General features: G+C 45.8%; 2 protein-coding genes, 1 long non-coding RNA gene and 1 pseudogene across 13 annotated transcripts; 1 reads left to right on the top strand and 3 right to left on the bottom strand.

Annotated features, from left to right (window-relative positions):
• Positions 1-138,364: 138,364 nt before the first annotated feature.
• Positions 138,365-167,941, bottom strand: PURA (purine rich element binding protein A). Of its 7 annotated transcripts, none has more exons than XR_007357968.2 (5): positions 167,736-167,941; positions 160,183-161,537; positions 154,598-154,678; positions 141,626-141,691; positions 138,365-140,567 (listed from the first exon to the last, which is right to left on the bottom strand). XR_007357968.2 is itself a non-coding variant. In XM_048860326.2 (2 exons), the coding sequence occupies exon 2, from the start codon at positions 161,403-161,405 to the stop codon at positions 160,485-160,487; it is 921 nt and encodes a 306-aa protein (XP_048716283.1). In that variant the 5' UTR covers positions 161,406-161,537; positions 167,736-167,936; the 3' UTR covers positions 157,097-160,484. The 7 variants fall into 7 exon arrangements, 1 of the variants encoding a protein (XP_048716283.1); XR_012669618.1 differs by lacking the exon at positions 154,598-154,678 and adding an exon at positions 141,477-141,537; XR_012669617.1 differs by lacking the exon at positions 154,598-154,678 and having other exon boundaries at positions 141,477-141,691.
• A 47,378-nt stretch (positions 167,942-215,319) lies between these two features.
• LOC125641448 (uncharacterized) lies at positions 215,320-220,213 on the bottom strand. Its single transcript, XR_007358060.2, has 2 exons — positions 219,847-220,213; positions 215,320-219,027 (listed from the first exon to the last, which is right to left on the bottom strand). It is a non-coding gene; the product is annotated as an uncharacterized LOC125641448 (long non-coding RNA).
• Positions 220,214-220,270: 57 nt separating this feature from the next.
• On the top strand, positions 220,271-533,938 carry NRG2 (neuregulin 2). 5 transcript variants are annotated; one of them, XM_075131393.1, is made up of 12 exons: positions 220,271-220,844; positions 409,322-409,493; positions 429,699-429,817; positions 437,374-437,439; positions 455,711-455,831; positions 477,791-477,849; positions 502,947-502,970; positions 513,348-513,450; positions 516,879-517,002; positions 518,890-519,017; positions 521,878-522,102; positions 531,564-533,938. In XM_075131393.1, the coding sequence occupies exons 1-12, from the start codon at positions 220,406-220,408 to the stop codon at positions 532,219-532,221; spliced, it is 2,238 nt and encodes a 745-aa protein (XP_074987494.1). In that variant the 5' UTR covers positions 220,271-220,405; the 3' UTR covers positions 532,222-533,938. The 5 variants fall into 5 exon arrangements, with proteins under 5 accessions (XP_074987494.1, XP_048717391.1, XP_074987495.1 ...); XM_075131395.1 differs by lacking the exon at positions 220,271-220,844 and adding an exon at positions 408,631-409,046; XM_048861434.2 differs by lacking the exon at positions 502,947-502,970.
• LOC125642006 (U1 spliceosomal RNA) lies at positions 316,354-316,487 on the bottom strand (annotated as a pseudogene).
• Positions 533,939-553,069: the final 19,131 nt, after the last annotated feature.

The following is a 553,069-nucleotide window of genomic DNA, read 5'->3' as shown; positions in this document are numbered from 1 at the left end:
AATTCCTCTGACTTTTTGTTGGTGCTTAGCTGTGCAAGCTTAACAAGGCCTTGCCATAGGTCCCTTCCTGCTCTCGGCACTGCCACTGTCAATCAGCTGTGACTCCATGGAAGTCCCTGGCGTTACACTGCAGAAAATCGGGGTGGCGTTTACCTCTCTCCGGTGCCACCTGGGCTGCCCGCCCCAGGTGGCAAGGCAGCCGTGACTGTCACAAGGGGCGTGCATTGCACAGGGGCAGCTCCTAGGGCCTCAATAGCCCCTTGGGTGTTTACTGAACTCTGTCCCATCTGTTGAGAGATCCCCTGGCTTCCTGCCAAGATTATGAAAAGCCTGGGGCTCTTCGTATCTTGGGACTAGAGACTCTGCTGTCACTGCGCTGGGGATCGAAAGCACATTAGCCATGTGGGACGCCAGCCTCAGGCAGGGCAACAGAGCAGGGCCAGGAGAGCAGGGTGCTTATTTTAATGAAGGAGAGCGCTGCATGCCTCATGAATGGCCATTGCCATTTGCTGAGATGCAGGGCAGGGCAGTGAGGGAAAGATCAAATTCACAGTGAACAATTACGTCATCTCTTCTGGTATCAGGTTCACTAGGCAAGCGGGTTTGCCTCACATTTACTCAACAAGAATGTTCTAGAGCATTTTACACCACGGGGTGATTACACACCCTCCGCATGCCTGCTGAGCTGCCCGACTGGGATGGTCTGAAAGTCACATGGTACTGCCTCAGGCCACTGCTGGGCTGAGTGGGTGGACAGCGTGGGGGTAGACTGTGAAATTTGTTTCCTGTGTAGTGAAACTTGCTCCCTTGCGGGGCAGGAATGTGCCTGGGGTGGAGTCATTAGGAAATGAGGCCGGGCTTGGTGGGACGCTGTTTTGCTGTATTCACTCCAGCGTGTTCCCCGCTAAATGGGAGCTGCAGTTCCCTTGGGCTTCATGCTGCCGGCAGCACCAGGTAGTGTTTCTCTGAGTATTGTGCCAGGAGTTCCCTGACATGTGCTGGACAGGCTGAGCAAGAGCTGCATTCGGTGGGTGCTCTGGCTGGGCCCCCAGCATTCCCTGCTGCCGTAGCTTTTCTGATGCATGTTTTGGGATCTCACCCTTGGCCCGCAGCCTCGGGGCTGCTCTGGAACCATTCAGTTCCCTGCAAAGCCCAGGGGTGATCAGCTGACAAGGTCGGCTGCCAGGCCCATGGTTTTTCTGCACAGGAGAGGAGGGGGGATGAAATATGCATGCCTGAGAACCGAGCCCAGTAGTAGATGCGATGAAGATGCTGCCTGTGTCACGGGGAGGGATTATGGGGATCAGGGAAAGGGAACACAGAGTTGTTGGCTTTATCTTCTATAAATAGATCCCCTGTGCTCACTCCGAACGCTGCCCAAATTCGGCTCCCACTAGCAGAGCCAGGATCTGAGCAACTGTTTGGACGAGGCTGTTACAGACTAACACGGCTGCTACTCTGAAACAGGAAAGCATGTGAGCCCTCCACAACAGGAATGGATACATCGTACCTCCCCCCCAAAAGCAAGTGCCCAGCACCCATAAAGCTGCCAGGTGCGGGAAGAGGTCACCTAAATGGGTCTCGAGAGAAAGAAAGGCCCAGCTACTTGGCTAACAGTGTTGACGTGGGGCTAGAACCAGGAGCAGACGTGCAGTGGGTGTGGCTCGCACTCTGATGCCCCGTGGCACCAGAGCAGCAGGGTGGGGCTCAGGCATTTCCAGCAGGGCATGGGGATGGGGATTGCACCTGTTCTACCTTCTCTGACAGTGCTTGTGGCCTATCCCATGGGCCTGATTTCCTTCACAAAGGCTCTCCCTCAGTGTTTCCTTCCTGGCTGTCAGTGCTGGGTGCCTGCGCCTGGGGGATTTGTGAGGTGGAAGAACTGATGCAGCAGGAGCCATCCCCTCAGCGGTGCAGCTACAAGGGCAACTCTGGCACCTCCAGCCCTGCCAGCCAGGGCCTGGGCCAGTGCGCGCTTCTGCAGTGCCTGAGAACCCCGCTGGCTGCTGGGCAGTCTTGGCCCTGCTCTTTAGAGCTCTGGGTCAGAGGAAATGGTTAAAAAAAGCAACTTCCAAAATATAACACTGACCCTGGAGTCCAATCTCCTGATAGTTACAGCCCAATGGCTGCTCACCCACTGCAACACCACAGCCACTAGACTAGGGGAAGTAAGGGTCCCAGGTTCCCTTTCAACTCACCCAGCATAGGGGCACCCCCACAGGCCCCCTCTTCCACCTGCAGCCTACCCAGGAGAAAGTGTAGGTATATTGTAATTCTCCCTTTGAAGATGCTCACTTGCTTTGCAGACTGGCTGGGCCCCTCTTCCTCCAGCTGAAGGTTAGGAAGCAGAATCATGGTTGAAGATAAAACAGGCAGAGGGGAAGATACAACTGGGGCAAAAGTTCCTTGAGTCCCTCTTGGCTGGGAAACAGGCTCCACTCCCACCTCCCCAGGCTGCTCCTCCTCCTGGGAGGAGCAGCCAGGTACCAGCCTCCACCCAAATGCCGGAGTGGGTGGATGAGGCTTTTCCCCTTCCCCCTTTGAGGATGACGACTGGTTTTTCTGAGCAGTGTGAGGAAGGCAGGGCAGCCCACTGGGGCACTGCTAGCTGAGAACACTGACTCCAAAATAGAGCTGGGAGAATTTCTTTTTTCAGTGAATGGTAAATTCACTGAAAAAGGCATTTGGGGGGCCCCCAAAACTATCCCTGCATTTAGCTCAGATTCAGCAAATAAGTTCAGCCTGAAAAAGCTGAATTTTTTTTGGAAATGTCAAAATTTTTTCAAAGCTACATGTAAAAATTTTAGTCAGAAAATACCATTTCAAATCAACAGTCAAACTGCACCATTCCACCCAAAGAGCATTTCCTGGAGTTCCTGGGACCTGGAAAAATTCCATGTGGATTTGAAACAAGCCGTGTTCTTCCCACCAAGTTCAACCACCAAACCAGCTAATTATTTGCTCAGCTGTAATGCAGCAGTTGAGTGAGAGGCCCCAGTGCCTGCACTATTCTCTCCCAGGAAATCCAGCTGGGAGTAAGGGGAGAACCATGGGGGGAAACACAACATCTCATCCAGTCTGAAAAAAGCTGTCTGAATGAACTGACTGCCCCAGGATGGGGAGCCCCCAGGACAGAGGGCTCAGCCTTGCAGTGAGGACGTTGTGGGTGCATGGTGAGCCCCTTCAGCCAGAGTCTGGCCCATGGCTCCAGTGACTAATTCTGTGCTGTAGGGTTCCCCCCGGCTGCTCCCATGGCATAGTCCCCTCTCCCTACGGCCCAATCTGTGAGCACCCTATACTCCTGGGGGAATTCTGCACCACTGCACATGCAGAATTTATGCAGAAATTAGTCTTTTGTGCAGAATTTCCTTTTCCTCCATGGAAATGGGCTGCAGAGCTGCTGGCCGCTACTAGGGGCCACTGAACCCCAGCAGAGCCCAGCTCGCAAGTAGAAGACCGTGCCAAGGGAAGGGGGAGGGAGCGGGGGCTTCCCAGCAGCTGCAGTTCCCAGCATGCCTTGAAGGAAGGGGGTGGCGCAGGCCTGGGACCAGCATCAGGTAGTTTCTTCCTCGGGATCCCTGGGCTCTGAGGTGGGAGGGGGTGTGAGTGTCTGGGCAGGGAGGGACCCACAGCTGGGCTCTGGGGGAATGGGGTGTGGGTGTCTGGTCGCCCTACTGGGCTCTGGAGGGAGGGGGCAGAGAAGCAGAAACTGGGTTGTCATAGGGGTTTCCTTAACTCTCTACTCCTGGAGGAATTTTGTGTATGTCTGTATTTACATAGTTGCTGATAGGTATTTTGAAATAAATTACCAAAACAACAGAAACTGGCATGATTGTATACTGTTATTTTGAAAAATAAAATATGCATTTTTCAGACTATTAAAATATTGTACACAGAATTTTTAATTTTTGGGTGAGGAACTCCCCCAGGATTAACCCTAGAATGGAAACCAAACCTGCACCTCTCAAAGAGCAGCTCCATCAGACTGGCCAAAAGGGGCTTCGCTACCTGGGGCTGGGACAACTCCAAGTGCCATCCCTGCTGGGAGTCAACATGCCAAAGCGAACCGCTGCCCACCCGACTTCCTCCCTTATTTCTCATTCAGGCTTCACACCAGGTTGTGGAGAACACAGCGGCACTGACTGCACGCCCAGGGAGGGCAGGCTGCCAAACAGGAAGTCTGTGTGGCCTCCTGGGCACAGCGCTGGACTTTGTGCCATCTGTTTCAGTGGTTAAGGAGAGGTTTAAAAATCCGTCCAATTCCAAGACCCAGCTGTAAGCCCCAGGGCCCAGAAACAGCCCCTCCCCCACTGCATTCTGCTGCAAACCTCACTGGCTGCAGTGCAATTTCTGTGACCCAGACAGCTTGCTGGGGCCTGGCTCACTGCACCCAAGTTGCCCAAATACAGTGAGCACTCAGTATAAATCCAGGGGACTGCGTGCTGGGCTCAAACAAAAATGAAGTTTCAGCACAGCTGTGATCACAGCCTCCCCTCAGCAAGTTCCTGAATCTGCTTTAGCTTTAAAAATGTTGTTCATAGACTTCAAGGCCAGACAGACCATCATGATTAGAGCCCTACCAAATTCACTGTTCATTTTGGTCAATTTCACAGCCATAGGATTCAAAAAAATCATAAATTTCATGATTTCAGCTATTTAAATCTGAAGTGTCACAGTGGGGTAAGTGTAGGGGTCCTGACCCAAAAAGGAGCTGGGGGGGGAGGGGGATCGCAAGGTGATTGGAGGGGTGGAGGTTTGCAGTACTGCTACCCTTACTGCACAGCTGCTGGTGGTGGTGCTGCCTTCAGAGCTGGGCAGCTGGAGAGCAGCAGCTCCTGGCTGGGAGCCTAACCCTGAAGGCAGACTTGCTGCCAGCAGCAGCGCATGATATGGCATTGCCACCCTTACTTCTCTTTTGCTGCCTGCAGAGCTGGGCCCTCAGTCAGCAGCCCCCACTCTCTGGCCAGCCAGCTTTGAAGGCAGTGCAAAAGTAAGGGTGGCAATGCTGCAAGCCCCTTGCAACTCCTTTTTGGGTCAGGACCCCCAGTTTGAGAAATGCTGGTCTCCCCACTAAAATCTGTACAGTGTAGGGTAAAAGCATGCAAAAGGCCCGATTTCACAGTCTGTGACACATTTTTCATGGCCGTGAATTTGGTAGGTAGGGCCCTAATCATGATCTAGTCTGACCTCCTGCACATCACAGGCCACAGACCCTCACCCCCCCCCCCCCCCCAATGAACCCCTGGCTGAGTTACTGAAGTCCTCAAATGAGGATTTAAAGAGAGGCAATGCAGGAGATTGTTCTTGGAGACGCACCTCTGCTCCATTCAGGCCCCAATCATACTATCAGGCCCACGTAGACCTAACTGCAGGCTTGAAATGGTAACCAAGCCTCTAATACAAAGGAAGACCGCAAAAGCCATTTCCTGTGACACAGCAGTCGAAGGAAGCATCACTTTAAAAGTTTTTCATGTGTTAAATGTGGATGACAACAATATAGTGTCTGCAACTTTGCACTCAAACCCTGAACTTGTTAGTTCATTGCAAATTAAGACCATGAAATCTGTACTGGGAAATGTTTTGCTTTAATGGTAAACAGAGTCAGGACAGCTTTAAACTGAGGAAGCACAGGCCTTTGAAACCATTTATTTTCCTCGGCATGGCACTGATCCAGGGCTTTGGCATGTTTGAGCTGATACAGTTTTTTGTTTTTCTGAAAGAAGAGAATTTCACTTGGCCTTCTTGCAAGCAGAACTGAAATTCCAAACACTAAAATCAGGCTTAGGCAATAAACCCTCCTGGGCTATTAAGCCCCAGCCTGGTTCTCTGCCCCAGCCAATGTCGCCCTGAGAAGAGGAAAATTTAAAAATCTTGTCTCCTGAACATTGTCTCAAGGTTTGTGATAAGCTAGGATGCTCACTGGGGCCAAATCCAGGCTCTACACATCTCAAGGGAGTTTACTTGATTTCATTGCTACTGCTGCTAATGAAGGTGATCCAACACACTGGGAAGTATAATAGCAGTGAGTTTGGTTACCATATTCTGAGACGATCTTTAGTCCCTGCATGTGATGGCTTCTTTAAACATTCACTGTGTGTATTATTGGACCATCTTGGAGCCTACTCATGGAGTAAAACTTGATTGCACTAGGCTCCGAGCAAACATGGAACGATGGTCTGTCCACACTGCACTACATCTGCGGGGCTCAAGCTTAGGGACTGTTTAATTGTGGTGTAGATGGTCAGACAGCCTGAGCTCTGGGATCTACCACACCCCAGGGTCCTGGAGCCTGGGCTCCAGTCTGAGGCTCAACAGCTATACTGCAATTAAACAGGGCCAGCCGCAGGCTTTTAATTGCAGCGTAGACATACCCTAAGAGACCGTTCTTGCTGCAAGGAGTTGATATGGCTAGATTGGCAAGAGGCAAGCAGCCGGGGAGTCCTGTCCAAGGGGACTGAAGCAGGAAGATTGAAAATACAGATTTGTCTGCCCTCTATAAGTCTGCCACTTTGGCCTCATCATTAACTTGCTGATAAGGGGGTTACCACACAATACTCTCAGGAATTTGACTCAGTTCTACTTACGAGGAACGGAGGATATTGGGCAGAGAACCAGCTGTCCGAAAGAGGCTGCAGCATCTTTAGGTTGAGCTTTGTAGTGCTGCTGGATAATGCTCTTTTTGCTGGTAATTTAATACCTAGTGTCTCCCACACTGGAGAAATACAGCAGCAATTTTAACATTCGTTGGATGAATTTAGTGCTGGACAAAAAACACAGCTGGGCATGCCCCAGAGATTGAAAGGCTGGTCCTAGGGCAGACCTATCACAAGCTCCCTTCACGCTGACTGCTCACAAGCCTCACCCAGCCTTAGAGTGACACTAGGGGGAGTTCAGCTGCCTTCAGGGCCCATCCAGCTGCTCTGCTGAGCCTACCAACAGTGGGGCTGAATCGGAGTCAGTTGTGGTGGTGGCTGTTGCAATATGGCACCTGAGGAGCGAGATGTCTCCATCCCAACCTACCGCAAAAAGGCCAAATGTCAATGAAATAGTTAAGTTGTCCTGTTAGGCAACCTTCTGTCTGGAGACCACCTCAAAGCATCTCCCAGCTCCCTTTGCTAACCTCCCCTCCACCTTCTCTGGAAACAGTTGGCATGAGTCCTCTAAGTGGTCATTTAAAGACTGATTCCACTGTGCTGTTACTACTTACATAACAGCAGTATTGTTGATGGAAAATGGGCACTGGTGCCACAGTAATTGTCTCTTAGCTCATCACACACACACACACACACACACACACACACACCCCCACCCCCCAGGATTTCTGTACTGCAGCAGGGGAGACAATTATTAGTTCCCACAACACAAACTCCCGTGAGGCTCTTGGGGGCCAGTTAAGCAGGGAGCTCCGTCACTGCTATGTTGTATTTTCAGAGTAGGTGCAAGGTGTCCAGGGGAACAAAACTAAAGCAACATACCACATACCTGACACACAACTGATCTGTATCTGACAAATTTATTGAAACAGAAGTGGGAACTAGCAAAGAAAAATCAGTCATTGACTTTAATTATTGCATATTTCTCCATTTCCAAGAAAGATAAAATTTAAAATGATAAACACACATTGAGTAATAATGAAGCCTTTGGCCGAAAAATAATAATAAAAAAAATCATTTAGCACATTCTTTAAAATACAACAAAAATCTTAGACATACATTATGAAGGGATTTCCCTTCACTAAATTAAAGGAGTGCAAACACCACCATGGCGCTAGAGCTACATCAGACATGGACTGTTGGCTGGGCAAAGCGGATCATTGATTACATGGATAGAAAGACATCAGAACAAGAGAGATCACAGAAGAATGCATAGCACTCCGAGTTAGAGGTATTGACTGTGGTGACTTCCTGTGGAACTCAAGTCAGCATGTCCCAGAGGCAGCAGCAGCACAGAGCAGTCCAACACGCTGTCAGGCAGGCACTCTCCCCTGTGTTGTCCCTTCTCTGCTCTTCCACAATGTACACTGTGGGGAAACAGGAGGAGAGTTCAGAAGGGTTGCAGTCAGGTCCGTGCAAATATTGGGCAGCATGAGAATGCATAGCCAATGGCTGAGGTCTCTGCCAGACTTGCCAGTTAGTTTTGGCCTCTGATTTGTGTCACACGGCATTTGCTTTCTGTGCCTGATATACAATTCAGAACACACCATTCTGTGATATCCTCACGTGAAAGGTGCTCTCACTCGTAGCACTCTACAAACCCGAGACCCTCTGCCTCTCAGGTCTCCTCACTGAACAGGGGAAGATGCTGAGACAGACGCCCACATCGGCAAATGAGGGTACTCGATACAGGAGATTGACCTGATGCACCCAGGGTCTCATCTGAGGTACTCAACACCTTCAGTGAGGAAGGGTAGAGACTAAGCATCTTAAAAAACAAAACAGAACACACCAGTATCTCTATTAGGTCCCTAACCAGTGGCCATGTTTGAAAGCATGGGTTTAAATGACTTGCCCTCATTCAGCCAGCTAGTGTACAGCAGCATCCAGACCAGAATCCAGAAGTCCAGCACAGCACCTTCACTCCAAGACCACCCTGCCTCTACACTTCTTACAAAGCCCCCTCAAAATCCATTCCCAGTAGCATCATTCCACTCTGGGCCACACAGATTTACAATGCTTCCTAGACCCTGAATTAAACCCCTCATTTTACAGACTCCTGCCCCAGGTCGATATCACTGCTGAGACACTATCACACTGAAAGGTGCAGTGGGAGCAGACCAGCCAGAACCAGTTTCTTGTTTCAATAATTGAGCAAGAAAACCGGTTTAGCTGGAATCCATCTGAACTCTCCTTTGTCCAACCAGTTCCAGAGAGTTTAGTAAATATTACTGCTGTTTATCCAAATACAGGGGATGCTACATCTGCTGGTCTGTGGCAGCAGCTGACAGCGCTGTAACCATCGCCTCAGGGACAGCGAGAAAAGCACTGAGATGAGCCCTCTCATGCTGTACCCAAGGCCAGGGCTTTGACAGGAGCAGTCATTTTCCATGGCACAAGAGAGCAGGGTGATGTACAGGGCACACTTTTCACTAGGTTTCCATGCTGTGGCATCTGAGATCAGTATTTGCTTATACTTAGGCCTGGTCTATACGCAGCTTGTGTCTCAGCTTAACTGTCAGTTGGGAAGATGAGTTTTTACTGATGTTTTTATACCGATATATCCCTAGTGAGGATGCAGTTACTCACAGGTGTAAAGATGCCTTACACTGATATCTCTTATTTCCCTTCCTGTACAGGAGCAGGCTATACTGGTACAAAGACCTGAATACCAGTCTAACTGCCTCCACACTAGGGGGATTTGCTGCTGGAACTATACTGGTAGAATTACAGAGGTGCTGGGTGTGTAGATGAGCTCTGTAGGATCCAGAGTGGCACTGCTGAGACTGCACAGGAAAGGCCAAGGCACGTTCCAGAATATTCAAGGGGGAGGAAAGTGCCCAAATGCTGCACTTGGTGCTAGGGAGGATTAAAAACACTGGGTCCAATCCTAAAGCATCTGGCTGAGCTGGGGCATGGAAGCAGAAAGAAGCCCCTGTAGAAAGGCTACTGGATGTGTGAAAGCAGCAGTGAAGCAGCAGCTCTCTGATGTACTTCAGGCACAGATCATGTGCTGCACCAGGTTTAATGAACCTGATGCAGCAGAGCTGTTTGGGTCAGACACTGAGAACAAGGAAGGCCTTAATTCTAATGCCAGCTCGATACTGACTGCTGTGTGGTCCTAGGCACATCCCCTGAGTAAACTGGGATAGTACCAGCTCCCTCACAGGGGTGGGAGGGAATGGTCAATGTTTGCAAAGCCCTTTGAAGACAAAGGATGATTTAAGTGCCAGGTGTCACTGATGGACCTCAGTCAGGCCACAGACTGAGATGGAGTCTTGGTCCAGAGAGCAGCACTAAGGCAGCTGGCAGCATGGGTTTCCCTGGCTTTTCAAAGCATCGCCCACCATGGTGAGAGACTCATCCAGACAGATTTGGGGAAGCATCCTGCTTTCCAGAGACTTTAACGGTAAAAGTGCTTTGCAGGGTGTACATCACTTAATGAACTGGGAATGAGACTGGGTGGGTGAGATTCTGTGGCCTGCATTGTGCAGGAGGTCAGACTAGATGATCATAATGGTCCCTTCCGACCTTAATATCTATGAATCTATGAAACTGGGCACAGAGACCGATCTCCCCAGTCGAGAATATGAACCAGTGTATTTGGCATCTTCTGTAGTGTATGCTCAAATCAGCACTCTTAGGAGGGACAAGTTCAAAGCTCCCTCAGTCCTCTGTTGTGGGGTAGGGACCATGACTGTGCACGGGATAAGGAATACAGGGTGGGGTTGTTCCTGCTACAGGACATTCCTGGGAGGAAGCAGTATAAGAACTCACCCCCGCTTCCTAAAGGCTTGGCTTAAAGCCTTGCTCCCCGACAAGCAGTCCCCTGCAGGTCACCTCCATCCAGCATGTCCTACTGCCCGCTATTAGAATCTCAGAAGCTCTGCAGCTAACTTCCAAACAAAGCCTATTCTGGGGCAGTGTCCTAAAGGAACAGTGCAGCAGCAATTTGCAAAATGTTCCTGACACCATCCTTCGTATGACTGCTTTAGAAATGACAGGCACCCAAAAGTTCAGAAAATTTCTTACCCTGCTTTACTAATGCTACTTTCACTTGTTGTAAAACTGTCCTCTCACCATGAATGGCGAATGAGTGAAACAGACAGGGCAGTGGCACACTTTTGGGGCAGTGCCTTTTAAGGAAATCCCTCTAGCCTGTTTCCAGAAAGAAAACTAAGTTTCGTGGTATCCATTTCCGCAATTGTCAGCCAATGGGGAAACAGACTAAAAACAGTCACTGGTCTCCACGGAGGAACTCCAGCAGGGTCCAGAATCAGAAGCAGTTTGATTTGGAAATACAAATAAATGGAAAGGGAACATTCCCTGCCCAAACACTGTCAGTGGGTCAGACCCATAATCAGAGCATTGTGAAGGGCTTTGCATATGGCATTTTCTAGCAGTGCTGAATGAGGGGCCCAGCTGGTCAGGGCTGCACTCTGTGACAAGCAAGACCAAGAAAAGTGCACACGGGTAAGTTCTCAGGAGACCTCTGCTCATGTCACTGGAGCATTTGTCTCCCTGCCAGCGGTACAAACGTGTTTTATTACAAAATGTAGCGGTTTCCTGGCCTCACTTCAGCCGAACAGTTGAGCAATAGCTGCATCTGCAGAGAGCCTACTGAGCTGATGTCCTGCCCCTCAAGTTTAATCACTGCTACACTTCTGGGCCAGCTGCTGTAGTGGAGCCATCAATGCTGCACCTCTCTGAAGCACTTCACAGCATCATGCACCAAACATCTCAGCAGCTTGGGCAACCTTCCACCAGACACAGGATTGTACACTCAGCACCCCAGCTGCAGCCCCCTCCTCTCACCCGCCACACTGGTACTGAGCTGACCCAGGAGTGACTCAGCTGCATCCCCAGGCTGATGGAGGGGGTGAAGTTGGGAGTGGAGAAGGATGTTGGCACATAACCTCACTCAGTTGAGCAAGGTATTTTAACTCAACGTTGTTAAGATGCAGGCTCAGCCTCTACAGACGAGGTAGACTAGAAAGACCTAGGCAGATGATCACATCAGACAGGGTGATGAACTCAAATGCTTTACTGGAGAGTCAAAAGCATGATGGTAAATTGGAACAACTCAGAATGGCCTGTGTTGTGTGTTTGTACCAGTCCAGCTTCCCAATGATTTTGACCTAACCCAACATATCCTGCCATTTTCGACATTGTTCTGTTTGCCTGAGCGTCCAAAAGATGGGAGCAGACTAATAGCTCCAAGCAGCACAGCACAGCACTCAGCAGCAGATGGCAAGAGAAGTCTGATGGGATAAGCACCATGAACAGACTATGGAGATTTCAGCCTCTGTTGTGGGGACAGCTGCTTGCAACCTGGAACAATTGCACTGGACTGTCATCTGCCTCTGGACTTATCCCGGCTGCACTGGGACAGCACAACAGCAGCAGCACTGTTTGAAGATAGGTGAGGGGAGAACTGGGCGGGTAGGAGAGGATCCTGGAAGTGATTTGGCACATTCAGGGTGTTTGCTAAAAGGGGAAGTTTGCAGGGCCTAGGTGGTTGTTTAACCTGCTCTTGTATGAGAGCCTGAGACACAAGCATAGCAACACCAGTGCATGCTCTACACAGGAAGGCAGCAGAATGGCTCAGTGGGCCAGGAGCACCCAAGGTCTTATCTTGGCTCTGCCAGAGACCCACTGTACTGGCCTGGACAAGTCACTTAACTGCACATGGTACGATGGGGATCTGTTCCTGTTTGTAAAGTGCTCTAAGAATGAATTATTAGGATTACCACAGGACTTTGCAGGAAGACACTGGAGTTGACTCAGTATCTCCCCCCAGGAAAAGGCCCACTCTAATTAGCAGAGTCCAATTAACACCTCCGTTTGCTGGGAACTTAATCAAGACAAAAGCCTCTCCTGTTCTGTATTCCCTGACAGCCTACAGTTACAGGAAGTGAACATGTCTATTTGCCCCCCACAGAGTCAGCTGTAGAAGGGAACAGCTCTTCCAGCTTGTCTGTCTGCCCGGGCGCAGGCTGGGGAAAGCAAGGTTTTCCCTCCCCTCAGCTTGTTCTAGCATCTGATCCCATCTTTCCCTGGCAAGGCAGATGATGCCAGCCACACTATTACACTTCTGGGGTTTCAAAGGCAGTTTGTAGAATCCATTTGCACAGACCCATTTCGTGGAGGCCAGATAAGAACATATCACTATTGTATCTGAGCACCTCACAATCTAATGTATTTATCCTTGCAGGGCTGTCATCCCTATTGCACAGATGGGGGAACTGAGGTCCAGAGAGTAAGTCTGTGGCAGAGCAGGGACTTGCTGCCTCTCCCCCACCCCGTCCCAAGCTAGTGCTCTAGCCACCAGACCATCTTTCCTCAGTTCTAATTCAAGCACAAAAATGTGGCAGCTGGTTGCCAGTGCACAAACACAACCACAGCTAGCAGTAGGGAGGGACAGCTCAGTGGTTTGAGCATTGGCCTGCTCAACCCAGGGCTGTGAGTTCAATCCTTGAAGGGGCCATTTAGGGATCAGGGCAAAACTTGGGGATTGGTCCTGCTTTGAGCAGGGGGTTGGACTAGATGACCTCCTGAGGTCCCTTCCAACCCTGATATTCTACGATTCTAGCTGACTCCCATGCAGGCAGTCTCAGCAAAGGCAAAAGCAGTGACTGGATCACGAGACAACTCCCCTCCCCTCTTTACTGCAGGGGTGAGACAAATAGACCGAGCTTGTACTGCCAGGGACCACACTGCCTTGTCCTGCGGAAAAGGGGCTTCTGTCCCAGGGCTGTCAGTCCAAGACTTGTCACCAGCACCAACTGCACACTGGAAAGTCATTATGTTGGAGCTGAGGTATTCTGTTTACCTAGGTTTCATGTCTGAAAGCTCAGAATCAAGTGCCGGTAAGCCTCTCTGGAGACAGCCTCTCCCTAAAGCCTCTTGCATGGAGCTGCTTGTGCATTAGTATCCTACCCCATTTCAGAGGTGGGGTAAGGTATTCCCCGTGATCCACTGCCAACCTCTCAAGGGTGAGAGCCTCAATCAAGGAGTGCAGTGTTCCGAGGTCCCCAGGTGAAAGGTGCCAGCGTAGTGAAAAGGGTTACTACTGAGACCACCTGAGGGGGTGGGAATACAGCTGTAGAGAGGAGTTGACATGTGCCTTGCCCTCCCAGGAAGGAAGAGGCCAGCTCAGTCCTGCTGCCTCTCTGAAAAGAAAGGCAGAAACCAGAGGAGTGCAGTCAAAGGAAGCCAGACATCTAGCTATTTGATCCAGCCCAGATTCACTCCGATTAGCCTGCTATACATGAAAATCACCCCCCCTCCTTCCCCCCCGGCAGCAGACAATGCTCAGACATTCTCTAGCTATTGCCTTTCTTCTTGGCATTACACACAGAGCTGCAACAAGAAAGGAACCCTGGTGCCACAGAGCACCATTGTCCAGAGCCAGCCAGAGAACACTGAGCTTATTCAGTATGGAGGAGGGACAACAGTGGAGCCAAGTAAGGGAAGAACACAAGCTCTGCTTGTGAATACCAAAAAGGGAGGCAGTGTGCTCTAGTGGTTGGGAGTCAGAACTCCTGAGTTCTCTCCTGGGCTCTCTAACTCAGAGTAACTACTCCTTTTGGTGCCTTAGTTTCCTCTGCATGATACCATCCTCATAGGGGTGAGAGGAGCATTTGCAAAGTACTCTGAGATCCTTGGATGGTGCCGTATATCTTGCACCTAAGGCAGAGGCTGCCTACCACCTCGGAGGTCTAGCCTAAGTAGCAGAGATACTTTCTGAATAAGGAGGGGATGATACCTATGGAGGGTGGAGGACATGGACAGGGGAAATCTCTGCAAGAGATGGCAGAGGGGGTTCCTCTCCCTCAGCTGAGAGGAGATGTTCACTTGCCCTTTAATCTGAAGGGATTCTCAGCTGCTCCTGGATTTTCAGGGAGCAACAATAGCTCAGAATGCCTTTTCTATCCCTTCCTGGCAAGGGATTTGCCACCTTACTGTGCAGGGCCTCTTGCTCAGAGCACATCACATCTGAGTTCCAGACATTACACTGACTTTCCAGGTGCAATTCAAGCTATGTGTGTTTCTGAAGCCCTAGAGAGCTGGATCCTGGCTGGCTGAGTCCACTTCTCCTTATGCCCCACCCCAGCTGGTGGGATCAGCTGGAATGCTCCGAGCGCCCAGATCTGAATGCCAGGCAAGGCGCTGAGAGTACATTCTCAGTAGGAGGGAGGGGCTTCCTCCACTGGTCTGACAGAGGAGGTCATGACCTTCAGGGCATATCACAGGGCTTCTCTAGTCATACTAGTGTTTGCCTGAGGGGACTGGAGCCCTTGGTGGCTTCAGGGCTGTTGCTCTAGGCAGACACACTGCCAGTTTAGCTAGGTGATATTCCTAAAGCTGTGATCAGTGCATTTTACAAACAAAGTTCTAAACAATTCAGCAGGAAGGGGTCCCACCAAACTCTCCTGCATCCCCTCTGAACAGAAGCCAGTCAGAAACCCTACACCCTGCCCAGCCCCAGAAATAGAACTGTCACATGCGTGCAGCCCTTCAATTTGCTGGCAAGTATAACATTACCCTGTCTCTGGCCAACCTAACAGACCTGCCAGTCACATGCTCTTAGACCAACCCAGCCAGAGTACCCACGCTGAACCTTTACAAAGAGGTCGCTCCACCTTAGCTGCTCTCACACAGGATTGAAAGCTACTGGGCACCAACAAAAGGTGTCCAAATTTCCCTAAAAACCAACAGACTGGCATTTTCATTTGGGTTAACAGAGCAGGCGAGTTTCTCTCTGCACCAGAAAACACACACCAAACCACTTCACTGCTCCTCTTTCCCCAGACCCCCAGAGAAATCCAATGCAAGACAGGAAGGCTCAATTACTACACAGGGATTTGCAATTTAACTGGACTGTCCTCTCTGTCTTGTGTTGCATGTTCCCATGAACAACCCTCCTGCTGCTTTTTCTTCTTCCCCCTCCATTGTAAGCCACTGGTGCTATCCTCACTTGTGAGCAGCTTCACAAATAGGAGAAAGGATCAACTTGCAATGAAGGCACAGGACTGGGAATCAGAGGACCTTTATTTGATTCCCAGTTCTGCCACAGGCTTTCCTACGAGCCCTGGCCAAATCATAACCTTTGTGCCTCAGTTTCTCCATAGGAGAAATTAAGCTAATAATACTGACCCCTCTCAGGTGGGGAGAGATCATTCAGGAAGAAGCAGTTTCTCTTCTCATAAAGACCTAGAACAATTATCTTTTATTGCAAAGGGAAAGTGGCCTATGAAGACTGAAGAATAAGTATTTTGTCTCTGTTGCACTGGTACCAAGCACTCTGTATTGATCATTCCCTGCACTGGGGAGCATATAAAAGGCATGTTGGAACATCATTCCCCAATAATCTACACACAGACACAAAACCCGACACACGATGCAAACTAATAATGAGCAGAATTTTTGTTGACAGCTTGTAAAACAGTCACATTAAGTTTAATTCCAAATTTCACTGGAAAGCAATTAACTTGCTTTAAAATGAATAATAAATTGAGGAGAATTATGTAAAGAGCAGAATTAAATACAATCCAGAGAAATCTGCATCAGGTATTATTCTAGGACTAGAAGCATAAAATAAAGGGTCTAACTGAAGTATTTATTCATTTTACACTAGATATGAAACACTTGCTGAAATATTAAACATTGAGGTTCTTCTCATGTGAGGGGGAGCATATGAACTGTGTAACAGTACCTTAGTGTATGGTATAACTGGCTCCATGCTGCTCATGTGACTTTTCAGTATGGCAGCTCTCAGAACTGTCAATATGAGACTTCATCTTCAAAGCAACTCGGCTGTTGATACAGGGCAAGCCATGCTTCCTCCGTCAGAGGAGCTTTCACACGCCTAAGCCACAGAAGTTACATCTATAATAGCTCATTATGGAATAGACAGCTTTCCACAGAAAGAAACTTTAAGAAAGTCACTTGAAGTCGAAGAGCTCCCATTGTCCCCTCATAAAAGGGCAGCTGTGCACAGGAAACCCGACCAAACCAAACAGGAAGTTCTTTTCAATGTTACATTATAGGGGACACTGCGGTTAACAGAAGCTGCAAATCCAAATGTAGCGTATGTCTATACTGCAATCAGAGGTGTGACTGCAGCACGTGTAGACATATCTGAGCTACCTTTGATTTAGCCTACCTCCAATAACAAATAGCTGAGAAGCCATGGCAGCATGGACTAGCCATTCAAGAACATACCTAGGGTCCTGGGCTGGCTTGTACAGCTTGTGCTGCCACGGCTTCCCAGATATTGTTGTTCAAGCTAGCTAGATCAAAGCTAGCGCATGTCTACACATGCTGCAGTCACACCTCTCATTACAGCATAGACATACCCTAAGGGCTGGTCTACACTGAAAAGTTATGCTGGCAAACCTATGTCTCAAGGGTGTGAAAAATCCACACCTCTGAGTCACATAGTTAAGCCAACCCAAACCCTGGTGTAGACAGTGCTAGGTGGATGGAAGAATTCTTCCATTGACCTAGCTACCACCTGTCGGGGAGGGGACTACCTATAGCAATGGGAAACCCTGCCCCACCGTTGCAGTAAGCATTTTAAGTGTAGCCATAGCCTTAGTTGTTTTATGCCACTGGCTGGGGAAGGCTGGTAACAAAATTAAGTCCTTTAAAGACTGACATTTTTAAGCTTAACATTTTTGGCTATAAAGAAGGGGATCTTGAAAACCTAACATGCATAGAAACACCTGAGATTTTTTAAATGCCAGATATTCTTTTCCTTTGGACCTTCCTCTGCAGTGCTGGAAACCTCTAGTACAGGAGAACAATGAAGTAAAACTGATTGAAAATAAAGCAGAACTGAACACTGGAGATGGACTGTGATATAAAAAACTAAGAGCAAATATATTGCAGGGTCATTTTTCAAGAGCACCTTACATTAGTAAAATGGGAAACTTTAGTAAGACAGCTATGGTAAAGGATTCAATACAGTTCTTTAGAAAATATACCTTTAAAAACCAATCTGCAATGCTCTTAGACAATACCAGTATCTGTGATCAGTCACAGGGGATCTGTGTAGACTCAAGTATGAATACATTTAAAAATGCACTGTTTGAAAAAGTCAGTCCCTCCTTTGCTTACTTGCAGAGACCTAGCTCAGGTTCATGGATTTACTCATCAACAGGAGACAATGTCCCTAACACTGTGCAACAGAGATGGCTGCCCTAGGTGGATGCGATGTCAGCAGCTGTGGTGAGGCAAATGTGGAAGGGCTGAATTCAGGATGCAATCCAACTGCCATTGACTTCAAGGGCAGCTGGATTGGGTCCATGGTAGATAAATGGTAAAAGAAGGACTGATTTTCAAATATTGGGTTTTAAAGAGTCTCAGTGTGAAGACAAACCACTTTTAAGAAGGTAAATTTAGCTCTACAATTGGCACCTGACATGCTGCCAATTTGAGCTTTTACAGTCGTGCTGTATTATTAATCTTTAGAATGCCCCTCTTCCCCTTGTCAGAGGGGGAAGGCCCACACATGCAACACGGGAAACTGACTCTATAAGGTGGAAAGGTGAGTGACTATTTAACAGGGCTATCACAGTGCACAAAGTAAACGGATTCAGAAGACAAAAATATTTTTCTCTATTTTCTTCCCAGTGCTAGTAACTTAAGTCTTACTTGTAAGAATAGTAGGCAAAATATTACAGCAAAATGTGATCTCAAGTTGAAGGCATTCTTAAAAAGTATTTATTCATGAAATCTACACAGCTCTTCTGCTACTGATTTGAGATCTTGACCAACTTTACTAATTTAAAGCTTTGTAATTGATGGCCAGCAAAGGAAAACTACAGGGAAACTAAATATCTTAAGTGTTATTAGCAGTGATGACTGTCCATTACTTTCCTAAAACAGGGCATCAGTATTTTCCCTAAAAAAATAGAACAAAAAACCCTCAAAGGAACCCACTAAAATTTAGTGGGCAGAAATGCACATCCAATTCAATTTTTCTTGCAAATGACTGGTTGGGTGAAAACAGCTTGGTTAAGTACAAGTAAAACCCAAGAGTCTGAAATTTTATATTAGTGAAGAGCCTTGGCTAGCAGTACTAAAATGTAACTACTGTAAATCTGCCAAATCATTCATTTTTTGGAATCTCACTAACCAAATTTGTTTTATCCCAAATCTGCACAATAGTGGAAGAATTATTAATAGACCCAGTAGGGCTGGTAAAAAAATCTCTGTTGAAACTTTTTTGGCATTTTTTTTTACTTCATTTTTTGCAAAATAATTTGTTCTGTTTTCTGCAGAAAATTTACTTTTGTCAAAAAGTCCAGACACCCTAAAAAACAAAATATTTTTATTTGGATATGCTTTCAGTGCCTCATGGGAGTTGTAGTTTGGTTGCTCCTTATCCCAATTCTCCTCTTTGGGCCAGACTCTCTGGTCATACTACATCTCCCATGATGTACCATGGCCAAGGACAAAACAACTCCCATCACCACAAAGGGACATCATAATTAAGGCCGCAATTTAGTCACAGAGGTCATGGAATCTGTGACTTCCAAAGACCTCCGTGACTTCAGCCAGCACTGGCTGGGAGCTGCAGGGTCCCCTGCCACCTATGGAGGCAGGGAGCTGTGGGGTACCGCCGCTGCCCCAGGCAGGAGGGGGACCCCCCGCTGCTCCCAGCTGCCGCTCCAGGTGGCAAGGGGGACCCCCCGCCGCTCCCAGCCAGCAGGGGGGAATCCCAGAGCTCCTGGTGGCTGCTGGTGCCGGGGGAACCCCTGCAGCTCCCAGCCCCCACAGGTGGTGGGCGCTCTGGGAGCTCCAAGCCTCCTCCTTTTGTCATGGATATATTTAGTAGAACTCAGGGACAGGTTACGGGCTTCTGTAAATTTTTCATTATTGCCTGTAACCTGTCCATGACTTTTATTAAAAATATTGGTGACAAAATCTTAGCCTTAGCCATAATTCACCATGATAGATGTAGTCCAACTAGAGAGCCTGGCCCATGGAGCATAATGGGAACATGAGCCACCTCAGCTACAAATCCCATAAAGCACCGTGGCAACATTTCTGAGTCAAAATATTCCAGTTTTTCGCTGAACTTCAGTACAATAGCTTTTGCTAGGAAAAAAAATAATCCAAGTTTTCCACAAAAAAGACCCCTCATTTTCTGATCAGCTCTAAGATCTAGTTTGTTCTCCAATTACTCAGCAGTAGATCAAAGTGGATCATGATTTTATATTATCGGGGTGTTCCTCTTAATCACATGGAGTACTAGTCAGTACAATCCAACGCAAATAATAGTCAATATTGTATTGTTCTAAAAGCAAATACTACATCACCTTTTCATTTAAAACAGACTGCTTTATCTTAAGCACACATTCAGTTTCTGGCTGTACCCGATTCATATGTTACTGATTAACTCCATGGAGAAATGGTTTTATGCGAAGTATTCAGAACCTTTCCCCTGTTTCAACACTAGAACTGGTGTTATGACGCTAATATTAAAAACTGGGATGGTCCTATCTTTGTACCCAAATCTACACAGATTACAGTCCAATAACACACACAAGCTTTTGACAAGCTGTACCTACCAAATGTCTCGGAACTAACAGCACATAGCATCAGAGCATAGGTACTTATCTGTCCTCTGAAGGTAACCTCCAGAGACTAATCAAATCCCCATGGAGCTCCCACAGGTCAGTTCTAAGCCATGAGGTCAGGCCCTTGCTCAGATACCCTAAACTGCCTCAGCCAAAGTAAGTGATAAAGCAAGATATAAAATTTCACCCCAGCTTATTAAATCTATCATATTTTGATTAAGAGAAGTCCCAATTCTTTGGGGAGGAGCACTGGACTCAATAGGCTGTGTATCTGCACAGAACAGTTACAGGTAAGCGGTTATCTCTATACAAATATGCAATCCCAAAGGGATTCCCACCCGTTGGCACTAAATTGGTTCATGGATATCTGAAAAGAAAATATCTGAGACAACAGGCAGTGCAAGGATCTTGAGAAGGTTATAGACAAGAGCTGAGAGGCCTCAAACTTCTGGAGGTGGGCTCAGGTACTACAGTGAGAGGCTCAGTGTAAAAACATTATGAAAGATGGGCTTCATCAGGATGGGCACACAGAGGGAAAGTTGACCAGAAAAACAGTTAAGGTCACTGCCTTTGGAGGAAATTTAAGATGTGTGCTTTGTACTTCCTACTCTGAAGTACTTGGGACTACAGTGAATCAACAACAAGGGCTGGAAGTTCACTCACTCTAAACTGAAGTTGTTGCCATCAAGAAAGTGATTTTTCCAGGGGTGTAATCTGAGGTCAGAGCTGTTAACTGATTCAAAAGCCAGGAGTTCATCGGATGACCTAGACTACTATTACCCTCCATAAAAAAAATGGCTCCAGAGAAACCAGATGGTGAACATTTCCAACTAGAAACACCTTCCAGATTTATTTTAGAGGAGCCTGCCCTTCAACTCAGGCCAACAGGTGAAAATGGCTGTCAAGCAGTGTTGTAGGGAACATGCCACTTGCACCTTATCAACAGACAGTAACCTTTACCATTTTCAGTGATTGAAAACCAGCATGCCTCTCTGTTTCCACTCTTGCAGGAGGAATGCTGACAGGGAGGGGAAGCCCAGACTAGGATGTAAGTGCCCTACTTCTGTGTGATCACATGCAGCTAGACCTGAAGCCTGATGGGATCAGATACATTCACCCAAACATGGGCAACAGTCCTCTCCCATACTGCCAGCAGGGGGCTATTCAGGGCAAACATTGTCTCATCCGAGTTTGTCCAGGACCTTCGTTCGAAGATTTTGGTGGAAGGCGCGTAAGCTTTGCAGAAATTGTCTGTTGGCAGCAAGGTCTCTTCCTGGCTTGTGCAGGATACCAACAGATTATTTGTTCGTTCAGAGGTCTCTGAACAATTCTACCTTTGGTGGACCACCTCACCCAATCATGCCCCTGAAGCAACTATGCAAGATGGTCCACTACCAAGGGATACAGACTATCCCTTCTGCAATCACGCTCCTGCTCGACCCATCTCATGAGACATTCCCTGCAGGTGTGGGATTGGGTCTTTCTGACAGGAGGTATAATATTGTCTCTTCCTGTTGGTTTATGGAGTACATGGTGACTCAAGTGTCCATTTGAATCACAGCCACCAGATGGGAAACTCACTTTCTGGGGATTTAAGCTTTCATTTTATGGCACTTACGGGTCACAAGATATTGGACCTTTAAAAGGCAGCTGTTCTGTCACTGGAGCATTGCTTTCCGACACTGGGCAGCACTACACATCTATCAAAGATTCTAGACCAATCTGTCCAACGTTACAGGATATATCCCTACAGCAGATTCACATTTGACACCCATTTAAGGAAAAGCACAATTTAAATTTGAAAAACTAATCAATTCCTCCAGTTGTAAACATGCATCCATCAGCAAACTTCCCCACTGGCTGGAATGCATGGGAGAAACTAGAGTTAAAAGTTATAAGAGAGCTGCTGCTGCTCCTCCTGGAAAAATCAGGTTTTGGATCAACCTAATATGGATTTTTTAAAATTTATTGCAATTTTTGGATTCGATTTGACCCAAACAGATTTTTTTTATTTTTCAGAATTGCCAGTGAACCCAAAAATATTCACCCAGCTCTACTGAGGAGCTGTTTTAGCCATGCTGGGCTTGTGCTATCCAGGTGGTCCTGAGGGAAGCATGCTGCAGAGGGCATAAAGTTCCAGGGAGAGGAGAGAGCAGGCACTCTCCCTTCCACATTCCATCCTGGAAGGTCTGATTCTCACTTCGGTCACAATAGCAGAGGGGAGATTATTGTGATCTTACACCAGACTGGATTTCTGTTGGGACGCAGTGAAACAGCAGCTCTCACTCACTGAGACACACTAGCTTCCTGCCCTGGCCTAGAGACAGGAATAGTGACTGGCATGAACACACACAGTTTTTAAAGTGACTCTTCCTTCCTATAGCTATCTAAGGCATTAAAGCTAATCACTGCAATTCCTGTAATGTGAAGTGGGGGGAGGAGAAATTGCAAGCCAGTAGAAAAAGCAGATCAGGCCAGTGAGTATTTTTTGTTTTGCCTGCAGACTGAGAAAGGCGGAGCAGCACCACTTACACAGTCTCTCCTTCTGAAGTTAAAATCTGCTTGCATGCTCCAAAGAGGTTCCCAAGAGGCGAGGGAGTTCATGTCTAGCTAAGAGAAAAATTAGGAGGAATTGGGCTTGGCCAGGAAGGTAGTTTAATGAGGATTGCCACTGGGATGAGTTCTTCTAAGGAAGGAATTTTTTTTTAGAACCAAAGCTAGACACACATCGAATCTGATTCGTCAGTTCAAGTTAAATTTTAACAATAGGGAAAAGGTTCTCCCCCCCCACAGTGCTATCTTTCTATTCCCCAACACACGAGGCATGACAACACAAAAATATAGAAAGGACATAGAAACAAGAAGGATATAGTCCAATGCAACCCAGTGTCTCACACATCTGAGAGACAATGGGTAGATAGATATTTGGTTTACATCTTGTGAGAGACATACAGTAAAAACTTGGCAACAACAATTTGATGAATAGCTCAAATCTTCACATTTTGCAGGATTTTTGTTTTTTTTAAAAGAATTAAATGGTGTTTGGATAACCCTGAGCCCCTTCTAGGGGAGTAGGATAAAGTGTACCCCAGCACTATGTTTAATTGCTTTCCAAGGTTCACATCCAACTGCGATATAAACTGAAGAGTATATGTAAAACCTTCCCTGAATTAGGTCTGAAGACGCTGGGATGTCAGATCAGATGCAAAGTTGCAAACAGATCGAGAACAGACCTAGACTCCCTGATAGCAGATAAAAAGAACAAAAGTATAGCTCTACATATCAGCCATTGCAGCTGCTGAGAGTCACCGTTCTCCGGTAATGCCAAGAGAGCCCCATGAGTCAGAGAAGCCAGCTAATAAGACTGAAGGCTTCTATCGAATAAAGACAGCCACAACTCCTAAAATACATGTGGGGCTTCACATTGGGGGATGGAGCAGAGAGGTGACAGACTCTCTTCATGGCCTTGGTTTGACTAGGAAAAGGTAGGGTTTAGGTCAGGCTTATGTATCTGCTCTCTCGACTGTAGACAAAGTCTACCTGGCTCTGGTGAGGCAGAACACAGGTTGTCAAGTTCAATGCAGTGCTGATCTGCCTTCCCAGGGGACCCCCTTGACCCTGAATCAACATTTTTGTTGTGAGGGGTCACGCTTTAGGTTTTTATTTTATTTTTTTTGATAGGGTGGCTAGGGTTATTGTTGGTTTTTTATTTAAATAGCAATATAGAAGAAATAAAATGATTAGGGCAGCAATAATTGCATACACTAGCCAGTAGTGGCTTTTGGCTTTATTAGTAACATAGCATAACACATTTTTTGTTGACCTAAATGCCCCATCCGGATGGCTGTGGCAAAGGCAGCTTTCTCCAGATTAAACGTGTGCTGTAACACTATAAAGGATGAGGCATTTATCTAGAATACGGTCAGCTGTTTTTGGGGGTGTGTTAAGGGCAGGAAAACATTGGGTGTAATTCACGAAAAATTAAACACAACATAGTTAAAGATATTGACCATACTTTGCATAACCGCAGGCCAATACACTGAAAAATTGTGTGCCTGAGAGCGTAACAGCAAATTAAGGGGCACCCTGGGGTAGGTGGTCCTCCAAACACACGCAGAGGTATGGTAAACACATGGACCTTAGTGGGGGCATATTTTGATGCCTTCCCTTCCCAGCAGATGTGTTGACCCACCTCGTAAAAGTGGCCTGGCACTGCCTTTTTTATATATATTATTTGAGGGGGGCTTTATAGGCCATAATAATTGCCAGGTGTTGCCCTCTGCAATCCATATGTGCTGATAGTCAGAAGATGTAGTCAGCACATACTGCTTAGCCATGTTATTGGGGGAGCCACCTCCCCCATGTTGCGATGGACCACCCAATCCCAGATAACAGTGATGCCACATTCCCAGGATGCTAAGACACAATTCTCCCGCCCCCACCGCCAAAGGATAATTGACTTTTTTTTTTTTTTTTTTAAATTATGGCTAATTTTGAACAGTGGTAAAATCAACAAAGGAGGCCCAAAACATTGGGAACCTGAGGATTTCCAGAGAGAAATATCACCATAAATATATTGTTTTGCCCAGACAAATTTTGCAGGCTAGAAGCAGCAAGAGCCGTCTCACCACTCCTGTTTGGGGTGTCCCTGGGCTCTTGCTATTACTGCTTTGTCCTGTTAACAAAGCAAGAGGGAAAGAAAGAGACCAAACACAAATGCGCCTATTGGGGAAACTAAGGCACAGATGAAAAACTTTTTGAATTATTCGTTGTTTTGTTACAGCCCTTTTTGGCTTTTGTTATGGATGTTGTTTGCCTGATTCTCAACTCAAGTTGCAGTGGGGGAGGTTTAGATTGGATATTAGGAAAAACTTTTTCACTAAGAGGGTGGTGAAACACTGGAATGCATTACCTAGGGAGGTGGTAGAATCTCCTTCCTTAGAGGTTTTTAAGGTCAGGCTTGACAAAGCCCTGGCTGGGATGATTTAACTGGGAATTGGTCCTGCTTCGAGCAGGGGGTTGGACTAGATGACCTTCAGGGGTCCCTTCCAACCCTGATATTCTATGATTCAGGAGGTTACAACAACAACATTACATTTTGAGATTAGTAATTGCTATTGCTTGCTAAAGGGCTTTTTATTTTATTTCCACTCCAGGTCACCACAGGAGGAACAGGGTTCGTCCCCATGGGATTCAGGGGAGGTTCGGGGCCACCCTCTAGGTATTTTGCTATGGCCCTGCTGTGTCTATTTGGACTATGCACTGTTTTTAACCACCTTTCCCCCCCGCTTTTGCCACACTGTGGCTTGGGCCCCTTTGACAGCTTGAGCTAGGGAGAGCTTTTGGAGGCTTTTTTTTTTTAAATTATCATTATTTAGATAATTTTATGAACAGCTGGAAACTCGGATGGTCCAGGCAGGTGGCTGGTCCACAGCCGAGGCCCATGACACCATGACCAGAAACCTAGGGAGAAGCATATGTTTTGAGCCGATTGGCATGCACCCATTTTAGTTTGCTTGGTAGCTGAAGCTGGTACATTACCGGGGAGACGCGATTTACAATAGAGTACAGACCTACCCACTTGGCGTTTAGAGCGTGGGCTGCTTTTTTTTTAAGCTTTTGCAACATTAAAAATACAGTAATTTGCCATTTTTGGATGTTTTTAATAATGATTTTTTTATATTTGGCTTTTTTTTTTATTTAAAGTGGCCTTTATGGCTTTGTGGGTTTTTATATAGCTCCTCCCTCCACTGGGCAAAGCTGAGACTTTTTTGGTTGTGGCAAACCGTAAATGTCATTATTGGTAAACACAGTACTTACATTACATTTACATGTATTTATTAGCATGTTGCTAAGACTTTTTTTTTTTAGGAATTAATACATACATATTGCTCATTATACTGTATTTTGATTTTATTATTTAATTTATTTTATATACAGGATTTTAGTGAAATGTTTTTATTATAGGGCTTTGAAGCAACAGGCAAGGACAAGCACACCCACTTTTGAGGAGTCCACTTGGTACAACCCCTGGTGTTTAATAGCTTCCCTCCCGCCCCAGCCCACTGGCTCGAGGTCTGGGGTACTCAGAAAGATTCCATGTGCCATATAAAGAGTGGGCTAACTCTTTATATTTTGGTTTGTTGGTGTGCCTGTTCAATAACAATTTTTTTAATTAAGAGGTCTGGCCTTACTATGCCAGAAACATACTGCATTCATTTGTAATAAGTATTAAATAGTGATTTTTTGCTTTGCTTTAGCAAGTGTATTAAAACCTTAGCGTTCCTTGATATTACTCAAAAACATTTTGTGTTTTAAGGTGGACAAAGCAAGTATTTGCATTTCAGTACAGCCCATGGGCAATAGCAGTATGATGTTTTTATTTTTATTTGTTTTTGTATTAGGCTGTTTTGTAGCTGGGTCAGAGAACTTATTTTTAATTATTTTTAGGCTTATAGTATTTATAATTTTTGCTTTGAAACCAACTTTTTTTTTTTTTTTTTTTTAATATGGTGTTTGCTACCTGAGGATGTTTTTCTGCAGTATTTAATACACAACAATGCTAGCAACAAGACAAACACCACAAGACAAAACATAGAACACAAAACACAATTTTTACTGTGAGAGTAGATTTATGGTATTTTGGGATGTTTTTTAGCTGGTGTTAGCTTTTTGGATTTTTTGAAAGACAAAAACATGTTTTTTACCCCTTGGGGTAGCAGATTATTGCATACATATTTTTAAAATAAATATTTTTGCTGATTGCAGATAAAACAGAGGAATTACTGCTATTTTTTGTGTGTTTGTTTTATAGGCAGACCAGGTTTTAATGGCTTTTATTTTTATTAAGTAGGTAATTTGCATTAACACAGATGCTTTTTGGCTTGCTTTTGGATTTAAAGTCATTAGCAGCTCAGAGACTGTCTTAAAAGGGACACAATCAACTTGCACCATAGTTTTGATTATTTTTTATTTTTGCTTTAAAACATACAAAAATTTGAAAAAGAAAAAGCCCTACAATTTATTGTGGCTCCCTTTGGAGCCCTAACAGGATTTTAATTCAGTAACATGGTATGTTTACATTTTTTTTAATAATATATATTGCTTTGTTTTTACATAGCTGTATATAAATTACATTTTTTAATACATTTGGGGCAGTTAAGTTTCAATAGAGCCCCCCTATATATATATATATATATATATATATATATATATATATATAAAACATACATACACACACACACACATATATACATATATATACACACACACACATTTTTTTAAAGCAAATTTGATTAAATTGTTTATAGTTAAATGATTTTAGATAGTTTTTTTGCCTGGATTATTTACAGACTTTTCTAAAAAAAAAAAAAAAGGGCCCTTTTTTCTTCAGAATGGCTGCAAAGAAACCAAGAATTTTTTTTTTTTAATAGTTACGTTTAATTGCTTCATTTCCTCAAGCCTTTGCAGAGGCCTTTTTTTTTTTAAATGTTTGTTTTTTTAAAATGACACCTTTATTAACTTAGATTTTACCATTCCAAGTACTATTTCAGGGATTGGAATTTTTTATGCCTGTACTTACTGCTTTTTTTACTTTTGCTATTATGCTTTTAGGGCTTCCAACCCATTTTCCAATTTTTTTGTTTGCTGCCTGCCTGCTTGTCTGAGCCCGATCCTGTTTTTTTTTTTTTGCTGCATTATTCCTTTTTATGAGTACAGGCTTTGTTCCACTACCAATTTAGCAAGGAGGGTAGGCTTCTCAACTAGTCCCCACCCCTTCTGGTCCCTTTCCTTAAACTTTTTTTTTTTTTTAAATTGTGAAATTACCATAGTATTACCTACAAGAAATACTACACTGGCCAAACTCCTATATCCTTCAGAGTTTGGTTTAACAAAGTAAGATCTGTTTAAAAGGAGTAATTTTTTGAACCAAGTATTATTTTTGGATTGCTTTTTTTAAAACATTTTTTACATAGATGCTACTATTTGCTTACATTTTTTTTTTTTTTTTAGAGTTGGGTTTTATATAGAAAATACTACTTGCACTTTTATGATTTTTTAAAATTTTTATAATTGTTATAATTTGTTAGTACAGCTTTTAAGATTTTTTAATTACTTGAGATTTTGCACTGCCCACACCAGCACCAGGGCTTACAATGCTCTCCCTCCGGGCCGGAGGGAGAGACACAGCCTCCCTCCGTATTACTTGGTCCAATACTATCGAGGGTCCATACACCAAAACCCTTCCGGGCAGAGCGAGGCACCCTATGTTCTTCTTTTTAACTTAGGCATGCTACAGCTGAGGGTGAATGCACCGAAGATTATATGCGTGCAGCAAGATTCCCTGAGTCCTCCTACTACTACCCCAGACTTCTACAACCGGGGGTATACCCACCTGCACCCTACCCCTGCCAAGCGGGGTGGAGAGAGGAATGCTAAACCTTTCTTTGGTTTTTAGGCATACTACGGCTGAGAGCGGGCACACCTTTAATTATAAAATTTTTAACATGTACTACCAACAGTGCCAGACAGAGCAAACATGAAATGCCAAAGGCAGAACAGTTGGTGTGCTCCGCAGGGCTCCCCCCCTCTGCGATTCTTCACCAAAACTGTGACAGATTTGTGTTACCAGTTTGCCTGGGGTGTCAGCTTATCAGGCTGAGGCTGCAGGATTTTTAGAGGAGGAGATGAAGAGCACACCAAGTGTCTGAATTTTAAAGCTTTATTGATAAAATAATAAAACAGCGGAGAGTGCTGGGGGGGGGGTGTTTCCCCACATCACTGAAAGGAAGGAAGAAAGCGTTAGTGCCCCAAGCCCTAATCCACTTTTATACTTACACACGCATTACCTGAGGCTGGCCAGGCCTGGGTGTAATGTAAGAAGAAGAGGTGGAGGGGCGGACAGGAGTTCTGTCCTGTACACCGGTCGTCCAGAGTCCGCTGTTGATCTTTGATTTGCCTTAGCTCTCGGGAGGGTTTTAAGTCCTGGGTCTCTTGGAGGCGTCTCCTTCAGAGACCTTTGTTCCCCATGCTCTGTGTACCAGTCCAAACCGGCCTTTTGTGACTTCTTTAGCTTTCCCAAAACACACCGGTTTCAGGGCCATGAGACAGTTACGTTTGTCCCTTGTTGACCTTTGTTGTTTTGCTTTTTTTTTCCCCCCTGTGGCCCCTCCATTTTGTTTAACAATTTTTTTTTTTTTTTTTTACGGCTGGTCGGGGGGAGGGGTGGACTCTCTTTTGTGGCTTCATGATCTTACCCAGCACTGCAGGAAAACCCTACATTCCAGGCAAACTGAAAACTTTGCTGATCACCTAAAAAGTCCTGTAACTTTCATCGGGAGCTGAAGACCTCAGTGCATTTAAAAAATTAGAGCAATGTGAAAAACAAAGCATGTGCAAGACTGCAGAGCGAGTGTTCTCTGTAGGTACCCCTCTGCATTAGTTAGGGCCTCCCACTGTCCTTGTCCCACAAGGACAGTGTCACTCTGCGATTCACCCCTCCAATAGGTCTACCCTTGAACCCCCAAGCACTAGTCTATTCCAATCCCAAACAGCTTATAAATACAAAGGATCCCCTTATGGGTAAGGCACACTACTGGGAAGTCAATGGCAGAGTTCTTTCCCAAGCGTAGCTGCAGATTCATTGTGTCACCTTCCTCTGTAAGCTTCAGTTTCCTTGTGTGCAGAATGATACTTCCCTATTTCAAAGGGGCTGTAGGAAGCTATATTAATAGGTTTACTGAGATCCTCAGATAGTACATGCTATTAAAGTTCAAAGTATGTCATTTTAGCTTAAACATTTTCCACCAGGAAAACTTCAACAACCAATTCTATTGCTATGGGCCTGATTTTCAGGAGAGCTGAACATCCAAAACTCCTGTTGAAGTCAATAGCCACTGCAGGTGTTCAGCGCCTTTGAAAAGCAGCCTTCTATCAAACTACAGAGTAAAACATTAAACTTTGCTTTAAATTGCACTGTAAATAAGGGTCTCAAACAGGAAGGCACCATAAGATGGATGAAGTCAGTTTCCCCAGTGGAAAGAATTGGAAATCAGAGCATTTTAAAAGTTATTTTAAAAGAAATATTTTTTTAAATCTTGAACTGTTTCAAACTGCCTGGGCTTACTGCTGAGATGCAGCCAACTTCTTGGAGAGCCAACAACTCCAAGGCACTGAAAAGACACGCTGAAGCAGTGACATAATTCCTAAAACCTTTGAAAATCCTCTTTATGATAACTATTTCTTTACTATCATTTGCATGTAGTAAGCAGTCAATGAGAATTACTAACTGGAGTTCCTTTTAATGTTAAGGACAGGCCTTCTTCAGCCATGCAACCACTAAAACATTAAGCAATATGACTAGCTCTAATTAAGAAACTTTTCAGTATTTCCTGGTAAGAGCTAAGTGTTATTTTAGAAGGTTTACATAATAATGCTCATGCTATCTGAGACAGTGCCTCCTGAGAGACTACTAAAGATAGTGTATGCATAGGAGAAGGGGGCAAAGTCCAGTTGTTTCCGGCAATGAGATGCAGTCAACAGCTGCTTACAATGTGGAGGTTTTGTTTGATTAGTATTTTAGTTCTGGTAAAAAGTGCCCAATTAACAGCTCTGGATATTTCAGTCCTCTATCTACAGAACAAGATCAGCATGGATAGTAAGCTTCTCTCATAACAGTGGGCCTCATCTCTGAGCACGACAGATCACTCTGGGTCATGAACACTGGCCTCCTGAGTCAAGCATTGGCCCTTCTGTTGAGACCACCAACAATGGTGACAAAGTCTAGTGAGTTCTGTGATGTGGCCACATGTCCATGAACCATCAGATTACATCAGACAGGCCACCAAACAGCCATTGGATGGTAAATTTAAGTCACTATTGTTCTGAGCCAGTTTTTTGTGGTTTTCTAAAACATGAAAGGCTTTCTATTTCTATATCCACTCCTCTCAACCATCTAGTCCCTTAGAATGAAGAATATTCTATAATCAGGTGACCCCACAAGTCAGTACTGAGACAAGTATTGTTCATTAGCAAACAAATAACCAAAATTATTTATTGACTTAATTGAAATTAGTCAATGATATTAAAAGGTTTTGGTTTGTAACTATGGAAAACTAATCCCCCAGCTAGATGAACACACATTGGAGGTTAGGAAGTTATTTAACTACGATAAATACGAGATAAAGTATATTTGTTTATTTTTGCCAAAGGGCTGATTGTCTCTGGAGTTGCATGATCCTGAAGGTCTGATATGAAGGAGCAGTTAAAGCAAAGAAGATGTTAAGTGACATTGAAAAAGAGATAAAATATAGTGCAGAAGATGAGACCTATTGAGAAATGCTAGTTTGGAGTACAGAGTCCAATTTCAGTTGCCACAATCTAAAAGAAGATATAGCAGAGATCAAAGAGGTTCATGAAAGGGCAACAAACATGATTAGCAGGGTGGTGGGTTTTACATAAAGAGGTTCAGAAGACTTGATTTAGTCTGGAGAGGAAATGAGAGTGGGTACAGTTATTAAACTGAATCAGTCCTTTTTTCATCCTGTCCCATAAGAAAAGAAAAAAGAGCACGTGATGAAATGAAAAGGCAGACCATTTAGATCCAGTACAACCTCTACTGCCTGTGAACACATAATATAGCCACACGCATCATATGATCAATGTTCAAGTTGCGTAATGCAAGACTGCACTCCTGCAATTGGCCAGACAAATGTGATCACTGACATTCAAAGGAGGGCAGGATCAGTTCCTGACTAGTATTTGTAAATATGCAGGCTAAGATAAGGGTAATCAAATCTCTGATTTTAGTGTAGAAGGAAGGAAATCCACCTTTTAGGTACAGCATTGCATATGTGGCTAAGTTCACTATGGAGCTTTATTTGCTTTCTTCTGAAGTTTCGGCCACTGGCGGACACTGATTCTTCTTCTCTGGTATGCTATGGTCTGATCCAGTATGTCCCTATGTACTGACAGAGCCAAGTTACTGAAGCAGATCAAATTGCCAATATCAGCTAGTTTTTTCTAAACTAGCATGGCACTTTGTACTTTGGCTGGTCCTGCTCAGTTTTTTACAGCAGGCTAACACTGATATCTTTACATTTCAACTGTAATTTATCGATAGTAATGACCAGATATCTGCTAACTAATCAGTGGAGGGACTTCTCTTATTTTCTGTACTCCCATAACTCTGTGAGCTATTCATAAGAAAAGGGAGGATTGTGGAGTAGGAGGGAGAAAGTTTCAGGAAATGGTTTCCTTCTGAAGAGTTACCCTGTAGCTCAAGGAGCCACACTACATATTGCCTATGTTCTGCACCAGGAAGCCATTCTAAATTTGATACAGCATCTCATACAGCCACACTGATATAGCCAAGTTTTTCTATTTTTAACTATCCAAAGCGTCTCATGATCTTACAGTAGTTAGTGGCCTAGTTTCCTTATAAATACAAAAGGAAACCTGCAGTGCTCATGGAATTCACCACCATGGAAAATCCTTGAGACACAATCCCCTAGATTTAGAAGAGGGACAATCATAGAATCATAGAATATCAGGGTTGGAAGGGACCCCTGAAGGTCATCTAGTCCAACCCCCTGCTCGAAGCAGGACCAATTCCCAGTTAAATCATCCCAGCCAGGGCTTTGTCAAGCCTGACCTTAAAAACCTCTAAGGAAGGAGATTCTACCACCTCCCTAGGTAACGCATTCCAGTGTTTCACCACCCTCTTAGTGAAAAAGTTTTTCCTAATATCCAATCTAAACCTCCCCCACTGCAACTTGAGACCATTACTCCTCGTTCTGTCATCTGCTACCATTGAGAACAGTCTAGAGCCATCCTCTTTGGAACCCCCTTTCAGGTAGTTGAAAGCAGCTATCAAATCCCCCCTCATTCTTCTCTTCTGCAGGCTAAACAATCCCAGCTCCCTCAGCCTCTCCTCATAACTCATGTGTTCCAGACCCCTAATCATTTTTGTTGCCCTTCGCTGGACTCTCTCCAATTTATCCACATCCTTCTTGAAGTGTGGGGCCCAAAACTGGACACAGTACTCCAGATGAGGCCTCACCAATGTCGAATAGAGGGGGAACGATCACGTCCCTCGATCTGCTCGCTATGCCCCTACTTATACATCCCAAAATGCCATTGGTCTTCTTGGCAACAAGGGCACACTGCTGACTCATATCCAGCTTCTTGTCCACTGTCACCCCTAGGTCCTTTTCCGCAGAACTGCTGCCTAGCCATTCGGTCCCTAGTCTGTAGCTGTGCATTGGGTTCTTCCGTCCTAAGTGCAGGACCCTGCACTTATCCTTATTGAACCTCATCAGATTTCTTTTGGCCCAATCCTCCAATTTTGTCTAGGTCCTTCTGTATCCTATCCCTCCCCTCCAGCGTATCTACCATTCCTCCCAGTTTAGTATCATCCGCAAATTTGCTGAGAGTGCAATCACACCATCCTCCAGATCATTTATGAACATATTGAACAAAACCGGCCCCAGGACCGACCCTTGGGGCACTCCACTTGATACCGGCTGCCAACTAGATATGGAGCCATTGATCACTACCCGTTGAGCCCGACAATCTAGCCAGCTTTCTACCCACCTTGTAGTGCATTCATCCAGCCCATACTTCCTTAACTTGCTGACAAGAATACTGTGGGAGACCGTGTCAAAAGCTTTGCTAAAGTCAAGAAACAATACATCCACTGCTTTCCCTTCATCCACAGAACCAGTAATCTCATCATAAAAGGCGATTAGATTAGTCAGGCATGACCTTCCCTTGGTGAATCCATGCTGGCTGTTCCTGATCACTTTCCTCTCATGCAAGTGCTTCAGGATTGATTCTTTGAGGACCTGCTCCATGATTTTTCCTAAGTAAGGAAAAACCCTAAGTAAGACAAGATATAGATGTGAACAATGTAACAGAAGCTGCTACACTGAGCTAGGAAGTTAGATCAGATATCCCAGAGGATAACATCCTTCATGCTTCAGGGTAAAAGCTGATCAGTTGTGAAGGTCAAGAAGAAAAAATATTTTCCTCTAATGAGTAAGAGCTCTTGAAATGAAATTATGGGTACCTGTGAGATGGGCAAGGTCTATGGTAGAATTTTTTCAGAGCAACAAAGTTTTGGCCCTTGTGATTTTCTTCAGCAAACAGTTCTCTAACCCCATGCATTACTTCACCTTTTAAGGTTCACATTTCATCCCTATCTTGTCAACATTACTGAGGATTCGCAACTGGTTCCCATAAAACGTCATTGGCATTCTTACATGTTGAAAGACAACTTCCTGCTTTCCAACCAAATTCTTACATATCCCCATGATATTCAAACCATGATTTGAGGACTTCAATAGCTCAGACATAGGTGAGAGGTTTATTGGAGGAGTGGGTGGGTGAGATTCTGTGGCCTGCATTGTGCAGGAGGTCAGACTAGATGATCATAATAGTCCCTTCTGACTGCAATATCTATGAGTCCCTGCAATGTCTGAGAGGTTGTACAGTGTTACAAGGGTCTGAATTTCTATCCATAGTGAAAGTGTGAATCTTGCTCTGCTGATCACGGGTATGACTACAACATTTGTGTTTGTTATTCTTGCTATTCATTTTTCTTACATATAAACCAGAAGTGATTCTTCTTAAAGCTGATGTGATGGGTAGTAATATTATTTGAAGGGCTTATATTAAGGACTTAGTGATGTAATGGTTTTCCAGGGTCTCTTACTAACCATTCAATAGCATAGGAGATAAGACTAGTTTGGTTGAGGCATTGTTTGTTTTCCTATTACCTAAGCCAGTAGTTTCACTTCCACAAGTCACAGACACAGAGAGTGCAAGCAGCAGTTTTGTCTAATACCGAGATAAAAACTTTCTAGTTGCCAGGCTACTTCTATTACTGTCCTGTAGGCAGGTCATGAGACTTAAATGAATTTGATTTACAAAATGATGTTGTCTTTAAATATTGCTTGACTGCCAATTCCTGAAAAACCATATTCTGACTGCTGAATTGGAATTCATTTGCAAATTGGATACAATTAACTTAGGCTTGAATAGACTGGGAGTGGCTACGTCATTATGCAAGGTCCCCTTGTTTTTTCCTACTCCCCCCCAGACGTTCTTGTTAAACCCTGGATTTGTGCTGGAAATGGCCCACCTTGATTATCATACACATTGTAAGGAGATAAGCTATTTACATAAGCTATTACCAGCAGGAGAGTGGGGGGGGGGGGGAAGAGAGAAAACCTTTTGTAGTGATAATCGCCCATTTTTTCATTGTTTGTGTGTATAAAAACATCTTCTGTACTTTCCACAGTATGCATCCGATGAAGTGAGCTGTAACTCACAAAAGCTTATGCTCAAATAAATTGGTTAGTCTCTAAGGTGCCACAAGTACTCCTTTTCTTTTTGCAAATACAGACTAACACGGCTGTTACTCTGAAACCTGTCATATTCTTTGAAAGGCAGATCATCTTTACCATAACATCACTGTCCCAACATTCCTCAGTAATACGGCAGATGTTAAAATATTATACATATAGAATACGTAGTGAAATAGTCTATCCAGAGCTTGGGAATTCCCCCCTCACTAGAAGAGGGGGAGAAATTACTGAACAGGGGTCTCCCACCTTCAGGAGTGATTTTGCCACTAAGATAGTAATCCGATGTGGGGCTGCCTCAGTCTCTCCTGTGGAAGCTGTTCCACTATGTATAAATCATTAAAGACTGATGGGGGGGGGGAAGGGGGAGAGGAGAAGAGAGAGAGAGATGAATGACTCTGTAGTCCAGTGGTTAAGGCACCCACCTGGGAAGTGGGAGACCCCAGGTTCAGTCCTCCTGCTCAAATCACTGATTTATCCACAATGGAAAACAGAAAGGTGGAAAGGAGAAGATTTATTTCACTAGAGCTAGTCAGGAGAAGGAGGAGCTTTTGAAATATTTATTTTAAAATGAAACTAAAATGCTTTCAAAGGATGATAAACCAATCTGCAAACTGCATAGGAGGTTTTAGAGTAGCAGCCATGTTAGTCTGTATCCTCAAAAAGAAAAGGAGTACTTGTGGCACCTTAGAGACTAACCAATTTATTTGAGCATAAGCTTTCGTGAGCTACAGCTCACTTCATCCACTGAATGCATCCGATGAAGCGAGCTGTAGCTCACAAAAGCTTATGCTCTGATAAATTGGTTAGTCTCTAAGGTGCCACAAGTACTCCTTTTCTTTTTGTGTAGGAGGTGTAACTTCTCTTGGTGCATGTGTTTAACATCATCACCATTAACCGAAATTACACACTTGCTGAAGAATGACTATCCTGAAATGTGAGAGAAATGGCTGCTCTTTCACGCTTGACTGCACTGCAATCAGAGTTTTCTACACTATGTGCAGACTGCTGCTACCAATGACAGCGAAAGGGATGGATCAACATGCAGGCCCCTGTGGGTCACTTTAATCCCACTTCCTCCTTCCGTGAACCTAATCCTTAAATCCTCTCTTCCTTATAAAGGAATCTGGGGGTGTTACTCATACACTGCTTTACGTCACTTCCTTTGCTCACTTGTTCCTTGTGTGTGTAACCTTTGGCCATACACACACTAGGAAATTTACAGAAAAGTTTCCCCATCAGTTGTACCTCCAGTTAAAACTGCAGGAAGTCACAGGGCAGAAACTGAACCGGTTTTCATCAGCCTTGACTAAAATGGTAGCATAAGCAAGTCTGATCAAAATGGTGTCACAGACTGGTCTGGTCATCAGAGCCTTGTCTACACTAAGGCTCCCTAGGGTTTAATACTTGATCAGCAGAACTGCAGTTAGAACCAGTGGAAAAGATTCTGTAAGTTTCCATGCCCAAAGACTTTGTCTGTGCTATGTATATACTGCAGCTGGGAGCATGCTTCCTAGCTCAACAGATAGGTGCTAGCTCTGCTTGAGCTAGTGTGCTAAAAATACCTGTGTAGCTGGGAGTAGCACTAGCAGCAGCTCCAGCTAGCCACCTGAGCACAAAGCCACCTGGACCCCCTGGGTATGTTCTCTAGCCCAAACAACCACCGGTGCTACCTGGGCTACACTGCTATTTTTAGCATGTTAGCTTGAGTGGAGCTAGCATGCATCTGGCCATTTGTGCTGGGAAGCACATGCCCTACTGTAGCATAGACGTATTCTTCGAGCTGGTGGTCTTGTCACAAGGGACATTAGTGAGTCAGGATGCACTGAACAACATAAAAGAGGTGGGATAAAGGGGGACAGATGAAGCAGTTCTGTAAAGAGGGGGAGTTTGTTACATCAGCATACACAAACTTACTCAGAATCCAGCCCTTTGAAGGTGTTGAGTGATCCAAGAGCTATTGATTCCCTACTCCTCTCTCCTTTTGATAGTTCTGAATCTCTCCCCATTCCCAGATCACCTTGAATTTGCCTCCTCTCCTCTGGGATAGAACCATTTCAGCCATTCCCCTTCCGTTGCTCTTTGCTGCACTCTTTGTGGCAGCAACTGCCTTCTCCTTATACCGTGCCCAGCTTTGAACTCAGAACTGCAGTCGGGATCTAACAAGAACCCTCTATGCTCACACAGAACAGGGGTTGTTGCAAACAGTTTGCAGTACATGGGCAATTACGTTACTGGTCATTTATCCGAGTAAAATTATAGGCCTCACTAATGAGAAAATTCATCCACTAATACACATAGGCATTTGAGCTACTTACAGCAGCATCTCTAGGAAAAAGCAATGCAAGCAGTAACTTGACTTCTATTTGATCCCAAAGACAGGAATGGCAATCTGAACAACAGTAGGGCACACAAACAGCTCTAGGGTGAAGCTACACAACAATCCCACAACAGTGCTCAGTGACACAGGTCACTCTGTGTTCCAGGCCAGAGCTAAGCACGTCAATAGTTACTACTGGGACCTGTAGCACATGCACATCCTTTGGATTCAGCCGGTTATCTAGCAGGTTTTTCAGGAAACTGAGCTTGGATACCTTGTCAGCAGGTCTGAGTTATTACATAGCACCCAAACTGTGCTAAGTGTGGCACCAGTCCTCTTTCATGATTTAAATTTACAAGCTATCTTTTTGTCCAAATGATGCTCCTGGTTTCACTAGCTTATCCATTAACTCCCATTCACTTGCCATGTTTCCCACTGTCTGCTCCACAGAAATTAGACTATGATATTTCCATCTTCTCTTGGCAAACGATGAGCAGACACCATTTCCCATAAGAGAGTCTTCTGTTTTCTTGACCCTTCCCACCACTGCAGAAGCACAAAACTGCTTCCCGCTGCCAGGCCATGTTGTAATCCTACAGCTGGAAAACCTCAAGCTCAATGTCTGTTTTCAGCCCAATCTTTCCATCCTAGTTAGCACCTGAGATGCTCATTGCAACAGAGGATTGGCTATCTCAAATCTTGCTTGTTCTAACCTGCAGTTTTTAAAAGCTGTTTCATGGAACCATATCTGAATCTCCAAAAGACTTTACCAGTTAGTGACAAGCTTGTAGGGTTTTGCCTAGATTGCCTGTCATGCAGGTAGCAGACAAGGATTCCCTTTTTTGGTAAGGGACCTGTTAACACACTCACACCCTGGAAAAAGCTGAAGGAGTAGAGGAGACATTTCCAAGTCCCAGAAAAGCCATTCCAGCAGAGAAGACAGTGCTGAACTTCCCTGTGTATGGTACAAGCATGTACATACTTTATTTACCTCTATTTTATTGGAACATCATGGAATTTAACTTTCTAGTCAATGATTAGACAGTTGAGCTTTGTCCTAGCTGCTGTGGCACTCATGTTTGTCCTTGTATGTCTTTCCCCTTCCTTCATTAAGCATTTCGGATCTCTATCCTTTATCTGTGCCTCAATCTTTGGGAGCCTTCCTTCCTTTTCTCCCCCTCCCCCATTCCCCCCGCTCCGTTCATCTTGCCCACTTCCCTTTCTTCCTGCATTGGATTCTCTCCTCCCCTTCTCTTTTTATTTATCCCTATTGCCCCTCAGTCTCTCCCCCTTTCCCATATCCACTCAACTTCTCCATCAATGCAAGCCCTGGTCTTCTTTCCCATCCTCCCTTCTAGTAGCAGTTCATCCTCACCTTCAGCCCTCAGCTCTTTATGTACTCTCTACAGCCACAGTAATCTGTAAAGATAGCTACCAGCTCCCTGGGCTGACAAGAATTGAACTGGCCCCCAGGTGAGCCTCCTCTCTAGAAGGAGAGAAAAGATATGGCAGCCCTTCTCTTTTTTCAGTGGGGAGAAACCACAACCGGGCGCTGGCCTGCCTCTCAGTGCAGATCTAGAGCAGTGGCTCTCAACCTTTCCAGATGACTGTACCCTTCAAGAGTTTGATTTGTGTCGAGTATCCCCAAGTTTCACCTCACTGAAAAACTACTTGCTTACAAAATCAGACATAAAAATACAAAAGTGTCACAGCAAACTTACTGACAAATTGCTGACTCTCTCATTTTTACCATATAGCTATAAAATAAATCAATTGGAATATAAATATTGTACTTACATTTCAGTGTATAGGATATAGAGCAGTATAAACAAGTCACTGTATGAAATTTTAGTTTGGACTGGCTTTTTATGTACTCTGTTATAAAACTAGGCAAATATCTAGATGAGTTGATGTACCCCCTGGAAGACCTTTGCCTACCCCTGACCGTAGCCCTGTGAACACGGAGGCAGTTATGGTGCCACAACCTGGGAACTATTGACTACTGAGTCAGGCTGTTGAGAGGAAATGGGGCATCTGAGAGAAGAGTGTTCAACTTCCCATACAAGCAAAGATGCTGTACTCCATTCAGCTCTCTGGATTCTTCATCTTCAAGCATTTCAATATAGTATTTACTCCCGAGGGCATTCTGCACCAAAAAATTAAAACTTCTGTGCACAATATTTTAGAGTGCTGCAAAATTCTGCAAATTTTATTTGTCAAATAAATGTGGAGGCTCCAGCATGGCATTAGGGAGCACAGGCCACTGGCTACACAGAGGTTGGAGATCACTGTACAGCTCCCTCCTGGGACACGGACTTGGCGGTGAGGCTGCACCCAACCCTGACATAGCATAAGGACAGGACCTGCCCCAGAAACACCCCAGGGCCCTGTCCCTCCATGCCAGGTGCACTTGGTGTGGGCCGGCAGGCTCAGCAAGGCAGTATCCAAGTGTGGAGGGGCTTAATCTGGGGGGATCCAGGTGTGGGTTGAGAGGGTTCTGTGTGGGGCAATCTGGGTGCAGGTGGCTCAGTGGGGGATCCAGATGCTGGAGGAGTGGGACTCAGTGGCAGGGAGGGAGATCCAGGTGGCTTGTCGGGGTGGTCCAGGTGCAGGGGGAGTGGGGCTCATCAGGGAGGAGTGTGTTTCTGAGTACAGTGGGTGAGGCTCAGTGGGAGGGTTTGGGTATGAGGGGGTCTGGATACACGTGGGTTTGGCAGATAGGGGAGCAGCTCCCTGTAGAGGGATCCTTCCCCCTGCAGCTGAGGAGCAATGGATGCAGGAAGCAGGGAGGTGGGGGTTGCAGAGCTTCCTGCAGCTGGAGGAGAAATCTCGGGGTGGGTCTGACTTGGCCCCGGATGCTGTGCAGGGGAAGAGGAAGTCCCGTCCTCCCCAGCCCAGTCGCAACTGAGCCTGGCACAGGGTAGGAGCCACCAGCTGGGTCTTCCCCAGTCCTGCCCACTTCCCCACAGTGATATACCTCTCTGCTGCCAGGGCACCAGAAACATATTTCTGGGGAGAGTTGCATAACTGCTCTTGAGACTTCCCTTTGTTTCCCTATCAGAAAGTCACTTTTCTTCAGGGAAGCAAAGAAATCTGCGATGGACATAAATTCTGCGCATGCACAGTGGTGCATAATCCCCCCAGGCATAATTACTGGAAAAATATAGTGGTGACTGCCCAAGAAAATTAAAGGCCTAGAAACTGATCCAAAACCACATGGAGGAGTACACTAGGGCTGAAATTTTCAAAGTTGCTGAGTGATTTTACATGCATAACTCCCATTCATTTCAATAGAACTGTGCATCTAAATCCCCTAAGGGGCTTTAAAGTCTCAGCCTACGGCTGGATGGCTGTTAACTGAGGAAAAATGAAAAAAGGTGGAACAGAGGCTAAAACTCAGCAGAAAACGGCTTAGTGTAAGCAGTCCCCTCAGGAGCCCCCATCAAGGCTGTTCAGGGACACTCCACATGTCTCTAGTCAGAAAATGAGCCATTAACAGAACCTACAACAGCAAAAACAAGCTGAACCTGAAAAACGAGAGCTGCCACTGTAGCTGAAACCAGAAACAGCAGCTCCCCTCCAGGAATCTCCTGCTTCATCTGCCCCTATTAGCATGGGCACTGCACAGACAGTCTTCCTGAAGGCCAGAGGATAGCAATCCCCCTCACTCCAGGATGAAGAGAGTCATTCATTTCAAACACACAAGGCACATTAACAAGTAATTAACTTGCAAAACAGAGCATGCAGCAGTATAATGCTATTAGGGCACCATGCTGCTTAGCGTACCTGTGTTTTTAGGTCCATCTGCGTACACTGGTCCAGGAGGTGGAGGCGCATTCTGCCACCCATACTGTGGATAGCCTTGATAACCCGGCTGACCTGGTTGATACGGCCCAGTAGGCCCTGGTGGGTAGCCAGGGTATGGGTTGGGGCCTGGAGGACCACCTGGTTGTTGTGTATATGGTGGGTATGGGGCAGTCGGGCCTGGGCCTGGATATGGTGGAGGGTTTTCGTAATTCATGTGGGATGCAAAATTTTTCCTAAAGGGGGGAAAAAAGCAAAGACATTATTCTGCTTTTGACTGTCGAGTTTCTTACAAGCAAGGTGCACAAATCCCAATTCAGACAGTGATGATGCTTTCCCCTTCTCTCGTGCCTTCAAAGGACCTTGTAATCATTTACAAACCTGGAAATCCTGGACGCCCCATCATCTCAGGCACTGGCACCCTGACAGCAGGATTGTCTGGCTATGTAGACTCCCTCCTCAGGCCCTACGCTACCAGCACTCCCAGCTATCTTTGAGACATCACTGACTTCCTGAGGAAACTACAATCCATCGGTGATCTTCCTGAAAACACCATCCTAGCCACTATGGCTGTAGAAGCCCTCTACACCAACATTCCACACAAAGATGGACTACAAGCCATCAGGAACAGTATCCCCAATAATGTCACGGCAAACCTGGTGGCTGAACTTTGTGACTTTGTCCTCACCCATAACTATTTCACATTTGGGGACAACATATACCTTCAAATCAGCGGCACTGCTATGGGTACCCACATGGCCCCACAGTATGCCAACATTTTTATGGCTGACTTAGAACAACGCTTCCTCAGCTCTCGTCCCCTAATGCCCCTACTCTACTTGCGCTATATTGATGACATCATCATCATCTGGAGCCATGGAAAAGAAGCCCTAAGGAATTCCACCATGATTTCAACAATTTCCATCCCACCATCAACCTCAGCCTGGACCAGTCCACACAAGAGATCCACTTCCTGGACACTACGGTGCTAATAAGGGATGGTCACAAACACCACCCTATACCGGAAACCTACTGACCGCTATGCCTACCTACATGCCTCCAGCTTTCATCCAGACCACACCACACAATCCATTGTCTACAGCCAAGCTCTACAATACAGCTGCATTTGCTCCAATCCCTCAGACAGAGACAAATACCTACAAGATCTCTATCAAGCGTTCTAAAAACTACAATACTCACCTGTTGAAGTGAAGAAACAGACTGACAGAGCCAGAAGAGTACACAGAAGTTACCTACTACAGGACAGGCCCAACAAAGAAAATAACAGAACGCCACTAGCCATCACCTTCAGCCCCCAACTAAAACCTCTCCAGCTCATCATCAAGGATCTACAACCTATCCTGAAGGACGACCCATCACTCTCACAGATCTTGGGAGACAGGCCAGTCCTTGCCTACAGACAGCCCCCAAACCTGAAGCAAATACTCACCAGCAACCACACAACAAAAACACTAACCCAGGAACCTAGCCTTGCAAGGAAGCCCATTGCCAACTGTCTCCACATATCTATCCAGGGGACACCATCATAGGGCCTAATCACATCAGCCACACTATCAGAGGCTCGTTCACCTGCACAGCTACCAATGTGATATATGCCATCATGTGCCAGCAATGGCCCTCTGCCATGTACATTGGCCAAACTGGACAGTCTCTATGTAAAAGAATAAATGGACACAAATCAGACATCAAGAATTAGAACATTCAAAAACCAGTCAGAGAACACTTCAATCTCTTTGGTCACTTGATTACAGACCTAAAAGTGGCAATTCTTAAACAAAAAAACTTCAAAAACAGACTCCAACGAGAAACTGCTGAATTGGAATTAATTTGCAAACTAAATACAATTAACTTAGGCTTGAATAAAGACTGGGAGTGAATGGGTCATTACACAAAGTAATACTAAATTTCCCCATGTTTATTCCCCCTTCCCCTCCCACCCCCCACTGTTCCTTAGACATTCTTGTCAACTGCTGGAAATGGCCTACCTTGATTATCACTACAAAAGGCTTCCCCTCCACCCCGCTCTCCTGCTGGTAATAGCTCACCTTACCTGATCACTCTTGTTACAAGAAGAAAAGGAGTATTTGTGGCACCTTAGAGACACTTGTTACAGTGTGTATGGGAACACCCATTGTTTCATGTTCTCTGTGTATATAAATCGCCCCACTGTATTTTCATCGGATGCATTCAGTGGAAGCGAGCTGTAGCTCACGAAAGCTTATGCTCAAATAAATTTGTTAGTCTCTAAGGTGCCACAAGTACTCCTTTTCCTTTTTTAGAGGTTAAGAAGTATGCCTCACAAAAGCCATCAGGAGGAAAAGTATTAACCCCACCCAATCATCAAGGAAACAAGGCACAAAATGTTAAATGACTTCCTTAAGGTCACACCATGAGTCTGGGCAGAGCTTGGAATGAACTCAGATTTACCAATACCATGTTTTGGGCAACAAAATCATCCTTACAGAAATTTAATCTGCTTGTACAGTAATCAGAGAAGCTTCCACTGATTTGATTAAATAAATCACAACATAACCATTTAACATTACTACTTTGCACTTTATCAACTTTTCTTCTAAGGTGCCCAAAGTACTTCCCATTGCTTATTAACACTAAGGGCTTGTCTACACTTACATTTTACAGCACTCTAACTTGCTGGCTCAGGGGTGTGAAAAAAATCACCCCCTGAGCGCAAGACCCAGCGCTGGGAGCCGCGCAAGACCCAGCGCTGGGAGCCGCGCAAGACCCAGCGCTGGGAGCCGCGCAAGACCCAGCGCTGGGAGCCGCGCAAGACCCAGCGCTGGGAGCCGCGCAAGACCCAGCGCTGGGAGCCGCGCAAGACCCAGCGCTGGGAGCCGCGCAAGACCCAGCGCTGGGAGCCGCGCAAGACCCAGCGCTGGGAGCCGCGCAAGACCCAGCGCTGGGAGCCGCGCAAGACCCAGCGCTGGGAGCCGCGCAAGACCCAGCGCTGGGAGCCGCGCAAGACCCAGCGCTGGGAGCCGCGCAAGACCCAGCGCTGGGAGCCGCGCAAGACCCAGCGCTGGGAGCCGCGCAAGACCCAGCGCTGGGAGCCGCGCAAGACCCAGCGCTGGGAGCTAATCTCCACATGGAGGTGGATTACCAGGAGCACTGGGAGAGAGCTCTCCCAGCGCTCACGGTCGACCACGCTCACACTTCAAAGCGCCGCCGTGCGAGCATTCCCACAACAGCGCTTTGAAGTTTCCAGGGTAGCCATGCCCTAAGCCTCATAGCATGTATGGGGCAGAGAATGGATATAAAGGATCACTTCACGTCTCACTTAAATGAAGCCATTTCTGGGGAGGAACACAGCAAAACCACATTTTCACTCCTATTGTGAATACCCTTACCTCAGTGAAGCTATAGAGGAACAGAGGTAGGAGAATAATTTGTTGTTGGGATTTGGCCATACGGCGTTTAAACACTCCAACTCTTCTAAAACACACTACTGGATCATTAATGACCGCAAACGATCACACCTTGGTTTTTAGGTCTGTCAAGTTTCCTTCCCCACTCTGAACTCTAGGGTACACATGTGGGGACCCGCATGAAAGACCCCCTAAGCTTATTTCTACCAGCTTAGGTTAAAACTTCCCTAAGGCACAAAGTCTTTGCCCTTGGATTAGGTAAAACGTTGCCACCACCAAGTGTTTTAGACAAAGAATGGGGAAAGGACCACTTGGAGTTCCTATTTCCCCAAAATATCCCCCCAAGCCCTAACATCCCCTTTCCTGGGGAGGCTTGAGAATAAACCAGATGATCACAAACCCCTTGGATTTTTAAGACCCAAAAAACCCAATCAGATTCTTAAAAATCAGAACTTTATTCAAAGAACAAAAAAAAGATAGGAGAATAACGCTGTAAGGTCAGAATGGAAGATAATCTTACAGGCAGTCAGATTCAAAACACAGAGAGACTCCCTCTAGGCAAAACCTTAATACACATTTCCTCCAGCACAGTGAATTTACAAGCCAAAAAAAACAAAGAAAACTTAACGCATTTTCTAGCTAGATTACTTACTAACTCTACAGGAGTTGGAGAGCTTGCATCCTTCCTGGGAACAGATCAAAGGGATCACACAGACAGACAAAAAACTTTTTCCCCTCCTCCAGATTTGAAAGTATCCTGTCCCCTCATTGGTCATTTTGGGTCAGGTGCCAGGGAGGTTATCTCAGCTTCTTAACCTTTTACAGGTGAAAGGATTTTGCCTCTGGCCAGGAGGGATTTTATAGCACTGTATACAGAAAGGTGGTTACCCTTCCCTTTATATTTATGACAAGGCCACATGCAAAGGCATCATTAAAGAGGGATGAAAGTTCATGAACTGTATCAAATTTGTTTATTACACAGCAGTCACCGAGGGACTTATCAACCTTCTCCTGATCATTATGAACAAGCACAGTGTTTCCAAGATTAGGCTTCTACTAGTGAAAAGTTCACAGCAATGTTTGAACTTAAAAACACAAGGACTCATTATGCTAGTGCATATGGATCAGAAAGTGAACTTAGTCGATTGTCATCTTCCAAAGTGATGGAAGTGCAAAAAGTCAACAGCAGAAATGATGTAAAATTAGAGTTCTGAAAATTCCTTCAGTTTCAGAAATCTAAGAAGTGTTCTTAGTATTGTGTGTTAAAAAGCAATCCCAAGTTCCTAAAGGGGCAGTGTCAGGGTAAAAATCACTTTAACAGGATAGAGTGAGAACTTCGCCACTCTCATTCTAGATGTCTCCCCTTTCCCAAACTTCACTGGCTCCTAGCATTCCTCTAGAACACTGGTTCTCAGACTTTTGTACTGGTGACCCCTTTCACATGGCAAGCCTCTGAGTGTGACCCCCTCCCCTTATAAATTAAAACCACATTTAACATTATAAATGCTGGAGGCAAAACAGGGTTTGGAGTGGAGGCTGACAAATTACGACCCCCATGTAATAACCTCGCGACCCTCTGAGGGGTCCTGATCCCCAGTTTGAGAACCCCTGCTCTAGAACCGTATGATTCCATCAGCTGAAAATTGCTGCTGTTGGCACCACAGGGCAGCAGAAGTGTGACTGGACTACCGACTGATCATAAATCTCCAGGAGCTTCCCCTTATGGCCCTGGACAGGAGGGTGGATAAGAGAAAATGAAGTTATATGCTCAGTATTCAGCACCAAATTTCACTGATTCGTAGAGTTGAGGCTACAAGAGACCATCAGATCACCTAGTCTGGTGATCTGTATATCACAGACCATAGAATTTCACCCAGTTATTTAACGCCACAGAAAGCATAAAGCAGATAACGGACTCCCCCAAGCTCCTACAGCAGGTAACATGGCACAGCCACAGATTGAACTCCCATTTTCTGAGTGCTAGGCCAGTGCCCTACCCATGGGAACAAAAGGCCTCTCATCTATACAAAATATTGATCAAAACTAGAAAGCCTTTCAATCCATGTATCATAAAAATAACATTTAGACTGTGTTTGGCACTTCTCACAGACAGTTTCCAAAGTGCTTTACAAAGGGAGGTGAGCATCACCCCCATTTTACAGATGGAGAAATGGAGGCACAGGGAAGTCAAATTACTTGTCTCAGGGCATACAGCAGGTCAGTGACAGAGCTTGCAGGTTATATCTAAAGACAGCTGAAATAATATTTACCAAAGAAAAGTAAGCTGTATCAAAAGTAATTTGACAAACCAATCAATGGGGAACCAGCTCATGCTAGAAGTGCATCCAGGAAGAAAGACCATAAATACTTTGTTTCAGAGTAGCAGCCGTGTTAGTCTGTATTCGCAAAAAAAAAAAAAAGGAGTACTTGTGGCACCTTAGAGACTAACCAACTTATTTGAGCATAAGCCTTTGTGAGCTACAGCTCACGAAAGCTTATGCTCAAATAAATTGGTTAGTCTCTAAGGTGCCACAAGTACTCCTTTTCTTTTTTCATAAATACTTTGTTTTCTTGATTCTCTGTTTAATTGTTGCAAGCCCAACATAGCAAACCAGAAACAACCAGTGTTGTTTACATCAACTGTATTTCATCATCTCAGAGAAAGAATGTGTGCCTCATCCCCCAAGGCTTGGTTCCTGGGTTCTCTGCTTATTTACAGGTTACTCTTACCTGGGTATCAGAACATGTATGGAAACTAACATCATAGTGACTGATAGGTTCCCAACTTACATTGTTTAATTCCTCTGCAGCACTGACTCTCAAAAGGCCATAAAAACGAGGATGATTATAGCACCAATGTGACTATTACTAACCCAAAGCAATTCCAGAAATGTATTCCCCAAGGTACTGGGATTAAATTCCCTCCTACAACAGCACTAAAAAGCCCTTAACTCTCAGTGGGCTGAAAGAACCAGGAAAGCCAGACTGCAGTAGTTGACTGTTACATCTGAGAATTTGTTCCAACACTCGCTTTGCCATGTAGGCCACAGACATTCAGATTCTGGCTCTGCTAAAGGCAATTTTGGGTCATTTTTGTCCTGTCCACCCTGAGAAGGGTATTTCTTCATGGCAGTGCACCAAACTGATCTTATGAGCCTACTATTTGGGCAGTATATCTGGCTTTTTTTAAAGCCTGCCATTGAGGCAAACTAGCTTTTAAAAGTACCTGCTCCAAGTAAACCATTAAATGACCAGTAATAAAACAGCAGTTTGACTCAGGCTTCATCAGTGCTACTTCACTATAATCTCTTTTCTGCTGAATTAATGGTTATGGGGTGTTTTGCAGAGAAATGCAGCAAAATGGAGAGAATAAACTGTTTATGTTTCTAAGGTAGGCCCCAGTCCTGAAATCACAATAGCATACCTCTGTGCCCATGCAGAGTCCCCACTGACTTCAGCAGGCTCCATGCAGGCACAGGTACACATGTGGGTATCTCCAATTGCAGAAACTAGCCCTTACGTGCTAAGTGTCCTGCTTTCCTTTTGATATCCCCACTCTTCCTTTCATTTTTTGTGTCTATGTTTCTTGCACTGAAAAGCTATTCCAACAAACATGAGCTGCACCCCTCAGTATATTCTCCCTCCTTCTCTGCTGTCAGGGACTGACCATCCTTTGCCCACTCCTCTTTCCCTCCTCCCAGTCTGCATAACAGAGTTCATTACTTTGGTCCCAGTCCTATGAACAGTTGCACATGTAATTTTGCACACTTGAGTAGTCCCATTTACTCACCTGCATAGGTGTTTGCAGGATTGGTGCCTTAGTTAACTAAGCAGGTACTTTTCAACAACAGATGCCCTCCTTAAAACATACTTTCCTTTGAGAACCTAACCATTAGGAATCTCAAGCCTTGACCTGTCAGGGTAGGCACAATATGTTGTCACCTTATTCTGACCAATCATTTCATTCCAGCTGAAACCAGAACTAACTACATGATTTTAACTTCATACACAGAAATCATTTGGGTTTCCCATCTAGTACCTTCTGAATTTGTATAAAATTAAAAACAAAGAAATGCAGCGTGAGCTTTTTGTTTTGACCTTGCTTTTTGCTGTATTCCTGAAATAGTTCCCTTTCAAAAGATTCACTAAAGCATTCTGTGGTCCCACTTCTCAAACAAAACTAAAATTTGCTTATTAAATTTTGCTGGGTTTGATATATAAAAGGGACACGAAGTTTAGGCACCGAATTTAGGTTGTAGGGAAGATTTTTGAAGAATCAATTGATATAATCTTCACAAACTGTTTTTAAATTATACAAGAGTTGCTATTTCTACAAACATTGCACAAAAGTGCTAATGCATGAAACAAAGAAAAACAGAAAAATGAAATTGACTATTGGTCTATTTCATCATCTAAAGTTAAGAAAATGCAACATTTACAAACCATAAATGGGGACAATTAAATGAGGTGTCTGTTTTCCTATTTTAATGCTGTGGCACCTGTGACATAGATAAGGAACCCTGGTTGTTTTTTAAAACAAATTTGTGATTTTTAATCCATGCCCTTTATATATAAAGTGCTCAGGGATTCTACTGTTATAGCAACAATATGTTTACTTATGAAAATCAACAGAACAAATAGACTTCCCACAGCTGTTTTACTTGGTCCCATTTAACCATTAAATTCAGTAATGGAGCCAGTCTCACAGTTATGTCACCCATATGGTAGCATTGAGTCCCCTTTCACCGAGAGAGGAAGGAGGGGGAAGATTTTTGTACTCAAAGACAGGAGCAGGAGAGAAAGCTTCCTCTTCCCACACCCCCATCTTCTCTGAACGTTCAGCCAATACCACACTAACCATGGTCTCTAACCTGCTCCCGGGCTCACAGCAGCTTGGGTTTTTTTCTCCCAGCAATTGCCTTGTTTTTTATTTGGGATTTGCTGTAAACAGCAGAAACATTACTCATGCACCTGAAGGGAATCACTATAAAAATAAGTTCTTATTCCCTCTGCCCCAAGGAGGAGGAGGAGGGAGACTCCAACATTACTCCTCAGTGGTACATAATGCACTTGAGAACACCTAGCTACCCATCAGTAGCTACCTGTGGGCTGCTTTGTTTATTAAGCATGGATGGGTTCCTCCTCCTTGGATTTTGAGTTCATGTGTTTGTAAAAGATTTTTTAACAACAAAACTGGCCAAAGCCATGAAATCAGAACAGATATGCTTCTCTGTAAGGTTCCAAGAATACAGTGGTACATCAGAATTATGAACACCAAAGTTATGAACTGACTAGTCAACCACACACCTCATTTGGAACTGCAAGTACTCAATCAGGCAGCAGCAGAGACGAAAAAAGCAAACAGTACTGTGTTATACGTAAACTACAAAAAAAATAAAGTTTAGAAAAGATCTGACAATGTAAGGAAACTGTTTCTGTGCTTGTTTCATTTAAATTAAGATGGTTAAAAGTAGCATTTTTCTTCTGCATAGTAAAGTTTCAAAGCTGCATTAAGTCAATGTTCATTTGTAAACTTTGGAATGTTTTGTTCAGGGTTACGAATAACCTCCATTCCCAAGGTGTTTATAATGACGTTCTACTGTATATTCATTCTGGATGATATTTCTGTTCCTCCTGCATCAAAACCGGAGTTGCAACACTTTAATAGGTTGAGAGGTTCTCTACTTTAACTCCAATGCCCAGTCAAGCAAGCCTTCAAACCAACCTGGGAAACAATGTTTAAAGGCACCAGGATCCTAGTACAGCAATGAGGTCTGTATTAGTATCTATGTAGACACACTGAACTAGCTAATCCATTTTAACACTGTTTGGCTAGGACACTATATTTGAACGTGGTTTGGTTCCAGACATATTGGCCAATCAAAGCATGCCAAAAACTAGTTTATTTAGTACAGTGTTTCTTAACTCAGCTTGAGGTCCAAGGTGGTCAAGATCTGGCACTTCGCACTCTGTTGTAATGCTCATTGACACTTCCTACAGCCAAATCTCTTAGCAAATCACATTACAACAGTAGGTTGGCTGCAGCAAAACAGGGCTATCGAGCTGTGGGATATCAAAACTCTAGTCTTCTGCACACTGGGATTGTACTCAAGAATGTCTTCACTTGAAATTTGGGTCTGAGAGAAAGAAGGAAAATAAACAGACCATGGGGAAATAAGTGAAGGGAAGTGCAAGAGAGGAAGGAAAAGGAGGAGAGAACAGGGAAAGACTGGAGGAGGTGAGAAAAAGTGACTGTCATCTTCTGTGCAATTAAGACAATTCACAAAGAAAACCCAGTGAAAGCAGCCTCCTACTCCTGCCAACAACACTTGCCAAGCAAGCATTGAATTTTCCAGGACAGCATCTCCCCTGCGGATGCTCCTACAAAGCAGGCCTATCACAAACTTTTCTTTGACATCAGCATGTTTCTGGCCTTGAGAGACTAGAAATCAGCACAAGTTAGTCCTTACACATAGGCAAAACTAGGTTGCCCATGCCACCAAAGAGAACATTAAAGAACATGAGCATGAAAGAGCTATATACATTTTTAATGTTGAAGATGCACAGCTACTAATCAAAGGCTTCACTCCCTCCTCCCATTCAATGAAGAAATGTTCACATCCCTCATCTCCACCCCAATATTACCCTTTTTTCTCGTTCTCTCTATTTAAAAGGGTGTCACTTGAGGTGCTGAAAGAGTCAGGTTCAAAACTCAGATTGCACAGAGGACAGCAATAAGAAACATCACAGCGAATTCTATGGAAATGGAAGAGGAGAGGAGAGGAGGAGATGATGGGTTTAAAGAGGTTCTTTGAATCAGTAAAGAGGAGTAACCCAAGAGTGCACAGACTTTTCCCAGATAACAATGTTGGGAGCTTACTAGGAAGCAAGGGGCCACACCAAATCTGGATATAGCGGAGCAGACTGCAGCCACTGCACCACAGATAGGATGGTGCAGTCAGCCAGAGCTGCAGATCTCTGTACCCGATGTTCCATACTGACTAAATTGGCCTTTGCACAGAACAAGATGGAGCAGTACATTCTGAGATACTTAGGTCCTCCGAGCTGCAACTGGAGCATCCCAGTGTAACTAAACAGCACTTTCCAACGCCTGTGGCGCCAGGAGATATTGGAAAACTACCGAGCTCTAATGGAAAGTGCACTTAGCATCAACAAATCCCAGCTCCTGGCAACAAGCCTAGAATTTAAATTATGTTTCGAATGGAGAGTTTCTCTCAATATCTGTATTAAAGTAACACACAGGGTCTGCTTTCTAAATGGCATTGTTTCTACGCTTTCCCTTTTCATAGCTAGTTTTCATGCTGTGTACAGCAAGTTCTACAGCTATACCCAGTGTTACAATCGGGGTGAATTAAGGATAAGTGAGGCGACGGGCCACCATTTTGCACTCCTCAACCCCAGCAGATGCTTCCTCCTAGGATTCCCACACCCCATAGCAGGGCTTTGGAGCAGAGCCCGGAACTGGAGCATGAAGCAGAGCAGTGGAGCTGCAGGTTTTTACCTGGAGCGGAGCCGGAGCACAGCTCCAAAGCCCTGCCCCAGAGCATCATTTCCAGCCTAGTGCAGGAGGAAGACAACAGTCTGAATGTCTGATCCCCCTGCTACCCTAGGCCAAGAGACAGCTGTGGTTTGCTACTAACTGCTCTGTCTAGATTCTCCCTAGCATGGTGTTTGGATTGCAGCAAGCCCATCTTAATCCACCTCCAAGTAAAAATCAGTAAGTTCACATTTTTGTGAAAAGACTTTCATGAAGCTCACTGAAATTTCAAGAATTCTAAGCCAGCCCCAATACTGTCATTAGTGTGAGGTCACTTGCCTCTTACACATCTAACTTTTTTCTGGACCTGGTCCTTGAACCTGATCACACCTCAAGACACTAGTGAAAGACAGTGAAGAATCTGTGCCTTCCTCACTGAATCTGACACCAGCTCAGCTGTCTGCCCCTACAAACATGCAAAGTCCACCGTAAAGCATGCAGATGTGGTCGCCCCATTAAATAAATATATATATATATATATATATATATATATATATATATATATATATAGGAATTGGAAAAGGTTCAAAAAATGGCAACCAAAATGATTAGGGGTATGGAACAGCTTCCGTATGAGGAGAGATTAATAAGACTGGGACTTTTCAGCTTGGAAAAGAGATGACTAAGGAAGGATATGATTGAGGTCTATAAAAATCATGACTGGTGTGGAGAAAGTAAATAAGGAAGTGTTATTTACTCCTTCTCATAACACAAGAACTAGGGGTCGCCAAATGAAATTAATGGGCAGCAGGTTTAAAACAAACAAAAAGGAAGTATTTCGTCACACCACGCACAGGCAACCTGTGGAACTCTTTGACAGAGGATGTTGTGAAGGCCAAAACTATAACAGGGTTAAAAAAAAAAAAAAAAAACGAACTAGGTAAATTCATGGAGGATAGGTCAATCAATGGTTATTAGCCAGGAGGGGCAGGGATGGTGTTCCTAGTCTCTGTTTGCCAGAAGCTGGGAATGGGCAACAGGGAATACTGTTTGATTACCTGTTTCTGTTCATTCCTTCTGAAGCACCTGGCTTTGGCCACGGTCAGAAGACAGGATACTGGGCTAGATGGACCTTTGGTCTGGCCCAGTATGGCCGTTCTTATGTTCTTACCCAATGTGGGTCACCTAATTGTACCCTGACCTTCCTCCCCACCAACTCCATCACATCTCAGCATCTCCAGTGATACAAATCTTACAACTAGACAGTTTGTTTTATTGTCTCGGGAGGTGTTATGCTTAGCAATATATATTCCACTCCAGTGTATGGGTGGTCCCAGCTGGGCACTGTGATCCACAACTTTGTGCAGAATTAATTTTGGGATGGATGGGGGTGAGCTGCAATTTCCCTCCGCACCCAATATCATGTTTGAGGTGCATGACTTGGCCAACCATAAAGTTTGTGCATCTGTCTCCTGTGTCCTTGGCACAGAACCAATGTCCATGGCCCTGCTGGTATACAGACGACCAGGTTTTATGGGGTATTTCATGATTGAGTCCTGACCTGGTATCTGGTCTGCTAGTGATTACTGTCCTCTGATGGTAACATTCATTTGAGATTAGTCAGGTTGCATAGCATAGACCATGACATCCAGGAAGTGCTGGAGACTCACTTGATTTTACCCAGGAAATTGAAAGCTCCCACAGTTCTGCTTGTATTCTAGGCCCAATCTCTGCAGCTGGTCTGGATAGCCGAGATACTCAGATCAGGGTCAACGCTGTTGACTGGTCCAGCCATCTCATCATATGTTTCAATACAGTTCTGGTATAGCTCTTGCATCAGTGCTAAAGCTAGGATAGTCTGACATCCTTGGAATCTTAAGGATTTCTATAGTCTTCTCACTGGTACCAAGGCATATACAGGCTCCCCTTCCAATAGGGGTGCTAGTCAGGTCACCAGCTATTAATGGCTGCTAAGCCAACTCCTTGGCTTCTCATAGTACTCTGGTTGTGCCTAGTAGACAGAGTACACCATATTGTAATGGTAATCACTGGAAGTTGGAACAGCTGAGCCACAGAGTGGAGAGGAGACAGCTCTTCTGTATGTTACATAAATTCCTAGGCGATGACTGAGGCTAAGATATGTTGCCTGTGCTCGGTCAAAGTTACAAAGACCCACCCAGCTGAACTCTTTCAGACAGCACATACTGATCCCAGACTGCCCCATATCCCAAAGGCAATTCCTCCACTTGGCTCCAGCATCACTCTTGGAGGTAAGATACATTATGGCTCCAGGCTGGTCTCATCAGTCTTGTCAATTATGAAGGTGTAAGCTTCCAGAGTCATCCACTGGTTGCGTTTGACTTTGTTTCTGATGTGGACGCCTATGATCTTCTGCAAGTCCTGGAGTGCACCACTCAAGGCACTGAGCCTCGTCCATTTTGGTTAATGAAGGCATATGGAATAAGTGTGTTCTACTACTGACAGGCATTATCAATGCCTCACTTAGCAAATGGAGGGTGCTAGCCATTCCTGAACATGCAAAGGACCTGCTCCCTCCTGAAGAAGCCATCCCTTAACTTTGAAGTGTTTGCCAATGACTCTGTAGCCTCAGAACTCCTCATGACCTATTGAGGTCCCTTCCAGTCCTACACTTCTATGATTTTAGGGAAGTCAGTTGAGAAGGCAGAAATTACGGATATGCTCAACAGTTTTGACTCTTCCTTCTGTGTCAGGACTACACCTGTAAGGGCCATGAAAGATCTCCTGACAGATTGGGGTCAGTGGGCCATTTTAGTCATGCTGAGCTTCTCAACAATTTTAGATATAATTGACAATGCATGGCTGCTTTGGTGATTAAAGAACTTTGCTAACATGCATGGAATTGTCCAGAGAGCATACCTAGGAGACAGGAGTGAGTTGATGATCAACGGTCTCTCATCACCAAGTAATTGACATGCAGTGACCTTTAGGGATTGAACCTGTCTCTTCTGTTGTCTAACAAATATACAAAGCCTCTTGGCAAGATCATTTCTCAAGAAAGGAAGAGTACACATGGAGACCTGGGAGAAGGCTCGGAATCTGGGGGAAGCATGGGCCGTTATAGCCGGGATAAGAGAGAATATAAGGGGAAATCAACTCAGTATCTTAGATGTCTGTATACTAATGTGAGAAGTATAGGGAACAAGCAAGAAGAACTTGAAATGCTACTTAAGAAACAAAACTATGAGATAGTTGGCATCACAGAGGCTTAGTGGGATAATACATATGACCGGAATATTGGAATAGAAGAGAACAGCTTACTCAGGAAGGACAGGCAGGGAAAAAAGGGAGGAGGTGTTGCCTTACATATTAAAAATGTATAGATTTGGACCAAGGTTAAGATGGAAATAGGAGACACTTGTTGAAAAATCTCTGGGTAAGGATAAAAGGGGTAAAAACCAAGGGTGATGTCATGGTAGGGGTCCCTTACAGACCACCTAACCAGGAAGAAGAGGTGGCTGAGATTTAAACTAACCAAATCATCCAAAGTATGGGACTTGGTGGTGATGGGAGACTTACAGATCTTGGGAGACAGGCCAGTCCTTGCCTACAGACAGCCCCCAAACCTGAAGCAAATACTCACCAGCAACCACACAATAAAAACACTAACCCAGGAACCTAGCCTTGCAAGGAAGCCCGTTGCCAACTGTGTCCACATATCTATCCAGGGGACACCATCATAGGGCCTAATCACATCAGCCACACTATCAGAGGCTCGTTCACCTGCACAATGCGATATATGCCATCATGTGCCAGCAATGCTCCTCTGCCATGTACATTGGCCAAACTGGACAGTCTCTACGTAAAAGAATAAATGGACACAAATCAGATGTCAAGAATTAGAACATTCAAAAACCAGTTGGAGAACACTTCAAACTCTTTGGTCACTCGATTACAGACCTAAGAGTGGCGATTCTTCAACAAAAAAACTTCAAAACCAGACTCCAATGAGAGACTGCTGAATTGGAATTAATTTGCAAACTGGATACAATTAACTTAGGCTTGAATAAAGACCGGGAGTGGATGTGTCATTACACAAAGTAAAACTATTTCCCCCCACCCCCCTACTGTTCCTCACACGTTCTTGTCAACTGCTAGAAATGGCCTACCTTGATTATCACTACAAAAAGGTTTTTTTCCCCCCTCTCCTGTTGATAATAGCTCACCTTACCTGATCACTCTTGTTACAGTGTGTATGGTAACACCCATTGTTTCATGTTCTCTGTGTATATAAAATCTCCCCACTGTATTTTCCATTGCATGCATCCGATGAAGTGAGCTGTAGATCACTAAAGCTTATGCTCAAATAAATTTATTAGTCTCTAAGGTGCCACAAGTACTCCTGTTCTTTCAACTACCCAGACATCTGTTGGGAAAATAACACGGCAGGGCACAGATTATCCAAATTCTTGGAATGTATTAGAGACAATTTTTTATTTCAGAAGGTGGAAAAAGCTACTAGAGGAGAGGCTCTTCTAGGTCTGATTTTGACAAATAGGGAGGAACTGGTTGAGAATTTGAAAGTGGAAAGTAGCTTGGGTGTAAGTGATCATGAAATGGTACAGTTCAAGATTCTAATTTCATGATTCTAACAAATGGTAGGAGGGAAAATAGCACAATAAAGACAATGATTTTCAAGAAGGCAGACTTTTTCTGTGGAAAAGGACCTAGGGGTGACAGTGGACGAGAAGCTGGATATGAGTCAGCAGTGTGCCCTTGTTGCCAAGAAGGCCAATGGCATTTTGGGATGTATAAGTAGGGGCATAGCGAGCAGATCGAGGGACGTGATCGTTCCCCTCTATTCGACATTGGTGAGGCCTCATCTGGAGTACTGTGTCCAGTTTTGGGCCCCACACTACAAGAAGGATATGGATAAATTGGAGAGAGTCCAGCGAAGGGCAACAAAAATGATTAGGGGTCTAGAACACATGACTTATGAGGAGAGGCTGAGGGAGCTGGGATTGTTTAGCCTGCAGAAGAGAAGAATGAGGGGGGATTTGATAGCTGCTTTCAACTACCTGAAAGGGGGTTCCAAAGAGGATGGCTCTAGACTGTTCTCAATGGTAGCAGATGACAGAACGAGGAGTAATGGTCTCAAGTTGCAGTGGGGGAGGTTTAGATTGGATATTAGGAAAAACTTTTTCACTAAGAGGGTGGTGAAACACTGGAATGCGTTACCTAGGGAGGTGGTAGAATCTCCTTCCTTAGAGGTTTTTAAGGTCAGGCTTGACAAAGCCCTGGCTGGGATGATTTAACTGGGAATTGGTCCTGCTTCGAGCAGGGGGTTGGACTAGATGACCTTCAGGGGTCCCTTCCAACCCTGATATTCTATGATTCTATGACTTTAGCAAACTCAGAATTGGTAGGTAAGATCCCGTGGGAAGCAAGCTTAAGGGGAAAAAGTTCCAGAGAGTTGGCAGTTTTTCAAAGAGACATTATTAAGGGCACAAGAGCAAACTACCTCACTGCGTAGGAAAGATAGGAAGTATGGCAGGAGACCACTCCTGGCTTACTAGGAGATCTTCAATTCACTGAAACTCAAAGAGTCCTACAAAAAGTGGAAACTAAGTCAAATTACAAAGGATGAATATAAACAAATAACACTAGTATGTAGGGACAAAATTAGAAAGGCCAAGGCACAAAACAAGATTAAACTATCTAGAGACATAAAGGGTAACAAGAAAAAATTCTACAAATACATTGGAAGAGGAAGACTAACGACAGGGTAGGGCCGTTACTTAAGGGGGGGGGGGGAACAATAACAGAAAATGTGGAAATTGCAGAAGTGTTAAATGACTTCGTTTCAGTTTTCACCTAAAAGGTTAGTTGAAAATATTTCTTCCAGCTCCACGCTCTTCCCATGGAAAACCCCCATTTGTGGAGTATGGTACAGTTACAGAATCTGAGCTTGCTGCTCTTTATCTCCTGAAGACCTCACAACAGCAATACATCCCCACAAGCTCCAGGGCTCCACTGCTGTAATCCTCCGTTCACAAGTGAATTTCAGCTTCCTCTGGATCATTAGGGAACACATTGAAGAGGAGAAGGCCTAAAACACATTCCACTTCTCCCTTATTACTTCCCCTTAGTTTAAGGCTGCACTATTAATTCTCACAGTTTGCTGTTCCCCAGTTTATACCCACACATTTGTCTCGGTTTATACAGACAAGAGCTAGAAGCTGGAAAGCAACTGTATGTGGTTCCTACAAGAAAAGCTTTATTAAGTCAAGATAAATTACACCCAGTGTGTTGCCACTGTAATTATACCAAACCTGCAATTATATAAAAAGGTCTTCAAGTTTCTCTGACATGCTGTAGGTTTTATAAAACATGGGGCTTAGTACCAGGGACACTGAAGTCACGGATACAGGAAAAGTCACAGGGGTAGATCATCAGTCAGTGAAAACTATCACAGCTCCACTGAAGTCAAGCTCTACAGTTTTAGGTGCTTACACCACAACCCTGCAAAGGAGAGAAAGGCAGACCCCGCACTTGTGTGGAGCTCACTGAAGAACTGTGGCCTTAACATAATTTTGTTTGTTTCTGCAGAATCTTAGCTTTTGTGTTTTTAATGTTTTCTTTTACAAAGACATTTGCACAGTATTAATGTTGTAACAATACAGATGCTTGATAAGTTTGAGCCTAAAATTTAGGTTTTGTTTAAAACTGTCTAGGATTTTTGTTTTAAATTACAATGAAAACAGTTTGAATTTAAATATTCATATGCAACCACAAACAGTGCATGAAAACCAGAATCTAAGACTGATAAGAGTAAAACTGACTAGAACAGTCACACTGTTCAAGCTGATGAACAGTTAATAACATGGTGGGTGCACAAGTTAATTTAAAAATCCTTTAAAAAAATATAGGGAAATATGTTGCTTATTACATAAATGACAGCCTGACAGAGAGCAGCAGTAATTGCCCATGTCAGTGAGTAACACTGAAGTTTTGCTGGGATGATTTAAGGGCACATACTGCCACAGGTGTGCGATGCAATTCTCGCGACAGTAAATGGGATCAGCATATGGCCCTAAAACAAACTGCACACAACTGAAAACATTTGTGTAGAAAATGTCTTTGTGTTCACTTTCCTCTTCATCTTCTCTTAAGACTCACATTCCTCAGAGCAGAATTTTCTTGTCAGGCTGACCACTGGAATGGGATTCCCTGCCCCTTCTTTTTCTGTTACCATTTCTTAATCTCTCCATACCCTATATACAGTTGCAACATGGTGCCTTATCTGCAGCCCAGAGGGAGGACACAATATTCTTCTGTTTAATGGCTTCACAAGTCACATGGCACAGAAGTGCAGTTAAATCCACACTGACAACATTTGTATACTCTTATGCCAACACAATTAATGAAATTGACAAGGCCTGCAGCTTATTCCAATAAACACTCAGCAGATTCTTACATGTGGTATGGAAATTGCCGAAGTCTAGATCTGAGTTTGGGTCTCCCACTTTGCCATCTAATGTTGTATCCTGTGAACTGATGGATAAGTACATTGCTAATGTCACATAGTACTATCTTTAGGATATACAACTACAGCAGAAATTAGAATACTGACTTTTAGTCAAATTTTTAACAGTTATAATCATACTAAAATTTTATTTTTGTTTACACAGATCATTAAGTGGAGCTTAATTAAATCTAAACCCTTTGAGGAAGTGATCTCCTCTTGTCACATGACAAGTCTTTACAGCCTTCCTCTTGACTGACCAGTGTCAGAGCTAATGAGCATATGACACTAATTCATAGCCGAAACCCTGACCCTAACAGTACAATTTATTTGAATCCAGTTTGATTGACTTACACTTTCTGTTACCTTACCCCATTTCCTTGAAGACAAAAATTTCTTTTCCACTCACTGAACCATATAGTGTCATTTTCTCATTTCCAAACATACATAAACACTGAAACAATATCTCATGTCTCACTAAGTGCCTATTTCCAATATCACTTTTGTTCAATGTAATGATTCCCAATATGTGTTTACGGCATACTTGGCAAGTATACTGCCAGCTTAAACTGGGGTTTAACACAACAAAAAGATAGATCAGATACAAATAAGATAGGACAATCTATTAAACCCAAAAATTCTGTACACAGGCAAGTTATGTTCCACAAGAAGCATATAACATTAAATTATTTTATCTGAATTAGAAAAAGTCTACAAACAGAAAACAAAAGATATTACCTCACCCAACTTGTCTCTCCAGCAGCAAACAAGACATTTAACTATTTACGATAGAGTTCCTATGCCTCTCTGTCCTATCAAATCTCTCTCCCCCTAAATTTTCAACAGCATAGTTTCAACACAATAGTAAATAATGAATCAATTGCACTGGAATATAGGTTTACAACCTCGTCTATGTAAGCAAGGTACTGTATAATTCAGAATGAAACACCTGTGGGTATCATTGTAATGGAAACACTACATTAACATTTTTAGGATATGTACGATTTTCAATGCCAGTTAAAACTCACAAACTACTTAAGAGAGACCAAATCAGTTGCTTAATACAGATGATCTTGTAATAAAGGTGAAGAAGAGCCATAATTCAATATAGATTTAGAGACATTTTGTTGCAGATTGTTAATACAAGAGATTGGCCAATAAAGGTGTTGCTTTTTATAGGTTTCACTGCATAAAACGGGGATGGTGAAACTACGGCCCAGGGGCCGCATCCGGCCCTTCAGACATTTTAATCTGGCCCTCAAGCTCCCGCCAGGGAGCAGGGTCCAGGGATTGCCCTGCTCCAGCCAGTGAGCTGGGTCAAGGGGTTGGCCCCACTCTGTGCATGCCATGGCTCCACCCAGCTCCCAGAAGCAGCGGCATGCCCCCTCTCCAGCTCCTACGTGTAGGGGCAGCAAGGGGGCTCCACATGCTGCCCACAGCCCAAGTGCGGCCCCCGCAGCTCCTGTTGGCCAGGAACCGCAGCCAATGGGCGCTGCAGGGCAACGCTGCTAGGGGCAACGCCTGCATATGGGGCAACGCCTGCATATGGGGCAACGCCTGCATATGGGGCAACTTGGAGAGCCGCCTGGATGCACCTCCGCATAGGAGCCAGAGAGGGACATGCCGCTGTTTCTGGGAGCTGACTGAGATAAGCGCTGCCAGAGCTTGCACCCCTGCAAACTTTTTGTCCCGAGGGCCACATCTGGGTATGGAAATTGTATGGTGGGCCATGAATGCTCACAAAACTGGGGGTTGGGGTGTGGGATAGGGTGAGGGTGCAGGCTCTGGGGTGGGACCAGAAATGAGGAGTTCAGGATGCAAGAGGGAGCGGGATGAGGGTTCCGGCTGGGGGTGCGGGCTCTGGGGTGGGTCTGGTGATGAGGGTGCAGGAGGGTGCTCCAGGCTGGAGCTGAGGGGTTTGGAGGGTGGGAGAGTGATTGGGCTGGGGCAGGGAGGGGGGCAGGCTCCGGCAGCGTTTATCTCAAGCAGCTCCTGGAAGCAGTGGCATGTCCCTCTCCGGCTCCTATGCAGAGGCGCGGCCAGGCTGCACTGCACGTTGCCCCGGCTAGGGGCGCTGCCCCTGCAGCTCCCATTGGCTGCGGTTCCTGGCCAACAGGAGCTGTGGGGGCCGCACTTGGGCCTTGGGCAACATGCGGAGCCCTCTTACTGCCCCTACACATAGGAGCCAGGGGAGGGATATGCTGCTACTTCTGGGAGCCGGTTGGAGCCATGGTGTGCACAGAGTGGGGCCAACTTCCAACCCCGCTTCCTGGCTGGAGCACCGGAGCAGGGCAAGCCCTGCACTCTGCTCCCTGATGGAAGCTTGAGGGCCAGGTTAAAACATCTGAAGAGACGGATGCAGCCCCCGAGCCGTAGTTTGCCCACCCCTGTGCTAGCCTCTAATATGGGGTATGGTAAGAATGTCTCTGTTAACTCAGACAATGCTAACGTGCCTGTCACTGGTGTGTCTAAGATGCCCTGCCCTCGTAATTCATTTGCATTGTGTCCATCATATAACCAAACAAATGCATTTGAAATAAATGCTACTAACCTTGACAGAACATACCACAGCACAAGGCAAACAGCCCATTAATTCCACAGCTGTCTGTCTCCCCACAAGGAAAGCTTAAACATTTTAAAGCAGCTTCATGTAAATAACTAGGGCTGGCAGAAGGGGCAGAAACATCATAGGATCCCGGGGACTAGTAGCCAGTGCCAGCCCCGCCTTCCCTCATGGCTGCGTTTATTTGATTAAGCCACCCCAACTAAGAAGTGTCTATGCTGGTCTCATATCTCCAGGATCCCAACACCAGTGTCCTGAGGCTGCAAGACCCTGTTCTTGGAGCTATAAAGTTTCCCCTGGTATTTCATCTAGATGTGCTTGGTTTTCTTTGCACCACTCCCCACAAGGGAAGTGACTCTCACAAGTCCTGAGAGAAGGTAAGCAGCCCCTCACAACTGGAATGCTGCCCAGCTCACCCTGCCAGGGTGGGGAGAAGCCAAGATGATTTCCCAAAAGAGACCCACCCCATCCCAGGCACTCAGACCCCTCCCCCCACCCCAGCATTGTTATTCCCCCTCAGTCCAGGGCTTCCCCAGACCCCACCCAACTCCCTTCCCGCGCCAGAGCTCCCCCACCCCCCCTCAGTCGGGGCTCCCCTAAACCCACCTCAGCTCAGAGCTTCCCCAGACCCCCCCCTCCGTTCCCCTCCGCCGAGGGCTCCCCCACTCCTCTGCCCCTCAGCCCAGGGCTCCGCCAGCCCCCTACCCCGCGCCCTCGCGGTACCTGCGCACCCAGCAGCCCCGCTCCTCTCTCCCACTCGCCCTCTCGCCACCTGCCTCAGACACCACTGCTGAGCTGACGTCACAAGGAGGTGGAGTCACTTGACTGCCTGGAAGCGGGTGGTGAAGGCGGCTGCGTCACAGCAAGAAATGGGAGCAGGGAGCGCGCGGGGCGCGTACGCGGCACGGGAGCGCGCGGGAATGGTCCATTACCCCCCGTGACCCCTCAGTGCCGGCGGCCTTAGGGGTCCGGTGTGCGCGCGCGGCACTCTCAGCGGCGCGTGGGGGGTGAACGGGCACTTGTGCACATCTAGGCGGGGCTGGTGCACCCCCCGTCCTTTGCACGCCCACACCCCGTTACTTGCACACGCAGCACAAGGACGTGGCTCTAGCTATGGTCAAGCTAGGCCCGGCTGAAGGTGGCAAGCAACCCCGCATGTAGGCTGACCAGATAGCCAGAGTGAAAAATCGGGACAGGATTGTACAAAATAGGCACTTGTATAAGACAAAGCCCCAAATATTGGGACTGTCCCTATAAAATCGGGACATCTGGTCGCAGCGCCTGAATGTGGGCACGCAGCACCCTCATAATGGGCAGCTGCCGGCCACGTTTGGGGGCACCAGGCTCAAGTGTTATATAGGTGGGAGATTCTGCGGCATGGCTTCTACTCGCATGTTTGCATCAGTCTGCACAAGGCCCCTTGTGATGCCTGCCATCTTGGTTCACACTAGGGATTGAGCCAAAAGCCTGAGCTGGGCAGGGGCTGCAGCAGACTCACATCCTCTGCCGATGGGTACATGTAACATAGCCTTACCGTGGATTACATGTGCACATACATATCCTGTTCGTTGCACAAATACATATCCTCTTGTGCACACGTGCCTTTTTGTATGCACATTTTCCATTATTTGCCCGAACACATACTTGTATGCAGCTATTTCTGTTAGTAGCACTTGGACATTTCCCTACCTGCTCATACGTGTTCCATGGCTTGCACGCACGTGTTCTTTTTGCATGAGAACACACACACACACATTGCTATTTGCTTGCGGAAATCTAGAGTCCATTTCTCCAACATTTAGCCTCAAATCATGCCCCCATTTCTGTCCACCCAAATTCCTCTTCAGGGCAGTACAGTTCTCACATGTCCATCGGCCAGACCACATATAGCCAGATCTGTGATTTAGAGTTTTGTATTACATTTCTGAGCCTATCTGTTACCTGAAAATTTGCACCCAAATACAGTGGAGCACTAATCTTGGCCAAGCAGCTTTCCTGATTTGTCCAGGTAAATAGGTCAAAGGTATGGATTGTAAATCATTCAGTTGAACAAAATACTTCTCTGATTACATGTAATACACTAGCTTGGTCCACATGACTATGACTCCTGATGGCTCACTCCACAGTGAGGATAATAAACTGTACTTAGTGGGTGATAATGGAGTTATTGCTGTAGGTCGAGTGGTAGGAGGTTGTACTTTTATTGCTTAAAATCTTGATTCAATCCTCCCGAAGACTGTGGCAGTGTCTGTATGTATGTGGCTGCAGTTTGTGAGCAGATGTCGCTTGTGTAGATGTGGAGAGCCCACTCCCAGAGGAACTAATGTTTTCTACTCTTGTTCTATGAAGCAGGTAGGAGGATACCCCCTCTTTCCCATAAACACCCAGAGGGCCCAACCTAGTTATCCAAGCTGGACACTGAGAGAAAAAATTGCCCTTTAAACAGAATGTTGCTGAAACGTTTGTGCATGTTTGGGAACAGGAGAAGCATTTAGCTGACACACAAAATGAAAGGTGTTTCATCTGGTGGGAATAACAAGGCAGAAGCCATTGGAACAGGGCTCAAACAGGTTTTACCATCCTGCTCTGGGGACAGGGCTATAATTTAATGTCAAAAACTAATTTAGATTTAACACATAGCTAAGAGAAAGACTCTAAATTATAGCCCTTCCTTAGGACAGGGAGACAGACTTCCTTGGGACATGTGACAGACTGGAATGCTTGGAGACAGGAAGCCTTTAACTTTGGGGTCAAGGACACAGCATTATGACCCATGTAACAGAGCATTCCCTTTTGGACCCCCCCTTTTACTATGTGATTTTTTTCTCTTTCTCTGACTCACCAATAAAATCAGCTTGTATTTACAAACCCTGCCTGGAATTGGGTTGTGGATCCTGTTCATTGAGCATATCACTGATGGACAACTACCAGAGAATCTACAGTCTGGCCTACACACAAAGGTTTTCTTCCGGAAAAAGGAAAGCTATAACAGTGCAACTTGCTCTGATAGACAAGCCTAAAGGTGTGATTTTAAAACGATTTAGATAAAACAGAGCAAGTTTATGTAGGGATGCTGTTATATTGATTTGAACTTGGCTTATATCTTTTTGGCTTGCACCTACAAGCTTGACCAACACAGTGAGTTTTAAACCCATATAAGAGTGTCCATACAGGGTTTTGCACTGGTTTAATTTACATCGGGTTTTAAACCAATTTAAGTTATACCAGTATAACTAAACATTTACATTAGAGACCAGTGAAAAGTGGGTAATGACTTGAGACGTGGTCATGGGCACTGGGAGTTGCAATCTGCCTCCTTAAACAGTACTGAAAAGATGCTAGTGACAGTCAGTGAAGCATGGTGAAAGCCATGTTTACACCAGCATTTTATAATTTTAAGCCTTTCCTAAAGGGATGTTTAGCAGCTCCAGAATGGAGCCAATAATGAATTGTTTCACTTCCGCTCAAGAACAAACACAATGCAGTATCTGGACAAGATTTTAAGGGAAGGGGTCACTGTCATTTTGTAATCTAGTCCATTTCAGAAAATAAGTAAAAGTCAAACATTCCAAAAATCACATCAGAACCCTCAAAATCACAAGACAGGCGGTCATAAATATAAGGGGAAGGGTAACCACCTGTCTGTATACAGAACTATAAAATCCCTCGTGGCCGGAGGCAAAATCCTTTCACCTGTAAAGGGTTAAGACGTTAGGGTAACCTCACTGGCACCTGACCAAAATGACGAATGAGGAGAAAAGATACTTTCAAAGCTGGAGGGGGGAAACAATGGGCCTGTCTGTCTGTGTGATGCTTTTGCTAGAACCAGAGCAGGAATGCAGGTCAGAACTCCTGTAAAAGGGTTAATAAACAATCTAGTTAGATATGCATTAGATTCTGTTTTGTTTAAATGGCTGATAAAATAAGTTGTGCTGAATGGAATGGATATTCCTGTTTTTGTGTCTTTTTGTAACTTAAGGTTTTGCCTAGAGGGATTCTCTATGTTTTGAATCTGATTACCCCGTAAGGTATTTACCATCCTGATTTTACAGAGGTGATTCTTTTACTTTTTCTTTAATTAAAATTCTTCTTTTAAGAACCTGATTGCTTTTTCATTGTTCTTAAGATCCAAGGGTTTGGGTCTGTGTTCACCTATGCAAATTGGTGATGATTTTTATCAAGCCTTCCCCAGGAAAGGGGGTGTAGGGCTTGGGGGGATTTTGGGGGTAAAGACGTTTCCAAGTGGGCTCTTTCCCTGTTCTTTGTAACACTTTGGTGGTGGCAGCATAAGGTCCAAGGACAAAAGGTAGAAGTTTGTACCTGGGGGAAGTTTTAACCTAAACTGGTAAGAATAAGCTTAGGGGTTTTTTCATGCAGGTCCCCACATCTGTACCCTAGAGTTCAGAGTGGGGAAGGAACCTTGACACAGGCTTTAAAACCATGTGATTTAAAAATAATAAATGTCGGGTTCTTTTTATTTGTCTCCTGGTTTTGGTGTCTTTAAGGTTCACATTTTCAAGCTTTTTTTCTGTAGTCATAAAGCCTAGATACTTACCTTTTTAAAATGAAAGCTGAGATTCTCAGTTAATAACCTGATTCCAGTAGTTGGGACAGTGCTTGATTTGTGCCAGGGCTTGCCAGGGCTGAGTCTCGGCACCTCTAGGACATGGCAGTTCATAGCCCTGGCACCTCCAGGCTTGCATGAGCCCCAGCACCTAATTGCTTGAGCCCCACCATCTCTTTCATTACAAATTAAGGACTGAGTTGCGGGCTTCAAGATAACCCCCCAAATTGCAAGACTCAGATAATATCTTGTGAGTTAGCAGCACTGGGTTCTACACATACCTCTGACAGGTTTCAGAGTAGCAGCCATGTTAGTCTGTATCCACAAAAAGATAAGGATTTCACGAAAGCTTATGCTCAAATAAATTTGTTAGTCTCTAAGGTGCCACAAGTCCTCCTTTTCTTTTTACATACCTCTGAGTAGCTCTGACCATTTCTGTGGTTTTAAAATCCAAACTGATGGTCTTGACTTTAGAGGAGGCTGACTTTTGAGGCTGTCAAATGCACAAAATAAACTAGGTGTTATAGAGAACAATCGGGATAGTATGTTTAGGAGTTGAAACAACAGTAGGTAAGAACGTTCAGACAGAACTCTGCTGTCTCTGTTTGGTTGCCGCTACTATGGCTGCCTTTCTACGTAATCATTCCCCTCTGCTACATAAAGAAGCTTCTTCTGAACTCTTCTAGTACCCAGTTGCTGCCTCTCTGACCCTGCTTGTGCCTTTGCACCTGCTCTCAAGCCTTCTAACACATCATCTCTGGGGGCTGTTCCCATGTGTATCAAAATCGTTAAAAGGGGTTTGAATGCACTTCTGTTGTTGTTTTGGTGCAAGTCTGTGTGTCTGTCTAGCCCTGAATCTCTCCTCATAGTTGTAGCCCCCAAGGACCCTGTCTTATCTTCTTCCCCACTTTAGTTCTTTTTCTCAGTTCTTTCATATCCTTCCTGTAATACGGAGCCCAGACTGATGCTCAATAATTCAAGTGTGAGTCTAACCACTGAATCCCAGAAACTAGCAATGGAAAAGCTCTAGTAAAGTCATCTAGACCATTCTCTCCCACATTATGGCAGCACTGTCTAATGGTTAGAGCATGGTGCTGGAAATCAGGACTCCTGGGTTCTAGGCCTGTCTGTCACTGTCTTGCTTGATAACCTTGGACAAATCCTTGAAGCCTCTCTGTGTCTCCGTTTCCCCAGCTGTAAAAAAGAGATGGTATCAGTGATATCCACTTCTGTGAAGGACTTTGAGATCTCTGGATGAAGCGTACTATTTGCTGCAGAAGTGGAAAATGCTAGCATGATAAAGGCCGATGAAGGATTGTTCTCCACAGAACAAGGGCTGAGAATGGTACATACCTGGACAGAGAGAGTTAATAATTTCTTCTGAGCTGTGTTCTTCACCCTTTTTCATACATCCCAGGGTTCTGGACAGTCTCTGAGCTGCTTTTTGGCACCAGGCTTTTGGTTAAGCGTCTGCCCTCTGTCTCCCCACTCAGACCATTTCCTTGATCAGTAGCTTTTAATCTATGTCTGTTTCAGCCATAATTCTGCCCCCCCCCCCACACCCACCCATGCTTATTACCTTAGGCGCATCTCCATTTAAAAACTCACAGCACCCTGATCAAGTAGGATTTATGTAGGGAGGACACTCAGCAGATAGTATCTGGAAGCTATTATGTGGCGGGATTTGGAAACAATACATTAGCTCAAGCCAGGCTCGTGGTAAGCACTAAAAAAGTCTTTGACTTGAATGGCATTATGTAGATCAAGTAGTGGACGCATCTGGCTGAGGTCCACGACTCACCCCATGGCTCAGGATATGATATTCAGAACCTCCAGCTTAAGTAGTGACTAATAACTATTGATCAAGCTTTTTGTGCAGTTTCACAAGGGCGGGAAACTTGGCTTCTGTTGGCTATATGGTTGGGCCTATGGCAATGACAATAAGGGAAGAGACAACCGATGGAGCAATGACTCAGAGGTGGAATCAAACTATGCTATGGGCTAATGACCAAATAACAGTCTTCCGCACAAGGCCTCTCAGGTTAGATCATTTTCAAAATCGGAGAGTTGTTCAGGGTATAAAGTAAATGACAATAAAACAACAGGGTCAAGAAGCTTTCACAGCAACTGGGGGAATGGCAGAGCAACACAAATGAACTGGAATGATTATCTCCCCAAATCTGCAAGACATAGGGCTGGAGAGGCAGGCAGGTAAGGAGTGGGAACCAAGAGTCCCAGGTTCTAATCCTCCCTCTCTCTTGTACTTCCTATATGACCATAGGCAAGTCCTTAACTGCTCTGTGCCTCAGTTTCCCCATCTGCAAAGAGGACTTAATGACACCCATCTCACAGAGAGAGGTGTGAATCTCAATTCACTAATATTTGTAAAGGACCTGAAGGAACTCAGTGGCAGGTGCATTGGAAAGGACAATATCAACCCTACTATGAGCAGCGGAGATGTGAGACCTGCGCTGCAAAAAGCTTAGTGCTTTAGTGTGGACAAGACAACAGCCCTCTCTGCCCAGATGGAGTCACAAATACCATAGATTAACTCAACCCAGAATCCTGGGCACGAGAGGATCCTTAAGGGAGCAGGCTCGGTAACAACATAGACCCAAAGATTTGCCCCATTCCTCCGCTGCATTGAATAAGATCCTGGTGAAGGAATCAGTGGAAGGTTGGCATGGGGATCACAGACTACAGAAAACTTCCCCAAACTTACACAGCAGTGGTGTATTCTAGTTTCACCCATCCGTGCTAATCCATGGGCTCCGCCAGACTTCATGGGACAGAGAGGGAGACTTCGGGGAGAGTACGAATGTCAGTTAGCACCAAATGTAAATACAGATGAATTACATTCACTGTACTAGAGATGGTGCTTTGCTTTGGAGGCCAGTAGCACCTTCCAACCAATGGTCTCCAAGCGCTGGATTCAGACCTGAAGCAAGCGAGTGCAGTTCCATGGAGCGAATGGAATTTTACCCGCAAGGACTGAAGGAAGCCTCGGGAGCCAGTTCCATTTGCAGTTCCCCTGAGGGACAATAAATGGGGACAGTAACAATGGAAAAATATAGGGGAGAAGAAAGAATCAGCAGGCCAGGGTGCCCCTCTGAGGAATCCCACCCAGGGGCTCTAGGATGGGAGTGTAAAAGGCTCTTATATACACTAATCAGGAGCTAAATATCTGTAGAGCCCTGCATCTGTATCTGTATCTGATCTGCAAGCCTCAAAAAAGATATAAAGTGGATATCTGCAGATTTGCAGGGCTCTAAATATCTGCTATTTGCTGTCAAACCCTTTCCCCTTTCCTCAGTAGGCACTGCTCTCCCAGGCTTCCCCGCTCCACTCTTCACCCAGCAGTCAGTGCTGAGATCAAAGAGAATCCACCAGGGGCCTGGTGAGGGTCTCAGCGTGGGACGACTGGCAACCACATCTTTAGCTGGGTAAGATTTCTATCATGCACGCATTTTCCAGGGAATGGTGTGTTACACACGACGCTCCCAGGAATGCGTGTGGGTGAGGAATTTTAATACTCACTTGATGTTATTGTCTTGGGCAGGAAGATGGTGCAAACTGGGACTGAGCTAAGAGAGATTTCAGCTTTTCTCAAGTGTCTGGGTATTTTCAAGGCCCTGCAAGAAGCACAATTATCATGGGAGTGGGTTTGGGTGGGGAGGGAGGTATTTCACGTGGACTTTTACAGGTCCATATGCAAATTATTATCCTTCATAGAAGACTGGATATGTAGATGCCCACAGCCAGAATTTCATAGCAACTAGCTCCTGGAAGGTAGACAAGCGAGCATTTGAGAATAGATAATATATTCAATACCTTGCACTTCTGAAGAACCTTTTCATCCAAAGATCTCGGAGTGCTTTACAAATCTTAATGAATGAATCAGTCTTCCCAACACCACTATGCTGGATATATGCAAGGATCATTTCACTCACTAGTGAAATTCAGCTGTCTCTGGGGTGAGACACAACTGCACCATACAACAGACTGGGACTGGAAGTGAAGAAGAATCCTGCATCCAGCTGGAATTGCTGAGACGCACTGTATAATTACCTGACCTGGAATTTGGCCGGGACGTGGGAGTTATCAACCTGAATAGAACATGTGCTGAGCTCCTGAATGACCACAAGTTGTAGAAGACCTTGTTTAACATCTTCCTCTCAGGAGCTTGATTTTATTTGGTGTCATTTGCTCTACTGATGACTCAGACTTGTCACTACTGTTTGGGCCCTTGCGCCTGTCCTAGTATAACAGGAAAGCTGTAGCTCACGAAAGCTTGAAAATGCATTGATCTACAACCTATCCTGAAGGACGACCCATCACTCTCACAAATCTTGGGAGACAGGCCAGTCCTTGCCTACAGTCAGCCCCCCAACCTGAAGCAAATACTCCCCAGCAACCACACACCACACAACAGAACTACTAACCCAGGAACCTATCCTTGCAACAAAGCTCATTGCCAACTGTGCCCACATATCTATCCAGGGGACACCATCATAGGGCCTAATCACATCAGCATCATAGGGCCTAAGCACATCAGTCACACTATCAGAGGCTCGTTCACCTGCACATCTACCAATGTGATATATGCCATCATGTGCCAGCAATGCCCCTCTGCCATGTACATTGGCCAAACTGAACAGTCTCTACATAAAAGAATAAATGGACACAAATCAGATGTCAAGAATTATAACATTCATAAACCAGTTGGAGAACACTTCAATCTCTCTGGTCACTCGATTTCTGATCTAAAAGTGATTATTCTTCAACAAAGAAACTTTGAAAACAGACTCCAATGAGAGACTGCTAATTGGAATTAATTTGCAAATTGGATACAATTAACTTAGGCTTGAATAGAGACTGGGAGTGGTTGAGTCATTATACAAAGTAAAACTATTTCCCCTTGTTTATTCCTCTCCCCGCCCCCTCCCCCCACTGTTCCTCAGACGTTCTTGTTAGCTCCTGGAAATGAGCTGGAAATGGCCCACCTTGATTATCACTTCAAAAGGTTTTCTCTCCCCCCACCCCACTCTCCTGCTGGTAATAGCTCATCTTAAGTGATCACTCTCCTTACAATGTGTATGGTAAACATCCATTTTTGCATGGTCTGTGTGTATATAAATCTCCTCACTGTATTTTCCACTTTATGCATCCGATGAAGTGAGCTGTAGCTCATAAAAGCTTATGCGCAAATAAATTGGTTAGTCTCTAAGGTGCCACAAGTCCTCCTTTTCTTTTTGTGAATACAGACTAACAGGTCTGCTACTCTGAAAACTGTCTATTAATAAAGTTCTGCGCCACCTCCTCCCATTTCAGAGCATTCTCTTTAAAGGGCTTTGCCTTTCCCCAGAGCGATGCTGTTCAGACTCAAAGTGGTCCTCAGTTACCATGTTGCTGAGGACCCGGGAGGCTGGGTAAGCGACAATCACAAAGGTATGAGGTAGGTGGGCGTGATCAGACCAGCTTCTCAGCTGGATCGCTCGAGGCACAGAGCAGTGCAGTGACCTCTCCAACGTCACAAAGCAGATTAGAACTAGAATTCAGGGATCCTGATGCCGCTTCCCTGCCCTAATCACTAGACCACACTGCCTCCTGCTGCCCCTTCCTGGATAATGACAGACTGGGATTTTCAGAGATGTTAATGAGAACTCAAAAAGCACAGGAACAGCCCAGCTGGGTCAACATCTCCTGGCTTCAGCTGTTTTATCCCTTGTCCCTCAATCCCCTCCTTCTCCAGGAACAAACCCCAGTGGCTCTGAGACTCTCTCCTTGCTGAGGATCCACCCTGATTTCTGCTTTTGCTGGCTGTCCCTACTGCCCTAGTGCAAACTCTACCCCCGTGCAGACAGGCAAAACTGCACTCTGCACTGGTGCAGCTTGAAACTAGTGTAAATTGCCTCAGTGCAACTAGTGGCAGATAGTGGTTCACCTGGCGAATCCCTAATGCTTGCACAGGACAGCAACAGCAGTGGGTGGCTGGGTACTGCTGGCTGAAATTGAGGCAAATCCCCAGGTAGACAAGGTTGTCACAGCATCTTCCCAGTGCTTCCTCCCCTTTGGAGGAATGTGAGAGTGAGTCAGTACGCTGGGAAGTTATGCAGGCATGCTTGTGGTGTCAGCTCCCCTACAACCCTAGGGAAAGCAGAGTTGTGGAGATCGCTCAGAAACCCCTTTGGGAAAAAAGGGGTTGTGTGGACTGAGCCCTCCAGTTTCGCTTCCCTTCTGGCACCCCTTGGTGAGAAGGGTGGGTAGAAGCTCCCACTCCCCAGGAGGCCGTCCATCTCCCACAGAGAGGTGCTCAGGGAGGTGGCCTGGCTCTAGGGGGCACAAGGGCGCCTGCCTGTGGTCAATGAAGAGATTGGGAGACAGATGGCGTGAGGGTGTTCGGGGCTCACACTTTACCTCCCTTCTTCTTTCTCATTTACTCCACTTCCATTTCAAAGTATCTTACCCACTAGGAAGTGGAACTCTCCTGGACCAGCCCAGATGGTTTCCCAGCCGTGTCCACTTTCCTTCATGAGTGGATCCTGAGCCCATCGTTTAATGGTTCTTTGGCACCTGCTCCTTCCACACTCCAGTTCTTTGACAATGAGCATTGCAGGGAGCTGTGTTGTTTCAGATCCCCCGCTCCAGCCATTTTCCCTGTCCTTGTGCCTACACTGCCCTCTTGTGGGATGTTTTTTGTTCATATTCCTGGCCTTGTTTTGCACTAGTTTCTCTCCCAGCGACAATTCCCAAGGGTCTAGCAGAGTCACTGAGTGTGGTAGCTGCAATGGGCCTACAGGCCTGTGTTGTAGAGACAGCAGGGAAGTACGATTCCACCAGCCCACATTTTCTATCTGAATCTTACTTTGGTGTGAGTTAATGAGAGGTGGGTGACACAAAATGTCTCCCCTTAGGTCTGAAGGAAGAGAATAGACCCTCAAGAAGGATCTTTCTACTGGTGGGAGGAAGGCCATGCTGTGTTATAATATTGTAGTGCCCTGGCCATGCTACTGGCAGATCGTACTTTGGACTGGTTTGTGGAGCTGTTGTAACCAGGTTAAAGACTGGGGCTGAATTCAGAGCTGACAGTGCTTGAGGCAATGACCTCTGCTGCACTGATGATGGGAGGCGCAGAACAGCAGCTGAGGGGATGTGTCCCACAGAAAGCAGAGTCACACGGGAGAGATGGAAGTGCTGGCAGAGCGGCAGAGGAAGGCATGGGTTCAAGGAAAGGGGGCATAGCCAGTTATGACATGTTCGTAGCTGGAGCAAGAAGATGATACAGCCAGATTCTGATCTCATTTATACTGCTGCAAATCTGAGCAACTCAATCAGTTTCAATGGAGTTACACTAGATTTACACCAGTGTAACCGAACGAAGAATTGGCCCAAATCTGGGTCCATCTGCTTTATGAAAGCATAAGAAGTTACTGTGATGTAAATGACATGAACTGTGACCGAATAGATCATTGTTGCAACCACAGTCCTATAATTGCACCAAATCTTGTACAAAGGAGGTAGAGTGAGGTGTCTATGGAAAGGTTGTAATTTGCTGGTTATGATTATGCTGTCTGTATGTGTGTATCATTTTTGTATTTGAAGTTGTGAAAATTGGCTATGTACTTGTATCTCAGTGTGTTTTAATTCTAAGTAGCCTCAGTGAAGCATTTGGTCAGCTTCTTGAGAAAGGACTATTCTCAGTAAGTGCCCAATCAAGAAACACTTAACTGACAATGGACTTCAGGAGACGCCAATCCACATCTGAGCTTTCCTGGGAATGTTCAAACTAAAAGGTAAACAATGGTGTCAGCCTGCAAAAAGCTGAATCATTCATGGACATGTGACTTGCCCAGTTGGCTATAAACTCCATCTTGTTGCTGTGACTTTGCACAGAAGAACAAAGGGGTTTCCGCCCACAAGAGGGAGAATATAAAAGGCCCTGGAAGCCCCTCCATTTTGTCTTCAGCTGGCTCAAGATATGGCCTCTTCACCCCAAAGAGATACCTGAAAGAAACTGGGACAAAGGACTGTAACTATGGGGGTGTGAGTGATTGCTGGACCCAGGCCATAAACCACAACGTTGGTCTGAAAAGGATTGGGCCCAGACTAGGAAGGAGTCTAGTTTGTGAAAGAAGCTTATTGGAACATCTCTGAGGGTGAGATTTCATCTGTAATCAGTTTCTTAATGTATTCGGCTTAGACTTGCGTGTTTTGTTTTATTTTGCTTGGTAATTTACTTTGTTCTGTCTGTTATTACTTAGAATCACTTAAATCCTACTTGTTATATTTAATAAAATCACTTTTTGCTTATTAATTAACCCAGAGTAAGTATTTAATACCTTGGGGAGCAAACAGCTGTGCATATCCCTCTATCAGTGTTATAGAGGGCAGACAATTTATGAGTTTACCCTGTATAAGCTTTATACAGAGTAAAACGGGGTCACAGGGACCCCCTTGGGACTTTCACCTGATGTGCTGAGGCTACCTCTGAACCCGTTTTCTCTGCCAGTTTGGGTCTCCAGAACCCTGCCTTGTTGAGCCAGACATGCTAATCTGCTGCAACACAGACCCAGGGTCTGACCCATGCCCCCAAAGCTGCAGACTTAACTGAAAACGGCTTAGCAAGTGCTCCTGTCTCTAGCACCCAGACACCCATCTCCCGTCTCTCTAGGGCTTGTCTTCAGTTCCCCAGTCCACTTCGGGAACACGAGCACCAAGGCTGCTCGCCGGAGCCTAGCCCTTATTCCAGGCCCTATTTCAGGTGGTAGCTCCACTCCAGTCACTATTTTTCCTCCTATGCTTCCCCAGGCCTCTCTTATCCACAGCCAGGGACCTGCTTTTAGCCACATGACCCATCTGTCATGTGACATCACTCATTACTACTCACTCCCCCCACCTGGAGAGATGAGTTAAATTTGTTCCAGGTGGGCTGGAACTCACCTCCCCTTACAGGGCCCAAGCACCCTGTGACAGAAAGTCTAAGGACCAGCAAAGCCCCTGGGCTTGTTCCCAGCAGTGACAATATTCCACACGCCCCAATCAGTCAATGCACAGTAGCAAAACCATAAAGGCATTTCAAAGCCAAGTGGCATGCATGCAGATCTGTGTCACAACAATAATGGGGCAGGAGGTACATGGTTAGAAAAACATGTTGCCATCTGCAAACAGTCTCTGAACTCATTATTCTTCATTATCTCCTGGTACCTTTTTCCCATGTGAGATCACCATGTTCTTGAATAACCCAGTGAATATAGACTACAGGCTTAAGTATGGAGAGGCACTCAAGCTCCAGTTGTAAAAGACTTAAGAATGTGCTTAACTTAAGGCTCCCAGAATCATTGAATCATAGAAATGGGCTGGAAGAGACCTCAAGAGGCCATCTAGTCCCTCTTCCTGCTCTGAGGCAGGACCAAGTAAACCTAAACCACCCTGACAGGTGTTTGTCCAACCTGTTCTTAAAAACCTCCAGGGCTGGGGATTCCACAACCTTGTTTGGTAAGCTGTCCCAGTGCTTAATCTTCTTATGCTTTGTACTCAGCACATGCTTATATCCCATTGGGTACATCTTCTATACTGTTGATTTGGAGGCTGGGTAGACATACACCGCTAGCTCTGATTGAGCTAGCCGCGTGGCCCTAGTGGCACAGGCATTTGTTCGGGCTAGCTGCCTAGGTTATTGTGTGGGATTGTACTCAGGTTAGGGTTGCCAACTTATTAATATTTAAAAACTGGACACTCCAGCAGGAATGCCGGAACCTCCCCGCCCTGCCTCTTCCCCCCCGGCCCGCCTAGTCCCCCAAAGCCCCACCCCTGCCCCACCTCTTCCCCTGACCCCCTGCTCCGCCTCTTCCCCTGAGGCTCTGTCCCCATCCACTCCTCTTCCCCTCCATCCCCCCGTCACTTGCTGCTTTTCCCCTCCCACCCCCGGGACTTGCTTGCAGAGCCAGAGCTGGGAGCTGCAGCCGCCCAACGAAGGTAGGAGGTGGCCCTGGATGAGTAGGGGCTGGCGCAGGTGATGACCCGGTGACTCCCCACCTCCCCTACTCACAGTAACATGACTTTTGGTGTCCGGTCAGTGTGGACACTGTAAGGTTCCCCTTTTCACTGGATTTTCTGGTCGAAAACTGGGCATCTGGCCACCCTAACTTGGGTGTCTAGCCCCTCCTGCTGCTGTGGCCACACTGCTAATTTCAGTCAGAGCTAGCTCATGTACGTCTACCCGAACTGGCAATGACCTTTCCCAGCTGTCATGTAGACATACCCATTGACTTCAACATGCAACGCTGAAGTGCTTTGGTGAATTGAAGCATCAGACACCACAGTGATGAGGGCCATCTACAGAGATAGATAGATGGGATGTATGGAGATAGATATATAGATAGATTAGATTGTATGGGGATGGATAGATAGATTAAATGGGATGTATGGGGATAGATCGATAGATGGGATGTATGGGGATGAATGGATAGATAGGTAGATAGAGGGATGTATGGGGATAGATAGATAGATAGATTAGATGGGATGTATGGGGATGGATGGATAGATAGGTAGACAGAGGTGGATGGGGATAGATAGAGAGCTAGATGGAATGTATGGGGATGGATGGATAGATCGATTAGATGGGATGTATGGGGATAGCTAGTTAGCTAGATCCAGACCTATGCTGGGGATCTTGACCTGTGCACAGCCCAAGCATTATGTCTCAGCATAGTGAGTAGAGCATGGTGGTCCACAAGCCTTACCTGTGCTGTCCTGATAATATGCTGCACACCCTGCAAGACCCATGCGCAGAGGTAGCCTTCTATCCACAGATCTCCCCCGTGTGGCAGAGCTTTTTGCTGTCCAGTGGGACTGGCTTGGCACAGCTTGGAAGAAGTCACAGCAGCCAGCAGGACTCAAGGGATGGAGCCTGAAGTGTGGAGTCCGCCAAGGTCTCTGGTTTTGTATCCGTGTGGTGCCTTTGCCAGTGACAGGCGTGAACAGCTGATCGCCTGGCTCGGAGATGTGCCGCGGGCTATAGACTCGCTGACGATGACCTTCTACAGGCAGCTGGATCCCTCGGTGCTTTGGAACATGGGGGCTTGGTAATCAGACTGGGGTCATGACCTTGCTGCCCTTCCCAGTTTACTGCATGGGAATGGGGTTCTAGCCAGATGCTGGCCAGAAGGGAGGGGAGTCCCAGTACGGCCACTGCTTTAGAAAAACCAAAGGCAGGCAGATGATTCAGAACTGAGTTCCATTAAACTCATGATTGATCCAGTGAGCAGGCTGGCCAGAGAGGGCTGACCTGTTACTCTGGACCCTGTCTACACTCAGTCAAAAGCCCCTGCAAGAAGCCACTAGAGCAGCTGGGCAATATCCAGCTCACACATTTTACAAGCACTGGTTATGCAACTGGGTGAAACGCCTGGGACGAGAACTTCAGCCAATGCTCTGTGCACCATGTAATATCGCACGTGTGGAAATTACCCAAAAGCCCCTGCTCCCAGCACCGGTGTGGAGCACTACGAACACCCTGATCCATCCCTAATTGGAAGGCTCCATGTGTGGACACACCAGCACCATTCTGCAATGCTGTGTGGACCCACTAACCTGTTACAAAGAGGAGTGATGCAGCAAACTGTGTCCTGCACTCCAGGTCCCTGCAAAGTTTCCTTGTTTCATGGAAGAGCCCCCTGAATCCATAGCATAGGGAATCCGGTCTGTGATCAACTCTGATGTTTGTAGGCAAATGAACCTAGGATGCTGCTCCCAGGGATGACTTGGACTTTGCCATCGGGGAGCTGTGGACATTCCAGCCCCCACACACAGCTCTTTATGACATACATAATGGAATTTCCAGGCTGGTGTGGAGGGAGGAAGCGGTGGTCAGCGGAAGGAGGATGGTTTGGCTCTGTATGGAGACTGTCTCTGTCACCACTCCCCAAACTCTGCCACACCCTGGCCCCACTTCCTTAACCAACCTGCAGGGCAGTGCTTTCAGCTATCTGTGTTAGGGACTGACAAGGTAGCATGGAACATTTCAACCTGAGGTTGCTAGTACAAACCCAGCCTAGGTGGGTGTGAACAATGCTCTTACTACTCTGATGACTATTTAGTAACTGATGTGAAATCAGTTTGGGGCCTCAGCTCACTGGCCAGGTGTCCGCATCATGAAAAATACCATTACAGTGGGCTTCGTTGTCGCCCCTCTCTGAAGAGAGGCCAGAGGCAGTGGTGCAAATTAGGGAGTGGTTGGGAAACACTCCCTTCCCCAAGGTTTTCGCATTTGCTCAAAGTATTATAGGCCCCAGAGCTGAGGGTGAGGGGGGCATAGACTGACACTTTTAAGCAGTGGTCCTGTACTAGAGTGGCCCATACTGTTGCTCCGACCGCATGGTCACAGCACCACTGCAGTTTCACCCACCTGCTCCTCCGTGCAGATGTGATCTGGTGCATGGAGAGTTTGTACCTGTATGGCAGAGTCACTCAGAACTCGACTCCTGGTGGTGCTGGCTCTTGCACTGTGTGGGACAGACAAAGGGGAGATTCCCCGGCCAAGGGAGCCCTAGTGTCAGGGCAGGAATGAGTAGGGACCAGAATTGGGTTCCTGCCAGCAGTGGAGGGAGGGGTAGGGACTGGAATTTCCACACACCCGCCCCCCACCAAGAAATATCTGAATTGGTGCCACTGGCCAGAGGCTGAATGAGCCTGGACACTGACCTGAGCTGTCATTCTAGATGTGATTCCACTCATGTCAAGATTGGCGGAGTGAATGTGTTAGAGACATCTTAGCCTTGTCTTGTTTTCAGTGGAATAATTTTAAAAGCAAATATTTTATTGTACTTCATAATAGTTTTAATTACAGTTTTGTATTTTTTTTTGGCCAAGGTTTACAGAGTTACACATGTAATTATGCATGCATTGGGAGCCTAATTTACACACACAGTGACTGTGCTGGGGCATGCCATTGCATTAAATGCACATGTAAATGACCAGGAAGACATCTGGCAGGCCAGTTGCTTGTGTAGTTATTGCAATTCCCATGTGCAATTGTGCTAATGGTCCTTGCAGATCAAGTGTGGAAATGCATGCATAATTTTTGTATACACAGTCCTGGATATCTAGGTCTGTGTTTTGCACACGACCTTGACCACGTGGGGGTGGGGGCTCAGGGGGGAAGGAGAGGGGAAAACTTTATAGATAAAACCAAATTCCATGGTCTGCAAATAACCACACTTTGGGCACCGCTAAAATAAAGTTGAATAGATCAAATGTGAAATTTAAGAGGCACCTTCAATCCCAGGGAGGCTCCTTCTTGCTCTCTGGGAATTCATGGGGCTGGCAAGCATGGTTGATTGGAAAGAGGAAGGTGAGGCATGGGAGCATATGCATATGCATCCTCTTTTTCTCTCTTGCACATAAAAACAAAAAGGGAGTGACCATAGATTCATAGCTTCTAAGGCCAGCCGGGACCATTGCCATCAGCTAGTCTGACCTCCTGTATAACACAGCCAGAGAATTGCTCCCAAACAATTCCTAGAGCAGATCTTTTAGAAAACCATCCAATCTTGGCTGGAAAATTGTTAGTGAGTGAGAATCCACCATGCCCCTTAATAAATTGTTCCAATGGTTAATTACATTCACTGGAAAAAATTAACCCATCTGAATTTGTCTAGCTTCAGCTGCCAGCTGTTGCATGGTGTTATACCTTTCACTCCTAGATTGAAGAGCCCATTGGCAGAGGCACCAAGCTGTGGGCTCACTACTGCTAAAATCTAAAACACGCTGGCTGGGACTCTGGGAGGGAGACGTATTGCTTGAAATCAAACATAAAGCTGCTGTAGTTTCGACTGGGTGTAATGAAAAAACTGGCCACATGGCGGTAGTGCAGCCATCAGTTTGGCAGGAGAGCGCAAGGGGAAGCTCACACACTGCCCACGGGCCAGTTCTGTTTCAGGTGGGGATGAGCTGACAGGGAAAAGGCAGCACCTACCCCCCCCCCCTTGGGCCCCTGCCTGGTGACACCGGGCCAGGTTACAATGTGCCTGGCTATGGAGAGGGCACATTTGGTGTGACAGGCTCATTCAGATCCATGCAGCAACTTTGGGGTTTGACACACAGGGGCTGGGTGGCTCCTGGCTAACTGCCCCCCATAGGACACTGAAGAGGGCAGCGTGACATGCCCAAGCAATAGCCTCAGGAGATGGTTGCTTTGGTGGGGAGTGGAGGAAGGGGTTTGACTGTGTGGAGGAGGGGTTCGGAGGTTGTCTTTGTGGCTGGGGATCAGACTGGTTTCAGCAGTTGGGATAACTTAGGCCGGGTATGTCTACACTACACACTAAGTCCAGGCTCTGACTCAGGTTTGAGCCAAAGCCCTGCTTCCGTCCACACACAAATCAATCTGGTTCAGCTCGGCAAGCATGCAAGACCTGGGTCCTAAGACCCTGCTAGGGGGTGGGTCAGAGCCCAAGTCCTGCTGCGAATCAGGTCCAAGCCCTATCATTTTGCATGTGGACGCAGCTCAAGCTGCAGCCCTGAGTCAGACAGTCTGCATAGCACAGTACAGACACATTAGTATGGCTGTGAAACCTAAGCCCAGCATCTGGAAACCCAGGTTTACAGCACGGTGTGGATACTCAGGCACAGGCTTAGAACCACTGAGTCCACAGCCCGGGTCCACAGACCTGGATTTATAATGCAGTGGAGATGTACCCCTAGAGTCTAAGTTCTTTGGGGAAGGGTCCATGGCAGGGTCCATGCCTGTACCTTGCCTAGCACAGTGTGGCCCTGGCCCTAATACTCACAACAAGGCAGGATGAGTTTAAAGGCATCTGAGGTCTTTAAGACAAGAATCATGATGGCTTTCAGTGGGAGGTGTGCTCCTAACCCCCCCAGACATTTTTACAACCCCACTCCATGCAATGGGACCTTAAGGCTGAGATTGCAGGAGTGGATGGGTGCGAATTTTACTGCTTATTAGAGCTCTTCACTGGGACTATGTTATCTATGTAATGCGGAGGTTCCCTAGCTCTGGATCACGGTCTGATCTCCATAACCCAGAGAACCCCTGAGTAATTTCCATGAACTCAGTGGAGCGATTCCAGGATTGCACCAGAATCTCACCCCCTTATATTCTCTGTAGAAGGGGAAAGAGTAAGGGATACATTCCTTCTCCTTTCCCATTTCTTCCCGCCTGGTGTGACAATGGCTGGGCCAGAGTCAAGTAACTGATTCAGCCTCTTTCGCTGCTGTCAGGTCTGTACAGCCCAGTTCTGGCTCACTGCGGAACCTCCTGCCAGCCAAGTCCTTGATTCCCGGCTCACAGTGTCTGGAAGGCACCAATTACGCTGACCCATCTTTTCTCCTTCTCTCCCTTCCAGACCAATTAGAATGTGCAGGTGTGAGGTTTTGCCATTAGCAACCCTGGTGGTTTATTCATGAAGCTCTTTGTGTTGCACTGGGAAATTAACCCAGGAGGGAGGTGATCCTGGAGGCTACAGAGCCATCAAAGGCAGGAAATTCAGAGACTGGACTAATCCGTTTCCAACACCATCCTTCGTAACTGGAAAAAAATCATATGTGATCATTTAATTAAAGATGGTACCACAAGTTATATGTACAAGCAGGCTGAATTAAGGCTGCACAGACTACCTTAATTCAGGCATTTCCTAACTGCTGAGTGCTTGACTTTGAAGTCTTAATAATGTTTTTAAACACAGTTTTGTGTGTGTGTTTTCCTAGGGTTTTTTTTTAAAACAGAAATCCCACTGTCATCAGCAGGGATGTCACCTTTAGATCCACTGCAGGGACTTCTGCCACTTGAGCTAACAAAGTAACTGATAGCAGTAGTAGGTTGTTAGCCTCTCTTTGGATTACAGGGGGATTGGACATTTTGCCTGTGGGTTTCACAGACCTTTGACAGCACAGGAATGGGGGGACTCAGGAATCTTGGACACAGACCTTTTGCCCCATCCTCCAACCTGTCCCTGTCCTGTCTCTTCCCCACCCCCAACTCCTTGTCCTGTTCTCCTCACCTTCCCGTCTCCACCCTCCAAGCTCCTCATCCCTGTCCAAGTCGTCTTGCCCAGCAAGTCCTAGTCTCACCCCTCAGGACTCTTCATCCCAGTCCCAGTCTCATTGTCCTGCCATTCCCTTCCTGCCCAGACTCCTTGTCCCTAGTCTCCTTGCCCAGGCAATCCCAGTGTCTTGTCCGATCTCTCTCTCCCCCTTGCTCTCTGGCCTCCATGTTCCCACTGGTTCCCAGTCTCCCTCCCTGGGCTCCTCAGCCGATCTCTGTGTCCCCCTTCACTCCTCCTTCTCCCAGTATCTTTGCCCAGCCAGTCCCAGTCCCAGTCTCCCAGTTTATTACCCAATCTCAGTCCCACTCCCACTGGCTCCCAGTCTTCCCCCTCCATTCCCCTTCCTGGCTCCCAGTCTCCCTGCCCTGCCAGTCCTGATCTGCTACCATCCAACTCCCAGCCCCCTGTTTCCTTCTCCCCTCCAGTCCCAATCTCCCCCCACCAGGCTCCTTGTCCCCTCTGCATTTGACTCAGGGACCTTCCTCCTCCAGGCTGCCTTGGCATAGCACAGGGACATTGAGATCCCGGGGGGACAAATTCCCTGCTCTGAGTTCCAGTGTCCAGCCCCCACCCACCCTGCCTCAGCCCAGAACTGCAAGTGTAGGGAAAGTCCTGCTCAGCCCAAGGCTGGCGCATGCCCAGTGCATATGGAACATTTGAGGAATTTAGCTACAAAGCTCTAGCATGTCCCCACTGAGCATGTGTGAACTGGGATATTTTTTAAAGGCTAATAACTGGGCCAAATTTGGGTGTATTTTCACAGGGCTGACAAAAGGCACATCACTGACACAAAGGTCACCTCCTTGCCAAATGTCAAGTCCCTGCTCCAAAGCATGGGGGCGCTAGAGCTTCTCAAAGAAACAGACACCATCCCTGTTTCACATGTACTGAACAACATATTGGTCACTAGTCTTGCTCTCGGAGACAGCTGCACTCTTTCTTGCAGGTGTACAGTGCACTCCTCCATCCATCCCATACGTGACCCCTGGTGCCACTGCATCATGGACTTATGAAATCCAGGTGAAATCCTGCCTAGCCACAGGGATGGTTTGTTGGTGTTTGTCCAACCTCCAGTGATGGGGATTCCACAGCCTCCTTAGGTAATCACTTCCCAGGCTTAACTATCCTTCCTTAGAAAGTTTTCCCTAATATCTAACCTGAATCTTCCTTGCTGCAGATTAAGCCCGTTACCTCTTGTCCTGCCTTCAGTGGCCCTGGAGAACAATTGATCAGCATCTTCTTTAGAACAGCTTTTTATATGTCTGAAGTCTGTTACCTTCAAATAATGACAGTGGCTTCCTGTGTCCAGCACTCAGGCTTTCTGAGTGGAGCAGGCTAGAGAAGAGCTAAGCATTCCTATTAGCAAGGTGAGCGAGAGAAATGAATGAGACCTCTGTGCACACAGGGCGCAACGCAGAACATTTTCAGTGCAAAGATCTGCTTTCCAGTCACTTACCTGGCTTCTTTCCAACAAGCATCAGTGCAACAGTCAGTGTCCCACCCCATGGCTGCTCCTTCCTCTCAGAGCTCAGTCCAGGACCTCCTCCGTAGAAAAGGATAAATAACAGCCAGTGTTCCCTCTTGCCTCCTATATGGGCAGATGAGAAAGAGCTGCCTCGGCTTCCTGATGTTGCATTGGCAATGCCTTCTCCCTCCACCTGTATAAAGTAGAAAAGATAATGCCCCTCCTCCGCTCAGGTAGCTGGTAAATCTCCCCCCAGATGGAGCTGATGGAGGGGACCAAAGCCAGGGCTACTTCCAGCTGTGCTAGCTCTCAGAAGCGCCAGACCTACGCCGGGGTCTCCTCCTGGAGCATGCTGCATAGCCTCATAGGGTACTTCTATGCTGCATTGTAAACCCAGGTCTGCAGGCCCGGGCTTGTGGACTGGGTGTTTCCATGCCCCCACTTGAGCATCAACACTGCATTGTGAACCTGGGCTTACAGGTGCTGGACCCGGGATTCACAGCTGTGCTAACGCAGTCATGCTGGACTGGGCAAACCTTCTGATTCGGGTTTGTGGCTTGAGCTGCGTCCACACTGTAAACTGAGAGGGCTTGGACCTGGGTCACAGTGGGACTCAGGCTCTGACCCATCCCGCTAGCAAGGCCCTGAATGCTTGCTGAGCTGACTTAGGCTGATTTGTGTGTGGCTGGGAGGGGGGCTGGGCAGAGACCTGAGTCAGAGCCCAGGCTCAGTGTAGATATACACTTCAAGTGACAGCTGCACTGCAAATGAGAGGAGGCAGGGTCACAACCTCAGCCACAAGAGCAGGGCATGCCAGATCATGCGTGACTCTGTACATGACTGGTGCTGGTAGTACACAGAGGGGAGCTGGCCTTTCCTGGGGCTTCCCCGGCTGTCATGCTTGGGATCCCTGGGTGGATTTCTTCCTAGGGGCCTCTAACAGGGCTCATTGTTCAGCTGGCATTTTGGCTAGTACGAGGGTTTGAAGAAGGGGGTAGGGGAAAGCAGCAAGGAGAACAACAGGTTGGTGAGATCAAAGACTGCCTAGCTTTGATGGGCATGTTCCCTCGGGGCAGGTGGGCATGCCCCCTGGGGCTGTGGGGCTGTATAGCCGGCGCCAACTTTGCTTTGAAAATATAAGGCCAAAAGCCTGACAGCTTCATTCCTTGATGTCCATTAGGGTTCATGGCACAGTAGCAGAACTAATTCTGCCTTTGCTGTGTGTTTGACACCACACCAAGTTGTAACAGGGTCAGCTCAGAGCTAAATCCACACTGATCAGCAATGAGGGGTCCACAGCCTTTTCAATTATAGGGCTGGGAGATGATGCTGCCAGCACACAGGGCTGGGATCAGCCAACTCACACAGCACTGCCTCCCGCTGTCACTAAATGTCCCTCCTGGATTTGGCTGCAAGGGGAAGAGTGTGATTCCAGCACCAATTGTTTGAGGGTTAAAGATGATTCTCCGGATATAGTTGGCTCCTGTTTCATTTCCTGTGATGCAAGGAGAAGGCTGAGCATGGCTGCACGGACTATACCACATCTTCGCCTGCACTGTGCTTCAGAAACATCCCTGAGAGGAGAAAAGGGAGCCCTGGTATCTTAAAAAGCTTTTCAGACCCATTCATCCCAGGAGATGCAATTCCTATTGAGTTTGCATACCAATATCTTGGTGTGATTGCAGGCCCTGTGGAATAATGGGGGATCTAAAAAAGGGCTGATGAGAAACTTTCCTTGCTTCACCAGCAACTCAGTAAATGGCAATTTAAGTCTAATTAAAAGGTCCTTGGCACCAATTCAGTGGCCAGGTAATTGGGCTTGTAAATTATACACTGGTGTAGGTAGGTGTAACTGACATACCAAGGGGCAGAATGTATTATGGCAATGTGTGTAATGTCAGCATTTAGAATCTGAGATGAGTGGTGCAGTGCATGGAATCATAGTGGCAGGGGAGACAACATGCCTAGGATTCCTGACATTGCTTAGATCCACTTGCATTGCTCTAGCTGGGCCAAACGCTGTGGTCTGTGGTCCGTGGTCAAATTTTCCTGTGGTCCGGGAAATCAGTGGGAGTCGGGAATTTTCCTTGTTTGGAAGTAGCTCCTGTGCACTTTTCAATCTTCTGACAGAGGGTGCTCTCTAAGGCAAAGAATTGATGGCTATTTGACACTCTGCAGTTCTACAAGGTTTCAGTCCATGAAGTTAGTGGCTGATTAAAATAAAACAATCTAAAGGAAATATGTCTCCCCCAGCATGTAGTCATGCTATAGAACTCACCCTGATGGTGTTACTGGAGTTTAGAAGGGCTGGCTAGCTGGTGAGCAACAATAACACTGGTAGTTATATTATACACGTTAGACATAGCTCATCAACTCTCATGCACCTGGGCACAAAGTGATTACTGCAGGAGTCAGGAAGGAACTAACTCACTGGCCACATGCATCATGTTGAGGATGGGGATTGCCTTTCTCAGAGGTATCACATATTGGCCACTGGTAAAGGCAGGATGTAGGACTAGAGAGACCAATGATCTAGTTGTGTTGAGTAAATTCTATGAACGCGCAGACTTTGGAACGATAAAAAATCCCCTAAGCCATGAATCACAAACCGAATCACAAGATGAATCACAAACCGAAAACTCCCTATAACCCCAAACACACATCAAACTGACCCAGTTCTGGCTCAGTTTGTAATTTAGGCAGCAGGGGGCGCGTGAGACTAATGAAATCCAGTGAATGCACCTGCTCTGCAAACAGCCAGTCCTCACACTCTCTTCCCAACAAGCAGGAGAAAAGGAACTCAAAGGCCGGTGATGTAGCACTTCTGGGAGATTCGGTGGGGGATGCGAGCAAACATCCTACTCTTGTGAGTAGCAACTTCCTATTGTTAAGGTAGAAACATTTCAATTGTGCTCCGCTGGGTTACGTCTGGCCAGTGGAGGCAACTTGTGAATTGAAATATACATTCTTTCTCATCACCCCTCCACCGTGACTCAAATTGCTAGGGATGGCAGGTCAAATCGGATCCTTCTCTGCAGAACTCATGATTTTTTAAAGTTAGACTTACAATAAATGAGCCGTACTCGAATAGCAACAAGCCATGCTAGCGGGTGCAAAGACAGGCTACTCTCCAATGGTTACAGGCACTCTGTCTTTGGGTTAGTACCTTACAGGGCACTCCCAGCCTATTGCATGCCCTGCTGCAGTGGTAGTCTTCGGCAGTCTGGTTCTGACTCATCAGAGGCGAAGCGAAGCCTGCACTGAACATATCTAACTTGGGATGTGCTCATTTACATGTGCAGTCTGATTGATTAACTCTGCCGAAGTTGCCAACCCCGTGGAGCCAGTCCGAGGCGGTGTATAGAAATAGACTCGTCACATGCCAGTTTTTAGCCAGCCCTTTGCTAGGCTTTTTTTTGGCCTAGAGCTTTGATCTGCAGCTATTGTGGCAAGAGAAAAAACATTAAAAATCAATACGTTGTAACAGACCCCAGTTGTGACCGGCACAATGAATCACAGAATATCAGGGCTGGAAGGGACCTCAGGAGGTCATCTAGTCCAACCCCCTGCCCAGAGCAGGACCAATCCCCAAGTTTTGCCCCAGATCCCAAATGGCCCCCTCAAGGATTGAACGCACAACCCTGGGTTGAGCAGGCCAATGCTCAAACCACTGAGCTATCCCTCCCCCCCAGTTTGAGCCCTGGGTGATAGCAGGGCTCGAATCTGGGATCCGCAGCACTAAAAGCACAAGTCACTTTGAACTAATGGAGCAACTTTCTTGGCATCCAGTCTGTAGCTGGCTTCTATCTTGGCTCAAACTAATGGCCCGCGCAGAGGTTTTCAAACTGTGAGATGCGCCCCTTCAGGGGATGTGGAGGGATGTTTGGGCAGGGGGGCGAATGGTGATGCCAGGCAGCTTGAGCTAGCCTCCACGGGGGGCTGGCAGGGAGCACCACCTCCACCCTGACTCACCTTAGTGGGCCACCCAGCCTGTGGGTCAGGGTCAACATCTGCGGCAGCTGCACTGATTTCCACTCCCAGTAGCCTCTGCACCCAGCGCTGGCTCCACCCCCAGAGACCGTCGCACATGCCTTCCCCCACCTGAAAACCCATTGGTCACTATCTGTGTATTTGAAACGTCCAGGTGTAGGTAATGTAATTAAAGCTGGGCTAAGGTCTCTGCTAGGTTTGTGAACAGCCCATCAAGGATACTTCGGCATGTGTCTATTTTTGTCTTGGTTTGGGGGGTGCAACCCCAAATTGTAACTCAAAGTGGGGGCTCAGCTCAGAAAGTTTGAAAACCGCTGCACTCGAGGGAAACACAGTCACTTACTCTTAGCACGGACACTACATACTCTCCCTATGTGATATGCTAGTGGGGACTCTCTGCTGTGCATTGGGGTCCAAGCCCCACCTGGGGTGTACACATACAGATGTGCGGAAACTGAATCCAGAACCTTTTAGCACCAAAAGTATAAGCCTGTAGCATGTGATTTATGGGCTCCACTCCACTCAAGATCAGTGAGCAGCCAGGTCATATCCTTACCGAAGCCAGCCAGTGGAAGAAAATATGATTGAATACACTAAACCAGTGTATTACATAGTCACAATGTATTACATAGTCACCCACATTTCCGAGTTGCTGTAACAAAGTGTTAGCCATAAACTTATAATTTGTATTGCAGTAGACCCAGGTGCTGTCCAAACACCTCTCAAGCGCAATAGCTAGGAAGCCAGAGCACAGGGGACTGAGCTAGAATCATCCATTCTATTGAAAGGGACACTGTCAAGTATTGTTATTGTAATTATTTATTGTGGTAGCATCTAGAGCCCCAGTCCCAGACCAGCACCCCATTGGGCCAGGTGCTGCACAAACACAGAACATACAGTCCCTGTCTCACGGAGGTTCAAGTCTACGCCCAGATGTTTGGTGTTGTAGGAAAGGAATTTACACTAAATGATGCCAGAAATGCTCATTACTTATATAGCCCTTCATCAAAGGTCCCAGCACACGTCAGCTGCTTAATTCCGAAACCTAATAAAATGAAGAGAAGTATTTTTATTGTTTTCAAAATGTCCTGAAAACCAACCCTTCTTTTCTGTCCGCATCCCCCTGCAGACGCTGACAGCTCGGCTAGTGCATGTGACTCAGAAACTGACAGTGAATAGGAAGTGAAACTGATCAGTCTCCTGTAAGTGAAGTACAAACGTAACGTATGAGTGCACCAGGAGAAAAGTATGTTCATTTATTTAAATTCCTTCCATTTTTACTAATCAGAGCTGTTATTAGCAACGTTTTTATTGTGGCCATTTCCCTTTAAGCCTGGGCTTTCCCTGTGCGAGGGCACAGACGAGTTATTAATGTATGTCTGTGTACTTAAAAGAACATAATATTTGCCATCCCCCATCCGACGCCTCCAGACTGGTAACCCAGCTCCAGTAGTAGCCAGCACCTTTCTCCTTGGTACCCGTTGGCCACTGGAATGGTGTTGATTTTGCTTCGCAGGCATTCACGGGTTAGCTGGAGGTACCCACAACCGCGCCAACTTTGCTCGGGTTTGCAATGCGTTTGTCAGACAGCCTCCTGTGCCTCCTGGGTCTGATAGCAGGAGACAGATGGCTCGTCACCCCCTGGAGAGGGATCCTAGGAAGGCAGCGTTCTGGATATGCTGCATGAGTGGGAACTGCGTCGTTCCCGCGGGCAGAGCCTGACTGTGAGAGATTTCCATGATGTTCCAGATTCACAGCTCCCTTAAAGGGCGATACCTGGCTAGACAGCATGAGAGATTGCTGCAAGGGGCTGCACAGCGACAGCAGCAGTTACTCGTGGGCCTGACTGGTTATCTGTTTCCAACAAACTCTGAGTCTGGGCCAGCATAAGCAGTGACAACAGTAAACCTCCAGCTTCCGTTAGCTGCTGCCAGATCTCAGCAAAGAGATGGAGATGCCCATAATCTCTGGAAACTGCTAGGAATTACACAGTAAAACCAAACCTGGGAGCAGGAGCTTTTGGGCAGCTCCCCAGGACTCAAACCTCAGTTAAGCCACAGTGAAAAGCCATGTTCTTGTGGATGCTTTGGCGACAACAGGATAAGGCACAATCAATCAATCAATCAATCAATCAATCAACAAACAAACAAACAAACAAACAAACGCCCAAGCAAGATATCTAGAGGGAGCCCTATTATGGACTGGCCCATTGGCTCTCAATCTTTCCAGACTGCTGTACCCCATTCAAGAATCAGGTTTGTCTTGTGTATCCCCAAGTTTCACCTCACTTAAAAACTACTTGCTTACAAAATCAGACATAAAAATACAAAAGTGTCACAGCTCACTACTACTGAAAAATAGCTGACTTTCTTCATTTTTACCACATAATTATAAAATAAATCCATTGGAATATAAATATTGTACTTACATGTCAGTGTATTGTATATAGAGCAGTATAAACAACTCATTGTCTGTGTGAAATTGTAGTTTGTACTGACTTCGCCAGTGCTTTTTATGTAGCCTGTTGTAAAAGTAGGCAACTATCTAGATGAGTTGATGTACCCCCTGGAAGACCTCCACATACCCCCAGGGGTACATGTATCCCTGGTTGAGAATAGCCCAATTGTAGCTCAGTGCTACAGTCTGCAAACTCTAGGGATACCTTCCTAAATGCACCCTGGGAAGGAAAGAGCATCCCTGCCCCTTCACTTCAGTACAGCCAGAGCCTGGCTGCAGGAGCAGGCTGTCTGTTGCCTGTGTGTACTGAAAAATCATGAGGCATTGGTACTTGACATTTCCTTTTAAAAAAAAACCCTTCACTTTTAAGAAAGAAGTTCCAAGAGTGAGAGAGCAAACAGTGGCTGAGGCTGTTTGGAAGTTAGCACACTGCTCACTAACTGTTTTCCAGTTGCTCTCCAGCCTAGCTTCTGTCTGCAGACTAATCAAACACAGGGGGTAGGATATAACAGTAGTTGCAACAGTATGTCACATTTTACTGTGCACTTCTAGTTCAATAGTAGTTCACTCCTACTAATCGGAGCTCACATGGATTCTAGTTTAGCTCCTATGCATATAAATGGAGAACCATATAACTCTTGAATTGCTGAAGTACATCTGCAATGCTCCTGTCTGCTCCCTGTGAACAATTCTGCAAATCAAGTCTCCCAGGAAGTTTCCTATTTCTTTCTTAGTAAAATCCTCACCTGGGAAGTATTGTCTCTAACAGAATCTGTTTGTTGTGTGTATTGCCCAATGCTGCAAACAAATCCTCCGCAGCTGGGAGGGCAAAACCATTTTCTCACAAGTTTCTTTCACAGACAGTCTTTCTAAAGTTTCAGGCTCTGGTAACACTTGATCCTTTTCAGACAATAACCGATTTACAGGGCTCTTAGTCACGTTGGCCATGGCACCAAAACCTGCCCTGTCATTTCCAGCTAATATTCCTTCGTCAGGATCAACCTTTCCTCTTCTACAGCCACCACTTTCTACTGTTTTTTCTGGTTCCTCCTCCAGCTGCTTTCTTGCTTGGGGTGGAAAGCGAGGAGAAGGCTGGTCTGAGACTAACAAAGCAACTGAGTTGGGCTCCTCACCCTGGGAAGGGTTATTGGAGGGATCGTGGGGTAGAACTACAACAAAGTGTGCTACCCAGTGACTCAGTGTCACACCTGAGTAATTATGTTGATAAGGTCTGGAGAAAGAGCTTTCCCAGCCCATGTGATTCAGGGTGGCAGCAGGCACTGATCTAGTGTGTTTTATAGCATGCTTAAAAATTCCTAAGCTCTCAGCCCAAGGGTCATTGTCCAGTGCAGCTCTGGAAGGCTGTGTGCAAATCTGCTTCTGTGGTTTTGCTTTTGAAAGCTATTAGCTCTGGCCATCTATGAATTACTCAGTGAAATTATGGCCTGTGGGATGCAGAAGGTAAGGCTAGATGATCATAATGGGGCTTCTGGCCTTTAAAATCTCCAGGTGAAATGCTGGCTTCACTGATGTCAATGGCAAAGCTCCTTTTGACTTCAGTGGAGACAAAATTTCACCCTATGGATCTGGGAATCCTGAGCAATAGGCATCAGTTACTGTGAGGAGCATTTGTTTGTCTGTCTTTGCAAAAGCTCATATAGATTCTCTGCCCGGGTGTATTAGCCCATTGCCAAGGGTGGTAGAACATAGTGGCACGCACCTTGCAGCAAGTGTGCTTAGCAATGCTATGTGCCAATCAGTACCTGGCCACCAAAAGGAACTTCTGCTAAATGTTGGCTGAAGTCCTGGCCCCATGGAAACTGACCTCAACAGAGCCATGATTTCACCCATTGACCTGGCTGTCTATGTGGGTGGCCCATTAGGTCTGAGCAGAGTCCAGGGACTCCTCATAAGCAGATCAGATCGATGAAGCAGGATGTTGGCTTGTAACACTCTGTACTAAAGGGTCTTCTAGGAACACAGTTTGAATGTTAATGGCTGTAAGTTGTTAAAGCCCCTTTCCCCTTTGTTTAGTGGAGACATTAATTCAATCAGGACTCCAGAGGTGAAATCATTCCAGGACCTTGCCTCCCTCCCCTGTTCAAAAATACGGCCTGACCTCTCTCTCCTTGAACAAACTAATCAATGGGGAAATCCCATGTGAGCTGCTCCATGTGCAAGTCAATGCTTCATTCTCCTTGGACTGAGGCTTCCCAACTGTACCAAACCCAGCCATGTTGATTGCTGTGCCTGGAGGCCTCCTGCTTGATCTCTCGTGGGGGAGGAGGCCTGTGGTCCCCTGTCCCGGGACTTAGGAAATGTGGGTTCGAGACACACCTCCGCCACGGACCTGCTGTGCAATGCCTTAAGGATAATGACACCTGCCTGCCTGTGAAGCACTTTGAGATTGGTGAATGAAAAGGGCCAGGTGTTGTTACTGCAGAGCCTCTCCAATACAGTTTAGGGAATTAGTCAGAAATCCCTCACCTGTTCCAAACAGTACCCCATTATCATTGCTATGTATATAACTCCCCTGTTAGATAATGAAAACTCGTCAGGCACCCCTCTGGATTTCCCTGCTGAACAGCTTAATTGACTCAATTATAGAAAGGCCAAAGAGTGAGAGCGCCACCAGCTGCCTCACTAGCTGAGAAGCCAGCACACTCGTCATTATCAGCCATGGGGCTCTTCTGCACAGCTCTGTCTCCAGACTAACCAAAGGCCCAGCTACGCCGTTTAGTTCAACACTTCTGCCTCACTCTTCCCGCCAGCATCAGCCTAGCCCAGATGTGCACATGGAGATGGAATTAACCCTTTACTCACCAGATTGAACACTGTGGAAAGCACACATCTAAACAATGCTCCTCATAAGCTCAGGGGGTGCTTTGTCCTGCCTCCAATCCAAAATATCCTTCTAACACCACAGGAGGCAAAGTCTCCCATGGAGCGGGCTGGAGGCTGGGAGCTGTAGAGGAGCAGGAAACCCTCCCATGGAAACAAGGGAAGGTGCAGAGGGACATTCAGTCTCCAACCTGGAGCAGGGAGTAGCAGACATTACAGGTGAGGAGAGTCTGGGGAAGGGGTTGGCTGAAGGGGATTTTCCTTGGACATATGGATTGGATTTGGACCTGAGCATCCAAGAGACTCTGCATTTAAACCCCACATAAACTGTAAGGTTCACACGGCTCCAATTTCCCACGTGTCTGAATTAATTTCTGGCAGAAGATTCCAGTGTTTCTTCACCTTAGTGTGGACGGTGCCATTTGAAATCCAGGGACCTGGAGGGCTGTGGTGTGGTCCTGCCTTTTTGGGGGGGTTTGTTTTTGGGGAAGTGAATCAATATTCAGCTGGTTTCTGAAAAAAAACATGACCTCATTACTTCCCCCACCACTTGCCAATGGATAATCCACCAGTGTTAGCCAATCTTCCAACCTTCCCCAGGAGAAGGAAAGAGATGACCTGTCTCTGATGTCACAGTCCCACCACTTCCCATCAGGAAAGGAGCAGGTGAATGTGGGATGATGTCACAATTCCACCTGGGAATGATTGGTTGATTGATCTACGATATGAAACTCCTCCTGGAAATATAAGAAGTGGGGAAGAGGAGAGAGGGAGAATCATGATTGGTCAATTTACCTCTGATGTCAGATACTCTCACTACTCAGAAATAAGTCTTCTTCTTCATATGGCTGATATAGATGTAAAGCAACAACTATAAATTAGGAATTAGGGAGGGGGAAGGAGGGAGCTACCTCTGGCACCACAAAACCACTGCAATTAGCTCTTCATAGAGAGGCTGAGAAGTGAGTGAGTCGATAAACAAGTGGCATTGCAGGAGGTGGGGAGCCATGCCCCTCTTGCCCATCCTGAGAAAGGTTACCTGCCAGCCTGTTCAATGGTTTAACAAAAATCTTACAGGAAAATATCAGTCCTTTGTGGGCCATATACCTGCTCATTTTATTCTTGTGAGTGGTCCCCATAAAGTCAGCGAGAGGACTTATATGAGTAAAGGCAGCTGGATATGGTCAGATCTATACATACATAGGAAAAATGTAGACATCTTGAACATTTAAATGTGAAACTCTCACTACACATAAATGTGTAACGGTACTGCATGTGCTCTGGAAATATTTTGCAATGTGTGGCTATTTTTCCACGAACTCCTGAGTAAAACACTGAGACTATACCCATATGGCACATACTACGCTGGTATTACGTATCCTAAAATAGCAGCCCAACATGTGCCACCCATCCCTACAAGTTTGTGCATTAATGGCCACACAACCAATAAACCACCCATGTAAAAATGACAAAACAACTTGGGAAAGGTGATAAGTTTAAGGTCTGTGCAATTCCACATTTTGATGTGCAACGTTTGGCTAATCAGACTGGTCCAAGTCATCCGAATTACACCTAGTTGCAGTCTTGAGCCATCAGAACTTAGACTCCACTTCTCAGATAGCACTTTGCAATCTTTGCAGCCAGAACAGTGACTCTATTGCTTTTCTAGGGTACTTCCATGTTAATGAGCAGACTAGTCCACTTCTGGTGTGCACAGTTTAAAAGGGTGTTTGACAAATTGGAAAGGGATAGAATCATAGAATATCAGGATTGGAAGGGACCTCAGGAGGTTATCTAGTCCTACCCCCTGCTCAAAGCAGGACCAATCCCTAACTAAATCAGGAAGGAGATACAAGGAAGATTCGAGGTTTGGGGAAACATGCCTTGAAGTGAGACAGGTGAGCTAAAGGAGCTCAGTCTAGTTAGTTTATCCAAGAAAAGGTCAAGAAGTGACTGGATTATGGTCTACGAGCACCTACATGGGTAAAGGGCCCTTTAATTTGGAAGAAAAGGGCACAAGATCCAATGGTTGGAAGCTGAAGCTAGACAAATTCAGACTAGAAATAAAGTGATGGTAATTAACCATTGGCATTACCGAGGGATGTGATAGATTCTCCATCACTTAACATCTTTAAATCAAGACAGTATCTTTCTAAAAGTTATGCTACAGCTGCAACAGAAGTTATGGTCTTAAGGCAGAAATTGTGTGAGGTTTTAGGGTTTGTACAAGCAGGTCAGACAAGATGACCATAATGGTCCTTTCTGGCCTTGGAAACTATGTATCTATGACTAACATACAACCGACAGCTCTTGTACTGTGGCATATGGGTGTGGCATGATTTCCCTTCCTTATTTAGTCTAGTTTGTAAAGTCTGGAATGAAGATTCCAGCTAGTTCCCGTTGTTGTTAAGGCAGATGGCTCAGCACTTTGCAGGAACAGTTTGTTGGGAAGAAGTGCTCTTCATTGCATAGTAAAGAACAGTTTATAGTCAGGCTAGAGTCATGGGAGTAAGAACTATGGACATGAGTGATGTAACTGGCCATTTATTGTACATACATACATAAATGATTACTGCACAGATAAGAACACATTGTAACCAGATATTTTTGTTGTGCTTTGATTAGTGGTCTCATTGTTCACATGCAAAGCAAATACAGTGCATATAATTTTGGGTTTGATCACTTACACGCCAGGTTATTGTGCACATACACTCACCACACTTGTAGAAACAAGACTGTACATATAAAACATTGATTATTGCACATGTCAAATAAAGTTCTGCTTATTTTTTATGCTTTGCATAGCACTGAGAATTCTAGTTTGAGACTATTTTGGATAAGTTATGGCCAAGATTTTAAAAAATAAGGCCTAAAATTAAGGTCCTAAATCCATATTTAGGCACCTAAATAACGAGTCTGATTTTCAAAATCACTGAACACTGAAAGCAGGCAATTTACTTAGGTGTTTTAAATATGCACTAAAGAGGCCAACTTCAAGCACCCATGTTTCAAGAACTTAGCCTCGGTGTCCATTGCACACATTTTTCTACATTTAAAAATAACATAAATGTGTAGTGTTTAAATGTTGAAAACATTGTAAATAGGAATTAAAATGCAAACAGAAGCTTGCTACAGGTTTAAAAAAATAACACTCCACAAAGTAGTTACTGACAGCCATTTCCAGGTTCCATGAAAAGTTCGGTTTTAACCAAGTGAGAAGGAAAGAATTTCCAATTTACTGATCCTCTGAAAGGCTGTCCATCTATAAAACCATGTGTGAAATTATTAAATAGATATGAATGGATTTAAATTGCAACATACTGAGTGTCTTAAGTAGCTGTCCAGATGAGACACAGATCCAATCCAATAATCTTAGGTTTCCTTCTTACAGCTGCTAATGACCTCCTCTTTGGTTTGTGGGAGCAAACCAATGGCAACTCTTGGAATGAGACTCTTCTCAGCACTCATGAAGAGGTCTGTCTTCTAAGGACATAGTCGTTGTTTCTTCATTCAGGCCCTGATCTGCAAAACACTAAAGCACATGCTTAACTTTACTACTGTGAGCAATTCCATTGAAATCATGGGTCTATTTCCAGTAGTAAAGTTAGAGCGTGCATAAGTGTTTGAACTAGTGCTCAGCAAGATTTTTCAACCCAACCCCCCCTTCACCCCTTGCAAAAAGTGCAGATTCAGCAATGCTGAAATGTTTTGTGAATTTGTGTCGGGGAAAAAAAATCGAAAAATGTTGAAACATTTTGATTTTTTGGTTTGGAACAACTTCATTTTGACATTTCCATCAATTTTTAAAAATGGAAACAAAACATTTCATTTGACCTCCAAACAATTTTTTTCAACTTTTTGATATGCCAAATATTCACCAAAAAACATCATTTTTGGTTTGTCCCAAAACAATGTTTTTATTTTTCAGAATTTCTAGCCACCTAAAAAATTCATTATTTGCACAGGTCTAGTTTCAACCATTGGGGCCTCAAAGAGTTTCAGTTAAACAACAAGGGATGACGTCTACAAACGTTTACGTTAACTGTGAAAAGTGTGCCATCCCCAACATGTGGTATCCAAATGCAGGAAGGCACCTGCTGCTAATATAAGTGCTCTGTACAGTACGTTTTGTCTGCCAAATAGGCACAAGATAAACATTTACAACCACCACGTTTGAATAGCTCAAGTGAGGTTCTAAGATGCTCAGACTCACAGATCTGGGCTAACAGCCAACTTGATCTCCAAAGCTGGATATGGCCCAGATTTGGCTGCCTTTAACTCCCAAGCAAATTCTTGTGGGATGTTGCAATTGCTTGTCACACACAAATACTTTGATTTCTGGAAGTGATCTTGGGTGTTTCGAGTTATTAATGATGACAAAGAAATATTTTTAGTTGCACTATATCTTTATAATTCTAGTAGCACTAGAATGCCCAAAGAGAGTTCTGTAATATTCTCACCCTCTTTGGTTTCAAGTAGTCAATCAAAATGAAGGGCTGGAACTAACATGAAGTTCTGAAATTGCTTCTATTTGACCTGGTTGAAGGGACTCCATCCAAGTAAGTTAAAGCCACATCTGACCTTTTACCAAACTCAAATGTCAATAGAATTGTTTCTGGTTTCAAAGGAAACAGCTTTTCCCCAAAGGAATGACTTTCCCTAGTAGGGTTTGCAATCTGTGCATTGCAGCATCTTGCTAAAATATATGAACCAGAAAGTCAATGTATGTTAAAAAAAAAAAAAAAAAAAGTGAAAGTGACTCATCTATTTTTATTGTCCAGGCAGTGAGAAATGCATGAGGTAAATCAGCTGCATGCACATCAGTAAGGAAATTAGGGGTGGAATCCTCACCTCACTATAGACAATGGGAGTTTTGGCACTGACTTCATTGGGGACCAGGATTTCCCCCTAGATCTTTAAAAATCTTTTATCTATATAATTGGTTTCCAGGATTGCCACTCTGTCTGTGTGTCACTCTGAAGCCTAGAATGTCTACTGAGTCAACCTGAGCTGATGGAAACAGCTACAAGCATGGTTGAGAGCTCTTTTATAAAAAAAGAATATCACCAGGTTCAGTCATCACTGGGATTCATGGTCTGTTGCCATCCAACTTGTACATTCTCGGTTATTTTGATTTTACGAATTACACCCATGTGATGTACAGCTAAGTAAGACATGTATCTCTCTTCCATGCTTACAGTCCTAGACCACTGTGATACCAGAGGTGACTCAACCAATCACCACCCTTACTCAACAGCTAATTTATATGCAGCAGTTTCATTGGTTGTATGAGGGAGACTGAACAAATGATGGATTACTTAGCCCAGTTGCCACACCCATGTGACATCACAGGGTTTCAGCTACTAGCTGTTATAAACTACGTTGTTACCAGCACAACTGGTGAGGATGTTTTATGTAATATGTGAATTTTAACCTGAGAGTTTCTGCTCCACTCACACGGCCAATAACAATAGAAGATTTACATGGAGTAGGCAGAAGGAAGAAGCAAAGCTCTAGTTGATCCCACAAGATATGTTGTGCTTCAATGTTCCTTCTTTTCCATAGAAGGGGCGTTCAGATGCCTCCATCCCACCATCCCCCACTCCAGACTCATCACAAAATACTTTACAAACAAACTATAAATAGGATCTATTTCCCCTGCCACCTCTGTTCTGAAATGAAGAGCTGAATAACAGTAAGACTACATAACTGGGACAGGAAGTGAAGAAGAAGAATATCTCAGGCTACTGTAACTGGTGGGAGAAGTTAGGTAAGCAGAAAACAATAATCCGAGATGGAATTTGGCCTGGTCAGCAGGATTAACACCTTGGGGGTTTTTGTGAACATGCTATAATCACAAGTGGTTAATCACTTTACGTCTCAGCTGAAAGGCAGCACATTGCCTCAGATGCATCTGAAGAAGTGGGGTTTTTTACCCATTAAAGCTTATGCCCAAAAAAATCTGTTAGTCTTTAAGGTGCCACCGGACTCCTTGTTGTTTTTGTGGATACAGCCTAACATGGCTACCCCCTGATACTTGAGTGCTGTGCTGTGGCATTGGTTCATCCTAAATTATAGGGAAAAGCACCCCCTCCTGGATCGCCAAAGCCACTTCCCTTCTTGCAGGACTGGGTTTCCTTAGACTCCCATCCAAATACTGGTTCTGCCTGGCCCTGCTTCAGTTTGTGAGCTCTGATGGGAAGTTTGCAGAAGGTGGCAGGGCTTAAGGTTAAACAAAAATTGAGTCAGCTTCGGTTAAAAAGATAAATAGGAGCAGCTGAAAGCAGAGAATGCTCCAATACACTAAAAGGTACAGACCGACCCAAAAACAAAGGCTTTCTGAGGCAGGAGGAGAGAAAAGGCTGGTTTTAAGAGCAGGTTAGACAAACACCTGTCAGGAATGGTTTAGATAATACTTAGTCCCCTGCACTCATGGCAGGACTGGACCAGATGACCTCTCAAGGTCCCTTCCAGTCATATGATTCTATGAGTCTATGATTCTATTGTGATGTTGCACTCTATATGATTTTATAAAAATATGCTAATGAGTGTGAATATAATGTAACTGGAATATGCTTCATGCAAAAGTCTCTGGTAAGGTATCATTACAAAGCTTATAATCTACTGAGTGTGGTCATCCTATTTGTATAAATGTATCACTCTTATATCTGAAATTAGAAATATGAAATATAACACTGAAGTCCCAAGCTGGGAGGCAGTGAAAGCAGGGGCAGAAGTAGTCTTGGCACATCAGTTGGCAGCCCCAAGAGGGTCTCTATGATCCAACCCATCACAGTCTGTAGTCGAGCAGGATCTGTGCACAGCTGATTGCTTTGAGATACTGGTAGTGATTTTAAGTGAGTTTTGGGTGTGGTGGCAGGAGAACAGACAAAGTGGTTACTGGTTTGCTATTTTCTGTGTGCTTATTTTGGGGAAGGGAATAGAGGCAGGAAAATCAGCAACATGAGTGAGAGCAAGGCTCAGAAAAAGCTAGAACTGCACAGGTTACAAATGGCTGAGAAAGAAAATGAACATAAGAACCTGATGGAATTAAAACAATAAGAAATTAATGCAGAAACAGCCAGGGAGGAAGCTGCCCACAAAAGAGCTATGGAGGCAGAGGTAGCCAGAACAGGGGCTGCCCATGACAGACCCCTGGAGTTAAGACAGAGAAATATAGGCCCAGATGGAGGCCCAGATGGAGGCCCACAATCATGAATTGGCTGTTATGGAATTGAAGAGACAAAGCCCTCCAGCTGCTGGCTCCGCTTCCCCAAAAATCCACAAATGGGAGCAACTATGTCCATAGTATGATGAATCCAGCGATATTGCCAAATATTTCATCACCTTTGAGAGACTGGGCACCCTCCATGTAATCCCTGAAGATCAAAAGATGACCACACTGATAACACAATTGATTGGAAGAGCTCTGGACATATTCAATAAGATGCCTATTGATGATGCTTCAAACTTTCCATTTTCTTTTTAAAAAAAAAAAAAATCTTTAAAATGCTCTAAACTTGAAACTATCTTTTTTTCTTTGAGTTGCCAGAATTTTTTGGTTTCTAAATTATTATTTTTTGAACACCAGCAAACTGAAAATGCTGTTAATCACACAGATCTCCCCCCACCCTTGAGATTCCCCACTCTGCATATCTGAGCTCTCTGCCTAGCCTCCCCCACATCCTCTATCCCCCCAAGTATATCTCAGCTCCTTCCCCAGTCCTATATTCCCCCTCCTAGCCAGTAAGATCGTCACACGTTACCCACCCCCTACTCGTGCACTTCTACCCCTGCCGTGCTAGCAAGGAGTGGCCTCCAGTCTGTCTTGGTTTCTAGGGTAGGGGAAGAGGCTTGGAAGGGGTCTCCTACAGGCCCCTGTGATTGTTTGTCTCTTCCTCCCTCCCCCTCCAGCTGTGCTTTTGTTTAATTTCTAACTGTGGTTTTATACTTTCTCTAGAAGGACCTGGGTGGGGCAGGGTGGCTGGGCTGTGGGAAGGGTCATCCCTCCCCTCTCTTTGTGTGTCCTCGTGGCATTGGATGTGGGGTGTGCGGCTGGGGTGGGGCAGTGTCCTGCTGTATATTGTGTTTTGTTTGTGAATGGCGCGCTGTGCCCGTCTCTCTGGTGTGTTGCCACGTGATGGCGCTGCCCGCTCCTGTGGGGTGGATGTGCCAATTTAATAAACGGAAAGCATCCGATGAAGTGAACTGTAGCTCACGAAAGCTCATGCTCAAATAAATTTGTTAGTCTCTAAGGTGCCACAAGTACTCCTTTTCTTTTTGCGGATACAGACTAACACGGCTGCTACTCTGAAACGCTTCAAACTATGGTAAATTTAAGGAACTGTTTTTGAAACAGTTTCAGGTTACACCTGAAACCTACAGGAGGGAGTCTTAAGAGGGGATCTGGATTGAGTAATGTGGCTTCTGTAAATGAAATGAGAGATCTGGTAGATAAGTGGATGAGGGGGAAAGGCATTACAAGCTTTGAAGGGATGTGTGATTTGGTACTCAGGAACAGTTTCTGAATATGTGCAGTGACGATGTAAAACAGTACTTGTGGGACAAAAAGGTGACTGCAGTGGGTGAATTAGCTGGGTTTGCGGACTCTTACGAGCAAGCACAAGCTGCAATTAAACACAAACCACTGGCCGCGGGGGACAGGGTTGGGGGAAAGCAGAATCACCTTTTTACCCATGTGAAAAAGGAGGCGGGGCGTTCACCTCCCCATTCCCCTGTTACTCTTCTTCTTACGCTTCTGTACAACCAAGCAGTGAGCATATGGATGCTGTTAAACTGAATGGTAAAGTGCTTCTTGGACTGAGAGATACAGATACTGAGATTTCTGTGGTCAGGAGGGACCTGATCCAGGAGAAGGATTTGTTGCCAGGGAAAATGGCAGAATTCGAACTGGTAGGGGGTTACAAAGTCCTTGCACCTTTAGCTAAAGTACACATGCAAACTAGCGGTTTGCAGGCTGAGCTGACTGTTGCAACAGTGGCACGCAATTTTGCACCATTTCTACTGGGGAATAATTTCTTTAATGTGGCAGAATCTGTCCCAGGGTTGGTTAGCAGTGAGCAGGAATCTTGTGCTAAAAGCCTCGGGGTGTGTGTGTGTGAAGTCACATGGACTGCTGGGGGAATAGGAGGGTGTCTCTCAGATTCCTCTGTAGCAGTAAAGAATGCAGCTCTGGGGGCAGGGATGGTTGTAGCCAAATCCTGTAGCCCAGGGGCTCAAGGCAAGTTCCAGAGGGAGGGGCTGGACGAAGCCAGCTCCTGTCCCGTAATCATCTCCCCAGGGGAGGGGAATGTACCATCTTGTAGCAGGGGGGGCACCCCAGCTGCTGACTGCCAGGAAGTTGCAGGTCATCAGGGGGCAGGGCCTGCCCTAGGGTGCACAGAGACATGTGTCCTGAAGGTGGAAGTTGGGATCCTGGTGACCGCTGCGGTGGGAACAGACCCTAAGCACTCCGTAGACGGAAGCAAGCCCAACCTGAGTGAAAGGGGAGGAATTTTGCTGGCCAGTGAAGGGTCTGTCATAGCTGGTAGCTGTGAGCCCACAGCTGGACCAGGGTCACCTTCCCCTTTGGGGGACACAGGAGTATCTGACTCAGAGGGAAGCCCAGAGAAGGAAGCCCAGACGGTAGGTGAGGGGGGACAGGAGGGTTCACCCACCTTTTGTAGGGAGGATCTTTCCCAGGAGGATGGTGAAAAGTCTACATTTAAAATGCCAGACCCCTCTCCTGTGGATCAGGTTTTAAGGGAAAACTGGGGGTCAGATCTCTTGGAGGGGAGCACCCCCTCAACTAATCTTTGGGGAATAGAAAGAGGGGTATCCAAGGGGATCTTACCCATTCAAAGCACCCCATTGAAAGATGTTGTTCTTGTTACGCTTGTAAGAGATAAAACTGTCTTTTAAAGGCAGGAGGAAAAAAATCTCTGCATGGATGAAACTTCACAAGGGAGTGGGGTCTGGCCCAGAGAAATTCCAGAGGGAGGGGCCAAGGGCAGGCATGGTTGCAGTACACCCTTTTCTTGCCAAAGCCCCAAACACATGCCTGAATTAAAAGCCTTCTCCAAAGAGACGGAAGAATCTGCATCAGAGTGCCTACCAGGGGGCACAAAGAATGGGAAAACGCAGTAGATACTAAACAAGCTAAATCGTGTAGATTTGCTGATAATCTTGTGTCTTTTGCTAATTCATCTATGGGATAAAATAAAGGAATTAATACTAGTGGTAAATCCTTTAAAGAGGTGGGACATACCTGATTTATGAAAAAAACTTTTGTACATGCTAGGGATGGTGACAAGACAGCCCCACAAGCACGTTACTTTGCAGCATATACCTGTAAACAGACTGGAAGCTAGGCCCATGCTGCTGTGTAGAAGAGGAAACTGAGGCACACCACCTCATGGCATTGGTGGCTAAATGCCAAGACACTTACACTTTAACAGATATTGCTGTCTGCATTCTCTTAGCAATACTACACCCCAACCTGTTTTCAGGCACCTGGGGATCAGGAACCCCAAAACTTTTTAGAACACTTATGAATGACATCATGTTGTTTAAAGGTACTGAAAGGGAGTGTGACCAAAGACAAACAGGGATTTTACATGTACTGCCTCCGCCGTGGACAGTGTCCTAGTCTCTGGCAGTAAGTTCAGAAGAATGTGACAATGCCCCCCATAAGGCTTTATGGAAATATGCTTATGAATATATATATGATATAATGGGAATATGTTTTATGCTACATAGGCCATGTAACATATCTATGTAAAGGTTATGATCTACTGAATATATTCATCCTATTTGTATGCATGTGTCATTGTTGTATTCAAAGTTATGAATACTGGCTGTATACTTGTTTGATTTTAAATAACCTTAGTAAGGCATTTGGTCAGCTTCTTTAGAAACAAATTTGAAAGTTAAGTGCCCAGTCAAGAAGCACTTAACACAATGGATCTTGGAAGGCTCCATTCCACATAAGTCTTCCTGGAGACATTCAAGATAGCATGTGGGCGATGGCTGCTTCCTGTAAAATCCGAGTTATTCATGGACATGTGACTTGCCCATGTGACTCCAAAACTCCACTTTGTAGCTGGATTCTACACAGGGGGAGGGAGGAGTGTCCACCCACTAGAGAAAGTCTATTTAAATCCCTGGGAGACCCTCCATTTTGTCTTCAGCTGGCTCAAGAGATAGCCTCTCCACCGCCAAGGATACCTGAAAGAAACTGGAACAAAGAACAGTAACTACAGGGCATGTGAGTGATTGCTGGACCCAGACTAGAAGGAGTCTAGTCTGTAAAAGGAAGCATACTGGAATTCCTCTGAGGGTGAGGTTTTTATCTGTGTTCAGTTTTCTCACTGTATAAGACATAGACTTGCATGTTCTATTTAATTTTGTTTGGTAATTCACTTTGTTCTGTCTGCTATTACTTGAAACCACTTAAATCCTACTTTCTGTATTTAATAAAATCACTTTTTACTTATTAATTAACCCACAGTACGTATTAATACCTGGGGGAGAGGGAGCAAACAGCTGTGCATATCTCTCTATCAGTGTTATAGAGGGCAAACAATTTATGAGTTCTTATACAAGGTAAAATGGATTTATGTGGGGTTTGGACTCCATTGGGAATTGGGCATCTGAGTGTTAAAGACAGGAACACTTCTTAAGCTGCTTTCAGTTTAAGCCTACAACTGTTAGGGGATTTGGTTCAGACCTGGGTCTGGGTTTACAGCAGGCTAGCAGGTCTGGTTCAAACCAGGCAGGGCACTGAAGTCCCAAGCTGCCAGGGCAGGAAAGCTGGGGCAGAAGTAGTCTTGGCACATCAGGTGGCAGCCCCCAAAAGTTTTCTGTGATCCAACCCATCATATCTATGAAAAGCAGCAAGATACAATGTCACGGTCTCATGTCTTCCTGGCACACTAATGATCTGGTAGTGAATTCTTACCAGAGCTTCTCTATTGCAGTGAAGGAGACAAATCTTTCAATGCAACATGTTTCGGGGGGTGGGGGGGTCGGGGCTTCCAGAAGGGGTAGATCAGAGGATAATAGTGTACAAGAATAGGGAGAGGAGGGCGGTCAGGATCAGACAGGAATGTGCAGGCAATATCGCAAGAACTGGAGCACTGTTCCCATATGTGGAGCCCTGGAATTCATGGGCTTTGCTGAGAATGCTGGGGAGCAGGGACACATATACCCGTAAACAGACTGGAAGCTTGACACAGCAGCAAAAGCATAACAGGCCCATGCTGCTGTGTAGAGGATGCTCGGGCAGATCCTCAAAAGTATTTAGGCACCTAACTGTCACTGATTCCTTGAGAGTTAGGTGCCTCAATACCTTTGCAGATCTGGGCCAAGGTGACTCTTGGGGTGACACTGGAAGGCTCAAGACCTAAAATCAGAGAGACCCAAAGACCTTAAGAGCATAAGAATGGCCCTACTGGGTCAGACCAAAGGTCCATCTAGCTCAGTATCCTGTCTCCTGACAGTGGCCAATGCCAGGTGCCCCAGAGGTAATGAACAGAACAAGTAATCATCAAGTGATCCATCCTGTTGCCCATTCCCAGCTTCTGGCAAACAGAGGCTAGGGACACCATCCCTGCCCATCCTGGCTAACAGTCATTGATGGAACTATCTTTCATGAACTTATCTCATTCTTTTTTGAACCCTGTTATAGTCTTGGCCTTCACAACATCCTCTGGCAAAGAGTTCCACAGGTTGACTGTGCATTGTGCGAAGAAATAATTCCTTTTGTTTGTTTTAAATCTGCTGCCTATTTTTATTTACTTTCCCCACACATGATTTTATAGACCTCAGTCATATCCCCCCTTAGTCATCTCTTTTCCAGCTGAAAAGTCCCAATCTTATGAATCTTTCCTCATACAGAAGTCATTCCATACCCCTAATAATTTTTGTTGCCCTTTTCGGTACCTTTTCCCATTTCAATATATCTTTTTTTAAGATGGGCAACCACATCTGCACGAAGTATTCAAGATGTGGGCATACCATGGATTTATATAGAGGCAATATGATATTTTCTGTCTTATTATCTATCCCTTTCTTAATGATTCCCAACATTCTGTTCACTTTTTTGACTGCCGCTGCACACTGAGTGGATGTTTTCAGAGAAGTATCCACAGTAACTCCAAGATCTCTTTCTTGACTGGTAACAGCTAATTTAGACCCCATCATTTTATATGTATAGTTGGGATTATGTTTTCCAATGTGCATTACTTTGCATTTATCAGCATTGAAATTCATCTGCCATTTTGTTGCCCAGTCATCCAGTTTTGTGAAATCCCTTTGTAGCTCTTTGCAGTCTGCTTTGGACTTAACTATCTTGAGTAGTTTTGTATCATCTGCAAATTTTGCTACCCTTTTTTCCAGATCATTCATGAATAAGTTGAATAGTACTGGTCCCAGTTCAGACCCCTGGGGGACACCACTATTTACCTCTCTCCATTCTGAAAAATGACCATTTATTCCTACCCTTTGTTTCTTATATTTTAACCAGTTACTGATCCATCAGAGGACCTTTCCTCTTATCCCATGACAGCTTACTTTGCTTAACAGCCCTTGCTGAGGGATCTTGTGAAAGACTTTTTGAAAGTCTAAGTACACTATATCCACTGTCCTTGTCCACATGCTTATTGACCCTCTCTAAGAATCCTAGTAGATTGGTGAGGCATGATTTCCCTTTACAAAAACCATGTTGACTCTTCCCCAACAAATTATGTTCATCTATGCATCTGATAATTTTATTCTTTACTATAGTTTCAACTAGTTCACCTGGTACTGAAATCAGGCTTACTGGCCTGTAATTGCCGGGATCACCTCTGGAGCCCTTTTTAAAAATTGGTATCACATTAGGTCATTAGGTACAGAAGCTGATTTAAATGATAGGTTACAAACAACAGTGTTTCTGACTCTTTTTATAGTACCAGGGTGAAGAGGTGGTTAGAGGAGGGAGCTGTGAGGGGTGTTAATAAAGGGACAGACGATCAAAGAAGCAAATTCTTATCTACCCTTCTAGCTTTTGCAGGGCTGTCTCTACATCCTTCAGTGCTTCGTCTAATCTACTTATAAAAAGAACTTAAACAATGAGACCTTTAGCTATTCCCTAGTCTAATAGCACCAGGAAATGTTTTCAGACACAGCCTAAATTTTCCGTCCTTCTGATTCATCCCATTGCTCCTAGTTATCACCTTCACTGTGCTCAACACTTCCTTTGGTGTTCATGCTCTTCAAATACTTGCAGGCACTTATAGTTTAACCAATGAAAGGTCCATCACCGTGGTGGGTAGGTCCATCAATGGCTATTAGCCAAGACGTTTGCTGTGTTGTAGTAGTCATGCTGGTTCTCGGATATTAGAGGGACAAGGTGGGTGTGGTCATAACTTTTATTGGACCAACTTCTGGAAAGCTTGTCCCTTTCACCAACAGCTTACACAGAGCACTTCTTCAGGTCTGAGCAAGATTAGCCAAGATGGTCAGGGATATAACCCCATGCTCATGGCGACCCTAAACCTCTGACTGCCAGATGCCAGGAGGTGAAGACAGGGGTGGGTCTCTCCAAAACTGCCCTGTTCTGTACACTCTCCTTCAAGCATTGTCAGAAGACAGGATGCTGGGCTAGATGGACCATTGGTCCGACTCAGTATGGCTGTTCTTATGTTCTTAATTTTTACATAATTTAGGCTGATATTTTCAAAGAAGGCCCCGCAATGTATGTCCCATCAGTATGGAGCTACGTACCTAATAGTAAGCAGCCATGTGTGAAAATTTTGGTCTCAATTCTGCTCTAATGAGTGAAACCCTTCAGCCTCTTCATTAATTTTGTTGCTCTTCTTTGACTCTCCTCTCCACTCATGTTGCCCACTATCATTCAATTCACTTCCTGGGATGTGCCCAGTCCAGGCTGTAGGTCCCTGGGGATAGTAAGTATGCTTGGAGCAGGATATGCAAGCCTGCATGGAGTGTGCAGAATCAGCTTGGCACAGCCCCTCCACCCTGGGCAGTAATAGCGTGGGAATGGGTGGGGGCCACCTGGCCAACAAATGCACTGATGCAGGCCAGACAAATTTTAAGCCTGGTCCTTCCCCAGACTCTAAACCTGGCCCAGCATCCTCTGTGCCTCATAAAGAGAGCATGGCCCAATAATTCATAATCAGCCAGGGAGTTCTCTAGCCAGTGTGATACAGGTCAGACTAGCTGATTACAGGGATCCCTTTGGGATTTAGAACCTACGAATACATGAATAGTTTAGAAAATGCACCAATCAGACACTAGGCACATGCACTACGGGCTTGTCTACACTTAAAATGCTGCACCAGTGCCCAGGAGTGGTGGAAGGTCCCTATAAGTGGTGAGGGCCACCAGCACCCGAACTGTGGCCTCACCCTTTCCCCCTGAGGCCTCATCCCTAAGCTGCCCTATCTCCCTGAGCCAAGGCCCCATCCATGCTCCACCCCTTCGCCACAAGGCTCCGCCCTTGCATTACAACCTTTTCCCCTCAGGCTCCTCCCTGCCCCTTCCCCCTCGAGTTCCCACCTCTGCCCCTTTCCCCCCGAGAGGCCCTGCCTCTTGCTTGTTCCTCTCCCCGCCATTTGCCCTTTTGGCCAGTAAAAAGTGGGAGGACATAGTGCTTCACTAAAGACACTACCTATGCCGACAGGAGGGGTTCTCCAATCAGCATAGGTAATCTACCTCCCCAGGACAATTCTCCCATCAACCTAGTGCTGTCTACACTGGGGTTAGCTCAGTTTAACAGCGTTGCGCCAAGGGGTGGACTTTTCACACCCCTGAGTGATGTACTTATAGTGATATAATTTCCTCATGTAGACTGGGCCGAAGTTAACATGGCATTAATGTCCTAGCTCCCATCCCACCAGAGGCAGCCAGACTGGAGCTATCACTTCTCTGCTCTGTGACCCGAGCCCTCAAGCAGACAGCCCAAAGTCACGGGGCGGGTGATGGGGATTTTGCCAGCAGATCTCTTTGCAAGCTCATCCCTAACATATTGTCTGCTATTCCTGAGATTGCCTTCAGCATTGCTACTTTCCAGCTCTCTCCCTCACATTGTAGTCTTAAAGTCACACCCTCCAAGATGTATTGGGGTGTGCTCTCCTTGGCTGTATTTCTAGCTTTGGTACATATCCAGCTGCCATCACCGTAGTGTCTGAATAGCTCACTGTCACGGAGTCCCTGGGCGATGCTCTGGAACTGCTCCCCATGAAGCCAGTCAGGACTCTGGGGTAGTCGCCTTTCTGTGAGCAGACTGTCTTCAGGACACACAGCTCACACAGCTTCCACCTTCCTGGGTCTGACCTCGGAGCATTCAGCATCCTCTGCCTCTCCGTGTGCTTCCCCCAGCGAGTCCGCTCAGGCGGTGCTCCTGGGGAAGCCAGAGGGTCCTGCACCCCAACTTCGCAGTCAGACGTGACTCTCAGCCAGCCAGTAAAACAGAAGGTTTATTAGACGACAGGAACATGGTCTAAAACAGAGCTTGCAGGTGCAGAGAACGGGACCCCTCAGCTGGGTCCATTCTGGGGGGCAGTGAGCCAGATAACCACGTCTGCACTTCACTCCATGTCCCAGCCAGCCCCAAACTGAAAACCCCCTCCAGCCCCTCCTCCTCTGGGCTTTGTTCCTTTCCCGGGCCAGGTGGTCACCTGATTCCTTTGTTCTCCAACCCTTCAGCTCTCACCTTGCAGGGGGGGAAGGGCCCAGGCCATTAGTTGCCAGGAAACAGGGTGTCGGCCATTCTCTGTGTCCAGACTCCTGCACACACATGCCCTCTAGGGCTCTGCAATGATCATACACCCTTACCCCACCCCCTAGATACTTAAGAACTGCCTAGGGGAAACTGAGGCACCCCCACACTATTCAGAGGAAACATTAAGAACAGTCCCACTTCGTCACATCTCTCCCCCCTTCGAGATCGAACTGAGCGGGGTCACTTTAGCCGGTGACCTGGGGAAGTTTGAAGCCACCAACGTTCCCATGGATGCCCCAGCATCTCTCCCATTCCTTGGTAGGAGTTACACCAGGCCCTTCCAGTTTCACGCCCTCCCTTAGGTCAGGGGTGTTCGATAGCACTCGCAGGCCGCATGTGGGAAGGTTTATGCAGCCCATGCCCTTTGGCCACCCCAAGAATGTCTCCCCATTGACCATCACCTTCTGCTCCCACTGGAGGTCCGAGGGGCCTGGCCCCAGGAAACTCCACACAGACATATAGGTTGGGGTCAGGAGTGGGAGCCTGTCCACATCCCCAACCATCTGGCTGACGGAGTCTGTGGCCTTGGGACCCAGCAAGGGAGCTAGACACCAGGGCTTTTCCGCAGGGTCCCCTTGGTTCAAATCGCCAGCCTGCTCAAAGGCAGTGAGGTGGGCATCCACACCCCCCCTCCTTAACCAGGGGCAGCAATTTAGTCTTGAGGTTCCCTGCAGAACTGGCCCCCCGGGGTCTATCCCCACTTACCCCGGGGAGGTCCCCTAGGCCTCTCCGCTCCCCCACCGCCAGTTCATGCTGCTGCTGCTTCTGCAGCTCTTTCTCGGGCTCTCGCTGTCTCCCACGGTCCTCTTGCTCTCTCAGACTCAGCTCCAATCCCGTCCGTCTCGATCCCCCGATGGGGAACCCGATCGTGAAGACCGTCTGGTCGGGGACAGGAGTCTTGGCGATGCCTGGCTCCCGCTTCAGCTGCTCCCAGATCCTGCTATAGCCCCAGTTGGGGTCAGGAATCTGTTCCTTAGAGCGGTCATCCTCCTCCAGCTGCACGATTAACTCTGCTTTGGTGAACTTTCCAATGCTCAACCCTCTCTTTTTGCACAGGGTTACAATGTCCTTCTTAAGGAGACGGTGACAGGCCATCACTCCGCTCCTCCCAAGTTGTTGTGGACTCACAGGCCCGTGTGTTCTCAGCTCCCCACGGTTTCCAGGGAGAACCCCTAGTGTGCCAGCCCTTCTCGAGGTTACCACCTCTTTGCCAGGGTCGAGCTGCAGACTCCTCCGCCCCTTGGACTGCTCGCTGCAATCCCCAGGGGAACCCTGTTACTGCACAGTCCTTCTCGCTGGTCACACACTCCCAGGGGTTAACCGCCCCCCGAAACCGCTCCTCTCTGAGCCTTCAGCAGGCCTGGTCCTCGGCAATCCCCCTTCGTGTTACTGCTCCCCAGTCACTTACTGCAGGAAGCGCCATCCACGGGGTGCAGTACATCCCACCGCTGCCACCAGTTGTCACGGAGTCCCTGGGCGATGCTCTGGAACTGCTCCCCATGAAGCCAGTCAGGACTCTGGGGTAGTCGCCTTTCTGTGAGCAGACTGTCTTCAGGACACACAGCTCACACAGCTTCCACCTTCCTGGGTCTGACCTCGGAGCATTCAGCATCCTCTGCCTCTCCGTGTGCTTCCCCCAGCGAGTCCGCTCAGGCGGTGCTCCTGGGGAAGCCAGAGGGTCCTGCACCCCAACTTCGCAGTCAGACGTGACTCTCAGCCAGCCAGTAAAACAGAAGGTTTATTAGACGACAGGAACATGGTCTAAAACAGAGCTTGCAGGTGCAGAGAACGGGACCCCTCAGCTGGGTCCATTCTGGGGGGCAGTGAGCCAGATAACCACGTCTGCACTTCACTCCATGTCCCAGCCAGCCCCAAACTGAAAACCCCCTCCAGCCCCTCCTCCTCTGGGCTTTGTTCCTTTCCCGGGCCAGGTGGTCACCTGATTCCTTTGTTCTCCAACCCTTCAGCTCTCACCTTGCAGGGGGGGAAGGGCCCAGGCCATTAGTTGCCAGGAAACAGGGTGTCGGCCATTCTCTGTGTCCAGACTCCTGCACACACATGCCCTCTAGGGCTCTGCAATGATCATACACCCTTACCCCACCCCCTAGATACTTAAGAACTGCCTAGGGGAAACTGAGGCACCCCCACACTATTCAGAGGAAACATTAAGAACAGTCCCACTTCGTCACACTCACACTCTTCAGTGTGTTTATCCCACAGCACCTCTGTGAGCAGGCAGTGCTGGCATCCACATTGCACAGATGGGGAACTAGGGCCCAGAGAGACTGAGTGATTTACCTAAAGTCCCATGAGAAGTCTATGGAAGCGGAGGGCATTGAACTGGGCTTTCCCAAGTACCAGGCTAGCAGCCTCACCATTGCACCAGCCTTCCTCCCTAAACATATGGAGTAAGATATAGTCTCTGTCCTGCCCACCTGTCTAACCCCTCCCCCCCCCCCACCTGGGCTTGCCGTGCTCCCAGATTAACAGCATTTGTAAAGAATAATATGCCTTCTTCCATATCGTTAACAAAGATCTTTAATAAAACTGGACCAAACAGAAAATCCCCCTTGGTGGCCTTGTCTCAGGTCCACTCACTACTAGGGGCACCTCCTTCTGGCTGCTCTGGGGATTAGCTCCTGCCAGGTGCTGCACCCTCCTCCGGCAGTTTATCCACCTCTTGTCTTCTCTCACCCTGCACCTGCAGGCCCTCTTGCTCCAGGACCTGCAGCTTCCTCTTTGTGACTTAGCTCTCTGGCCAGGTCAGTATGGTCCCCGCTCTGGGGCATCAAAGTCTTTTGGGGCAAACTATCCCCGGCAGCCCGCTCCCCAGCCTGTGCAACTTCCCCAGTGGCTAGTAGGTGAACCCAGGCCTGCCCCCTCTATGCTAGGTTCCAGCTCAGGGACTGAACTATCCTGTACCTTGCTGCTTTACTCCGGAGCTTTGCCTACCTTTCTGGCTCCTGCCAGGTTTGCTAGACCAAACTCCCTCCTCCTAGGGAGTAACTGTGGACTTCCCTCTATAGTCCCAAACACACCTCCCTTCTCCCAGGGGTGACTGCAGCCCCTGGCTGCTCTCAGCTCCTGGCTTTATACACCCCATCCTATTCCCCGCCAGCTGAGCCTCATCTAGTTAAGCTGGGGTCCCTGACTCCTCCTCCAGGTGCAGCCTGGGCAGTTAATTGGCCCACCTAGGCACCTTAGTCCCTTCAGGGCTTGTGTGGGATGAGCACCCCACCCTCAGGCCCCCAGCAAAGAGTTCCCTGCAACTAAATATTGCCCCTCATCATCCCTTGCTTATGGCCCTTCTGCCTGGTTCACTCCCACTTGAAGGGTCTCACAACCAAGTCTGACACTTTCTGTAATGAAACAGGAATAGACTGAGACTCTTTGGAGCCAACAGAGGTAAGAAACCCCACAAAGGGCCCGTGGGGGTGGGGTGGCATGGGAAGCTGAGAGGCAGCCTAGTCCTCCAACAGAGAGGGTGCAGCACTGGGATTTATAAAAGCTGGGCTCTATTTCCAGCTCTGACTCTGACCTACTGGGTGACCCTGGGCAAGTCACTTCCTCTCTCTATGCATCCTTTCCCCCTCCCACCCTGCTTCTGTCTGGTCTACTTAGAGAGGCAGCTCTTTAGGACAGGAATTGCCTCTCACAACCTGTCTGTAGAGCGGCTACCACACTGGGGCTCTCTTTAGACTTCTAAACACTACTGCAGTACAGTTAATTAATAACCAAGTAGCTACATGGCACCATTGACTGTTGGGACTTTAGTCTGGTTAGTCATGCAGCTAATCACACCGTAAATCATTTCACAAGCTGCCTGCTTTATGGACAGAAAAACATAGGAAAATTCCTTGCACCAAACTCTTCCTTCAGTTACACTCATTTGCTCTCCCTCTTTTGTTGGGGAAGCAATATTTGCATGCACATAGATCTTGATATGAACCAACGAATGGTGCACTGTGTGTGAACGCTGGTATTCAGTTTTGTATACACTTTTCCCCTGTAATTTTCAGTATTCCTTTCCATTTCTTTCAATAAGCAGAACACGAGTCCTGCCATGGCTCATTTAATACCTGTTAATTGCCATGGAAGTTAATCCAAGGCAGTGCTGCCTAGTGGATATCAATGTCTGCTTCACGTTTCAGAAGGGACTGTGATGAATTCAAATCCTGTTACGGTTGAATTTAGTGCATTTTCTGTTATTCCTCCCTCCTTCCCCAGTCAACGTGATTGTAAATTAATGTTTACTGTTTGGCTAAAGAAAAAGAAACTGATCCAAAATATAGTCTACGTAAACTAAATAACTAAATAAAATGTGCAGTTGAAAAAGAGAGATAAAGTGGGTGAGGCGCCTCTGTAATATCCCGGGACCGACCTGCCTACAACACTGCATACACCGTAAACTGGAAAAGGACAGTTAATCTGTAGAAAGATGTACTATCTACTGAAAACCCAACCAAGCAACCATCTCAGAATAAAATAGCTGTTGGAATGGGAAGCAAAGCAACTGGAGTTAACTTGTAATTAGGAAGCCCAAATGAGCTTTCAGCTGTGGAGTGAATGAGCTAATACTGCAGCACGACAGCAATGGAATAAGGAATACTTTTAAGATTTTGTTAAAAAAGATGACAATGAAGTGGTAAATGAAAATACACGATGGAACACTGCTAAATGCCCTCAGAAGTCAGAGGCCTGGAACTGCACTGGCACAGAGAAATGAAAACAAAACAAAAAACTCCCAATAAAGAAACTAGAGGGAAAGATTTAAAAGAGGGTGTTACGGAGAAGTAATTGAAAGTGGGGAAAATCCTGAGTGAGTGTGACAATGAATTACCACTAGAGGGCAGTTAAACACCATTCTCATGGAACAAACTGAGTTTTCTCCCCAAACAGCTAGCAGTAGATTGTCTGACAATGCAAACTCAAGCCTGACTCATTGCTGGCACAACTCTTTAAAAAAAAGAGCTCAAAAGAAGTTGGAGAAATCATGCACAAGTGGCAGTTACTAGCAAGATACAAAGGATTAAACACTTATCCCAGACTTTTCAGAAAGTTCTATACACCCCTGAATCAGAGGCAGAATAGATTTTCTTGAACAGATCTGCAGATAATGGCAGAAAAGATGACGCTCGCTACATAACATGTGAAGCCCAATAAGTCGTGTGGCCCAGAAGCTTCTGTACAAGGTTGAGTGAGGTGTCATCCCCAGTTTGGAAGCAAACCAGTACTGAAGTCAGGCCACATGTATTGTTTTAATTTATCAGCACAGCATATTTGACAAAGGTGGACTCCTGATGTGTGATGGTCGGATGCAGCTGGAGAGCCAATGTATGTTGGAAAACATATAGGATTGAAAGAAGGGCTGCATCTCTGAGCCATCTAAGCAAGGTGCAGGGAGAACAACGGAAAATTACTTACCTTGGAATTCTGCTTCTCTGACCAGCTCATCTTGCAGGATTCTCATTCCTGGAGCAAGATGGTGGAACTTTCCAAGCATAATGATGTTTGGCCCCTAGGGAAGCCAATTCTCTCCCCTCTGGGGGTGGCATGTTTCCCTGGATCTCCAGACACTGGATTTCTTAACATTCTAGTAAGTTCCTTCTTGATCACAGTCAGCAAAGTCACTCCACCTGTTCAAGAGCTGCTCAGACACCAGGGGTTCTTCCAGCTTTGCCCTGCTTTGGGGATCTTTGTGCAGACTCCTTCCTTTCCAGTCAGGGCTGAGGGTTTATTTTTCATGAGTCGTCTGTGTGCCTTGCTCTTCCCTGCTCATCAGCTTAACCATGGTTTGGTGAAGCCCTTTGGTACTTTGCCAGGTGAGGCCTTGGCCTGTTTTGCCCTGAGAAGATCTTTGCAATGGCACTTGAGTGCTTTGAGACGGTGGCTCTTGCCCTTTGGGGTCGTTGCCTGTCTGTTTCTGGGTGGCGGAGGCCTTGCCTCGAAGCACTGTTATGTTTCAGTGCGCCAGAGCTTTCCTCCAGGTTTCCACGCTTTGCCTCCACTCTCCAGCACTTTGGAGAACTTCCCCAGCACATTGGGGCTGTCGCTATGCCGTGAATGGCATTTTTCCAAGGAGCTGTCCTCTGTTTCTGGCGTTGTTAATCTGAAACTGCAATAACTTTAAAAAGCTTGACAGTGTCCATTTCTTTCGGGCAAATTCCCTAGGTTCCAGCCACAGCTCATGTCACACAGAGGTCTCTCCCCTCCCCTCCCCCCAGCACAGAGTGACCCCGTGGGACTCCAAGCAGAGCCCCAGAAGACTCCTAACATGGCATGGGCTCCCAGCAGAAAGCGCTGGAGAGACACCCTGTGTTGAGTGCTGTCCAGCTCCTGGTGCATGGGAGGCGCCTGGCAGAGAGCACTGAGGGGGGGCAGTCTGCATTTCCAGCTCTTAGGGGAAGGCACTGATGGGAGACCAGGCACTGAATTCCACCACCCACCAATGCACCTGAAGCACCCAGCATAAAGCAGTGATGGCAGGGGTGCAATGGAGGGGTGGGGGTGGCAGAGGGCCAAGACCCTCCCTTGGCCATAGACACTGCAACAAATTCAGGAATCTCAGAATCATAGAATCATAGAATCATAGAATATCAGGGTTGGAAGGGACCCCAGAAGGTCATCTAGTCCAACCCCCTGCTCGAAGCAGGACCAATTCCCAGTTAAATCATCCCAGCCAGGGCTTTGTCAAGCCTGACCTTAAAAACCTCTAAGGAAGGAGATTCTACCACCTCCCTAGGTAACGCATTCCAGTGTTTCACCACCCTCTTAGTGAAAAAGTTTTTCCTAATATCCAATCTAAACCTCCCCCACTGCAACTTGAGACCATTACTCCTCGTTCTGTCATCTGCTACCATTGAGAACAGTCTAGAGCCATCCTCTTTGGAACCCCCTTTCAGGTAGTTGAAAGCAGCTATCAAATCCCCCCTCATTCTTCTCTTCTGCAGGCTAAACAATCCCAGCTCCCTCAGCCTCTCCTCATAACTCATGTGTTCCAGACCCCTAATCATTTTTGTTGCCCTTCGCTGGACTCTCTCCAATTTATCCACATCCTTCTTGAAGTGTGGGGCCCAAAACTGGACACAGTACTGCAGATGAGGCCTCACCAATGTCGAATAGAGGGGAACGATCACGTCCCTCGATCTGCTCGCTATGCCCCTACTTATACATCCCAAAATGCCATTGGCCTTCTTGGCAACAAGGGCACACTGCTGACTCATATCCAGCTTCTCGTCCACTGTCACCCCTAGGTCCTTTTCCGCAGAACTGCTGCCTAGCCATTCGGTCCCTAGTCTGTAGCGGTGCATTGGGTTCTTCCGTCCTAAGTGCAGGACCCTGCACTTATCCTTATTGAACCTCATCAGATTTCTTTTGGCCCAATCCTCCAATTTGTCTAGGTCCTTCTGTATCCTATCCCTCCCCTCCAGCGTATCTACCACTCCTCCCAGTTTAGTATCATCCGCAAATTTGCTGAGAGTGCAATCCACACCATCCTCCAGATCATTTATGAAGATATTGAACAAAACCGGCCCCAGGACCGACCCTTGGGGCACTCCACTTGATACCGGCTGCCAACTAGACATGGAGCCATTGATCACTACCTGTTGAGCCCGACAATCTAGCCAGCTTTCTACCCACCTTATAGTGCATTCATCCAGCCCATACTTCCTTAACTTGCTGACAAGAATACTGTGGGAGACCGTGTCAAAAGCTTTGCTAAAGTCAAGAAACAATACATCCACTGCTTTCCCTTCATCCACAGAACCAGTAATCTCATCATAAAAGGCGATTAGATTAGTCAGGCATGACCTTCCCTTGGTGAATCCATGCTGGCTGTTCCTGATCACTTTCCTCTCATGCAAGTGCATCAGGATTGATTCTTTGAGGACCTGCTCCATGATTTTTCCAGGGACTGAGGTGAGGCTGACTGGCCTGTAGTTCCCAGGATCCTCCTTCTTCCTTTTTTTAAAGATTGGCACTACATTAGCCTTTTTCCAGTCATCCGGGACTTCCCCGGTTCGCCACGAGTTTTCAAAGATAATGGCCAATGGCTCTGCAATCACAGCCACCAATTCCTTCAGCACTCTCGGATGCAACTCGTCCGGCCCCATGGACTTGTGCACGTCCAGCTTTTCTAAATAGTCCCTAACCACCTCTATCTCCACAGAGGGCTGGCCATCTCTTCCCCATTTTGTGATGCCCAGCGCAGCAGTCTGGGAGCTGACCTTGTTAGTGAAGACAGAGGCAAAAAAAGCATTGAGTACATTAGCTTTTTCCACATCCTCTGTCACTAGGTTGCCTCCCTCATTCAGTAAGGGGCCCACACTTTCCTTGGCTTTCTTCTTGTTGCCAACATACCTGAAGAAACCCTTCTTGTTACTCTTGACATCTCTGGCTAGCTGCAGCTCCAGGTGCGATTTGGCCCTCCTGATATCATTCCTACATGCCCGAGTAATATTTTTATACTCTTCCCTGGTCATATGTCCAACCTTACACTTCTTGTAAGCTTCTTTTTTATGTTTAAGATCCGCTAGGATTTCACCATTAAGCCAAGGTGGTCGCCTGCCATATTTACTATTCTTTCGACTCATTGGGATGGTTTGTCCCTGTAACCTCAACAGGGATTCCTTGAAATACAGCCAAGCCGAGCCACCATCTCTCCTTCCACAGTCGGCCTGGAAATGGAAGAGGTGGACAAGGCAGCATGAGGAGATGGGGGGCTGAGGTTCTGGGAAGCATGGAGCCAGGGGGTCCCAAGGCCTGGAACTCCAGGAGGAGCCACTGCCCCTGCTCCAGCCAGCTGCTGATGGCTTCAATTGCTGCTTCTTTTCCTCTCCACGGACTGGCCCCACATGAGAGAGCTGGGCTGGGTCTTTTCCCCCTCCTCTCTCCTGGCACTGGAGAGACTGGGACTGGATGGGACCTCTCCTGCCTCCACTCCACTCCCACCGGAGAGACTGGGACCAGCTGGGACCTCTGCCCCCCGCCCAACTTGTCCCCCACTGGAGAGACTGGAACCAGCTGGGACCTCTGCCCCTCTCACTCACCTCCCACCAGAGAGACTGGGACTGGCCGGGACCTCTCCCACTTTCCCTCTCCTCCCCTCCCAATGGACAGACTGGGACCAGCCGGGACCTCTTCCCCACCAACTCCCCTCCCTCCGGAGAGACTGGGACAGGCCAGGAGGACCTCTGCCCCCCCCCCACATTTCCCTCCAACCAGAGAGACTGGGACTGGCTGGGACCTCTCCCCTCTGCCTCCATTCCCCTCCCACCAGAGAGACGGGGACCATCTGGGACCTCATCCCTGCACTCTTCTCCCATCGGAGAGACTGGGACCGGCTGGGACCTCTTCCTCTGAACCCACTCCCCTCCCATCTGAGAGACTGGGACCAGCTGGGACCTCACCCCCCTCTCCTACCAGAGAGACTGCGACTGGTTGGGACCTCTCCACCCCTCCCCGCCCACCAGAGAGACTGGGACTGGCTGAGACCTCTGTCCCTCCCACCGGAGAGATTGGGACTGGCTGGGACCTCTCCACCCCTCCCCTCCCCACCCACCAGAGAGACTGGGACCAGCTGGGACCTCACCTAGAATGACCAGAACTGTTCCGATATTTAACTCTTTTTCCCGCATCCTGATCAATGTACGATTGGGACACCATTTGTCCCGATATTCAGGTAAGGAAGCGAGTGGGAGGGAAGCACCAACTCCATGGGTGCTCTGGGGCTGGAGCACCCATGGAACAAAATTAATGGGTGCTCTGCACCCACTGGCAGCCAAGCTCCGCCCTCCTCACCTCCTTCTAGCGGATCTTAAACATAAAAAAGAAGCTTACAAGAAGTGTAAGGTTGGACATATGACCAGGGAAGAGTATAAAAATATTGCTCGGGCATGTAGGAATGATATCAGGAGGGCCAAATCGCACCTGGAGCTGCAGCTAGCAAGAGATGTCAAGAGTAACAAGAAGGGTTTCTTCAGGTATGTTGGCAACAAGAAGAAAGCCAAGGAAAGTGTGGGCCCCTTACTGAATGAGGGAGGCAACCTAGTGACAGAGGATGTGGAAAAAGCTAATGTACTCAATGCTTTTTTTGCCTCTGTCTTCACTAACAAGGTCAGCTCCCAGACTGCTGCGCTGGGCATCACAAAATGGGGAAGAGATGGCCAGCCCTCTGTGGAGATAGAGGTGGTTAGGGACTACTTAGAAAAGCTGGACGTGCACAAGTCCATGGGGCCGGACGAGTTGCATCCGAGAGTGCTGAAGGAATTGGTGGCTGTGATTGCAGAGCCATTGGCCATTATCTTTGAAAACTCGTGGCGAACCGGGGAAGTCCCGGATGACTGGAAAAAGGCTAATGTAGTGCCAATCTTTAAAAAAAGGAAGAAGGAGGATCCTGGGAACTACAGGCCAGTCAGCCTCACCTCAGTCCCTGGAAAAATCATGGAGCAGGTCCTCAAAGAATCAATCCTGATGCACTTGCATGAGAGGAAAGTGATCAGGAACAGCCAGCATGGATTCACCAAGGAAGGTCATGCCTGACTAATCTAATCACCTTTTATGATGAGATTACTGGTTCTGTGGATGAAGGGAAAGCAGTGGATGTATTGTTTCTTGACTTTAGCAAAGCTTTTGACACGGTCTCCCACAGTATTCTTGTCAGCAAGTTAAGGAAGTATGGGCTGGATGAATGCACTATAAGGTGGGTAGAAAGCTGGCTAGATTGTCAGGCTCAACAGGTACTGATCAATGGCTCCATATCTAGTTGGCTGCTGGTATCAAGTGGAGTGCTCCAAGGGTCGGTCCTGGGGCTGGTTTTGTTCAATATCTTCATAAATGATCTGGAGGATGGTGTGGATTGCACTCTCAGCAAATTTGCGGATGATACTAAACTGGGAGGAGTGGTAGATACGCTGGAGGGGAGGGATAGGATACAGAAGGACCTAGACAAATTGGAGGATTGGGCCAAAAGAAATCTGATGAGGTTCAATAAGGATAAGTGCAGGGTCCTGCACTTAGGATGGAAGAACCTAATGCACCGCTACAGACTAGGGACCGAATGGCTAGGCAGCAGTTCTGCGGAAAAGGACCTAGGGGTGACAGTGGACGAGAAGCTGGATATGAGTCAGCAGTGTGCCCTTGTTGCCAAGAAGGCCAATGGCATTTTGGGATGTATAAGTAGGGGCATAGCGAGCAGATCGAGGGACGTGATCGTTCCCCTCTATTCGACATTGGTGAGGCCTCATCTGGAGTACTGTGTCCAGTTTTGGGCCCCACACTACAAGAGGGATGTGGATAAATTGGAGAGAGTCCAGCGAAGGGCAACAAAAATGATTAGGGGTCTAGAACACATGAGTTATGAGGAGAGGCTGAGGGAGCTGGGATTGTTTAGCCTGCAGAAGAGAAGAATGAGGGGGGATTTGATAGCTGCTTTCAACTACCTGAAAGGGGGTTCCAAAGAGGATGGCTCTAGACTGTTCTCAATGGTAGCAGATGACAGAACGAGGAGTAATGGTCTCAAGTTGCAGTGGGGGAGGTTTAGATTGGATATTAGGAAAAACTTTTTCACTAAGAGGGTGGTGAAACACTGGAATGCGTTACCTAGGGAGGTGGTAGAATCTCCTTCCTTAGAGGTTTTTAAGGTCAGGCTTGACAAAGCCCTGGCTGGGATGATTTAACTGGGAATTGGTCCTGCTTCGAGCAGGGGGTTGGACTAGATGACCTTCAGGGGTCCCTTCCAACCCTGATATTCTATGATTCTCCCTGCCCCCATGCACCGTATTCCTGCTCCTTCCAGTGCTTCCTGCCGCCTAACAGCTGTTTGGTGGTGCTTAGGACTTTCCCTGGAGAGAGTGGGAGGAGCGGGGACATGGCGCGCTCAGGGGAGGAGGCAGAGAAGAGGCTGGGCAGGGGCAGAGACTTGGGGGAAAGGGATGGAATGGGGATGGGGCAAGAGCGGTGCAGGGTCAGGAAGAGGCAGGGGGGTGGGCGAGAACCCACCGGGCAGAGGGGAAGTTGGCGCCCTAAGCCGGCGAGTGGTGACTGGGTGGGTGGGTTAAGAAGCGAGTGGTGGGTGGAGGACTGAGGAGGGATGCAGCAAGCCAGCGGTGGGATGGGGGATGAGGAAGGGTGTGGTGGGGGGGCCAAGCGGGGAAGGGGCAGGACCTGGGGCAGAGTGGGGGCAGAGCCTGGGAGGAGTGGGGGTAGACTGTGGGCAGGGCTGATGGCACCCCAAAGTGTCCTGATATTTTACAGTTGTGATCTGGTCACCCTAACCTCACCACCCCACTCTTCTCCCACCGGCGAGATTGGGACCTCTCCCTCTCCATTCCTCTCCCACCAGAGAGACTGGGACCATCTGGGACTTCTTCCCCCACACCCACCAGAGAGATTTGGACAGGCTGGGACCTCTGCACCTCCATTCCCCTCCTATCGGAGAGACTGGGACCGACTGGGACCTCCCCCTCCTCCCCCGCCAGAGACATTGGGGACTGGCTGGGACCTCTCCCCTTCCCCTCCATTCCCCTCCCACCAGAGAGACTGGGACCTGATGGAACCTCTCCCCTTCCTCCATTCCCCTTCCACCAAAGAAACTGGGACCAGCCAGGACCTCTCCCCCACATTTCCCTCTCACAGGAGTCCTACAGCTGACAGGCTTCCCTGGGAGAAAGCTGTGGTATGGATTGGGCCAGCACACAGACAAGTAGTTAAGAAAATACATATTTATCATGTATATCTAGGAAAGGAGGTTCCGCAATTCGTAGGTATATTTAGCTATTATGAAAATGATGGGTGTTCCTTAGCATTTTCATTGCTGAATTTAGGAAAGCTTGGACTTGTTTTATTATTGTATTTTAATGTCCATAAATATGTTACCTAAAATAGGGCTAAAGGAGACTCTTAGGATCATCTATTTTGATCTTCTGCATAACAGTCCACAGAATTCTGAACCAGTAATTTCTGCCTTAAACCCATCACTTCTCTTTGAGCTAAGGTATCAGTTTTAGAAAGATTCCAGTCCTGACGTAAAGACTTCAAGTGATTCACAATCTGCCATGCCCTAGGTAAGTTATTCCAGTTAATTACCCTCACTTTATTTCTAGTCTGCATTTGACTAGCTTCAGTTTCCAAACATTGGATCTTTTTGTGTCTTTTTCTACTAAATTGAAGAGCCATCTATTATCAGAAATCTCTTCATGTAAGTACTTGTAGACTAGTGTTTTTCAACCTTTTTTTCAGTTGCAGACCCTTAGAAACTTTCAAATGGAGGTGCAGAAACCTTTGGAAATCTTAGACATACTCTGTGGCCTCCGGGATCCGTGGACCACAGGTTGAAAACCACTGTTGTAGACCATGTTCAGGACACCTCTTAAACCTCTCTTGGATAAACTAATTAGATTGAGCTTCCTATGTTTCTCATTATAAGCCATGTTTCCCAGACTTCAAATCTTTCTTGTGGTTTTTTTTCTGAACCTTTCCCAATTTTTCAGCCCTCTTTTTGAAGCATGGGCACCAGAACTGGACATGATATTCCAGCAATAATCTCACCAATGCTGTACACACCTCCCTACTTCTTCATATTTTTCCCCGATTAAAAAATTGCATTTTTTAAAGATGAGGTAATTTTTGTGAAAAAATCTGTTTTTTTTTTTACATTTAACCTGGAATACTGAAAATTTGCCCCAAACTGAACCTTTTTAAGTTTAAAAATTTCAGTGAATATCCCAAACATTTCAAAGACATTTTGTCAAAAATTGTCACAGGAAAAATAATTTCCCAACAAGATCTAGCAACGAAACAGCTTCCCAGGGAATTCCGGGAGCTAGCCCTCACTACTGAACCTAATACAAGAAAAATGAAGGTCAATTTGGAGACAGTGACCGTGGGTTTTATTAAACCCTCTAATAGAAAAGAAATTTATTTCTTCCTATTGTGTATGTACCTGACTGGCTTAATGATAATTTCCTGGTTAATAAGAATTATACTGGTATTCAATAATTCATATGCATCTCACACACTGAGATTTTAAGTGCTGTCTCACATTTTATTGCATATATAACACTACTTGTGGCGTACTTAGCCAGAGCTTTTTGTAACAAACCAGTAAACTTGGTTTTAATCAGTTGCCCCCATCACCTGGTGTTGACCATTTTATAAACAAAGAACGAGTAAGTAAGGAGGAAGGGAAGACTATTGTGACTGCTCTTGAAACACTGCTACTTAGATTGGAAGCTCTTTGGGGCAGAGGCCATCTGTACGGCACTTAACGCAACGGGGGCCTGGTCCACGATTAGGGCTCCTCTGCGCTACAGTAATACAAATAACATCTGAGAATGACTGGGATTGCAATCTCAAACGTTGAGACTATACGCTGGCTACCCAAGGGTTAATTTGATGACAGCCTTTCTAATTTTTAATTTCTCTTCTATGAAGCTATCAAACTCTGGTGTTGCGGCTGATTTGACCTGTAGTGATCTCAAACCCTCCTCAGCAATCTTGGTGGCTTCAGTATTTATGACCCAGAACAAATGCTTACGTGGCATCATTTATCAATGCGAGTAACGTTTCTTTTACTATTGAGTTTAACATTAAAAATCCCTTGGCAATAACCCCTCCCCCCCGATGCTGCATTGCAACAGACAAAAATGAAACTGGAGCTCTGGTGACCCAGTGAAAGTGTCCTGTATGGATAGGGCCAAAGGCTGTGGGCACCATCACCAGTAGGCATGGGAGGGAAGGGCAGGCTCCAGTCAGGCCAATGGTACCATGCTTGGGGGGACAAATTCCATACCTGCCAGAGGCGTGCAGTTTGGGGGCAATGCCCCCCTGCACCCTCCAAACTACACCCATACTCTCAGTTACACAGCCGCTCTGCTCTCAAAGCAGCAGTGGAGTGAGTCATGGTGTCAAAAATGAGTACACAGAGAAGGAAAAATTGGTGTGTTGCACAGGTGATTGCCATGGGGGAGGGGGAGGAAAAAACACAGACTTGGAGCAAAGCTGTTAAGTGTAACTGAGTGAATTACTGCAACAGGCAACCAAGTTCTATTTCTTCCAATTTGACCCCTGTGCTGTATGAAGACAGAATTGTTGGTCTTTACTGTAAAGATCTTGTTGATCTTCATTAACCGTGATAACATGTATGGGCTAGAACAGTTCTTGGATACTTTGCACAGCTGAGCTTTGGGTTTTTTTAATGCAGTAAGTATTTGTGGCTGGGTATTTTGAACGGCTGAGATCACCTGTCTCTTTCATGGGAGGGAAGGAGCATACACTATGAACCTGCCATTGCAGACCTCTACTATTTGCAGTACTGAATGGGGACATGGGCGGAGATTGTGAAGGTTAATCAGCTTCTCAAGCAGCTGTTTGCAAAAAGTTTCAGCCATTGTCTTCTAATACTTCTGTGTTTGAAATGAAAAGAGACCAGTCCCTTTACTAGCTATAGAAACTATTTCTGATGTTGGAAAAACTAGAGATCTTATGTTGTGAATGATACAAGATTTAAAAAAAGGTCAGTTTAACCTTTCCCCCTCTTCCTGAAACTTTAAAAAAAAATTTTTTTTTTTTTCCAAAAAGCGACTCTAGTTTTGGCATAATGCATTGACCAGGGAACTGGAAGTTTCTGGACTCAGTTTCTAGCTGTGCCCATAACTCACTGGGTGGTCATGGACAAATAATTCAACCTCTCTCTGCCTCAGTTTCCCCAGTGGTGAAATGGAGATACTTACTGAACTCAGGAACATGTTGTGAGGATTTATTGCTGAAAAACCAAGGGCTTTGAAATTCTAAAGAGCTATACTACTGCCAAGTGTTTATTATTGTTTTTGGTGTGAAATTTCTTATTGTTAAAAATGTTCTCCTGACCTTTCTTTTTAGAGGTAAACTGGAAGTGGCATGTTCCTTGCTCCTGTTTGCACGCTAATTAAGCTTATTTAAAATTTGGTTTTCAGTGGCAGTTTATCCCAGGCAATGTGACAAAAGCTGAAGGAAGGGTTAACTGTTGTAGAAATTGTTGGAAAGGCTAATTATCACTATAGTAAACACAGATTGTAAAATCTTAAAATCAAAATACTTCGCTCCCAAGAATAAAAGATTGAATACCAAAAATAGATTCTCCTTCTGATCTGGTGGAATTATCAATAGGCTCATTAATATAAATAATCTACATGTTGACCATGCAGTTGTGGGTTGCCACAACATAGAAGCCTGTGCTTAACTGAGAAAAAAACCCACTCTATAAAGAGAATAATAGATATAATGGATTGGGAATGTACTATTAAGAGACTGGTGAGCATTAATGAATAGTTGAGCTGATTATTCCTTCACGTGGCAGTCATTTTCATGTCTGTAAAGTATTTATCTACAACTATTTGGAAACAACTACTATTCTTCATTAAAACAGGCCCTACTTTCCAGCTGGTGCTACAACCCAGTGAATCCTGGGGGACACGACTCTTAGCAGGGATGGTGCATAGAAAATCTCACTGCTGTTGTGCTCACTGCTAGCCTTTTGCCCTCCTCTCCGTGGCCACACGATCACTGCTGTTTTACTTCATTAGTGGTAGGCACTGGGAGGGAAGTTGCTGTTTTGTTTCATTAGCACACATCCGGTTGTGAAGGCACAGGCTTCCGCTCTAGTTTGTTGGGATGGATTGGGAGCGATTGCTCAACATGGCTTTGGGGTTAAGGCACCAGTTTTGTTTTCTAGTCTTGGTTTTCCCCCATGGGGTTGCAACATGGGCAGGGATTAGCTGAGTCCTTCTTTTTCCCAGCCCCACCTAGAAAAGGTTGAATCAGTATTTAACATTCAAGGAAGAAATGGATTAGCCTCCCAAATGAGGATGGGATTTGGAGTTGGGGGCATATGCCATTTGTAAAGCATTATGTAGCAGATTTATTCAAAGTTGGTGCAGTAAAAGATGTTACCCCACCTGCCTTGTGTCTCATATCCTGGGACCAACACGACTACACCCCCACTGCAATCTATTCAACTCTGAGGACTGGCCCTGAGAACAGCATTCCCTCTGTGAGAGGAGGTTATGTGACAGGGCAAGGCCAGATAGCTATAGGAAAGTAGTGAGACACAGGTATGTTAGCCCCAGGCTAAACAAATTCCTGTTACCATGGTAACCAAATGGCAGTTGCTTCAGGTTAATCAAGACACCTGGGGTCAATTAAGATTCTTCGAGAAAGCAGTAGAGACAGCTAGGTTGATTGGGACACCTGAAGCCAATCAGGGGTTGGCTGAAACTAATTAAAAACCTCCCTGTTAGTCGGGGGGCATATGTCAGGAGCTGTAGGAGGAAGTTGCGCTGTTGAAGAGACTGAGCAGTACACACCATATCAGGCACAAGGAAGGAGGTCCTGAGGTAAGGGTGAAGTGGATCTTGAGGAAGTGGGGGCTGCTGTAGGGAAGTAGCCCAGGGAATTGTACACATCCTGTTTCTAAAAAGTCAGCTACCATAGGTCCCTGGGCTGGAGCCCGGAGTAGAGGGTGGGCCCGGGCTCCCCCCTTTGCCTCCTGATTAATCACTGAGCCTGGGAGACAACAGAGACTGTGCAAGGGAGGATAGCTTCTTCTCACCTCCCTTGCTGGCTTATGATGAAAATGGCTCAGTAGGCTGTGACCCTTGCCTCTAGAGAGAGAGAAGGGCTACATGAAGGGTCACAGTGAGCCTCTGAAGCTAGCAAAATCTGCCAGGAAACGTGGGACCCATGGAGACCAGGACAGAGCTTTGTCACACTTAGCACAGTAGTACACATGGGATGCAGGCTGGTTAGGACTTTGGACACTTAGTGAGTAGCTGTTTTACACAAGAATAAGAACAGAAATAGCTAAAGGTAGCAGAGATTATTACTCTTGTCTCTTAACCTCTCTGCCAACTTGCTAAAAACAGCCAGGACCTTCTGGCTTCAATTAAATGTAATTAATAAAGTTGTGGCCCCTTGGTCATTTAAAACAACATTAATAAGGTGGCTGTTGAAAACTTTCAAAAGAGCTGATATTAACAGCACAATCCAGCACCCACTTAAATCAGTGGAAAGACTCACATTGTCTTCAGTGGGTATTGGCTTGGGATCTATGTGAGACAAGGAAAACGCATGCAGTACATGGCACCATCTCAACAGCAGTACTGAAAATTTTGTATCCTGAGATTTAACTGCTGTCCTGGTTTGTATCATCCCACTGATTGTACAGTTTTTTGTGATATACATTTACACCAGATAAGATTTAATGACTATGAATAGAGAGCATAGAAAATATGATTGGAGAACTGATAAAGCATTTAAAAACACAAGTTATTATTTGAAATGCTGGGGATATAATTGTGGCCATGGCAATTTATAGACTACAAAAGACAAAACTTGAGAAAATTTCCCCAAGATGTATGGCTGCCTAAGAATAACAGAATGAATATTGACTGCTACACCTGATTTCACTTTTCTCTGGGCTGTAGGCTAATTGTTTCAATAAGAGGTAAACAAGTTATTTTTATACAAAACAGATAGATGAGATTCTGTAGAAGCTCCTCCCTACCCCCCATTTTTTAAAAAAATTTATTTTTTTGCTACTGTCAGTTGGATTCAGTGTTAGTGCCGGTTAAAGTAACAAAACTGTTTTTTGATGGAAAATTGAGTGAGTTTTTGACTAATTTTTCCCCCACAGTTTGTTTTTCCTCAGAAAATTTAGATTCTCTTTTTTAAAAAAACCCAGCACCTGAAAGATAAAATATTTTGATTTGAATATGCTTCCACAGTGTCTCATGTGAATTATAGCTTCAGTGCCCTATCTTCTCCTTTTTCTCTATGGACTACATCTCCCATGATGCATCACCTAACCTTCCCACAAGGGAAGACTATAGTGCATCATGGGAGATTCAATTTGACCAGGGATCCCGGCCTATAGAAAAGAATGGGAGCGTGAGGCACTCAACCTACAATTCCCAGGAGGCAACCTGGTGGCATTTCCAAACTGAACTAAGTTTGGTATTTGGCCAAAATATTTGGGAGGTGGTTGACAGGGACTTTCCAACCAGCTCTAATAAGTATGCTTGTACAGAGCTTTTTACTTGGTCATATACAGGACAGGTTGAAATATTCAAAGCGTGAAAGAAACGGCAATTATCATGCATCCCCACGCCCATCAACTCTTAGTTACTACAAACCAAAAGGGAATATTCTACTGTGGCTTTTATTTGCCTCTGGAAAAGGCACTCATCAGTACAGAGGTTCCCAAAGTGTGGTCTGCAGAGAGTTGGATGGTCACAGGGTCTGGCTTCTCCTGGTTTTCATCTGCTGAACAGTATTAAAAGAAGCTAAAAACACTACACACTTTCCTAATATTATCTTTCTGTGTAACTGGCTGATGTAGTTGCTGCAGGGATGTTCTGGGAGGTTCTCATGACTAAGGGGCACATTGGTCCACAAACATTCTTTTCAGATGTTGTCCAATTTGTAAAGAAATATAGTATCTCACTCCCACCACACCCTCACCCATATCATTGAAGCCAAGAGGGAATGAAACAAGCATTTCAAATTGACCTCATGTCAAAGTTAAATAAAACACAAATCAGTATTATCCTTTTGGGTTTAGTAGCATATTAATGCGGTGTTGCTTAGGTCCCAACACTGACTTTCTTTAATCAAGATACATCTTTTACAGCATCATTGGAGGATGACTCTTATGTAGGTTAGTAAGACGAGACAAAGTATTGTCTGGGCACAGAGGCTTTCCCACTCCCATCAGGCCACTGATCTACTGCCTTAAAGAAAGGTGTAAACCTCCCATCATGCCTCAAGCCATTTATGCAATAGTGTAAAGACCTTCCTGAGATCTGATTAACTGTAGCTTGTATAACCATGTCTAATATCTATCCACATCATTAATTATAAAACACACAGGCCCCCTACTCTGGCAAGTGACTCTGAGTGGATGGGTGGAGGCTGAACAAGCTGGGAGTCATTAGGCTTCAAACAACCAGGAAGACTCTAAAGTTTTGTTTATATCAATGAGACCTTGAGGAAGCTTTAAAATGTTCATTGCCAGGCTGCTGCAGCAGATCATCCTTTAAGAGAAATTCTGGAGCCTGAACAGGTTCATAGTGCGTATCTCAATGGATTCAATCATATTTCATCCAAATAGAATCCAGTAGACTGGAATGCCAACTAGAAGCAGGTTTGTGTGTCTGCATTTACTGTGAAATTGTGTGTTGCTCACTGAATTAAATTACTCCTGAATAAAGACTAGGAGTGGATGGGTCATTACAAAACTAATTTCCCCCTACTGTTACTCACACCTTCTTGTCAACTGTTTGAAATGGACCACCCTCATTACCACTACAAAAGTGATTTTTTTCCTCTCTTGGTATTCTACTGTTAATTGAATTGTCTAGTTAGACTGACCCCCCCACTTAGTAAGTCAACTCCTATCTTTTCATGTACTACGTGTATATATACCTGCTATATAGATACCTGTGTATATATACACTGTATTTTCCACTCTATGCATCTGATGAAGTGGGTTCTAGCCCAAAAAAGCTTATGCCCAAATAAATTTGTTAGTCTCTAAGGTGCCACAAGGACCCCTCATTGTTTTCAATGAATATACTTCCTTGTATTTTATTACATCTAACAATTATTCAGTCACAGAATCTACTAATGGTGGCAAGCCACAAAACACATGCAAAGGCTATCAGTGAAAAATATCACTTTCTTGTTGCTTTATGGATAAACAAACCATAGATTTCATCAATCTGTGGTGATGGGCCAGGAGCCACTGGGACTAGCTCAATGAGGGGTCTGCCTAGTGCATACTGGGAGTTAAAGCGAATTATAGGAAATACTACAGAGCACGGGAGAGCAAATGAGGCCATTCCAGTGATGTGCTTAGTTTTGGATGCCATATCTTAAAGGGATTGCTAAGGACCAGAGAATGGCAGTGAAGATAAACAGAATTATGCCGAGATTTACGGAGGAACTCCTTAGTGGAAATTCCAGGTGAACATTTCCAAGTCATTTCTACTGACAGCTGATTGTGCAACAGAGCAATGGATCTTATTGGTCTCCTGGGCCTTCAATAGAAACCAACAGAGACCATTTGAAAGGTTCTAATGGAGCCTACTAGAATCTCCACAAAAATAACTGAAGTAAACTTTTGAAGGTTACAGTAAACACTAAACAGTCCCTCCTTTTACACTCATTGTATGAGATGACAGATCACACAAAGTTAATGGCAGACAAAGTTACTAGCCTGTGCACACTAACACATAGCCTTTTTGTAGCCCTGACCAACAGTCATGTACCTCCAGGACAAGTCTTTTATCAGCTCATCTTTAAAACATGGTGATCAAAAATAAACTAGATCTTGGTCAAAAATCGATCAAGTGAAGCCACTTCAGTTGCTGAGACTAGAAGGGAAATCTAGAAGGCAGAGAATTGGAGATGGTGGCAGCAGTGCTTGCAGACTGTCCTAGAAGCAAGTGGTATTGAAGGAAAATCAGAGTGAATTCTTCTCTGTTGTTGTTTAGGAAATACATGCCCAGTGTGTAGCTTCTTTAAAACCAGGATTACTATGATTTTCCCCACCCAAAAACATGCACTGAAACCCCCCCCCCAAAAAACCCAAAAACTTCAGGAAGCTTTTATTACATTAAACAATATACATATCATGTAACTCACTTTCTTAGGATATTTATTACTCAGTAATAAAAAGCCACATTCTCTAAAATAGGAAAGTTTGTCATAACTTTTACTGTCAGTTCTGCAATATCTCAGTCTGCTCTCTAGTTTGGCTTACTACTTTGTAGTATCTTCCCTTAGCAAATAAGTTAGACATTTTTATACTTTGACTATTTCAGCATCTAACTTATTATGAAGTTTTGGCCAAACCAATCTGAATGTACTATAAGCATGCCTGATTGAACTGAAGTGTCAAGAGCACAGGATTATAGATAATTCTACCTTCAGCTGCCATGTCTTCCATGGTTATTTACATATTTTGTCATCTTGAGGGCAACAAACTGACAACCATCTTTGCAAATGTAAATTTGGGACAGAAAACTATCTTTAAATTTAAAGGGGATAAGAAAGGGACTTAAACATGTTTTTATCAGCCATATTTCAGCCTCCTCTTCCTATTTTGGTTTCAACCTATGCTCTTTGTTTGGGATCAGTCACGTTGGCTGAGTTATAAAAAAGGTTCTACCGCATCTCTGAATCATTTTTGCCCTGTGTGGTCCCAGTTCTTTATAGTCAAATAGATCAAGCCAAATGTCTATTGAGACTGCAACTGTAGTGTCATCGGTTTGTAATCTGTAAAGTCCCTTTGAAAAATCTTTCAGTGGCTTTTGTAAGTTTTTTCCTTTCTGCAGAATTCTCATTTTGTAAAATGCCTGTTATAGTCCGATCAAAGTACTCCACTGGCTCTCTGTAAGTATCAGTGGACTCATGGAAGTTGGCAACAAATGTGAAGAGTTCCACTGAGTCATTGACAAGTCAGGAGTCAGCCCGCCTCTTTCAACCAACCAACTGTGAAGTTGTTTGTGACTGCACAAGAATATTTGAATTTCCACATTATGCTTTAGCATTGATTAGACGTTACTTCTCTCTCAATTAAGTTCAGAAGTTTTGGCTGATTGCATCTGAGAAGTTCTCTGAGCCTTCTCATTCCGTTCTCATTGTCTGAGAAAATAGCACAGAATCCTTTGTTATACTCCTCTATATTTTTGGATGGCATCTTTTGTACATTGTCTTCAATACTCTGCAGCCTTCTTTCCAGTTGTAGAATCAATAGCATTAAGTGGAAAGGCATTTTTCCCTGGGTGGGTGCCTGCAGCCATTATCAGGTTATTTCTCATGTTAAACTTTTTTATATTAAATGACAATGCTGAATCTTTATTTCACCTTCTAATTTTCCTCTTTCTCCATTTGCAGCATCTACTAGTAAACCTTCCAGTCGAACTTGGTCTGAAGGTATATATCTAAGGTGAAGGGCTTCAAATTATTGCTGTTGCTTTTTGTGTTACAGTGAAGGTGAAGTTCTTAGTGTAAAAAGACTGCAGCTTCCTTATCAAGTTCAAGTCTATGCCTTTCTATTGCTTCTATGGCATAATTACCATCTTGGGATGTCAAAGAAACAGAGTGCTCCTGAATGAACCTGATGTTGAAGACTAAAATTATCAACATGGCTATATTTTGATGACACTGATCAAAAATATCTTAACTGCAGGAGCAAAGTCAATGTTTAGCTCTCCCACCTCAGACAGTTTTATTCAAGGGCACATCTGATCTTTAAGAATCTGAAGAAACCAATTTTCAGACCAGATGACAGATCCTCCTCAGTTGCACAGGCCACTGCAGAAAATTGTTTTGACAAGCGGTCCTGTGACCAGAAAGCCACTGGGTTTCACAGATGGGGATCTCTCTAAATAAGAGACAGAATACTCCTCCCCTGTCAGGAGGTTCATACTGTTGGACAGTATCTACCCAAACCAACCACCACAAATTGATACAGCCAATTAATAAAAAACACAAATGGAGACAAGCTTATGGTGGTTGTTTTTGGTGGAGATACTTTATTTGTTGGGCTGTCAAGCGATTAAAAAAAATTAATCGTGCTGTTAAACAAATAGCATGCCATTTATATTAATGTTTTTGGATGTTTTTCACACTTTCAAATTTATTTCAATTAAAAAACAGAATATAAAGTGTACAGTGCTCACTTTATATTTTTGTTATAAATATTTGCACTTTTTAAAGTAATAGTATTTTCAATTCACATATTGCTCAACAGTAATTGTATTCTCTTTATCATGAACATTGAACTTACAAATGTAGAGTTACGTACAAAAAATAATTGCATTAAAAAACAAAACAATGTAAAACTTTAGAGCCTACAAGTCCATTCAGTGCTACTTCTTGTGCAGCCAATCGCTAAGACAAACAAGTTTGTTTACATTTGCAGGAGATAATGCTGCCTGCTTCTTTACAATGTCACCGGAAAGTGAGAACAGGCATTCGCATGGCACTGTTGTAGCTGGCGTTGCAAGATATTTACGTGCCAGATGCACTAAAGATTCATATGTCCCTTCATGCGTTAACCACCATTCCAGAGGACGTGTCCATGCTGATGATGGGTTCTACTTGGTAATGATCCAAAGCAGTGCAGACCAACGCATGTTCATGTTCATTTTCATCAGCTGAGTCAGATGTCACCAGCAGAAGGTTGATTTTCTTTTTTTGGAGGTTTGAGTTCTGTAGTTTCCGCAACTGAGTGTTGCTCTTTTAAGACTTCTGAAAGCATGCTCCACACCTCATCCCTCTCAGATTTTGGAAGGCACATCAGATTCTTAAATCTTGGCTCAAGTGCTGTAGCATCTTTAGAAATCTCACATTGGTACTTTCTTTACATTTAGTCAAATCTGCAGTGAAAGTCTTCTTAAAATGATCAACATGCTGTGTTATCATCTGAGGCTGCTATAACATGGAATATATGGCAGAATGTGGGTAAAACACAGAGCAGGAGACATACAATTCTCCCCCAAGGAGTTCAGTCTCAAATTTAATTAGCGCATTTTTCTTAATGAGCATCATCCGCATGGAAACGTCCCCTGGAATGGTGGCCAAAGCATGAAGGGGCATACGAATGTTTAGCATATCTGGCACGTAAATACTTTGCAACGCCGGCTACAAAAGTGTCATGGAAGAGTCTGTTCTCACTTTCTAGCGACATAAATAAGAAGCAGGCAGCAGTATCTCCTGTAAATGTAAACAAACTTGCTTGTCTTAATGATTGGCTGCACAAGAAGTAGGACTGAATGGACTTGTAGGTTCTAAAGTTTTACATTGTTTTGTTTTTGAATGCAGTTATGTAACAAACACATGTAGATTTGTATGTTGCGCTTTGACAATAAAGAGATTGGCCTATAGTACTTGTAAGAGGTGAATTGAAAAATACAAATATTTGCACAGTATAAATGAAAAGAGTAAGAAAAATAAATAAAGTGAGCACTGTACACTTTGTATTGTGTTGTCATTGAAATCAATATATTTGAAAATGTGGAAAAACATCCAAAATATTTAATTTCAATTGGTATTGTTGAACAGTGTGATTAAAACGTAATTTTTTAAATCATGATTAATTTGAATTAATCACATGAGTTAACTTTGATTAATCGACAACCATACTTATTTGCATTTCATTTTCCAAACATGGAAAATGAAAGAGTAGCCACAGGAGTCAATAGAGCCCAGCTGCCACATGACTGGTTTATTATATAACTTTTATAACTGCAATCCATGTCAAATAACTGGGGCCAGACAAAGATCATTTTCCTAACAGCTTTCCAATGTGTCACCCCATTATTACAATAGAGAAATATGGTAGCTGAATTTTAAAAAGGGCTGGATAATTTTATGACTAGCAATATCTGTAACTACTCATACTAAAGAAGAAGTTCTCAGATAGGACTCAGAGTGGCAGATATTTGCTGCAGGGGATCAGGAAATGTTCTCTTGACATATACTACTGCACAATTTAGCCAAGTGCATTGTGAAAGTTTTAGCCTTCTTTTGAACTGTTGCATAGTGGCCATTGCTTGAAGCTGGATATCAGTTTAATGAATCATTGGCCCAAACTCGTATAGAACATTCAGTCTCTCAGTGCAAAAGTATGCTACTGTATGTAACGCACAATCTGAAACCTCAGCTTCACTTCAGCTTCCCCCAAATGGGAGAGGCAGTTACTGCAAGTTCAACTACTCGCACCCCCACCCCATTTTCATATGAGGAAAAGTTGCATACAAGCATGCTAAACAGGAGAATAAATAGGAAGCATAATTATCTGGAGTTGTAGCAGCAGAGTATGTGGAATCTTGTGACATCTAGGATTGAGCTGGAGAAAGACAGGGCTTTAGTTTTGGGTTTGAAATTGACATGTGTAGCCTGGAGTCTTTAAAGATTGGTGAGACCTGGGGTGTGCTCAAGCGTGTGGGAGTGTGTGAAGACTTGAGTGAAGGTGCTGCACAGGCGAATGCAATGTTACCTAGCCTAACTCCTCTGGCTGGGAGTCAGAACAAGTCCTGTGCAATGGTGAGGCAGTATAAGGGGTTAACCTCAGCTTTTGCTCACCTTTGACTGACTGACTGGATTCTTTTCTTGAATAAATTGTAAAAAAAATGCATTTCCAAAAACTTGAAATTGTAAATATAAGACAAGTTTTCTAAACCTAACATTTAATATTGAGAGCATTAAACCAAACATTGTGGCTTAACTAGCATGCTGTATCAAAAGCAGGCTGCAAAAGATACATAAACAGATTGCATTCTTTGTATTGTCAATGCTTGTAGGGTTAATAAAGAAAGAACTGTTACAACAGCTCTGTTATTCCAGACCTGCCCCTTTACACCATTCCCCAAAATTCACATAATCCAACCTCCCAATAGTCTAGTCCCTGCTTCTCTTGAGCAGAGACCAGAAGTCTTGTTGAACTACATCCCTTTTCCATCATGTGACCAAGCAGGGTCTAGGATGAGACCAACTCCATTTTCACATAAGACCCAAGCTAGGGGTTTGAACTGAAAACTCCAGAAATACAAGACTAGCACACCAATCGCTTTCATTACCTAGCCTATTGGATTTCCTCCACACTGAGAGTGTCTTGTCTTTCACAGGTCCTAACACCAACATTCTAAGTCATCCATCATCATTACTCACGGCTTCAATAATCATTAGAGAACAACAGTGGTTCTCAGTCTTTTCCGTACCATGACCTCACGTTACAAGAAAAATGTTTTGGGACTTATCTAAGGCATTAAGAAAGCGAGGAAGGTGGTGAACCCCTGCACTTGCTTGCAACCCTCAAGCTGAGAGCCCATGACTTTGATCCATCTGAGAATACCTCTTGTGAGTTTCCCCAGCAATTCTGCAATTGCCCAGAGAACAGCTACCTGCCACTTCAGGATGTGAGTGACTGAACTATCTTTTAGCCATCCCTCTCTCCAGTCAAGACATGACTTTTCCCACAAAGTTTTAACAGAGAAAGAATATAAGGACCATTCCATTGGTCCTGTTTGAACTCACTCAGTGTCAGGCTTTACAATTCATTACCTTGAAACGTGTTTACTTGTAACAAGCCACTTTCAGCTGAAAGAAAATGCCAGAATTCACAAAGTGAAAACTGTGGCTGCATAGTACCATTAGTTGGCGATATTTCAGCTATTAGCATACTGTTCCACTTTGGCATTATAATTTGTTTTGGATAGGAGAGAGAAATATCACGACGTAGATAACGTTGGAAAATGTTACACAGTAATCCTGTCAGAAATCTTGGGGAAACATATGTTTTCTGTCTTCCTCAGAACTTAATTTAAAACAAACGGATGCACTGGGGGAAAAAAAACTGCTTCAGGAGATTTTAAAGAACAGCATGAGCTGAAAGACATTAGCTAAAAATTATTAATTTTCTGCATTAAAAATCAGCACTGATAAGAGCCATCTTAAATCAAATAATTTATTAAGTAATTACATGTAAACACTTTATATTTACTAGCAAATACAATGCTTGCTGTTCTTTTAAATAAGTAATTCAAAAAAATAAGAATCTATTATTAATGACAACAGTGATTAGAGATATCCATTCTACTGTACAGTGAGGAATTTGTTTTCTAATGAAGTTAACATCTTGATTTTTCTTGTTTTGTTTTTTGACTTAAAGGACATAAAACATAAATTTGAGCAGCACCCCAATATGATGTCAAAGCTGACTTTGGTCTATCAGCAAAGGCTAAACAAGTAATCACCCCAACTCTGGAATTTTAAAAATTTACTTGAGAAGCCAGATGGCAGGCCCTTCATAAACATCTTTCAAAAAATATATGCCTTTTTGTCATAAAACAGAGAAAATATAGTCAAAATGTGAAACACTTCTCTTCTAAATGGTAAAAAGAGTATGATTTCATTATTTGCATTCTAGAGTTAAGTTATCAACATACAATACAGGTACACATACACATATCCACAGAGTTTCTGAAATGTGGCCTATCATCTAAAATATTTTATCGTTCTGATATTGTTTGCCCAGATACACTAAAAACAAAAGAATGATAGCTGCTTACATAGTCAAATGAAAAATAAACATCTTTATTTTTTTGCCTACTTTATTTCAATTTTTAAATAAATTTTAAATAAGTCTGTACAAAGTATACTGTTACAGTATATATTTGTAAGTTAGCTAAAATGACTAAATATAACAACACTACAATAAGCAGCATATATTGGCACATCTCTAATAAAGATTAACTTGTAAACCCAAAAGTACCACCTGCTACAAAAACCTTGAGATATTTTGGATCCTTTAAGGAGAGTCATGTTGCAAATACATTAGAGATCAATCCTCCCTGGCCTCTGAAAGGAAAAAATACTTCGCTTTTGATAATTCTGCAGAGAACATGAAAATTTTAAAAGCAAACTGTTAAAGAGTTAAAAATCAGATGCAAATTAATTTTTAAAAAGAAAATGTCTTTAGAGAACCTTAGGTTAATAAAACAAAGAATTTTAGAAAATCTAATTTATTTCCCCCATCAGTGCTGAGGAAGATGAAGAAAGTGATCACTCAGGACCTGATCCTGTTTCTGTGAAAGCTTTGCCACTGACTTTAAAGGGCAAAGGCTTGAGCCTTTAATTTGGACAATGAAAAAGATTTAATGTTCTGCAACTAGTCAATTTCTAGTTGCTTTCTGGCTTACGCACATTACCACAAAGCTGCAATATTTGGGATGCAAACACCGCTGGGGGAATGCATATAGCCAAACAAACAAAAAATCTGTTTTCATTAGAATGTTTTTTTAAAATAATGAAAACATTTCTACTGAACTTGGCCTTTACAAATACTGTTTTTTACAAAAACTTAAAACTGATGTACAGTGTCCCTTTACTCATTATAAAGAGTTTTTTGATTTTCGATACATCAGATATTGCAGAGATTCTTGTTCACTGAAAACTGGCTGATAGCCATTTACATTCAAGTATTCTCAAGTTTTAAAATGACAAGTTCCAAGTGCAGTTGTTTAGCTGCATTAGCTTTGTAAATCTGTAACTGTAATATTTCATTAAATTACCTTAGCATTGGGACTGAAGAGTATAAGTGTTACATTTCAAAGAAGAGACTCACCTCAAAACTTTTCTCCCAGAGAGATGTATTTAAATCAATGTTAATTTTTTTTATTTAAGTTAATCTTACATAGAATATAATGCAATACTGACTGCAGCAGGAACCACAGAAGTGGAACACCATTAAATAAATCTGAACTAACACAGATTAAACTTTGTTAAATATTTCTAAATTAATAAAATATTGACAGGATTATAAAATTACAATATTTACAGTAAGAAAAATCTAGAGTAATATATACCTTTAACAGGCTCTTTTCTCCAATTTGGGATTGCACAGGAATTATGAATATACGAAAGGTTCATCATAATAAAGCTGCTTTGCAATGTAATTTTCCATCAGTGCTAAAGAGAATAATCTATCACTGCCTTTTAAAGTAAGTGACTTCTCAAGGTGGGACGGAGTATTTGAGTACCAGACTGGGAACAGAAGTCCTCCTCAAGCCATCTGAAGATAATGTAGGACCAGTCTCAATTGCTCAGATTAAAGCTGCTGTACTACAGAACTGCCAGCAGTCAGAACCACACAGGCTGCAAAAGGGGAGGAAAGGTAGTTTTCAGCTCAGAAAATGTACTTACTGCTGGAAGACTCCAGTCACCATGGACTCCAACAAAGGTTGCAAGAGCTTTGATTTGTACTGAGAGCACAAAACCAGCAAAGATAACGAAAAACATCTAGGATAAAATTTGCAAATTGTGCTGCATCTCCTTAAAGGGACATTGTTCAGCTGAATAACTACAGAAAATGGTCTTGCATTATGAATGCTGTAGATACTTAAAATTGAAAGAATTTTTTTAAAACCCTTTTTTTACTCTTTGCTTTTCACCTGTTTTGGAGAATGAAATTTGGCTGGTCTGTTTAGTCAGCTTCATTTTCTATTCCTTGCTAGCTTCTGTCTCTTATATATGAGCACAATGCTGTTGTTTTTGGTTGCAAACATTACAAAGAGGTGTTTAAATACTTCCAAATCCTGTTCCGGGTTTTTAAGAATAAAACTGATTTTTGTCAAATGTATTTCTACTCAATTTTTTGTAAAATAACCAGAAAACCTAAATTTGTGGTCTAAACTACCCAACAATGTCCTTTTAAGTGTAACATTTCACTGTTTGACTCTTCTCTCAACTTCAAAGCATAGTTTTGTGAACAGTTTAAAAAAAGATCCTGTTCAAATTCTGTTTTTCCCCTTTACCTATTGCAAGAGAGAACTTTCATTTTCTAGTGTATACTTTCAGATAAGTACTTTCTAAGACTAGGAATGAATATATGGGAACAGAACTACACACGATATTGTCAAATATCAGTCTCCTAATTATATATATTTTTAGGGATTTCTATAAGCGCCCACCACCACAGTTTACCTAAGCACCTATAGTCTGAAAAGTAAGTTTCCAAAAAAGTTTGAAATTTTAAACAACAATAATCTGTAAATTCACACCTACATTACCGATAGACGTTCTCTAGGTCCGTAAATTCCCTTTTCGGTAGTGCAGAGGAGGAAAACTAGGAAGAAAACTGTATCTTTCAATTACCTGAGAGATCACATAATTTATATTAAATGGGGGAGGATAGAGAGGAAATGACAACTGACCTTATAAACAAAGGTATGTTTAGGGCTTCTGATTTCAGGAATAAACCGATATTTACTCGTAAAAGTCTGCCAAAAAACAAAAACAAACACAGGATTACTGGTAAATATTGGTTTATATGGAGAAGAAAAAAAAATGTCATTGTGTTCCTGATTTCCATAGGTTAAACTTCTATAGTTTAAGGAATTTCACACTACAGGCAGACGGAAGAAACATGCCCAAGAAACAGGACAGTTTCAAACTGAATTGCTGACCACCCCCTAGCCTACCCCACTTCCAACAGAATATTTTTGGCAAATTAAGTGCCCCAAACCAGAAGCCTTATGTTGAAAGAAAAAGAAGACTTTAAAAAAACCTAACAAACCCTGTATGCCTTCTTCTGAATTTCATTCCCCACTTTCCAAACCACTGTAGTTAATTTAGCACTCCTGGAAGATGGTTGACTGATAGACAGCCTGGGAGACTGATGCTCTTTTCAGAATTACTTGAAAGAAATTAATTTGTACATAGTATGGTATCTCATCATCCCAACAACCACTTGGATTTCAGCCTTTGGGATTTTGATCATCATCCCACCACATGAGATATCATAAAATATACAGTATTTAATTTATCTGACTTTTAAATAAAGAATTTTCTTATAAGTGGTCATAAACCCTTTTGTTTTATTTACATGCGTATTTATTTCCAAAAATAAAGAGTTGGTCCACACTGGACATGAGAAGAAGTGTTAAAAGTTTAACATCTAACTGAAATACAAGTAGTTCCATAATTCTGTGGTTGATTCAAACCACAGAAACATAGTATATGAGCCACAGACACATTTTTACATATAGCATTATATTCTCAATAATATTTACAAATATAAGGTCAAGATGACTAGAAACTCCCAGGGAACAGAACAGTGTGTCATGGCTAAAAAGAAAGAACAGCTTAAAAATAACCTAAATACAAAGGGAAAACAAAACTTTACATAAAACTTTTGGACAAAAAAATCCTCATTTAACTTTTCTGGTAGTCAAAATTTAAGATTAAAGTTTATGACATCTTGAATACCAACTACATTTAACTTCCTAAACACAAACTTAACAGCTACAGTAAACCAACTCACTAAGTATGTGAATGGCATTACAAATAGAGATTTCTTTATTTATTGTACCTTTTAAGATACAAGAATGCATGTGGCTGAAATACAAAATACCATGGCACTACAGAAGGGATTACACTCCATCAATACACCTGTTTACAAACTGGCCGTTTTTGTTGATTATACATTTAAGTCGCAAGATGCGTTAATCTTACTAGGTGTTACATACACATGCACGGGAGAACATATGCCATGACAAGAACTGCAGAGAACTTGGACCTTATAAAGTTTCATGGCTACCTTCATACATGTAACTCCATGAAAGACCATTACACAGAGGAAAGCCCAAGCAAACAAAATTTACTCAGATGTGCTGAAGCACAGTGGGTCTGTAGGAAAGAATCTTCTTCCAAACATATACTCCAGCACACCTACGTACCCAACACCATGTTGTTATTAGATTGGGATGGAATTAGTACTTGCAGCCTGTAGATTCCCTCCCACACTGATTTTGGTCCTTGAATATTCACCCACTGGACATGCCTCCATTTGCCCAATTTTTACCCCCAGCTGCAGCATTAGGGGCAGAGAGTTGCTGCATACATGTCTGCCCCAGTAAATGACATTCCCTCCAGAACAGATTCTCTATTTTTTTGGCTTTCTAGCTCAGCAGAGTGCAGCTTGGCCTTAAAGCAGACCTGGAAAGGAAATATTTATACCCTTTTCTTTATCTTTATGGTGGCTGACGACTACCTGAAAGAGTTTGGTTTTTAGATGAAAGTTTCTTTCCCTACCTATTTTTTATATTAACAATTCAGATCTTGTCTACCTTGTGTTTCCTGGAAGACTATGGATGGTTAGGGACTGAGTAGATTTACAGTATCAGATATCTGGAAATGAAATCTGATCAATTAAGGAACTGCCTTTGTTTTTTTTTTTTTACTCAGACTACTTAAAACTTATCTTTAAGTTTAACCTATTTATTATGTCAGATATCTAACAGCTGAAAACCACCTGAAGAGGCAACATCCTTGCCCTTATAGCTACCTATCTAGGTATTTATATGGACCCAATAATGGTATTATCTGAGTGCCTCCCAAGTGTTTAAAAACAGAACAATATTTTTTCTCTACTGATCCCAGCCTTCATTTAAGAGCTGAGAGAGCCCCCAATCCATATACCTGGGTCCTCCTACAGAGACCCATAGTCAGTAAAATGGGAAAGACAAGACTTGACATTCCTGGTATTTCCATGATGAAAAACAAGCAGAAAAACATAACATATACAGCATTTTTCTCTCTTCAAGTCTTTGACACTCACATTAAGCTCAACCCAATGTGTACACAAGTACAGAACCTCATTTATAGAGCTGCAACAATAACTGAAATGTATACTCTAACTAGTTATTTAAAGGCAGATAGACTTAATATATTTGAAAAAAATCATACTACAAATTAAATGCCTGCTCTTAAAAATACCTCAACATAAAAATAGCCTTGCAGTTGTATAATTTGATGTACAGCCTAGAAAAATAAGAATGACCACTATTACTAGCCAGGTATGCAATCATCAACACAAGAAATCTTTTCTGACTTGTCTATATGCATTTCTCTATCTAATCCCAGATTAAAATGTAACAAATATGAAAACTTTAACTGTTAAAGGCCTAACCCCAAGGAGCCCTTTGGTCATCATGGGACTCCCACTGGGCTCAATGCACATATGCAGGATCAGAACCCAAATCACTTTACAAACTGGATGATATACTTTAAACTACAAATATGGAGTATTAAATTGAAGTTAATGCTTTGGGGGGAAAAAATCTGTGCTTTTTTTTTTTTTAAACCAAAAATTCTTTCAATGCGTAACTGCCAACTCATCAAGAAAAACAAAGAAACAAACAAACAGGAAAGCCCTGGAGACCTTTTAAACTATGGTATTAAAAACAATGAAACTTTAAGTGTTTAATTCACTCTGACCTCATAACAGTGCTCAGAATCTGGAGTAAAAGCCAAGCAATTAAAAATCAGGATCATGGGCTAATACGTGGGAAGAACCCAAACTAGGAGTTGTACATCAGAGGACATAGCCTCACTAAGTGCCTTATACAAAATGTCATCTACTTGTCGCCTAACCACCACAGACTGGAGTAACAAAGTAAATTGGAGATCAGACTAGTAGTCTTCCTAGTCCAATACCCTGTCTGACAGAGGACTCTCCAGAGGGTGATAAGGGTGCATAGATAGTGGCATAGTGTTCCCAATTTCTATCCCATTCTTCATGCATCTTAATTTTTTTTAAGCCCAACAATGCACCCGAGGTATTGCTGATTATTTCTTCCACTGTGCTGTGCTATGTGTGTACGCGCGCGTGCATGCATTCCTCAGCATTGAATTCCACCTGCCTTCATGCTGCCTATTCACCTAGCTTTGCCAGACCCTTCTTAAGCTCCTCAGCCTTCTCTAGAATTGGGTAACCTAAATAACCTCACTGTTCACCCTCTTTTCTAAATAATCAGTTAATATTAGGGCTGTCGATTAATCAGAGTTAATTCATGCGATTAACTCAAAAAAATTAATCATGATTAAAAAAAATTAATCATGATTAATCACACTGTTAAACAGTAGAATATCAATTGAAATGTATTAAATATTTTTGGATTTTTTCAAAAATATTTATTTCTATTACAACAGAATACAAAGTGTACAGTACTCACTTTATATGATTTTTTATTACAAATATTTGCACTGTAAAAATGGTAAAAGAAATAGTACTAGTGTTTTTCAGTTCACCTCATACAAGTACTGTAATGCAATCTCTATCGTGAAAGTGTAATTTACAAATGTAGATTTTTTTTGTTACATAACTGCATTCAAAAATAAAACAATGTAAAACTTTAGAGCCTACAAGTCCACTCAGTCCTAATTCTTGTTCAGCCAATTGCTAAGACAAACAAGTTTGTTTACATTTACAGGAGATATTGCTGCCTGCTTCTTAATTATATCACCTGAAAGTCAGAAAAGGCATTCACATGGCACTTTTGTAGCCAGCATTGCAAGGTATTTACATGCCAGTTATGCTAAACATTTATATGCCCCTTCATGCTTCGGCCACCATTCCAGAGGACATGCTTCCATGCTGATGATGCTCATTAAAAATATAATGCGTTAATTAAATTTGTGACTGAACTCCTTGGGGGAGAACTGTATGTCTTCTGTTCTGTTTTACTCACATTCTGCCACAGTTATAGCAGTCTCGGACGATGACCCAGCACATGTTCTTTTTAACAATATTTTCACAGCAGATTTGACAAAACGCAAAGAAGGTACCAATGTGAGATTTCTAAAAATAGCTACAGCACTTTATCCAAAGTTTAAGAACTGAAGTGCCATCCAAAATCTGAGAGGGACAAGGTGTGGAGCATTCTTTCAAAAGTTTTAAAAGAGCAACACTTGATGCGGAAACCACAGAACCTGAACCACCACCACAAAAAAAAAAAAAAAATCAATCTTCTGCTGGTGACATTTGACTCAGATGATGAAAATGAACATGCGTCAATCCGCTCTGCTTTGGATAGTTATTGAGCAGAACCCATCATCAGCATGGACGCATGTCCTCTGGAATGGTGGCTGAAGCATGAAGGGACATATGAATCTTTAGAGCATCTGGCACCTAAATATCTTGCGACGCCGGCTACAACAATGCCATGTAAATGCCTGTTCTCATTTTCAGGTGACATTGTAAACAAGAATCAGGCAGCATTATCTCCTGCAAACGTAAACAAACTTGTTTGTCTGAGTGATTGGCTGAACAAGAAGTAGGACTGAGTGGACTTGTAGGCTCTAAAGTTTTACATTATTTTAGGTTTTAATGCAATTTTTTTTGTACATAATTCTACATTTGTAAGTTCAACTTTCATGATAAAGAGATTGCACTATAGTCCTTGTATTAGGTGAACTGAAAAATACTATTTCTTTTGGTTTTCTTTACAGTGCAAATATTTTTAATCAAAAATAAATAAAGTGACCACTGTACACTTTGTATTGTGTTGTAATTGAAATCAATAGATTTGAAAATGTAGAAACATCCAAAAATATTTAAATAAATGGTATTCTATTACTGTTTAACAGCGCGATTGAGATTATTATTTTTAAATCGCTTGACAGCCCTAGTTAATATATTAAACACGGGTTCTAATATGAAGCCTTGAGGCATCCACTGTTAACCTTTTTCCTACGATAAAAGCTAACGGTACCTTCCTATTGTTTTCTCTTCCTTAGCCAGTTTCTCATCCTCCAGGACTGAGATTCTCTCCTGCACCATAATCTAGTCAGGGAGCCTGATATGGCTTCCTGATTTTTAAGCAGTTAAAAGTGAGAGCAGTCTAGGGCCTATACATACATCAGTAGAGAAATGGCAAAACACAGGCACACTGCACTCCCACTGTCGGAGTGCACTCCCACTGTCGGGGGGGGGGGGGGGGGGCGGGAGCCGGTATACGAGCCAGCTACACCGCTTTATACCAGTTGAGGACTCTCCCAGGCTGGGGGAATTCTCAGATGGCCAATTTGGGCCAGGATTCTGACCACTTTGTGCTGCTCGAGTGATACACAGTGGCCAGAACGAGGAAGATAACCTGCCCCCTTGCCCCCTGATATTACTTTACCTCTCACCCTATACTTAGTTTCCTTAGTAGCATCTTGAACTGTCAAGGCTTTTAAAATATCCAAATACATTAGGTCAGCTAGTCCTGCATTACCCACTATTTTGTCAACGCATTCAAAAAAATCCTAGTAGATTATTAGAGGTTCAATTTTCCTTTGCAGAACCATTTCAACGTGACTACCTGGTACTAAAGCAAGAGTCTTTGGTTTGTAATTCCTAGGCTCACCCGTAACATTTTTTTTAAAAAGAGGTACAATATTTACTACTGTTTAGTCCTCAAGTATACTGATCTTAATAAGGCATTTATTTTAGTTAGCAACTCAGCCATTTCATTCCCAAGTTCCTTCAGAACTCTTGGATGAGCTCTGATCTTGGTCATAACAGAGCTTTAATTTACTAGTTTGTTCCAGCAGCTCCTCTTTGGACACCTCGGTCTTTTCAGATAAGGAAGATGAGGTACTCTTAAAGGGTAGATCAAGTTCAGGTATCTCTCAAACTCTTCTGTGATGAAATTGATGCAGAGTCGTCACTCAGCTTCTCTGCAATGTCCTTGACCTCCTTAGTTGTTCCTTTTGCAGCCTCATACCTCAGTGAACCCAAATTCTCTCATAGCCTTCCTGCCTCTAACACACTTCAAAATTTCATTTGCTCTCAGCTCTTCAAAACCCCTTTTAACCCTAATTGCCTTTTTACATGTTACCTGCCATGGGTTTCTATCCACTTCACTTGGGTTAGACTTCCATTTTCAAAAAAATACTTGTTTGACTCCAGTAACTCTTATACCTTGCCATTTAACCACACTGATTTATGTCTTGACTCCCTGCTTTCTTTCAGCTTCAGGGCCATGCACACCTTCTTGAATGTTTATGACTTTTTGCGATACCTACGTACCCTCCTTGCTGAGTCTAAGGATTTTACTCTCATCCCTTTTGATGTTAGGGTCTGATTGACTAGCATTCTCATTTTCCTGAAATCTTCTTTTCCTAAATTTAGTATCACCTGGTTGGTTTTAGGTGTTATTTCTCCCTCTCCTGAGAGCATTGAACCTGTAATTATACCATGGTCATGATTACTTAATGGCTGAACTATAATTATTTCTTAAATCAATTCTTCTGTGTTATTTAGTCCTAAATCAAGAATCTCTCTTGAATAAGAAGCAATCATTTAAGGTGTCAAGAAATTACTTCTCCAAATTGTGCTCTATTTTGAGACCTGACCAGATCATACATGGGTAGCTGAAGTCACCCCTTATTAGTTTTATGAAGAATCAACTGCCTCTTTGCTCTCCTTCAACAATGAACTGGTCAGGAAGACAGTAATACAGTTGTATCCTTATAACTTGGGATTTGTCAATATGCAGATTCTAATGCATGATCCTCAACTCTAGTTCTCTCAAATTCGATGGAAATGTTTTAGATAGAGTGCTACTTGACCATCTCTATTACTTAATCTGTCCCTCCTCTATTGTTTATAGCCAGGTAATACAGTGTATCTGATTTTTATGACTCCACCATGTTTCAGTAATGCCTATTGTATCAAGTCCTCTTCCATTGCCAGACATTCTAGTTCATCTATTTTTAAGCCTCTTGCACTGGTACAAAGACACTTACAGTTTTTATTTTTGGCTGTGTGCCTATTTCTTAGTTAACTCCTTAGTCTGACACCCTTTTCCTTTTCTAAACTGTACTGTTGCAATCTCAACCTGCCTTTGCTCCATTTTCCACTGCATATTCTCTCCTAGATGCAGAGATCCCTTTCTATTGCCGACAACCCAAGCAGATGCCCTAGTCCAATCCAACTGCTCCACTGCACCTGTCAGCTTTCCTTCAGCTCCTAGTTTAAATAATCTTCTCAAAACCTTATCAACGTTCTGTGCCACCAGTCTGGTTCCACTTGGGTTAAAGCAGAACCCAATCCATTCTAGATAGGACCTCTTTACCCTCCAAAGCTCCTCAGTGCCTAATTTATTTACCCTTCAAACTCTTTGCGTCCTCTTCTCAGCTTCCCATTAACTCTCTAAGGCACCTCCCTGTCGAGCAGGCCCTACATGTAGCAATTAAAGCATTTCAGAAAAAGGTACCACATAAATCCTAAACTGAAGCCTTTTTCCTAGTTACCTAAACATCTCCACATCCCGGATCCCAATATGTACCATAGCCACAGGCTTCTCCCCAGCACTCATTAGAAGTTTACCTAGGTATCTCTGAGATTTTTACTGTTGCACCCCTGAAGCAAGTCAGCAAACAGTTCTCACAGTAACCCTATACTTGACTATCCATATTTCTAATGATCTAATCTTCTGCCACTGCAGTACATCAACAATTCTCAACTATCCCCATCTTCTGAAGGGGCCTACTTTGGTGTGTGAAGAACAGTCACTTTCCTCTATCAAAAGGTACATCCTCAATTAAGGGTTTGTCCCTTCATTTTGCCTTGCTGCCCTCCAATCATAAGACAGGCTTCCTCAAGTGGAGAACTAATTAAGCCAATCCTGAGAAAAAACCAGTCTACAATATCTATATATGCTGTCTTTGTAAATAATTCTCTGTCTCCTCCTCCTCCTCCACTGCAGCGACTCTGGCCTCAAGATGCTTTACTGGGGCTCCAAGGACTACCAGTTCCTTGCGCTGCTTGTACAGATGTGCCATATATTCACAAGGCAAGCAGTCATTCTGTACCTGGTGCAGTAATCTAGGTAGTTGCCATCAAATTAATCTGTGCTACCGCCATAATCGAACTAGGAATTATGACTCTGTTACTGGATACTAAAGTTTTATCTTTCAGTTAGAAGCCAAGGTCTATTTGCTTTACTTTGGCCCACCAAGAGTTTGATTCAGCATACAAGTTACTGTATAGCGCTGCAAAAGCTTGCGGAAACCAATTTCCCAGGACTTTCATTGCCTAATGCAGCATGGAAACCCAACATATTTTTTTGCTAAATCAAGCTCTTAACGCAGTGTGATCAAAAGGCCTATCTGCAAACTGAACTACATATGCTGACCAAAAGAAAAACCATCATTACATATCAGTTTAAAGAATTTAATTCACAAATGTTAATTGTAGAAAATAGCTCTTAGGCCATCTAATCCATCACCCTGCAACACTGCCATGCAGTACTGAGAGACCTCTCCAGAATCCACATCAGTTGTCCTCTGTCTGGTCTTGCCTTGAACAGATATGCCCCAGTGACAACAACTCCATCATCTCAGCCTGTAGACAAATTATTTCATAAAAATATCCCTCCTACGAAAACCTGAATTCTCTCTCTCACACACACTATTTTTATATAGAATTGTACCTCTCCATTAAAAACAAAATATCCTGATAAACGAATGGCAAATTATGGATTCTCCTACAATTATGGACTCATCAGCTTATTGGAAGTTATAATGCCATCTCCTATAGAGTCAGAGAGTCTAAGGCCAGAAGGGACCACCAGATCTCCTAATCGGACCTCCTGCATATCACAGGCCCTCATTCACCCTTCTTAATACAATCCATTATCAAAAATCTTGGCAACTTGCCCAGAAATTGAAATGTTAGCTCTGCAGAAAGCAGGTTCCAAACACATGAGCTGTTCTCTGAAGACACGCTGCCCAGCGTTTAGTCCCTCATGATTGTAGCAGGGGACTGCCGGATTTGAGCACCTCTGCTATGGTATCATAGAAGGAAAAGGGCAGACAATGGTAGAAAGGGTCCCAAACTTTGGTAGACATCCAGCACACCTAGAGTGGGGTTCACGTGGACAACACATCTCAGAGAGCCACAACTGTCTACCTGTGTGCTACTGAAAAATTAGAATTCTTGATCGTTGCTGGCACCTAATCACCCAAAAGCAGCTGGGAACCCAATAAACTCCTAAAGTTGCAAACCTGGATCACAAAAGCCAGAGACGCCCTCCCAAATGAGAACTGAAATAGTCCCCTGTCAATTCTTCAAACTGTCTACTCCAGCCAACAAGAATGATCTTAGTCTTATATGGGCTGACCCACTGCCAGTTAGTCTTTATTCAAGCTCCAGTCTCAGCTAAGCACTGAGTAAATTACTACATTGTGCCAGATTACGTGGGATGAGAACACAGAACTAGGTTTCACACACCCCCTCCCATACTAACGACACCATAGCCCATATTTCCTCACAAACCATGCTTAAAGCTCCACACACACACTGAACAAAAGCACAGAACACAACTCTGTGGAATGCTTAGCACAGGTGACCAAGTACCCAGGACTGTGATATGGGATCTCTCAGAAAAAAGGGAACTGAGCCACTCAAGACAGACTCCATATACTCCTGCTAGGGTCAAAACCTCTTCCTGGCCAAGTTAACTAATAGCTCTATATAAATCAGCTAAGACATCTGATTATCTGCCACCAGGCGGCCAGCAACCAGGAAAACCCCCAGGCATAGTCTCAGTATCACTTTCAGGACTAACCCAGACCGGTGTGGGTCAAGATGACCTGGGAATCCAGGTGTTGTTGCAGCTGTCTTTCTACAGCCTTCTCCACAAAACAGAAAATTCAAAACAGAGTGATAAAATGAAGAGTATGTCAGCATCAAGATTTTTATTTTGAGCAAGGGTCTAATCATTTTCTTAAGAGCAGTGGGCACTTTAAAAGAAGTGTCACCTAACGGACTCTGCCAATCAGCTCTTATAACATCCTTCACACCATCCCATTGGTTCTCACTAGCCAAGAGGCATATATATCAAGTTGCAAGTTCTAGCCTAAAGCTTCCTCAGCATCTCTGTGATCAACAGTAGAGGCAAATTAGTCTTTTTTCCCCTCCTACACAGCTTCAGAATAGGATTTCAAAAACTCTGCACCTTAATCAGTCAGGCTTAGTACATGGCTTCCATCATCAGCTCCAATTCCCCACTCACTACAGTGTCCTATGAGGAAAAAGCTAAGGAAGAGGCTGTGTAGGAGCCTCGGTTACTTATAGCCAATGACAGAAGCGATGATGAGCCAACTGGCCACCAGAGCAGTCAACCTGCTAAAGAGCAGGCTGAGCAGTATTATCCCCAAACAGGCGCCATTAGCCTCTGAGGTTGGGCCAAAGAGGGACGCCCTTCAGCCTGATGACAGCGGTGGAGCGGTGGGTGAGCAGACCAGAGTACAACATCCATGCCCGAAGGCCTCTAATCCAAGCTCAAAAACAAGATACAGAGGGTGGCCAGGAATTGACATGGATACAGAAACTACCTACAACAGTCCCCTGGTGGTCATCATGAAATCCCAAGGCATCTGATAAGAGACATCATCTACACGGAGAACGAAATCACCCCAATATAAGTAGAACTCTAGTTACCAGTGCAGGCTGTCCTCTGCATTAAACTTCTTAGGTCCAAATTTTCCTCTCAGTTACACAGGTACAACCATACTGGCATCAGATATACAGAAAAGCTTCACAGAGGAGAATCCAGCAATCTCCCTTTTGTGCTCTTACACATCATCAAGTACTTATACTGCACATTAAATATTAACTGATTTTTAAAGATATAGACCTGATGTGCTCTAGTCTCTCAACACTTCACTCCACTTTTAGGTTTTACTGAAATTGCAGGTTGCAGAGTTTATACCTTGTTCCCAGTGAACTGTACAGCACTGGACTTCAGTGAGTGGGACTCTATTTCCCCACTCACCATCTGGGACTTACTGTGTCACTACTGCTCACCTGCCAGTCTGCTGTGGAGGTTTTACACTACCATGGAACTTGGGGTGCTAGACATGCCAGTCTCACAGAACAAATGAAGTGGAGGTAGTATGCACTAGAAAGCACAGTATTTGTCTTTGACTGATAAACTAATGTATTTGTCTGGGGACCCATTGTCTGACAAAGGTACTTCAAAAGAGCTCATCAGGTACTATGCCACAGCAACTATTAATCATTCTCCCTTTGCTCAAAGGACTTCCTCTACTCCATCCTAAGGTAACACTTCTAGAAAATATTTCCAAGAACTGTTGCAGAATGCAGCTGCCTGCTTGGTAAGAGAACTGCAAACATCCAGCCCCCTATGAGCTACCCGGGTTATAAGGCAAAAAGTTTGAGAGTTAATTGATGATAAATCTACCTCTTAATCTAGGCCTGAGGTGCTTGAACAACCCTCTCGCAGTTTTAGAGTATACATCTTCAAAGCCATCTAGGTCTGCTGGACCATTTTCTTCCCATCCTGAGGTTCTATTGAAAGTGGGCCTGGTCCTTCTCAGTTCCCGGACCACAATTATGGGCTCTCCCTGAAGGAGGCCAGAGTCCACCCGGGGCTAATAGAAAGGCTTTGTATTTGTGTTAGTACACCTTGCTCTCTTTTCATAACCTCTTCCAGTTCAAATCACTTTCTTTGTGCCGAGTTTGCTGGTTAGAGCAACTCATTTTCCTGAGCCAGTGGATCCAGTTTTGGTTTATTTCTTTTAGTTTCACACAATGTCCTAGATGTGTAGAAACCAACACTAGAAAATAAATCCCCGCTCTACCCTTCAGTTCCCATATACTTCTCTAATCACAATTTTAAGTGTATTGAACTACCCAATTAGCCAGTTGAGAGTTTGGTACTCCGCTCCTATATGCCATCTAGGGCTATTAAGATGCATTATACTGATAAACTCAACGTGTGACCCTAATAACCCTCACATGCTTTGTATTTCACAAATCATGGAATACATTTCAAACCACTATATAAGATGACTTTACTTGGCCCTCATGGATGCCACTCTACCCTGTTCAGACAAATGACAGTTTTCACAGTAACTACTATACTTCGAAAGACAAAAGCAGAGGGAGACTAAAAAAAACCAACACAAAGCAAACTAAAGACAACTATCTGGCATGAATGTGTGAGTGAGGAGATGGAGTAGCTCTTGTTTGAGAAGACATGCAGAACCGATTCCTGGCCTCACCACTCCAACACACAAATTCCTTGCTGCCAAAATTTAGAGAAGCATTTTTCATTTTCATTCAGACCATTACTCTCAGTAATTCCAAACACACAAGAGCTCAGTTTTAAAAGAATGCCAAACATTTTAGGTCCAAAGTTTAGGTTTTGGCTAACAACATTTCTAATGTTACTAGGTTTAGAGAAGTTCATTAAATTAAAATTCCATGAACTTTTAAAAAAAATATATATATGCCACCTCCCTGCCATGTTTGCAACCCACACACAAAGCTTTTTGCACAATGGTAGAGAACCAGAGTGTTAAACTGACTGAAACCAAAATGAACCTACCCAGTGTAAAGTGACGCCATTAATCTCGTTTCTCTCTCAAGTTATCTTTCATTTTACAAGCAACATGCAAGATTCCCACAGCTGAAAGATTAGAGAAAAAATCTCAGATTAGTTTGTCCTTTTTGTCAACACATCATTTTGACAGCACTCTGCATGCAATCAGTTTCACTGTTACACTACCAAAACTTCACTATCCTCAGTTTCCCCCATTTTTGTGGGGGAGGGTAAAGAGGAGTAAAAAGCTTTATGAAGTACAAAGAGAATATTTTTTTAAAAAATAATAAAATGTGGCTGTTAAAGCACAAAAACTGGCAGGGGACTCAGAAGCAGAGGTAGAACCTGCTACTACTTTAACCTTTTTCCAAACTGTCTAGATATCAAAACTGACCTTGACTTTTCAACTATCCAAACTGAGTTAACAGCAAAAAAGTAGACAGCTAACATGGGAGGTGAAAAGTGAAGGTAAAGTAAATCTGAAAATTTTAAAAAGCTAATGTTTTAGCATAATAATGGATTTTTAAAACAATTTTTAATTTAAAAAAAAAATCTTGACAGTGTTCACTAGCAGGAAGCTCTCCAGAATGAACTTCAGCAAATTCCTTTCAGAAAACTACCATGAATTAGGAGTAGATTTCTGAATGAGCAATCCGATTTCTAACTAGCTGATCACACACAGATGCTCATTTTCTACAAACTGAGTTGGTAAAAAACAGAAAATTCAGCACTGCTAGTTATACTCTGAGTTTTCATGTTTTGTGTAAGTTCCCATAAAGTTTAAACCTGTTTTAGCATTCTTGTACATCAATGTCAGGATATCCACCTCCATCCCCGACAGCTTTGGAAATAATAGGAACAAGTCAATCAGATTTGGTATATGCCCTGAAACGGAAAGTCTGGACTTAAAAAAAAAAAGTTAGCGCTTATGAAAGTTGCTGAATCCACTGAAGTCCTTAATCCAAAATGGTCAGCTTATTTTTTGCTTAAAAAGCTTTAAAATGTTTATCTTAGAGAAATTAAAATGGAGGAGACTGACCTTTGAGGAAGGGGGAAGAAACATGTAAAGGAGCAAAAATGTAACATGGTAACCTTGTAAGGCTTTGAGGAAACTAAGGGTTTTTTTTCTTCTTAAAGGCCAGAAAAAAGTAATCCAAGGGTCAGTTTGAGAATTTACAGATACTAGATTACGTAAAGGTGGACGCATAGTCAAGAACTTCAGATTTGAATTATTAAAAAGTTGTATGCATTAGGCATTAGATAAAAATGCATATCTACCAAATCTTCACTGACAATAAAAGTTACTTGGATATGAAAAATCACTTCAATTTATGTTGTCAATATTTATCCTTTTCCCCCCTCCTCCCACTCCATTCCTCCCCAAATTCAGTTTACTTTTTTCTTGGGAGACGTATAGCACCACTGCATTAGAACGTACAAGAAATGAAAACAGTGAGTACAACTGATATAGATCCATTGACTTTTTATTACAAATTTACTTGATCACGTGGCTTCAAAAAGTTTAAATCAATACCCTATTTTCTGTATGCTAGTACAAAGCAAAATCTATTTTACAAATTAAATACCTAAAAATTTGACAAAAATAAAGTTTTATGGAAAACAGTTATAAAAATCTTAAATCCCCTTTTACGAAGGTAAGAGGTAACATTCCCTCCCCACCCCTGCAGTCGTTATACAATATTAACGTTCATATTTTTAGAATAGGTAGGTATATTATATTTTGCTGTTAGCATACAAAAGTCATACTAATCGCTTTATTTGTATATACTCCAGTTAGTGCACGAATGCCATCTGATTGTAATATAATCAACTATCTTTAATTGAATCCTAATTTACATTTAATAGTTTGCATAGTTTGAAAGGGATAAAGGTTATACTACAGCTAATCATAAAAAGAGTGATTACAGTGCTATTTTTAAAGGCAACAAAGTAATTGCTCCCAAATGAAGTTATCGGTCTGCTCTAGGCAGGGGTTAAAATTACCAGCAGCTTTCTGCCTTGCCCGATATGACTGTTACGTCTCACTAGCCATTCGAAGTGGACAGCCTCTCTCTTTAGAATGTCTGAAAAGTTCTTAGTAAATTGCTAGTTTTGAACTACTTCTCAAAGAACGCTACACTAAGTAAATTTCAACCCCTGCAAGGGATACTCAAAAAAGTGACACTGTCAAGTATTTTTTTTTAAAATAAAAGGTTTTAATTTTTAAAACTCTCCATTGTGTATGATGCCCTCTGAGAAGTTTGAAAAGAACACCCACTCCTCACCCCTATACCGGATTTTTCTATTTGGTGACAACTGAATTTCCCTCCTCCACTTCATAGGGTGCAAAAGCCAACTTGGCTTTACTTGTAAACTTCCTTGTTGTCATAGGCAGCTTCAATGATTTCCGCACAGTTCTGGTTTGTTAGTTAGCTTTTGCTCCCCCTGTGGCTGGATGGCTGCCTCTTGCAGCACAAGCAGAACAATAAATAAGAGGCATGAATCAACAGTGGCTAATTTTTTTTATTTAATTTCTCAGAGACAGAGCAATTTTTTTTAAACAAAAAAAAAATGAACTTAGAATCTGGAGGACATTCTCCATTAGATTATAACCGCTTTAAAGAGAGGTCATATTTAATTATAAATTACTTGACAGTGTCCCTTTAACTTAAAAATAAACGTATGTCAGTATTGCAATGAATTTCAAGTTTTCTTGCAGTTAGTCATATAAAGTAGTTTTATCATGCTCTTGGACCTTTTCTACAAGACATTTAAAAGCATATCAAGGAAAATATAAGGCATATTTTTCAGGAATTAAATTTCTTGGCACATTTGAGCATACTGTCTTTTTTAGAACAACACATATGGTCAAATATACCATTACCTTTATTCGTCTAACATTAAACAGGGTTTTCCAACTGTATTTTGTTTTAAATACTGAGATAAAAAACCTTGGTAAAGTACCAAGCACCTCAGGAAAAAAAATGAGATGCCAATAAAATTAAATAAAATCCTTTACAGTCATTTAGTCTTTCATCAATATCATTTATAAATTCCTAGAATATCTGGATGTGGATTTAATTTAAAACAAAACACAAAAATAAAACACTGACCACAAGTTCTCAGACACTGTTCACAACACTTTGCTAAACTGTGTTAAGCTGTAATGGTATGAATGGAACTGCAACAACCCATGCACTTCTTCACCCAATCAGATACCATGTAGGATCTGAATTTTACAGGTAAAGATTTCCCTTTAGTCAATGTTGACCCTGGGGAAAAGCCTGTGTATTTAACAAAGCTTATATTAACTCAAAAGTAAGGAAGGACACTTTGCAGTATTTTCACTGACTCACACTACTTATTGCTGATAACGTAGAACACTTGTAACTATGAGCAATGTGTGTCAATCTGCAGTATAACTTTTAAAACCGTAGTAAACAGTAGAACCAAGACATAGTCAAGTAGCAATACCAAAACAATTAACTTCCCTAACTACATCTAGCAGCATGGAGAATGCAGTCCTTTCCACATCACTGTTGAATTACAATAAATGAAACTGCTCATCAAACCCTCCAATTAAAAAAGCAGGTTATTAGACATTTACGTGCAATTGAGAACCATTTCAAATATCACATTATGCACTATGAAAGCTTATTTTTACTATCTGGAAACAGGAAAAGTGCACCTTAATGAAGCAATTTAATCATTTCCAGTGATTATTACAGAAACAAATCCTTAACTTCTGAACTGTCATCTCATATTTAACTTTCTGTGAATACTAATAGCAAACTTTTTTAAAGGGAAATGCGTGCAATGGAAATAGCTTTGTTTTGACACTTGCAGTACATCTCCAAAACCAGAGAACTATATTTTTAATGGAAAAAAAACCCCATCAGAAAATAAAAATCCTTTAAACAAACTTTCCCCCCCTCTTCTAGGCTAGATCCTTTACAATCAATGAGAAGCAGAGATAACTTCCTGTTCCAACAGGTGGTGTCTTCTATATACAGCAGTTAGGTCTACACGGCTAAATTTGTCAAGAATGTTAAGAAAAATGATTGCATCCCAATAACTTTTTAGTTGAACAACATTCTTGTTTTTCTTAAATGTTTTCTACAGAATTGAAACCAGAACATTTACTGTTTAAGGCATCTTTTATAACATTTTCTCTTCACTCATAATGATGATAGTCATGCAGCAGTTTAATGATAAAAATATATTAATATTTTACTATACAGCAGCAAGAAGTTAGTCAATTAAAAGCACACAAACTTTTTAAAAGAAAAACCTGTAAAAAGTCTATTACTATAAATATTTCAATTTGGAGAACACAATTTGACAAATTAGTGTTCTGTTAAATTCTGCATTTTCATATCCTACACTTTTACTATATCTCACAAGTACATACTTTTGATAGAAGGCTTGTACACTTGGGGGTCACAACTACATTTATAATGTATGTAGCCAGTATAACTAGCACCACAGCTACATGGAAATCCTTTACATACACCATCTTGGCTTTCACTTTTAAATGAAACTCAAAATCCATGGCTCAGTAGGATTACTCTATAATTGTGTTGCACTGATTTCTATAACAGGCCTACATAAGTTAATAGCACTGGCACAAATCAAAGTATAGGTGCAGACCTTTTACAAGTTTAGGAGATAGTGCTAGTGCCAGTGACCACACAAAAGACTCACTACCTGTTGTCCAAAAACAGGTTTACTGGAAATTGCTGCACATTAGGTAAGTACTTTAAGTACACATAATAAAAAAAATATATTATGAACAATACAAGTACATCTCATATACACAATAATGACAATACGCCTACTTAGTTGTAAACCAAACAGGTGCAGAAAATTATGGGAGGAGATTCTTTACTTTTTTTTCCTGGGTTTTTTTTTGTTTTGTTTTGTTGTTTTTTTTTTTACTATTTGAATAACTTTGGTTCAAACGTAAAAATCACAAGTTAGCAAATTTCATTTAAATGCCTTTTTTAATAATTTTTCTTCATGTTCACAGAAGTTTCACTGACCATTTTATATGTTTAAGGTCCAGATGCAATGCATATTGTATAAAAGAGAGCACTTATTGTTTACCTTGCATGAATTAAACCTACGTACCTTTTAACTCTACAAACTTCTGCATAACATTTAGACAAAGCTCAGACACACAGCATGCCTAGCCCTCATATATATACACATCTCTAATCACAGGTATATAGGGTGTCAAATATACTATAATAACCTCCATGTAAGGTTTGAAATTTGGTAACAAAATGAGAAGAAAAAACTAAAAATATTATTTTACGTGTTCTAAAATATCTCTTTTTTTGTGCTAAAGTCAAATGTTAGCTCAACATGAAAAGGACTTTTTTTATATAATTCAGCATTATTATAATCTTGACCATTTTTGCAAACACTTTTAATAATAATAGCTTAAACGTGTACAAAAGTTCTTGGTTAATTAGGGAAATAAACACTCAGTTCTTTATATTTTTTTTTAATCAAGTAGGAAACACAGTTCATATATAATGTTATTACTTTTTTTGTTTTTTTTTTGTTTGTTTTTAGCAGCTGCTTACTGTTTTATATGGTGGATAAAGTGGAGGAACATCCAGCGATGGGTGGCCAGTCGGAGAAGTTGCTGAGCTGTCAGTTTGTGGAGGTTGGTTGAGTGGGTGGTGCTCCCTTGGAGTTATTAACAGGTACATTGTTTTTTGTTGGTTTTACTTTTTTTTTTTGTATTTATCTCTCTCTGGTTCTGTGTCTGGGGTTCTCTTTATTACAGTATAAGTCTCTGTCTGTGTGTGTGTGTGTGTCTGTGTGTGTGTGTGTGTGTGTCTCTGTGCAGCAGGCAGGGAGGCAGCCAGGAGCCAAGTCGGGATCAATCCTCCTCCGGCTCGTCGGCCTGCAGCAGGGCTCCGGGGGGCCCGGCGGCGGCGGCGCTGCTCTCAGTCTCCGCCTGCGGCTCGGGCCCAGAGACGGCGGCGGCGGCCCGCTTGTCCCGCTGCTTCTCCTGGATCTTCTTCATCTCCTCCGAGTACTTGCAGAAGGTGTGGCCGAACTTGGCCCACACCTTGTAGGGGACGGTGATGGAGTTGCGGTAGGTGGGCTTCACCTCGCTCACCCGCATGAACACGCCGTACTTGTTGGAGCCCACGTCGAAGAAGAAGCGCTTGTTGTCCACAGTCAAGGAGGTGCCCTCGGGCAGCTCGGCCGGCTCCTCCTCCACGCCGTAGTCGTCGATGAGCTTGGCCAGGGCGTCGCGGAACTCGATGAGCCCCTGCGCCGGCAGCGCGATGGTCTGGCCCTGCGTGGAGCCCAGGCCGGGCCCCCGGTTGACGGTCTGGCGGATGCGGAGGAAGCGGCCGCGCTGGTTCTCCTTCAGATCCATGTAGTACTTGCGGTTCTCCCGCACCAGAAACTCGCTCTTCAGCGCCCGGCGCGGCTCGTCGGCGGCCTGCGCCAGCTCGGGCGGCTGGCTGGGGCCCAGCTGCGCGTAGTGCTCGATGAAGTCGCCCAGGTAGTCGCGGAACTCCACGGCCACCGACATGGAGAGCGTGAGGCGGCTCTTGTTGCCGCCCGCGCCCACCTCGGCGATCTTGAGGAAGCGGCCCTTGGCGTTCTGCTTCACGTCCAGGTAGAAGCGCTTGTTCTGGATGTCCACCCGCTTGGAGGCCAGCTCCTGGGTCTCGTGCTGCAGGCCGCCCCCCGGCCCCCCGCCGCCGCCGGAGCCCGACCCCCCGGCGCCCGGCGCGCCCCCGCCGCCGCCGCCCTGCTCGCTGCCACTGTCTCTGTCCGCCATGATGCTGCCCGCCCTGCGCCCGGCCGCCCGTCCGCTGCCGCCTCCGCCTGCCGCTTCCCTGCTCCGCCCGCCGCCGCCGCCGCCGCTGCTGCTGCAACCCCCACAGCCACCAGCCGGCCGCTCTCGCGAGATCTGCGGGAGAGAGAGGAGAGAGCGGGTAACACGGCAGAGAGAGGCGTACAGTACGGGGCGCCCTACTGTACAGGAGGCAGCGCCGCGCCGGACGGACAGACAGACAGACCGGCCCCCACCCCACCCCTCCCCTCCTCCACGGCGCGCTGCCCCCGGCCCCGCCCCCCGCGCGCGCAGGGCTCCGCTGCATCCCCAGCCGGCCCCCCTCCCGGCGCGTGCACACCAGCCCCAGCCTGCTCCCCCGGGGCACGCAGCTCGGGCCCCTTCTCCGAAGAAGGGAACACAGTTAAAAGTCTCCCCCCATTCCTCCCCAAAATACAGCAGGATCGTGGCCAGCTCGCCCCCCGAGCTTTGGCGCAAGTGAAAGAAGGGGCAGGGACTGCAGATCAATCCCCACAAGCCGCCTCGTCCGCTAGTTTTTAAAAGCTGCCTTTAAAAATAACTCCACATAAATCATTGCAAGCCGCCTCGTCCTCGAGCTTTAAAAGCGGCCTTTAAAAATGACGGCAATGCCACTCGTTGGCAGAGCCCTATTAAATGCAATGAACGACCAGGAGGACAGTTACCTTCAGATAAGTTTGCTCAGGTAACAGGAGAAGCTGGGCTATTCCTAGCATAACGGGGAGAGCACAGTATCTCAACACGGTACTCAAGCCCTGGCATAACGATCATGGCGAGAAAATGCACAATAGCTGGCCCTACGGGTCCCCTGGATAACATCATGTACCAAAATAACCGTCCCTGTGTTTTCTGAAGGTATACTACTCCGGTGATTGAACCAAACGCATTCGCCCAGAGTGGAAAGACATTGCTAAATTCTCGCTGCACGTTAGATCTGCTGTGACCTTTTGAGATGATCCAGTTTTTCCATTCATTGCAGAACCCCCCCCCCCAAACACTAAATACCACATGCTAACCCCCTGCAAAAGCAGACACCCACATACACAACCGCACAGTAGCACAGATCAGAACTGAGCTGCAGCTGTGGTTTCTATTAACTCATTTCTAACCTTTGTTTGGAGAGGGTTAAATACATATTGAGTTGAATTATAAAAATGACTGTTCCTCCAGCCCCTTCTCCCCACAGCTGCAGGGATCCAGGGAAAGGAACCCGCCTGGGAGCTTCATCTCCTTTCAGATTCGGGACCGAGCTCCCGGGGCAGGTCTGAATAGACACCCCGCTCTGGAAGCGGCAGTTATTCGGGGTTTGAGAGAGAAGTGACTCAGTGTCAGGCCCCAGACAGCCATAGATGAGAAATCAGAAGGGAGGGTCCCAAAGGAGGGAAGAAAATTCATCGCGTAAATATGCCCGGCATTTCCAGGGAAAAGCAGCTCTTGGTCAGGCTGGCTAGGGCTGACTCCGAGCTGAGGAATCAGCAGGCTGGAAACACCCCCCAGGAGGCTCAGCTGGGGGACGGACGGACGGACGGACTTGAAAAAGTCAGCAGGCAGTCTGGCTGCTGTCCCCTTGAAAAAGAAAAGAGCTAGCAGGTCACCCCGCTTCCCCCCTGCAAAGCGGCCCGCGGGCCTGGCGAGGACGCAGCAGGCACAGTGTTGTGTGCAGGGCGACCTGGGAAGGGGCTTCCTGGACGGCGGGGTTGGGAGGACGGGAAAGTGGATGAAAGTGTCCTTGGCCTAGGGTATGAGGGGACCCGAGTGGGGTGAAGGGAAGATTCCCCTGGCCTCGGAACAGAGCTCGCGGAGCTAAGAGACGCTGCCCCTGGGGACACCCAGAGCCTCAGTCATGGCCTTAGCCGATTTTAGCCAAGCTCCAGTTGCATTGCCAAGCGCTGGGTGTGCCCAGCAGCCCTGCCCTCCCGCCGCCCTCAGCCGGGCAAGGGAAGGGGTGCCCGGACGTAGGGACTTTACCTGTCCGGCCACAGATGTCACTCCCGTCCGACGCGCCCCTCCGCCCCTCGCACGCACCGGTCTGCCCGGCAAGGCTGGCGGGGCATCGGGGGACCTCCCCGCTGGGACCCGACGGACCAAACTGGCTGCAGTGAGGGCGAGCGGGGTCCCCAGCAGGGCGCGGGGAGGGGGTGGGAACATTTCGCTGTATCAAAGAACCCAAGGCAGCTGCGTGGAACTGGCGCGGTAGAGGCGAGAGCCGGGCTCACTGCGCCTTCTCCAGAGCCCCCTCCCCGCACCACCCCCAGAGCCGGGCACTGCCCTCGAGCGGGCTAGAGCGGCTGCCCCACGCCGAGGGGGCTCCGCAGGGAAAGCTCCTTACTCCGCTGCTCTGCCCTTGATCGCCCCTCGCCAGCACCAGCTGCCCCTACTCCAATGGCTCATCCTCCCCCCACTCCCACCCTCTTCCCCTTGGGTCCACTGCCTCATCGCCATGGCCCATCCTCCTCCCGCCCAGAGCCCCTCGGCGGGGCAGGCAGTCTGGCTACTGCTCCCAAGCCGATCGGGGCTCCCTTTCCCTTGCTGTAGCTCCCAGAGCACCCACCCCCAGAAGGAACAGGCTCTCGCCTGACCAGCTGTGTTAGCTCGGCTACCCGAAGGAAAATTCCGAGTCCAGGGGCAGCAGGAAACGTACAGAGTGGCATTAGTTCTGACACTGGCAGGAGGTGGCGACTGGGACTAAGGAGGCAGGAGAAAAAGTCAAACCCGAGTGGCGCTGGCGGGGGGGGGGGGCATTATTCGATGTGACCCCCATGAGCTCTCTGACAGATCCAACCCCAAAGTCCAGCTCCCCAGGACTTGGTGTTCACAAGCCGTCCTGACCCAGACCAAACCCTGCTTTCTAAAACCTCTCCCCAGCTTCTTCCCAAGGCGGCGAGAGGTCTGCGGAAGGAGGTGAAGCTCCAGTGGATGTCTAGAGTCGGTCGGCTTCCCAAGGAACGCCCTGCACACTCCTCCTAGTGGGGCATTCACACGCCCCTCGGTGTCCTCCACTTCTACAGCGACTTCACTTGCTAAGGGAAAGCATTAGAAGAGAAAACCAAGGATCGGGATCGCTTGCCACGTCCCATCATTCTAACCGAGGACCTGAACAAGATTGCTTTTTAAGGGCTAAATCCGAACCCAAATATTTATGCTCGGTAAAAGAGATAAAGGGGAAATGCACAATTAATAAAAAAGATATTTTCCTCTGTGGTAAGTGATCTAACCTAGCAAGGGAATCCTTAATAGCCAGCCAGTGCCCTCTCACTGTGTGTGCAGCATCTGCAGCCCACCCCACTACCTACACCGGAATTTGAGCTTCTCTTTACTATTCCCGTTTTGTTTGTCTGTGAAGGAAATGTACCATTGTTATATTCTCTTCCCCCCCCCCCCCCAGGTATGGTCAATCCACTGCTACAGAGACAAATTTTAAAAGCAAGGTTTCAATTATGTCTTTCCCCTTGTACTCTCCTATAAACACACCGAATTAGAGGAGAAACACTCGAAAAGCAGTTCTACACCAGTACTTACGGCTTGTTAGCTGTGGGGGACAGCCTGGAAAAAGGGATACGCACAGCACCACGTCAATTTAAAGGGTTTGACTAATTTGAAACAAAAATTTTAGTTTTTAGATCTGTTGGAAAAGCAAGATTGTATCGAACAATTATCTTAAATTATAGCATCTAACCAGCTTCTAGAAACCAGATTTATCCTCATAGGTTTTAGACAAGACATTTAAATGCGCCTTCGAATTACAAACTGAATACATCCATCTGCCAATCTAAACAACCAGATTTTAAGAAACATAATTTTGAACTTTTGAAACCATTTTTATTCCATCTTTTGTGCTTTTAAAACTAATCTCACCAGGAATATCACAAAGCGATCTAAACCCTCTAAACTAGTTGGAAGTTAGTTCACCGGAATCCAGACTACAGAAACGGAACGGATTCATTTTAATTCCAAAGTGACATTTTTAAAGTTTGCTGTTTTGCCCTTAGGTTTCCGATCGTGACAATTTTTAAAGAATGACCGTTTCCATGACTGTCGATCGAGTTTTTGCAACGAAAAATGTTTTTTATTTAAACTTCAGAAAGATATAGCAGCCATTGTTAAAGATTCGAATCGAAATTTATAAATTTTAAGTACAAAATATCCTATTTACACGACAGCTGTGGGAGACAACTAAACAGCAAATCAAATGTAGGGAGTACAAAAACTAATCTGTGTATGTTCCAAACAAATTCTTAGATGTAAGCAATAATTACTAGAGAAGAGAAAATGAAGGGAAAACGAAAAATAATTGAAAATGTGTCCAAGTAAAACACCAACACCAAATTTTAAAAAAGCTCAATACAAGCGTTTTCGTTAAAATGTATTAACATGTGTGGGAAAATATGTAATATTTTGTTTTTAATCAATATATTTCGTTTAATTAGCCTGATTAAAATTAACTTCCAAGACAACTGCTGTTAAGAAGTTGCATGAATGGATCAGGTGAACTTCTTTTAAAGGCTGTTTTTTTCCCCTGAGAAACTGAACAAGTTTCACTGAAAGTACAGATCGCAAAACTTTACACTCCAATTCTCTCTGGATGTGAAAATGATGGAAGTTCTGAAGTCAAAAAGACAATTTAATATAAGTACATCAAACCAACAACTCCTACTTTGAAACTTCTACAGAATATTCAAGAAAGCTTAAAGCCAGAATGTTTCCATTATCTCTAGTTTCTACCAGTCCCTCTGTGAGGGAATACAGTGACGAAATAATGTCACATCCACCTTATTCAAATTCAGAAACACTCTAGCATTTAATTTGTACTACTTCAACATGAGACATGCTTTTACTAATAATTAATCTTGTAGCTATTTTATCATTTAACATTATACTGTTTGTAACATTTAAAAATCGCAAAAAGTAAACTGTGAAAGAATGAGCAAGCTACAATTTAACAATATTTTTCTTATGTAATTGCTTTAATACTAATTAATACATTTTGATAAAAAAACACAGAACACAAGAATCCCAGACTGAGAACAGATATAGTAAATTAGATTTTAAAAACTGAGACAAATGGATTCAACTCATGATATCTGCTCTACCTTGGTGTAGACTTAATGGGTCAGGAGCGAAATCTTTAATAAACGTTAATACAGAACAACTGAATCTCAAAAAATAGCACTTAAGTAATTTGTTTTATTCTTAAAAAAAACCATCAAAACTGAGAGACAATAGAGTCAAATCCTGCTTCTTAGCATAACCCTGGTGTACACTGAATGGAGTAGAACCAGAATCTTTCACAAGACAGATATACACCCAGCTATATTCTCCACAGTCTTCTTCAGATCTTACAGTTGTTTAAAAGGATTTGCTGATCCCTGGTGAACTTTAGAATCATCAGCTACTCTTTTTCATACCCGAAATCAATACATCAATTGCTATGCACTCTAGAGCGAGCTGAAAATGACCCAGTTTGTAAGAATAAAGAGAAAGATAAGAAGCCATAAGGAGAAGTAACCACAGTCACCATAGGTTGCTAGAAAATAAAATATAGGCTCAGTGAACCCACACAAGGCTCTGCATCCTTGGATATTTGAGACCATCAGAATCCCCCCAAAAAACAGGCACTTCCGTCCCTCTGGCGGCCTGGGGGAGAGAACTGAGTTCGATATTTAAAATTCTGACAGTGAAGCCCTGGAAGTGGGGAACCAGTTGATTTCTAAAAGCCAAACTCCTGAGACTGAGGAGAATCCCACCTAAAACATGACGACCTCACAACAAACAAAAAAAGACACCCCCACCCATCCCAATAAAGCAATACTATAATTTTCGGGGGAAGGAGGAGGAAAATGCAGGGCCCGATGCTCCTAAAAGGCTTTGCCTTCATAAGATCCTGAACCATCCGACTGCCATGCAACTGATTAAAGAAAAACAAATTACTGTCCTTTAGTTACACCGCAAGATTTAGATGGGGGCGGGGGGGGGGGGACCGGGGAAATCCACAGCTGTGTGGGCTTTACACTTTTATACCCGCAGACATTCAACATGTCAGGGTGATGGGCTCATTTTATTTTCAGACTATTTGCCCGCTGGCCTTGTTGATATTCTAGTCTATTATTAATAATCATTATTTTCAATAGGTCTGATACACTAAGTGCCATCTCCGATTCCCCCCCGGGTTGTGTTTGCTTGGCTGAGGGAGGGAGCCGAACAAATCAGTGGCAGCCAAAGTCAGACCCGACCCAGAGATTACTACTACAGCGGCCCCGGGAAGCGGCGGACATCTCCGGGCGGCGGGCGCAGGCTTACCGGGGCTCGAAGTTCACATGGAGCGGGTGAAGGGGACGCGGGGCTGCGGCGCGCTGGCCCCGGCGGCAGGTGAGCGCACCTGCCCCGCGCGGGAGCTGCCGGGGGCAGGAAGGCGGCTGGCTGCGGCGGAGCAGCAGAGCAGGCCCGGCCAGAGCCCGCCGCTCGCAGCGCACGCACAGCCCCGGCGCTCGGCTCGGCTCTCCCCGCAGACGGCGAGTCGTGGCAGCCCGGCGTCGGCACGTAACCCGGCGCTCCGTACTTGACACCGCTGCCGTCAGTGCGCCTCCCCCCTGGCTAGCCCCCCTCTGCGGCTCGCCGCGCCGGGCTGCGCGGAGGCAGGGAGGGTGGCGGGCCGGGTGCCCCGGGTAGGGGTGGATGGGCCCAGCCTGCCCGCCCGCTCGCAGCGGGGCGAAGATCCGTGGGGGAAGTGCGCCGCCGCCTCCTTCCCGCAGCGCGGAGAGCTCGGCCCGGGCTCGACCCCGGGCTCGCCCGGCCCAGGCAGCAGGTACGGCCCGCGCCCCGGCGGCCGGAGGAGAGCGCGCCCCGCTAGCCCTGGCTTCTGGGCGAGCACGGGTCGCGGGTTGTTAACGGCAACGGCACCTCCCCAGCTCGCCACCAGAAGGCGACAGGCCCCTCGGTGCGCAGCGCCCCTTGCTCCTTGGCCTGCACAGGGGAGGGCGGCCTAGCGCCTCGGGCACTCAGGCTGAGCCCCTCTCACCCCCAGGAGGCGGCGTTGCACACTCAGATTGTGCCCTAGGCCGAGTTGCACACTTAGAGTGCACCCCTCTCACCCAGGCTGTGCCCACCTCACCCCTACATGACAGTGAAGTGCACACACATTATTATGCTTTACTCACCTCACTGCTAAGTAGAAATACAAGCACACTCAAGTCCACCTAGTATCCTTACCCCCTGTCCCCTAGTGCAGGGCAAAGAACCCTAAATCTCCCATCAAGGCCTAATCCAACTCCCACGGAAGTAAAGGAGTCTCATTGGCTTCACTGGGAATTGGATCAGGCCCTCAAAGTGCCAAGAATGTGAAAATAACATGGAGGAGGGATATAGTCATAGAGTTTATGGCTAGAAGGGACCATCTGAACATCTAGGCTTCCTATTGATCCATTGTCATTAACTTCCAGATCTGATTGACTCCGTTTGTATGTTCGCTTTTCTAAATTCCAGCCTTACAAAGCTTGCCCTGGGATCTGAAAATTCAGCGGGGTCATGCCCTAGACATCATCCTCAGTAATACAGATTGTGCACTTAGCATGTACCTCTGTTGATAATACATAAGACAGAATAGAATCAAGAGTGTTTCTTGTAGCTTTTTTTTGGTTCCACAATGCCAACCATCAATATACACTTGTTTTTGCCAGTAAAACAACTATGTAGGGCTCAAAAAATGCACCAGGAACAGATACATTAAGTAATAAGGTATCATTCCAATGTAGTGAGAGAAAATACTGTCTCCTCAGTAGTATAAAAAAAGTGGAGGAGGCGGGAGAACATAGTAGGTACTTACCGACCGGGACAGAAAAATATACAGCTGCTAACTAGAAAATGGTTTCTTTAGGGCTGTAGCTGTTTGAGGCTGCCAAATTTAAAGGGCCAGCTGCAGAAAGGCATGCTGGGAAAAACAGTAGGGAGGGCTGCTGTAGGGACGTTAGCAGTGTTCTGTAAATTGATGAGAGAAGGTGTTGGGTGGATCTGGAGTTCTGTCACATAGTCATTCTGACTGTGGCTATACTTTAAGAATGTAGTACTATAGGTTTGTTGTAAAAATGTTATGGTAGCTAGAACTTCAAGAGAATAAATTACTATGGCAATTTTAGCATTAATGTCAGTGGAGAAAGGGGAAAGTGAGGTGAAGGAAATAGCTGTGTGCTGTAGTATCATAGAAGGTTAAGAAACTGCTCAAATTTAAAATAATCTAAATAGGTGGCAAAGTGGATAGTTGGAGTGCATGTAAATGTAGTGAATGCAGTAGAAGGCTGTGCATAGGTTTGAGCTGGTGCTGTCTGTTGTGGCTATTGAAGCAGCAGAGAGGTATATTTAGTTGGGATGGTAAAGTTGTGAAGCTTCTGTTTGCTAGCACAGTGTGGTGGTGCCTTGGAAATCTTATGAAAACCTTTTCTTCTATATTCTGTTTTCAGGTGATTTGTTCATTATTTACTGGGGAACTTTGTTTTGCATAGATTTTACCTTTTTCTTTCTTCTTCACTGAAGACTCTTGCTTGCAGCTGGGCATTAAAATGGGAGACTAACCAAATTGTAAAAGTGAACTAGAGACCAAGTGAGATTTTTTTTAGCCTAGAATCTGGGCAGAACTGAAATGGAGATCTTAATGTTCTGGGCCATTATCTGTAGCCCAAAAAGAAATCCTACAGGATGATGTTGGCTAGTCCTCCTCTCCATACAGTCAGTGCTGCCTGTAATCCAGTTTCAGGATACAAAATGCAGATTTAGCTGGAATATATCAAGGTAATCAATTTGTCTAAAGACACATGGTAGTCTGACATAACTCTGGCTTCTGCAAGCTGTCACAGAGTCTCCTGGGAAATATGTTGTGCTGTGTGAAGAAGCACCTGCAGCCCTTAACATGTGATTTTATCCAATACAAGCCTGTTTCCACTTTACTTATTAGAAAAACAAAGCCAGTCATCAAGATCTCTGGACTCTTCAGATCGCTTGTAAACCCATGAACTTCTACTATGTGTCACAGTGACTTCATGGGGTAATAGCAAGGACAGGAGAGAGCCACTTTTTCCTAGTAAGGGAGTGACACTTCTTTCTTGAGCTATAGCTTGCAAACTGTCAGAACAGGTCTCTGAGTGAGTTTGAATGATTACAGAGATATCTGAACTGCTCTGGGCTTACAATGCAATTTAAATACTCTGAAGTATTTAAAATCTTTATTTTTAAAAGGCTATCCAGGAAGATCTACTGTCGTGATCCTCAGCCCCACCCCACCCCAGCTTTTTAGGAAGGTTCTAGTACCTGGGATAGCTAGCCTAGCAGGCCTTCACCTTTTCCCCGACTAGATTTTGCAGTCACCTCAAAGTCCAAACTTGCCTCTTGTGATGCGGGGGAAAAAGCTACTTGAGCTGTACTAAGAGATCCTGGCAATTACAGGCTAGTGAGCCTGACTTCATTACTGGGTAAACTGGTTGAAACTATAGTAAAGAATAGAACTGTCAGACACATAGATGAACATAATTTGTTGGGGAAGAGTCAACATGGTTTTTGTAAAGGGAAATCATGCCTCACCAATCTACTAGAATTCTTTGAGGGGGTCAACAAGCATGTGGACAAGAGGGATCCAGTGGATATAGTGTACTTAGATTTTCAGAAAGTCCCTCTCTAAAGGCTCTTAAGCAAAGTAAATTTGTCATGGGATAAGAAGGAAGGTCATCTCATTGATCAGCAGCTGGTTAAAATATAGGAAACAAAGGGTAGGAATAATTGGTCAGTTTTCAGAATGGAGAGAGGTAAATAGTGGTGTCCCCCAGGGGTCAGCACTGGGACCAATACTATTCAGCATATTCATAAACGACTTGGAAAAAGGGGTAAACAGTGAGGTGGCAAAATTTGCAGATGATACAAAACCATGCAGGATAGTTAAGTCCAAAGCAGACTGCGAAGAGCTACAAAGGGATCTCGCAAAATTGGATGACTGGGCAACAAAATGGCAGATGAAATTCAGTGTTGATAAATGCAAAGTAATGCACATTGGAAACATAATCCCAACTATACATATAAAATGATGGGGTCTAAATTAGCTGTTAGAGATGTTGGAGTCATTGTAGATAGTTCTCTGAAAACATGCACTCAATGTGCAGCGGCAATCAAAAAAGCTAACAACGTTGGGAATCATTAAGAAAGGGATAATTAATAAGATAGAAAATATCATATTGGCTGTATATAAATCTTTGGTATGCCCACATCTTGAATACTGCATGCAGGTGTGGTCGCCCCATCTCAAAAAAGACATACTGGAATTGGAAAGGGTTCAGAGAAGGGCAACAAAAATTATTAGGGATATGGAACGGCTTCCATATGAGAGATTTATAAAACTGGGACATTTCAGCTTGGAAAAGAGACGACTAAGGAGGGATATGACTGAGGTCTATAAAATCATGACTGGTGTGGAGAAAGTAAATAAATAAGGAAGTGTTATTTACTCCTTCTCATAATACAAGAACTAGGGGTCACCAAATGAAATTAATAGGCAGCAGGGTTAAAACAAACAAAAGGAAGTATTTCTACACACACAACACACAGTCAACTTGTGGAACTCTTTGTAGAGGATGTTGTGAAGGCCAAGACTACAACAGGGTTTAAAAAAGAACTAGATAAGTTCGTGAAGGATAGGTCCATCAATGGCTATCAGCCAGGATGGGCAAGGGTGGTGTCCCTAGCCTCTGTTTGACAGAAGCTGGGAATGGGTGACAGGAGATGGATCACTTGATGATACCTGTTCTGTTCATTCTGTCTGGGGTACCTGGCATTGGCCATTGTCAGAAGACAGGATACTGGGCTAGATGGACCTTTGGTCTGACCCAGTACGGCTGTTCTTATGTAACCAGGAGAAGAAGCTATTGGCCTTGCTTAAACTCTGACTAAAGCTTCAATAAAACCAATGCCTAGCGAAACAGTGGAAGTCTTTGGGTAATAGCATTATTATGGTGGAATGCTGAATGGCTCATGAAACTGGTAATGGAACACAGGGACACACCTCTAGGTTACTGGTTCAGATCAGTACAGGTTGGCAGAGGTTGAAAGTTAACTGCAGATGTTAGACCATAGAACAATTTTGGTTTCAATTCCTTTAATAATAGATAGGAATCTATATCACGATGAATGGGTCCTAGAGATCAACTTGCCTTCCCTTGAGGCCACCAGGACTGAGAGTTATTTGAAGAGTGATGTGGGGGAAATGTATATTTCCACTCAGCCCATTCTGTAACTATTCTGTGGATGAAGAGAAGACACTAATGTTCATGTCAAGGCAATACTTCAATTAACTAATTTTCCTTAAAAGTTAAAATTAAAAGTAAATATCTATAATTGAGGATTAGCTACAGAATCTTATAGTTAATTACGGAGCATTTTCTCATTGATGGATTTTAAGGTACCCTTCAGGTAGAAAATCTAGAATAAGCAGAACGTGATGATTACTTAATCAGTGACCAAATACTTCAGGTGAAATCTGACTCCTTGAAGTCCATGGTAAAACTCAATGAGAGGTTTGCTATTGACTTCAACGGGCTGGGATTTCACCCTTACTATATCAATTAAAGGTACAGGTGGAATCCTGGTCTACAGCAAAAGCTGGTGCTTGAAGGCTAAAAGCAAGCAAGTTTTAATAGTTTTACTCTAGATTTATCCGTCTGGATATGGCTGTTGTGATTACCAATATTTTCCCTTTTCTCAATAATGATATTAATGAAACTTGATGTTTAGACAGAAGCTGTTTATGTTGTGCATAATGGGCCAGTGCTAATGTCCAAGAAATACATATCTTCTCCTTTGGGAGTTTAATTTTGTTCCAAATGTGGGTTATTTATTAAAAAGAACCAACAACTTTCCCCTCCTATGCATAGAAATATTTAGAGAAAAGATCTTAAATTTCTATAAACTCTTTTAAACTTGAACAAATGTGGGTACTGACAGTGTCTTCAATCCAAATATGACTGCATTGGCTGTGGAGCAGAAGAATCCGAAAATGCAGTTGACTAGAAACACTGTAACTGCCTAGTTTAGTCTGATTATCCAAACGGAGTGAAAGGTAAAAGGTGCAGTCACTGGTGTGCAAGGCCAGGATATAATGCACATCATGCTTCTTGATGTGGAACTGCTCTTCTCCCCGCCATGTCCCTTAACATATTTAAATCCTCCTGCAATCTTGCTGTCTCCACTCATTCCTAGCTTTGTGTCATCTGAGTTCGGAGACAATGGAGTTAGTTCAGATTTCTCAGTCCATAACTAATATGTTAAGTTGTTTCTTCCACTGAGCCCTGTGGGAGTCCAATTATTCTTCCAAAAGGATTTTCTGCCTTCGGGCCAGATCTTTGCCTCTTTTTCAGCCCTTTCCCATCACTCCCGCAGTGGAAAAAGAGAGTATAACAATGGCTTACATAATGACTAAGTATTTCCCAAGTATTGGGCAATCCTTGGGTGTTGTAGAGGAAGGTGGCAGGAGAATGGTTGTGAGGTTGGTTGCAATTTGGCATTCCCTGACTGCCATTAACAGTCTCTTGAGGCTGTAGGCAGCTGGGCGGAATTTAAGGTATCTCTGAGGATGGTTGAAGGTGTGTAGCCCATGGATTCAGGAGTGTGGGGAGGATAAAACATTGTGTAAAGCCACCTTGGATGCCCCCAGTCTTCTGCAAAGCCCAGCTCAAGCAGAGCCAAGGAATGAGACTCCAGCTCTTAGCCAGTTGGAAGGAAGGGTTCAGTCTGTTTTGTTCTTTAGTACTGCCTACATTTTGGATCATATTCACAAACTACTTGTGAGAAATCGAACAACAGGCTTTACTTAAATCAAGGTAGTTTTTAAACTTAGTTTTTAAATCAAGCAGTTTTTAAATTAAGAGATGGGGGAAAGCGGATTGCTGCAGAGGCGCACGTGGATCGGACATAGACTTCTCTTAGAGGAGAGTCTATTCATAGAGATTCTTTAGGTTTTAGTCAGGGGGAGAGGATGGAAGAGGATAAAGGATGGGCCAGATCAGATGAGAAACATTCACATAAAGAATCTGACACATCAGAAAAGGGCAGACAAATAAACAGTGACAAGTTTTTAAAGTGCTTGTACACAAATGCTAGAAGTCTAAATAATAAGATGGGTGAACTAGAGTGCCTCGTGTTAAAGGAGGATATTGATATAATAGGCATCACAGAAACCTGGTGGAGTGAGGACAATCAATGGGACACAATCATTCCAGGTTACAAAATATTTTGGAAGGACAGAACAGGTGGTGGGGGGTGGGGTGACACTATATGTGAAAGAAAATGTAGAATCAAATGAAATAAAAATCTTAAATGAATCCACATGCTCCATAGAATCTCTATGGATAGTAATTCCATGCTATAATAAGAATATAACAGTAAGGATGTATTATCAACCACCTGATCAGGACAGTGATAGTGACAATGAAATGCTAAGGGAGATTAGAGAGGTTATCAAAATAAAGAGCTCAATAATAGTGGGGGATTTCAGTTATCCCCATATTGACTGGGTACATGTCACCTCAGGACAAAATGCAGAGACAAAATTTCTCGATACTTTAAGTGACTGCTTCTTCGAGCAGGTGGTACAGGAACCCACAAGGGGAGAGGCAATTCTCGATTTAATCCTGAGTGGACTGCAGGATCTGGTCCAAGAGGTAACTATAACAGGACCGCTTGGAAATAGTGACCATAATATAATAACATTTAACATTCCTGTGGTGGGAAGAACAGCTCAACACTGTGGCATTTACTTTCAGAAAGGGGAACCATGCAAAAATGAGGAGGTTAGTTAAACAGAAATTGAAAGGTACAGTGACTAGAGTGAAATCCCTACAAGCTGCATGGACACTTTTCAAAGACACCATAATAGAGGCCCAACTTAAATGTATACCATAAATTAAAAAACACAGTAAAAGAACTAAAAAAGAGCCACCATGGCTTAACAACCATGTAAAAGAAGCAGTGAGAGATAAAAAGGCATCTTTAAAAATGTGGAAGTCAGATCCTAGTGAGGTAAATAGAAAGGAGCATAAACACTGCCAAATTAAATGTAAAAATGTAATAAGAAAAGCCAAAAAGGAGTTTGAAGAACAGCTAGCCAAAAACTCAAAAGGTAATAACAGAATGTTTTTTAAGTACATCAGAAGCAAGAAACCTGCGAAACAACCAGTGGGGCCCCTGGACGATCGAGATACAAAAGGAGCACTTAAAGATGATAAAGTCATCGCAGAGAAACTAAATGAATTCTTTGCTTCAGTCTTCATGGCTGAGGATGTTAGGAAGATTCCAAAACCTGAGCCGTCTTTTGTAGGTGACAAGTCTGAGGAATTGTCACAGATTGAAGTGTCACTAGAGGAGGTTTTGGAATTAATTGAGAAACTTAACAGTAACAAGTCACTGGGACCAGATGGCATTCACCCAAGAGTTCTGAAAGAACTCAAATGTGAAATTGCGGAACTATTAATTATGGTTTGTAACCTGTCCTTTAAATCAGCTACTGTACCCAATGACTGGAAGATAGCTAATGTAACGCCAATATTTAAGAAGGGCTCTAGAGGTGATCCTGACAATTACAGACTGTTAAGTCTAACATCCGTACCGGACAAATTAGTTGAAACAATAGTAAAGAATAAAATTGTCAGGCACATAGAAGAACATAAATTGTTGGGCAAAAGTCAACATGGTTTTTGTAAAGTGAGATCATGTCTTACTAATCTATTAGCGTTCTTTGAGGGAGTCAACAAACATGTGGACATAGTGTACTTAGATTTCCAGAAAGCCTTTGACAAGGTCCCTCACCAAAGGCTCTTACGTACATTAAGTTGTCCTGGGATAAGAGGGAAGATCCTTTCATGGACTGAGAACTGGTTAAAAGACAGGGAACAAAGGGTAGGAATAAATTTTCAGAATGGAGAGGGGTAACTAGTGGTGTTCCCCAAGGGTCAGTCCTAGGACCAATCCTATTCAACTTATTCATAAATGATCTGGAGAAAGGGGTAAACAGTGAGGTGGCAAAGTTTGCAGATGATACTAAACTGCTCAAGATAGTTAAGACCAAAGCAGACTGTGAAGAACTTCAAAAAGATGTCACAAAACTAAGTGATTGGGCAGTAAAATGGCAAATGAAATTTAATGTGGAGAGATTAAAGAGGCTAGGACTTTTCAGCTCGGAAAAGAGGAGACTAAGGGGAGATATGATAGAGGTGTATAAAATCATGAGTGGTGTGGAGAAAGTGAATAAGGAAAAGTTATTTACTTGTTCCCATAATATAAGAACTAGGGTTCACCAAATGAAATTAATGGGTAGCAGGTTTAAAACAAATAAAAGGAAGTTCTTCTTCACTCAGCGCACAGTCAGCCTGTGGAACTCCTTGCCTGAGGAGGTTGTGAAGGCTAGGACTATAACAGGGTTTAAAAGAGAACTGGATAAATCCATGGAGGTTAAGTCCCTTAATGGCTATTAGCCAGGATGGGCAAGGAATGGTGTCCCTAGCCTCTGTTTGTCAGAGAGTGGAGATGGATGGCAAGAGAGAGATCACTTGATCATTACCTGTTAGGTTCACTCCCTCTGGGGCACCTGGCATTGGCCATTGTCAGCAGACAGGATACTTGGTCTGACCCAGTGTGGCCATTCTTATGTTCTTATGTTATGTTCTTAAGGTAAATTGCACTATCATACCAGGCTGTCTGGATATCCTGTATTCTGCACAAAAATATTGCATTGAGAGAAGGGTAAGGATGCAAAGATAAGCACTTCAAAGTCAGGAAATGGTAACATTAAGGTTGCATCACAATATATTCTTTAATTACCTTGGTCACATAGTATTTGTTCTGTAGGATCCTTAGCTCAGTGCACAGACTGCATGGTGTGCCGTGACTAAAGAAATGGTGTGACACTTATTTAAGTCACTTATTACAATTGAAATGATGAACACAAGACAATTTCTACTGGGTCGGTCAACCCAAATTAAAACAGTAGGTCTCTATGGAAACTACATTACTTATTTTCAATTTTTTTAACTAAATCAAATTATTTGTAAATATTGGTTTTAGTCTCACTATTTAGGGAGAGCTCCTGCTTATTTCACTGGACACCAGCCAAGCTGCATACCCAATGAGGCATGGGGCTGCCAAATTTCAGCTTTCTGCCATCACCCACTTTGGCACCAGAGAAGTTAGTCATTTTTATATATATTTCAGAAATTTATGACCAGTTGAAAACAATGGAAAAGCTTAGGGAACCTGCAGTACAGCACACTAGTTAGAACTCCTCCTCTATGAAATCAATCAGGTTTCTTTGACAGTGTATTTCAAGTGAACCCCGTAGTGGGTGGTGGGTAGATGTTTGTTTATTTCAATGCATCAGGATCCCCAAGGCTCTGGGGGTGGCCTGACCTACACAATATAATTCAGGTTCCATACACCAAGCTAATCTTCCTGCTCAAGTGAAAGTCAAACCTTCTCTTCCCAGTAGGCATCTATCAACTCTTCTCCACTCCAGCCCCCTCTCCACAAAATGTACAGGAAAGATGGCCCTTGTGTACCTGAGTGTCTAACCGATCTGGCTGACTCCGGGGTAGAAAGCCCTTCCAGGACCATCTTCTGAATGAAATTAAGAGAGCTCCAGCATGAACCCCTCCATGGTTATGAACTGTGGCCGTATTGCATGTGGAAAGAGGTGATCTCTCATGCTGCCTGTTCCCAAACCTGCTTCAGCCTTTAAGTGGTTTCACTGGGGCTAGCCCCAAGCACAGCAGGTTACAGTCGGTGAGAGGTGATGAAAGCATGGGTAAATGTAATGAGGTCCCCATCTGGAATCAGAGCTTGCATACTTTTTACCAAAGGCAGATGGAGCAAAGTGCTCTTAGCCATGGCACCAACCTGGGTACCTCAGAGCAGCTGTGGGCCCACTAAGCCTTTTTAATAGCACAAATGCTGGATGCCCTCCCTCCATCCTGCATCATCCCTGCTGCTTCCTCCGATTGCTTTTCCCAACCTTCTGCCATGAGGTGCCCTGCAATGGATAGCCAGTATCAGTGGGGTTGGCAGAGGGGGGGATTTAGTGCAAGGTCTCATTAGTGGATCGAAGACATCACAAGCTACAAATCCCACTAACCTTCCCACTGGCTCCATCTATATGTTATACAGGAGGGGCAGGGGAGAGAGTTGAGCCCTGCAGTGCCCCACATGAGAGAGTTCTTAGGGCGGACGAACAGACACCTCTCACTATTTGGCTTTCCCACCTAAATAGGAGCGTGGACACTGCACCCCGCTCCACTGGCCCATGGAGGATTGACAGAGGGTCCAGAAAACTCTAGTACTAGACTTAGCAGTTCCCAGTGAAAGCTGATGGCAGGAGGGAGGGATTTGTTGGTTCCCATGGGAAGCAGCAGGGGTGTGTCACCTCCTGAGGATGTTGGCAGTCTGTGGGTAAAAGCAGCACAGAGGGCCTGCTTCTCCATGGCAATGCCCAGCCTCCCACTCAGCCCTGGAGCAATGCTGCTATTGACTGTATTTATGCCTGCGCAGATACCTGTCTGGTATCTACAGGGCTTTGAAAGGCACGTGCCATGTAAAGCAGCTGCTCCCAAATCCCATCAACTCCCTCCGCAGAGTCCTGACCACATATCGAGAGTGGAGCTAGAGAGACTTCCACAAGAGGTGAGTTGTCCACCCCCTCTCCAGCACCCTGGCTTTTTCTCCCCTCTGCAAGCATAGGTAATGGAGGGGAACATTTACCCCCTGGTCATGAAGGTGTTTCCCCTAGAGACAGTGGAAAGAGTGCATTCCTTCCAGAAACATTTCACCAGGCTGTTGATCTTTGCCTTCTCACAAGGTACCATAGCAATTAAGAAATAGGCATTGCAACACAGAAGAAAGATGATCTAGATATACAACAAGGCTACTCAGCAGAAGGGATTGAATTGTTCTGGGTTGTCCTTTTCCATTTTTAAAGCCTCTCACCGTAAAGGTATATTCATGTTTTATATATATAGCTCTACATTTTCAAAAGTAACTACTGATTTTAGCTGCTTCCGTTTTTTGGGTTCCCAACATGGGATAACTTAAAAGGTCCTGGCTTTCAAAGGGCAGGTGCTTACCATATCCTTGGTGTCTCAAGCTGGGTGCTCAGTACTCTATCTCTCCCCGCAAATCACAAGTCTCCTTTGAAAATTTAACCCCTGGTTCTTTGCAGAAGGTACCGAATCATGGTAAATGGCTTCTTAGTCCAGGGAAGAGGCTTATTAAGTGTCATTTCTAAAAAGATTTTAAAAAATCTCTTTTTATAAAAAGACAGCAACACAGAGCGTCATGCAGCCTTTGATAGTATTATTGCTTTAGTGCACTTTAATATTTTTATTGCAACCCCCACTGTTTAGAATATATTGCTGAAACTTATTATGAATTTAGGATTTGCTTTAAAGCATCATCCATCAAGCCTAGTATCTGACCTCCAGAAGTGGCCAGTACCTGATGCTTGATAGGAATATAGAGATTCGCTGCTGTGCCCAGTTTTGGTTGTCATGGAGCTGATTTTGGATTTCCAAATTTGTGGCTGGCTCTGTGCCAGAGAATGGAGAATGAGCAACTGTGTCTCCTTGGAAGTGGTTCCATAACTTCAGGGTTTCCCGTTGGGACACTGAATTAAAGCAAAAGGCAACAAATTTAAAGCAGTTAAAAGCTCTCTCCCTTTTTTAAAAGTACAGAATATGTTGTTAGTCTGTGGAACTCACTGCCAGTAGATATCATGGAGGCCCTCAACTGAGTAGGATTAAAAAAAGGATTAAGCTTTTATCTAGATAATGAAATCATCCACTCTTACATTAGACAGAGTACAATGTATATAGATCATCAACCTTCATCAGTCTCCTTCAGAGGAGAAGCCAACCACTAACAGCATGAGGTTAGGCATAAAGGCACAGAATCTCAAAGGTATTTAGGTGCCTAACTCCCAGGGATTTAAATGGGAGTTAAGCACCTAAATACCCTTGAAGACCAAACTGCCCATTACAATCTAGTTACTGACTAGTGTCGGAGGAGACAGGATGTGGAACAAGAAGACACACTGATCAGATCTGGTATGATGGGTCCCATGTTTCTGAGTAGATGTGCTGTGGCTAATATAGAGCACTACTGTCTCTAGCCCAGGGATCAGCAACCTTTGGCATGTGGCCCACCAGGGTAAACCCCGTGGCGGGCTGGGCGGGTGTGTTTACCTGCCGCATCTGCAGGTTTGGCCAATCGCAGCTCCCACTGGCCATGGTTTGCCGCTCCAGGCCAATGGGGTCTGCGGAAAGTGGCGTGGGCTGAGGGATGTGCTGGCCGCCACTTCCTGCAGCCCCCATTGGCCTGGGACGGCGAACTGCGGCCAGTGGGAGCTGTGATCGGCTGAACCTGCGGACACGGCAGGTAAACATACCCGCCCAGCCTGCTTACCCTGTCAGACCACATGCCAAATGTTGCCAGTCCCTGCTCTAGCCATTCTATCTTGAATTCTAGGATGTCAGTTAGAAATGCTGAAAAGAAAACCCAAAATATGTAAATAATAGGGCTGTCGATTAATCACAGTTAACTCACGCAATTAACTCAAAAAAATTAATCACGGTTAAAAAAATTAATCGTGAGTGATCACAGTTTTAATCGCACTGTTAAACAATAGAATTGAATTGAAATTTATTAAATAGTTATGGATGTTTTTCTACATTTTCAAATATACTGATTTTAATTGCAACACAGAATACAAAGTGTACAATGCTCACTTTATTTTATTTTTCATTACAAATATTTGCACTGTAAAAATAAGAAAAAATAGTACTTTTCAATTCAGCTCATACAAGTACTGTAATGCAATCTCTATCATAAAAGTGCAATTTACAAATGAAGATTTTGTTTGTTACATAACTGCACTCAAAAACAGTGTAAAACTTTAGCACCTATAAGCATAGGTGCTGACTGCCCTGTGGGTGCTCAACCCCCGCCCCTGACCCCGCCTCTGGCCCCACCCCTGCACCACCCTTGCCCTGCCCCAATTCCACCCTCTTCCCCCAAGTCTCTGCCCCTGCCCTGCCTCTTTACCGCCTCCTCCCCTGAGTGCACCATGTCCCCATTCCTCCCCCTCTCTCCCAGAAAGTCCTAAGCGCCGCCTAACAGCTGTTAGGCGGCGGGTGGGAAGAGCTGGGAGGGGGAGGAGTGGGGATGCCTTGCTTGGGGGAGGGGTTGGGTGTGGGGGGAGCTTGGCTCCCGGTGGGTGTGGAACACCCGCTAATTTTTCCCCCTGGGTGCTCCAGCCCCGCAGCACCCATGGAGTCGGGGCCTATGCCTACAAGTCCATTCAGTCCTACTTCTTGTTCAGCTACAGACAAACAAGTTTGTTTACATTTACGGGAGATAATGCGGCCTGCTTCTTATTTACGCCACCTGACAGTGACAACAGGTGGTCGCATGGCACTTTTGTAGCCGGCATTGCAAGATATTTACATGCCAGATGTGCTAAAGATTCATATGTCCCTCCATATTTCAACCATCATTCCAGAGGACATGATTCTATGCTGACAATGCTCGTTAAAAAATAATGCATTAATTAAATTTGTGACTGAACTCCTTGGGCGAGAATTGTACGTCCCCTGCTCTGTTTTACCCACATTCTGCCATATACTTCGTGTTATAGCAATCTAGGATGATGAGCTGGCACATGTTGTTCGTTTTAAGAACACTTTCACTGCAGATTTGACAAAACGCAAAGAAGGTACCAATATGAGATTTCTAAAGATAGCTATAGCACTTGACCCAAGGTTTAAAAATCTGAAGTGCCTTCCGAAATCTGAGAGGGATGAGGTGGGGAGCATGCTTTCAGAAGTCTTAAAAGAGCAACACTATGATGCGGAAACTACAGAACCCAAACCGCCAAAAAAGAAAATCAACCTTCTGCTGGTGGCATCTGATACAGATGATGAGAATGAACATCCATCAGTTTGCACTGCTTTGGATTATTTGGACACATGTCCTCTGGAATGGTGGTTGAAGCATGAAGGAACATACGAATCTTTACCGCATCTGGCACATAAATATCTTGAGAACCGGCTACAACAGTGCCATGCGAACTCCTATTCTCACTTTCAAGTGACATTGTAAAGAAGAAGCGGGCAACATTATCTCCTGCAAATGTAAACAAACTGGTTTGTCTGAGTGATTGGCTGAACAAGAAGTAGGACTGAGTGGACTTGTAGGCGCTAAAGTTTTACATTGTTTTATATTTGAATACAGTTATTTTTTGTACATAATTCTACACTTGTAAGTTCAACTTTCATGATAAAGTGTTTACGCTACAGTACTTGTATTAGGTGAATTGAAAATATTATTTCTTTTGGGTTTTTACAGTGGAAATATTTGTAATAAAAATAAATATAAAATGAGCACTGTACACTTTGTATTCTGTGTTGTAATTGAAATCAATATATTTGAAAATGTAGAAAACATCCAAAATATTTTAATTAATGGCATTCTCCTATTGTTAACAGCATGATTAATCACGAGATTAATCACAATTAATTTTTTAATCGCTTGACAGCCCTAGTAAATAATGATGTTAGTGGATAACAATTGTATAGATCAATTTCAATACATGAAAAAGAAAAAGGGTCCACATGTGACGGGGTAGTTTGTCCCCTGAGGGCAGTACTCCAACTGGTCAGTCCACCGCAGCCCCTGGCATGGCTCTTTAAGAATTGAAAGGTCTGATTATAGGTACAAGGACCTGGGAGATATTAGGAGAGAGGAAGCAGGCCAGAGAGTAAGTTGGGCTTGGGAGGAAACCCAAGTACTGCTTCTTTAAGGGCCAGGAGCCTTGCAAAGGTGGTGGGGCAAAGCTCCCCTGTCTCCCAACCGATGGGGATGAGCTGGGAGAAGGGGCCAGCATAGGTGCTGCCTCCTCCAGCAGTGTAGAGACCAGCCTGCTGCAAGGAATATGCCAAACCTTCTCAGCCTGAGGAGGAAGTGGGGCCAGCTGAAAGAGACAAATGGCAACCCAGCTGCAGAAGCTCCTGGTAAGGAGCTGGACGATAATTATTTGAACTACCCAAGCTTACGGGGAAGGGGCTGGGGCACCTGCTATAATCAGAGACATAAAGACTGAGAAGAAAACCCTGAGGAGACTGGAAGCAGAGCTTAGAGTGCAGGCTTCAGAGGAGCCCTGAAAGCCAGAAGCACCTTTTCTTTATTTGGGATTTTTTGTTATGGATCCTTTTGTCGGGAAGTTTTGTAATAAGCCACAAGGAGGGTATTATTGGGTCAGGTGTGCCTGAAATCAAGTTACTAGCTTCCTGAGACGGGAAACTGAGGAAGGGAGCATGGACAGCACTGCACTAACTCAGCATGGGGTGCTGCAGGGCAAGCGTGCCCTACAAGACCACACTGATCTATTAGTTAATTCTGAGTAACAAATTATATTGAATTTAAACACTCCTGTTATGGTTTCTCTGATCACATTCAGACCGACTCATTGTCTCCTGCACTGAGCCCCAAATCTAATATCTTATTTGAACGGTATCTTGCATCCTCAGCCTTTGCAGAGGTAAACTGTATGTGGCTATGGCTAATAGGACTTGTCTTCACTGCTTTGGATGCATATGCTATCTTGTCTACACTGAGTTAATTTGGATTAAGGACTGGTGTGAATTTGATTAACAAATGCAACTATATAGACACAGATGTGGTGCTGGTACCCAAACCTGTAACTTCAGAGGAAGCCACATACAACTGGGACTGGAGATCTGAGGACTCTGAGAGGAGCAGAGAAGAGCAGAAGCAGTACTGTGCACACATCATTAATTTATTTGTTGATCATTCTCCCCTTCCACAATTTCAAGGTAAATGAGAAAAAGTGTCATGGAGAATTTCACAGGTCACCAATCAGATATGAGCAAATTAACCTTCTGCAGTCTCTGTGGGGTGAAAAGGAATTTTGGCAACACCTTTGTAATGTGATAATCTTTCTCTGCACAGTCAGTGCTTGGTTCAAAATGTCTCATCTTCATTCATAAATGTACGCTTAGCTCCTTGTCCCGCTTTACAAAGGCAGGCCTATTACATATATAAACCTACCTGGCTGTTTAAGATTTGTTAGGGAAAAATGCAATCATGCAGGCTGTGTGTGTTTCTCAGCAGACTGTTCAGTATTGCATATTACATTCCTTTGCAGATGTATTAGTTTTGCTGGCAAGGATGGAATAAATATGCCCCAAAATGGATTGTAAGTGAGATAGAAGACTGGTGGCAGGAAAGAGCCTGCAGTCCATGGGATGATGAAAAGTGTTGCTCTTGGGCTGCTGCCCTAAGATGCTAAATGGGGTAGGACCCATAGCTATATGGGTGTGCCTTGCCTCCTGGGAGGTTCTCATAGCGGTTGGAGCAGGAGTGACCTTACACTTGGTGTCTGCATCCAATTGCTCCAGTCCCACTGACTCTGCGCTGTGGGCGGGCATGTCATGGGAGAGGACTGCTGCTGGCTGCAAAGCTCCTTCTGGACGTCTGTAGGAGAGAGGAGCTGTGCCAGATCTTCCTGTTCCTGATGACTGTTGTCCGAAGGCAGGGAAAACAAGGCTTGAGAAGTGACATTCATGGGCAGGTAACCCTGAGGAGTGACTTAGTAGTAGCCTCTGGGAGAAGTGGCAGAGGCAGCCCCACCCATAGCTTAGTGGCAGGGAAGGGGCTTTTTCCTAGTTCTTTAAATGTTGCTTTTTTATTTTCTAGCACCTTGGTGGGCTGCTGTTTATGCTCAGGCTGAGTGGAGGACCTGGGAGAGAGAGAGCAATCCCTTCCCAGCAAGAACCTGATCAGAGCAGATTAATTCTATCCTGGAGAACTGAATATGCAAAGGTCCAACATTTTCCTTCAGTCATCTGGCACTGGATCTAGAGAGGAGATGATTGCAGTGCCTTGTGATTCCAAACTCTGGAGAGGGACCAGTCACTATATTTTCCTGCCAGATTAAATCAAGTGCCCCAGACAGGCTTTGAAAGGAATGCTCCCAGGTGTATATGTATTTTTAGAATGGGAATTAAAAGGCAGGGGCACAGGATGATCTGCCAGTCTGGGCAGGGAGGCAGAACAATGCTGGCGGGCTCTGCTGTGATCAGAGCATTCTCTGTCCCTGGGATTCATAAGGTAGTCCAGCCCATCATTCAACAGTGAGACTAAAGCCACCATTTTGGTTCTCTTTGAACCTCCTTGTGAGAGGGCAGCTGAAGAAGTGGGAATGAATAGAAACAAAGCCCTTGCCTGAACAATTCACATTTTTCAGATCCTGTTAATAAACCGTCTTAGAATAAATTGCCTGGATTTCCTATAAAATAAAAATCCTTTGAGGGAGCTGAGCAGAGAACCAGAAGAGTAGATTAAACAGCTGAGCTTGCTGAAGGAGATAGGAGCCGGAGAAGGTCAGATAACATTAGCTGTGTATATTATCAGATAACAACAAGAGAGCAGGGAAACTTTTACCTGATGGGACAAGCAGATAGAGCATTTGGGTACTGCCAAAGGACAGCTGATAATTGTAGTGGCAGTCCTACTCTGAGAGAGAGAGAGAGAGAGAGAGCGAGCAGAGCCACTGATTACCAGTGACTCCTGACAAGTCCAGGTATATAAAAGAGAGTGCAGCTACCAAATAAACCTAAGAAGCTCAAAGGAAGAATGGTGCCACATGGAAAGGTGTCATCCAGTGGAGAGGATGCATAACTAGACATGGGAAGCCCCATAGTCCTTTATTTTGGTTGGCCTGCCTGCCCATATTTGCACATCAGCCTTGTTGGCGCAAACCCTTGCACAGTGCATGCGTTGATTGCACCCGAGCCCAAAAAGAGGCTCTGTGGTGCAATGAAAGCTAAACTTCAGGGGTAGTCTCTCCGCAGGGCATTGGTAGATATCAAGCCCCTTGCAGGCCTGCTTACTCCCTTACTTACACATAAAAAATGGAGCAGGCTGTGGGTGAAGAATGGGCATGTCTGCAGAAACCTGGATTTAAGTGCATTCCTCACTGTGCAAATGAGGCACTTAGCAACATCTGAGGCCTTATTAGGCAGGAAAACTTTGGCAGTCTCCCAGCAGTGCTCTCAGGAATGCAGGATCAGGTTCCCATGTGTTGCCTGGCCTGGCTCATCACCTTTTACCTTGAGCTTATACACCCAGCACTCCATACCAGTGCTGTGCAGAGCAAGTGTGGCATGCGGCCCCGGAGAAAACCTTCAGTGATAGTAATATCATTCCCTGATCCTACTTACCCATTGCCAGATCTATCTCAGCAGCAGCTGAGTGAGACGAATTTCCTCTTGGTGAGGGGGGAGGAGATAAACACAACTAATTTTTATTATTTACACTAAAGATACATCATGCAGCAACCAAACCCTGGAATCTGACAGTGCAGTGAGAGAACACTAGGGGGCCACTTACTGATCAGCAGGAATCCTAGATTCTTTCACTATTCTCTGGCCCTTTCCTGAGAAACAAAAGAACATTCACGGGCTGGCGTCTTGGAGTAAAGATATGATGTTGGCCGGTGGTTATGGGATCTGTTTCTAAAACTTGCTCCTATGAATTGTGAAAATAAAGATATCTTTCAAACTTCAGGCAAACAATGCCTGGTGCATGATACTTACATGCATGAAACTCACATGCCTTTCAGCAATGCAAAAGGCAGCGCCCCATGTTGTTCATGCATTTAGCTCCGGTGCGAGATGAGTCGCTTGCAGCTCCTAGTGATCGGTGCGGGAAATAAAGTTGATTTTCAAGCTGTGCTACAATGGCTCACGTGTACACAGCCACAAATGCCTTTCGATGAGAAAGCAAAGCAGTGCGCTTGTTCAGCTCCTCCTCAGACTTGGGTGTGAGAGCTCCTGGAAGGACCCAGGCAGTGGCTGGGGCTGTGGCTGTTACAGTAGTGAGCAATTTTAGCCAAAAGGCCTCTTGCCTCCTCTACAAAGTACTTCTCATGAAAGACCAAGCCACGAGTGGGTGGGTGGCCTGGGGTTATGTGTTTGGCTTCTGAAGCCAGAGGGTGTAGTTCAAATCCCCACCTAGTTCTAGCAGTGGATCAGAAAGGTGTAGTACCCATAGGTTTTTGGGGGAAAAAATACGATTTGATTCTTCATTTGCAAAAGAAAGGGCAGCCCATAGCTGGGCATGTTTGTCTAGCCGTATCAGTCTTGCTTCAGATTCAGGAGGCTGCAAGTGCAGTTGCTGACAAGTGTGGGAAAATAAAGGTGTCCTTGTGCCGCATAAAGAAGCGTGCTCACGGTGCAGGAAGGGGTCTGGGAGTGTGACTAATATTGGGTGGGTGCTGATAACATTACAGATGCCAGCAAGAACTTGCCTTGTTGGGGAAAACGTGGTACCTGTCAAAGCCTGAGATGTTAGCTCATGGCTGATAAATCCAAAGCCATCCATTTGCTGGTGGACCGGTGTGATTTCAGCATTCTCCATGGAACAGTCTGGGGAGTGGTTTGAAAGTTAGGTTACAACGTGTCTTTGGAGCAAATTTCTCATGCTTAGTATGCAAATTCCTTCCCATGAAAGAGAAAGAGCCGCAGACATTTTTGAGATAATGTTTGCATAGTTTACAAAACACTTCCCACTGGAGACATCAAGGGACTTTGTGTTGTGGCAGGAAAATTACTCAACTCTAAATTTTTGAGATAATTCTCTGCTTATACTCCACTTAGTCACATTTGGAGATGGTTTCTTTAATTTAGCCAGGTGGAATCATCACACAAGTTTAAAACTAGGGTGATTCCCCTCCCCCCACCCTTTGCAAGGGCTTGTCTTGAGTTTGAATCCTGGGACCATTCATGCACACAGCACATATCATACCTTTATGGGAAGATGCCACTCATTTATCATTGTTTTTCCCCCTTTCAAGAGGATTTTGTATAATATGCATGAGGAATTTGTATAATATGCATGAGGAATTTTTAAGAACAGGTCAGACAAACACCTGTCAGGGATGGTCTAAACATGCTTGGTCCTTCCTCAGTGCAGTAGGCTGGAATGATGACCTCTTGAAGTTCCTTCCAGCCCTACAGGTCTATGGTTCTGTGACATCACCCAAAACGTTCCTCTTGTTGCAATAGCAGGGGAGAGGGGAAGAGCCCATTCTATGTGAGACTTGGTGCAGTTGTACCATGTCCATCATGGAGATTAGTATGACAAGAAATCGTTCAAAATGTGTGGAGTCAAAACAGGATGAGGCGACAATGCCAGAGGGCTTCATAGTCCCCACAAACTGCTTTAGCTAGAAAAGGTCAAAATATGTGATAGGCAGCTTTCAAGATTCCAGCCAAAAATTACAACCTGGCAGGAGAGTTGTCAGTTTAAACAAAACTTTTTGCACCACAAAAGGTCAGTTAAAATGGTTTTAATTTTTTTATCAGGTATATATAAAATTTGTTTTGTGGTTTATAAAGATGGCTATCTTGGCTATTTAAATATTTTGGAATTAATAAAAAACGATATTATAGACCGGTCCCTTGCATGAGTGAGATGAAGTATTGCATAAGAGTCCAGCAAATACAATGCTGTCAATAATTACAGGCAATTACACTCTTTTTATAGCACCCTAAGTGAACACAGCACTGGCCAGCAGAGAAGATATGCTGTGGAAATAGATTTCATCACTAAATAGCTTATATTCTATTGGCTATGAGAAAATGGGTACAATACAATGTGAAGAGTTGGCGCAATATAGAACTCACTTAGAGTGTGCTGTGGTTTTTATAAGTGGAATGGTTGATGAAACAGGTGTGCTTGCAAAATATTTGAAGGCGAAGTGTGGGATAATCCTCTGAAAGCAAACATGTGCCACAGAGGGCAGCAAGAGCCATGGTAATGAACGCTGTTCTCTTTAAACCAGTGCTGAAATTCAGAGAAGAAAGAAAGTGAAGGATTTCTTGTAATGTTTCAAGGGAGGTATAACCCAGAGAGCAGAGCACAGGATTAAAATCCCCACCAAAAAGACCCCATCAGATCTCTGAATGAACTGTTTTATCATTGTAGCTTACCTCTTGTTTACTTTCCTTCTAACTCATTACTTTAATCCACGCTTTTTAAAAAATTCTTGCTCAGAGGTCACCGTAAGAAAATTGGGGTCAAATTTTGATGACTATGAGTTTCACTAATGAACACAAGTGTGTGTTTTTCCTGTGTAATGGAAACACAACTTTTTGAAAATCTAGTCTTTTTTTTTTTTTTTTTTCACATTAGAAGTAGCACAGGAACCAAACATCTGATCAGTTGGTCTAACAACATAAAGAATGCTAACAGGCCCTAGTTCTTCCAGTTTTAAAGATGATCTAGCAAACTATTTTTCAAACAGAAGAAACTGCCCTCCCCCTCCCCAACTATTTAAGATGCCAAAAGAGTAACAGGGTATGTGTTTAGACTGAAAACTGGCAATACATTGAAAAACAAAATTCATTGGCTATGCTACCATCTGGTGGTGATTTAAAATATAGCCAATGGTAAATTGATGGGTTGGGTGTGTGAACTAACAAAGTTGACCTTGCTGAGAAGCAGGCTCCATGGCTGTGCTTTTCCTCACCTGATGTCAGATAGACAAGGTGGAGGAGGTGATATCTTTTACTGGACCAACTTCTGTTGGTGAGAGAGACAAGCTTTCGAGCCACACAGAGCTCTTCTTCAGGGCTGGGAAAGATACTGCCAGCATCACAGCAAAATGCAAGGTGGAACAAATGGCTTATTACAACAATCTGTAACCTACTAACCCCCTCTTTTTGTCCTATGACTGCAGACGTGTTAACGGGCCTCTCCACCTTGAATGATCCCTTACAATATGTGCTAACTAATCCTGCTAAACAATCATTAGCTGTGATGCTGGGAATTCCACTTGCCACTGTGTTTAGCGTTGCCAACTGCCTAACTGCACAAACCCAAATGCCCTTGCCCCGCCTCTGGCCTGCCCCTTCACAGAGGCCACGCCCCTGCCTCCACCCTTCTCCAAGGCCCCACCCCCGCTCCAGCACCCCTGCTCTCTCCCACCCTCACACACTTTCACCAGGCTGGGGCAGGAGGTTGAGGTGAGGGCTGTGGGAGGGGGCTAGGGTGCAGGCTTTGGGCTGGGGCAGGGGGTTGGGGTGCAGGAGGGGGTACGGGCTGTGGGCTCCAGCCGGGCGGTGCTTACCTCGGGCGGCTTCCAGAGGTGACTGGCACATCCCTCTGCAGTGGCTCCTAGGTGGGAGGCCAGGATGTCTCTGTGCTCTGCATCTGCATCTGCGTGTTCCTGCATCCCGCAGTTCCTGGCCAATGGGAGCTGCAGAGTTGGCGCTGGGGCGGGGCCAGCGTGCAGAGACCCCCTGTCCCGCCCAGAGGCCACATGGACATGCTGGCCACTTCCAGGAGTGGCGCAGAGCCAGGGCAGGCAGGGAACCTGCTTTAGCCCCACTGCACCGCCGGACTTTGCCTAAAATCTTTCGGTTTGGCTTCAGTAGTCTCCCAGAGACAGAGCCTGTTTCTGGGTGACTCCTGGCAAAACAGTGAGGTTTGGCAAACCCTAACTGTGCTCCACATCCAGCAGTCGTCAGCAGTTCAGGTTTGGATTATGCTGCAGGGGCCTACAACTGTCCTAGGACTTTGAAGAGAATGTCACTGAAGTGTGCTTCAGGTAACAGAGCAAAGGGAGGTGTACAGACCCATCCTACCATGGGCACTAAGGGGTTAACAGGAAGGTTAGCCATCTCCTCAGCTGTGGCTGATTGCTGGGCCAGCAACAGCTGGGGGCTAAGAGGCTGTGCTGCAGCTCAGAGGAGAGGAGAGACAGAGAGGGTGCAGAGAGGAGCAGCAGCAGCCTGGCAGGAAGTCGGACCCCCCCACCAAAGGAGAATCAGAGAATGTGGGTCTGCAAAGGGCCTATGCAAGAAGGGAGGTGGGGGGCAGCAATGGATTGTGGGGAGCTGGTTACAGCTGCTTAATGCAGGGTCCTGAGGCTGGAACCTAGGGGGAGGTGGGGCTGGGCTCCCCTGCCAGCCCCCAGCAAAGGGGATAGTAAAACCCAGAGGAGCAAAGCGGTCAGGACTCTGTAGTGGCCTGAGATTATTGGGGTCCTAGTGTATGAGACTCTTTATTGCCTTGGAATAAATGACCTATAAATGACCTGGTTGGAGTCTTAAGGGGAAACTCACTCAGCACAGAGCCAAATGATTATTGGTGGGATGGGGAAAACTGAGACAAAGTTGCTGAAACAGTATGCACAGTCACAAGAGCCATGCCTGGACTGGGCAGCTTTTCTGTTTTATATGTTAGATGGTGTGTATGCACCCTTAGAGTTTGCCAACCTCAAATGCTCCAAAATCATGAGATTGGTTTAAAAATAGGGCTTCTGATTTTAGGTTTTAACCACTAAACACTGATAAAACACCCCTGATACAAAATAAATAAATGAAATTTGGTGTTGATTCAATAAATACTGGAAATGGTTATTCAGTTTGTGTTGACTTCACCCTTTCTAGCGCTGTTTGTATATATGGGTGATGTCCCTATTCCCTGGCTTGTATCTAAGGGCTTGTCCACATAGAGCAGTAATGCGGACTACAGGGGTGTTATTGCCTAAGTGCACTAACGTTGCACAGTAATTGATCCGTGTAGACCCTGCTGGTTTGCACTGAAATTTCCTTAGTGCATTTTAATGTAGTACTGTTTCAAACAGTACTATGTGTATATACCAAGCAAGAGTCCCAACCTTCCCAATTTTTGAACATCTATATGGAACTCAAAAATTGTTAAAAATAAACCCTGAAAAATTATTTTAATAAACCCTGGAAAAACAGAACCCCTACTTACATTTTTTCCTACTATTTTTTAAGTCTTTGGGTGTCATGTTTTCCAGCTTTTTTCCACAACCAAGAGGACAAAAAAGTTACTTTTATTTTTTAAGTAAAAACCTAGATTCTCACATAATCCCAGGACTCCAGGAGCTGGGGCTTTAAGAAAATCACCAGATAGGGTGAGAGTCACAAAAGAATTGGCAGAGTTGTCAATATTGATCTTACAAAGAGGTCAGTGAGCTTTTGATGGAAATATTTGGAAAAAATGGAGCAGTCCTGGAAGATTTTGATGAAAGAAAAAATCCAATTGGTGACTCAACCATGATTCCACTCCCTTCCTTCATCATCACCCAACTTTTCCATCTCCAGTCTTGTGCACTTCTTTCATGGGAAGATGGGAGATCTTTCTGGAGCTGGTTAGGGTTGAAAGGCTATGGGTATCAGTGGCATTTCATCCCCTTCCTGCATGGGTAAATCTGCCTCGATCATCTGAATCAGGAGGAATTTGTGGGGGCTCAAAGACATCTAGCAACTTCATTAAATTCTGGATGGCTGGGGAATCCAGCACTCAGCCTTTCCAGCTACCAGGTGGTCTGATGATTTTTAACCACATATTCTGTGTACCACTAATATTATCTGAACTCCAGTATAGAATCAGAATCATAGACGATTAGGGTTGGAAGAGACCTCAGGAGGTCATCTAGTCCAACCCCCTGCTCAAAGTGGGACCAACACCAACTAAATCATCCCAGCCAGGGCTTTGTCAAGCCAGGCCTTAAAAACCGCTAAGGGTGGAGATTCCACCACCTCCCTAGGTAACGCATTCCAGTGCTTCACCACCCTTCTAGTGAAATAGGGTTTCCTAATATCCAACCTAGACCTCCTGCACTGCAACTTGAGACCATTACTCCCTGTTCTGTCATCTGCCACCACTGAGAACAGCTGAGTTCCATCCGCTTTGGAACTCCCCTTCAGGTAATTGAAGTCTGCTATCAAATCACCCCTCACTCTTCTGCAGACTAAACAAGCTCAGTTCCCTCAGCCTCTCCTCGTAAGTCATGTGCCCCAGCCCCCTAATCATTTTCGTTGCCCTCTGTTGGACTCTCTCCTATTTGTCTATCCTTTCTGTAGTGGGGGGCCCAAAACTGGACACAATACTCCAGATGTGGCCTCACCAGCGCCGAATAATCACTTCCCTCGATCTGCTGGCAATGCTCCTACTAATACAGCCCAATATGCTGTTAGCCTTCTTGTCAACAAGGGCACACTGCTGATTCATATTCAGCTTCTCATCCACTGTAATCCCCAGGTCCTTTTCTGCAGAACTGCTGCTTAGCCAGTTGGTCCCCAGTCTGTAGAGGTGCATGGGATTCTTCCATCCTAAGTGCAGGACTCTGCACTTGTCCTTGTTGAACCTCATCAGATTTCTTTTGGCCCAATCCTCCAATTTGTCTAGGTCACACTGGACCCTATCCCTACCCTTCAGCGTATCTACCTCTCCCCTAGCTTAGTGTCATCTGCGAACTTGCTGAGGGTGCAATCCACACCATCATCCAGATCATTAATAAAGATGTTGAACAAAACTGGCCCCAGGACTGACCCCTGGGGTACTCTGTTTGATACTGGCTGCCAACTAGACATTGAGCCGTTGATTACCATCCATTGAGCCTGACAATCTAGCCAGCTTTCTATTCACCTTATAGTCCATTCATCCAATCCATACTCTTTAACTTGCTGGCAAGAATACTGTAGGAGACCGTATCAAAAGCTTTGCTAAAGTCAAGATATATCATGTCCACTGCTTTCCCCATATCCACAGAGCCAGTTATCTCATCATAGAAGGCAATCAGGTTGGTAAGGCATGACTTGCCTTGGTGAGTCCATGTTCACTGTTCCTGATCACCTTCCTCTCCTCCAAGTGCTTAAAAATGGTTTCCTTGAGGACCTGTTGTGATGTTATTCACATAATCTGGGACCGTATAGCTCATTGTTGCAACCAAGGTCCTGTAGTGGCACCAAATCTTGTATAAAGGGAGTCAAATAAGGGAGTCTAAGACAAGGTTATGGTTTGCTGGTTATGATTATGCTGTCTATATGCGTGTATAATTTTTGTAGTTGAAGTTATGAATATTGCCTCTATACTGTGTATTTCAAACTTATGCTATGCTTCTGGGTGTCAGCCCAGACAAGCTGGTGTCAGCTCTGCCTAGCCTGCTTGATGGCCCATTGAGGACCATCAGCAATACAACTGACCCATTGAGAGAAGGCAGACACGCCTTGCGACTCAGCAAGGTATGCAGGAACATGCCTATGGACAGAACATTGAGGTTTTTCTAGGCCATGTGATGGAATGCTTGTCTTTGGAACAAAGAGAGAAAGACCACATGGCAAGAGAATATAAAAAGCTGCTGCAGCTCCTCCATCTGGTCTTCAATCCTGCTTCATACTTCTGGAGGGACTTTGCTGCACTGAAGCTTTGAACCAAGGACTGAAAGACCCATCCCAGCTATGGATGTACTCCAGAGACTTGATTTGAACCTGCAGTTTATTCTATCACTGCTGCAAGCCTGAACCAAGAACTTTGCCATGACTGTATGCAATTGATTCCATTTAACCAATTCTAGCTCTCATCTGTATCTTTTTCCTTTTATGAATAAACCTTTAGATTTTAGATTCTAAAGGACTGGCAACAGCGTGATTTGTGGGTAAGATCTGATTTGTCTATTGAGCTGGGTCTGGGGCTTGGTCCTTTGGGATCGGGAGAACCTTTTTTTTCTTTTACTGGGGTATTGGTTTTCATAACTATTTGTCCCCATAATGAGTGGCACTGGTGGTGATACAGGAAACTGGAGTGTCTAAGGGAATTGCTTGTGTGACTTGTGGTTAGCCAGTGGGGTAAAACCAAAGTCCTCTCTGTCTGGCTGGTTTGGTTTGCCTTGGTGTGCACAGAAACCCCAGCCTCGGGCTGTAACTGCCCTGCTTTAAGCAGTTTGTCCTGAATTGGCACTCTTTTTTCCAGGGACTGAGGTGAGGCTGACCGGTCTCTAGTTCCCCAGGTTCTTCTTTCCTTTTTTTAAAGATGGGCACTATATTTGCCTTTTTCCAATCGTCTGGGACCTCCCCCAGTCGCCACGAGTTTTCCAAGATAATGGCCAATGGCTCTACATTCACATCAGCCAATTCTCTCAGCACCCTTGGATGCATTAGATCTGGACCCATGGACTTGTGCATGTCCAGCTTTTCTAAATAGTCCTTAACCTGTTCTTTCACCACTGAGGGCTGCTCACCTCCTCCCCATACTGTGTTGCACAGGACAGAAGTGTGGGAGCTGACCTTGTCTGTGAAGACCGAGGCAAAAAAAGCATTGAGTACTTCAGCTTTTTCCACATCATCTGTCACTAGGTGGCCTCCCCCATTCATTAAGGGTCCCATACTTTCCCTGACCTTCTTCTTGTTGCTAACACACCTGTGGAAACATTCTTGTTACCCTTCACATTCCTTGCTAGCTGCAATTCCACTTGTGTTTTGGTCTTCCTGATTACACCCTGCATGCTCGAGCAATATTTTTATAACTCCTCCCTCGTCATCTGTCCAAGTTTCCATTTCTTGTAAGCTTCCTTTTTGTGTTTAAGCTCACTGAAGATTTTACTGTTAAGCCAAGCTGGTCGCCTGCCATATTTGCTATTTTTTCTGTACATCGGCATGGTTTGTTCCTCAATAAGCCTCAATAAGGCTTCTTTAAAATACAGCCAACTTTCCTGGACTCCTTTCCCCCTCATATTAGCCTCCCAGGGGATCCTACGCATCAGTTCCCTAAGGGAGTCAAAGTCTGCTTTTCTGAAGTCCAGGGTCCGTATTTTGCTACTCTCCTATTTCAGACAATCCTCCTATTTTGCTAGGATTGCCAACCCTCCAGGATTGTCCTGGAGTCTCCAGGAATTAAAGATTATGTCATGTGTTGAAACCTCCAGGAATATGTCCCCCAAAATTGGCAGCCCTACTCCAGTAGCCGACAGGGGAGCCAGTCAGGAATGAGGCCCCATGGTGGCAGGCAATGCACTCAGACAGTATGAAGACCTGGCCATGGCAAGACTAGTCACAGAAGGACTGGATGGAGAGTGAATTTTGGGTTAGTAAACAAAAGTATTTAACCAGATGCCTGCATTTAAAGAGTTATGCTCAGGGTAAAGACACGCGTCATGTTCCTGTGTCATCTGCTCAATATAGAATACTTACAATGCACTGCTAATGAGTGTGCTGCAGACCAAGTGTGATTTGTGGAAATTACTCTGAATTTAGAATGCTGAATAAATTAGAGAAAATTATAAACTGTTTGTTTGTAGAGAATCCAGAAGCAGAACCTCCCCCCCCCCCCCAAAAAAAAAAAAAAGATTCACTGCAGATTAGTTGCCCAGCGCGGTTTATAAATTTCCAATTATCTGAAAAACTTTCTGAAGAACAAGAAGGAGGGAAGTCACTTAACCTGTTTGAACCTCAGTTTCTTCCTTTGTAAAATGGGCATGGCATTATTAAGCTATATTTTTGTGGGACTGTGAGCCTTTACTCAATGTTTGCAAAGTATTTTGAGTTCCATTATTAGCAGAGTGCAGTATAAGAAGAGGAATAAACCCCAGAATATAAAGATATGGTAGCAAGTAAGGATGCTTCTGAGTAGGTCATCGGCAGCAGGAATCAAACCTGGGGTCTCTGAAGCATGAGCTTCTTCTGGGACAGGGCTCTCTAATTCAAAAGTTGTAACAATCATAAATCTGTATGTGATCCAGCCACTCGAGGGAGACAGAGCCATGCTGTGTAAGCAGTGGTTACAGGAGGCTAAGGAAGAGCGGGACCTGTTTGTATCAGGGTTTTACTAGCTGGCAGTCAGGTGCCATGCTGGGTCCCTGGCATGGGAGGTACCAGCTACATATGTAAGGCCAGGTTCCACAGGGAAGCATGTAAGGAAGCACAGGTCCTGCAGGTTGAACAGAGCCCACCAAGGTGGCTGTTGCCCATAACTGGTACAGCTGCAACAAATACCAAACAGATGCTTGCTCCTAAATATGTATCACAGCATATCAACATGAAATACTGCAAAGATACCATGCAAGTGGTGTGGCAACCAGGAGTTAATATAACAAGGGAGCCAGAGACCTGTTTTCCCCTAAGGATGTGGGTCGCTTAAATGCATCCACTGGCACAAAATCATAGCATGTTTTCGAGAAAATAACAGAACAAAAGACAAAAAAGTAAAACTGTAAAAGATAATTAACCACCACAAACATACTTGCAACAGTAGTTTTTGGACACCCCCATAAAAACACATCCATTGCCTGGACTTCACAGCAACTAAACTCCATGCCTCGTTGAAGGACAGGAGGGCTTGCATTAAATCAAGAGCTGGGAAAGACCTATGAGATCATCCAGCAGTCTCCTTGGCAATGTGGCTTTGTTCCCTCTAGTGCACAGAATCGGAGAGTGTGTTCAGGTTCCAATGGTGGTTTTCTTGTCTAGCTGCTCCATTTGCTACACTGGATATTGTGGTGGTTAACAGAACTGGTAGTTGATTTGATCTCTGTCAGGGAGGTAATTGCTTCTTGGATGTTTGTGTTGAAACATACATGTCTATTTTCTCTATTTTTGCTGCTTTCATATGTTTTACATAAACAATCAAAAACTTTTAGTTGACTGGAAACTACGCAGATAGCAAAGCTCTCCCTGTGTCCCATCCCACATTTTAAATATGTGAGTGTCAGTAAAAAGTGCCAGACCGCTAGCCCAGGAGACTGAAAACCTCTCTCTCTATTAGAATATGCACAGCACAAGCTGTAGCAATGCAAGCCTCCCCACCTGCATACCTCACTCTTGATCCACAGGCCCCTCTTACAATGGGTGAGAAAGCAGTTCAGTTACCACGGCCTAGTCAGTCCTTTGCCTTTCTGCTGAAACGGCAAAAAGAGGTAAATTTCATCTGTAGTTTTTGTGATGTAGAAACTTTCCCACTAGGAACTGAATCCACCAACTCATTTCACATTTATTTTAGCTCTAAGTTTTTTGCATTTTATAACTTCCTTCAGGGCTTGATTATCTCTTGAATGGAAACATGGTTGCTCCAGTTTGAGAGATCTACATTTTTTTCTCCTTAGGACTTTGCACTTCTCTATGCAGTACTTAAAAGTCACCCACATTTCTGGGTTTTGTTTTCCTATTTATTTGAACCTATTATACAAACTCTCACGCAGTTTTAGAGTATTAAGGCCAGAACCCTTGCATTCCACAATTCTGCAACCATGATTTTTGCTGCAGAATTCACCTCTTGCTGCAGAATTGGGCTCTGGAATCTCAGCTTTCATTAAACTAAAAGTTCCTAGTCTTCATGATGGCACAGAAAACTCAAACCTGACCCAAGTGTAAATTGATGCAGTGTTCATTTATTGGTGTTTTTTGTTTTGTATTACAGTAGCACCTAGAGGCTCCAAATGAGATCAGGGCTCCATTGTGCCAGGTGCTGTATGAACTCATAGTAAGATATTGTCCTTGTCCCAAAGAGTTTGCAATCTAAATATACAAGACAGACAAAAAGTGGGAGGGGAAATGTCTTCCTGAGCCTGCAGACAGCCCAAAACAGTAGTTTGGAGGGGTGTGAACTGGTCATTCACCACAAAGGCGGTAAACACTGAAATATAAAGCTGACAGGTTTAAATGCCAACATTACCAGAGGGCCACTCCAGCTTCATAAGACTTAGGCATGGTCTACACTAGATGCTTTTGCCACGATATAGTTATGCTGCTTTGGGGTGACACAGTTCAGAGCAACTGCACCTGTTCCCCCCCAGGTCCACCGGGGCACCCACTCAGGCCTTCAACTTCCCAGCTATCGCCACTCTTGGGCAGAAACATGGGTCTCTTTCCCTCCTGACTGGGGCATTTCCAGGCATAGAATCATAGAATATCAGGGTTGGAAGGGACCTCAGGAGGTCATCTAGTCCAACCCCCTGCTCAAAGCAGGACCAATCCCCAACTAAATCATCCCAGTCAGGGCTTTGTCAAGCCTGACTTTAAAAACCTCAAAGGAAGGAAAGGTCTCCATACTTCTGGGAAAATAATGGGTTTCTTCACCATTATAAGAAATCCTTCATGCAGATTCTGCACAGTTGCCAGCCTACACTGTGAATCCCCCAAAAGGCAGACTGCCTCACCAGGCCTGCTGTGTCTTCCTTCCCCAGAGGCTGCAAACAGCATAAATGCCACAGTTAAGTTACCACACAGCTCTTTCTAAGCAAGCACATTTATTCTTAAGGTAAAAGCATTACAGAGGAATTCTATTAAAACAATAAAAAGAACCTACATACATACTAATAAGCTCACCAGAGATCACCCCAACTCCATCAAGGGCTCTGGCAGGTGAACAGTCCTTCAAACCCCACTGAGGGTTTTCCTGTGGTTACAAGTTCATAACTGCCTTCGCTTAGAACAAGCACCTTTGTGTGTCACTGCTTTGTACCCTTTGGGTCTTGACTCTGTCCCCATGGAACAAGTGGTCAGCAGACAAAGGTCCCCTTCTCAGAGTGAAGATACAAAAGGCTGAGTTCTTTCATAACCAGAGGAGTTACATTTACATACACCTCCCCCTAGGGATTTTCCCCCAAAACCCACCAAACTTAAAATTCACATTGTTTCAACTAGCCATTTGAAACTCATAACACTGCCTCCATAACATGGCCCCATTAGCCATGTTTCCACCTTAGAGGCATTGCATACAATCCCACAATAACACATAAACATTTGCATTTTTAATGCAATGAACTCCTAAAATACTTAAACCTAATTCAGTCTGGTTTGTCCATGATATTGCAGGAAATTGCTATCTGTCACAAAGGGGTGTGATTTTTGTACCAGCAACAGCCCTAGCGTAGACGCAGTTATACAGGCAAAAAGTACTTTTCCCAGTATACTTCAGGAACTGGTATAAGATATACTTGCAATAGAGTGTTTTTACGCACTTCAGATGCATCTCCCCTAGGAGGGTTTGCCAGTATAGCTACACTGGTACAGCTACACTGGCTAACTCTTTCCAGTGTAGACAAGGCCTATGTTGGCCTGGGAAGCATGCTTTAGAGAAAAGCTCTTTTTGGCTTTGGAGGACTTCATTGACCTGGGAATGACATTCGCCTCGGAGTGTGACTTCACTTGAGACCTGCTCCATTTACAAAAGACTCAGTTTAGCCTGGGAATTGCGGCTCTGCAGAGACTGGATTTAGTCTGGGATGGTTTAGCCCAGCTGGGGAAGTTGGGCTTAGACAGAGGCTCGTGCCAGACTGAAAAGACTTTGTTTAGCTTTGACAAAGACTTGTTCTAATTCTGAGGTTTCTTCCTTTTGCTGGGAACTGTATGGGAATCTTTTCAATCTAAGTTACTTCAATTCCTACAGGAGCTAAAATTAAAAAGTATATTCTTCTAATGCTCCTGAATCTTTCTTTCTGTTTCTTCCCCTTCCACAATTTCTTGAGTCTATGACCCACAGTTCATATGAGTTTGGCTGCTGAGTAGAATTCTACTGAACAGAATAATGGGACTAAACTCCCCAAATGATCTCTGTTTTGTGCACATGTAAAACTTGTGTACACTCTTGTGTGCATCTTTCCAGTGCTACACTAACGTGCCTTGCTATCTACCCTCAGTGATGGCATATTTTGTGACAGAGAGAAATTTTGCTTTCCCTGGTAATTTGCATTCTCCTAGTATCCATGTCTTGCCAATCCTACTGTGGGGATTCTCTTCCCAAGCAGACTGCAGTGAAAATCAGATTAATTGTTAACTTTCTTCTTGTTGGACCCATGCTAGGGTGGCAGTCTCCCAAAGCTGGAAATCTTAATACATGTCTTAGATACTGGAGTTTTGTCTCTAATGAACACATGGAACATTTGAAGAGAACCGTGAAACTATTCCAAGTAGGATGGCAAGCTGAATAACACACGGTGTTCAAATTTGGGTACAGGCTGAAATTTTGAACATAGGTACTAGGGAACAAACAGGTAAAAGAAAATGGCTGTGTTTTGTCCCCCTTATCTGTGTCTGCCAAACCTATGGTAGAATGTAACCAGTAGTGAATGCATATCTAAGGGAGGGAAAGTTTTCTGAATAAAATGATATATATTTCCTTATAAGAACACAGAATACGGGTGACTGTTCTGTAATGGATTTTGAAGGAGTTATACCTTTTTGGCTTTGTGAACCTCTGTGATGCATGCTATAAGCCATTTAGCTATAGATCTTTTCAGGACTTCCTTTGCTTTAATTGCCAAGTGGCAGAGAACAGAAAGATGGGTTTCAGGAAGGATTTTATTCTTTTGGTATAAGTTTTGATTCCTCTTTGAACATCAAGCATGCGCCTGCTTCCTTTGCCTTCAGATGTTTAGCATCTTGCAACAGGATGGAAGGATAATATCCTCTCACCTAGAGAAAAAGCTTTCTGCTCAGGAGCAAAGGCTAGATCAATCCTTAAAGTCATGCTGCTCTCTTCATGGAAGAGGCAGAGCTGGTGTCTGTGGACAGAGCCACTGGTTCTCTATTTCTTCCAATAGCAATGTTCACAAAAGATACTTCAGTGGAAAGGAAACAAGAGAACTGTCCTCGGCATGTTGAATGATGCGCTGAATAGGGCTCTGAGGACCAAGCTAAGGTTCCAGATGAATCCGTTTTGACTGATGTTTGACACTGCTTTTAAGACTTTCTTGCCTGGCAAATGAGACACGAGCCTTTGGGAACTGGTCTCTAGCCCGAATGATGATCTAGTTGGGAGAGACTATAAGAAATATTTGATTTTGGTGTGATTTGCTTATTTGAATGCCATTGATTGAATTTTAGCCATATCCTTGAATAGGATCTACTTGCTGGGTCTTTTCTGTAGGCCAGCACTGACTCTTCTGGAGTATTTTTTTGGGTTAACTTTCACTCTTAGCTTCCAAGTTGCTAGATAGTGTCTTCCTTGCTCTGGGTGCAAGTTGACTCAGTTCATCCAGTCAAGGTACATCTCTCCTGCCCCACCCCATTATTTCTCCTTACACTCGAGCAATCCAGTGGTGAAAAATCCATCACCCCCTTGGCCCACAGGGTCCCCCGGCTTTTCCCTGGATTCCTGGTTAAGGGTGTGTTGGGAGAAAATGGGCAGGCTTTGTTCCTTGTCATAAAAAAGAAAAGGCCACTGCCGCATGCCCAGATCTGGATCCCAGGTTCTCCACATCCCAAACTTGTTGTTCTCAGTGTTTTGGATTCATATTTGGGCCAGGTGGGCAGAAGCCAGAAGGAATTGCCAGTGATTCAGAACAGCTTCCCTCTAGACAGAAGAGATCCAAGAACACTAAAAAGAGCAGGCTTGATACTGGCTGTTTAGCTTCTACATTACTTTCCTCTACTTCATGAGAGGAGAACTCTAGCCAGGTCCTAGTACTGTGGGATCAGAGGATGCTGCTGTAGGTGAGGTAAGGGCTAGGGACAGATTTTGCATGCTGGTGTTAGAAGCAGCAACAGTTATGGGTTCACTGGTGACTCGCTAGGTTCCAGGGGTTATGGGGTTACACCAGTAAGCGTTCTGTTTGGGGTTTCTGCCACACCACCTTGCAATGGGGTGGGGAGAACTGGATTGGGGCGGGGGTGGAGGGGCAATCCCCCTATCTGTGTGTACTAATGCAGTGTGGGGTTGGGGAAGGACTGATGGGGAGGTAAGGGCTGCTGCTTTCTGTGCTCCAGTAGCTGCCTGGCCACATCAGCAATGGATGTTGTGGAATCTGCGGCCTCCTTAGAGTTGCAGCCATGAAAGATGATGCTTTGCATGTGCGTCTATGCGGATGATGTGCAAGTCCGTTTCATTGGAGTCTCCCTGAGATCTACATGTCTTTGGGTCTAGTCTCTAATGTTCTCCAGCTTGCTCTCCACAGAGTGCTCCCGGCCCAATAGCATTCCATCGGTGACCTCACCCAGAGCAGGCTCTTATATTAGGGTCCCTGGGAAGCAGCAGGTGGAATGTGTGCTGTGACTCCTGGGACCAGGGGGACAGAGGCTGTCAAGGAGAGAGGTCCTAGGTGATGAGTCTGGAGGACAATATATGCTGGAGTGGTTGGATGAGGCTGGGGGTGGCATTTCTTGGCTAGGGGAAGTAGCAGATGATTCCACTGGTTTTCATATGTGTCGCTGCACTCTTATGTGTAGACACCTGAGTCCCTGTTGAAGAAAAAGAACCTTGCTTGCTCTACTCCCCAGCAGCATCTACTTGAAGAGTGGATGACCCAGGGGATGTAACTGCCCTCTACAGCTCAGTCAGCAGCCAGCTCTGATGGGGACATAAGTGAACTGTTGGTGTTATCGCTAGACCATTGTGTCATGAAGGAGGACAGGTAGGGTGGGGGGAATTGTGTGAGGCAGTAGTTCTAACAGTGTCCTTTGTGAAAATGAGGTTAGGCAGGGGGCCTTTAAATTAAGCTCGCCCCTCCATATGTGGTGATTATCATTTGTTATTTGTATTGTGGTAGTGCCCAGGGGTCCATTGTGCTAGGCTCTCTAAACACACATAGCAAAGAGATGGTCCCTGCCCCTGCACGTGCCATGCACTGGTGTATTCTGTGGTAATCGACATACTGGCTTAATCTCTGCCTGGCCATTGCTGTGGTGTCCTGATCCCCACTTTTTCAGATGGTGCATAGGGGCTGCCCTTCTCTGTGGGGCTAGCCCAGGGGCTGATGCCCTCTGATTTGCTGTCCCCTGCAGCCCAGCCAAGCATGCTGCCAGGGTTTTGGCTCTATCCTGCAGGTCTCCATTGTTTTATGCAATGTTCTCAAGTTGCCAGCTGGAGCCACGGACTGCACTGTTGAGGATCTACCTGCCCCCCACCCCCCAGCTGTTCTGGGGTTGCGCAGACGTTCTGGCTCTGTGGGTCCAGCAGCAGGTTCCAATGTGGGTGGGTTACCTCCAGTATGAGAGAAAGTCCAGCATCATCTGTGAAACTGGGCTTTCTCCTTCTCCCTTCTGCCCGCTGGGCAACGGCACTGTTCACCCTGGTCCCCATCCCTGAGTCTAACCCACTGCCTGGCCTTTGCCCTGCTCCTCTACCCACCCATGCAGTCACAGCAGCAGCCACCCTGCCCCAGTCAGAGATCTCTGGAAATCCCCTCTGTGAGGTTTTGGGGTTCATCTAGGCCAGGAAGGGGTTCAGTCAATGTCTGCCTTGTAGCCCTGGCTGTCTTTCGTCTACGCAGCTTTAGTTCAAAGGTCTACACCAGCAGCCTGCCAGCAGCTTGCAAGCCTCATTCACACTTTGCCCAACCTGGTTACTCCTTGCTGGCTGACCTTAGTACCCTGCCAGCCCTGAATTTGCCCCCCAATAGTCCTACTGCAGGGACCAGTCCCTCTCACTCAGCCCTCACAAAAAGAAGAATAACTTTGCTGCCTCCACAGAGACAGTAAAACAGTCCGACCTGTCAGCAGTCTGGCAGCAAACCCGTTACTGATCTTACCCAGGGCTGATGATCTATAATGAAAGCAAAACAAGTTTAGTAATGAGAAAGCTTGGATTAAGTGATGCCGAGTAAAAGAGAGAAAGGTAGAGATGGTTGCCAGCAAATAAAAGTGAAAACACACATTTAAAAGACTAAATCTTATTCTAGCAAGATAGTTTTTCTCACCCCAACCATTGTTCCAGCTTTTCACTGGCCAGCCTGGCCAGGACCCTTCACAGCAATCAGATCATTTGGTTTCTTTGTCTCCTTAAAGTGAAGGATAAAGATGGGGTCTCTCGCTATCCCATATAGTCCCAAAGGAATTGTCTGCCCTAAAAGTCAGGAAGGCCTCCTGGGGATTCACTCTCCAGTGTCTCTCTGGGATGCAGGAGCCATGTTAATTCTAGAGTTCAGGCTCAGGATAACCTCGGCTGGTTTAGCTTGATGGCTTTGTTTACAGCTAACATGTAAATTGAGATAAACTCAAATTCCTTTGTAGAGGACAAACCTGTTTATCACCTTTATCTAGGCTAGGCCGTCTGGTCTTAACCATGTTCTAGTAGTAGTACAGAGAGAGAATGTGTTAACTTCACACATAATGTTGTTATGTATATTTCACAGTGCTATTACTGACCAGTGTGTTAGTCAGTTTTCAGATGACAACTCATGACCATATTTTGTACAACTATGACTGCAGAAGTGTGTAGGTTGTGAACACAGGGGTGCGTAGGGTCACCTCTTCCCATCCCAGGATGCTAAGTGCTCCCACGTGTGCAGAGCTGATTACCATATGCAAATGAGTTTGCTTGGGGTGGGGCCATGCAGGGCTGTACCCTAGGGGGATTTGCATATCTGGGTCTGAAAATTCCACCTCTTCTCAGGAGCTACGGGATCTATCTCTTATTACAATATGTCCCCAAACCATATTGGCCCTCAGCTAGTCCCAAGGGGACTGCTGGGGGCTGAACACTGCTGAAAATCTGCTCCAATGAGTGTCCAATGGACCGCAGATAGGTGATTAGCAGAGTTATTGCATTCTGTGACCCCTGCCACAGTGCTGGCAATACAGCATTCCCATTCTGACCTCTGGCAGGACAGCTGTGTGTGTGGCACAGACGGAAAACAGCCTTCTGAAACTATGGTTATCATGGCACGTGACTGGTGAGTGCTGGAGGGGATCCACCCGTGGACCAGGGCCTCTGCTCATGATTGCACTGTGATTGGCAGGCAGTAAGGGTGAAGAATCAGGGACATCCTTAGATCCTTTTCTATATGTAATAAACTAGACATGTTTTTCCCCAACCTATGTTTTCAAAGCCTGGAAGCCCTGGATTAATAAGCTCCTTGGGTTCTGCACTCTGTGTTTACTGTGTGAGGGCACTGAGATTCGCAACTCTCTTCTCTGTTGCAGTCCACTGGCCTTATAGGAACACCGCTCATCAGCCCAACTCCTGGCTATGCTATTGACTCACCTGCACTATTCTCTAGCTAGTATATCCCTGGATTGCAGAGGGGAAACTGATGCACGCAAAGGTTAGGTGACTTGCCCAGCACCACGAAATAAGTCAGCTGAGTATAGAACTGGAGCCAAATAGAGCAGTTGGAAGTAATTCTTTGTTACTGGTGTAAAGCAAGGAAAAAGCAGCAAAATACATCTACATTTTTGAGGGATTCATAAAAATGTGAAATATTTTTCATTCTTGCTTTGGTAAGGGTGGGAGGTTGGATGGGTGAGCCAGAAGGCAGTGCTTTCCACTTCTTCCCTCCTACACAAAGCAATGGTAAATTGGAACACAGACCAGGAGGAGAACTGGGGTGACAAGACTGGAAGTTGCTTTTGGAAATGTCCTGGACCTCCTGGGATCTTCCCTCTTTAATTGTCCTGCTGCTCTCAGAATGAGTTGCGGCTAAACTGTGTTGGGCGAGTGTTCCCAGGGCTGACTGCACACTTACAATTAGTAGGGAGGAAAGGATGGGGGGAAAAGCAGCTCTCTGGTTGAAATCAGACTAGAGGAAGTGAAACTTCTCCCACCTTTGGAAACCAGGTTCTACAAAATCTGGAGGAAAAAGGTGGGGTACTGGAGAGGAGATAAAATCTGGCAGTTTCCTCAAGCTGCTGCTTCTTCAAAGGGAAGAACCCCACCTTCCATGGACTGGGTTGGGGACCAATCTTGCAAGGTGGCAAGTATCCTCAGTTCCACTGACTTCAGGCACTGAGCACCTTTCAGTATGAGGACTTAAGTGTTTGGGGAAGAGGGGATTTCCTGGCCTCTGACTGCAAAGCATTAATTTGTTGTAACTAATTAGAAGTTTAAGAAGCGGGACTGCGTGAGCTAAATTCTAGCAGGAAAGGAGAGGAGAGTGTGACAAGGGAATGATGGGTGCCCTAGATTTATTAGCATTCAGCCAAGTCTCTAACTTTGTGGAAAACCCTCATCCTTAACAGACAGCGGGAGGACTATGTGTACACTAAGGGAGGTTATGGATTAGTTGGTGCATGGGAGTTTCCTAAATTTCACATGCTCACAATATATGGACTGGTCAGGATACCCAGGAGGGAGAAAGACAGGTGAAGGGGGAGGGATAGCTCAGTGGTTTGAGTATTGGCCTGCTAAACCAGAGTTGTAAGTTCAATCCTTGAGGGGGCCATTTAGGGATCCGAGGCAAAAATTGGGGATTGGTCCTGCTTTGAGCAGGGGACCTCCTGAGGTCCCTTCCAACCCTGTGATTCAAAGGACATGTTTGTTGCTATGGTGTTCCACAAAGCAACAAGGGCACATGCTTGCTGCTTTCCTTGGAAGCAAGGCAGAGCCCTAGTTTCCCTCCTGTTGCTTGGTGAGCATGTTCCTGCAGGAGGCTCTGTAGCAGGTGCTATCGTGCACCGCACAACCCAGCGTCAGCAAACCCCAACTCAGGTCAACTGTCACTACTCAGATTGTTCCTTTGGCTTCAGTGGCAGTAGTCAGCTGCATGAGGTCAACAGGGTCGTGCCTGTAATGAAGATTTAAAAGGAGAGAAGATGGCTGTAACACTGTTTACTTGTAATCTTTGGGTCAAAATCTTTTACCAGCATAACTTTATTGACTTACGCCAGAAGAGAATTTGGCCCATACTCCCTTTCTCTTTATTGGTCTAAAATAATGAGACTTTTCCCCACGATGAATGTTTTTCTGGTGCTGTCAGAGATCGTTTCTGGAAAGGAAAGCTTTGTTAATGAGTTATGATTAAATCACAACAGCAAAATTAAACAGGTGAATTCTTGAAAAGGTGAACCCAAGTGTGGGTATGGTTCCTGCTGAGGTGTAAAGGAATGGAATGTTTATGTGCTAGTTACTCTGTGTTTCCTTAGGCCATCTTTCCCAGATCTTAAATGTTGCCATCGGGGTAGCTGTGACTCTTAATTCCTGGAAAGGAGAAGTTTGATTGCGTGTGTCAGGAACCAGGTCCTTCAGCTGTGCCTGCCCAGCCATCAGGCAGCCAATGAGTGCAGCTGGGCCGCACCTGATTGACTAAGGCAGTCAGGTGCCTTGCTCTTAAGCCCTGCAGCTGCAGAGGGTCAGTGGCTACTCAATGCACATACCCACGGCTTATCTGTCTCCCTGTGCTTGCCTCACTCCAAACCCTGCTCCTGCTCTGCTCCGCTCCATCCTAGACCATACTCTGCACCCAGGTTTGTTCCAGTCCTGTCCCATCCTCACTCCTGCCTTTGAACTAGTCCTGCTTTTGCCTTCCCTGACTACAGGTAATCCAGTTCCGACCCTCGGCTCTGACTGCTGGCTCCAGCACAGTCTCAACCCTTGGCTCTGGCATTTGGAGTCTGACATTGGTTCTGACCTTCAGCTCCGATCCCTGGCTCTGTCTGTGCCTTGATGTTGGGCTCTGACATTTAGTCTGTCACTGCTAGGGCTGACCACCTACGACCTGATCTCCTCACAGTTTGAGCTGTCCCTAAAAGGAAGGGATCATTCAGGAGGATAGAGGTCTGGTTCCGTGGGCATGGATCCCAACAAGACCAATGTCTTGTGCCGTACAGAAGTGGCCCTGCAAGCGGAAGCCATAGCACCTGCCACCCCAAACCTGACCCCCTGGCGAACTGAAGAGTCCACTGCTGGATAAATTCCATGAGGAGATCAAGGCTTAGCTGGCAAGGATGCAGCCCCTGCCTGGCCTGGACGATTTAATCAAATAATGCATCAAGATTGACGACTGTCTGATGGAGGGCTGCCAAGAGCAGTGCTCAGTCTCCCATGCCCCGCCAGTCACCCAGGACTTGCAGAGAAATGAGGCATTTGGTAACTAGAGAGGCAACCGGCCTGGACTTCTAAGAAGTCACATAAGCCTTGGTCCCTTTCTTCACAGGAACACTGAATTCCCTACCAGAAGAGAACCCAGGAAAATGTCTTAATTTAGCCACAATTTTGGCCTTCCTTAAACTAGCTGAAACCCCTAAAGAATGGACCAACTTCATTACTAAACCTGGACTCGATGATTTTTAGCTAAAGATCACAGTAACATGGCTGGAGAAGATTGTAGTCAAGAGACTAAATGAGGACCAGCTGCAGTTATGAAGATAATGCAAATACAACGAAATGCAATAACTACCCAGAGGAACAGTAGCAGTAGATACAGAACATGCATGGAGCGGGGTAGAGTGAGAATTAAAGGGTAATGTCTGTCAACTCAGCTTTGGTCCCTAAAACTATATAACCAATACAATCAACTCAATAATCTTTGATCTGTAAGGAGGCATAACCCTAAGGCCCGGTGTCCTACCTTCTCAGAGCACTTCCGACAGAACCTTTTTTATTATTTATATTACAGTAGCGCCGAGAGGAACCATGGTGTTAGGTGCTGTACACAAAGACACCGCCAGAGCCTGCCCTGAAGAGCCTGCAATCTAAATAGACAAGACACAGTGTTGGGGGGTGGGAGTGGGAAGGAAGAGGCAGAAGCAGAGAGATGAAGTGATCTGCCTGTGGTCACAAAGTTAGACAGTGGAAGCAGTAGGAACAGAAATCATGTCTCCTAACAGTCCATTATCCAGTCCAGTAGACCACATTGCCTCCTATTTGCTCATATTTGTAAACAGCCCCAGGGCATACACAATCAGCAACACTAATGCAGGCTAATTCCTTACCAGCTGATGACATGTTAATCCAACTCTAAGAACCCTTCCTAGTTTTGTTCATGGTACCAGCTGATTTTAGCCATCTGTGGCTACAAAATTCAGACCTTCTCTTGCCAGCCCTTCATATGTGGCGTTCCTATTGAAATAAAAGGGAGTAGTATCAAGCATGCTGGATCAGCCTGTTAATGTTGCTTTTAAAGAGCCTCACACAGTCCAGTCAATATTTAGGACAATAAGAAAGCAAAAAGACTAGAAGCACTACATGGAATACACAACAGAAACATTAGGTGTTAATGGGCAGAACAGTTCCCTCTTAAAGTTTAGGGGTAGGACAAATATTGAGGGGAAATATAATCCCTTTTTATTAGTCTTCTTGCAGACTTTGCCATGCTTCTTAGACATTTATTTTTCTTTAAAAAGCTAGATGCATTGAGCCAATGGTATGTACAAAGAAACAGTCTAGAGTGCTCCTTTCTTAAGTATTTGAAGGAAGTTGGCAAAATACTAAGCTGGAAATCAAACTGAGTGTCAAAAGACAGAGGACAGTAATGCTGTCAATTATTAGTTTTATTTCTGGCCAGCATGATGTGCAGCTGGTTGGTGTAGTAAGGAATCTGTACTGCAGGGTTTAGTCCACACAGAAAAGTAGTAGCAATGCTCTGCAGCTTTTCCTTGGGGGGTTTCAAATGCTTTACAAATGTTGTTAACCTCATTCTCCCCATCTGGAAAATGTGGATAAGAGACTTGCCCAAGGTCGCTCTGCACATCAGTGGCAGAGCTGAGCCCCACAACTCCTGATTCTCAGTCCACAGTTCCACCCACTAAATCACATTGTTTCCCTGGGTTTGTCTACACAATTAGGTTGAATTTATTAAAGTCAACCTGTAGCCTCCGATTTTACAAAATCGATGGTGTATGTCCCCACTGAGCACATTTCTTCGGCAGAGCACATCCCCACTACCATGGATAGGTAGCATCGACTCATGGAGCAATGCATTGTGGGCAGCTATCCCACAGTTTCTGCTGCCGATTGGAATTCTAGGTTAGGCTCCCAATGCCTGATAGGACAAAAACATTTATGTGAGGTGTTTTGGGTACATAATGTCAACCTTTTATGATGCACTTGGCTCCTCCCTCCCTGAAAGCAAAGCAATCATTTTTGCGCCTAAGCCTGGGTTACTCATGCAGACACCATAGCACAGCAAGCATGGACCCCGCTCAGTTGTATGCTGTTGTTGTGAGCATCACAAACAGCTCACGCATCATCCTGCAATATTTGCAGAGCCTAGCCAGGGGCAGCCGCGTGGAAGAATGTGATGCCTTGCAGATAGCTGTGCTGAAAGCTATGGAATGGAGCAATTCGCACATACTGGCAGTGGCAGCCAGGCTTGTTGACATAGTGGAACACTGCTTCTGGGCCAGGGAAACAAGCACAGACTGGTGGGACCACATCATGATGCAGGTATGGGATGAGGAGCAGTGGCTGCAGAACTTTTGAATGCATAAGGCCACTTTCATGGAACTTTGCGAATTGCTTTTCCCAGCCCTGAAGCGCAGAAATACCAAAATGAGACCTTCTCTGACAGTGGAGAAGAGAGTGGCGATAGCCCTGTGGAATCTTGCAACGCCAGATTGCTACCGGTCAGTCGGGAATCGTTTCGGAGTGGGTAAATCTACCTTGGCGGCTGCTGTGATCCAAGTTACCAGGGCAATCAATTCACTTCTGCTAAGAAGGGTAGTGACTCTGGGAAACGTGCAGGACATAGAGGATAGCTTTGCCGCAATGGGGTTCCCTAACTGTGGCACCAGACCACCTTGCCAAAGAGTACATAAACTGAAAGGGGTACTTCTCAATGGTGTTGCAAGTGCTAGTGGATCACAGGGGCCATTTCACCAACATCAACGATGGTCAGGAGAGGTACATGATGCGCACATCTCTAGGAACTCTGGTCTCTTCAGAAAGCTGCAAGAAGGAACTTTCTTCCCAGACCAGAAAATTACTGTTGGTGATGTTGAAATGCCAATAGTTATCCTTGGAGACCCAGCCTACCCCTTGCTCCCATGGCTCATGAAGCCATACACAGGCACCCTGGACAGCAGTAAGGAGCAGTTCAACCATAGGCTGAGCAAGTGCAGAATGGCGGTAGAATGTGCCTTTGGACGTCTAAAGGGGCACTGGCGCAGTTTACTCACTAGGTTAGACATCAGCGAAAGCAATATTCCTATTGTTGCTGCTTGCTGTGTTCTACATAGTATCTGTGAAAGTAAGGGGGAAACGTTTCTGGCAGGGTGGGGGGGTTGAGGCAGATCGCCTGGCTGCCAATTATGAGCAGCCAGACACCAAGGCATAAGAAGAGCACATTGAGGCGCACTGAGTCTCCGAGAGCTTTGAAAACCAGTTTCATGAATGATCCAACACTGATGTGACAGTTCTGTGTGTTGTTCCTTACCAACCTGTCTCCTCCTTCGCATGTACGGCCCTGTAAACTAAACCCCCACCAACCACAGTGTGCACAGTGAATAAAGAGCCTCTTGTACTCAATTGGTGCATTTTTATTATGCTAACAAACACTGAACAGAGACATCAATGAATAGCAATGATAACCAGGTAAGGGCCTGATAACACAGGGAGGGAAGGCAAGGACACATAGTTTATTACAATTGCACTGTCTAGCAATCAAAGCTATAGGAATGAGAGCTTTCTGCTCCATGAACCATCCCCTGGAGTTGAGTTCAAGGGATAACGGAGCTTCTCCCCTTCCCCTCCCCGCATTCTAGGATGTCTGGGAGAGGAGGATATGGAACTTAGTGAGGAGGGCAGCTGGTTCATCATAGAGTCCCACTGCACCCAAAGGTCTAGCTGCCTTTCCTGCACCTCAACCAGATGCCTCAACATGTCTGTTTGCTCCCCCATAAGCAGCAACATCTCCTCTTGAATGTTACACTCTTGTTCCCTGCTTGCTTTCCTGCCCTCTTGGTTGATATGCATGCTTTCTCAGCGTGTGAGCCTCCATGCATGCAGCGGGGCCCTGTCAGCCTCAGAGGAATGCATCAAGTCATAGAACATGTCTTCCCTTGTCCACTTTTTTGGCCTTCTAATCTGGGATAGCCTTTGTGCTGGAGCAGAGGAAGCACCAGAGAAAATGTTGCAGCTGCAAGGAAAAGCATACATTGTTGAAAACAAAAGGTTAACTGTCGCAATGAAGGAAACAATTCACAGCAGTAAATACATTCCCTGAGGTACTTGGCCAAATTTTGTGTTTTAAAAGAAGAGCCTGCCAGTAAGGTACAATACATGGCAGAGTGCTGGGCAGCAGATTTCAGTTTGCAGACAGGCATGGTAAGCACACACAAAAGGGTAGGCGATGTGAGGGCACACCTGGGGAAATTTTGTAGTGTGGAAACTCTTGGCACATAAACAGGCTTTTCCAGGGAGCACCTTTTGTGTGGCTGCACTTGCCACCACTGTATCCCAATTGTTTACCTCAAATTAAACATTAACCACAATTGCATTTAACCCCTGTAGTGTTATTACAAGAGTGCACTCACCAGGTGCCTTCCCCACCATCACAGTCCTGCACGAGTGGGTCCTGGGAGGGGATCGGCTCCAGAGTTAGGAAAAGGTCCTGGCTGTCCGGGAGAATGGATCCTCTGCTTGCCTGCTGCGCATTCTCCTTCTCCTCCTCCTCCTCAACCAATGTCCTCCTCGTTGTTGCCCATGGCCACCTGGGTCCCCTGGGAGGTATCCACGGAGAGTGTTGGGATACTGGTGGGGTCCCCAGCTAGAATCGCATGCAGCTGCTCATAGAAATGGCATGTCCTTGGCTCAACAGCAGAGTGACTATTTGCCTCCCTTGTCTTCTGGCACACTTTCCTGAGCATCTTTATTTTCACACGGCACTGCTGTAGCCTTTCCCCCCCATGCCCTGTGTGATTTTGGCATAGATGTCAGCATTTCTTCTGCTGGATCGGAGCTCTGCCTGCACAGACTCTTCTCCCCACACAGCAATCAGATCCAGTGTCTCCTGTATGCTCCACACTGGAGCGCATTTGTGTACCTGGGCAGTCATGGTCAGCTGTGGTGGTGAGCTCTCCAACTGATCAAACAGGAAATGAAATTCAAAAGTTCCCAGGGCTTTTCCTGTTTACCTGGCTGAAGTGCAGTGGAGTTGAAAGCGCTATCCAGAGCGGACACATTGGAGCACTCTGGGACACCTCCTGGAGGCCAAACAAGTCGAAATACACTGTGCTGTGTCCACACTATCCCTAATTCAACCTGGGAAGGTCGAATCTAGTGCTACTCCTCTCATTTAGGTAGAGTACGGGCATCGATTTTAAAAGCCCTTTAGGTTGGCAGGAAGGGCTCTGTAGTGTAGACAAGCACATTATAAATTCACCTAATGCGGGGAATGCCGATCTAACGACGTAGTGTAGACTAGCCCCCTGTCTCTTACAGTCTCAAGAATAAAGCTACCTACTATTCTCTTGCTTTCCTTTCTTGCTGCCAGTTTATATTCACCCCATCCCTTGCAAATGAGCCAGCAGAAGGCTGCCAGTTATGCTCATTAGCAGCATTCCTGCTCTATGAATGCCACCTGTCCAAATAGGCTATCTGCTGGCTTGCACTGGGTTACAGCCTTGGGGCTGCTCCAGTTTGCAAACACAGCCCTGGCTAACGGCGGGGCTATGAGTTCCATGGGGCAATTTACTAGCCCCTTGTGCCAGCTCTCACTGCGGGCTCTGCTACCCTCTTACTGCAACCAGAATTAGACCCCTCTCTTGCTGTTTTGTAGAGGACATAGACTCTCTAGTATTCTTTAGGTCTAGCGCCTACAGGCAGCCACACCGAGAAGTAATTTAATCATCCCCAGAGAAGGCAATCCATGATCCTTCCTCCTAGCAACATAGGGAAAGACTTGGGGAATCACGACCTATGTGGGAGTGGCAAAGTTAGAAGAATCTCTGTGTAACTTCCTACTACGGGCTTGGGCAGAACAAAGCCAGATCTGAGGGTTCTGCTGCTCTGGGCAAACCAGCAACTGTCCACTCCTGCCAGCTATCAGTCACACAAACACTTAATGTATTGCTGGACCCATAATTTGCTTGGTGACCCCCTCCCCATTGTTCTCATTATCTAGCAGGGCCAGGCCAGGACCAGCAGATGCCTAAGGCTTTCCACATAGCAGGACCAGACCTATTTTGAAGGGGCATTTTAATCTGTAAGTACAAGAAACATAAAAAAGAGAAAAGAACTCTAGCACGCCCTGTGATTCAGGCCATGTCTGATATCAGAAGAGAAGGAGAAAGGATATTGACTAATAAAGAATGGCACAATAAAAAATGACACTAATAAAGAAATAAAGACACAAACCTGTTGGGGCAGGAGGGAAAGAGAAACAACAGACCCAGGGTCAGATATCAGAGGAAACATGTTTATTTGAGGAGAAAGGTTACAAAGGAGGAGATTCCACCTTGCTTAGTTCAGGGCAGACCAGAAGGGATTGCCTGTATTGAGAAAGCAAGAAGGTGGCACACAAACAGGTTCTAAAAGAGACGGATGGCCCAAGGTATATATGCAGTGGACTTTCTCTGCCCAGCCCCTTTGCATCAAAGGCACATAAAGCTATGATAGACTTGGAAACAGTGAATTATGGAGCGTGTCAGAATAGTTAGGGAAAGGAGGACAAATTATCCAGTAAACAAAGGAAAAATATTATCCCTTATAGGTTCCATCTCATTAATGTCTGAGTTGGGATTGTCTCGCTGTCAAGGCTTAATGCCACATCTAACCCATTTTCAATATAAAATATGGCCTGGCAGCCACAAATAATGAATTCACACTTATCCAGCACTTTTTTTTTTTTTTTTACTCTAAAGCACTTCTCAAACTAGAATGGTCCCATGGAAATGCAACCATCTCTGGAGTGGAGAGCAGCCATCTATAAAACAATAAGGAGAGTTGGGAGAGGAATATTGATAAAAGGACATGTGGGCAATCCTCTACTTGAGTCTTTGATGCCCCTAAAGAGCAAAGAGGTCACTTTTTAAAGTCTCAGCTAAAGGACCCCACAGGTGAATTCATCTCCTTCAGAAGAAATGGTTGAAGATCTGAGCTGCTCCTACTCAGAGTTTGAACCTGCAGCACTAGAGAGTGAAGGAATTAGACACCTGAATTTTAGTCCACTCAAGCCACTTCTCTGGTTAGGCACAGCTAGGAGAGGGGCAGCCCTTCCCATTTCTCTTGCAGGAGAAATCTACAGCCCAGATCCTCAAAGATATTTAGGCACCTAACTACCATTGACTCCAAACAGTTGGCAGCTTCCTTGCCAAGGAAAGTATTTCCCCTCCTTCCTATATTTCTCTGTGGTTTGCTGAGTATATCGTTATGACTTTCCTTCCCTCGCCACAGGAATTTCACCCATATATCCCTGTAGTTGCAGAGATTGTATTGAGCGTTTTGGGAATTGAACAGGTAGTAGATACCATAACTGTGTTTTCCAGGCTTTTATTATTGTACTTTTCCTTCCACTAAGCAGCTGTGTTGCTCTTTTAGCCAATCATCCTGTGTCTGCTGTTTGGTTTGCAATTATTTTTTTTAAATACTATTTTGGTGCCTGCTAAAAGCATCCGCAAATCATGCCAGTTATTCTTAGACTAAGATCTTAACCCTAGGATATAATGAAACCCACCTTGAGCAAGCACACAGCAAAAATCATTGGTCTAGGAGAAGTGGTCTTGGACTAAATGTTGGACTCAGATGTATTACAAACTTTAGAGATTCTTTAAAGTGGTTGCCTAAGGTGGAGGACGGGGGGAAACTGCATTGCTCAGAGGACTGACAATGGTCAGAGGTTCTCAGCGTAGGAAACAGGACCCTCAGGGAGGTCACAAACAAGTGTCAGAGGGTCAAGACCACCCTGCCTTGCCTATATTACTAGCTTGCAGGGATGACCACCACCTAGATGGGAGGGGGAGTCCCAGGGTGGTTCTGCTATGGAAAAAAATCGAGAGCCACTGGGCTAGGTCACCAGATCAAATCCAGCCCAAGTTAGTAGCAACTGAGTGTTATTGCTGCTTCTTGACCTATGTGAGACAAGCTGGCAAGTCTTAGAGGAGTGCTTAGAGGACAGATGTCCGCACTGCATGAATCACCAACATAGCTGGCATTCACTGGCACCTTTATTGGCAGTCTCAATGCAGAGAGGCTAAAGATTAGAATGGGCATGGAGCATGAACCGCCCCATCACCTTTAGCCATGGTCCTGCAGGGCATTTGAGAAGGGCTGCTTTCATCACCACTGCCCACATGGTATCTGTTCTCTGAGTAAAAAGAGGGCTTCAGTCTCCAGGATTGGCATCTGGTAGCACAAAGGCTGGGGTTGTCAAAGACACCCAAGGGAATAAGGTGCCTAACCAATGGTGCCATTGAACATGTTATTAGAATTATTTTTTGTTACTTGTAGTAGCAACGAGGACCCCACTCACAGACGAGGAACCAGTTGTGTTAGGTGCTGAACAAAGACAGAACAAATCAACTGTCTTGGCCTTAAGTATGGCTAAAGATGGTGTAATTCCAGCCTTAATTCACCATGAACAATTAGAAATGGAAAAAAAACGTCAGTGGGTTGCCTCTTGGAAGTGAGTCTTAGGCTCTAATTCAGCAAGGTATTAAAGCACCTGTTTAACTTGCTTTTAATGAGAGTAGTCCTGCTTAAAACTATGCAGGTGCTTAAGTATCTTGCTGAACTGGGGCTTTACTGCAGGTTTCTCTGGACCTAGAAACTACTCAGGATAATCTGAATTGGGGGGAAAAAAACAGAAAGCCAAAGAGAAATATGTTTAGCAAAGGTTCTAACAATGAAAAGTGTTTCTGAGACTCTAAATGTGATAAATGTGCCTGATAACACAATACATTGTTTGAAGTTAAAGAATTACCCAGAGGACATGATCTAAGCATCCTTGGTAGTGGGAGTATGTATTTAAATAAAATCGATGGCTTCCTACGGGCTGAAGATCTGAATGGACTCATGCACTATCAACAGTCAGTGGTAACTTCTGGGAAAAATGTACATGCATAACACTGAATTCAGCTCTGCATGGGAAAGATGGTAGAATACAAGGAATTCAAACATTTATTAATTCCACCCATTCTGGATGATTCCACCTTTTTTTTTTTTTTGAGCTATAGATTTCACAATCATAAACATGGAGGGGCCCAAGGATCCAAAGGTACATATTACACCATCATTATCTATCACCCCAATTTATTTAAAAAATCATTATTGGCTCTAACCATCTTTGGAGTCTCCCAGTGAATGCTTGCCTGGCTTTTCTTTTAGAGTGTAAGCTTGGTGGGGAAGGGCCCCTGCCTTTATCTGTGTGTTGTATCGCTGCCAAGAACACTACTGCCATAATAATAACAATGCACATATTTGGGTCTGATCCCACTCCAACTGAAGTCAATGGCAGATGGCAGCAAAGCAGGCAGGGATCACAATGTATGCGATTATCTCACCCCCTTGTGTCAATTACCACAACAATGGGAACCCACGGGCTGTGGATTCCAGAGGCAGAATTTGCCTTTTTGAAAATCCTCTGCTATTAATTACTCTTCTTAAACTGCTGTGGCTGGCAGCTTCAGCAATGATTTCCTATGGGATTATAAGGAACACAGACAGGGGAGCACCATCTTTAAAAATAAACAACTTTTCTGAACTTAAATTGCCTTCTCCTGAAAACCCACTGCAGTGGGAAAGTCTTGTTATTATCTTGTTTGTCTATTAAAGAGAGACAGCAGGGATCACTCCATGAAAGAAGCCATTTTCTCTTCAGCTGCTATCTTTCCTTTTGCCAGTTAGTTTCTTTTTCTTAAACTGCATTTGACTGGGGTGTCATGCATAAAATTCCAGCTCCAAAGTAATCCTGAGACAGGAAAGTAGATGTGTAGGGCAGGGCGGCCCAACCCTGTTGCCAGTTTGGAGTTGTGAAATCTGCAGGGCTGGTGCCCCTGGCAGCAGATAATATTCCGTTGCAACCGGTTAAGCGGCGCTTCCTCCTGTCCCGAATGTGGTTTAGCTGACTGTCGGGTTGACGAAGGAAATGCTCGTGTTTTGACCGGAGCTGTAATGCAGTGTGGAGATGGGCAGGTCTTGAGAGGATGTGATCGGAATGCCAAGGGCTGCAGAAATCAGCTATCTAGTTCTCCCTCCCTCCTCCCATCCTGGGGACCCCCCTCCCGGCCACCCTCCCCACGCTAGGCGAGATCGGCTCTGCCCCCGTTTCCAGCCCACCCCTCTTGCAATTGCAGGCTGCCAGTCGCACCAATAAAACAGGGCAATGCTGGGGAGTCAGCCAGGCCCTCTGGCAACACAAATGTAAACCCAGTGACTTACTGGTAGGTTCCCCCCACCTCCGCCTGCTGCAGCCACCTGCTCCTCGTGTCCTTGGTGCAGGCTGAGGGGCGAGACATCGGCGGTCCGGCTGCCCGGGGCTCTCTGCCGCTCGCGGGGCAGCTCCCGGAGACGCTCGGGCTCGAGGCATGGCATAGAGGTAGGTGACTGAGCGCGCATCAATGTGGCACCTTCTGGAGGGGCCGCCAAGGGAAGCCCTGAGCTGAGCATCTGCTCGGGAGACCGCGGGTTGCCTCGCGACTCTCCTTGCAGCCCCCACCCGCATGGGGGGGGGTCCCTTGCACCGGGCGTCCCCGCCCTGCCCTGCAGAGGGCTGCATCCCCGAGGGGGCAGGGAGTCCCCGACACCCTCCCCCAAGGGAGCGGGCTCCGGGCGGAGAGGTTCCGGGGAGCACTGACACCGGCTCTCCCGGGGGGCAGGGAGTCCCGGAGATCCCCTGCACGGGGAGCCACGCTCAGGGTTCCCCGGGATCCCTTCAGGGACAAAATCCCCGGGGATCGGGGAAGTCACCTGCTCCGCGGGGACTCACCTGCCCAGCCGCTGGGACTGCCTGGCCCAGGCAGGACTCAGGCAGGGGCCGCGCGGGGTAGCTGGGCCAGACCCTGCTGGGGATTTCAGGGCGCTCCCGGCGCAGCGGGTCAGCACAAGTCTGGTGCGCTCTGCAGAGGCCGGGGCATCCCCTCGGGGCCCGGGAGCTCACTCGGGTCCCCTGCCCGGCGCGGGCGGGCAGCCCCCTGCCTTCCCTGGCTCCATCCGCCGGTGCACGGGGGCAGGGCGCCCAGGGTCGGTGCGCCGCGCAGCTCCGTGCCCTGGTGCCTGGGGAGGCTGCTGCGCCGCCCGGGGAGGTGCCGGCCAGCGGGCGCTGAGATTACGCTGTTTCCGGTCCTCCAGCGCCTCTGTTTCCCCTCCCGAAGCGGCGGCGAAGCGGCAGCCCCCCAAATGGCCTGGCCAGATGCGGCAGGTCTGCTGCTCAGCGCCGCGACTGGAGGAGGCTCCGTGCGCCAGCAGCAGCAGCGCCCGCCCCGCTGCGCCTCCCGAGCAGCCGCAGCCCTGCAGCCCGGACAGCAGCCGCCGCAGCAGCCGCCGGCATGAGGCGCGATCCGACCCCCGGCTTCTCCATGCTGCTCTTCGGGGTGTCTCTCGCCTGCTACTCCCCCAGCCTCAAATCGGTGCAGGACCAGGCGTACACTGCGGCCGTGGTGGTGGAGGGCAAGGTGCAGGCGCTGCCCCCCCCGCCCGGCAGCGGCAATGGCACCCGCGAGCCCCCTGCCTCCGCTGGGGTAGTCCTGGTGAAAGTCTTGGACCTGTGGCCCCGCAACAGCGGGGGGCTGCAGCGCGAGCAGCTGATCAGCGTGGGCAGTGCGGGCTCCCCGGCGCCCTGCTTCAAAGTGAAGAGGAACCACCGCTACATCTTCTTCCTGGAGCCCACCGAGCAGCCCCTGGTCTTCAGGACATCCTTCGCCCCCCTGGACACCAGCGGCAAGAACCTCAAGAAGGATGTGGGCAGGATCCTGTGCGCAGACTGCGGTGAGTTGCCTGGGGCTGCCTTCCTCTCCTCTCCGGCCCAGGAGCTGCTGTTGCGGGGATTAGGGGGGTGAGTCTGGGTGTGTGGGGTGTTTGGAGGCTGCTGGGGGCCAGGCAGATGGGGATTGTTGGCCAGCAGACTCCCTCTGCCTAGCGCGCCACCAAACCGTTTGGGAACTGCGTTTGGTGGCTGGCATGTGCTGCTGGAGACCTGCCATCCCAGCATCGCCCTGGGGTTACACGTAGAAAAAAGAAAGTTTAGTGTTTGTCATGTGTTCGTTGTGTCTGTGGAGTTCTGGGTCAGGAACAGGTACCTGCACCTGGAGACCGTTTGTCTCTCCCCTTAGTGACTGGGAAATACTGGCAGGCTTGATTTGGGGACGGGAGACTGGAGGGGAGCAGGTGTGGGGGCATTGAATTTGATTTGTTGAATATGACTTGATCTGTTTTAAAAACTCCTGATCTGCATGTTGAACGCTGCTTCTCCTAGTGTAAGGCAGGCACGCAACTCATGTAAACAACGCCTTCCTCGCTGCCCCACGTCCACAGCCACAGAAATGTAACTCGGGGGTTGTAGGCTGACTTTCTTGGTGGCTGTTTATCTATATGTGGATCGTTTCTGTTCCTGTGGGCTGTCCTGCTTTTCCAAAGCAGCTTAGAGAGGTTGCTTCTTGAGGGAACACAAGCCAGCCCTTGTGAGGTGAACCCCATTTGTGTCGTTGATCTTTGATTTCCTTGAAGAGTGCGAATGCTGCCTGGAACAGAATTTCTTTCAGTTGTTTGTGACGATGACCTACCCTGGTAACTTACTCCTGCTGGACGTTGTCAGTTGTGCACTAACACCTCAATGGCAACCCGTATTGACTGCATCCGTCACCTCTAGGCTGGTTGCAGTACAAGCATGCAGGTGATTAGGGAGATAGCATACAGGGTGCTGGTGGAACGGTGCAACGGTGCAGCTGCGTAACACGTTCCTTGGTATCAGAAAGTCAAATAAACACGAGCTGCTTTGGTACAATTTGCGATTTAATTCAGAGTCTATTTTGAAATTGGATCTCGCTGTTCTTTTTGTTAGTGCTTCAGTCGCATTATAGCTCACTAAAGTATTTGTTGTCAGTGTCTTATGTTTTTCACATTTAACGTTTCTTTTTGTTCTGGCTTTTCGTTGATAACTGCAGCCAATCTACTGAATGAAAGACCTTGTAATAGCATGAAGCTCTGGCCCCATCAACTCTGTAGCCACTCAATTGCATCCGATGCACTGCTTTCCTATAGCAGATAACATGTTTACAAATGCAGAGACCAATATTTTATTGACATGTGTATGTGTTTGGAATAGACTGGCTAGCAGGGATGTGCAATAACCATTGAAAAGTTTTGCATCTGTCAAAATGGTGTTCTAATTTTCTGAAGTTTTTTCTTCCACCATATTTAGTTTTTCTTAAAGTAACATATTGTATTTGTTCTGTACTGTATATCTTAGACTTCATCAGGTTATTTTCAAATAGAGATGTCAAATTAGTTCAACAGGAAAGTGTTGGTTTATTTATTACTACTTTTTGGCCTGGAATTTCATTATTGTAATCTGGAAAAGCTGGCATACGGTTTTAAAATTTCATGTTTTGATGATCTTTGATTATTTTTGTTTGCATTGAATGATTTTGACCAGGTTTAGGATGCGAGCTTGGCCATTAGTTTGGCTTTAATTCTCAGACACCACACCATGGCCCAGGAAGTGGTGAGAACCCTGTGGTGCAGTGGAAAATGAACAACAAATTTCTCCTTAGGACAGGTTCCAATTTGGCCAATGGATTATAAATATACGCAGTGCATATCTCAAGATGATTCAGATTCCCTATATACGTACTCACTCATCAGGTTAATAGACCTTTTCCCCATTAAAGGCTATGTGACATGCTAGTTATACTTAGCTCTATAATGAACATTTAATAGTTTTTTTTTAAAGTAGGCTTTTCTGGGGCAAATCCTTTGCCATTGAAGAGGATTGATCATAGATTGTTAAAACAGGCTCTGTCTGCTCTTTAGCTATTATCACAAAGAGAAGTTTACAATTGCGATTGCTGGGAGAGAGAGAAGGAACCTCACATATATATTGCCGTTGAGAAGAATGGGCTAAGAACATAAATATCAGGAGACCTGTATTTAATTTATGTATGTATATGGACCAACACGAACATATAACATTTAGTGAAATAACTGTCACAAAATAAAAAAGCACATACCATGAAGAGTACTGGTAAATTCCATGGGGTTGTCATTTGGAGTCAGATGGTACCACATCAGCAAGTAGGTTGCATGCTTTAGTCCATCAAAAAAGGCACAATCCTGCAAGGTTCTAAGCAACCCCAAGTGATTTTGCTGAGAGCCAAGAGTACTCTACTCCTTCCTGGATCTGGCTCAGAGGGTTAAAGGAAAGCGTGTAGGCTGCTGTAGGTAGCCAGATAAAAGCTGCCATTCTGACTATGTTGCCTTCTTGGCCCTAATGCACTTATTTCTGTATTTTCAACAGTCTGAAGAAGGCCTCTTGGCTAAAAGAATCTGCAGGTTGTCAGTGCTGTTGTCTCATCAGAGCTGTATGACAGGTTGCAAAATAAAGAAGCTGGGACATAGTAACTGTCATAAAGGTGGTTAAGTAGCAGAATTGAACAGCAACTTCATTGCACTAACATTTTGACGACCCATTGACTTCTGCTCTCCTGTGTGCCAGTACAATACTGGGAGGTTAGTGTCGAAGGTGACATGCCAGGTAGGACTGATCTTTTGATTTGTGATGCCCCCAGCTGCTGCAGGTGCGTGTATTGGGCAATCAGGCTGTGATTTGTCTTCTCCCTGCTTGCCTTGTGTCGGGGAAGAAAAGTGGGCTTGCTGGTGAGTTGTTTCCTGCTGCGAAAGAGGGAGATGGAGGTGGTCCATGGAGCTCCAGAATTAGCATGGGATTGTGGGTTCCCTGTTAGATCATGGAGTGGTCTCTAAGGGAAGTGGCGGGTGCACCATTGTTTGGGATGTTGAAAACTAGACTGTGCGGAGCACTGGAGAGCGGAGCCTAGGGAACCTTCCTGCACTGGCAAGGAGATGGACTTAATAACTCTGCTCCAATGTCATTTCTACAAGGACTAGGACCTCAAATGGCTGCTTGCTTCGCCTCTGTGGCCAGTCTCAGGGGTGAGCCTGGTGCCTAGTGGTTTGTGCTCTGCTCTGCTTTAGAGATTAAGAGCTTGATTCTGGAAGCAGTGCAGCACTTCTTGAGAGGGGCAGCGTGCCCTCTGCTCCCATTGACTTTAGTGGGAGCTAAGGGTGCTCGGCACGTTGCAAGGTCAGATTGCAGGTTTGAGTCCATGGGCCGACGTGCTGCAAAGAAGTGTCTCGCATGGTGTTCTGCAAAGGAACAGCATTGAAACAAGGGCCATCTAGTGCCCAGGCAGAAGGCTGAGGGGCAGGATATAAAGGGGGGACAGGCTGGATGATCGGGTCCCTGATGAGATGCAGAGGACCTATTAGAATAATAAGTCTGTATGGTGCAAAAGGGCAGGACGATACACAATACAGGTGATAGGGATCAAGTACCTAGGATTTTAATTGTCAAAAATATCTCCATAAAGTATGCATCCGTCGTGAGCCTAACCTGCATCTCCCTTAAGTGTGTCCTGATGTTGGAGGCAGTGTCCCCATAGTTAGACCAAGGCTCTGGGTGTTGGGACTCCTGGGTTCTGTTTTCAACTCTGCCCCTGACTGACTTTGGGAAAGGACAGGGAAGAGCTCTTTGGCTCAGTTTACCTATCTGTAAGATGCACAGAATAGTTGTCACCTTCTCTCAGTGGAGTTGGGGGATTAATGAATGTTTGGGAACACTGGGAGTTCCTTGGATGAAAGGTGGTATTATGTGTGTCACGGGATAGTGTGGGTCGGGATAGCTATCTGCCTAAAGGCCATTTAAAAAGCCTCTTTGACAACCAATATTCTAGCTGTGTTATTGCTACCTATATTGTTATATATTTATTTTCTTTAGTATGTATCCTTCACATGGATTTTCTTTTGGCATCCATTTGCTGCTTGTTTTGGGGTGACCTCATTTCTCTCTGCACATGTGGGTGGACCAAGGAGGAAGGAATATGTCCACGAGGCAACCTTCGCTTCCCCTCAAACATTTACAGTGACCAGTGGAATTTTGGCTTTGGCCTACTCCCGATTCTGTTGAAGACGATGGGAAATTGTGCCACTGACTGTACTGGAAGTGGGATCAGACCTTTAAAGAGCATTCAGCATCTTCAGCTGTTGTACACTTTAAATGACTAAATAAATACTGCTCTGCAAGCTTAATATATATTTTAAAATATCTAATTGAGTGAGGGGAGGGATGGCTTTGTTGTTAAAGCATAAGATTTAGAATCCGGAGACCTGGGCTCTATTAAAGACTAATTCTGTGACCTTGAGCAAGCCAATTGAGCCCATCGTGCCTCAGTTTCCCCACAGGAATTTTAATATCAACCTGCCTCCCAGAGGAGGTTTGTACATCTCTCTGAGATCCTTGATAGAAAGCACTAAGGAAGTCCAGTACAGGGCATAGTGGTTGCTACTACAATTAAATAGGGCTATTCACAGCAGTAAGAACTATGCTCCATAGAAAGTATGTCCAGGCTTGGGCTTTATTACTACAGTGGATGCTCCTTAAAGATAGAGTGCCTGATCTTGCATGCGATAGACATTCAGAATTCTTCTTGAGCACAAGACCAGTTTTGAATGCACAAGGATTGCAGGATGGGGCCCTAAATATCACATCATTTTTGCTGGGAGGTACATTTCTCAACTTGCTGAACTTGGCATTGGCTTTGCCACACCAGCTGGTGTTAATCAGGGATGGGTGCTCAAAGTTTTGAGTACACAATGGCAAATGTACCTTCCTGAGAACTGAATACCTGTGGTCCCATCCAAAACAGCATTTAAAGCACAATACTGGCAGCTTGTGCAGAATCTGCAGAAAATGCTCGTTCCTTTTTCTTTGGGTAATTCATTCAACACATTTCAAATAAACAGTGAACTGAATATAATGCTGGTGAAAGGTGCTGGCTTGACAGTCTCTCTTTATACCCAGAACAGGTACAACACAGGCAGCAGCAGAGTCAGCTTCCCCTGCTCACTGCCCTGCTAATTAGAGCTGTCTGAAACTATTTCGCACCACCTTCAGAAAAATCACACTTCCTCTGGTTCACAGGAAAGCGAAAGCTGTCTCCTTCTTGCCTTGAGCTTTTGCAAATGGAAAATGGTCATTTTGCTGCAGAAAGCTTTTTCTTCTTGCAAAGATGGCACATTCACACAGGGTGCCGACTCAGTTTTGCTCAGGTGCAGAATTTTGCCTCTGCCCTGACGTGGAAGGTAGCTCAGACTTTGTGACTGATTCTGTCCTTGGGTTCTCAGCTGAGCCTGCCAAAACGTTTGGGGCTAAGTGTTTATTTTATTGCTTACTTTTGGGGGCATAGAACTGTGCCTATCCCAGCCGGCAGGTGCCCATATTTTAGAAATAAATGAAAGCCATTATTAAAACAAACCAAGTCTATAAAATGAAGACGTGTCACTCTACTGATTCCTCTTAGTTCAGAAAAGCCTGGGTAAATATACAGTCCTTGCAGTGTGCCCTAGAGGTCAACAGAGACTGGAGTACCTAGGCACAAGCACAATCCAAATAATAAATGAGTTCCGGAGCTAAGGGCCTTCCACTCAGAACTCTGGCCACCCCTCCTCTGACAAAACCAGCTGCAGACTTTTAGCTCCAGTGCCCCCCAGTTATCACAACTACTGGGGTAAAACACTGTGGGGAGCAGGTTCTCACAGACACAGGATCTGAACCATAAAAGGCTTTATAAATCACAACTACCGCCTTGAATTGCGTTTGGAAACAAATCAGAAGCCAGTGCACAGGAACAGCCATCTCCATCAGAGAAGCACCACTATGTAAACGGGTAGCCGTACTCTGGCTGCAGCAGCTGAAATATACAAGAGTTCTTCATGGGTAGGCCTAAGTAGAATGCAAAATAGTAATCTAATGCAAAGGAGACACCGCCTCTATTAATGTCTGTTGCAAGGTTGTTTTGTGATGAGGGAATATCTTGGGAATGAACTGGGCTCCACCAATCCATTTCACCTAGGCCACTAAATAGCAGTCATAATAATAACGGACCTTGCCAGATTTGGTAATCGCTGATCACACTGGTGAAATTCTCTCTCTTTTTAAGAGTCATTCCATTTAATAAATGACACAGCGGTCCTCCCAGCAAGCACCCAAGCCCCAGGAAATCCCTTAGGGTAAATTATACAGTGTTTTGTGTGTGTGTGTGTCATACAATGAAAATTAAGGTTTCAGAGTAGCAGCCATGTTAGTCTGTATCCGCAAAAAGAACAGGAGGACTTGTGGCACCTTAGAGACTGACAAATTTATTAGAGCATAAGCTTTTGTGAACTATAGCCCACTTCATCGGATGCATAGAATGGAACATATAATAATAAGATCTATATATACAAACAGAGAAGGTGGAAGTTGCCATACAACTGTAAGAGGCTAATTAATTAAGATAGGCAATTATCAGCAGGAGAAAAAAACTTTTACAGTGATAATCAAGATGGCCCATTTAGACAGTTGACAAGAAGGTGTGAGGATGCTTAACACAGGGAAATAGATTCAATATGAGTAATGACCCAGCCACTCCCAGTTAAAACAGCACAAGTGGATGTAAAATTTGACTGACATCAAGGATTGCAAGCAAATCTGCAGTGGGATTTTCAAAGGGCTTGTGGAACATGCAGTAGGAAAGCTGAGAGCTCGTTGTTGGCTGATCTTGTAACCAGTGGAATTTTCAAAGCTGAGAGGTGCTAGTGTGCTGAAAATTTGTCTGCCTCCTGGGAAAATCTTGGCAATTGTCTCTAGTTAGACATCTAATAAAGCAGCAAGGCTAAGGACGTCTTCCCCTTCTTCACCTTTACTCCCTGTCCTTCACAAGGCATCCATAAATGATCCCTGTTTCATGGAACTCGCACTGGTACTCACAGCTCAATGACACACAGACATTGCCATGTTCTATTGCATGCAACGGTTAGAAATCCCCATGGTTAAATAGCACAGACATGGTCAGACAACTGCCTTCTAACAAGCAATACATCTGATGAAGTGAGCTGTAGCTCACGAAAGCTCATGCTCAAATAAATTGGTTAGTCTCTAAGGTGCCACAAGTACTCCTTTTCTTTTTGCGAATACAGACTAACACGGCTGTTCCTCTGAAATCTGCTAATGATGTTTCTCTGCAGTGCTGCCCATGCACACACTGGATGAAATTAAGCTGTTAAAACACGCATTGGGGCAAGCAGTGAGGCACAGAGTCAGTGCAAAGTCGGTGCAGCCGGTGGCTCTGGCAGACAGTCTGAGAATAGTAAGAGAGTCCTGCAGAACAGAGCCCAATGATGGCAGTGTACCTGGCATGTCTGCAGGGGACACCCCTATGCTAGCCCCACAGGCGAGGAGAGTCCTAAGGGACATCTCCACGTGCACCATCAGAGAATGTGGATCTGGACACCACAGCGACAGCCAGGCACGGAGCCCACCAGTTTCTTGATCACCACATGTGAGCAGCATTAATTCTTGACACACACATGGCCAGGCATTGGGGGATGTCAGTCAAGGGCCTCCTGCCTTCACCTTAACACACAAGGTACATGATGCTTGAACTAAATTATAGCAACCATCGTCACCAGTTCCCCAATCCAAACCACATGACCTTGTTCTTTGCGTGTTGTTGTTACACTAATGCCAACAGTCCACTTGTCTCCATCATTGATTGGCCTATAGAGAGCAGGTGAGAGTTCATCTCCTCTGACTGGTGTCAGGTCCATCTGCTGGTCCACCTGACTTTTAATAGGAGAACTCAGCTGCTGGCAAGTGCAAGGCACTCCTCTATAACTGGGACACTGGTGTCTTCAGAGCAAGAGAGCGGAGTCGCACTCCTTTTAGAACCAGCTGCCCCGTGTAGCCCTCCAGTCCAATCACTCCTAGCGGCACCTGGTGACCATCCTCTCTGGATCTCACCCTGAACGTCAATTGCCTCCTGATGGAGATGAGCAGAGATCTCCCCTTGAGGCCTGCCCTGGTCCCAGTGCTGCAGCACCCTCCATCTGCAGCTTCCTCAGGGAAGACAATTCCTTTGGGGGAATTCACCGGTGCGGTCTCATCTCACGGAATATGGTGATGACATGAGATCCATGACAGACAGAGAGAGGCAGGATAATGAACAAAAGATGCAGAGGTGGGTAGATCTATGTGGGACACAAGTTAGCAGATTTGTGCTCTGCTGGTGGAGGCCCATAGGGGCAATGTTCACACCTCAGTCCCTTCTATTCACGGCCTGTGGCACATAATAGTTCAGTTTCCTGTGGGCTGTAATGCTCTGGTCTAATTTTGGTTGTTGGGTTTAGTGTGTGGATGCTGGGTGGTGTTGGTGGCCTGTGAGATACAGGAGATCAGATGAGATGATCTGGTGGTCCCTTCTGGCCTGAGGATCTATGCCAAGTCACTGAAGCAGAATCCCAAACAAAACTCCAATGGGTTTGTCCCCCGCAGCCGCTCATATCCAAAAAGGTCACCTCTGAACCCATGTAGCAATGGCAGGACAAACTCACCAGTTTTGATAGCTGTTGTAACAGGACTCAAAGCACGGATGGGGGATGGACCATGGGAGGAAAATGGGGACAACAGATGATATTTAGCTGAAAAGAGTTTCTTGTCCCAAAGTTGGCCATTGCCTGCCAAAGAGAAGTGTGTGAGTGTGTGTGCGCACAAGCGCACACAATGTTTGGAGCTGGGTTGTATGTGAGCCAGGGCCCATCCCTCATGATCCCCAAGTTGTCAAGGCCACAGCGAGTATTAAAACCCTAATGATGAGAACTACAGCTATTCTGCTGTGGCTGTCTACACTGCCCCACAGTTAAGTCAAGTGGAGTGCCCCAAGGGTCGGTCCTGGGGCCGGTTTTGTTCAATATCTTCATAAATGATCTGGAGGATGGTGTGGATTGCACTCTCAGCAAATTTGCGGATGATACTAAACTGGGAGGAGTGGTAGATACACTGGAGGGGAGGGATAGGATACAGAAGGACCTAGACAAATTGGAGGATTGGGCCAAAAGAAATCTGATGAGGTTCAATAAGGATAAGTGCAGGGTCCTGCACTTAGGACGGAAGAACCCAATGCACAGCTACAGACTAGGGACCGAATGGCTAGGCAGCAGTTCTGCGGAAAAGGACCTAGGGGTGACAGTGGACGAGAAGCTGGATATGAGTCAGCAGTGTGCCCTTGTTGCCAAGAAGGCCAATGGCATTTTGGGATGTATAAGTAGGGGCATAGCGAGCAGATCGAGGGACGTGATCGTTCCCCTCTATTCGACATTGGTGAGGCCTCATCTGGAGTACTGTGTCCAGTTTTGGGCCCCACACTTCAAGAAGGATGTGGATAAATTGGAGAGAGTCCAGCGAAGGGCAACAAAAATGATTAGGGGTCTGGAACATATGAGTTATGAGGAGAGGCTGAGGGAGCTGGGATTGTTTAGCCTGCAGAAGAGAAGAATGAGGGGGGATTTGATAGCTGTTTTCAACTACCTGAAAGGGGGTTCCAAAGAGGATGGCTCTAGACTGTTCTCAATGGTATCAGATGACAGAACGAGGAGTAATGGTCTCAAGTTACAGTGGGGGAGGTTTAGATTGGATATTAGGAAAAACTTTTTCACTATGAGGGTGGTGAAACACTGGAATGCGTTACCTAGGGAGGTGGTAGAATCTCCTTCCTTAGAGGTTTTTAAGGTCAGGCTTGACAAAGCCCTGGCTGGGATGATTTAACTGGGAATTGGTCCTGCTTTGAGCAGGGGGTTGGACTAGATGACCTTCTGGGGTCCCTTCCAACCCTTATATTCTATGATTCTATGATTCTAAGTCTGTGAGGCTGTGGCTGGCAGAGCGCACCAAAGTGCTGTGCTGTAACTTCCCCTGTGTGGATGCTGCAGGCGTCAGCTAAAAGGTCCCTAGTTCGCCTGAATGTAGTCCTGTCTGAAGAGGACTACAGTATTGCCAACCGGGAGCCTCCACTTTTGCACCCCCAGCATCAGTGTGGGGGAGATACAGTGCAGCACTTTGGGGCACGCTGCAGTTCACACCCCCGTAGTCTGAATTGCAGGCCAGGGCAGACATGCCCTGCAACTCTGCTCTCCTTCCATGGTATAATTTCAACGCAACTCCACTGAACTGAATTGAATTGAATAACTCTGGGTTTAAACTGCTGTAAATCTGACTCTTTGCCTCTACTCTTCGCTTTAGGCAGGTGGAGTGAACGTTAGACCTTGAGATGCAGGAGTCGCCCAGTTAACTTGTGCATTGGTATTTTCCTTGGCTGTTGGTCCTGTCCCTTCTTCACGTGATTTGCAGAAGAGGTACAGTGTGCCAAATGTTGGCCTAATATTCTCTGTTCCCTAGTGAGTGTATGCAGTGGTGGTGTTGCCCTGTCAGTCCCAGGGTATTAGAGAGGTAACGTGGGTGAGGTAAAAGCTTTTATTTGACCAACAGCTCAGTCCCTCTGAGTTTCTCAAGGTAAGTTAGGCTAACCACGTTTGTGATTTCTTTCTTGCAGTCGGTTTGGCCCTTCCAAGGTTTCTGAAATTACAGCTCCATTTGGGGGAAGGCAGGTGGGTTGGGAGCTGGGCATGAGGAACTCTGGTGAAAAGCCCAGTGTGGCGTATTTGTGCGGGTGCTTGGCACAAGTGAAGGCCTGGATTCTGCAGTGAGATCTGCATCAGTGCAGACGGATGCCTGCAGAGGATCTGATTGCAGCCTCAGGGTCTAGGTCTTAAAGCCAACAGACTGTGGAAGCGATTGGGGAAAAAAATGAAGATGCTGATAAGCTAGGGCTGTGTCCAATGTCTGGAGTGAAGGACTGAGGACAATTAAAAGGCATTTGCAGAATTTGTGGAAGGACACACTGTACTTAATAGAAGAGCAAAGCAGCTTCTACCAATATATGGGCAAGAGGCAGATATTTGCATTGATTATGATCAGCTGCTGCTAATTGGCTGGGATAACGGTTTAATAATGATACAATGGCATTGGGAGCCCTCCTGCATTCTGTGTGCTCTCTAGTTGTGGCACTAGCTTGGCATGACACCACAGGCTGGAATTATTTTTGTTTACTGGGTTATATCACAATCAGTACTGCAGTCCCTGTGCCTAGCATTGGATTGAAATTTAGCCTTCGGATTATCCAAGGGCATTTTGTCCTCCTTAACCCTTTTGGGCAGCCGGGTGGGTGCAAATCAGGAGCAAGCTGTCATAAATATAAAGGGAAGGTAAACCACCTTTCTGTGTACAGTGCTATAAAATCCCTCCTGGCCAGAGGTTAACCACCTTTCTGTATACAGTGCTATAAAATCCCTCCTGGCCAGAGGCAAAACCCTTTCACCTGAAAAGGGTTAGGAAGCTAAGGTAACGTCGCTGGTACCTGACCCAAAATGACCAATGAGGGGACAAGATACTTTCAAATCTGGAGGGGCGGGGGAACAAAGGGTTCTGTCTGTCTGTGTGATGGTTTTGCCGGGAACAGATCATAAATGCAAGCCTTCCAACTTCTGTTAAGTTAGTAAGTAATCTAGCTAGAAAATGTGTTAGATTTCCTTTAAAATAAGCTGTGCTGGAGGGAATGTATATTCCTGTTTTTGTAACTTAAGGTTTTGCCTAGAGGGATTCTCTGTGTTTTGAATCTGATTACCCTGTGAGGTATTTACCATCCTGATTTTGCAGAGGTGATTCTTTTACCGTTTCTTTAATTAAAATTCTTCTTTTAAGAACCTGATTGATTTTTTATTGTTCTTAATATCCAAGGGTTTGGGTTTGTGCTCACCTGTACCAATTGGTGAGGATTATTATCAAGCCTTCCATAGGAAAGGGGGTGTAGGGCTTGGGGGGATATTTTGGGGGAAGATGTCTCCAAGAGGGCTCTTTCCCTGTTCCTTGTTTAAAACACTTGGTGGTGGCAGCATACTGTTCAAGGCCAAGGCAAAGTTTGTACCTTGGGGAAGTTTTTAACCTAAGCTGGTAAGAATAAGCTTAAGGGGTCTTTCATGCAGGTCCCCACATCTGTACCCTAGAGTTCAGAGTGGGGAAGGAACCTTGACACAAGTCCATTGAAGTCACTGGTACCCAACCATCGCAAGATCAGAATGAGGCCCATTAAGTCCGGCTAGAAATGCACACGGTCCCAGCTTTACATGGAGCTGCACCGATGTGGACAGATTAAAACGGTTCATGTACACATTCATTGACCCCATGACTGTCACACACAACTTGAATGGAATAGGAGGCTATTGGCATGTGCCCACAGGGCTGTGAAAGGACCTTTTATAGATGTTGCTGAAGGATCTGTAGGGCATTATAATTGTGATCTTGTGGCTAGGTCCCTCTTTGCCCCTCTTTGCCGACACGCTGCTCCTTATACTTTTCCAATCTCCCTTTTCTCTCCCTCTGGCCCTGCCTGTTCTCAGCTCCTCTCTCCTCCCCAGGGCCCCTGGGTTTCCCCCTTTGCACCTCAGTTGCCCACTCAATGTTCCACCCCATCTCCTGTCCGAGGGGCATCACGTGGACAGCAGGGGAGAGCATAATCTTTGTTCACCCCTCACCAGCTCAGCTACACCCTAAGCCGCCAACAAAACCATGCCATCTAACTTTTTGGCAGGACTGCAGGTGTAAATCCAGGCTGACACGCACAACTGGGAGGAGAACTACCATGCATCTTCCTCCACGGCCCCAAGCCACGAGTCTCTGGAGCAACTTCTATCAGGTGCAAGAGGGTCTTCAGACCCTGCTTAATGTCTTGTTAAATCCCTCTCCATTAGCTGGGGGAGGGACAAACGGTGTCTGCCCCCATCAGTGCAGAAACCTGCAGTGAGACCAGACCTGGGGGCAAATGGGATGGTGGTCCATTGGAAGGGGAATAGACATGGGATGTTTTGGTAGTTTAGTCTCCCTGGGAAGCCAGCCTGCTTCCATGAGAGAGGATGAGCTGGACACAGGGTATCCATACTGTAGTTGGAAGGGACCCTTCCTTTTTTCATTCCTAAGACTTTGGCTGCAGAACACCTTACTCCCTTTTGTTTGTCTGAATTTGAACAACTCTGGCTGTAACAGGCCATTTGCTCTGTGGGATAACGTGGTTTTAGTGGGCTGGGGCATCAGCCACCTCCTCCTCCGGAGTCCTAGTGGACTAGCCATGCCCTCACTTATGGGCATGTGTTCACAGACCCCCAGATCTGGAACAAGCTTTACCCTTTGTCTACTCCTGTCTTATACAGAAAGTCTGTGATCGGTGTAGGTTTTTGTGTAGTTAACTGGGAGGCTGGTGCTGGTGCTCAGGGTCAGGTCTGATTAGCTGAGAATGGGACTTTTCCCTTAAGGAAAAAAAAATCATTGACAAATCCTAGCTTTTCAGCCCCAAAACATACAGGCAGTGAAATGCACCCATAAGAGCTCTTTACTTTTCACGATGTAGCTGGGACGAGAATTTTGGGAGGCTGGGAGAGGTGTTTCCGCCAGCTATAGGCCAACCTGGAGAATTGCCACGCTCAAGACATACCCAAAGACCATCTCTGTGAAACATACCAGGTAAGAAATGAAGTGCGTGAAATAAAAGTGCTGCGGTGGGCTCATGCTCATAAGAGCGTCCTGCTATGCAGAAGAGGGAAATTTATTGATCCACGTGTCGCCAGACCTGGAAGCCTTTGTCCAGTATGTGAGAGCAGAATTGGACAAAACGTAAGTTGAATGCTTAGCAGGTGGAGTGCAAGCATTTCCCTGTCTGTGGCAGCTACCACAAAACACCAACACTGATGAATATATGTGGTGAGGCAGGGCTGGCTTCCTCTAACGAGCTGTGTGATTTGGGAAATCACTTAACTATTCTGGGCCTCAGATCAACCATTCTGCTTGAGCAGGGGGTTGGAGTAGATGACCTCCTAAGGTCACTTCCAACCCTGAGATTCTATGATTCTATGATCTGTACAATGGAGAGACTAATACTCTGTGGGTGTTTGGAGGTTAGCTAATAAATGTTTTGAAAGGGCCTTGAGGTCCTGGGACGAAAGCTGTTGTATATGGTACAAGCAAGTTTAAATACAGTGGGTTATTTTTAGCACCCCCTTCAAATGACCCACGCTCCCGTGCCATGTCAGTCACTTGGGGGCCAGGAGAGGGGTTAAATCGGGGATGTGTTCCGAAGTGGGCAGTGCGTGGAGGGAGTTAGAGAAAGGGAGGAGCTGCATGTGGCCGTTTCGAAGCAAAGAGCATTTGGGGATGTTTCTGTGCACAGTGTGGGTAGCTGTACTCCGTTCCTGTGTATCACAAGCATGCTGGGTTTCAGAGGAGCTGGCAGTGGGAGCAGTTCATAGACCTTCCTGGCAGAAATACCTGGTTAGCTACTAGTCCGGGCAGCAACTAGGATGAGATGGGAGTTCCTTTTGTTAATTCCCAAATTCCCTTCTCTTAGCCCCAAAGAACGCAGGGAGCACTGAGTGACTTTCTTCCTTGCAAGTATGCTGATCACCCTGCTAACTGGGAATCAGCACCGCTGTGTTGGCACCTAACGGAAGATGCAAACAATTTGTCCATAACTGACTATCCCGCATGCTATTTGGAAAAGCTTTGACTCTCAAGAAGGGCCAGCAGCAGCAAACGGAGGAGCTGCCCAAAGCAGCATTAAATGAGTGGAAAGAGTGTCCTGTACCTAAGCGCTGTTTGGAACTTGCCTGGACATTGCCTGCACGGCTGCATAGACTCCACTATCAACATTGGCTGACCAGGGTGAGTATAACCACCGAACTAAATGGAGCTGAGCATTGCAATGTGCCTGACCAAGACGTGTTCCTGTGTGATTGCAATGTATTGCATTGTTATTCAGGTAGGGACACCAGCCTTTTTTGCAGGATGTGTCCCGGGTGAACTCTTTGAAGTGAGAAGCAGGTCACACACAGGCGTTTGGAAAGTAAGCCATGGCCAAACCTGAGTCCCGCAGTGGGAGTTTTGCCATTGATTTTGGCAGGATCAGGATTTGGCATCATAGCGTGTTTCATCACACTGCTGCTGCATGGCTTCCAAGTTTTTACATAAGAACATAAGAATGGCCATACTCGGTCAGACCAAAGATCCATCTAGCCCAGTATCCTGTCTTCCGACAGTGGTCAATGCCAGGTGCTTCAGAGGGAATGAACAGAACTGGAAATCATCAAGTGATCCATCCCCTGTCGCCCATTCCCAGCTTCTGGCAAACAGAGGCTAGGGACACCATCCCTGCCCGTCCTGGCTAATAGCCATTGATGGACCTATCTTCCATCAATTTATCTAGTTCTTTTTTGAACCCTGTTATAGTCTTGGCCTTCACAACATCCTCTGGCAAGGAGTTCCACACGTTGACTGTGCAATCTGTTAACCAGATTGATTCTTCCTCCACTGGATGGAGAGGAGAATTTTCTCCACCTTAACAAGGTTGTACAACACATAGCATAAAGGGGCGCCGATCCTGACCAGCGTCTGCGAGTGCTACAGTCATATACTTAATGCTTAATAATAATAATAATTAATAAATAATACATTCTGCTCAAATATTTTGAGGTCTGGGCAGCAATTACCTCAAGAACTTGTTAATCTTTTGAGCTCTCTATTTACCTGTAATAGTTAAAACCCAGGTAATATGAATATCTCCTGGCATCGCTTCTCTGGGCAGTGTTCTGCTGAGGATGATTGATCTGAAATCCTGATGCCTGTCTGAGCTGATTCCACAATATGGAATTCACCAAGATGAAAGAGACAGTGTTGTGGCCTGCTTTAAGACAAGGAAAATGTCATCTTCAGAGGATGAGATTTTATGTTCCTAGCCAATAAGGGCTTATCTTCACTGCAGAGTTAGTCTGGGCTGTCGCCCCAGCCCTGCTCCTATCCACACACGCAAATCTCTTACCTGAGTTTAGTGGTGCTTTCAACCTGGGCTAGCTGGCCCTGCTACAGGTACAGGCTAAAGGTCCGGTGCTGCTTCCCTCAGGCTAGTAACCCCCCACATTGCAGTGAGGACGCAGGCTAGCTCACTCGCATACTAATAGTCCTCCAATAACTTCCCACAATTCCCCGTGTGCCCAGAAAGATGGACAAATTCTCCCACAGTTCACCGGGAAGGAATCAGATCAGCCCAGCCGGCGGCAGCACAAAGAACCATGGGATGTGCCCCCAGAAGTCCTAGTGATCCCCGTGAGGGAGGGCAGCAGGTCACTCGGGCAGGGCTCTGCAGCATGGCCACTCACAGAAGGCTAGGCTAACCTGGGTGCTGATCCCCACAATTAGCTCTGCAGTGAAAACAAACCTTATGTGACATGGTAGAGCGGTGGAGCCATGGGGGTTTCAGTAGCCGATGGCTCACTAGGAGGGCAGATAAAGGCGTGTGCAGTGGTGGGGGAAGCCTGCGTAGTCACCAGCCTGGTGGTCACCACGCTGGGGTCACCACTCCAGGCTGCCTGCATGGCAGCGAGAGCCAGGAAGTGAAACTCTCCCCCCGTAACTCAGGACATTATAAAGGCCCCAAATGAGCCACGTGCTGAAGGCCCTATCCTCAGCTCTCAGCTGCAAGAGGCTCTCAGTTCTGGGCGGGCACGTGCTGCTCTGAGCTAAGCACACGCAGGGCCCAACTCCAGTCTCACCCCAGTTTTAGGCAGCTGCAACGCTGCTGATCTTTAGTGGAGTCACTCCTCATTTCCTCTGGTGTAAATAGATGCCGAGCCACCTCCAGTGGATCAGCTTCCTCTTACACAGACGTGACATGTAGCTCTCGATAGTAGGGGGGCACAATTTAAAAGATTCTCGGGGGGCATGTGACTGCCGGCTCCTTTCCCACTGCTTCCGCACCTCCCACATCTGCTCCAAGCTGGCACCTCCTTGCCCCCACTCCTCTCACAGCTCCTTCCCCACTTTTCCCATGGCCTCCCCGCTGCGGGCGCGGTGCGGGCTGGAGCCAACTCCAGACACTTACTGCTGAGCAGGACTGTGGCTGCAGGCGAGGAAGGGACGGCGTGGAACTCAGAAAGCTTCCCTGCGCACCCTCTGGCGGAGCTTTGCTGCCAGCCCGGTCTCTCTTCCCCGCTCTGGGCGCCTCTTAGTGGGGCTCAGAGGGACTGCTAGGTGCTGGTGCCTTTCCCAGGCACGTCACTCAGCCAGACTCCCACCCTAGCAGAAATCTGGCTGGGGGAGGTGATCCTGAGTGCTTCCCCCCCGCGTCGCCTCTGATCTCACGTGTGCATTAGTGCATGCGGCACACCCTCAAGCCTGTTAGCTAGTCATTTGGGGCCATACGTTGCCTTTGAGCTGCTGGTGGCACTTGGGTGTATGGATCAAGGGGTGTCGCTGGTGGCTCGGCTCTGAGAGCTGAGGAAGGAGATCGGCCCCTAGGAGGGACAGCCAGATCTGACACGTACAACAGAGAGGAATTATTCTCAGCTATTTGTTACGTGCTGACAGAGTGCTACCTGACCTAGAGAAAGACAAGGACCCTGCTGCAAGGAGTCTAGGGCTAGAGTCTCACAGGTATTTAGGCCCTTTCCTTTGAGGATCTTTGCCTTACTGACTAAATAGTTCTGCGTGTGTCCTGAATGGCGGTAGGCAGGAGAGGGGACAAGCGTTTAGTGAGGAATCAGGAGATATGGAGAGTCTCTGAGGAGTTGAAGAGATTTTCCATTTGGAAAGGGCTCCTGCGTCTCATGCATGAGATGTGCATCATATTTTGTATGTTAAATATGTAGATGGTCTGTGAAGTGGAAAAATGGCCAGTCATAGAATATCAGGTTTGGAAGAGACCTTAGGAGATCGTCTAATCCAACCCCCTGCTCAAAGCAGGACCAATACCCAATTTTTGCCCCAGATACCTAAGTGGCCCCCCTCCAGGATTGAACTCACAACTCTGGGTTTAGCAGGCCAATGCTTAAACCACTGAGCTATTCCTCCCCACTCTTTCATATTAGGTCATGTGAGATCCATATATAAAATGTGTTACATATACAGCATGTGTAAGTTGCATAGATTTTTGTTTCCCATGGATTGATGCTACTGATGACTTTGGATTGGTCCTCAAGGTCCAGAGACAAGAGATCTGGGTTCAGTTTCTAGCTCTGCCACTGACCATGGATAAGTCACTTAGCAGCTCTGTGCCTCAGTTTCCCCATCTGTGAAATGGGGATAATAATGCTGTGTAAAAGGTTTTGGGATCAATGGATGAAAAGCACCAGTTGTTATTTTATTACATGTTAGTATCAGTTATTTGCATTAACACTGCTAATAATTAAAACCTTCAGTTTCTCTGGGATCTCAAAGCACTTTACTTGTGTGAATCAGTTAAAGCTCATGTCACCCCTTTGAGGGGTGTTGTCATTACTATCCCCATGTTTTTACAGCTGGGAACACTAAGGCATAGAGCTGCTAAGTCACCTGTCCATTGTCTGAGGCAGGACCAAGAATATTACTTAGCACGGCTGGAAGGTGTTGAATTGAGATTCCTGGAGGGGAAGGAAGCCCTTTGCTTTTCCCCAGGACTGGTACAGTGTGGGCAGGGTCAGTGCCAGCTCCCCCTGCTCATCCACCGACAGCCACAGGCCAGCTGGTCTCGCCCCCATGCCGGGGAGCAGAGCTATGTGAGCAGTGCTCAGCGCAGCCCACAGCAATGAAAACTCAGTGAGTTGACTTAGGGATGTGAAACATGTTTGAGCCCCTTGAAAGTTTAGCCACATTTTGCAAGTGACACTTGTGTGTGTGTGTGTGTGTTATGAGGTACATGTGGGAAGTTCCGCTGTATTAAGATTGCTGCTGACAATCCACCAGACACTCAGTTTCCTGAAATCCAATACACATTTGTTGTGTTAAGACAGATAATCAGGATGTGCCACTAGAGGGCACTCATAACACTGAGTGGATTACTGCATTGCATCCTGGAGAGAGAGATTTTTCAAGGCAGTTTTACAGCTACTGGTTGCTTATGGAGAGACTCTTGTGACAGTAGAAGACTTGGTAGGTCACTAGGGCAGAACAGACCCTCACCCTGATGAATGCCTGCAGAATGTACAGGGCTTAATGAAACTTCCATGTTTCATCTGGAGTCTTGCCTTTGCCGTACTGGGTTTAAATGATCCTGAAACTTGCAAACAGGATCATACATACAATTCTACGGACCAGAAGTCTCCACAAAACTAATTGAAACCCACACAGACCCAAACAGGACTTTTTTTTACAGCTTTACCTACCGAGATCTGAAGAGATGAGGGGAGAATTCACTCTCCATGCCCATCTTTCTGCTCAGACTGCTAATCTCTGAGCCATTCAGTCCTAGATCATGGTCAATTTCAGTCTGTCCTTCCACAAGCACAATGGGCCCGAGTTGCCTCATACTCATACTGGCATAGCTCAGAAATAATGCCCGTGACGTCAGGGGAGTTACACTGGGATAAAACAGGTGTAAGGGGAGAATACATTCCTTTGATGTAGCAATCCATGTTTTCGCTATTGTGACTGTCAGCGTCTCTCCCCTCCTCTCCTCTTGTGTGCAGAAAAGAAACACATCCTGGTTGCATGAAATCAGTATTCCACTCCCAGCTCTGCCGTTTGGGTGCTGGGTGATCCCTTGGGCGAGCCATGTACCAGCTCTGTGCCTCCGTTTCCCCATTTGCAAAATGGGGATGATCATGCTGCTCTGACAGGCGTGCCACGAGACCTGATGCGTGAATGCCTGTAAATGCTGTATGATGGGTGTGTGGAAGGTGCTACAGGGTGCTCAGAATCCATTCACCAGGCCTTGCCACTTTAAACTGTACCTCCCTCTTGTGGCAGATGGGAGGAATGCAGGCAGTGCCTCAGCAAGGTTTAAAAAAATCCAACAAATGGAGAAACTGAAATCATAGCTGTCCTTATCTGTGCCTGGCTGAAACAGGGGATGTGTGACAATCCTGCCCTCTGTTCATCTTCCAGTCAAGGCCTGAGTTCTGGGCACTGTTTCTTTTGCAGCTCTCGGTGCCATCACAAGCACTGTGCAGTTTGAGAACAGCCTTCTGCCCTCTCCCAGGTGATAGCCGCATGTTGCAGGGCAAATGCAGAACCTGAACTCGGGCCTTGGCAGGGTAAAATTCATAGCTCCACAGATTCTAAAGCCAGAAGGAATCTATTCGTTTTTAAGGTGCCACCAGTCTCCTTGTTGTTAAAGCCAGAAGGGACCATCATGATCATCTAGCCTGACTTTCTGTACAACACAGGCTGGAGAAGTGGCCTCAGATAATGCCTTTTGAACTAGAACAGATCTTTAAAAAAAACCCATTCAGTCTTGATTTACAAAATTGCCCGTGATGGAGAATCCCACACGACCCTTGGTCAATTGTCATGCAGTTTCCCCCTTGAGCAGCAGCAGTAGCAGTGTGGCTTACTGTCTGGGGGAGAAAGGATGAGTTGTAAGTTTCTGTGCTGTGGCCAGGCTGTGCTGGGAACAGTGTCAGGAGCAGGAAGGGAGACAAGTGAGCTGTTCCTTGAAGGGACCCTGCTTCCTGTCCTGTGTGATTACTGCAGCCCTGAGCGGGCAGCCGGAAAGGCTCCTTGGCCACACTGCCTGGAACCTGCTTACACGCAGCACTCAGCGCATCTTCCCTGTATCCCAGGGACGTGCCTGTCATATCACAAACCAGGGATCTCTGGCGACCTTGTTCAGTCGGGTCATGTGATAGGCCAGGTCACACCTGACCCTCTGTAGAGTGCAAGGGGAGAAAAGGCAAGGAGGTAACTCCATGTGTGCAGGGGCTAGCCACAGGCCTCTTGAGGGGTGCAGCCACTGCTCTGAAGGGGTGCTAGGTACCTGAAAGATTAAGAACATGGGGAGGGAGGGCAATGGCCCTTCTGCTGCCACGTGCATTGGGTGGAGTGCATGCTCCATGTGAGGGTAGCAGATCTGCCCCTCCAGGTGTGCAGGAATTCAGGCTGACTCAGCCACAGCCCCTCCTGGGTTCTGCTACAGCCCGTCCCCTCTGCATTGCTCTGGCTGTAAGAACCATGCTCTCGACCCAGAACTGTAATGCTGGGGAAAGCCCAGGCAGGGTCAAGGGACATGGCCTGTCCCCAGTAATGAGGCTTTAGGGGTGGGGGCCCTGCAGCACCTGCCTTTTCCTGGGAAAGCTCCAGTCCAACTGCTCCCATCCAGCCCAGAGCTGCCCATGACTCTGGGTTCTGCAGGTGAAAGTTGTCCAGCTGGCAGCCCTGGAAAAGGCCACAAAACGGGTGTGGCTGGGAGACAGGCAGCTCTGCCTGTTCCTGTTCTGCCCCCTGGTGTGCCTTGACCCCAACCCCGGTGGGGAAACCACTGCTAGTCCCGACTCCATGGCTCATTCAGCCCTCAGTTGAAGCCACCGACAAAGGGAGGTTTTATGCCATGGACACTTGTCCACTGGGCATTGGACGGAGAGCCTCCTGCTCCCTCCACATGGCCCCCATGATCAGCCAGTGATGAGCTTTCACTTGTCACTGTGGATCCAGCCTGGTTGAGTTTTTGCTTTTACCCTCCCAGCCATGCAGTGTTCTAGGGTGATAAGGCTCAGGGAAACGTTTGCCAGCACTATCTAGCAAAGACTGGAAACTGGAGCGATACAAGGAGAATGCAGAATTAACCATGCAATTGTGAGGGCTGCTATCACACCGGGGCTCGAACCCGCAATCTCTAGAGAGAAAACCTGAGCAGTCACGGTTTAAGATAACTCTTTTTAGCTAAGACTGTAATAGACGCTGATCCTCTGCAGAGCCACACAGAGGGGGACCTATAATACCCACCAACCAGTGGATTAAACAGTAATTCATCCAGGCCCAGGTCAGGGGGCTGCCTCTGGAGGGGAAGGCTTTTGTGAAGCAGGCAACAGTCATGCAGGTTGGGGATGATAAGCAAGCTCCATTTCCTGGGTAGCAAATGTTGAGCATAGGAAGTAACTGGATCCAGAATGGCCCTTCTGAAAGCCTCGGATCGCTTTGCAGACTGCACAATGCATGCAGAGGTTGCTTTGCTCACCTTGGAATTGAGGCCACCTCTAGGGTGGAGCCAGCAACCTGCACAATGACAGTTCTGGGACGAGAAATGAAGAATAATTTAATCAAACAGGGATTTAGCGTGGCAACATATCATTAGAATTTAGGGCAGGCCTTGGGGTTAACACCTCTATTCTTGCAAAATGTCCTATGGGATCTTAAGTGACCACATGCAGTCAAGAACATGGTTTTATGTCTCAGCCACGGATCCCAGAGCCGGTGCTGTTTGCTTGTCTGCTTCACTGAGGGCCTGATGCTGACCCTCCCACACATTCTAACTCCATTGACTTCCTGGTATAAATCAGAGGTTGGCCTTGCAGCTTTAAGTCTAGATGTGTGAGGTTGTGTTGCCTACTGGTTATAGCAGGAGGCCTGGGTTCTATGGCCAGCTCTGTAACTACTTCCTGTGTGAGATCTGAAGCAAGCCACATTAGCCTCTCTATGCCTCAAATCCCTGCTTTGTCCAGTCTTTTAGATCTGGGTCCCTGATTCCAGTAAGCTCTCCCCTATTTATAACTGGCTGAGCCTCCAAGGTCCCCATCTGATGGTAGATGCTGTAAAACCCCTTACATCTGACCCCAGTCAGAGCTTGCAGTGCTATCAGCTGAAAATAGCCACAAGCCCACGGGACCAGCTGCACAGTTGTTTTGTGGGTTGTCTCCACTTTGCTGCTGGCATGTTGGGTTTGGAGGAATGCCGCCGACACAGCTGCGTTCCAAACTCCAGAAATGATGTTTCCCCATGATAGCACCTCTTTGAGGGTGGCTGGGGCTCCTTTAAACACAAGCACATGGGCCATGAATCCAAAGTGGCAGCCACAAGGTCCAAAGCTGTTGCACATGTGTCTTTGCATCCCCAGTGCCATAGGTGGGTAAAGGGATTAATGGATATACATTTGGAGAACGTTTGGGATTTAAGATCCTGCCTTCTCTAGAGTTCTGCAGGAATGTCCAGAAAGTGCTGTGAAAATGTAAAGTCCTTCTCTGTCCCTTCCCATCAATCCATGCCCCAGACAGCCTCTTGACTTCTCCAACAGCAGCATCAGAGATAGTTCCCATGTATGCAATGGGGATCAGACACCCACTGGGGACAAGGATTTCTCAAAAGATCAGGCTCCCGTATCCAAACCCTGGCACATCCTGTTTCAGGATCCCAAATTTCTGGACCACTTGATGCTGAGAGCTGAGAATTGCATTAAGGTTCTTGGTCATGGGGATGCACGGGAGGCCTTTGTTCCACAAACCTGGGGTCATTTGACTCCATTGCACACGCTTCAGAAAGGTCTCGAAAGAGCCATGAGAACACAACAGGGAGGGGCAAAGCGAAGTGGGAACTGCTGTGTGCACCCCGTTAACTTGCTGAGCTCCTGGAGTCCCTTGCTCTTTCAGAACGACCCAGCCTCCTCCAGCTTCACCGGTTTTCTCTTGCACCACGTTCAGTCTGCGTCAGCTGAGGCTTGGGAGCAGCACTAGAAATTTGCCTTTTTCCATTTACAAGTGGAAAGCTTCTTAAGGGAAGGATTGAAGTCCTTGGTGCGCCAGACGCTCAGGTCTGTTAACTGCCAAGTTAAATCCAGTCTGAGCGAGGAGATAGTCAAGCACTCCCGAGCTTCCGATTCTGGCTAAAAGAGGCTGCCCGCTCCAAGTCATCTCGTTCAAGGATTTATTAAGTGGGTTGGTCCAACAATGCAGGCAGGCCCAAGGTCCTTTCCAAAGAGCCAGGCAGTGCAAACACAGCTGGTTACAAGCTGGTTAACCCCTTCAGACTAGGCTGACAAAAGGGGTTAATTGCATAGGTGAGTTCCATGCAGCGTGTGAGGTTGTATTGCCTAGGGGTTAGGGCAGGATGCCTGGGTTCTGTGCCTGACTTCCTGGCTATGATCTGGAGCGAGCCCCTTTGACCTCTCTGTGCTTGGCTTTCCCCCTCTGTGAAATGGAGACAAAGCTACTTCCCTGGCAGGCCCAGTTAAGGGTTATGAAGTGATCTGGGCAAAAGGCACCAGTGTAGGGTGAAGCATCGTCAGTTGTCAGTGGTACCCAGCTAGAATCTCTCTCCCCTGCCTGTGTGTGGAGGGGCACTCTGAGATGAGCGGGAAGTCCTCGACGCCATTGTATGGAGAGAATTATGCAAAGTGAGAGTAGAACTTGCTGCTGCCCTGACCAAGCTAGGAGCCCCCGGGGGTTTAGTGCTCCCTGCAGGAGGAGTGAGTGAAGGGTCCTCGAATGCCACTCGATCGCCACCATGCACATGCGCACACGGTTGCAAGCTCTGTGGGACTGTGTAAATGACATGGTGAAGCCGTTCCTCAGGGTAGGGTCTGTAAGGCCCAATGGCCTGGGACCCAGGCATGCAGAGCTGTAACTAGCTTGCACTTCACTTCCCATGACCGTCTGTGGACACAGACCATGGGAAGTTCCACCTCAAGGGTGTGACAGACAGCAGCATGACTCCTGATTGGCTCCCTGCCCTATATAAACCACAGGGGTGTTCCAAGAAGTGTCCAGGCAATAGTGTGCATCTCCTGTAGCAGCCATGACCTTTCCTGGCCTGGCCTCAGCTTGATTTGGACTTTGCCTCCTGACTCGGACTCTGACCCTTGGCATCGACCCTGGCCTGGAACCTGACTCTGAATTCCTCTGCCCCTCCCCGCCGAGGTTTGCCCCTGCTCTGACAGGCCAGTGAATGGGCCTGAATGATGACCTGCAGGAGACACGGTGTCCTTGATGGCTGCAGAGCTTGGTAACGCCATAGCAGCAGCATGTCAGCCCAGGGGAGCTGTGAGGCAGGAGCAGAGATTCAGGGACAACCTCTGCTCCAGCAGCTCCTCCTCTTTTCACCTTCATTGTCTGGAACAGGAGTCCCGGTGCCAGCTTGGTCTCGTCTACATTGAGGTTTTGGTGGCAATCGGGTCTAGTGGTGCTGCGGCTCCACCAGCGGAAGGATCGTTGGGAAGTCCTAGTGGAGACTGGTCATTTGCTCAGGACATGGTTAGACAATGGGGGGCCATTTCCTGGCATTCCCGCTAGTGTGTCCACAGAAATCCCAGTGCAGACATAGAGTCCACGTGAAGGGAGCTCAGCCAGGAGGGTCTGTTAGTTAAGGTTGGACGGACTGGGAAACAGACAGGGGTTAGGGGGCGAGCCTGGGAGCGAAGACAGCCAGATCTCTGCTCTGTCACAGGCACTTAGGCAAATCACGGAGTCTCTCGGTACCTCAGCTCCCACACGTACAGTGCGGATGACAGCCCTGCCCTGCCCGACATTGAAGACTGCACATAGGTGCTGACCTTGTGGGTGCTTCAGGGCTCAAGCACCCACAGAAAAAAATAGGGGGTGCCCAGCACCCACCAGCCACAACTGTTCGGCGACTGCAGGAGGTGCTCAGGGGAGAGCGGAGAGCAGTGAGTGGCGGGCAGGGCACCTTGGGGGAGGAGGTGGGAAGGGGCGGAGCAAGGGCGGGGCCTCAGGGTGGAGCAGGAATGGAGCACCCACCAGGAAAAATAAAAGTCAGCATCTGTGGGAGCAAGTTAAATTCCAGAAACCATGGGGATTGGGGCAGACAGAGGTAGAACATGATCCAGGGGCTGGAAGTGGAAGCTTGACAAATTTAGTTTGGAATAAGGCCCAAAACTTGTATCAGGGAGCGTGATTCATCATTGGAACAATTTATCAGGGTCGTGGGGGATTCTCCATCACTGGCAATTTTTCAATCCGGATTGGATGTTTTTCTGACAGATCTGCTCTAGGGATTATTTTGGGGCAGGTCTCTGTCCTGTGTTATAGAGGCTAGATGATCACAGTGATCCCTTTTGGCCTTGGAATCTCTGGAATTACCTAGCTGGGAGCAGGACATGCTCAGTCTCAGACATTCTTGTAGCAGGAGGATGGGAAGACGTATGTTCTCCACGGACAGAGCTGTGCTAGTGACTGGTGGGCTGGGTCTTTGTGTCAACAAGCCTGTTTTTATCACCTCTATTTATGTCTGAATAGTTTGGGCTCTTCCTTTTCTCCTGGTTTGCTCTGCCCTATATTTCCCTGAGACATGGGCCTGGAATCCTTCATTTGGCAGGGGGATGTGTACGCTGCATAATGTATTCAACCACCAGGTGGAGCTGGGTACAGCCCCTGGGCCGTGGTAATCCTTATGCCCGGGGCTCTGGGATGCCCTGCTGTGTTCTCTGTAGTCTGCCTCTGCTTTACCTAGCGCTGCATAAAACCCCCATCACCCAAGCCCTCTCTTTGCTTGGGGGGTTAGGCAAGGAGCATGTCAAGCAAGCACCAGCCGTAGTGAAGAGAAGAGTTCGACTGGTCTCTCTGGGTGGGGTTACAGAGCTCAGCAGTTGGACTGCTCTTTTATCTGCTATAACCCTCGTTATACCCTTGGGAGCTTGCTGGCCATTGGCCTGCTCCCTAATTCACGCCCTGGCAAAGCTGCTCACCAGCTGTGGTTTTATCCCCTGCTGGCTACAGTGGGGTGTTAACCCTTTGGTACACTGGCACAGCAAAGCAGACAAGGGAGGCGATGAAAGAGATCGCTGGCTTTGATGGAGATAAATTGTTTGTACCTGGGAAGCAGTTGGGAAGGGAAACAAAGCTTGAAAATCAAGTAAGCAGGGGCCTGTCCCAGAGCCACCAAGAGAGCCAAATTCAGCCCTAGCATAAATGGTTGAAATGCCAGTAATTTCAGGGGGGGTAAAGGCCACTTGCACCACACTGAATGATGACATTTTGCTGTTGAAGTGACGGTTGCTTGGTTTCCCGTGGGTCAGAGTTATTGTGACTGTGTCTAGAGTCCTATGACTGACAGCACCTTCAGGAGCCAGTATTACACATACCCTGTATGTTGCATGGAGTTCAGCTTGCCCACGCAATAGGCGTGTTTTGTTACACAGTGTGTACCTAGACACACAGGTTGTATGTTTTTTCAGAAATTAACTAAATTCTGTGACTCTGTATGGCTTGGGCAAGTCATTTCCTGGCTCCCTTCTGTGCCTCAGTTTCCCCATCTGTTAATCGAGGGTAATAAGCCTTATGTACCTGTGGAGCACTGTGAGTCTACAGCCCTGTTGGCAAAGTGCCTTGACAGGCTATCTAGCTATAGAAGTGCTGAGGATTATGATTATCTTCTTCCTTCCGTCACACGAGCTGTGTGCATGGGTATGCAATATTCTGCTGGATGGCCTTTGGAGAGACACATCTCTGTGAGGATGGTCTCTGGGGGCAGGCAGGGCAGCAGTCACACAATCTCCCTCCAGCACACTTCAGTATAATGCCAACTGGGGCTGTAGGGTGCTCTGATCTGGAGGAGCAGCTAGCCCAGGGCAGTCAGTCTCATTGCATTTTACACTGATGAAGCGTCTGAAGATAAGAAACTTTAAATCCTTTTCAAACGACAATGCAGGTGCCTTTTTCACTGGAACAGTGACCAACAGTTCGTTCGAGCTGTCCAGGGCTGCAGCCCCAAAGTAGAAGCGACAGCTGACAGTTGAAAGGGAGCTGACGCTTACCCACTGAGGAGATCAGTGCTTCTCATCCGAGAGTCTCCGCCAGAGGTGCCGACTTTTATTTTCCCTTGGGGGTGCTCCACCCCCGCTCTGCCCCGCCCCGAGGCCCCACCCCCACTCTGCCCCTTCCCCCAAGGCCCCACCCTTGCTCTGCTTCTTCCTGCCCCTGCACTGCCCCTTCCCCATGGCCCTGCCCTCACTCCACCTTTTCCCGACCCCCGCTCTGCCCCCTCCTCAAGGCCCCTGCCCACTGGTTGCTTGCTGCTTTCTGCCCTCCCCCCAGTCCCTCCCCAAGCTGCCAATCAGCTGTGGCTGCTGAGCACCCACTATTTTTTTCCCATGGGTGCTCCAGGCCCGGAGCACCCATAGAGTCGGTGCCTGTGGTCTCCGCACATTCTCACGATGTATGTTTCACTATATTTGTAGGTTTCAGAGTAACAGCGGTGTTAGTCTGTATTTGCAAAAAGAAAAGGAGTACTTGTGGCACCTTAGAGACTAACCAATTTATTTGAGCCTAAGCTTTTGTGAGCTACAGCTCACTTCATCGGATGCATACTGTGGAAACTGCAGAAGACATTATATACACAGAGACCATATTTGTAGATTCCAAGGTCAGAAGGGATCAACTGTGATCATCTAGTCTGACCCCCTGCATAGCGCAGACCAGAGAACTGCCCCCAAATAAGCAAATCTTCTAGAAAAACACTCCATCTTGACTGAAAAATTGCCAGTAATGGCGCATCCACCCTGCCCCTTGGTAAATTGTTCCAATGGTTAATTACCCACCCTGTTAACAATGTACGCCTTATTTCCAGTCTGAATGTGTCTAGCTTCAACTCCCAGCCATTGGTTCATGTTAGACCTTTCTGTGCTCTTTTGAAGAGCCTATTATGAAATATTTGTTCCCCGTGTAGGTACTTATTGACTGTAATAGTCACCCCTTAACCTTCTCTTTGTGAAGCTAAATAGATTCTCGTGGTTCTTCTGTGACCCCTGTCCAATTTATCAACATCCTACTTGAACTGTGGACACCAGAACGGGATACAGGATTCCAGCAGCGGTCACAGCTGTGGCAAATACAGAGGTACAATAACCTCTCTGCACCAATGCGAGATTCCCCTGTCTATGCAGCCCAGGATCGCATTAGCTCTTTTGGCCTCAGCGGTGCATTGGGGGCTCATGTTCAGCTGATTATCCACAATACTGTATGGATTTCTATATATAGTGTATATATAGGTGTGTTGACTAGGTAAGTAACTGCATTTCATTATGGAGTGCATGTATTTCAAAATAGTGTATATTTATTTTTATGAATAATTATGATATGCATTTATAAAGCATGACTAGTGGTAATGTATATGATTTTGGTGTGTGACACACAAGCTCAAATAGATAAAATTATGCCCCTCAATAAAAAAAAAAGCATCAATTCTCAGTCAGCAAAATAATATTCCTAGGAGATAAATCATCATTTGGGGGTAGAGACAGGTGAATTTAGAGAAGATTGTGGCAAAGAGATCCAGGTCTATTAGGAAAAAATCTGTGCAGAGGAAGGGCTTTGATATTGTGTGGTCTGCTGTGGTAATAAGCACACATCTTCCCGAAAGTGAGATCATTACGAGGGATTTTATTCAGAACTTTGAATAAAACTTTATTCAGGAGCTTTGTCAGCTTAAGGTTGTCTTTCCTGGTGAGAAAAGCACACAGAGTAATTTACTGGCTGAAGGAAAATCCTCACTCTAGAATTCTTACTTTTATGACACTAAGTTCAAAGTAATTTTCTGTTTTTATTATGTAGAACACAAACCATAGGAAGCTCACTTACAGGGAAATAAACCCTCTTCTTCCACGCTGCAGCTTTATCCTGACAATGTAGAATATTCCTGAGTCCTCTTCTTGTATTTTCCTTCCCCTGCCCAAGCCACATGGGTCCTTGTGGTGTTTGAAGTTCAGCAGGGTTGACAGCACGTGTTCGGCTGGAGGCTTGGGGTTCTTCTGGGCAGGCCAGATGGATGAGAGTCTCAATTCCATCCTTCCCTGTGTGCTCCATCCCTTAGGGAGCATTTCTGTGGAAATGCTATGTGAGTCTACAGCAGTGATCTGGTTCTCCTTTCAGTTCTGGAGGTTGTTTAGGGTTGTTTCTGTAGCACCCTGCTTGGTCCATCCCTGTTAAATTCTGTAGGATTTTTTCATAATGGATGGGTTGTTTTGGGCCAGCCAGAGATGGCCTTGAGTACATCCCAGAGTCCTGCACAGCGGCAGGACTTTCCTGTGGCTCAGGGATCTGGCTGCTGCCCCTACCTTCTCCCCTTCTCTGCAGATCTAGTGGCCATGGAACTCTCTGGCTGCCAACTTTCCATCCCTTCTCCCCTTAAAGGGACGTCACTAAAGGGTCCCGCTCGCTCTGAGCCTGCTCCAAGGAAATGGGAAGACCCCCATGACCTCAGTGGCAGGTGGATCAGGCCCTTGGTGAGGAGCAGGAGGGAGGGAAAGGCTATCACTCTGTGGGTAAGAACTTGCCCTGTTCAAACCCAGGAGCTCACAGTTCCAAGCTCCTTGGTCGGTCTGCTGCTAAGCCCTGCTGTTCCTGGCAGTGCTCTCTGCCTACAGCTAAGTTCCTGGCAGCTGATATCTCCTCTGCTGGGGATTTGTCCAGGAGGCTGACTTCAAAGCAAAGTGACTGTGCTGCAGATTGGGGCTGTCTGGGGAGGTTTACTGTGAGCACACAGGAGAGTAGAAATGAGCTGGTGAAACAGTAGGGCATGTGCCAAGATGATCAACAAAGGAGTGCTGGGGTTGGATGGTCAGGGATGGCACGGGGGAAGTGTTTGGTGACTTTATATGGATTCCATCCACCCCAGGCAGTAATCATCTGTGTTGAGTGTCACACAGTCAGGCAGGAGCTGGTGCAGGGCTGTCTCCTGAAGGATGTTCTCTGCTCCTACTCAGGGTTATGGGTAGTTTTCCCCTTCGTTATTCCAATCAGCTCATGCACGCTGAGGTTCAACTGGCGCAGCCTATTCGGGACTGTCTCAGAGTACTGGAGTAATAGGGGACATAGGGTAAGATTTTCAAAAGCAACTAAATCACTTAGGAGCCTAAATCCGACTGGAAGCCAATGGGGCTTTGGAAAGTAACTGTCCCTTCTGGCCAGCTGCATCTCGCCCATGCTGAGAGCAAGGCAGACAAAACGGCCATCACGTTACTTCACCAGCAGCCCTTTTCTGCCTTTCTGATTCTCACCACGTCATTTCCATGCCACAGATTCTATGTGGACTGGCACTGGAGGGACCCAAAGACGCCAGGTTCCCTGAGGGCAGGAAATTGACCAGCTCTGTAAGTTACACATAAATCAAGTGCTGGCCCTTGGCTTACACACAGGCGTTGCTACTTGTGCCCATTAATGACTGGCTCCTCGCCCCCATGAGGGGCAGACTGTTTCCCTTTTACCCAGGAAGGAACTGAGGTAGTGCAATGGTAGGTGACACTCCCTAGGCTACCCACCATTGTGAGGCTCCCCCACACCACCTGCCCTTATCCAGGCAGCCTTTTCTCTGCCTGATGTGAATCAGCAACCTGAATCTACCAGTCTGGCAACACAAGCACTGCCTGCCAGGCCCCTGCAGGACTCGTGCTCTCGGTGAGGCTAGTGAACAGCGCTCGCCAGCCCGAGCCCTCTCTGAGTGCTTTCATAAACGTGGACACGCTGTCCGTTCACTTCCTGTGTGCAGGATGCAAGGGTGCCATCTCTGCCTTCTAAATATACGTGCAAAGTTCGTTGTCTGTAGACAGTGTGGCTTGTTTTCTCCTGTGCGCTCCCTTCCTGCTGATTTCACATCTCTTCGTTAAGCTCTGACTTGGTTGGTAAATGGGCATCCATCATGTTAGCCGACGATGCTTACTTTACATCCTGACAGTGAGAACAATGAATAAACATCTCTTGTCTGACAAAAATCTGGTTTTTGCCTCCGCTGATAACTTAATCTGTAGACTCTCAGACCATAATTTTAGTCTCTAAACATCTCTCCTTACGTAGTGTCTGTCCATCCATTTCACAATATTATTAAGCAGTGAGCCACCAGCTTGCATTGGAGACTTCACATGGCATTCTTTGGTACCTCCAGTGTACAGGTCTGATGCAGGATATTCCTGTGACCCCCTTGCCAGCTGGTAGTGAGGGGTTCTTGGGTCACAGTGCTGGACAAGTCTGACAAGGAGCTGAAGAAAGCAGTGCTTTGTGCATTCGATGCCGAGCCCCCCAATGCACTGATCACGTAGGAGAACTGCAGGTTCAGACCTCTGCATGCAGCCTTGGGGACTAAATGGAAATGCACGTGCAGGGGGTACACCAGCATGGCACTATCACCCGTTTAGCACAACTTAAGTGGGCTCGGTAGCAGCAACGCTTAGCACTTGCACAGAGCCTGATATTTAGGGCCCTACCAATTTCATGGTTCATTTTGGTCAATTTCACAGTCATAGGATTTAAAAAGTCTTAAATTTAATGATTTCAAATATTTAAATCTGAAATTTCATGGTGTTGCAATTGTAGGGGTCCTGACCTAGAAAGGAGTTGTGTGTGTGTCGGGGGGTGGGTCACAAGATTATTTCAGAGTGGGTCACGGTACTGCTACCCTTACTTCTGCACTGCTGCTGGTGGCCGTGCTACCTTCAGAGCAGGGCAGCTGGAGAGCAGCAGCTGCTGGCCGGGAGCCCAGCTCTGAAGGCAGAGACGCTGCCAGCAGCAGCACAGAAGGAAGGATGACACGGTATGGTATTGCCACCCTTACTTCTGCGCTGTTGCCTGCAGAGTGGGCCCTCAGTCAGCAGCTGCCATTCTCTGGCCACCCAGCTCTGAAGGCGGCAGTGCAGAAGTAAAGGGTGCCATGGTATCGTATTACCACCCTTACTTCTGTGCTACTGCCGGTGGGGCGCTGCCTTCAGAGCTGGGCACCTGGCCAACAGCCACCACTCTCCGGATGCCCAGCTCTGAAGGCAGCGCAGAAGTAAGGATGGCACTCAGCACCCCCCCTAAAATAACCTTGCAACCCCCATTTTCCCCCCGTAACTCCCTTTTGGGTCAGGACCCCCAATTTGAGAAAGTTGGTCTCCCCTGTGAAATCTGTATAGTATAGGGTAAAAGCGCACAAAAGACCAGATTCCACACGGGGGGGACCAGATTTCATAGTCCATGACACGTTTTTCATGGCAGTGAATTTCGTAGGGCCCTACTTACATTGTAATGAACTGGCTGGAGTGTGTACACTACTGCCCTGTACCAGAGAAACTTAAGTGCTCACATGTGTCCCAGGGAACTGAAGATCTCCTTAGCTCATGGTGTAAGGCGGGAAGATCTCAGTTCTATCACAGTGTTGCCATGTAGCTCCCTGTAGCTGCGCTCTGCAGCACAGCACTGCTGCGGAGTCCTAGGTGGCTACAGGTTCAGAGTGCTGCACAAACACTTACAAATTAGCGAATGTAAATCAACGGCCACAGCTCACACACGGTGTAGTTGACAGCGTACTGACAGAATGCTATTGTACAAACTGCTCGGAGAAAAGCAGAGCAGGGAATCAGGCAACAAAGAGAACCCGTTACATGAATAGTTATGGATCTATCATGACTTGAACATTTCTCCCCCGCTTGCCTTAGGGAGTGGGAGAACTATCTTCATTTGAACTGCAGCACTGACTTCCTGAATCTCCAGGCAGCACCAGTGCTTCTGCTGCTGCTCATAGCTTGCCTATATAGCAGCAGAGAGGAGCTGATGAGATGGGTGAAGGAAACCTTGGCTTGACAAAGCCCTGGCTGGGATGATTTAACTGGGAATTGGTCCTGCTTCGAGCAGGGGGTTGGACTAGATGACCTTCAGGGGTCCCTTCCAACCCTGATATTCTATGAAACCTCCTACTGACATGCATTTTGTCAGTTTCACTCTGCTGATACTTGGGCAAACTTGGAGCAGAGGCAGGCACTGGATATACTCCTAGAGAGGAGGACCCAAGAGAGAGACTGGGGAAAGGGCAGAGAAGCAACCACAATCAGGAGGCCCTGGATGGTTTCTTCTCCCATCCAGCAGGGGGAGGGATACAAGGTTTCAGGTGGATCACAGCCCTACTAACTGGCGATCCATATGGAAACTGGAGCTCCTTGCCCCAAGCATGGTCCAGGGTCAGCTCCTTGGTGGGAATCCCACTACCTTCCCCTGCCTCACAGCTGGGAGTGGGGAGACTGGGTTTCTTGCCACGTTTTTTGGGTGCAGGGCCCCTTATCTTTGGAGGCAGCCTCTGACTAGTGGATTTGCTAGTCTGTGATGGGTGAACCTTTCTTGTGCCAAGGCCCCCAGTACAGTCAGTCTCCTGATGCTCTTCTTCGTTAGGTGTTCTATTTATCAGGCCTTCAACAGAACAGAGAGAAACCCACAGCCCAGCAGGGATCTTTTCACCCTGAGATCCAGGCTAAGAGTCCCTTCTCCAGTCATTGAACTGTAGCAAGCAAAGGAAGACAACAAGGCCAGAATGTACCTCCTGCTGGCAGTCTTGCCTGCCCCCATGACCTTCCCAAGAGGCAGCAGCAGGTTGTATATCTCTCGTTGGATTAACTGGCAAATTAATATCGGCTACTCAACTTCATAACCCCTGCTGGGCCTGCATCCATCCTGTAATAGTCCTGGGGTAAGGAGTTTTACTTCCAGGAATTAGCTGGTGCTGGGGTGCTTACTGCCCAGAGGAGCTCTGTCTCAAACCCTGGGAGGGCCAGATCTCACCACCACGCCCCATGAGCGATACTGGCAGACATAGACCTGTGCTCAATGCAAAGCACATAGAAATGTGCAGTGTATTTTTCTCACGGACCAAGTGAATTTTTCAGTACAACTTGCACATCCCTTAAATCAAAGTTTAATGTTTGTCAGACAGTTACTTGGGCAGAGCAAAGCTTGCAACAAACCAAACATCACTCGAACCTGATTGGATGGCCGTAGCTTTAAAAGGCATCCCTGGGGTTGTGAATGGGCAGGAAGGCGTATGTTGCCATGCTAACAGCATCTGATTGATTTTTGGCACTAATAGTCTTTAGTTAATACAGAAATTCAGCTTAATTTCTGGTTATAAAATAAATCCCAAAGTGAGGGAAGAGGCCAGACGTTTCACGGAAGCCAGGAGGCGGGTGAGTGGAGCTGAGATGGCTGCTGAGATCCTGAAGCAACAATACACCCAACCCTAAAGTCCTTACAAATTACCTCCAGCTATCAGACCAAATTACAGATGATGAGGCGGATGGTCAGGGTTAGTTCTAATTTTAACAGGCAGAGCTGAATTAATTAAAATGAATGCCCTTCCAAGATCCCAATTCATATTCCAGTATCTACTCTGATATTCCCAGCAAGCTGTATTTAGGGAAGAGAAACAGGAAAGAATTAAATATAAATTTCAACTTGATAGCAAAGAATATAGGGGAGTGACCCTCTGCCAGCCTGCCTAAATACCTAACCCACCGGATCAGATGCTCCACACATGCAATGTGCGTATATTCCTCCTTCCCTACCATCCCCCCCAAGATCAATACCATGAAACTTCCCCCAGATCCTAACCTGTTATGTCCCAGGGGATACACTCCCCAAAATCTTCATAGAAATAAAGTGTACTGCTTTAAAGCATTACCAAAGTACTACCTGCTCCATGGTTCATAAGGGAATCAATCCAACAAGTGGAGATACAGCCATGGAAAATAAAAAGCCTTAGAGAGATGGAACTAACCCCAGTTCAGGTTCACCACTCCCCGGATTGGTTTGAGATTCCGGCTTCCACTATACATCCAACAAACATCTTCACACACACCAGAGACAAATAACCCCAGCCTAAAACAACACTACACTGTTCGTAGGAGGGACACCAGCCCATCATCCGTATATGGATATGGTGCCCTGACTGGCCCAGTCCTTTACGCTTCTGCCTGCAACAAATAGAGCCCCAGAGACACTTACTTCTGTGCCTGGCTATGGATAACAACCGCAGGACACATATCAAAGGGTCTCCTTGCATGTAGCCATGCTAACGCTATTTTGCACCAAACCAAACCAATCTGTGTATAGCAGCGCTCTCTCTCTCTCTCGGCCTGTTGATGCCCCCTACAAATCTAATTGCAAACTGGGCTGTATGCTTACCTGGAAATGGCTTTTAAAATATGAATAAGCCGCTTTCTAGGTATTTCTCCCCTGGTGAAGTGTCACAACATTAATCAAAAGCCACTTCCAATAAGTGCCAGGATTGAACCAATCAAAACAATATACCAAAGGGGTGACTCCCACACAGTCCCATGGAATTTGCTTTTACCTTATATTGGGCTCAAGCAACAGCTCTGGTCCCCCTCCACTGGGGGATCGCTACACGTTATTTAGCTTCATTGACTTGGGCCTGAGCAGGTACCTGATGTTCAGCAAGGCTGAGCACCCAGCAGTGTCATTGTCCCGCCTTTGGGAAAATACTGGTCTTAATTTTATGGTGTCCTCCCAGTGGAATTTGTGGAGTTCCATCCTCTTCCTCACAATTCATCCAATGCCCCTAGCTAGCCAGCCTGAGATAGGGTGACCATACGTCCCATTTTGGCTGGAACAGTCCCTTTTTTAAGCCCTGTCCCGGCTGTCCTGACTTTTTTGGCAAAAGTGGAGTTTGGCCCCTTTTCTCTTGCCAACTTGATCGGCTGGCAAGAGCAAATAGACCAAATGCCCACTTTTGTCAAAAAAGTGGGGGTGGGGGGGTGAGCAGTGACTTCAGCCCCACACAGTGAGGGAGGCAGGGCTGAGGCTGGGGGGGGGGGGGGCAGGCAGGCTTTGAATAAGCAGTGACTCCAGTGCCACGTGGGGATGGGGGCTTGGGCGAGTGGCTAGGGCCAGCCCCATGTAGGGAGAACGGGGGAAGGCTTGGGCCAGCCCCATGTGGTGTCCCACATATTTGGGAAATATGGTCAGCCTAGGCTGAGAGAAGCATTCAGCAGCCTCCCCTCACACTAACCAGGCTAATGTCCCCTTGATCCTGGCTAGTGAGCCAGGGCTGTGTTGGATGCTGCCCATATTGCTAAAGGTGAAGGCATTTTGATCACTGTGTGCACAGGTCACCTTTAGAAACAGTGGCCACTGAGCTCAGGCTCTGGAGGGGCCAGGTTATCTGGTTCTCAGCAGCTTCTCAGCAGGCTTCTCATTGATTTTTTTTAATGAATTTCAAGCTTTCCCGAGTTAAAAGGTTTTGAAGTTAAGCAGGTGTTTAGCAGAATGAGCCAATCAGTTAGTCCCTATCCCTGGCGACAACCTGCTGTGTTTCAAATATTAACCCCTCATCAACCACTAGAGCTTTAGAAAGGCTTTATATTACTGAGTCACTATAGAGTAGGGAAAACTGTCCAAAATCAGGTTTAATCTCTTTTCCTCTCTCTCTCTCCCCCTAATTTCCAGCTGACCCCGCCCAAAATTCCCCAGTGCTTGCTTACCTGCTGCTGCGTTTGAGTAGAGAGACAGGACAAATGGCCATGGATTTCTAGGCATTTTTACAAGGTTTCAATAGTTTATGTCACAGATTGCTATTACCTGAGAAATATCAGGGTGTTTTGGCCCAGTGGGTCCCATGCCAAGGCCCTGCCAGGTGCTCTGCAGAGCTGCTTCCCTCACAATAGCGAAGCATCTGTCAGTCTTCAAGCAGCGAGTGCCTGCAGCTTCCCCATCAGCAAAATGGGCAGGTAGGTACTTGATTCCCAAGCATCTGAGGAGGTCAGAAAATCAGGTGCAGCTTGGCCACTCAAGGGGCCAGATTCATCACGGGTCCGTGCTGGTGCTGGCACAGGGTCTGAGCTTGCATGTCCCTGTTCAGGGGTCCGTTCAGCCCTGACTTACACACCCCATGGGGTTAGCCCTCATGAGACCTTCTCCAGCCTGCCCTTCATGTGTCCCCAGCACCTGCCCTGTCATGGGGTCTTCTGTGGTGGGAAATGGGGGGCTGGTCTGTGCTGTGGGCAGTTCAGCAGGTGGGAGATGTAGGGCAGGGAAGAATTCTCCCCCGGATGTCGGGGTGCCGAGGCTTCTGCTGGGCGGCCGACAAGGGGATGTCAGAACCCCATTGTCAGAAGCATCCAGGGTTGGCTATCAGAGCTCCTCCCCCCATTCTGGGATGTCACAGCTTCCCTCAGTCTGAAGTCAACCCCAACACTTCAGCAACCTTCCCCTGGCACCTGGCTGGCTCCTGGAGCAGCAGAGTGACCTTGCCAGCTCCTGCACTGGTAGCAGGGAGGGGTGGGTGCCACTATCCCCAGCAATGGGCGGAAGGTGGGCTGTGTCCCTTCCACACCCTGCTAGCAGATGGGTCCGAGTGCTAGCTCTCTGCCCGTCTCGTAAGCCCTGAATGATGGTCACTATATTTGAACAGATACAGAGACAAATCACCCTCTTCCCCCTGCTGCATGGTGACGCCCTGAGCCAGCGCAGCCTGCCCTGCTCCCTCTGGCAGCATGGCCTGGCGTGGTCACTCTCTCACACTACTGGAGAAAAGGGTTTCAGGGGGGTCCCTTCTGAGACCTCACTCCCAAGGAGCGGAACCAGGAACGACAAGTGACTGTGCCAGGAAAATCAAACCTGGATCTCCTGGGTTCAGTGCCAGCAAGTAACCCTCTGGGGTTGGCTGTGGCTAAGCTCAGGGTTGGCCAATGAACGTCCAGAGTGCTGGGGTATCCAAACAGGAGGGGGGCCTGAGTGCCCAGGGCTTAGCAGCATTTGCAGTAATGCCCATGCACCCCTCATGGGTGCTCAAAACACCCCTTTCCATGCATGTTAGCATATGTAAATTAGCAATGTCAATTAGCACTAGGCAATGAGGAGCGAACAACGTAAAAGCTGGCTCTTTCCAGGAGCCACTGGAGAGTGCCCCAATCCACAGGCAATGTACAGCCTTAGCAAGGTCAGGGGCTGAATTACAGCCTCTCCCCAGCGCTGTCTCCAGCCACCAGTGATCCCTGATCCCTGGCATGTGTGCTCCCCACCCTCTCCCCACTTGCCTCTCCTAGCCCCAATCCTCATTCTGGCTATCTTCCCCCTTCCTTATTCTCCTGCTATAACCCCCCATCCTGTATGCACAGGGCTCCTCACTTTGCGATATCTGTTTTCAGGCTGCCATGAGGGTTGCTGTTTGAACACTTTCACCTGCACCTCTTCGCTTACTTGTGTCTCTTATGTGACTAACTTCTGAGCACTTGGAACAGTCCCTGGGTGCTTCTGGAAATGTGGGTGCCATGATCCCCCAGGGGTTGCCCTTACCTGGTCCCTTGGAGCGCTCAAGTGACTGGACACATCCAAACACTAGCTCTGAAAAGCCCCTGGGTGCCCAGCTTGCAGCTGAGCCCCAAGGTGTCCCAAAGGGCTGTGACCCTGCTCATGCATTAGACGGTGCTGGGGTAAGGTTCTGGGAGTGTTGCAAGCGTCCCAGGGGGAGGTTGCAAACAGAAGGGCTACCTGGGGACAGAGCTCACATACAGGACAGGAAACCCTGCCACTGAATTTCCTACAAAATATTTCCTCAGGGTGGGGGTCTGCCTCCACCCCAGAAGAAGCGGCAGAGTTCACCCCCCAGATCCCATGAACCCCCCCTTGAGAGGGGGTGTGCTGCAAGCCTGGCCCATCTGCACAGAAGCCTGAACTCTCCCCACTGACTGTAGAGCACCCTGCTGCCCATGTCTGAGTCTCCTTCACCCCCTGGAGGAGGAACATGCCTGCTGTTGGTCAAGGGGGCATCAGGTGCAGGAATTCTGGCTGTGCTCAGATAGAGTAGCTGTCAGCTGGCTGATGATGATATCACAAAGCAGGCACCAGGAAGTGTGGGAGAGGAGGGGAGAGGGAGGTGGGTGGGTGTGTACAGAGAGGTGGGATGGGAGAGAGGACAGAGGAAGGGCAAGGTGCTGTAGGTGCAATAGCTTATATTGATTTCTCTTTCGATAATCCTGTGGTGCAATCAGGGAAGGGCTGGCTGCTGGAAAGCCAGATATCTACCTCCCCAGGGCTCAGGAATGCAGGGAGTCAGTCTCTGGCAGAGTTTAATAGCCTGTCTGGCATGGTTTGACTGGCATCCCTGCTCCCAGCAGATACGCTAATCCAGCCGCCGTGTAAACAGGAGATGAAGAAGAAGATCTGTGATCGTATGTACGTGCTGGCAAAGTATTAGGGGTGATTAGAGGGAATTAGAATTGTTTTATAATGGGGGACAAAAGCATATTAAAAGTCGATGGGCTATCTTGGGCAGGAATACGTGATATTTAATGGACCACTGCCTAATGCAGAGGTGGGCAAACTATGGCCCGCAGGATCATCCTGCCCAGCCCCTGAGCTCCTGGCCTGGGAGGTTGGCCCCCGGCCCCTCCCCCACTGTCTCCCCTCCCCTGTAGCCTCAGTGCACTGCGCCGACTGTGCTCTGGCCCGCCACTCCTGCTGGGCTGGGCAGTGCAGTGGCGTGGCTGCAAGCTCCTGCCGCTCTGAGCGGAATGGTAAGGGGGGTGGTTGGATAAGGGGCAGGGGGCCCCGGGGGGCAGTCAGGAGACAGGGAGCAGTTGGATGGGGTGGAGGTTCGGCGGGGGGCGGTCAGGGGACAGGGAGCAGGGGGGTTGGATGGGGGTGGAGTCCCGGGGGACGATTAGGGGCAGGGGTGTGGATAGGGGTTGGGCAGTCAGGGGACTGGGAGCAGGGGGGTTGGATGGGGGTGGGGCCCCGGGGTGGGTGGTTAGGGGCTGGGGGGTCCCAGGAGAGGGCGGTCTGGGTACAAGGAGTGGGGGGGTTGGATGGGTCAGCGATTCTGAGGGGGGCAGTCGGGGGTGGAAAGTGGGAGGGGGCGGATGGGGGTGGGGTCCAGGCTGTTTGGGGAGCACAGCCTTCCCTACCCGGCCCTCCATAAAGTTTCGCAACCCCGATGTGGCCTTCGGGCCAAAAAGTTTGCTCACTCCTAGCCTAATGCCTTGTCCCTGGCCCGGCGGCCTCTGGGTACCATGACTTGTAAAAAGAAGGGGGAACATAAAGCAGACTCCTGGTGGTGAGGCCACATGCTTCTGAGATGCAGGGCTGTTGTAATGAGGCAGCTGGGATGGTAACCAAAGAGAAGTCTGTGATAACTCCTTATCGATGTCTGAGCTTTATAGTGAACCCAGAGACCTCATTAATTGGAGGTCTGAAAATGTGGGTGCTTAGCAACACAATAGTCACCTTCAGGGAGTGCAGCATGTGATTATGTTGCAAAGCTTTGCTAAGTTGTGTAGTGTTGCTGTGGTTCACTTAACAGTTGCCATGTTCCATATTGGAGGTAGCTGCATTTCAGTGGCGAATGAAGTAGTTCCTATATACAAGGTCTGTCCAGGGTTTGGGATCCTTTGAGCTAATAAGTGCTCCAGCATGTAGGAAGTGACTAAACAGTTAATTGTCTTCCAGATCTTGCTAAGCAGGGAAACCTGGCACAGTAATAGAATCATGTGGAGTTATTTGTTTGGGCCTGAATTACAAATTTTGCATCTGGCTTCAAACTTTCCCAGAGTTCAGGGGTGTTTGGTCCTGTGGTTTTGGATGGCTCGTTTCAGAGATCAGCTGCCAAGTTCAGATTCATTGCCAACTTTCCCAGCACTGTTGAGGGAATAGGAGGGCTAATGTTGGATCCCAGAGTTTTGGGTCAAACCCATCCTATCCAATTGGGTTGATTCCATCCTGGTGTTGCCAAATCTTGTGATTTGATTGTGAGTCTTGCCATATTTGGTGTTTTCCTTAAAGCACCAATTCACGGAGTCTTTTGATCACAGAAGAATCTCAGCTTCCACTTTAAAAATAAGGCCCTCCTGCTTGTAGAGAAATGCCTGGAAACATGAACCCTAATGGCTCAGCAAAAAAAAAAAGGAAAATAAAATAAATCCAGTGTTTATGATTTTTCAAAATCTCATGAATTTGAAGCCAGTCTTGGGATTTTTTGTGGTGACTCATGATATCAAAATGCTTTGGATTGGTAATGCTGAAAAAGAGAGAAGAGTTTCCCTTACAATCTGGGCCGCTCCGTTCCCCTCCACTCTCATCGTCACACCATAGATCCATGGATAATTATCAGAGAACAGAGGCTATCACACTGTCAGCAGAAAGCATGGCAGGCCAGCTGAGCAAACAATGGTGTCACTTGGGAACTACCTACTAAGTCCAAGGCACCATCTCACATCTGCTCAGGGCCCCTGTTGTTGCTGGGCCGTATGCAGAGTCAGGTGTAGAGGGTCCATGTTTCCATGGGAATAGGTCTCCCAGCAAGCTCTGCATAATCCCAGAAAGGCCGTCAGGCCAGCTGGGGCACGTGAAACCATCCAGTGTAGGCAGAGCCCTCTGCTAGCCTGTGGTACTGATGGCAGATGGGTGGGGAAAGGACCCAGAGAGATGGGGCGCAGGGTACTAGGAATACACAGTGCTTCAGCCACGCTGGTATGTAGTGCTCAGTTATTGGGGGCTGTTTGGGGGTAGGGCACTTGGATTTGTGGGACCTTGTACGAGTGCACAGGAAACGCAGGCCTGAAGCTGCTGCTGGGTTTGCCCCTTAGGCTCAGTGAGTCCCTGAGGCTGGGGAGTGCCCTGGAGGAGGTGGGTGCCCCATGGGCCACACTGTGTGAGATCTCACAGGACTAGTGGTGATGTAGCAAATAACGAGGAGATGAAGCGGCTGCCCAGCTATCTGATAGAGCGAGGACCTTCTGCACTCCACACTGGACTCAGCCTCCTCCCTGGGGAGCCCCAAGCCCAGGGAACAGTCACCAGGAAATATTCCTGGAAATCATGTAGCCCTGGGCTGCCTGTCTCAATGACCCCATGGCAGGCGCTTCCTGTGCTCAGAAGGGCCCACAGTGGGTCCTGCGGTGAGTGCCCTTGGCTGTGCATGGAGAACAGCCTTTCCCCCACTCCTCTCACCCTAGACTTGCCTGGCCCTAAACTTGAAATTTACCACAGATTACTCATGAGCCTCTGCTGCCAGTGCAGGAAGGAGCTGAGACATTGCTGGTGAGTCAGCGTGACTGACAGCTAGGGCTTTCAGACGTGTGACAGAGAAACAGGCCTCCACAGGTGAGACGTGAGTGTTGGAGATTGACCCATTTCAGCGCACAGTTCTGTACGGCTTGTCATGCCCTTAGTCATGTGTGGGCAACTGCATGTCTGAGCCAGCATCCCCATACACACCTGCTTGAAGTTAGACAACTACATCCATATCTGTATAGTAGTAGCCTGCGTCTCAAGAATGCTGATCACTTGCGACTCCCATGGTGGAGCTGGGGGTAATGCTTCTGAAAGCTAGGTGACTGGCTTTAGTTACCCACCTCTGAACTCCCTGACCGTATTTCTTGAGGATGTCTCCAGGGTTTCTAGAGGGGCAGTTTCTGTCTCAGCTGTGAGAGTAGTAGCTGTGTTAGTCTGTATCAGCAAAAAGAACAAGGAGTACTTGTGGCACCTTAGAGCAGTGTTTCCCAATCTTGGGACGCTGCTCGTTCAGGGAAGGCCCCTGGTGGGCCGGGCCGGTTTATTTATCTGCCGCGTCTGCAGGTTCGGCCGATTGCAGATCCCACTGGGGTTTGCCGCCCCAGGCCAATGGGGGCTGCGGGAAGCGGCGGCCGGTACATCCCTCAGCTCGCACCTCTTCCCACAGCCCCCATTGGCCTGGAGCGGTGAACGGCCAGTGGGAGCTGCGATTGGCCGAACCTGTGGACGCGGCAGGTAAACAAACCGGCCCGCCCCGCCAGGGGCTTTCCCTGAACAAGCAGTATCCCAAGTTTGGGAAACACTGCCTTAGAGACTAACAAATTTATTTGAGCATAAGCTTTCGTGGGCTAAAACCACTTTATCGGATGCATGCAGTGGAAAATACAGTAGGAAGATATATTTATATATACACACAGAGAACATGAAAAAATGGGTATGGCCATACACACTATAATGAGAGTGATCAATTAAGGTGAGCTATTATCAGCAGGAGGAAAAAAATCTTTTGTAGTGATGATCAGGATGGCCCATTTCCAACAGTTGACAGGCAGGTGAGAGTAACAGTGTGGGTGTGGGGGGGAATAAGCATGGGAAAATTGTTTTACTTTGTGTAATGACCCATCCACTCCCAGTCTTTATTCAAGCCTAATTTAATGATGTCCAGTTTACAAGTTATTTCCAATTCAGCAGTCTCTCATTGGAGTCTGTTTTTGAAGTTTTTTTATTGCGACTTTTAGGTCTGTAATCGAGTGACCAGGGAGATTGAAGTGTTCTCCGACTGGTTTTTTGAATGTTATAATTCTTGACTTCTGATTTGTGTCCATTTATTGTTTTACGTACAGACAGTCTAGTTTGGCCAATGTACGTGGCAGAGGGGAATTTTTCGCACATGATGGCATATATCACATTGGTAGATGTGCAAGTGAATGAGCCCCTGATGGTGTGGCTGATGTGGTTAGGTCCTATGATGGTGTCCCTTGAATAGGTATGTGGACAGAGTTGGCAACTGGGTTTGTTGCAAGGATAGGTTCCTGGGTTCGTGTTTTTGTTGTGTGGTTGCTGGTGAGTATTTGCTTCAGGTTGGGGGGCTGTCTGTAGGCAAGGACTGGCCTGTCTCCCAAGATTTGTGAGAGTGATGAGTCGTCCTTCAGGATAGGTTGTAGATCCTTGATGATGCGCTGGAGAGGTTTTAGTTGGGGCCTGAAGGTGACGGCTAGTGGCGTTCTGTTACTTTCTTTGTTGGGCCTGTCCTGTAGTAGGTGACTTCTGGGTACTCTTCTGGCTCTGTCAATCTGTTTCTTCACTTCAGCAGGTGGTAAAACTATTTCCCCATTCTTATTCCCTCCCCCCCCCCCCCACTGTTACTCTCACCTTCTTGTCAACTGTTGGAAATGGGCCATCCTGATCATTATTACAAAAGGTTTTTTTTTCTCCTGCTGATAATAGCTCACCTTAATTGATCACTCTCATTATAGTGCGTATGGCAACACCCATTTTTTCATGTTCTCTGTGTGTGTGTGTGTGTGTGTGTGTATATATATATATATATATCTTCCTACTGTATTTTCCACTGCAATGCATCCGATGAAGTGGGTTTTAGCCCACGAAAGCTTATGCTCATATAAATTTGTTAGTCTCTAAGGTGCCACAAGTACTCCTCATTCTTTTTGTCTCAGCTGTGAGTTGCATGCTCCTTTTCAGGAGGTCATGTGTATGTCTAAGGAATTCCTTTCAGTTGCATTTTACAGGGCCTGCTCAGTGTGTTGAACCACTTTGCAAGATAAAGCAACAACAGGAAAAGGGATGTGTGATAATGATAGAGAAGTGTATCAGGCATACCCCAAAGGTGTTAAACCCAGGGCCTGTCTTAGTTCATATAGACAGGAGGGCAAGGTTAATACCTCTCCCTTTGGTTATTGTTGCTGAGTGGTTGTGGGAATTCTTGTGCATACATCCACAGCTGGACATGGACAGTCACATCTCCCCCCTCCTGGCCCTAAGCAGTGATGTGATTATCAGAACCTGATGCTTTCAGCAATGGGGCTTTGAGCAGGCTGTCTATACGGTTTTGCTCGAGAGCTCCGAGAACTGCTTGAATAACATTGTGTCATACACAATGCTAGCAGGGCTCCCCAGGAGGAGCTGTGTATGCAGACTACAACAAAGGGAATGACAGCTGCTCCTTGGAGGAGCAGGCCTCTGTTTGCATTGGCTTCCCTCAGGCAGTTACGAACAGTCTATTTGCACACCGTGGTACATCACAGCCTGGACCCTGTTCCTGGGCCGGACGACGCCATTTACTGAAATCCCAGTGGTTTGTGCAGTCCCAGCCCGTCCCAGTGGAGAGTTGTGCTATGGCAGTTGTTTGGGGACCTTGCTGAAGTATTTTTAGAAGTGGCTGTATGACACGCAATGCCGTACCCCTCCAAAGCACTCTCCAGACATTAATCAGCCATTGGAGGGAGCAAGCTATGGAAGTACCAGCAGCCCTGGGGAAACTGAAGCACAAGGAGGTGAAATGACTTGCATGAGATCACACAAAGTCCCCGTCTGCTGGCTCCCAGCCCTAGGCCTTTCCCACAAGACTATTCTCCCTTTCTCAGAAGGTGCTTCCACAACAGGAGTAGGTTGTCACCAGCCAGCCCTGTACAGGGACTTGCCTGTTCTACCACGGCATCTCCCCCTTGCAAGGAGGCTGTCAGAGACGCACAGTGGTAGCAATTCCCAGCTGTCTCTGGTAGGGCCCACTCAAGGCGACACTCCTGAGTGGGGGAGGAGGGTTGAAAGCTTGGTGTCTCAGGCCCAAGGTTGGGATATACACACACACACACACACAAGCAAGCTGTGTGTGACCCCTCTTCAGGCAGGAATGTCTCATTGGAATTGATCCAGTCCAGAATCCACTCCAGTCCAGAGTGGCCAGTGCCAGATGCTTCAGAGGAAGGTGTCAGAACCCCATGGAAGCAGCTGTGGGATAACCTGCCCCCCACATTCAGTCTCATCCTAATCCTTAGGAGTTTGAGGTTGGTTTAAACTCTGAACCATGAGGTTTACCAGCCCTTCTGAAATTGTTGTTAGCAATAACTGTGATAAACTTGGAGTTCCTTGTTATCCGTTTGCACAGGCATTCCCTTTTGGAATATTACTACATTTAAAGGAGAAGAACTTTCACTGTCTACCCAGCCGATTGGTTGGGATTGGAGCCTAGGACCTCAAGCACAAAGCAAGAACTGTGCCACTATTCTACCAAGTTATTGCCTGCTTCTTTGCCATGTCTGTGACAGGTTGGCCAGGACCTTCTTTGGGGTCTTCTCCTCAATGCTCTGTCCCTCACTTCACTCACTGGGACCTCATCTCTCCTCAGGCAGGAGAGGTGGGAGGTGACAGCATCTCAGGCTTTGGGGTCGGTGTGAGCAATGTCTGCCAGGGGCCCGGCTAATGGAGGTGCTGAAGCCGAGAACAGGGATACAAGGGGCTCTGTGTGTGGTGGAGCTGTCATTATGGACGATTACATGGTTTGGTTTCAACATTCTTCTTGACCTTGGTATAAATCTGCGAGAAGAATGGGAGATAGGATATTTAATGGAGAAGCTCACCAAGGCCATTGGGGAACTCGGTGTCTGTCAGAATGGAGGATCCAGAAAGCTGCTCTCCTGAGCAGAGTTTGCTCTGCATTCATATTGTGTGTGTGTGTGAGCTTCCCCAGCTACCTTTGGCAAGGTTGCATGGATGCCAGTTTGTGCAAGGCTCTGCCTTACTGGGAATCCAGTTTGGAGATCCAAGCTTGGTCCTTTTGCTTTGTGTTCTGCTTCAAGGCCAGCACAGGTGTGGAGCCCTGTGGGAGCATGCTCAGCCCTTGGGGGTGTGGGCAGGGAGGGAAAGCCTTGTGCAGGAACCCACATCAGATCCTCTTATGCTGGAAGAAGGGTCACAGCCACTGTGATGTAAGACTGGAATTGGAGGAGAATGGGGAAAGGGAGACTCTTGGGTCTCTGAGCAGGACAGCAGCATGTCATGGTCCACAGTCCTGACAGCTGAGGACGGATGCAGAAGGATCTATTAACAAAGGAGGTCATCCACAAACCCTGCTAACACCGTCTCTGTTCCAGGGCTGGCATGGTTCCCGACTGAGGAGAAGTCTACACTACAAAATTAAGTCGACCTAAGTTATGTTGACATACAGCCACTGCGGTAATTAAATGCTCATCCTCACCAGGAGCGCTTGTACCGATTGTACTGTCAGTGTGGGGCATTGTGGGTTGGCTTCTGAAAGACAGCAACAGTCGATCTAAGCAACTATGTGTCTGCACTGACACTGCGCTGAACTAAGTGTTGCACCTCTTGCGGAGGTGGAGTTATTAAGTCCATTTAGTGGGCAAGTTACATGGGGGGGGGGGCTACATTTTAGTTTAGACATGTACAGAGTTAAGGTAAGCTGCCTTAGAAGAGTCCAGAATACTGCTGGTGAATAGGTGTGTTGGGGGGATGCTTCTTCTCTAGTTTCTTGGTCAAAAATGGGAGGTTTGGCATCAGGTGAGATGTTGCCAGGTCTGCTGGGTCCAGAGATGCTTCCCTGAGATTATGGCTTGCCATAGGTTTTCCTCTTCAAGTGCTCCAGGACATTTTTCACCTAGCACAGTGGGTATGGGTCGCAATTGCAGGTGTTGGCTTGGATTCCATCAGGACTTGTACAGTCTCTTGATGTGTCTTCTCTCCTGAGCTCAGTGCATGGTTGCTGCTGTCCAGAGAGGGTATCACAGATGTAGGTTAGCTCCTCTAGGAGGAAGGATGATAACAGATACATCTTACACAGCTGGTTTCTAGAGCAATATTAAAACCTGAGTTGGGTGGATGGATAGATGGCCAAATCCCGAAGCTCTTCTGTTCTGATTTTACTCTGAGTAAAAATTGAATCTGGATTTCAGGCTGTGACTCATGCATTAAATAATCCTTGTGTCTATTTATCTGCTTTTCAGTGCTTGTCTTCTTGTCATTGTATTACAGTAGAGCTTAAGTAAGAGGGACCAACTGATCTTTTGCATTTTGTTTTTTAAATTCATCGCTTGATCTGGGACCTTGGTGCAAGCATAAATTAAATACAATCATGCGTGAATTACATTGCCCATAATAGACAGCCACTCCCCTGCCCCCCAACCAGCCAATCTCAAATAACCCCAGCAACAGTCTCCTGGGCAGATATGTCTTGCAGCATGTTGTAAAGGTCAGAAACTCTGGCTCTTCCTCCATACTGCCAGAGGCAGTGAGTTCTGCAGCCATAGACCCTCCACATAGATTTCAGTACTCAAGAGCTCCTGTCTCAGGAATGTCAGCTGCAAAGCCTTGGTTGGTTTGAGCAGCTGCGTAAGTCCCAAAGGTAGCCAGGAATCCATTTTTCACCAGTCTGATCTGTGCTGCGCCCATTGCTCATCTGACTCTGCTTTATAACCCCCCCGGACAATGAACAAAGGGCAGTGGGACTGGAGTATGTAGAAGGTAGGTATGGCCAAATGGTCTAGGTAAGGGCTGTGGGGAGTACGTTTGCATAAGGAACAATGGGCTGCTCAAATCAGGCGTTTCAGGTTAAAGATCAATCTGTCTAAATGTTCCAGAATGCGTATAAAAGTGGCCATCTCACCATGGGAGGCTGTTTGGGAGACAGACTTTAACATGCCGATGAGATGCAAGAAAATCACAGGACGCAAAATGAAGCAACACTTTGTGTGCCAGGGAACGCCTGAGAAACTGGATCTGATATTGGCCCTTAGACAGCACTGGGATTCCAGGGGGGCCAAGGATGATATTAACAACTTCATAGAATCATAGAATATCTGGGTTGGAAGGGACCTCAGGAAGTCATCTAGTCCAACCCCCTGCTCAAAGCAGGACCAAGTACCAACTAAATCATCCTAGCCAGGGCTTTGTCAAGCCTGACCTTAAAAATCTCTAAGGAAGGAGATTCCACCACCTCCCTAGGTAACCCATTCCAGTGCTTCACCACCCGCCTAGTGAAAGTTTTTCCTACTATCCAACCTAAACCTCCCCCACTGCAACTTGAGACCATTACTCCTCGTTCTATCATCTGCTACCACGGAGAACAGTCTAGATCCATCCTCTTTGGAACCGCCTTTCAGGTAGTTGAAAGCAGCTATCAAATCCCCGCTCATTCTTCTCTTCTGCAGACTAAATAATCCCAGTTCCCTCAGCCTCTCCTCATAAGTCATGTGCTCCAGCCCCCTAATCATTTTTGTTGTCCTCTACTGGACTCTTTCCAATTTATCCACATCCTTCTTGTAGTGTGGGGCCCAAAACTGGACACAGTACTCCAGATGAGGCCTCACCAATGCCAAATAGAGGGGAAGGCCCTGGAGTAGCTGAGACACTGGGACACAGTGTAAGGAGTGCTTTTCACACTTTGTTCCCTGCATCACCAGGGGCCCTTGGAGTCCTCCCTGGTTGTCTGCAGAACGAAGCATTGGGGGAAGGGGATGTCAGGAGGGGACGTGTGTCCATGAGGGTCTTTAGGAAGGGCTCACAGAGTGAACCATTGCTGTAGACAATGCAGAGCAGAGCCATACATCTGGCATTGCTAGTGATGAGAAACATGCCAGTGCAGGAGCTGGGTCTCTATTGCACTTAACGTGCTGTATGGAGCTCAGAACTGGAACACTTTGTCCTAGAAAACCACGTGTGTTAGTCCCGAGGTCTCCAAGGCCTCCACTCCCATGTAGTGAAATCCAGTTACAAGAAAGTGGGGCAGGAGAGACCTGATAAAAACGCATGGCTCAGTACTAGCTTTAGACTGGGAATGACACAGGGAGACGGGATCTTGAAATGATTTTGGGATTGTTGATTCAAACCATTTGCAGCTTTCCCAGATGTATAGAAAACTAGGGAGGATGCAATGAAGATAAATATAAAAAAGTCCAGTGCCGGGGGCTGGATAGGGCAGGCTTGTTCTCTGTGTCTGACATTTCACAAGGCCTAAATTAAGGACCTATTAGCTGATTAGCATCACCTGAGAACAAAAATCAACTCGATTAACTAAGGTTAATAGGCAGCACCTGTCCTTAATGGTGCACTGAAATGTTTTACTGAAAAAGACTGTGTGAGATCCTAACCTATTCAGGGTGCAATTCTCCCCCACTGCAATGTTGCAGCAAAATTCCCCAAAATTAGGTACTTAGAAGTAAAAAGATTACCACTTTGTGCTTAAAGAGACACTCAGATTAAAATCATGTATTTAAAAATAATTCATTTCCTTGCATCTGGGATTAATAACACATAGATTATTAGAAGTCAATGAATGTTTAAATCTTGTTTACTTTTCCTGCAAGTTAATTTTTTTTGCACTTTACTCACTTTGGACAATTTAAAATAGACTTGCCCATTTCATTTGTCTGTCAGGTCAATTTTACTCTCTGGTTCTCCTACGCTGACACAGTCCTGCAGCATAGGGGATGCATGTGATGAAATTGTCTGACACACGAACAATTAATATTTGATTTGGATGCATTTGGGAGTACAGGAGTTCCATAAAAATGGTAGTAGGGAACTGAACTGGGATGCCTACATGTGCACTGTTTTTGTATAATTACACCCCAAAAACCACATTAAAGAATGTTAAGATTGCAAAGTCAAGTACTCAAAATTTAGAAAATGCTAGAGTTAGTGTTGCCTGTGCCACCTTAATTCAGCCTCCTTGTGCATCTGAATTATGAGCCAGTCTTTAATTACATCATCAAATCCTATGGGGAACTGAGGCACCGAGATATTAATATCAAAAGCATGCACTAATTTTGGATGTGCCAATCAGTCTCAATGGTTAAAATTTGGCAGTCATAGGCAACTGAAAACCAGGTCTTATAATGCAAAGCATCAGGTAACCTTAACTATAGGCATCACTACCTGCACCGCCTGCGATAATAATTAATCATAATAGTACTTTGCAATTCTGAGCCAGCTTTAGCCTGAGGATCTCAAAGTGAGTTGCAAATATTAATGAAATAACCCTCATACACACCTCTGTGTGATATCCCCATTTTACAGATGTGGGGACAGGAGGCTTGGAAAGCTTCAGTGTCTTGACCAGGGTCACCCAGCCAGTCTGTAGTAGAATTGGGAAGAGAACCCAGGTGTCCTCTTCTAAGTCCTTTGCTTTCAGCCGTGAGATCATCACCTCCTCTCTGGGTCCCTGTCTGTGTGATGGTTTACCCCTGAGATGGAAGGAGATGACTGACCCTTGTGAAATCTCCTCCAGGAGCCATTACAGCAGGTACAGACCAGACAGGGCTGGCTACAGCACCCTCTGGAAGGAGCAAGTTCCTAAAAGTTTTATGGCCTGATTTTCAGAGATGCTGAGCTACTGATGTCAGTTGGAGCTGCGGGTGCCCTGCCCCTTTGAAAACCAGGCCGTCGATGTGCAGGGGAAAGAAAGCAATATCACCAGACAGGAAAGAGTCACCTTTGGGGGCTGCAGAGGGCAGGGTAGTGGAGCCTGAGCCAGATCCCTTGAGTTCTGAACTGGACCATGTGATTGGCTGAGATCCTGGCCAGAGCAGAGCAGAGCTGAGATGACAGACGTTGGGGGTTTGCATGCCAAGAGCTGGATACAATTAACTTAGGCTTGAATAAAGACTGGGAGTGGATGTGTCATTACACAAAGTAAAACTATTTTTCCATGTTTATTCCCCCTTCTCCCCCCCCCCCATTCCTCACACATTCTTGTCAACTGCTGGAAATGGCCCCCCTTGATTATCACTACAAAAGGTCGTGTCCCCTCCCCCCCAGCTGTCCTGCTGGTAATAGCTCACCTTACCTGATCACTCTTGTTACAGTGTGGATGGTAACACCCATTGTTTCATGTTCTCTGTGTATATAAATCTCCCCACTGTATTTTCCACTGCATGCATCCGATGAAGTGAGCTGTAGCTTACGAAAGCTTATGCTCAAATAAATTTGTTAGTCTCCTAAGATGCCACAAGTACTCCTGTTCTTTTTGTGGATATAGACTAACACGGCTGCTACTCTGAAAACAGATGATGAAGCTGTTGGGCTGAAGAAAGGCAGTGGCCTCTTGGCCAGGATTTGTGGTTTTATTTGCTTCTGCTAAGATGCAAAATTTTGGATTCAGTATTGTAATAAAGATTGGACCAGATCCGGAGCTGATATAGATCAATGAAGTCAATAAAGATGATGGGGGTGTGCTGATCTGCACCAGCTGAGAAATAGCTATTCTTGTTTGTGGATAATTGGTGTGTGTGAGAGACAGTGAGAGTGAGCTGTAAAACTCTCCTGCTGGAACAGATCCTTTGTCTGAGGAGTGTGTGGCAGTGACAGGGTTAACCAGAGTTTGGACCATGATTTCAAGTCTGGACAGGCTGGGGGTGCCCGAATGGGGTGGGGAGAGCTCTTGGGTCACAGGGAGGGTCTGGGAGCCTACACGTAGTTTATCTTCTGTGTCCTAAGTGGTGCCATCAATGTTCAGTGAAAATAAAAGCCGAACTATAGATTTATGCTGGTGATTTAATCCCTGCTAAGCACAAGTGTGAAGGCTCCCGTGATAGCTCGCTGGGGTTTGACAGATCAACTGAAACATATGGCACAATGACACCAACAAAGGATGATGGGTGTTCCTCTGCTAGGTGCGGCGCAGTGTAATTTATGAGAGTACCCAGGCCTTTCTGTCGAGGGGCTTATTTGCATCTGTATTCTCTGTCTGCAATAGAGACCCATTCCTTCTGATCCTCCCCACTCAACGTGGAATCATTTTACTTGCTCCCTCTAGCAGTGTTGGGATGAATCTTTGTGCACTTGATCCTTCCTTCCCCTCCCCAGCCCTCTCTCCCTGGTGAGCAGAATCGGCTTATGGATTGTGTAGAGAGATGCTCTCTTCTTCCATCCCACCCTCCTCACCTCTGTAGGTGACTGGAACTATGATCCACATGCTCGTTCCCTCCATTTGTAACGGCCCCTGCCTCTTATCAGCATCCACATCAGTGCAAGCGGCTTGTGCCCCTTTGCCCCTCTCTGGTCTCGTCTCCCTGGCGCTGGTAATGTTCCCATCAGAGTGGTAAGTTGCTTGAGTAGCATGTCTGTGGAATGTGATTGGACTGTGCTCATACATGTCCTTTGTTTGCCCTGGGTTGCCAAACACTGAGCAGATGGTTTTATTGTATCAGTGATCAACAAGCTACACCCTAACGAGCTTCCATCTAAGGTCTGACTAACGAGATAATAAATTAGTGGATGACTTCCTGATTCTCCTTGATATTGTCCACTTCCCCAGACCTCGGGGCCTGTCTGTTGCTGTGCGATGGCCAGATGTTGACATTCTGTGCACCTTTTGCATACTCTTTTTGTTAAGATCATTTAATGCTGGGGCAAGAAGCCAGATTGAGAGCCCTGGAGACGGAAGTGGTGAATAATGGGTGCAGCACATGGGGCAGCAGGACGCACACTGCCTGGGCCTCAGCCTTGTTCTGCAGGGTCAGAGTCCTGGGGTGTCAGGGAAGAGACAGGACTTCGTTATAATGAAAATAATGCAGATTTTTTACTGAGGCTGCTGGTCACACACCAATCATAGAAGATTAGGGTTGGAAGAGACCTCAGGAGGTCATCTAGTCAAACCCCCTGCTCAAAACAGGACCAACCCCAACTAAATCATCCCAGCCAAGCTGGGCCTTAAAAACCTCTAAGGATGGAGATTCCACCACCTCCCTAGGTAACCCATTCCAGTGCTTCACCACTCTCCTAGTGAAATAGTCTTTCTTTATATCCAACCTGGACCTCCCCCACTGCAACTTGAGACCATTGCTCCTTGTTCTGTCATCTGCCACCATTGAGAACAGACGAACTCCATCCTCTTTGGAACCCCCCTTCAGGTAGTTGAAGGCTGCTATCAAATCCCTCCTCACTGTATGTGTGTGTGTGTATATATATATATATATATATATATCCCCCTGTGTGTGTGTGTGTGTGTGTGTGTGTATATATATATATATATATATACACATACAGATAAGTTGGAAGTTACCATACAAAGTGTGAGAGGCTAATTAGTTAAGATGAGCTATTATCAGCAGGAGAAAAAAACTTTTGTAGTGATAATCAGGATGGCCCATTTAGACAGTTGACAAGAAGGTGTGAGGATACTTAACTTAAGGAAATAGATTTAGTATGTGTAATGACCCAGCCACTCCCAGTCTCTGTTCAAACCCAAGTTAATGGTATCTAGTTGGCATATTAATTCAAGCTCAGCAGTTTCTCGTTGAAATCTGTTTTTGAAGCTTTTCTGTTGCAAAATTACCACCCTTAAATCTTTTACTGAGTGGCCAGAGAGGTTGAAGTGTTCTCCTACTGGTTTTTGAATGTTTTTGAATGTTATGTTATGATTCCATATGTCAGATCTGTGTCCATTTATTCTTTTGCATTCTTTTGACTGTCCGGTTTGGCCAATGTACATGGCAGAGGGGCATTGCTGGCACATGATGGCATATATCACATTGGTAGATGTGCAGGTGAATGAGCCCCTGATGGCGTGGCTAATGTGATGAGGTCCTATGATGGCGTCACTTGAATAAATATGTGGACAGAGTTGGCATCGGGCTTTGTTGCAAGGATAGGTTCCTAGGTTAGTGTTTTTGTTGTGTGGTGTGTGTGGTTGCTGGAGAGTATTTGCTTCAGGTTGGAGGGCTGTCTGTAAGCAAGGACTGGTCTGTCTCCCAAGATCTGTGAGAGGGAGGATCATTTTTCAGAATAGGTTGTAAATCTTTGATGGTGCTCTGGAGAGGTTTTAGTTGGGGGCTGAAGGTGACAGCTAGTGGCGTTCTGTTATTTTCTTTGTTGGGCCTGTCCTGTAGTAGGTGACTTCTGGATACTCTTCTGTCTCTGTCAATCTGTTTTTTCACTTCAGCAGGTGGGTATTGTAGTTTTAAGAATGCTTGATGGAGATCGTGTGGGTGGGACTTTGGGATCATTCACTCAACCCATGTCCCCTTGCCTTTCTTTTAAAACAGTTTATTTGTGCTTTGACAGGATGTTTCCAGGTAAGTACATGGATAAAAATACATGAGAAATACACACAGAGGTATTTTCGAGGTGGTACTTTCTAAAAAGAGACGAGCACAGGGCCACTGCTACTGAGGTCAATATTTTCTTGGAGTTAGGGAGAACCCAGGTCAACATTTTCTAAAACCTAACTACATTTATGGCACCATATTGCTATACAGCTAGGCTCATGGGTGTTTGAGGCAGACTTCCTATAACTGGTTAAGTCAGTGTTATTTATCCAGCATATAAATGAGAGACTAACACAGTTTTCTAGTTACAGTTGGATGTAGTTGTAGCTTGAGGTTGCTGTTTATATTTGTTCCTTACATATTTTAAAGAGATAATTAATTGTAGTCCATGGCCAGCATTCCTCAAACTCCATCTTGGGACTGTCCGGTCCAAGCTGTGAGCTGTTCCATGTCTCCTACTCCTTCTAGTGACAGCTTTGTCTCTTGGGAAGCACATAGTGGTGAGGTATTCCCATGCTGCTATTGCTAAGATTCTGAATAAACAACTTCCTTTGCTATTTCGTGCATATCTCCTAGTACGTGATAGGTTGGGGTTGTTTTTTTTTTTTTTTTTTTTGACTGGACTGTGTGTGAATGTCTTTTTGTATGTGTGACCAAAATGTTTGTTTGTATGGGAAGTCCAAGAAAAAGTGTGTGTGTGGAGCTGTACTGGCTCACGTCTCTCCAACAGAAGTTGGGAAGTGACAGAGTTTGGGTGCCTAGAAGTCATGGTCGTGGGTGCAGTATAAATGCCTAGATCATAGAAATCAGGACTGGAAGGTAGCTCAAGAGGTCATCTTGTCCATCCCCCTGCACTGAGGCAGTATTAAGTAAACCAAGACCATCCTGACAGGTGTTTGTCCAACCTGTTCTTAAAAACCTCCAATCATGGGGATTCCACAATCTCTGGTAGAGCTTAATTATCCTTATAGTTAATAAGATTTCTTAATATCTAACAAATTTCCCTTGCTGAAAGCTAAGCTGATTACTTCTTATCCTACCCTTGGTGGACCTGGAGAACAATTGATCACCATCCTCTTTATTGCAGCCTTTAAGAGACAAGATCACTTTCTTGAGGATTCTGGTATGTCGAAGCTGTAGTGGTTACTGACCAGTGGAATTCTCTGTGGGATGGAGAGGAATTAGTGGCATGTGTGTTTTGGAGGACATCTGCCTACAAATTGTCTTCTGTGGCCCCTCAGACTCTGCTTCCCACTTTTACTTTCTTGGCTCTGCCTTGTCTATCTCAGCACTGTTCAATGCTGCAGAGAAAAGGGCAGGTTTGTCCTGCTGAGCTGCGTGATTTCTGGAGTCTTTCCAAGCTGGGACGTGGGTTGCTGTATGCCTGGCCTGGGCAGGTGGTAACGTTGAAGTTGGAGATATTTATAAAAGTCTGATCTTTGAAGATCAAAGCGTCAGGGCATTTTTGGGTGAGTCGTTCAAATGGTTTCAAATGTGAACCTTGGCAGAGCTGGTCCAGGTGGGTCAGACTGTCCTGCTCCAATTTTGATCCTTAGTGGCAATGGACAGTAGAGGTTGTGGAACAAATCTTCTGCTCCCTTGTGACCTCCCCTGAAACTGTCTGGGTTGTTAAGCCAAGGCAGAGGTTAGCCCCATGATAAGCCCCATGATAAGTGATTGGGTGGTGGGTACCCCATGCTGGTCTGAGTATGAACCATTCATTTTAAACCATTCTATTATGTCCAAATCTCACCAGCATCTTTTTTTGGGGGGTGGGGGGTGGGGTGGAGGAAACAAGAAGAACTAGCCAGGCTGCTGTAGGGGATTTCCTCTGAAAGCTTCTGCATGTTGCTGGAGATAAAAGAGCTCTAGGCTCTGATTCAGGCTCTGAGTTTACAAACTCATAGACATTAGTGAAGGAAAATACCTGCTGTCATAAATATAAAGGGAAGGGTAAACACCTTTAAATCCCTCCTGGCCAGAGGAAAAAAACCTTTCTCCTGTAAAAGTAAGCTAAGACAACCTCGCTGGCACCTGACCAAAATGACCAATGAAGAGAAAAGATACTTTCAAAGCTGGAGGGTCGGGGTGTGTGGGGGGAAACAAAGGGTTCTCTCTCTGTCTGTGTTGCTTTTGCCGGGACCAGAGCAGGAATGCAGGTCAGAACTCCTGTAAAAGGGTTAATAAGCAATCTAGTTAGATATGCGTTAGATTCTGTTGTGTTTAAATGGCTGATAAAATAAGTTGTGCTGAATGGAATGTATATTCCTGTTTTTGTGTCTTTTTGTAACTTAAAGTTTTTCCCAGAGGGATTCTCTATGTTTTGAATCTGATTACCCTGTAAGGTATTTACCATCCTGATTTTACAGAGGTGATTCTTTTACTTTTTCTTTAATTAAAATTCTTCTTTTAAGAACCTGATTGCTTTTTCATTGTTCTTAAGATCCAAGGGTTTGGGTCTGTGTTCACCTATGCAAATTAGTGATGATTTTTAGCAAGCCTTCCCCAGGAAAGGGGGTGTAGGGCTTGGGGGGATTTTGGGGAGAAAGACGTTTCCACGTGGGCTCTTTCCCTGTTATATATTTGTTAGATGCTTGGTGGTGGCAGCAATAAAGTCCAGGGGCAAAAGGTAAAATAGTTTGTATGTTGGGGAAGTTTTTAACGTAAGCTGGTAAGAATAAGCTTAGGGGGTTTTTCATGCAGGTCCCCACATCTATACCCTAGAGTTCAGAGTGGGGAAGGAACGTTGACACCTGCATTAGACTGCATATCCACTTAGTGATTGTTTAGCCCTGCGGTACATGCATCGCTCCACCCTTTTCCCATAAACCCCTTAACCACTCTGTTGCATCCCTCTAAACTCCCTGCACTTTGTTGATCTGTTGTCACGGTGCCCAGGGCCCTGCAGCTGCTGAGCTGGGGTCTCCCCAGAGCTCTCGAGAGAGGAGCTATGCCCCCTCAGCTCTGGGGCATGGTGCTGGTGTGTATAGATGGCAGCAAAAGAAGTGACTGTATATTTGGGCTGTGTCGTGTCACAACCTTGTGTCTCATTTACAGTAACCCCTCTAATCTCTTTCAGTATCGCTCTTTTCAGAGTCTCAACCCTGGAAATGGCCATTGTGCTGCAAGTGCGTGCTGCTGTTTTATCCTACTAATTAATAGCCCTCTGACTTCACCTGCCTCTAGTCCTATCAGAGTGAATAAGAATAGATATTTCTATAGCCTCTTTCATCCACAAGGACTCTGAAAGGTTTTACAGGCTGTAGGGATTACTCTCCCACCACAGCAATGCAGCCGCCTCTGGGCTTGGGTGCAGCAGCAACACTACACAACAGTTTTTAAGAGGGGAATGAGCAATAGCGTCTCCAGGTGAAAGTAAAGGGAGAATATAGGGGAGCTGGTGCAATTAGTGTAACTGGGGATTTGGCCAGGATACCAGAGAGATCTCTCCTGCTGTGGGATCAGAGACTAGTTTTACAGCTTGTCCATAGTAGCCCAGTGCCCCCTGAGTTCTGTCATCCAAGCATTTCCAGAGCCTGGCTTAGTTTGAGATCAGCCTGCATGTAGCCTGAATATGGAGCCATCTAGTCTGGAACCCTGGAGCCCCAGCCAGACATTGCTTCTCCCTGCTCTGCGAGTTCTTCTGCAGCGGATGCATCCTCCTTCTGCAACTCCCCAACCTCCTTCTGTTCCCCTTTTCCACTCCAAACAGCAATGCACTCATCATCTCAGAAACCCTCCTGCTAAACCCTGGGTCCGGCTGCCCCTGCACCCTTGGCAGGCCATGCTCCATCTCAATTCCAGCTCTCTCTGCAGCTCCTCATCGGCAGCACCTCCCGACCGGTTTGCAACAATTGCAAAATGAAAATGTCTCCTGAAGCGTTTTTCAGTTTTGCCACAAAAACGTTACAGAGCCAAGAGCCAGAAGCTTCTCCTGCAGACCAGTCTGTGCTTGGTGACCCGGATGGGACCTAGGCATGGCCCTGTTTAGCAGTGCTGGGAGCCCCAGCGATGGTATCTCTCATGTAAGTGCTCTCAAAATAATGATCTGATCCTAAGGAGCAACAGACGTTCAGGTTGAGACTGACATGTGGCCCCATCTCTCCTTTTCTTTCAGACGTGGTGTGGTCCCTGCCTGTCTCTGTCCCCGGTGTTCTGGAGGGGAAAGGTAGCCTGGTGGATCTACAGCTGACCTCAGAGATCCCAGATCCGGCCGCTTTATAATTAGTCAGGAGGCCACATATGGGACGTGCTAGAGTAGACGAGGTGAGTCCATCTGAAGAGAACAGCTAGCAGCTCTAGTGACAGCATGGGCATGAATTCCTTATGGAGCGGCGGTCAGCGTTCCAGAGCTGTGACTGCAGCCAGCATATAAAATGTATCCCTAAGGCTTTCTGCTGGAGCTGAGAAATGGGCTGTACAAGGAATATGACTCAGTGAATCGGGATCATGTAACATTGTGAGACATACTGGTTGTGTTGCTCCATCTGTCTTTGCTGGTTGTTCCCAAAGGTCTTGCTTTTTGGTTTGTTTCTTAGAGCTGTTCCCAGTCTCCTCCTTTGTGCCGAGACAGACTCCTAGTGATAAGAAATGGGACAGACCTAGGAGCTCCCTGTGTCTGTTGATCCACCTAGCTAGTGCAGCGTTGTTCCCTTCAGTGCGTTGCCCAAAGCTTACTCCAGCCTTGGCTTGACTGAATGCAGGTGATGAGGTTCCACCTCTCCTGTTGAGAGACCCTGGGGGGGTTTCACCTTCCTCTGCAGCCCAGGCATGGGTCACATGCTGGTTAGAACTAGAGTAAATGGTGGATTCTCTGAAACTTGAAGTCTTTAAATCAAGATCTGAGGAGTAACTCAGCCAGAGGTTAGGGGTCTATCACAGGAGTGGGTGGATGAGGTTCTGTGGCCTGTGATGTGCAGGAGATCAGACTAGATGATCATGATGGTCCCTTCTGGCCTTAAAGCCTGAGATACAGTCTACATACCTCATGGCTAGGACATGCTCTTCGAGAGCTTCCATTTTTATTTGCTCACTTCCATCCCATTTGCCTTACTGCTGCAAGCTTGGTCCATCCTGCCCCATTGTCCTCGCCCCTGAGTATATACACCATTCCAATATTGGCTGTGTGTATGACAAATAGTGACGAATGATCTGTCAGTACTTGTAGGACAGCTTAGGATCAGATCTAGCTAGTGCTATCGTGAGCAGGGGACCGGGAGTAAGGACTCCTCATATTCTAGTCCCAGCTTGGACAAGGACTTGGGCAAGTTTAATCCAAGTGTATAATAGGGATGCTGATCCCTTACAAAGGGCATTTTGTAGCTTAATTAATGCTGGCAGAGTTTTGGAATAAAGTCGCTATAGAGGTGCGAAGGGTTATTATTAAGGTCAACCAAAATGCAATAGCCGATCTACTGAATCCTGACAGTAGGGAATGGGATGTGATTGCTCACTAGTCGTCCCCGTGCCAGTGACTTCTGCAGGGAATTCCTAGCTCCTGAAGCCCAGCTATTCCCCGTGAAGAGTCATCCACAGGTCACTGCTGGACAGTGGGTAAGCGTGATGATGTAACAAGCAGGGGCTGGAAACGTGTATCCCGTCTGGTGATTTGGGGTCTGGTGTTTCTTAATTCGCCATGTTAGGCAAGGAAAGAGCCAGGAGGGCAGGGTGGAGCTGCTATTGTATCATGGGAAAGGCTGACCTGCCCGCAGCAAATGCAGATGGACTGGTCGTCTTGGACTCTCCTGCTCTTGCATTTACTGGTGAGCTGAAACCTCGGTGTACCCGGTGAAGTACAGATTGTGTTTAGGGAAATGTCCTATACAGTAAGGAAGCCCCTTGTGGCCTATTAGGTGTCATGATTTTCTTTTTAATTTCCTAGGGATGAAGGTGAGCAAGGAAGAGGATGAACTCTCCACGGAATTGAAGAAGATCCAAAGGCAGCGGACAAGGGTCAGGGAGAAAATAAGCCTGAAACACTGTTGTTCAGAGGCTGTCAGTCACCTGTTAGATTGACGGTGAAAGGAAGGCAGGATCATTTCCAGATGCATGGGGTTGTATTTTTTTCTCCTTGTGCTATATTGTTATATTGCCTTTGTTATCCATTTTGATTCTTCTCTTCTGAAAATGTTCACCCCACTCTGTACTGTATACAATGGCTGCGTGTGCTTCCAGCACCCCAAAATCTCCAGTGCATTCTGTGCGGATAAAGTTGGTAAAATAAAAGCCATCCGCTCTCCCGAAGTTGTTTGCTTTGCCAGTGTTTTCTTTGGTTGATGTGTTTGAGGCACGTCCTTGTGTATGCATGAGTGTATGTGTCAGAGTTAATGGACAAGGACGAGGGATAATTTGCAGGTAGCTGGATGGATAAAAAATGCATCGTGCAATGCTGCTGGAAGACTAAGTGCTTGTCTGGTGGTCTCTTTTCAAAGATCCTCCTGAGATAATGGCTGTAATCTTTCCAGGACTGGAGTGATGCATAAGCTTCTCTTCGTGCTCTCCCCATATGTGATCATGATTCAACAGCATACACAACACACTTAGCAAGCTGCACCTAGACCCAATTCCTCTCTCTGCCCCACGTGGTGCTTCATAAAAGCCTACAGGGCAGAGCGGGCACCGAGTGGGAGGTGCCCAGTTGACTGAAATTTACATGCAGAAAGGACAGCACAGAATGTAGATGGAGCCCGCTGCGCGTGAAGCTGAATGACCGCAAGACTGGTGGCTGGCTCCTGTGAGTCACGTTTCCCTGGGACCTGAGGGGTCATGAAGAGAAACAATGGCCTGGAACTAGGAAAGGGAAAATTCAAGCCTGCACAGGAGCCTTTTTCCATCTGAATGCATCTATCTCCATTTGTTAATAATCCCACTTTGGGCTTCCCTACTACTGGCGATTGAAGCCGGCCAAGTATAGTTTGATGAATCATGTATTCAGTAAATTCCATGAGATTTTTAAAAAAATGATTCAGTGAGTCTTTTTCTTGTTGTTTTTATATTTTTTCAGCCCATGGATCTGGCTGGATAATCTGTAAACAGAATTGGCTCTTGCAAAACATTTCAAAAGAGATCTGTGCACCATTTTATGCACAGAAGAGAGGGTGGCCTAGTGAACAGAGTGCAGACCTAGGGGTCAGGAAACTCTGGGTTCTCTTCGTGGCGCTGACACTGGTTTGCTGGGTGACCTTGGGCAAGTTACTTCTTCTCCCAGGGTCTCAGTTTGCACTATGGGGTCATGATAATAACCACCTTTGTAAAGCGCTTTCTGGGGATGAAAAGTGCTGTGTTTTTATTTAAGTCACATTATTCTGCTCTCTGTGCAGCTGCATGATCACAGGGCACTTGGTCACACTTCTCAATGCTTATTGAAAGGATTTGATCCTACCATCCTTCCATTCACCCCCCCGCCCCACACACTCACTCTTCAGGCAGCAAAATGGGTGCGATTTCTGCTGCACAGGAATGGGGCGGGTTATGGGGAGCCCTCCCAGAGCTCAGCATTCTTTACTACCTGTGCTTGAGGAGGGACAGAGCTGGAGCATGCTCGGCTATGTGGATCTGCTGCTTAAACCCCACAACTTGTGGCCTGGAGTGGAGAATTCCTTCTCTTCACCATCTATCCGAGCATCAAGCCCTGGTCTCAGGTGTGGTGCAGGGAATGGGGGCTGGCCCAAAGGAAGGGAAGTTGCTGACAGGACACTGGTGACATGTCCATGGCACTGATGTGGCACGTCCATCAGTAGCCCATGTGAACTGTACTTCAGGAAAAGGATTAGTACGAATTGCCTGCTGGTGTCCGAGGGTCCCACTCCTGGTTTGATGCTTACCACCCTCATGTAATCCTTGCAGAGAGGCCAAAGACAGATGGGGCAATAGAGACTGAGCTCCTTTCTCACTCATAGAGCAGGGTTCACCCGCATGGTTCACTGTGCTACGGCTGTGCAGAACCACCAGTTAGCTCTACTCGTCAGCACGAAGCATGCTGCCTTCCATGCCAAAAGATTCCCAAAACACTTGGCCACCCTTATAAACACAGCCAGCATTTAGCTGCAGCCACCTCTAGGCTGCAAAGTATCAGTTCCTTTCCAGCCCTGACATCTGTGCATTGTGGAGAACCCGTATTCCAAAACATACCTTCCACCTGAGTGCTTGCCATGGAGCTCACAGAATCTATCATTAATCAAACATCACTGGCCCAGCATTCCTGCAGAGTAACTCGTCATGGTTAAACCCACAACGGGGAAGTCCACAGCATCATTATCTCATGGCCCGTGGTCTATGTCAAGCCAGAGAGACAAGGGGAATGGATTACACTCCGCGTATTTTCCCATCCCAGCACTAGGTGTCAGTGCAGCACCCCTCTCCTGACATCCTGCTGCGAGGATGCAGGAATTCCCTGCCATTCTCTGTGGCTAATTCCTCCTTTGACATCCTCCTGCTCACTCATGGCACTAAGATGCCATCAGTCTGCAGACAGTTTAATTAAACAGCTTTCCATTTGCAGTCATTACTATGGTCTGATAATTAAGCAGCACTTAATCAACACACCAAAGCCCTACTTCCCTTGCTCTAAAGTTGTGGTTGATTCCCGAGTGCCAGTAGCAGGTGAGAGGTTGTTTTGCTCCTTTCCCATGCTCCTTCTCCATCTTGGGGTGTACGCCAGCTGTGCCTCCCTGGCTTCTGCTCCACAACCTGTGTCCAAATCCGCTGATGTTTCCATCTTGCTCCTTGTTCTCTCAGCTTTCCCTGCTGCTGCTTGCTGGTAGGCTTGTGGTTGGAGGTTCCCCACCTGGTTTGGATTTGTCTCCCTAGAGCGTCCTCCCTCCCCCCAAGTCTGGCCTCCTGTTTCTGCCCGACCCTCAGTTGCTGCCTGAGTGTTTTCCCTTTGCCAGATGGAGTGGGGCAGGGCTGGGAGGGGTTTTGCCATGGTCTCAGCCATTGGTCCATGAACAGGCACCCACACCAAGCTGCCAGACTCCAGGGCGCCAGCCCAAAGAATGATCATTGCTAGCTATTGTGTTGTTAAGGCAACCCAGGGTCCTCGGCAAAGCACAGCTAGTCTCCACCCCTGCACTATGGCCCTGTCTCCCCACTTGGCATGGCAGTGACAGGGACCTTACCATCTCTCCCAGAGAGGCTGGGCCAGCAGCATGGGGCCTTTTTCCTCTCCTGGATGCGGAATAGCAGCTGGGCCCCATTTCCTCAGGAACAGTCGGGGTGGCAGAAAAGTCCTTTCCTCACCAGAGAGGCAGAGGTGGCCGCAGGGGGTCCCAGTACTTACATTCTGTACTGCTATCTGCTTGGGTGGGTGGGAGGGCTGGGCATGCTACACTCTTTCTCTCCTGCCACACACACAGTCCTGAGCAGTGCCCCCAGAATAGTGGGTCTTAGAGTTAACATCCCACTGAGATGCATGGGGGCAGCTCTCAGAGCAATTGTTGTCTCAGGCTCTCTGCAGACTCAGGCAGACGTTGCTGCATCAGTTATGCTTCGGTCACATTTTCAAGCTTTTCTTTGCAACCATGAGGAATAGAAATTTACTTTTTTAAAACGAAAGCTGAGATTTGGTGTCATCACATGATTGCAGGGGCAGAGGCTGGGGGGCCAGGGACAGTTGTGCTGACGCTGCAATCCAGTTCTGTCTGTAGTTGCTGCTGGAGCAAAAGTTCCCAGAGAATATCTATTATAAAACCCCACCTTTCACATGCTAATACATTTTCAAAACAGGCCTCTTTTGGGCTGAGAACCCAGCCTTTTGAGTACCTAGTCATTTGGGATTAGGGCCTTAAATTCGGTTAATAAAGGACTGGGCAGCCGGCAGAGTTCCAGGAGCATTGGCTTGATGTCCTCCTTGCCTGTATTTGCTGGCTAGCAGCCACGCTGCTGCATTCTGTGTGAGCTACAGCCCAGTGCTTAATTTATAATGAAAGAAGTGCCGGGGCTCAAGCCATTTTTTTACTTTCATAACTGATGTGGCAACCCTAGAGGCAAATTAAGCACTGGGTACAGCTGCCTGGAGGCATGGCATTCATCCTTGGATAGGGGGAGTTGCGGTCCCCAGTGGGGCTGTTTTAGGAGTGAGCGCTATCCTTGCTATCCTTGCTAGTGGGGCTTGGTGGGAGCAGACACTAAGTATGCAGTTAGGCTCCAGGGCTGCAAAGATTGAAGCATGTGCTTGGAGGCAATAGGATCATTCATGAGTGTAAACTGAAACCCATGGAAAAGTCTTTGTGGGATCAGGGCCTTAGTTCGTTAAAGGAATTTACAAGCTGTTACTCCTGAGGGAATTCTGCACCAAAAAATTAAAAATTCAGTGCAACCCCCCCTTCCCCCCCAAATTCTGTACACAATATTTTAGAATTCTGAAAATTGTATTTGTCAAAATAACACTACATAATCACACCATTTTCAATTATTTTGGTTATTTATTTCAAAATACCTGTCAGCAAGTATGTCTGTAACAATACAGACACACACAAAAATTGCCCCAGGAGTAGAGAGTTAAAGAAACCCCCATGACAACCCAGTTCCTGTTTCTCTGCCTCCTCCCACCCAGAGCCCAGCTGGAGGGCCTGACACCCCGCCCCCCAACCCTAGGACCCAGCTGCTCGGCGTCCCCCCAGTCAATACACCCAAACCTCCTAACCCCTGAGAGCCTAGTCACGCCCTCCCGCCCAGACACCCGCACCTCCCCCCCACCCCGAGCCCAGCCACAGGCCCCCCCAGCCCAGGCACTCACACTCCCTCCCCCCACAGAGTCTAGCTGTGCCTTCCTCCCAGATATCCGCACCCCCTCCCACTCCAGAGAGCCCAGGGATCCAGAGGAAGAAGCAGCCTGATGGCTGGGTCTGGGCTTGCATGGAGTTTCCTCCTTGCCTCAGGGCGTGCTGAGAACTGCAGTTGCTGAAAATGCTCCAGCTCCCTCCCCCTGGCAGTGTCTTCTATGTGTGAGCCAGGCTCTGCTGGGTCCAGTGGCTCCCAGAGATGGCCAGCAGCATTGCAGCCCATTTCTATGGGTCAGGGGGGAAAGAAAATTCTGCATGCACAACATTAATTTCTGCAAAATTCTGCATTGCACGGTAGCGCAGAATTTCCCCAGGAGTAAAGCTATGCTGTGCAAAAGCTGGGGAACCTGTAAGATTTGCAAGCCAGTTAGCCCTGGAGGCAGGAGCTTACAAACTCTGCTGAGCCACGAACAGAGAAGTCCGTGAGCAAAAGGACTTGGTTAGCTCAGCAGGGTACACACCTGCATGGCAAGGAATAGGAAGGCAACCAGAATAGCTCAGGCCATTTTTCTTTTCCCTTTTAAAAGCATCTTGCTGCATTGCCTTTGGTTTTTCTTTTCACTTCTCCTTTAAAACAAAAAAATTCTAGAAAATGAATCACAAAGAGCTGTGTTAATACAACATCAGTGCTGCGCAGTCAATATCCCAAGCATCAGAAAATGCAAACGCTAAGGTTCCATCAGCAACTTAATGAGATCCCCCTTGTACATGTGGAGTGTTTTCTAGTCCTATTAATTTTAAGCCCAATACCATATATTCCGCTTTATGGCCTCGAATGCATACTGTAAAATACTTGGTGTACATCACAACTGACTGAATGCGACTGTAACCGCAGCTTTTCCTTTATTTACTTTACCTGCATAATTTTATTATTATTTAAGTGCAAACAGGGCTCATGATCAGAGTATTAATGTGATTTTTTTGCATTTAATTCACAGTGGACCAGATTTGCTCCTTGTGTAACTACGCTGGAATTATACCCTAGATAAACTGGACCCAGGATGGCTGCAAGCAGCCATGTTGCTAAGTGTGGCAGCCCTGTTGTCTCAGATATAATAGGGCTTTCAGTTCTGTCTGCTTGCTTTTATTAGATCAATAAGAGCCAGCTGTGGCGTGGACACCTGACACCACCAGCTCATTTTAAAGAGGCTGCCAAGTGTGGTTATAACTTTTGATCACTGTCAGCTCAGGCTGGATTTGAATTGATGATTTGGAGGAGAAATATTCTAAATCTGAGCTCAGTGGACAACTGGGGGGCATATTGCCAGCTGCAAAACGAGCAAATAAGATGGCTGGATGCATAACAGGGGTATCGAAAGTGATGATGCTAATAAATTCACTAGAGAAGGCCTTGAGATGCCTCCTTTGATCATAGATTCATAGAATCATAGAATATTAGGGTTGGAAGGGACCTCAGTAGGTCATCTAGTCCAACCCCCTGCTCAAAAGCAGGACCCATCCCCAATTAAATCATTCCAGCCAGGGCTTTGTCAAGCCTGACCTTAAAAACTTCTAAGGAAGGAGATTCCACCACCTCCCTAGGCAACGCATTCCAGTGTTTCACCACCCTCCTAGTGAAAAAGTTTTTCCTAATATCCAACCTAAACCTCCCCCACTGCAACTTGAGACCATTACTCCTTGTCCTGTCCTCTTCCACCACTGAGAATAGTCGAGAACCATCCTCTCTGGAACCACCTCTCAGGTAGTTGAAAGCAGCTATCAAATCCCCCCTCATTCTTCTCTTCCGCAGACTAAACAATCCCAGTTCCCTCAGCCTCTCCTCATAAGTCATGTGTTCCAGACCCCAATCATTTTTGTTGCCCTTCGCTGGACTCTTTCCAATTTATCCACATCCTTCTTGTAGTGTGGGGCCCAAAACTGGACACAGTACTCCAGATGAGGCCTCACCAATGTCGAATAGAGGGGAACGATCACGTCCCTCGATCTGCTTGCTATGCCCCTACTTATACATCCCAAAATGCCATTGGCCTTCTTGGCAACAAGGGCACACTGCTGACTCATATCCAGCTTCTCGTCCACTGTCACCCCTAGGTCCTTTTCCGCAGAACTGCTGCCTAGCCATTTGGTCCCTAGACTGTAGCTGTGCATTGGGTTCTTCCGTCCTAAGTGCAGGACCCTGCACTTATCCTTATTGAACCTCATCAGATTTCTTTTGGCCCAATCCTCCAATTAGTCTAGGTCCCTCTGTATCCTATCCCTGCCCTCCAGCGTATCTACCACTCCTCCCAGTTTAGTATCATCCGCAAATTTGCTGAGAGTGCAATCCACACCATCCTCCAGATCATTTATGAAGATATTGAACAAAACCGGCCCCAGGACCGACCCCTGGGGCACTCCACTTGACACCAGCTGCCAACTAGACATGGAGCCATTGATCACTACCCGTTGAGCCCGACAATCTAGCCAACTTTCTACCCACCTTGTAGTGCATCCATCCAGCCCATACTTCTTTAACTTGCTGACAAGAATACTGTGGGAGACCATGTCGAAAGCTTTGCTAAAGTCAAGGAATAACACGTCCACTGCTTTCCCTTCATCCACAGAACCAGTTATCTCATCATAGAAGGTAATTAGATTAGTCAGGCATGACTTTCCCTTGGTGAATCCATGCTGACTGTTCCTGATCACTTTCCTCTCATCTAAGTGCTTCAGAACTGATTCCTTGAGGACCTGCTCCATGATTTTTCCGAGGACTGAGGTGAGGCTGACTGGCCTGTAGTTCCCAGGATCCTCCTTCTTCCCTTTTTTAAAGATGGGCACTACATTAGCCTTTTTCCAGTCGTCCGGGACTTCCCCCGATCGCCATGAGTTTTCAAAGATAATGGCCAATGGCTCTGCAATCACAGCCGCCAGTTCCTTTAGCACTCTCGGATGTAACTCGTCCGGCCCCATGGACTTGTGCACGTCCAGCTTTTCTAAATAGTCCCTAACCACCTCTTTCTCCACAGAGGGCTGGCCATCTATTCCCCATGTTGTGATGCCCAGCGCAGCAGTCTGGGAGCTGACCTTGTTAGTGAAGACAGAGGCAAAAAAAGCATTGAGTACATTAGCTTTTTCCACATCCTCTGTCACTAGGTTGCCTCCCTCATTCAGTAAGGGGCCCACACTTTCCTTGGCTTTCTTCTTGTTGCCAACATACCTGAAGAAACCCTTCTTGTTATTCTTAACATCTCTCGCTAGCTGCAGCTCCAGGTGCGATTTGGCCCTCCTAATTTCATTCCTACATGATGTTGGGTACCGTGTTGGCCACTGAGCTTCAGGAGCATTAAAATTGTGATGACTGAATGTATAGTAGGTACTTACTCTTTGAAATATGTTTATTATGGGCTATTGCCTTTTTCTTTCACCGAAGGAGCAAGACCTGATTTTACTGTCTCTAGCAAAAATGAAATGCCACCGGCTGCGGGTATCAGTGAGCAGGCAGGGTGCAGCATCTTTTCTTGGAAGTGTGGACACTGGCGTGTCTCAAGCTGCTGCCAGTGGCAGCCATACATTGTGTGGGCAGGTTGGGAAGGCTACCATCTTGGTTGCTTTTGCAACCATTGTGAACCAACCAGGTTCACCAGGCAGCTTGTTGCTCTAACAGTCTGCAGTGTGACTCTTGCTTTGGGCCTGGGAGGTGATGGGTTCAAATTGTGAGAGAGAGCCTGTCGAGAGCAAAATACCTTCAGGAGAGCTGAGGGCTTGTCTCAGCTTTGCCATGGCCTCATGATGGACTGGGTTCTTGACCATGTTGGTGTGCTGAGTCTACTAACCAATACTGTCTCAGTGTTTCCTTGTGCTCGGCTGTCTGTCTCCATCTGTTGTCTCTTATCTTATACTTAGATTGGAAGCTGCTGGGGGCCGGGTCTGTCTTTTTGTTCTACAACAGCTAGCACAAGGGGGGCCTGCTCTGTGACTGGTGCTATGGTAATACAAGTAATAACAAGGAGTTCTGGTATTACTAATTAATTAATTCATTAATTGTGTTGTTGCCTTGGGATCCAGTCATGATCAGTGTCCGATTGTATTGTACACACACACAACAAAAAGAGCTGCCTCCAAAACCTAGAGCTAGAGTGCAAGACGGGAAACAAGAGATGAGTACAGCAAACACGGGAAAACAAGGAAATAATACTGCTCCCGTTACTCCTATTGACTTGTACCTTACGGCATGGGTAGTGCCACTAACTGTGTGAAGGGGAAAGTACTACTCATTGTGAGTAAAGGGGTCAGGATCTGGCCCCCTGACGTTCAGCTGAACTCTCTGTAAAATGGAGATATTGTCACCTGGCTCATGCAGGGAGAGTGAGACAATTCACTGAGGTTTGTAAGTGCTTGGATATCCTTGGAGGGCTGTTACTGAAATCCAAAGGTAACAAGGCCTGTGATATTGATGTAAAATAAAGTCACCAATGGTTTGTATCCACCACAGTGTGTAATTGCATTATGACATGTTAATGAACACAATTGCAAGTTGCAGAATAGCCAAGGAACAAATGGGATAAACAGGACTAGCAATAGGCTCTTGTTCCTTGCTTATGCAACAGTTTACAATTGCTTGTGCTAGCTGGCATGTGTTTTCAAACATGATTCCAAACTGTAGTGTAGATGAGCCTTAGAGGGGAGACGGGTCAGAGGAAAGGATTTTCTACCAACATCTCTTCTTGTTTTCCCACCCACCTCAGGTGTATGCAAATGACATGATCTGCATACGTCTAGTGATGTCAGAAACCCCATTTTGTTGTGAGTCAAACCTGGGTCTGATATCACAAAAAGAGACCCAGCTGACCTATGAGAAAATGGCTTTTGACAACCAGTCAGGAATAATGAAGGTTTACGAGTGCATCAGGGAAGTGCACCAGGACCTGGAGAGGAAGCTGCCCCGTGAGGGTAAAACTCAGGGCACAGAACTGAGTTTGAAGAGAGGTCAGACCCGGCTTGAAATCAGAAAAGGGCTTTTTCACCAATGGCCTCATTCACAGGGTGCAGATGACCTGCGATAGCAAGGGAATAGTGGGGGACGAGTTACATGCTGGAATAGACACAGACCTGGCTATCCCTAACATTTCTGGGTAGACATGGCAGGAAGCCAGAGGTGGAATGGGTGGCCCAATCAGTCTATGTACTTTGCCGTACAGACTGTGATGAGAACACACATCTAGCATTTTTAAAACTAGGGCATGATTAAAATAGCTGCTGTTTGTGGGGGTATATGCCATACAGGACTCGGAGCCTGAAGAGATGCACTAAGCTATCCTTGCCATATTCCGCTCATTCACTCTTCTGGGCTGAGGGCTTTTTTCTGGGTGTGTTGTTGGTGGGCTCTGTTAACATGATTTTTGTCATTACCCTGAGCTGTCATGTTGAAGGGCAGGCGAGCAGACAGGGTGCTGGAGGTGGGCCATTTTCATGACAGTTTTGCAATGCTGCCCTAGCAAATCTTATTCTGTGCTACAATGAGCTCCTTGTCTAGATCAATATACTTGGGCTACTAGATGGATTGGAACATGAACGCTGGAGCTGCTAGCGCAGGTGGGGAAACAGAGTGCGTTTCCTCAGGAAAACTGGCAGAAAATCGTTTCTCTTTGTCACTGGAATGTCAACATTTTTGAAACCAGACCTAGTCTATGCCCTTTGCCCTGCAATGCCTGCCCACCCTCTGCCTCTTGGCACCTGCATGACATTTGGGAAGGTGAACAGGAAAGCATTGTTACTTCAGCATTCATCCAGATTTCAGTAATTTGGTGACGTTTCGCCCAATTTCTCCTGAATTCGGCACAGACACTTCAGCAAGGTCTCCCAGACACTCGCAGGGGGGTTGGCTTCTGCAGAGTCCCTGCCCCTAGCCTTACAGGATGATTCAATGAGGCTGTACTCCATGCCAATGCTGGGTTCATGGAATAGGGCATCAGTTTCCCGAGGGCCCTTTTCCCACAGGATTGGGATTTGAGCTCATTAGCTGTGGCAGTGTCTTGAGCAGCCTGCAGGGATCATCCCAGTGCTGCTCAAGAGAGTTGTGATGAACCTCTCTTTAGCTCAGAATGATGCATACAGGAGCAGCAGCACCTTCTTCCGAACATGGTGGTCCTTTCTCAGTTTGGAATTTGTCCTGGCTCAGGCAGTAAACCCACTGAAAGCAATGGGAGTAAAAACTAGTCCTTTAGTAAACATGTTTCCTGATGGCTAGAGATCAAACAATAGGTTAATGGGATTTATTGTAACTAGAGCTAGTCAAGAAACCTTGGCTCCAAAAAGAGTTTGTCGAAAAGGATTTTTTTCTTGGTTTGCATTTTTCAGGTTTTCGATGAACCCCCCACCCTGCCCCCTCCAAACTGGACATTTTTTAGTTGTCAGATTTGGGCTTTTTGACTGAAATGGGAGAAATGTCAAATTAACTAGCCACAGGAAATGTCCGTTTTGCTGAAAAAGCCATTGAAAAAAGATATAAAAATTTTTCAGCCAGCTGTAATTGTAACTCGCAGCCCGTATCCCTCTTGCAAGGCCTGTCAGTTTAACCTCGGCGAGTGTAATAACTTACCCATCATGGATCCTAGGCCCGGAAAGGAGCTGAGGTTAAGCTGACTTCCTAAGCAACTGGTTTGGTCTCTGCAGAAGAACTCCATCCACTCTTGGCAGGCAGCAGCCTTGTTGTCGGAAGCCTTATGTCCTTGCAGGACTGTGAGATGGCATTATCATCTGAAATATTTGAATGCTGTTTCTCATAAACTCACGTCTGCTTACGAAGGTAGCTTGTTGCCAGGGCTTGCAATCCTCGTGTTATTGTGTTAGACACGCATGCGGGTTTTTCAGGAGCTTCCCTGTTTATTTTGAGCTCTTCTTAGTCTTATCTCACTGTTTTATTTGTGATTTCTTTATGTTTTATTGGTTCACTGACTTTCATGGCCATTGTTTTAGTAGAGAATTGTGTGCTCTCAGTGAAAGGTGCTGGGTTCTTAGCCCTGGCGATTGTACTCCTCTCTCTGGCCACAGAACAATGGGCGAACATCCTTACATTACCTTGCCAATGCGCCTCAACACTTACCTGGGCACATCACAGCTAGGGTTGAAAATGTTCCGGGCCTCCTTTCAGACGGTGCTGAAAAGAATTCCGATTAGTTCCCATACTGTATCAGTAGCGAATTTGCTTTTTTGGGAGGCAAATATTTGCTCACTAGGGCCCTGATTCAGCAAAGCATGTCAGCATGTGCTTAACTTCAACTGGGTTATCTCTAAAGTGTGTATGTGGGTTGGGGGCAAAGGGGACTTTAAGCCACCATTACACCCCTCAGATCCTGGAGATAGCTTAGGGTTGGGTTGGCTGCAATATTAACTATACACAGGTATGAGGAGGCAGTGTTTCCCGAGTGGTTAGAGGTGCAAACTTGAATTCAAGACTCCTGGATTCTATTCCCACTCCTGTCACCAATTTACTGTCTGACTTTGGATCATTTACCCACCTCTCTATATCGTAGTTTACCCATGGGTAAAATATGAATAATACTGGTTAATATTTTAGTGTTTGTCTTAAAATAATTAAAATTTCTACAGAGTTATAGGATCCTGAGATGAAAGAGATAAAGTATTGTTATAATTTCAGCAGTATAAATGCTCAGAAATGATTAAGATCGTTCTATGGGGCAACATTTCCTATGAAAATAATGATCTGCTGTTCAACCCAGGCCAGGGTAGAAATAGACTAAGTCTTGTCTCAGGAATATGCAGAAACGCTTAGCAGTGCCCCAGTCAGGAGAGATGTTCTCTGCTCTGTCCTGACTACGAGGGGTTAATATGATAGTGTGTGCTGTTATGAAGCAGCTTGAATAATACAGTTAGCTCCCGTACTGACATATATAATAATAGTAATCGTGGACCTGTGATCAGGGCACCTTCCTTTCAGTCAAACACTGTGATTGCTGGTACCAGCCACAGGTTATAAACTCATTTTGGCAGAAGGCCATAAAACTCCTTCTCGCAGTGAGACATGGAGGCGTCTGGTGTCAGGCTGACACAAACCATTTGACGGGGGAAAGTTCCTTTCCCTGTGGGATTGTATAGGGCTGATCTCTTTAGTGGTATTAGGGGTACACAGAGGGGCTGATAACAGGCATTAATATTTATTGCTGTGGGGTTATTGGGCCTGCTGCTCACACAAACTCCTTAGCCTGCTTTGGTTATTATCTGCTGAGTGCAACAGGTTTATCAGCAAGTTCAAGCATGTTTGGACTGCAAGGTCTTTCCTGGTGTCTGGAATGTGAAGTTACTGCAATCCGCCTTTAGCATCATGCTCATCGCTCAAGGTACCGTTAGGCAGAATCCATCTCTCTGTCCTACCCCTCTGCTTTGGTTTATTGGCTGTTCATGAGGCCCCAGTCCTCTCCCTCACTCTGCTGGGGCAATGTTTCCACTGTGCAGGGATGGGAGGGGGGCAGGATAGCAGGAGTTCAAGGGGCCTCATGGTACAACCGCGTACAGTAGCTTTCTGGGAGTGGGCTGGGAATGGGCTAGGAGATCCAGTACTGCAGGAATTCTCTGGTACTGGCCAAGATTTGGCTTGCAGCATATTGGCCACTATGTTCATTTCTCACTGTGTTCATTAGCTTCTCAGTGAAGACCAGGCAGCAAAACCACTGTGCTATGGTGGAGCAGAGCATGTGCACCCTCATGTATCTAATCTTTGTAACAAGCACCCAGAAACCATGGTGATGAGCACAAACATAAACACCTGCAATAATGTAGGTATACAGTACATGGAATCTAAAGCCAAACAGGCAGTGATGTAGGATAGACTGTGACAACCTTTTACATTTAATAGGACTCTTCAAATGCCTGATCCAACAGCCTCACTGAGAGTGATGGGAGATTTACCTGAGTAAGAGCTGCTGGATCTTTGCCAGAAGCTGGGAGTGGATCGCAGGGGATGGATCACTTGATGATTACTTGTTCTGTTCATTCCCTCTGGGGCACCTGGCATGGGCACTGTTGGAAGACTGGATACTGGGCTACATGGACCTTTGGTCTGACCCAATAGGGCCATTCTTATGATCAACCCCCCAGGGCCATCTGTGATTTTTTGGCTCCTGATGGTTTACTACCACAGGTTTCCAGCAGGCACATTCACATTGTTACTATTGTACAAACCACACAATCAAACAGGATAATAACTGCTATTTATGTGGCTTGTTCTAATCATTGGACAAATGGAAACGAGGCAACAACGTTATTAGATTTTGTGATAAAGTTTTATTTTATTTTTATTTTATTTTATTTTCTCCATGGTCACTAGCACACACAACCAAAACCAAACCAGTTTGGACAGAGACAAGGTGTTCGATACATAAAAAAACAAGGTCAAATCAGTTTCTGATGAAGTTTCCTGTCTGAGGAAGGCTGCACATGCCTGCAACAGGACAACTGGAAAGTGTCTTCCTTCTTATTGTCACAGGAGACAATATTGTTGTAAGTCTCCATCTGTGACGGGGTTGGGACTCACCAATGCAGCGCCTCCTACTGTTCACTCTGGGAATTAGCTCAGTTCATGCAGAGCACCCTCTGCTTGTGGTGTCCTGTCTGTCTCTCGCCCTTGATTGGCTTCTTGACCCATGTTGCTCCCAGCTGGCGGCATCCTCTTCAGGACACCGTCCTCTGGCAGTGCCCCCAAGTCCATGCTTGCCCCCTTCTGGGGGTGGGTGGGTTAACAGCAGTCTTTTCTCTTCACCCCAGCCGCAATGGCTGACCACATCCCCAAGTCTAACCCCTTCTATCAGGGGTTGGGTGCAGTCTGCTATGGCCACTCCTGACAGCCAGGTGTAGTACAAGGGGGGGACCCAGGCCCACCCTCTATTCTGGGTCCCAGCCCAGAGACCCTCTGGTGGCAGCCTCCCTGCCCTCCTTCGCTCCCCTTGTTTGCCTCTCCTCCCTGGGCCGCTTCCCCTTCAGCCCCTTGCGGGCCCTTCTATCAGAGCCTGCAGCCTGGCAGGTATTGGGCTGGAGCTCTCCTCAGCTCCCTGCTGTGCTGGTCTCCTCCACTCAGGAGACAGACCTTCTCCCTTAAAGGTCTGGGAGAGACTGCCTGCTTCCTTCCTTGGCAGCCTTTATATAAGGCCTTGCCTAGCCCTGATTGGCTGGCTGTAATGCTGGCCCTGATTGGCTCTCTAGCAGGCCCTTCCTGTCTGGCTGCTGCAGCCCAATCTGGCATGGGGGTGGGGCATTGCCCCACCACACCATCCCAAGGTGAGTGTGCTGTTGGGGAGGTCTAGAAAAGCTTGTGAATGAGGTATCTCCTCATGAGAGTGTTGCTGCTTTTTTGAGAAGATCTCTGGCTCTCAAAGTATGCAAGGTGAACACTTCCAGATGGAGTCACAAATCCTGTGGGAACAGGCTGAGCATGTCAAGAAATGATACAGCTCCATGCAGAAAAAGTGATGTTTGGATAATTACAGTATGTAATTAATTGGATAATAACACGATAACAGAAAGTACAGGACAAGCTGCTGTCATTTCCAGTGCACATCCATTATGCGTGGGATAATTACAGAGGTCTGTGAGAGATGCTCCAGTTAAGGTATGAGAAACTGGTTTTTGGATGTTGATAATTTTGCCAGGCTTAATTCCTCCAGGGGCCACACGGGGGTCTTTGTCTCCAAAGAGCATTTGTTGGTAGTTGTTTTTCCAGTTGTGTCAAACAATTTAGTTTGGCTCCTTTTTGACTTGAAAGGGAAGATGTCTGTCCCGTGGGCTTTGGAAAAGATGTGACTTGGGAAGGTTGGATGGAATGCTAGTGTTTGCCTGAGGCCTGCTCTCAGAGACCCCGACACAAACCTCCTGAGCCTGGTGCTAGGTGGAAAACATTGCAGCTGACCCAAGTCCTTCTTGTCCTGCTCTTTCTCTCATGCCCTTCTCTGTAGTGTCTAGGTGCCCACACAGATAAAAGAACCACCCAAATTCTATTCTGGAAAGGGCCCAAAATATCTGCCACTCACTTGGAATAGCCAGCCCCCAATGTGATCCTGAGGTGATTGCTTTGCAGTGATAGTGACTATGAAATGCTAAGGGAGATTAGAGAAGCTATCAAAATAAAGAACTCAATAATAGTGTGGGATTTCAATTATCCCCATATTGACTGGGTACATGTCACCTCAGGACGAAATGCAGAGACAAAATTTCTTGATACTTTAAATGACTTCTTGGAGCAGCTGGTACAGGAACCCACAAGGGGAGAGGCAATTCTTGATCTAGTCCTGAGTGGAGCACAGGATCTGGTCCAAGAGGTAGTTATTACAGGACCGCTTGGAAATAGTGACCATAATATAATAACATTTAACATTCCTGTGGTGAGAAGAACACCTCAACAGCTCAACACTGTGGCATTTACTTTCAGAAAGGGGAACTATGCAAAAATGAGGAGGTTAGTTAAACAGAAATTAAAAGGACAGTGACTAGAGTGAAATCCCTACAAGCTGCATGGACACTTTTCAAAGACACCATAATAGAGGTCCAACTTAAATGTATACCCCAAATTAAAAAAACACAGTAAAAGAACTAAAAAAGAGCCACTGTGGCTTAAAAACCATGTAAAAGAAGCAGTGAGAGATAAAAAGGCATCTTCTAAAAAGTGGAAGTCAAATCCTAGTGAGGTAAATAGAAAGGAGCATAAACACTGCCAAATTAAGTGTAAAAATGTAATAAGAAAAGCCAAAAAGGAGTTTGAAGAACAGCTAGCCAAAAACTCAAAAGGTAATAACAAAATGTTTTTTAAGTACATCAGAAGCAGAAAGCCTGCTAAACAACCAGTGGGGCCCCTGGACGATTGAGATACAAAAGGAGCACTTAAAGACGACAAAGTCATTGCGGTGAATCTAAATGAATTCTTTGCTTTAGTCTTCACGGCTGAGAATGTTAGGGAGATTCCCAAACCTGAGCCGTCCTTTGTAGGTGACAAATCTGAGGAATTGTCACAGATTGAAGTGTCATTAGAGGAGGTTTTGGAATTAATTGATAAATTTAACATATCAAGTCACCAGGACCAGACGGCATTCACCCAAGAGTTCTGAAAGAACTCAAATGTGAAATTGAGGAACTATTAACTATGATTTGTAAACCAACCTTTAAATCAGCTTCCGTACCCAAGACTGGAAGATAGCTAATGTAACGCCAATATTTAAAAAGGGGTCGAGAGGTGATCCCGGCAATTACAGACCGGTAAGTCTAATGTCAGTACCGGCAAATTAGTTGAAACAATAGTAAAGAATAAAATTGTCAGACACATAGAAGAACATAAATTGTTGGGCAAAAGTCAACATGGTTTCTGTAAAGTGAGATCATGTCTTATTAATATATTAGAGTTTTTTGAGGAGGACTTAGTGTACTTAGATTTCCAGAAAGCCTTTGACAAGGTCCCTCACCAAAGGCTCTTACATACATTAAGTTGTCCTGGGATAAGAGGGAAGATCCTTTCATGGACTGAGAACTGGTTAAAAGACAGGGAACAAAGGGTAGGAATAAATGGTAAATTTTCAGAATGGAGAGGGGTAACTAGTGGTGTTCCCCAAGGGTCAGTCCTAGGACCAATCCTATTCAACTTATTCATAAATGATCTGGAGAAAGGGGTAAACAGTGATGATACTAAACTGCTCAAGATAGTTAAGTCCAAAGTAGACTGTGAAGAACTTCAAAAAGATGTCACAAAACTAAGTGACTGGGCAACAAAATGGCAAATGAAATTTAATGTGGATAAATGTAACGTAATGCACATTGGAAAAAATAATCCCAACTTTACATACAATATGATGGGGGCTAATTTAGCTACAACTAATCAGGAAAGAGATCTTGGAGTCATCGTGGATAGTTCTCTGAAGATGTCCACACAGTGCGCAGCAGCAGTCAAAAAAGCGAACAGGATGTTAAGAATCATTAAAAAAGGGATAGAGAATAAGACGGAGAATATCTTATTGCCTTTATATAAATCCATGGTATGCCCACATCTTGAATACTGTGTACAGATGTGGTCTTCTCATCTCAAAAAAGATATTCTGGCATTAGAAAAGGTTCAGAGAAGGGCAACTAACATGATTAGGGATTTGGAACGGGTCCCATATGAGGAGAGATTAAAGAGACTAGGACTTTTCAGCTTGGAAAAGAGGAAACTAAGGGGGGATATGATAGAGGTATATAAAATCATGAGTGGTGTGGAGAAAGTGAATAAGGAAAAGTTATTTACTTGTTCCCATAATATAAGAACTAGGGGCCACCAAATGAAATTAATGGGTAGCAGGTTTAAAACAAATAAAAGGAAGTTCTTCTTCACACAGCACACAGTCAATCTGTGGAACTCCTTGCCTGAGGAGGTTGTGAAGGCTAGGACCATAACAGGGTTTAAAAGAGAACTAGATAAATTCATGGAGGTTAAGTCCCTTAATGGCTATTAGCCAGGATGGGTAAGGAATGGTGTCCCTAGCCTCTGTTTGTCAGAGAGTGGAGATGGATGGCAGGAGAGAGATCACTTGATCATCAGTTGTTAGGTTCACTCCCTTTGGGGCACCTGGCAGTGGCCACTGTCAGCAGACAGGACACTGGCCTGGATGGACCTTTGGTCTGACCCAGTATGGCCATTCTTATGTTTTTAACTGGCAGTTGCTTGGCTGTTCTGTTGCTCTTCATGGAACGAATGCACAAGGAGATGGGTCTCACAGTCAGCGGTCCCTGGATGGGTGAGGGAGCAGCATTCCTGAGCAGCCAATGGCTGCAAGGCAGGTGGTCTGCTGTCCCTTGGTCAGGCAAAATGGTCACCAGTTGTGGAGGTGGGGGGAGGAGGTAGCCTTCTACTGGGAATGCCCAGTCACCAAAGGTTTCGGCCAGGGGCTGTTGCCTGCAGTGTTCCCTTGGCGGCAGCAGGGAGAGACAGAGGGAAAGGTGGTATCTGAGACAGCCTGGGTCTAGCCCATGAAAGGTCAGTGCTGTGAATTGCACAGGGAGCCAATGGGGAGGCAGGCTGTCCTTGGGCCCTCCCACTCCTGACCAGTGAACTAGCTACGGTTTCCATGTCACCATTTTGGTCAAACCCAAGTAGAATGTGTTGCAATAGTTTGGCTGAGTCGCTGGCGCTGAGAAGCATCCATCCTGAGGAATAATTCAAGGCAGCTGGGTTTCCCTGGGACTGACGAGACTGTTGTTATTATGCTTGATTTTCTCTGTGGCCCAGGAGATAGCTGGGTCATTGGCTGGACAGAGGAAGTATGGGTTGGTCAAAGGGTCCACTGAGAGCAGTTCTGCTGGCTGGGATCTAGCAGAGCCTGTGGCAGAGAAGGAGACAGGCCTCTTGGCCTCAGTCAGAGCTATGCCAGAGGAATCTATGAGCTGCTTGTACCCTAGTCGGTCAGGCTCAGGTTGAGTGTCCTGCCACTGGTGCTCAAGTTGTCTGTGCTTACACTTCATCAGACAGTCTAGATGCCCTGTGGTAATGATGAGGAGAAGGAGGACATCAGGGGCCCAGTACACCAGTTGCGGGGGGTGGGTGTGGATGGAGGGAGGAAAATCACTCAGTTCTCATAGAAACAACCTGCCGACTGGGTAGATGCTCAGCAGGCTGGTGATGTCAATGGGGGGAGAATACCAGCTTAGGTGCTCAGAGGGGTATCACTGCCTATGGAGCATGCAGATTCAGCACAGACTGGAGAACGGCAGCGACAGGCAGCCCCCGCGGGGTGGCTCCAAAGGCCTCCCTGCCAGAGCATCTCTGATTCATTGTCCAGCCCCAGGTGGTGGCAAACAGCCAACCAAAAGGCTTGATTTTGCTAGAGGGTGGGAGCTTCTCGCATCATTGCAAGGCTGGTCCAGCCCAAGTCCAGTCACTCACAAAGATGTCACTAGAGTCAGTGACACTGAAGTTGTGACTATGAAAATTGCTGTTTCACTGAATGTCTCAGTGTAAATGTGGACTCCACCATGGGTTGGCAGGGCAGTGTCACGTCTGTCAGCCCAGGGACAATGGCAGGTTGTTAGAATTTAGTGCCTGCACAATAGGTATGCTAAAGAGGTTGCCTGAGCAGGGAAATTAGTTCTTCCCAACTTCCCTCAACATGGGTCTGGGGTGGAGAATGGAAAATTACCAGCAGCAAAACAAAGAGGCCAAGATTGTGATGCTAACCTTTAAAAAGGACTCATGGGGGAAGACACAGAGAGACACACAGGAAGTTTTGGGCAGAAGAGGGGAAGGGGATGGACTGGCAAAAGTCAGAGAAGGCTGGGGGAGAAGGCTCCATGTTTGAAGCCATGTACTGCAGCCAAGATGCCTGATTCTAGACAACTGTGGTGCCAGCTAGGGTTGCTAACTCTGACTGATGCTATTCTGGGAGATTTTTTTTCCAACATGAGGTAATGTCATTTTCTTAAAATCTCCTATTAAAATCTCCTGGATTGCTTTCAATAGTCACCGGAAGATCATGCTGATTCCGGGAGACTCCAGGCCAATCCTGGAGGGTTGGCAACCCTAGTCCCAGCCCAAAGAATGCTTGGGAGTAGTGAGGAAACTGAGGCAGGGAACTGTGAGTAGGGTTTACTATCGTATGGATCTGTGTATTCCTTGTGCTTTTCAGGAAAGAGCGATAATGTAGTAGAATCCTGTGCAAAGTGTCTTTTCGCTTCACGAATTACACTATTCATGTGCCCGTTGACAAAATAACCTATGGGTCCAGCCCATCGCACAGACAGAGCTCTGAGAGAGGCTCCATTTATGTTCCGGGGGAAGTCTGAGGGGTCAGCACTGACTCCAGGCAGTGGGTAGCGTGATCTATCCCTCAGCAGGGAGTGCCAGAAACAAGGTCTGTAGCCTGCGAGGGTGGCAGTGCCTAGACTCCGTTCACACCCTGGGGACTTAAAACACCCAGGGACTCGGCAGCGGGATCCTCTCAGAACAGCCTAGTGAGTGGCCAGGAGGGGGTGCCTGACTGGAGGTGTGACATGTGGACACTAGTGTTAGGTTAGTTTCCAAGGGCCCTGGCTGACATGTCAGGGCTGTGCTGGTTTCTGGGGCCCGGACTTGTCAGCGTTCATCTCCAGAGGCAAACCACTCCCAACATTTTATTGCGTGCTGGGTAGATGTGGGAAATGTTACAGACAGAAAAGTGTCCACATTTCCCCAGACTTGGGACCCTTAGCCCAGGCTAAACGAAGGGCGTTGCTGCCTGTAAAAATATCATTGCAGGAGAAGGGCCTCCAGGCAGAATTTTTAGTCCCTGGCAAATAATGGGTCAAACCTGTAAAGAGAGTTTATTTGTGCTGGGATCATGAATCAGCAGGAAAAATTGTGGATGCATTTGCCAAATGGAGGACAACTGGAGGCAGTCTCGAGCACCAAATCATCGCTGCCCCGAGTGAGTGGTACTTTGCCAACACTATAGGGACAGCCCTGCTTACTTTGTCAGTACATTTAGTCCTGGGACATTGGGTACTTACCATGGGCACATAATATCATGCTCAGACTCATACCAAAGGCATTGCAAAGCCACAACTACCATCTCAACAGAGACATTTATTCAACTGTACTCTGACAATATTGCTTGTGAAGTGTTTGCCATTTTCACTAATACCTAGTTTCATCTAGTTACATGTTGTTCTTGTGCTGTTACTTGTTCTCCAAGGAGCGTCTTCCCGGAGGGTGAGAGGAAATGCATCGCACGTGTGAAAAACATACGAATTTGTGATAGCTCCTTTACCATTTTTGTGGGGGCCTTTCTGAGCACTAGCTACAAATGGCTAAACGTTTGGGCATTAAATGTTTCTCAGTGAAAGAAATATGTTAACTTGAAAAGTCAATGGTTCCTCATTGGCACAGTTAGACGATCTCCCAGTTAGACTATCTGTGGGACACCACACACAGGCCTGAATAAATACATGGAGGACATGTCAAGTAATATGCATTTGATCTTCTAAATGAGCAACATGTAAAAACAATGGGCCAGACTCTGTTCCCAATGACATCCATGTGACTCACTGCAGAACTTAGTTAATCAATATAATAAAATTCCAGGATTGTCACCTCTTTGTGCATCACTCTGAAGCCTAGACGGTTGGTTGAGTCAGGGTGAAGTGGTGGACACAGCTGCAAGCATGGCTGAGAGCTCTTTTTGTTCAGAATAGCCCCAGGTTCAATCACCACTGGGATTCACAGTCTGTTCCCATTTAATTTTTAAGTTCTCAGCTATGTTGACTTTACAAGTTACACCCATACAGTGTACAGCTGCAGTAAGACATGTATCTATGCCATGCAAAGTGTCACCATTGTGATATCAGAGGTTACTTGACCAATCATCACCTTACTCTACAGCTAATTTGCATGCAATAATTTCATGGTTGTATGAGGGAAACTGAACAGATGGTGGATGCGATAGCATGAGCTTTCAGCTGCTAGGTACTTATTAAAAGGGATGATTTACCAGCAGTTACCCCTTTCCCCTTCCTGGCGTTGCTTCCACAGTCACACTGTAGGTGTGACGTGCCTAGCCACGAGGTCACAGACCTGCTTTTGAGCAGTATTTGCAAGATAGTGAGTGCATACAGTTCTTCTGATCCTGATGTTTCCTGGTTTGACGGAGACAGGGAGAGGTCTGTTTGGTGGCCACTCCAGCTAGTGGATAGAGAGGAGCTGAGGGGCGCTTAGATGGAGTTATATATGTTCCTTAATTGCCAACTACTGCAGAAGAATGGTGCCATGGCTATGAATCCTCCAGCAGGGCCCTATGGAGGCTCTATCAGGAAAGAGAACATGAAGGTAGAGGTGGTTTATACTCTAAAATGCTGTGATCATTCTGTAGACATGATTCACTGCCTGGATCCATAGCCAACCTTCTGCATCCACAAAGCCACAGCCCTCTGTGATTTAATGGACCCCTGAAAAACCCAGCTAGTCTCAGCTTTCACTTTCTCCTTGGAAGGAAGGTTTAAATCCTTGTCCTGGTGCCAACAGACTTGAAACAGAAAGCTGGTAACAGGATTGAAAGTCTGAGCCTATGAATTCTCCTCAATGTTGCTAACACTCCCTGTACAGTAAGCGAGGGCTGGCCTCCAGGACCTGTAAAAAGATCCCTCTGTTTTGGGGAAGAGGGACAGGCCATTGGCAGGTCTGCAGTGCAGTGAAACGAGGTTTCTGCTCATGGTGCTAAGCTAGTTTGCTGCCTGGGTGTTCCTTGTGAGAACTATGTACCTCAAGTTTGCAAAGAGCCATGTAGCCATATGAATGCCAATTGCCCCAGAAAGCACTAAAGGTATGGCTACACTGCAGTTAGACCCCCATGGCTGGCTCCCGCCAGCTGACTTGGGCTCACCTGGCTCTGACTAAAGGGCTGTTTAATTGCAGTATAGACGTTCTGGCTTGGGAGGCGGCCCAAACTCTTGGACCTTCCTGACTGCAGGGTCCTAAAGCCTGGGCTCCAGCCTGAGCCTGAATGTCTACAATGCAATTTAACAGCCCCATGAGCCTGAGCCCCACCAGCCCATGCCAGCTGGCAAGGGCCAGCCATTGGAGTCTAATTGCAGTGGAGCCCTGCCCTTAGAGACCAGACTCCAAGGTAGGTGGAAAGCTGTCCATACCATGGAAGCTTTATAAGCCTCCAGAAACCATGTGTGTGTGGACAGTGGCTCCTGGACCCCTCCCCATCCTTTCATGTGAAAATCAGTTACATTCTGGGGGGACCCTGAAGGATTCTCACACTGGGCGTCCCTCAGGCTGGCTTAGTGTTGTGATCAGAGTGGGCAGGAGTCGATTATGTTTGGAGATAGCGGACTAAAAAATAGCTTTTCAGGGCTGGACCATATTCGCTTCAGTGTGCTAAGGATCAAAAAGTCACTAAAATAATAATTCTAAAAAAGACCAGCTTTCTCCAGTGTTCTGGTATCCAGGAGCATGTGAGGGATGGCTCTGTGCATTGCCCCTCTGCTGACTGTGTGGAGAGGAGCTGTAGAATAGGGGCTGGGACTATGAGAGCAGTCTATAGAAGGAAGCAGAAACAGCATGTGCCTCTGTCACTATACATTGATCTCCATCTTCTGCCAGTGTTGAGGTTACTTCACTGGGCAATATGGCAATGAGTCAATGCCTGGAAGGAGTTCTGTTCATCAACTAATGGTGCTGAGAATTTTTATTTTTGTGGCAGGGCAGACTTATGTTGCCATCAGTAATAATAATTTATGTTTATGCCGTGCCTTTCATCTCTGCAGTTCCCAAAGCCCTTTAGAACCTGGAATGTGGGGAACCTCTTGACCAATAATGGTGTGGAATAGAATAGAATATCAGGGTTGGAAGGGACCTCAGGAGGTCATCTAGTCCAACTCCCTGCTCAAAGCAGGACTAATCTGCAATTTTTGCCCCAGATCCCAAAATGGCCCCCTCAAGGATTGAACTCACAGCCCTGAGTTTAGCAGGCCAATGCTCAAACCACTGAGCTATCCCTCCCCCTCTTTCATAAATAAACAATGTAGCAGCTATGATCACCAGGAAGTGAAGACAAAAACTGGCTCCCCCCTCCAGCCACTAGCCAAGCAGCAAGACAGAGAATACAAGACTGCTTCTTCCTCCGGTGTCTTGCAGCCATGATTACCACCCTTCCAACCAGCCATGACAGTTCTAAGCTGCTGTATTTGGTTGATGCACAGACCAGCTCTTAGGTTTTCATGCCAGCACCTTCTATTATTATTAGTTGCTATTTGTATTGTGGTAGTGCCTACGGGCCCCTCTCAGGAGCAGGGCCCCATTCTGCTGTCGGTGAGAAAAGTGAAGCAACTGTTCACAGTGCTGCGAGCTCCTTAGACAGCGTAACAAGGCATTGCCCAGTGTTTGGCAGTAATGCCAGGAAATACAGTGAACCTGAACAGCCTTCTGGCGCTGGCTGGTACTGACACACCTGCACTTGGGAGCCTCTCCAGATTTCACTTCAGGTGCTAATTGTGTCTGTGGTTCAGCCAAGCTTTGTGTTAACTCTTCGTGTGGAGTTTTTATGTGTACGCATTCGCTGGTACCAGACCTGCCCTGCTTCGCTTAGCTGAACTGGCTCCTCAAAGAACCAAGCAGGTAGGATGCAGAATGCTCTGTGACCTCCAAAGAGCTTTTCAGGGGCATGAGGTGGCCTGGTGCATGAGGAGAGGGTGCACGCTGGAGAAGAGTAGTGAGGAGACATGTAGTGGATAGATAGATAGATGGGTCTGTATGGGATGGATGGATGGATAGATAGAACACTTTTGAGGAAGAGGAGAACCCATTGTCTGGTCCCTCATCATGGAAGAGACTTCATTTCCCTTGGTGTTTCTCTGCATCTCAAAGCATAAAGTATAGCATACTGTACATATTGACTCTAAACTCTCTTTGATCAGGGACCATTTCTTTGCTATATGTTTGTACAGTGTATAGCAAAATGGGACCCTGGTCTCTAGTCCCTACAGTAAATAATAATATATTTTTATTGATAAATTATGTACAGTGTGGAGTTTGGCAAAAGTTCCTTTTTTTCTAATATTTTTTGAGTCCCCATGAGCTGTAAAATAATGTAACAACGAATCCACTGAAATTCCCAGAAATGAGAAAAAAAAGAGCAAAACTAATGGCAAATATACACAGTGGCTTTTTCCCCACCATCCGCAAAGGGTAACTGATAAACTTTTGGAATTCTCTGCTGCAGGAATTACGAGAAAAAACACAGTGATGTGGCTTCCAGCATTATCTTGGCGCATAACTGGGAACAGATTATTGGCCTACGTTTTGGGAATCTCCCTCTCTGCAGGGTAACCTGTGAGGAATGCCCCTCTTAGCCTGGTTAATGCTGTGTGCTTAGAGCCCCTATTTATATTAGGCTGAACAGATCACTATGAGGATGAATTCCTTGCCCTAAAGAGCTCACAGTCTAAATGGATACATATATGGGCTTTATCTGCAGCAAGGCAGATTCAGTTTAGATATTAGGAAAAGCTTTCTAATTCTAAGGGTAGTTAAGCTCTGGAACAGGCTTCCAAGGGAGGTTGTGGAATCCCCATCCCAGGAGATTTTTAAGAACAGGTTGGATAAATAACTGTCAGGGATGGTCAAGCCTTACTTGGTCCTGACTCAGTGCAGGGGTCTGGACTTGATGATCTCTCAAGCTCTCTTTCAGCCCGACATTTCTATAATTCTATGATATAGATGGATGCAACAAATATGGTTAGTGGGAGTGCTGAATGCCTCTCATAGCTTGATTAATAAATAACAATAATAATTAATAATTAATAAATAACTAGCTCTTATATAGCACTTTTCCTCCATAGATCTCAAATTGTTTTACAAAGGAGGGCTGAATTATTATCCCCATTTCACAGATGGGGAAACTGAGGCACAGAGGGGGATGTGCTCATTTCTTAAAGTGCTGGAACTGTGTTAAAATCCTTTCCAGGTCACCTGTAGGCACACTGGTGGGTGGGCTGCCCTTGACAGAAATACTTACAGATTAAAAAGAACACAGTTGTGAAGGCTCCTGAGAAATGCCATAGAAGAGGCACAAAGGAAAGCAATTCTTCAGGGTGAAGGAAGAAAACGAAACAGTGAGAGCTGCTTAAGGGCTCGAAAGGCAGAAAAGGGTAGTTCCTAGAAAGCGAAAAGTCCCTTAAGAAAGACTTGTCTCAGTCAGACTTCCGCCGAGTAACATGAGGGCGGCAAACTTAGAAACTTTGTTTTGCTCAGTGTGCTGGAGAATTCATCCCAGTGTGATGGGGCAGACGGGTCCCACGCTGCCAAGGGAGACTTAATAAGAACCTGTGGCCTCAGCTGGCCTCACCGTGCTACCCGGGCAGCAGCTGTCAGGCAGAGAGAGGGAGATAAAAGGAGAACACCTGGCCCAGTTCAGGACTGGCTGGGAAGGAGACCAGAGATCGACTTCTCCTGGTGTGAGAGAAGCATGGTTTGAGTCCCGAGACTGACTTAGCTTGCTGGTCGAATAAACCTCCAGGTGGAAGAGACAACTGGGTGCTGGAAGGCCAGCTGAAGTACTGTTCATTTGACAACCCTGTTTTGACTTGTGGATTTTCCTGATTTCTTTTGAACCGTAGCCCTCTGGAAGGGGTAGGACTGAAGCGTGCCTTGAATGGAAGGCAAAAGCTCAACTACATTAGACCTCCAAGAGACAGCCACCTACCAGCAGAGCCTTGTGACTGGCTGAGTTGTGCCTGCATGGGCCACAAGAGGGTGCTGCAGAAGCAAATCCGATCACACCTGGTCAAGAAGGAAGCCTGGATGGAGCTGTGGCAAGCCCACTCTGGAGGGAGGAAAGGACATTCTAGTGATGGCTGAATTGTGTGATGAGAACCTTGAATGGCCTAAGGATAACAGAGAGCAGGGGACGCCCAGAGAACCGAATGCTGAAGCTGATGTGGGGGAACTCTGCTCCAGTGCTATATGAAGGGCAGGTTACTTGGATAAACCAATTACATGATTTGCATCGAGGGAAGAGGCCTTGATGCCATGCCATTGGGTGGAATCTCCTCTGTTGCTTCCCAGAGATGTTTTTTCAGGGGCAAAGACAATGTGCATGGAGAGCAGCTCAGTCCCAGGAGGCAGGGTTCCCAGGATGGGTGTGTTGAGCCCAGAGGTGTTCCAGCTGACATGTCACTCTAAGGCTCTGTCCCAACCATGGCTCTGGCTTACCTCTAGGTGTGCAGCCCCCAGGCCACTGTACCTGAGTTATTGATCCTACAGCCATGGGTTGAAATGCTTTTTGTGGGATAGAGAACAGGAGTTAGGGTTAGATTCTAAGGGCAGAAGAGACGCCCCGGGATCTGAACTCCTGTATCACATAGGCCATGGGACTTCCCTGAATTAATTCCTGTCTGAACTACAGCTATCCTTCAGACAAACATCCAACCTTGATTAAAAAATTGCCTGTGATGTAGATCCACCACAGCCCATGTTCCAGTGGTTACTTACCCTCACTGTTAAAAATATGTGCATATTTTCCAGTCTGAATTTGTCTAACTTAAACTTCCAGCCATTGGATTGTGTTAGACCTTTTCCTGCTAGATTGACGAGCCCATTATCAAATATTTGTTCCCCATATAGGTACTTACAAATTGTAATCAAGTCACCCCTCAACCTTCTCTTAGACTCAAGGAGCTCAATCACTATAAGACATGTTTTCTAATCATTCTCAGAGCTCTTCTCTGGTCTGTCTCCAGTTTATCCACACCCTTCTTGAATTGTGGGGACCAGAACTGGACAGAGGATTCCAGCCATGGCCACACCACTGCCCAATGCAGAGGTACAATAACCTCTCTGCTCCTACTCGAGATTGCCCTATTTATACATGCAAGGATCCCTGTAACAGGATACATAACATGAGCTGGAGAGCCTGGGGCTAAGCCAACCTGGTTTACATGGTGAGCCCCACCTCAGAGGAATCAGGGGCTTCTAGTACCAAAGAAGGGGGGAAGCTCAGGGAATTGCAGCATTGCCTATAGACACTGGCAGGGAGTAAGAAAATTCCTGAATCAGCAGGGCCAAAGCAGAAGCAGGAGAGTGTGAGGAAAGCTCTCCAGGCAGGGTGGCCCGGGAGAGTCTGCACAGGCCGTCTGGGAAAGGCCTGTGGAGAAGGACAAACTCCAGGCAGGTGCTGGGGAGTAGGAAGTCCCTCAGGGAGGAGGGGCTCTGCCCAGCTCCAGCTTCAATGGAGATGGCTGCCCATGAGGCAGTTGCATTAACCCCTTTGGCCCCACGATGGTACTGGAAGCTCATGTTCAGCTGATTATCCTTCATGGCCCCAAGATGGGTTCCCTTTCCACGGCCTTGCCATGGTGCGGTGAATGCTAATGTGGAGTAGGCTGGCCATCCTCATCATGCCTCGCTGACCACAGTGCTGTAGGTTTACTGACATTAGGAGCCCGGCTGTGGGTCTATGCGGGAGAGTAGGCTGGGTTTGCTGCATTAAGGTGCAATATCTTTTGCCCTCTTTTCACACCTGAGCCATATGGCTGATAAGTAGAGACTGTGTGCTAAGAGAATGGTTCCCCTAGCAGTTTAAGTGTCTCTTCAGCAGCAGCTGTAAGCCTACCTCCTCCAAATATTCTTTTGGGCTGGGAGTTTCAAAGGAGCCTAGGGGAGTGTGATGCTCAGCTCCCATTGAGTGCCAATTAGATTTGGGCACCTAATTCTCCTAGGTTCCTTTGCAAACCCCAAGAAAGAGCCATGGATCAGTACCTAGAGAGCACCAGCAGCACTCAGTCCTGCTCTCTGAGGCGTCATTCCAGGAAATGAGTTGGGTTCTCACATGATCCTAGGTAGAATTTGGGGGCTCTTGTATTACAGAGTTCTGCAATCAGGACTGTTTCCCATCTGTGGGATTTTTCTTTTGTTCTTCGTTTTGTGCTCCCCAATTTGTGCCCCTGCAGCTACTCATGATTCTTGTAGCCCTTTCGGGCACTGTGCCTTTGTCCTTTAGAGAGGGGAAGCTGCAGTGCCTTCCAGACAGAGTCATTATTCACTTGATCTCCAGTTTTTACCAAAAACATTTTCTTGGACTTTTACCATTTACCTGCCTTTCCTTAGGTTCTGCACAGGGTAACCATTTGTCTGCGCCAGGCAAAGCTTCTTTTCCTGCTATGAGGCCTGAAAAGGACTCGAGAAACTTCCACAAAACATTTTCATGTGACACTATGAATCATAGACACATCCCCAACAAACAGGCAGCAGCCCCCTTCCCTGTGTGTTAGGGCTCAGTGCATTCAGGCTGCGGCCCTGCAGGAGAGAGCTGTCGGACCACCATACCAGGGATGCAAGAGGCATGTCGCATGGAGCTTTGACTATGGTCAGTCACTTTGGCCCAGATTTTTAAAGCTATTTAGGCATTGCTGTGCATAGTATTGCCAACACTTAACTGATTTAGGTGCTAAAATCTCATTTGCAAAAGGGATTTAGGCACTGTACCATGCCACTGCTGACTTATGGCCTGACAAGGCCTAGGTGTTATGGCCCTGACAAAAAGCATGCATCTGGCCTGCTGGTTTCATCAGTGCTGTGTTTCTATGCTCCTCCTGACCAGACCTTGTCCACACTCTCCGGACACAAACGCAGATGAGATGTGGGTTTGGAGATCTGCCCTGAGCTCCCGTTTGGTGCAGAGGCTGCAGTCAGGCTCTTTAGTTAATTAATGATGACAGATTCTGGAAATCCATCAAGTGGATCTGAGGAATTGTGCTCGGGTCTCAGGGCATTCTGTGGTTTTCATATTGGGAAATCTCAGGGGAAGATCGTGCCATCCTACCTGACATTGAGCAGTATTTTATTACTATTACTATTGATTTCAATGAGACTTCTTGAGGAGTAAGGTGCTACTCAGTGAGAGTAAGGGTGGCACAATCAGCTTCGAATGAGTAACGAATTGGTTTTCCAATACACCTATTAAAATGGCTCCATAACTGCTTTAGAATCAATTTGTCTTTGTGTTTTAAATACCGCACCCACCCTGCAAAAATCTATAAGAATGCTAAGCTAGAAACCTATCATGAATGCTGATGAACTGAACATGCCCCAGGTCATAAAAGGGAAACATGGCCAGGTTAAGAGATGCATTCTCCCCTCAATGCATCACCATTTTATGCTACCAACTCCTACAAATGCCAATGCAGGAATCCCTGAGAGAAGGATTTGCTGGGTATTGAAAGGCTGTTTGTTCACTGGACAAAAGTGCATAGTAGAAAGCTAACTGCAGTGGGAATGACTGGCAAATCCAGCTTGGAAATGCAGTTTGCAGAAAAGATTCAGGGAGCTACCCGTATGCTCTTCTGCATCAGTTTGGTTCCTGTGTGTGGATAATTGAGATATGAATGTAAGGAAAACATGAAACAAAAAATGGGAAAGGGAAAGAAAGGTCCCAGCGCAGGAATAATCCATTTATTATAGTGCTAAGTGGAAAGGAATGTTACTTGCTAATATCAATGCACAGATGGGGAATACATTCAGCAATATTCATTATTGTGAGGGGTCTGACACTTCATTGCTATTTGAGGACTTTCCAGTCCACTCAAACTGTTGCTATCAGCGATCTCAATGTGACTTTTAAAGGATAGAGTTCCCAAGATAGGAAAGCACCAGGTCACCGTAATTTTATCACAGAGGAAACTGGAGATGAAAGGGTTTTCTCATTTCACGCTCCTGGATTTCTCTGCCTAAGGAGAAGCGCTCCATTGTCATCGGTGCAGACATTTGTCAAAGAGGTCAAGTTTACAGCTTTGGGGGGGATGTTCTCCCCCCCTCCGCTCTGATAGCAGCTCTGGCTCCTCCTTTGCCTTAACTCCCCCATGCTAAGTGTTTTCTCTCTTCTAGCATCCCGTAACAGTGCTTCTTCTGGTAGTAACAAGCCTTCGGCTTGGCTGTTTATGGCAAGAAGGATCATTCAGTGTTTACTTTGTGAATGATGATCAAGCAGAGTGAAGAGGCAGCTTCCTGACTCTTATTTACATTGCCCTGGCCACTGGGGAAAATAAAAAGGCAAATCTCCGTAGAGGTTATCTTCGGAAGGGCAGCATTCCCTGACACAAAAGGCCCAATCCCACAACAAGATGGGCTGAAAATTGCACCCTGGCCATGGCAAAGTGCACAGGCAGCAGCAGAGGGACACACACACTTTCCTGAGGGAGACGGCAAACCGGATGGAACCTGTGCTGCTAGGCACAAGCTCCTGCTTGCATTTTTTAGGGAAGGGAACACGTCTTTGATTTCACAGCCCTCCCCAGGCCCTGTCCTGCTGCCCCGCCCCCTTCCCAAGCAGAGAGTTTTACTCAAGTCTAGGTGACCTGATGGGAGATGGCAATGGACTAGATTGTTTGAGAGTTAGCTGGCTAAGCGATCCCCTGCCAACTGGCTGCTTTTGTCTCTGAGGTTCAGAGAGGTAGCGTGATTTGTGCACTCGGTCACTGTCAGGTCTTGGTTGACAGCTCCCTTCTTGTTTTGTAAAAATTGGTTGCTAGTTGAGACATGACGAAGTTTTGAAAGAGGGAATTTTGTTTCGTGTACGGTTTCCTGCGAAAGGTCACAGTGCCGCCCACGGTGCCACTCCGGGTAGATAAACACACACAGCTGCTGCAGCTGTGACTGACGCAAATCAGGCAGTTTGAAAGCACGCAGGGTCACCATGGAGCGCCAGGGATGGGATCTACAACGCGCTCTAGGGGGGAATCTTTATAGAGTACTGTAGCAGATCACTGACTCACTGCCATGGCGCCTTCTGCTGGTCAACCTTGGAATTAGCTCAATTCCAGCACTCAGAGCGCCTCCTGCTGGCTGGTGTCCCTCCCAGACCCGTTCCCTCTTATCTTGGGGTTCTTCCCACAGCAGTACCCCCACACTCTGTGTCTCCCCTCCCTGGGGAACCCCCAACGCTCTAAGCCCACCTTGCCTCAGTGGCTACTGCCAGTTGTCATCTAACCCCCTTTCTCTGGGGCAAACTGCAGCCTGTGATGGCCACTCATCATTGGCAAGGGGATTGGCAAGCCTATCCCCAGGCTGCACCTCTGCAGCCCCAGTATCATCTTAGGCCTTAACAAGGCCTCAGCCTGGGGAGTTGTCAGGCTGGAGCTCCCCAGCACCCCTCTGCTTCAGGTACCCTGTGCTCCTAAGGAGCTAGGTCCTTTCCACTCCAAAGCTGGAGCAAGCCTCTCTGTCTTCTGGCTCACCGCCCTTTTATCAGGGCCAGTTGTGCCCTGACTGAGCTAGCCACACCTGGGGCCAGCTAGCCAGCCAGCCTCCCTCAGCTGCTCTTACTTAATCCCTTTTCTAATTGGGTCCCAGCAACAGCCCTCTCCAAGGGCTGCTTTTAACTTCTCATGTCTTGGAGTGGGGGCAGCAGCCCCACTAAAAGCACTGACTCTATATGAGATCACTATTGTGTCAGGTCCAGACAGGATTGCTAGACGGTGCCAGCTCTGTACGGGATAGGTGTAAGGTGCTGTCGCTAAGGGGATCAGCTCTGTAAGAGATTGCTAGAGAGTGCCAGCTTTCTGCAATGTAAACTTCCATTAACACCGCCTCAGAGCTGAGAAATGCCCAAATCAGGGAGTTAAAAAGCTCTGCTCTTCCTGTCACTCGTACCAGTTTCACATCAACCTTGCAGAGGGTTCAGCCCTGAATGTGCAACCTGTCTGAGTTAACATTGGGCTAGGAACACTGGCTTTGGCTAGCACATATTTCAGCTTTAACATTGCGTTCATGAAATATTTTGTATTTAATTCCCCTAATTTTGGTTTAATGAGAGAAAGAGTGAGCAAGTAAAAGGGAATTCGCGGGGTTGGGGAAAGAAATAGAAAAAAAAAAAAAGGGCCTGGGGCTTGCAGCCATAAATGGCTGCATCAGCGCAGAGCCTGTATCATCCCTCCATCCCTATAGTTCTGTGGGCCTGTTTCTCAACTTGTGCACTGTGCTTTTACACTGGTGTAATACAGTTGATTTCAATGGAGTTACTGCTGGCTTACGCCACTGTAACTAAGAGCAGCATCCGGTCCTAGAGCACTCTCCTGCTGCTGTTGTGCTACCGTCCTTGTGCTTCTGTCACAGTTTTGAGCCCACATGGTACTTTTGTTGTTAGCAGGGCTGGACCCAGGCGCCAGCGTTCCAAGCAGGTGCTTGGGGCGGCAGTTCGAAAGGGGCGGCAGTTCCTCCTCCCACTGTGGCAAATCGGCGGCAGCTTCTTCCTTTTGCTGTCCGCGGTGGCAGGTTTTTTCACTGCTTGGGGCGGCAAAAACTGTAGAGCCGGCTCTTGTTGTTAAGCTTGGAAAGGTTTGATTTTTGTTTGCTATGGATTCTGGTGGGTAATATCGATGCTCATCTCCAAATATTTCTTCTTGTTTTTTACTGATTCAAAGCAATGGTTCTCAAGCCCTAGTCTCACTGGAGTGTTGGCTGGTCACGTGGTACTGGCTCTCCTTGTTCTCAGCTGTTCAGTTGCATTACATGACAGCCAAAAATACACTCAGTGCTTTCCTAATTGTCCATTCGCTAGGCAAGGAATTGCTAGAGTGGCCAATGAGATATTATGTGATGGTGAATGAAAGAGGAGGTGATCTGCTCCATTGAGGGTAGGTGGGGAAGTGTCTATGGAACCACCTTGGTAAGGTTCAAGTACTGCAAAGCCTGAGAACACGTCACTAATAGGTTTTCACAGGCAGAGAAGGAAATAAAATACCAGTCCATGTTCCAATGGACTGTAGCAGCTGAGATGAATAACAGATTCAGAAATTACAGCATTATATTTTTCTTATAAATTGACAGACAGCAAAGCTAGCTCCAGTTGTTTTTGAGTGCAGCATGTCTTTAATTTTCCCTCCCTGTAAATTTTCATCATAAAAGAAATAACTTTCCATGGTTAATGGAGGGGGAAAAATGACTACGTAACATCTGAACCTCAGGCTGCAAGCAGATCCATGTGGGCAGAGCAGTGTGCCTACGAAGAGTCTAACTGACTTGAATGGGGCTCTGTGTAGGCATGTAGAACAGATGGCCAGGGTCTCACTGATTGCAAATGACAAAAAGATAAGAAAATAGTCTCAGAAATTATGCAACCGAGTTTCCCGCATTTGGGGAAATTGCAGGGGTCAGCACATCTGCAGTGCAATGGATGAGCCTCAACCTGGGAAAACCACCTTCGTGATCATGGTAGCTGCTCTCTGGTAAGCCAGGCAAATATATTTTCCTCACCCTTTTACTACAAACAGACCTGTGGGGCTGAGACCAAGCCTGTGATGTTCCGGCCAAAACAAGAGTTTTGGAGAAAGTCATGAGTAACGGAAAAGGTGATGGAATGTCACCAGCTGAACTCCACGCTGGTGAAGCAATCTCTGTAGACTGCAAATTCCGTGCAGTGTGATTACACTGCAAGTTCTGCTCTGAGCTACTCCCTTGAAAAATCCAGAGTAATTCTGTTGGTTGCACCAGTGTAAATGAGAACAGAATTGGAACTTGTGTCTCTTTGGATAAATACATATAGGAGTACAAGGCTTAGTATATCCTATATCAGAACTAATACAACTAGACCTACGGAGTGGATTTTTACAGGGGTGTTATGTATCCTTAAATGCAGGCTTGTAACTGAAATAATGATGAAACTGGCTGTGGAGCAGCAAACTATTAAACTTACCTTTTAAACAAAGTTTTACATTCTGAATGCAACAAGTTAAAAACATAGGGCCTAATTACTCAGTTTTTATACAGTCCTTACACTGGCAAAATGCCCAGTAAAGTCAGTAGGAGTTTTTCCTCCATCAGAACCAAGTAAAGGCTTAATAATAAAATAATAGTAATAATAATAATTAATAATTAGTAATAATCTTTTCTGGATTTGGTCCATGGAAAAGAAAAATTTGCTCTGCAGGTTTGACTAAATTAAAACTCTTCCATATGTAAGGTATTTGTTAACCGTTCAGTATAAATGGTTTTGCACCAATCTGAATCAGGAGTAACCCCACTGATGTTAAGAGTGATGTGGTGTAAAGGAGTGCAGAATCAGGCCGAAAGGCCGGAATGCAAGTTCATGTTGTTGGCACACGAGGCTAGATCTGCAAACTGCTGTGTGGTCGTTGCTCTGGGAATAGCCCGGAATAAATCGCTTGCCCAAATGCCCACATGAATTGCTGGGCACAGAATGGGGCCCAGAGAATGTTTTCAGACCAGGAAATAACCTGGCTAGATCGACCATAGGAAGAGGTGGTGAGGGGGCAGGGCTCTGGGTATTGTCACTCAGGTGTAGTATTACAAGGAATTGTGTGGGCATTGTACACTCAGGCTGGGCATGTTTAGACAAATGAAAACGTTCCATCTGATGACAAATGAAATTCCATAAGCGTGTATATGTTACAGCAAGAGCCTGATCAAATGAACACAATGACAGTTGACAGAAGTAGACCCAAATTTCCCAGGAACACTACTGTCTTTGTTTAAAACTACAAATTTAGTTGTCAAGATGCACAGTAATGACCGATGGCTTAAGTCGATCCTTATTGTTCACATTACAGTAGTGCCAGTGGCAATGGCCATGTTAGAGCCATTGCGCTAGGCGCTGTACAGACACGACAGTCCCTGCCCCAGAGACCTTATGGTCTCACAAGCAAAGAGAGACAACGGTGGGAAGGGAAGCAGACACCCCAGGTTATGCAGCAGGTCAGTGACAGAGATGGGAGGGACCATGTCAGATCATCTGACTCCCAGGCAAGCATCTTACCCACTGGCTCATACTGCCTCTTACAAAGCAATAGGTGTTTGCAGTACAATGACAGAACCAAACAGCCAGGAAAGATTGCTTTGGAAAGGAAAACCCCTCTGAAACAAGATTGTTTGTTTTTATTTCCAGAGCTGAGAAAATCATCTTATTAGCATGTAAACACACCTGTCACAGGCCTCAGCCTTGCCCATGACTTAGCAGCTGTCCCTCAGACTCACTGATGAGCTGGTGACACAGGGACTAATCAGTGACCCCAGCTGGCCATAATGGTGCTTAATTAGAAGGACCGGTTCCAGCTGTGGCAGTGAAGCAGGGTGATAACTGTTTAAGTAGAGCTGGGTGCTCGGGAGAGGGAGGAACAAAGTGGAGTTCCCCTTGGAAGAGCCTGAGGAATTCATGTGGGGAGACCTACAGGGAGCAGACTAGGCTCCTGGGGGGAGCACTGAGCTAGGACCTACAAGGGTAAGGGAGCTACAGTCGAGCTGAACCCTGGAAGGGGACTGATCTGTTCTGGTATTGGCTGAAGGGCTGAGTCAGAGAAGACCCAGTGCGGGAGGCTCGGGAAGAGGTGGTGAGGGAGCAGGATGGGAGAGGTCACTCTGGCTGAAAAAGTGGCTTCCAGAAGGGCTATGAGAAGCACCCTGCTATGCTGTGCCCTGGCAAGAGGGGGCACCCTAAAGGTGAGGAAGTGCGCATACAGCACCTTATCCCATTGATTCCCATCAGGATGGACCAAGAAAAGGGTGCTGGGGAGAGGACAGAAAAGGGTGGGAGTGGATGATGCATGTTTGGTGGGGGTGGGAGACATGCTGGTGAAGATAGGGGGAGAAATTCAATTTAAGCCAAGAAGACTGCAGATGTGTCCAGGTTTGTGCACCCTTCTGCACAGGGCTGGATTTCACCCCATGTGATGTCCCAGCACACCAAGCTAGCCCAGCACCCTTTCAGGAACTGATCTTTAAGTCGGCTTCTCTGTTGCAGAATCTCCAAGGAGTCAGAGGGAAGGAATAGTTTGCCGCTCCTTTGCCAGGGCGACTCCCTCCATTAGGTGGGTAGAGGCAAGTTCTGTTTTCTGGAGTGTGGGAGGGATGGGGCCTTTCTGGGCTTTTCTGGGATGCTTTAGGGTAAGGCACGGGCTGTGAGGAAGCGGTATTTGGGGTAAGGTGATATGAGATGGTGCTTGTCACGGCCAAGCCCTGCAGAGGGGCTGATGGGTGGCTTAGTGCTTTTGCAGCCTGAGAGCAGCTACTTTGTCCGAGTGGGAGAGATTTCCTGGCAGGGGGGTTTTCTTGGACCTTTGCGGGTGTGCACAGGCCTGGCCTTTTCAAAAGGCCACCCATTATCACTAGATTAGAAGAAGGACCTTTACCAGCTTCAGCAGGTAACATGCCACAGGTCACATTCACCCCCAGGAATGTGTTGGTTTTTCCTGTCCTGCAGTACAAGCAAAGCATTGTATGGCAGCCCAAACACAGAATCCAGGCTTTACCGGGTAATAGCAACAATGATGCTATTGTAAGGAGGAACAGGAGGGTTTTGGAAGGAGAACCGGTCCCGAAGGCACAACATCCCTTTCCTGCAAACAGCGCCCAGTATGCTCAGCAGGAACAGAGTCCTCCTATGCTCCTGTGCTATGGAGCACAGCTGAGCTGCCCTGTGGATGCAGGAGGCCACGGTGTCGCTGGGAATCATGCTGTATCCAGGTACTTACAGATACTTGATCATGGCCCTGACCTGCCCATGCTCCTCCCTTTGCACTTTACATCCCTAGATTATAAAGCCAGAAGAGATCACATGTGGTCTTCTAGTCTGACCTCCTGTATAACAGGCCAGAGACCTACCCAGAATTAATTCCTGTTTGAACCAGAGCAGATCTTTGATTTTAAAATTGGCTGTGATGGAGAATCCACCACGACCCTTGGTAAATTGTTTGTTAAAAATGTGTGCCTTATTTCCAGTCTGAATTTGTCTAGTTTTAACCGCCAGCCATGGGATCATGTTATACCTTTGTCAGTTACATAGAAGAGCCCATTATCAAATGTCTGTTCTGCATGTTGACACTCATAAACTGTGGTCAAGTTACCTCCTAACCTTCTCTTTGTTAAACTAAATAGATTGAGCACTTTGAGTGTACCACTGTAAGCCATGTTTTCCAATCCTTTAATCATTCTTGTGGCTCTCCTCTGGACCCGCTCCAACTTACCATCCTTCTTGAACTGTGGACACCAGAACTCGGCACAGGATTCCAGTAGTGGTCACACCAGAACTAAACACAGAGGCAAAATAATCTCTCTAATCCTACAGGAGATAGCTGTTTGTGTATCCAAGGATTGCATTAGCTCTTTTGGTCACAGTGTTGCACTGGAAGCTCATATTCAGCTGATTATCCATCATGACCCCCACATCTTTTTCAGTCCCTGCTTCCCAGGAGAGAGGTCCCCCCACCCCCCTAAATATGGCCTCCATTCTTTGTTCCTAGACTTAACTCATGTTTGCTTTTGCCCAGTTTATCAAATGATCCAGATCATTCTGTTTCAGGGATTTATTTACCACTCCTCAATCTTTGATATTCTGAGGCACTTTGTGCTCTCCAAGTAGCAGAACTGTCCTACACCCACTGTCACTTGGTGTCTGGGCACAACTTGGGCCTATAGCTGGATTGTTTTCACTGGACCAGTGTAGAAGCCAGTCAGTTTTATTTTACTAAGACCTGATCATGGTCTTTCCGTTCAAAGGAGTAGTAGCTTGGGTTGGACCCAGGTAGGTATCTAGGTCACTCTTTTTCCATGAGCAGGCTAAGAAGTGAAAGGCCCTGAGTGCCAGCATTGTTATGAACTGCAGCTGGGTTTTCCATTTTCTCCTTTCCCCTGCCTAAATTCTCAGAGCAAACGATTTTCCTGTTCCCAGTGCTGCTGGCCATCTCTCTCTGTTCACTGCACTCCTGACCCTGTTCCCCACTCTGATTCTCCAGAGGTAGAAAATCAGTATCCATGCAATAGGCTTTCAGAGGAGTGCTCCTATGGCTCTCCCATCCGTGGAGAGAAGGATGCAGATTCTGGCAGACTTTAAAGGGGCTGATCTCCTATGAATGGCTAGCACTTCTTCACTGCACTGCAGGACCCACAGCCTTGATGCTTAGCAAAGAACACGGTGCAGCTTCAGGGCTATACATCTACACTTGGAGCTGGGCACATGATTCCCAGTTCTCACGGATGTACCTCCGCTAGCTCTGCCGAGTTAGCGCCCTAAAAATAGCAATGTGGCTGTGGTGGCACAGGCGGTGGCCTGGGAAGTACCTGTGGACGCTCCCTGCATACATATGCAGGTGGCTAGCCCCAGCCTCAGCCCATGCTGCCCCAGATATGCTGGTTCGTCTGAGTTGGGAATCACATCACTAGATCCTCGTGTAGATGGAGCCTACGGCAGGGGTGCTGGAACAGGAGGCCATGGTCCTCTCACTTTTTGCCACGCATCCCGCCCCTGCCCCACCTCTTCCCACTAAGGCCACGCGCCAGCCATACCAGCAACTGGAGCCCAGCCAGGGAGCCCGGGCAGTTGCCCGGGCGGCTCTTACCATGGCCGGGTTGTGGCTCCAAGGCCCCTGGCTGGAGCCAGCTCGAGGTAAGAGCCATGTGGGCAGCTGTGGGGAGCTGTAGACACTCCCCACAGGGGTGGGGACATTGGCCGGGGGCTGCTGTCTGGCCCCCCCACCATGGGCAGGTGGAGAGGACCTGGCTCCCTGGTTCTGCTCTGGCTTCCAGCTTGGCTGGGGGTGGAGCCTCGGGGAAGAGGTGGGGCAGGAACGGGTCCACGGAGGGGGCAGGGGCCCTTGGCCCCCCCACTTTGGGGAAGGCTCCACCAACCATGGCTTCCGGCTGTCACCAAACTTCAGTTAGCAGCATTCAGTAAATGTGTTAGGTTCCTGCTCACCTCCGAGAAGGAGGTTTTCCACTAGGGAATGATTTCTGGTAAAGGTATCTGATCTGATGAGCTCTTCAGCATTCTCCGTTCCCAGGGTGTTAATGAGCATTGAGGGTGCACAGCTGTGTCAGGGTCATGCTGTACAGCATTAGGCACTCGGAGAGCACGCAACCCAACAACCACCATCCCACAAATATTTGAAACAGCACCGATCTCTGTATTTGCAGCCATGAGTGATTGTCCAAACACATGTCCTCAGAAAACAATAGTTTCCAAACTCTCATGCTGGCTCCTTATACTCTGAACATAAGGCCATCTATCACTCAGCAGAGGCACATGCGGGCCACATACCACCCTGACCAAATGACGTGCATTGAGAACGATCAATCAAGCCATCAGAGCACAAATTCAAATGCAGATGAAGCTATGCGCAGAGACAGTTTTTTCGCGCTAGCTGGCTAAATGTCACACACTGCGCCTGCACATGGCATGGAACCCCATGACTGGCGTGGGCAAACTCTCATTTAGGCACACGTCTAGACTTGTATCTGTAATTTAGGGAGCTAGTATTGAAAGGTTCCCCCCCCCCACCAATTCCCCATGTCATTGTTACAGTGAACCCTGAAGTCTGCCCTGGCCCTCTCACTGCCTACCAGCTCTTCATTGTAATGGGTCACTAGAGGAAAGAGAGGCTATGCAGGTCAGCAACAAGGCAGTGATGACGCAGAAAAAAGTCTGTGGTGATGTGAAACTCCAGACGCAGCAGAAGATTTCAAGGAACAAAGGGTTTTTTAATTGTTCTAAATCGCTGAACCAGGCCCCTCTGTAACCCCTGGATCCTACTCTAAATCCAGTGTCTTGCATAGTGACAGGTTTCAGAGTGGTAGCCATGTTAGTCTGTATCAGCAAATACAACAAGGAGTCCTTGTGGCACCTTAGAGACTAAAAAATTTATTTGGGCATAAGCTTTAGTGGGCTAAAACCCACTTCATCAGATACATGGAGTGGAAAATACAGTAAAGAGGTATAAATACACAGCATATGAAAAGATGGGCATTGCCTTACCAAGTGGGGGGTCAGTGCTAACGAGCCAATTCAAGGAGGACATTTCAATCTCCGTGAACACTTAATAACAGACTTAGAAGTAGCAATTCTTCAACAAAAAAACTTCAAAAACAGACTCCAATGAGAAACTGCAGAACTGGAATTAATTTGCAAACTGGACACCATCAAATTAGGCCTGAATAAAGATTGGGAGTGGATGGGTCACTACAAAAAGTAATTTTCTCCCTGCTGATACTCACACCTTCTTGTCAACTGTTCGAAATGGGCCACCTTGATTACATTGAACTTATTAGCACTACAAAATTACAAAAGTAATTTTTCCTCCCTTCTTGTCAACTGTTGAGAATAGCCCACTTCCACCTTAATTGAATTGGCTCGTTAGCACTGACACCCCACTTGGTAAGGCAACTCCCATCTTTTCATATGCTGTGTATTTATACCTCTTCTTTACTGTATTTCCCACAGCATGCATCTGATGACGTGGGTTTTAGCCCACTAAAGCGTATGCCCCAATAAATTTGTTAGTCTCTAAGGTGCCACAAGGACTCCTTGTTGTTTTTTTCTCTAAATCCGAAACTCGCAGTTCAGGCTTGGATACCGTTCTGCTACCTCACATTGTTGTCTCAATGACCTATGGTAGATCCAAAGTATAACCTCCAGTGCCCCCTTCACCCCACACGGTGTCATAGTCCTGATCGGCTTCAATTAATTTCCTGGTGTATCAGTCTCCTGGTGAGTCTCTTTGGATGCCTGGGGGCTTTGCCCAGGGATTGGCCTGGCTTTGCTTCTCCTGCCTGTGACCAGCACTTCCCGAAAGGTGTGAGTTATCATGGGGTGTCATGCTCCCAAGGAGGATGCTTGGGTCAGATCTGCTGACAGGGATTTCCTCCCAGCATGCTCGCTAAATAACCAAGCCTGACCCATCAGCAGGACCAGAGAGCTGCCTGGACACTGACAACTTCCTTCTCTTTCATTTTAAATAGGGAACTTGCCCAGCCCCAATCGGCTTGGAAATCACTGACAGGGCTTCTGCTTAACAGCTACCCCTGCCCCACACAGCCTCCCCTCTCATTGTTTGGCCCCCTTGTGTCACCCTTCTTTTAAAATTGCTCTGGCTGTGATAGTGTTTCTCTGTTTGGAGTTCACCCCTGCATTTAGGCCCTGCTGTGGTGATGTTGCCTCATGTAGAGAGTAAAGTTGCTGTCACAGGCAGCCCCTATGCCAAGGGAGTCCCCAGCTGGTATAAAGCTGGCTTAGGATGGCAGAGAACCACCTATCTACTGCCCAGTGTAAGGGATGTGTTGTCACAGGCTAGAGGCATGTAAGGGGCCATTAATACTGTCATAAATTAAAGAGCCTGAAGACTGGCCTCTGGAGGGTTGGGCCCTTAGCTTTTGTGTCCAGCTCAGCTCCTCATCAATGACACAGAGTGCCTCCGCTCTCCCTTTTCTGTGATCCCCCCTCTCCTTTGGGGGCAAAATGGGAAGGATGGGCTTGTGGTTAAAGCATTGGACTGGGACTCAGCAGATCTGTGATTAATTGTTGTTTCTGCCATATCCTCCCCATGTGACCTTGGCTAAGTCGCTTAGGCTGTCAGTTCCCATCTGTAAAATGGGGGACTCTAGGATTTCCTCTATCTGTCTTGTCTGTTTATACTGGAAATGCTCTGTGTGAGTGAGTGCGTGCACATGCGCTGTGCCTAGCACAATAGGGCCGTGATCACCATTGGGGCCCTAGGTGCTGCCATAATGCAAACATCTTAATCCCCTTCCAACAGCTTGCCAGTTTCTCTGTCTAAACTTCTCTTTCCAGCTGCCCCTTCTACAGAGTTTTCTCCTCAGGTCACTGTGACATCCAGTCTTTGTTTGAACCTTCTCCCCATGTCCTACGTTAACTACTGCGTGTATATTTTCTGAATTACTCCACAGTGTAATAACCTGGGTATTTAGGGGAAACACTCTTGCTGTTTGATCGCTTCCTGATACAGGCCCCGATTCAGCAATGCACATACGTAAAGCGAGGCATGGGTTAAAGTACTTAGGAGCCATATTTGGGTTGCACTGACAGCTCTTAATCTGTTTGCCTAGTCTGAGATATACCACTGTCCTGTTGTTGAGAGGCAGGCACGGCACATGCTCTTTCCTGCTGTTTTCTCGGTCTTCCAGAATATGTTGGTTAGAATTATCCACAACAATTAGGTTACCTGTTCCTATAACACAGCACCCCAGGGGTGATGGTCATGTCTGGTTGCATCTGAGAATCATTAGGAGTTCTCATCTATTTGGATAATGAAATTGCCTTGAATGCCAGGTGGTACAGAAAGGACAAAGCGCTTTGTAAATATATACCTCCCCCATCATGTTCTCTGTGGCACTGGGGAAAACATTACTGCGTAGTATGATTGGCCTGTACCTTGAGAACCAGTCTTGAGATCTGCTAAGCTTAGCAGGGTCAGGTCTGGTCAGTCGTTTTGTGGGAGCCTGTTTTGATTGTTGTGTTATATCTGGATGAGTGAGATCCCTTAAAAAGTGACCTTCCCTGACCAAACACTGCCATAAGGGAACTCTACCTTCTGCAAGGACAGAGCAAGCTCCGTGGGGCCTATCCGGTTTTCAGTGGGCAGTGTCACAGTACAGATAAGAATTGTTGTTTGCTCAGATTGCTGCTACCCGAGTCCTACTTTGTCTGTAGAAGTTATTCAGGAGCCTGATTCCTCTGCAGGTGCTGTCAAGGTCAGATCACTGTAGGTTCCCTCTAACACACCCAGTTTTCCTGTAAGTAAACTATACTGTACCTGTGCTGAGACACCACAGTGCTGTTTGCAGTGTGTCTGCTCACCTGTCTCAGTGAAAGGGTAGGCATGATCACACCACAACGGGAGGTTTCAGGGAAGAGGGACAAAAGCACCATGAGAGGAAGAGGAGAGGAAGAAAGTGTGAGGAGATGGAGGTATGAGATCAGCACAGCGTGCTCCAGTTCGCTGGTGTGAGATGTTTAGAGGTCATTGTGGTAGGTGCCTGTGGAATACCTTACCTAGCGAGCCAGGATACTCAGCCATACGACAAGGGGGAATACGTAGAGATTCATTGCTACTTTCAGTGTGCAGCAGGCGGACCAAGTAAATCTAGCAATAGAGGAAGAAGTGCAGGTACACTAGAGTTCATACCCGGCGCATTCCAGAAAGCAACACTTTGTGAATTACGGGGAAATCCATGATAAATGGCTGTGTATTCTTCTCTCCAACAACCCGATACACCCTACCCTCAGACGGTCAGACCCTTGACCCCACTGTAGTCCCTGTGCGCTTCTCTGGTGGAAGTCACAGATTAGCAAAGCTGCCCCAGTACAAGGGAATACCTGGATGGTGTAGTGTCAGTGCATCTCTTTGGGGCAGGGGTGGTCATTTACTAGATGTTTGTACAGCACCCAGCATAATGGGGCCCAATCCAGTTGGCCTCTAGATGCTGCTAGATCAATGCTCAGTAATACATCACCCTGGACTGGCTCTGACTATCCCCCACTGACATATTGCACTTTGGGGGCTGCTGGCAGCCTGCAGAAGTTAGAGTAGCCTTGAGGCTACTCTAGGTAGCTGGGTACCAAACCATAAAAAAGAGCCCTTTGTCTCACCTCACCCCCTGTGTTAGGTCCTATGCTCAGCACAGCTTGGCCAGACACAAGGATCAAGGCCTGACAACCTTTCAGTCCACACAGTCCCCCTACACTGCGTCTACACAGATGATAGGAACACCCCAGTCAGCATTCCACGGCGGTTTGCTTTACTGGCTGGCAGTGTGGAAATAAGTCAGTATTTCCAGTGGGGGAAGATTGGGGAGGTATTGCAGAAGGATCTGTACAGCCTGGGACTCCCCACCCCGTTTCCTAGAAGCTTGCTAAGGGTATGTCTACACTACGAAATTAGGTCGAATTTATAGAAGTTGGTTTTTTAGAAATCGTTTTTATATAGTCGATTTGTGTGTGTCCCCACACAAAATGCTTTAAGTGCATTAACTCGGCGGAGTGCTTCCACATTACCGAGGCTAGCGTCGACTTCCAGAGTGTTGCACTGTGGGTAGCTATCCCACAGTTCCTGCAGTTTCCGCTGCCCATTGGAATTCTGGGTCGAGATCCCAATGCCTGAGGGGCCAAAAAACATTGTCGCGGGTGGTTCTGGGTACATATCATCAGGCCCCCCTTCCCTCCCTCCCTTCCTTGAAAGCAATGGCCGAAAATTGTTTTGCGCCTTTTTTCCTGAGTTACCTGTGCAGACACCATACCATGGCAAGCATGGAGCCCGCTCAGCTCACTGTCACCGTATGTCTCCTGGGTGCTGGCAAACACGGTACTGCATTGCTACACAGCAGCAGCAACCCATTGCCTTGTGGCAGCAGACAGTACAATAGGCCTGAAAACCATCCTCATCATGTCCGAGGTGCTCCTGGCCACCTCGGTAAGGTTGGTCAGGAGCGCCTGGGCACATATGGGTGCAGGGACTAAATTAGGAGTGACTCGACCAGGTCATTCTCTTTAGTTCTGCAGGCAGTCCTATTGTACCATCTTATGGTGAGCAGGCAGGAGATGTGGATGGCTAGCAGTTCGATTGTACCATCTTCTGCCGGGCAGGCAGAAGATGAGGATGGCTAGCAGTCCTTCTGCACCGTCTGCTACCAGCCAAAGATCTAAAAGATAGATGGAGTGGATCAAAACAAGAAATAGACCAGATTTGTTTTGTATTCATTTGCTCCTTCCTTCCTCCCTCCCTCCCTTCATGAAGTGCTGCCTGAAATAGCAGAGGGAGGGACAGCTTAGTGGGTTGAGCATTGGCCTGCTAAACTCAGGGTTTTGAGTTCAATCCTTGAGGGGGCCATTCTGTGTGACAGTTGTTTTTGTTTCTCTTTGATGTAAAGCCACCCCCTTTGTTGATTTTAATTCCCTGTAAGCCATGTCATCAGTCGCCCCTCCCTCCGTCAGGGCAACGGCAGACAATCGTTCCGTGCCTTTTTTCTGTGCAGACGCCATACCAGGGCAAGCATGGAGCCCGCTCAGATCACTGTGGCAATTAGGAGCACGTTAAACACCACGCGCATTATCCAGCAGTATATGCAGCACCAGAACCTGGCAAAGCGAAACCGGGCAAATAGGCAACGTCAGCACGGTGATGAGAATGATGAGGACATGGACACCTCTCAAAGCACGGGCCCTGGCAATGCGGGCATCATGGTGCTAATGGGGCAGGTTCATGCCATGGAATGCTGATTCTGGGCCTGGGAAACAAGCACAGACTGGTGGGACCGCATAGTGTTGCAGGTCTGGGACGATTCCCAGTGGCTGCGAAACTTTCACATGCGTAAGGGCACTTTCATGGAACTTTGTGACTTGCTTTCCCCTGCCCTGAAGCGCATGAATACCAAGATGAGAGCATTCCTCACAGTTGAGAAGTGAGTGGCAATAGCCCTGTGGAAGCTTGCAATGCCAGACAGCTACCGGTCAGTTGGGAATCAATTTGGAGTGGGCAAATCTACTGTGGGGGCTGCTGTGATGCAAGTAGCCAACACAATCAAAGATCTGCTGATATCAAGGGAAGTGACCCTGGGAAATATGCAGGTCATAGTGGATGGCTTTTCTGCAATGGGATTCCCTAACTGTGGTGGGGCAATAGACGGAACCCATATCCCTATTTTGGCACCGGAGCACCAAGCCGGCGAGTACATAAACCGCAAGGGGTACTTTTCAATAGTCCTGCAAGCACTGGTGGATCACAAGGGACGTTTCACCAACATCAATGTGGGATGGCCGGGAAAGGTACATGAAGATGCGAGCGTCAGGAACTCTGGTCTGTTTCAAAAGCTGCAGGAAGGGACTTTATTCCCAGACCAGAAAATAACCGTTGGGGATGTTGAAATGCCTATAGTTCATAGAATCATAGAATATCAGGGTTGGAAGGGACCTCAGGAAGTCATCTAGTCCAACCCCCTGCTCAAAAGCAGGACCCATCCCCAATTAAATCATCCCAGCCAAGGCTTTGTCAAGCCTGACCTTAAAAACTTCTAAGGAAGGAGTTACCCTTGGGGACCCAGGCTACCCCTTAATGCCATGGCTCATGAAGCCGTACACAGGCAGCCTGGATAGTAGTCAGGAGCTGTTCAACTACAGGCTGAGCAAGTGCAGAATGGTGGTAGAATGTGCATTTGGACGTTTAAAAGCACGCTGGCGCAGTTTACTGACTCGGTTAGACCTCAGCGCAACCAATATTCCCATTGTTATTACTGCTTGCTGTGTGCTCCACAATATCTGTGAGAGTAAGGGGGAGACGTTTATGGCGGGGTGGGAGGTTGAGGCAAATCGCGTGGCCACTGGTTACGTGCAGCCAGACACCAGGGTAGTTAGAAGAGCACAGGAGGGTGTGGTGCACATCAGAGAAGCTTTGAAAACCAGTTTCATGACTGGCCAGGCTACAGTGTGAAAGTTCTGTTTGTTTCTTCTTGATGAAACCCCCCGCCCCTTGGTTCACTCTACTTCCCTATAAGCTAACCACCCTCCCCTCCTCCCTTTTGATCACCGCTTGCTGAGGCAATAAAGTCATTGTTGCGTCACATCCATACATTCTTTATTAATTCATCACACAAATAGGGGGATAACTGCCAAGGTAGCCCGGGAGAGGTGGTGGAGGAGGGAAGGACAAGGCCACACAGCATTTTAAAAGTTTAAAACTTGTTGAATGCCAGCCTTCTGTTGCTTGGGCAATCCTCTGGGGTGGAGTGGCTGGGTGGCCGGAGGCCCCCCCACCGCGTTCTTGGGCATCTGGGTGAGGAGGCTTTGGAATTTTGGGAGGAGGGTGGTTGGTTACACAGGGATGAAGCGGCGGTCTGTGCTCCAGCTGCCTTTCCTGCAGCTCAACCATACGCTGGAGCGTACTAGTTTGATCCTCCAGCAGCCTCAGCATCGAATCCTGCCTCCTCTCATTATGCTGCCGCCACCTTTCAGCTTCAGCCCTCTCCTCAGCCCGCCACCTCTCCTCCTGGTCATTTTGTGCTTTCCTGCACTCTGACATTGTCTGCCTCCATGCATTCGTCTGTGCTCTGTCAGTGTGGGAGGACAGCATGAGCTCAGAGAACATTTAATCACGAGTGCGTTTTTTTTTCGCCTTCTAATCTTCACTAGCTTCTGGGAAGGAGAAGATCCTGTGATCCTTGAAACACATGCAGCTGGTGGAGAGAAAAAAAGGGACAGTGGTATTTAAAAAGACACATGTTCTAGAACAATGGGTACACTCTTTCACGGTAAACCTTGCTGTTAACATCACATACATAGCACGTGCTTTCGTTCCAAGCTCACATTTTGCCTCCCCCCACCAGGTGGCTAGTCCCTCCCCGTGGCTAACAGCAGGGAACATTTCTGTTCAGCCACAGGCAAACAGCCCAGCAAGAATGGGCACCTCTGAATGTCCCCTTAAGAATAGCACCCTATTTCAACCAGGTGACCATGAATGATATCACTCTCCTGAGGATAACAGAGAGAGATAAAGAACAGATGTTGTTTGAATGCCAGCAAACATACACTGCAATGCTTTGTTCTGCAATGATTCCCAAGGTAGGTGCTACTGGCCTGGTGTGCTAAAGTATCCTACCATGGTGGATGGAATAAGGCTGCCCTCCCCAGAAACCTTTTGCGAAGGCTTTGGGAGTACATCCAGGACAGCCACAAATGCCAGGGCAAATTAATCATTAAACATGCTTGCTTTTAAACCATGTATACTGTTTTAAAAGGTACACTCACCAGAGGTCCCTTCTGTGCCTGGAGGGTCCGGGAGGCAGCCTTGGGTGGGTTCGGGGGATACTGGCTCCAGGTCCAGGGTGAGAAACAGTTCCTGGCTGTTGGGAAAACTGGTTTCTCCGCTTGCTTGCTGTGAGCTATCTACAACTTCTTCATCATCATCTTCCTTGTCCCCAAAACGTGCTTCCGTGTTGCCTCCATCTCCATTGAAGGAGTCAAACAACACAGCTGGGGTAGTGGTGGCTGAACCCCCTAAAATGGCATGCAGCTCATCATAGAAGCGGCATGTTTGGGGCTCTGACCCGGAGTGGCCGTTTGCCTCTTTGGTTTTCTGGTAGGCTTGCCTCAGCTCCTTAAGTTTCATGCAGCACTGCTTTGGGTCCCGGTTACGGCCTCTGTTCTTCGTGCCCTGGGAGATTTTGACAAATGTTTTGGCATTTCGAAAACTGGAACGGAGTTCTGATAGCACGGATTCTTCTCCCCATACAGCGATCATAGAATCATAGAATATCAGGGTTGAAAGGAACCTCAGGAGGTCAAATAGTCCAACCCCCTGCTCAAAGCAGGACCGATCCCCAACTAAATCATCCCAGCCAGGGCTTTATCAAGCCTGACCTTAAAAACTTCTAAGGAAGGAGATTCCACCACCTCCCCAGGTAACACATTCCAGTGTTTCACCACCCTCCTAGATAACAAGTTTTTCCTAATATCCAACCTAAACCTCCCCCACTGCAACTTGAGGCCATTACTCCTTGTTCTGTCATCAGCTACCACTGAGAACAGTCTAGATCCATCTTCTTTGAAAGAAGCTATCAGATCCCCCCTCATTTTTCTCTTCCACAGACTAAACAATCCCAGTTCCCTCAGCCTCTCCTTGTAAGTCACGTGTTCCAGTCCCCTAATCATTTTTATTGCCCTCTTCTGGACTGTTTCCAATTTTTCCAAATCCTTCCTGTAGTGTGGGGCCCAAAACTGGACACAGTACTCCAGATGAGGCCTCACCAATGTCGAATAGAGGGGAATGATCTCGTCCCTCGATCTGCTGGCAATGCCCCTACATATACATCCCAAAATGCCATTGGCCTTCTTGGCAACAGGGGCACACTGTTGACTCATATCCAGCTTCTCGTCCACTGTAATCCCTATGTCCTTTTCTGCAGAACTGCTGCCAAGGCATTCGTAACCCTTAGGTCCTTTTCTGCAGAACTGCTGCCACCCCTAGTCTGTAGCAGTGCATGGGATTCTTCTGTCCTAAGTGCAGGACTCTGCACTTGTCCTTGTTGAACCTCATCAGATTTCTTTTGGCCCAATCCCTAATTTGTCTAGGGTCCTCTGTATCCTATCCCTTCCCTCCAGCGTATCTACCTCTCCTCCCAGTTTAGTGTCATCTGCAAACTTGCTGAGGGTGCAATCCACATCATCCTCCAGATCATTTATGAAGATATTGAACAAAACCGGCCCGAGGACCGACCCTTGGGGCACTCCACTTGATCAGATCCCGTACCTCCCGTTCGGTCCATGCTGGAGCTCTTTCATGATTCTGGGACTCCATCATGGTCACCTCTGCTGATGACCTCTGGACTCACCTGCAGCTTGCCACGCAGGCCAAACAGGAAATTGAAATTCAAAAGTTTGCTGGCCTTTTCCTGTCTATCTGACCAGTGCATCTGAGTTGAGAGTGCTGTCCAGAGTATTCACAATGGAGCACTCTGGGATAGCTCCCAGAAGCCAATACCGTCTAATTGCGTCCACAGTACCCCAAATTCGACTCAGCAAGGCCGATTTCAGCGCTAATCCCCTTATCGAGGGGGAAGTAAGGAAATCGATTTTAAGAGCCCTTTAAGTCGAAAAAAGGGCTTCGTTGTGTGGACGGGTGCAGGGTTAAATCGATTTAATGCTGCTAAATTTGACCTCAACTCCTACTGTAGACCAGGGCTTAGCTGTCCAAGTTCTTCCCACGCACAATTCTCACCCCCTCCCCCAACAGAGCTGGAGCTCACCCTCTGTGTTGTAGGTCAGTCTCCTGATGAACTGTGTTAGTCGGGTAACTGACAAAGATGCCTTTGCAATGGGCACTGCTGCTCTCCAGGATGGGGAGGGTGCCAGGGGCTGCCCCGCGTGCAAACCTCAGACACCATTGCAGTCCGTGTGAACACCCTGAGGCTCAAGCTTCCCCGGCAGGGATGGAGGTAAAGCCACAGCCCTGCCACAAACCCCGTGCAACGGGGTGCACACGGCACCTTCCTCATGGCAGGCCCAGCGCACAATCTCCCTACTCAGCAGTATGTGAGGCAGACATGTCACCTGGACTGGCAATGACTGCTCTTTGTCCTCTCTCCGGGGCTGGTGCCGCAGGACGATCCCCTTTGCCCTGTCTCTGGGGCATTAACTGGTTTCATTTTCCTGAAGTTTGGGAAGTGCGGTTATAACTGAACCCCCCTGTGCTTGCAGAAATCTTTGCGAGGCAAGTGGAATTATACTTCCCCACTCTCTGCATGTGGACTAATGGAGATGATTCATGAACGACTCCACCAATAATTCCAGTGGGCAAGCAGATTAACATCATATGTGAAAAGCAATGCTAGAAATTTGGGCTTCGTAGCCTTTTGCAAAGAGACAAATAAAATAAAATAAACCACTTGAACGCAGTGTTTGCTGGTTTTCAATTTCACCATTGGCAAACAGCAACTTTTAGTACTATATATTTCCTGTATTTAGCTCCCTTCAGCTGAGGCTCTCAAAGCTTTGTAAGTAAATTTCATAACATAGCCTTTGAGCTAGGTAAGTATTTCATACCCATCTTATAGATCAGAAAGCCTGAAGACAATATTTTTCAAACTATGGGAAACAATCCCATAGTTGGGACCCTTCTTTCAGATGATGTTATGGTATCCTCTCACACTGAGGATACCTCTCCAGGGGAGGGAACTCCAGCTATTAGAAAGAGACAGGTATTAATAATGGGCGATTTGATCATTAGAAACATAAATAGCTGGGTTTGTGATGACTGGGAGAACCACATGGTGACTTGCCTGCCTGGTGTGAAGGTTTTGGATCTCTCGAGACATCTAGATAGATTTATATGTAATGCTGGGGAAGAGCTGGTGGTCGTGGTACATGTAGGTACCAATGACATAGGGAAGGATAGGAGAGAGATCCTAGAGGCCAAATTTAGACTGCTAGGTAAGAGATTGAAGTCTAGGACAATTCCATTCTCTGAGATGCTTCCAGTTCCACGCTCAGGACCAGTTAGACAGACAGAACTGCAAGGTCTCAATGCGTGGATGAGACGATAGTATAGGGAGGAGGGGTTTTACATTTATTAGGAACTGGGGAAACTTTTGGGAAAGGGGGAGCCTATACTGGAAGGATGGGCTCCACCTAAACCAAAATGGAAGCAGACGGCTGGCACTTAAGGTTGTAGAGCAGTTTTTAAACTATGGGCTGGGGGAAAGCCAACAGGAGCGGAGGAGCACATGGTTTGGACATCCCTTAGGGGAGGATCTGTTAATAGAGAATCTCTGTGTCCCAGTGAGGATGAGAGGATGGAAAATGATAAAATACAGGCAGGGTCTGATCAGAAACAATCAAATAAAAAAGAGTCCCATTCAATTACATCGTGTAATGGCAGACAGCTAAAAGGAGACACGTTTTTAAAGTGCTTATATACCAATGCTAGAAGTCTAAATAATAAGGTGGGTGAACTAGAGTGCCTCATATTAAATGAGGATATTGATAAAATAGGCATCACAGAAACTTGGTGGAATGAGGATAATCAATGGGATTCACTAATACCGGGGTAAAAAATATATCAGAAGGACAGAACAGGTCGTGCTGGTGGGAGAGTGGCATTATATGTGAAAGAAAGCGTAGAATCAAATGAAGTAAAAATCGTAAATGAATCAAACTGTACCATAGAATCTCTATGGATAGAAATTCCATGCTTTAATAATAAGAATATAGCAATAGGGATATATTACCGACCACCTGACCAGGATGGTGAAAGTGACTGTGAAATGCACAGGGAGATTAGATTTCAGAGTAGCAGCCGTGTTAGTCTGTATTCGCAAAAAGAAAAAGAGGACTTGTGGCACCTTAGAGACTAACCAATTTATTTGAGCATAAGCTTTTGTGAGCTACAGCTCACTTCATTGGCTATTAAAATAAAAAACTCAATAATGATAATAATAATAATGGGGGATTTCAATTATCCTCATATTGACTGGGTACATGTCACCTCAGGACTGGATTCAGAGATAAAGTGTCTTAAATGACTGCTTCTTGGAGCACCTGGTCCTGGAACCCACCAAAGGAGAGGCAATTCTTGATTTAGTCCTAAGGGGAGCACAGGATCCGGTCCATGAGGTGAATATAGCTGGGCCGCTTGGTAATAGTGACCATAATATAATTAAATTTAATATCCCTGTGGCAGGAGAAACACCACAGTGGCCCAGCATGGTAGCATTTAATTTCAGAAAGGGGAACTACACAAAAATGAGAAGGTTACTTAAACAGAAATTAAAGGGTACAGTGCCAAAAGTGTAATCTCTGCAAGCTGTGTGGAAACTTTTTAAAGACACCATAATAGAGGCTCAACTTAAGTGTATTCCCCAAATTAAAAAACATAGTAAGAGAACCAAAAAAAGAGCCACTGTTGCTAAACAACAAAGTAAAAGAAGCAGTGAGAGGCAAAAAGGCATCCTTTAAAAAGTGGAAGTTAAATCCTAGTGAGGAAAATAGAAAGGAGCATAAACTCTGGCAAATGAAATGTAAAAATACAATTAGGAAGGCCAAAAAAGAATTTGAGGAACACTTAGCCAAAGACTTAAAAAGTAATAGCAATTTTTTTTTTAAAAGTACATCAGAAGCAGTGGGGCCACTGGGCGATCTAGGTGCTCAAGGAGCACGCAAGGATGATAAGGCCATTGCGGAGAAACTAAATGAATTATTTGCATCAGTCGTCATGGCTGAGGAGGTGAGGGAGATTCCCAAACCTGAACCATTCTTTTTAGGTGACAGATCTAAGGAATTGTCCCAGATTGAGGTATCATTAAAGGAGGTTTTGGAACAAATTGATAAATTAAACAGCAATAAATCACCAGGACCAGATGGTATTTCACCCAAGAGTTCTGAAGGAAGTCAAATGTGAAATTGCAGAACTACTAACTGTAGCCTGTAACCTATCATTTAAATCAGCTTCTGTACCAGATGACTGGAGGATAGCTAATGTGATGCCAATTTTTAATAAGGGCTCCAGAGGTGATCCCGGCAATTACATGCCTGTAAGCCTGACTTCAGCAAACTGGTTGAGACTATAATAAAGAACAATATTGTCAGACATATCAATGAACATAATTTGTTGAGGAAGAGTCAACATGGTTTTAGTAAAGGGAAATCATGCCTCACCAATCTACTAGAATTCTTTGAGGTCAACAAGCATGTGGACCAAGGGGATCCAGTAGATATAGTGTACTTAGATTTTCAGAAGGCCTTTGACAAGGTCCCTTACCAAAGGCTCTTATGCAAAGTAAGCTGCCATGGGATAAGAGGGAAGGTGCTCTCATGGATTGGTAACTGGTTAAAAGACAGGAAACAAAGGATAGGTATAAATGGTCAGTTTTCAGAATGGAGAGAGGTAAATAGTGGAGTCCCCCAGGGGTCTGTTCTGGGACCAGTCCTATTCAACATATTCATAAATGATCTGGAAAAAGGGGTAAACAGTGAGGTGGCAAAATTTGCAGATGGTACAAAATTACTAAAGATAGTTAAGACCCAGGCAGACTGTGAAGAGCTACAAAAGGATCTCTCAAAACTGGGTGACTGGGCAACAAAATGGCAGATGAAATTTAATGTTGATAAATGCAAAGTAATGCACATTGGAAAGCATAATCCCAACTATACATATAAAATGATGGGGTCTAAATTAGCTGTTACCACTCAAGAAAGAGATCTTTGAGTCATTGTGGATAGTTCTCTGAAAACATCGACTCAATATGCAGCGGCAGTCAAAAAAGTGAACAGAATGCTGGGAATAATTAAGAAAGGGATAGAAAATAGGACAGAAAATATCATGTTGCCTCTATATAAATCCATGGTACACCCACATCTTGAATACTGTGTGCAGATGTGGTCGTCTCATCTCAAAAAAGACACATTGGAATTGGAAAAGGTTCAGAAACGGGCAACAAAAATGATGAGGGGTATAGAACGGCTTCCATATGAGGAGAGATTAAGAAGACTGGGACTTCTCAGCTTGGAAAAGAGACAGCTAAGGGGAGATAAAATCATGACTGGTGTAGAGAAAGTAGATAAGGAAGTGTTGTTTGCTACTTCTCATAACACAAGAACTAGGGATCACCAAATGCAATTAATAGACAGCAGGTTTAAAACAAATAAAAGGAAGTATTTCTTCACACAATGCACAGTCAACCCGTGGAACTCCTTGCCAGAGGGTGTTGTGAAGGCCAGTACTATAACAGGGTTCAAAAGGGAGCTAGATACATTCATGGAAGATAGGTCCATCAATGGCTATTAGCTAGGATGGGCAGGAATGGTGTCCCTAGCCTCTGTTTGCCAGAAGCTGGGAATGAGTGACTGGGGATGGATCACTTGATGATTACTTGTTCTGTTCATTCCCTCTGGGGCACCTGGCACTGGCCACTGTTGGAAGACAGGATACTGGGCTAGCTGGACCTTTGGTCTGACCCAGTAGGGCCATTCTTATGTTCTTATATTCTTGGGTGACTAAAATGAGTCACCTAAATAAGTGACCTGATTTGCAGAAACACTGACCACTGAGAACTCCCAGTGAAGAAACTGGGAGTTGAGCACCTCTGAAAATCTGGCTGCTTGCACATAGGAATGTGGAGTTAGGTGCTGTCTTATGCAGCCTCGGTTGAATATTTTGGCCTAAATGATCTGCATATGGTTACACAGCACATCAGTGGCACAGCTGGGAATAGAATCCAGAAGTCCTGATTGCGGGGTTTGTGCTCTGGGTTATTGCCTCCCCACAAAAAACAAAACAAAACAAAAAGGCTGTTTCTGGCTCTGGAAAGATCTTTACTTTTATAGCTGCAAAGCCTGCACAATTTCGTGAATAAATATTGTTTCGTGTACAGCGCAGAATGTCTGTCACACCTGGAGTTTAGGGGGATGGTAAAGGTGCTGTGGTCAGTTTCAGTGATTGGACTCATGCCTAGCATAACTGTAATTAGATTGAGCCATCCCATACATAGCTTTACATGGTTTTGGTTTGATTGTGTGCCTGTATGAATTCCTGTCATTTGATTGTACTCTCTGATAGGGGCAGGTTTGCTGGCATAGGTTACTGTTAGATCATATCAGTTCTGGGTTGCTTAAGTTAGCCTCATCTCAGACCTGCCAGGAAGCATCACACTTTCTGATCATTGGTCCCCCTTTAAGGTGTCTCACCTTGGGCACCCACCAGTAGAGGCCCCCAGGATCACTAGTTGCTATTAAATCTCAGCATATATGTGCAGCGTGTCCAAGGATAATAGTACTATAGAAATCTTAACTTGTGTATTTCAAGTTGTGGTGACTTTAAGGGGGACAGACTGGCCTAGGTGCTGGGGGTGCTGTAAACACCTCAGTTTCTCTGTCAAATGGCCTCTGTTTTTGTCTGTGTCCAGCCATGCAGAAATACTAGCTGTTTGCCCGAGAGGTGAAAAGGCCGGTGCGTGATCTGTGCTGGAGAGGCGTGTGGCGGTTAGGGCTTTGGGGAGGATCTGTGCTCTGGCCCGCGTAAGCATCCTCGTCGCATGTGCCCCAGCCAATCCGGGCTTGTGCTAACACTGTCTTTTGCCTTTATTAAAGAAAGAGAACAGCATCCAAAGGGAATGAAACATCATGCTCCAGGGTGTAAGCTGATCAGCTGCCGGGGTCAGAAAGGAATTCAAGCCCCACCCTGCACATTGTTTTCACTTTTTCCTGTACTTTAGATTCTAAAGTATCAGGCATTGCTGCTGCCAGGGAAACAATACCAGACCATGTGCATACGGACCCATGGCAGCCCAGGGCTCTGAGAGACTATAGTGCAGCGTGAGGCACTACATAGTGTTCGAACATCTCCCACCCATCAGGGTTAACCATTTTCACTGACTCCATGACGGCAGAGCTTGGATGTAAATCAGAGAGGTGGGCACTGCTTGTCTGTGGAGCTCACTGCAGTGCTGTCAGTGTGTGTGTGGGAGCAGTGCAACACCCCCGTAGGGCCCTGAGAAGTGCAGCGCAGTACAGTCTGGGGGGGGGGGGGAATGAGCAGTGCAGTCTGTGTGTGTGGGGGGGTGAGCCGTGCAACACCCCCCTGAGGAGTGCAGTGTAGTGCAATCTGTGTGGGTTGGGGGGAGGGGATGAGCAGTGCAGTGCAGTCTGTGGAGGGTGAGGAGTGCAGTGCACCCCAATAGGGCTCTGAGGAGTGCAGTGTAGTGCATGTTGTGTGTGTTGGGGAGGGGGATGAGCAGTGCAGTGAAGACTATGTATGTGTGTGGGGGGGTGAACAGTGCAGCACCCCCATGAGGCTCTGAGGCATGAAGTGCAGTCTGTGGGTGTTGCGGAGATGAGGGGTGAGCAGTGCAGCACCCCAGCACAGCCCTGCCTGAGGAACTAACTGTGGAGGGTAAGAGGGGCTTGCACAATAGCTAGGTCTTCCAGGCGGGGACTCGGAATCCCATTGCCTGGGGTTCTGTGTCTCCAGCTGTTTGTGACAGGCTCTCTCTGCTAGTGCACACCCCACACCAGTGACAGGGGAGGTCCCTGATCATCCCAAACTAGCTGTATCCATTGTAGGCTACCAGCAGCTCTCCCTCGATGGCCACTTTGTTCAGTGCTGCCTATCAGCATGATAGGTCCCCTTGTACAGCCCCCGGCACACACCTGCTTCCCTCTGCTTCTTGCTATAGGAACAGGAAAAGGATCCAGGACAATTTTTGGGATCACAGGTGAAGCAAATGTTATGGGGCTGCACACAGAGGGCTCCAGAGCATCATAGCTCTTGTCTCCTTTGCTACAGCACCATCCATAATTCACTGCCTGTAGCAGCTGCAGAGAAGGGCAGCGAGAGAACCTGATAATGTTGCACTCAGGGAGGGAAAATGAGAATTTGGGCTCCATCAATGGAGAGGCCAGACTTTGACAGTGTCGCCTGAGGACTTTTTATCGCAGGCTGTAGCTTGGCTAGACATGGGACCAAGCCCTTAAGTTCAGGGGTGTCTGGCGCTGGGAGTTCGGTTTGAGCTGCTCTCTCATACAAGAACCCAAAGTGCTAAAAGCAGAAGGTTAGCTGTGCTCCGGAGAGTGGCCAGTCTCAGGCATTGTGCAATGGGTTTTGTGGTTTCAGAGTAACAGCCGTGTTAGTCTGTATTCGCAAAAAGAAAAGGAGTACTTGTGGCACCTTAGAGACTAACCAATTTATTTGAGCATGAGCTGTAGCTCACGAAAGCTCATGCTCAAATAAATTGGTTAGTCTCTAAGGTGCCACAAGTACTCCTTTTCTTTTTGGGTTTTGTGAGTAACTGCAGCCCTGTGAAGGAGAGGAAATCTCCTTTGCTCTCCTGTGAAGGAGAGGAAATTGGTGGAGGTTCAGTTACCCTGGGAAAAGGAGGACATGGGAGGATGAAGAGTGTTTTCAGAGACTCCTTTATTGACTTTCCATGTACCAGTTGCCCAGAGTGAAGTCTGGAATGCGCCGAGGGATTACATGTAGCATAGTGGGGGATCAGTGGGGAGGGCTTCTCTCTGGGGCGGGAAATCCCCCCTTTGGCTGGGGTTGTTTACTAGCCTGAGTCAGTAGATTGTTTTCCTGGTTTATGATGTGCCAACTATTGTTTAGTTAATTGTCTGGAATATTAACAGGGCCAATATAATCCTATTAGGTTAAGGAAAATGATTCCTTCCCTGAAAGGAAAAGATGCTTCAGTAGCAATGTTGCAAGAAGTCAGATACTCTTACGAAGCTCAGATGGCTATGGGCCTGGGTCAGATTTCTCATTCCTGCTTTGCCCCTGGGACCAGGGCGGGAGAGCACACACACATGCACACGCACACAGGAGAGGCCAGAGATCCAGACTCCATCCTAACAGCATTGGTTGGAACGATGAAGGCGGGATGCCGAGTGCTTTTGAGCCTTAGCTATGGAGTTCTTGGTTGTAACCACTACCCCAGACAAATTCTGGCTGAGTCAACTAGTCTGCCTGCGGGGGAGTACAGATAAGAGCAGCCACTCTGCCAGCCTTTAAATGAGTGTGGTATGCACAGCACCCAGTCTCTACAGTCTCCCCACCCCTCCCTGCCTCCCTCTGGGTCCTAGCCAGGAGCAATGCCTCTGCTCAGTGGCAGGATGCTGAGCTCCTAGTGGCCAGAGGGCACACCCTGCTAGCACCCGTGCGGAGCCAGGCATGATGGAATTTTATATTAGGAACATAAGACTTGGAAGAATGCTGTTTGTTGCCTAGGCATCTCAACAGAGCATAATGAGTCCACGGGTGAGCACAGCTTGCACGGTTCAGAAATCACATCTGGATAAAAGGGTGAGTGATTTTTTTCCCACTGCCTGCTCCTCAGCAACAACGGGCAGGAAAACTGGCAAGATTAAACTTTTGGACGGGTTTGAGTCAGGCTGGAGATTCCAGCACAGCAAAAATGAAATATAATTCAAACTTCCAAAAGGGTCTGGTTCTTTTGGGGGCCAGAGGAGGGCAGGAAGACGGAGGTATTTAACCAAGCCTGTTCTCTAATGCTTCCTTCTGCAAGATCCTTATATCTGCTGCTAGTAAAGCCACCAGGTTAGTGTTCAAATCCAACTACATTAGCCAAGACACCAGGTGTATCAAGCTGGGCACCCAAAATCAGCTTCCATTCTGGAAAATGTTGGCTTTAATGAGTGAACTGTGGGAGTGCCAGGAATTTTTATATCCAGATAAGAGCACAAATCCTAGGCACAGAAAAAGCCCATCTGGGCCAACATGCTGATTCTTTTATGGTTTCAACTTAATCCCACCATCCAGCTTTTTCCCTAGATGCTTTAATCCTCTCCCTCCCCAGAAACTAACCCAGGTGTCTCCTGAACACCACTGCGTCAGTTGCCTTCGTCAGTCCTTAGTCCATGTGTTCACTAACTAGAGTGAATGCGAATGCGCTTTGTACGCTGGGGTCTGTCTGATTTACATTTCCCAGCTCCTACCCTGGACTCCTCCTTGGCTTTGGCTACTCTCTGTGGGCTATCGTTCCATTTCTCTGTTTCTCATTTGGGATAAGTTTGCTCTCGTTACTCCCTGCTGGTTTCTGCTCTATTTTCCTAAGCAGCAACTGAGTGCCACTTTATTAGGGTGGGAGACAGTTGTCAGGAAGCAAAGTTCTCTAGCGGAAAGATCAAGCATCCAGAGGTTCTACTCCCTAGCTCTGCCCTTTGTCCTTCAGTCTCCTGACGGGGTATTGCAGGTAGGGCCAGCCCTAGACCAAATGGTGCCCCACGCGAGGAGCGTTTTTGGTGCCCCTCTCCATTTATTAAACTTCTGAATACCTTATTTTGTATTGCATTTGTAGCCCATTTCACCGCTTTGATGCACAATTTGCATGCATGACTTATCCCTGTCATATAAAATGATAAATTTGCACTCTAGGATCTGTAAATCTGTATTTATTCATGCCCTATATAAGCCCCACCCCTTATATACTCGCAAGGGCATGGCTGACAACATTCGAGGAGGTTCTCAGAAAGTCTGGAAGGTTCAGCGAGATTCTACAGAGGTCCAGAACATTCTGGGAGGTTAGTGAAAAATGAATCCACATATGGAATACCTGAAACATTTTACTTCAAACATTCTATTTTCCCTTTTGGTGCTAACAAGAACAGCAGCAGCCCGAGCCCGGCGCCCCCCCTCTAGCCCAGCACCCCATGCATTTCCTTGGAATGCCTGCCCCTGAATCCGGCCCTGATTCCAGGAGTATTGTATGTTGTCAGGCTCACTCTGTAAAGTGGGTTAAGATCACAGGTGTCAGGCCTTTGAAAGTGCTGAGTGTTATCATCACAAGTCTATGACATAGCAAATTCAGGGCTTGATTCCACTCCCATTTAAGACAAAGGCAAGGCACCCACTGAGCTTATGGTGCACATGGCCAGCACACGGTGTAATGGGTTCTGCTGGCCCTTGAAGTTTGGAGCTGAAGCCTCTGGGGATAGGCTACCCCGTTCCAGGAGTTCTGGGGCTGGCAGGGTATGTCCTCTCTATAGCTGGGAGGGAGCTCATGCTAGCAGGGTTTGAGCTAGCATGCTGAAAAAGGCAGCGTGGATGTTGTGGCTCAGGCTGCTGCTTGCTTTTGCAAAGCCACCCGATGCCCAGCTTTGGTGCCCAAGCAGCAACCATCCACGCTTCTAGCTTTCAGCGCACTGGCTCGAGCCCCGCTAGCGCAAGGCTGTCTACCCAAGCTGCAGCCTGACCATGGCCACTGACGGCTGGCCTGGGAGCAGCAGAGGAAGAGAGGAAGTGCTTCCTAGGATGACCCTGGGGTCTGAAATCTTCAGGCTGAGCTCTCTTTGGCTCTGCCTACCCTGCAATAAAACACCCCTGGCTGGCCCGGATCAGCTGATTGGGGCCTGGGTTGCAGGGCTATCAAAATGGCGGGAAATGGAGAGGCTGGGGACAGGGAAAGGGACGTGAAGTCTTTCTTGCTCGTTCAGTATGTTGAGTTTTCCTGCATGTCTCGCTGGAGCTAGGTACAAGCAATTATAAAGGCCACCTGGGAGAAGCCAACTCAGGGTTGTGGCTGACAGCCCAGTGCTTCTGAACCATCTAAGTCTCACACTGCATTTTGACCGTCTAAGTGATGCTCGGATATTGTGCTTCTCTGCCCTAGGGTGAATTTCAGCCATTATGGGCCCTGAGTTATTTATAGGCATTATTAACTTTACCACTTGTGCTAAATCCTTCTGCTTTTTGAGAAGCTTTGGGGGGTAATTGCTGCATGTCAGGGGCACGTACTTAATTTTCCATCTTCAGAGAAGAAGGAAAAGAGAAGCAGAATGTTTCTGTTAAAAGCAGAGAGCAGATTGAATGAGGGCTTTTGTTACCTAAATCTCTGGTTATTAAGGGTGAAATGAATGCCAGAGGTCATTACAATTTCATTATAACACAAAAGGAGGAACAAACAGTTTATTATGCTAAACAAAAGGGTTATGGGCAAGAGAATAAGATAGGGAAGCTATTAGCTAGGTTAATTAAAATAGAACAAGATGGTTGAGTAATTCCCTGCCTAAGAAAGAATAGAAGAGAAATAATTAATCACCCATGAGGAAAAAAAATATGGGGGGGGGAAGGGATTTTAGGCCTGTTGTGCCAGAAATTCTGCTCCCTCTGAGCATTTCTTTTTAGACAAGATTATATTCGTGCCTATTGAAACGTAATTGATTTTCCAGAAATCTCAGATGCAGAAGATGCTCTAGTCAGAATGAGTGGTGTAAGAAAGCTAGAAACAGAGGCGTAGTCCTAAGGGTCTTAAGGCCAGAGAAGGGACAACCAGATCAGTGTGACCTCCTATATCACACAGCCACCAACACTCCTCCCACAGCACCCGCTCACTAAGCCCAACAACCGACGTGAGACCAAAGTGTATCAGCCCACAGGACACTAGACTCTTATATGCCACAGGAGGGACTGAGGCCCCTGCAATGGCAGGGAAATGATTGTGTGAGATACACCCAGAGAATCCTGGTAAGTGACAATCCATACGTTGCAGAGGAAGGTGAAACCCCCAAGGCCACAGTCTGACCTGGGGGACAATTCCTTCCTGACCCCACCTATGGGGATCAGTTAGATCCGAGCGTGTGAGCAAGAACCAGCCAGCGAAGCATCTGAGTGAGACAGAGAGAGAGAATGCCCTGGCCTTCCCCATCCGGTGTCCTGTGTCCAGCCATGGCCATTCCTGATGCTTCAGAGGAAGGAGACTAACAATATGTTGGTGGTGGTGTGGGGGAATCCCTTCCTGACCCCTGCAGGTGGCCAGGTGAAACCCTAAAGCATGAGCTTTTAGGAGCACAAGACACAAACTGGAGAGGAGCACCAGGGCTGTTGAGCTCTGCCACCATCACAAGCAACCTGTCACCCCTGTGGTGATTGTTAAATGTTGCAAAAATCCCATTCCCATGAAATCTGAACAATTTGGTTCCATCATATTTATGTCTCTTATCTTTCAGCCCTGTGCAGAATGCCAGCACTATGGCTAGGCCTGGCTCTGATTTAGCCCTCTGGGGTGAATGTTACCCTACAGTTTGACATTCGCTTGAACTAATGGCCGCTCTCCATATGGCTACCTGTTCACTCTTCTCATGGCTAAACAGCTTCAGTCTGAGAGTAGAAACAATGGCATTGAATTGACATGCTCGATCCTGCTGCCATTGAAGAAAATAGCAAATCTTGCATTGACTGGTGCAGGATCATGGCATCGGCAGCCAATCTTACCCCGTGAAGAGTGAATAACGAGTAGGGGAAGTGAATGCTCTATAGGCTGAAATTTTCCACGTCAGCTATTTGGCAAGTGTTCATGAGGACTGAATGCGTTTATAGAGACCAAGAGTGGTTCAGGAACATTTCACAAACAGGAAGAAGGCTTCAATTCCTCAGTTAATTTATTTGCAACATATAATTAATTCATCCAGCTCTAGCTTTTAAACTAGCTCTAGGCTGCGCAGCCAGGAACCAGTGGCTTTCTGATTGGTTTGAAGAAATGTGTTAGTCTATATAATTTTTATGTAGAATTCCAGAAGAACTCTTTGTGGTTTGCTACAGAAAAGATTTGTTTGTTTTGTTAAAATCTCCGGGAAAGAGTAACAAATACCATTCTTGTTTTAATATCATCGTTATATGGATGGGGGAACCTCTTTAAAATAAATACAAAGATCAATCCCTTTCCTTAAGTCTTGACCAAGATCTAGAATTGAATCAAGCAAGCTTTTTTTTTTTTTAAAAAAAGAGTCTGAAATGTTTCTTTCATTTCTCCCTTCTACCGATTTTTTTTTTAAAGCCTCTGAACTTTTGAGTTTTGGCTATGACTGGAAATGGAAATGTCCAAATAAGTTGAGCAAAGCATTTCATTTGCTATTTCTAGATTGCCAGAAGTCTCACAAGAGACCCTCTGCTTGTGAAATATTCCCTTATGGAAATGTCTGCATAGACTTGAAGGACAGAAGTGAGTCTGATCTCCTGCACGTTGCATGCCACAGAACCTCACCCACCCACTTCTGCAACAGGCTGAGAACCTCTGGCTGAGTTATTGAAGTCCTCAACTCTTGATTTAAATACTTCAAGTTCCAGAAAATCCACCACTTACTCTAGTTCAAACCAGCAAGCAACCCCATGCTGCAGAATTTAATGTACAAAGATAACCTTTATAGAACAATTAATTCAGCCTATAGAACCTTACATCAGGGATCTCATTCCCTACTAAACCTTTTGAGATTTATTAACATTTCATTATCGTATTATAATTATTAATTGTTGCAATTCTTTTTATAGTGCCATAAATGTACATGGCACTTTATATAAGTTAAAGGTGGACTAGAAATTCTAAATGAAAACTGAGCTAAACCCGCATTTTGGTGCTGAATGTCTCAAGTAGCCAGACTGTGTGGGCTACTCAATAAAATCATAATCTCAAACTCTTTCAAGTCATAGATTCATAGATTCCAAGGGTAGAAAGGACCATTGTGATCATCTAGTTTGCCCTCTGGTATAACACAGGCCAGAGAACTGTCTCCAAACAATTCTTAGAGCAGATCTTTTAGAAAAACATCTAAGCTTGATTTATAAACTGTCAATGATGGTGAATCCACCATGACCCTTGGTAGATTGTTCCAGTGGTTAATTACTCACTGTTACAAAATTACACCTTAAGAAGTTCTTTACCCTACATGAAATCCTTTCAGATCCCTTCCCGGAGCACTGCAGCTATCACCAAGTGATGTATTCTGGGACAGCATAGCTATGGATTGCATGGGTTACAGTGAAGCTTCTGGTTGTTGAGAGATTCCTTCAGTGAACCAGGAATTATTGAAAGGTTATCAGAGGGGAAGAAATGCAGATGGGAGCTAGAATGTATTTCTGTGCTGAATGTCCCCTTAGCCTGGTTAGAAAGAGGCCATTCACAGCAAAGACTATCTCTGCTTTGCAGTTCACTGCAGTGTAACACACGAGCCAAGTGCCCCATGATGGGTGCAGTTACATCTGCAGTGCCCCCTCCCCATGTATTTCTGCAGTGGGCAAGTTTGAAATGTGTGGGTGTGGAGTGGGCTGAGTGCAGAACAGATAGGGGCAGGTGTGATGTGTGTGTGTGTGGGGGGGGGGGCGGGGGTTGTATGGGTAGGTGTGAACTGAATCTGACTTGGGCTGTGTGGAAAGAATGTGTGGCATGGGCTAAGTGGGCAATAACTTGCCATACGAATGTGAGCAAAAGTGTGCAACTGCATTTAACACAACACACATTTGTGTTAATTAGCATCTCTGAGGGTGGGGGGGTTGTTTGCAAATCTGCTGGTGAACCTCAGGCCTGGGGAATCTCAGCATCCAGGAGAGGCTGAGCTCACTTTGCTCTTTGCCACTGGGGGTCTTGATGAAAGATAATTGACTCCCAGTGCCTTACAGTGTATCTCACATGATCCATGTGCGGACAGTTTCCATCCATGCTCACAGGGCTTCTGGGAGGGGTTACACAGCATCATATTTTAGGTAGTTGCCTCTAACTGGCATTGCCATGCTCTCTGGACATCTTATGTTTAATTTAAAATGAGCAATTCAACAAGCACGAATTGCCCAAATGCCCCTTTGTGCCTCTGGTGTCTGGCTGTAATGGGGACAATGACATGGTTTGTGGGCAAAATTGTGGCTGTAGGTCATACACCCTCCCTGGGCTGCTGCAGAGTCACCTCACCTCGGGGGAACTCCAGGACCCATCGAGCCTCAGAAAGCCACAGTAGCTCCTGCAGCAACCTTGTGCCCCGGAGAGTCCTCTGCTGACTATTTGGGATGGGGTGTACAAACCCCACATTGGCAAGGAAGGGGTTAAGTAGCTCCTTTGGGCCCAGGTGGCCCAGCCCCGCCGCACCTGCACAGCCTGCACTGGCTGGAGGAGGAGCTTAAAAAGGGAGTGGAGTCGCTCAGTGGCAGGTAGACAGTGGAGGTGAGCTGTCCTGCATGCTGAGCTCCTGCTGCCTGACTTTTGGCTGCAGTGACCTGACCAAGCCTACATAGAAGGGACCTGTGCTTCTCAGAAGGTGAGAGACTTTGTCTTGGTGTTTAATTCTTTGCTGGACCTGGCTAGAAGAAGTGGTCCTGGGGAGCAGCTGCATAGCACTCCAGGGTGCAGGACTCTGCTGCCTACCACTGGGCCCTGGATTGGAGCCTGGTGGAGAGGATGGGCCTAGGTTCCTCCACCAACTCCTAAAGAGGGACAGCTATGGAAGCCTGTCCCTTGGCAGGGAAACTAGTTGGAGAAGACCCTGAAGATACAAGGGTCTGGACCATGAGACCCTGACCCAAAGGGGTTGCCCTGAATCCCTCATGTAACCCCAAAGCCTTCCCCATTATTGGATTTCTTATATATCCCCTGAAGGGGGTGGACTTGAACACGTGTTCCTTGCCGGAGGGCTGAGTCACTGGAAGGACAGACCACTGCAGGGCAAAGTGGTAGTAAGAAAGGAGAATGCTTGGGATGGAGACACATACCACACCACCACCTAATCGCTAGGTGGCATTGGCTGTGACTGTTTCCCTTTGCCCCATTGCAGAGATGGGATGCTGCTCTGGCCTCTCCCCCTCCCTTGTTGGGGTAGATTGCATCCCAAAGAGCTCTAACAGGAAGCAGTACCAATGCTTGGGAGAGTGCAAGGACCTGCAATTGTGCTTGACCCGCATGCAGAGTGGGAAGGCCCCTTACATCTTCCTCCCTCCACTGCACCCCCCTCCCAAAGGGCCCTGCGTACTCTGACCCTAGAGTCATGGGGTCAGTCAGAAGGAACAAATTCCATGGGTCAGTCTCAGCAGCAAGGGCATCCTAACAGATCTTCATTGCTATGACAGGATGGGAGTGGAGGTGGTAAAATCAGACCAGCAAGGAGGACCTTGTTGCAAATATAAATAACTGCTCTCCTGCTAGTATACCTTTGTTCATGGAAACATTATGGAGGGCATATTTAGGGAGAACGTCTATAAGCACTTGGGGGATAATGGCATTTGAAGCAGGTGCCATGGGGTGCATGAAAAACAGACTGCAGCAAGTAGCCTATTTCTGCATAATTAAGCAATTAGCGGACATGGTGAAAACAGCAGATAGACTATCACTGGCCTTTAGTGAACAGTGTGGTATGGTACAGCAAGGATCTTATCTGAGACATCCGTTCAAATTGGTTTGGATACATATCTTGTGACATGGATCAGGGACTTCTTGATGGATAAGTGGGCATAAATGACAGCTGTGTCTAGTTGGGGGCAGAGTGGCATGCAGGTAGAATCCTCCAGGAGGGTGTTCTGGGTCCTGTTTTGATTTATATCTCAGAAGCAATCTAGAGGAGGAAGTAGAAAACATCTTAATTACTGTCTTAAAAGAGATGTTGCAAATGCCTGGGAGAAGAGAGAGAAAATTACAAGCGTAGGCAGAGAGGCTGGAGGATGAGCAGAAATTAATAATCTGGGTTTGAAATCTGTGAAGACACAGCTAATACCTTTGGGCAAGAATAATTATGAAAATAATTCTGTAATGACAGGGAGCTGTTTAGAAAGCAATGTCACTGAGACAGACACCTGGGTGTGAGAGCAGATGACAAGTCAGATAGGAGATTGTAATGTGTTGTGGTGCTTCTGAGCTGTGCATTCACAGGCATCAGATCACGAAGCAGGAGATCACAGAGCAGGAGATCACGGAGCCAGATGCAGATGATTCCTCCTTACACACTGCTGCTGTGACTATCCTTGGACCAGTGCTTGGTGAGTGAGCTGCTAAAAGACCAATGAGGAGAAGAAGAGCAAAGGTGATAAAGGGGCTGAAGGAAATGAGTGACCAAGACAGGTGAAATGGAGGAACAGAACGTGCATAGCTCAGTTAACAAGTCAAAGAGACTCCATACTGTCTCTGCTGGTGTAACACCCCTGAAATCAATGGAGCTAGCACCAGAAGGATGTTTGGCCCTTACTGTGTACAATTAGCTGAAGGGGAGTTAGGAGAAGGGAGGAAATAGCATTCTGACATGCCCTCAGGGCTTCATCTCATTCAATGATGTGCTTTGTCATTCTCACATCCGGTCATTCTGCAGACCGCCTTGTAGGAAAGAAATATGTTGTGGATTATCCCTGGCCCCTCACTAATTCATATGACTTCCTGTCACCAACTCATTGTCCCAAAACGTCCCTCATGGCAGGACTTGGCATTTCAGTGACTCTGCCTCACTCTGTTCCTCAGGATGTCAGTGGTCTGCTACGGTGATGGCTTGTTCTTCCAGCCAGGTCACACTATGGTTCCATCCCTTCTGGGTTACTAGTGTCCTGTACAAACAGTATGTAACACAATGGTGATAGTCAACATGACTAGGTTCTTCTTTGGCATCACTCTTCTTCCACAGCAGTGGCTCGCAGGGCTGCTCCCTTGAGTCCCTCAGAAAAACTCAAAAAAGCCAGACAAAAATATAAACTTCCACCCGTCCTTAGGTTCTTCCCGGTGCTCCACTGTTCTGCAGAACACTGACCCACAGGGCTGAAATCTTGACCCTGTTTCCACTAATTCCACTACTGTAGCTTTTTCACAGTTCTCCCTCCATCTGGCTTCTCCCAGGTCCTTCCAGTAGAGCGGGAACTCCAGACCACACTCAAGATCTAACAAGGTGGAGCTACTTGGATTTCGGACAGTGTGAGGTTATACACCCCAGCACAATTCCTCACTGCGTTCTCGCTTTCCTGGTGAATTGAGGACCATGAGAAATGACTCCACTGAGAATCACCTCCCTGCTGTAGATTTCTCTGAGCTAACAGGTTTCAGAGTGATAGCTGTGTTAGTCTGTATCAGCAAAAACAAGGAGGAGTACTTGTGGCATAAGCTTTCGTGGGCTAAAACCCCCTTCATCAGATGCATGGAGTGGAAAATATAGTAGGCAGAATATATATACACAGTACATGGAAAAGATGAGAGTTGCCTTACCAAGTGGGGGGTCAGTTCTAATGAGACAATTCAATTAAAGTGGAAATGTGCTATTATCAACAGGAGGAAAAATCACTTTTGTGGTGGTAATCAGGGTGGCCCATTTGAAACAGTTGACAAAAAAGTTGTGGGGGAGGGATAGCTCAGTGGTTTGAGCATTGGCCTGCTAAACCCAGGGTTGTGAGTTCAATCCTTGAGGGGGCCATTTAGGAATCTGGGGCAAAAATTGGGGATTGGCCCAGCTTTGAGCAGGGGGTTGGTGTAGATCTCCTGAGGTCCCTTCCAACCCTGATATTCTATGATACACTTCTATGAAAGTGTGAGTAGCAGTAGGGGAAAATTAGCATGGGGAAATTAGTTTTTGTAGTGACCCATCCACTCCCAGTCTTTATTTGGGCCTAATTTGATGGTGTCCAGTTTGCGAATTAATTCCAGTTCTGCAGTTTCTTGTTGGAGTCTGTTTTTGAAGGTTTTTGTTGTTGTTGAAGAATTGCCACTTTTAAGTTTGTTATTGCGTGTCCAGGGAGATTGAAGTGTTTTCCGACTGGTTTTTGAATGTTCTGATTCTTGAAGTCCGATTTGTGTCCATTTTATTCTTCTGAGCTAATAGTTGACCTTGATGTCCTAAATTGTAACTGCTTTACAGGTGTTCAAGGGTAAAGCTTTTATGAGTTTAGAGGAGAAAATGATAATGCTTCAAAGGGATTTTAAATAGGGCTGGATGTAGTCAGCTGTGGGCAAGGCAAATGGTTTTTGCAAGTCCATTTTTGGATGGATTGGAGCAAGGGGTGAAGCAAGGGCATGGGCCTTCAAATAGGAGACTGTCACAGAATGACCAAGGCCCAGAGAGTGGAGAGGAATGGACTGATAGACTTTAGGGAGGTTATGGCAGGATTTAGGGACAGTCTCAATGTGGGGGATAAAGGGAAAGAGAGAGAACGGCCAAAAATGACATTGAGATTCAGGGAGGATGGCAGAGTCATTGACAATAATGGAGATGGGTGGAGAAGTTGTGGGTGTGGAGGAAAGATGAGTTACGGTGTGAGTGCCCTTTGCTTCATATGCACAAAGTCAGTACAAAACCAACGACTCCGCATTGAATTAGCAAGTCTTGTGCTACTGCAGGTATTGTCTTTCAAATAAGACATTAAATTGGTGACCTGGCCAATTTTCAGTCATTAAAGATCCCTTGGCAGAGGTTGCAAGAGTTCATTCTACTGTCCTGGCAAATTTTGATTTGGATTACTATTGTCTACTGAACTAAAATTTCCCTTCTAGAATATTATTTTGTTTTACTCCAGAAATGGCTGCAATTCTTGCAGCAATTCACTGTCTGTAGCTTGTTGAAATGGTTTTTGGGATCCATTGGAATGAAACAGAAGAAGTAGGGGGCACCAAATGAAATTAATAGGCAGCAGGTTTAAAACAAACAAAGGAAGCATTTTTTCACACAACGCACAGTCAACGTGTGGAACTCCTTGCCAGAGGATGTTGTGAAGGCCAAGACTATAACAGAGTTCAAAAAAGAGCTAGATAAGTTCATGGAGGATAGGTCCATAAGTGGCTCTTAGCCAGGATGGGCAGGAATGGTGTCCCTAGCCTCTGTTTGCCAGAAGCTGGGAATGGACGACAGGGGATGGATCACTGTATGATTACCTGTTCTGTTCATTCCCTCTGGGGCACCTGGCATTGGCCAATGTCAGAAGACAGGATACTGGCCTAGATTTACCTTTGGTCTGACCCAATATGGCTGATCTTATGTTCTTAAACAAGCTAGTTGCAAATGTTAAATATCTTTGAAATAAGAGGTGTTAGATAAGGAAATTATTTTGCAGAAGGCATTGTCTAGCCCATCCCCCCCCTGGGCCAATGCAGAACTGTTCCTTCCAGTATTCTGTCCAGGTTTGCTTTAAATATCCCAAGCAACAGAGCTTCCGCCACATCCCTTCAGAAGTCTATTCCTGAGCTGATAAGCAGATAAAGGTGATGCACATGATCTCAAATGGAAATCAAAGGGCAGTTTATGTAGGGGTTTTTTCCCTAGAGCATCTCAGATTCTGTAGTGTGGAGCTAATATAACCTAGAACAGCATGTTACCCTTGACTGACTGACTAGCCCATCTAATCATTCTATATCCCCACACTGGTGTAGACTCAGTGTTGTCTTTGCTCTTTACAGGCTGCCAGAGTGGTTGCTGGGGAAGAATTTTTTTTGCAAAAAAATGAATCTTACAAGTTATAGTCTTGTTGGAAATTTAATTAAAGAAACCCAAAGCTCAAGCACTTAAGGTTATGTCACTGTGGAAACCTCCTAGACATTGCAATTTCTCTTCTGCATCTCTTTGCACTGGGCAAATTCTCACTCATGTGAACCAACAGTGTGTAGCTCTGCAATAACAATGGGACCTGCTGAAATAACACAGGTAGCACATTGCACCTGCATTCCAGGCTTCTGGCCCCAGAACCACAGCATATGTCAAACCCATTGAAGTCAGAACCTGGAAATCCATTTGCCACCCATGACCTAGGTGCTGAACTCCTGAGGTGACCCACAGACAATCCCTTCTAGGCCTAACCTGTAGCCACCAGAGCATGGGGTCATTTGAAGGCAGAGGCTCTAGGTTGCAGAATGAACCCTCCATCACCTAGTCCCACTCACCCCCACTCCATCACTGTTCTGTCATTTTCCAGCTAGCTGGACTCAGTTGTCTTTGTCCATGTTTGTGCATTGTGGATATGCGTGCGGGGAGGCTCGGTATGCAGGAAACGAACCTGCTTTCTCTTTGGCCATGCTGCTTGGTTGCAGTTTCTGACATATGTCACCACTACAAGTAAGAGCTTCACAATAGCTTACGGGTTGGCGCAAGGCAGTGCACTGCAGAACTTGGTCCACTGGCTTTGGACGCCACTGCTCTGCCTCAAACCATGGCCCTCCTGAGGTGCTCATGAATGTGGGACTGGACGGCCTGGTAAGAATGTGTTGTGGGGAAGCCAGCTCTGTGGGGTGCAGTCAGGGCCAGATGTGTGACTTGCTGGACTCTAAGCAAGAGTGGAACTGCCAGCTCCAATGGAGCACTCAGCTGAGGGGTTGTTTCACTCCCAAGGCGGGTCAAGCCTTGCAATACAGCTGTTGCTTCAGTGTCTGCCCATGAGACTACACAGGGCCTCTAGCAGCTGCTTGCAGCACTCAGATTTAAGACTGGCCCCAAATGCAGGGGAAGGGCCGAGGGAGAGATGTGTTCTTGCTATCACTTAAGTATAAACACTGCTGAAGGTAACTTACCCTCTTCTCTGGAGGAAGCTGCAGCACGCTGGGGCCTTCAGCACTGAATCCGCAACTGCACTGACATATGAAGAAAACATAAGAATGCATGGAATTTTTTCCAAATGGGAAGCAACCCCCTGGCGTTCAGTCCAGCCTGATTGGTTTGCAGGGTTCTGGGCCTGCAAGGGCTCTGTTTATTTGCTTCACATAGAAGTTGTTCAGGTAATTGCAACGGTGACTAAGTGGAAACACAAAACAGGAAAGATCATTTTGAAGGAAAGCACAAAGCTCTTTAAATGGTGTGAGAAACTAACAGGGGAAACTAGAGGGCACACAGAGGGAGAGGAGGACTAAGCTAGTAAGAACCGAGTCCAGCTAAATCAATATAAGGTGATTGTCCATGCACATGGGTTGCAACGATTTAACTAAAGCAGTTTCCAAACTGAATTAAACTGGTACAATTTTCGCATGCAGACCAGGCCTTACTCTCAGGCATTTAGCTTGGAAGAACTACTAGGGAAAGACTGCCTGTGGCAAGCTGTCCCATAAAGATATAGAGTAGGAGCTACTCCCTGTTTGGCTCCACAGAGGAATATGGTCTGGCTCTGGTTTTTGTACATTTTAGATTTCTACTACTTCAGAAGTCCAACACTTGAGATAACAGGGGTTACATCATCCAACATCATTCAGTGGGCTTGCTGAATGCACGATTAATGTGGAGAAGCTATTCTAAGGAGAGCTAGTCACACTATTTGTTTTCCTTTTTGCTATACATCTGCAGTAGCTAGTACTGTAGGTTTTTAATGAGATTTGATAATATGCTCTCAGCCCTGTGTGTTATAGCACAGACATAAATGGGTATCTAGCTCTATCTCTGTAGGATAAATCATGTCAAAATGCTGGATCTTTTCATTCCTTAAAAATGAAAAGAAGATGCAATTGGAAGTGTCCTGCATTGGCTAGCTGAGCTAGGTTTCCATTATCAATCATCCAAAAGAACCTGTGCTATTCTCATAGCTGTCTTTGCACATGTGGTAAGCTTTAGGTTAAGAGCTGCAAGGCATGCAGATGGCAGATATGAGGACGGCAAAATTCCATTTGTGCTCCAAATAGAGATCAGGTGCTTGTCAGATGGAACTTATCTGGGGCCTTACTGAAGAAAATCAATAGCCACATTTTTCTGAATACTCAGAATGGCAACAAAAGATGTGACAGGAGAGTGGAAAAAGTACAGGATTTGTTACTTTCAAATAGATTTTTCCCGTTTGCCAGCTTCTATAAAGGAAGCTTAAAGTGTCACCTGCCACTGACAATCCAGCCAGCTACCATCCAGGATTGATCCACCCATTCTTAGGTAAGATTATTGAGTGAGACAACTCTGAGTACCTAGGTGGCTCAGATCTCCTTGACCCTGGCCCTTCTGGGTACAGACCTGGGTTTGGCATGGGGGCAGCTCTGTCTCAATACTCCTAATCACAAGGTGTTGTTCGCCATCTTGCAGACACCAGTGGAGGTTGCTTTTCAGTGGTTTGGCTGCAAGGGTTCTTGTCTGTGGGGTTCTGTAGAGCTCCAATTTGTCCCCACTCTGCTCAATATGGATAAAGAGACATGGGCTATGATATATATATATATATATATACTGGTTATTACAGCTCTTTATTTTTGTCTCTCTCCTCCAGTCCCACAGTGCTTGGTAGAGATTGGGTCATCGATAAATGGTGGCTGACTGAAGCTCAGTCTAGATAAACCAGAAGTGATGTGGTAGGATTTGGGAAGATATGGACAGGAAACAATAGCATTGTGCACCTTCAGGAAATCCTGCAGATATTTCCCACTGTTGCTAACTTAGGGTTATGCTTCCCAAAAGCCACAATTTATGGCCCTAGTGTAGACATGTGTGACGAAGTGGGAATGTTCTTAATGTTTTCTCCAAATACTGTGTGGGTGCCTCAGTTTCCCCTATGCCTTTCTTAGGTATGTAGGTGGTGGGATAAGGGTGTGTGATTATTGCAGAGCCCTAGGCAGATGTGATGCTGTCTGCACAGAGAATTGCCGACACCCTGTCTCCTGGCAACTGATGGCCTGGGCCCCTCCCCTGCAAAGGTGCCAACTGAAGGTGTTGGAGAACAAAGATCAGGTAGCCTCCTGGCCTGGAAGAGGGACAAAGGGGCTTCAATCTGGAGCTGGTTGGGGAAAGAGAGGGAGGCCCAGAACTGGGGTCTGGCCTCCCTGCCCCCAAAGATGGACCTGACTGAGGGGTCCTGTTTTCTATAACTACAAGCTCTGTTTTGGACTGTGTTCCTGTTGTCTAATAAACCTTCTGTTTTACTGGCTGGCTGAGAGTCACATCTGACTGTGGAGTTGGGGTGTAGGGCCCTCTGGCTTTCTCAGGAGCCCCGCCTGTGCATACTCGCTGTGGGAAGCGCCCAGTGTGAAAAGGGGATGGTAAGTGCTCTGAGGTCAGACCCAGGAAAGTCAAAGCTGTGTAAGCTTCTTGCCCTGGAGACAGTATGCTCACAGAGAGGAGGCATGCTACCTCAGAGTCCTGACTGGCTTCGTGTGGAGTAGTTCCAGAGCATTGCCCGGTGACTCTGTGACAACAAGTTATGTAACCTTGCTCAGAGCAGGTTTATTGACATACAGGTGATTTAAGAGCTCAGTGTTGCCTAACTTTTTTCCCATTTAAGTCAATGGTAAAACTCCCACTGATTTTAAAAAGAGCAGAGTTAAGCCAGTGCTGAGCACTTTGGAAAATCTCATCTTCTCTGTTGAAAACACCTGTGGACTATTTACAGTCACGCTTCCAACATTGCTACCACCAGTGGTGATGCAGTGTGGAGAGTTTGCAAACTGGGAGGAATTTTGGATCACCCAGCTGCTTTTAGATGGTCAGAGCAGCAATGACTGGGGTCAGCTCTTTTTCATCTCCATCAGACCAGGAGGTTGTGATCACATGAAGATTAGATGGTTGCTTTAGAGCAATTCAGGAAGTGAAGCTTGAACAGAATGCAGCAGCTTGAGTCTTAAGTACTGATAGTCTTTTTTCACCATGACCTGATCCAATGCCCATTGAAATCATCACTGTATATCCACTGACTTGGGTGGGTGCTATATCCGAGAGGTGTGGTCTTTTGCATGTGAAATACAACACTGGTCCTGGCCGCTTTTGGCCATTAAAGGCTGTTGTATTGACCAAATTCCAACTAGGGTAATGACATGTTGTCTGTAGTACTTACTGGTCAATTCACCTTGCAGTTTCACTTGGATATTGTAGTGTTACAGTACACTGGTACAGTTCACACGAGAAGTGGCTGCATTTTAGATAAGGATCAGTCCCTTTGTATAATTCCAATATGTAATCCCTCCCTTAGCTAAAGTTAAGATGGCTACAATAAGTATCAAAGACAAGAAAATAAGTTCCAAGAACATTACAGGTTAATAAAAAATCACAACAACCTTTAGAAGTAATCATTAAATGCCATTTAAACCTAACCATTAAGTAACTGGTGAGAACATGCAGATGATAAAGATAAGGTAATGTACATGGAGATTTGAATTCCTCTGCAGTAAGTATGTTCTATAACACAAATCTAGCCATGTGAGTTCTGAAGTAATATAATGGATGTCATTTAGCTTCATTAGAAATGTATTAAGATTGTTCATGAGGAAAGGAGTTCTATAAGTCCTGATCCTGCAACTGGATCTAGATATGCAGATCCCTGCACCTGGAGCCCTGTACTGGGACAGGGGACAGTCCATGTGGATGTGATAAGCAGGACTGGTGCCTGAATGTAAGATCAATATCTGCCAAGATAAAATTCATATGCATGAGCTATTTCTTATTCATGCCACAGAGTAGATCGTTAACACTGCAAGAGTGTTTAGAAATCTATTTTGTTTTGTGCCACTGATGCTGTTCTTTCACATTTTGCATTTCCCATGGCTAGGACAGTGAGGCTAAGAGGGTCACTTTCACTTTTGTTTTTTAGTCACTTTTGCTTTCTGATACCTTGGTTTTCCTGTGTGCTCAGGTGTTGGGTGTACATTCACACTTGCAGGGCAACGTTGAAATTAAAAAATAAATAAATCTGAATAAATAAATAAATTCAGGAAAACATTTCTTGCCATAGTTTGTCATCTTCCTCGCCTCCCTCTGCCCCCCCTCCACAAGTCTGCCATATACAGTCTAGATAGTGTCTCTTTAACTGTATTTTAGAACCTGATTTGTCTGAGAGGGAAGGGGAAATGAGCACATGTAGCTTATTTCAGAAATTAGAAAAAGCAAAATAAAACAGCCTCTCAGTTCTTCTTTAAGCAATTGTCCACACAGATTCCTCTCTTGGTGCCTATGTACATGAAGTTGGGTTTTATAACGGGATGGCCTGACCCTTGAGCGTGTGTCTGCAGCGCAATGAAACGCCCATGGCTGGCCTGCGTCAGCTGACTCAGACTTGCGGAGCTTCAGCTGTGGGGCTGTTTAATTTCAGTGCAGACATTCAGGCACAAAATTCGTGGGAGGCAAGGCTTGAGGCCTTTCTGCTTGAGAAATCTATGTAAGCGTTTTCACACTCTGGGACTTATGGAGAACCCCCGTCCCTCTGATGAGCTGAGACATCACGCTGAGCCCCCGGGCCATTTCTCATAAATGTCATTTGTCCACCACACCCTTGATAGAGGCAGGAAGGAGCACTGTTTCTTGGAACCAGGGTAGACACAGATTTATTTCCCCATCTCCAAGCAAAAAGCATAAGTCCTCTCTTCAGGTGTCTTCCACCAACAATCTGAAAACTGACTCCTGTTCTGGTACCTCTGTACCAAAAGTGTAAGTCAGCATCAGTGGTTCCTACTGAGAATAAGCCCTGACCCTTGCTCCAGGAGCCTCAGCACTGAGTGATTTACATGTGGCACAATCAGCTGCTTTGGGTCTGACCAGCTCTGTGGAGGAAATGCCCCTAGAGTTCAGGGCCTAGAGCTTCTATTCCCATGCTTAGTCCCAAAGAAGAAAGGAGACTAGTGACTCATCCTTGATTTTGGCATCTCAATGCATTTATTCATCGTTTTGAATTCTGCATGGTTACCCTGGCTTCTTTAATCCCTTTTTTGGATCCTATGGGCTGCTTCACAGCTCTCTACCTGCAAAATGCATATTTTCACATCTCTATACACCCAGCACACAAACTGTCTGAGATTCCTGGGAAGCAGGTCAGTCACACTGCCAATACAGAGTCCTGCTCTTTGACTTCTCCACAGCTCCATGGGCCTTCACCAAGGTTCTGGCCAAGCTCAACTGAGGAGACAAGGAATCTGGATAGCCCCCTATCTAGACATCTGGCTAGCTCAGGCAGAAACCCCCACAACAAATGACCAACTGTAGCGAGGTGGTTACCCGCTCCTGCCCTATGGGGCTTGAGAGCCAGGGCTGAGGGCAAGAAAAGCTAGGCTGATTGGGGAAATGGCTGCAGCTGGGCCTATAAAGGGGCTGCTAGGCTGAAGCTTAGCCAGAGTCTCCCTCTGTATTCAGAGAGGGAAGGGCCTGGCTGCAGGGACCTGAGGGAGTACCGAGATTGGAGCAGGGCTGAGGGGGAAAGGCCAGGGGAGCTCTGGCCTGGAAACCCCCAGGCTGCAAGGCCTAGATTAGGGCCTATTAGGTATTGGGGTTGTAAGGGGGCAGCCCACAGGTAGACAGAAACAGCAGGTCCAATCCCCCTCACCTGTGATGAGTGGCTGATACACTGCAGTCTGCCCCAGGGAGCAGGGCTAAGCAATAACTAGCAGTAGCCAAGACTGAGGCGAGGTTGGGGGTAGTGGGTGTGGGTTCCCTGCGGAGGGGAGACCCTCAGGGATTGTTGGGGTTTACTGCTAGGGGGCAGCACCCCAGTGGGAGGAGGGACTGAGGCCGGCGGTAAAGCGGATCACCAGACGGCAGAGGGCGCTCCAGAGGCTGACGAGCTAATTCCCAAGGACAACCAGTGGGAGGCACCGCCAGGTGAACCTGACTCTATTACACCAACTCACTTCCACTCATGCTAATTCCTTTTGCTTCAGTGACACTCAAGGTCAACAGAGAGAGATCCACATGAACCCCAACCTGGAGCAGTGTTGGATTCCAGATCCCTGGTGGCATGCTTTCCTCAACAGCGATATCCGACAATGACAAACCTCATTAGGCAGCTCCAAACACCTCCCAGAACACCAGTGAGGACATGCCTCATGCTCATAGTGCACATGGTGGCATGCAGTTAATGTCACACCACATGTTAGATTTCATCTTCATTCTTTGCAAGGTTAAGATCAGTATACTGCATGGACCAGCTGGTTACAATTCCTCCAGAAGTCCTATAATTAAATTGGTGGACAGAACCTTTCCATGTTTGCAGTGGCATTCTCTTTTCCATACCCCTACCTAGGAAGACTTTAGGAACAGATGCTTCCACTCAGGGCTGGGAAGTGCATCTCAATCAGCTAGGCTGTCTTACACATCAGCATTCTAGAACTCAGAGCTAAACAGTTCGAGTGCAAGGTTTTCCTGTCCCATCTTCAGGGATTAACAACCCAAGTACTGACAGACAAGAGCACAACAATGGACTACATCAACAGACAAGAGGAGCAGGATCCTCCCTACTCTCTCTCAAAAAGCCATACATCTTTGTGAATAGTGTACCCTTATCACACCACACAGGTAGTTCTACATCTTCCAGGCCTTCAGAACAGCCTGGCAGACCAACTTAGTAGGGCCTTCTCTAAGAAGAGTCAATGGTCTCTCAAGGATCCAGTTCTCTACAAAATCTTTTGCAGGTGTGGTTTGCAATGGTACACCTATTTGTTACATGCCACAGCCCCAACAAGAAATGTCAGAAGTTTAGCTCTAGAGTGGGAGATAGTCCAGGCTCTCTCAGAGGCGTTCTTTGTTTCATGGACTCCAGAATTACTGTCTCCCCATTGAGCTCATGGCTGCCCGCTCCCTTTGCCATCTATTAATGAACACAGCCGTGGTGGTGGTGGTAGTAGTAGTAACAATAATAACAGCAGCAATTACATATAGTGAGGTAGCGATTACCTCACCTAGGAAATCCAGGCCTTCACAGCAGGTCCCTTGTACATGGTCATTACAAGGACAGAGTCATCCGTAGGCCTCGCCTACAGATTTTTACCTCAGGTGGCTTCAGACTTCCCCATAAATCAGTTTTTTCTCTCTCCTAAGCAACCCTCTTCCCCAGGTGAAACAAAGCTATACACATTAGATGTGAGGAGAGCATTGCCCTTTTACGTAGATGCAACTACATTGTTCAGGAGAACACATAGACTGTTTGTTGCATTTGCTGAGAGGGTTCTGGGGCAACCCATGTCCACCCAGAAATTGTCCAAGTGGGTCTCAGACTGTATAAGAACTTGCTATGAGTTAGCTAGGAAAGCTCCCCCTGGTCATATATGGGCTCATTCCCCTAGGGTTCAGGCACCTTCGGCTTCCCGTTTGGGTAATGTGCCTGTATCAAAGACATGCTGAGCGGCACCATGGTGCTCAGATCACATGTCTACCACTCGATATTCCCTAGTGCAAGCTTCTAGATCAGATGCTAGTTTTGGTAGGTCTGGCCTGCAATCAATATTTAAGTAGGACTCCTCTTTCTCCCTCCAAGCAAACAGGAGCTGCTTGTTAGTCCCCAAGAGTGGAATCTGTGGGCAATCACTCAAAAAAGAGAGAACAGTTACTTACACTACAGTGGCTGCCATCCTTCTCCCCTTTTCCGGAGTCCTGCAACTATGAGGCTTTTTACTGGCAAAGGAACTGAGAGATGGTTGAGGCCATGCCACCCTTTATGCCCTCAGTTATGGGGGTGGGCCAGGAAAGGGGGCACCCACTGTGCAGGTGTGGCCCCAACTGCCACTGCTACTAAAAATAATCTAGCCTGGCATATATCGGGCACAAGCAAACCACGAGAGGAATCCAGATGGACAACACATTGTGAAGAACCATAGTTACAACAGGATAAATAACCATTCTTTCACTTCAAACTACTCATGGCAAAAGACATGCCAAGTGGAAAATGCAATAGTAATGTTGCTTTGCATTTACACAGTGCTCAAAGGGCTTAGAAAGATGGAGAAGTGTCAGCATTACCAGTTTACAGAGGTGGAAACTGAGGCAAAGAGAAGCTAAGTGACTTGCTCAGGGTCACATAACAGGCTAGTGCCAGAGCCTGGAATGGCAGAGGGGCTAAATTCTGGCCTGCACTGAGGCTGCTCTGATAGCACAAAACCGATGCAAGCTGGACTGGAGAACTGTGAGGGTAGTCTGCTGGGTAAAGCAAGTGGCCAATGGAAGCATGTGACTATAAGAACCAGCCAGAGGAAAAGACTGGCTAGTGAAGGAGAAACAGAGCTCAGGAACAGGTTTGCTGAGGTGGAAAAGGAAGAAGGGGCACAGCAGGCAGTAACAGAGGTGGGAGGGCAAGGAAGAAGAGAAGAGCAGTTAGTCCAACAAGAAAAGGGGAAAAGTCAATGGAGAAAGGCAGAGTTCAGAGCCCCAGGAGGACAGAGGATGTCTCACAGAAGATTTTAAGCGAGAACGCAAGACAAGAGGACTTGCCGCCAGAAAGAACAGCAGGAGGAAGGCTAAAGAATCACACCAACACCAGGAAGAGGCAGGTCTATGTGATTGGGACTCCCTATTAGAAGAACAGACAGGCCTGGCACCAGAGCTGAGCTGGAGAACAGAAGGATGTGCTGTCTGCCGGGAGGTAAGATACAGGATGTGGGACCTGAGGCTGAAGAGGATCCTAGTGGGAGCTGGAAAGACTCCACTGATTGTCCTTTATGTTAGAACAAATGACACAGCTAGATTCTCACTGGAACGCATGAAGGGAGACTGTCTCAGGCTGGCGAAGATGCTTAAGGAAATGGAGGCTCAGGTGATCTTCAGTGGGATTCTACCTGTTTCTAGAGGAGGAGAGCGAAGGTGAGGCAAGATTATGGTGATCAACCGATGACTCAGGCAGTGGAACTATAAGGAGAGCTTTGGGAGGCATTCATTGACAGACGACTGTTCTTATGGGATGGACTCCACTTGAGCAGGGAGGAAAATAGACTTCTGGGATGAAGGTTGGAGCTTTAAATTTGGAATTTGGGGAAGACAGTGGGGAGATGATTATGTAATCTTCATGCCTGATTCTAACATTGAGTGGGAGGAAAATCAAGTAATGGAGAAAAGAACAACAAAGGATAGGAGGGGAAAGATAGTGCCAATACCAATGACAGTAACAGTCAGGTAGGCGACACTAGCAGTAGAATGATTGTACCCAATCAGGTGAGGAATCTGGGCAAAGCGAAGCAGAAACAATGAAGATGTCTGTACACTAATGCAAGGAGCCTGGGTGACAAAATGGAGGAACCCGAACTACTGGTGCAGGAAGTGAAACCAGATATTATAGGGGTAAGAGGAACATGGTGGAATAGCAATCATGACTAGAGAATAGGTATTGAAGGGTATGTGCTGGTCAGGAAAGACAGAAATAAAGGTAAAGGTGGTGGAGTGGCATTGCATATTAGTGAGGTAGGCTGTAAAGAAATTAGAAATGGTAGAATGGATAAAGCAGAATCTGCTGGATCAACATCACTTTGTGGAAGAAAGCTAACAGAGGCTCTACTGCGGTTGTGCTTGGGGTCTGCTACAAATCCCCAGGATCTGATTTAGATATGGATAGAGACCTCTTTAATATTTTTAATGAAATAAATACTACTGGGAATTGTGTGATTATGGGAGACTTTAATTTCCCAGCTATAGATTGGAGGAAAAGTACACTAATAATGGTAGGGCTCAGGTATTTCTGGATACGGTAGCTGATAGATTTCTTCATCAAATAGTCGCTGAACCAACAAGAGGTGATGCCATTTTAGATTTAGTAATGTTAAATAGCAAGGACCTCATAGAAGAACTGGTTGTAGAGTTCACGCGATCATGAGCTAATTCAGGTTAAAGTAAATGGAAGGATAAACAAATATAGGTCTGAAACTAGGGTCCTTGATTTCAAAAGTGTAAATTTAAAAAATGAAGGGAAGTAGTTAGGGAAGTGGATTGGACTGAAGAACTCAAGGATCTGAATGTGGAGGAGGCTTGGAATTACTTTAAAGTTGCAGAAGCTATCTCAAGCTTGCATCTCAAGCAAGGGGGAGAAATTCACAGGGAAGGGTTGCAGTCCAAACTGGGTGAACAAGCCTCTCAAACAGGTGATTAAGAGAGAACCTACAAGGAATGGAAGATGGGCTGGGTCAGCAAGGAAAGCTACCTCCTGGAGGTCAGACAGTGTAGGGGAAAAGTGAGAACTGCCCAAAGCCAAGCAGAATTGGACTTTGCAAAGGGAATTAACCAACAGTAAGAGGTTTTTTTTTTAGCCATAAAAATAAAGAGAAAACAAGGAAAGAAGACATGGGACCATTAATCACTGAGAATGGGGTGGAAATTAAAGATAATCTGGGCATGGCCCAACAGCTAAACGAATACTTTGCCTGAGTTTTTAATAAAGGCAATGAGGAGCTTATGGGAAGTGGCAGGGCGGCTAATGGAAGTGAGGATATGGAAATAGAAATTACCACATCTGAGATGGAAACCAAACTGAAACAGCTTAATAGGGCCAAATCAGGGGTCCAGATAATCTCCACCCCTAGAATACTAAAAGAATTGTCATATGAAGTTGCTAGGCCAATGGCAAGGATTTGTAATGAATCTGTAAACTGGGGGGTCTTACCCTATGTCTGGAGAATTGCTACTATAGTACCTATTTTTAAAAAAGGGGGAAAAATTGATATGGGAAACTACAGGCCTGTTAGTTTCACCTCAATTGTACGCAAGGTTTTGGAACAAATTTTGAAAGAAAAGGAGTTAAGTACATAGAGGTAAAGGGTAGTGGGGATAGAAATACAACATGGTTTTACCAGTGGTAGGTTGCCAGCCCAACCTGATCTCTTTCTTTGAGAAAATAATAATTTTTTTTTAAACAAAGGAAATGCAGTAGATCTAATTTACCTGGATGTCAATAAGGCATTTGATACAGTTCCACATGGGAAGTTATTCATTAAATGGGAGAAGATTTATATGAGACCTGAAAGGTGGATGAGGAACTGGCTAAAGGGGAGACTACAATGGGTCATACTGAAAGGTGAATGGTCAGGCTGGAGGGAGGTCATTAGCAGAGTTCCTCATGGATCAGTCTTGGGACCAATCTTATTTAACATTTTCATTCATGATCTTGGCACAGAAAGTGGGAGTGCGCTAATAAAATTTGCAGATGACACGAAGTTGAGAGGGATTGCCAATACGGAGGAGGACCGAAATATCCTACAAGATGATCTGGAGGACCTTGGAAACTGGAGTAATAGAAATGGGATGTTTCAGAGTAGCAGCCGTGTTAGTCTGTATTCTCAAAAAGAAAAGGAGTACTTGTGGCACCTTAGAGACTAACAAATTTATTTGAGCATGAGCTTTCGTGAGCTACAGCATCTTTCGTGAGATGCATCTGTAGCTCAGGAAAGCTTGTGCTCAAATAAATTTGTTAGTCTCTATAGTGCCACAAGTCCTCCTTTTCTTTTTGAGAAATGGGATGAAATTTAATAGTGCAAAATGCAAGACCTTGCATGTAAGGACTAACAACAAGAATTTTTGCTATAAGATTGGGATGTATAAGTTGGAAGCGACTGAGGAGGAGGAAGAGCTGGGTGTATTGGTTGATCATGGAATGACTATGAGTTGCCAATTTGATGTGACGAATGCAATCCTAGGATACATCAGGCGAGGTATTTCTAGTAAAGATAGGGAAGTGTTGTTGCCATTATACAAGAAACTGATGACCTCACCTGGAACACTGTGTGCAGTTCTGGTCTCCCAGGTTTAAGAAAGATGAATTCAAACTGGAACAGGTGCAGAGAAGGGCTACTGGGATTATCAGAGGAATGGAAAACATACCTTCTGAGAGGAGACTTAAGGAGAGTGGCTTGTTTATCCTAACCAAACAAAAGCTGAGGGGAGATACCATTGCTCTCTACAAATACATCAGAGGGATAAACAACAGGGACAGAGAGGAGTTATTTAAGTTAAGTTCCAATGCTGACACAAGAACAAATGGATATAAACTGGCCAACTAAAAGTTTAGGCTTGAAATTAGACGAAGCTTTCTAGCCATCGGTGGAGTGAAGTTCTGGAACAGCCTTCCACAGGGGTACTGGAACAATTTTAATAGTGGGGGTGCTGAGAGCTATTGAACCAAACTGTAAACCCTGTATATGATGGAAACCACTTCACGCCGGGGGTGCTGCAGCACCCCCATGCAACCCTAGTTCCAGCACCTATGGCCTTCCAAGGGGAGCAGTGGGGGGAAAAAAAACCTAACTGGTTTCAAGACTGAGTTTGATAAGTTTATGGAGAGGATGGTATGATATTGCCTATAATGTCATGTAACCAATCTGAGACTGCTAATAGCAAATATCTCCAATGGCTGGTGATGGTACACTAGATGGGGAGGACTCTGAGTTACTACAGTGAATTCTTTCCCAGGTGTCTGACTGGTTGGGCTTGTCGACATGCTCTGGGTCTGACTGATCGCCTATGGGGTCAGGAAAGAATTTTCCCCCTGGGTCAGATTGGCAGAGACCCTGGGTTTTTTTCACCTTCCTCTGCAGCATGGGTCACTTGCAGCTTTAAACTAGTGTAAATGGTGGATTCTCTGTAACTTGAAGTCTTTAAGTCATGATTCAAGGACTTCAGTAACGTAGCCAGAAGTTAGGGGTCTATTACAGGAGTGGGTGGGTGAGGTTCTCTGGCCTGCAATGTGCAGGAGGTCAGACTGGATGATCACGATGGTCTATTTTTGGCCTTTAAAGTCTGAGTCAATGAGATGAGAAATAGGTTTAATTGGCTGCCTAGGGATTCTCCTTCTGTAAAGGGAATCCCCAGGAGGTATTGAGGCAGCATATTGGCTCTACATCACACAGCCTCCTGGTCCTCAGCACAGGGGACATTCTCAAGGGAAAGTGGGGATGACAGGGTATTTCTGCACTCTAGAATAGCCCCTTAGGACTGTGGACACCTGGATGTAAGAGCAGTCTTTGGATTGCTCTAACTTATGCTGGAAACTGGGCTGGTCCCTGGGCAGTCCCAGGATCCAAGGCCAGAAAGGTGGTACATGTAAGGCCCATCCTCCCACTTCCTATGCTGTGATAGGGCCCCAGAGAGAATCCCCTATGTCCTAGTCTTGAATTGCATTTCTGGGAGTCTGCTGCTTTTTTCTTCTATTTACATTTTGTTTGATCTCAGACACTGAAAAATAATCAAGCTGAAAATACTTATAGCTGTATACTGCCTTTTCGGAACTGTTTCTCATTCCTAGCCAGTGGCAGAATTGCAGTGGGAAAATGTGAGTAGCTGGATTTAACATTGTCAAGACAGCTCTGACTGCAGCCAGGTTAAATTAACTCCCTATTTTCCTTGCCCTCCCCCTTTGTCCCTCCCCACTATAATTCACTGCATCTCTTTAGGTGTCTGACAACTGGGGGAGCAGTAAGCAAATAGTTAAACGTTTTGCTTCTCCACCCAGTGGTGTGGTGGGTGTTGCCTGTGTCAGAAACAATATAAGAACAGTCGGAAGTTGCAGCTGGCAAGTAAGGTTTGGAGTAGCGGTGGTGGGGCATTTAGATCTGGTGGGGACTGTCTTTTCCCTGAGACTGTAAACACTTGATCTTTGCAGAATGTCCGAAAACAAGAGAAAGGGGAGAGGAAAGGGCAAAAAGAACAAAGAAGGGAAAAAAAGGGAAAAAGAACCAGACCCAGGAAAAGGTACTTTCAATTTTTAACAAATTTTACTGCAATTAAAAAAAATCCCTCTAGCAAGAGAGTACTTGTAGATTGCATGAGTCAACTGAAATAATAAATAGCATCTACCAAGCAAATCTGTCTCCATCTCATTCATATTTCAGGCAGGTAGAAATCTTTCTTTATCAAATCCTCTTTATTCCTAACCCCTACAAGAATTTGGGGCAGTGTGTTTTCTAGAAATAGCAACACTCATGATTTCATATACAGAGGTGACATGATAATTAGAGGTTTTCAGGCTAATAGTTTTTTCTTTTCTTAATGTAAATATCAGAAAGTCTCTAGTTAGTCAGGGATGAGGGAATAAACCTTGGGATAGATGATACTTAGAGCAAATCTGATTTAATTTGCATCATCATTATTAAAGCAACTGTATTGCATTTCAGCTAAAAGCACGTGTGCTGGAAACCTCTACTCTTGTTATTGGTATCGGATTGTTAATTACAGGCTCTGAAAGGTGTGACTGCTGCTCCCTGAACCTAGCACTGTAATCGCTTAGCTGATGTTGGGTAAACATTCATATTGGGTTTAATTCATACTGTTTTGCTGCAGAACAACTGTTTTGTGCTGGAGAAGAATGGAAATTATTTTGGAAAATACAAATGTTCTGGTGGTGAGGTAGCAGAGTGGTGTTGCTTTATCTCTCTCTCCCCTTCCCCCCCAATTATACTGGGGAAACTATCATTCCTGGTGGTTACTTATCTGTTGTTTATCTGGCAATTTATTTGGACAGTGCAGCGGCTCTATAATGGTTTTGTTTTTTATTAGTGTGGAGAGAAACTAGAAGCTGGACTTTTGTACTGGGGGAAACTTTCAAATAGATTAGATCTAAAGCTGGCTCCCATCTTATGGGCCACATTCTGCTCTCCTTTACATCTGGGGGAAATTCAGAGTAAGGCCATTGACCTGAACAGACTTGCCTGGGTTTTCCCTGGTGTAACTGACAATAAAATTTGTCTCTGCCCTTCCTCATAATCTTTTTGGTTTTGCTCTCCCCCCCACCCCAGTTTGTGTCCAGGCTGTGTGACCATATCATGTAGTCAGGATAGCGGGTGTTAGTGTGATGTCAGATGTCCATGGTGACATGTTATGGTGTCATAAACAGAAGGGTTTGTCTTTGCTGCAGGATTAAAGGCCAGCTGGTCTGGGAGGGAGAAAGTTCTGATTCACAAATAAAAAATCTCATGAAGGGGAACTCACCAGAGACAGCTGCTTTGGAGCAATGAGGGTGGGGTGGTGCCTGCCCCAGGGGCAACTGGGCAACAGCAGGGGTGGGGCCTGGGTAGTTGGGTTGCGATAGGTGCGGGGGGTGGTGCCTGCCCCCTTAGTCATTGGGCTGTGACGGGCGGTGGGGGGGGAAGGGTGGTTTCTGGGTGTTTGGGCTGTGACAGGCGTGGGGGCGGGGGTGATGCCTCCCCCTGGATAGTTGGACTGTGATGGGCAGGAGGGGGCGGTGTCTCCCCCAAGTAGTTGAGCTGTGATGGGTGGGGAGGGCGGTGCCTTTCCCTGAGTAGTTGGGCTGCAATCGGTGGGGCAGTGGTGCCTCCCCCTGAATAATTGGGCTGTGATGTGTGGTGGGTACGTGGGTTGCAGGCATGGGGAGGGTGCCTGGTGGCCCTTGGGTAGGTGGGCTGCAGGCATGGGGAGGGTGCCTGGTGGCCCTTGGGTAGGTGGGCTGCAAGCAGGGGGGTGCCTGGCCCTTGGGTAGGTGGGCTGCAGATGGGGTGTGTGTGCTTGGCCCTTGGGTAGATGGGCTGCTGGCTGGGGGGCGCTTGGCCCTTGGGTAGGTGGGCTGCTGGCTGGGGGGTGCGTGGCATTTGGGTAGGTGGGCTGCAGCGGGTAGGGTGGGGTGGTGCCTCTATTGTTTTGAACCATCCTGTGGAAAGTTCAGAGTGAGACACAGAGAAAAGCAAAGAAGAAAAGGGACTCAGCCTGGAGAGATCCAGACGCTGCTCTGGGCTTGCTAGTTCCTTTCAGATGCCCCAGACTTGCCTTCCAGCAGGGTATGTCGCTTTCTGTAAATATGTCTGCATTGCAGTGTATACATTGAACGGCAAGTGGGGTTCTCTGGCGAAACAGAAACATGCCCCTTGTTACTGATCTGACCATGGAGTTGGATGCAGGAAAGTTCTTCCCCTTCCCAAGCTGTCAACTTTCAGAGAACCCAGAAACATCTTTTGGAAGACAAAGGAAGACACTGTGCAGCCTGCTAAAAAGGGGGGTGGCAAGGGTGGGTGGGGAGTGCTGGACACTTTTTGACCCATTTCCTCAGAGGCATTTAGGCTCCTAACTCCCATTGAAATAAGTGGAAGTTAGGCACCTAAATACTTTGGAGTATCTGGGGTTTGGCCCTCTTTTCCCCAAGGAATATTTCTGAAGGTACCAAATTCAGCTCATCCAGCTCTGGCTCTCACCCAGTATCCGCAAGTTAGGGAGTTGGCCTTTGTCAGTCTGTACTGACCAGATGTCTTATCTGGTCTAGAAAACTAGGCCTGATTCTCCTCTCATACAGCCCAGCTCAACGGAGCCAGGGGAGTTACTCATTCTCCCCAGCGTGAGAGGAGAACTAGGCCTTTGGAGGGGCTAGGCTCAATGTTCATGTCCGTGCATCCGTAGCCAGAGCCCCTCACTGTACAACCCCAGGAAGGGGAGATGTCGGCAGAGATCAGTGAGGCCTGATGGGATCCAGGGGAACATTCTTTCTGACCACAAATGACGTGACACAGGCGACACAAATGACTTTTCCAGGGCTGTTTCCTCAAAAGAACCTACGGTGCCTGCTGAGGAGAATGGGACGTGAACAGGAGGGTTCTGATGGGACTGTTGAGTCATCTGAGTTCTTTGGGTAGAAGTCTGCAGTCACAGAAATGTCATTGTAACTGGGAAGGAACCAGGGGATTTAGTCTTGGAGAGCAGAATGCAGAGCTCCAGGGGAGCGCCACGGAATTTTTAAGAATAATTGCAGGGTGGCTAGTGCTGCACACGCACTGGATACTGTAACTCGCTGAGTCAGTCAGGTGTGGGGCATAAGGAATATGGAGAAGATTAAAACACGTTAAAAAACCCTGGAAAGTAGCCGATTATTTACTCTGGTTCCCATTTATTGAGCACATAGAAGCTGATCTTACCTAGCAGGTGATGCAGGTCGATTTGAGTCCCTTCTCTAGTTCTATTCAATTTGGTTTATCCTCTTTTTCCCTCTTAAGTGAATGTGCTGCTGGTGGAAGGTGCTAGACTGGCAGCCCTGGAGAATGAAGTCCTCTGACTGTTTCCCTGAGCCATCCTGAGACTGTTTAAAATTCTTAAGACTGCAAAGATTGAGCATCCCTGTGTCTAGATAACTACAGTCCAACTTCTGTGAGACAGAGACCCACAAAGTATCAGGTTCAGCATGCAACAGTAAAAAACTGACTTAGAACAAGACTAGAGGGAGATCATTCTGAGGATGAGGAGTCTATATAAGGCACACCCTGCAGTTTCTACTCACTACTTTTGCTGCAGGCTGGAACAAGAGACTTGGGGAATGCACCAGTAACGCTGAAGGAGTTCAGATCTTGAGGAAAATTCTTCCCTGGAAGTGGAGCTGAGACTTAGCTAGAAGACTAGACAAAAGAAGTTGAGAGGCGTTTGGGTGCCAAGGACCAGACATTTAAGCAAGACTCTGGTAAGCAGGGAAGCTGTTGCCAGTCACCCTACCCCACCATGACACCCATGTGATGTACCTTGGAGAACAGGGCCAAAGTAATTGGTGACCAGGGGAAAAAAATCTTCCCAGAGCTGGGAGAACAGATGCCAGAAGAGCCATGATCAGGGAAGCTTAAGCCTGCGTGCAAACCTTGTTGCTAGGATGAACAAGAGGGAGACGAGCTCTGATGCCAGCATGCTGGAGAGCACCTCGGTGCCTCAGGGGTGCAAGGAAGCCTTTATAGCATCATAAACAAGGGGAAGAGAAGCCAAACATCCAGAGGGGACAATCCCTGAGAAGTTGAAAACACTGACTGTTTGCTAAGAAGACTGTAGGGTAATTTGTTAGGGAAAGACGAGAGAAATGTGAAGTTCCTTGTAGGCTGAGTTGCTTAATAGTTCCGTGCATTCTCTCTTACCTTTAGCTGGCTGCAAGGAAAATGTTGTGCGTGTGCAGAATTGGTTGTTATTCACTATTGGTGATCAGGTAGGGGGCACAGGAATCATGCCATTCTTGTGATTAGCTGCTGGTACGGGTTAACTCTGAAAACCATGGTGTAATGGGAACGAAGAGAAAAGGTTTCCAAAGGTCCCTGCTGAAGAGCATTGCAACAGATGTGTCTTTGTATGTGTTTGGCCTTCAGAAGAGTCAGGATTTGATTGTAATTTCCCTCTGGGAGGTGTTAACATTAAAAGACATTCTGAGATTAGAGAGTAAGTGTTTCTGAGGCTCTTGCGGGCTATGGTAAAGAAGTTCAGGTTATAAACAGCCAATAGAAGGGTTAATCTTATTGTCAATGTTATGAATCTTCAAAGTACTGAGTGGATAATCAGACCCAAGTACAAAGGTGAACTGATGATTTGCTCAGTAATTCTTGAATGATATAATTTACTCTTAATTCTGATGTAGGTAAGAACGCCCTCTTGCTATAAGTGTTATTCTTGGCTAGGCTTAGTTCTAAAGCATTTAGTTAGCTACAGTGAACGCTCTAAGCCTGAAACTGTCCAGTGAAGATGGGAAGAGACAAGAGCAGGATATATTTCAGGAGTCATGCCTCAATTTGTTCCTGGTGGAGCAGTACTAAGGATGAAGTCTGTCCGTAGCTCCTTAGACCTATTCTGCTTTTACCTCTTTGCAATTTCACTGGACATTATAAAAGGGTTCAGCGGATTTTTCACCAGGAATGAATTTGGCCCCATATTTATTGAATTTTAGGGAAAGCCCCAGTCTGATTAAGGGCTAGTGTTTCTTCTTGATAACAAAGAAGGCTGTTTGTTGGTGTGGAACTGAAATCCATGCAGGATCCCTGTTTTGTGCATTTCCTCATTCTCATCCTGAAGTGAAGCTCTGTGTAAAGCACTGTGGTGCCTGAAGAGAAGCTGGAGAAATTATTTCCTAGTAGTATGCAGTGTCCAAGCCAGCCCCAGCCCCAACTCCAGCTTCTTTGTGCTGCTGAGGTCTTGCAAAGGGACAACTGAGAATCCCCCTGAGTCCTAGACCCAGCATAGGCAGCCCTAAACTACTCGCTACTCCTCTCTTGTGTAGGGGGTGGGGAGGGAGGAGGAGAGGGCATGCCAGGGGCAGGAGGGTGGGGCAGAGAGTACCGTACCCCCGCCAATAATCCTGTTCTAGTGCAGCAGTCTACATGAGCCTGCTCCAGACGACATCACTTAGAACAGCCCTTGGCTGGCTCAGGACAGGGGGAGCAGAGAGATGGAGCCTCTTTTCTCACCTGCTTGTCTCAGCTGCCCGAGTGTGGACTCAGCACAGCTGAGGTGTTTAAACACCCTCCAGGTGGGATTTAGGGGTAACAGGGAGCTGGTTTGGAAGTTTGCCTGTGCAGATGTTTACCTGATGCCTTGCAAGTCTGTACAGAGCACACGCCTACCGTGCCCTCTGCTGGTTAGTCCATGGGGACCTCTAGCCAGGTCATCCAAAGATCAGATGCTATTCAGGCTGTTCCTGCATTTCAGACAGAAAGATGGAGGGGATGACCAAACCGGAGAAGGTGGGGCAAGATGGGCTTCCCCCATCAGGCCAGGGGAAAATGCTGGCCTTCCGAAAGGGTGGAATAAGGAAACACATGGTTGTGGGCCAGCCCCATTTCTCAATCCAAATGGTTCATTCTGTTCAAATGCCTGTCGGTGCTGATCTGGACAAATCTTTCAAGGTTCACCGATCCCCACGCAGAAGGCTCTTGACTGTATGTAAGCCTCATTTCTGGGATCTCTTGGCTGGACAGAGAGCCCATTTTACCCGGGGCTTGTTTTGGAAGCAGGAAGTTATTGAAACTGTAGCAAGAGCACCTGGAGCAGCATCTCTTCCCTGAGATGAGGCTGATGTTTCTGTTTCTGTTTTTCTTTTGTCATGGTTAATAAAAAATACTTGTATTAAACCTAAAAGTAAATATTTAGATAATTAACAAACTGGTAATTATCTTTGGCAGAATCTCTCGCCAGTTCTTATAAAGGATCTCTGGGCAGGTATGCCTGGTGTGTCCTGGTTCTTCAAGAGATTAATGGACGCTTCCTCATGATTTGTTGTACTCTGCATGTGTATAGGCAATGATAGTGAAGTTCAGATGTCTGTGGAGCCTTCAATTTGAGGATCTCAAAGCCCTTTACCAGCTCCAGCTGATCCTCACAACCTCACTGGGGGACGTAAGTTGAACTTGTGACTAAGGACATTATTTAGACTGCAGAACCCAGCTTGGTTTCAGATCCCAGGCTGAAACTGCCTGTCTGGTGGTTAGGGAAAAAAAATCTTTCTACCTGCTAACTGATTTGAGACAGAGCAAATATGGAACTCCAGAATGCTCTACAGAGTCATTTTTTGGGATAGAAGTAACTTTAAACTCTGTTAAAACCACACTAAACACAGGTGATGTGAGGGTTTGTTACAAACCCTAGCTCAAAGAAAGTTTGTTATATCATTTGCTAAGGTTTACAGACATTTCAAACAAACTTGTGTGTGTGTGTGTGTGTATCCGGATTTGCACACTTGTGTAATTTCACTGTAAAATCAGGTTAAAAATAATATGCCAGAGTCTCAGTGGATGTAAATTGGCTTAACTCTGTTGCCTTCAGTGGAACCATGCTGGGTTGACACCAGCTGAGGATCTGACCCACTGGTTTTCAACTGAGGTTCACTCTGAGTTTTGGGCTTCATTTAAATCTGAAGCTTGGTGGGTTGAGTGGAGCGGGTGTGTGTGGGGAAAACCCGCTCTGATTGAAACACCAAAGACACTATTGGATGAATCCGGGGCATTGGATACATTTCTAATTGCTGTTAAAGGCAGCAGGTGTCACGTGGCTAAACTTTTCTTGCGAGCACACTGGTCTTGGGAGCCCTTTCTCTGTCTCTCATTTCTCCTTCCCCATCCCTCCATGCAAAACCTATGAAACCACTTGTCAGCTGAATCTGCTTTCCAAAGCAAAGACTGAAAAGAATCCTCTGTATCTGACCTGATTTCACGACCTCTCCTGGAACTGTGGCCAGCGGGGTTGAGCCCACTGCCGCTGAACTCCATAGCAAAGTTTCCAGTATCTTTCCCAGGTCTTGCTGAGTCACTTGCGTGCTCACCGTCCCTCCTTCCCTCTTAATAACTCTCCCATTGTGAATCGTAATGCTATTGATTAAGTGGGCAGCCGGTGACAGCCCCTGGAAGTGTGCTGCTGTGTGTGGGATGTGCCATTCATCTCTGGCTCCCTCTCTGCTGTGACACTCACATGGTGTGTTTGCCAAGCACAAAGCCTACTACACCACCAGCAAACAGCTGCCTTCTGCTGCTGGCAACTCTGTGAAACTGCTCGACTCAAAAGGCCTGCCAGCTACTGCTCCTAGAGACTGCTGCCTTAGTGCTAGGCAGAGGGCCCTGGGATGTCAGGGGTTGTAACTTCTCTGTTTTCAATTGACGTCTTCCATTTTTTTTTACCTGAAAGCATATTCCTAAAAAGTCAGCCCATGTGTTTAATATTTCAGTGCAGAGCTATGGATTGTTTTTCAGACCCTTGCAGCGCATATATAACCCCCCAACACTGTCAAATTCACCAGTGAGAAAGTTCTGCTGTTGTCCAAAAGCGCTTCCTCTGCTGGCTCCAAAGCATCGGAATGATTCTGTAGACACATGGCCCAGCCAGGCTTATTCAGGGAGGGGCAGACGAACACCTAATGCTGCCCGCTGCGGGCCAGACTGACAAAAGAGCTCAGCTCCCAATATGCACCCGACCTGTTGAGCACTTTTGAAAATCTGGTGCTACTTGCCAACGAATTGATGCGAATGTCTCCATGAATTTCCTTGCAGCTGGCTGCTTCCCTCTTGTAGGTTCTGCATTTGTGTTCAGAGGCCAATCCCCCAATTTCAGCTCCAGTCCCAGAAAATGCTGTCAGGGCCGGAGAAGAGGAGAGCCAGGCTTGGGCAGAGGAAGTGGAGGGAAGGATATTCTTGATCCTGCTAGCTAGTGCAGAATGTGTCTTAACACTTGCTTAATGCTGTTAGCATAGAACTCTGGTTTTTGAAAGGCTGCACTGGCTTCCTGCTCCCAGGCGCAATACCAGTTGTTGAAAGCTTCACAGAATAAGCTCTATTGTTTTGCTCTTGGCTGCTTGAGAAATGGCCTCTGTGTCTTCAAGACAGTTAACAGCAGAAGGCTTTCTTGCTAACAGGTCCTGGATTTGTAGGACTTGGTACTACAGGTGGGATGCTACAAATATTGGGAATTTTCTTCCCCACTGCATCCATCAGAAGCAGTTCGTTGACCTTTCATGGACTGTACATGTCTCATCTGCTCATTCAGGTTTTTGCCTGCGGGGTGAACCTGAGGAATGTGATGAACTTTATTATGGCATGGTATTTTGTTTAGCATTTGTCAATAACTGGTTTCAGGTTCCTGTATATGTGCCTAGCAACTGCGTGATAGGCACATGTAATAAATCCTAAAATAAATAAAATGAACGTTCCAGCTAGCTGGTGGGTAACAAACAAAGCAAAACATGCATCAGGAAAGAGGTTCAAATGTTACAGAGATGATAGTTATATGACAGGAAAAAGGGACTCTGCCCAGAAGAGAACCCTTCCTGGATCTAACATGGAATGATGACTGAGTACCAAAATACTGAATCCTCTACAGTAAGGAGTAGGTTTGCATAACAGAGCAGGGCAAGAGGGTGAGATTTCAGAATGGCAAATTTAGGAGAATTTAGAAATGTAGTGAGTAAAATGCAATGGAAGGAAGTATTAAAATCTGTGAGTATGGAAGAAGCTATAAAATGCACCATAATGGAGGTTCATTAGATCACTGTTTGTCAACCAGGGGTATGTGCACCCCTGGGGGCACGCCGATGTCTTCCAGGGGGCACATCAACTCATCTAGATGTTTGCCTACCTTTACAACAGACTACATAAAAAGCACTAGTGAAGTCAGTACAAACTACAATTACATACAGACAATTACTTGTTTATACTTCTCTATATACTATACACTGATATGCAAGTACATTATTTATATTCCAATTGATTTATTTTATAATTACATGGTAAAATGAGAAAGTCAGTGATTTTTCAGTAATAGTGTGCTGTGACACTTTTGTATTTTTGTCTGATTTTTGTAAGGAAGGAGCTTTTAAGTGAGGTATAACTTGGGGTACACAAGACAAGTCACACTCCTGCAAGGGGTACAGTTGTCTGGAAAGGTTGAGAACCACTGCATTAGATAGTGATTCGCCTAAAAAGGAGGATGAAAAGAATTAGAATTAGCCAGGGTGGCTTCATGAGGAACAACTCAAAGATCAGAAACTAAAACCAAAAACTTGTATGTGGAACTGAAATGGAAGGAGGACAAAGCCCCCTAATATGGATAGATTTGTAGGAAAAAATAAGACAACAAACATAGAAAAAGAAATACTAGAGAGAATCATAGTGCTTTGCATCTGATAGCTCCGTCCATCTGAGGATCTCAAAGAGCAAACATTAATAAATCAGGTCTCATTAACATCCTGTGTGACGGGTTCGGTCACAGAGACCCCCTTGGGACTATCACCTGGTGTGCTGAAATTACCTCTGAGCTCGTTTTCGCTGCCAGCTTGGGACTCCAGAAGCCTGGCTTGTTGACCCAGACACGCTAGCCTGCTGCCACACAGACTCAGGGTCTGGGTCACACTCCCAAAGTGCAGACTTTAACCAAAAACAGCTCAGCAGGTTACCTCTCCAGCACCCAGACACCCAGTTCCCAATGGGATCCAAACCCCAAATAGATCCGTTTTATTCTGTATAAAGCTTATACAGGGTAAATTCATAAATTGTTCGCCCTCTATAACACTGATAGAGAGATATGCACAGCTGTTTGCTCCCCCCCAGGTATTACTCACTTACTCTGCGTTCATTAATAAACAACAGTGATTTTATTAAGTATAAAAAGTAGGATTTAAGTGGTTTCAAGTAAATAACAGACAGAACAAAGTAAGTCACCAAGCAAAATAAAGCAAAAACACGCAACTCTAAGCCTAATACATTAAGAAACTGATTACAGGTAATATCTCACTCCCAGAGATGTTCCAGTAAGTTTCTTTCGCAGACTGGACTACTTCCTCGTCTGGGCCCAGTCCTTTCCTCTGGTACAGTCCTTGTTAGTTGCAGCAGACATCTCAGGTGGTAAGCAGGGGCTTTCTCATGACTGGCAGCCTTTGTCCTGCTTCACCCCTTTTATAGCTTTGGCACAAGGTGGGAATCTTTTGTCTCTCTGGGTCCCCATCCCTCCTTCTAAATGGAAAAGTACCAGATTTAAGATGGATTCCACTATCATGTGACGTGGTCACATGTCCTGTGAGACCCCCAGCCTCCATTCTTCCTGGGCTGGCCCGCACGTACACAGGAAGGTTTGCAAGTAAACAGAGCCATTTACAGGTCATTGATTCTGAAGCACCCTTAATGGCTTCCACTTAATATGTTTACATCAGTAACACAAGTGTATATCTTATTCTCCTAACTCCAGACATAGAACTAATACATGCCAACAAATAGGATGAACACACTCAGTAGATTACAAGCTTTGTAATTATACCTTACAAGAGACCTTTTGCATAAAGCATATTCCAGTTACATCATATTCTCAGTCAGAAGCATATTTTCACAAAGCATATGGAGTGCAAGGTCACAAATACTAGAGAGAATCATAGTGCTTTGCATTTGATAGCCCCGTCCACCTGAGGATCTCAAAGAGCAAACATTAATGAATCAAGGCTCATTAACATCCTGTACAATAAATTAGTGTTGCTGTCTCCTTTCTACAGAGGGGAGAGCCCAAGGAGGTTAAATGACCTAGCCCAAGGTCAGATAGGAAGGAGGGAGCAGATTGTGTCCCCTACAGTGTTCCCTATACAGTGCTCCAGCGGCATATAGGGACCCAAAATGTATTGCAACAGGCTAGTGGAGAACTCCTGGTTTAGGGAGAGGGCCCACAGTGCATGGCAGTAGGTGGTTCTCAGGGGCACTGCAGCCCACAGTCAGCCTGGGATGGGCTGTCATAAATTAGCCCAGTGGGGAGCTGCTCTAATTTATGCAGGCGGCTGTTGCAGTCCCCAGAGCGCTCCAGAATCCAGAAGGCACAAAGATGAGGGTACAGCCACCTTCGCGTCCTAGCCTCCTGCCTGGCTTGCAGCTTTTTGCTGTGCCTCCTGGAGATGCATCACAGACAGACCCCAGATGGCTGAGTTGGGAATAGAATCCCCATCTCCTGTCTAATAGCTGTGTCCTCTAACCATGAGCACTGAGAGGTCTGTTGATCATGGGCGGAAGACTAAAATTAATCCTGACACAAAATGACTGAGATCAGAGCTTGAAAAGCTCTCTTGCCCTTGGTGACTAAGAAGCTTTCTCAGGGAAGTATTATCAACTTCTGCAAAACCTGAGCTTTCATTTTTTAAAATTATGACTGTTGCTCTTCTGGTTGCAAGGTTAAATTTCCTGATGGGACCTGAGGCACGGCTGCCTTCCTGAGTCTGTTGACAGACAGGAAGCTCCAATGTCTTTGTTGCTGCTCACAGCTTTCATAAGCTGCCTTGGAGGGAACTGACCAGAGTCTTGTCAAGCTTTGTTGCTGTTAACAGGAACCCTTTTGGCAGAAGAGAAATCAACAAGAACAGTAAGGTTCCATTTTAAAAAGTGAATGAAAGAGAAATCTCTTCAGATCAGTTTTGCACAGTCATCTCTATTCCCAAAGTATGAATTTTGGTTGGTTGGTTGAATTGCTTCACTTGTGGTATCTGCCTTGATTCAGGGAAGCACTTGATCATTTATTAAGTGCTTTCCTGAACATGGATGCTTTACTGAATTGAAGACTTAGAGGGTCATTCTGCTCCCTGCAGATGCACACAGAGACCTGGAGGTGGGAAAGGGACCAAGATTAATAGAGAAAATGCCGATAGGTGCGCTCTCACCCTGAATGCTGTGCTCTGTGCCAGTTACACTAACCCTACAGAGAAACAGAAGAGGTCAAGAGATGACCAGTGAAAATGCTTACAGACCCAAGGAAATTTTGGTATGAGGCCAGAACAAAAAGACTGGAGATGTTTTGAGTAGGGCAGGGTCCTCAAACTGTGGCCTCTGGAGCACTGACAGTCTTTAGAGCTGTTCAAGATGGTCTACAGCTCACTGGCTGGCCACATAGCGCTATGTAACACATAGCTGCAGTTCCCACAAGGTTGGCATGTGATTGTGATCTGGAGGAGAGGTGATCTGTCCTACTGGGAATGCAAGGGACAATAGCCCACAAAGCCATCTCTCTGTGTCCTTGTGAGCCACAGGATGAAACTTTTGCAGCCCCGAGTTTTAGAGAAGTGACAAATCAGAAGGGACATCATAAAAATGGATGGTGGACAGAAGGTAAATCGGGATATCTTTCTTTACCCCTCTCTTAATGCTAAAGAACAGCCAATGACATTGAAAAGGAATACATTTAAAACTGATAAAAAGTTTTTACATAACTGTCTTGTGGAACTCTTTGCTACAAGATACAATTGAGGCCAAGAGTTTAATAGGATTCACAAGATTTTACATTATATGAAAAATAACAACACCCACGGGTCTATTAATTAGGATAAAAATGTGTAGGGGGAATATAAATTCTCCAGCATTGAGGCATACACAACAGTTAACTAGCTGGGGCTAGGAAGAACATTCCCTTAAAGGCAGGTTATTCATACCATTCATTAGAGGATTTCTTGCATCTTCCTCTGAAGCAGCTGATGACTGGTTTGCTTGGCCACTGTCAGAGACAAGATCCCTGTCTAGATGGATGTCTGGTCTGATCCAGCCTACCTGTCCTACGTTCCACAGGCCCTCTCTTCAGCCTGGTAGAGTCTCTTCTCACTTGCTTTCTGTGCCTGCTCTGAGACTCCCAGGTAACCCTGTTCTTTCCCTGTGTGAGCTGCACAAAGCTGTCCTTGCTGGCATGGTTTGGGCACTCCTCAGGGCTCTGGTACCTGGGTGACTCTGCCTCTCAGGCAGGCAAGCAGCCAGTCAACAAATCACTGATTGCTCTGCTGGATCCAGGAAAAATATACCAAATGACCTTTTCTCTCTGAATCTACTTTAACCCAGACAGCTCTGTGTGGAATTGATCATGGGTCTCTGAGCCTGTGTCAACTGGAAGGTTTGGAAGATGTCTCCATTTCAGTTGACCCCAACATTTATGACACAACTTAATGTATTTTAAAGGTAATTTTGGAAGGTTGCAGAGGAACAGGCGTGTTAGTCTGTATTCGCAAAAAGAAAAGGAGTACTTGTGGCACCTTAGAGACTAACCAATTTATTTGAGCATGAGCTTTCGTGAGCTACAGCTCACTTCATCAGATGTATACCGTGGAAACTGCAGCAGACTTTATATACACACAGAGAATATATATATATATATATAATATATATTAATATAATATATATTAATATTAATATAATATATAAGGTTGGTAATTCCTAAACTACTTGGCACCTTGGAACTCTGCCAAAAAATTCTTGAGCACAAATCTCATACCAATATCTGGTTCTTATCAAAAATTAGGGGACTTGGGGGAAGTGGGTGAAAATAAGGCTTATTGGTTTCAGTCATAACCCTGGAATTGTGACTGGTGCCTCCATAATAGTGGCCCATGCATCACTGACAGAAATATCACTAAAATGCAGGAGGAAATGGAGCCATGAGCTATAACCAATATGGGGTTATAGAATATGAACCAGAAAAAGGGTGATGGCTTTTTTGATAAAATGACAAAATAGCTGCATGAAACAAGCTGGAATGCATAGATTTGGATTTTAGCGAAATCCTCTGGTACCATATCTCAGGAAACCTTAATGCTCCAAATGAATTCCAGCTGACAGGAATGCTGTCCCACAATTGAAAACTGGGTGGAGGCCCATTAACAGTGGGTCATGATAAATGGCAATGTGTCAGATTTCTGGGGGGAATGTACAGTTGTGGTACTTGAATGTTGTCAGTTGCGTTACATTACTAAGATTTGCCGCTAGCTAATCTCCACAGTATGCAAGTTGTTTCCTATGGTAATTAAAGGGAGCAAACAAGGGAATGCTGTGGACACTGAGGTAGTTCATCTTAAGTAAACTTGGTAAGCTTGTCAGTACCTCCTCTGTCACAGGATTGACGTTAGGTCCGTCCAGCTCCCCTTAGAGTGAATGGACAAGCTCCCATTTAGTTCAGTGGTGGTTTGATTGTCTTTCTCTGCTAAATAAGGGTCCAAAGGGACAGGTTGATGTTAGAAAAATGAGATTTTTTTATTCTCCTGCCCCAAATTATAGAATGTGCCTCCCCAGAAAAAAACCTTTAAAATGCCCCACTTTCCTGTGCACCCTAATGGGACGGAGGAGGTTTCAGCCCTAACCTGTAGCACAGAGTGGGGTTCCTGCCCAGAAGGACAATTCAGAAGGCAGCCTTCAGCTATATAGAGGCGGTGCCCCCCTTCACTGGATGGAGCAGCTGAAATAACAATCGCATCTAAATAAGGTTTTGGAAGCTTACTTTTTCTATATATATTCCTTATGAGAATGGGGGATAAATATAGGAAATTCCACTGATTCGTTATTAAGGAACCTTTTTTCTTTCAGGTCAATTTCTTGAGGCTCTGTGTGTGTGTGTCCCCTTCTAGTGGCTGGTTGCAGGCTCCAGTGAGACCAATCATTGCTGGAATAATGGCTAAGAATAAAGAATCTGCTTCAGCTCATGTGGCAGAGGCTTGTGTATTAGGAGCTGGTGTTCCAGTGCTAGACATGCGTCTCATGGGGCACCTTGTTCTGGTGCTAGTACCCTGGGTTGCCTTATGGCATGCATTAGGGCTCTGTGTCCTATCCCGGTCCTGATGAGATCAGCCTCAGCCTGTGACTGTTCCCCAAGGTGAGCACTGGGCCCTGCTTACCTAGCGGTGTGAAGTATCAGTGGACAGAACCGTGGGCAGCCTGCTATTTTTCAATGATTTGCAGCATGAAACATGCTCGATACATAACACTGTGAGTAAGGCAGCCCCTGGCCATATTTCCTGTTTGGTGCTGGTGCCAAGGCACACAGGGCTGGTCCTGCCCTACATGCAGCCCATGCATTATCTAGGGCAACAGGATTGAGGGGGTAGCAGCAAATAAACCTGGCAAGGAAAAAACAACAAAACCCTTCCCCTGCTGCTCCTTGCTCTGCCTCCCTCTGGGTCCTACTGCTCTTCCTGATTCTTGCCTTCCTCTACAACTTCCGAAGCAACCACCACCCAATCCCACCCTCACTGCATCTCCTGCCCTCCACCCCGCAGCAGACTAGACCCAGCAGAGGAGTCAGCTGAACCCTGATTGAGGTGCTCAGCCAGGTCAGAGCCTCTCCCCTCCAGCTTGTGGGAGGCTGGCCACCCTCCATTGGGCTCCAACCCACTCCAGCAGCAGAAGCTCTTCGGCCCCAGGCCATGCTTTAGCACAACATCTGTTCAAGTACTTCAGCACCATGCTGAGTCAAGGCCCCGTTGAGCACGAGTGGACAGCTGTGTGCATGGGCGTCTTTGTATCTGAGGGGCACTGCAGGGAGAGTCTGAGTTGTGGGGTACCGTAAGGAGGGCGGGTGAGTGATGGGATGCACAGAGTGGATGAGAAAAGGAAGGGGTCAGCGAGAGAGAGAGAAGGAAAGCAGAGAGGTCAAAAAGGCAGCATAGAGAAAGAGGAAGTGGAAGGGTTGGGATGGGCAGAGAGAAGCAAAGATGAGAAAGTTCTGCACTTGAGGAAAACCAGTCTGAGAGGAAAACAATAAAGGAGGGAGTAAAAGATACCCCCAGATCCAGTCGGTGGAATGGAGTGACAGGAAGGAGGAGGAACAAGCTCAATGGAACTGGAATGAGTTTTAACAAATGTGGCATCAGCAAAAGTTGAAATTGAAACTAAATAACCCTATTAAAAGCAGTGAAAGCTGGGACAGGCCGGAGTAGATGGATGTGTATGGTAGAGAGAGAAGGGAGTCAAATACACGGTGCTTTACCTAGGGCAGTTAGTGCCGAGGGCGGGCCTTGAACACAAGCATTTGGCGAGCATGGGTGAGCTGTGTGGGAGCAAAAAGAGCACACGAGATGTGAGGCTGAGCACCAGAGAGCACACTGTGTGTCAAAGCACTGCCAGATTCAGAACCAAGTCGCCCTCGCCTTCCAGCCCCCCACGGGAGGAAGATATGGAGGGAGGGGACACTGGTGGAATAACCACCCTGTTTTGCTGGTGGGAAACTTAGAGCTTGAGATCAACAGTTTCAAACATGGCCTGATGTTTTATAAGCCTCCGTTCTGGGCTGCCCTGCTTGATATACACTGAACCTGGGTTTCAGAGGTGCTGAGCCATAGCAGTGCCCATTGACTTCAGCTGGAATTGTGGGTGCTCGGCACCTCTGGGCCTTCATGCTTCCTTGCCATGGGTATTGCTTTGCTCAGTGGCACCATCCTTGACTTGGTCTCACTGGAAGTCAATGGGACTCAAGAACCAAAGACACTTGGAAAAGAGAAGCTTAGGCTCCTGAGTGGAGCAAGGCTTCAATGCCTTTAAAAATCTGGCCGTAGGTGTCTTAAACTGGGCACTCAGCTTGAGATCAGTTGTGACCCGCACAAGGTTGGGACTGTTTGTGAGCTGGTGAATCCCTAAATACTCCTCCAATCAGTCCATAAGGCCGGCACCTGTGATGGGGCCTTCTGCAGTGGGACACCTTGGAGGAAGTGGCTCTCATTCTTGTGCATGAAAGGGAGAGCCCTGTCTGATGCCTGCCTTTTAGCGCGGCTTGTAGCCGGGTGGGATGTTGTCCGGGTTTCTCTGTATCATGCATGTTGGGGAGGGTTTCTGCAGTTGCAAATGGCTATCCAGTGGGTCTCTTGGCATAATGGAAGGGGGAATGAACCCAGGAATCCAGTTGCATGAGTTTGGGTGACACAGCAAGGATGCTAATGGTATAGGAAGAACAATGTGAGAGATTTTCCAAGGCAGAAAGGGCAGTTAGACAATAAGAGTTGGGCCCCATTTGTGCCTTGGAAAATCTCCCTGCTTAGTCTTGGAGAAACACCCAGCCACTAACAATCATAGAAATGTGGGGCTGGAAGAGACCTCAATAGGTTGTCTAGCCCTGCCACCTGTCCTGAGGCAAGACTAAGGACACCTAGACCATCATAGAATCATAGAATATCAGGGTTGGAAGGGACCTCAGGAAGTCATCTAGACCAACCCCCTGCTCAAAGCAGGACCAATCCCCAACTAAATCATCCCAGCCAGGGCTGTGTCAAGCCTGACCTTAAAAATCTCTAAGGAAGGAGATTCCACCACCTCCCTAGGTAATACATGCAGTGTTTCACCACCCTCCTAGTGAACAAGTTTTTCCTAATATCCAACCTAAACCTCCCCCACTGCAACTTGAAACCATTACTCCCTGTTCTGTCATCCGCTACAATGAGAACAGTCTAGATCCATCCTCTTTGGAACCCCCTTTCAAGTAGTTGAAAGCAGCTATCAGATGTCCCCTCATTCTTATCTTCTGTAGACTAAACTATCCCAGTTCCCTCAGCCTCCCCTCGTAACTCATGTGTTCCAGTCCCCTAATCATTTTTGTTGCCCTCCGCTGGACGTTTTCCAATTATTCCACATCCTTCTTGTAGTGTGGGCCCAAAACTGGACACAGTACTCCGGATGAGGCCTCACCAATGTTGAATAGAGGGGAACGATCACGTCCCTCGATCTGCTGGCAATGCCCCTACGTATACATCCCAAAATGCCATTGGCCTTCTTGGCAACAAGGGCACACTGTTGACTCATATCCAGCTTCTTGTCCACTGTAACCCCTAGGTCCTTTTCTGCAGAACTGCAGCCTAGCCATTCGGTCCCTAGTCTGTAGCGGTGCATGGGGTTCTTCCGTCCTAAGTGCAGAACTCTGAACTTGTCCTTGTTGAACCTCATCAGATTTCTTTTGGTCCAATCCTCTGATGTGTCTAGGGCCCTCTGTATCCTATCCCTACCCTCCAGCGTATCTACCTCTCCTCCCAGTTTAGTGTCATCTGCATTCTTGCTGAGGATGCAATCCACATCATCCTCCAGATCATTTATGAAGATATTGAACAAAACCGGCCCGAGGACTGACCCTTGGGGCACTCCACTTGATACTGGCTGCCAACTACACATGGAGCCATTGATCACTACCCGTTGAGCCCGACAATCTAGCCAACTTTCTATCCACCCTATAGTCCATTCATCCAGCCCATACTTCTTTAGCTTGCTGGCAAGAATACTGTGGGAGACCATGTCAAAAGCTTTGCTAAAGTCAAGGAATAACATGTCCACCGCTTTCCCCTCATCCACAGAGCCAGTTATCTCATCATAGAAGGCAATTAGATTAATCAGGCACGACTTCCTTTGGTGAATCTATGCTGACTGTTCCTGATCACTTTCCTCTCCTCTAAGTGCTTCAGAATTGATTCCTTGAGGACCTGCTCCATGATTTTTCCAGGGACTGAGGTGGGTTGGTACTTGGACAGGAGACCACCAAAAAATTTCTACAGTGCTGTAGGTGACATCCTGTTTTCAGAGTTAGTATTAACTGAGGTCCTGAGATGGTGTTTGAGAGCACTGTGCTGCTGGAAGAATGAAACTGACCACTTGCAATCATTTTTACAAGAGTAGCATTATGAACCGCAGTGTCCTGGGCAAATTCCATTTATGATTTCCTAAATTTGACTTGCTGTTTCAATTGGATGTACTATTCCTCTTTACTTCCTCTCCTAAACTGTTGTGTACTACTGCAGAACCTTCTTGAGTAGGAGAAGGGCACCAGGGGTTCCACCTGCACAGCTCCTTTCCTGTGGGGAGAAGGATGGAGGAGTTTATGAAGGCTAGTGCTGAGAGCTCTCTTGCTGGGCTATTAAGCATCACAGAAGTCTTCTAAGTCCCAGCGCTGGAGATTAGTAGGAGCATTGCCAGCAGACCGAGGAAAGTGATTATTCCCCTCCATTTGGCACTGGTGAGGCTACGTCTGGAGTATTGCGTCCAGTTTTTGTCCCCCCACTTCAGAAAGAATGTGGACAAATTGGAGAGAGTCCAGCGGGGGGCAAAAAAAATGATTAGGGGGTTGGGGCACATGACTTATGAGGAGAGGCTGAGGGAACTGGGATTGTTTAGTCTGCAGAAGAAAAGAGTGAGGGGGGATTCGATAGCTGCTTTCAACTACCTGAAAGGGGGGTTCCAAAGAGGATGGATCTAGACTGTTCTCAGTGGTAGCTGATGACAGAACAAGGAGTAATGGTCTCAAGTTGCAGTGGGGAAGGTCTAGGTTGGATATTAGGAAAAACTTTCACTAGGAGGGTGGTGAAGCACTGGAATGCGTTACTTAGGGAGGTGGTGGAACCTCCTTCTTTTGAGGTTTTTAAGGTCAGGCTTGACAAAGCCCTGGCTGGGATGATTTAGTTGGGGATTGGTCTTGCTTTGAGCTGGGGGTTGGACTAGATGACCTCCTGAGGTCCCTTCCAACCCTGATATTCTATGATTCTATGAAGGTGGGAATTAAATCCTTCCTGCCTTCCCTTAAAATTGCTGCTTCCTTCTCTTATCTAATCCTTTTCAATGCAAAGAGGAAACTGGTCTCTTGTTCTACCTCTTTTGTCCCTTACACATATAGTAGCTAATTCAGAAGGTCCAACAGCTGTTTTCTCCTAGTGTGGCTAAAGGTGATGATGAGAAAACCATCTTCCTAGTTCTGTAGCAGGGGAAGGGATGGGGTTCTCCAGGGGTCCCTTTGGACAACACTTGGTACATCTGGGATGAAGCTCTTTTAAAGTGGAGTCAGTGTTGAGCCAGCCAGGAGCAGGTGGAGTTGGGTAGCCAGTGCGAGGATGTGTGTTGCACAGTCGGTGATGCTTGGCATCTCCGATCAACTCCAGGGGCCAGAAGCCTGGGCTGCTCTAAGGCCAGCATTGTCTATTGCATAGCACCAAGCAGGGTGAGAAGATGAACATGTGGATCCTTCTCCAGTGAAGTGGCCACAGTGACATCCCCCTTTCCGCCCAATAAGGGTTTAATGCTGCAGAGGGAAGGGTCATAGTTTCCTGCCCTATATAGATGGAGGCATACCCATGTCAGGAGATATATCAGCTGCCACTAAGGGTGATGGGCCTGGGGACCCTGCCCCCCCTTTTGTGCTGCAGGAAAGAATTCTCCTGCCAGGCCACAGTTCTGTCATGTTAGCCTCCATCCCAGTGTCCTGGAGATAAGCGTCTTTCTATGGGTGGGAGCCCTGTCCCCCATCTCAGTGTGTGTAAGTGATGCAGCCTGAGTCTTGTGAATCAGGTGCAAGGCACAATGTGGACCCAGCCCTTTAAGAAGGAACTGCTCCAGCCCACCTGTGCCCATTAACAGCCTTAATGGGCCCTGCTGGAGGACAGGTGTCCCCTATAAAGGGCAGCAGGAAGTTGCAAGTTCAGGAAGCTGTAATAGATAGTGAGGAAAAGTTCTTGCAAGGCAGACCCTGAGCTTGGGGGAGCTGTCCCAACTAGGAGGGCTGGAAGTAGCCTACTGAGGTAGGAAGAAGACCCTTATGCTAGGGGAATTTGGAAGTCGTAGCCTGAAGACTAAGCTCAGGCCAGGTAAAGTCTGGCAGTGGTGATTCAATTGGGACCCAACTGTGGGAATGAGGGCTGGCGATTCCCTACCGAATCATAGAGTCATAGATAACTAGGGTTGGAAGGGACCTCAGGAGGTCCTCTAGTCCAACCCCCAGCTCAAAGCAGGACCAATCTCCAACTAAATCATCCCAGCCAGGGCTTTGTCAAGCCTGACCTTGAAAACCTCTAAAGAAGGAGATTCCACCACCTCCCTAAGTAACCCATTCCAGTGCTTCACCACCCTCCTAGTGAAAGTTTTTCGTAACATCCAACCTAAACATCTCCCACTGCAACTTGAGACCATTACTCCTTGTTCTGTCATCAGCTACCACTGAGAACAGTCTAGATCCATCCTCTTTGGAACCCCCTTTCAGGTAGTTGAAAGCAGCTATCAAATCCCCGCTCATTCTTCTCTTCTGCAGACTAAATAATCCTAGTTCTCTCAGCCTCTACTCATAAGTCATGTGCTCCAGCCCCCTCATCATTTTTGTTCCCATCCGCTGGACTCTTTTCAATTTTTCCACATTCTTCTTGTAGTGTGGGGCCCAAAACTGGACACAGTACTCCAGATGAGGCCTCACCAATGTTAAATAGAGAGGAATGATCACGTCCCTTGATCTGCTGGCAATGCCCCTACATATACAGCCCAAAATGCCATTAGTCTTCTTGGTAACAAGGACACACTGACTCATATCCAGCTTCTCGTCCACTGTAACCCCTAGGTCCTTTTTCTTCAGAACTGCTGCCTAGCCATTCAGTCCCTAGTCTGTAGCAGTGCATGGGATTCTAAACTGGGAGGAGAGGTAGATACGCTGGAGGGTAGGGATAGGATACAGAGTGCCCTAGACACATTAGAGGATTGGACCAAAAGAAATCTGAGGTTCAACAAGGACAAGTGCAGAGTCCTGCACTTAGGACGGAAGAATCCCATGCACCGCTACAGACTAGGGACCGAATGGCTCGGCAGCAGTTCTGCAGAAAAGGATCTAGGGGTTACAGTGGACGAGAAGCTGGATATGAGTCAATAGTGTGCCCTTGTTGCCAAGAAGGCAATGGCATTTTGGGATGTATATGTAAGGGCATTGCCAGCAGATCGAGGGACGTGACCGTTCCCCTCTATTCGACATTGGTGAGGCCTCATCTGGAGTACTGTGTCCAGTTTTGGGCACCACACTACAAGAAGGATGTGGAAAAATTGGAAAGAGTCCAGCGGAGGGCAAGAAAAATGATTAAGGGACTGGAACACATGACTTACGAGGAGAGGCTGAGGGAACTGGGATTGTTTAGTCTGCGGAAGAGAAGAATGAGGGGGGATCTGATAGCTGCTTTCAACTACCTGAAAGGGGGTTCCAAAGAGGATGGATCTAGACTGTTCTCAGTGGTAGCTGATGACAGAAGAAGAAGTAATGGTCTCATGTTGCAGTGGGGGAGGTTTAGGTTGGATATTAGGAAAAACTTGTTCACTAGGAGGGTGGTGAAGCACTGGAATGCGTTACTAAGGGAGGTGGTGGAACCTCCTTCTTTTGAGGTTTTTAAGGTCAGGCTTGACAAAGCTCTGGCTGGGATGATTTAGTTGGGGATTGGTCCTGCTTTGAGCTGGGGGTTGGACTAGAGGACCTCCTGAGGTCCCTTCCAACTCTGATATTCTATGATGATTCTTCCTTCCTAAGTGCAGGACTCTGCACTTGTCCTTGTTGAAGATCATAAGATTTCTCTTGGCCCAATCCTCTAATGTGTCTAGGTCCCTCTGTATCCTATCCCTACCCTCCAGCTTATCTACCACTCCGCCCAGTTGAGTGTCACCTGCAAACTTGCTGAGGGTGCAGTCCACGCCATCCTCAAGGTCATTAATGAAGATATTGAACAAAACCAGCCCCAGGACTGACCCTTGGGTCACTCTGCTTGATATCAGCTGCCAACTAGACATGGAGCCATTGATCACTACCTGTTGAGCCCGACGATCTAGCCAGCTTTCTATCCACCTTATAGTCCATTCATCCAGCCCATACTTCTTTAACTTGCTGGCAAGAATACTGTGGGAGACCATACCAAAAGCTTTGCTAAAGTCAAGGAATAACACATCCACTGCTTCCCCCTCATCCACAGAGCCCGTTATCTCTTCATAGAAGGCAATTAGGTTAGTCAGGCATAACTTACCCTTGGGGAATCCATGCTGACTGTTCCTGATCACTTTCCTGTCCTTTAAGTGCTTCCGAATTGATTCCTTGAGGACCTGCTCCATGATTTTTCCAGGGACTGAGGTGAGGCTGACTGGCCTGTAGTTCCCAGGATCCTCCTTCTTCCCTTTTTTAAAGATGGGCACTACATTAGCCTTTTTCCAGTCGTCCGGGACTTCCCCTGATCACCATGAGTTTTCAAAGATAATGGCCAATGGCTCTGCAATCACATCCGCCAACTCCTTTAGCACTCTCGGATGCAGCGCATCCCGCCCCATGGACTTGTGCTTGTCCAGCTTTTCTAAATAGTCCGAATCACTTCTTTCTCTACAGAGGGCTGGTCACCTCCTCCCCATGCTGTGCCGCCCAGTGCAGTAGTCTGGGAGCTGACCTTGTTCGTGAAGACAGAGGCAAAAAAAGCATTGAGTACATTAGCTTTTTCCACATCCTCTGCCACTAGGTTGCCTCCCTCATTCAGTAAGGGGCCCACACTTTCCTTGACTTTCTTCTTGTTGCTAACATACCTGTAGAAACCCTTCTTGTTACTCTTAACATCTCTTGCTAGCTGCAACTCCAGGTGTGATTTGGCCTTCCTGATTTCACTCCTGCATCCCCGAGCAATATTTTTATACTCATCCCTGGTCATTTGTCCAATCTTCCACTTCTTGTAAGCTTCTTTTTTGTGTTCAGGATCAGCAAGAATTTCACTGTTAAGCCAAGCTGGTCGCCTGTCATATTTACTATTCTTTCTACACATCGGGATGGTTTGTCCCTGTAACCTCAATAAAGATTCTGGGAGGTTTGGAGCAACAGGTATCGACCCTGCATTGCATAAGAGAAACTGAAGATTTCCTGCACAGACGTCAGGATATGTTTCTATAGGCACAATGCTCTGAAGATTCAGAGCGGGCTGTGCAGCGGGGACAGGAGGATGGTGAAGAAATTTGGCAGCATGTGACCTCCAGAAGAAGAAAGGGGAGCGTCCATGTACCACCATCCTGACAGGTGTTTGTCCAACCTCTACTTAAAAACCTCCAATGTTGGGGATTCCACAACCTCCGTTGGTAACTATTCCAGAGCTTAACTACCCTTAGTATTAGAAAGTTTTCCTAATATCTAACCTATCTCTTCCTTGCTGCAGATTAAGCCCATTACTTCTTGTCCTACTTTCAATGGACATGGAGAACAATTGATCACCCTTCTCTTTATAACAACCCTTAATATATTTGAAGACTGTTATCAAGTTTCCCCTCGGTCATCTTTTCTCAAGACTAAACATGCTGCATAGATCAGGCTTTCTAAAGCTTTTATCATTTTTATCACTCTCCTCTGGACTCTCTCCAATTTGTCCATAACTTCCTTAAAGCGGTGCCCAAAATTAGACACCAGCTGAGGCCTCACCAGTGCTGAGTAGAGCAGGACAATTACCTCCCATGTTTTACATGCTACATTCCTGTTTATACATCCCAAAAAGAGAAAGCAAAATCTCATGTTTCAATTCCAAGGCTCAGCTTGAGCAAAAGGTAAAGACTGGAAGACCGGCAGTGAAAGGAGAAGTCCCAGTTCCAAAAATTCCCCACTCGACAAGAAGTACAGAGAAAAGTAATCAGTGGAGGAAAGGAGGAGCAGAAGGAAAATGCTCTTCATTTATGAAGATGAATAATCATTTTCCTGCCAGTGCATGTCAGCAGTAAAAGCTGAGATGCAGGGTCTACTAGAAAGAACTAATACAAAAAACCCACCAGTGGTAACATTGGTAGATTTGAAATGTGAAAAACGAACAAACTGGGTTGGGTTACAAACCTCAAAAGCATAAGTCAAGACCATAGAGCACTAACTCGCCCAAGCAGATATGCAATCTCAGAGCAGCAATTGAGTTACCATTCAGAAGGTCTCATACTTGAGTGTGTAGAAGATTGGGCTCTGAGAGTGCTGCTTAGAAGTGGCAGAAAACCAGGGAGGGACTAAGAATATTCAGTTTCCCTGGCTAAACAGATGACTCCGACCCATAAGAATTCCTGGAGAAATGGTTGCTCGGGGCCCTTCAGTTAGATGTGGAAAGTGACCAGTTGTTACAAAAAGCGAGGGTGGGGGAGGGTGGGAAGAAAGTTGGTGATGGAAACCATAGGCACAAGCTTGAATTTAGTAAAGTCCCTGATTTCAGAGCTAGAAAAATATACCTGTGCAGCCAGAATATGAAGCAAGGCGTGAAATGCAAAGAAAAGACCATTTCATTCTTTTCTTCCCTGAGTTATCTCTGATACCTTTCGATGTGATGAATGGGGCAGAGGTGAGGAAGGCATGGGAAGGAAGAAGATGAAGGGTCTAGAGTGAATGACTGAAGGGAACAGAGAAAGAGGGGGATGAAGGAACATGATGCCATCTTACTTCTGAATGGCTTCCAATAGAGTTAGTGGGGGCAAGGCATTTAACTGATTTTAAGATGGAGCTGGATAAATTTAAGAACAGGGTTATGTGATGTGGTTGACTGCGACAGCAGGGGACTGGACTTAATGTTTCATCCAGTCCTATGTTCTTAGATTCTAAGGCCAGAAGCGCCCACTGTGACCATCTAGTCTGACCTGTATAGCATAGGGCAGAGAACTGCCCCCAAATAATTCGTAGAGCAGATATTCTAGAAAAACATCCAATCTGGGTTAAAAAATGGCCAGTGATGGAGAGTCTACCACCATCCTTGGTAAATTGTTCCAGTGGCTATTTATCCTTCCTGATAAAGAAAATTGTGCTTTATTTCTAGTCTGAATTTGTCTAGCTTCAACTTCCAGCTATTGGCTCTGATTATGCCCTTCTCTGCTAGACTGAAAAACTCATTCTTTTGTTCCACATGTAGATACTTATAAACTGTGATTAAGTCACCCCTTAGCCTTCTTCTCTCTGTTAAGATAAAAAGATTGGGTTCCATGAATCAACCCTTTTAATCATTCTCATGGCTCTTCTCTTGACCTTCTCCGATTTACCGACATCCTTCTTGAATTGTGGACACTAGAACCGGACACAGGATTCCGGTAGCGGTTGCGTCAGTGCCAAGTACGGAGGTAAAATAACCTCTACTCCTACTAGAGACTTCCCTGTTCATGCATTCAAGAATTGCATTGGTCCTTTTGGCCACAGCTTCACACTGGGAGCTCATGTTCAGCTGATTATCTACCATGACCCCCAAATCTTTTCAAAGCCACTGCTTCTCAGGCTAGAGTCCCTCATCCTGTAAGTACGGCCTGCGTTTTTGATCCAAGAGGTACAACTTTACATTTGGCCATATTAAAACACATATTGTTTCTTGTGCCCAGCTTACCAAGAGATCTAGAATGCTCTTCATTAGTGACCTATCCTCTTCGTTTTATTGACCACGCTCCAATTTTTGTGTCATCTGCAGATTTTATCTGTGATGATTTTATGTTTTCTTCCAGGACATTGATAAAACTGTTAAATAGAAGAGGGTCAAGAACGGATCCTTGTGCGAGCCCTCTAGAAGCACTCCTGCTTGATGATGATTCCCCATTTACAATTACATTTTGAGACCAGTCAGCTAGTTTTTATTCCATTTAATGTTTGCCATGTTAAGTTTGTATTGCTACATTCTCGTGTCCTGAGTGGTTGCCCCCCATTACTTCTCCTTAGCTGAATTTTTTGAATCCATAAAGAATGATTTTGTAGACTCTGGAGATGGAAAGACCCTGGATAAACGCTAATAGGCCATATTCCTGCCACCATTGCAAGGATGTTTCCTTTTGCACAGTTACAAAAGTTTGTCCAATCAGGTTATAAATGCGCCCAGCAATGAGGTTCCACCACTTCCCCAGAGAGTATTCAACAGGAAGATGGATCTCATGCTCTGGAAGTTTCCCCAGATAGTCAGCTCAGGGGCATAACAGCATTTGGATGCCCTCTGCGCTTCCAAGCACAAAATGCAAAATTCTGCCTTCCTTCCCATGCCTTCTTCTTTTGCCACCCACTTCATCCGTACTTCTGTTGGTTGGTCTCTATTATTATATTCTCCTTTGTTTGCTTGCACTTGTTACTCAAAAGATCTCTGAGAAGATTACCTACATTTCCCCACCTTCATTTCTTTTCCCAGATCCCTGAACTGATCATACTGATTTGAGCAAACAACATTTGCAAGCATTTGCTCCATCAGAAACTGAATTTGCTTTACCTGCTTCCCTGCCTTTTTTATTACCTTTCTGTTGATGTTCTAGCAAATGAGATTGCAGAAAAGAATGTTTGTGGAAACCACAAATTTTAATCTAACATAAGACATGTTGCTGTAGTGCCTTTGGTGGGCTTCCCATGAAGTCCCAGTTGGATATTAAAGCTACCTTCTCCTGGTGTAACCACTGAAGGGTGATGGTAGTACTGTTGGCTGCTCTTCCACAAGAGTCCATCCCTCCTTCTACTCAGCTGGTGCAGATGCTACAAATCTGAGGTTTGGATAGCTCCTATTGGATAGCCAAGCTCTGCTTCCCTGACTCTCACAAGTAGCCCCATTGACTTCAATGGGGAGACCATGTAAGGAAATCAAGCAGGATTTGGCCTGATGTGTCCTGTCAGTCTAAGATTGTCGGAAACCTAAGGGAGTTAGGCACCCAAATTCCATTTAAATTCAATGGGATTTGGAAGCCTAAGTTGGTTAGGCTCTTTAGAAGTCATTAACTTAAGGGACGATTTTGTTTACATTCCTTTTTCTTAGTTTGGAAGGTAAGTGGAACCCCAAGAGGATGGTGAGTAGGTTGGTATTGGAGGACTCTTTTAGTGCCACTACTTAAAGCATTTCTAAAACTGATAGAGGGACTTTTCATCTTTCTGCTGGAAAATTACCAAGAACAAGCAAGCCTTTAATGCGAGCCCCAGGTCCCTGCTCGGGAGAGCCTGATAAAAAGTGACATGCCTTTTTGGAAATATTTTGTGGTGAACATGTCAGGAATTCTACTAAAGATAGTGCCTGAGTTGAGAGACTGGCTGAAAAAAGTCTTTGGAATGGAGCCTGAAAGCAGTTGGTACATATCATGGAATTCTATTGTATGTGGTTTTATAGATTCCTCCTCTCCACCCCCACCCTGCCGATAATGTTAGAAACTGTTAGTTGGGTTTCATTTATACAGACTGTTGAGCACTTACTTCATTTCAGAGGTTGCTGAACATAGATATTTCTATCTATGAGATCACCTTATAGGCTTGTACAAACCATTGCGGATGTTCTGAGCCACATAACTTCTGGAGTGATGCTGAAGTCATTTCAGTTAGGCCACCTTCTTTCTCCCCCACCTAACCCTGAAAAATTGCCAGCACAAAGGGGAAACTTGTTTTAGGAACTCCACTAGAAAGCTTAATATTTACTTCTCAGTTACCTTGAAAGGCTGCAAGCCAGTGTGAAAAGAGGAGAACCCTGTGTTGGGCATTTAAAATATGTGACCTGGTCTTGAACACTTCCTAGCCTGTGAGGTGTGCAGGTTGTGCTGTGTGCGTTATGGTCTTGACTTGACTTACGACCTTCAGGTCACAAGAGTACAGGGACTGATAACATATCCATTCCTTGGACAGAGTCCCAACTCTGTTTTGACATTTGTTGGTAATGTGAAAAAGCACCCAAAAATCTTGGTGCCTCCCAAAAGAAGATATGGTCCCTGCTCCACACAGCTTCAAATCTAAGGCCTGGTCTACACTTCAAAATTAGATTGACCTAGCTACATCACTCAAGACTGTGAAAAAATTTGCTCCTGGAGCGCTGTAGTTAGGTTGACGTAACCCTCAATGTAGACTTGGCTAGAGCAATGGAAGAATTCTTCTGTCAACCTAGCTACCACTTCTCAGAGAGGTGGATTAACTACATAGATGGAAAAAACCCATCCATTGCTGTAGGAAGTGTCTATGCTACAGTGGCACAGCTGCACTCTGGTAGCTGTAGCAGCTGTAGTGTAGACATGGCCTACCCGTGATGGACATGAGTGCATGTCAGGCACACAAAAGGGAGAAGAGAAGGACAAGGCTGATGATAGTGTCTTTCAGTTATGCCGTAAGGCATGTGCACACCCTGATGGGTCCATTATATGTATTTATTTCTGCTCTCCTTATAGACGAGATGGGAGTTTTTAGGCAGGGATGAATAATTCGAGGGACTTGGTGGACAAGTTTGGAGTGGACATTCCATGCATATAACACAACATAGGCTCTTATGTTTGCAAATTTGTCCCTCAATCTGCAGAATTCCCCCGCCCATGCCCACACTCTTTCACTTCCCTGCAAGAGAATATAACTTTTGCAGTTTCTTCTAATTATCAGCACCCTCTAGTGTGCTAGTCTGTACAGACACCGTTTCCACTGAGAGGATTACTTTTCCCCTTCAATTTACAGCTTTCCTACATATCTCCCCAGCTTTAGTGCTAGCACCTATGCGACTAACAGTGCTGTAAAAGACCAAATGAGCAATTGGATAGGAAGGGCCTGATTCTCCTTTCTGTGTAATACTGGTGCAACTCCAGTGACTTCAGTGGTGACTTCTGATTTGTCCTAATGTAAGTGAAGGAAGAATCAATCCCCAAAATTTGAAATGTAACATTCAGTTTCAACAAATACAATGACAGAATCCTATGAATAACTGACTAATTGACCATTTAATTCCTAGGTCACATAATGGGCTTTTTTATTTGTTTGTTTCAGTAATTTGGGTTGTTTTGTCTTAGATTGTAAACTTCTTGGGTGAGGAATGATAGGCTCCCATGTTTGTACAGCACTAGAGCACAGTGTTAAACGAAGTGTAGCTAAGGCCATAAGGGACCACCGTGATCATCTAGTCTGACCTACTGTATAGCACAGGCCAGAGAACTTCCCCACATTAATTTCTCTTCATACTAGAGCAGATCTTTTTAGAAAAAACATCCAATCTTGATTTAAAAGTTGCTGGTGATGGAGACTCCACCATGGCCCTTGTTGTTTCAGTGGATAATTACCCTCACTGTTAAAAATCTGCACCTTATTTCTAGGCTGAATTTGTCTAGCTTCGACTTCCAGCCATTGGATCTTGTTATACCTTCTTCTGCTAGACTGAAGAGCCCCTTATCAATTTTTTGTACCCCATGTAGATATTTATAAACTGTGATGGTCACTCCTTCTCTCTGTTAAGCTAAATAGATTGAGCTCCTTGTGTCTGTCATTATAAGGCAGGTCTTCCAACCCTTTAATCCTTCTCAAGGCTCTTCTCTGAACCTTCTCCAATTTATCAGTGTTCACTTGTGGACACTAGAACTGGACACACTATTCCAGCAGTGCCAAATACAGAGGTAATAGAACCTTCCTACTCCAATTTGAGATTTCCCTATTTATACATCCAAGGATTGCATTAATGGACTGTTTCACCAAGTGACCAGTACTGATTCTCTGGTCCCATGCTAGTGGACTTGTGCAGCTACTCATAGACTTTAAAGGCTAGAAGGTACCATCATGATCATTTAGTCTGTCCTCCTGCACATTGCAGGCCACAAAACCTCACCCACCCACTCCTGTGATAGACCCTTAACCCATGGCTGAGTTACTGAAGTCCTCAAATCATGATATAAAGACTTCAAGTTGCAGCGAATCCACCATTTACTTTAGTTTAAACCTGCAAGTGACCTGAGCCCCATGCGGCAGGGGAAGACGAAACCTCCCAGAGTCTCTGCCAATTTGACATGGGGGAAAATTCCTATCTGACCCCAAATATGGTGATCAGTTAGACCCTGAGTATGTGGACAAGACCTACCAGCCAGACACCTCCCTGTCTAGTGTCCCATCTCCAGCCGTTGGGGATATTTGCTGCTAGCAGTCACAGATTGGCTACATGCCATTGTAGGCAGTCCAATCATACCATCCCCTCCATAAACTTAACAAGCTCAGTCTTGAAGCCAGTTAGGTTTTTGCCCCCACCTTTGGAAGGCTGTTCCAGAACTTCACTCCTCTGATGGTTAGAAGCCTTCATCGAATTACAAACCTAAACTTGTTTATGACTCTTCAGGATTAGGGTCCTTCAGGGAACCCCTTTAAGGTCATCTGGAAACTGAGCAGTTCATAACATGTATCTCTTAGTAATCAAACATAACTTTGTTAATAGAATATATTCCAGAATCAATCACATACAGACCAGATATTACCTTTAGGAATATGGACATTGTTCTCTATATGGACAGCAGAAACTGCTGCCTCTGTGCTGGATACTATATTGGTTTTAATAGGAACAGCATGGATGCTGCTCTTCCATCAGATTGGTTACATTTGGCTGCTGAGGGTCTCACTGGTATGCCTGACCTTGGCATGCACAGGGTCTAAGTGAACCCCATATGTGGAGATGGGAAGGAATTTCCCCCAGGTCAGATTGGGAGTGACCCTGGGTTTTTTCACTTTTCTCTGCAGTGTGAGACGCAGGTCACTTGCCAGGATCATTTGGGCACATCTCAGTTAATCCATTCCTGCCATTGCAGGGACCTGGGGCATTGGTGCACCTCGGTCCCTCCTATTCTTTGCCTGTGGCACATACTAGTTTAGTCTGTAATATCTGGGTCTAATTTTGGTTCTTGGGTGTAATGTGCAGGTACTGGGTGGTGCTGGTGGTCTGTGATATGCAGGAGGTCAGACTAGATGATCTGGAGGTTTCTTATGGTGTTACATTCTATGACTCTGACTTCCAAGTGAATTTCCTGGCAAAACACATTCAAAATTAAACACATACAATTAAAAATATGCTGCAGTTATATTGTATGCAAACCAACTCCCATTAATTCACTGCTAAAATAGAGAAATCAAGCACTTGGGTCCAAGATTTTTAGAATTTTGCATGCACAATGCAAAAATGCTCATGCATAATTTGCACATGCATTTGTTGCAGTCATGATCACTGCATGTGCAAATGGCCAGGTAAACATCCAACTGGTCCTTTGCCTGCACAGGTTTTGCACTTGTATGTACTGTTGTGTGGTAAAAGCACGTGCTAATCCTACATGCACATTTTTGAAATCCTGGTCCCATGAAAGTCAATAAGTGTTTGGCCATTGGCTTCAGTGAGGCCAGGATTTCAACCCACGACACTATCTCAAATCAGAAACCTACATAGGAACTTTAATTATGGTAATGTGACCCTGGGAGGAGACAGGGAGAACCAAAGAATGAGAATGGGAGAGATGGAAAATGCACAACTTAGCAACTATTCTTTTTACAGCACTTATGGAGCTCTTGTTTGCTAGGATAACGAATATCACAGAGTTGGTCATGTTGCTTACATCACCGTAGATCCTTGTTAACTTTTTCTCTTTTCTGATTTGAACTGCCAGGGTTTGACCGACAGCATTAAATAAAGAGAGAGCTGAGCTCTACAGCTTAGATGGTGTCTAAGGACCAAGAGATTTCCGATCTAATTTTTGCAAGGCGTAGAGCTGCTCCTGTGAGATGCCCAGTGGGGAGTCAGGTCCTCACCACCTCTTTGACTGATGCCCTTAAGCCCTTGAAATATTCCACATGTCATTGTCCCTGGTATCTCCAGGCCTCCTCACCAGCACTCAATGTCAGCCAGGCCTAAGGACGCAGTGCTGTCCAATTTTGTAGCAAGGGTCTGGGAGCTGAAACTCCAGAAGTGTCACATCACACCTTGGAATTACTAAGATAACAGGCTGTGACAGGGCAAGGCCAGATGGCTATAGAAAAGTAGTGGGAGATAGATATATTAGCTCCAGGTTAAACAAATCCCTGGCACCAGGATAAGTTAAATGGCAGCTGCTCCAGGTCAATTAAGACACCTGGGGTCAATTAAGAACTTTCCAGAAGGCAGGGAGAATGCTAGGTTGATTGGGACACCTGAAGCCAATCAGGAGCTGGCTGAAACTAGTTAAAAGCCCCCCAGTTAGTCAGGTGGGTGAAGCTGTCAGGAGCAAGTTGCACTGTTAGAGAGACTGAGCAGTATACACCATATCAGGCACAAGGAAGGAGGCCCTGAGGTAAGGGTGAAGTGGATTTTGAGGAATTGGGGTCTGCTGTGGGGAGGTAGCCCAGGGAATTGTACACATCCTGTTTCTAAAAAGTCAGCTACCATAGCTGATACTGTTAGGGTCCCTAGGCTGGAGCCTGGAGTAGAGGGTGGGCCTGGGCTCCCCCCTTTGCCCCTGCCTCCTGATTAATCACTGAGACTGGGAGACAACAGAGACTGTGCAAGGGAGGATAGCTTCTCGTCATCTCCCTTGCTGGCTTATGATGAAAATGGCTCAGTAGAGTGTCACCCTTCTCTCTAGAGAGAGAAGGGTTACTTGGAGGGTCACAGTGAGCCTAGTTTTTTCACAGGCTAGTGAAAATCTTCAAGGAAATGCGGGACCCATGGAGACCAGAACAGAGCTTTGTCACAAGGCATAGTTTGAGAGACCTGGTCAGGTGTTAATTAAAAGGCCTAAAGATGAGCATAGCAGAGCCTGCCAGTCGTCAAAAGTTGCCCCCAGGAAATTAAAATTGTATGTTGCGATTTACCTGGCATATGCCCTGCCGACGGCAGTGGAGTTCTGAGGGAGCCACTGCTGTTTTCAAAGACAGTTGAGTTAAATTCTGTGAGAAAGTCTGGCCATCCTTTTCACATAAATGGGAAATATAAGTTGCCTAAAGCATGGTGTATATTACAGACACTGGATTACATTTAATGTTCTCTATTTGAACTCAGAGTCTGTAATTACCCACTGATGGGTTACAGCAGGATTTGGGAGAAGACTGCCTAAGTTTAATAATGAATGTCTCTTCCACATACACTGTGAGGATTGGGTAGATGTTTACTAGGTGTATGTTGGGTGAGGAGTGTGCTTTGCATCGCCACCATTTTAGAAGGCATTACTTAAGGACAGTGGCAGTCAACCTTGCAGAAGTGCAGAGTCCTACCCTAAAATTTTGGCATCAAATGCCATCAGTCATCCTGCTGCAAAGTAACATCCTGCAGCATTTGCAGTATGACATTGCTTCATTGTAACATGGCATCATGTATTGATGAAGTCCTTTAACACATGGGTTCCACAGCCTGAGGACTGCAGCCCTAATGTGGGGTGTGAACAGGTCTAGCAGGTGGCAACCACCCTCCTTTTCTTTATGCCCGTCTGTGGTAACAGGGTCATGATATGAAGGAGGTGGCCTGACAGACGTTGCAACAGCACATCAAGGCATCGTCCATGACTGTAGCTCATAACTTGCCTCTCCTCTTTACCCATGCTCCTGCCTCTCTGACTTCTGGAAGCCAAGCTAAACTACCTTCTTTCCAAGCTGCTTGGAGAGCTATCACCCAGCCACCCAGATCCATCTGCATAGTGCTTCCTGCATTGTTTCTTGTGCATCAGGAGTTGGGGAGAACCTTCCTGTGATCAGTGCTCTCCTTGATCTGCTGGAGATTAGGCAGGATGAAAGGAGCTCTCATCAAACTGGTGGGCTACATATATTGTCCTAAAAACCAGTGTGTGGCTCTAGAGTCAAAGGTTGAGTGCTGCTGTTATAGGATCTTCCACAACAAAGGATGTTTGATTTTTCCCCTTTTAAAATGGTGGCCGTGGAGTATATTAACTATTTCTTAATTTATAAAGCACCTTTCCTAGGACTCCTTCCTTCTGTTTTATGCCTGTTGTGGAGTTGTTTATATATTGTACATTGTAGGTGGGGTGTGGTTTCATTTATGCATGCTGCCCATTTATGATTGTTTTTGGTGAAGGTACCTAGATGCTTTTGGGCATCCTCTAGGTGCCTGAAATATATGATGTGTTTTTATCAAGGCTCTTCAGTGCAACACCAAATATAAACAACTGTAAATTAAACATGTCTGGATCAGACCTTATAAGGTGGATCTTAAAGAGATCCAGGCAACTTAGTTAGGGCTAAAATTTCAGTTTTGTAACTGATGTTGTTTGCCATTGAGTAGGCGATGGGTATGCAAATCCTGGTGTCTTGCTGCTGTGCGAGCTACAGGTGTTAACAGTAAATCTGGTTTAGAATGCAGAGAATGACAGCTGGAGCATGACAACACATTCAGATGGGTTACAGAACTGGATGTGTGTGTTTTTCATATCTCGGTTGGTTTTGGTATTAGCTTAGTTCTCTAGGCCTATGTTGGTGGTTGTTTGAGCTATTTAATTTCAGTGACTACAGAATGAGCGTTCCTTCCATGCAGCTTTTGTGGTTCTCCACAGCCTCTTCTCCACCAGGTTTAAAGTATGAGTTTTAGGATGTTTTATGGGGAACTTCTCACCTTACTCATACCTCAAGTAGATTTTGTTGAATTTCTGTGCAAAAAGCCCTACAGGACTAGTCTTAGTGCAACTAAACCTATTTAGTCCCAAATCCTGGGCCTTTTGAAACTTAACAGCCAAGCTCCCATTCATTGATGTACCTGTAGCTATTTACACTTACCCGCTAGAGCAGGGAAAAAAATGTCAAGAAAGATTTGTGAAATTCATGCAACTGAGTACCATTAATTTTATTCACCAATATTTGCAAGCATCGTATCTTCAACCTCATGTATCCAAAAATCATTAGATTTCAAAAATAATAAATGTGGGACTTTTTTATTTGTTTCCTGGATTTTGAAACTTTCAGATTCACATTTTCCAGCTTTTCTCTGCAACCACAGGAGCTAGAAACTTACTTATTTCTTTTTTAAGTGAAAGCAGAGAGTCTCACATAATCACTTGATTCCAGGAGCTGGGTGTCACAGGCTCATCTGAGCCAATGGAGCATCTAGTGAAACAAGCTCACCAAGTCTCACAGAAGTCAAATTAATAGTCCACTCAGGATAGTCCACCTGGGCCTTACATTCCTCAAAGTAAACAAAACTCATTCACTGACTCAAACAAAAACGTGCAGAATTATCCAAAGAGGCCTGGTCAGGGGCTAAGTTAAGGAGCAATCCTTTCTCCTCTATCCCTGCTTCACCCAGAACCTTTTATACAACCTTCTGGGCCTTGATTGTCTTCTGCCTGTTCCAGCCTTTCTAGCCAGTGGAGGACAATACTTATTGGTTCTATCTGCAGCTGATTCTTCTTTATTCTCCATGAACCTCTGTATTGGCCACAAGAATGATTACAGAAAGCTAAAATCTTGCAAATATGTGTCCAGACACCCATCACAAAATGTTTTTGATTTCCTTCCTCTGTTAATAAAACTTTCAGGTGCTGAATCAGGGAGCAGAAATAGTAGCATACAAGTTAGGTGAATAGTCGCATACCATGAATTTGGAGTACTCAAAGACCAAGTTGAAAGAAATTGTTTGTGACCAATCCAGATCTGAAATATGCTTTTGCAGGGAGTGTCCATCAAATACCTTTGAATACAAATTAATGTGTAGAATTCAAAGTATATGCATGAATAATTATCCCAGCTTTACCTGCAAGCAGTGTTGTTCTGCTCTTCCATTTATACTTGATATTGTCACCTGGTGGACTGAGGGAAGTGTGTGTTTTTCCTTGGGACTTGGGGACATTTAACTTGCCTCCATCATCTCCTTAAATGTTTGTCACTGCTCATTTTCTTATGGCATGAAGTTAATGGGTTTGACCATCCCAATCTGTGCAGGGGAAAACCCCCCATTCAAAGCATTGAAGAAGGGGAGCACAACTTACTTCATACTGTTCCCAATAACTTCTTCAGCCATAAGTGGAATTTCATGAAGTAAATTGGTTCAAAAAATGGGAACCAGGCTAATGTCAATGCTGTAAATTAATTAAAAGTTAATGGAGGCAGCTATGATGTAAACGAATAACCCTGCTAAGTGAAAGACCAAGCAATCTCAGTCTGTCTATTTTGTCCAAGAGGAAACTAAGAAGTGAATTGATCATGGTCTAAAAGTAACTACATGGGGAAGAGATTTCTGATGGTAGGTAGCTCTTCAATCTGGTAGAGAAAGGTTTAACGAAAACAAATGGTTGGAAGCTGAAACTAGACAAATTCAGACTAGAAATAAGGGTCACACTTTTAATAGTGAGGTTAATTAACCGGTGGAACACCTTCTTGAGAGAGATGTTGGATTCTCTATCATTTGCATTCTTTAAATCAAGACTGGATAGCTTTCTAAAAGACGCTGTAGCTCTAAGAGATGTTATTGGCTTGATGCAGAAATGACTGTTTGAGATTCTGTGGCCTGTGTAATGCAGGTCATCAGATATGATGATCCCTTCTGGCCTTAATCTCTATGAATCTATGCACAAACAGACTTGATGATCCTATTTTTCTATTTTTCACAATAACCTTTCACAGCGCAAGTTCTCTATGTCCCTCATTCTGGGGAGAGAACAGAGCTATTTCCCTTTAACTTGCATGCATGCTTTTTGGTGTATGATTCACTTCAAAGCAAAGATCAGTAAAAGAGAAGGTTTTTTTGTGTTTGCAAAACCAGAGGTGCCTGGGATGCAAGTTCCAGTTTACTGGAACTCCCAAGTTTGAGAAACGTGAGGGGGCATTTGCCCCATTTCTAGTTGACCTGCATCTCCATAGCCCCGTCACACTCCTCCGTCATCCATGCTCTTTGGGCTTTTCTCTGGCTTGAGATGAACATAGCCAGAGTCACAGTGCCTGCCACACTTGAAGAGAGGCCACTCCCTCTAGAGCCCTTCCTCTAACTGAGCAGCTCAGGTGCACCCCCCCCTCCCCCGGCACCGTCCCTCTCCTCAAAAGGATCCTTTACTTCTCCTCTGAATGGATGAATTGTAAGGCAGGTGTCTGAAACCTTTTCATTCTGTAAACCACCTCTTAAATAAATGTTTTAGACCTCCACTGCCATTCACGATTGCATAACTTTCTGATGACCACTACCACGATTGCTGCTGACATGCAGAAATAATGCTAGGGAAGTATTTCATGCATTTTGTTCTCTCTTTCTTCAGAAAGCACAGAACACTTATTGCACTAAATGCACTGCCTGCTCCACAGCTCTCCGTTTATTCCCCCTCCCAGCTGTGCTGGTACTCTCTCTCTTTCCCTGCACACGTTTCTTTGTCTACGGCTACACTGCACAGCTCCTGCGGCAGCGTCTGGGGTATGTGTGGCTACGTGCTGCAGTGAAAGCAGGCTGCACCCACACTGCAGCATGTAGCTACCTGTGTCGGAGAAAGGCTTCAGCAGCGGAGAGCTCTCAGAACCTTTCCCTGCTGCCTCCCTGCTCCCAGAGTCTTTCCTCACCACTGGAGCTTTCCCTGCAGCGGGTGAATACTTCAGCAGCTGGATGCTGCATTGCTAAAAATAGCAGGGTAGACATGGGAGGTGCTGCTTGGGCGTGTACGGAGCTGTGTAGGGTCTATACCCAGATCCTTAACCAGAGGGTTCTGGCATGTCTCTACTTGCCTAAGCAGTGCCTCACCGTCTACACTGCTGTTTATACCCATGGCATGTATGTATTCTACGTGCCACCGAAAGGAGTCTGCAGTGTATACGTACCTTTTGCCACCTGTTCCGTTTCCCTTCCTTTCCTTCTGCACATGTTTTCTTGCGCCCCTGGATATACTGGACCAACTCCAAGATAATCTTTAGACTTTTCTGTGCATTCAGTATATGTCTCTGTTAGTGTTGTTACTCTGCCTGTTTTCATTTGTATATAATAACCTTCAATAAAGACAGCAGTTAAAAAACCCCAACAGTCTAGGATTATTTAGCTTGGCAAGACGAAAGAGAGGAAATATAACAGGTCTGTAAAATGATGACTGGTTACTCCCAGGGTAATTCTGCACCAAAAAATAAATTCTGCACACAACATTTTAAAATTCTGCAAAATTCTGCTTATTTTATTTGTCAAAAGAACACAATATAATCATGCTGGTTTCAATTATTTTGTTTGTTTATTTAAACTACAATACAATGGATGGAGAATGGGAGTGGGGAGCATTGGAGGAAATCTCCAATCCCCTCTGTCTAAAAGTAATGTGGCTAGAATTGACCCTTTACTTCTAGTTATTAGTCAACAAATAGATGCAGCCATATGCTCAGTGTCACATCATAGGCAACTGAAGAACAAGTGAGGGCTGGGGACTCAAACTCACAATTTATATTGCAAAAAGAAAAGGAGTACTTGTGGCACATTAGAGACTAACAAATTTATTTGAGCATAAGCTTCCGTGAGCTACAGCTCACTTCATCGAATGCATTCAGTGGATTCACGAAAGCTTATGCTCAAATTTGTTAGTCTCTAAGGTGCCACAAGTACTCCTTTTCTTTTTGCGAATACAGGCTAACACGGCTGCTACTCTGAGATTTATATTGGCTACTGACCATCTCCAGGAAGGTCAGTAGCAAGCAGTTCATGGAGCACATTTTGATAGGAAATTTTTTCAGTCCAAAAACTTAAAACAGTTCGAATCCCTAAAGCAACATAAGCATGTGTAAGGCCATACTGTCCTTGACAATAAGGCTCCTTCACACCACTCTGGCAATGTAAAGAAGCCTTACATTTTTTATACCTGTTTTATACTGCTGGAGGAATTCACTAAGCAGGCAGGCTGCTACATTCTTCTCTGCCTGAGGGGACAGAACCTGCCCCAATCCTATCTCCTCAGAAAACACCCAAAGCCCTTGCCCTCCATGCCAAGCATGCTGCAATAGTGAGCAAGAGGGACAGAGTGTGTGTCTTGCTCTCTCTCACTCTCACAACTGCCCAGCCCCACCCCCTGACAGTGATTTACCTCTCTCCTGGCTGCTCTGGGCGTCAAATTGACCTGCCTGCACTGCTGGGGAGGGGCATGTGACCGGTCTTGCAGCTCCCTTTGCTTCCCCATCAGAAGTCATTTTTCTGTGGGGAAGCAAAGAAATCTGTGGGGGCCATGAATTCTGCGCACATGAGTGATGCAAAATTCCCCCAGGAGTAACTGGTATAATGAAGCCCATCTGATTCTTTATCTCTTATTGCTGTCCCATATCACAAGGATAGGCCACTCAGTGAAATTCAAAGACAACCAATGTATATTTCAGAGTGGAAATACTTTATCTGCAACATATAATTAACAAGTGGAACTCACTGCTGCAGGATTTTAAGACAAATATAACCTACTGACTTTCTTTTAAAAGGTAAGATTTAAAATAATACATGTTCAAAGAGAACAGACTGCAGTTACAGCTGTAAGACAAAAATTGCAAAGGTTGCTGATCCTCATGCTTAGGGCATAATATAATCCCTGGCTGTGGGTTGTTAAGGGCGAATGGTACAACCTTATCCAATTTTCCAGATGCATAGTTAATTTATTTCCCTTCTCTGAAGCATCCAGTAAAGGTCACACGCAGAAGCAGGTCTCATACTAGAAGTCGACCTGTCAGGTGTTCCACTTCTAGGGATTTGTAAAGATCTTTCCCAGTCATCTCTATTCTGTCATGCCTCCACCTGTGGCCCCAGGAACTGATGCCCCTCCCACCTTAGCCATTTGCAAAGGTAGAGTTTTCAGTGTAGGAGTCCTGTTTGGCTGTAGTGTCGAATGGCAGAGTGACCACTTGTACCAGCACTTGTTTCCCCTGCTAGGTCATGTTTCAGCCTTCCCCTCTTAGCACCAGAAGAGCTAATGCACAGTACATCCCCAGATTGTACAGGCAGGCACATGAGCACCAGGAAATCATCAGTGCACGCAGCTAGAGGGGAAGAGAATGACCCCCAGCCCATTTCCTTCTCCTTCAGTAGTCAAATAGTACAACTCTGAGCAGCAGAGGTGGTGAGATCAACAGCGTGTCTGTCAGCAGCAGCAAGGTAAAGGAAGATGTCGTAGCAAAACGGTTAGCAGCAGCAATGGCAGAATGAGAAAAATCCATCGTGAGCTCCTGCTGCGCTGTGTTCAGCCTGGCTTGCCAATCCAGGAAGCAGAATAAAACCTCATCTCTTTTGTGCACCTGGAAATGCACAGAGCCTGCCTTTGTGCATGAGAAAAACAGGAGCTATTGGTCTGGAAATCTGCAGCAGATGTGGGGCAAAGATGGAAACTGGTGAGCCCGCCCTTCATCTGAAGTTAGGGGCCTGCTTCCTTCCCAGCATATTCAGCTGTGACAATCCACCTGTTTGCTTTTTTTAAGAAATAATGACGCTAATGATAAGTATTTAGACAAGGATCCAACCCGAGTCACTATATAGTAAATGCAGCTGCAGATCAGCTGTGACTCTTAGAGCCCCAGCAGAGGGAAACTCAACTGTATAACTTACCTTGCCCTGTGCCCCTTACAGAGGCAGGTTTTCACAACTAGTCTGATGTCTCTCTTCACAGCTGTTCCTCCAAAACTGAAGAAACTGAAAAGCCCAAATGTTCATGTTGGGGAAAAGATTTCGCTGAAATGTGAGGCTACGGCAGGGAATCCCCAGCCCGCCTACAAGTGGTATAAAGATGGCAAAGAACTGAAGAAGAGCAAGGACATCCGAATAAAATACGGGAATGGCAAGTAAGTATAAAACTTGATTGCTTTGCACCATAATAATTAACAAATGTCTGGTATAAATGTCATACATCAGACTGCCTCTTGTCAGCATTCAAGTAGCTGTATCTATTTATCCTGCACCCATATCCCCTTCTGCAGGGATGCTGCTGTCAGATTTCACAAGGTAAGTTGGTCTGGGTTGGTACTTGGACAGGAGACCACCAAAAAATTTCTACAGTGCTGTAGGTGGCATCCTGTTTTCAGAGTTAGTATTAACTGAGGTCCTGAGATGGTGTTTGAGAGCACTGTGCTGCTGGAAGAATGAAACTGACCACTTGCAATCATTTTTACAAGAGTAGCATTATGAACCGCAGTGTCCTGGGCAAATTCCATTTCTGATTTCTTAAATTTGACTTGCTGTTTCAATTGGATGTACTATTCCTCTTTACTTCCTGTCCTAAACTGTTGTGTACTACTACAGAACCTTCTTGAGTAGGAGAAGGGCACCAGGGGTTCCACCTGCACAGCTCCTTTCCTGTGGGGAGAAGGATGGAGGAGTTTATGAAGGCTAGTGCTGAGAGCTCTCTTGCTGGGCTATTAAGCATCACAGAAGTCTTCTAAGTCCCAGCGCTGGAGATTAGTAGGAGCATTGCCAGCAGACCGAGGAAAGTGATTATTCCCCTCCATTTGGCACTGGTGAGGCTACATCTGGAGTATTGCGTCCAGTTTTTGTCCCCCCACTTCAGAAAGAATGTGGACAAATTGGAGAGAGTCCAGCGGGGGGCAAAAAAAAATGATTAGGGGGTTGGGGCACATGACTTATGAGGAGAGGCTGAGGGAACTGGGATTGTTTAGTCTGCAGAAGAAAAGAGTGAGGGGGGGGATTCGATAGCTGCTTTCAACTACCTGAAAGGGGGTTCCAAAGAGGATGGATCTAGACTGTTCTCAGTGGTAGCTGATGACAGAACAAGGAGTAATGGTCTCAAGTTGCAGTGGGGAAGGTCTAGGTTGGATATTAGGAAAAACTTTCACTAGGAGGGTGGTGAAGCACTGGAATGGGTTACTTAGGGAGGTGGTGGAACCTCCTTCTTTTGAGGTTTTTAAGGTCAGGCTTGACAAAGCCCTGGCTGGGATGATTTAGTTGGGGATTGGTCCTGCTTTGAGCAGGGGGTTGGACTAGATGACCTCCTGAGGTCCCTTCCAACCCTGATATTCTATGATTCTATGAAGGTGGGAATTAAATCCTTCCTGCCTTCCCTTAAAATTGCTGCTTCCTTCTCTTATCTAATCCTTTTCAATGCAAAGAGGAAACTGGTCTCTTGTTCTACCTCTTTTGTCCCTTACACATATAGTAGCTAATTCAGAAGGTCCAACAGCTGTTTTCTCCTAGTGTGGCTAAAGGTGATGATGAGAAAACCATCTTCCTAGTTCTGTAGCAGGGGAAGGGATGGGGTTCTCCAGGGGTCCCTTTGGACAACACTTGGTACATCTGGGATGAAGCTCTTTTAAAGTGGAGTCAGTGTTGAGCCAGCCAGGAGCAGGTGGAGTTGGGTAGCCAGTGCGAGGATGTGTGTTGCACAGTCGGTGATGCTTGGCATCTCCGATCAACTCCAGGGGCCAGAAGCCTGGGCTGCTCTAAGGCCAGCATTGTCTATTGCATAGCACCAAGCAGGGTGAGAAGATGAACATGTGGATCCTTCTCCAGTGAAGTGGCCACAGTGACATCCCCCTTTCCGCCCAATAAGGGTTTAATGCTGCAGAGGGAAGGGTCATAGTTTCCTGCCCTATATAGATGGAGGCATACCCATGTCAGGAGATATATCAGCTGCCACTAAGGGTGATGGGCCTGGGGACCCTGCCCCCCCTTTTGTGCTGCAGGAAAGAATTCTCCTGCCAGGCCACAGTTCTGTCATGTTAGCCTCCATCCCAGTGTCCTGGAGATAAGCGTCTTTCTATGGGTGGGAGCCCTGTCCCCCATCTCAGTGTGTGTAAGTGATGCAGCCTGAGTCTTGTGAATCAGGTGCAAGGCACAATGTGGACCCAGCCCTTTAAGAAGGAACTGCTCCAGCCCACCTGTGCCCATTAACAGCCTTAATGGGCCCTGCTGGAGGACAGGTGTCCCCTATAAAGGGCAGCAGGAAGTTGCAAGTTCAGGAAGCTGTAATAGATAGTGAGGAAAAGTTCTTGCAAGGCAGACCCTGAGCTTGGGGGAGCTGTCCCAACTAGGAGGGCTGGAAGTAGCCTACTGAGGTAGGAAGAAGACCCTTATTCTAGGGGAATTTGGAAGTCGTAGCCTGAAGACTAAGCTCAGGCCAGGTAAAGCCTGGCAGTGGTGATTAAATTGGCACCCAACTGTGGGAATGAGAATCATGGATGATTAGGAAGGGAAGGGACCTCAGGAGGTCCTCTAGTCCAACCCCCAGCTCAAAGCAGGACCAATCTCCAACTAAATCATCCCAGCCAGGGCTTTGTCAAGCCTGACCTGAAAACCTCTAAGGAAGGAGATTCCACCACCTCCCTAAGTAACCCATTCCAGTGCTTCACCACCCTCCTAGTGAAAGTTTTTCGTAACATCCAACCTAAACATCTCCCACTGCAACTTGAGACCGTTACTCCTTGTTCTGTCATCAGCTACCACTGAGAACAGTCTAGATCCATCCTCTTTGGAACCCCCTTTCAGGTAGTTGAAAGCAGCTATCAAATCCCCGCTCATTCTTCTCTTCTGCAGACTAAATAATCCTAGTTCTCTCAGCCTCTCCTCGTAAGTCATGTGTTCCAGTCCCCTAACCATTTTTGTTGCCCTCCGCAGGACTCTTTCCAATTTTTCCACATCCTTCTTGTAGTGTGGGGCCCAAAACTGGACACGGTACTCCAGATGAGGCCTCACCAATGTCAAATAGAGAGGAATGATCACGTCCCTTGATCTGCTGGCAATGCCCCTACATATACAGCCCAAAATGCCATTAGCCTTCTTGGCAACAAGGACACACTGACTCATATCCAGCTTCTCGTCCACTGTAACCCCTAGGTCCTTTTTCTTCAGAACTGCTGCCTAGCCATTCAGTCCCTAGTCTGTAGCAGTGCATGGGATTCTAAACTGGGAGGAGAGGTAGATACGCTGGAGAGTAGGGATAGGATACAGAGTGCCCTAGACACATTAGAGGATTGGACCAAAAGAAATCTGAGGTTCAACAAGGACAAGTGCAGAGTCCTGCAGAGCCCATGCACCGCTACAGACTAGGGACCGAATGGCTTGGCAGCAGTTCTGCAGAAAAGGATCTAGGGGTTACAGTGGATGAGAAGCTGGATATGAGTCAACAGTGTGCCCTTGTTGCCAAGAAGGCCAATGGCATTTTGGGATGTATATGTAGGGGCATTGCCAGCAGATCGAGGGACGTGACCGTTCCCCTCTATTTGACATTGATGAGGCCTCATCTGGAGTACCGTGTCCAGTTTTGGGCCCCACACTACAAGAAGGATGTGGAAAAATTGGAAAGAGTCCTGCGGAGGGCAACAAAAATGTTTAGGGGACTGGAACACATGAGTTACGAGGGGAGGCTGAGGGAACTGGGATAGTTTAGTCTACAGAAGATAAGAATGAGGGGGGGATCTGATAGCTGCTTTCAACTACCTGAAAGGGGGTTCCAAAGAGGATGGATTTAGACTGTTCTCAGTGGTAGCTGATGACAGAACAGGGAGTAATGGTTTCAAGTTGCAGTGGGGGAGGTTTAGGTTGGATATTAGGAAAAACTTGTTCACTAGTAGGGTGGTGAAGCACTGGAATGCGTTACTAAGGGAGGTGGTGTAACCTCCTTCTTTTGAGGTTTTTAAGGTCAGGCTTGACAAAGCTCTGGCTGGGATGATTTAGTTGGGGATTGGTCCTGCTTTGAGCTGGGGGTTGGACTAGAGGACCTCCTGAGGTCCCTTCCAACTCTGATATTCTATGATGATTCTTCCTTCCTAAGTGCAGGACTCTGCACTTGTCCTTGTTGAAGATCATAAGATTTCTCTTGGCCCAATCCTCTGTGTCTAGGTCCCTCTGTATCCAATCCCTATCCTCCAGCGTATCTACCACTCCAGCCAGTTTAGTGTCACCTGCAAACTTGCTGAGGGTGCAGTCCACGCCATCCTCAAGGTCATTAATGAAGATATTGAACAAAACCAGCCCCAGGACTGACCCTTGGGTCACTCTGCTTGATATCAGCTGCCAACTAGACATGGAGCCATTGATCACTACCTGTTGAGCCCGACAATCTAGCCAGCTTTCTATCAACCTTATAGTCCATTCATCCAGCCCCTACTTCTTTAACTTGCTGGCAAGAATACTGTGGGAGACCATACCAAAAGCTTTGCTAAAGTCAAGGAATAACACATCCACTGCTTTCCCCCTCATCCACAGAGCCCGTTATCTCTTCATAGAAGGCAATTAGGTTAGTCAGGCATGACTTGCCCTTGGGGAATCCATGCTGACTGTTCCTGATCACTTTCCTCTCCTCTAAGTGCTTCCGAATTGATTCCTTGAGGACCTGCTCCATGATTTTTCCAGGGACTGAGGTGAGGCTGACTGGCCTGTAGTTCCCAGGATCCTCCTCCTTCCCTTTTTTAAAGATGGGCACTACATTAGCCTTTTTCCAGTCTTCTGGGACCTCCCCCGATAGCCATGAGTGAATGGCCAATGGTTCTGCAATCACATCCGCCAACTCGTTTAGCACCCTCGGCTGCAGTGCATCCGGCCTCATGGACTTGTGCTCATCCAGCTTTTCTAAATAGTCCTGAACCACTTCTTTCTCCACAGATAGCTGGTCATCTCCTCCCCTTGCTGTGCTGCCCAGGGGAGAGAGACACGGAACTGGGGTTGCGGCCTGGAAGGTCAGACTGTGTAGGGACTAAATAAACTGAGACTTCCAGGAGGGGAATGTTTTCAATGACCTTTGGACTGCAGGTGCATGCTTGAAGAAGCCCCTGCACCAGGGGAGACTGGCAGGGTGCAGCAGACTTTGTTTGGGAGGCAGCTGCCCTGGTACCCAGCTCTTTGCTTTTTTATAAATATATAAAATCAGGAAGGGGCTTCTCTGACCATCGCCACACGCCTGCCCAGCTTGCTGGATAAATACCCACCTGCTTATGCAGGCGAAGGGCAAACTCTCAGAGGCAGTAAACCACCACTTTTTTTTTTGTATTTCTCTGTGCAGATGCTGTAGGTGAAAGGGAGACGCTATGGCATGGGCCAGTGAGTGTCTCATAGCATCTCAGTGTGAGAGGTGTGGAGGTAGTGGGAGCTCTGTGAGGAAGAGGGGAGATGACAGTGCCTTCCTACCCAAACACTGTGGTTGAACACAACACACACAAGGCCTGTCTGGTGATCGGATCATCTTGCTCCCAGCCTTGTCTTCCACCTAGAACCCCTCACAGGTTTACTCTGACATTGCTTTCCTAAAGGTTCACCATATTGTGGAGAAGACTTTTTTCCTGTGGGGAAGAGGTCCTTTACACACTCTCTGCTCTACATATCCTGTGTAGGAGAAGAACCTTCCCCCCAGCAATCCTGTGGTCTGTGCAATAGGCTACCAAACTAGGCAAACTCATTGTATTATAACCATTCTGTATTTGGTGAGAACTTCAATGTAAAGATCTTTATCAGCCACTATTATTGCTTCTGCTATGAGACTGCCTACTCCTTGGGCAAATCTTCATCTTTCTGTACCTCAGTTTTCCCATGTGTAAAATGGGGATAATTACACTGACCTTTGTAAAGCACTTTTGATATCTGATTCAAAGCTCTACAGAAGCTAGTTGTGGTTTATACATGCATGATAACATTTAGGGGGTCCCATGACACCAGACAACATATCCACCTGCATAATTTATTGGAATGAATAGAGTAGGAACATTGATTCATTTTATGCAACATCATGGAAGTATTGGATGTAAAATATTTTCCATGACATTTTCTCCATGTATAATCCTTTACATGACAGAACATCTGACCTATAAACAGGAAATAACTGTAAAGAGTTGGCAAGAGACCGCAGCTATGGAGAAGCTTTCTCTTCTAGGAAGGCTTGAGAATGTGGTAGCAGAACAACACGCCCCGCAGGCACTGATTCATAATGATTTGACAATTAGTCATTTTTCAGAGCAGTGTTGACATTTGATGTATCACGTAACTCCCCAAGCCATCTATTTCTGACTTTGTATGTCCTGACACAGCTGACAAAGAAACAGCCTATAAATCTAGGACTGTTTGGTCACTTGGAAGTCTGAAAGTTAATTTTCTGCTACCATATCCAATGCATAAGAGTGTGAAAAATATTACATCTATCCTTATTAGGGCAGGTATAGAGTATTCATTTTTAAAATTAGAAGTGACTAAAAGAAATCAATGACAACACATTGAGCCATTTTACCACATTACAATGTTGATTACTTGCCATTAGAACAATTTTAATCCTATAGATTTCAAAATCACCTCAAAAATTATTGGTCTCACTCATCACCGATCTTTCTGTGATTAATGTAACACCTCCTTCCTATGGAAAGTTACAGAGTTGGTCAAGAGAGGGCTTTGAATGGACTTATTAACACAATCAAACCGTGGCACTGTAACCAGCCTCTCTGTAATTGCATATGCATACAGTCACACAGGGCAGATGGTGTTGGCTGTGAATGGACTTGTGTTAACAGGGGTCTAGAATGTTATGTAGAAATTACCAATGAACATCCTAGGTAGGCAAGAAGGATTTATATGGCCCTTTTTAGTGTAGTATCTGAGCATGTCACAATCTTTAACTTATCCTCACAACTGGCCTGTGAGGTAGGGCAGTGCTGTTATCCCCTTTGCACAGCTGGGAGAACTGAGGCCCAGAAGGATTAAATGACTTCTCCATGCTCCCCCCAGAAGATCTGTCTTGGAGCTGGGACTCCTATGTATCAGGCTAGCACCCTAACCAGAGATCTCTTCCTCCCACCGGCTGTAACATATTCCTGCTGCTGTCCCTGACCCGAGAGCCCTCTGCCTCCTGCCTGGCACCCTCTGACAGATAGTGAAGCTGGCTTGCTGGAAGAAGGTGGTTTCCCACCTACCCAAAGAGTGCCTGGGTAGCATGGTGATGGGTGCCCAGTAATTCCCAAAACAGAAGTAAAAGTGTGTGGAAGAACCAATCCTCTTCCCTCAAGACACTCCTGTCAAGTAACAATGCTGCATTTACTAGTTTCCATGGCACCAAGTTGGGCTGCGGCCAGTGACAGGCCAGAAACATGTTAGGTGATAAAAGCTCTTCCTTCTGGCAGAATAAAAGTCCCAAATCTTAACACACCCTAAAGCAGGAGTCCTGCTATGTCACCAATGAAGAGTGTGCCTGACCTGAAAAGACACCTCAGTCCCAAGGTGCATCCCAAGTCCTCTCCTGACAGACATCCATCCTAGCACTCTGCTTCTATCCCTGCTTTCTGGTGAGAGAGCCTTGAAAGCACCCTGGCATTTCTGACTCTCCCTTCATGGGGCTGGTTACCTATGCAGAGCCAGGGACTTGTCTACCAAAGTGGTAATCAGGCAAACCTTAGGGCTGCTCTAAACGTGACTGCCCCTTGCTCTAGCAAGGAAGATCTCCCCTTTCCCTCATTTATCACACAGAGGGTGGGACAAAACTGCTAGCTCAGTTAAATTGTGACAGCAGGCAGTCAGGATTTTGGCAATGATTTGGTACTTTGCCTTCTGGCCTTGGCTGAAAGCATGAAACACATTACAAACAGCCCTGTTCAAATCCCAGGTGAAGGATCCAGGAGCTCTGTTTGTGTCTGCAAATATCTTGCCCATCAGAGCTACAAATACTCCAAAACAGACCCTAGTGGCAGCGGGAGAGACCCCGAAAGAAAAGACAGGAGGGAATGAAGTCCATCAGTGCTGAAGGGCTCCCAAAAAGGAGAGGGAGATCCTTACTCGGTGCTCCAGGGGAACCCAACCAAGATGGCCTTGGAAAAATGTCTGTCTGAGCCAAATATGGACATAGAACTGGAAGGGACCGCCTGGGTCTATGAGCCCATGGGATTCATTGCTTTCACAGGCAACCCTGTCATATTATCCTGTTCATGAACTTATCAAGCTCCAGCTTATAGCTAGTTAGGTTCTTTGTCCCCACTGCTGCTATTGATGGTAAGCAACCATCAAATGAGGATCTATTCAACTCTGTATGTGTAGGAAGAACCCCCATGGCTAACTACCTGACCCCACTCATACCCTGTGGGAATCTTGGTATCCCAGCGAGGTGGGGTGTCCCAGAACATCCTGGGGCAGAAGATTCAAACCCCTATTGTCCTTCAGAGGATAACGTTGGGGAGGGAAAATCTTGGGCAAGGAGAGCAGGGAAAACCTCTCTTCTTGAAGAAAGCACCAAAGACTAATGCTCCCACAGAGCTGATGGTATTGCACAGAATTGGGCTTTTTGGTTTCTTAGAAATCCTACACATGTCTGTGTTACTGTTAGATCATAGATCTAAATCTAATTCTTTGTGATCCTCTTGAAATATCTTATTCTCTATGCAGTGGGGTCCAGTGAATGGAGCACTAGAATGGGAGTCAAGAGACCTGTTCATTGACTTAACCTCCCTGTCCCTCCATTTCCCCACCTCTAAAATGAGGGCTCACACCCCACTGTAAAGCCCTTTGAGATCTAAGAATGAAAAGTACCATATAAGAGCTAAGTATTGATAACTGAATAGAGTGCTTTTTGAATGGGAAACTTGCTATGAAATAGAGTGTATTGTACCAAGGAGACTAGCAACTACCTGTAAGTCAAAAGCTCAGATTTCTCATCCATTATCTATCTGTTTTGTTAACTACAAGCACAACCTTCCAGTGCCACAGGGCAGGGGGGGAGTCCTTCTCAATGAGTTCATGGGAGGGAGGGAAAAAATCCTGATTCCTTGCTTCTGAACTGCATGTTCCATCGCTAATTAGGAACAGGCTTGGACAGGCCTGCCTTGCATAGAAAGGAAACCTACCTCTTGGGTGGAAGAAAGTATTGGCTGGTGTGTTATCGCTTGCTAAATTTAAATAACATGCCATTGATAGGAATGTGAAGAGATTACCCAGCAAGAAACGAACACAATAGCAAAACCACAGCAGAGTGAGTTAAGCTGTATTCAGATTGCCAGAGCAGACCTTCAACTACCAGTCCTGATCAGAGTATGTGAGATCTTTTCCAAAGCACTGGAAAACAAAGTTAAGATTGAGTTACTCTACCCATGGTGCTTTGCCAAACTGTCAAACCCTGACTATTATGGGAGTGTGGGGAGTTCACATTTGTCTAAGAGCAGAAATTTAGCTTGTATTTCTTCTAACCTGCTATGGTATTACTCATCACAAGATCAACTGGAGAGAGATGTGCATGTGGATCTTCCATTGAAGTCAGTGGGAGCTGGCTGGATCAAACACCTGATGGTCTGCTGGTTCAGGTTGCTTTTGTATCCCATTCCTGATCTGTGCTCTTTTCTTTGACATGAAGAGAAATGACAGACTGCGAGGTTTGCCCATCTCTGTAGTTAAACGTTTTGGATGTTCAGTTTCGATCTGGTTGACCATTTGATGCTTGTGGGACAACAGTCCTTCTTGCAGTGTCATCAAGCAACCCTGTTATTACCCTGTGGGGTACCTTCTTCATCCCATTTCTGCACAGTACTCCCAGGAGGCTGACACACAAGGATTGAATTCATTGCTCAGGTTAGCAGGTGTTACCCCACTGTCCTGAGCAGAACTGCACCTCTTTACATCAGCGGTGAATTTGGCCTGCAGAAAAGTGTGCATCTTACTCTGATAAAAAGAAACAAAAGTTATGGTAAATAAGATGGACAATTTGGTTGAGGTTGTTGCACAAACTAGAAGTTACACAGGCAGGTTTAAGAGAAGAGGGAACACAACTAAAGGAGAATTTAAAGGCAGTCCTACTCTAGAGTAAATTGGCATAAATGCCATTGAAGCAACAGCTGGATGACGATGCTTTTAATAGGTTGGTGTTAGGGTCTGAGCCTGCAAAAATTTGAACATCTGGATAACTTTCCCTACATGAGTAATCTCAGTGGATGTGTCTACACCGCATTGTAAATCTGGGTTTGTGGAACACTGGCTTGCTTACTTGTGTCCACGCTGCATTGTAAACCTGGTGGACTTGAGTCTCACAGCTGTGTTAATTCTTCCAGACTGCACTAAGCAGAGCTTCTCACTCAGGTCTGTGGCTTGAGCTGTGTCCACACTGCAAAATTACAGGGCATGGACCTGTCACAATAGGACTCAAGATCTGACCCAGCCCCTGTTGCTTGTTACAAGAGTTTGCAATTCGGGGGGCTGTTTTAGATAGTCAGTCAGAGAGCAGCAATAACCAGGGTCAGCTCTTTTTCGTCTCCTTCAGACCAGGAGGTTGTGACCACTTGGAGATTCGGCGGCTGAAGTGAAGCTAGAACAGAATGCAGCAGCTTGAGTCTTAAGTACTGATAGTTTTTCACCATGACCAGATCCAACACCCATTGAAATAATCACTGTACATCCATTGACTTGGGTGGGTGCTATATCAGAGAGGTGTGGTCTTTCATGTGTGAAATACAACACTGGTCCTGGCCGCTTGTGGCCATTAAAGCCTGTTGTATTGACCAAATTCCAACTAGGGTAATCACATTTTGTCTGTAGTACTTACTGGTCAATTCACCTTGCAGTTTCACTTGGATACCATTGTGTAGTGTTACAGTGCACTGGTACAGATCACACCAGAAGTGGCTTCTTGAAAATGTGACACGAATGCACTGTTAAGCTTCCAACACCAGAAAGCAAATAAAAGGGACACCAGCCCAGTTGTCTATTAAAAACCTTGTGATTTTGGTGGAGCCTGACTCATGAGTGTTGAATGCGTTAGGCTGGCAATACTGGAGCTGGGCAGGGGGGCAAAAGGTACCTACAGGGCTGGTGGGGTGTCAGGACTGAGCACCTTCAGCTGAGCTTGAGGACTAGCCGGCCCAGCCTCCAGGCAGATTAATGAGCTCAGCTGGGTTGTGGTAGAACTGCCTGATTGGCTGAGGGCCGCCAACAGGCCTGCCTTTAAGCTCAGCTGCAGAAGCAGCTCACTGGCTGCTCAACAGTCCAACTACAACTGTGATTGCTCTTGCTCCTGTCCTGTTCTGGTCCTGTTCTTGCCTTGCTCCTGATTCCTGGCTTGGGCTCCAGCTCCACCCCTTGGCTCTGGTTTCTGGCCCCCACATTGAACCATGGAGCTGGACTGCTACACGTTTAGGAATTGGTCAGGATATGGGGTTCCCAAGCCAGAGGCCTTGTGCGGTTCACTAAAGCTGCATCCAGAGCATCTGACACAAGGTGCAGTTCTTCTCTCAAATGAGATTGAAAACCATAATGCCATTTTCCCAATCTTACAATCTCTCATTGGCTGCATGTCAAATGGGCTCAATTTGCCAACAGATAGTTCCCTCTAGCTGCCAGCCCTGAAAACTCCTCCGAAGAGCTAAAAAATCTAGCTCCCACCTTTCTATCTTTAATACAGATCCTGCGAGCCCACTGTTTTGTCCTTATTTACATCTGTGCCACCCCCATTGCTCTGCGGCTATGTCCTCCCTGACATCTGAGCAGCCCTCTTGCGGCCCAAGACTCTGCAGCCAAGGAGCACAGTGAACAATCCACCCTGGGCCTCAGAACTGTGCTCCAGAATCTACATTTTCTTTCAAAGGAATTGCCATTCTAGCCCTTCTGCTTGGGAAGAAAACCTTCCAAATGCGTAAAACATCTACGGGGAAGGAAAAAGAAAAGGAGTACTTGTGGCACCTTAGAGACTAACCAATTTATTTGAGCATGAGCTTTCGTGAGCTACAGCTCACTTCATCGGATGCATACCGTGGAAACTGCAGCAGACTTTATATATACACACAGAGAATATGAAACAATACCTCCTCCCACCCCACTGTCCTGCTGGTAATAGCTTATCTAAAGTGATCATCAAGTTGGGCCATTTCCAGCACAAATCCAGGTTTTCTCACCCTCCACCCCCCCACACAAATTCACTCTCCTGCTGGTGATAGCCCATCCAAAGTGACAACTCTCTACACAATGTGCATGATAATCAAGTTGGGCCATTTCCTGCACAAATCCAGGTTCTCTCACCCCCTCACCCCCCTCCCAAAAACCACACACACAAACTCACTATCCTGCTGGTAATAGCTCATCCAAACTGACCACTCTCCAAGTGTGTGTATGGGGGTGGGGGGTGAGAAAACCTGGATTTGTGCTGGAAATGGCCCAACTTGATGATCACTTTAGATAAGCTATTACCAGCAGGACAGTGGGGTGGGAGGAGGTATTGTTTCATATTCTCTGTGTGTATATAAAGTCTGCTGCAGTTTCCACGGTATGCATCCGATGAAGTGAGCTGTAGCTCACGAAAGCTCATGCTCAGATAAATTGGTTAGTCTCTAAGGTGCCACAAGTACTCCTTTTCTTTTTGCGAATACAGACTAACACGGCTGGTACTCTGAAACCTACGGGGAAGGGTGACACCAAGTGAATTACATATCCGACTAAATGATACAAGGGAGCCCACCCTGATTGTATTTTCCTGTTAAATAAAGTAAAATAAAACTTGATTTTTTTTGTTTAAATGTACTTGAAGCCACCCCAGAATTTCCAGTTTCCTACATGCAAACTGAAATGTGTGCTGCTGAAACCAAGGACCTTGTCTCGGAACTTAGTCCAACTTGTTGGGGAGCACACCGGCCTCTTCAACAGACTTGCACAGGGGCTAGCATTGGGGGACTGTGGGGTTGCCCAAGTGGCCATGCAGCTGGAACTTATGTGTTTGCTGATTATTAACAAATTGGTTAGGATGCATGGCCCAGAAGGGAATCCAGTTCACTCTCTTGGATTCTGCAGGTCAGGGGGAAGTAGAATCTTGCTTTGTCCCCCGTGGCATCATCCTCTCCAACTCTGGATACGTCGAGAGAACGGAGCTGTGGAGCGAGAAGTCACTGTCCTTACACAGCTGCATATCAGGACAGAGCAGCACTTAATTTGAGGAGGTCCATAAACTTGCTTCCGTGGAAGAGAGTCAGTGCTGGAAGAGAGTAGGAAAGTGGGCTCAGGGGATGTCCGAGTTGCCTTCTGGGGACCCAGAAGGATAAGAACATAAGAATGGCCATTCTGGGTCAGACCAAAGGTCCATCCAGCCCAGTATCCTGTCTGCCGACTGTGGCCAACACCAGGTGCCCCAGAGGGAGTGAACCTAACAGGTAATGATCAAGTGATCTCTCTCCTGCCATCCATCTCCACCCTCTGACAAACAGAGGCTAGGGACACCATTCCTTACCCATCCTGGCTAATAGCCATTAATGGACTTAACCTCCATGAATTTATCCAGTTCTCTTTTGAACCCTGTTATAGTCCTAACCTTCACAACCTCCTCAGGCAAGGAGTTCCACTGGCTGACTGTGCGCTGAGTGAAGAACTTCCTTTTATTTGTTTTAAACCTGCTACCCATTAATTTCATTTGGTGGCCCCTAGTTCTTTTATTATGGGAACAAGTAAATAACTTTTCCTTATTCACTTTCTCCACACCACTCATGATTTTATATACCTCTATCACAGTGGTTCCCAAACTTGTTTTGCTGCTTGCTCAGGGAAAGCCCCTGGCGGGCCGGGCTGGGAGCTGCGATCGGCCGAACCTGTGGACGCGGCAGATAAACAAACCAGCCTGGCCCGCCAGGGGCTTTCCCTGCGCAAGCGGCGGAACAAGTTTGGGAACCACTGTTCTATCATATCCCCCCTTAGTTTCCTCTTTTCCAAGCTGAAAAGTCCTAGCCTCTTTAATCTCTCCTCATATGGGACCCATTCCAAACCCCTAATCATTTTAGTTGCCCTTTTCTGAACCTTTTCTAATGCCAGTATATCTTTTTTGAGAGGAGGGGACCACATCTGTAAGCAGTATTCAAGATGTGGGCGTACCATGGATTTATATAAGGGCAATAAGATATTCTCTGTTTTATTCTCTGTCCCTTTTTTAATGATTCCTAACATCCTGTTTGCTTTTTTGACTGCCGCTGCACATTGCGTGGACGTTTTCAGAGAACTATCCACGATGATTCCAAGATCTTTTTCCTGATTAGTTGTAGCTAAATTAGCCCCCATCATATTGTATGTATAGTTGGGGTTATTTTTTTCCAATGTGCATTATTTACATTTATCCACATTATGTTTCATTTGCCATTTTGTTGCCCAATCACTTAGTTTTGTGAGATCTTTTTGAAGTTCTTCACAGTCTGCGTTGGTCTTAACTATCTTGAGCAGTTTAGTATCACCTGCAAACTTTGCCACCTCACTATTCACCCCTTTCTCTAGATCATTTATGAATAAGTTGATTAGGATTGGTCCTAGGACTGACCCTTGGGGAACACCACTAGTTACCCCTCTCCATTCTGAAAATTTACCATTTATTCCAACCCTTTGTTCCCTGTCTTTTAACCAGTTCTCAGTCCATGAAAGGATCTTCCTTCTTATCCCAGGACAACTTAATGTACGTAAGAGCCTTTGGTGAGGGACCTTGTCAAAGGCTTTCTGAAAATCTAAGTACACTATGTCCACATGTTTGTTGACTCCCTCAAAGAACGCTAATAGATTAGTAAGACATGATCTCACTTTACAGAAACCACGTCGACTTTTGCCCAACAATTTATGTTCTTCTACGTGTCTGACAATTTTATTCTTTACTATTGTTTCAGCTAATTTGCCCAGTACTGACGTTTGACTTACCGGTCTGTAATTGCCGGGATCACCTCTAGAGCCCCTTTTAAATATTGGCGTTACATTAGCTATCTTCCAGTAAGTGGGTACGGAAGCTGATTTAAAGGACAGGTTACAAACCATAGTTAATAGTTCCGCAATTTCACATTTGAGTTCTTTCAGAACTCTTGGGTGAATACCATCTGGTCCCGGTGACTTGACACTGTTAAGTTTCTCAGTTAATTCCAAAATCTCCTCTAATGACACTTCAATCTGTGACAATTCCTCAGATTTGTCACCGACAAAGGATGGCTCAGATTTGGGAATCTCCCCAACATCCTCAGCCATGAAGACTAAATCAAAGAATTCATTTAGTTTCTCCCCAATGATTTTGTCGTCTTTAAGTGCTCCTTTTGTATCTCGATTGTCCAGGACCCCACTGGTTGTTTAGCAGTCTTCCTGCTTGTGATGTACTTAAAACACGTTTTGTAATTACCTTTTGAGTTTTTGGCTAGCTGTTCTTCAAACTCCTTTTTGGCTTTTCTTATTACATTTTTACATTTAATTTGACAGTGTTTATGCTCCTTTCTATTTACCTCACTAGGATCTGACTTCCACTTTTTAAAAGATGCCTTTTTATCTCTCACTGTTTCTTTTATATGGTTTTAAGCCACGGTGGCTCTTTTTTAGTTCTTTTACTATGTTTTTTAATTTGGGGTATACATTTAAGTTGGGCCTCTATTATGGTGTCTTTGAAAAGTGTCCATGCAGCTTGCAGGGATTTCACTCTAGTCACTGTACCTTTTAATTTCTGTTTAACTAACCTTCTCATTTTTGCATAGTTCCTCTTTCTGAAATTAAATGCCACAGTGTTGGGCTGCTCAGGTGTTCTTCCCACCACAGGAATGTTAAATGTTATTATATTATGGTCACTATTTCCAAGCAGTCCTGTTATAGTTACCTCTTGGGCCAGAGTGGGAGAAATGGCCTTGGCAGACAGCTGTCACAGTTAACTTGTGGCAAGGGCGGAATGCTGGCCTGGGGGACAGGAAATAAGGACTCCAACCCGCCCTCCCCTGGGAGAGGCTGCTGCTTGTCTAACCACTTCCACACCTCACTTCTCTCTTTTGTTCTGTTTAAGTTATTTTATGTTCCCCGTTTGCTGTCTGTTTTTATCACCTAATCTTGACATAGCTAGATTATGCCCTGGAATACAAAACTGCATGCTTGGAGTCATGCATGCTGTTTTGAAACACCCACAGGTGTGTCTGGCTTTCAAAACTGTATTCTATAAAAAGTGAATAAAATGTCAGGTTAAGGAATAGGTTGGTTCAAGTTTGCTTCTGAGGGTGGGAGAAAATTTAAGGTTGTGACTCATTTCTGAACCAGCTCTCCATCCCTAATGCAATCCAGGTGCTTTCCTGTGGCCATATCCTCCACACAATCCATTATACTTCCTTTTGATGGACTCTTCCATTTGATCTCACTCATCCTGTTGTCTGCTTTGGAAGATGAATTTCCTTAAGTTCCTCAAATTTAGGGGACTGAGTGCAAATGCAAAGTCATACAGCTGCTTCAGATTCTTGGAGTGAGTACTGCGTAGGACAGCAGGTTTCTGCTTGGAGGACAGTTAATGAACTGACCGTTCCCAATCTTCGAGCCAGATATTAAATTACTCAGTTTAGTTGAGATACACCCCATGCAGAGGACCAGAACAAGACTAGGCACCATTTAGCCCATCCAAATGGGACTTAAAATGGGATGCAAGTGGTACATACATATGCCTTTGTGCTAGCTCTAAGCACAGAGGTGAATTTCACTCTCTCCCCTTTCATAATGTTATCAAAGCAGAGTGGAATTTAGTTAATATTTAACCATATCATCCTAATTAATGTCCTTTGTAAAGGTAACCTTTATGAATTTCCTTTCTAGTATCTCCTGATGGTAGTTCTTTTCTCTAGCATATTTAATATACACAGTACTCTCCTAATAGCAAATATAAGGGCCACCTTCAATGTAATCTTCAAATTCACACTATTAGAGGAGGATAAAATTAATTCCTTTACGGCCTTCTCTGTGTTCACTCAAAATGCATTATCTCCTAGGGAGAATGTCCAAAACTCCATCTTGGTAGTCTAGTTTTAGGAAACTAATAATAATGGTGATATCTTTATAATTTGATCTAATGATTCTCCTCTTGAAGGATCCCAAAGTAGATTATAGCCTATCAATATATAGAACTCAGGCACTAATTCAGACAGCTTCGGGGTGCAGTGTGGTAGCTGTTTAACAGCTTATAGCAACACCACATAAGTAGTTTTATAGGAGATGAATGGGGTGGGGGGAAGCTGTTTCCAACTGGAAATAAATGGGGGTTGGATTTAGGGAGGGGAAAAAATTGGAATTTCACCCAGACACTGCTGCTAATATTTCTCAGAATCTTTAATGACCAAAATTGGTCTGGATCTTTTTGTCTCATCCAAAAGTCAGGAAACAGGAGTATGAGTTGAGATCATTGATTGTATTCCCAAATATAGTATTCACTATGGCTAAGTAATATACGAAGAAAATATGTGACTAAATCATAGGTACTGAGGGGGAAAAAACAATAGGGTAGAATCTACCCCAGAGTAAGTTTAAAATCAATGTAGTTACACCAAGGATGAATTAAGATATAACCCTGTCCCCTTTGCTGAATGAAGTCTATATGGAGCCAGGATGACTGCTTTTCTCAAGAAGAATGCAATGGCCTGCCATGAGGGTAACACTTATGACTAGATCTCAGCGGGAAATGGCTTTCCCATCCTGCAAAAAATGTTAAAATATTAGAAAAATGTTCCCATCTCATTTCAGGACAAAAGATCAGAATCTTGGAAACTTTGGAACTCCTTCTCCTAAACAATCAGTGTCCGCAATAACCTCACTGCTTTCAAAACTAAACACAAAACTCAGCTGTTTGACTTACATTTTCCATAATAATTGTATGATCATTTTAAAAACACACATACCAATCAAAATCAATAAACCCTTCCCTAAGGGAAATGTTAAATATGCCAAGAACTAATCCCTGCGGGACTGCCCTGGAAACCCCTCAGTCAATGATGATTCCCTATTTAGAGTTACGTGTTGAGACCTATCGGTTTGGCCAGCTTTTAGTCCATTTAATGTGTGCTAGGATAATTTTATATATTTCTAGTTTTTAATCAAAATATTGTGTGGTACCAAGTCAAAGTATGTTATGTCAACACCATTTATTAGTCACACTTTGTAATCTCATAAAAAAAAATCAAGTTAGTTGGACAGAATCTATTTTCCATAAACCCTCGTTGATTTGCATTAATTACATGACCTTCCTTTAATTCTTTATTAATTGAGACACATATCAGCTGCTCCATTATCTTGCCCAGGCCTGTTGTCAGACTGGGAGGCCTATAATTATCCATGTCATCTCATTTACCCTTTTAAAAATATGGGCAGACTAGCTTTTTTCCAGACTTCTGGAACATCCCCAGTGTTCTAAGTCTTATTGAGAATTCTAATAGATCGGTGAGACATGATTTCTCTTTACAAAAACCATTGCAAGTTTCTGATTTATATTCATTACTATCAATTTTTCTTTTCTTTTTTATTTCTTCATTTAATCATTTATACATACAGATGCCTTCATTTCCCTTCTAAACCAGGTTAGCCTTCTTTCTCAATTGTGGCTTTTGGGGCATCTAGCAAAGTGTTTTTAAACAATTTCTGATTATCATTCACATTTTTTGGATTAAATTCTTCCTCCCAGCTGATTGGGCTCATAATTGTTTCCAAAATTGTAAAATTGGCTCTTTTAAAAGCACCAAATATCTAATTCTGGGCTGGACCTAATTCTGTTTACACACTCTAAATGTGATCAAGTCATGATTGTTTGTACATAAGCTACCATTAATTTTTAGTTCTATAATCAGTTCCTTTTTTTCTGTCAAGATGAGGTCTAATATAAAATTCCCCTGTGTTGGATGCAGCACTCTTTGAGTTAGGAAATTGTCATCTATAACATTTAGAAATTAACAGGGATGTTTTAGTATTGTCAGCAAGAGACCTTTAGCATGCGTCCCTCCAGTTGAAATCCCCCATGATCTCGTTGCTTTTCTCGCCTGCATATTATAGATAGATGCGTGAGGAGCTGGTCATCCTGTTCTCTAGTGTCATTGGTGGTCTGTAGCGGACACCAGCTGCTACTCCATCTTGTGCTTTATCTGTTGGGATATTATCAGTAAGCGTTTAAGATCATTTTCCTCTGAGTTATCAGTGACTCGGAAACAGATAATGCCATTTTTGAAATGGAGCGCCATTCCCCCTCCCTTTTTGCCCACTCAATGGGGTATAACCATTGATTTTTAACATTCCAGGTAGAATCAGCGCATGAAACGTGTACCTTGTTAAACAGGATCTTTCCCGAGAATGAGCACGATCTCACACAGTTCTGATGCTAACACACTTCTCACTAGGAGCTCCCATGGTCTTCTCCCATATATCTGTTCCCATGCTAATTAAACTCAGAGTGAGGGACAGATGGTAATGTTAGTTGTCACAATGTATGATGTGGTGGTGGTTGTTCCCAGGTGCTTCTAGTCACTCGGAACCCAGGGACTCCGATGGACTCCAGACCCTGTGTGTTAGCAATACCCAGTGTATGGATGCTGCTTCTAGTTGCTGGCCTAAGTGAGGCTAAAAACAGCCACACCACTAGCTCAGATAGAAGGGGCTGGGGTTTGGGGGCTGAGAGCCCTGGGTTCAAGTCCTGCTGCCAGCTGTATGCTGCAAGTTTGTGTTCAACCAGAGCATATTACACAACGGTGCCTACGTGGTACTTGAACCCTGTGGAGTTCAGAGTCAGTGATCTGGCTTGTTTGCGAGGAAGAGTATATAACACGCTGCTCTAGTTCATGTTTCCCTCTAGTGGCTGGGTCCGGTGGCTATCACAGTTTGCTCCTAACAGGTGTGGGAATATTCACGAAGCTCCAGTAGTCGAGGCCTGTACTTTTGTTGCTGAAGGACCTGAGTTCAGTCCACCTCTGATAACTCGGGTTGTCTGTAGGTGTCGTTACACATACACGGTGAGATAATTAGCTCTTTAGCTACCGGACTAAAGTATAACGCTGTTGGTTTTATGGTGCATCAGACAGCACTTCTGCATCCCCCAGCGCCATTCTTAGGCCTCGGTTCATTGCTAACTCAGAGGGCAGAGCATCGCTTCCTGTATCGCACCAGTACTATTTCCTGTTGTGCTTGTACTTCTCTTGGCAGTGTCCCATCCAAATACTGACCAGACTTAACCCTATGTCATTTGTGAGCTCAGACAGCATGAGATCAGCACAAGGTGACCCAACCTATTTGGGACAGGTGGTGGGAAAGGGCTTTAATTTAATAAATATTGTTCATGGTTGAGTAAAAAAAAAAAAAAATTCTTTATTTTTCAACAGAAAAATTTCCAGGCTGCAGTTCAATAAGGTGAAGCTGGAAGATGCTGGGGAGTATAGCTGTGAAGCGGAGAATGTTCTAGGGAAAGACACAGCAAAAGGCAGCCTTAATGTGAGAAGTGGTAAGTTGAGACACCAGAGACTGTCAGGAGACAGCTATTGCCTTTCTTACACTGGGACAGCATGTTCTGCACATGATCTGTCTTGTGTATTGTTTAATACTTTCAGGATATCAAGTGAAACAATCTCGGGAGATAAAGAAAAATGCAGCCTAAGCATAAATGTTTATTATCGCCATCTGCCACTGGCAGAGTGGTTGATCTACACTTTAAATAAACTGCAGACTAAATATTATTTAAAAAAAACAATTGGAGGTGGTGGGTTTATACTTTTTAGAAGCATTTCTGAGAAGCAAAGGAGATGACTAGTTAAGGTATAACTTCTCTATGAGTGAAATGCCGACTGATTTTCATCCAGCAAGGTCCCTCTCCCTGGGAGTCACATGTGGGCTACTGAATGAAGTCTGTGGTTGGGTGTCAAAAGACTTTAAATTTTGTTACAGACTTGGTCATGCCACATGATCCTCCTACTGCTTACTACTACAAATAATAATGCTGCTCAAATATGATTAAGTTGTGTTGCTCACAGCTTTAAATGGGACTATTTTCCGTATTAAGCACTCCTTTGGTAGGGTTTGCAGACTTGGGCCTCTACTTGTAACCTTGGGTAGGCTAATCAATCTCTCTATATGTCTTGATTACCCCATCTGTAAAAATAAAAGGTGCCAATCCAGATCTGTAAAGGCCTCCAGATGCAAAATGCTAGTTGCGTGTTAAGCATTGTGTCTGAAGAGAGCCCTCAGGCTCTGTTATATCTTTTCCATTTAGGAAAAGAATCCAAAGTTAGTTAACTGGACAGCACAGCCCCTTTAAACTGTTTGAACTGCATTCTCAAATCTAGACAGTCATTATGATAGCAACATGTGCATGCGCAACCGGTAATTGCGCCTAGAAATCAGACACAGCGCGCATGTATTTTATGGTCTCCACTTAGGCAGGTGTGTTTGGAAAATGTAGTCCTTTTATATGTAACTCTTCTGCCCGTCAGAGTTGGCAGCAACAAGGGCCAGGTTCAGTATCTAGGGGCTCTGTTTTAATAACACAAGGCAAAACCGGCTTGAGCCCCCACCCAGTGACCAGGGATAATTACATACCACCCCCCTGAGCGTCTCTGAGACGCAATACTTCCCCTCTCACAAGCACGGAGTCTGAGTGTAGCAAAAGCCTTTTAATAAAGGAGGGAAACAATGCGCCATTATGTTGGGGAAACACCGCAACCAGGATTCATAACCCAAACCGTGAGCAAAAGACCCACCCCCAAAGTCAGTTTGGCAGTGTTCTTTCCCCCTCAGGGTCTTAAGTCCAGCAGTCACCCCACCCACAGTTTTCTGACAGTGGTCAGTGCAGCCCCCCAGAGTTCAGAAGTTCCTCCGCAGAGTTTACCTCCCAGCCTGGGTGGAAGTGAGAGGAGGTATGGGGGGGGATCTCACGTGCTCCACTGCTCAGGTCGATGGCCGATTGCCACACCTCTCCATGTGACTCTGCTGTAGTCTTCACCGCCTGCTGCTCCTCTCCGCTAGCCGCCTTGCTATCCGCTCTGCTTGCCACCCCGCTATCATTCCATTCACAACACTATCCGCTCACCATGCCACTTCACGAACTGCTCTGCTCCACCAGCCACTCAGCAATATATCTTCAGCCCCTCCACCCCCCACTACTTAACACAGCACTCAGTGATTTCAGCTTGTAGTAGAGGAGCCTCAGTGCTGGTGCACCGTTGGCCCAAAGTGAATTCAGCTCAGCAGCCTGTAACTAGACTCCAAATAAGCTCTGATATTCCACAGTAGAGAGAGAAGGAGGTGCCAGTGGTGTTTCAGACCCTCAAAAGAGGCCCACACCACCAGATACAAATATCTATCCCCAACCTCTCTCAGTTCACTGGGTTTTGGAACCCATATCCCTTATCTAGCGAGTGCTACTTAGTTGATGGTGAGTCCCTCTGTCATAAAACAGTTCCACTGTCCTTGATTCACATAATCAGGGTAACAACACTTTATCCTTCCTGCCCCAATAACAGAGAAACTGGGGATCCCACAGCAGCCAAAGTGACCATTTGGGCTGCTGTGGGCTCATGCTAGGTGGGATGGGTGTGCCTATGCAAACAAGATCAGCCCTGAAGTTCTTTTCCACAACTCGCCACAATTCACCACCAGATGTCAGGGTAGAGCTCATCCTGACTCTGCTTACATATATTTCATCCATCTGAGACTGATAAGTCACTGATGATACTTTCCACTCAATGAGGTTGGAGTCCGCCTGTGTGGTTGTACCTCACCTAGCCCACAGAGCGCTGATAGGAATGCCAGTGAAATACAAAGCATAATTATGGCAATTTAATGCTGCTAGTTCCCACAAATTCCGACGGTATCTGCATTATGTAGCATATAAATATTTCTTCAGATGACAGGTAGGGTATGATATGAGAAGTGTGTGTTGGTGGAAAGGACAAAGGGTTTTCATTCATTCCTTGCCTAGCTTGGAGGTTGCATCTTAGACCGATGTCCACGATCTCACCTGGAATTTGCAAGGGCTATTCTGGCCACTGAAAACCAGAAATAACAAATGCAAAGTTCTGGTCTCTCAGCCTAATTCTCCGGGCTGTCCCCTTACTGAGTGGGAGTTGTAGATTCCATGGTGATGGAAGCACTAGAAATACAGAAAGACTGACTCAGTCGTACCTACTGTAGAGGTGTTAATCCACCACCAAAGCTTCCTCACAAGCATACCTTTGTGGCATTTAGCTGCATTAACAGTAACATCTTTACTCTTGCTGCTTGCCAGTCATCAGCATCAGTGCGGAATAGCTAATACTTAGTACGAGGCCTAGGGCTCTAATGGTGATCACTCGTGAAAGGTAAATATTAAGGTGGTAATCACTGTATGCAATCACAGTCCACCACTATTCTGACCTTGTCAGTCTCCTCTTTGAATCCTTTCATTGGCTCCCTATGCTTCTGCACCAAGTTCAAACTTCTCGTTCTTCCCCACTGCCTGCATCTTTGCTCACCCAGAGTTTCCTGGCTAAGCAGGTACTGCATGCTTCTTCCATTCTCATTTTACTGCCAAATTCTCCCAGCCTGCCCCGTCCAGCTGTCCTTATGCACCAAACAGTGACCCCCTCTTTCTTCAGATCTCTCCTTAAGGAACATGTCTTACGTGATGCCTTTCAGTAGTATGCTTTCCATGATATTTATTGCTCTTTGAGTCTGCATCTTCCTCTGGTGGGTGAACTTCATTGTCTTGTCTATGAATTAAATTGTAAGCTCCTTGGGGCAGGTCCTGTGCGTCTCTTTCAGCATGAGCCTACTGCATAAATCTTTCTTATTCTATAAAGAACATTGATAAACCAGTAAAGAAAGCAGGAAACACAAATACAGCGAAATAGGAAAGAACACATGCATGTCAGAAGTTCACGCTGAACAGTGGTGGCTGTACTACATAGACAGTCAAAGAAAACCAGATACAGGTTACCCATGCCCTTTGATTCATAACTCTTCAAAATGGACTTCACCTGAGTAAAGCAAAGAAGAGAAAAGGAAGAAATAGGAATAAAACCCCAATCTGTGAGAACACTTGCTACAGAATCCTATGTCTTCTACAAGGAAAATAAATCGCAAAATTCTAGATCTTTTTATAGGTGATAAGACGGATGCCAAGTTAACTGATATGATAAAGGTAAGGTCTGATCCAGAGACCCTTGCATGTGGCAGCTCCATTGTGCAATATAACAGTGTGATACTGCTGTGGGGTTTTTGTTTTGTATTTTTAATTAAAAGGAGAGTTTAGCTCTGGTGAAAGGTACTGGATTGGCACCAGGCACTGAGATTCATAGGGCTGATCCCAGCTGCTGACCTCCTACACAGGGGTGCAGTCAGTGCTTAAGTTGTAATGAAAGAGATACTGGGGCTCAAGCAATGATTTAATTTTAAATTTTAAACTTATGACTTTGAATTGGCAATAATAACACCGTACATTCAGTCCATAACACATTGATTTGAAAGAGCAGCCCACTGTACTGTACTAGTGTTAGATGTTTACAACTTTGTATTCTACATCATATACAAAGTAGTAGCATGTGCAGAAAAAAATTAAAAGCAACTGCAGGGAAGAAAAAGTCTGAATATATTTGCTAGCTACAAACCTCTCCACCTTTGCCCTTGCTCTCTTCCGAGTGTTGTTATACAATGTTATTCTCACACCTCTGCTGTACCCGTGCCCCAAACACACACCCATTCTTTGTTCAGTTGAAATTACAATAACGGTGGTATTATATTGTACTACTACTTAACAATGAGCTATGCTGTTACAGTAACAACTTTTAAACGAGTCACTAAATATAGTTAACTATGTCTGCTTTGTTTTCTATATTGTTAAGGAACATTGTTAAGAGCAATGAAAAATTATATTTTAGTCACTTCTTTGGACCGAACAAATATAACCAAATTAAAAAATAAAAAGATTTAAGATCTTTCTTTACCCTAATCCTGCAGTGTTTGGGAGAAGGGGCGTTGGATACAGCCTTGTGCTTTATTTTGCCAGAAAAAACAGCAAGTGTATTTGCACCCGCTACTAGAGCTCTACATGGGACTATTTTTTTAATCCCTGCTCCTGTCCCGCCCTGCAATACCCACTCCTGCATTGTTGGAGGTTTTTCCCACTCAAGCTATTATGGCAGTGGGTCCTGGGGATCCCAGTCCTGCTGCAAGGCACTACTCCCTACCGTTTTTTTTCATCCTCTCCATTTTTCTGCCCTTCTGTGCCCCAGCTTTGCATCCGGGGTGGCTGCACTGCTTGTCCCTCCCTGGTTACGACCCTAATGGGTACAACTGTGTTGAGAATTTTAAGAAAAACATTTCAGAGGAAAAAATAGAGATTTTTTTTCACTTTCCTAACTGATGCAACAAGCCCAGAGGTGTGGGGGCTCTGAACTGCCAAGCCCAGAAGTGCCGGGGCTCATCCCTGACAAGCCCCAGCACAAATTAAGCACTAGCTGCAGCATTATATGTGGAGACCTGGGACCCACAAAACTTGTAACGAGCCTCCTGGGCCAATGGGACTGTGTCACCCCTTCAGTGTGCACTCTGTCCCCTTCTAGCTATGGCTATGCTACAGGTGGAGGTTGATAAGGCTGCTACAGTCTTGGCTCACAGAGCAGGGTCTTTTAGTTCACGCTCTAGAGGCACGTGCGTTTCGACCCATAAGTCTGAGGTTCAATCCCTGCTGCCCACAACCCAGCCAGGGGGCACTATAGTTTTTGCAAAGTAATTTTTACTCCTCCCCACCAACAATTTTTAAAATTTATTTTCTTTTGCGAAAGGTGTCTATTCCAAGTTCTAGGATCCTTTGCTAGGAATTGAATTGGAAATGTAATACATAACAAAGGCCAAAAATAAAGAAGAGCAAAAAAGAAGGCCCAAACCGATGGCCACTCGTAACTCTCAAAAATGCCAATTTGCAAAAATAAACATCCTACCTCCCCTGTCCTCAATTCTCACTGAACCAAAACCTTCCATCCCCCACATCTGAGCCCTTTATAATGGATGGCCTTTTCAGGGCAACTTGTCCAAGCTACTGCAGACCAGGGAGCAGGGAATTCCAAAGTCCCTCAAGTAGCACATGCCCAGACAGCAGCCCTCTCTCTGATAACACAGGGGGCTCCAGCACAAGTGCTTCTGCCAAGCACAACCACAGCAGGACTGAATGGAACGAGGTCTCTCTCAGCCAAGCAGGCCCATGTAGAACTTTATTGGCTGAGATTAGCCCCTTAAATGCATCCCAGGCAGCCGGTCCATACACAGCACTAGTGAGATATGCTGATGAGGAGCTATTCCACTTCACAAGCGAGCAGCTGTGCTCTGTACCAGCTCCGGTTTCCAAAGAAGTGCACACATCACACAAACCCTCGCCACAGTTAGCACTCATTTTAAACCCTGGTCTCAGCGGAGGAATCTAGGACAGAATGACGTCTCCTCTCCATGATACAGGTGGTTCTGGCAAGTCAAGGTCCAGGTGCACTGAGAGAAGTCTCTCACTGCTGTGTCTTGCACTGCACCTGCTCTGTGGGCTAAGGGACTGAATTCTCTAGGGCTGCTTGTTCAGCACTTTCAGCATTAATTACATACACTGAAGGAAATGAAATATGGAAAAGAATTTGTATCTTAGAATAAAAAATATATGAGTTAAATGATGAGTCCATCAAAACTTCTTTCAACAAAAAGTTGGGTTTTTCATTTCCCAGAAAGTGCCTAATTGCCATGAAAATTTTCAGTTTTTCATCAGAAAAAGGAAAAGTCCCACAATAAAAAACTTTCAGATGAAAGTGATTTCCCCCAATTTTTGGCAGTTTTTGGCTGAACATTTTTGATTTTCAGTCAAAAACTTGCAGTTTTCAGTTGCTGAAAGTGAAACATTTTCACTTTTTTGGGGGAACATTAGAATTTTCCAAGCAGCTCCTTCAAGTAATCTACTCTTGACGTGCCAATGGCATAGATTGTAGTGACAAGGCCACATCTAAGAGACAGAAATGCACCCCCCCCTTACCAGATGCATGCGGAGAACCTGAGTTTCAAACCTCTTTTTGCTTTTGTTTGTGTTTTCCTTTAATTGCTCTTTCCCACTGTTCTCTTTCTGTTCACCTTTCAGAGAGGTAAGTGGTGGACATCCCAGTACTGCATCCCCAAGGTGATTTCCCAGAAGTGTCTCCTAGGCCTTGTTGTCCTGCTGGTGTCTCCTTTTCCTTTTGCAAATTTTGAGAGAGATAAGGAGCTGTGCACTGGATAGTGATTGCGCCAGCTGGTGACACCTGTCAACCGTCTTGAGTATAGTGAATAAGGAATGTGCATGCCTAGAATTTTCCAGTATTCCTTACCCATAGAAAATTTCCATACCAAAGCAAACCACTAGTCTATCTAGTCTGATATATCTCCTTGGTTAGTGGCTACTATATTGCACAGAGGAAGGTGAAAAAGCAAACAGGCCGCCATTGTGAAACAGAGAAGTTTCTTCCTGTCTTCTGCAAACTGATCAGTTTAAGCCCTTCAGCATACATGCTGATCATCTATTGCATTACTTTATCTTGCATAGCTACAAATGTTACTTACAGTCATAAAATTATGCTACCTTTCTTAAACTAAGTCAGTGTTTGTCTCAGTGGCTTCCTGTGGCCCCATCTTTGGTTGCTAGTCACCATTACATCAAAGAAGAATCCATCATTCCACTGTCTCATCTATGTGTCAAATTCAGGGCTGTATATCCATTTCCTCCTGCTGCTTTTTAAACACAGGGATGATAATAGAGTGAAGCTTCTTACATCTGGAGGATTAACAAAGAATTGCACTGTGCTGGGCCACTCCTTAACATACCTGTTTTACCTGATTATTCAAATGAAAACGCGAATAGGCCAACCCCTACAAACACATTTAAAATCCTCCTTGGATATTCTGTAACCAGCAAGTCCCTCAACACCTGTTCCAACACATATCCCCAACATAGCTAATCCACCATGATCTTCAGCTGCAAATGGATATTTTGTTCACTGCTTTCTACCTTAATTTCCCCAGGAACAACGAATGCACCACAAGTCTTACCTGCTTCAGAAACTAAATTAGTTGTAATGGAAGACAAGTGTAAGTACCTTCCCCCCAACACCCAGATTCTTTCTCTTTATTTATTTTGCTTTTACAACACATTTCACTTTAATATTTTATCACATGCTGGCATATACTTAATCTCCACTTCTGCTTTAGTTTCCAAGAAAGCCCTTGATCGCTAACTAAATCCTTCAAAGGAAATGTTTGTTTCTGACACCCAAGCTGCAGAGAGAGAGAGGAGCAATTAACGAATGTTGGAATCCTAACTTGTCGATCAGGGTGCTTTAAAAGTTTTAGCCATGCTTTAAGAGATGCAAACTCTTTCAGTGAATAGGTTTTATTTATATAGGTCAGATACATACTTTATTTTCTATTTTCAGTTTGTGTTTTATTTTTCCCCAAGGATAAGTAGGAATATAGGAATACTGGGGGAGGGATAGCTCAGTGGTTTGAGCTTTGGCCTGCTAAACCCAGGGTTGTGCGTTCAATCCTTGAGGGCGCCATTTAGGGATATGGGGCAAAAATTGGGGATTGGTCCTGCTTTGAGCAGGGGGTTGGACTAGATGACCTCCTGAGGTCCCTTCCAACCCTGATATTCTATGATTCTATGAAAGCAAGAAAAAGTACCTACGTAATACATGCATAGTATGGATAGTAGCAGGCAAATAGAGTTGCACTCCATCACTGCATTTTTATCATACATTTCTAGAAAGCAAGAGCAGATTTACTGAAATATTTAATTTGGCTGAAATGTTTTTATCATTCATTTTTATTAGATTGTTTTTCACAAAAGGAATATAGATCATTAAAAATAGAACTACAAATGCTAGCCACCAAGCAGATATATAAAAGCCTGATGTCTGACAGATATATTTATTATACCGTCAGTTCGTTCAGGAGTATAATGCTGTTTCTATAAATGAGTCCCTCTCCCTTTTCAAAGACACCCAACTAACCTAATACAAACAATACACTGGGCATCCCATAATGATCTCATCTAAGATGGCTTCAATGCTTAGAACTGTAGATCAAACAATTTTAAGATCTTTAGTACATTTCCACTTCTATAGAATAATAATAATAAGTCCTGCAGTTTACAGTGTGGACTGCTGTACCTCTGTGGTGAAGATTTCAGTACTGGGGCCATAATCTTTTTCATTGGGAATACTGATGTGAGGAAAGTCAGTCTCACATTTAAGTTTGCAGGATCAGGGCTTAGTTTCAGCCCTTAAGTCACCTTCTACACCTACCAAATCTTCACGAAATGAAGTACTTTGCACTTGCCTTTAAAGTCATAAAAGTATCTGAGCTTCCTTATGCATCATCCTTTGTATTGCTTATTTCAGGGGTGTATGGAGTTAAGGCTTTTAATCCTAGACACAACAGGACCCAGACACCAAGATGCTATGTTGAAACTATAGATAGAATATGATCGGTCCTATAGGTATATTAAAGATGAATGGCTGGAAAATGTGACACCTGGAATGGTGTGTGTGAGAGAATGAAAAAAGTTATCCTTGAGATATATGAGGCAGTTTGTCTAGTGGCTAGAGCAGGGAACTATAACAGCAGGGTGGATTGATTTAAATCAAATTTTAATAACGATTTAAATCAGCAAGCAGAAAACCTTGATTTGAATAATTAAATTTAATCTTATTTTGCATTTGTAACTTTTGATTTTTTCTAAAGAAAGTTTTATTCTCATTGGCTGGTAACCATTAAAAAAGTTCATTTGCAACTAAATATAATCTTTACACTAAATTTGGTGGTACTTTGTGCTATCCAGAAGGACACATTATACCTACAAACATTTATTTAAGCAATTATATAGCTTAACTTACATTTATTCAGATTCCTCATTTTTACTTTTTTTATTATGTTGAAAATAGTCAATGACACATTTTGTATTTACTAGATGATGATTTGTGTCAAACTGTGTTGGAAATTGGAATTTAATTAAAAATTTGCAAACAGCATTTTAAAATTTGTTAGCTAAATAAAACTAACAACTGAGCTGGATACATAAGCAAAAGTTTATTAAAACATTTTGCATTTAAAACTGATTTTATTAGACAAATGACGTATTCTCTATAGATAGGGAACTGATCTGATGGTTTCTGGTCACCAAGTCCTTCAAGATTTTAGAACTAGTAGATTTCATCCTCTCACACCTCATAGGAAAACAGGCTTTCCTTCTTTTTCAACTCCCAATTGGTTTTTCAACTTTAAATGAACTAATCATTGAACCGTACTAGTTGAATAAACTGAAATGGAGAAAATATTCTCTCTGCACCTGCAAAAGAGGCTACTGCTGTCAAAAGCTGGGTGTAGCACTTCAGCAAAGTCTGGCGCCAGTGACTTCTGCTAATTCAGTCCACAGACTTTCTTTAGAACATTGGCAACAAACATGTACCATTTGACTATCATTATTTTTATTTAATTTTAAAGATTTTAATAGCTTCTAGTAAATTTAGGCCTTAATATGGGTTGTTGTTTAAAATTTAAATAGGTTTGTTTTTAAAAAGAAAATCTATTGAATTGAAACTTAAAAATCCAATTTAAATACAAAAATATTTTTTGTTATCTTAGAAAAACTTTGTTTTAAATCAGTCCTGACTAGGAGTCAGGAGAGCTGGGTTGTATTTCCAGCTCTGCCATTTGACTGTTGTGACCCTCTCTGGGCTTCAGTTTCCTCATCTAATAATGCACTTTAAGATGGCTGGAGGAAATAGGGTTACCAACTGTCTAATCGCACATACCCAAACACCTTTGGCCTGCCTCTTCCCCAAGGCCATGCCCTGCCCCACCCCTTTTCTGAGGCCCTTCCCCCACTCACTCCAGCCCCCCTTCCTCAGTCGCTCACTTTTTCCCACCCTCACTCACTTCCACTGGGCTGTGTTTCACTGGGTGAGGGGGTGCGGGCTCTGAGCTGGGCGGTGGGGCCGAGGGGTTTGGAATGTAGGAGGGGGTTCTGGGCTGAGCCTGGGTCAGGGGGTTGGGGTGTGAGAGAGGGGTGAGGGCTCTGGGGGGAGTTTTGGGTGCGGGAGGGGCCTGGGGCAGGGATTTGGGTTGTGGGAGGGAGTTTGGGTGTGGGACCGGGCTCAGGGCTGGGACAGGGGGGCTGGGTTCAGGAGGAGATGAGGGATGGAGTGTGGGCTCTGGGAGGGAGTTTGGGTGTGGGAGGGGGCTCCGGGCTGAGCCTGAGGCAGGGGGTTGGGGTGTGGGAGGGGGTGAGGGCTCTGGGAGGGAGTTTGGGTGCAGGAGAGGGCTCAGGGCTGGGGCAGGGGGTTGGGGTGTGCAGGCTTCAGCCAGGCGGTGGTTACCTTGGGTGGCTCCCAGAAGCAGCGACATATCCAGCAGCAGCCCCTAGGCTCAGGGGTGGCCAGGCAGCTCCATGTGCTACCCCCGCCTGCAGGCACCGCCCCCACAACGCCCATTGGCCGTGGTGTCCCATTCCCAGCCAATGGGAGCTGTGGAGTCAGCGCTCAAGGCGGGGGCAGTGCACAGAGACCCCCTGGCCTCACCTCCACTTAGGGGCCACAGGGACATGCTGGCTGCTTCCGGGAGCCACACGGCATCAGGGCAGATAGGGAGCCTGCCTTAGCCCTGCTACATCACCAGACTTTTAGCCGCCTAAAATCTCCCAGAGATCTCCCAGAATCCAGGAGACTCCCGACCAAACTGGGAGTGTTGGCAACCCTAGGAGGAAAGCATCTATAGAAGCATAAAGTTGTTGGGGTATTATAAGGGTTCAAGAAGATGGATGCTGTAACATAAGAATGGCCATACTGGGTCAGACCAAAGGTCCATCCAGCCCAATATCCTGTCTGCTGACAGTGGCCAATGCCAGGTGGCCCAGAGGGAGTGAACCTAACAGGTAATGATCAAGTGATCTCTCTCCTGCCATCCATCTCCACCCTCTGACAAACAGAGGCTAGGGACACCATTCCTTACCCATCCTGGCTAATAGCCATTAATGGACTTAACCTCCATGAATTTATCCAGTTCTCTTTTGAACCCTGTTATAGTCCTAGCCTTCACAACCTCCTCAGGCAAGGAGTTCCACAGATAGACTGTGTGCTGTGTAAAGAAGAACTTCCTTTTATTTGTTTTAAACCTGCTACCCATTAATTTCATTTGGTGGCCCCTAGTTCTTATATTATTGGAATAAGTAAATAACTTTTCCTTATTCACTTTCTCCACACCACTCATGATTTTATATACCTCTATCATATCCCCCCTTAGTCTCCTCTTTTCCAAGCTGAAAAGTCCTAGCCTCTTTAATCTCTCCTCATATGGGACCAATTCCAAACCACTAATCATTTTAGTTGCCCTTTTCTGAACCTTTTCTAATGCCAGTATATCTTTTTTGAGATGAGGAGACCACAGCTGTGCACAGTATTCAAGATGTGGGCATACCATGGATTTATATAAGGGCAATAAGATATTCTCTGTCTTATTCTCTGTCCCTTTTTAAATGATTCCTAACATCCTGTTTGGTTTTGCTGTGATGCTGGCAGGTGCTTTTTGGGGCCTGGATGGCAGAGGAGAAAATAAAATCGGAAAACCTTGTGAGCTTCAAGAGATCACTTGAGAGATTCTTCCTGAAGCTTGACAAAAATACAGAATATTGCAGCTGTAAGCCGTTGAAACAGGCAGCCAGGTTATGTGTGTTAAGAAGCCTTAACGGCATAAAATGGAGTGTAGTTGTGACTGTTCGGCAGTATCTGTTGTTTCAATTGAAGTGTCCTGAGTTCTGTGGTGGGCGCCTGTACCCACACTACCTATGATCCAGGGGCATGGTTCCCCTGCTTGTGTGCACATACAGGTGCTAGCTCGCTTGGAGTGAGCAGGGCTATAAATAGTGGCGTATCCATAGTGACATGGGTAGCGGTACCGGAGGCAAGGCTGAGCCAGGCCAAATACAAATGCACCTTGAAACCATGGTCCGTACGCAGCGTGGCTCGGCTGCACCTCTGGTGCCACTGCCTGTGCGACTGCACCTTCACTACTAGTTATACTCGTGCTAGCTCTCACTGAGCTTCCACAAGAGCGTGTGCACGGGCAGCAGCATCAGGGCCCGAGCTTGTTGTGCAGACGTGAGCCTGTGTTGCACTGGCGTGTACTTAAATAAACCTGGCTGTCCCTCTGTTGTGCCCTCAAGACCCTTTCACAAACACGATGAGGTCATTTCAGTGAGCAACATTTTACAGAAGATCTAAATGTTGGGATATACCCAGATCAATATAAATTGCAGACACAGAATACTTCCAAAATCAGAAATCGTCCCCATCAACTGCCAGCCTAGTGCAGGTCTGCTCTGACTCGTATGGTTTGATTTAAGAGGCTCCGAAACATTCACAATACTTCGAATAGCAAAACCCCAATGTTAAGGATCAGTTCAGACATTAAAGCGATAGACTTTTGATGGTATTGCAGTGCCAGTTATAAGACAACCTTAGACTGAGAAGATGGTGAATATCAGCATAGAAACCCATGCTCTGCTACATCATTGTCACTTCGTGGACATAAGTGAGTTAATCCAAACTTACACCAGTGTAATTAAGAGGATAATTTGGCCCAGAGACCTCACTGTACTTCATCTCTGATGGAGGGTTGGGCAAACTAGTTTGAAAGGAACCTCAGATTCTGTGTTTTATCAGTAAGTACATTAGGCATATACAGAGCAAGTGATTTGTATACACTCTCAAACCAGCTGAATTCATCTGTCAAACCTAATGTCTAAATATTGAGAGAGTGAAGTGTCTGTACTCTATGAACCCAGCGTTCAATGTTATTTAAAACAAAAAAAAGTGGTGAAAAGCAGGTCTTAACTGGCACGGTTCTCTTGCTCTGATAAACAGTAGCTGTGGTTCATAAAAAATAAAATACAATTTATAGTCCAAACTGCATTAATTAACCCTTTGGAGACGACAGATATAGCATCTCTATAATCTCCTAAGCATTAATTTGGTTAGCAGCATGCTGAAAATCAGTGGTCATAGGGTTAAATCACATCTGATGTATGAGCTGTAACATTCTTTCTCAAGTTCCTGTGCATGCGGATCCCACTCATGGCTGTGCTCTCACCTGCTGCGCTGGAGCATGGTAGGTTTTTCTTTAGCAGCGTCCCCTAGGGGTTGCAAATGTGATCAGCATGCTCTTGCGCACCCCTCCTTAAGAGCATGAAGAGCAGGGAGACCCCAACTGCCAGCCAGTTCTGACAGAGTGTCGGAACTTCTCCGTGTCCCTCTTAGTTAGATGGCTATAGTGTAGGATCGATGGACAGCTAGCTTTCACTTCATTAGATTTTTTTTTGTTTTATGGTCTGCTGGCAAAAAGAAAAAAAAAGTAGGTAGCAGTGGTGGAGGGCTTTTGCGGCTGTTAAGTCTTGGTCATGCTCAATGGGTTTTAAATCTCCTGTGTCGTATAGAAGGGTAATTATTCCGGGAGAGCCATATAATGTCTATGTGTGAGTTTGTTAGGTATTTGAGAAATACACACTGGAGTCCAGAGTGTCCTCAAGATTTTCCTCGTGGAGAAATCCACGAAAGCAGCTTCTGAGAGGGTTCAAAGAGATCTTTCAGATCAGAAGGTACCTTGCCTCAGCAAGCTAAGGTCATTTGGGGAAAAGATTTATTCAATTCCTTTCAGGTGAGTGTCTAGAATTACTGTATCAGGCAATGCTGGCTACATCTAACTACATGCAATGGGACAGAATCACAGACATTTATGATAAACTCCCAGCAGAGTTAGAAGAATCTACTTCCATCTGCTCTGAAGGAATGTTGATAGCAAAAAATCTCTGCAAGCAGCTTTGGACTCAGTGGATGTGATCTGTGGCAACTGAAACTGTCGTCATGAGAAGAGACTCTTGGCTTTCTGTATTGGGCCTGCCTAGGGAGGGCCAGACTATACTACTGGGACCTCCCTTTCAGTGGTCAAGATCTTTTTAGTGCTAAGACAGATGACACATTGCATTCTTTAAAGGACTGTAGAACCACATTAAGGTTGTTTGGTCTCTACACTCTGTCCTTCAGAAGAAAGCAGTATACACCTCAAGCTTCTACCAAACAGAGTTCTCAGCCTGCCACTTCAAACTGTTTCTTCCATCAGAGACCTTTTGATCAAGGAAGACAGAGATCAAGATTCCAGAAGAGGAAATTGTTTGATCCATCTAATATCTTGTCACCATCTGCTTATCCTCAAAAGAAGCACTTTTGATGCTATGGTTGAGGATACATATACAATCTACTTGAATTTATTACCCCCCCCAACACACGCACACTTTTTTTTTTTTTTTTAAAAAAGGATTGAGCTGGAATAACCATGAACCGTGGGTTCTCCTGGTCATCCAGAAGGGTTATATTATAGAATTCCACACCATTCCAGAGATATTTCCAAGAATCTGCCAGTTAATTTCAGATCTGAGGACTCATCCTCAGAACCATGTAAGAGTCTCCCTAAAACTATTAGGCAACATGGCTCTTGTACTTATGTAACCCCTTTCTCCAGGCTCAGAATGAGACCACTTCCATCCTGGATCAAATGGGTGTTTTGGCTGAGTGTCCACCCAATAGGGATAAGAATAAAGATAGCACAGCCAGTCCATAGAGTCCCTGAACAGAAGCAAAATGTCCTGGGAACTCCATTTCAGACTCTAAATCCTACCAAGGTTCCCATCACCAATATATCCCAACAGGGGTGGGGCGCTCATCTAGATCCATTTCAGATGCATGGTGTTTGGTCTGTAAAGAACTCCTTGATGTACTGGAGCTAAGAGTGATTTGCTTAGCATTCAGGTCTTTCCTTCCACTACTACAGGGTCTGTCAGTTCAAGTGCTGTGGACAATTGCACAGTGATTGTCTAATATTAAACAAACAAGGACAGGCAAGATCAGACCCTCTTTATCAAGAAGCCGTAATGCTGTGGAAATGGTGCATTTAGTATCACGTCAGTATTGTAGCACTTCATCTACCAGGACAGGACAATGTCTGTGCTTCATCTGGACCCTGCATCTTTGGACTTGACAGTGTGGAAGATTTTTGGTTAATGCCTAAGTATAAGGAATATTCATTGTAGGTACCAACAGTCTTTTTGCAGAAAGAAAACCTTCTACTAGAAAAAACATACATGGCAAAATGAAAGAGTTTTTTTCAGATGGGGGTGAAGACAAGAAGATGTGTTCCTACCTATTCTTCTATTCCACTTGTTCTGGATTACCTTTTACTTAAAACAGTTTAGTTTGTCTTAAGTTGTCTTTAGTTTGTTTTAAGTTCCATGAATGTATTCATTTAGTATTTTTGGCTTGTCACCCACCGATTACAGGTTTGTCTGTCCTTTCCCATCAAACAGTTGTCAGATTCCTAAAAGGTTTGAATCTCATGTTTCCCCCAGCTAGAAATATACCTCCCTGATGAGACTTGAATTTAGTGCTTTCGGCTCTAAGGGAACTGCCTTTTGAACCATTATCACCTTTTTCTAGTCAACACTTAGCCACTGAAAAGCAGCTTTCATAGGTATTACTTCTGCCTGCAGAGTTAGCAAAATCCAAGCTCTCACCACCTCCTCCCATCCCCACCCTGGTACACTGTTTTTCATACTGACAGAGTCAGATTTAGAGCTCATCCTAAATTCATACCAAAGGTGGTGTCAGACTTCCATTTTAACCTGTATATTCAATTACTGGTTTTCTTTCCTAGACCTCATGCATCTGACATGCAGAGTATGAAGTTTTGATTCCGGAGGAGAAAAGCCCTCTTATACCACCTAAAGAGAACGACACCATTTAGGAAGACCCTTAGGTTGTTTGTAGCTTATGATAGCAGAACTAATGGAAGCCCTCTCTTGACTGAAAAACTGTCGAGAGAGGGCTGTATTAGAACTGTTGTGAGCAGTATTAGAGCTGACTATGAGGTCAGTCAACTGAAACTTCCTTTGAACATCTTGGCTCATTTTCCTTCAACAGCATGCTGCAGTAGGGCTCTGTTGATGGAAACACATAGGGCAGCTACTTGGTTACCAGTTCATGCATTTACTAGGCATTACTCACTGGAGGCTTCCTTAAGAGTTAATGCTCTAGTTGGAAGAGCCAGTCCTTCAATCTTTGTTCAGGGAAACTCTATTTCCCTCCTCCAAAGAGTCGAACAGCTTGCCAATCACCATGAGTGGTATCCACACAGACAGGAACTTGTAGAAGAAAGAGTGGTTACTTGACTTTCCATAACTGTGATCCTTGGGCATTTGGATCCCATGACCCCTGCTTCATGCCCACAGCTCCGAGTCCTATCACTGAGGCTTTGCGTGGTGAAGGATGTGGCTGGCGGTTGGGGTTGCCCCACTCACTATGCTTTCAGGAGCGGAAGCTCGAGAGCACGCAGAGCGCATGTGTGACCCCTAGGGGACATTGCCAGAGAAAAAGCTTCCAAATTCCTGTGCAGAGGGTGTGAGGTATTTGAACATCTCAGATAATCAGTTACTGTAGGTTAAGTAAACATTCTTTTTCCTGCACAATTGGTAGCTACTTTTCCAAGCATATAGTTTGTGTAAGGAGAAGCTGGTAGTACCATGCGTAAGTCAATATGAGAGCAAGCAAACAACTGATTTTTCAATTCGGGGGCCAAACCAAAAATTATGAAAAAAGAATTGATCTGTATCTAACCAAAACTGAATGTTTGTTTTTTCCCCCAGAGGAAATGAAAAATTGAAAAAAGAAAAAAAAAGGGTTAAATTGAAATATTTTGAATGTTGATTCAAATTGATATTTCATTCTCAAATGTTTCAAAATGACATTTTTGAAATTGTTCGTTTTAATATTTTCAAAATGGGATGTTTTGACATTTTTCTTGTAGCCAAAACTATTTGCCGAGTTTGATCCAAATTTGCAAATAGTTTCAGTGCCCCCAAAAGTGCATTTTTTTTGGCTAATTTACTATTAGCCCCCTCCTGCCCAAAAAAAATTACCCCTTTCTACTCAGTATTCTTTCTTTAGAGCAGAGACAATTTTTGATTATTCTCTTACACTACATTCAGGAGTAGCAGATTTGGATTCCTAGATAATTCAATAAATAGAGCTCTATTCATAGATGTCCAAAATACCACAATTTGAGCTGGGCAGGAAAGGTTTCCCAGCCCACAAATACTTTTGAGAGTTCAAAATTTTTTACCGTCCCCAATTGGGATGAAAACTTGAAATCTCAAAAAATTTCGTGAACCAAAAACCAGGTCAATTTTGCATTTCCATTTCAAGGTTTTTTCTTTGTAACAGTTGTCATTCTAATTATTTTCTGACCAGCTCCAGCCATAATGTTCTGTTTGCTACATAATGTTAGTTTTTTTAAATTAAACCCTGAATATCTATATTTGATGTTGTTCGTATTGATGGGGCTAATAATAGCACTGGTAAAAGCTGGTCTCTAGCTCTTTCCAAATCTCATCTGAAAATACATCCTTCCTCCCCACTGCCACCTCGTCATTTCCCTCTCCTTTCATTGCTGGCTCTGTATCTAAATAGAGGTTTCTTGGGGCAGATGGGGAGGGTGCTGCCTGCGTTGCTTTGAATCAGATCTATTACTGCTGTCAGTCGGCTCTAAGTAGTGGTTTGTGTCCATTTTTGCCTGCATTCGTTCAGATCTCCCCTGCCTGCTGGTGTAGGCGTTCACTTGTATTGATTCTTCATGCTTTCGTTTTACCACTTTTTTCTGTAATTGACATCATGACTCTATGGAGCATTTTGGGACGCAGTTCATATGTGAATGGTGCTGCTATATAAACCTTCTCCTATCCCGCTATTTTAACTGAAGCATCCTACCACCTGAATTGCAGCCACTACTGCCATAAATTGTTCCCTCCATTATTCAGACTTCCAGTTATCTGAATGTTTTTGATGTCTCACAAAGCGTTTTGGATAAAGAGGTTTGTACCGTGTACCAAATGAGGGCTCTCTCCTGCGAAGTGAATCAGTGGGAGTTAGGGGTGCTCCGCACCTGGGGGATCGGGCCTGAAAGTTGTATTGTGCTGTATGGCCCATCAGAGTGGAATGGAATGTTCTGAAATTTCCTTTCTGGATCATCTGGTGTAATTTAGAGACTAACCAATTTATTTGAGCAGTATGCATCTGATGAAGTGAGCTGTAGCTCACGAAAGCTTATGTTCAAATAAATTGGTTAGTCTCTAAGGTGCCACAAGTACTCCTTTTCTTTTTGCGAATACAGACTAACATGGCTGTTACTCTGAAACCTGGTGTAATTGTGAGGTGTTCAGAACAGAGTGAGGAAAATAATGTAATTGGGGAAATATTTATGGCTACAAATAATCTAATTTCTGTGTTTGGGACATGTTTCTGCGCTCACTGAAATTAGTGGCAAAACTCCCTTTGAGTTCAATAACCACTCATCAAATGGCCCAAGACAACAGGAGATATAAATACACGTGTCTAATCTAATGTATTTGCTTGTAAATCTGTGAATTATCCTGCCAGGTCAGAGTGTGACAGAAATGTGATTCTCATTTAAGCAGGAGATATCATAGAATCATAGAATATCAGGCTCGGAAGGGACCTGCTGCAACCCCCTGCTCAAAGCAGGACCTAATCCCCAACTAAATCATCCCAGCTAGGGCTTTGTCAAACCTGACCTTAAAAACCTCTAAGGAAGGAGATTCCACCACCTCCCTAGATAACCCATTCCAGTATTTCACCACCCTCCTAGTGAAAAAGTTTTTCCTAATATCCAACCTAAACCTCCCCCACTGCAACTTGAGACCATTACTCCTTGTCCTATCATCTGGTACCACTGAGAACAATCTAAATCCATTCTCTTTGGAATCCCCTTTCAGATAGTTGAAAGCGGCTATCAAATCCCCCCTCATTCTTCTCTTCTGCAGACTAAATAATCCCAGTTCCCTCAGCCTCTCCTCATAACTCATGTGCTCCAGCCCCCTAATCATTTTTGTTGCCCTCTTCTGGACTCTTTCCAATTTTTCCACATCCTTCTTGTAGTGTGGGGCCCAAAATTGGACATACTACTCCAGATGAGGCCTCAGCAATGCTGAATAGAGGGGAATGTTCATGGCCCTCGATCTGCTGGCAATGCTCCTACTTATACAGTCCAAAATGCTGTTAGCTTTCTTGGCAACAAGGGCACACTGTTGACTCATATCCAGCTTCTCATCCACCCTAACCCCTAGGTCCTTTTTGCAGAACTGGTGCCTAGCCACTCGGTCCCTAGTCTGTAGCAGTGCATGGGATTCTTCCTTTCTAAGTGCAGGACTCTGCATTTGTCCTTGTTGAAGCTCATCAGATTTCTTTTGGCCCAATCCTCTAATGTGTCGAGGTCCCTCTGTATCCTATCCCTACCCTCCAGCGTATCTACCACGCCTCCCAGTTTAGTGTCATCTGCAAACTTGCTGAGGGTGTAATCCACGCCATTCTCCAGATCATTAATAAAGATATTGAACAAAACCAGCCCGAGGACTGACCCTTGGGTCACTCTGCTTGATATCAGCTGCCAACTAGACATGGAGCCGTTGATCACTACCCATTGAACCCGACGATCTAGCCAGCTTTCTATCCACCGTATAGTCCATTCATTGAGCCCATACTTCTTTAACTTGCTGGCAAGAATACTGTGGGAGACCGTGTCAAAAGCTTTGCTAAAGTCAAGATATATCATGTCCACTGCTTTTCGTTCATCCACAGAGTCCGTGATCTCGTTATAGAAGGCAATCAGGTTCTCACTGGTTCTCTAGCTCCCAGGCTAATACAGCCTGTGCTGTCTCATGTCACCACACAGGGCTTCCGTAAATCCTGGCCTGGAGGAAGCAGTGGAGGAAGCAGTCAGTTATCTTGTCTTAGAAGGCAATTAGGTTAATCAGGCATGACTTGCCCTTGGTGAATCCATGCTGACTGTTCCTGATGTCTTTCTGCTCCTCAAAGTGCTTCAAAATTGATTCCTTGAGGACCAGCTCCATGATTTTTCCAGGGACTGAGGTAAGGCTGACTGGCCTGTAGTTCCCAGGATTCTCCTTCTTCCCTTTTTTAAAGATGGGCACTACATTAGCCTTTTTCCAGTCATCCGGGTCCTCCCCCGATCGCCATGAGTTTTCAAAGATAATGGCCAATGGCTCGGCAATCACATCCGCCAACTCCTTTAGCACTCTCGGATGCAGCGCATCCGGCCCCATGGACTTGTGCTTGTCCAGCTTTTCTAAACAGTCCTGAACAACTTCTTTCTCCACAGAGGGCTGGTCACCTCCTCCCCATGCTGTGCTGCCCAGTGCAGTAGTCTGGGAGCTGACCTTGTTCGTGAAGACAGAGGCAAAAAAAGCATTGAGTACATCTAGCTTTTTCCACATCCTCTGTCACTAGGTTGCCTCCCTCATTCAGTAAGGGGCCCACACTTTCCCTGACCACCTTCTTGTTGCTAACATACCTGTAGAAACCGTTCTTGTTACTCTTAACATCCCTTGCTAGCTGCAACTCCAAGTGTGATTTGGCCTTCCTGATTTCACTCCTGCATGCCTGAGCAATATTTTTATATTCCTCCCTGGTCATTTGTCCAAGCTTCCACTTCTTGTAAGCTTCTTTTTTGTGTTTAAGATCATCAAGGATTTCACGTTAAGCCAAGCTGGTCGCCTGCCATATTTACTATTCTTTCTACACATCAGGATGGTTTGTTCCTGTAACCTCAATAAGGATTCTTTAAAATATCCTACCAACCTAAATTCCCCCTGCATTTTCAGTTGGCAAAGTTATTCTTCACACTGACCACTCAGTTAATTGTTCTGTACTGTGCTGCATGCTGCTGAATAGATGCTACATTTTATGCCAGAAGTGGCTGCATTTCAGAGGTAGATGAATTGGTGCCAGTGAATAGCACTGTGTGTATATCAGTTTTATTGTAAAGCATTTTGGGATCTTTATCATAATGCAAACATAAAACATGATTTTTAAAAAATTAACAAGGCAGCGTTAGAAAAACTACCTAATCATGCATTTTTCAGACAGGAATAGCTCTACTAAAAGATCTGCTTCTTAGGTGCACAATTTGCAGCTTTTAACCGACTATGAAAGATCTGTTTTATTTCTGTTTCATTTTGTTTAAAGAACAGTGTATATTTAAAATCAGATTAAAATCACATGGAATCTATGTTAGAGTCCATGTTGTGCCCTATTCTAAGGGTACTATCTGAATTTTCCATATCTTTTGACCCTTCCTTAATGCTATATATATAAACTCTCTTTTTATATTGAGTGATATATATGCTTTCTTCTGTAGGTGGCTATGGATTCTGTGCTCCATTATTATTTCCCTCTCTCCATTCCTTATCCTCTTTGTTTACTATGAAACGCTTACTCCAGAGCATATACTTTCTCTGTATGATTTATGATGTCTGACTTTGCCAAAATAGTGCCATGGAGCTGCTTGCTAATAATTGACAATGACTTGGTTGTGCAGACTGATGGCCTTGTTCTGCTTTTGCACTGTAGGTTTGTACCAAGATTTTTGGAGAGGGCTGCTCAGACCTGACTCAGCTGCTATAGTTTTAGTTTTAAAGGAGATGTTTGAGTTCTACCATTTATGACTCGTTAGGTGGCACTCTTTCTTCTGCGTCAGAACTGAACCAATGTCCCTTCTTTGGGCTAGGGAGTGCTGTGCTGCTGCATTAGCTATTTCCTAGATTTGACACAAAATGTACAGAGTGGTGACTTTAAAAATTCTAAAGTAATTTGGACACACAATTCTCATTAATTTTAATGGGAGTGGGGCATCAAATTCCCCAAAGCAGCTTGGAAAATCTGTCATAGTCACTAAAGATCCCATGGCATTTTTTCAAGAGTAGGGGCAACCCCAGAGTTGTAGCCAAATGACATTCTGCCTCCCTTAGAACAATTCCTTATTTTAATTTATATAGAGAGCTCGTTGCTCTCTATTCTAAACTGCTTGTTTCTACTATATGATGTTAAAGAGCTGCTGTGTTGCACCCTAGAGTCAACTGCATTTCTCTGATTGGTGAAGTGATTCCTCTTTGTAATAACACACAAACAAACAAAAACCCCGAACAAAAAAACCCACCAAACCCACAAAACCACCTTTGGGATGAATGGAGCTGTCTGCTAGAAAACATACAGGTTATTGTTAAGAAAAAGTTGAAGAAAGCCAACTAGAAAAGCAGCCCTTATGAGATGTGCCGTGTAGAAATAGCATTGCTGAGAGCATAGCCCAGGCAGTGCCGAGCCACTGCTCAGCACAGCGGACAATGAAATGATTCGTGTTGCCTAACTGAGTAGCAAACACTGGGTGTCAAAATGCACCACTTCGTTATATATAATTGAGAAAGTAAAATGTGAGGGTAACAGTCTGTGTCACTGGTGGCTGAGGCGGTATATGATCTGATCAGCTTAATGAGCACAGAGAGAGAGAGAGACTCCAATACAAAGCCGGATCCACCAGCAGGGGTCCTTGTAGAAGTAAGAGTTGCAGATCAAATCATTTAAATTGTTCTTGTGCTAGGCTTACATTTGTGAAAACATCCCACTTATTTGGATGGCAGGATTTTGGGAGTCCACTCGTACTTGTAGTTGTTGTGTTGCTCACCTCATATTCCCTGAGGGTGAAGTCGGGAAGTAGCAATATGAGGTCTTTTGCCACCGGGTTGTTGTCAGATCTTCGGCTCCATGCACGTGTTCTTTCTGCATGTGCACTGGCTCTCGCCAGATAGCTCATACAGCAGGCGCCGATCAACTGACCAATAAGATCACAAGACTTGGTTTAGTAATAAACCGGCCAGGTTTATTCCTAATGCCCTGGCTCAGTGGTTACAGGTACACTAACACATGTATGCCAGTGACAATGGACAGCTCAGTCAGTGGCGGGATTTTCTACTGTCCCCTAGCCCAGACAAAAGGTTAAGTGAGGTAGCCCACCATTTATAGACTGAGACAAACAATCTGGGATTAACCAATTTACGTATCACTTCATGTGTTTCATGACATGTTTGTTACCTTCCCTTGTCCTTTCCTCCTCATGTTTCAGACAACATTCCTGTTCACCACCTGTCCTATTCAGACAAAATATCACTATTAATCTCTTTTGTAAAACCATTTTATTGTCTACTAGGTTGGGGTGTTCTTGTCCTCGTCTGCTGGAATGTGTTTACATATTCAGTGTGTGGTGTAGCAATGATAGCAATACCGTTGCTGAGTTTGTGTACTGGATGCTGACTTGCAGGCAAGCAGCTGCTTTTGACAGGGCCTGACTGTTGCTCATAGCATAACTTTTTTGCTGACTTTGGTTCAGGCCTCAGGCCCATGCTTCAAGCTCTCTCTTTCTACTACACGGGTCACTGACTTCAATCCAGTCCATGGGATTAGTTACCACCTGATGGCTGCTTGGTGACCTGTTGAAAAAGAGCTGGTGGTTCCAGTTCAACCCTTCTGGAAAGTGCTGTAAAATGTAACAGACAACAATAACCATTCAGTGAGTTTTTTTCACTATCTCTAGAAATCAACAGAGAATTTGATTCCTTCTGTAGAATTCTTTAAGACAGTTAAAAGGCAACAAGAAATACAGTATTCTCTACTACATTCTGTAAGGTTTTACAGTAATTTCTGTGAGGAAATTCTGGGGAGGGATAGCTCAGTGGTTTGAGCATTGGCCTGTTAAACCCAGGGTTGTGAGTTCAATCCTTGAGGGGGCCATGTAGGAATCTGGGGCAAAAATTGGGGATTGGTTCTGCTTTGAGCAGGGGGTTGGACTAGGTGACCTCCTGAGGTCCCTTCCAACCCTGATATTCTATGAATCTCACTAAGTTGATGTAGAACAAAGTTGGTTTCAACTTGTTTTAATTTTAGAGGACTTTTCCATATGGGAATTCCCAGCTGGGAGAAGTATCCCCAACACAGAAAGCATCAACACAACCTTTTTTGGTAGTCTCATTAGAGAAGCCAAAGCTGAATGACCATGAATACTGATTACAGTTCCATCCATAGAGGCTGCCTCTCTAGGGCAGAGTTCTGGTAGATTTGTGGGCTTGTACTGCCACAGGTTGTGCTGTCCCTTTTCTGGGAACAAATGGTGGATGTCAGTCTCTAGGCCGGGGTGGGCAACTTTTTGGCTTGAGGTCCACATCTGGATATGGCAATTGTATGGTGGGCCATGAATGCTCATAAAATTGGGGGTTGGGGTGTGGGAAGGGGTGAGGGCTCCGGCTGGGGGTGCAGGCTCTGGGGTGGGGCCAGAAATGAGGAGTTCAGGGTGAGAGAGGTGGCTCTGGGCTGGGGCAGGGAGTTGGGGCGCTGGAGGGGGCCAGGGGTGCAGGCTCCGGGCGGCACTTACCTCAAGCAGCTCCCGGAAGCAGTGGCATGTCCTCCCTCTGGCTCCTATGTGGAGGTGCGGCCAGGCGGCTCTACACATTTCTCCATCAATAGGCGCTGCCCCGCTGCTCCCATTGGTCATGGTTGCCGGCCAATAGGAGCAGCGGTGGTGGTGCTTGGGGCGGTGGCAGCGTGCGGAGCCCCCTGGCTGCCCCTACGCATAGGACCCGGATGGGGGACATGCTGCTGCTTCCGGAAGCTGTGCGGAGCCACAGCACATGTGGAGCGGGGCAAGCCCTGGGCTCTGGTCCCTGGCAGGAGCTCAAGGGCCAGATTAAAATGTCTGAAGGGCCGAATGTGGCCCCCGGGCCATAGTTTGCCCATCCCTGCTCTAGGCCATGGAGAACTACTTTGTTATGGAATCACAGAGAGCCACCAAATAATGACTGTGTCATCCCATACACTGCAGTGTCATTGGATACTGATCCAGTGCACATACAGCAACTCAGGGCATGAGCATCATATCACAGCTACTTTGTGACTCTCTGCAACTCAATGCAACACATTCTCTCTCTGTCTCTCGTCTGTGACCTTCTCTCAGGCTGATGAGGGTGAAAGATTGGGCGTGACGGTGGGTGTGCATTTCTTCATCTCATTTGCCCTCCTGGGTTGATGAGAGAGAGTGAGGAAACAATTTTTTTTTCTTACACCTTGTCTCTGGTTCCTGGCTGCTGGAAGGAGATTTGCACAGAACTCTTACCTCACCCCCTCACACTTTGTATGCAAGAGGTAATGCTGTGACTGGAGCATGAAGAGTGTCACTCAAACCCCACCAACTCCATGAGAGCTGCGTGTAGGTCTAAAGCCACAGCTTGAGGATCGTTGCTCCTGGGGCTTCTGCTCAGGCAACCAGATCAACTGAAACCCACTTAAGGGAGCAGACTTGCAAAGCAAAGGAAGTAACAGTGTATCCTCTTGTATCTTTCTTGCAGTAACAACCACGCTCTCCTCCTGGTCAGGACACGCCAGAAAATGCAACGAAACAGCCAAGTCCTATTGCGTCAACGGCGGGGTGTGCTACTACATTGAGGGGATCAATCAGCTGTCTTGCAAGTGAGTGAGGGTCGTGCTTGTTTCGACACACAAGTAGCCTGGAATGGAATCGGGGATGGTTGTGCGATTGCAGAAGGAGTGATGTCTCTTGGAAGGTTCCCTGGTGATTGTGCTGGCTAAGCTGCACAGGTTTAGCAAAAGGGTGCTTTTTACCAAATTCCCAGCCATGAAAAACGTGTCACAGAGCATAAAATAAGCCCTCCCATGTGAAATCTAGCTATTGGATGGAAGAGAGAGGGGCAGGGCTGGGGGCACCCCAGCCAGGGGCTCCTACCATTCCGCTGGCTCCAGCTGCTAGTCCCCAGGCTGGGAAGGAGCCAGGACTTGCTCTTCCCCTGCAGAGCTTCCTGCATCAGGGAGAGGTACCCAGTGGTGGGTCTGATCTCACTTCCCAAAAGCAGCTGTGCAGGGGAAGAGCAAGTCCCATCCCTCCCCAGATCAGCGGGGACTAGCAGCTAGGAGCCCCCTGATGGGGCACTCCCAGCAGCCGGAGAGAGATTAGACCCACCTCTGGGAACCTCTTGCGGCCGCAAGAAGTTCATAAATCCCATGATCCCCATCCCTTTTGGGTTGGGACCCCCAGGGTTACAACACTGAAATTTCAGATGTAAATCTTTAAAAACGTGAAATTGATTAATTTTCAAATGCTATGGCCGTCAAATTGACCAGAATGAGCAGTGAATTTGGTAGGGCCCTACTTATCCCCAAGTACCATACGTCAAGTCTATTGAAACTTCCTTTAAGGATATGTTTATGCTGGAAGTTTGAAAAGATGTTTTCTCTTTTCCCCCTTCCCTCACAGCTGCAGGGACTGGTGGGATCTGCATTTCCCTGTGCAACTCTCCCCAACCTAAGTCAAGGTTCAGCGTCAGAGTCACCGTCCTCCCCATTAAGAATGGATGGGACCTTCCTTGAAGCATGCAAATCTCACTCTCACCTCTCAACCAGAGGGGACCCTGATGAGTGACTCAAAGCCCTCTCCCCACCCCCTCTCCGTTAGGGGCCTTCTTGTTCCTCCCACAGCCCGGTAGGCTAAAGAATGAGGCTTGTGAGTGAGTCTCCCATGTGACATTTAGAACTCTAGCATCACACCAAAATTGGTTTATAAAAGGGGCTTCTTGGGCGTCAGTGAAAGGGAATCAAGTGTTGTGTTTACTGTGTTCCTTTTTATATTAGGCCCTACAAAAAGCTCAGGGAGCCATAGTAAGACATTAATAAACATGGAATTTCCTTGAGAATGTAGAGGTAAAGTGCATGTGTTAGGGGATTGGTAATCTGCCATGAGAGCCTTTCACCTCTAGATCACTGTTTCAAATCTAGACAAGGCCAGCAGTAACCCAAAGCTAATACCATCTTGTGGCTTCACATTGGCAGCCTATGTGAAACATGGGTTGAGGGGCTCAGTCTAATGGCCAGCATCAGAAGTCTGCACCGCAGAAACAACCAAGACAGTTTGCAGTCTAAGCAGACAGTCATAGAACAGAAGAGGCCTTGGAGATTAAACTGCGCTTACCCTGTGACATGGTCTCAAAGTTAAGGACCTCCCGCAAGGCAGGGAGTGGGAGGTTTGCTCTTCTATTGCTCTTCTATCAACTCTGTGGACGAATTCTGTAGAAGACTAAGTCTCCATGGCTTTCTATCCAGCCCCTGCTACACTGTAACATGCAGTAAACATGGCAATTGCTCAGATCTGTTTCAGTCAGGGATAGGACAACAAGTCTGGCTTCAAGTAAGTACTTGAACTGACTAAACTACAAACTATTTTGGAAGGTCAACAAAGTTTGGTTAAGTTTTGTGTGTGTTTATTTCTACCATATTTTGCATGCTTTGGCACTCCTTTGTTTGGCAGGAATCACAAGCAAAGAGCTGATATTCAGCCAAAGAGCCTTGTTTTCCCCATATTTATGACCCTGTGATGAAAAGCTTGGATGGATACTTGATCCAGTGAGCTCAAATCTTTCCATGTGAGCAAAGCATCAGTAGCCCTTCTATATCATGGGCTAGATTTTCAGAGGTGCCGAGTGCCTTCAGCTCCCAGTGACTTAGCTGGAATTGTGTGTGCTCAGCACCTCATAATATCGGGCCCTTTTAGCCTTAGCATTCCCTGGAGGAAATGCAGGAGAAGCTGTAAAATGCCTTACAAGATTATTGTGCAGCACAAACCTTATTCTGGATCAAGTTGGAAATGCAGTGTAAAAATAGTCTCTGTCTTGTCACAGAATATAGAGATTGGCCTCAGCTACAAGTCTGGATCCAAATACCCATCAAACGTTGAGAAAGTTCAGCTCCATGGCTAGATCCAAGGGTTGTGGCTTGGGACTACATCTGAACAATGAGCTGAGCTAAAATCTTAGATCTGAATGCCCCCTGCTTTGGGGAAGCTTGAATCCAGATCTGAGTTTGGCAAATTGGGCCTATTTCTATTTTTATACCTCGTGAAATACATATTGAAACTTACTAGACAATTCTTTGCAACCGAAGCTCGCTTAACTTTACAGGCCAGATCCTTAGCTGGTGTAAATTGGCATAGCTTGTTTCAGTGATGCTATACCCATTTTCCTCAGCTGTGAATCTGGCTCAAAATCAGTATGCAGCTGTTATGACTGAACACCTTTTATTTTTTATGAAGTACATCCATGACATGCCCATCAGAGATGATCTTCAGGCTCCTGGCATGTTGCCAGTTTGGACTTTAATGGTGCCATTTTGAGCACCCTGAAAATCCCCTTTGAAGAAGGGGAACAAGATTTCTCCCCCCCCCCCCTCACATCACTGGTGCAGGAGCAGTGCAGAGGAAAGCTTTACTAGTCTGAAAGCACTTGGACTGGTTTTGCCAAAGCGGTCCTAGCCTAGTCATGAAAGAGTTCACCTTACAATTAGGACATTGTGATTGATGTCTCATGAGGTTTTTTTCCTAACTTGAATTCCATCATGATTTTAGCAGCCAAAGCCTCATGAACCACTAGAAATAGACATAAATACTAGAGAGATTATACCATTTTAAAGCTGCAGTTTTTGTTTTCAGATGGCATGATGCATTGGTTTTCATCTCTAATGAGTCTCAACTTATTGGCTGCTAAAAGTGTGCTGGGATTGAAGGGTGTGGAGGGGTGGGGAGGGGAAGCAAAGCACTGATCAGAATTAAGTGATTTCTAAGTCCAAAATATCACTGTTCACCTGCCAGAGCTTGGAAAGAAAGCCCTGTACCACTAGAACCCCAAGTTTCCTACACTGTAACACCTTCATTTCTGGTCCTGATGTCCTCAGATACTGGACATTAAATCTGCTACTGGTCCCTTGGTCTAGCAGGAATTTTTAAACACTGCTCAGGGACTGAATATGGCAACTTTAGGGTTTCAGGCCAGTGTCATTTACAGTCCCTGGGGAATTGGAGGCAACCACTAGCTCTCTAGTAACTAGTGACATTTGGATTTGTAAATATGCATTGAATTTCAGATAGTTTAACTCAGATCATTTTATTTTTTCTTGTAAAATGAGGCATTCTTAGTGTAGGTGGTTGGTGATAGGCAAACTGACTTCCACTACAGAATAGCAAAAGATTAGATTACGGAGCAGATACTTTCAGAATGTGCTTGTATGCTGACTACCAAGACCGTTTGATTAGCTGCAGAAATGTGAAAAGCTGGTTCCAGGTGAGGGAGAAAATAACAAGTTCAGAGAAGAACTCAGAAAGAGAAGGTGGGGTGTAGGTGAGGGGAGGAATAAATGGTTTGATCCATACTTCTTAGCCTTTCCACACTACATTATGGGTCCTGTACCTGTCCCAAAATCCACCCCCATCTCTACTGAAGCGGAGTTCTAGGGCATTGGTCCTTTCATTATGCAGCCTGTTAAAATACTTTTGAATCACAGCAGACTGTTTGACTCTTAAAATGTAAAAATTAAAATACAATTAAAATTACCTAACATTAGAAAATGCACCAGAATCAAAACCCCAGATGGGAACACACAAAGACTTTAGAGTGGTAAACGTTGTGGATTGGGCCTGCCTCTCCATAAAACACACGAGGAGATGCAATGAAAACAGTGTGGATTAAAAAGGTGTAGAAACCCAGTTTCAAACCCAGCCTTTGTTTCTCTTTATCACTGGCAATGAATCCAATGTTTGGATTCTAAGACCTTCTTCTGGGCTGTATTATTTTCCCTTAGCACTCCGGAAAGCAGATTCTGGCCCGTACACCAGCATGGTGTTATCAGATTTTTCGGTATTCCCCTTCTGAGATTCAGCAAGCAGGAAATATGACTTGGGAACATTCCGCTTGTCCACCATGTGTTTTTATCTCCTTAGTCACCTTACTGGAACATACTTAATTATTTAGAGTGCTCTACAAAAACAGAAGATTCTTTCTGTGGATGTTATCTCTGCAAAAGAGCCAGTAGGCACCTGAAATTAATTCCTCTCCTGAAGTGGCTTCTTGCCTGAGATGGTGCAGATATTTTCCATTTGAAAGAGTGAGTGGCCCATGTTTTTGGTTGAACTTTTGTAGCAGGGCCATCAGCAAATTGCTCCTTCCAGCCACCAAAAACCCGGGGAGGAAAATGCAGTGAAATTTTTGCCTGGAAAACCAATTTCAGTTCAGTTCAACATTGAAAAATATAATAATCTAGACTTGGGTCACTGGAAATACATGCCCTGGAATTTCTAATCTGTGGCAGACCTCTCCATAGATTTTTGAGTCTTTGCAGAGTGTTTGCATAATTTAGGCTTTAAAGTAAAAAAATAAAATAAAATAAATCTACCCATTTTGGTTGCAAAGAAAACCTGCTTATGCCTTAGGCAGTGCTGTCATCCTGAATCTGCAAACAGACCATCTGAAACTAAACCTTAGAGAGGTGTGACAGGCCCCAGGTATATTGCAGCCTGTAGGCATATAAACTAAAAAGGATTATAGCACTATATAGAGATAGATAGATATAATTGACCCAACAGCACTAATAAAATAAAGAACCTCTGACCCTGGGGGAAGTGGGAGTGGGAAGAATCATAGGTCCTGCCCCAGATCATCCTGCTAGGAAAAGTCTTAGAAATGGGCCTTATCGTTTCCCAGAAAGGTAAAAAATAATCCTCAGACTCAATTCCAGAGTCCTTAAGAACACCTGCAGTCGGTCAGACAAATCTCCAGCCTCAGCTTGAGGATCCCAGCACACAGCTGCTGGGCTGGAACATGGTGATGGGCCCTGATCACTGGGTCTGGATGAGCTGTGCTGGGCTGAGTATATGAGAGGGGAGAAGTCAAAGGTGGCTGTGCACCATTCGTGCACTCTCCTGATCTTGGGGACATCCATAGGGCGCTTCAGCTCCTTGGCACAAGCTAGAGCAGTCTTAAGGTTGTTCAAACTGATGTTGGCTATCAGACCCTTAGACTGCATTGCATCAACTGTGGATCACCGATGCACAATAGTGCACCACCCATGCTCTCTTACCCTTTAGGATTGCCGATTTGGTAATATTTAAAAAACAGACACTCCAGCAGGAGTGCTGGAAACTGCCTCGCCCTGCCTCTTCTACCTGAGGCCCCACCCCTGCCCCGCCTATTCTTCCACAAAGCCCCACCCATGCCCTGCTTCTTCACATAAGGTCCCACCCTACCTCTTGCCCCTGAGGCCACTCACCCCGTTCACGCCTCTTTCCCACCTGTCACTCGCTACTTTTTCCCTCCCACCCCCCCCCCACCCGGGTTAGGAGGGACTCGCCTGTGGAACCTGGGCTGGGAGCTGCAGCTGCTTGATGCAGATAGGCGGCTGCCCCGGCCCCGGCTGGGTGGGGGCTGCAGCGGGTGATGACCCACCACCTCCCCCACCTGCAGGAACCAGATATTGGGTGGCCGGTCAGTAGATCTGACCAGGCACTGTCAGGGCCCCTTTTCGACCAGGCTTTCCTGTCAAAGACTGAGCACCTGGCCACTCTATTACCTTTCCATGTACTGGCATTTGCCCTCTGCTGTGGGTTGGAGGGTTACACTAAGACAGAATTCCCCTACAGTGGAGTACTCAGCTGCCCAGTTAAGGCAGCTTTATGACCTTTCAATGTCATCAATACAGTTGTGCAAATAACCAATTTTGCAGTTTGGTGGCCAGACTGAAAGATTGAAAAACAAACAAAAAAACTTGTTTCATGTTGACCTAAAATGAAATGTGAAAACAAAATGTTTTGGGAACCAAACAAGTTGATTGAATTTCATGTTGGGTTGAATGAAATATTTTGTTTTGCTTTTGTGTAAAATTTAAAAAAAGTTGTTTCTAATGGAAAGGCTAACTGTTTCTAAACAAAACATTTTGCCTTTTCTGCCTCTGAAGCAATTCAGTGAATTTGATACAGATGCACTAAATCATAGAATATCAGGGTTGGAAGGGACCTCAGAAGGTCATCTAGTCCAACCCCCTGCTCAAAGCAGGGCCAATCCCCAATTTTTTCCCCAGATCCCTAAATGGCCCCCTCAAGGATTGAGCTCACAACCCTACATTTAGCAGGCCAATGCTCAAACCAATGAGCTATCCCTCCCCCCCAAATGTTTTGATCAACCTAAATTTGCATTTTTTTGGCAAGGAAATAATTTAGTCCAAATTTTTTTTACCCAGCTCTAGTTATCAGCGTTGTAGAAAGGGATTGTAACATGGGCGAGGACCTGGTTCTCAGCTTCTAAATTACATGGGACTAGAAACCATCAATTGCTTCACAGAACCAAAATTATGAAAGATCATTTTTGCAAGAATCAGCTTGCAAGATTTAAAGATGCCAATAAATGAACATTCTAACCCTTGTTTTGGCCCTCAGCATAGGATTATGGGAGAGGAACGGTGTAGAGGTTTGGAATATCACAAGTTGAAAATGAAAGATTTCAGAGGTGGGAAAAGATTTTAAAATGAGGGAAGTATGTGACATACAGTCAATTTGATTTTGAAAACTATTCAAAAATGTACATAAATAATTTGCTAAAAAAAACCATGAAGTGAGCTGTAGCTCACGAAAGCTCATGCTCAAATAAATTGGTTAGTCTCTAAGGTGCCACAAGTACTCCTTTTCTTTTTGCAAGCCTTTTCTGTGTCTTATGAGTCAGGTTGCTTCAAAATTCCACAGCTTCCCATCTATATTTTTCCTAATAAATCCACACACTATGGGAGAAAAAAGTCCACAGAATTTTGCAACATTTATGGACATCCCCAGCCCTTACATGTAGCACCACCTTTGCTGTGTCAAGCTGATATTTTGTATTCAAGGTCTCCCCACCATCACAGCTGCCTTGCATAGCATCTACAGTTCATCATCTTCACAGTGTCAGGATCCATGGAGTGCTTCTCAATCAACTTAATAATGTGACCGGGACAAGAAATGATAAGTTGTGCTCTGCTGGGAAAGTGACATGAGGCACCTTTAGTTAGTGTTTGCTCAAATGCTCCCCTTTCTCTGCAGTCATTGATTTGTTTCTTTCCCAGCACCCTGTTCTCTATTCTGCTGCTGCTTCTCCAACAATTCCTACCCCAGAGCTTCAGGAGAAACTCATATTTTATTTATATTTTATTTATTTTTGATTTATTAAGTGTTCCTCTCAATATCTCTGATTGCAGGGTCAGGTTTATAAAATCCACAATGACACAGTTATAGCTACAACATCCTCCCCCCACCCCAGATGTGCAAATTATGGTGCGAACAACTTGCCATTTATTTTTCATTATTCTCCTATTTTAAAAAGCTTCAATCATTCCACAAGTGGGGAGGAGGACAGAGGCAATGCCATGTGACTTAGCTGACCAGTCACACACCACAAACACAAGCAGTGAAAAGATGAAGTGACCAGGTTGCAAACAGTCAGTAAGGTGATAGTTGACAAGCATAATAAGAACAATAAATACATTGGCAGTCTGTTTGTGAACAATTTGCAAACAGATAGAAGGGCTAAATTATTTGGATATTTTATTTGCAATGAATAATTCGGCCAGCTCTAGAATTCAGTCTCTTTCCCAGTCAGTGCATGGCCTCTCTGCTGACCAAGGGGCCAGTAGTTCTAGCTGTGGTGGTTTTGTTATGGAATCCTAGAAACTCAGGTCTGGAAGGGACCTTCAAAGGAGACCGGATCCAGCCCCCAGAGCTGAGGCAGGACCAAGGATGCCTAGACTGGACACATATACCTTCGTGGACACGCATCCACTAGGAACGAGACTGATGCCCGCTCCCTTATATCACATGGGTCACCAAATAGCCATTGGATGCTAATCTGGGCTGGGTAGAAACTGGTGAGCTAGAGGTGAAAATCCCCATCTCCCATACCAAATCCCTTAGCCAGCCAGTCCTAGTCTGTCTACAATGCAAACAGTCAACAATGAGATGAAATGGCGCTGTGTCCAGGCTGATTTGGGGCAGTTACACTTTTTTGGTTCTTTTGCTGAGGTGCTTTAGTTCCTGATGCTGTGGGGTATGTTCTGCTCCTCCCCACCCCATCCTGTCGCGCTCCTGTAAAACCCTTTTTAAGAAACAGCCTGGAACTCTACCCTGCTGCAGCTGAAGCCAATGGGAGCCCTGCCGCTGTCTTCAGTGGACATTGAAGTGGGCCAGCTGCAGTTTGGCCCTTACTGTACAGCGGGTGTCTGGATAAGGCCTTGGCATTTGCTCTCGCTGCTTTCTCCTCTTCTCGTCGGCTGTTCTGGGGAACACAGCCTGTCGGTGCGCTCAGTGCATGATTCTCTGGGACTGGTTTGGGGATAATGACAGAACAATGCTCTTTTTCAGCCCTCTGCACAAATAGGCAGCATGCCTGAAACAGTTCTCCATTCACTTATTTAAGTGCGAGGTGTCCTTTTGCTATATTTTCTCCATATCCTCATAAATTAAACCACCTTCATTTTCATGCTCTTCTTAGTGACAGATTACGGTCTATTCTGAGGAGTTTCCCAGCTGGGTATTGTGATCTTAATTAAAGAAACACTGCAGAGAGCAAAGGGAATGTGCCAGCCGTTAAAGGCTGGTATTACCTGCAAGTGGGCAGGTAAAATTGACACACAGGGCCAGTCTGCACTGGGAACTTCTGTCGCCATAACTACGTCTCTCAGGTGTGTGAAAAGTCCACCCCCTTCAGAGAGGCAGCTATACAACCCTAACCCCAGTGTAATGGCACTAGGCTGATGGAAGAATTCTTCCGCCTCTCAGGAAGGTGGATTATCTAAGCCAATGGGAGCACCCCTCCCATCGGTGCAGGTAGGTCTACACTGAAGTGCTGTAGCTATAGCATTTCATGTGTAGACAAGCCCATGAAGATCCCTCTCAGAGCCACAGTATAGCAGGGTACAGAGATTAGGTGGTGTCTGCTTCGAAACAGGGACCAGATGGTCCCTCACTTCATGTGGGTGTGCAAGGGGCCTTCCCTCCCGCAATGTATGCTCTGAGTAAGGGTCAAGGACAGTGGTAGTTGCTGTTTGGGGGAGCACAGAGGTCCTTTCTGGTCACCCTGTGGGGATCGAGATCATGCCAAAGCGGGAAGGGCCGAGGCAGGCCAATGACTCCAATCCCCTACCAAACTGGTGCATGGAGCTGACCAGGCACAGAGAGGGAATTGAGTTAAAAGATGGTGGCTCCTGAGTGTTCCCCAGGTGGATCAGGGCATGGGGCAAGACGTGCTCCCAACAGGTTGGTGCAGCTCTGCACCATTCCTAACATAGGCCTATGCCTTAGAGGCACAATCCAGACTGAGGGTGGCCTGTGCCTACCCCCTGCCATGTGCGGCCTGCGGTGGTACCAGCCCGTAGCTGAGAGTACAATTGGGAATGAGGGAGATGCTAGTTGTGGAAAGACCTACCCCCCGAGATGGGCCACCCAGGAGCTTTGGAACTTAATGGGGTGCACACAGCTCTGAGAGTAGGGTGGCCAGATAGCAAATGTGAAAAATCAGGACGGGGGTGGGGGATAATAGGAGCCTATATAAGAAAAAGACCCAAAAATCGGGACTGTCCCTATAAAATTGGGACATATGGTCACCCTATCTGAGAGAGACCTGGGACAACCAGCAAAGGCTTAGCAGGTAAAGCCCAGCTGAAGGCTGGTCACACGCACACAGCAATGGCAGCCTTCTGGAATGTCAGCCTTCTGCACGTTCTGTATGTAAGACAACATGCTTTGTCACTAACAATGACCCGACCCCAGCGGTTACCAAATCCCTGCAGCATGTGCTGGCTCCCAGGGAAAGAGCATACTGCTTCTCATCTCGCCCTGTCCTGCCACATGGAGCGAGAGATGCCACATTTCTCAGTGTTCTGTGGTATACTTCCCAGATTCCTAGATTCCAAGGCCAGGTGGGACTATTGTGACCATCTAGTCTGACCCCTTGTATAACACAGGCCAGAGACCTGCCCTGGAATAATCCCTAGAGCATGTGTTTTAGCAAAACATCCAATCTTGATTTAAAAATTGTCAGTGATGGAGAATCCACTTTGACCTTTGCTAATTGTTCCAAGGGTTAATTATCCTCCCTTTTAAACATTTGTGCTTTATTTCCAGTCAGATCTGTAGGCCCATATCCTCAGAGGTTGAAGAATCTGGGCTGTAACCTATTGGAGGACAATACTAAGGGAATGATATCCCTCTTCATAAATTTAGTGCAGCAGGGACTCAGGTAACAAAGGGAGCCCTGGCTGGAGATGGTGTCAGATATTGCACACTTTTCAGGTGCAGCATTATAGTTCAGGAAGCTTGCCTCTAAAATCAGTGAGCTAATGAACACAGAATGCTTGTGATGATGTCTCAGTAGATTGCCACACCCAGCCGAGGCTCAGCTGTGCGACTGCATTAAGGATGGGTAAATCTCAAGAAGCTGGAGGTTTTGTGATCATGCAAAGTAGTTTGGGCATTCACAAAACTTGCTCAGGTTCACAAGTTTTTCTGTCCTATTGCTTCAAACCTGGTATTTTTCCATCAATGATTCAATATAAGTAAAAAATAAAAGCTCACATTTTTCTAGGTAATGGGGAGCCTGTGGTATGTACCACATTAAGCATGGAAGGTTCTTTCTGCCCTCAGCTGCTAGGCTCTTAGCAGTGAGACCTGGAGATGGTGCACACAGTAACTTTTATTGCATTACTATTTCCCCGCTGCTGTATATTTATTTTGCTGTAAATTTCTCGCCAATTTCTTCCCCTGGGATTTATTCCCTCTGCCCCTCTCCTCTCATTTTTCAATCTTTCCTGAGTGGGATGCAAATACAATAATGTTCTAGTTCTGGCCCACTACCTGCAAATAGGCTCGGCAGACTTTGAATTCTCTATCTTTTTTTATACAGTAGAATCTCAGAATTACGGACACCTCAGGAATGGAGGTTGTTTGTAACTCTGAAATGCTCTATAACACTGAACAAGGTGTTACGGACTTCAGCCATGGGGGAGTTGGGACTGCAGCCACAGGGTGGGGTGGGGTCATGGTTCCAAGCGGGGAGGTGGGGGCTTCTGACCCTAGGGGCCACTGGGGCTCTGGGCGGGGGACTCCGGGCTTTTGCCCCACGAGAGCACAAGGGATCAGGGCTTTAGACCTGGGGGGAGTGCTGAGGCTTGGGGCTTCAGCCTCATGGTTCTACTCCTGGCTTCTTCCTTGCGGGGGGTGCTGGGGCTTGGGGCTCCTCACCGCTCCACTCCCTGTTTCAGCTGTGGGTAGGGATGCACTGGGGCTCTAGCTATGCGGGGGAGCCCTGGAGCGAGAAACTGGTGCTGCTCTCGTAGCTAAAGCCCTAACCCCTGGTGACCCACGTGGGGCTGAAGCCAAGAACAGAGCCATGGGGCTGAATCCTCGAGCCCTGGCGACCCTCACGGAGATGAAGCCAGGAATGGAGTCATGAGGCTGAAGCCCTGAGCTCCAGAGCTCACCCGGGTCTAAAGCCCAAGAGTCAGAAACCCCGAGCCCCCTCCACCTGGAGCCCTAACCGCCCCCTCACCCTGCGGCTGCAGCCCCAACCCCCCATGGCTGAAGCCATGAGCCCCAGGGTTAAAGCCCCAAGGCAGTATAGTGTTTTGCTTTTTGTTTTTGTCTCTGCTGCTGCCTGATTGATGACTTTTGTTTTCACAGGGTGTCCGGTTGACCGGTAAGTCCATAACTCTGGTGTTCGTATCTTTGAGGTTCTACTGTATGTTTGTATTGTATAGTTGCCTAACACAATGGAGCCCAGCCTATTTGAGTTCTTTAGGTGCTATCACAGAATAAATGTTAAATTCAGTGGCAAAAAACTGTTAACACAAAGTGAAGCTGGCTTGGAGGTGGGTCATTCCCTTGCAGAATGCTAAGTTCAGTAAAACTCGAACAACTGAAAACCAGGAAACACCATGCAACCTTAACTCTGCCCTTTTCCAGCACAGTCCCAGTACACCCTATTAACCCACCCACCTTTTGTCTGCCCATGCCCTGTTGCTGAAATGTTCAAGCTCTTCACCTTCCTTTATATCCCACTCACTCTGACCCACAGGATTCCGTTGAACACTGTTAAAGGACAAAAAGAAAAAAAAGGTTGCCCATGCCACCTTCCCTCTGCCCTCTTCAAGCAATGCCTCAATATGCACATAGCACCCGGGCACTGTATGATTCAGGAGGTTCCAGATCCTGGCATACACTCTCACACAGCCAGTTCCCCAGAAGGAATGCCACATGTGTACAGTTTAAGAAACACTTCACTTGAAGACAGTAGAGGGAAGATGGCGTGACAACTTACATAACATAAGAACGGCCATAGTGGGTCAGACCAAAGGTCCATCTAGCCCAGTATCCAGGTGCCCCAGAGGGAATGAACAGAACAGGTAATCATCAAGTGATCCGTCCCCTGTCGCCCAGTCCCAGCTTCTGGCAAACAGAGGCTAGGGACACCACCCCTGCCCATTCTGACTAATGGCCGTTGATGGACCTATCCTCCTCCATGAACTTATCTAGTTCTTTTTTGAAGCCTGTTACACTCTTGGCCTTCACACCATCCTCTGGCAAAGAGTTTCACAGACTGACTGTGTATTGTGTAAAGAAATACTTCCTTTTCTTTGTTTTAAACCTGCTGCCTATTAATTTCATTTGGTGACCCCTAGTTCTTGTGTTATGAGAAGGAGTAAATAACACTTCCTTATTTACTTTCTCCACACCAGTCATGATTTTATAAACCTCAACCATATCCCCCCTTAGTCGTCTCTTTTCCAAGCTGAAAAGTCCCAGTCTTATTAATCTCTCCTCATACGGAAGCTGTTCCATACCCCTAATCATTTTTGTTTCCCTTTTCTGAACCTTTTCCAAATCCACTATATCTTTTTTGACATGGGGCGACCACATCTGCACACAATATTGAAGATGTGGATGTACCATGGATTTATATAGAGGAAATATGATATTTTCTGTGTTATTATCTATCACTTTCTTAATGATTCTGTTCACTTTTTTGACTTCTCCACCACCCCCTTTTTTGTGTGCTGTGGGTGAGAATGAATGGGTTGTAAAAGAACGCAAAGGGTTGTATATTTCAACAACTGTGGGGTTGGCAGAGTAAAGGTGTGTGCATGTTAATGGGATGTATTGGGGCATTGCTGAAAGAGGGCAGAGTTAAGGTTGCACAGGTAACCTTAACTGTGCATTTCCTCATTTTCAGATGTTTGAGTTTTGCTTGACTCAGCAGTTTGCAAGGGGACGACCTACCACCAACCAATCTTAATTCTGCATTAATTTTTTTTTTGTCATTGAATTTCCTAGGTCTTTGCACAGGAAAGCTCTATTAGTAGTCATTTAGGCAGTTGTTTATATCGTGTCCCACAGTTAGCATACTGAGCCAGCTCCCCCCAACCCTACCCTGCACACACATCAGCTGTGCCCACCAGCTGTGCTTCGGTACACCTCCCAAGCTATGCCCCTGACCCATTCAGTGTGTTTCCCCACCTCCCCACTACTGTAGCTGGGCCTCTCCACCACAATTAGGGAACGCATCACCCTGAACTCTTCACACTCTGGTATACAAAAGTTTCTAGTGCCTCCCTCCTCCTATAACCGAACACATGTGCAGTGCCTGGAGCAAAGTGGAATAGTGTTCGGTTGCAGGGGGATTGGGGTTCACTGGAAGAGCTCAGGGTGCACGGTGGGTTGGGGTGCACTGGCAGACCTGGGGTTACAGGGGGGTTGGGGTGCACTGGCAGAACTGAGGGTTCAGAGGGTTTGGGGTGCACTAGCAGAGCTCGGGTTGCATGGGGGTTGGGATGCACTGGCAGAGTTGGGAGTATGTGGGTTGGGATGCACTGGCAGAGCTGGAGGTGCAGGAAGTTGGAGTCCACTGGAAGAGCTGGGGATGCAGGGAGGGTTGGGGTGCACTGGCAGAGTTGTAGGTCTGCAGGTTGGGGTGCACTGGCAGAGCTGAAGGTGCAGGGGATTGGGGTGCACTGGCAGAGCTGGGAGTGCGGGGGGGCTGGGGTACACTGGCAGAGCTGAGGGTATGGAGGTTGGGGCGCACTGGCAGAGCTGGGAGTGCAGGGGGGCTGGGGTGCACTGGCAGAGCTGAGCGTGCAGGGGGGTTGGGGTGCACTGGCAGAGCTGAGGGTATGGAGGTTGGGGTGACCTGGCAGAGCTGGGAGTGCAGGGGGCTGAAGTGCACTGGCAGAGCTGAGGTTTCAGGGAGTTGGGGTGCACTGGCAGAGCTGAAGGTGCAGGGGGGCTGGGGCGCACTGGCAGAGCTGAGGGTACGGAGGTTGGGGCGCACTGGCAGAGCTGGGAGTGCAGGGGGGCTGGGGTGCACTGGTAGAGCTGGGAGTGTGGGGGGGCTGGGGTGCACTGGCAGAGCTGAGGGTACGGAGGTTGGGGTGCACTGGCAGAGCTGGGAGTGCAGGGGGGCTGGGGTGCACTGGCAGAGCTGAGAGTACGGAGGTTGGGGCGCACTGGCAGAGCTGGGAGTGCGGGGGGGCTGGGGTGCACTGGCAGAGCTGAGGGTACGGAGGTTGGGGCGCACTGGCAGAGCTGGGAGTGCAGGGGGGCTGGGGTGCACTGGTAGAGCTGGGAGTGCAGGGGGCTGGGGTGCACTGGCAGAGCTGGGAGTGCGGGGGGGCTGGGATGCTCTGGCAGAGCTGAGGGTACGGAGGTTGGGGCACACTGGCAGAGCTGGGAGTGCAGGGGGGCTGGGGCGCACTGGCAGAGCTGGGAGTGCGGGGGGGCTGGGGTGCTCTGGCAGAGCTGAGGGTACGGAGGTTGGGGCGCACTGGCAGAGCTGGGAGTGCAGGGGGTTGGCATGCACTGGAAGAGCTGAGGGTTGCCATGCCTCCCACACCTGAGTCCATAATCTTTCTTGCCTCCCCTACTTTATATCCCTGTTCATGCCCCGCCCCATAACCTCCCTCCCCTCGCTGCAGCCCCAACGCCCTCTGCTCCTCCTTCCGCACTCCTCCCTCCCCTAACAGCCCTTCCTTTCCTGTAAGCAGTCACATGTCCGCTTCCTCCCCCCACCCAAAGACTAGTTCAGTTTCCACAAAATAAAATTGCCAGCCATGATCCACAATTCCTGCCACCTCCAACCATTCAGTCCAAAACTCTGTCTTACGTGGGGGGCTGTGATTAACTTACCCATAGTTCCCTTAATGGAAGGGTGAGCTCACAGCCATCCAGAGGGCTGGGATTCATCCAGGCATTAGTACCTGCCTGGTTAGCATTACAAGGCAGCAAAAGGGAACCATTGGGAAGGGGGCGGGGGAACGACTGTAACTCAGGAGCCCCTTGGTTAAATGACCCCAAATTAGGATCACTAATGCTACCCTATGCCCCTATGAGGCATACTAGATTTCCAAGGTTTCAGAGTAACAGCCATGTTAGTCTGTATTTGCAGATTTCAAAGCCAGCTGAATAAGTTTTTGGATTTTAGTGTACTTACAAGGTTCGAGCTTTAAAGCATATAAAACAACAGGAATGGAAACCCTTTGGCCTTTTCCCTGTATTTGGGAAAGTGCACATAAAAATGGATGTTTTATAAAATACTGTTCTCACTTTGGGTTCCCCAAAGATTTAGTGGTAGGTTCCATGTGCTACCTTGGGTAAAACTCAACAGATTGAGACTGTTTTGACCTGCAACATAGGAATAGTTTGATCTCTAGCTCTGGGCAAAAAAAACCCCCACCTGGAAACTTTTTAAAAAATTGCTATTTTTTCCCCTGTCCCAAACCGTTCCAAATTTGAGTCACTAACCCTACCCTACCCTACCCTCTCCTGAGGCACAACGAACCTCAAAGAAATCAAATTAAGCAGGTTGATTTTAGAGGACTTTAAAAGGTTGCCCTTTAAACAGACACATCATTAACTCTAGTGGCACTGCTGCACCACTGTAATAATTTCTCAGATCCCAGGCAGGTATGTGCAATAAACTTGGAGATAAATAGGATGCCTGTGAAAGCATTCAGGTGCCTCTGTACAGAGGGGCCATTTGGAAGTTTATGAATAGGGTGCATATAAATCTATCTGTATCACTAGTGGTGGGTGGACTTCAAAAAGGTTCGGATGAATAAATATCCAGAAGTTTGGCGTGTTTTATACAAATCACAGAGCCCTTTGTATCTTTTTATCCAAGCTCACATTTCCCCAGAGATACCCAGGTGACCTCCCTTCACTCCACAGCCCTAGGATTGCTACCTTCAGACTGCCAAAACGTGCATCCCATGCACTGTACTTCATGGCCTCAGCTGCCACTCCCCCATCAGGGTGAAGGTCCATGGAGTGAATGCACTGTTGCCACCTCTTCTGTGCCCTTCACACTGAAGTGACATTTATTAAGCTTTCCCCTGCATTGCATTCCAGAGGGACTGTCTGAGATCTTGCATACTATTGAGATCAAGGGTGAAATTTTTAGTTATCTGAATGACTTAGAAAGCTAACTTCAATTTTCAGAAGTGACTTGGGAACTTAAGAGCCTAATCCTCATTGAAAGTTCATGGTATTTGGGCACCTTAGGCACTAGAGAAAATTGTACTCGAACAGGCACAGCATACAAACTGATGGCAACAGCAGGGCTGGGGCCAGGACCGGATTATGTAGGAGCCTTCAGCAGGAATGGAATAGAGGACTAGGGACAGTATCCCTTGTTGGAAAGAAGGATCATGGTCAGAGCTGCAGTGGGAGAAAGGTGAGGAAATGTTGTAGAAAGGACCAAAAGTTCAGGCTGGTTCTTAGTTTGCCCAGACTTGTTTTCCCATCTCAGAAATCTTCCCATAGTGGAGGTCACATGTATCTCTGTCATTTCTGGAGAGACCCTCACTCAGAGGTGCCGGAATAGGGGAGGCCAGGGGGCCATGGCCCCATCACTTTTTAAAGTGGGAGGGCTATGCTCTCCCACCTTTTTCTTGCATTAAAGGCGAATGACAGGGGGAGGGGGTGGAGAGGAGCAAGTGGCAGACAGGGCCTCAGGGGACGAGGTGGAGTGGGGGTGGGGCTTGGGGAAAGAGGAGGGGCAGGGGCGGGGTCTCAGGGGAAGAGAAGGGGTGGGGGCTCAGGAGGAAGGGGTGGAGCAGGGGTGGGGCCAAGGTTCGGGCACTGTTGCCCCCCACTTCTAGGGAGCTTCTGGCACTCCTGTCCTCGTCCCCCTGCCAGTAGGACATCTATGGACATACTTTATGTAGACTCCAAGTGTCTGAAAATTGAGATACAGTGACATCTGCATGGGAGTCAGGCATGTCACCACTGGCCTAACCAAACTGGCACATGACACTATCTTGATTTGACTTCACCACAGACTCTGCAGCTCCTGACAGCAGCATTTTGGAGGCCATGGCTGCACTGCAGAACTTACAGTGGTGCAGCTGCTCCGATGCACCTGCGCCATGGTAATGCTGCTAGTGCAGACACTCTAGGTCAAAGGAGAGAGCTCTCCCATTGCTAATTATTCCAAGCCCCGCAAGCGGTGGTAGCTATGGCAGCAGGAGAAGCTCTCCCGCTGACATAGCACTGTCCACACCGGTGCTTAGGTCGGTGTAACTTACGTCACTTGGGGGGGTGGCTTATTCACACCCCTAAGCAACATAACTTATACTGACGTAAGCTGTAGCATAGCCATAGCAAACGTCTAGTGTCATCATGTTCAAACATGCCATGATATTCCTCCCTATAGCACCACTTTCAGAACAGGTTGTGTGACTGTGAATTGACTCCTCTGGGAACCTGAGACAATGATACAGTAATGTAGGTGGGATTTCCTTACCCATTGAAAGTTACCAGGAAGTGGAGATTTTCCAGCCAGGGGTTAGTAGCAGCATTTGCAAATTATTAGCAATAGTAAAATAGCATTAGAAATAGTAAAAATATTCTAACTAATAATGAATAGGAAGCTCAGTCTGTTTAGTTGATCAAAGAGAAGATTGAGATTGACTTGATTACAGTGTATAAGGAGCAAATATTGGGTACTAAAGGGCTCATTGAGCTAGCACAGAAAGCTAGAACAGGAAGTTCAAGCCAAACACATTCCAGTTAGAAACAAGGCATGCATTTCTAACCAAGGGTGATCAGCCCTGGAACAAGCTACCAAGGGAAGCGGCAAATATTCCATCTCTTGAAGTCTTCAAATCAAGACCAGCCTGGACTGTCAAACCCAAGTTAATGGGCTCAGTACAGGGGTATCAGGGTGGCCTGTATTATACAGGTCAGACTAGATGATCTATTGAGCCGTTCTGGCCCAAAAATCTATCAATAATATTTTGCACGTCTATACTGGCTTTAGTCTGAGGTTCACAAAGCATGTTACAAACACTGATCTCCCTAGCTTCCTAGCAGAGTCTGAATGTAGAAGGTGAGTCTGTCAGCTGCCCCAGAGCTCCGCACAGCGCATTCAGGAGTGAGTGGGACAAGGCTGGCTGTAAGCTGCCTTTGGATGCCCTGTTAGAGGGGAGTCCTCCAGCTCAGAGGTGTCTGTATTCCGCCTTCTGGGTAATCAGTGCAGTACAGATGGGGAATCACGCAGCCCTAGTCTGCACAGCCCTCCCTCACACAGATGGGGAACTTAGTCTGGGCCCCTCTTCATGCAGTAGCACATGCTGGTGTGTTTGTGTTTCCAACAAGGGAGGGAAATGTAACAATCAAAAAGAAAAAAACAACATCCTCTCCATTTCTAAAGTGTTCAGAGAACATTCCACTTTTTAAGCCCCCCCCCTTTCAAAACAGGTAAATCTAAGACTAAGGCAATTTGACAGTGTTCCTTTAAACAAGTAAACACAAGAAGTTGAAATGCAGCCCTTTTCTTTTCTTATTATTGCCACTGAATTATTTGTATATCCATAGTGTATCCGCTAAGCATACACTTGGCAAGAAAAAACAATTCTATTCTACCCCTGAGCAATAGTACAGAGTTAATCTGTCAACATGTGTTTGAACTATAAAGCTTTGATCATGCTAAATGTTGCATACGGTTAAAAAAATAAACAATTCTTCCCCTCTCCCCCGTAATTTATCTGTAGACTGGTAGAAAGTACTAGTGTGAATTTGGCAGAGGGAAGATGTCTGTTTTCTATGGAGTATGGAGAGGTCAGTAATTCAGGCAGCATTATATAAAAACTAGCATGCCCCTCTGCAGCTAGTACATCACATTCATCCCTGGTGTAACTTCAGTGAAGTCAGCAAAGTTATGCTGGGGAGGCATTTGGTGTCTAATTCCCTTTTCCTATGTGAGCCAAAAATGCGGATGCTACAATTATTATGTCAGTAGGTCTATCCATGAATCACAGAAAAATTACACATAAGAACTAAAGTGCTGACCGTAATCTAATCATCCTTGAGGTCAGGTTGAATGTAGACATTTAAAAATATATCAGGACGACTGAAACTTTGATGGGGCATATATAATGGAATGGGAGAGAAACAGGAAACAGCCCCAATCTCAAGCTTCCAACTTTCTTGGTATCTCTTGGTCTCTGATCTGTTGGCTGATAGGGATCTAGCAGTCACTGTAGGGCCAACAATTCTTTTCAGTCTAATGAGTACGAGGATCTTCCCCAGGATGAGAATCCGGGGCAAACTATACTGGTGGGGGGTTGACAATGGGAGGCTCTAAAGTAGTGATACTCAGACCTCAGTGGTTCAGGAGCCAAATTAGCGATCAACATTACCCAAAAGAGCCACAGTCATGTGACTTCACTGGTACATTTACTATTATATCTATATCTATATTATTGTCACTGCAAAATGACTGACCAAGTATCATTATTTTATCAACTACAATTGGTTAGTAATATAGTAAAACCATCCTGATTGGTTAATAATTAAATCGCACAGTGTTTTAATATCATGTGCCACAAAGAACCACAGGAGACATATTAAAGAGCCACTTGCAGCTCCCGAGCCTCAGTCTGAGTACTGTAGCTGCAGAGTGTGTAAGACACAAAGACTGCTGCCAGCTGGAGCCCAGCTGACTGAATAGGAGGCAACCCTGGCCATTGTGATGTCACCAAAGGGTAGGCAGCCTGTGCCAGGAGAGGGAGTTGGGTGATGAGAGAGCTCATTTGGGGTCAGAGAGAGAGAGGTCTGTGGGCTAGACAGAGGGATCGGAGAGTCAGGGACAGGTAAGGACAATGTGGGGGAATAACCTAGTTAGGCTAGGAGAAAGGGTGGAGAAGGAGAACGAGTAAGAAAGGAGCCTTTTTTGGTTTTGGAGAAGCATTTGAATTGTTCAGGGTTAAACCTCCAAACTCCAACTTTTGAGGTTCAATCCTGTGGGTCAAGTTAAAAGAACCTTCCGACAAAGCAACTTTTCCATCCCTTTGGACTGGCCTTGCCAGCAACATGCTACATGCATCAGTGCTAAACGTCGTGGTTCCAGTGCCTCCCATGTGTAACTCTGCCCCGCAACACTGAACCCCAATAACTAGACACACTGAGGGATCTTGTCCAGGCATTTCACTGGTTTGCAGCTGCCTGAGCCACAAAGCAAAATCTCTACCTGTTACACCACTGTAATGACCGGAGCGGAGTTCCTCTGGATTTGCACTTGTGTAAATGATGGCTGAATATGGCCCTAGGCTTGCAGATCATCCTGGTGCAGTACTAGTGACTGGGGGTGTCATGAGACCCCAGCAACTGGACAGGGGCTTGTTCCAGTGCAACTTTATTGTCTATCCCTTACCATGGAAAACCATTGAGAATGCTCTCTCCATAACCCTAATACAACAGGTTCCCCTGGAAGAGTGCTGGAGCTTCCTGCAGTGCCTCTGGGGAGTAACGGCATTAGGTGGAGTAGGACACTTACCGTGCACCACTTCCAAATAGCTCTATCAACCTGTGGTACCTGCTGCCAGTCTGTGTACGTAGTGACAGTAACACTAGTCTCCAAGAAGGTTGCTCGGTAGCACAAAGCCTGCCTGCCCCTCTTGTCAGGTGGCAGCTGGTGGAGGTGATTAGCAGTGGGCAGGTGAGTAGGAAGGTGACAGGCCTAAAATGAAAGGATGGGTTTGCTGACACCTGGCCGCCTGAAGATTAGAAAAGAACAGAATATTGATATAAAGGAAACCTGATTAAACAAAGCAGAGATTAAATGGAGGAACTGTACATAAAGCTTTTAACTTTATTTTTCCATTCATCACTATGCACTTTTATTTCTAACCATAGCCTCGAGGATGCTGCCAGATTTGTTCTGTGATTTGTCCCCTTTTCCTCCTCCAGATGTCCAAACGGATTCTTCGGACAGAGATGTTTGGAAAAACTGCCTTTGCGATTGTACATGCCAGATCCTAAGCAAAGTATGTTTGAAGAGAAAAAATGCACCACACTACTTAAATCTCCTGGGCACAGCGCAGCACTGGATTTAGAGTGGTCTAGCCAGGGGTGTGTTTTGATAGAATGTTTGGGTTAGGGAAACAGGTAAGGGATCAGGCTGAAAGCAAATCATAGGAATCGTGGAAGGGATCTGAGGTGGCATCAGGAGGGGCCGCATTTCAGTCCACTTCGATATCATTTTGCTATCTTGTTTCTCTCTTTCTGGTTTTCTTTCTTTCGTTAGGTGTCCGATCGAATTCACCGGGGATCGGTGTGAGCACTTCGCAATGGTCAGCTTCTCCAGTATGTCTCTTTCTACTTCTCTTTCTCCCTGATTATCGTAGCACTGTGTGACATCTTTAAAGCAGGTTCTTCCATTCCTTAGGGCCTTGTTCTCCTCTTTTTGTGCCCGTGTAGCTCTGGCTGACATTAATGGGAGCTAAGTGAGTGCTGCTAAGAGGAAAATGAAAGCCCTCGCTGTCTCACAATCATTTTGAATGGTTCTTGCTTTCACTTGTAAACGAACATAATGTAGGATTTTACAGTTTGCTCTTTTCATGTAAAATCCAAATAAGCAAAGATTTTCAAGTGTGCTGTGGAGAACAGGTTGAGTGATAAGAAACCTCTATTAACATTATTATCACATGAGGAACTGCTTTGCACAATACACAGGAATCCTTTCCTTAACTTTGAAAGTGGGATCTGTGAGTTTCTCTGTACCAATTTGGGAATGATAGGTAGAGTTGGGCTGAAGACCACCAATTATTTCAGAAGAACGGCCATACTGGGTCAGACCAGTGGTCCATCTAGTGGAAACATCCCCTGTCATCCAGTCTGAGCTCCTGGCAGTCAGAGGTTTAGGGACACCCAAAGCATGGGGTTGTGTCCCTGACCATCTTGGCTAATAGCCATTGATGGACCTACCCTCCAGGAACTTATCTAATTCTTTTTTTGAAACCAGTTATACTTTTGGCCTTCACAATATTTCCTTGCATTTTTTCAGAGACTAGGCTGTGTTTACTTTTCCAGCAGCTAAGCGAAGCTTCACTCACTGTGAAATTGATATTACCCATTGCGAGCTTTGGGTCAAACCCTGACGTCTTTTCTAAGGGCTGGATTATGGCTGTTCCTTTCAGAAGTTCTGGGTGGTGCACCTCCTGAAGGGGTGTAGCCATAGATATCCCTCTCTGAGACAGAGTTCCTCCCACATCTCCCCATGGAATATGGCAGCCTTACACTGATGCAGGGCAGTGCCTGACTTAGATGACTGAATTCTTCATTTTTACTAGGTCCCTGTTTAGACAAACTCCTTTGTATCCATGTCAGCAGGAGTTTGTAGTGTGAGTGTAAAACTCAGGGCAAAATTCTGATCTTGGTGTAAATCAGGAATAAGACCATTGAAGCCATTGGACTTGCTGTGGATTTACACCAGTGTAACTAAGAATCCAGCCACAGTTATGGACATCAGACATTGGCCTTTTCAAATGGCCAATTATGCAACCTTTACATGGAGTAGTACATATGTGAGTAGCCCCCTTGACTTGAGTGGGACTGCTCATGTGAGTAAGTACTGTGCAGAGTGAATAAAAGTTGCAGAATCAGGCCATTTAATTAGCAGCATACACTCAGTTAAACAAAATGTGCAAGCATTTGTTGTGTCCAGTCACAAAGTGTGTGCTCACTATGCGATCCTTGCTACCTGGCTTACAGTTGTGGTCCAAGTTCTGGTAGGTCAGCCAGTCTTTCAGAATTTGTGCATTTCTGAGATTTGTGAACATGGGCTGGGAGCTTCTAAAATGTTTGCCCAGCTATTTCTCCTTAGTTTTTGTCATTGTTTTGCTGCTTTGCAAAATATACACCCCGTGCAATATAAGGATTTAGGGCATTGCAGAGGATGTATTTTTAAAACTTGCTCAGTTCATCCGGCTATTATTTGCCCCTAATTTTCGTCAAAGGAAAGCCTTATAGCTAAAGAACACCAGATCCTTATAAGTGAAACTATACAAAGGGGTCACCATTGAGATGTCATTATTTGTGAACGGACACCACATACCCAGTGATATCTAAGATCTGTCCTTACAAATTCCTAGACCACCCCTGTTTCTCCCTCTACTTATAATAGTAGATATCAGTAGTAACTATGTAGTAACAGCTGGGAAATGTTAACTTTATAATAGTTTCTACTGCATGCACAAACAAGATGCAATGGGCTTTGTCAATGAGGATTTGGCTAGAGATGAGTGAAAATTGGATTTCTGTCCCATAGAAAATTTTGCTATTTTAACATTTTGTTTTTTTCCCAAATTGGAATGCAAAGTTTAAATATCAAATTTTTGCTCAGAACAAAACATTCCAAACAAATTAAATTTGGAAATGGCACAATGTTTTCTTTCAGCATTTTTGATCAAAATAATAATAATTTTGATATTTCCGAATCAGAACGTTTTATGAACTGACTCAAAATATTTCATTTTATGCTAGTTCAACATTAAACCGCATTTCCCGATAGTAGGACATTGACATGTGGGAGTTATAGTTCAGGTAGGACTCCTCTATTCTCTCCTATGGGCTCCCTGGCCAGGCCACATTTACTATGATCCACCCACAGCTATCAGAGTAACAGCCGTGTTAGTCTGTATTCGCAAAAAGAAAAGGAGTACTTGTGGCACCTCACTTAAGGCTGTAGCTCACGAAAGCTTATGCTCAAATAAATTGGTTAGTCTCTAAGGTGCTACAAGTACTCCTTTTCTTTTTACCCACAGCTATGTGACTCCCATGATGCACCATATCACTTGGTCAGAGGGGAGACTGTAGTGCATCATGGTTTGGTCAGGGAGAGGCATCATAATTTTTGCAAAGAAGTTTTGCCATTTTCTTGCAATAAAAATAGCTTTTTTGTTAAAACAATGAGTTCTTATCAGTGAGAAGTGCCATTTGTTTTGTCGGAACATTCACGGGAAGACCAACTATGCTTTGATTTTTTTGCAAGACTGTAAAAATGTGATTTTTTCATTGTTGGTGAGAATTTTTTGTTATATTCATGGTTTAAAATGACACTGTCAACTTTAAAATCACATATTACAATCTAACCCATTTCTTGACCTACATCAGTTAATCACCCACTGATTATTAAATGTCCAGGTTACCTTTCAGTAATTATTTGTTTATTTTTTACATTTGTCTCAACTTCAATAATAATAATCAGAGAAGTGAGGTTCACCTTTATTTATAGCTGGTTTCATTTCCAGATTTGCAGTGCTGCAATGTTTGGATTACAGACATGGCAGAGGAATGTTATTTGGTTTCAAATTTTTCCAAATGGAAGATTTAAAGGAAAAAAATAACATTTCTCTTGGGTTTTTTTGTTTGTTTGTTTTTAACAAAATCTAAATATGGGGCCCAATAAAAGTTAGCACTATGTCTTTAATTATCTTTCCACTTCATGCTATGCATGTGACGACAGATCAAAAACTGAAACAGACTCAGATGGTTCCAGAAAAATTTCCAGGGAAAATAAAAGACACATGCCTTGTGATTCATATTCCGAGCACATTGACAATGAGTAACAAATCATTAAATAAAATAATGAATCATTATGACCACTCTAACGCTTTATTAAATGCTTATTAGTTTTTTTAGATGCTCGTATCCTGACTAGAGCCTCTGTGCGCTACTGCAATATAAATATTAAATAATCATTGATGCTGATGGCGAGGCATAACCCAAAGGCTGAGGCTGATTCTTTGCAAACTGATATAAATTCAGGACACTAACCTGACATGATGATTAGACCCTTTTGCTGCATCTAGGCCAGATACTTAGGAGGATGTACCCAGGGTTCCATCAGGCCAGGTGTAGAGTGCTTCCTGAGAGTGACTGCATCCTGGCTGGGCTAAACCTTGGAGTCCATACTCTGTATTTACTCAGTCCTTGCTCAGGTAAAACTTCCATTGACCTAAGTAGATGCAGGATCATACTATCTATTTGCCAGATAGCACTGGAGGTTTGTTCTTCTCTGCTAGTCAGAAGAATCTGTTCCAGACACTATGATATGGAGAAGCTGAAATAATTGGATGATTTCTCCCCCCATAGAAAGATTTTCCACTTTGCTCTTATGATCATGTGATTCAGTGGCTATTGCGAATCCCTAGTGCTAATTTTTGTCCTTCTGTAGTACCTCCAGAAGCTGTTGTCATGAGAAATTCTAATGATATTTACTGCTATGTGACAATACAGTTAAAATATTGAAATTCAGTTTTTCTGTGGATCATGCTTATATTATTTCAGTTTTTCATCTGCTGGTGGGGGGATTTTTTCCAGGTCAGTGCAGAGAAACTCACTGAAATTAGCACTATTGGAAGAAATCTGGAGATTCTTAACTCTATTTTGATTTAGCCCTTATGCTGGTGAATGGCAACTGATGTCAGCTGCTGTTTGCCTGAGTAAAATTTGAGTAAGGATTTCCAGATTTCTCCACAGAAGGTTACACTGAATACTGCATTTAGTTATTTTTTGTTGTAATGCAAAAATAATCAGAAATGTGTGGAAATACTGGAATGAAACCAAAAAGTATGAATAATAGTTACTTATTTAACAGAACTGTGGTTCTTGGAGATGTTTTGTCCATGTGGCTCCCACATGTGGTGTTATACATGTGCCCCATAAGCAGCAAACATGGGAGCCACAAGGACAAATACTCAAATTAGAACTGTTGTTTTACTTTATTTATTGTAGCACCTTTCATGCAGGGTGCCACAAAACATCTTTAGAGACATTTGCAAAAACAAAGGGTTAAAATGGCAGAGGAAGGAATGACAGATTTACTGCAATTAAAAGGTATCTAAGATACATATCAAAGGATAAATAAAATAAATAAGGTCCTGATCCTGCACTGGATGCACACGTTAGGATCCCTGTGACCATGAAGAGCTCTGTTGATTTCCTTGGGCTCTGCACAGGTTCAGGCATCCAACCTTGTGAAATATATTGTAAGATCAGGACCTGAACATCTAAAGTTGATCATGTTTAAACAAGTGGGATAGAGGTGTTTGCTGTATAGATACCAACGGGACTGTGACCTACATTAGAAAGACATTTAAATCAGTTTTAATTTAGATTGAAGGAGAATAAATAATTAATTTTAAATGCGTACCGAATATAATTAAATATATAAAAGAGAGATGTACCTTTGATATTTTACAGTCTATTAAATGAAAAGAAATAGTCTAGGCTTAACTCCACTGTTTATGAATCATCAAATCATTTTGTGAAAGTATTTTTCATTTCACATTCTTCATGTTTATGTGTAATTATGTCTCTGCACAATTATAATTACAGTGTATATAATAATAATAATATATATACAGCAATATGGATATTGTAATAATCATATAGATTGCAAGCCAAGAATATTGAAACATACAGCAATAATCATATCTTCTGCCAGCTTCTAAAAGTCATATCGCATAGCTGTGATGTAATCAGAGGACCGTGAGGGTCACAGTGTGAAATATGACCTCAAGTGTAAAACCTCAGTAAAACAGAATGACTTTGGCAGCATTTTAACCAATAAAAATGTAACGTGCAAATGAAGAAAAGTTAGCTTTCCTGATTGGCTGAGTTGACTTTAATGTCACTGTCTTACCACCTATTATGCCTGCTTTCTCCCCATCCCACTGTTCATAACAATAGCTAAATCAAACTGTAAGTTTAAAAGAATTACACTATTTGTGTTCCGTGTTTGTAATTTTTCGGTGTTTCCTTATTAAGCCCATGCTGTATCTTGAGGTGCCAACAGGCTTCATCTCATGCATATCAGCATCCTTTTATATCTTTGCATAATCTTATAGTGCAGTTATCTCCCCCCACCCCCTTTAGCCCCTTGACTATATATGGTAGAGTGACTGGACTGGAAGTTTACAGTACAGAGCTATCATTTCTGTAGCCTGAAAAGGTGATGAATGTTGCGGCATGGTGACTCGGTGTTACCCACAAAGTCTCTTTTGCAACGTAAGGGACAATAGTTTCCCGTTGAAAATTTAAAACTCCAGTGTGTGGCCCAAATTCTGCACTCAGGTATAATTATCCACCTCCCATTGACACCAGTAAGAGTTGTTGGTCTGTATTTGTCCCCAAACATGGGCCTTATCCAAAGGCCTTTGAAGTCAGTGGAAGTTTTTCCACTGAATTCAGTGGCCTTTGGATGAAGCCCCATATACTTGCGTAGGAATATGTTAAAACAGTTTTAAATCCTTTGTTTTAAGCATACTACCATTTCGGTTATACTCTGCTCAGGTGCCCAACCCTACCTCAGATCACAGGACTCCGTAATAACAGCACCTTATTACTTTCTTGGATTCTTGAGTTTAGAGAGGAGTGAAATTTTGTCTGTTTCTTTTGTTCACATCCACTTCAAAATGTTTCTTTCGCATAAAACATTATTAGGCACCACATGGTTGCACTACAAATACACCAAAATATTTTTATTTAGATTTCCGCCATCTTTTGCTTCTGTTTTCCTGCAGTATAACCATGTAGCCTGAAATGCAGCAAAAGAGCTAGGTCGAGACTCAACAACGTAATTTGCTAACAAAACGTTACAGCTGCATAGCACTGACTGCACAATCCCTACTCCATAAAACCATTCCATTGGGTCTGATATGCGTTGTTACCATATAATCCTGTTCCTTAAGGAGCCACGGCTTTGGATGTATAGAATCATAGAATCTCAGGGTTGGAAGGGACCCCTGAAGGTCATCTAGTCCAACCCCCTGCTCGAAGCAGGACCAATTCCCAGTTAAATCATCCCAGCCAGGGCTTTGTCAAGCCTGACCTTAAAAACTTCTAAGGAAGGAGATTCTACCACCTCCCTAGGTAACGCATTCCAGTATTTCACCACCCTCTTAGTGAAAAAGTTTTTCCTAATATCCAATCTAAACCTCCCCCACTGCAACTTGAGACCATTACTCCTCGTTCTGTCATCTGCTACCATTGAGAACAGACTAGAGCCATCCTCTTTGGAACCCCCTTTCAGGTAGTTGAAAGCAGCTATCAAATCCCCCCTCATTCTTCTTAATCATTTTTGTTGCCCTTCGCTGGACTCTCTCCAATTTATCCACATCCTTCTTGTAGTGTGGGGCCCAAAACTGGACACAGTACTCCAGATGAGGCCTCACCAATGTCGAATAGAGGGGAACGATCACGTCCCTCGATCTGCTCGCTATGCCCCTACTTATACATCCCAAAATGCCATTGGCCTTCTTGGCAACAAGGGCACACTGCTGACTCATATCCAGCTTCTCGTCCACTGTCACCCCTAGGTCCTTTTCCGCAGAACTGCTGCCTAGCCATTCGGTCCCTAGTCTGTAGCTGTGCATTGGGTTCTTCCGTCCTAAGTGCAGGACCCTGCACTTATCCTTATTGAACCTCATCAGATTTCTTTTGGCCCAATCCTCCAATTTGTCTAGGTCCTTCTGTATCCTATCCCTCCCCTCCAGCGTATCTACCACTCCTCCCAGTTTAGTATCATCCGCAAATTTGCTGAGAGTGCAATCCACACCATCCTCCAGATCATTTATGAAGATATTGAACAAAACCGGCCCCAGGACCGACCCTTGGGGCACTCCACTTGATACCGGCTGCCAACTAGACATGGAGCCATTGATCACTACCCGTTGAGCCCGACAATCTAGCCAGCTTTCTACCCACCTTATAGTGCACCCACCTTATGTACTGATGATCTTTCCTGGCTGAGGAAGCCTCTTAAAGCCATAGCTGCAGCAGCTATTGTCTTTTGGGTAGAGTCTTCTCTCGCTTTTCCTGACTGAGCTGTCACAGCACACTTAGCCAGATCTCATGGTTTTCAGTTTTATTAGCATCACTAACGGACATCACAATGTCCAATCCCAGGTTCCAGTTCCATTAGTTGCGCAGATTGTTATAAACTTTCTCAAGATATCTGGCCAGCACAGCGGGACCTAGCCGTGTGATGATGTGAAGTGATATAGGGACAAAGCACAATCAGGTGGTCAGTGATCACAGCTTGTAACCTGTCTCCACTGGGAGCCTGTACGTCATAAGGGTTTTATCAGCCTTTTCACTTACATTATAGCACCTATTCCCATACGCGGCTGGAAGTCCATACTGCACTTACTTCTCTATAACCTTGGGAGGCAGGTGTCTGGGAAAACCTGAGAGTGCTAAGTCCACAGAACATGGCATCTTAATAGGCCTTCATGTGCTAAGGTCATGGGAGTCATAGATTTTGAGATAAATTCTCAGGTGCAAGTGACAGAATCATTTTCAGGTTTAGTCCGACACTTCATTCATCGAAATACGCCATAGCCTGATATTCTGTGATATCTTGAACAGTGGGGCATCGTCTTCTTGTTGGCATTAAGGTGACTACATGTTCCTCAGCCTAGGCAGGGACAAAACCCAGTAAGTCAAAACATGCTGCCACTGTGTCTTCCCAAAATTTAAAACAAAATTGCTTCTCAAAAGGAAGACTGAGTTAATCTAACCAATCCCATCGTCTCCTAACCACTCAGGTTATATTTCTCTTCCTCTTGAGTGCTTTACCGGTCGGGGAATCTCCAGCAAAACTGAATTAATCTTGATGATATTCTTGCAGCTGCAGGGATGTTGCTGCTGAATAAATATTAACAATAAAATGGTCAGAGATTCTCCAGTATGAACACGTCACAAGTTCAGGGTAACTGCACCTGTATTTCCCTCTTCATAGTCTACTCCAGGAGCATCCAGTCAGGTCTCCAGCCACCACCTGTCTCTGGGCCTGGACCCTTGTCCCACTCCCTTATGACTACGGGTTTTAAGGCTGCCCAGCTCCCTGCTTTACACTGTGATCTCTCCAGTCTGCCAGTGTCTGTGCATTGCTTTCTCTCCGAGGGCTATGACCAGCGTATTGCCAGCAGTTACAAATTACCACCCAGCTCTTTCTAAGCAAGCACATTTATTCTTAAGGTTAAAGCATTACAGAGAATACATAATAAAAACAATAAACAGATTTAAACACACACACCTTATCAGAAGCCACCTGCCAGTCTTATGTGGCCCTCATAGGCCAGTCTTTCCAACCCTTCCACAAGGGTTGAGTCCCTTCTTGGACAGAAGCACCTGTCCGTTTTTTGAATCAGAAAGAAATCCTGTGTCAATTCAAACTCAGCCTTTTAGACTCAGTGACTCACCGAAATCGCCCCCCATTGTTTCTAATTCCTGGAGGAGCTGAGGTGACCTTCCCCCACGGAATAGAATGCAACCATACATCAACCGTTCTGACATTTAATAAATGGTCCCCAAAGATATTGCATGGGGTTGCAATATCTCTCTCAGAATATTTACTGGATTTTCTTTGGGAAGTCCGAGTTTTCCTGGGTTGGATTCTCATCTCCCAGAGAAACCCTAAGAGTTGTGATTTCTGCATTTGTGGTCAGGTCTTAGGCTCCTCTCAGTCACCCTGGTGGAATGAGGGAGTTACTGTATTGAAGTCAAGGAGTAATGATAGTAAAACCAGTGTAAAGGGAGAAGAAAATCAGGTCTTGTCTTTCCTTAGTGAAGGAGCTAAACCCTTAGTGGTCCTTCCCAAAAGACTGCACTGTTTAATACTCAATCTAGAATTAAAGGCAGCAGCAAAACTCTTCAAAATACTTGACAAGTTTCCCTCCAGTTATGCGTCAACAATAAAATGTCTCAGACACAGGAGGGACTATTTTGTTTCCATCTTCAGCAATACCTCTGCTTGGATGTGATGTTGTCACCATGATGACTCCACTTGACCTGGGGAATTTTATCAGTGGATCTCATGAAAGCACCCATGCTGGGACTTGGGGACAGTTTTTACCTTCATTTCTCTGCACATGTCTATGCTTGTGTCACCAGGGCTGGTACCAAAACCACCGCTCTTGCAAAGATGACTTTCTGAAGAATCTTAGGGCTAGTTTACACTAGAAGTGCTACAGTTGCACTGATGCACCTGCACTTCTGTAGTGTGTCTGGTGAAGATGCTCTGTGCCAACGGGAGAGAGCTCTCCTGTCTGCATAATAAAACCTCTGTGAGAGGTGGTAGCTATGTCGCTGGGAGAAGCTCTTCCGCCACATAGCACTGTCCACACTGGTGCTTAGGTCAGTGTAACTTAGTCACTTGGGGGGTGGTTTATTCACACCCCTGAGCAACATAAGTTATACCAACATAAGTGGTGGTGTGTACAACCAAGCCCTTAGTAACAATATTGGTCGCCATTTCTTGAGATCATATCTGTCCTCCTCCATTTTATTCAACAATATCCTAAGGGACTGGGAGAGCCTTCTTTTTCAACCGTCTGCTGAAAAGATTGCCAGAGCTCTGGTCAACAGGTCCCCAAGGGTTTTGTAAAACACAGAGATAATTCCCTCACACCCTGGTGAACTGGAGATATTGAAAAAAATAGTGCTATAAACAACACCCTTTCCAGTGAAGACAATTCAGGGATCAGCATGTTAACTCAAATGTCTATATTTAAATTTTATCCAGCTGAGATTTGTGGAACAGTTTAGAATTTTGTCACACAGTGTAGAATTCTGCTGGGTCCATTTATGTTTTTTTTTCTTCTGAGTCCTGAAAGTTCACCTCAAGTTTACTATTCACTCTTTTCCGGAAAGAAATGACATCAATCTGGTGGAGAACCCAGAGTCCTGTTCATCTTGCTGTTGATTTTTCTAAGTGTGTATTCTGCTTTATTTTCTGCTTGATGATGATATTAAAGTTGACATCTGTGACCTAGAATGGAGCTAACCTACACTAATTTCTGATTTAACCTTGTATAGTCCCCATTTTTCTTCCAGATTTTGTACTTAGCTTCTTTTAAAAATTTAATTTTGAGAAGTCAGTTGGTGTCTTCCCACCAATCTGCAGAGAAATCATACAGCAGCATCTTCTAATCCTTAGAGAGAGAATAAACTTTGCCCTGAATTTTGTAGTCCCATAAGAGCTCATTATTCAGGCCCTTTTTCTAAGTGGAGAGAGATGTATTTATTGCACGTGCTCAGTATAGTGACATGGAAACGTGGAATGGAAGAGATTTACTTGAGCAATATATCCCAGTGCAGTATATCCCAGCAGTATATCCCAGTGCAGTATATCCCAGCAGTATATCCCAGTGCAGTATATCCCAGCAGTATATCCCAGCAGTATATCCCAGTGCAGTATATCCCAGCAGTATATCCCAGCAGTATATCCCAGTGCAGTATATCCCAGTGCAGTATATCCCAGCAGTATATCCCAGTGCAGTATATCCCAGTGCAGTATATCCCAGTGCAGTATATCCCAGCAGTATATCCCAGTGCAGTATATCCCAGTGCAGTATATCCCAGCAGTATATCCCAGTGCAGTATATCCCAGTGCAGTATATCCCAGCAGTATATCCCAGTGCAGTATATCCCAGCAGTATATCCCAGTGCAGTATATCCCAGCAGTGTATCCCAGTGCAGTATATCCCAGCAGTATATCCCAGTGCAGTATATCCCAGCAGTATATCCCAGTGCAGTATATCCCAGTGCAGTATATCCCAGCAGTATATCCCAGTGCAGTATATCCCAGTGCAGTATATCCCAGCAGTATATCCCAGTGCAGTATATCCCAGCAGTATATCCCAGTGCAGTATATCCCAGTGCAGTATATCCCAGCAGTATATCCCAGTGCAGTATATCCCAGTGTATATCCCAGTGCAGTATATCCCAGTGCAGTATATCCCAGTGCAGTATATCCCAGCAGTATATCCCAGTGCAGTATATCCCAGCAGTATATCCCAGTGCAGTATATCCCAGTGCAGTATATCCCAGTGTATATCCCAGTGCAGTATATCCCAGTGCAGTATATCCCAGTGTATATCCCAGTGCAGTATATCCCAGTGCAGTATATCCCAGTGTATATCCCAGTGCAGTATATCCCAGCAGTATATCCCAGTGCAGTATATCCCAGCAGTATATCCCAGTGCAGTATATCCCAGCAGTATATCCCAGTGCAGTATATCCCAGTGCAGTATATCCCAGCAGTATATCCCAGTGCAGTATATCCCAGTGCAGTATATCCCAGCAGTATATCCCAGTGCAGTATATCCCAGTGCAGTATATCCCAGCAGTATATCCCAGTGCAGTATATCCCAGTGCAGTATATCCCAGCAGTATATCCCAGTGCAGTATATCCCAGTGCAGTATATCCCAGCAGTATATCCCAGTGCAGTATATCCCAGTGCAGTATATCCCAGTGCAGTATATCCCAGCAGTATATCCCAGTGCAGTATATCCCAGTGCAGTATATCCCAGCAGTATATCCCAGTGCAGTATATCCCAGTGCAGTATATCCCAGCAGTATATCCCAGTGCAGTATATCCCAGTGCAGTATATCCCAGTGCAGTATATCCCAGCAGTATATCCCAGTGCAGTATATCCCAGCAGTATATCCCAGTGCAGTATATCCCAGTGCAGTATATCCCAGCAGTATATCCCAGTGCAGTATATCCCAGTGCAGTATATCCCAGTGCAGTATATCCCAGCAGTATATCCCAGTGCAGTATATCCCAGTGTATATCCCAGTGCAGTATATCCCAGTGCAGTATATCCCAGTGCAGTATATCCCAGTGCAGTATATCCCAGTGTATATCCCAGTGCAGTATATCCCAGTGCAGTATATCCCAGTGCAGTATATCCCAGTGCAGTATATCCCAGCAGTATATCCCAGTGTATATCCCAGCAATTTTGCTTTTGGTGGAACTTTTATGAAAATGTACCCTGGATTTCTCGGGGTATGTGAGCTATATGAGTCTGTTAGGTTCTGCTTAATGTGAATATTTGAAGCATGGCCATCATATGTGAAGGTATGTAACTGAACGTTGCTGTCCAAGTTTCTCTTTCTGTAGTTGAAATCGCTTCTGAAGGTGTGGACTCTAAAAAGTATTATTGAGACCTGGTCAGAACCGTGTGTTGAAGACAGTTTTGCCCTGTTATAGCAGCAAAATCATTTTTATCTTAAGGTGAGAAGGGGCAAGGGATAACCCAGTACTTGCTGCAGTGGACAACAGCTGGTCATTTCCCTATTGTAGACAGGGATAGATAACACATTATACATTCAAAGGTTTCAGAGTGGTAGCCGTGTTAGTCTGTATCAGCAGAAAGAACGAGGAGTACTTGTGGCACCTTAGAGACCAGCTAATTTATTTGGGCATAAACTTTCATGGGCTAAAACCCACTTCATCAGATGCATGGAGTGGAAAATACAGTAGGAAGATAGATATATATGAAAAGATGGGGGTTGCCTTACCAACTCTAATGAGACAAATCGATTAAACTGGGCTATTATCACCAGGAGGAAAAATCACTTTTATAGTGGTAATCAGGATGGCCCATTTCAAACAGTTGACAAGAAGGTGTGAGGAACAGTAGGGGGGAAAATTAGCATGGGGATATAGTTTTTAGTTGTGTAATGACCCATCCACTCCCAGCCTTTATTCAGGCCTAATTTTGATGATGTCCAGTTAGCAAATTAATTCCAGTTCTGCAGTTTCTCGTTGGAGTCTGTTTTTCAACTTTTTTTGTTGAAGAATTGCCTGTAATAGGTCTGTAATTCAGTGTTCAGGGAGGAAGAAGTATTCTCCGACTGGTTTTTGAATGTTATAATTCTTGACGTCTGATTTGTGTCCATTTATTCTTTTCATTCACCTGCACATCTACCAATGTGATATATGCCATCATGTGCAAAAAATGCCCTCTGCCATGTACATTGGCCAAACCGGACAGTCTCTACGCAAAAGAATAAGTGGACACAAATCAGACATCAAGAATTATAACATTCAAAAACTAGTCGGAGAATACTTCAACCTCCCTGGACACTGAATTACAGATCTATTGCAGGCAATTCTTCAACAAAAAAAGTTGAAAAACAGACCCCAACGAGAAACTGCAGAACTGGAATTAATTTGCAAACTGGACATCATCAAAATTAGGCCTGAATAAAGGCTGGGAGTGGATGGGTCATTACACAAACTAAAAACTATATCCCCATGCTAATTTTCCCCCCTACTGTTCCTCACACCTTCTTGTCAACTGTTTGAAATGGGCCATCCTGGTTATCACTATAAAAGTGATTTTTCCTCCTGGTGATAATAGCCCACTTTAATTGATTTGTCTCGTTAGAGTTGGTAAGGCAATCCCCATCTTTTCATATCTCTCTATCTCTCTCTCTATATATATCTTCCTACTGTATTTTCCACTCCATGCATCTGATGAAGTGGGTTTTAGACCACGAAAGCTTATGCCCAAATAAATTTTTTAGTCTCTAAAGTGCCACAAGTATTCCTCGTTCTTTTTATAAATTCAAAGAATGCTTTGCTTTCTGGTAGTAGATGCAGGGATAGACATTTATTAATCTAAGAAGGTCCCCTTGGGATCCACATCTTCTATCAACCCTTTACCTGGACGCTCACTGGTTATGTTCTGTACAATAATCTCATCAGCATGCTCCCTGCACCATCATAAGGTTCCTTTCCATATACAAAATAGGATGGCCTCCTCACCGGTCACTCCTTCCTGGGAAAACTGCCTTCCTAGAGGATCTTCTGATTCTGAAACAATTTCCACCTGCAAGCCCGGTGTCAGACACCACATCCCCATTACACGTCTCGATGAATTTCTCAGCCTTGTGCAGTTGCTCCAGAATGTTGGAATGTCTACCATCATTGACCTGGAAACAAGCTGGATACAGCATTGCGTATTCCCACACTCACTCTGCTAATTGGCATCTAATCTTCCCCAAAGCTCTCCTTTTCAGCTGATTAGTACTATCTTCCAGAAATAGGGCCATCCAGATTTATCAGTGGAGATTGATCTTGTTTGTAGGATGATCAGTCATAATAATAAATACCATAGATTTAATAGCAACTTCCAGTTAATTGCAACATATTGCCAGGACCCATTCCTTTGAGTAAGTACAGCTGAGTGCTTCAAGTGTGTGCTATGGCTTCCAAACATGTGAACCTAGCTTTCACTGATGAAGTTTGGGTCCTGGGGGGCCTACGTGAGCCTGGTGCTAAGCAAGTGAGAGTAGCTGAGTGGTTTGGTGTCTCAAAGTCTGTTGTCTCATGTATTCAGAAGAACAGCCAGAACATCTCACAGGAGCACAGCAAACTGAGGCCACAAGTGCCAATGTGAGGGAAAGGAGTCAGATGCTGGTGAAGCCCTATGGCTCCGGTTTCAGCAGAAGGTTGGCCAAGGTGCTTGACTCTATGGGATGATGCTGAAACAGAAAGCAAGTCAGCTGGTGACAGAGCAAGGGAAGGAACAGGGAGCTACAGCTACAATACATGTGTTGCTTGATACATGTGCTGCTTAATTGACAATTGCCTGGCTCATTCAGCTAATGTAGAAGTGTCACACGTCATGTTAAAATTCTTGCCTCTGAACACAACCTCAGTCATGCAGCCAATGAACATGTGTCATTAAAAATGTCAAAGGTCATAGCTGTGCTTGTCTTAATGCACAAGTTATTGCCTCTCTGGATACTGACCCACACCTGCGAGTGGTGGATGTTGCCAAAAAACCCAGATCTGATTAACTTCATCTTGCTACAGAGTCAGAGGCCTCTGTTCTCCCCAGACTGTTCTAAACTACTTCAGAAACGGCAGGTTTTCACCAACTGAAAATGGTGGACACTAATGTGCTGGCCAGTGCTTCTGTTCCTGAAAACCCAACCACAGGGGAATTGGAGGCCATTGTTGAGTCTGACAGTCATCTGGAGATAGAAGGGGAGCTTTCTTATACTAATCTCCTGGAGACAGCAGTGGCTGGAAAGCCCCACCAGGCTGATGAGGCACCAGAGGATAGTGTCTCTGATGATGAACCCGAAGAGCATTCCCCCATGGAGCAGCTATGTGCAGGGGATATTTTTGGCAGGATATGCCAGAGTCGTGGCTTTGAGAACGGTTCTAACACTGCATGCAAACCTGAGAAAGATTTGCAGGTGGAGGTGGCAACGTGCAGAATGCAGAGAACATTGGACAAATTTTGTTCTTAAAAAACATTTTTACTGGTATATTTTTTTGTATTTGTTATAAAATCTTTTGCTGCTTTAATTTGTGTGACACATAAGGAACACTCAGTACAGTACTGTTCAGCATACAGAGACATTGTACTGCAGGTGTTTGATACATTTTCTCTGGGGTTTTTCAAAAGCGTTTGCTTCATACAGTACTGTAGAGTAGTGTTCCACTTTACAGTATTTCTTGTGACATACAGCAAACTGTAATTTCCTAAATTTGCTCTAAGCATTGTGGTACATCAGATGTCCATTACTGTGTGCCATGTTTGGTTTTCTTCATGCTGAAAGTGAATAAACAGTTTCACAACTAGTGTACTGTACAATGTGTCATTGCTCTGGGCTCATTTTTTTATGTATCCCCCCTGAAAAAAAGTTGCTTATTGGCAACTTCCAGATAATAGCAGCTTTTAACTGGGAACCGAGAGGTTGCTATTAAGCAGAATCCATTGGGTCTCTTAGGGCCCAGCCTATCCCCTTCTGAAATCAAGGGGATTCCTACCCAAAGTGAGGGGTCTTCATGTTAACAGCACTGTAAATATATGTTTGATCCTCTCAGAACAGATATGATTTGGACTCACACTCTGTGCTGGGTTTATGCATTTGAACCAAAATTCATTCCCATGTACTACATAAGTCCTCAATGTAGGGCTTTAGTGGGTCTTCAGTGGTACATACACCTGAATTTCACCCTTTCTATACACACCACTTAATTTATTCAACAATTTATTTCCTATGTGATAACCGGGATATAGGGAGAAAAGTAAAGGGCAGAACATTTACTTCTATTTGGTACAGATCTGGATTACAGGAAGTATGTTCTCATAAAAAGAACAAACTTGTATACCCTTTTCATTGTCCTTTCTCTTTTACCTCCTCTGTCTCTTATTCATCTGAATTCAACAACAACATTGTAACACTTTAAATTCCACAGTCATCACACATCTACCCTTTGGTGATATGATAACTGCGGACCGTTTAATTGTAGGGTAATTACTGTGGCATGTTGTGGCCGGGTAATTACAGAGAGTTAGTGGTTTATCATAATGACAGGGTTATTTCTCAGCCTTGAACTACAGTGCAGGTTATACATTGGGACCTACTAAGGTTAATTACATAGTAATCACAGGAGCCTGCTAATACACTGCCATTTGCAGGATATTTCAGTACCAGCAAAAACCTGCTATGTTCTTTTTATTAATAAGGTACTGAGCAAGCTAAATTGCTATGCAATTAATGAAAAGTTATGGGCCAATTGCACCCTGGGATTTGAAGTATTATCCATCATTCCATTCTCTTCAGCGCATCATCTCCTTTCCTCGTGTTTCTATGGGGAGAGCATGGATTGTTCTCCAGACTTTTTGGAGCAAAGTTGAACCCTTGTGAAATGAGAATTGACTTTATTATCAAGAATTTTATATGCTTGCCCTCAGATTTTTTCCATCTGGTTTTCTTTCTCAGACCCGTTGGGCTGTGGAGGCCAGTTCCACTCAGCTGCTTTGAACCCAAAGCTGCTTTGAAGAGGATAGTTTATGAGAGCACTGACCTCCTGGCCTTTGCTTTTTAGGCACTCGGGGGGCTAGGGGAGCTACGGCAAAGATACCTTCCCAGAAGTCTACAGTTCCGTGATGGCCATCTTGTCTTGAATTGTTAGTCACATGGAGATGCTTGCCTGACATTTTTAAAGCAAAATGTGACCAGAAAATCAACAGGGATTGTATAACCATAGGTCTGCCATTCTTATACCCATCCCAGCTGCAGAGAAAATACACAGCAAAGCTCATCTGTGATGTCACAATAGACAAAGAAAGTGCTTCCAACAGTAGTTTTCCAGCCAACGCTATTTTAGCATATTATTGTTTTAGTTAAAGGAATAATCTCTCAATTTAAAAACATACTCTGAACAAACGCCTTTCCTTACCCAAGGTTTTGCTAATGACACCACAAGACAGTGATAGCACTTACAATCAAATTAATTCTTTGCTATTTGTATGATTTATATTCCATGGGTGAGATTCATCCCTGGGTAGGAGGCCAGCCTAAGGCATATGAGTTACTTAATTCTAAGGAGTGAAGTGTTGACCCAATGATGAATATTTCTGAACTGTGGCAGTCAGGGCTTGTCTACATGGGCAATTTACAGCGCTGCAACTTTCTCACTCAGGGGTGTGAAAAAACACACCCCTGAGCGGAGCAAGTTTCAGCGCTGTAAAGTGCCAGTGTAGACAGTGCACTTCTAAACCTACTTGTCATACAAAATCTGTCCAATGTACCTCGGGATCAGCATGTGATGGGTGTGGAATTGTCCTCACGTTGGTTTGGTTGGAAGTGCAGATCAGGGCCATGCATCATCTTCCAGCTGTTTGATTCAGTAAGGTTTGCTCTTTTTTGGAACACGTTCACTTGCATCCCATATTTCATGGCAGTTTCCTCCAATTTTTCTGCTCTGGAGCATCATAGAAGGTAGACACATAAATTTTAAACGCTAGCATTCCTTCTTCACATCTGTTCACTGCCCTTTCCCATTGTGGCTCCAATGTGGGGGAGAGGCCCGGCCCATCCACACTTGATTCAGATCATCACTTACCAGCGCCATCATCTCTCATGTATATCAGCATTGCTCAGGCTAGTGTATTCACCGTCTGACACAGCTGCAGCAATATAAGCTTGTGTTGAGCTTGCTTCCTGTTTCCAGTGACTCCATGGGAACAGAAGCAGGCCCTTAGTGTTGTGTATTGTGATACTAGAGTAGTAAGAAAAGACACACTGTCTGATTGTAAAATCACTGGCCTGGGATTGAAGAGAACTGGCCTCTGTTTTTGGGTGTGACATTGACTTGCTGTGTGACCTTTGGCAAGTCACTTAGACCAAAATTTGCAAACTTGGGTGTCTAAAGGCATGCACCTAAATCCATAGTTGCGCACCTAAATATAAGTGGTTTGACTTGAAGAGGTGCTTAGTATCTCTGAAAATGCGGCATTTCGGTTCCAAATATTGACTGACGTGCCTAAGTTTAAGAACTCAACTGTGAAAATTTTGGTCTTCACCTTTTCGAGCTTCAATTTTTCCTTCTATAAAATAAGGGGTTGTGAGGCTTAATTCCTTAAAGTAACTCCTTTAAACTGTGTGTCTGCAAGCTGAGGTGGGAATGAATGCCCTGCAGGTTGAAAAATGGCTGCAAGTGGACTGTAATGCCCAAAGCCCCAGGCTGAGGAGGGCTGTTAGACCCCTTTGTTGCCACCAAAAGAAGAGAACAGGAGAGGGATTTAAAAACTCAAAACCTTTACTTCCCTAACATGCCACAGGGGGAGCTGTTTTCACATACACCCCTCCCACCCCCCCTCAAATTGTCCCCAACTGTGCATATACAGTTTGTCTTGTCTTCCATGGGAGGCTGGTTCACTGGATACCTTGTTCTCTCCTCACAGCCCTCTTACAGTCCACCCAGCTCTGGAGTAGATTAGGGAAATTACTTAAGAGAAGTCATCATTTTGCAATAAAACGGTGCTTCTTGAAGTCTCTTTCTCAGCACAAGGGAATACTGCTTTTCTGCTCAATCTGCATGGAATTACACCAAGCATGAATTGAGTCTCAGTGGTGGGATTTTTCAAGAGTCTAGGGGAGTTAGGTACCCAACTGCCATTGAATTTCAGTGACAGTTGGTTTCTAAGGGCCAGATTTTCAAAGGCACTTAGATGCCTAAAGATGCTGGAATGTACAAAAGCATCCAAGTGAGGTACATGTCTAAGTCCTAGTGCTTAGGCCTTTTGGAAAAAACACCTATCTGCATCTTTAGGCACCTAAATATCTTTAAGATCCCAGCCCTCATGTGCCCATATGCTTTATTAAGTCCTGTACTGGTGCTGCTGCTTCAGTGATTTTCTGTGAGGAGGTTTAACTCGTAGAGTGATTTGATGTTGGCCGATAGCAGAGCTGGAGCAGTAAGAGCAGCAGCCAACTTGGATGCATTAAACTGAAAAAACTTCCCTCAGTTTTTACGCTGTCTGTCCCTCTCTCTATATATATATATCAACCTTTTACTTTCATTCTGAATGTTGTTGGGCAGCTCGGGGTTGAAATTATTTTTATTTTAAGATCAACTTTTCCCTGTTGTTGTATTTCCTGCAATGTGATCAACACAAAAAAGTATGAGAGCCAGGAAATGTGCCCCCAAATCCTTCACCGAATATGAAATTAGTTCAGATGGCTCAGATACAAGGTTTTTGCCATAAATGTGCAGTGCCTTCAGTCGCCCTCTCTGAGATTGTGTTAACAAATGCCTAGCTGGTGAATGCATATTGGTGTGGAACACTGTTGACCATGTGCCAGTAGAAAGGTAATGGTATAAAGATACTTTAGATCAGCTGATTCTGTCTCAGCTAACTGGACTGTGTTTGACTATCCAAGGATGTAGTACCTGTGCATTTGTATAGTACATATCGCAAAAACATAGCTATGTGAATGCCTAGTTAATGTTAAACATTTAAATTGAAAAAAGCCAGGAAATGTTTGTTTGGTAGCAATATTAACTCAAGCATATATAGTAGGCCACAGTGAAAATGTACTTATGGCTCATGGTATTAATTCACCGGTATAAATTCTAAGTATGGAGAATGCCAAAAACACTGCAGAAGTATGAAATACCAGACTACAGTAGATGTTTTTTTAATGATGACTACTGTGTTTGGTATAATAAATTAGGTATTAAAGCCAGAATTTTCAGAAAGGTTCAGCCACCACAATTAGGACCAGATTTTCAAAAGAGCTCCAAACCCAACATCTGGCTATAATTGTCACCGTGGGATCTTCTGAATGCTGAATACTTTTGAAAATAGAAAAGGAGTACTTGTGGCACCTTAGAGACTAACCAATTTATTTGAGCATGAGCTTTCGTGAGCTACAGCTCACTTCATCGGATGCATACCGTGGAAACTGCAGCAGACATTATATACACACAGAGATCATGAAACAATACCCCCTCCCACCCCACTGTCCTGCTGGTAATAGCTTATCTAAAGTGATCATCAAGTTGGGCCATTTCCAGCACAAATCCAGGTTTTCTCACCTTCCACCCCCCCACACACAAACTCACTCTCCTGCTGGTAATAGCCCATCCAAAGTGACAACTCTCTTCACAATTTTGAAAATATGGCTCCAACTGTGGATGCTCAGCCAATGAAAATCTGGCAGTGCGTCCTTTTGAATAACCTGGGCCTATGTACCCTAAGTAGTTATCAAAATGATTATATGTGTAATATAGGCAAATTATTGGTGTTATGAGAACTATGCATTTCCTACGTTTAAATATACAAGTTTCAGAGTAACTGCTGTGTTAGTCTGTATTCACAAAAAGAAAAGGAGTACTTGTGGCACCTTAGAGACTAACCAATTTATTTGAGCATAAGCTTTCGTGAGCTACAGCTCACTTCATCGGATGCATACTGTGGAAAGTTTAGAAGATCTTATTATATACACACAAAGCATGAAAAAAATACCTCCTCCCACCCCACTCTCCTGCTGGCAATAGCTTATCTAAAGTGATCACTCTCCTTACAATGTGTATGATAATTAAGTTGGGCCATTTCCAGCACAAATCCAGGTTTTCTCACCCCCCCACCCCCCACTCAGAGTAACAGTCGTGTTAGTCTGTATTCGCAAAAAGAAACCTGGATTTGTGTTGGAAATGGCCCACCTTGATTATCATACACATTGTAAGGAGAGAGGTCACTTTAGATAAGCTATTACCAGCAGGAGAGTGAGTTTGTGTGTGTGTGGGGGGGGTAAGAAAACCTGGATTTGTGCTGGAAATGGCCCAACTTGATTATCATACACATTGTAAGGAGAGTGATCACTTTAGATAAGCTATTACCAGCAGGAGAGTGGGGTGGGAGGAGGTATTTTTTTCATGCTTTGTGTGTATATAATAAGATCTTCTAAACTTTCCACAGTATGCATCCGATGAAGTAAATATACAAGCTTAATGCTACCTTAACAGATATATATATAAAAAATTTTATCCAAGGGCTAAAATGCAAAGTGCCTAAGTGACTAAGCCCCAGATATTTAAAGACATTTAGGCATCTACGGATGCAAATAGGTGCCTAATGGGATTTACTGACTTGTTTAAGTAGGTTAGGTACCTAAATCTTATTGATATCAAAAAGATTTGAGTGCCTAACATGCTTAAGAACTCTTGAAATCCCACTAGGTGCATAGGTGCATCTTTAGATGTCTAAATACCTTTGAAAATCTGGCTCTTAGTCTCACATGCACAGACTTTCCAATGTGACCGGTGGTGCTTGACCCCTTGCTTTGCCTCAGATCTTTCCCCTTCCCCATCTCACCCCACCCCTTCCCCCAAGGCCCCGCCCCTGCTCTGCTTCTCCCCGCCCCCACCCCAGCCCTTCTCCCAAGCCCTTGCCCCCACTCCGCCTCTTCGTGCCACTGCTCCACCTCCACCCCACCTCTTCCCGCCCTGTTCCGCCTCCTCCCCTGAGCACGCTGCACCCTCGCTCCTCTCCCAAATGACACAGCATAAAATATAAATATGTATATATAACGTGGGTAGGTGGGTGTGTACACCACATACGTGGAGGCGTTACCCATGGGATAAATAGCAGAACCACATGATAAATTGCAAAGCCGTAAGGTAAATATTTTTCATGCACATTGTTGCACTTCAATTTCTCTCTGCCTGGTAATTCTTTTTCAGGTGCATATTGTAACATTCTGACCCCCTGAGCAACTTCAAACATACACCTCTTTTATTTAAAAGAATTCCACCTGCCCTTGAAATGTTTCCTCCTTTGCTGTGGTATTTCTGTGCAGATGTACACCTGTCTGAGACCAAGGACGGGGGAAATTCCACATTTAAGAAAGTAGGGAATGATTCCCAGGCAGTTTAATTTATTTATAGGCGGCACAGGTAATGATGCCTGTAGTTAAAGTTGCTTATAACTTGCTATTATAACACCCTGTTTTCACAAAAAGAAAAGGAGTACTTGTGGCACCTTAGAGACTAACCAATTTATTTGAGCATAAACTTTCGTGAGCTACAGCTCACTTCATCGGTAGCTGTAGCTCACGAAAGCTTATGCTCAAATAAATTGGTTAGTCTCTAAGGTGCCACAAGTACTCCTTTTCTTTTTGCGAATACAGACTAACACGGCTGTTACTCTGAACCCTGTTTTCAGTTGCTTATATCTTTACCACACTGAAACGTGAAGCCATTTATATACATATAAAGAGCTGGCTGAGAAATAAAAATAGTTCACAAAAATTTCAAGAACTTCCAAGATGGTTTCATTCCTTTACTTTTTGAAACAGGTTGATTTTCATTTTGTGTAATTTTCTACTGAAATTTCTTAAATCAACATGTATCAATTTACGAATGGAAAATTTTTGGTTTTTAAACATTCCACTGTCGGACTAAACTGACCAATCGTAACTGATAATGAAGAAGAAAACCCCTGGCACAAAACCAAAACCTCAAGATCAAACCCAGTAAATGAAAGTGGATACACAAAATCTGAAATGACAAGTGAATTTTTTTTGCTAAAATTTCTGTAAACTGGGGAAATATTGTGAAAATATTTTAAATCACATCCATCTGAAGCTGCTCAGACGTTTGGAAGGTTAGAATAAGTCATGTGGGGAGATGAATTACTGGGCAAGCAACTGATGCATTTATCAGATGGCTCCATAACTTAGCACATTACCTTCATATATATATATTTTAAAAAATCAATTGACAAGATAAAAAAACTGAAATAAAGTAAATCTAGAACCAGGGTTTACATGATAAACAAAAGGTTCAGAAGAATACGTTAGTTGGGTCCGTTTTTCTCCTGCCCTTCAACCTTGTGTTGTCATTCATACCTGTGCAAAGTAGTTGTGAAATACTACGAGATGGCAGCGTTTTGCACTCTTTTTGCCGGGTATGAACGGTGACTCAAAATGCAAAGCAGGGAAGAATCAGGCTCTGTGGTAAGGAAATGGCAAAATACTCAAAAATGGAGTATAAAAGAGGAACCTGTTTTAGATGAGACTATTACTGTAGTCCATAAGGGTTAGTGCTAATCCCCCAAAGTTCAGTACAGTTGCAGAGAAAAACTTGTCTTTCTCTACGACAAAAGTGGTTACTGTGGAAACTGGAGCATAATAACATTCACGTCCACAAATTAGGAATGGTCATGTTTAGTGTGTATGGTGGCCTCTGCTTTATATGCAATGAGGTATATACAGGGTCTGAATGTTCATGCAGGCAAAACTGCTGTTAATGCAGATAGGTGTTTTCCTGTATAATGCTGCATCATCAACACCCGTTGGGTGTGATGATATACAAAAATTCTCAGCTATGTTGAATATATTCAGCTTAACTGCATTGTTGGTCCATTAAGTAAACTGTATTTCTCTCAGCAATAGCTCTCCAACATAAATTGCTTCCTTATTTTTAACTAATTTGAAGTTTCAATTGTATACGATCAGATTTTTGTTTAATTCAGCACTATTCCTGTTCTTTCTAATGAAAGCAAGGTCACAGTGTATGTCAAAGGTGGAAGAGTATAAACGTCAAAGAAACTTTGAGAACAATTCTGATTTTTAGATTCACAGAGATTGTTGTCTTGCACAAGCAGCTACATATTTGCATAATTAATTATATATAGTACGTACACAATGAACTACACCCCTATAAGAACTACTATAGCCAATAGACGTGCACAGTCAACATGCATGTCAGTGGATTTTAAAAGCCGTGCTGCAGGATGCACCTGTGTATCTGAGATCAGACTTCAGACTATGTGCACAGAAGTCTCCTCATTAATTAAGGATAATAGATTGTATCTTTTTGCTTGGTACTGTTTGAAGGCCTGCACATCCAGAACGGCTTGTGAAATTGACTAGTGCCTACTCCGGGCGTGCAAGTACAGGAAACCATTTTACGAGATCATTGCAGCAGCTATGTATGCTGGCCTTTCTGGTGTCAGGATATGTCTCTCAACTGTGTATGTTTATTCCAACTAAAAGCTGAATTCCATCTCAGGCACTAACAGACATGTCTCATCTCTAGAGAATTCATGATTAACTACCATTGCTATCTCTTTGAACATTTCTTTACATGGAACAATACCTCTTGTGGGAATTAAAAACATATTAATGCAAACGTTGTATTCCTAGTTACTGCTACTGAGACAATGAATAGGAAAAGCTAACCTGCTTTAACCACGCAGTGTGTATATATTTTGTATATTTAGAAATCTCTGACAGACCTTTTTTTCTTTTTTTCTTTCTCTTCCTTGTCCTCTTTCTGCATTGGCAGAGCATCTTGGATTTGAATTAAAGGGTATGGAACAACCATTCATTTGTTAATCAGAAGCCATTAAGAGCTGCCCACAGTCCTTAACATTATGGCTTTAATGGGATGATTAAAAAATCAGCTGTTCTGCTCTTTTTACTGGTACCCAGAAAGATATTTGGATCAAAAAAACCCAAATGTGAACCTATAAAAACACACATGTATTTGTAGCAGCACGTTTTTCTTTGTAATGACAAGAAGCACGATGTGCAAGGCATTACTGGAATACTAAATTGCTATATGTCTCCTCACTGCAAATGTTTTTTCTGTATTTAACTTGAAGAGCTGGGGTTTGTGTAAGTTTGAAAGGTAACCAGCAAATGTAGCTTGGTAACGGACAAATATTCTGGTAACAGAAAGTCTAGAATTTTGGCCACTGGGGAACAAGAAGGGCAGTGGGGGATTGGAGTCAGAGTCATGCTTTTCTCACAAAACATGCGTGGTTTGAAAGAAGTTGGTTTCAAAAGGTAAATCAATTAAAGTCAGCTGAAATATTCTGGAAGCGTAGTGAAGTCAATTGGGGAGTGTCTTGCCATTGACTTCACTGGGCGTTGATCCAGATCAAGGAATATAGGCTAACATTTTCAAAAGCACCTTAGGCCCAGACCCTCAAAGGTATTAAAGGATCTGAGTCTTAGGGACTTAGTTTCAGAGGAACAGCCGTGTTAGTCTGTATTCGCAAAAAGAAAAGGAGTACTTGTGGCACCTTAGAGACTAACCAATTTATTTGAGCATGAGCTTTCGTGAGCTACAGCTCACTTCATCAGATGTATACCGTGGAAACTGCAGCAGACTTTATATACACACAGAGAATATGAAACAATACCTCCTCCCACCCCACTGTCCTGCTGGTAATAGCTTATCTAAAGTGATCAACAGGTGGGCCATTTCCAGCACAAATCCAGGTTTTCTCACCCTCCACCCCCCCACACAAATTCACTCTCCTGCTGGTGATAGCCCATCCAAAGTGACAACTCTTTACATAATCAAGTCGGGCTATTTCCTGCATAGATCCAGGTTTTCTCACATCCCCCCCACCCCCATACACACACAAACTCACTCTCCTGCTGGTAATAGCTCATCTAAACTGACCACTCTCCAAGTTTAAATCCAAGTTAAACCAGAACATCGGGGGGGGGGGGGTAGGAAAAAACAAGAGGAAACAGGCTACCTTGCATAATGACTTAGCCACTCCCAGTCTCTATTTAAGCCTAAATTAATAGTATCCAATTTGCAAATGAATTCCAATTCAGCAGTTTCTCGCTGGAGTCTGGAATTGAAGTTTTTTTGTTTTAAGATAGCGACCTTCATGTCTGTGATTGCGTGACCAGAGAGATTGAAGTGTTCTCCGACTGGTTTATGAATGTTATAATTCTTGACATCTGATTTGTGTCCATTTATTCTTTTACGTAGAGACTGTCCAGTTTGACCAATGTACATGGCAGAGGGGCATTGCTGGCACATGATGGCATATATCACATTGGTGGATGTGCAGGTGAATGAGCCTCTGATAGTGTGGCTGATGTTATTAGGCCCTGTGATGGTGTCCCCTGAATAGATATGTGGGCACAATTGGCAACGGGCTTTGTTGCAAGGATAAGTTCCTGGGTTAGTGGTTCTGTTGTGTGGTATGTGGTTGTTGGTGAGTATTTGCTTCAGGTTGCGGGGCTGTCTGTAGGCAAGGACTGGCCTGTCTCCCAAGACTTGTGAGAGTGTTGGGTCATCCTTTAGGATAGGTTGTAGATCCTTAATAATGCGTTGGAGGGGTTTTAGTTGGGGGCTGAAGGTGACCGCTAGTGGCGTTCTGTTATTTTCTTTGTTAGGCCTGTCCTGTAGTAGGTAACTTCTGGGAACTCTTCTGGCTCTATCAATCTGTTTCTTTACTTCTGCAGGTGGGTATTGTAGTTGTAAGAAAGCTTGACAGAGATCTTGTAGGTGTTTGTCTCTGTCTGAGGGGTTGGAGCAAATGCGGTTGTATCGCAGAGCTTGGCTGTAGACGATGGATCGTGTGGTGTGGTCAGGGTGAAAGCTGGAGGCATGCAGGTAGGAATAGCGGTCAGTAGGTTTCCGGTATAGGGTGGTGTTTATGTGGCCATTGTTTATTAGCACTGTAGTGTCCAGGAAGTGGATCTCTTGTGTGGACTGGACCAGGCTGAGGTTGGTGGTGGGATGGAAATTGTTGAAATCATGGTGGAATTCCTCAAGGGCTTCTTTTCCATGGGTCCAGATGATGAAGATGTCATCAATATAGCGCAAGTAGAGTAGGGGCTTTAGGGGACGAGAGCTGAGGAAGCGTTGTTCTAAATCAGCCATAAAAATGTTGGCATACTGTGGGGCCATGCGGGTACCCATAGCAGTGCCGCTGATCTGAAGGTATACATTGTCCCCAAATGTGAAATAGTTATGGGTAAGGACAAAGTCACAAAGTTCAGCCACCAGGTTAGCCGTGACATTATCGGGGATAGTGTTCTTGACGGCTTGTAGTCCATCTTTGTGTGGAATGTTGGTGTAGAGGGCTTCTACATCCATAGTAGCCAGGAGACTGGGTGTGGCTAAGTCATTATGCAAGGTAGCCTGTTTCCTCTTGTTTTTTCCTACCCCCCCCCCCCAGATGTTCTGGTTTAACTTGGATTTAAACTTGGAGAGTGGTCAGTTTAGATGAGCTATTACCAGCAGGAGAGTGAGTTTGTGTGTGTATGGGGGTGGGGGGGATGTGAGAAAACCTGGATCTATGCAGGAAATAGCCCGACTTGATTATGTAAAGAGTTGTCACTTTGGATGGGCTATCACCAGCAGGAGAGTGAATTTGTGTGGGGGGGTGGAGGGTGAGAAAACCTGGATTTGTGCTGGAAATGGCCCACCTGTTGATCACTTTAGATAAGCTATTACCAGCAGGACAGTGGGGTGGGAGGAGGTATTGTTTCATATTCTCTGTGTGTATATAAAGTCTGCTGCAGTTTCCACGGTATACATCTGATGAAGTGAGCTGTAGCTCACGAAAGCTCATGCTCAAATAAATTGGTTAGTCTCTAAGGTGCCACAAGTACTCCTTTTCTTTTTAGGGACTTAGATGCTTTTGAAAATTTTACCATTCGATAATTTTAGGAACAGGAAAACCCCATTTGGCGAAACACATGGCTCCTTTCTAGATGATCATAATCCCACTTTTTTGTCCTGCATCCCCCTTAACTCTCTCTCCAGAAGTACAGTGCAGGGGTCTCTTGAGTTCACATTTTGTGCTGCAGTCATCTTCCCTTGTACTGCGTCCCCTCTCATTTGTTTTCTGTGTGTGGCATAGTTCTGGCAGAGTTCTCTATTTACTCTCTAATTTTTATATTGCCATTTGGTTTTAAAACACTTACTCAGTGTGCAAAACCATAAAGAGCCAAGGCCCACCCTCCTTATTCAGGGCTATGCCATGTTTTTGTATTGAAGGAGCTGGCATAAAAATGAATGGCATCATATTGCCCCAAGTTCTTACTCAGTCAGAACTCCCAGTGCAGTTTTGGTTGGTAAAGACAGCAGGATTTGGCCTGGTGACTATGCTGATGCCTCTTGGCAAACCTCTCTCACATTCCTCCAGGGGTCATATTCTTCTCACAGTTGCACCCATGTAACCACTTTGGCTTCAGTGGGGTTATGCGTGGGTAACTGAGAGCAGAATTTGGTTTAAATTTCCAGTAAAAGCTACCTCCATTCTGTAAACATTTCCTTTATCGCTTCCTGCAGATCCCTGAGACCTGCTATTGCCTTGTGTTGTATCATTTCTAGGTGAATGCCTTCCTTTGTGCAATATGGTGCCCAGCTGTGCACACAGAGATCCACAGGGGATCTGATAAGTGCCCTGAACTGTTTTTCTCTCTGCTTATATATCTTTAGTCCAGATTCAGTGCAGCCAGAGAGATATGTTAGCTCAGTATAGCAGAGAGTAGACCTACGTGGTTAAGACACTTTAATTCCATTTGATGGGCTCACTGGGGCATGAGCCACACACCTCTGGGGTCCGGGGGCTAAAGTTTTCTCTCAGCTATCTGGTGCAAATCACTAGACACTAGAATAATGAGAGTGGGCTTTGTCTCCTGGGGACCCAAATCCTTTCTTCCCCAGGGTCCAGTCCTGGGTGCTCCCAACTCCCACTGGTTTGAATAGAAATGGTGGAGCTGGGTATCTTGCACGAGAGGGTCAGCACCCATTAAGATTGGGCTCCAAGTGCAAAGGGGTTTGGTGGTTTCAGCACATCCCCCAATGGATATTTGTCCACCTTTCCAAACTGCCACAACACTGAGCAGAATTCGGCACAGGTAGTAGCCTCTGCTCCAGAGTAGGCCAGAAGCAGCCTGCCAGGACTGAGTCACATCCTCCCAGCAGGCAATTCTGTGCTACAGAAAGTGACTTGATTTTGGAGAAGGAATTATAGAGAAACTGGTGCTGCTATTACAAATACACTTTTAAATAACATTTAGAATTGAGGATTTTTGACATCCCTTTTTAGTTTACTTCTGTCTTGTTTTCTTTGTCCATTCCAAGTGTCATTATTAGGCAATAAACATTACTATGCTGGATCTTTAGCTGTCTTCTCTACTTCATCCATTCTTCACTGTCCATGTGTTTGCTATAGTACCCATGGCTGGAACTGTGACTGTGTCTGAATTACTTGACATTAAATGATTTATCCATAATGTCATTGTTTTAGAATGATGATGAGGACTATTATTTATTATTCGTATGGCATCATAGGTGTGCATGGCACTTTAGAGACAAAAATTGACTGGCCCTACCACAAAGATCTTATAATACAAATTAAACATAAAATTGTTGTATATTTTTACATTATTTTCTTTCTGTCACTGTCCCAGTGAGTTTATGTAACATGAAGGGATTATGTTATCAGCCATCAATTTAATGAGACTTCATGGAACCAACCTAGATTATTTTCAACAGTCATGCATTGAATTGTGCTGCACAGTGGGGGTGGGATTTGATCCAGAGGAAAAAGGGTTGCAGTATAGATGAAAGCTGTGGGGAAAAAACTAACTCATTTTGTAGATTTGCCTCTCCCACCACTATCCCTCCTTTTTACCATTAAATAAAAGGCAGGGTTTGCATCTGAAAAAATTAACATTTTTTCAGCAAAAATTGTGAATAGTGAAAATTCTCTATGAAAATATCATTTTCCCTGGTCTCAAGGTAGAATCGGATCACTTCTCCCTTCCTTCCCATCTGCTATGAACAAATATGTTCACCCAGCAGAAAAAAATCTTGAACAGATTCATCCACAAGCAATAAAAATCACATCTAGCTGCTTTGGCAAATTTGTATTAAATCTCTCAAAACGCAGGCTCGGCCTTTACACATGCAATACTCCACATCAGTGATCAAATGGAGAACAGATTGCTTGCTGTTTGTATGGAATTCATAACACCAACTGTGAAAAAGAGACTGTCAGAACTTTCTGAGCTGCTACCAAAAGTATCTTGTTAAGCCAGCCATGATTTTTTAGATCTGACTAAAATCTAAATGAATTTGCTGTTTATATATTCCAGGAAAAACTGTTTTTTTCAAAATTAAATGCTAAAAATGTGATTACGTCAACTAAAATTGGTTCACAAAATCCACCGAAGGGAGGTTCATGTTGCATTTCTGAGACTGGGGCAGCCGGTCCTGACAGCTCAAAAGAGTAATGTTTCCTATTTGTGAGGTGAGCAATGCCTGAGGCCTGTGGAGCACTGCTCACCTCAGCAAAATAAAATCATGCTTCTTGCCTATTTTAGCTATCCCTGTTGTTTTTATGCTGGTGCCACCAGTTGTGACAGTATAGTAGCTCCTCCTTCATCATTAGTCACACTGGAGTTATAGACACTGACAATGAAAATCTCCCAATCTTTGGTCCCCTCCAGTCAGGTCATGGCCCCTCTTGTATTTCTCAAGTTTGATGGCTTCCCAAGGTGGAATGTATATTTTCATTAATGATTCCAACCACAACATGATTGACCTGGAGAACTTGGAACATTTGACCAAGTGAAAGGGGCTATACTGATGAAATCCAGGCGTGTAAAGGTGCGGCTTTCCCTTTCCATGCTTCTACCAGAACAGAATATGCACAGTATTCCCCATCAGGCAAAAATACAGGGAAGGGGAAAGCAAAAAAGCTGAGCTAAACAACCCAAAAAACTCCAAATGTGAGTTCTTCCCAAAAGAGGACATATGATGATTTGACGTAATGGGGAGGCCAGAGAACATCAGATCAGACCGCATGCTCCAACAACAAATCGTCTGCATGAGTCTGCATCACAACTGAAAAAAAATCACCTCTGTGCAGAGTCAGCACAGGACCTCAGCACCATTTAGGTCCCACCTTAACCCCTTAGAGCTAGTGCAGAAGGTTTGGGCTGGCCTTCTGCACAGGGGTAAATTTTATCCCAGTTGAGGAGGAACTTGATTAACTGCTTCTCAGAGGACATGCTACCCTAACCCAGTATCGGCCAAGGAAAGCACATGGAGGCACCAAAGCTTGGGAGATTCTTGATGTCATCGTCTCTAATGAATGTTGAAGGAAGATGCCTGTAGTGGTGGCACTAGGATGCAGAAAGGACAGAATAGGTAAGAAATTCTCTATTCCTGTCATCTGTAATAATGACTATGCTAAAAGTCTCCTCTCTTGCCTGCAGTGTGAATATCTGTGTGTGCTGCATTCATTCCCTCCCCAGAACCCGTGTGCAGTTCAGCGGAAGTTTGACATGCAGGACATGTGCAGCCTGCATCATAGAGGTTCACAGTGCAGAGCAGAGTGACTGGAGATTCCCCCCCGCCCCTTTTTGGATCACTGCTTTAGAACAAATGTTCACAGTGTGCAAAATGAAAAATTTCTGATTTATTTTTGCACGTTGATAAAAAGAAACAAAACCAGGTGGATTTTGACACTCTCTGGCTTCTCAAGTAACTACTGCTGTTTTTCTCCTATTTAGACCCTCAGAAAGAGAATCATTTTTTCTATATTAGATACTTCCAAAACTGGTGGGCTAAGACAGGCTCAAATCCCAAATTATTTTCTCTTTGCTTTTTATAAAATACTTTTTATCCTAATACCAAGGCATGACTCTAGCATTCCTAGCACCTGATGCCATTCTTACTTTCCTTCTGGTTTTACCTCCTATACCTTTGCAGTTGCTGGGGAATACCAAGTATAGTGTAGTGAGGACACTTAGTGTCTCCTGGTGGAACATTCCACCCTAGCAACTTCAGCAGGGTTTTTCTTGCCTAATTTCTATGAGAAATTTTCTAGAGAATGCTAATTAAGGGACAAACCCCAACAACCCAGAATGCTGTATAAATAATACATGCTACTGGGACATATTGACTTATTCATGGTACAAGTCTTTTTTTGGTTCTTTCTCCCATCGGGTTCACAAGATGATATAATGGACCAAATTCTTCTCTCAGTTATCCAGTTAGAAATCCAGTTACTCCATTGATTTCAGTGGATCTGCACCCAAGTAACTGAGGGCAGACCTTGGCCTACTGTATTCATACAAGAAGAATAAATGCCCCTAGCCATGTGATTGGTTGAGGATATTTGGGTTGAACTGATGTGAGGCAGTCTGAATCTTAGCTTTTCCCCTGACTCCATTCTGAACAGTTTTACGGACCTGATCAGTTTGGATAAATTACTTCTCTCTAAAGTGTACTGTTAATCTGTTGCAAGTGACTGATTTCATTGGCGCTGAAAAGTCTTCCATTACAAATAACTATGTATCTCTCCTGCTTGTTACAGCCATATCTTAATAGAAACAACAGATCACTGGTGAAGTTCAGTTTAATTTCACAAGTGTATGTGAATTGTACAGTGTGGTTGAGACCGTGCAGTGTCCCATGATACAACTCATTCCTGGAACACAATTGCCAAGAGGATTAACATCTGTGTTACTGTCTGGGTTGAAAAATTAATTAGATTACTTCCCAGCATTTCTTTTAAAAAATCCATTGCTGTTATAGGTTTCTGGATTTTCAATACTCTGTCCCCTCCCTGTCTTCCAACCACCTCTCCTCCATGCCCACCCAACCTTTGATTATTTGAAAGTTTTTCCTTTCAGCACCTGTATGCTTTTGTGTATCAGACGTTGTGGTTTCTGGAATAACTCTAGGGCCCAGAGCATGCAGTTGTTGCAAGAAAAAAAGTAGTCCTCAGTCCAACAGGGAGAGTAGAGATATGCTGGACCTTGTGATGGGGCCATCAAAGGATCAGTGTATATATGTGTGAGAATGGGTGTGACAATCGGAGTCCAGACACCCCAAAGAGAGGACAGAGGTTCTGAACCCCAAAGAATAAGCAATTGAATCAACTGGTTGTATCTGATGTTACTGTGTATAAAAATGGATTGTGTCAGGTCTTTTATGAAAGCCTGTAATGTTCTGGCAGTATTCTGTAATATTTTTATCCCCACCAGGTCTCTGTTGTGTGTGGAGTGTGTGTGGCAAAGTGAACTGAAAGCTGGGGACTGGTTTCACTCCATTGGGGGTGACGAACTAGAGGTGGAAAATCCAAGTGTTGGGTAGTTAAGAACTTGGGGGACACAGATTTGGGCGAACTTGGCACTGGAAGGGCTGTTGAGGTCACCCTGCCAGGGGTTACTAGGTCGGTGGAAGCCAGGGTGAAAACTTACGCTCATAGGCTGGCTACTGGTGTCAGAGCTCTGAGCCATGGCAGCCTAGTGTTAGGCCCCCCAGGTTACAGGGCAGGTGGTGACAGAACTCCTTACTGGTCTGGGTGGTGCCCAAAACATTGCAGTGGCATAGCTGGCAGGATTTGAATCTGTGTGGAGAATCTCCCAGCAGCCAGCCTACAAGCATAAAGGTGACCTCAACATCCCCTTCCAGTCCCAAGTCCCACCAAATTCAATCTCAGGCTCTACATGTCTGTAATAGCTAAATTCCCTTTTCTAATACAAATTACCTATTGCCACTGAACAGTTTCCAAGCATGCTCTCTGTCCAAGACGTGCACTTCACTTCGATGCTGGTCCTGAGTTTTTGGGTGTCCTTCACTTCAAAAGCCCTCTCTTTTAAGGGTTTGCAGTTTTTTTGTCTTTCTCTCAGACTGTGGTGATTCATGGAGGAGAAATTCCTTCTCTCCTAGGCAGGGTCTACATTAAAAAATTAAGTGGACCCAGCTATGTAGCTCAGAGGTGTGAAAAATCCACACCCCAAGCTACGTAGTTAAGCTGACCTAGACCCCAGTGTAGACAGCGGTAGGTCAATGCAAGAATTCTTCCATTGACCTAGTTACCACACCTTGGGAAGGTGGGTTAGCTACAGTGACCGGAGAACCCCTCCCATTATTGCTAGGGTGACCAGATAGCAAGTGTGAAAAATCAGGATGCAGGTGGGAGGTAATAGGCACCTATATAAGACAAACCCCCAAATATCGGGAATGTCCCTATAAAATTGGGACATCTGGTCACCCTCGTCATTGCAGGGGGTAGTTACACTGAAGCACTACAGCTGTCCCACTGTAGTGGTTTAATGTAGACTTAGCAGTTTTCCAAGACTGGGGTTTGGTGTTTTTTTTAATTTTAAGTTGCTTCAGTGTTTTCCCTCCATGCTAATGATCCACCATTGTCTCTTCCTGGCTGTACAATGGATGGGTACTTGAAGTAAGTTCTGTGTAAACAACTGGTTTAGGAGGAGCCGTCCCTGTTCTGTGCTTGACTAGTATACTCATGACCAGAACTACAATTTCTAGATACATAATTACATACATTTCTAATCCCATTCTGTCTATGTATCTCCTAAGAACCATCAAGTTAGAACATTACAAGCTTTCATAAAAGACCTGACTTGGCATATTTGTATACACAATAACATTCTATACAACCAGTTGGTTCAGCTGCTTATTCTTTGGGGTTCAGACCCTCCGTTCTCCCCTTGGAGTGTCTGGACCCTGATTGTCTCAGTGGGTATGGTCAGGGTCCTGTTTATTGGATTACCAAGGCACCTGGGGAATCTGCTGGAAAGGAAAGAGAAGAGTTGTGAGGCTATTAGAGATCATGACTAGAGGTCACAGAGCTGTTATGGGGAGGAGAGGGGACAATGATAAGTTTGCTGGGGTGCACAAGGGAGGCATTACTGAGCAGAAGGAGGAAACCAAGAGAAGAGGAGGAGAGAATGGTAGGAGATTTCAATGTGTTTGGGGAGGTTTGGGATAATCATCCAAGCCTTTGGGTGCTTATCAGAACTGGACCACGGAACACTTTGAGATCTGCTGATGACTAGTCTACATCGGTTGGATTCTGGTGCTATTTGTGTGTTCAGAACACATTATTTTCACTGGAGTACATTTTTAATTAGTATATTTTTCTAACCTTTGCAGAAGCTGAAGAGCTCTATCAGAAGAGAGTTTTAACCATCACTGGGATCTGCGTTGCATTGCTTGTGGTTGGAATAGTATGTGTGGTCGCTTACTGTAAAACCAAGTGAGTACCGGCAAACAAGTCAAATCTAACAGCAATATTCAAGCTTTGGGTTCACGCTTCTAACTATGGCACTTATTGACTAAGATAATACTCAAAGGAGATGCTGTACTGTGCTTCTCACTTACACCAGAGAAAATGCAAGGTCTAATAGGGCAGGGGAGTGGAAATCAAAACTCTCTCTATGCCTGACCCTGGGTAGAGCTCATAGGTGTACCAGATTGTGCAGAAATTCTGCATTTCAGCTGAATCAACCCCATTTTGCTAAGTCAGGCAATGTCCTGTGGATGAGAGAAGAAGACTCCCTGTAGCATTGGGAAAAATCCATTATGCTGGAACCTAGGTGACCGTGACTTCTGGTCTCATCTCCGCTGATGATTGGTTATATTTCAGTGAATTTCATAACAATTACTGTTGAGCAAGGCTTCATAAGCTTTCCTAGAAGACAATCAAATATAATTCCCTTCATTTTACAAATAAGTTAACTGAGAGATTGCATGAGGTCATTGCAGGCAAAATTGGGACTAGAACACAGGTCTCTAATATGCAAACCCAAGTCTCATTCAAAACCACATTCCCTTGCCTAATTAAAATGTCAGATCTATGTGCCTGGCTGGCCTTCTCTAACCAACCATCGCTCTAACCACTAGCCATACTTCTCTCCCAGAGCCAGCAACAGAACCCAGCATTCCTGATTCCCAGCATTCTGCTGCTGTCTAGAAAATGGCTGTACAACCTGTTAAAAAGTGTGTGTTCACCTCGGTCCCCCTTCAGTTGCTGCTCCTCACAGAATATAACAGTCACTCCTTTAGCTCAGGTGTAGAGGTCTGAGGGTCCTGGGATCAGACCTCATTGACAGCCCACATAGTGAGTTCTCTTGGTTGCATGCAGCTGAAAGTTGAAGCTATAGGCTGGAAGCTGAACCTAGACAAATTCAGACGGGAAGCGAGGTGTAAAATGTTACCAGTGAGGGTAATCAACCATTGGAACAATTGACCAAGGGTCATGGAGTATTCTCCATCATTGTCAATTTTTAAATCCAGAATGGATATTTTTATAAAAGATCTGCTCTAGGAATTATTTTGGGGAAGTTCTCTGGCCTGTGTTATGTAGACAGTTGGACTAAGATGACCACCATGGTCCATTCTGGAATCTACAAAACTGTGAATTTTCTTTTTAAAAACTACTAGTTTATTTAATTCACAGAGGGAGGAAACATCTTTAAAAAAGGGTTTCACCATTATAACCTGTCTGTTATGGTGTGACGTGCAACAAAACCCAGATGTTCCACATTGCGACCATTTGTCACACATTGGCTTGTATTGCATAGTGGTAGGCTTGAAGGCTGAGAGTTATCACTTCGACTCTGATTTGCTGTGAGGTCGCCATAAGGAACTCACGTAACTTCTCCGTACCTTAGTTTTTTGCCATCTGAAAATGGGGACAATAATACCTCTCTGCCATGCAGGAGGTGTGTGAGGCTTAATCAGATTGAGAGTCTCAGCCAAAAGGACAAAACAATCTTATTATTAATACAGATATTCACTTGATTACTGAAGGTTTCAAACACACGTCTCTCATTTGCCAAGGTAGAAATAATGGAACAAACCCTGAAGTCCTAAGTCAGTTTTCACGGCATCTCCACTGTGGAAAAACTCCTACCCCCCATGAATGTGCATGGGTCAGAGGGAAATGGGAACATGTCCCTGCTGATCTGTTGCACCGACTGGGTTAGCCGGGCCTGGGCAGTGGGGGAATCAGCTGTGCCCAGACATGCATCCTGATGATCTTCCTGCGTTGGTGCATCCCCATACCATGCCTTCCTGTGGGCCATGCCTTAAAGGCATATGTGGCTCTGGCCCTCTGTAAAGGCTTCAGAAGTTAGCTCAGGGGTGTTACACTTAGAATTTTGACCATGTTTCTCCCAGCTGTGGTGTTGGCCCAGGATATGCAGTGGAGACAAGCTTCTGCGACTCAGGCAGCACAAAGAGAACCCCACGCTAAGCTATGGACAGAGTCTATCCCTGCCCAGGTCTGTAAGGAGTTTTGGCTCCTAATCTGATTTTAGTGGAAGTTAGGAGCCTAAATACCTTTGAGGATCTGGACCTGAGAGAATAAGGCAAAGGTATCCATCTGCTGAATCTCCAGGAGCAAAGTGCAGGTCTCTCCCCAGCAATCTCATGCCAGGGGTGACAGCTTGTCAGAACATTCTTTTCCACACATCTGGGTTCACAGCAGTATTGTGGCTACCTGCTTGAAATGCTTTTCAGTACAGAGCACAGCGCCAACCCATTTCACTCTGGGGGCCGGAGGAAGAAATGGGGGCAGGGGATTGAGTATTTTGCTTTTATACTAGTTTATCCCACAGTATTTCCTCCATTAGTTTCTGCTAAATGGATGCTAGAAGGTGGAGGCTCTGTTCCAAAACCATGCTGCAGGGGTTAATCCAGGCAAGCAGACAGCTGCCTTCTGTAGACCAGCACCTGGTCACTGTACATCCAGTATCACCTTGCTGTGGAGCAGCCACCGGGCTGCACTTCACCGTGCTGACTCATCAGACACTTCCGCAACGCTTGTTCTTCTAGACCTCGTCTACACGGGCAAAAATAGGACCCATCGATCACCAGCACTGGAGCTCCAGGGGTGAGAGATGGAGCGTAGACAGGAGACAGTAAGTTCCTGAGCCGCCCTGTCTTCATCTCAGTTTCTACCGTGCTGCCATTGGTGGAACTGCATCAGAAGGCACCCAGAGTGAATTCCAGGTCCTGTTTTTGCCAGCATAGATACAGCCTGCTCACCTGGAGAGACAGCGCTCAGTCCATATCTAAACATGGGCTTTTCACATTGGCCTTGTCTTCACTGACAACATTGCCCTCCATTAGTGGGAGCAATGGGAGGAGCATCAGCAAAGGCAGACCACGTGCATTTTTGCCAGCATGTCATCTAGTAAGCCTAGATGATATGATGGATTCAAACTTCAGTGGCTTTCAGTGCCGGTAGCTATAGTACTGTATATGTAGTACAGTGTTTCCACTATTGCTTCTGCTAGAGGAGCTGCGCAGCACAGACAGCGCCGGAGTGCTTAGATTTGTAATTGGGACCAAGCTGCAAAGTTTGATCCAAACTTTGCCAAATACCACCTGACTTCAGAACTGCCATTTTGGTTTGGGCCCATCGCTGCTTACGTGCTTCAGAAAACCTCAAACGTTGCAGAAAGATCCTAACGTTGTGGAACGTTGTCTTGTGCTCATGATTTTCCATTGCCCTGAGCTACAGCGTGCTGAAAGTGTCTCTGAGACATGAATTCGAAGCATGGCCTTGTCCTCCTTATTGTCTGACACCCCTACAGGGCTTTGGGTGTGAAGAGTCCAAGGAGATATTAGAATTCTAAGTAAACCCTATGAATCCATTTCTCCTTTGTGCATTTTTAGAAAACAACGAAAACAAATGCATAACCATTTACGGCAAAATATGTGTCCCACCCATCCGAACCGGAGCCTTGCCAACGGCCCCAGTCACCCCCAACTGGATCCGGAGGAAATTCAGATGGCTGATGTAAGTGGCTTCGGTATAAGGCAGTGCAGAAGTGTATTGAATGCCTTTTTTCAGCCAGTGATTTTGTTTAGATGTAACATTAAGAATTTGATGTTAAAAGCTGAAATTGAATGGAAATTTGTTTTTTAAAAATGGAAAACCACTTGGGCTGGGTTTAGGACAGAAATGTATGAACTAATCATATTTAATTCTCTGCCACTCTGTGAAATGCTCCTGGTATTTTCTGTTCATTGACAATATCCTAAAATGCAACATTCTGGACCACTACAAATACCATGGACTACGTGGCTGGTGAGGGTGAGGCTGTTATCTTGAAGAGCCATTGGTGTGCATGGCACTTTAGGTAGGGCCTTGTTCTGCCACTGTTGCTTCAAATCAGTAGCACTTTGCTCAAGGTAGTAAGTCCCATTGGGGTGCTCAGACGCCACACTGATGGGCACAATTTAAGACCATAGGCTCTGATCCAGCAAAGCACTTAAGCACATGCTCAGTTTAATGTGTGTGGGTAAGTTCCCTTAAATTCAGTGGGACTATGAATGTGATTATGTTGATTTGGGGCATTTGGAAAAAAATGAAAGTGGGAGGCAACCAGATCCATGATGAGTAAAGACACAGGACGGGATTCTTTCCTGTGCCAGCGCTCCAGCATTTCCTAACTTTTGAGTGCTCAGCTTTGCAACCTTCACATTGTATTAACATTTTTTTGTATGTGATAATTTATATGTCATCCCGTGTATAATACATTGTGGACCAGTTCTTGCTGGCTTCTGGAGATAGGTATAACGGGTCCCTTGTCAGCTGCACAAGTGCCAAGCACAGACAGAGGAGTCGGGAGCTAGGCAGACAGACAGGCATGAATACGGACAGAAAGAGAATCTGAAAAAAGCAGCAATAGTGCCTTCCCAGGCTGCGGCCCCACACAAAACCTTGCAACATCTGTTGATGCTGTGAGTAGGAATAACCCATGCAAGAGCTGAGGTTGACCATTGCCAGGTCAGGGACCGTACTGGTATACATATACAGACTAAGCACCATGTCTCCAAGGCCCTCAACATTCATCAACACCCTTTCAGAGTTCCCATGTTGCAGCCTCTCCTTGACATATTGAAGAACCCAGAACAGCACCACAGAACAGCCACTACTTTTTAACCTTCTGGGCCGCTGCTGTTCTTCTCAGCTCTTTAAACTGGACACAGATGCCATGTGATCATGTACTTGTTACGTGGTTTGATATATAGACTCATAAACATTAAGGCCACAAGGGACCATCATGATCGGGGTCCTCAACCTTTTTCTTTCTGAGGCCCCCCCTAACATGCTATAAAAACTCCACAGCCCGCCTGTGCCACAACGACTGGTTTTCTGCATATAAAAGCCAGGGCCGGTGTTAGGGGGCAGCAAGCAGGGCAATTGCTTGGGACCCCACGCCACAGGGGGCCCTCAAAGCTAAGTTGCTCAGGCTTCTGCTTCAACCACAGGTGGCAGGGCTCAGGGCCCTGGACTTCAGCCCCATGCAGTGGGGCTTTGGCTTTCTGCCGCGGGTCCGAGCAAGTCTAATGCTGGCCCTGCCTGGCGGATCCCCTGAAACCTGCTCCCAGGCTCCCAGAGGGCCCCAGATCTCTGGTTGAGAACCACTGATCATGAAAATCTAGTCTGACCACCTGCATATCAGACCCCGGAACCTTGCCCATCCACTCCTGTGATAGACCTCTAACGTTGAGCTGAGTTACTGAAGTCCGCAAATCAAGTTACCGAGAATCCACCATCTTCACTAGTTTAAACTTGCAAGTGACCCATGCCCCAGGCTGCAGAGGAAGGCGAAACCCCTCCCCACCCCGAGTCAATCAATGAGCAGTTGCCTGATGTTTGGGACTCTCTTTATTACAGTATATTTCTAAAAATGTTTCTGCCACTGATCATGTGATACGGAGGGAAACAGAGACGACGTTTTCAGGAAGTCATTCCTGCTCCCCATCTCACCATTGCTCCACAGCCACTCCAACTTCAAGCCAGAGGTGAGTGTGCCGTCCCCCATCCCCACACACACATCCATCCTATTCCTGCAAGAATATCTCAAGAGTGTAGCAAGAAAACCATTTCTTAAATCAGAGCAAATACCAAATGTTTTTCTTTTCACCTGCTTGTTCACTGCTCATGAGTGTTTGCAATATTCTGTCACGTCAAGTGACACAGAGAAAATAGGTGCACGAGAGAAAAACACTGAAGATTATTCTACATGGAGTTTGATTTTGTGATAGTTTTGGAGAAAATTCTTTTTAGCTGTGGGGTTTGGAACATATATAACTCAGATAATCAGCATACACTAGACTTTGGGTAAAAGGAAAAAAATTTCAGAAGCTCCTAAGTTCCATTTACAAAAAGGATGTAGGGCCAGATTTTTGAAGGTATTTAGGTGCCTAAAGGTGCAAAATGAGCTTTTCTAAAGTGCAGATTAGGTGCTCTCCTATCTGCATCATTATGCACCTAAATACCTGTAAAAGTCTGGCCCTTAAGTTCATAAGTCACTTTTGAAGATGGGACTTAGGCTCTTAAGACGCTTTTGAAAACTTTACCCTTTATCTCATTTGCATACTGCTATCCTCTTTCTAAATACTTTATGTAGTACTAGAGCTGCAAAATTTGGATTCAGATCCAAGTTTTGAAGAATCCAAATTTCAGAGGTATTCAGGGGGCATTTACAAAATACAGATCTGGATCCAGATTCAGATCTGAGGAGCTCTGCAATGTCAAGAGTGTTTGGATTCTGGAGTTTGGTTTGAGGCTCTCTCTTGTAGTTTCCATTTTTAAATGTCAGAATTCTGACCTATGATCTCAAAACTATGAACTATAGCCGTCTGGTGACCCTGTCGTGGCAAATGTGCTTTGTATGTCTGTGCATGGATAGTTGCTCCTGAAGATGACTGCTGTGAAGCATTTAGAGCTAAACTTTGAACATGGAAAACTATGTTGTATCTTCACAATCTACACAAACAGGAAGTTGTACACAGAACAGTTAAGTGTATCTACACATACATTAATCCATGAAGCACACACAGATGTGTATTTTGCACAGGCAGTTGCCTGCATATTTTATATATACTAATGCATATTTCACTTGTGTTTAGAAATATTCTCCTATACATACCTGTATAAGAAGAAAGGGCTATAAATATTGTTAAACATTTAGGTCTAAACTTTCAAAATTGGGGTCCGATTTAGCAGGTGCAATTTTGCATCAATAAAAACTTGTTCATGCAACTTGTTACAGGCAAAAGAATGTTGGTGCAGATGCTTGTCTTTGCACTTTGCACCTACAGATATGGAGGTCATTCTGCGGCTGGCTTGAAAATCTGGGTCTCAATATCTTGTGCGATGTTAGGTCATCAGTGAAATAGCAATAGTTCTTGTTAACAGGACAGGGTCAAGGTGGAAGAAACAGCGCATCCATGAACCAGAGCCTTTTACCTTTTTGAAGGGCATTTCCAATTATAAATTAATCTTTTCCATTTTTATAGTGTCCAGGAAAACCCTGGATTGCATCTTCAAATGCCCTGGAGCAGGGCTAAGAGTAGATGGACACTTTCTCTTTGTGAATCCTCTGTTTCTTCCCCTTTGATGGTTCCAGTGAATACTGTGCTTATGCCAGTAACTGAAGTCGGTTCTTTGAAGGTGCACTCAACATTAAAACATGATTGTAAGATGACACTTTGAGGTCCATATTTATGTCCCATTGGTCAGTTGCACCAGACCAGATGTGTTCATCTGCAAGGCAAAAGATGTCAGGTCTGATTCTGATCTCACTTACACCAGTTGTCCACCAGTGTAACTTTAGTGTTTGGTAGATGTTGATGAATCCTTTGCATTCCAAGTGTTTGGAGAAAAAGGACCAGAAGGCAAAATGTTGACTTTTTTAGAAAACATTCTCTTACATAAGTTACTCTAGCAGTGTGGCTATTCTATTATTCAGTCCTCAAAGCTTGGTGATTTAGACCTAATATTTTTCAGCTATTGTGCATTCATGAGTTGCACACACAAATTACACAATAGACATGTGCAATCCTGAGTTGTGTGTACAAAAGTATATGTGCATGCAAAACTCCGATTTACATGGTCTCATTACATGTTTTTCACTCATTTCACAATGGTTAGGCCTTCTGACGGGCAGATACCTATTGGGATTTACAAAGTGCCTAACTCCCATCAAAAGTCAGTGGGAATTAGGTGCCCAACTCACTTAGGAATTTTAAATCCTACAAGGCACCAAAATACTGTCATGAATTGGTGCTTGATCTCTAAAACTCTCTTTCTGAGTAAACTGCCATGAGCAAATGTTCTTGAAGACACACCCAGAGCAGATGAGTTGAATGTGAAGCTGCCATTTCACTCCTCCTCTTTTCTAACCAGAACACCATTTGAAGTTGTAAATGCAGTTGATGGTTGCACCTGAGAGTAGGCCTGGGTTTAACCATAATTAACAAGTTCTTTGGATCAGGACTGTTCTTCTGCTCCGGCATCCCTGTGAACTCCAGCACCTAATTCTCTGCTGGCATAACTTCATTGACTCCAATTGCCTGATCTGCACTTGCCATAAGGCAGTCAGGCATTTGTTTGTCCTCCCGTGTGCCCACAAGCAGTTGCACCCAAATTCATTGTGGACAAAACAAGTGAAGGCCAAGTTTTGCAAATCGCTCCCCCCCCCCCCCCCGGTAAACACATTGCTTTTAGAGAGAGAAGCAAAGTGGATACAGAGTGTGGATTTCTAACCTTCCTTCAGAATGGCTCCAAGCCACAGACTGCCTGAAGGAACAGGTGTGGTGTAGCAGGACATGGCAGAAATTCTCCCTGACTGTTGTTGATCTGTGGTTTGCTCTGCAGGCAGGAAAGCCACACATGGAGCTTGGACCGGACGGAGAGCCTGACTTCTGATTCGCAGTCTGGTATGATGCTGTCTTCAGTGGGAACCAGTAAATGCAACAGCCCTGCCTGCGTCGAGGCCCGCACCCGGCGAGGAGCTGCGTATTGCGTGGAGGACTCGAGAAGACCCACGATGCAATACAGGGATTCGGTGGATTCACTGCGAGACTCACCACACAGCGAAAGGTCAGCCCTCACTGCTTTGTGCCATCAGCTCTGGGGTAGATGGCTCTGTTATGGGTTACTAGGGTTCACTGGTCGAAGTGAAGGACACTAGAGAGGGGCATCCAGACCAGATCCATGTTGGACATAAGATACTGCACCAGAGCAGTGCTCTGCTTGGACCGGTATCCTGTCTTTGAGAATGGCCCGTAGCAAAAGCTTCAGACACAGATGCAAAAAACCTCTCGGAATTGACTGCCCATGGTGGAAATTTTTCCCTACCACCAAGCAGTTCATGTTGCTGTATGGTATGCACTGAAGCATCAGAGCTTTTCTCTCTTATACATTGTAAGTGTAAATAAGAGCGAAAGTTTGACAGCATCAGGGTGACTTCTGGGGACAGGGAGGGGCGTAGATCTTCTCTCTGTCCATGGCTGAAGACTCCAAGCTTGCTGACCACCTGTGGCTCGGGGATTAGAGTTCCTCTCCCAAAGAGATGCTCCTATCTTGTGAACTACAGGAGCTGCTTAGTACATAGCTTAGTACAAAGAACCTGCAGCACATTCCAGCCAGTAAAGAGCAGTGCTACATGTATGCATCAGCCCCTACTGTACGTGGCCTAGGGATGGGAAAATAGCTGATGATCCAGGCAGGGAACTAATCTAAGTGAAGATGAAGTAGAGAGGAGGGGTTGGATTCATGGAGGATTGGGTTGTTTTTAATGGTGAGAGGGGACTGCCTGGATTTGAAAGCCTTCACCCTGGCTGGCTCACTACTAGCTGGGCTTGTTACATCGGCTCTCTTCTGGGAAAAGTGATAAATTTCATTTCCTTTTCGGGAGGAGGAAGCGATTTTCCCCAGCCCGTCCCCCAAATGCTGCTGCAGCAGTATAACGGGGCTGGCCATGGGAGAATGCCCCCAGGATAGGCACTGCATCAGGTTGCCATGGAGCCCTCATGCAGGGAGCACACTGGGGCTGGGAGGAACATGTCAGAGGCAGGAGGGAGTACAGCTGGGGGGATTCTAGCCAGTGCTGCTGCCATGGGCATCCAGGGAGGTCCTGCCTCCATTGCACACTCACCCTTAGATCAGCCTGGAATAAAGCAGAGCCTCCTCTCCTGGGCCGCACCGGTGTGTGCTGCACCTCCAGAGAGCCCCAATTGCACCTTGAATATGGACAACATGGTGAAGGCTCATGGGGGACTCACAGGGCTTGGGGCAGGATCAGGCTGTACCAAATACGCCGTGTCCAGCGCAGCAGATAAGGCACAGACAATGCGGGGGTAAGGTAAGGGGAGCAGAGTACAGTAGTGCCGTATGCAAGTGCCACAAGCCTGGAGGCAAACAAGATGAACTGGACAAGCTGTGTGCAGGGATGATGGCCCCACTGGTGTTGTGGAACCAATGGGAGACAGCCAGGAAAGCTGGCCTATTGATGCTGAAGGCTATGCTCTACATCGGAGGAGAGAGCCAGGCATATGCCTGTGCTAGGGGACAAGGGAGTCACCTTCTAGTGAAATCTAGATGGCAAGAGAAGAAAACGACAGCATGGACACTCTGAGTCCCGATGAGTGAGAAAGGAAATAATAGTGCCCGACGAGTCTCTGGCCCAGATCAAATCAGAGTAAAAGCAAAGACCAGGCCCTTAGCCAAGAGATAGTGGAGACAGAAAAGGTACTGGATCTGGTGCTTAGCATCCTGATGATTTGAAATACCAAGATGTCTGATGCAGCCAAACCAGGGGGCATCAATGGAGATTTAACATAAACTCTACTGATGTTGTGCAGTGAAACCTGTTCATAAAGACCACCAAAGGGAGGCGCTGTATTAGTGCTGGGTAACAACAGGTGGCCACAGAAAGCAGCATGGTTAATATGGAGGAACACTCACGGGGCTAAGACTACACTGGCTTTTAAGACCAGGGAGGGTGGCTAGCTGGGGCCTCTCAGCACAGATCTCATTCACTGTGCCTCTTGTTTGGCAAGGTGAAGCATACAGCGAAAGGCACGGTCACTTGCATTTGGTATTAACCAATTAAGAGTCAGAGAGTCCCAGAGTCACAGAGCTGAGTACAGAGGAGAGCCAGTGGCGAAAGGATCTCTTGGGGCTTCAGCTCCTAAGGAAGGGGAACATGGGAAGCTGGAATCATAGGGCATTTTACTGTGACACATCTAACGGTAGGAAACCGAGGCAGTTAGTAGGAAGAGGCCCGCAGAGGGAAGTACCAAGGGAAAGGTGGAAATAAGAAGGACAATGCTGGGTGTCGAACGGTTCTTCCCACCACGCAGGGGGCACAGGTTCACAGACAGACTCCTGTGCTGAAGAAGTATGTCATTTATTTTCTGCTTCAGTGAGTGATTGGTTCATCAAACCAGGGCACAGCACAGGGTTAAACGCAAGTGATCCCCATATTCGGTGCTCGCCTTAAATACACTGTTACAAAATTATTCATTCTATATTGTATAAACACCTTTCTGCCTAGCACTAAGATTAGTTTGCCAGCTCGGTTGTTACCTGATTGGATTGCTGACCCCATTGTTTATCTGATCCGATTGCTGGCTCAGCTTTTGACCTGGCTGTTCTCTTTCCTGGCCAGACAAGCAGGCATTTTTTCACATGCCCCAACACCTAAAATATACATCCTACATATTCCATCCTACATTGGGGGGACCCAAGAGTAAAAAGTATAAATGCAAGTGTATGATTTCAAAGGGAAGTCTAGAACAAGAAAGCAAGCCAGTGACTAAAAGAAGAGCTTATAAAGGACTTGAAAATTGAATTTTGCAGGGGCAGGAAGTGAGGTTGGATCTTCTAGAAATCAAATATGGGAGACGAAAGAGAGAGAGAGAAATGCATAGATTTACAGATTCTAAGAAAAGCAGGGACCATGATGATGATCTAGTCCAGGGGTGGCCAACTGGAGCCACATGCGGCTCTTCAGAAGTTAATATGTGGCTCTTTGTTTAGGCACCGACTCCGGGGCTGGAGCTACAGGTGCCAACTTTCCAATGTGCCGGAGGGTGCTCCCTGCTCAACCCCCTGCTCTGCCCTAGGCACTCCACCCCTTCCCGTGCCCTCCCCTGAGCCTGCCATGCCCTCGCTCTTCCCCCCTCCCGAGCCTCCTGAACATCACGAAACAGCTGATTGGGAGGTGTGGGGAGGGAGGGGGAGATGCTGATCAGTGGGGCTGCCGGTGGGTGGGAGGCGCTGGGAGTGGGGGGGTCGGGAGATGATGTGGGGGCTGCTGACATATTACTGTGGCTCTTGGGCAATGTACATTGGTAAATTCTGTCTCCTTCTCAGGCTCCGGTTGGCCATCCCTGATCTAGTCTGAGCTTCTGTATAGCACAGGTCAGAGATTTCATTCCTGCTTCAAGCCCAGAAACCAGTGGCTGAAGCAGAGAAGATAGAACTTGATCTAGAGATCCCATGTGAGGAAGAATTTACCACATTCCTGGATAAGGAGGAGAGGGTGTGGGTGGATGGTGTGAGAGAGGGAAGGAGTCAGTGGAAATATGGTTTCTACAAATGTATCTAGGAAAAGAATAAAGGGAAGGGAAGTAGAGGAGCTCTGGTAAGGGAGGAGGAAAACCCAATCCAGAAGAGTGTTGGGATGGTTATAGGACTGAGGGAATCTGAGTCATTGTTCTAAGGCTTTGTCTGGATTCAGTGCGTGGATCTCTTTCTTTCTTTCTCCTCCATCCCCTCCACTCATCCCAGGAGTCTGCACCTTTACAGAGGTAACTGACCCGATTCCATTGCCTCTTGCTTCTTTCCTGAAGCTCTGATCTCCGTCTCGGAGCTCTCTCCATGATCCCCACCTGCTGTATTTCAGCACGTCTCCCTCCCTATGGCCCCATCGCTCCTTTCACGATCTCTAGGCTGACCTCGTTGCTGCTCTCAGCCTCCTCATCCCTTCCACACACACACACCCGACTTCTCTCCTCTCAGTTGATTCCATCAACCTTTCATTTCTCACAGTTCCTCTCTTGATTCCCGTGTCTCCCTTTCTTGCTGCTCTGCCTGCCCTTTAATCCCATCCCTCTGCATCTGCTGCTTCTGTGACTGCATCCAGGCTGCTGAGTGCCCTTGGGCAATGTCCCAGGCCTGCACTGAGCTCCTCCATGTCAGTTCTTTCTAGTGCTTCCAAAGCATAGCATCTCTTTTCCTCCTCCTGCTCCCTCCTGACACCTCACCCTCCTCTGCCCGCTCTCTGCCCAGCAGCTTGCCAATATTTCCCAACCACCCATAAGAACTCTTCCCTGCCTCTGACCCTTCAACCTCTAATTCCACCCTTTCCTTCTTCCCACCACTCTGGTCTTCCCAAGCCTGACTGTGACTCTGCCTCCAAACCCTCCAACCCATTGCTTCCCATTTCTTGTCCTCCTCCGCTGCTCTTTATCTCTAGCCACTCCCACTGTGACTCCTTTCCATCTGCCGACGTGCACCAACTGTCTCCCCGACTGGAAATAAACTCCTTGGGATGGACTTATCTCTCTACCTACCACCTTAGCTCCACCACCCTCCTTCCACTGGCTTTCTGTGTTTTACCACACCTCCCTACCTGCCTGGCTTCTGACTTCCGCTTTCCCTCAGACCCTGAAAGCAGAGGATCTTGATCTCTTCTGCTAAGTGTCGTTAAGGAGCTGGGGAAGGAAATGGAATGCTTGGAGAGAGCCTTCCCTGATGTCCTCACAGGTTCTCATCCCACAGAGGAAACTGCACAACCTATTAGAATTGGACAAAGGGCAAATGTGAAGCAAAGCCGGTGACCGCACAGCTGGGTGTTCTGTTGCCGATCCTAGCGAAGTCGAGGAGGTTCAGTATCGAAATGAAACCGCCGGGAAAACAGAACCTAACAACTACAGCTGGGAGAAAATTTTCAGACAACATTCCTTTTTCACTGAAAAATGCAGATTCAGGTTGACCAAAAATGTTTTCAAATTCATGGAATTGTTTCAATCAAACAAAAAAAATTCTGAAAAAATCGAAATGTTTCAACTTTCTTTGTGAATTTTACTTCAATTTGATTCAAGAAAGAACTTAAAAAAGCTAAAAAATCCCTCATTAACCAAACAAAACCTTTCATTTGACCCAGAGCTGGAATTTTTATTTTTCACTTTTTCAGTTTGCTGATCCTCCCCCCCGCCGCCGCCACCGCACACACACCCCCCATTTTTCGGGCTGGCCACTGACCTGAAAAATTGGTTATTTTGCCAGGTCTGCTAGCGCCAGCTACCATGGCACAGATTGTCCAGGTGATCAGAGCCCCCTAGTAGAACTACCAATGCTGTGGCCCAAGGCAGCCCAGCAGCTGTCATTTACCTTGATTTCTCTAAAGCTGTTATTACAGCCTCCTACCCCCCAGAATGTAGAGAGGAATACTAGCGTGAGGGCAAAAACTGGCTGGCAGGCCGTAGGGAGTGCAAGCAAATAGGGCACCCTCAGAACAGGGGAAGTATCAACAGGAGCCAGGCTTCAGGTCTGTGCTACTAAACATTCCCTGTAATCCCTGTGGAATGATCAGGGGCATCCCCCTAAGTCAGGGCTAGATTCTGTCTGTAGGAAGCAGAGGTGCAGTGCACAGGGGCAGCCCTGCAGCAGGGGCTCAGCGTGACTCAGCCCCTGTTTCTCCCAGGGGACTTTTTGGGAGCACACACCAGAGCAGCAGCTTCACCAACCTATAGGGGAGTGCAGTGTGCAATCCCCTTTGTGTTCAGCTAACCGGTGTGGTGGTGGGCATGGAGGGGGATAGGACCATGCCCCTCCATCCTGCCAACTTGCGGGCAAGTAGCACCCACGTGGGCACTTGCAGGGAGCGAGGTGGTCCCCAGTTTCTAGGTGAGGAGGGCATCACCTTTCACCCTCCCCAGCCCCATCCCAACAGAGACTGGCCATCATCTGTGCAGCCAACCCCAAGCTTGGAGGGCTAATAAGCAGCAGAGGAGCTCTCCAAGCAGCACTAGCGATGTGGCAGGCTGGAAGAGCCAGGCAGCTCTAAATTAGATGAGATTTAGGATAGCTAAATGCAAGGTGAGGCACCAAGGGAGATCCCTTAATCAGCCCAGATAGAAACAGGAGGCTGCTGCTTAGAAAGCATCTGTGGGGTCAGAGAGCCCCGCAGGTTAGAGTGGAGGTTATTGAAGATGAGTTCATGCTTGAATGCTCTTGCTAACAGAGCAAATGAAATCCTGAGTGCTTGTCTATAAATAGAGGGCTCTCTCCTAAGCCAAAAGAGGTAATAAGGGTGCTTTATACAGCCATGGTGAGTGTGCTGAGGATATTGTGGGCACTTTGGGACCCTGTGTTAGAGAAAAGCCATTGCAGAGCTAGAGGGAGGGCAGAGAAAGGCACTCGAGGGTTTCACAGAGGACGAGAGCCTGGGATGGTGCTGGTGGAAGGGCAGATACCAGTAACGTTGCACAAAACATATGTATCGGTAAAGCAGGAAAGAGACTGCCCTGGCGCAGAGGAAGTGGGAGAGCCAGAGGACAGGTCTGGAACTAAGGGCCTGACCCAAAGCCCATCAGTTTCGATGGAGAAGGCCCCAAAGTGGATCGTGTGATGATAAGGGGGTTGTGGCTGTATAGGGAGCATAGCAGAGGCGACCTGTCCTGGTGGGAGCTCTCTAAGGCATTGGCTCCTGGAGCACAGGGAGTGGGCGGCTCTGCACCCTTTGAAACAGGGCGACATCAGCGTGGCTGGAGAGGGCCCTCTGTAGTTGCTGACACTGGGTGTGCCAGAGAGGCTGAGTCTTCTGGCAGCACTAGACTGGCATAGTCCAGGGATAAGGATTGTGATGGTCCCTGGGCAAGGGCACAGGTGTTGGGAGGGAGGCACGCTGCCCTTTCCTCTCCTCCTTGTGCACTCGTCCAGGAGGGTGATCAGGCAATGCATGTAACTGCTGAATGAGGCAAATACATGGGGTGAAATGCTAGACATTGGCATCGTATGTCTCTAGGGATCTTTTCCAACCCAGCCGTCTAGGGCTTTCTCATCTAAGAGCAGGAGTACAGGAAAAACCCAGGGAGGAGAGAAAGGCTCCTGGTGGGGTCCCATCTCCTCTGTACCAATTTGTTACTCTGTGAGCTGATGTCCCTCCTCTATGTGATGATCGGCTTATGTTCCCACCCCCCTGCTCCACTATACCTCCAGTGAGCTCCATGGTGTCACACTGGTGAAAGGGCTGCAGGAGTCAGATCCAGCATTCACCTCTTTTGTGCATATCATGTAAATGAGCTGGGTGAGAGTCAAAAAGCTACAAACCCATGCACCTCAGGAGAACTTACTGTCTTTGAGTTGTGCTATAAACAAGCAAACACACACTTCCCTGTTCTGAGTCACCCAAATATACAGACATCCTGGACCATTTACGTACCATAGAATCATAGAATATCAGGGTTCAAAGAGATCTCAGGAGTCATCTAGTCCGTTCCCCTGCTCAAAGCAGGGCCAACATCAACTAAATCATCCCCGCCAACTTTTGCTGACTTTTGTCAAGCCAGGCCTTAAAAACCTCTAAGGATGGAGATTCTACCACCTCCCTAGGTAACCCATTCCAGTACCACTCTCCTAGTGAAATAGTGTTTCCTAATATCCAACCGAGACCTCCTGCACTGCAACTTGAGACCATTGCTTCTTGTTCTGTCATCTGCCACCACTGAGAACAGCCAAGCTCCAACCTCTTTGGAACCCCCCTTCAGATAGTTGAAGGCTGCTATCAAATCCCCTCACTCTTCTCTTCTGCAAACTAAATAACCCCAGTTCCCTCAGCCTCTCCTCGTAAGTCATGTGCCCCAGCCCCCTAATCATTTTTGTTGCCCTATGCTGGACTCTCTCCAGTTTGTTCACATCCCTTCTGTAGTGGGGGGACCAAAACTCAGCTCTGTGTCACCCGAATGTACAGTCATCCTGGGCCATTTATGTACCAACTCTGTGTTGCCCAAATGTACATTCATCCTGGGCCATTTATGCACCAGCTCTGTGTCACCCAAATGTCAAGTCATACTAGGGCCATTTACTTACCACTTTTCTGTTCTATATATAGAATGGCCTTTTCCATATAGCTCAAAGGCCAAGCACAAAATCTAATATAACCCCTCAAATCAGCCGCTGCTTGGAGTGAGATGAAAGAATAGTCCCCTCCCACCACCTCATCCTCTCCCAGCCAGCTCCTCAAGCCAGTGTTCTGAGGACCTTGCAATGCACCCAGAATGTTAACAAACGTTGGGCTTGATTCTCCAAGGTGCTAAGTACCGCCCATTGAAATTAATGAGTTGAGAAGCCCTCAGCATCTTGCAGCATTGGGACCTTAGGCTCTACCCTACTAACCAAAGAGCCAATTCCAGACTGAGAGCACCTAGAGAAGTTACATTGATGCAAAGACTTCCTGGCAGCTACAGCATCCTTCCCTAATTACTGAAGTGCCATGGAGCCCATGGCTGCCTTTGCATTTGGCTCAAAGCCCTTTCCCTCACACCTCCGTTGAAACACTCAGGTGCTGCTGGACATTGCGTTAGTAACAGAGGCACTCTTCGCTTTGGCTCTTGGGTGGTCCAGCGCTTCGGCATGGGGCTAGAAAGTGCAGTTTTACTGGGGGTGACATCTTTTGGAGGAGCCTTAACAGTAACATTCTAATTGTTTCTGGTCGTAAAGTTCCCATGGCACTTTTTGCAAGAGAAGGGTTTTGAGCTCCAGTGTCATGGGCAAATTTCAGCTTTGGTAATTACATTTACCTATCTACATTCTCAATGTTGCTTCAACTGGATGTTTTCCTTTGCTTCCTAAACTGTTTTGCAGTGTGGCTGGCATTAAGAGATGGATGGTGCATCTTACCTCGGAGGTGGCTAGATTTCATTGGTGGATGTCATAACCCCTGTGTTAGCTTCACCCCAGTATAGATGCTCAGAGCATCCAGTTTTCACATGTGGGTACCTTAAGCTGCTGCACAAGATGCTGGCATAAGACCATAGGGCTCACCATACCAGGTGGGACCAACAGTACAATGAGTCCAATGTCCTGTGAGCAACAGTGGCCAGCATTAGGTAGTACAGAGGAAGGTGTAAACCCCCATTCTGAACAAATATGCACTCACATGCCCATTGGGCTAGTGGGCGACTTCAGGTATCCAAATGGAGGGCTTGTATGTAATAGGGCAATCACTTTTGGAAATAGGGTCTGTAAAACCCCTTGGGACTTAGTTCTTCTAGGTGAAATTTACAGCATGAGGGCGCGGGTGCGTCAGTTACCAGGTGAGGGGCGCGGGTGCGTGAGTTACCAGGTGAGGGGCGCGGGTGCGTCAGTTACCAGGTGAGGGGCGCGGGTGCGTCAGTTACCAGGTGAGGGGCGCGGGTGCGTCAGTTACTATGCAAGGGTGTGGTTGTGTTAGCTATTTGGCCCTGGTAGTTTGGACCCCAGGGTCAGGTATTCAAATGGGAAGAATAATATCTGGAAAGCTCTTGTCAATCAGTTGTTTCTCTTTTCAGATATGTGTCTGCTCTGACAACACCAGCACGTCTGTCTCCTGTCGACTTCCATTACTCACTTGCTGCACAGGTACCTACCTTTGAGATCACCTCCCCCAATGCCGCCCATGCGGTGTCCCTTCCGCCTGCGGCACCCATTAGCTTTCGAGTGGAAGAGCAGCAGCCTTTACTGCGACGCTATCAGGTGCCCTTTCAGGATATGCAGAGATACGACAGTTACTACCAAAGGAAGAACTACTTGAATGAGAGCATGGGGAGTCTGCCTTCGAGCCCCTTCCGCATCACGGAGGATGATGAGTATGAAACGACACAAGAGTACATCCCAGCAGTAGAACAACCAAAGAAAACAGCTAGCAACAACAGGCGGTGGAAAAGATCAAAACTCAACGGGCAGGTCTCACACAGAGCCCGGACAGTCAGAGACTCCTTCTCAGGAAGCAGTGCTTCATATAGTGAGTCTGATGAGGAGCTCATGGCGGAGAGCACCCCATTCTTAAGCATTCAAAACACTGAGGCAATGAACACAGATTCACCGCCGCTGTATCGGCCGGGAGACAGCAGGACTTACTATTCCTTCGAGAGACAAAGCGCACAGGTGGAGAGCGGGCAAAGCAGATCGACACACATGAGACCCAAACAGGACTCGGCTCCTCTTTAGAAGCCACACAAACTCACGCACCCACAAACACACCTGTATCGAAAAGGAGGAAAGATATTTTTATTTTATATAAAAGAGGAAAAAATATAACAAATCAAATGTTTTATTTTCATTTTAGCAAAGTTGTCTTATAATAGCTAACAGCAAAGACTTTTTTATAGGGAATCTCTATTTATATGTGACATCTTGACTTATAGCTTCCGAGAAAAAAAACACACAAACAAAACAAAATAAATAAATACTAATAAAAAAAGACGGGCCAATTTTTGACAACTTAAAAATAGAAAAAAAAATATCGTCGTGCCTTTTTTTGCTGTATGCTAATGCCAGAGTCCATGATGAGGATTACGTTTCAGTCGCATTCTTAAGATCATAGGTTTTAGTTCAAGACAACTTACCATGTTAAGGGCACTTTCCCATTTGAAAAAAACAACACCCTCCACTTTGCCTCATCTCTGGATGTTTGTGATCTTGTTCTTTAAAACATTGTTAGAACATACACAAATGACATGTATATGTATGTTCTCATAAATACCTCCTAAGGGGAATCCGTCTTGCCCACTCAACTAGTTGTAGTTTTGCATATTTCGGGGGGGGGGAAATTACGTACCAGAATGCAGAAATAATGGTTTTTTTTGCAACACAGGTAGGAAGAGGAAAAAAAAGCATACAGTAGCAACAACTCTTACAATATATTTGTTGACTGTGTTACTTGTGGGGTCCAAGTAAAACTGACTCATTTTGGCACAGTTTTGTGAAGTTGTAGTCAAATGAATAAAACGTTTACATGAATGTGGTAAAATATTATGTCTTTATAGATGGTTGAATCCACTTCATTGGTGCAGACCCTGATTGGAAGGGAAACAGCCCATTGCAGCAGTTACAGATAAGCACTCTTGACTGGTCAATTATTTTAAAAGATGGCTTTACAGTATTGCAAGACACAATGTCAAGCTCAGACAGAGTTACATATTGGCCATAATAGTGCGGAAGAGTAGAGCAAAGGACATGGAGAAGTTAGTGACAGCACGACCACCAGTATAGCCCTGCTAATTGATGTGAATTACCTACAGATAGTGTTGTGCGTGCTCCGTATGCAATTAATCCCCATTTAAAGTCACTGCAATGCATCCCAGGACCCTGCCCCTGGCCAATGAAACAGGCGGGCAATGTATCAGGAAAGCCATTCAGTGGATTCTTCTGTATCTATGTGCCGTATATTGTAAAGAAAGTTATTATCATAATGTGCCAGTGTTACATAAGAACGTATTGTCAAAGATGGACGTCACATTTCGGGCAGCCCTGGACCCTGGACCCGTGGCTCAAAGAGACAGTGCTGTGTGTCCAAGCAGCAGACCATTCACATGTGAAAGTGCCCCTCCTTTCAGTTCACTGCAGCAACCCTGTTTACATTGTAGCCTGACTTATTTCTTTTTATATTTTCACTTCTGCATGTCCTTTGCATTTCAGATACTGTAGATTGGATGCATGGTGAAGCTGTGACTGAGAAGATAATATAACAATTGACAGTGTATTTCATTTAACTTTTAGCAATAAAGTAACTAAACCCTCTATTCCTCACCCACAATGGGGTCAGATGGAAACTCTGCTAATTAGTCATAAGATGATTGTAAACATTTGCTCTGGATTGTCTGAACTCTTGACTGTTTAACACTTGAATATTTTTTATATTATAAATAAAATAAGAAATAATTAATGTTTCCAGCATTAATCTTAAATCAGTGATCAGATTGGGGGTGGAAGGAGTGGTGTTACACAATCTCAAACTCCACCCACAGCCTGAAGCTCCATCCACAGGCCTAAACTCCACTTACATCTCAGAGTAGCTGGATGTTGGCGCTAAAATTCTCAGTATTGAACTAGCTGAAAGAGACATTTCAACTTCCACCATTATGCCTCAGAGTCAACACCTCATTGAGGTGAATGGCGGGGGAGGTCAGTCCACACTTTTCTCAGAGCTACTGTTGCATTCTGTGTTTGCAGACCAAGTGAGACAGCGCTGCATCAGGACACATTTGGAAGGTTTCCTTTGCAACTGTAAGGCTTAGAAACATGCCTCCAGTTTTTCAAATGTGGGCAGTAATATGGGGGGGCTTCCATTTTTGTGTGGCCAAACTGACACCTGTTGGGGCAGGAGTCTCAGAGTGGCTGAGACACAGAGCTTCAGGTGCACTATTGGAAATCAGGCCCAGGGTATCTTAGGATGGACACATTAAAAACGGAGGAATGCAAAAATCAGAAGCCACTTTTGAAAATCTTGACCTTTCATTTCAAATGGTTATTTATTTTTTTAAAGACAGCTGACCTTCTGCCACTGCTGAAGGGGCCAGTGGGAAGGTGTCAGTGTGAAAAGTCAACCCCAAACTTGTTTGCAGGCTGACAAGCAGCCTATGGCAATTGTTTATAGGAAGCTACACAATGGTCTTAACACCTTGCAGCACTTTGTAACAGACCATAATAATACTGGTGGATTTTTCTCCTCCTGGATTGTGTTTACAGTTGATTAGCTTCAGTCATGAGGTGTCAATGAAAATGATTGCCACAGGGCTGAAATACGGCTCTGAAATCAGTACAAAGGCATCTGGCTACACTGGCTTTGTCTCAACCCCATTGTCACAGTGCTGTGGGGACAACGAAATGGGTGCACACCAGAGAGAGCATGAGGCCTGAACACCCTGTGGCTGGCCTTGGTGCATGCGGGGGGGGGAGGGGGTGGCATATAAAGAGCTTGTGTACCCCATGCAAATGCCTGGCAGAGGTGCCGTGCAGCACTCGGGGCTCAGGGATGGGTGTCAGCAGAGCCATGCACTAGCCTGTGGTGAGGGAACTACCACCTTGCCCCACACAAGCCCATGGCTGGTGCAGCGTACACCCCTCCCACACACTGGACAGCACAGGTAACGATTGTGTCTCACTGCAGCACTGGCCTTCCTGGAGCTCTGCCTCCGTCCCGCAGGCAAGGCTGGATGTCAAAGGCACAGTCCAGCCCCAGAGAATGAAGCCAAAAGCGTCCCCTGTTGTCCATGACTGAGGCGTAGCACCTCAAAGATAGGGGCCTGACGGTTTGAGGTTCCGGACCTGAGTGACTCCCAAAGAAGGAGTGCAAACGGGGTCAGGATTGCCTCCTCCCCAGCAGTCTGTTTCAACATCAGCCTCTGAAAGCCTTTGAACCAAATTCTGCCCCCCCTCCCCCCGGGGGTAAATCTCTCCAAGTACCTATTCCTTGAACTCAAGGGACTGCATGGGGTGTAACCAGGGAGCACGTCTACATTTGACCTCGATGTACATGCCCTAGCTTTGCTTGAGTGAGCATGCTAAACCTAGCAGTGTAGCCTCAGGGGCAGCGGTTGGGGGTGGGGGATGGGAGCGGGGCGGGAGCAGCAGACAACTAAGTACAAGCCCATCTGAGACACTCAGTACACACTCGGGGCATAGCTGCTCATCACCTTGCTAGCGAGTGAAGATAGAGTGAGTACGTCCTCCTGAGCTGAAAACACTGGCTGTGTAGATGTCTCCTGAGTAGGATCTGGACAGCCACTGCCTCCTACCAGTTTCTTAAGAGTGTGTAGAGCATTAGCTACATAGGGCTGGGGATTGAGGGTTTCTGGGTCTAGGCTGGGCTCTGCCACAGATTTGCCATGTGACCTTTAGGGAGAAAAATCAGTTGACCTTCCTGCACTGTGATTTCGTACAGGGGTCGAAGAGGGCTGCGGCTGCGTTCCCCACCTCACAGGGCATTGGGCAGCTTCAGCAGCCATGGCTGCAGTGTGCTCTGAACCTCTCCTGTGGAAGCAGCTGTAGCAGGGCAAAGCATGTCTTGGTACTGCTACTGATGCTGGATGCTAGGCTCAAAGCACCCTCAGACACAGTGACTGGGGGGTCCCTGGTATCTGTCCCTCCCAGTGGCAGTTTTGCCTCAGAAAAGTGACCGACAATCAGAGACACAGCCATCAACTTTCATGATTAATGAAAATGATTAGGGGGCTGGGGCACATGACTTACGAGGAGAGGCTGAGGGAATTGGGCTTATTTAGTCTGCAGAAGAGACGACTGAGGGGGGATTTGATAGCAGCCTTCAACTACCTGAAGGGGGGTTCCAAAGAGGATGGAGCTCGACTGTTCTCAGTGGTGGCAGATGACCGAACAAGGAGCAATGGTTTCAAGTTGCAGTGGGGAAGGTCTCCATTGGATATTAGGAAAAACTATTTCACTAGGAGGGTGGTGAAGCATGGGAATGGGTTATCTAGGGAGGTGGTGGAATCTTCATCCTTAGAGGTTTTTAAGGCCCAGCTTGACAAAGCCCTGGCTGGGATGATTTAGTTGGGGTTGGTCCTGCTTTGAGCAGGAGGTTGGACTAGATGACATCCTGATGTCTCTTCCAATCTGTCAAGGTTCCTTCCCCACTCTTAACTCCAGGGTACAGATGTGGGGACCTGCATGAAAGAGCCCCTAAGGTTATTCTTACCAGCTTAGGTTAAAAACTTCCCCAAGGTACAAACTTTGCCTTGGTCTTGAGCCATATGCTGCCACCACCAAGCGTTTAAACAAAGAACACAGAAAGAGCCCACTTGGAGACATCTTCCCCCAAAATATCCCCCCAAGCCCTGCACCCCCTTTCCTGGGGAGGGCTTGAGAAGAATCCTCACCAATTTGTACAGGTGAATACAGACCCAAACCCTTGGAACTTAAGAGCAATGAAAAATCAATCAGGTTCTTAAAAGAAGAATTTTAATTAAAGAAAAGGTAAAAGAATCACCTCTGTAAGATAAGGATGGTAAATACCTTACAGGGTAATCAGATTCAAAACATAAAGAATCCCTCTAGGCAAAACCTTAAGTTACAAAAAGACACAAAAACAGGAATATACATTCCATCCAGCACAGCTTATTTTACCAGCCATTGAACAAAAGGAAATCTAACGCATTTCTAGCTAGATTACTTACTAAATTAACAGGAGTTGTGAGGCTGCATTCCTGATCTGTTCCCGGCAAAAGCATCACACAGACAGACCAAACCCTTCCCCCCCCCTCCAGATTTGAAAGAATCTTGTCCCCTCATTGGCCATTTTGGGTCAGGTGCCAGCGAGGTTACCTTAGCTTCTTAACCATTTACAGGTGCAAGGGTTTTGCCTCTGGCCAGGAGGGATTTATAGCACTGTATACAGAAAGGTGGTTACTCTTCCCTCTATATTTATGACACAATCCTAATCTTCTATGATTCTATGATCTCAAGTCCTTACACTGGGCACAGCTGCTAATGGCACACACAGGTTCTTCTGGGACAGTGGGGGAGGGGTTCACCTGGGACAGTGGCTCTGGGGTCCCACATTCCTTACAGCCCATTGCATTGTAACATAGGGCATCAGCAGCTACAGTTCAACAAGCCCCTTGGGAGACACAATAAGGACCTGAGGGGCATGCCAGGTGAAGGACACAGGACCCTCCTGTGGGCCAGCCATGATTGCTAGCCCTGTGCTGAAGGAGCAGGCTGCTGCCTGTCGGCTTCTTGCGCATTACCACCCCAAAGGCCAGCATTAGGGCCATAGGTCTACCCCCTTCTACCTGGCCAACACAGCTGGTCAGACATGGGGGCAGGGGGCTACATGCTGCATCTTTTAAAGAGGGATAACAATGGTTATGCTCCCCTGGTGCAGTGGCGAACCCTGGGAGGGACTGGCCCTAGCAGCCAGCTCTAGCTCTCCATGCCACCCCTAGCATGGGTCGTGGCCCAGCAGTTGCAATCTGGCCCTTTGTCAGCACATGGTGCAATGAAGGTGACTTGTGCTTCTCCACCTTAGTTTCAGATGCAGAGGGCTTCTGAGGATGGCCCAGCAAGACACTTAGTAAGGGACTGATCCAAAGCCAAATGGGCACTAGTCCACTGACTTCAGTAGGCCTGGAGCTAGCTCTAAATGCTGGAACCCAGAAGCAAAGGAATGGGAAACACATCTGTAACCCCAGACATGAAATGAAGTCTCAGGCAGGCTGGAAAGAAGCAGTTTGTGGAAGAGGCCAGGGCTTCAGGACCAGGGATTAGCAGGCCATAACAAAGGCATGTGAATGTGTATCCATGAGCACAATCTATACTGAAAGGGCTGGCTTGTCAGACATTTTAGGTGCACAGTCACAGTAACCACGTACCCAAAACTTGGCAAATTTGTACACACTCACATCATGGCTAATATTTTCCATTAATGACTTGGCTAATGGAGTCGAGCGTACAAAAGTGGCAGCTGACACCAAGTTGGGAGGGGTTGCAAGCACCTTGGAGGCCAGGTTTAAAATTAAAAAATGACCTTGGAGACTTAGTCTGAATTCAACACGATGAAATTCAATAAAGACAAGTGCAAAGTACAACACTTAAGAAGGAAAAAAAATCAAATGCACAGCTACAAACTGGGGACTAACTGGCTAGGTGGTGATACTGCTGAAAAGGATCCAGGGATTATAGTGGCTCACAAACTGAATGAGAGTCAACAGTGTGATGTAGCTGCAAAAAAGGCTAATATGATTGTGGGGTGTATTAACAGGAGTGTTGTATGCAAGACACAGGAGGTAACTGGCCCACTCTGCTTGGCACTGGTTATGCCCCAGCTGGAGTTCTGTATCCAGTTCTGGGCACCACAATTTAGACACAATGTGTACGAACTGGAGAGAGTCCAGAGAAGAGCAACAAAAAAATGATAAAAGGTTTTGAAAAACCTGACCTGTGAGGAAACGTTAACTGCCCCCCCGCCCCCGGCCCGGATATGTTTCATCTTGAGAAAAGAAGACTGAAGGGGAACTGACAACAGTCTTCAAATATGCTAAGGGCTGTCTAAAGAGGATGGTGATCAATGTTTCTCCATGTCCACTGAAGGTTGGACATGCAGAAATGGGCTTAATCTGCAGCAAGGGCAATTCAGGTTAGATATTAGGAAAAACTTTCCTACTCTAATGGTAGTTAAGCTCTGGAACAGGCTTCCAAGGGAGGTCGTGGAAGCCCCATCATTAGAAGCTTTTAAGGACAGGTTGGACAAACACCTGTCAGGGCTGGTCTAGGTTTTTTTGGTTCTGCCACAGTGCAGGGGGCTGGACTTGATGACTTCTTGCCGCACCTTCCTGCCCTTCATTGCTGTGGTTCTATGATTCCATTTGCATGTGCAATCCTGGTACATAAAGTGGGTGTGAATTTGTTCCTCTAGCCTGTCGGAAAACAGGGCGATACTTTTCATAACTGGCGTAGAGCTGGCGGTGAGGGGTGCTTCCATGTCATGCTGGAGAGCCTGTCAGTGCTAAGCTCTCCTGATCTGTGCCCACAGGTGCTACCTCAGCAAAACTATGTGCTAATCCGTGTCACCGACATGCTGTGGCAGATGCAGCCACTCGCTCCATCCCCATAGTGGGGGGGGAGGGGCTTTTCTTCTCAGCAGGAGCAGAGGAGGAGGATGGATTCACTCCCTATTTGTTGCAAAATGGCTAGGGAGCAAAGTCCTGCAGGCAGGAGGGCACCTTCAGCAAGGACTAAAGCAATCGAAGTGAATGAGCCCAAGATTATTCTGGTCCTGGTGGGAAGTCTCTTGATTTATGCCAGGGCAAGTGAGGGGAGAAACTGGACATCCAGGTCCACCTCTGGCTAGTACTGGGAATGTGGCATACTCAGCTAGGGAGACATGGGTTCATGTCTGCTCTACTATCTGCTCCCTGTGTGACCTTCATTCCCCCAGTTGTAAAATAGAGAGAATAGCCCAGCTGTACATCTCAGGGGTCTTGTGAGGGTAACTATGTTGAAGATTGTGAGGTGCTCAGACATGAGGGTAACAGGGATCAGCAAAGTACCCTAGAAAGCCACCAATGGGCAGAGCAGTTTTGATATGAACTTGTATTCTCACCTTGGGAGTAGCCCCAGGTGCAGTCTGTTCTTCATCACCAAAGAAATAATGAGTCAGGCCCTGCTGCCCAGATCCAGCCCCTTACCTTGGCTCCAGGCACGGAGCAGGCGTGGGTCCCATCACAAGCTGTTTCCTGTGGTTGCAGGAGGTGCTGTAGAATTGATGAGCCCTCTAGCCCTCCTCCAGGTGCTCTGCCTGTGTCTCCTGGGGATTTCTGACAACACAGGGAGCAAAGCAAGAGCTGGAAGGTAAAAAGGAATCTTATGTCATCAGCCTCCCATTTGCTTGGCACATATTCCCTGGGATGGCTTTTTTTCCATATTTAAAGAATAATTAAATACGCAAGCCAAAGGGCTCAAAATTGACTTTGCTGCCAAGTGCAAACATAAGGGTTCAACATGACGGTGTCTTGAAGACTTATGTAGATTTATAGCCACGGCTTATGTGAAGACTAACAAGCACACTGCAGTTGGGAACAAACTCTTATCCCACAGTCACTTGTGCCCTTTGATGCTGCTGGCTCATCCAGGAATGATTTAGTGGCGCTGCTGAAAGACAGCTACAGAAACAAACCCCAGTGAAATAATGCTACCAAAAGAACTATGTGACGGCTGGATGGGACACAAAACCAGAAGGCTGGCATTTCACAAGGGGGCCACCTAGTTTGGGTGCCCTACTTGAAACACCTAGAACCTGTTTTTAAAAGTCACTGAGCACCTGACACTCCCTTTGCCCTCACCAGGAGCTGGTGCACGTCTGCACCTCAGCTCAAGTTGGACACCCAGATGCTGTGGTACCACAAGTCAGTGGAGACTTGAAAAGTAATGCTTAAAGAATTAGATGGGCCCAAGCCATCATTTTCAAAGCCAAATGCAACCTCACCCTTCTTTCAGGGATGATCAGAGATCTGGCTTGACACCACATGTTTTGGTTTTTTATTTACAGGAAATTTCAGGGGGAAAATCTGTACTTTCCCATGATCAGCTTTCTTTGAAAAGCCATTTGATAAAAATGTGTAGTTTCCCCAAACCCACAAGTGTTGAAATCAATGGATTTCGGGGGGAGGGATAACTCAGTGGTTTGAGCATTGGCCTGCTAAACCCAGAGTTGTGAGTTCAATCCTTGAGGGGGCCATTTAGGGATCGGGGCAAAAAAAAATTGGGATTGTGCCTGCTTTGAGCAGGGAGTTGGACTAGATGACCTCCTGAGGTCCCTTCCAACTCTGATAGTCTATGAGTCAATGGGGGTTAGGCACCCACATGTCTTTGAGCATCTGCCTCTAAGTGACATGCAGGAGGGTGTGGATGAGGTCACACAGGACGTCTAGGACACGGCAGGGCACTGAATCCACAATTCACAAGGTTCTTGTGCTAACCGCGACACCAGTCTTCCTCGCTTGGCTAGTGATGTCACAGTTCAAGGGCCTGGTACATTTGCCCTGTAAGGCCACAGTTTTGCATGTCACTCTCTTTTTGGCCTGGCATCGGCCTGAGAAAATCTTTTGGCTGATAATTTGAGCTTTTTAAGTGGCAGCACACAGAACAGTTTTTAACGCGTGAAAGAAAACACCATCTTTCTAACCTGTTTATATCTGCTCCTAACTCAGAAAATAGTCAAGGCTATAAACTTCCAACACATTTTAGACATGAGCCTGAATGAGATCTAGTGCCTAGGCCTAATGTTACATCATTCAGTTAATCCAGCCTGGCTACTATGGGCTTAGTTCTACTGATTTTCGCATTGCCAGACCCTCAGCAGGTGTAGATCGGTGTATGACCCCCCAGGGTCACCTTCTGGGGAGAAGGCCTGCTGGTTTGACCCCAGTGTAACTGCTCTGCCTTCATGCACATCACTCCTGATTTATTCCCGTGAAAGTGAGAGGTGAATCAGGCTGTGTAACTTGTGTGTGGGAAGCCTGCTTGGCTCTGTGACAGAACTATTACAGGTCAATTAGTCAACAACGGGACCTGCTTGGCGTGCGGTGGCAATTCAGAGACAGAGCAGCCATTTTAATTCTGCCTCTTTGCAGAGATGGTTTGATTTTCATTTTGGAAATTTGTGCGACGTTGCTACAAAATACAATGGTGAGAAATCAGAATCCCAGCTATTCTGAGCCACGCTGACCATATAGCAGCAGCCGCAAAACTGTCAGATCCAGCCCTGCACCAGTCCCATCTCAGTTCCCAGCAGATGGTGTGTTTTGGGGAGAAAGAGAAAAGGCTGGGGCCACCTTTTACCTTCCCCAGAACAGTCCCTTGAGATTATGGGCAGCTGTGTGTAAATTAGAGTCGCATTTGGGATCAGGGGAATGTAAAGGTAGTTTAAAGCTGGCCACCCTGCACAGCTCAGCTGTATGAATGAATTGGGTCCAAGATACCTAATTCTTACCAAAATATCCAGTGCTACCTGAGGGGGTAAATGGGCACACCCTGAATGTGTGCATGTGCCAAATTGCGCATACTCATAGGTTTGTTCACCCTTAGTTGGTGCAAGCCCCTGTGCATACATGGGAAGAGGTCTGACAGATGCCTGTGTGCACATGCGCAATGTTCGTGTTTGATGGAATGTATTGATGAGACATCAAATAAACAAGACTCAATCAGTTTTATTAGTCAAAGACAAAGCAGCACAACACGGAGGGGAAAGGGTTAATACTTTACTAATCTGATCCGGGAAGCAGAGTCTCCAGGCCATTATGGGGAGGAGGTGGGGGAGGTGATATCTTTTATTGGACCAACTTCTGTTGGTGAGAGAGACAAGCTTTCGAGCGCCACAGTGCTCCTCATCTTCTGAAAGCATCTCTTTTACCAGCAGAAGTTGGTCCGGTTGCCTCCTCCACCTTGTCTCTCTAAAATCCTGGGACCAACACGCCTACAACAACACCCAAGTTGTTTACAACACACAGAAGTATTCATGCATTACCCAAGACTTACATACAGTTCTTAGCAGTTTCTTATCTTTGTTTGGAACATATTTTTCAAGGCACAAAGACATCAGACCCACCATCCTTAGAGCTCTGGACCAGCACCTGGTGCAATTTGACAGGCCTTAACAAGACCTATATCTTATCCCAGGTAGTTCCTCATGTGATGGGGTGTTCACGCCATACCAGCCTTGAATGGGTTAATGAGACTGAGGCCTGGTCTACACTGGAGGGGTGGGGTGGGGATCGATCTAAGTTACTCAACTTCAGCACAGTGAACACCATAGCTGAAGTTGATGTACTTAGACCTACTCACCGCGGTGTCTTCACTGCGGCGAGTCGACTGCGGACGCTCCCCCGTCCACTCTGCCTGTGCCTCTTGCGGCGCTGGAGTACAGGAGTCGACAGGAGAGCGCTCGGGGGGGTCGACTGAGCACGTCTAGACTAGACGCGATCAATCGACCCCTGCTGGATCGATCGCTGCCCGCCGATTCGGCGGGTAGTATAGACATACCCTGAGAAGGGTCACACGTGAGGGGAATTAGGCTAGCTAAGCTAGACTGGAGCACCAAGGGTTTAAAAATAGCATGTGCTCAGCACCCACCAGCAGCCCCGCAGATCAGTTCCTCCCCCTCCTTCCGCACCCTCCCAGCGCCTCCCATCCACTGCAATCAGCTGTTCGGCGGCATTCAGGAGGCACTGGGAGGGAGTGGAAGGAGCTGCTCAGTGGGGCTGCCTGCAGACAGGAGGGGTGGGGGGACGAGGAGGACTTGGGGGAAAGGGTGGAGCGGGGGCGGGGCCTGGGGCAGAGCAGGGGTTGAGCACCCCTGGGAACTGAGTGTCTCTGGTTATGATAAAGCCAAGAAGCTGGCAGCTAAAGGAGGCTACAGTGTGGAGGCCTGTGGTCAGGGACACTGGAACAGGGAAGGCCAAGGGGACATGGTCCCATCACTTTTTACAGGCAGTAAGGGAGAGCGATTGGGGGTGAGGGCAGAAAGGAGTGAGTGGAGACGCGGTCTTGGGGGTGAAGAGGCTGTGCTGGAGCAGGACCTCAGGGGAAGGGGTGGTGTGAGGGCGGGGCCTCAGGGAGAAGGGGCGGTATGGGGGGTGGGACCACGGTTTAGGCACCGGTGGCCCCCCCACTTTTAGGGAGCTTCCACTGCTCCTGCCTGTAGTCACTGTCTAGTCTTAGAGAGGGAAAGGAGGAAATCAGGGGGAGATCAGAAGCCCTGGAATCCTGGCCCTGGCCCTGAGGGAAGGACAAACCCAGAGAAGAAGCCTGATGGAGGTGAAGTAGGAGCAGCCCAGGAAATGGTAGCAAGGTTTGGGACTGTGCAGACCTTGGCTGCTGATTATGGGGTCCCTGGGCTGGAACCTGGAGTACAGGGTTGCCCGGATTCCCCTACCAGTCACTGGGGAAGTGGCACAGATTGGGAAATGGAACAGTGAGACTTTGGTGCCCCAGAAGGGGCAGATGATAGAGACCTGGCCAGAGGGCCAAGCCCCAAAGAAAGAGCAAGTAATGACAAGAGAGTACCCTGAGTCGCAGAGAGAGAGGCAGCAGGGCACGTGGATGAACAGCAGGAGGTGTGTTCGATCTGACGAGAGCTAATTCCCAGAGCAACCAGCATGAGGTGCCCTAGAGGTGACTGTACCCCATGACACCTATGCATACCCAAGAGCAGAGTTTATACACAGCTCACCTACTAAAACAATTTCTTTTAGCATAAGCACAAACGATGCTGGGAATGTGGTTCATGATCTACACAACTTTAGCATAAGTTCAAAGTCTTTTAGAAATACATGGTATTTGCTGACATAAAGGTGGCATTGTTCTCCTAGCCTTTCAGGACAGGCACTTATTTATAAGGTTCCATGTACAGTACAACAGTAGTTGAGACTATAATGATTCCAACTTCTGGAGCGTTGACACAAATCCAGTGCCTTTTCAAACGTGAATGTACTAGGGCTGGAATGTACTCACTGAGAGCTATGCAGTGATGAAGTCTCAGTGCTAAAAAATCATCTCAGTGGCAGCTGTGATCCAGATGTTGTCAAGGTTTTGGGGCAATCTGGTTTGCAATACTGAGTTACGTTCAATATTACCAGTGATAAACTTGCCTTTGTTAATTGCAAGGTAGCTGCCTCCCTATATACAGGGTATTTACCATCCCCCATTACTGTGCTATTGGAGCACTTCACAGTCTTTAATGTAGTTATCTTCCCAACACCCCAGTGAGGTAGGGCCTTGTTGTCATCTCCGTTTTACAGCTAGGGAATCAGGTCAGTGGGAAACTAACTGAATTGCCAAGGTCATAAAGAGAGTATGTAGCACACAGAAAGTTCAACCCAGCTCCCTGAATTCCTAGGTAAGAACCCTAACCCGTAGGCCACCCTTTCTCAGTGCTGTTAATATGGCTTGTCAGTGGTTTCACTTCTACACTAGAAAAATATAGCCTCTTTCTGACCTCTTGTTTTACTTGAATCCAGATTAGGAGAGGCTGCAAGTCGCTACAATGTGGTGGCTGCTGTGACATGAGATGGTGATCTTCTCCATTTCCTATAAGGAGGATTTTCTTAACTACAGTCACATGTGTGGGTGACTCAAGATACACATTAGTGCAGTCTCTTGGCTGAGTGTCTTACTGTCTCCATCCCCAGACCCATCCGCATCCCTGTGGTATCGTCTCCTCCTGCTCTTCTCTTAATGTAGGCTCCAACCCTGCCTCTGGATCCCCTCACACAGACCCCCTGCCTCCACACACTGTCCCACTGAAGTCAATGGAACGATGCTCAGGAGAAGAAGACCTGATCATAACCTGATGCTCAGGAGAAGAAGACCAGGCCTTTAGAGAAAAACAGAAGCTGCACTTGATCTCCCACATGCTCGTTGCGCGCTGGCTCCTCGTCATGAGCAGCTGATCATAACTGCGGCCTCTGTGAAAGTACCTTCACTTTGATGAAATCAGCGATGAAATCAACCTTGGCTTGTTAAGTTGAGCGTCTTATTGTGGTAAAACATCCCGGATTGCTCTGTGAGGACGTACAATACTTTTGTTTCTCTAGAGAAGTAATAACTGCTGTAGGCCAGTTGTACAGCGAGGCCACATTTATAGGTGGTGTTGGAAGCTTGCAACTTGCAGGCCTTTTCCTTTTAGCTTTTCCAGGGGATGTCTACTCGGAGCAATGATGGGCACTTCAGGGAGGAGGCAGGGTGATTTCTAAAGCACACTGACATGTTGTGCATTAATTGGTTCAAGTAGACTCTGCTAGTGAAAACTACTCTCCTGAGTGTGCTTTAATGTAGTACTACTACAACACTAGATTAACACAGCCGAGGGACCTTTAGTGTACACCAGCAGGGTCCATACGGACCTGTTAACCTACTACACGAGCGCACTTCGGAAATCACAGGGTTGGAACCTGTCCTGTGTATCATCCCACTGGGTGGCCAAGCCCTAACTCTGTCCCCTTCCAGTGAACCCTTATCTGCTTTGGTTTGTAGATGGAAAACAATGCAATGGGCCTCATTGTCATTTGCATTAATGCCTCTTTACATCACTCTGGCAGTTAGGGTTGCCAGTTTTGATTGGACGTATTCCTGGAGGTTTTATCACAACATAATCTTTAATTCCTGGCCATTCCAGGACAATCCTGGAGGGTTGTCAACCCTGATGGCAGTGGAAAGTAGCCTTAATGGGCACCCACTTTAGGGCTTTAGAGATGTAAATGAGCATCAAACCCAGGGCTGGTCTACACCAGGAGCTGCATCAGCATAGCTACATCTCTCAGCAGTGTGAAAAATCCACACCCCTGAGAGATGTAGCTATACCAGCAGAACCCCAGTGTAGATACTGCCAGGTCAATGGAAGAATTCTCCTGTCGACTTAGCTCCCGCCTCTTGGTAGACCTAGCTACCGCCACTCGGCGAGGTGGGTTACCTACGCTGATGGTAGATGCAATACCGCTGTAGCGTTTCATGTGTAGACTTAAATGAGCATAGTCTGCTTGTGTGCCTCCTGGTCCATCTTGTCCCAGCAGGTCGGTGTGTGCTCATTCCTTCCCACTCACAGGGAACCATGAGTTTGTCTAATCGTCTTTAACTTTGACTATGGAGTCTTCCTCAGGCTTCTGCAGTTGATTTCTGGTTTCTTCATTGTCAATAATCTTTCTTCCCTATCTGGTCACTCCTGGTTATTGCGCTAGATCTGTGGATGAGTCTTTTTTAAGACCTGATGGACAAGTTTTCCACAGTGATCCTGTGTTTGGTTGGTCTGAAACACTGGATATGTTTACCACCTCCTGATTTTCTACTCTTTCACGTGAGATGCACCTGGGTGCTTTCCCACCTCAGTTTTTCACCTGTTGCCCACAGAAGGAATTTTGCAGATGTACATCTCTGTAATTTCTCAGCTGTGTAACCTACAGCACAGCTCATATAAAATAATTGCATTCTACATTTGGAGCTAATGATACCAGTCAATTCTCCAGCTGCGTCCCACTCTCCAAACGAAGGCACTTTCTCAAGTCTGATTTATTTTTAGATCCCTCATCTCCAGCCATGTGTATTGCTATAATTTGTCCATAAATATCTGAAACCATTTTTCTCAGACTGGTGTGAACCCTCAGCTTGCCCGAGCTTTGCTCTGGAGATATGTGGTACCTCAGTCTGAATGTCCTCCACAAAGGTCTCTTCCTTGCTAACCTGGTATGGGAGACAGAAATGGATGAGAGACATCCACTCTTGTTTGAAGTTTGTTTTATTTAAAACAAAATATAAATGTCTGCTCCTGCCCTAACCTCCAGCTCCAAAGCCGAGCTGACCAGAGGCCCAGCCATCACCCTAGTTCTCCCTGCACTCAATTTGCTTTGTATGTTTACATGGCTCAATCCCTTAGCCTCACCTGGATGGGGCCTCTGGACTGTGTTCTCTGGGTGAATGTTCAGGCCAGTTGGCCATTTGGTTAGAGCAGTGGTCCCCAAACTTTTCAGGATCACGACCCCCTTACCCCGTCTGTGCCACCCCCCCTACCCCCCAGGAGCTGGGGCTGGGAGCGGGGACGTGGCTTCTGCGGTTGAGGGGGATGTGGCCAAGGGAAGGGGGCCAAGGTGGGGGCTGCAGCTGTGGGTTGGTCTGGGTCCGGGAACCAAGCTGCAATCAGAGGCCAAGGCTGGAAGTGGAGCGGGGGCTGGGAGCAGAGCCATGGTTGGGCAACGATTGGGGGCCGAGGCTGAGGACAGGACCAGGAGCTGGGCCATGGCTAGGGGCAGGGCTGGAGCAGAGCTGAGACCAGAGCGGGGCTGGCTGGTGCTCCCTCCCTGCCCCCTGGGGGGGCTGGTTTGGGTCTCAGTGTGCCCCCCTGAACGTTCCTCCATGCCACCTAGGGCGTATGCCCCACAGGTTGGGGACCACTGGGTTAGTGAAAGGGCTTCATTTCATTCAGCAAATAAACCGTTCAAATTGTGCCATGTCTCACTCTTAGGCCCTGGGCCTGGAAGGAGCTGCTGAGAGCCATCAGTTCTCACCCCAGTCAGTGGGTGCCGATGGAGCTGATCACCTTGCTGAGCCAGAGCCATAGTCACGATGCCCCCTCTGCACTCTGCCATGCGCTGCCTCCCTGATGGCACCCAGCGCAAGAGACCCTGGCCTGTATCAAGAGGGAGGAGGCACTAAGAGAGACCTGCAGCTATCTCTCCGCTCGCCTGCTACCAGGAGAGGACTGCCCTGGGCAGGAGGGGTATAGGCTGGGGGGTTTCCTGGTTTCTTTGCCGTCTTGAACAGGGGATCTGTGATGTGGTTCCTCACCAGACTCATGTTGTGCTGGTCCTCTCCACAGGACCCATCTCTCCACAGGACCCATCAATCTTCTTAGGGGAAAGCGTTCTAGCTCTCTAGCTCTCTTCTCCGGTTAGTTCAGAGCCAGTGGTCCCTCCCCGCCTCTTCGCTCTCCCCATTCAAGGCTTCTCTTTGTCCCCAGATCCCGTCTCTCTCCTGAATATCGCTCTCCAGAGCTCCCCTCTCATGAGGTTTTTTGCTATTCCCCCACCCCCGACCACGTCTGGTTGTAATAGCAACTCACAGGGGTTCTGCTTTGTTCTTATAGATCTCTCCATTACAGACCTGACCAGCTAGGATGGCTACATGCTGCAAACAACCATGAACAGCCCTGTCCCCGTCTTTGGGGCAGGGGGGAAACTCCTCTGTGGGCAAGAGTCTCCAAAGTCAATTTTGGTGCTTGGCTTGAGGCATCTTAAAGTGGCCTGGTTTTGAGAGGGCAGCTGCTCAGCACTCTCTGCCCATCAGGACCCATTGAGGTATCCCAAGTTGGATACCCCCAAAATTGCAGAAGCCAAATTCACTAGTTACTCTAGAAAATCTTGGCCTAACTCGCTTTCCCCTAAGAAGATTGATGCTTTGGGCTGGGCCCTTGGGCCTACTCCCTCCCTGCTGTCCGGCAGCACAAAGGGGATGGTATGCCAGCTTGATCAGCCTTGGGTAGAGCATTCTCCAGGTGGCATGAAACCAAAGTACTTAGCGCTCTGTTATTTACCCCTTCGCATAACATACAAACCAGGTGCACCCAATGAAATTAAAACAAACATAAGGAAGTATTTCTTCACACAACCTTCAGTCAGCCTGTGGAACTCATTGCCAGGGAACGTTGTGAAGGCCAAAACTATAACTGTGTTAAAAAAAGAAATAGGTAAGTTTATGGCGGATAGGTGGCCAGGGATGCACCGTGGTCAGGGACGCAACCCCATGCTCCAGGTGTCCCTAAATCATGGCCTGCCAGAAGCTGCGATTAGATAATGAGGGATGGAGCACCTGAAAATTATGCTGTTCCATTCATTAGACCACAAGAACGGCCACACTGGGTCAGACCAAAGGTCCATCCAGCCCAGTGTCCTGTCTGCCGACAGTGGCCAATGCCAGGTGCCCCAGAGGGAGTGAACAGAGCAGGTATCATCAGGTGATCCATCCCCTGTCGCCCATTTCCAGTTTCATTCCCTCTGGGGCACCTGCATTGGCCACTGTCGGAAGACAGGACATGGGGCTAAATGGACCTTTAGTCTGACCCAGTATGGCCGTTCTTCTGTTCTGCCCCCTGCTCCTTGCCAACGTGCAGTGGTGTATAGCCAGCACTAGCTGCTGCCCTCCTGGATCCAGTGGGAAGCAGGGAGAAGACGTGGTCTTTCCAGGAGCCCAGGTCTTTCCCTGAGCAGCATCTGGGGCAGTACAGCAACGGCGTGTGGCAAAGCCACAATCTAGTTTATGAACAGCAAACTAGACTACAGCTCCCCTCACCCCCTTCATGCACGCACACACCCACACATGCGTGCACACACACAGACATGCATTCACACCCACACACACAGGGGCTCAGTTGCTCTGGCTGGTGCACTGGGACAGAAGGTGAAAACACCCCCCCCCACGCCCCCGGCGACGTAGTTATGCAGAGCTCTCCTCCGTGTAAACAGCGCCATGGCGATGGGAGATGTGGCTTAAGTGAAGCTGCTTCTCCGCTGATGGGAGCTTTGCTTATGCGCTACAGCGGCTCTGCTGCAGCATTTCAAATGTAGCCCTGCCCTCCGGCTCCTAAAGCCTTTAGGTGTTCCACTAATGAACACAGCAATGGCTAAATCTGGGCCTAAGACACGGGTGGCCAACCTGAGCCTGAGAAGGAGCCACAATTTACCAATGTACATTGCCAAAGAGCCACAGTAATACTGTAATAGCCCCCCCATCAGCACCCCCGGAGCCTCTCACCCACCAGCAGCCCCGCCGATCAACACCTCCCCCTCCCTCCCTGCACATCCCAAGCAGCTGCTTCATGGCGTGCAGGAGGCTCTGGGGGGAGAGGGGAGGAGCGAGGGCAGTGTAGGCTCAGGGGAGAGGGTGGAGTGGGGTCAGGGCCTGTTCCTGGAGCAGCACCAGCCCCATCAGGAGCCCCCCCCCAAAGTGAGTACTGCACCCAGCCATACTGCCCAGCTGTGAAAGGCCAGGCTGGGCTGAGCCCCATCTGACCAGCCACACCAGGCTCACTGCAGTTTCTGGGGCAGAAGGAGACTTGTGGGAAAGCGCCAGTAAGACGGGATCAGTGAAAAGCCCTGCTGTGCCAGGTACAGCTCTGCACAGGAGGCGCCGTCAAGCTGCAGCCGAAACCCAGCGGCCTATGGGAGCGCTGAAGTGAGGCGGCCGGTCGCACGCGTTCAGCACCTGAGCAAGGCAGAGAGCTGCACTTAGATGTGCTGGCGTTCCAGCAGCCTGGCACTGTGACTGCTTGTACTGAGTTACTGAAGGGCATGGCCCTTGCGTTCACTGCAAAGAGAATTGACTTCCTCCCTTGGCCAGGCTGCCTTGGAAAGTCAGGGCTGGGGTGTGTGAGAGCATGGGTGTGTAGGGAGATGCAGGTTCCTTGGTGCCAGCGAGTCTGGGAACAGCAGCCTGCGTTCCAGGGCCCTGCAGCTGAGGCAGAGCGCGTGCTCATTTATCCTGGGGTGGAGGGAGAAGCAGAAGAAAGGCGTTGGAGAAGGAAGCAATTCAGAACCTGGCAAAGTGGGTGCCTGGGAATGCTTGCTGGGAACAGGATCAGAGAACAGGGATTGCATTATCTGGGAAGACTGAGCAAGCCCAAGAAAAAGAAAAAAACAACAGGGATGAGGAGAGCGCGAGAGTGAGAAAAGAGTAGATTCAACTCCAGAGGCCCTGGGAAGGTGTGCAGAGTCAAAGCAACAGCCCAGGAAAACACTGCAACTGACCAGCATCTTGGAGGAATATGCCCAGGACAGAAAGGGCACTGCCAGGGCAGATAGGAGACAGCCAGACGCTAGTATACAGGAGTGGGGAGGATGCCAACAAGTTAAAGAAGTATGGGCTGGATGAATGGACTATAAGGTGGATAGAAAGCTGGCTAGATTGTCAGGCTCAACAGGTAGTGATCAATGGCTCCATGTCTAGTTGGCAGCCGGTATCAAGTGGAGTGCCCCAAGGGTCAGTCCTGGGGCCGGTTTTGTTCAATATCTTCATAAATGATCTGGAGGATGGTGTGGATTGCACCCTCAGCAAGTTTGCAGATGACACTAAACTGGGAGGAGTGGTAGATACGCTGGAGGGTAGGGATAGGATACAGAGGGACCTAGACAAATTAGAGGATTGGGCCAAAAGAAATCTGATGAGGTTCAACAAGGACAAGTGCAGAGTCCTGCACTTAGGACGAAAGAATCCAATGCACCCCTACAGACTAGGGACCGAATGGCTCGGTAGCAGTTCTGCAGAAAAGGACCTAGGTGTTACAGTGGACGAGAAGCTGGATATGAGTCAACAGTGTGCCCTTGTTGCCAAGAAGGCCAATGGCATTTTGGGATGTATAAGTAGGGGCATTGCCAGCAGATCGAGGGGCGTGATCGGTCCCCTCTATTCGACATTGGTGAGGCCTCATCTGGAGTACTGTGTCCAGTTTTGGGCCCCACACTACAAGAAAGATGTGGAAAAATTGGAAAGAATCCAGCGGAGGGCAACAAAAATGATTAGGGGACTGGAACACATGAGTTCTGAGGAGAGACTGAGGGAACTGGGGATGTTTAGTCTATGGAAGAGAAGAATGAGGGGACATCTGATAGCTGCTTTCAGCTACCTGAAAGGGGGTTCCAAAGAGGATGGCTCTAGACTGTTCTCAGTGGTAGCAGATGACAGAACAAGCAGTAATGGTCTCAAGTTGCAGTGGGGGAGATTTAGGTTGGATATTAGGAAAAACTTTTTCACTAGGAGGGTGGTGAAACACTGGAATGTGTTACCTAGGGAGATGGTGGAATCTCCTTCCTTAGAAGTTTTTAAGGTCAGGCTTGACAAAGCCCTGGCTGGGATGATTTAATTGGGGATCGGTCCTGCTTCGAGCAGGGGGTTGGACTAGATGACCTCCTGAGGTCCCTTCCAACCCTGATATTCTATGATTCTATGACAAGGGTCATGCCGAAATAACAGCGTTTACGACATACGGACATTCTGAGGCAGGCAGTAACATCTCCAAGTATCA

Source organism: Caretta caretta, chromosome 8, assembly GCF_965140235.1.
Source record: "Caretta caretta isolate rCarCar2 chromosome 8, rCarCar1.hap1, whole genome shotgun sequence".
NCBI lineage: Eukaryota > Metazoa > Chordata > Testudines > Cheloniidae > Caretta > Caretta caretta.
The sequence above is the reverse complement of the archived record's forward strand: the minus strand, read 5'-3'. Positions and strand labels throughout refer to the sequence as shown.

Excerpts from the sequence above, each read along its gene's own strand:
- PURA (XM_048860326.2), bottom strand. The coding sequence starts at position 161,405 with ATGGCGGACAGAGACAGTGGCAGCGAGCAGGGCGGCGGCGGCGGGGGC.
- NRG2 (XM_075131393.1), top strand. The coding sequence starts at position 220,406 with ATGAGGCGCGATCCGACCCCCGGCTTCTCCATGCTGCTCTTCGGGGTG. Across the intron at positions 409,494-429,698 it reads ATAAAATACGGGAATGGCAA|AAAAATTTCCAGGCTGCAGT; the intron begins GTAAGTATAAAA and ends ATTTTTCAACAG. Across the intron at positions 517,003-518,889 it reads AGGAAATTCAGATGGCTGAT|TATATTTCTAAAAATGTTTC; the intron begins GTAAGTGGCTTC and ends TCTTTATTACAG.